The sequence below is a fragment of the Melozone crissalis genome, unplaced genomic scaffold (genome assembly GCF_028551555.1).
Source record: "Melozone crissalis strain CALT ecotype California unplaced genomic scaffold, PUWL_Pcris_2 ptg000023l_1, whole genome shotgun sequence".
Lineage (NCBI taxonomy): Eukaryota > Metazoa > Chordata > Aves > Passeriformes > Passerellidae > Melozone > Melozone crissalis.
In genome coordinates, this window is record NW_026535801.1 from 40,984,388 (window position 1) to 41,558,740 (window position 574,353).

At 45.5% G+C, this 574,353-nt stretch overlaps 13 protein-coding genes across 29 annotated transcripts; 6 read left to right on the forward strand and 7 right to left on the reverse strand.

The window, feature by feature from the left end:
- Positions 1 to 30,920: 30,920 nt before the first annotated feature.
- GALNT5 (polypeptide N-acetylgalactosaminyltransferase 5) lies at positions 30,921 to 40,883 on the forward strand. The gene is made up of 9 exons (XM_054277770.1): positions 30,921 to 31,177; positions 32,676 to 32,842; positions 33,925 to 34,044; positions 35,193 to 35,328; positions 36,588 to 36,707; positions 37,051 to 37,168; positions 37,381 to 37,701; positions 38,862 to 38,942; positions 39,878 to 40,883. Exons 1-9 carry the CDS (start codon positions 30,981 to 30,983, stop codon positions 40,103 to 40,105), a joined length of 1,488 nt encoding a protein of 495 aa, XP_054133745.1. The 5' UTR covers positions 30,921 to 30,980; the 3' UTR covers positions 40,106 to 40,883.
- Positions 40,884 to 46,058: 5,175 nt separating this feature from the next.
- Positions 46,059 to 49,195, reverse strand: ERMN (ermin). The gene is made up of 4 exons (XM_054278351.1): positions 48,929 to 49,195; positions 48,541 to 48,627; positions 46,841 to 46,888; positions 46,059 to 46,729 (listed from the first exon to the last, which is right to left on the reverse strand). Exons 1-4 carry the CDS (start codon positions 49,179 to 49,181, stop codon positions 46,365 to 46,367), a joined length of 753 nt encoding a protein of 250 aa, XP_054134326.1. The 5' UTR covers positions 49,182 to 49,195; the 3' UTR covers positions 46,059 to 46,364.
- Positions 49,196 to 54,318: 5,123 nt separating this feature from the next.
- CYTIP (cytohesin 1 interacting protein) lies at positions 54,319 to 61,431 on the reverse strand. Its single transcript, XM_054278416.1, has 8 exons — positions 61,300 to 61,431; positions 59,779 to 59,828; positions 59,223 to 59,277; positions 57,012 to 57,114; positions 56,810 to 56,903; positions 56,583 to 56,652; positions 55,711 to 55,777; positions 54,319 to 54,812 (listed from the first exon to the last, which is right to left on the reverse strand). Exons 1-8 carry the CDS (start codon positions 61,429 to 61,431, stop codon positions 54,319 to 54,321), a joined length of 1,065 nt encoding a protein of 354 aa, XP_054134391.1.
- A 7,853-nt stretch (positions 61,432 to 69,284) lies between these two features.
- On the reverse strand, positions 69,285 to 80,451 carry ACVR1C (activin A receptor type 1C). 2 transcript variants are annotated; one of them, XM_054277654.1, is made up of 8 exons: positions 80,221 to 80,451; positions 74,497 to 74,724; positions 73,158 to 73,388; positions 72,099 to 72,266; positions 71,235 to 71,391; positions 70,733 to 70,857; positions 70,500 to 70,630; positions 69,285 to 69,410 (listed from the first exon to the last, which is right to left on the reverse strand). In XM_054277654.1, the coding sequence occupies exons 1-8, from the start codon at positions 80,372 to 80,374 to the stop codon at positions 69,285 to 69,287; spliced, it is 1,320 nt and encodes a 439-aa protein (XP_054133629.1). In that variant the 5' UTR covers positions 80,375 to 80,451. The 2 variants fall into 2 exon arrangements, with proteins under 2 accessions (XP_054133629.1, XP_054133631.1); XM_054277656.1 differs by having other exon boundaries at positions 74,497 to 74,730; positions 80,221 to 80,446.
- Positions 80,452 to 94,122: 13,671 nt separating this feature from the next.
- Positions 94,123 to 141,377, reverse strand: ACVR1 (activin A receptor type 1). Of its 3 annotated transcripts, none has more exons than XM_054278097.1 (10): positions 141,307 to 141,377; positions 114,290 to 114,363; positions 113,461 to 113,727; positions 112,266 to 112,483; positions 109,846 to 109,945; positions 108,962 to 109,108; positions 106,701 to 106,976; positions 102,886 to 103,083; positions 96,364 to 96,494; positions 94,123 to 95,450 (listed from the first exon to the last, which is right to left on the reverse strand). In XM_054278097.1, exons 2-10 carry the CDS (start codon positions 114,339 to 114,341, stop codon positions 95,316 to 95,318), a joined length of 1,524 nt encoding a protein of 507 aa, XP_054134072.1. In that variant the 5' UTR covers positions 114,342 to 114,363; positions 141,307 to 141,377; the 3' UTR covers positions 94,123 to 95,315. The 3 variants fall into 3 exon arrangements, with proteins under 3 accessions (XP_054134072.1, XP_054134073.1, XP_054134071.1); XM_054278098.1 differs by lacking the exon at positions 141,307 to 141,377 and adding an exon at positions 123,867 to 123,877; XM_054278096.1 differs by lacking the exon at positions 141,307 to 141,377 and adding an exon at positions 118,591 to 118,628.
- Positions 141,378 to 155,303: 13,926 nt separating this feature from the next.
- Positions 155,304 to 162,017, forward strand: UPP2 (uridine phosphorylase 2). Its single transcript, XM_054278412.1, has 7 exons — positions 155,304 to 155,329; positions 155,908 to 156,025; positions 157,054 to 157,212; positions 159,205 to 159,319; positions 159,905 to 160,114; positions 161,343 to 161,489; positions 161,869 to 162,017. The coding sequence occupies exons 1-7, from the start codon at positions 155,304 to 155,306 to the stop codon at positions 162,015 to 162,017; spliced, it is 924 nt and encodes a 307-aa protein (XP_054134387.1).
- A 1,099-nt stretch (positions 162,018 to 163,116) lies between these two features.
- CCDC148 (coiled-coil domain containing 148) lies at positions 163,117 to 199,357 on the reverse strand. Its single transcript, XM_054278064.1, has 14 exons — positions 199,277 to 199,357; positions 197,638 to 197,759; positions 193,866 to 193,969; positions 193,212 to 193,294; positions 192,888 to 193,051; positions 192,535 to 192,630; positions 192,262 to 192,443; positions 184,778 to 184,916; positions 182,567 to 182,773; positions 171,082 to 171,222; positions 169,783 to 169,901; positions 166,513 to 166,630; positions 164,843 to 164,983; positions 163,117 to 163,837 (listed from the first exon to the last, which is right to left on the reverse strand). Exons 1-14 carry the CDS (start codon positions 199,329 to 199,331, stop codon positions 163,691 to 163,693), a joined length of 1,818 nt encoding a protein of 605 aa, XP_054134039.1. The 5' UTR covers positions 199,332 to 199,357; the 3' UTR covers positions 163,117 to 163,690.
- Positions 199,358 to 210,793: 11,436 nt separating this feature from the next.
- Positions 210,794 to 278,237, forward strand: PKP4 (plakophilin 4). Of its 6 annotated transcripts, none has more exons than XM_054277754.1 (22): positions 210,794 to 210,799; positions 237,265 to 237,398; positions 247,112 to 247,224; positions 252,951 to 252,985; positions 258,078 to 258,209; positions 258,385 to 258,578; positions 259,352 to 259,910; positions 261,554 to 261,745; positions 263,152 to 263,366; positions 265,706 to 265,834; positions 266,879 to 267,092; positions 268,041 to 268,224; positions 268,526 to 268,643; positions 269,108 to 269,299; positions 269,441 to 269,614; positions 270,420 to 270,570; positions 272,553 to 272,748; positions 273,522 to 273,606; positions 273,714 to 273,831; positions 275,794 to 275,925; positions 276,611 to 276,684; positions 277,161 to 278,237. In XM_054277754.1, the coding sequence occupies exons 2-22, from the start codon at positions 237,270 to 237,272 to the stop codon at positions 277,410 to 277,412; spliced, it is 3,588 nt and encodes a 1,195-aa protein (XP_054133729.1). In that variant the 5' UTR covers positions 210,794 to 210,799; positions 237,265 to 237,269; the 3' UTR covers positions 277,413 to 278,237. The 6 variants fall into 6 exon arrangements, with proteins under 6 accessions (XP_054133729.1, XP_054133724.1, XP_054133725.1 ...); XM_054277749.1 differs by lacking the exon at positions 210,794 to 210,799 and adding an exon at positions 236,326 to 236,423; XM_054277750.1 differs by lacking the exon at positions 210,794 to 210,799 and adding an exon at positions 236,326 to 236,423 and having other exon boundaries at positions 277,164 to 278,237.
- A 5,339-nt stretch (positions 278,238 to 283,576) lies between these two features.
- On the forward strand, positions 283,577 to 290,727 carry DAPL1 (death associated protein like 1). Of its 2 annotated transcripts, none has more exons than XM_054278540.1 (4): positions 283,577 to 283,729; positions 287,206 to 287,293; positions 288,915 to 288,978; positions 290,473 to 290,727. In XM_054278540.1, the coding sequence occupies exons 1-4, from the start codon at positions 283,684 to 283,686 to the stop codon at positions 290,590 to 290,592; spliced, it is 318 nt and encodes a 105-aa protein (XP_054134515.1). In that variant the 5' UTR covers positions 283,577 to 283,683; the 3' UTR covers positions 290,593 to 290,727. The 2 variants fall into 2 exon arrangements, with proteins under 2 accessions (XP_054134515.1, XP_054134516.1); XM_054278541.1 differs by lacking the exon at positions 290,473 to 290,727 and adding an exon at positions 289,704 to 289,811.
- Positions 290,728 to 299,969: 9,242 nt separating this feature from the next.
- On the forward strand, positions 299,970 to 361,851 carry TANC1 (tetratricopeptide repeat, ankyrin repeat and coiled-coil containing 1). Of its 4 annotated transcripts, none has more exons than XM_054278536.1 (26): positions 299,970 to 300,047; positions 316,006 to 316,080; positions 327,960 to 328,163; positions 331,987 to 332,088; positions 334,906 to 335,027; positions 335,987 to 336,176; positions 339,469 to 339,726; positions 340,306 to 340,425; positions 341,464 to 341,745; positions 342,622 to 342,776; positions 343,987 to 344,218; positions 345,237 to 345,403; positions 346,631 to 347,238; positions 348,512 to 348,620; positions 348,833 to 348,955; positions 349,761 to 349,997; positions 350,614 to 350,799; positions 352,680 to 352,758; positions 354,134 to 354,267; positions 354,992 to 355,115; positions 355,229 to 355,404; positions 356,431 to 356,563; positions 357,377 to 357,468; positions 357,904 to 358,050; positions 358,530 to 358,630; positions 359,491 to 361,851. In XM_054278536.1, the coding sequence occupies exons 2-26, from the start codon at positions 316,020 to 316,022 to the stop codon at positions 360,851 to 360,853; spliced, it is 5,505 nt and encodes a 1,834-aa protein (XP_054134511.1). In that variant the 5' UTR covers positions 299,970 to 300,047; positions 316,006 to 316,019; the 3' UTR covers positions 360,854 to 361,851. The 4 variants fall into 4 exon arrangements, with proteins under 4 accessions (XP_054134511.1, XP_054134512.1, XP_054134513.1 ...); XM_054278537.1 differs by having other exon boundaries at positions 342,625 to 342,776; XM_054278538.1 differs by having other exon boundaries at positions 327,963 to 328,163.
- A 27-nt stretch (positions 361,852 to 361,878) lies between these two features.
- WDSUB1 (WD repeat, sterile alpha motif and U-box domain containing 1) lies at positions 361,879 to 377,308 on the reverse strand. 2 transcript variants are annotated; one of them, XM_054278542.1, is made up of 11 exons: positions 376,860 to 377,308; positions 375,080 to 375,490; positions 371,736 to 371,920; positions 369,252 to 369,344; positions 368,452 to 368,545; positions 368,150 to 368,183; positions 366,420 to 366,460; positions 366,231 to 366,337; positions 365,117 to 365,296; positions 363,914 to 364,048; positions 361,879 to 362,641 (listed from the first exon to the last, which is right to left on the reverse strand). In XM_054278542.1, the coding sequence occupies exons 2-11, from the start codon at positions 375,475 to 375,477 to the stop codon at positions 362,487 to 362,489; spliced, it is 1,422 nt and encodes a 473-aa protein (XP_054134517.1). In that variant the 5' UTR covers positions 375,478 to 375,490; positions 376,860 to 377,308; the 3' UTR covers positions 361,879 to 362,486. The 2 variants fall into 2 exon arrangements, with proteins under 2 accessions (XP_054134517.1, XP_054134518.1); XM_054278543.1 differs by lacking the exon at positions 375,080 to 375,490.
- Positions 377,309 to 379,548: 2,240 nt separating this feature from the next.
- Positions 379,549 to 462,600, reverse strand: BAZ2B (bromodomain adjacent to zinc finger domain 2B). Its single transcript, XM_054277670.1, has 36 exons — positions 462,516 to 462,600; positions 439,062 to 439,217; positions 433,352 to 433,513; positions 432,791 to 432,984; positions 429,821 to 430,033; positions 428,772 to 429,170; positions 425,932 to 426,538; positions 424,467 to 424,763; positions 422,123 to 422,183; positions 421,482 to 421,590; positions 421,124 to 421,225; positions 416,197 to 416,407; positions 415,159 to 415,251; positions 414,982 to 415,043; positions 410,079 to 410,144; positions 409,272 to 409,337; positions 408,594 to 408,638; positions 408,308 to 408,340; positions 407,054 to 407,119; positions 404,551 to 404,691; positions 403,543 to 403,797; positions 402,576 to 402,790; positions 401,095 to 401,169; positions 395,727 to 395,970; positions 394,054 to 394,116; positions 392,703 to 392,847; positions 389,366 to 390,030; positions 388,586 to 388,859; positions 388,276 to 388,431; positions 387,646 to 387,806; positions 386,435 to 386,745; positions 385,914 to 386,049; positions 383,943 to 384,089; positions 382,962 to 383,224; positions 382,174 to 382,317; positions 379,549 to 381,012 (listed from the first exon to the last, which is right to left on the reverse strand). The coding sequence occupies exons 1-36, from the start codon at positions 462,574 to 462,576 to the stop codon at positions 380,859 to 380,861; spliced, it is 6,552 nt and encodes a 2,183-aa protein (XP_054133645.1). The 5' UTR covers positions 462,577 to 462,600; the 3' UTR covers positions 379,549 to 380,858.
- A 57,944-nt stretch (positions 462,601 to 520,544) lies between these two features.
- MARCHF7 (membrane associated ring-CH-type finger 7) lies at positions 520,545 to 545,134 on the forward strand. Of its 4 annotated transcripts, none has more exons than XR_008483113.1 (11): positions 520,545 to 520,616; positions 526,238 to 526,388; positions 530,422 to 530,580; positions 532,646 to 532,829; positions 534,409 to 534,576; positions 536,181 to 537,294; positions 537,555 to 537,724; positions 538,955 to 539,064; positions 540,403 to 540,516; positions 542,333 to 543,758; positions 544,229 to 544,309. XR_008483113.1 is itself a non-coding variant. In XM_054277810.1 (11 exons), the coding sequence occupies exons 2-11, from the start codon at positions 526,248 to 526,250 to the stop codon at positions 544,478 to 544,480; spliced, it is 2,247 nt and encodes a 748-aa protein (XP_054133785.1). In that variant the 5' UTR covers positions 520,545 to 520,616; positions 526,238 to 526,247; the 3' UTR covers positions 544,481 to 545,134. The 4 variants fall into 4 exon arrangements, 3 of the variants coding, with proteins under 3 accessions (XP_054133785.1, XP_054133786.1, XP_054133784.1); XM_054277810.1 differs by lacking the exon at positions 542,333 to 543,758 and having other exon boundaries at positions 536,181 to 536,975; positions 537,141 to 537,294; positions 544,229 to 545,134; XM_054277811.1 differs by having other exon boundaries at positions 542,333 to 542,381; positions 544,229 to 544,354.
- The last annotated feature ends 29,219 nt before the right edge of the window (positions 545,135 to 574,353 follow it).

Consider the following 574,353-nt stretch of genomic DNA (forward strand, 5'->3'; position numbering starts at 1 on the left):
GCTGCTGTAACGTGGTTAAGCTAGGAAAAGCTATTCTCTCCGGCAGCCCCGATTCCTCCCAGGTTTACAGCTGTACCCGCGCCCTATCGCGCTGCGATCGCCGCCGAACACAGCGGGGAGAGATTGGCAGCGCTCCATCTGTTTGCTGACAGAAAGGGGACGGCGATAAAGTCCCGTCCCTGGCGCCGGGCCCGGCCAGCCCAGCCGAGGTTTGCACAGCAGCAGGGTGGCCAAAGTTCGGGGCTCTGGCTGGAGAGGCTCCAGACTCCTCCAGTGAGTCCTGTGAACAGACCCTGCTCATGGGGACTGCTTTGCCTGGAACTGCGTTCTGGAGTCCCAGGCCTGCCAGGGTCCCAGGCCAGGCTGGCCAGGGCTTGCATAAACCTGTTCTGACAGGCAGTGAGTGTCCCAGCCCATGGCAGGGGTGCACATGAGATTTAAGGTCCCTTCTGGCCAAAACCAGCCTGGGATTCTCTGATCCATGAGCCTGGAGCCTGTCCCTGCAGTCTCCTGCCAGCACACAGGTGGAACAGCCCCTGGCCCTGCGCCCTTCACCCCTGGCAGCTGTCCTGACCAGGCTGTGCCCGAGATTCCTGCACCCTGGAGCCCCCAGGCAGCCACAGCAGCACCGCCTGCTCCACTCTGCGTGCTCCCAGGGCAAAAACAAACAGGCAAAAACTCTGCTGCAGTGCCCCCATTTATCTGAAATATTTTCCAGATTATTTGCTTGGAATTCTTCGGCCACAATCTTCCCATTGTGCCTGTCAGGAGGGCACCCTGAACAGCCAGGCTGTTCCCCATCAATGCCCACTTTCTTTTGGCACCAGGGACAGAAATACTGGGAGTGACTCAGGGCAGCAGCTCCAGCTCTTTCCAGTGATAAAGAGTTGTAGCTGGGGAGGAAGAGGCACTGTGGCACCGTTCTCACCACACCGACCCTCACCAGCCACGCTGGGCAGGGGCTGGGGGCACCAGAGCCCCTCAGGGTGCCCTGCTGTGGGTGCTGGCACAGCCTTGGGTGCCCACCAGCAGCAGCTCTTTGGTGCCAGCACTGAGGGGCAGCCAGAGCAGGAATGGGCACCGAGGCTGGGCAGGGTCCCTGTCCCACCAGAACTCACCAGTGGAGCTGAGCCGTGCTGGCCACAGCTGGGAGCCCAGGGTAATGAGTTAATTACCTACAGGTTAATTAACAGGCCACTCTGATCGTGGTAAATGGAAACAGGGTCCTGTGCTCCCCAAGGCCTGCAAGAGCTGGAGGGGTGCAGGAGCTGTGTCCTGGGAGATCTGCCTGAGACCAGGAAACAGGAATGCTGGAGGCAGCACAGGGACCATGCTGGATCTCTGAAAACTTGGGGCTTTCTGAATTTAACCTCAATGTCTCCTGAGTTTTATTCCCCCGACCCTGGAGCAAGAAAGGGGCTGGTGTTCCACCAGACCAGGCCCCCAGGATGCCCTGCAGAGCCCTGCTCCCTCCATGGCCCCGTCCCTGAGCGAGCCCCAGCTGTCCTGGGCTGCACAAAGCTGGCATTCTCAAAGCTGGCGTTCTCTGCTGGCAGTGCCGTGCTGGAAATGCTGACTCACAGGGACATGGGTGCCCTGCCACCCTGCCAGGGTCCCCCCACAGCCCCAGAGCAGCCCCCAGAGCCCAGGGCATGTCCTGCCTCCATCAGCAGCTCACACATGTCACAGACACGTTTTACGGAAAATCCTTTCCTTGGGGTTTTTCCTCCTGAGAAGCTGACAGGCCTCAGGAACAAAATGTAAACAATGATTGTCTGCTGCTGTGGGATGCAACAGGGGCATCTGGGATTGGGCTCATGCGGTTGTTTCTAATTAATGGCCAATCACAGTCAGCTGGCTTGGACTCTCTGTCTGAGACACAAGTTTTTGTTATCATTCCTTTTCTATTCTTAGCTAGCCCGCTGATTAAACCCTTTCTTCTATTCTTTTAGTATAGTTTTAATGTAATATATATCATAAAATAATCAATCAGCCTTCTGAAACATGGAGTCAGATCCTCATCTCTCCCCTCATCCTCAGACCCCTGTGAACAAAGTCGCAGTCACAGGTTTCCTCCAACGTGGAAGAGAAGGTCTCCTGAGCTGGGGGTTCAGGAATAAAGTGCAGAAATCTCTCCCTGAAGGGGAACTATTAACGTTGTGTGGAAACACAGTGTCTGCTGTGGTTTTTCACTGGGGTAGGGTGGGTGCTCAGCACTGCCCAGCCCTGCAGCCCTCCCAGCCCATCAGCCCCAGTGCCAGCACCACGGGCCTGCCCTGCCCCTCTGTTTGGGACCCCCTCTGTTCAGGAGCCCCTCTCTCTGGGAACCCTCTGTTTGGGAGCCCCTCTGTTTGGGACCCCCTCTGTTTGGGAACCCTCTGTTTGGGACCCCCTCTGTTTAGGAACCCTCTGTTTGAGAGCCCCTCTCTCTGTTTGGTGCCCTGTCACTGTCAGCTCAGAGCCAGAGCAGCTCCCTGAGGCCTCAGCAGCACCAGGGCACTGCTGGTCTCTTGGGTCCTGGTTCCCTGTCCCTTCCACAGAGCAGACCACAACCAGCTCTGCTTTTCAGCAGAACCAACGGGGAGGAGACCACGGAGCAGGAGCTGTGCCCACGGGTGTGAATAACACAGGTTGTGCCAAGGCAGTGCTGGTTTCACGACTGCCTCTTTGACCTGCACAGAGACTTTCTGCTCCACAAACAGAGGGACTTTGGCAGAGCCCCAGCGCTGGCCCAGGTGGGATGTGGAAGGTTCTGGTGCCCAGGGGCACATTCCCAGCACTGGTCCCTGTGGATGCATCTGCAGTCAGCCCTCAGCAGCATCTGCTTGTACACAAACACTGGGACCAAGGTGCCGTCAGTTCCAGGAGCGCACAGGATCCCCATTCCAGCTGGTGCACTCCCTGGAGTGAGGGTGGGAGTGATCTGGCCTGTGCTGGTAGCTCTTAAGCTTAATACGAGAGTGAATTCAGCCTCTGTCCCACTAAATTATCCAGCTAGGGCTGAACCCTATTTTTCTTTTGAAGAAGAACAAGGGCGCTGAAATAATTTGTGGATCTGGGTTCCTAATCTTAAATAATTCTTACCATTTAAAACAGTTTTTGCAGGAAATATTTTATAGTTAGAGAAATAGTTTTTGACATTTTGGGGGGAAAAGAACAATGGACCGTTTACAGGTCTACACAGTAGATTAATGAATCTAATTGAGTCTGTAGGGAAATGCTTCAGTTTAACTACTGGAACTAATTTATACATTCACTACATCGTAATAAGTCAATTTAAGTTTCTGGAAATAAAACTGGATATCCTGGGTATAGATTTGAACTATAAATTTCTGCAAGAAAGGAGTCTGTGTGTTCATTATACATTGTAAAATTACCATATGGACCTGTCAACACTTCTTAGCACAGCTTTGTAATAATGTCATTTAGTTTAACATTGTAATGTGCCAGCTGAATTAATGTGTGTGGCACAACGAGCGCCTCCCACCGCCAGTTAGGGGATGGGGGGAACTTTTACAGGGGGTTCCTGTGCTGAGGAGTTGTGTCTGTGTTCGCACAGCCGGTGTCTGGTGCTGTCAGCAGAAGGGAGTGCCCGGGGCTGCTGCTGCAGTGCCAGGATCAGTTTCCATCAGCAGACCCGTGGGCAGGGCACAGCAGAGCCCTGAGCCCGGCTGCAGCGCAGATCACGGGGCTCTCCTCTCGCTGTGGCTGCTCAATTTCTGCTCCTCTCTCGGTTATTTACAGCCCACCGCTGCCGCTCTGCTGCCTGCAGGCCGAGGAACAGACACCCCTGCGGATCCTTGCACACCCCTGGTTCCAAACCCTCCCGTCCATCCTTGCTGTGCTTCCAGCTCCCCACTCTCTCTGGTGTGCTCGTGACACCTTTTTCACTCATCTCATCAAGAAATGAAATCCTCAGTGGTAAATGGAGCCAGAGACAGAAGCAGCAACATTCCCATTCTGTTCTGGTCAGTTACTGGGGGCACTGGTGCAGAGACACCTCAGACTGGAGCCTGGACTGGCTGCCCAGACCTGTGAACAGCTGGCAGCTCACCTGGGAGCACCTGAGCCACATCCCCACGGCAGAACAGCTGGGTGAGCCCCTTTCCTGTGCCCCTCTCCCACCCAGCCCATGCCCATGGAGCCCCCAGCCCAGCTGCAGAGGGTCAGGGGGCTCGCAGCGCTGGGTGCAGAGGGTTCCCCAGCACACCTGTACCTCTCTCTGCTGTAGGGCACCCCAGGACCACGCTCAGCTCCTGGAGGCCTGGGAAGGGCAGCACCAGCCTGCAGGGTGAGGGCCAGGCGGGTCTGCCACAGGAAGAAACAGGCACAGCAGAAAGGCTGAAATTCCCTGTGTATCCCAGCCCAATCGTGCTCCAGCCTGGACAGAGCATTCCAGGGCAGAAGTGACAGTGGGAATGCACACACAAAACCCATAATCATCCCTACGGCCTGCAGTGGTGCAAGGATCCAAGGAAAAACTCCTTTAGCTACCCAAAAACCAATCCTGCAGCGCCGGCCGTTCTTGCTGAGGGGAGCTCCTCCCGAGGATGCTCCACATATATCAACTAACATTTCTCCCTTTGTCCTTTATTTGTCTAATTCTTTGCTTTCCTCCCCTCTCCTTCCTTTCTCAGCAGCCTTGGGAAGTGACACTGGAGATCTCATAGAACTCTCTAAGGCATGTGGCTGCAGGAGGGGCGGGCAGGTGGACTTCTACCTAAAAAAGGGGGAAAATGCATTTACTAACATCCCTGCAATGGGGCTGCGGACAGCCAAGTGTGCATCTTTCCCTCTCTGTGCTGGGGCTGTGTGCCCGAGCAGCAGCAGCAGCAGCAGCAGCAGCAGCAGCAGCAGCAGCAGTGTTAGCAGCAGCAGCAGCAGCAGCATTAGCAGCAGCAGCAGCAGCATTAGCAGCAGCAGCAGTGTTAGCAGCAGCAGCAGCAGCAGCAGCAGCAGTGTTAGCAGCAGCATTAGCAGCAGCAGGTACCTGCCGTGCAGCGCTGCCGGCGCAGCGCACACAAGCTGCAGAGATGCTGCCTGATTTCCCTCAGGATGCAGCCGGGCAGGCTGGAGGAATAGCTGAAATTCCTACCTCTGTGAATTAGCAGGCTAATCCCCGCGAAGAGAGAGGATTTAGGGTTTGACTCTGGGGTTCTTTATCCAATTGCACAAATCTGCGCAGCCCGGCCGTGCCGGAGCGCCGGAGCTCCGGGTCAGCGGCTCGCGGATCACAGGGCTCTGCTTTGGGATGGTGAGGGGAAACAGACCCGGTTTGGGTAATTAAATACTGTAACTGAGGCTTGGCATCGCTAATTACGTATTAAAATCCAGCGGCTATTTACATTTCTGCGCCTGGATTTCTACTGGAAGCTGGCGGTTAATGTCACCACTTATGCAAACCCGGTGGCATCTGCCTGTAAAAGGGTGATTGTAAAAGCTGAGCACTTTACCTATAAATTCATCTCGCTAATAAGCAACGCGCTCATGACTGAAAGTCAAAGAGTCTTTGGAAAGTAGTTGGGTGTTTTATTTCCTTTTAAAAAAACGCATCTGCTGGCAGGCAGGCGAGTTGTGGAGAGCAGCGCCGGAGTGCCAGCGCCGAGCGCGGTGAGCCCGGGCGAGCAGGGTGATAAATAGCGGCTCCTCAATTACATCTCTGCTTTATTCCCCCAGCGACTTGTACTCGGCTTGATATACAGGCACCGTGATTGCGCTTGTTTCCCTCTGCAAGGGAAATGCCCTTCATGAGCGCGTTATTAATTAGGCGGAGCTGTAATTGTGGGGACGGGCGGGAGCGGCCCTGCCGTGCCCAGGTACCCATCCCTGGCGCTGGCAGAGCGCTCCCACACACGGGACAGCTTGGCTGGAATGGGGGCACAGCCCCTTCCCAAAGTGCTCTGGCTCTCTCTGGAAACTCCCATTCCCTGCGTCCGTGGGAGATTTTTCCATTTATCGTGCGGGCCTTGTTTCCCTTTAATAAACCTGTAATTGTACATGCTCACGGGTATTTGCCGTGCCTCACGCCTTGACATCTCCTGCCTGAACCTCATCCAGGTTAAGAGAGGTCACGAGTCAGTAATGATTTCCCAAGGGCCCCAACCCAGGATCTATTTTTTTTTATTTGGAATATCTTTTATTTAATTAAGCACTGAACCAGCAGACGGTGTTTCCTGCACACCCTGCCGGTACAGGGAATATCTCAGTGAATTTCCAGGGCAGGATTTCTCCCTCCCACTGTGCCAGGCGGGCAGTGCCCACAGAACCCCTCTCTGGGCTCCTGCTTCCTTTCCCCCTCTCTCCTCCTCTCTCTTTTTAATTATGAAAATCAAGGAACCCATAATTCCCATGGCAGCTGTGACTGCATACCGACTTACCCATAAACTGTGCAGCAAATGCTTGGTTTGTGGAAAATCATGTTCTCTGACATATGTTTCTCATTATGGGGTAGATTTGCAAAGGAGCGAGGCTGGTTCCTCCTGCAGGTGCAAAGTGGAGCCCTGCATTTCCCGTGCCCTGCCCGGCACCTGCAGCCCAGCACGTGGAGGGACACGGGAGGCCTTGCCCTCCCTTTGCAATGCAAGAGGGAGCAGTCCCCTGTCCCTGTGCCTGTCACACACACCTGAGGCATGTCTGGGGATGCACCACGGCTGTGCTGGGAATAACCTGGGGCAGTGAAATAGTGAATAACCTGCCCCATGCCAGGGGTGGAACAGGGGTGGGACCCCAACCATTCTGGGGTTCCTCCCGAGGGGCAGTGGAGGGGCAGGGACCCCTCTCCTCACTCTGTGACCTGTGACAGGGCTCCAGGAAATGGCTGGGCCTGAGTCAGGAGAGGTTTAGGTTGGATATCAGGAAAAGGTCTGTCCTCAGAGGGTTGTTGGGCACTGTCCAGGCTCCCCAGGGAACGGGCACGGCCCCAAGGCTGCCAGAGCTCCAGGAGGGTTTGGACAGTGCTCTGAGACTCAGGGTGGGACCATCGGGGTGTCCTGTTCAGGACCACGAGTTGGATCAATGATCTCATAGGTCCCTTTCAGCTCAGCATATCCTCTGATTCTGGGGCTGTCCAGGCCTGTGAGGGTCCCTCAAGCCCCAGGACAGAGCTGTGATGTCTGGGCTGCTGCAGTGGGGCCTGTCCCTTGGCATGTCACCCAAGGACAGGGGCTGAGCCGTGACAGCCCTGCAGGAGCGAGCAGGATCCCAGAGGGCAGGAGTGGCACCAGGGGAGGCTCATCCTCATCTGAGCAGGGGAATGGGGACAGCCCTGGGGAGCTGGTCACCTGTGCCCCCCTGATTGGGGACAGCCCTGGGGCGCTGGTGACCTGTGCCCCCATTGATTGGTGACAGCCTGGGGAGCTGGTGACTGTGCCCCCCCCCGATTGGTGACAGTCTGGGGAGCTGGTGACCTGTGCCTCCAGTGACTGGTGGCAGCCCTGGGGCGCTGGTGACCTGTGCCCCCCCTGATTGGGGACAGCCCTGGGGCGCTGGTGATCGGTGTCCCCCCCGATCCCGATCCCGATCCCGGTCCCGATCCCGATCCCGGTCCCGATCCGACCCCGATCCCCAGCAGGGGCAGCCCAGCCCCAGGCCCCGCGCTCCCGCCGCTCCCGCCGGCCCGGCTCAGCCGCCGCTCCTGCTCCGCCTCCTTCCCCGTGCACAGAGCTCTTCCTCCCCCTCCTGGCTGCTCTCATTCCGTCCTTCCGTGGCGCTGGCCGCGCGTTCCTGCTCTGCCCCCGCCAAACGTTTCCATTGCAGCTCCTGTCCCGCATCCCCTGCCCGCCCGTCTCCATCTAAATCCCCCATGTCGTAAGAAGTTCAAAAACTTTAGCAGCAGCAGGTTGCAAACAGAGCAGAGAATTTCGTTTTAACCCAAAGGGGGTTGGCAGGTCCATGGGCCAGGAGAAGGAAAGTTTCTGTTTCCTGCTTCCTTTTCAGCGTTGAAGCAAATTATTCTGTAGAGATATCTGTTGCAAAAGAAAAAAAAAATTCCCAATGCGATGGCCCTGTCTGTGGAACAGCAGCAGAGCAAATCTAACCCAACCTGCCTGGCAGGAGCCTCTGGGGACAGCAGATCTGACCCTCGTCCCTCCATGTTGTCAGCTGAGATCTGTGCAAATTTGGGTTAGAAATGAAGGAGGAAGAGGAAGAGGAAGAGGAAGAGGAAGAGGAAGAGGAAGAGGAAGAGGAAGAGGAAGAGGAAGAGGAAAAAGAAAAAGAAAAAGAAAAAGAAAAAGAAAAAGAAAAAAAGAGAGGAAAGGAAAGGAAAGGAAAGGAAAGGAAAGGAAAGGAAAGGAAAGGAAAGGAAAGGAAAGGAAAGGAAAGGAAAGGAAAGGAAAGGAAAGGAAAGGAAAGGAAAGGAAAAAGGAAGCTCTGCATGTACAGAGGAATGTTTCTGGTGCTTATTACACAGCTGCTCCCGAGCTGTGGGAGTGCAGTTGCCATTAAGCATTAACCAGACAGGTATTAGCAATCGCCCATGTCACTGCTCTAAAGGAAATCAATAGGCAACATAAATGCAAAATCAAAGGGTTCTTCCCCTGACGGTGTCATCTTGCCAGCACTGAGCAAATAAACCCCAAAGCACCTCTCGCTGCTCCCCAGCCCTTCAGCAGGCTGGGATTGCCTGGGTGTCCCGGGACATGTGGGTCAGGGATCCTGTGGGTCAGAGATCTGCATGGATCAGAGATCCCTGTGTAGGTCAGAGACCCTGTGGGTCAGAGATCCCGTGGGTCAGGGATCCTGTGGATCAGAGATCCCTGTGTGGGTCAGAGACCCTGTGGGTCAGAGATCTGCATGGGTCAGAGATCCCTGTGGATCAGAGATCCTTATGGGTCAGAGATACTCATAGGTCAGAGATCTGCATGGATCAGAGATCCCTGTGGGTCAGAGACCCTGTGGGTCAGAGATCCTGTGGGTCAGAGATCCCTGTGGGTCAGAGACCCTGTGGGTCAGAGATCCTGTGGGTCAGAGACCCTGTGGGTCAGAGATCCCTGTGGGTCAGAGATCCCTGTGTGGGTCAGACATCCCTGTGGGTCAGAGATCCTGTGGGTCAGAGACCCTGTGGGTCAGAGATCCCTGTGGGTCAGAGACCCTGTGGGTCAGAGATCCTGTGGGTCAGAGATCCCTGTGTGGGTCAGAGACCCTGTGGGTCAGAGATCCCTGTGGGTCAGAGACCCTGTGGGTCAGGGAGCCAGCGGCTCGCTATGGGCACAGCTCAGCGCTGGCCGTGCCCAGCCCCGCCGAGCCTGGGCGGCCCTGTGGCCCCTGTGCAGGGACAGCCCCGCCCGGGAGCGGCTCCATCTGCTCCATCCCGCTCCCTGCTAGGAAATCACATTTCCTCCAAAGGCTGAGCTTCTCCAGCCTCCACTTCCCAGCGCGGCTTCAAGCGAAGAATGAAGATTATATTTTTAGGAAGCGCGAGCGTTTGCTGGGGAAAAGCACACAGAGCACATAGCATAACGAGAGAAGTTGCCTCATTAGATTAATTAACTCGTGCAGGCGAGGCCTCACACGCCAGCTCTGGAGGGAGCAGAGCCCCAGCTGCCACCGCTCCCCGAGCAGGGGAGGCACCCGGGGCCGCAGGAACGTTCTGCTTGCAGGAGAATCCACAACCTGTGGCACTTGGAGCCTGTCCAGAGAGGGCCACAGGGATGCTGCAGGGCCACAGGGATGCTCCAGGGCACAGGGATGCTCCAATGCCACAGGGATGCTCCAGGGCCACAGGGATGCTCCAGGGCACAGGGATGCTCCAATGCCACAGGGACGCTCCAATGTCACAGGGATGCTCCAATGTCACAGGGATGCTCCAGGGCCACAGGGATGCTGCAGGGCCACAGGGATGCTCCAGGGCACAGGGATGCTCCAATGCCACAGGGACGCTCCAATGTCACAGGGACGCTCCAATGTCACAGGGATGCTCCAGGGCCACAGGGATGCTCCAAGATGCTCTGGGGCCAGGCTGGGAGAGCTGGGAATGTTCCCCCGGAGAAGGGAAGGCTCCAGGCAGAGCTCAGAGCCCCTGGCAGGGCCTGAAGGGGCTCCAGGAGAGCTGAGAGGGACTGGGGACAAGGGATGGAGGGGCAGGAGCCAGGGAATGGCTCCCAGTGCCAGAGGGCAGGCATGGATGGGACATTGGGACATTGGGAATTGCTCCCTGTGAGGGTGCAGCAGCTCCTGTGCGTGGCTGCTGAGGTGGGACCCCTTCCCCAGCCCTGTGCCACCTTCCCTTGCTGCACAGCCCGCTCCCTCCCAGCCACCAGCCCTATAATTCAATGTCAAGGGGGCTTATGTAATATTTAGGTGTGTATTACACTAAATTAATCTTAACATGAAAAATCTTTTGATTACATAGTGCGCTTTTGTCATTGATTGATTAATTCATTTATTCATATAGTAATGCTATGTCCAACTTCTATTTATATTCAGTTGTAAGAGAAAGTTCCCATTCATGTCAGAGGAGATGAATTAAAATAGTTATCACTGGTATTTGCCAGCCGACTGTTTCAGAAGGTCCCTTCACAATGTGTGCTCTCATTCCTGTACCAGCTGCCTGCCAGGAGTGCCTGCACATTCTCATCCTCCCCAGGGCAGATGAAGAGTCTGGGGTGCTGATCCCTTCTGTGGGACCCCAGGACATCCCTCTGGCTGTGCTGGACTGCCAGGACCCTGCCAGGGGTGTGACAGGCCCTGCACAGAGCCCAGAACACCTGTGAGCTTGATTATGAGCAAGTTACCAGCCCTAGATGAAGATCTGAAAGCCATGCCAAATTAAGTAGAGTAATAGTGAATTTATCATGGGGTAAAAAAGTAGATTTTGGGGTTTTTAGAATGGGGGTTCAGGGAGCAAGATGGAGGAATCTGGGCATGTCCAGCCTTTCTCCTCCTTCTTGGCCTCCACCTTCTGCTGTGATGGTGGCACTTACAGATTGGTCTAGAGTAGAAGCTCACTGTCTAACACAGGTGATGGGCATTGGGCAGTAATTGTAAATATTGCACACGTAGTTTTTAGTATAAAAAGATAACACCACCCTGGGGCAGGCAGAGTGCCTCTGTCTGTGCTGCTGAGCAGAGCTGGGCTGGACAGGAGAGAGAATTTTATAGATAAGGAACAATGAGCAACCTTGAGAGCGAGAGCTGAAGAGCTCTGACTCCTTCTTGGAGCGCCGGGCTGGGAAAAGAGAATTTCTGACACATCTCGGGGTCACTGTGAGCAGCAGAGATCCCGACAGCAGCACAGAGGGCTGGGGAGCCGGGACAGCCCCCATGCCCAGGGCAGCCTCATCCCCAGCCCCTGTCCCCTGTCCCCAGCCCCTGTCTCTCATCCCCAGCCCCTGTCCCTCATCCCCAGCCCCTGTCCCTTGTCCCCAGCCCCTGTCCCCTGTCCCCAGCCCCTGTCCCTCATCCCCAGCCCCTGTCCCCTGTCCCCAGCCCCTGTCCCCAGCCCCTGTCCCTTGTCCCCAGCCCCTGTCCCCAGCCCCTGTCCCTTGTCCCCAGCCCCTGTCCCTCATCCCCAGCCCCTGTCCCCTGTCCCCAGCCCCTGTCCCTCATCCCCAGCCCCTGTCCCTCATCCCCAGCCCCTGTCCCCTGTCCCCAGCCCCTGTCCCTCATCCCCAGCCCCTGTCCCTCATCCCCAGCCCCTGTCCCTTGTCCCCAGCCCCTGTCCCTCATCCCCAGCCCCTGTCCCTCATCCCCAGCCCTGTCCCCACCCTGTGTGCTCCCCCCAAGGCTCAGCAGCCCCAGCAGCTCCTGCCTGGCTCCCCAGGGACGCAGCAATTGGTGGCAATTGGTGACAATTGGAATCACCACCCACCCGTTCTGCTCCTGTCACACACGGCAGCAGAGGCGCCGGGAAGTGGCTGTGCACACACGGAATGTACCTTCTGCTATTTATAAGTGTTTCCCTAAATTAAGGGGAATGTAAAACCCGTGAGAAATGCACTTGGAAGCATTCCCTTTTGGGTGGGAAATCACTTCAATCCCAGCAGGGAGAGGAGACCCACGCTGGAGCAGCGCCAGCACTGAGGGGGCAGCCGGAGCCAGGGGCACTGCCAGCCCCAAACCCACCGGTGTGACCCCCAGAGCTGGGATTGCCAGAGCATTCCTGTGCCAGCGATGATGGGGGATGATGGGGGCCTGGCACCAGCCTGTCTGCCTGGGCACAGGTGGGCAGGGCTGCCCAGGAAGGGGTGCGGGGGGTTTGCACTCTCACACTCGCCTCTGCTCAGCAATATTTCACACACGCAGGTGTTCGGAACCTTCATTTTCATGCAAATCCCCCTGCAGCCAGGCAGGTGCGTTTCCTGATCTCTATTCATCATCTGGAAATCCAATAACTTGCCTTGTGTGCTTGCAGCTGGTTAGGGGCTGACCCAGTGTGCACTTGAGCATGGATTCCAGGTCTGGGCAGCAGGGAAATAGCTTATTTTCCCCCTGGCCTTTATAAAATTAATGCAAACCCCTCTGTGTTGGTGCAATGTTCATGTTGCAGGATCAAGCATTGAGAAGTCAGGAAATTCCATAACTTAAGGTGACTCCAGCCATGCCAAGTTGAGGCATCACCCATTTGATGCGGGTTTTTCTGTCTATCTAATTGTAAATATTAATAATTGAGCAGTAAAATAAGCAATATTAAAATGTGATAGTGTTTCAGACTGTTGAAACAAAGGGAATTGAAGCAGGAGATCCCAGGTGTGGGCTCAGAGCCCTTGGAGATGGCCTGGCTGAGCCTGACAGGCTGGGAATGGCTGCCCAGGCTGTGGCAGAGCACGGCTGGGGCTGAGGTGTCTCCTCAAGGGGGGGTTTTGCACTGTTATTGTGGAAAACCAGCTCAAACCCAGGGGTTTGGGAGGGGCTGGGGGCTGCTGGCCCCAGTGTGGCCAGGGCACCCCAGGAATTTCAGCATCCCCCAGGCTGAGCATCCCTGGGGACCCCAGCTGCAGAGGGACTGCAAACACAGCAATTCTGTTCCCTCCTCTTCGTGGGGACAAAATAACCCCTGAGTTTTCCATGGGGGAACAGCTGTGTTCCTGGTGCCAGGAGCTCCTGTGGCTCCCAGCTGGCAGTGGAAAAATATTTGCTTCCTTTATTATCTTCAAAATAGACAAAAAAAAGTGAATTTCTATTTTTGTTCTTTTTATCCCTCTGGAATACAGAGGAACAGAAGGGCACGTGGCCTTTGGGAATGGGCCAGACATGAACAGGATTGACAAAGAGAGACTTGGAGCAACCTGGCGTAATGGGAGGTGTCGCTGCCCAGGTGGCTGGACCAGGTGACCCCCAAGGTCCCTCCCAACCCAAGCCACTCCATGATTCTGGGATTTTGGTCATTCACTGGCCCTTCCACACAAGAAGGAGGAAAATCTCATTATAAGGGGATAAACCAAAACCCCGCTGGGATGGTTCCCCTCCCCAAAACCCCGCTGGGATGGGTTCCCCTCCCCAAAACCCCGCTGGGATGGTTCCCCTCCCCAGGCCAGGCCCTGCTGCTCCCATGGGTGCTGGCTGGGCAGCTCCTGAGGTGCAGCCCCTGTGCCCCGGTTCCAGAGCAGAGGTGCACATGTTGTTGCTGTCCAGCTGCTGCAGCTGCCGTGCTTCCATTGCAAAATAATATTTTTTCAAATGAAGTAGCAGAAAACAGCTTTACATTTTTGTTATCCCTTCCAGCAGAAAATAAAAAATGCCTTTGCTGCCAGTACCTGATTCAATCAAGTGGAGCACGTTGGATACCCACGGGCTACACGCGCTGGAAAGAGCTGACTTGTATTTTAATTAATAACGCGATACAGCATCTCCAGACCCGGCCTCTGGCAACGCTCCTGCCTTGCTTCATTATTTGCTGTAAACAATTTCCAAGCGATGCGTAGACAACCCTATTCTTTAATTTCTGCTAATTCATAACAACGGCAAAATGCAGGATTTTTCTTGCGCAGTAACGCCAGCGATTCCACCTCCTTCCCACCTCCTGGAGGGTTTCAGACCGGTTCTGACCTCAGACCAAGAACCCCCACGAGTGTTTGTGACGGTGTTCACAGGGTCTCAGGATGAGGGGAGAGATGAGGATCTCACTCCATGCTTCAGAAGGCTGATGGATTATTTTATGATATATATTACATTAAAACTATACTAAAAGAATAGAAGAAAAGGTTTCATCAGAAGGCTGGCTAAGCTAAGAATCACAAAGAAAGAATGATAACAAAGGTTTGTGGCTTGGCTCTCTGTCCGAGCCAGCTGACTGTGATTGGCCATTAATTAGAAACAACCACATGAGCCCAATCCCAGATGCACCTGTTGCATCCCACAGCAGCAGATAACCATTGTTTGCATTTTGTTCCTGAGGCCTCCCAGCTTCTCAGGAGGAAAAATCCCTGCTGTTGTCACAGAATCACCACCCTTGGAAGAGCCATGAGATCATCACCTAATGCATCCATCAGCAGTTTTGCTGCATTAATTCACCTGATCCTTTCATTTGGCTTTGGCAGCTCCAGGATCAGACTCCCAAATCCCACAAACGCACCCAGGAACAGCTGCACTGTGCATTTCCTGCAGCCAGGACCCTGCGTGGCCCCTCTCAGCACACTCCTCTGAAATGTGCCTTATCTGATGAGCAGCAGCTTGATCCCAGGCCCTGATGAGAGCCCCAGCACCACAGATACAGGAAATTAGGGTGACACAGAACGCGCAGCCCCGCACGGCTCTGCTGTAATTACACAACTTCTAACAATTAAGTGCTCGCTGATTATGTGTTGAAAGGAAGCTGAACGCTATCAGATGGCATCGTTGCTGATTTATTAAGTTATTATTGGCCACATCCTAAATCTCTGGCTGTTCTTTTATCAGAACTCCTCATTTAACTGGATGGAGATGAAGAATTTTGCCCTGTAGTCTTTCAGGCCAGAGTGTGTAATCTCCAAACCTTTTCAAATGCTATTTATAATCCCGAAGCATATTGTTTTATGCTTGTTGAGTTTTATAAACAACTATTTTTCCTGCAAGGATAAAAATAAAGTCAGCCAACGGCTTCTGCATTGAAGTCGGGTCACCACAAAGTGCAATAGGCAGGATTTTAAAAGGTCTGGTTTTACAATTTATTGAAGGCAAAAGAAAAGACTCCTGAAAGCTTCCCCATTCTGTGTGCACTGCAGTACGTTATGTATAAAATAAGGTCATAGATGTATTACCTCCTTTCTAGACATCAGGCATGGGATGAAACAAAGCTGACAAGCCATTTACTGAGTGTTCTCTTTATTAATATCACAAACTTAATTCAGCCATGAGAAGACTTTGCATAGAGCGTGCCATTGACAAAAAGGTACTAGACAATCATAAAGCGAACAAGGTAAGCGATCTTCATCATTATTATTATTATTATTTATTCCATCTCTTCCCTTTTCCCCCATTAAGCATTTCATTTGGAATGCCACCGGGGAAAAAGCAATGGGAGGAAACACGTTCTGCTTTCGCATCTGAATATCCTTAAGTCACATATGCTATAATATATTGGCATTTTTAAGTAAATTCCCTGGCAAGAGCGGGTGAGGGACGGTTATTTATGTGTGTGGAGGCCGTGCTGGCCCGCGGTGCCGTCGGAAGGTCAAGCGCTGCCTCCGGCGTGGCCGCGCTCACTCGCGGTGACCGCGGGTCTGGGGACTCCATCATCCAACGCTGCATCGGCCTCATTGCAGTGCACACAGACAATGTGCACTCCGAACAGCCCGAGCTGCCTGCCCACAGCAGCCCCGGGGCCCTGGGCCCTGCTGGAGCAGGCTGGAGCCAGCACAGGGAGCCGGTGCATCTGGAGCGGGAGCCGGCCGCACGCGCTGCTGGCATTTGCTCCATATTGCGAGGGAGAGCGATCATCTGCGTCATCTGGAACTTAATTACGCTCCGCCACCGGCCAAATCTGAGTTTAAGCCTCTCTCGGAGAGAGTTCATCAAACAACAACATCAAGCAACAAAACGGGGGGAATTCTGTGTTCCAAAAGAAGCTCGCCCCAGCCCGAGAGCCCCTCCGGGGCAGCTGCTGTGGGAGCCCCTGTGGCCATCATGCAGCTTGGTCAGCAGGGGCTGCATGCAAAGGGCACCCTGAAATGGATCAAAAGAGCCAATTCCTGCAAAATTTCCTCTGGTCTGATGGAGCAAAGGCAAACCATGGAAGGAGATGAGGACAGCCTGGAGCAGGAGAGCCGAAGGCAGGGTTAACGAGAATGAAGGACATGATTTAACCATCCCTGCGTCAGGGACACTTTGGAAGACCACCTGAGCAGAACAGGACGGCAGGAGCTGTTCCTGCTCTCTCCAAGGGGTGGCAGAGCTCACCTGGGGCACCTGCAGACCCAGAGAGGCACCGGCTCTGCACCTCCCCTCAGCTTTGGAGAAGGAAACCGCAAGAGAACCATGGCCATCTCCAGTAACGGGGAGCATCAGCGGCTGTGCAAAGCCAGCAATTCCCCAGCAGGACAGTCTGATCCTCCTGTTTGGTGACCCAGGGTTCTCAGACCCAGCAGGGAGGGACAGTGTCATGTTAAACACGCTGTAGTCACACCCAGGGCTCTGTTACACACGCTGCAGTCACACCCAGGGCTCTGTTAAACACGCTGCAGTCACACCCAGGGCTCTGTTAAACACGCTGCAGTCACACTGGGCACTGTTAAACACGCTGCAGTCACACCCAGGGCTCTGTTAAACACGCTGTAGTCACACTGGGCACTGTTAAACACGCTGCAGTCACACCCAGGGCTCTGTTAAACACGCTGCAGTCACACCCAGGGCACTGTTAAACACGCTGCAGTCACACCCAGGGCTCTGTTAAACACGCTGCAGTCACACTGGGCACTGTTAAACACGCTGCAGTCACACCCAGGGCTCTGTTAAACACGCTGTAGTCACACTGGGCACTGTTAAACACGCTGCAGTCAAACTGGGCTCTGTTAAACACGCTGCAGTCACACTGGGCTCTGTTAAACACGCTGCAGTCACACCCAGGGCACTGTTACACACGCTGCAGTCACACCCAGGGCTCTGTTAAACACGCTGCAGTCACACTGGGCACTGTTAAACACGCTGCAGTCACACCCAGGGCTCTGTTAAACACGCTGCAGTCAAACTGGGCTCTGTTAAACACGCTGCAGTCACACTGGGCAGTGTTACACACGCTGCAGTCACACCCAGCGCTCTGTTACACACGCTGCAGTCACACTGGGCTCTGTTAAACACGCTGCAGTCACACCCAGGGCACTGTTAAACAAGCTGCAGTCACACTGGGCTCTGTTAAACACGCTGCAGTCACACCCAGGGCACTGTTACACACGCTGCAGTCACACTGGGCTCTGTTAAACACGCTGCAGTCACACCCAGGGCTCTGTTAAACACGCTGCAGTCACACTGGGCACTGTTAAACACGCTGCACTCACACTGGGCACTGTTAAACACGCTGCAGTCACACCCAGGGCTCTGTTAAACACGCTGTATTCACACTGGGCTCTGTTACACACGCTGCAGTCACACCCAGCGCTCTGTTACACACGCTGTAGTCACACTGGGCTCTGTTACACACGCTGCAGTCACACCCAGCGCTCTGTTACACACGCTGCAGTCACACTGGGCACTGTTAAACACGCTGCAGTCACACCCAGGGCTCTGTTACACACGCTGTAGTCACACTGGGCTCTGTTACACACGCTGCAGTCACACCCAGGGCTCTGTTACACACGCTGCAGTCACACCCAGGGCTCTGTTAAACACGCTGCAGTCACACTGGGCTCTGTTAAACACGCTGCAGTCACACTGGGCACTGTTAAACACGCTGCAGTCACACTGGGCTCTGTTACACACGCTGCAGTCACACCCAGCGCTCTGTTACACACGCTGTAGTCACACTGGGCTCTGTTACACACGCTGCAGTCACACCCAGGGCACTGTTACACACTCTGCAGTCACACTGGGCTCTGTTAAACACGCTGCAGTCACACCCAGGGCTCTGTTACACACGCTGTAGTCACACTGGGCTCTGTTAAACACGCTGCAGTCACACCCAGGGCACTGTTAAACACGCTGCAGTCACACTGGGCACTGTTAAACACGCTGTATTCACACTGGGCTCTGTTACACACGCTGCAGTCACACCCAGCGCTCTGTTACACACGCTGTAGTCACACTGGGCTCTGTTACACACGCTGCAGTCACACCCAGGGCACTGTTACACACTCTGCAGTCACACTGGGCTCTGTTAAACACGCTGCAGTCACACCCAGGGCTCTGTTACACACGCTGTAGTCACACTGGGCTCTGTTAAACACGCTGCAGTCACACCCAGGGCACTGTTAAACACGCTGCAGTCACACCCAGCGCTCTGTTACACACGCTGCAGTCACACTGGGCTCTGTTAAACACGCTGCAGTCACACCCAGGGCTCTGTTACACACGCTGCAGTCACACTGGGCTCTGTTAAACACGCTGCAGTCACACCCAGGGCTCTGTTAAACACGCTGCAGTCACACTGGGCACTGTTAAACACGCTGCACTCACACTGGGCACTGTTAAACACGCTGCAGTCACACCCAGGGCTCTGTTAAACACGCTGTATTCACACTGGGCTCTGTTACACACGCTGCAGTCACACCCAGCGCTCTGTTACACACGCTGTAGTCACACTGGGCTCTGTTACACACGCTGCAGTCACACCCAGCGCTCTGTTACACACGCTGCAGTCACACTGGGCACTGTTAAACACGCTGCAGTCACACCCAGGGCTCTGTTACACACGCTGTAGTCACACTGGGCTCTGTTACACACGCTGCAGTCACACCCAGGGCTCTGTTACACACGCTGCAGTCACACCCAGGGCTCTGTTAAACACGCTGCAGTCACACTGGGCTCTGTTAAACACGCTGCAGTCACACTGGGCACTGTTAAACACGCTGCAGTCACACCCAGGGCACTGTTACACACTCTGCAGTCACACTGGGCTCTGTTAAACACGCTGCAGTCACACTGGGCACTGTTAAACACGCTGCAGTCACACTGGGCTCTGTTAAACACGCTGCAGTCACACTGGGCTCTGTTAAACACGCTGCAGTCACACCCTGGGCACTGTTAAACACGCTGCAGTCACACCCAGGGCACTGTTACACACGCTGCAGTCACACTGGGCACTGTTAAACACGCTGCAGTCACACTGGGCACTGTTAAACACGCTGCACTCACACCCAGGGCTCTGTTACACACGCTGCAGTCACACCCAGGGCTCTGTTAAACACGCTGCAGTCACACTGGGCACTGTTAAACACGCTGCAGTCACACTGGGCACTGTTAAACACGCTGCAGTCACACCCAGGGCTCTGTTACACACGCTGCAGTCACACTGGGCACTGTTAAACACGCTGCACTCACACCCAGGGCTCTGTTACACACGCTGCAGTCAAACTGGGCTCTGTTAAACACGCTGCAGTCACACCCAGGGCTCTGTTACACACGCTGCAGTCACACTGGGCACTGTTAAACACGCTGCACTCACACCCAGGGCTCTGTTACACACGCTGCAGTCAAACTGGGCTCTGTTAAACACGCTGCAGTCACACTGGGCACTGTTAAACACGCTGCACTCACACCCAGGGCTCTGTTAAACACGCTGCAGTCACACCCAGGGCTCTGTTACACACGCTGCAGTCACACCCAGGGCTCTGTTACACACGCTGCAGTCACACTGGGCACTGTTAAACACGCTGCAGTCACACCCAGGGCTCTGTTACACACGCTGCAGTCACACCCAGGGCACTGTTAAACACGCTGCAGTCACACTGGGCTCTGTTAAACACGCTGCAGTCACACCCAGGGCTCTGTTAAACACGCTGCAGTCACACTGGGCACTGTTAAACACACGTCACTCCTTTTACACACCTCAATCCCTTTGAACACACCTCGCTCTGTCAAACACACCTCACCTGCAGCCACACCAGCTCTGAGCTGCGCTTCTTGTGAAGGAATGGCCAGCATTGCTTCACATCTGCACCTTCATTGAAAACATTTATTCAATCAAATGGAAAAATAAATGTGGTCCCTCTGCTCTGTCAAGTATAAACTGTTATTGATCCCCTAAATGAAATTTGTCCATGCTGATCGATCAAACACATTATCCATTTTCCCCAGTCCATTACCAGCAATTGGAAACTCGCAGGCATCAATAGCAGCCTGACCACACACAGCTGCATGTTCAGCCTGTGTTCACCAAACCCAAATCGTTCCTGCCTCCCTCCTTCCCCTGCAAACAACGGCATCTCAGCATTATAACCACATTTTTTCCATGGTGACAGGTAGAAAAACTAAATTTCATGAAATGTTAGGAATCAGTTGTGTTGTGTTAAACTCCAGCGCTGTGGTGATGGCTGTGTCACAGTTTGGGGACAGCACCAGAGTCCAGCCAGGCTCCGCAGCAGGGTCCTGGATGTGCAGTGATGGCCCTGGTCCCGTCCCTGTGTCCCCATCCCCTGTCCCTGTCCCTGTGTCCCCATCCCCTGTCCCTGTCCTGTCCCTGTCCTGCTGTCCCTGTCCCTGTCCCTGTCCCTGTCCCTGTCCCTGTCCCTGTCCTGGACAGCCGGCTCTGCAGGAAGGGACAGGGTCCCACCCATCGTGTGCTGCTGAACAGGGCCTGCAGCAGCTCCTGGGCACCAGGCGCTGGTTCCACAGGGCCACCCGTGTTCTGTGCAGGATTCCCACGGTCACAGAGGGCCCAGAACCAGGGAGGGGCTCCAGCACAGGCTGGGCAGAGCTTGGAGCAGCCTGGTGCCATGGCAGGGGGACAGGGACAGTGCGGTGGAACTGGGTGATGTGTGGGGTCCCTTCCCACACAAAGAGTCTGTTATTGCAAGGCCTGGAGGGAGCTCAGGCCTTGGCAGAGCTCCGATCCTCAGAAAGAACCCAGCTTCAGGTAGGCAGTGGAGAAAAGGCAGGGCTTGTCCTTCCACAGCCCCACCAGGGCTGTCAACAGCTCAGGTGTTTGTCTTGTGTCTCGCTGAGGGGTAATCATTTTCTGAGTGAGCTCAGGGAGCAGGGACGCTTTTATTAAAGCCAGTAAGGGAGGGAGTCACAGGCCTTTAAAAATCACTGAGGAAATCATTGCTGACAAGTATTTCTTGCCTCACCCCTCAGAAGGAGCGCGGTGAGGAGTTGGGATGCTCTGCACGACGCCAGCTCATGGATTTGCTGCTGTGTGCTTAGGACTCCCTGTTTTACCTTCACTTGTAAGCTCCAAGTGTGCATTGTTTCAAATGCCTAATTTTGTCTAAATATGGCCAAAATCACATGCCAGGGGTATAAACAACTGGAGAACATTTTGGGTGCTTTTTAACACCTGCTCAAGTGCTAAAAATACAAATCCTGAGAAAAAGTGGAAACAGCTCTGCCCCTGTAAAGAGGGAAGGGGAAGGGGAAGGGGAAGGGGAAGGGGAAGGGAAGGGAAGGGAAGGGAAGGGAAGGGAAGGGAAGGGAAGGGAAGGGAAGGGGAAGGGGAAGGGGAAGGGGAAGGGGAAGGGAAGGGAAGGCTGCACTGGCTGAGGACCCACCCAGCCCCAATCACATCCTCCCAGCAGGACAGCAGCTGGCTGTGTTCTAATGGCCTGGGACACAGTGGCATCGATGGAGAGAATGGCTAGAAAAGGAGGAGGAGGAGGAAAAAGAAGAGGAGAAAAGAAGAAGAAAAACGGGATAAAATAGAATAGACTTGAAGAAAACCTAAGGAATAAAATAAAAGCCAAGAAATAGAATGAAAAATAAGGTAATACAAACTAAGGGATATAATAAAAACTGAGAAGTAGAATAAGGACTCCTGCTCTTGAAGTTAGACTTAAAACAAAAAAGTTAGCTTTTAATATGCCTGCTTTTTCTCCTAGCTTCTCCACCTAGCTAAACTCAACTGATTTCATTCTGCTCCAGTGTTTCTCCCCTGACCCCTTTGGCTCTTTAACCAACAGTATCCAAATGTGGGTGTTCTTCCCCAAAACACCCATTCCCTCCTTTACCTGAACTTTATGGCCAAGTGCCCATGCCATTCTCTGTGAGCTGTGAATTCTCCTCCTCTAAAGAACCCAGCAGAGGAAGAAACCCTCTTCACCGAGGCCACGGATGCTCCTCCACCCTCAGGCCCTGCTGGGTGTGGTTTGCAGAGGAAATAAGTTTAATTTTTTTTGTTTTCAATTGTGAGCATTGGAGAGCAGGGAGTGCCCTGCGAGCGCCCGGCGGGTCCCACCTCCCCAGCACCTCCTGGAACCAAACCCAGCCCCGGGAGACGGAGCCTGGGGAGCCCCTGCCCCTCCTCGTGCCATGAGGGTAATTACACCCGTGGGTTTTCCTCTCTGATCACGGGGTGGGCTTTCCAAAGGAAAACAACCCAGTCCGGCAGGTTCTCGCTATGGTATTTCCTGGGGGATAATTCAATTATTGTAGAAAATTATTTTAAACATTAAGATGCACAAAGTTCAGTTTCCCCTGTTTCTGTGACTATCACCCAAGCTATTGATAAGATGTCTAAATTTATTGCAGAATAATTCTGCAGGAAAAGAGATAAAAGGTTCCTGAATAAAATATGAGGCGAGAGCTGTAAATTGTAGCAATGCATATCATTTCATTCAAATGTAGGAAGCAATTACCATCTGCTATACTCATCAGTTCCCTCCTTTATGACTTAATTATATGTTTAATGCTATCAGATCAAGGAAAGGGCACAATAGATGAATGAGTGAAAGAAACAGAAAAGATTCAGCAACAAGACAAAAGGCAGATGAAAAGTAACCCAAGAACAGAATTGATTTCATTTGTTGGGAGAGGAGTTAATTTAAATAGTATATTCTATCATCTCCCGTGCTGTACCGAGATAATATAAATCATGTGTTTGTGAATTTGCTTCATACAATTTTAACAAAAGCATTCAAGTTTCTGAAAACCCAGGGTCTGCAGGTTTTGATTTATTTATGAAACGAGTAACATTTACAAAGAAAGAGCAGTGAGTGACACCAAAGCATTTAAATGATTATTAACAGCACTTTGCCGTACAAGTGCGAGATGACAGAGGGGAAGGCAACGAGCTCAGCCTGGGCCCCTGCACCCAGTACCCCTGCACTCTGTATCCCTGTATCCCTAAACCCGGGATCCCTGCACCTTTTATACCTTCACCCTGGATCCCTGCACCCTGCACCCCTGCACCCCTGCACCCTGGATCCCTGCATCCCTCCATCCTGCATCCTGCACCCTTCTGACTGTACGTGCCCACGGAGGAAAGCAATCACGGAATAATGCAATTTGCTTACACATCACATGGTGGGGTTAGAGCACACAAAAGGATGTGATCTCCTGACAGAGCCCGGGTGCCTTTGAGTCCCCCAGAGTCAGCAGGAGCAGTGGGAGCAAACCCAGTGGGATGGGCTCCCAGAGAGGGGGACACAGCTGGAGCCAGAGGCACAGCAAGTGACCCCCCTGTATAGATAGCACTGTAGGGAGGGTTAAACACCACGGGCACCCAGTGCTCCCTGAAACAGCAAAACAAGGCTGAACACTTCTCACCTGGGGGCTGAATGCAGATTTGGATTGGCTATTAGCAGGAAATTGTTCCTGTGAGTGCAGGCTGGACTCTGGGGCTGGGAGCCCCTGGGGCAGTGGGAGGTGTCCCTGCCATGGCAGGGTGGCACTGGGTGGGGTTTTGGTCCCTTCCCACCCAAACCACCCTGTTCATCCGTGATCCCCCCTGCACAGCAGGGACCCGCTGAGGGGTTTGCCCCACTGAGGGGGGTCACCCTCCTGCAGCTCTCAGAGGGCTGGGCCTGCATCCCCCTGTGGGCGCCAGCACCAGGGCCTGCCCACACCCTCGGCACTGTGCGTGCAGCAGAGACGGCCTGGGAAGTTCCACGGAAATAAAGCAGTTTTGTACTAATTCCCTTAATTTATTCACATCAAATGTCAGTGCGGTGTCATATAAAAGTCTTTTATGATTTTAAAACAAATGGTCCCTGAGGCAGGAAAATAGTTATAGTGCCATTTCTAAAATTAATTTAATTCCTGCAGAATAGAAATAAAAAAAGGTGCCTGCTCAGTTGCACAAGCATCACAAATAGCCCTGGAATGTTTCTGGAGCGGCTTTTCAGCTGCACTCACCCGGGGTTTCCCAGCCTTTTGGCCGTCCCTGGCACTGGGAGGCTCACGGTGGGCAGTGCTGAGGGCAGGGTGCCCCCTGCCCATCACCCCCTGCCACAGAGAGCCCCACACCAATGGGTCCCTGCAGCAGAAGCTGCTTTATTGCATCTCTCTGTGGCTCACGGTGGTCAGCGTCCGTGCAGTGTGTGCACAGACCAGCCCTGCATGGCGCTCCCGGCTGCAATCCCTCCTCAGCAGCCCTGATGGGGCTGACCACAGCCAGTGCTGCCGCTGCCCTCGCCCCTCCAGCTGCTGGGCCTGCTCTGCTGCTGCTTCTGCACTGGTTCCACGCTGGTTCTACACTGGTTCCATGATGATTTCACTCTGGTTCCACGCTGGGACAGGGCTGCTTCCACACTGGTTCCACGTTGGTTCCACACTGGTTCCACACTGGTTCCACACTGCTTCCACACTGGTTCCACGATGGTTCCATGCTGGTTCCTCACTGGTTCCACCCTGGTTCCACACTGGTTCCTCACTGGTTCCTCACTGGTTCCACGTTGGTTCCACACTGGTTCCACACTGGTTCCACACTGGTTCCATGCTGGGACAGGGCTGCTTCCACTCTGGTTCCACGCTGGTTCCACCCTGGTTCCACGATGGTTCCATGCTGGTTCCTCACTGGTTCCACACTGGTTCCACACTGGTTCCTCACTGGTTCCTCACTGGTTCCACGTTGGTTCCACACTGGTTCCACACTGGTTCCACACTGGTTCCTCACTGGTTCCACGCTGGTTCCACGCTGGTTCCACACTGGTTCCACACTGATTCCACGCTGGTTCCTCACTGGTTCCACACTGGTTCCACGCTGGTTCCACGCTGGTTCCACACTTGTTCCATGCTGGGACAGGGCTGCTTCCACACTGGTTCCACCCTGGTTCCACGCTGGTTCCACTCTGGTTCCACGCTGGTTCCACCCTGGTTCCACGATGGTTCCATGCTGGTTCCTCACTGGTTCCACCCTGGTTCCACACTGGTTCCTCACTGGTTCCTCACTGGTTCCACGTTGGTTCCACACTGGTTCCATGCTGGTTCCACCCTGGTTCCACACTGATTCCACGCTGGTTCCACACTGGTTCCACGCTGGTTCCACACTGGTTCCACGCTGGTTCCACCCTGGTTCCACACTGATTCCACACTGGTTCCACACTGATTCCACGCTGGTTCCACACTGGTTCCGCGCTGGTTCCACGATGGTTCCACGCTGGTTCCACCCTGGTTCCACACTGATTCCATGCTGGTTCCACACTGGGACAGAGCTCACAGGGACAGCCAGTGCCATCCCCAGCTCACCTGTCCCTCTGGCAGGGGGACACGCTGCCCTCACCCCAAAGAATCCCAGACTGGGTTGGGTTGGAATAGACCCAAAACCCACCCAGTGCCACCCTGCCATGGCAGGGACACCTTCCCCTGTCCCAGGTGCTCCCAGCCCCAGTGTCCAGCCTGGCCTTGGGCACTGAAGGGATCCAGGGGCAGCCCCAGCTGCTCTGGGCACCTTGTGCCAAGGGCTCACCTCCTTCACAGCCAGGAATTTCTCCATAACACCAAACCAAAATCTCCTCAATTTTAAAGCCCCTCTCCTTTGTCCTGTCACAACAGGCCCTGCTGAAGGTTTGTCCCCAGCTATTTTGTTGTCTCCATGGACACTGGTGCCCATGCTGGGGGCGCACAAAGGTGTGAGATCTCCTGAAAACTGCTGGTATGAATAATTAAAATAAGTCCCAAGCACCAGGAATGCTGTTCAGTGACTCAGTCCCCACACTCCCCCGCTGCTCCCACTCACCTGCTGCTGCTCAGCAGAAAGGAAGCACTTATGGGTTTCCATGCTTTGTGTTTAGGGCTCTGCATTTTCTCTCTCCTTGGGCCCATCCAAGGGCACCCCCAGCCTGAAGGGGTTTGGGAACCTGCCAGGGATGCCTCCAGCTGCCCTGGCCCACCTGGAGCAGCACAGGCTGGTGCATCCCAGCCCTGGGGGAGAAGGGATGTGTGCAGCCCAGCCCTTGCCTGGCTGCGGTGGAACTGCTCAGAGCTCACCCTGCTCACAAAAGCCACGGGGAGGATGAGGAAGGAGGCTCCTGGAGAGCTGCTCTTGGTGTGGAATGCTTCTTTTGGTGGGAATGCTGCAGGGAATGGGCGCTATCCATCAGCCTGACTGATCCCCAAGCTCCATGTGGGGAGGAGGACAATGTTCCCTGACAGAATCCAGCAGCAGGGAGGATGTGAAGGCCCCTGATAAAGGAACCAACGAGTCAGTGCTGGTGCCTAGCTTCCCTGCCCAGCCCTGGGGACGGCGAGGCTGAGTGGGAAACGAGGAGGAAAAGGAACATGAGACCAACCTGGGTGCAGCGAGGGAGACAAGGTCGAGGTTTGCAGGAATTCCTGCCCCAGAGCCAGGGGATGGTGCCCAGAGGGTCCCTGCACCCCGTGGGGAGCTGGGCCCGGGCCACCCCTGCTCCAAACATCCCAGGGCCCAGCAGACAACTTGACAAATTTGGTTTAACTGTTTTGATGTAATAATGTAATTAGGTAAAAGGGTTCAGCAACCAATTGCATTTCACTAATTTCAACCATCTGCTTCAGCACTTGTTCTGTGTGTGCCAGACTTCAGTGTCTCTGCTCTAATAGTAATTAATGAAACTGTTAATAAGCTACATATATCATATTATGCTGCAATAATTTATCAAAGGATAATGTTATGAGACAAATTCTATATAACAATTATAGAAAATGGCTTACATTACTAATGCTGCACACTGCTCACTAGTTTCTTTACTCTTCCCTTCTTAATGAATTCCCTAATTAATTTAATGCATACGTTATGCATAATTTGAAATTTAAAAACATGGCTGGGTCAGGTTTTAACCATCCTCTTTTACATGCTGTCTGCTTCTACAAGACACATATTAGCAAAACATGACCTCTATGCAAATCAGGGTACCCGCTGCTGTTCCCATTCCCGGTGACAACAGCGGCACGTTCCTGTGCCACGGCATGGAGTGCCACAGAGTCACCAGAGGCACCACCTGCAGCCAAACCCAGCCAGCAGCGGCTGTGCCAGGCTCTGATTGTGTGACCGGCCCTGTTTGGGGAGAGCTGCCCTCAATCACACATGGTGCACACAGCCGTCCAACCTGGCCTCACTGCCATCACCCAGCCAGGTACAACGAGGTCAGCTTAAAAACCCAGAAACCTTCCAAAACAGAAATGTGAACTTTAGTGTCTTCATCTTCAGATTTCTAAGCATCCAGCACACAGTTGCACAGTATTTCCCAGCTTTCTGCCTCTACAACTTTGGGGTTTTCCTGCAGAACATGACCACAAACTTTTCCAAAGTTTCCATTTCCATTCCCATCTGACTTCCAGAACAGCACCAAACCCCCATGGGACAGGGTACTCCAGCCTCAGTGTTTCCTTCAGTGGGACAGTGGAAGGTGTCCCTGCCCTTGGCAGAGGGTGGAACTGGATGAGCTTTTAGGTCCCTTCCAGCCCAAACCATTCTGAGATTCTTGTGCTCCATGGAAGAAATACAATTTACCAAGCTAGCCAGGCTTTGGCAAGAGATCATTCCCTCACGAATTCTTTTCAGACAATATATTATTTACATTGCTAAGATATTATACAGAGACCCGGAGTGGGTTATATTAACATTTCCTTATCTTCTGGGACACTTCTGGCTGAAAAAGTGTTGAGTTTTCATCTTCGAGCAAGCTTGCTTCCGCGCTTTTCCATCTGACGCGTCAGATTATTTTAATGATGGAGTACTCGATTAAATTAATTCCTCCCTACAAAAGCAGCTGTCTTGTGTCATGGAATCTGTTCAGCTGTCTGGAACGTTGGTACTTGCCAGGGAGGAGAGCCAAGGCGCAGAGCGTGTGACCACGCCGAGACTTTGTCACAACGCGTAAGGCTGAAGCTCAGCGGGCTCCTGGATCCTGGGATCGAGGAGCAGCAGCCCAGGGATGAGGGAAGAGGCTGCTGGCCTGGGGAGCACGCTTCCAGCAGCTCCAGGGGTCCCTGTGTGGGTGCTGAGCCTGCTGGGCCCACGGCTGAACCCCAAACCACAGCCCTGGGGTGGGTGAGCTGGCAGGCCCAGCACTGGGGACCCAACCGTGCCCAAGGGAGAGTGGGCACCAGCCAGGGGAAAATGGGAAATGGAAATGGGAAATGGTGCCAGCATGGCGAATGGAGCACAGACCGTGTGCGTCAAACTTTTATTTCTAAACAAACAGAATTGTTCCATTGAAGTTCATCTCTTGCTTACTCTCAATCTGCTGCTCATTTTTTTTTCCTTTAGAGAGTTTTTGCAACCTTATCCTTCCCTCTCGCTTACTGGGAGTCCTTAAGCACTATCCACACATGCAAATCCTCTGTAATCAGGACTGCCTGCCACGTCTGAAGGAGTTTGCTTGGCAAAGAAAAGCCTTGGAAAAACAACAGAATGGCCATTTCCTTTCTTTTCCATCACACAATGTAACCATAGGCTGGGGTTTGATATTACTAAAGTATGAATATTAATGTAATTTTTTCCACTGATTTCTTTTCAATATTCATATGCACTGCAGTGGGTTGGAGCCCTTTATTTAACAAAACCTCCTGCTTTAGGATTTGAAATACAGTGCATTGCTATTAAATTTATTAACACCAGAGAACCTTAAGAGAGTTTAAGCTAAGTTTAGTAAAGCTGCAAAATACCAGCTCAGGCTTTTCTTTCACTTCGGTATCCTGAGTTTTTGGAACAGCTTCTCTGGTGGCTCACTGCATGTCCCCTGCACCCAGCAGCAGCCAAGCCTGGGGATTGATACCCGAGGGTCAGGCCATGGCTACAGCATGGCCAGGACAGCCAGGACAGCCAGGACAGCCAGGACAGCCAGCACTGCCAGGACAGCCACAGCAGCCCGGAGAGCCAGCACAGCCAGTGCAGCCTGGCCTGCCCGGACAGCCAGCGCACATGGCACAGCTGGCACAGCCAGGACGGGTGGCACATCCAGAACAGCGAGCACAGCCAGCCCCGCCTGCAAAGCGTGCCACGTCCCAGCCTGCCGGAGCAGGAGCGCAAACAGGAGCAGCAGGAGGGTGGTTCCTCGCTGGCTCCTTCCTCGGCGTTGTCCGGCTCAGCCCACCGGAGGCTGCCGTGCTCGCCAGCGTGGCTGCCGTGCCCTGCAATTGAGCGGGATGTGGAACACACCCCCGTCCTCAGCAGCGCCTCAGCCACCGAGCGCCGCGCCAGCTGCCACGTGGAGCGGGGACAGGCACGGCCCCTCTGCCGCCGGCGGGACCCCCGGACACAGCCCCGGGCAGAGACACCCCCAGCCCGGGCTGTGCCCCCAGCCCCATCTCTGATCCCCGGGCTGTTGCCCCAGCCCTATCTCTGATCCCCGGGCTGTTGCCCCAGCCCCATCACCGATCCCCGGGCTGTGCCCCCCTCCAGCCCCATCTCTGATCCCCGGGCTGTGCCCCCAGCCACACCACCTGTTCCCCGGGCTGTCTCCCCCAGGCACAGCCCCGCTCCTCCCGGGATGTCCCGCCGGGTCCGGGCGGATCCTGGGCTCGGGTTCCAGCGCGGGCGGGTCCCGGCGCGGGGTGGGGCGGGTCAGCCGCGTCCCGGCCCCGTCCCGGCCCGGCCCCATCCCCGGCCCATCCCATCCCCATCCCGGCCCCATCCCCGGCCCGGCCCGTCCCGCTCCCGCCCCGCCGGCCCGCGGGCTCCGCGCCCGCCCGGGATGAGCGGGCTGCGGCGGCTGTTCCGCGGCAGCGGGCGGGCCCTGGCCCTCGTGTTCGCCGCCTCGGTGGCCTGGCTGCTGCTCGACATGGCCGCGCTGCGCCTCTCGCTCGGCGAGGCGGGCGGGCGGCTGCTGCGGGAGGCGGCGGGGCGCGGGCCGGGGCCGGGGCCGGGGATGGGGCTGGGGATGGGGTTGGGGTTCGGGCGGGCGCGGCCCCGGCGCGGCCCCGGGGCGCCGGCGAAGGCAGCGGCGGGGCCGGGAGCAGCCCCCGGGGGCCCGGGGCCATCGCCGCCCTCACCCTGGGCCCCGGGCCCCGGCGGCGGGACGGGCTCGGCCCTGCCCGGAGCCCCCGGCAGCGAGCGGCGCCCCTCCGGCCCCGCGGCACCGAGCGGCACGGCGGCACCGAGGGGTTCGGCGGCACCGAGGGGCTCGGCGGCACCGAGGGGCTCGGCGGCACCGAGGGGTTCGGCGGCACCGAGGGGCTCGGCGGCACCGAGCGGCCCTGCAGTCCGGGATGCGGGCCCCGCAGCCCAGCCTGGAGCTCAGGACACCAACACGGGACGCGGAGAAACTCCCTCCGAAACTCGCTTCGTCCCCGTTAGCAAAGGCAGGATGGACCTCGCCGGCCCCGCAGCCCCGCGCCGCGGGCCCCAGGCTGCGGGGAACGCCGCAGGGAGACGTGGAAAGCACGGAGAACCTGCTGAAAAGAGCAGTGACCGTGCCCACGCTGAGACTGACTCTGCTGGGGCCACCGCCGGGGGTGGCCGGAGTCGGACGCTGGGGGCGACACCAGGAGCAGCTCCTGGAGCAAATGGCACTGTCCAGGATGGGCAGGAGCGGAGGAGAGCAGCTCCTGGAGCAGCTCCTGCAGCAGCTGGCACTGGCTGGGATGGGCAGGAACTGAGGGGAGCAGATCCCGGAACAACTGGTACTGAGCAGGATGGGCATGAGCAGAGGGGAGCAGCTCCTGCAGCAGCTGGCACTGTCCTGGATGGGCAGGAGCAGCAGGGAGCAGCTCCTGGAGCAGCTCCTGGAACAGCTGGCACTGTCCGGGATGGGCAGGAACAAGCAGGGAGCATCCCAGGGATGCACAGAGTCCTGTCCATGGACGCAACGCTCGCCCCGAGAGACCCCGGAGCTCCCGGCCAGTTTGGACACCCTGTTGCTGTTCCTGATGACAAACAAGAAGAAGCAAAAAGTAGGTGGAAAGAAGGAAACTTCAATGCCTACCTCAGCGACCTGATCCCTGTGGATCGAGCCATCGCGGACACCAGGCCTGCCGGGTAAGATCTGCCCCCCTAGCACAGAGCCCCGGGCTGCGCCCTGGGCCTGGCTCCGTGGCTCTGGGCAGGGCTGCTGCGGGCACAGCGAGCCCTCCACCTCAGCCGTGCCACCTGTCAGATGGCTTTTGCCCATCCAGCTCAGGGCAGCCTGTTGTTGAACATAGAACTGGGTAAAGTTGGCAGGTTATAACCCACTGAGCCCAGCTGCCCAGAACAGGCTGCTGTCCCGGGGAACTCCTTGGCCAAACAGGGATGTGTGTGAACTGCTGTCACAGGAACACCTGGCCAAACAGGGCTGTGAGCTCTTGCCTCGGGGCACGGATCTGCCCTGGGCACCCTGGTCCTGGCAGGAGCCTGTGCAGGCTCTGCCCCAGCCCGCTGGACAACCAGGTTGTAAGGGCCAGCTCAGGGCAGGGGCTGGTGGCAGCTCTTGGCAGCCAACAGTTATTTTTTGGTGTATTCCAGTCTGTCCCAATTTAGACTCCAGTTCCTGTTGTGGTTCTGCCTGGAGTACTGCACTGGGCACTGAAATCTGGCCAATCCGTGCCTCCCTGTGCTCAGGGCTCGCTGCTTTTGGAGCTTCGCTGGCAGTGCTGTGCTCATGGGCCCTGTGTCCCTGCAGCTGCTGTGGGGAGAGCCCTGAGGAGCAGTGTGGGGGGCAGGAGGCTGGTGGGGAGCATCCCATGCAGAGCCTGGATCAGGAGTCCTGCGGCTGAGGGAAAAGGGGAAGAGAAGGCTCCAGGGGGACCTTAGAGCCCCTTCAGTGCATGAGGGCTCCAAGAGATGTGAAGAGGGACTTTGGGTAAGGGTCTGGAGTGCCAGGACAAGGAGCAGTGGTTTCCCACCCCCAGGGGCAGGGATGGATGGGATACTGGGAGGGAATTCTGCCCTGGCACAGGATGCCCTGACAAGCTGTGGCTGCCCTGTCCCTGGAAGTTTGAGGCCAGGCTGGATGGGGTTCTGAGCAGCCTGGTTTAGTGGAAGGCGTCCCTGCCATGGGAGCCCTTGGGAGGAGATGGGCTTTGGGTTCCCTTCCACCCCAAACCATTCCAGGATTCTGTGGTGGAGGACCTAGGTCTGCTCACCACTGCCCAGCAAGGTGAGGCAGGGCTGGATCCAAAATGGACTTTGTGGTGTTTTCTGTCCACTGACCTCCCTGAGACAGACAGACAGACAGACAGACACATCTCAAGGATTGTGACACAGAGTAATTCTGGGGTGAATTTCACTTAGCCAGAGCACTTCTGATTAACTGCGAAGCCCTGAAGTGCCTCTGAATTTCCTTCATTGTCAGAACCAAGTGAGTCCATCCCGTCCCATGGGGCTGCCCAGGGGGGGCCCTGGGGCAGTGTGTGGGGTCCCTCCTCACCCTCTGTTCCCCTCCCAGCCCTGCAGGGCTGTCCCTCCCTGTGTCACCTTGGGCATTTTCCCTTTCCCCACACTTTTTCCCAGGAACACCAAGCCTGGCCGTGACCCGCGGGCCGTGCTGCCGTTGCAGGTGCTCTGAGCAGCAGGTGCACGATGACCTGCCCAGCACCAGCGTCATCATGTGCTTTGTGGACGAGGTGTGGTCGGCGCTGCTGCGCTCGGTGCACAGCGTGCTCGGCCGCTCGCCCCCGCGCCTCCTCGAGGAGATCATCCTGGTGGACGACTGCAGCTCCAAGGGTAGGGAGCCTGCTGCTGCTGCCGCCGTGGAACTGATATAACCTGGGGGAAACGCAATTTGTCCTCTGTAATTCAATTCCGAGAAATCACATTTTGTCCTTCCGCTGTGTTGAAGCGCATCCCTGGCCTGCGCTGGGGCCGAGGGTGATCACAGGGCAGGGGGTGCTGGGGCTGGCTCTGGGGGAGGAAGGAGGAGGCTGCCAGAGGCTCCAGGAGCACCAGGGAGCTGCGTCCTGCCCGGCCCATTGGTCTTTGGAGCATCCTGGCTCAAGGGCTTATGCAGTCAGATGCTCCCAGCCCTGAGTGTGCAGCTCCCAGGCAGGTGCCCGTGCTCCCAGTGCAGGGGACACACTCTGGGGTGGCTCAGGGGGCAGGAGCTGCAGTGGGAGCAGTGCTGAGCCGGGATCTGTGCTGCACAGGGCCCTCCATCACCATCTCAGCTGGTACCCGGCCCCTGCAGTGATGCCCTGCACTCTCTGCCGGGCTCAGCCCTCCAAAATTGAGGAGTGTGATGGTGTTCACAGGGATCTGAGGGTGAGGGAAGAGATGAGGATCTGACTCCGTGTTTCAGAAGGCTTGATTTATTATTTTATGATATATATTACATTTAAACTATACTAAAAGAATAGAAGAAAAAGTTTCATCAGAAGGCTGGCTAAGAATAGAAAAAGAAAGAATGATAACAAAGATTTGTGTCTTGGACAGAGTCCGAGCCAGCTGCCTGTGACTGGCTATTAATTAGAAACAACCACATGAGACCAATCACAGATGCACCTGTTGCATTCCACAGCAGCAGATAATCATTGTTTACAATCTTTTCCTGAGGTCTCTCAGCTTCTCAAGAAGAAAAATCGTAAAGAAAAGATTTTTCATGAAGGATGTCTGTGTCAGAGGGGTGGTGCCATTTGCCCACGGCTGGTTCTTCAGGAGAGCGCGGTCTCAGATGGCTCAGGGCTCTCACCATGGGCACAGGAGCCGTGCCCAGGTGTTGACAGCCCTGCCTGAGCCCCTGGCATGCCCAGGCAGCTCTGCCTGTGGCTTTTCACCGTGCCAGAGGGCTCAGGGTCGTGTCCCCTGTGCAGAGTACCTGAAGGAGCAGCTGGACGCGTACATGTCGCGCTTCCCCAAGGTGAAGGTGCTGCACCTCCGCGAGAGGCACGGCCTGATCCGGGCCAGGCTGGCCGGGGCTGAGATCGCCACAGGTAGGGCGGGAGCCGGGGCTGGGCCAGGCCTGGGGACACAACCCAGGCTGTGCTGGGACGAGCACTTCTGACTGCAGCCCAGGATTTGCATGGGAGCAACGCGGGGCGGGATGGAGGCAGTGTGTGTATGGGGGGGGATCCAGGGTGGATGGGGCAGCTCCAGGGCTGCCAGAGCTCCCAGCCAGGGGTGGGGGGCTCTGCCCCTCCTCCAGCCCCCCCAAAGGCAGCCCTATGCCCAGCAATGCAAGGGAAAAGGCTTTAATTCAGACAAGAGTCTTACATTCCTGGTTTACAGCTTAATGCTTAGTGTAGGGGCTCAGAGGGATCACCAGAGCTCTTCTCTGCCATAACACGGCTTAAAGAGATGCTGAGGGGAAACTGGGATTAGAGGGAAAACAAGAAAACCCAATTGGAGTGATCAAACCCAAAAAATTGCTGGGCTAACACGCTTTAGGGGACCCCAGAGGTGCAGGGCCCCCCCTCCAGTATGGCCTTTGTCCCTCCCAGTGCACCGGGGTGTCCTTTTGCCCCCATCTCCAGCCTCAGCTCCACCACCTGTCCTGCCGGGCTGTGTGAGCTCCAAAATGGCCATTTCTGTCAGGAGCTGCCCTGCCAAGCAGGGAAAAATGCTCTTGGCTGTGGCTGGGCAGGTCTGGGGAGCCAGGGAGTGTGACGGTGTTCACAGGGGTGCCAGGATGAGGGAAGAGACGAGGATCTGACTCCATGTTTCAGAAAGCTTGATTTATTATTTTATGATATATATTATATTAAAACTATACTAAAAGAATAGAAGAAAGGATTTCATCAGAAGGCTGGCTAAGAATAGAGAAAGAATGATAACAAAGGTTTGTGACTGACCGAGACAGTCCGGACAGCTGACTGTGATTGGCCATTAATTAGAAACAACCCCATGAGCCCAATCCCAGATGCACCTGTTGCATCTCACAGCAGCAGATAACCATTGTTTGCATTTTGTTCCTGAGGCCTCCCAGCTTCTCAGGAGGAAAAATCCTAAGGAAAGGGTTTCTCAGGAAGCACCATGGCTCCAAAGCAGGGCCGTGGCAATCAGCGGCACCCCGAGCCCGCAGGGGCTGCCCAGCAGGGCAGGGCTGGGGTGCCAGGGCTGACCCTGCCCTGCTGTGCCCCAGGCGCTGTGCTCACCTTCCTGGACTCGCACGTGGAGTGCAACGTGGGCTGGCTGGAGCCGCTGCTGGAGCGCGTCCGCCTGCGCCGCACCAAGGTGGCCTGCCCCGTCATCGAGGTCATCAGCGACAGGGACATGAGGTGGGACCACCCTCCCTGCAGGGATCCCGGCCGGGCACGGCCTGGCACCCACAGCACCCACTGCAGGCCGGGGAGCCATGGCGCCAGGCCCCTCACGGCCCACAGGGCCTTCCGCGGGGCACAGGGCCGGGGAGCCATGGCGCCAGGCCCCTCACGGCCCACAGGGCCTTCCGCGGGGCACAGGGCCGGGGAGCCATGGCGCCAGGCCCCTCACGGCCCACAGGGCCTTCCGCGGGGCACAGGGCCGGGGAGCCATGGCGCCAGGCCCCTCACGGCCCACAGGGCCTTCCGCGGGGCACAGGGCCGGGGAGCCATGGCGCCAGGCCCCTCACGGCCCACAGGGCCTTCCGCGGGGCACAAGGCCAGGGAGCCATGGCGCCAGGCCCCTCACGGCCCGCGGAGCCTTCCGCAGGGCACACACAGCATTGCTGTGACACTGACATTCTGGGGTGCTCTGCGGTTTATTGCGGCCCCGAGACACGTGAAAAGTCTGTTTCGGCCTGCACGTTTGAAGAATGAGTTGGAGTTCCTCAGTTTCTTTTTTTTTTCTCAGAGTTGTTTATTATATGTTAAATTGTTCTTGTGCCCAGTCCAGCTCTGCTCAGCAGCACAGACAGAGGCACTCTGCCTGCCCCAGGGCGGTGTTATCTTTTTATACTAAAAACTACATGTGCAATATTTACAATTACTGCCCAATGCCCATCACCTGTGTTAGACAGTGAGCTTCTACTCTGAACCAATCCCAGAGTGCCACCATCACAGCAGGAGATGGAGGTAGAGAAGACTAGGAAGAAAGGCTGGGCATGCCCAAGTCGCTCCATCTTGTCCCCAAAACCCCCATTCTAAAAAAATCCAAAAGCTACTTTTCCACCTAGTGATAATTTTATTATTACACTACTTAAACTGTTGTGGCTTTCAGGCCTTCATACAAAGCTGGTAATTTGCTCCACAGGTCATAACCAAACCCACAGGTGTCCTGGGCTGTGTGCCAGGGTCTCTGAGCCCCCTGACAGGGGTCCCAGCAGCTCTGGACATTCAGATGTACTGAATTCTCACAAACATTAGCTGGAGATGTGGCCAGTGTTTATCACACACCTTTCTCCTTTCTCACAATTATAAGTACATGAATAGGATTCCTGATGAAATTTGTTAAAATCCTGGTTTAATTACCAACAGATACTCATCTTCTCCCATTAGGGGTGACCTTTCAATCAGGAGTGTGACTCAGAATTAGTCAGCCCGATCTTTCCTCTCTTTAGTTACATGACCGTGGACAACTTCCAGCGGGGGATTTTTACTTGGCCAATGAATTTCGGATGGAGGCAGATTCCACAGGAGGTCATTGAGAAAAATAAGATCAAGGAAACTGATATAATAAGGTAAATAAAAGAGATGCGAGAGCTGTGCAAACCAGCATGTTCCTTTGGTAATAATTTAGCAGCAGAGGCTCCTTTGAGGAGAAATGATGTTATTTTGTGGCCAGGTATTGTCCCTGTGCTTTCCAGGACAGGTGAGGCACAGGAAGCCTTTCTCCCCACGCATGGCACTGCTGGTGTGCCAGCCAGGAGAACATTTCACTGCCTTTCTTGGCAGTGCCTTTCTTTCCTCACTGCCTTTCTGCCACTGCTTCTCCTGCCCTTCCCTGCCCCATCACAGCTTTCAGGCCAGGTAAAGCCACCCAGACACCCTTTCTGACACACCGTGTGGCCTCTGTGTCCCCAGGTGCCCCGTGATGGCAGGTGGCCTGTTCTCCATCGACAAGAAGTATTTCTCTGAGCTGGGAATGTACGACCCAGGACTGGATGTCTGGGGAGGAGAAAACATGGAGATTTCTTTCAAGGTGGGTGACTGTCACACAGCTGCACCCCTGCCAGCCTGGGTGGGTGATGCAGGGGCTCCCCAGGGACGGCTCCATCTCCCTGGGCACCGGATGGGACTGCTCCATGTCCCTGGGCACCGGATGGCACAGCTGCATCTCCCTGGGCACCTGAGCTGCCTCTCTGAGGCAGTGCCCCCCTCAGCTGGCGTCTGTCAGTGCCCTCTGTCCCGCAGGTGTGGATGTGCGGAGGGGAGATCGAGATAGTGCCGTGCTCCAGGGTCGGGCACATTTTCAGGAACGACAATCCCTACTCCTTCCCCAAAGACCGGGTGAGGACGGTGGAGAGGAACCTGGCGCGGGTGGCCGAGGTGTGGCTGGACGAGTACAAGGAGCTGTTCTACGGCCATGCCTACCACCTGCTGCACGGCGTGGACGTGGGCGACCTGAGCCGGCAGATGCAACTGCGGCAGAGGCTGCGCTGCAAAACCTTCCGCTGGTACCTGCACAACGTGTACCCCGACCTGGAGGCTCCCCTGGTCAAGGCCAGTGGGCAGGTAGGTGCCCAGGGGCTGCTCCCAGGGGCTGGCCATGCCCTGGGCAGTGCCCACCTGCCTTTGGCGCCTTTTGGGGTGTTTGATACAGCACAGAGGTGTGCATTCCTGAGCATTTTTATAAAGAAACAGGCCACAAACAGAAGGGATTCCCTGTAGAGGGCTGGTTGGGTGTCTGGATGGGCGAGGGGGAGCACAGGCAGCCTCACCCCCTGCCCCCACTCGGGGGCTGCAGTGCGGTGCGGGGTCTATAGGGGCAGGGTCTGTAGGAGCAGGGTCTGTAGGCACAGGGTCCACAGGTGCAGAGCCTGTAGGGTCGGGGTCTGTAGGGTCGAAGTCTGTAGGAGCATGGTCTATAGGGTCAGGGTCTATAGGAACAGGCTCTGTAGGGTTGGGCTCTATAAGAGCAGGGTCTGTAGGGTTAGGCTCTGTAGGAACAGGGTCTGCAGTGTCAGGGTCTATAGGAGCAGGGTCTATAGGGTCGGGCTCTGTAGGAGCAGGGTCTCTAGTGTCAGGGTCTATAGGGTCGGGGTCTGTAGGGTCGGGCTCTATAGGAACAGGCTCTGTAGTGTCGGTCTCTGTAGTGTCAGGGTCTATAGGAGCAGGGGCTATAGGAGCAGGGGCTATAGGAGCAGGGTCTATAAGAACAGGGTCTGTAGATGCAGGCTCTATAGGAGCACGGTCTGTAGCGCGGCTCCGCCGCCAGCAGAGCGCAGCAGCCGCTCGCGTTGCCGGCGCTGCGGGCCCGAGGAGGGACCGGCCCCGCTCCGGGCTCGGAGCCTGCCGAGGGCAGGGGGCAGAGAGCGCTTTAAACCCTTTTTGGTTCAATGCTGCCTGCACAAGCCTCTCGCTCGGCGCCTGGTGAGAGACACCGGGTCAGGCTCCCCTCCTCCTCCGCCACAGAGTGCCAGAATGGTTTGGGTGGAAAGGGACCTTAAAGCTCAGCATATTCCATCCCTGCCATGGGCTGGGACACTTGGATTTCACTCGACCGCGGTGCTCCAAGCCCCGTCCAGCCTGCCTGGAACGCTCTGTTCTGCCTCCGTCGGTATGTGCACAGTGTTAATCTGAGAGCCCAGCAGGTTCCGTTTCAGTGCAGTGCAACATCCTCTCCCCCGTCCTGGGAATTTCTGTCTGAATCTGCCTTTTGTTCCCGTTTCCAGCTCGTTAACGCGGCCCTGGCGGGGTGCATCGCCGTGCAAGGCACCAGCCTGGCTTTTGAGGAGTGTGATGCTAACAGCACGGTAAGGACAGGCTGCAGGTGCCCCGGGTGTGCCACTCTGCCTGTGGCACCGGGCACCCGGGGTGTGCCACCCTGCCTGTGGCACCGGGCACTCTGCGTGTGCCACCCTGCCTGCAGCACCGGGCACCCCGGGTGTGCCACCCTGCCTGTGGCACCGGGCACTCTGGGTGTGCCACCATGCCTGTGGCACCAAGCACCCCGGGTGTGCCACCCTGCCTGCGGCACCGGGCACCCCGGGTGTGCCACCCTGCCTGTGGCACCGGGCACTCTGCGTGTGCCACCCTGTCTGTGGCACCGGGCACCCAGGGTGTGCCACCCTGCCTGTGGCACCGGGCACCCGGGGTGTGCCACCCTGCCTGTGGCACCGGGCACCCGGGGTGTGCCACCCTGTCTGTGGCACCGGGCACTCTGCATGTGCCACCCTGCCTGTGGCACCGGGCACTCTGGGTGTGCCACCCTGCCTGTGGCACCGGGCACCCTGAGCCTCCCCGGTGACCTGTCCCCTCCTGGGCTGGCACAGCCCTTTCCCCATGGCCAGGCCGTGCCTGGGAGCAGCAAGGGGCAGCGACAGCCTGTAGCCAAGCAGCAGTGCCAGAAACAGCAAATTGAGCTGGTTGGGAAGGTTTGACAAAGCTGTGAGCTTGCACATGAAAACACAGACAGATTGAAACAGCAGCATCCTTGTGCAGCTGCTGGCCATCCATCCAGCTGTGCCTCACAGCCCTTCCAGCGCTCTGAGAGGGCCAGGGAAGGACCCGGAGTGCCAGGGCACAGGGAGTGGCTCCCTCTGCCAGGGGCAGGGGTGGGTGGGATATCAGGAATTGGGAATTCCTGGCTGGGAGGGTGGGCATCCCTGGCACGGGTGCCCAGAGCGCGGTGCCCAGCCCTGCCGTGGAGCCTGACGGGGCCGTGTCTCCTCCTGCTCTCTGCCCACAGAACCAGAAGTTCAACTACACCTGGCTGAGGCTGGTCCAGCACGGGGAGCTGTGCCTGGCACCCGCGGGCGTGCTGGGAGCCGTGGGGCTGCGCCCGTGCCAGGGCAGGAACCGCAGCCTGGCCTGGCTCCACGGGGCCCTGGCCAGCGTGCAGCCCGGGCTGGTGAGTGATGGTGCAGTGATGCAGGAGGGTCAGGGTGGGCACGGTGCAGCCCGGGCTGGTGAGTGATGGTGCAGCTCCATCCCAGGTGATGCAGGAGGGGTCAGGGTGCACTGGATGGGCACAACCCATGGCACAGGGGCACCCAGCCTGCTGCTCGCTTTGCCAAGGCCCCCTGTGCCCTAGAGACGTGCTGGTGCCCATCCCTCATGCCCCTCTGCCAGGGGTTGTGCCCATCCTGTGCCGAGCATCCCCACACAGCTGCCAGGCTGGGGACATTGGGGACATGCAGGCACTGCCACAGCAGCAGCAGCCAAACAGCCAAAACAGCCTGGTTTTACACAGAAACACAGCCAAAACGGCCTGGTTTTACACAGAAACACGGCCAAAATGGCCTGGTTTTACACAGAAACCATCAATAGCACTTAAAGGGAGATGAGTCAGCATCGATTGGCTCTCAGCTCACAGGGGTGTTTAAAGACAGCACTTACAGAAAGGAGGAGAATGGATCCTTACACTAATTGCCTGAGCTGCACAAGGAGTCATGGCTCTGCCCCTGTCAGCCTGGTGCAAGCAGTTGTCCAAAATGCTCTGAAATGGCATAGTCTATTGTTGGGAAAAAACACTCTTCACTTCAGAAAGAACAAATGCAGCATTCAATACACAGACAATTTCCTATTGCCCTTTGGTTTTTTCAGCCTAAAGCGCTGAATGCCAGAATGCCACAGGCTCACGTTGGGTGTTTAGGGAAAAATACAGGAAAATTTTTATCCGCTTACTGAAAATTGTGAAATTGCCACTTCACTTTGTGAAAAGTGCGCAGAAATGCCCAGGGAGCTGTTGCAGGGCACGGGCAGGTCCTGCCTCCTGTCACAGCCTGGATTCTCAGCTGAGGCTGAGATGGAGCTGGTGCTGCTGTTTTACTGGTGCCAGCAACGGGAGAATGAGGAGAGCTCAGCGGCTGCAGGAGCTGCAGTGCTTTGCCCTCTGCTGACAGCAGGCATTGTGCAGTGCAGGGATGTGCAGCGCAGCTCCTGCCTGCACAGAGGTGCAGCTCCTGCCCAGGCCCTGCACAGGGCACAGCAGGGGTGTCTCACCTGGTGCCCCTGAGCTGCCCTGAGCAGCGCTGCAGTGCCAGGAGGGGCACAGCAATGTCCCTGTGCTGTGGCAGCGCTGCAGCATCGGGGCTCACAGAGGTTAACCCGAGCAGGTGGGAACAGCAGGAGGATGGAGGCACCCAGACTCTGTCCTTGCCCTGCCCCAGCACTGGGCTCTGGGGCTGTCACCCAACATCCCTGTCAGTGCAGGGAGCGTGCCGGGTTCGTCAGCCCCAGGTAAGCACAGAAATCGGTGTCCTGCTGCACATTCCCAGGTAAGCACAGAAATCGGTGTCCTGCTGCACATTCCCTGTGGGGCCGGTCCCACCGAGGGACTCCCTGCCCATGGCAACTGCTGCACAGACAGCGAGGGAGCTCAGCTCGCTGTTCCCAGCCAGAGAAAGTGCACGGCAGGTCTGGGCAGGTGTGCTGTGACCGCACAGGTGTGACTGCACAGGTGTGAACGCACAGGTGTGCTGTGGCTGCACAGGTGTGCTGTGACTGCACAGGTGTGACTGCACAGGTGTGCTGTGGCTGCACAGGTGTGCTGTGACCCCGGCTCAGCAGCAGCTGCAGGCTTGGATGCCAAGCCACAGTCCCTGCCAGTCAGCAGAGATATCTCAGGTGTTAGGGATGAGCCAGAAAAGGGCACGCTGTGAGGAGCTGGGCTTTCTCAGAGGGAAGCCAGAGCTGCTGCTGCTGTGGGAGCCCTGAAGCCTGAGCACACCCGAGCCCCCCATGCAGCCCCCTGAGCCCCCTGACCCTCCGTCTGTCCCGCAGAGCGCCCACCTGGTCTCGCAGCACCCGCGGCTCCCGCAGCCCGCGTGCCTGGAGGTGGATGCCGCGTTCAGGGCCCTGCGTGTGCGGGGCTGTGACGCCAGGAACCCACACCAGCAGTGGCGCTTCAGCACGTACCACGCGGACTGAGGGCACAGGCCTGCCCTGGTGTCACTGCGGCCCATCGCTGTGCCTGGCCACGGGGAAGGGCATCCCCAGGGGGAACTGGGACCTGTGATGTGACACCCGCACGTGGGGGGACCCCAGCACCCGGAGCGGCACCCCTGAACACAGCGGCGTCATTTCCCTCTCTGCAAGAGACGCTGGGAAAGACTCCTTTTCTGTACCAATAAATGGAAATATTTTTGGAAAAAAACATCCCCATCCTACTGAGAGCAAACATCCCTCAGCTCCCTCTGACAGCAGCATAAGCTACAGAAATACTTCTGGGGCCCTGCAAGCAGCAAACCGGGCTGCTCATTCCTCCTCAGAAACTGGAATTTTGTTGACCAATGCATAAAAATATCCAGTACCATGTCCAGACTGGATGTGGCTGCAGGATCCTCCCTGTGGGAGGTGTTGTGTGACAGGTGAGGCTCAGGGTCTGTGAGGAATCACTTGCACATCCATGGAGCCCACATTTTACGGTGGGAGGTGGATGGGGTCAGTCCCACCTGGGGCTGCAGGAGAGGCCTGAGCAGCTGTGAAATCCAGAGTGTGTAACACCAGGCAGTCTCAGGGCTCTGCTGCTCACAGTGACCCCCAGATGTGTCAGAAATTCTCTTTTCCCAGCCCGGCGCTCCAAGAAGGAGTCAGAGCTCTTCAGTTCTCGCTCTCAAGGTTGCTCATTGTTCCTTATCTATAAAATTCTTTCCCCTGCCCAGCCCAGCTCTGCTCAGCAGCACAGACAGAGGCACTCTGCCTGCCCCAGGGCGGTGTTATCTTTTTATACTAAAAACTACGTGTGCAATATTTACAATTACTGCCCAATGCCCATCACCTGTGTTAGACAGTGAGCTTCTACTCCAAACCAATCCCAAAGTGCCACCATCACAGCAGGAGATGAAGGCTAGGAATAAGAGGGGAAAAGGTCAGGGCACACCCAAATTCCTCCATCTTGGGACCCCAAGCCCCCATTCTAAAAACCAAAAAATCTATTTTTTTCACCCCGTGACAAACTCACTATTATTCTACTTAAACTCTTTGGATTTGTAATTCTTCATATAAAGGTTGTTAATTGTTTTTTCCGAGGGCTAAATCAAGGTCTCTGAGCCCCCGGGCAGGGGCTGGAGCCCTCCAGGGCAGCCAGAGGGATTCCCTGGGTTCTGACAAGGCAGGGTCTCCACTGCTGCTCCCACTGGGAGTTCCTGCAGTGGGATATTGCTCTCTGTGCCCTGGGGCTGCAGAGGGAGGCAGTGCTCTCCTCCTGCCCCTGTGCATCCCTGCAATGCCAGGCAGTGCTCTCCTCCTGCCCCTGTGCATCCCTGCAATGCCAGGCAGTGCTCTCCTCCTGCCCCTGTGCATCCCTGCAGTGCCAGGCAGTGCTCTCCTCCTGCCCCTGTGCATCCCTGCAATGCCAGGCAGTGCTCTCCTCCTGCCCCTGTGCATCCCTGCAGTGGGACGCTGCTCCCTGTGCCCTGGGGCTGCAGAGGGAGGCAGTGCTCTCCTCCTGCCCCATGCCCCGTGCTGGGCTGGGGGCTGCTCCAAACCCCCTGGGATGCATGGGATGAGCATGCACCCGGTCCATCCCAGCCCAGCCCTGCCTCACAGCCCTGCCTCTGCTCTGGCCCCAGCACAGCACTGCCTCTCTCGCGTCCATCGCTGCTGACAGCATCTGACAGGCTCAGTCTGCCAAAGTATTGACCGGCCCCACAGATTTCCCCGGCTGACTCCTATTCCAGCTGTCTTGCTGATTTTCTCTGCCTCCTTCAGCGCGGCTAGCCCGCAGTCACCATCAGAAAAATGACACAGGCGCTGTTCGGGCAGTCAGCTCGCATCAGGAGCAGGGATTTCATGGGGTTCTGCTCGCTGACATTCAGTCAGCTGTCACAGGGCGGGCAGCAGGCACTCACATGTCACGGTCACATCCCATCGGCAGCGCTGTCACTCGCGGCCGCTGCCCCTCCTGGGGACGCTGGCTGGAAATGCTGGATCTGCGCTCGGGGGCTGCAGCCTGCCCGGGGCTGCCACTGAGCTGGGCCCTGCTCCTGCCGGGACCACTCCCAGGGCACCAGTCAGCCCAGTCTTCCAGAAAGGAGAGCATCGCTCCAGAAACGAGAGCATCGCTCCAGCAGGCACAGCCGTGCCACCGTGCACCCCGGGCTGGGCTCCAGGAGGGCAGGGCCGGGGAGCGCCAGGGCTGGAGACACCCCTGTGTGGGATAGGGACACCCCTGTGTGGGATAGGGAAAGGTGTGTGGGGTGGGGACAAGAGGCCCCTGCTGTCCCCGGTGCTGAATTGTTAAATAAAAAGGGAGTAAATGATAGCAGATGGAGCTGCTCCCTCTGAGCGCAGAGTGTTCGATCTGCCCAGCCCGGGCACTCTCGAGGGGCTCCCCCCGAGTTACTGCCATAAAGCTGAGCCATAGAGCATGGCCCCAGGAGGAGCCCCCAAAGCACCAATTCCCTGCATTCTGGCCCCTGGCTCCTCACTCCGTGCAGGGAAGGGCAATAGCTGAGCTGGTTCTTGCAGCCACCGCCGCTGCAGGTGTCCTGACAATTGTCACCTGTCCCCTGTCACCGACACACCCCTTACTCACCTGCCGTCAGCCCGGTCCGTCTCTGCAGAAACGAAGAGAAAGGATTTTGGGGCTGTGGCTACCATGGCCTGACCAGCACCTGCCTCCAGGTGCTTCTGCTGCAAGGGACAGTGCCCAGATCCCTGCGTGTGTCCTCAGGGCAGTGCAGGCAGCTCCTGCCCAGCTCTTGTCCCACCCTGTGCCCCTGGGCATGGCCAGAGCTCCAGCCCCTCATCCCTGCCTGTCCCACCCTGTGCCAGAGCTCCAGCCCCTCATCCCTGCCCATCCCCTGCCTGTTAATCCCTGGCTGCTCACACCACACCCTCCCAAAGGGCCAGGCCAGGTGGGCAGGGCTCTCCGGCCCCCCGAGCATCCCAGCGCTTTCAGTTTTCCACTTTTCCCCCCAGGACAGCAGGAGAGGGCGCTGCGGTCCCCGGCTCAGCGAGCGCTGCTCTGCACGGACGGCAAAAGCCAGCCCAGGTTCTCAAAGGCTTGGGGGAGCCTTTCCCCCCAAAGCGCTGGGAATGGCCACAGGCACCGATAGAGTCGGGGTGGTTTTGGGTTAGAAGGGACCCAAAGCCCATCCCGGTGCACTCCCTGTCGTGGCAGGGAAACCTCCCCAGTCCCGAGCTGTGCCAGCCCTGTGGTGGCCCTGGGGCTGTGGTGTCCCCAAGGGGCTGTGCCACCCCAGAGCAGCTGGCAGAGGGAACAGACCCCAGAGCCATGTCCCCAAAGGCTGTGCCACCCCAGGGCAGCTGTTAGGGAGAACAGACCCCAGAGCCATGTCCCCAAAGGCTGTGCCACCCCAGGGCAGCTGTTAGGGGGAACAGACCCCACAGCCATGTCCCCAAAGGCTGTGCCACCCCAGGGCAGCTGGCAGAGGGAACAGACCCCCAGTATAGGTTGGTACAAGCACGGCTCAGAACTTGCCCGGGCCAAGGAGCAAACAAACAAGTGTGAATGGCACAATGAGGGCTATGTCTGCCGGCACAATGCAGAATTGCCCCGTATTATTTTCACGTCGCCAATAGATAATTGCCTTTATGTAGAACAAGAAAAGCCAAAGCGATATTCAGTGCTGCTGGAGATGTAAAACTAATCCTTTAAAAGGCACTTATGGCTGCAGGAGGCCCTGGATAACTCCTTCCTTGCCTCTTCTCTCTTGCCAGCAGTCCTCAGCTTTCCCAGATGTTTTCTGGGATGACAAGTGCATAGCTGAGTCCCAACTCCAGACAAATCTAGAGTAAAACAGTTTTAAAATATTGGCACCACTGCATGGTGCTTACACAAAGGTCTTTCAAAATGGAGAAGGGTAATGTCCAGGTGAGACAAAAATAATGGATTAAAACCCACCTGGTCTTGACAAAATAATCTTTAAGATTTTGCACCTAAATCTAAGATGAAAATGAGGACAGCTGAGAGAGTCTGACTGGTAGCACTGGGTTACAGTAACGCGGTACAAAGGCAGAGGGAGAAAGGAGGATACCCTGAACATCCGGTGGGTGTGCATTCAGCAAACTGATTATTTATTTTCCTGCGCTACGGATGCCTCCGCCCCCGTCAAAGCCAAGGTGTTAAATTTTCACGGTGTATTATAAATCATGTACAAAAAGAAGAAAAGCAGTGACCTCGTGTTGTGTGAAGAGACACGTTTGGGGGAGCAAAGCAGAGCCAAGGCCAGAGCCAGGGCTCGGTGCGCCAGGCGCTCCCCCTCAGTTCACAAGTGCATCATGGACTCGAACTCGTCGATGCGCTGTTTGGTGTTTCCTTTGCGGATCCTCCGGTAGGAGATTGTGTTGTACCGGGAGTAGCTGTGCCGGGAGATGTCGTTCTTCTTGCCCAGCCCGGGCGGCTCCCCCGCCTTCTCCAGTGGGGCGTTGCAGCCGGGGCTGCCCGGGGGCGAGGGCGGCTTGTCCCGCTGCTGCGGCCGGGGCGCCGCGCCGCTCTCCTTCTTCATCTCCATCACCCGCACCTCGTCCTCCTCCGTGTCATCCTCATCCTCCTCATCCTCCCCCGCCTCCCGGGCCGCGTTCCCTCGGGGCTCGGCGCTGCCCGCCGGGCTCTCCGGTGCCTCCCTGCCGGCTGCGGGCACCGCGCTTGTCCCCGCAGTGCTTGTGCCAGCCGTGCTTGTCCCAGCCGTGCCCGTCCCAGCCGTGCCCGTCCCAGCTGTGCTTGTCCCAGCCGTGCTTGTACCCGCCGTGCCCGTCCCAGCCGTGCTTGTCCCCGCCGTGCCACCCGGCCCTGCGCGACACGGGGGACACGGGGGACACGGCGGCTGCGACTCCACCGGCTCCTGCCCCGGACTCGCCACTCGGGGGGCACGGGGCCAGGCCAGACCGCAACGCTGGGGATAGCTCCCATCCCATCCCACCCCATCCCACCCCATCCCACCCCATCCCATCCCATTATCTCATCCCATTATCCCATCCCATGGATCCCATCCCATGGATCCCATCCCACCCCATCCCATCCCAGGGAAGGGAAGGGAAGGTTCCGGGAAGGTTCCGGGAAGGTTCCGGGAAGGGAAGGGAAGGGAAGGGAAGGGAAGGGAAGGGAAGGGAAGGGAAGGGAAGGGAAGGGAAGGGAAGGGAAGGGAAGGGAAGGGAGCCACTGTGGATGCAGTGCCCAGCTGTGCCCCATGGGACGTGTCCCTCCCTCAGCAGTGGCCACCCCTGCTGCCATGGCCATCTCCCATTTGCCCTGTTTGGCACGTCTCTGCGGTTAATGATGCTTTAGTGTCGAAACAAATGGTCTATTCAAGGTTTTGCCTGTGAGGTCCAGAGTATTAATTAGACTAAATTGGTCGGGTACTAAAAAGCTGCCTGCAATTTGGAGATAAAGCGCTGTGGTTGCAGGGCGGGTGCAGGGGGCCCAGGAGAGATCCTTTAATAGGTTTTATTGTGTGCTCCTAAAGCAGCACAGCTGGAATATGGATGTCAGCTCTAAATGGGAAAGCCTCCACCACTATTCACCTCCTCACAGCCTAGGCAGTAGCTATGAAATATTAATTTGGCCATGACAAATGTTCTGGATATTTTTCCTTTTGTTAATGCAAGCAGGATTTGCTTGCAGGGCACAGCCCATGGCTCATTTAGAGCCCACTTCAAAGCTCAGAGAGCATCACCAGCAGCTCCCAGTGCAGCCACCCTTGTCCCAAAGTGCCAACGAGACAGGAGGAGCCCGTGGTGGGAGATGAGAAAGGAATAATGCCCAGAGCCCCCCTTGGAGAGACACGGCTGCTCTCCTCCAGTAACACACCATGAAATACTCCTCCTTTGGAGAAGAGGCTGCAGTCTGCATGGTGAAATAAATATGTTCATTTCTGTATACACTCAGTACATTTTTAGCTCATGGCCAGGACGGGCAGTGACTGCCCTGCAGCCCTGCTCATCACAGGAGGTGCCTGAGGCTCCAGCCCTGGCTCCTGCTCATTTCCACCATTTTCACCAGAAATGAGCCCAACAACACCCAGGAACAGGTGTTTAGGAGAGCTGTTTTATGTGGATGCCTGGGCATTGGGGGATCCGGCGCTTGGCGAATCAGGCAGGAAAAGAATTTGGGTTTTGTGAGCACCTGCAGCCTCACAGGGTTTCCTCTGAGCATGGAGCAGAAGACAGAGAATCTCCCAACCCCATGAGGCTGCTGGGAACCTCCTGCCTGAATGGAGGCCCCACAATGCTTGGATGCCCCATGGCCCATGAGACACGTAAAACTCTGGCAGGAAGATATCAGCTGTGGTTCCTAAGGTGCAGCAACTCACAGGTGAGAGATGAGTCACCGGTCCCTGGAATAGAAGGGTCTGACCCAATTAAAATAAAATAATAACCACCTGCATCCACTGTCTCTGTGCTAGACACCAGTGGAACCCCACATTGGATGGCATTTTGCATTACCTTCCCCTGATCCCTGGCCATTGGTCCCTGCGTCCTGGATATCCACTGGTCCCCGCTGCGGTGTCCCAGCGTTCTCCTCTCTCTTTTCTTTGGAAACAAAGCACAAGACACGGGCTGGTGGAGCAATTAGTGATGGCGATCGGCTTTTAATGGCTGCAGATCAGCAGGTTTTCAGAGCAGATTTAGAATTGCTCATTTCTTTAGTTATGATCTTCTCACTGCATCCCTCAAATGCGTCCCAGATTCCGAAACACTCCAAGTCACTGTTACAGCTACCACAGACTGGGAATTTTGGCGAACACTCCGCACATCCCCTTATTCATCAGGCTATAGATAAAGCAGAACTTTTCTCTCCCAACACCTAGAGACAGGCAGCCCCGTACGATACCTTGGCATCGCTGCTCTCCAGCAAAATTCTCAGGAGTGGCGTCCTCTGGCAGTGAATTTCTATTTTCCTCCAGATTTTCCTGTTCGGGTGAAGTGTCAGGGCTCGTTTCAGCGTTTACGTACGGGACCGTCCCGAGGGATTTTGCGGTTTCTTGGAGGCCGCCGATGCCCTGGAGCGGGCCGTCCTTCCCCAGCGGGGCAAGGCTCCCGTTGCACGCCGGCATGGTGGCAGCTGCGGGCGCCTCTTCTGTCATGCTGAGGGCCGTGCCGGGCCGTGCCGTGCCGGGCCCCGCTCCGGCCCCGGGCTGGGCAGCTCCGCGCGGCCGCTGCGCCCCGGGCTCCGTGCCCTGCGCGAGTGGCCCTGGCGCGTCCCCGGCGCCCAGCCCGCACCGTCCGCTGTGCCCGGGGCTCGCCGGCCCAATCAGCGCCGCCCTCGTCGCCAGGCTCTGCCCGTTGCATAATTAAATGCACCATTATAATTTACATAAACAAACAATCTGGAGCAAGGAAGCTTTTGTGCCGGCCCGGAGAGCGGGGCTGCGGGCATGTCAGCCCCGCGGGAATAAACAGGAGCTTGTGCTCCGGGCACAATGGCTCTTTGTGCGCCCGCTGGCCACAGGGACGGCCTTTGTTCTGACCCCTAATCCCCGGAGGGTGACCACCTTCCCCAGCCTGCCACCTAACCCGCTTAACATTCCCCAGCGGGTTTGCGACGGGAACCGCGCCGGGGAACCGCGCTGGGCATGGAGCTCGCCAGGGATGGAGCTCACCAGGGATGAACCTTATCGGCGATGGAGATTGCCAGGGATGGAGCTCACCAGGGACGGACCACGCTATGGATGAACCGTGCTATGGATGGCGCTTGCTGTGCATGAACCTTGCCATGGATGGCGCTTGCCATGGATGAACCTCGCCAGGGATGGAGCTCACCAGGGATGGAACTCGCCAGGGATGGAGCTCACCGTGGATGGATCTTGTCAGGGATGGAGCTCACCAGAGATGGACTATGCTATGGATGAACTTTGCCAGGGATGAACCTTGCCATGGACGAACCTCACCAGGGATGGAACTCACCAGGGATGGACCACACTATGGATGGAACTCATCATGGATGAACCAAGCTATGGATGAACCTCACCGTGGATGTAATTTGCCATGGATGTACCTCACTGTAGTTGAACCTCACCGTGGATGAACCTTGTGGTAGATGGAGCTTGCTGTGGATGAACCTCACTGGGGATGAACCTCACTGTGGATGCAATTCACCATGGATGGACCTTGTCATGGATGAACCTTGTCATGGATGGAGCTCGCAGTGGATGAACCTTGCTGTGGATGAACTTCAGCGTGGATGAACATCACCATGGATGAACCTCACCGTGCCCTGGGGCACGATGGGTGCACTTTGCCCTCTGGGGAGCAGCCCCAGCAGTGGGACAGGCACAGCCCCACATACAGCACGGTGTCACAGTGTCCCCCCGTGCCTGGCCACACGCCCTGGACAGCCAACACTGCTCAGAGGGCCCAGGGCTGCCCCTGGAACCCTGGCAGGGTCCCAGGCGAGGCTGGACAGGGCTTGGAGCACCCTGGGGCAGTGGAAGGTGTCCCTGCCACGGCAGGGGGCGGAACAGGGAGAGCTTTAAGGTCCCTCCCAGCCCAAGACATTCCATGGTTCTCTCAGTGACTCTCAGTCACACCTAAGGCTGGCAGGATCCAGAGGGACGTTTGCAGAGGGAAGCTGGAGAGTCACCCGAGCAGCACGGGGGCATTTCTGACCGCAGCTGAACTCTTCTCAAAGCCAGGTTTACATAACAGTGTAATCTCCTGCTGTGAATGACATTCTGTGTTTGTGCAACACAGCATTTCTGGTATCTTTGGGCTTTAGGGTTTGGAAATCCTCTTGTCAAGTTCAGCCCCCGATTAGAAATGGACCCAAACACTTTCCACTGCTTCTATTCATCTTTTGAGTTTGTGTCTTTAAATCAACAAGTTTTCATTATTGTTTTAAAATTAATTTGGTGTGATTGATTTATAAAAGCCATCCTTTGCTGGAAAACGTTGTCCAAGAAAAGCAAACGATAAGGTTTGAATGTGAGCTGACAATGAGCAGGGGTTGGTGACCTCAGGAGGAGAGGCTGAGCGCCCAGCAAGGTCTGGTGACTGGAGAGGAGAAGGTTTTTTCCTATTTTCACAGAACCATTTGGGCTGCAGTATTGCAGGAGGAAAAGGCGGCTGTGGGTTCTTCCCACCACAGGCAGCTGTTTGTGAACAGCTGGGCAAAACCACCCCTCAAGGGCAGGGCAACCTTCCTTCTGCACAGCCCCCACGGGGTGGATTTCTGCCTCTTCAAGCTTTTGAAAATGAAAAGGTTTTATTCTGTCCAATCTGGTGTGGCGCAGCCACGGCTGGGTGTGACCCCACTCAGAGCAGCTGCTCCATGCCAGGAGCACCGGGACTCACTGCTGGCTCTGCCTGTGGATGAAGAAAGAGTGAATCCCCCTGCACAGGCCAGGCTCGGCTGCCCCCGACAGCCACCCGTGCCATGCTCTGCTCTGAGCCCTGGGTGTGGCCAGCACAGGGGAACGGGGGAACGGGGGAACGGGAACAGGGAAATGGGGGAACGGGGCCCCACCGCCGCGGGGAAAGGAAGCGCAGGGTGGGGCTGCGGGATCCAGCAGAGCAGCAGGAGGGACCCAGCACCACATCCCTGAATGTGGGACAGGATGGAGCCCTAAATGCAGCTCCACATCCCTGAGAGTGGGGCAGGATGGAGCCCAACAGTCAGGATCTGATGGGAGGGTCTGGGCAGTGGGCAACTCTCTGATGAGCAGTTAAGTCCCCTGAGAAGGTCAGGCTCTGTTGCATCCATCAAAATAATTGAAAATGTTCAGTTTAAAATCCAATTGCATTCATCGAGGACCCAGCTGCACTCTGCAGTAAACTTGTGTTACCCTTTCAGCCCCAAGGGGATAAGCAGAGCAAAGATCCACTGGCTGCTGGGAGCTCTGCGATCACCCCTGTGCCCAGTGAGAACTCTGCTGCTGGAGGTGCAGAGCCCACAGAGCCCGAGCCCTGGTGTCAGTGCCCCACGCTGCCTGTGCGCCCACCCTGCTGCTGCCCCTCACCAGAGGCACAGCAGGACCCCCCCAGAGTGCTCTCTGCAAGGAGAAATGCCTTTCAAAGGCTGTTGCAGTTGGTTTTATTTCAGAGCGCTTGGGCTGGCCCGTGAGCTCCTTCCTCCCCCGGCTGGGGCTCAGCAGGGCTCGGTGCTGTCACCCACATCCTGTTTGTGACTGCGGTGACAACGTGTCACCGCCATCCTGAGGCACCCCGGGCGTGCTCCCGCCCTGCTGGGGCAGCAGCACTGGTTCAGCCTGAGCCTGTGGGGTGCTCAGGCTCCCCCAGCCTTTCCACGCTCACAGGGAGTGCCTGAATCCCAAACCGTGGCAAGTTAATTAATTCTTTTCATGGCTAGAGGAATCACACCTTTGGACTGTAAAGCTGCAATACTTCAGGGTCCCTTTCTCAGTGCTGGAGCTGTCCATTCCCTTTGGGCCCTACAACGACTCTCACAAGATGTTCTGGTTTTTCTGCCCCTGGTGCTTTTGCATACCCCCACATCTGCCTTTAACTCAACATTTTGGCCAAATGGAACCAGACTCTGATTTGATTTTTTTTTTTCCTCCTTTCAACTGGTGCTACTGGCAATGAAAAGTAAAACCCTATTTTGAGGTAGAAAATCATGGGTCATAATACTGGATCCACAGCACAGGGGCTCCCGGGCTGAACTGCAGGCACTCGATGCAGCAGCATGGACTGGGCATCACCCATGTACAAACCATGGGAGCTCCTCCCCTGACTGTCCCCCATCCTCCTGACTGTCCCCCAGTGTCCCCTGACTGTCCCCCAGCCCCCTGAGTGCCCTTCATCTTTCCCAGAGCCGTGCCATATTTCCAGCTGTTCAATCCCCTCCACAGAAGGTACAGAGGCCAGTGCTGACTCCTCTGTCTCAGCAGCGCTGGTGGATCAGAGCAGTTTTGGGAACAGACTGTGTTTGTTTGGAGCTCACCTCGCAGGGCAGCTGCTGGGTTCAGCCCGTGGTCTCTGAGAAGCCCAGAGAGCCCTGGCACGGCAGCACCTGAGGGTACAACTGCACAGGCTGCCCGGGCAACAGGCGAATGAATGAGTCACACAAGGTCTTGAATTGTATTTTAAGTGCTTCCAGTTGTATTTGAAAAACACCATTAGGCTGCTCGGGCTGAACAAACAGCCTTTTCTATGTGCTGAGAGGGAGCGAAAAACCTCTTGTTGCTCACCTCTGTGCCCATGGTTGTTAATCCCCACTCCACACATGCTGTCGTGTGATCCTTGCTGCCTGAAGCCTCGGCTTCTGGGGAAATCAACGTGAGCAGGTGTGGAGTGCTGAGAGCAGGGGGAACGTGGGACCGAGGGGCAGCTCCTGCACTGGTGGGCAGGGTCTCCAGCACGGCACCCGGGGGGGTCACTGGGTGTCACCAACCTGCCAGAGTCACCAATGATGCTCATCCCTGCAGGACAGCCCTGTGCCTTTCCTGCCTCAGGGAACTCAGCCTTGCCAGTGTCACCAATCCTGCTCAGCCCTGCAGGACAGCCCTGTGCCCTTCTTCTCTCCTGCTTAGGGATGTCACCAACCTGCCAGTGCCACCAACCCTGCTGGTCCCTGCAGGACAGCCCTCTGCCTTTCTCCCCTGCCTCAGGGAGGTCACTCCTGCAGGACACAGAGCTGCTCCAGGAGCATCACAGACACCCCTCAGGGCTCTGCAGAGCAGCCTGGGGACATGTGCACCTCAGGAGGGTCCTCTCCACATCCCCTGGAATGAGGCACTTGGCAAGACGTGGGATATCAGCAGCTGGCAGAGGGTGCAGCTGGCCAGACCAAGCCAGCCCTGGGTTGTCACACCGCTTGTACAAGGGATGCAAACCTGGCAGAGCAGGTTCATTGCACAGCACCCTGCCCAGGCTCTCTCTGCCACACACTCCAGGCTCCATCCTCTTCCCATGGGACTCTGTAACTGGTTTTAGAAGAAGCACTCATTTTATTAAAGACCTTTGGAAGACACTGACTCCGGTAACAGGAAATAAATAGCTATCAATTCCGCATTCAATTAAAAACTGTTATTAACAGTAAAGTTCGCTGAGGAAGTTCTGCAAAGGTTCTTCACATTTTGGAGTCGCTCATTTTTCACGTTAATGAAGAAGAGGTCCGCCGCGTGCTCTGATTGAAAACGAAAATAATTAAAACCCCAGAGCCGCGTGGCTCTGATCAGAGCTGTTGTCCGGGCAGTGCCCCGCGGTGCCACCGCCGTGTGCCCCATGGGGCAGCCCCAGGCCATCAAGGGTGACACTGCGACATCAGACCCGGCTTTCCTCCTCCTCCACGGCGCGCTGGAAGCCGGGGATGAATTTCAGGAGGTGTTTCCGCACGCTGGCCCTGCGGCTCTTGCGCGGGAGGGTGCCGAAGCTGCTGGAGCCCCCGCCACTGTCCCAGAGCGGGGACGCGGAGCCGCTGCTGGCCAGGCTGGCGCTGCTGCCGGCCAGGCTGATGCTGCGGTGCCGCCGCACCGAGGCCCTGCCCGCGGCCCCGGGGCCGTCCCTGCGGAACACGCAGTCATCGTCCAGGCTGGACTGCCGGCTCAGGCTCTCCGCAGCCCAGTCCTCGGCGGCGCTGCCCTGGTAGAAGCTGTCCTCGCTGCCCACCGTCATGGAGCTCAGCCGGCTGCGGGAGCTGCTCTCGCTGGACAGGCGCGGATTGCCCGGCAGGAAGGGGCCCGGCGAGCTGCAGCCGCCAGCCGAGCCGGGCTCTACCGGCTCCAGCGAGCCCAGAAGGGCGTTGTCGTTCACCTCCCCTGGAAACCAGAGAGCAGCGTGAGCCAGAGAGCAGCGCTGGACAGAGGGCAGTGTTAATCAGAGAGCAGAGTTGGCCAGAGAGCAGCGTTGGCCAAAGGGCAGCGTTGGCCAGAGAGCAGCCTTGGACAGAGGGCAGCGTTAACCAGAGGGCAGCGTTAACCAGAGGGCAGCGTTGGCCAGAGAGCAGCCTTGGACAGAGAGCAGTGTTAACCAGAGGGCAGCGTTGGCCAGAGGGAAGTGCTGGCCAGGGAGCAGCGTTGACCAGAGAGCAGCGTTGGCCAGAGGGCAGTGCTGGACAGAGAGCAGCGTTGACCAGAGAGCAGCGTTGGCCAGAGAGCAGCATTAACCAAAGGGCAGCGTTGGCCAGAGGGAAGTGCTGGCCAGAGAGCAGCGCTGGCCAGAGGGCAGCGTTGGCCAGAGGGCAGCCCTAGCCAGAGAGCAGCCCTAGCCAGAGGGCAGCGTTGGCCAGAGGGCAGCAATAGCCAGAGAGCAGCGTTGGCTAGACGGCAGCTTGGCCAGCCCACCCCTCGCCAGGAGCAGCACTCTGTGCCCTGGCAGCACCGAGAGCATCGTGCCCAGCCCTTGGCACAGGGAGCAGCCCCTTCCCACGTGGGCAGCTGCTCCTGCTTGTGAGGTGCTCCCTGCACCCTGGGCAGTCCATACGAAACCCAACCCAGCCCCTTCCCCCGTAATACCAAAGTAAGAATGAAATAAATTTACCACCCACAAAACTCCCAGCCCAGGAGTGATGCAAGGAGCCCTTGGTCAAGCAGCAGCCAAGGTCACTGCCCTGGCACAAAGCGTTCCCAGGCCAGCCCCCCGCCCTCCTGAGCAGGGAAGGGCAGGCAGTGCCGGTGGGATGGCAGAGTTTCACAGAAGGGTCCCCCACACACGTACCGTGCAGCAGGAGCCGCTCCCGGGCCAGCAGCGCCCGCAGCTCTCCCCAGCGCTGGTGCAGCGCCTGCTGTGGGACAGGGAACAGCAGCTCGGTCACTCCAGGGAAGCCAAACAGTGTGTGCAAGCGCAGGTCACCCTCGGGAAACACCCGGCTGTGCCAGAGTTTGGCAAACTTCTTCCAGAACACAGGGCTTGGCTCATGGCTGGGGTGCTCCAGCCGAAGCACTGCCCTGTCCCGTTTGGGAAGGGAGCAGCCTGGAACCTGCCTGGGGAGCACGGAGCCCCCTGCACCCGCTGAGGCAATGCCAGCGCCCTGCTGCAGCCCTGCCCGCCCTGGAGCGCCCACCGGAGCGGGCACCCCACTCTCCTCACAGCAGGAACGGCACAGGCACCCTGCCCGCCCTGGGGGCACGCCTGGAAATCCTGACAGCCCCAGCCACCCAACACCCAGCAATGCGATGCCCTCAGCTGCCCTCCCTCAGCTCTGGGGGTGAAACACAGCGCTGCAGAGCTGGGTAAAGACGCCAAACAGGCGAGGCTGTGCCTGCGGACAGCACAGAAGGCACCTCCCCACCAGCCCATGGGCTCTGTGCAGATTCCCACACCAAACTGACCGGCCTGAGCTCACCCGGGCAGTGCTGGGGTTGTGAGCACATTCCTCCTCTATTTCCATAATATACATTCCTCCAGGTTTCCATAAAATAATATCAGGGGCAGCAAGGCTGGGGTGGCTGGGGGTGCTGGCAGCAGGGAACCCAAGGGTGTCAGCCCTTGCCAGGACCCCCTGTCCCATGGGCACCCACTGTCCCCCATCAGCAGTGAGCCCACAGTCATCTTCACTTGACAGGGGAACAAACAATTAATCCCATTACCTTGAGAGCCCGCAGTTTGGTCTCCAGCTCCATTTTCCTCAGGAAAAAGGCCCCGTTGACAGTCTCTAACCTGTGGGAAGGGTGGTGCTGCCCTGAGGCACCGAGGCTCTGCCCAGCCCAGCCTGGGGATCTCTGCCCCGGGCACTGCAGGGCTGTGGGGCAGCACGGCGCTGCCTTCAGAGGCAGAGGAAAGGAGGCCAAAGCCCACCCAAAGGAGAGACACCCACCTCAAGTAGTTCCCTGAAGACTTTATCAAGTCCACTATTTGCTTGTGCCCAAAGCCCTCGACGCTGACGCCGTTGATGCAGGCGAGGATGTCACCTGCCAGGGACACACGCAGAGGCCAGGGTGGCATCAGCAGCCCCTGCCCACCTGCCCTGCTCCAGGGGAACCCAGGAGGGCCAGGAACGCCCAGGGACAGTTATTTACCGGTCTGGAGGCCGGAGAGGTGGGCAGGGCTCTCCTCCTGGACCCTGCAGACACACGTGCACACCTCCAGGGAGAAATCATTCTGCTGTGGGAACCTGATGGTCTGTTAGTGCCAAAGGGACACAGTTACCGACCCTGGAGCCATGAAAACCAGGTAAATTCAGCGCTTTTTCAATGAGCTGTGATGAGCAGAGCACACTACATGTGAGCGAGATCAAAATGCTATAACCCAACAATTAAAAATGCATTTGTACCGCAGAAAAGAGTAGCCACTTGACAGGTGCCTGTACACAGGGTTTGGGAAAAAAACCCAACAAGCAAGTGTTAAAAACAGGCTGATGCCTGGTGGGTTTTATTTTTGTTTGTTTGTTTTTTGTTTTAAACAAAAAGTTTTACAGCAAGCTGGTTATTCAGCATTAAAACCTCTGTGACTTCAACCAAGAATACGTCAGCATGGGTGGGAATGGCTTTCTGGAAGGATGTCTCATGGGAACATGACAGGATGGGCCTGGGGCTTTCCAAGGGATTGACTCCCATTCATTGGGAATGCTGTGTGGAGGCAGCTGCTGCTCCCAGCCAGCTCAGTTTGCATGGGAGCTGAAAAGACAGAAGATCTAAACTTACTTTTGCTCTTCTGGCCTCTGGAACTTGTCGCCCACACACACATCCCCACACTCCTCGAAGTGCTTCTTATTTTTGACGCGCACATTTAGCTGAACATTTAGTAACTGTAATTACTCTAAATCCCTCGTGTGGTTATGGGTGCTGACAAGAATTCAGAAAAATGCAAACTGCGGTGCCGCAGCCTGTCCGGGTCCTGCGGCAGCAGGAAACCTTTTCTGTGACATGCAAATTCCACCTGGGTTTCCTGGAAACCTGCCACTGCCCCTTCCAGCCCAGGGACAGCTCATTGGGAGCCCACATTTCCCAGCCAGGGTGGAGCAAAGGGGGGGAGGCCGGGGAAGCTCAGAGCTCCTCTGGCCAAATCCCCCCGTGCCCTGGCGTTTCCAGCCTTTGGAACCGCAGTTAAATTGGTGCCTAAACTGAGAGTGACGAGTGAAGCATGAGCTCCCTGCCGATGGACACCTAGGGTTTCACATCACCTTATTCTGCTTTGCCTGAATTTATCTCCTAGTGATGGAGCTGCAGCTCCTAAACACCCTCAGTAGCTGACGGATGCTGCCTCTCTGCAGCCCTATGCAGTGCTCACACTGAATGTATGTTCAGGAAGAAAATGTGCCAAGAACAATTATTTTTAATCAGAATGCCACGCTTAATGAAAATCTGCCCTGACAATTTACACAAAAGCCCAATAATCGACTCAATTATCCTCCCTTCTGAAAGCTCTCCTCTGTTCACGAGCTGAGTGCTGAACCCCTCATTAGTCACACACCCAAACTGGGCAAAGGTGAGCTTTTCCTAGCACACTAATTTCACAGAAAACACTTTTTCCCCTTGTGTGCGGACAGAGGAAAGCACTTAGAAGGTGCCCTGCTGCTGGCAGGCAGATTCCTCTGCTCCCAAAGTTATGCCTTTATTGCTGGGATCACTTTTCAGCTTTACCCAGGATTTCAGCAGACCTGCTGATCAGGAGTTACCTTTCTCACAAAAACCCAAAAACACAGAATCTCTCCCTAGCAGTGCTGCTGGTGACATTCTGGTTCTCCTGCTTGATGACTTACTGACTTCTACACCAAACAGAATCTCTTCCTATATGATTTAGCTCCTGCCCCAAAAGTCATGCTTAGCAGGTATTTATGGAAAAGTATTGTACATCTTCCTGAAAAGTACATATCTCTCCGTGCGGATTAAAGGAGGTAGCAAAAAGCCAGTATAAGGTAATTTTTAAGAGAGTTTTTTGGTCTTTCTCATTTGAAAATATTCTTATATACAATTCTCCCAAAAATATTCACTTATTTTTGGAGGAAAGAAGGCACTATCATTGCCTCTGATTTGGATTTGGATGGGATTTCTCCTGCATTCAACAGTCTTGTGAGAAGGCCAGAAATTCTCATCTGTGACGTTCACCATGAAAAAATCCTCAGAGAAACATCCCTGTCTTGTATGAGGGCTGTAATCCCTTCAGATTTCACAGGCTCTGACAGCCCCTTCCTCTGCTCTGGCCTGCCTCGGCTGCTTTGGGGGTTATGGCACTTCAGACTCCGCACCACATTTTGTTTTTAGTGAAACTACTTGTCACTTAGGTCTTACCTGGATTTCAAACCCAAACGTCTCTTTGTCTTCTTTCAATATAGAAACGAGGTTCCTGCAGGAGGAGCACACAGAATTCACGGGAGCTGCTCCTTGTGGGCCTCATTTCCACCCAAAACAGGGGTGTCCCCCCATTGTCCCTCCCTGTGCCATGGGGTGTCACCACGCTTTGGGGTGTCACCACACTGTCCCTCTCTGTGCCATGGGGTGTCACCACACCATGGGGTGTCACCATGCTGTCCCTCCCTGTGCCTGCAGGGTGTCACCACGCTTTGGGGTGTCACCTTGCTGTCCCTCCCTGTGCCTGCAGGGTGTCACCACGCTTTGGGGTGTCACCTTGCTGTCCCTCCCAAGGTGGTGCTGCCCGTTCCCATGCCCAAGCCAGAGGTCACAGCTGCACCTGCCGATCCCAGGTGCTGGGTACCACTCTGTGCCTCGCACCCCGATCCCACCTGGGCTGCCACAGTTCCTGGCACGCACCTTTCATGCAGAACAAGCCAGGAGCAGTGACTCTAGAATCACAGAATCACAGAGTCACAGAATCACAGAATCATACCTCTGTGGCTTGGTGGGGTCGCCCAAGGAGATGGATCTGGACAGGGCAAGCTGTGAAACAGGAGAGGAAAGGCATCAGTAGGTTTGTGGTTCTTTGAGGCATTCAGATAAAACCAGGAGTTCAGAGATGAACTAAAAACAGCTGCTGGCATCCCACCAACACCTCTGCCTTGGTCAAAGGAGAGCTTGAACTTTCTGACCAGGAGGAAAAGCATCTGGAGGCCAAATCCTCCTGTCAGATGCTGGTGGCAAGCTCAGAGCACAGATCACATCTCTGTTGTGCCAAGAACTCATCTCACTTTCGTCCCTTTCCTCTAAAATTCTGTGTGTGTTTACAAACTGAGCACTGCCAGGAGAGGCACCCCGAGGCAGGGAGAGCACACCCTGGGCCCTGCACAGCATCTCCCGCCAGGCCCTGCTCAGGCCAGGGACGCTGTGCCTGGAGAGCTCCCTGGGAGAGCCAGGTCTGTGTCAAACACGGCCTTCTATTGGGTTCTGCCCCTACAAGTGAGCCGGGAATAAGGAGTTGCACTGTCAGTGAGAGGTCTGTAGCCAGCAGAGCGGATGTCTCCTCAGCAGGATGAAGTGGTGCCACGGTGTGACCTGCTGCAGAAACAGCCCCTCATGGACCGGGTGCATTTACTGCGAGGGACAAGGGCAGGAGAGGGGGGCCGGGTGTAATCAATCCTTCTGGGGGGCATGAGAGGGCCTGGGCGAGGGAGCCCTGCCCTGGGCACGGTCCCTGCGGTGCCACCTTGGCCCGGGCGTAGCTCAGCTTTGCCAGCCCCAGCCACAGCAGCGCCACTGTCACCTCAGCACTCCCGGCCCCCGAGGGCTCCGGTGGGGCTGCAGCCCCCGGGGCACCCCCTGCCAGCCCGGCTCTGGCCCTGCCCGTCCCCTCACACGTGTGTGCCAAGGGAAGGTCCAGGGCCCCTCTGCAGCCGAGCAAGCACAGCCTGGGGAGCACAGCTATCGCAGCGGAGTTTCTGGTTATGCTTTCAGATCCTCACGCCCCACAGGCACCTTCTGTAGTGGTCCCTCGTGTCAGACAAACAGCCCAGAGCTGCGCTGCTCAGCCGACCACCAGCTCGGTTCTGTGGGAACCCGGGGAATTGTGCTGCCCTGTGCTGCTCTGGGGAACAGCCCAGCAGTGGAGCCAGTACTGAAACACCCCAGATCCACACGGAAATGGCTCGTGGTGTCATTGCTGCCAGCCCTGCAGGACAGGGCAGCCAGGCCGCCTGGCCCAGGTAATGCACATTCGAAGGAGCACTCAGACAGCACAAACCCTCCCTGGCTGCCAGCAGGGCTGGAGATGCGGAGTCCAGCCGGGCCGGGCTCAGCTGCCGCCGCCCTTTGCAGCCCGAGCATCCCTCACTCTCGCAGAGCTCCCCACACCGCCAGCGCTGCCAGAGCTCCCCTGGCACCCCAAACCAGCCCGCAGTCGCCCTCCCAGCCCTGCCCAGCCCTGCCCGGAGCACAGAGAGCCCGGGGTCCGTCCCGGGCTGGGCACGGCCCGTACCTGCCTGCGGCCGCGGGGCAGCGTGCCCACCGTGCTGGCCAGGTGCTGCATCCTCCTGCCGTCCGCGGGCGGTGCCGGCTCCTCGCAGGAGCTGCAGCTGGAGCTGGGCTGCAGGAGCCGCCGCAGGGCCATGCGGGGCTCGGGGCGAGCGCTGTGCCGTGCCGGGCTCAGGGTGAGCAGTGCCAGGTTCGGGGCGAGCGCTGTGCCTTGGCCGGGCTCGGGGCAGCTCCCGAGGCTCAGGGTGAGCGCTGTGCCAGGTTCAGGGTGAATGCTGCGCCGTGCGAGGCTCAGGGCAGCTCCTGGGGTTCAGGATGAGTGCTGTGCCGTGCCGGCCCCAGGTGAGCTCTGTGCCGTGCCAGGCTCAGGGTGATCTCTGTGCCGTGCCCGGGTACGCCGAGCCCCGTGCCTGGCCCCGCTGCCCCGCTCCGAGCAGGGCGAGGGCGGAAGGGCCTCCACGTGACCTGTGGTTTAGGTGCGACTTACACAAATCCCTCCTAGCAGAGCCCCAGGCCTCGGTGCGCCTTGTGCTCACACGGGAGTTAACAATCGGGCTTGGCAGTTGCGGAAATCTGCTTAATTTTTCCATTCCTGAGCACAGCTCCCACCGGCAGCTGCTGCTCTGCCAGGGTTTGTCCTCACCGCCCTGCCCGCCCCGGGCACTCACCTGACCCCAACCTGTTCACTCTCTGACTTGCTCGGCATCCCCGGCATCCCTGCACTCACCTTTGGCAAGGATGGGAAAGCGACACCGCCCTCGGCTGGTGGTGCCAGCGCAGCTCCTCCAGCTGCAGCGGGAAACGGGAGCTGCAGGCCGGGAGCAGAGGCTGAGGCGGGGCAGGGTGAGGGCAGGACAGCGCCCTCAGCCGCACTCGGGTCACCCTGGGGACCGAGGCACAGCAAAGACCTGCAGAGCCCCCAGGGCACAGGGCGCTGCCAGGGACAGGCACGGTGCCAGGGACAGCCCTGGCCAGATGCCATCCCTGCACCTTTCCTGCATGGCCAGAGCTCGAGGAACATTGATGGCTCTGAGAACTTCTGGCTGGGTTGGTTTTTCTCTCCAGTTATCACCTGACCTGGTGTTGCTTCAGCATGGCTTTGAGTAGCCTTCAGATTCCCTGCTCCTGGACGAGATGGAGAGGCACAGGCAGCAGCCCTGGGCCTGGGGAGTCACTGGAGTGGGTGCCTGTCCCTGCTGCCCTCAGGCACAGGTCAGCAGTGCAGGAGGACAGGAGAGCCCTGGGCAGAGCAGTTTGCCAGCCCTGGCAGCCCCCAGCCAAGCCCTGAACACCCACGGAGCCCTGGCACCATGGAGCCCTGTGTCCCCACTGCTGGACACAGCCCTGTTCCCTGTGGCCCAGCTGCTGGCCCGGCTGGCTGTCAGTGCCCTGCAGCAGCTGCTGCCACAGGCTGGCCATCCTGACAGACACTCACTGGGACAGCTCTTGTTGGGACAAACACCAGGGGCAGAACTGCGCACAGCAGCCAGACCTGCACACAATTAACCCTGGCTGGGATGTGAGCCTGCAAGGGGAAAAGCAGGGCCCCAGTATCAAAACAAAGAAGTAATAAAAACACACGGGTTACTGTCATTTTTCTGCGTACGGACCTTTTACGTACCTTGATGAAGCATTGCCACACACACCTGTGACTGCCAGCTCCAGCAGGAAAGGCTGGCAGGGCCCAGGCAGGACAGGGGGCAGCCAGGACTGTGGGCTGAGGCTGCTGGGCTCTGCCTGCCAGCTTGTGGAAGCTCAGGGCAGGCTGGCATGACAGATCAAGGCAGAGCTGCTCTGCACACCTTCTGTAAGGCCCCTGCCTCTGCCGGCTGCAGCCGAGGAGCTGCAGGATGGGTGCCCATGGAGGAGGGACAGGGATGGGTGCCCATGGAGGAGCTGCAGGATGGGTGCCCATGGAGGAGCTGCAGGGATGGGTGTCCAGGGAGGAGCTGCAGGATGGGTGCCCATGGAGGAGCTGCAGGGATGGGTGCCCATGGAGGAGGGACAGGGATGGGTGCCCATGGAGGAGCTGCAGGGATGGGTGTCCAGGGAGGAGCTGCAGGATGGGTGCCCATGGAGGAGGGACAGGGATGGGTGCCCATGGAGGAGCTGCAGGATGGGTGTCCATGGAGGAGCTGCAGGGATGGGTGCCCATGGAGGAGGGACAGGGATGGGTGTCCAGGGAGGAGCTGTAGGATGGGTGCCCATGGAGGAGCTGCAGGATGGGTGTCCAGGGAGGAGGTGCCCACACTTGCTGGTGCAGATGAGCTCTTAGTGCCAGGGAAGCGTTGGGATGGAGCTTCCCCCACTCCCGGGGATCCCCTCATTGCCCTGGACGGCTGAAATGTCAGTACAAACCCATCCTAAAGGTTCATCCCTCAAAAACCCGGCATCTCAGGGCACAGAAACAGCCTGTCAGGAAACATCTGCTCCTGCCACCCGGAGGAGGGCTGGTGGCTGCGGTCCCCGTGCCTCTCCTGGCGGACGGACAGCGACAGGGAAGTGCTGCACACAGCAGCACCACGACAAGGGATTCAGACGTCTGTGCTTCACCTCCGAGTTCCTTGGGAGAACCCCTCCGGGCTAAGGGAAGGAAAAACGATGTTCAAAAAGCACAGCAGGCGAGGGGGAAAGCTCTCTCCCTTTTCCTGAGGGAAATATCTGCGCCCCCGGGTGCCGTGTGCTCATCGCCGAGGCGCGGTGACTCAAAGCCTCTTCCCCTTTTCCTGCTCACGGTCACCGCGCCGAGTGCTCGAAAACAAAGCGCGTTTCGCTTCCTCCGGCAGCCCTTGCTGACGCTCCTGAAACCCGGTGACTCATCTGCAAACAAGCCGAGGGCAGAAATAAACGACACCTCCCACCAGAGCACCAAGCAGGACCTCGGTGCGAGCTGCTCCAGCGGCCCCGTTACCCTGCGCTGCTCTGAGCCCTGCACAGCCCCGCACCCTGCATCCCCGGCAGGGAACCCTGGCCCCGGCAGGGCTCACGGTGTCCGGGCAGGGCTCACGGTGTCCGGTTCAGGGCAGAGCAGCTGTCAGGGCTCACAGGTGCCCGGGCAGAGCAGCCCCGGCAGGGCTCGGAGCTGGTTCAGGTGCAGCACGCAGCTCTCCGGGGCCCGGGGCTGGAACGGCAGCACGCAGCTCTCCGGGGCCCGGGTCTGGAACGGCAGCACGCAGCTCCCCGGGGCCCGGGGCTGCACGGACAGCACGCAGCTCCCCGGGGCCGGGCTGGCCGGGGGATGGGATGGCAGCCGATGCTCACCGAGAGCCCCTGGCCGTGCTGGGCCATCGGACCCGGCTGCCCGCGCACAGCCACCGCCGTGACGGTGACACCGGCCTGGAGACGGGCAGGGACCAGAGAGACCGCGAGTAACTGCTGCAATGCAAAGGTCTTGTTAAGGGGGAAAAACCCAAAAAACCCCCACAGTATCCTTCAAAAGCCACCGAAGTTTCTTGGGTCACAGCACGGCAGATTTCATTTTGACATCCCTTAAGTTTAGTCTGATTTAAATTCCCGGATTATGGCTGTGTCAGGGGGATTTTCAAGCATGCACACTCCAGAACTGAGTGCTCAGAGTGGGCTGGTCCCACTCAGGTTTGCAGCACTGAAAATCTCACTAGGGGGAAGAGCAGGATCAGGAGTGCTGTGTGAAAGGGAGCTCAGGGAGAGCTCACACTGCTGTGGGTGCAAGAGACACGAGGGAAGGGTTCCACAGGCTCACACAGGCTCAACCCTCCTCCCCTCACACGATGAACATAAGAACAATTTCAGGCCACGGGAACACAAGGGCAGAGTATGCTGAATTTATTAAAATTGCCACGTCTTCCCCAAATCCGCATACAAAATACAACAGCTAAACCATTATTTACATCCAGGCAGCTGCAATATCAAGCAATAACTTTAGCAATAGTTTTAAAAATAACTCTGCAGTGTACACAGATCAGATATTTCACAACACGAGGGTTGAAGTTAGCATTGCACTGCTATACTTAGTTCAGAAATATTACAGTGTTCCAGATAAAATACTGACGCTTCTTTTAAAAACAGACAACTGAGGAAGTGGTTTGTAGATTGACAAAACATGACACGTTTTTCTTAGGGACTGAGAATCACAGCAGGCTTAGACACAATGTGATAGCTACATTCAAAACACATCTGGTCCATTTATGCCAAAAATACATTCAGCGTTAGTTACAATTTATTGCACATTTCTTATATTCTGTAGAAATATATTGTACCTCGGTGCTTATTCCCTGTACATTCATAAATATTGCTCTGCCCACTAGAGCAGAACGTGGACATCTTTCCCTAAAGGCTCTGGGGGGCTGGGGTCCCACGGCCCGTGGGGATGGTCCCTGGGATCACAGACACACAGCCAGGGCCAGAGGAGGGGCAGACGTGCAGGGCTGCTGGGACACCCAGGTGCTGGCCCTGGGGTCCCCAGGGATGGCTCAAGGACACCCCGAGGACACCCCGAGGACACCCCAATACACCCTCAGTGACCCAGAGCAGGGGTTTGACCATTCCCTTCACCAGCACACAGAGGCTGTGCCAGTCCCCCCGTGCACCCAAAGGAGTGCCCAGCGTGTGCCCACCTGCAGCCCCCAGTGCCCCCCTGTCCCCCCCGGCCCTGTGCTGCGATGCTGCCCCCAGGCAAAGCCCAAACCCCTCCCTGCCGTGAGCTGGGGCAGCCTCGAGCCCACCCTGGCACAGGAGCTGCGGGGACCGAGGAGAACTCGCCCTGCTCAAAGCCCAGACCCACTGTGGGGACAGGCCATACTCACACACCCATTTATTCCTAATTCCTGAATCTAGTACCGAGCAAAGCGACACAGCAATTGCTAAAATATTGCAGGACTCTTCCTAGTGTCATGTGAGGGAATGAGCTTGATTAAGTGCAAATTATAAAAGTAGAGGAGTGCAAAAGAGATTACAGCCTGAATTTCTAAAGGAGTGTGTGGGGGCAGCAGTTCAAGTAATACAAAAAAAAATTAGGTGTTACAGGAAACATTAATTAACTTTCCCTTTCAGTGCATAATCCCTACATTAAACTTTAGATTATTATTAGAAGCAAATTATAAAATATTGGTTATTCCCCCCCAGTTAGAAGCATCAATTAGGAGAAGCTGATTGTGGTAACAGGTTTTGAGCATCCTTGACCTTGAAAATTTTCATGAGTTTAAGAACTTTTGCTTTAAGTGAAGATTATCAGGAGCATTGTGACCTCTGAGGAAACCTAAGCCTCCCTAAACTGCACAGAAGGGTCTTGGCATAACCTCTGTGCTTAAATTAGACCAAGACAAACCCACATGGAGGGGAAAGGCCACTAAAACAAGGGTTCTTTGGAGATTTTCTAGAGGACTGTAGAGTTTACAAACATTTCAGAGCTCAACACAACATCAGCCCCTTGGCTCAGTTGCGCTCAACTCCAATCCATCAAAATGTACACTCACCCCTCAACAACAAAAGAGAAAAGAAAACCAGAGCAAAAATACTGAGCTGGGTGAAAAGCCAGGGCAAACAGACCATAATGTGGTGCCAAGAGCTGTGTCCAGGGAAAAGGTTAAAGCACTGCTGGGGCTGGAGCTGTGACCTGTGTGAGGAGGAGCCGAGCCTGAGCATCCTCCACCCACACTTCCCAGCCAGGCACCAACAGGGTCTTGTTCAAATTACTGGGCTGGTCAACAGTTTTCAGAGGCTCCAGGGGAGAAACTGAAAACTGGAACTCTTTTCCCACTTAAAAAAAAAAACAAAGCTTTGATTCTTCCTTTTTAAGATAGTATGTTCTTGCACAAACTACAAGAACAGATGCTGGGCCTTAGCTTTGCAATTTTTTTTTGATAGTCAAGTCAGCACCAGGCTTTGGATCATGCAGCTGCCAAGATCACCCCTCAAGCAGCCTGCAGAGCCACACCACTGAGCTCCATGGGGCGTTCGTGCACTTGGAGCACACAGGAACTGAATCGCGGAACCCCAGAATGGTTTGGGTCGGCAGAGACCTTAAAGCCTGTCTGGTTTTACCTCGCAGGGGCACCTCCCATGGACCAGGCTGCTCCAAGCCCCATCCCCTGCCGTGGATCCCTAAGGCAGCCTTGGGGAGGTGTGAGAAGCCACCATGCAGCAGGGCTGGCTGCAGCGGAGGGGAGCAGGATGCAGGGCTGGGCTGCAGGGCTGGCTGCAGCGGAGGGGAGCAGGATGCAGGGCTGGGCTGCAGGGCTGGGCTGCAGCGGAGGGGAGCAGGATGCAGGGCTGGGCTGCAGGGCTGGGCTGCAGGGCTGGCTGCAGCGGAGGGGAGCAGGATGCAGGGCTGGGCTGCAGGGCTGGGCTGCAGCGGAGGGGAGCAGGATGCAGGGCTGGGCTGCAGGGCTGGGTTGCAGGGCTGGGCTGCAGCGGAGGGGAGCAGGATGCAGGGCTGGGCTGCAGGGCTGGGCTGCAGGGCTGGCTGCAGCGGAGGGGAGCAGGATGCAGGGCTGCGCTGCAGGGCTGGCTGCAGCGGAGGGGAGCAGGATGCAGGGCTGGCTGCAGCGGAGGGGAGCAGGATGCAGGGCTGGGCTGCAGGGCTGCGCTGCAGGGCTGGCTGCAGCAGACAGCAGCAGGCTGCAGTGCCTGCTGCAGCACTCAGAGCCCTGCAGGCTGAGCTCTCGAGCTGCCCAAAGCCCACGCATGGCCTCCTGAGGGTGAGCACAGCAGGTGAAACCCGAGGAATGGATGGCACCGCTGACTCAAACTCAGTAAAATTTAACACGTTCTTGCCCACAACAGCTCCAGTGAAGAGATTTTGCACCAACAGCTCCTGCCATGGACCTGTGGGGGCCACACCAGATTTCTGCAAAGCTTTGTATTCTGGAAACATCTCCAGGATTAATTCCCATGGGCCAGATGGATTTAGAAACATTTAAAGAACCATAAGACTATGAAATGTATAATTTTGCCTATTAAGAATACTCCAACACTATATTCAAATATGTGGGCCGTTCACAAAATGCCAGAACACTTGAATTTTAACACAGCAACTCATGTTGCTGGCTTCTGATATTATGGAAACCTGGTCAGAAATGTAAATATTCATCACCAGCCTGGTGCTGTTACAAAATTCTATAACAAACCTCTGAACACATTGCATTAGCATTTGTTAAAGCTTCCCCCTAATACATCAAAAGGCACTAAAAAATTGCTGCCAGTGATTGGAAAAACATTGCTAAAAATAAATATTTTCTCAGTTTAGGTAGAACTTCTCCTGTTCCATCCCTTCACAGCTAACAGAAAAGTGTTGCCTCTATTATTTTTCCTAACAACTGTTAAAAGGAAAAGTTGTCCCTTCATTGATCTGTTCAATGAACAAAAGACAGAGTAAAACAACTCAAATTTTAACCATGATATTGTATGACATACAAATTCTAACCATGATATTGTATGTGAAATTGAGACAATAAAAATAAATGTTAATATGGAACTGACTCAATGGTTTTGCTCACAGTGTACACATTTAGTGGAATTTTCATCTTTTCTAATTGCTTGGTTAATTATAAATACAGTAATTCAAAATGCATTTACTGACAACCACTTTTCAGATCCCTGAAATAAAATTAAATAAAAAAAACAGGTAAAAATCGGGGTTAATTTGGTCTTTTACTTGGTTTGAGGACAGAACACGAGGTTTGTCTCACAAACAGGCTTTAACCAACACCAGACACTTCCAGGGCGTTTGGGGTCTGACAAGGATGAAAAGCACAACAGCAAAAGGTGTTTTTACAGAGCCATGATGCTGTAAGCTCCCTCCTGCCATTCACCGGTGTCTGATTCACCGAGCCAAGCCAGAGCAAGTCACGGACTTGCCGTACCAACCCCAAACCCCGAGGTGCGCGGTGCCAGGGCCGGGCACAGCGCCGGAGCCGGGCGCCGCCCGCGCCGTCTGAGGTAGAGCAGGAACACAAACCCTGCCGAGTGGGGGCCGGGCAGCACGGCACCCCGTCCCCCGTCCCCGGGCCGTCAGGCCTTGCAGTCCTCGGGCACGCAGAGCTGGGAGATGGTTTTCTTGACGCGCAGCGCCGTGAGACGCGCGGCACCGCTGGCGCGCCAGCACTCCCGCATCAGCCGGCCCAGCACCCGCAGCGCCTGCCGGGCACCAGCGGGCACTCAGCAGGGCTGGGCATGGGGACGGGGATGGGTACGGACAGGGGCTGGGGACGGGACTGGGTACAGACAGGGGATGGGGATGGGGACGGGGATGGGTACAGACAGGGGCTGGGCATGGGGACGGGAATGGGTACAGACAGGGGCTGGGCATGGGAACGAGAATGGGTACAGACAGGGGCTGGGCATGGGGACGGGGATGGGTACAGACAGGGGCTGGGGATGGGGACGGGGATGGGTACAGACAGGGGCTGGGGATGGGACTGGGTACAGACAGGGGCTGGGGATGGGGACGGGGATGGGTACGGACAGGGGCTGGAGGATGGAAACGGGATCAGGGTGCAGAGAGGGGCTGGGGACAGAGATGGGACCTGGGTACAAACAGGGGCTGGGGGATAGAAATAGGACCCAGGGTACAAACAGGGTGTGGGGACAGAAATGGGACCTGGGAACAAACAGGGCGTGTGGGGACTGAAACAGGAGCTGGTACACCCAGGGGCTGGGGATGGGAACGGGACCGGTACTGACAGGGGTTGGGGACAGAGATGGGACTGGGTACAGACAGGGGCTGGGGGATAGAAATGGGACCTGGGAACAAACAGGATGTGTAGGGATAGAAATGGGACCAGGGTACAAACAGGATGTGTAGGGACAGAAATTGGACCAGGGTACAGATAGGGGCTGGGGGATAGAAATGGGACCCAGGTACAAACAGGGTCTGCAGGGGGACAGACAACAGCCAGAGATGCAACCACCACCCCCTGCTTTCCGGTTTTAATACAGGGAGATAAAGTGCAGTGCTCTGAAACAGTGACACAACAGCAGCAGCATCAATTAAGAGCTGCCTTGGACAGCATCGAGCACTTGGTACAGAGAGTTTTTTTCTGTATTGATCTGAAGGACAGCTAGATATCTGAAGCTCCTAAATTCAGGAGAAGCTGGGCATTAAGTGCCCTATCTCTCACTGCAAAATTCTGTCTTGACTTAAACTTGAAAATACAAATAACAAAATAAAACTAGAAAAAAAAACTTACAAAATGAACCTAGAATAAACTAGAAAATTGCTTTTACCTCACAGCTCTGCCACTGGTTTGGAATACTTGGTCTGAGCTTCTGTTCACAGACAACCCTTCTCATATCCTCAATCGAAGGGTCGGAAGGCACAAGGTCGTAGTAAGGCAGCTGGTACTCCTCGGTGACCCCTGGGGAGATGCGGGTGCCCAGGGCAGGGGTGGAACGGGAGGGCTCCGCTGTCCCCGCCACCCCAAACCCATCGGGGACCGGGTGGACGGGCAGAGGCTCACCTCCGACGGAGCACCTGCGGGCGATCTCCCAGTACACCAGCCCCAGGGAGTACATGTCTGCCCGCTTGAAGGACTCAAAGATGTTGGTGTTCATCGCGTCCTCCAGGATCTCGGGGGCCATGTACCTGTGGGGCACACGGGGTCGCTCTGCTGGGGCAGCTCCCACCAAAGGCACAGCTGTGCTGGCAGGGAGCCCTGTGAGCCCTCGTGGTGCCGCCAGCTGTGCCCTGCCCAGCCCAGGGCACCGGGGTGACCAGCACATCGTGCCTCCCGTGGGGCAGAGAGCTCATCCACAGCAGGGTCTGCAGCCTCCCCCCCACCCAGCCTCCCTCCCTCCCCACGGGGCTGCGGCCATCCCTGCCCGGTGCCAGGGCAGAGGGGACGCGGCTGACGGGGACAGGGCTGCGAGGGGCCATGCCCAGGGGCCGCAGTGCCTGACCCACCTCCTGGCGCCCACGCGGGGGTTCTGGGGGCTGTTCTGGGGCCGCAGTGCCTGACCCACCTGCGGGTGCCCACGCGGGGGTTCTGGGGGATGTCGATGGTGTTGAGCACCGAGTCGTGCTTCACCGCCAGCCCCAGGTCGGCGATGGCGCAGGTCTCGTTCCTCTTCACCAGGATGTTCTTGGATTTCAGATCCCGGTGAGCGATCGCCGGCTTCCCTGCTCACAGCAACAGAAACCGCCTCCAGTTTTGGTAACAACGGTGTGGATTTAATATAAGGAGCAAGGATGTAAAACAGTTTTATTCGCTTCTCTTACTGTACCCTATAGAACTATAGAAACCTATTTTGAACGAAGCAAAGCTCTGCTAAATGTTCTCAACTTCAAAAGAAAACTTTAGGAGCATTTTTTTTTCAATATCTGTATTTCAGGAATAAAACACAAAAAGAGAAACTGGAAGTTCACCGTCCAAATTCATTTAGAAAATTACAGAATCACCGAAGGGATTGGGTCGGAAAAACCCTCCAAGACCACCGAGTCCCACCGTTCCTCAGCACTGACAAGGCCACCACTAACCCATTTCCCCAAGTGCCACATCCACACAGCTTTGTACCCCACCTGTGCCAGGGCTGGACAAGCCTTCCCACGAATAAATCTTTCCTAATTTTTCCTTCATTAACGCTCACTCCCCTTCAGCAGAGCTGCTTCTGCAGGCATCTCTTTGGAGGCACGGGCAAAGTGCAGACGGTGGAAGGGGAAGGGAAGGCCCCTCTCCCCTGTGTGCACTGCAGCACCCTCACCCACGCTGTTCCCCCTGGTGTCAGCAGCGCGGAGAACACTCCACCACACCACGTCGCCCATGAAGGTTTGTGAGGGCACCAAAGCTCCTGAAAACACCCCAAGGAAAGCGGGAGGGCAGCGCTTGCCTTGCGTGCCCACGATCTCCATGTGCAGGTGTGCCAGGCCGCTGGCCACGGACAGCGCCAGCCTGAGCATGCCCTCCACGGTCACCGTGCCCCTGTTGAGGTAGTCAAACAGCGAGCCCTGCTCGTGGTACTCCGAGACAAGCCACAGCTGAGTCCACGTCCCGTTATCTAGGCAGAGGGAGCAGCAGGATTAGAAATTGGGGAAAATGCATGTCTTTTATGATTGGCTTTTTGCAAATATTAGAATGAATATTATATGTGTTGTGTTAGAAAGTAATGCTGTATTAATTCTCTTAAGTAGTGTGTTAAATATAGTTTTAGGTTATAACAAAAATGTTAAAATAGAAACTATGCTATGAAGGATGCTTTTTTTAAAGAAAGGACTCGCACTGAGATAGCAGCCACACCTGAATCTTTCAGAGAAAAAGAATTGATTGCTCCATTATCAGAAGAAATGAACTTCTTCCCGCCTCAAAGGCGCTGTTAGGATTTGGAGGAAGAAGTTGACCAGACAGAATCCTGTATTTGAATGGAATTTATGCATCGTGTACGAAGTATATGAATATGCAACAGGCTGTTGCTTTTAAGGGTTAATCCTCTGTTAACAGGTGTCCTTTTTTGGGCTCCTTCAGGCTCGTGCTACCCAGAAAAGGTACCTGGGCATCCATAACTCTTTGTCTCTATTGTCTCACATCGTCCTAATTCAAATTGTCCAAATTATTATTACTCTAATTGTATTACTATTTTTATAACCATTTTATTACTATTAAACTTTCAAAGTTTTAAAAACAAGCGATTGGCGTTTTTCACAGCAACGTTAGCTAGGGAAACGTTAGCTTCCCCCTTCTGGGGAATGCCAGCAAGGAGGTGTGCCAGGGAAGAGCCCAGGGCTGTGTTTCAGATGGAGCTGGGGCAGCAGAGGCTGTGCTGGGACAGACGCTCAGCGCTCAGTGACTGTCACCACTGCAGCAGCACTGAGTGCAGCCATCCCCCAGGGCAGCGCACGGAACCGGAGCTGTTTGGGCCGGCAGGGCCCGCAGGAGCCCCCGTGCTGCTCACCCTTGTTGTCGGCAGCGATGAAGCCCAGGATGTTCTCGTGCCTCAGCATCACCGTCTGGTAAATCTCGGCCTCCCGGAACCACGACCGCTCGTCTCTGGAGGAGAAGATTTTCACGGCCACGTCCTCCCCGCACCACTTGCCGTGCCACACCTCGCCGAAGCGCCCCTTGCCCACGATCTCCTGCAGCACGATGGTCCTGGCGATGGTTCTCTGCACCAGCAGAGGCAGGCCTGGGGAAAGGAGAGGAGGGGGCTGTGAAAGGCTCAGCCGGGCCTCAAAGCCCAGCACTGCCCCCTCCCACTGAGCTGCACCCACGGCTTTGCTTCCCAACCGCGCCAAGGGAAATCCTCTCCCAGCCACTCTCTCCTCAAACAGCATTTTTTGGTGTTACTTCCCAGTGTCTGTACATAGAAAAAAACTTTTTAAAACCCCAGTAAAAACCTTAAAATTTGGCCCAAACTACTCCATTTGGTTTGATACAGACTGCAACTGTCCTGCAGTTGATTTGTTGCTCTACTCTGGCTGAAATTTTTGAAAATAAAAATAAATTATTATAGCAGCTCCACTGTGCTTTGCCAGCCACAAACCCTGCCTGGTTTGGTTTGATTCTGTGTTTGCTGGGGACTTAAAACAAGGAATTTTATTTTTTTTTAAGTAACTACAACCTTGACTTCGGCTGAAATCAGAACAAATCACCCCCATGTATGGGGCTCTGGCTCTGCTCAAGTCCAGCCCTGTTCCTGTCTCAGGGATGGCTGGGAACTGCTGAAAACTTCCGCATAAATAACGCCAAAGTCTGCTCATTAGAGCCGTGAAAAGGCATTAGGGAAGAACAACAACTTAATCCTCGGAGGTATGCAGCTCACGGAAATAAATTAAATTAGGCACCATTTGTGCGTTTTTCACTTGCAAATAAAAGCAAGCATAGTTTACATACTTTTCAATAAAAGCTCTAGTCAGGGAAGGTTGGGCTGTACATCACTGTTCAAATGAGCTGGAATTTGTGATTTCCCACCTCATTTTTAGGTTTCTTTGGTTTAACAAGTACTCAATAGCAATGGAGGCATCAGAGTAGAAATGGGGAAAATGTTAAAAAGATTAATGTTCAGCTCAAAACAAGAATTTGGAGGAACATTATTCTGCCACGAAACACAAAAAAAAATTGGGAAGCAGCATCCTGAGCCACTCGGGTGAGCTTCGCACCTTCCATTATCTGCCGCGTCGCCCCAGCCCTCAGCGCTGGGTTCCACGCGCGGTTCTGATTACCCAGTTCCGTTTCTAACGCCTCCCCTCCCGCACAGAACCGAACCGCTGCGTTTGGGCAGAGCCCGCACGTACCGGAGCCGGAGCCCGAGGTGGTCATGTCGGAGATGAGGTCCTTGAGCGTCCTGCCCGTGCCCGCCAGGCCGCCCTCGCACGGCGGCTCCTCCACGCTGGGCGGGCGGCGCCGCCAGCCCCGGCCCGAGCGGGCGAGCAGCGCGGCCAGCAGCGCCAGCAGCGCCAGCGGCACCGCCACGGCGGCCAGCAGCGCCGCCCGGAGCCGGCCCGCACCGCCCGAGGGTGCTGCTGCTGCTGGACAGACAGACAGACAGACAGACAGACAGACAGAGTGACACACGGGACAGTGACACACGGACCGAGCGGCACCGCCACGGCGGCCAGCAGCGCCGCCCGGAGCCGGCCCGCACCGCCCGAGGGTGCTGCTGCTGCTGGACAGACAGACAGACAGACAGACAGAGTGACACACGGACCGAGCGGCACCGCCACGGCGGCCAGCAGCGCCGCCCGGAGCCGGCCCGCATTGCCCGAGGGTGCTGCTGCTGCTGGACAGACAGATAGACAGAGAGAGTGACACACGGGACAGTGACACACGGACCGAGCGGCACCGCCTGAGGGTGCTGCTGCTGCTGGACAGACAGACAGACAGACAGACAGAGAGAGTGACACACGGACCGAGCGGCACCGCCACGGCGGCCAGCAGCGCCGCCCGGAGCCGGCCCGCACCGCCCGAGGGTGCTGCTGCTGCTGGACAGACAGACAGACAGACAGACAGGGTGACACACGGACCGAGCGGCACCGCCACGGCGGCCAGCAGCGCCGCCCGGAGCCGGCCCGCACCGCCCGAGGGTGCTGCTGCTGCTGGACAGACAGACAGACAGACAGACAGGGTGACACACGGACCGAGCGGCACCGCCACGGCGGCCAGCAGCGCCGCCCGGAGCCGGCCCGCACCGCCCGAGGGTGCTGCTGCTGCTGGACAGACAGACAGACAGACAGACAGGGTGACACACGGACCGAGCGGCACCGCCTGAGGGTGCTGCTGCTGCTGGACAGACAGACAGACAGACAGACAGACAGAGTGACACACGGGACAGTGACACACGGACCGAGCGGCACCGCCACGGCGGCCAGCAGCGCCGCCCGGAGCCGGCCCGCACCGCCCGAGGGTGCTGCTGCTGCTGGACAGACAGACAGACAGACAGACAGGGTGACACACGGACCGAGCGGCACCGCCACGGCGGCCAGCAGCGCCGCCCGCAGCCGCCCCGCACCGCCCGACGCTGCTGCTGCGGGGACAGACAGACAAACCGGAGAGTGACACTGCAGCTCACAGTGACCCGCTGGGCTGGGACACCGCAGCGGTCACATGGTCACACAATTACAGAATCACACAGATTCACACAGAATCACTGATTCACACAGGATCACACAAACACAGATTCACACAGGATCACACAGAATCACACAATCACACAATCACACATTCACACTATCATACAGGATCACACAATCATAGAATCACAGAACCACACAGAATCACTGATTCACAGAATCACACAGGATCACACAATCACAGATTCACACAATCACAGAATTCACAGAATCACCAAGTTGGAAGAGACCTTCAATACCATCGAGTCCAACCCAGCCCCAGCACCTCAAGCAAACCCTGGCACTGAGTGCCACATCCAGGCTTTGTTAAACACACCCAGGGATGGTGGCTGCACCCCTCCCCAGGCAGACCATTCCAGAACCTGATCACCCTTTCTGTAAAAAACTCTTTCCTAATATCCAACCTATATTTCCCTTGGTGCAGCTTGAGACTGTGACCTCTTGTCGGGCCTGGAGAAAGAGCCCAGCCCCAGCCGAGCACAGGCACCTTCCAGGAGCTGTGCAGAGTGATGGGAGCACCCCTGGGTCTCCTTTCCTCCCCTCAATGCTTTCCCACCATTGTCCTGGCCAGGAGACAGAACGGACAGGACGGACAGGACGGACAGGACAGACAGGACGGACCACGTGTCTATAAGTGAGGGAGCCTTTCCCCCACACACCTTCTGTTCTGCTCTCAGGCCAGCACTCTGACCACCACCCAAGGAGCTCTACATCAAGAAGCTCTAGGAAGACACTGCTGAGGGATTCACTTGCACAGGAACACACACACGTTTCCTTTAATGTCCCCAAAATGTGAAATAAGTTTAAAAGAAAAATCAACCAGTGCTTTCCCCTCAAATAAAACAAACCAGAAATATGAGCTATAAAAAAAACCCCTCAACACTCAGAACTGTGAGTACCAACGAGACCCCAGAGCTGCAGCAGATGTAAGAATCACAAAGTGCACCCCATGCCAGGTCACTCCTTCCCTTCAGGGAGAAGCTGGGCCTCAAGCACACCTTAACCTGGAGTTTGAGAGTGCCCACGGTGATGTGGGGTCTCCAAGGCAGCAGCAAACAGGCTCAGCACCCTCTGCTTCCCTCCTGCAGTCAGTACCACACCTCTGCTCACCAGAACAACCCCAACCCTCCTGAACACAAAGCTGTACATCGTGTGCACAGGCTTCTCCTTTGATGACTTCAAGAGGCTGCTCCAGGGGTGACCCAGGAAGTTTGTAAGAGGATTTATGAGCAGGATTCCTCCTTGGAACTGCTGCTTGTTAACTGACACGCCAGGATCTCCTAAACCCTTTTCATTCTGTTTCCACAGGGCTGAGGTTTCCCTGAAACAGGGACGGAGAACAACACAGAGGGATCCCCCCTGCCCCAGGAGCTCTGGCACCTCACGGAGCCAGCCCTGCCACCCCAGACTGTGCAGGGGACACTGTGCGGGACAGCAGGAGTGGCTCTGTGCAGGGGACACTGTGCGGGACAGCAGGACAGGCTCTGTGCAGGGGACACTGTGCAGGACAGGCTCTGTGCAGGGGACACTGCAGGACAGCAGGAGTGGCTCTGTGCAGGGGACACTGTGCAGGACAGCAGGAGTGGCTCTGTGCAGGGGACACCGTGCGGGACAGCAGGAGTGGCTCTGAGCAGGGGACACTGTGCGGGACAGCAGGACAGGCTCTGTGCAGGGGACACTGTGCAGGACAGGCTCTGTGCAGGGGACACCGTGCGGGACAGCAGGAGTGGCTCTGTGCAGGGGACACTGTGCAGGACAGGCTCTGTGCAGGGGACACTGCAGGACAGCAGGAGTGGCTCTGAGCAGGGGACACTGTGCGGGACAGCAGGAGGGGCTCTGTGCAGGGGACACCGTGCGGGACAGCAGGAGGGGCTCTGTGCAGGGGACACTGTGCGGGACAGGCTCTGTGCAGGGGACACTGTGTGGGACAGCACGACAGGCTCTGTGCAGGGGACACTGTGCAGGACAGGCTCTGTGCAGGGGACACTGCAGGACAGCAGGAGTGCTCTGTGCAGGGGACACTGTGCAGGACAGGCTCTGTGCAGGGGACACTGCAGGACAGCAGGACAGGCTCTGTGCAGGGGACACTGTGCGGGACAGCAGGAGTGGCTCTGAGCAGGACAGCAGGACAGCAGGAGTGGCTCTGTGCAGGGGACACCGTGCGGAACAGCAGGACAGGCTCTGTGCAGGACAGCAGAACAGTGGGCACACAGCACAGGGCATGAGCTGTCCCCTGGCTGTCCATCCCAGCCAGCCTCCTCCCTGCAGGGCTTGTCAGACCCATCCCGGTGGGAATGAGGCTCATTCCTCCCTGGCTGAAAGCAAGCACGGAGGAGACACTGACCACACCACGTCAGTGCTTCCCCCCAGCTGCTGGAAAACAACACGACAGGAACAAAACACGAGTTTCTTGTTCCTGGGCCACCACAGTAACAAAAACAGTGACAAAAGGAAAATCATCAAGAGGTTTGACCAGCGAGAGCTGCTCTGTGGGCAGGGCCCGGGCAGGGCATGGCCCCAGGCTCAGTGCAGACCCTGCCCCAGCTGTGAGAGCATTCCCTGCCCTGGCAGTGTGGCCAGCAGTGAGCGCATTCCTGCACAGAAATGCCACAGTTCCAGCACAGGAACCTCACTGCCACAATTCCAGCACAGAAACCTCATTACACTGCAATTCCAGCACAGGAACCCCACTGCACTGCAATTCCAGCACAGAAACCCCACTGCCACAATTCCAGCACAGAAACCTCATTACACTGCAATTCCAGCACAGGAACCTCACTGCCACAATTCCAGCACAGAAACCTCATTACACTGCAATTCCAGCACAGGAACCCCACTGCACTGCAATTCCAGCACAGAAACCTCATTACACTGCAATTCCAGCACAGGAACCTCACTGCCACAATTCCAGCACAGGAACCTCACTGCACTGCAATTCCAGCACAGAAACCTCATTACACTGCAATTCCAGCACAGGAACCTCACTGCCACAATTCCAGCACAGAAACCTCACTGCACTGCAATTCCAGCACAGAAACCTCACTGCACTGCCACAATTCCCACTGACACAAGTTCCCCCGAACCTTTGGAGCAAAGGGCTCAGGGTAACAATTCATCCCTTTTTTTTGGGACTGAAATATGAGAAACCAGAGGTTTTGCGAGTCCCAGCTCAAGCGCTGGAACAGCAGATGTGCCTCCAATGCTCCTCTAGAAATAGCAGCTTTCTTCCCAGCTTGGAAAAACCACCACGGCACTTTATTTCTAGAGCACGACCACAATTAGCGTGTCCCTTCCGTGGTCAGCTGAAAGAAAAACAGTGTCCTAGGGTGACTTGATGATGCTTGTATTCCCAGCTGTCTGTGGGGATACAGGCATCATACAAATCATCCTCAGCCCCAATTAAACAACACTGATTCCTGCCCCACGGCACAGGTGAGGCTGGCACCAGGGTTCACCAGGAGGTGACAGTGCCCAAGGCTCCCCCATGGTCTGCCCAGCAACAGCCTTTCAAATGCCATTGAGAACTACACGATTGCTTCTTAAATTCAAGCTACAATTTTAAATTGTGTGTTAATTTGCATCTTTATTACCTGCAACATATCTCACTATTGTAAGTATATAAAAAGCTATTATCTGATAAAATAGCGTATTTTACACCTTTTTTTAAAAAAGCCTGGAATAAACACAAAATTTGGATTTTCTTTCCAAATCTTGGAAAGAAAAAAAAAATTAAACTAAAATTGTGCTAAAAATAGTATAAATATTTATTTTTGGAAAGCACCAAATCAACAACGTTGAGCCTGGCAGCCTCACACACTGCACCAGCCGGGTGACACACGGGGCTCCTGGGAGTGCCAACCTTCATCCTCCCTGTCATTGGGAGCTGGAATCTCACAGCCTCCTTCCTTCCCAGCCCTGCTGAGCAGGGCACTGGGGTGGCACTGGGGTGGCACTGGGGTGGCGCTGGGGTGGCGCTGCTGTGACAGCACAGACCAGCTGCCCCTCAGGCTGCTCATGTCCACCAGAGCCACCCCGGGCTCAGACTGCTGAAACTGCCTGTGCCAAAGGGGTCCCAGCAGTGCCTCGGGGTGCCCCCCTGCTCTGCCCCAGGACAGCGCCCATGGGGCATGGAGGCCAGCGCTGGGACACCCTTAGAAAGGCAGGAAACTGCAGTTTATGGCAGAGCTGCAGTCTGTGGTTGGCTGTGTGAATGCAGCTGGGAGCAGCGTGCCCAGGCAGCCCCCAGCCCACAGTGTGCCCAGGCAGCCCTAGCCTGGGACAGAGTGTGCCCAGGGAGCCCCCAGCCCAGGACAGAGTGTGCCCCCCAGCCCCCAGTGTGCCCCCCAGCCCAGGACAGCGTGCCCCCCGCCGGGCCAGCGTGGCACTCACCGAGGGGCAGGCGCAGCGTGATGTTGTTGCAGAAGTCGGTGTAGCAGCACTCGGTGCGGGTGACATTCTTGGAGCTGTGGCAGAAGACCTGGGCGTGCAGCTCGGGCAGGGACACGCAGGACTTGACCACCTCCTCGCGCCCGTTGGTCAGCATCACCGAGGCCCAGCAGGCGCCCTCCGTGTGGCACGTGAAGTTGGTGTGCTCGCACAGCTGGCACACGCACTGCAGGCCTGCAACGGGGCACGGCTGGGCACGGGCGTGCGGGGGCACGCGGAGCCCCAGGGCACCGTGCCAGCTGCCTGCCAGGGCACCCCGTGAGCTCTGGCACGGGGTTGGGGCTGGGAATGGGGTTCTGGGAACGGGGTGCTGGGAACAGGGTGCTGGGAACGGGGTTCTGGGAACGGGGTTCTGGGAACGGGGTGCTGGGAACGGGGTGCTGGGAACGGGGTGCTGGGCTGCAGCTGGTACCAGGGCACCCCATGAGCTCTGGCACAGGGTCGGGGCTGGGAACAGGGTGCTGGGAACGGGGTTCTGGGAATGGGGTGCTGGGAATGGGGTGCTGGGCTGCAGCCGCTCCCAGGGCACACCTGCAGCACGGGTCCCCAGCACCCACAGGTGACAAGTGTTTAAATCTCGGTCCCAGGGGATTTTAGAGATGTTGTCTGTCTTTTGTGGTGGAGAAGAATGGCCACCCCAACAAGCAGCTCCCCCGAAAGCTGGCTCCCAAAACCACAGCGCCCTTGCCTGTCCCACAGCAGGTGTGCCACCCCAGCCCAGCTGTGCCAGAGCTGCCTGGGTGACAGCCCCGAGCCAGGTGAAACACACACAGCACCCCAGCACGGGCACAGGGACAGGGACAGATCCTCCTCCTCCTCCCCGTGTGCCCTGACACGAGGCACCTTGTCCAGGCCACCCTCCAGCTCTGCCAGTCTGAGCCCTGCTCTACTCAGGACAATCATTTCAGCCATAAATCTCTGTTTCCTTTGGAACTGTGGGGGAGAGGGCCTTTCTTTTACCTAAGGATAAGAGATTCGAAAAGGAGAACATGGGCTGGTGGTGGGCTTGCCAGTGCTGGGGGCACAGCTGGGCTCAATGACCTGAGAGGGTTTCCAGCCTAAACCACTCCACGATTCGGCAATCCCAGAGTACCCAGAGGAGCACACAAGTCCTGACAGACATCAGCACAAATCTGATTTCTGTCTCTGTGCCCCTCTTTGCTCCCCTTACGACAGTCCCCACCCTGTGCCACCGCTCTGCAGTGGCACTGGGGGTTTATCTGCACTCGGGCCCACCACAACCCTCCCTGGCACAGTCTGTGCTGGGCGAGCTGTGCCAGCAGCAATCCTCAGCACTCCTCAGCTCTCCATCCATCACACACTGCACACAGGCAAACCTCTCCTCACACACAGCACCCTGCTTCCACAGCTGCTGCCAGGGAAAGGCTCACCAGACCCAAATAAATTAGAGATCTAGCAGAAGGAAAACAGACACATCATCACCACAACTGCAAAATAAAGGCATTATTGAGGAAATGACTCTAAGGTTGTTGCAAGTGTCTTCGGGGCTTTAGACACGTCATTATGGTGTTTTTGTCCCTTTCTCACAGTCTAAAAATAAAATGGAAAATTATCTTTATTACATCATCTGCAGTGGATGACTGACAGATTTATCCATGCTCTGTATTTGCAGATTACTTGAGAGCAGAGCTGATCAAAACTGTCCCTGCACATCCCGAGCAGCCCCACAAGCATGGGGTGAGTGGAGGATGGCTGGGGAGCCCTGTACCCTCACCCTGACCACGCTGGGAGCCACTGCCACAACCACCAGGGCTCTGCACCACCAAATCCTGCCCTCACACAGGGGGAAATGGAAAACTGTGGCTGAATCTGCTCAGAGGCATGATCACAGCTGGAGCTGGGGGAAACACAAAGCACTTTCCTCACAGAAGACTGTCAGAGACCACTTTCAAATATAATTCTACAAAAGCAGAAGCCTCAGGTTGCTCAGACACCTGCCTGTGCTGCTGGCTGACTTCTCGTGCAGAAAAACTGACAGAAATCACAAACCAGGTGCAAATCCCTGCCCCTGCTTCCAGAGCACTTGTGTCCATCCAGAACCCTTTGTGAACAGAGCAGGAAGGCGATTATTGAATACAGCCATGAAAACTCAGGTTTCTTGCACCTGTGCCGCCTCAGCTGCCTCAGCTCTTGTGGGCTCGGGGGAGCAGCCTGGGCCGCACATCCTGCACATTCCCTTGGGAGGATCAGGGGTTTGCCACGGCCACCCTGCCGAGCAGGGGGTGACCAACCCGGTGTCAGGGAGCCCGTGAGGGGGTGACAGACCCGGTGTAGCCCCGCTGACACCCTCGGGGACACAGCGCTCAGCAGAGCTGTGCTCCATCCGTTCTGCTCCCTCGGGAGCGCCCAGGGCTGCTCCTCGTTCACAGCATTCCCTCCCCTGGAGAGGCCTGCCCAGGCCAGCTCCACACCCAGCCCACCCACAGCCCCTGGGGACGTGTCCCGAGTTTCACCCACACATCTGGATCGCTCCTGCTCTGATGTGCCCCGTGCTGCCAGCAGGGCACTCCCTCAGCCTGCAGGCCACAGGGATGGGAGAGCTCCTCTCACTGCCCAGCCAGCACCACCCTGGGGCTGCTCCCTGCCACAGGGCACGAGGGAAGAGGAGGAAGGGGAAACTACTGCCTGAAATCCTCTGTGCAGCAAGAAATGCTCCCTCCCTCCCCAGGGGCACCCCTGAGCACAGCCCTGGCATTGGGGATGCTCTGTCTCAGGGCAAATGTCAGGACTCCCACCCCCTGGAAAGCAAGGAATGGAACAAGGTGACAGTCACAGAGTTAAAGGATCACAGAGGCAGGCAGAAAATGTGCCCCCAAACTTTCAAAATGAGGCGCTCTTTAATCTGGTAATGAACAGGACTCCTTTATTGACTCTAGCACAACAATTCCCTTAAAACATTCCATTCTCTGGTTGAGAAATGAGGAGAAAGTGAACGACTGACACCACACAGAACAACCAGCCAGGGACAGCAACATCCCACAGAACAACCGGCCAGGGACAGCAACATCCCACAGAACAACCAGCCAGGGACAGCAACATCCCACAGAACAGCCAGGGACAGTGACACCACACAGAACAACCGGCCAGGGACAGCAACATCCCACAGAACAGCCAGGGACAGTGACACCACACCGAACAGCCAGGGACAGCAATATCACACAGAACAGCCAGGGACAGCAATATCACACAGAACAACCAGCCAGGGACAGCAACACCACACAGCCAGCCAGGGACAGCAACACCACACAGAACAGCCAGGGACAGTGACACCACACAGAACAACCGGCCAGGGACAGCAACATCCCACAGAACAGCCAGGGACAGTGACACCACACCGAACAGCCAGGGACAGCAACACCACACAGAACAGCCAGGGACAGCAATATCACACAGAACAACCAGCCAGGGACAGCAATATCACACAGAACAGCCAGGGACAGCAATATCACACAGAACAACCAGCCAGGGACAGCAATATCACACAGAACAGCCAGGGACAGCAATATCACACAGAACAACCAGCCAGGGACAGCAATATCACACAGAACAGCTCAGCTGTGCCCGAGCAGGACAGCACAGCCTCACCCTCCGGGGACACAGGGCTGTCCCTGCCCCGGGGAATGCTGCAGCTGCAGCTCGTGGGGAGAGCAGAGACGCAGGAGAGGACGCAGCCCTGCTCTGCCATGCGGGATCAGGCGCTGTCACCCACCCCAGAGAGGCACAGGAGAAGCAGGAGGGGTTCCAGGACAGACAGCAAGGGGATCGGGCATTGAGAAACTCAGCTGTCACATCAAAGGCAGTTCTGGAGAGGTGTGAGGGTTCTGCGAAGGGATCATAGCTCACACCTAGAGGATGAATGGGGTCAGGTACTCAGCATCTCACAGGCACTCTAAAGCCCTGGGCAGCCCAGGTGTCACGGGCAGGAGCAATCTCTCCTCCTCTCCTCTCCAGGTGCACCCAGCGAGCACAGCCCGCCCCAGCCGTGCCTGGGGACCCCCAGCAGGTGTCACCGGTGTGGCAGAGGCAGCAGCTCCCAGCCCAGAGCCCCCGTGCAGCCCACCCTCCCCTCCAGCACCTGCAGCAGGGCCGGCAGGGCCAGGGGACCCCTCAGCACAGCAGGGACGGATCCAGCCCCAGCCATGGAAGCGACAAATTGATTCTCGTGTAACACATTTCTTCAGAAGGCAAAACCAGAATTTTGAGCAATGACTGGTCTTAAAAAAAACCCCAAACCTGATTTTTGGACTATAATGAAAAATATGGAGAAGTTCCCCCTCTGGAGAGGGCTCTGAAGGAAAATAGTTGGAGGAAAAGCTCCGTGTATAAATATACTGTAAGAAGGGCTGATACCAAACAGGACAAAAACTAGAAAGTTGTAGAAAATAGAGGAAAAGTATTTGTTCTAGAATTAAGGAGAAAATGTCTTTGAATGAGAGACATCACCGAGTTCCAGAGTTTTGATTTCTTAAATAAACATCTGGGGAATGATTTTACAAATATTTGCAAGTATCATTATTTGGGAAGGAAGATACTGGACGCTCAAAATCCCCATTCTGGAAAAGTTCAGCAGCCAAGGCAAAACCCAGCAGGCAGGAGCTGGGTCCAGGCATTGGAATTAACATTGACAGGGCAGGGAAAGGGCTACAGCACCCAGGGAAACTACTTTTGGTGGAACAAGCTGCCAAAGGACATTTTTGGGTTTGAGCAGGCGAGGGATCCTCGGGAAGGTTTTATGGGACACGAGTGACACAGCAGAGCGCTGTGAGTGCAGGATTTTGTGTCCTGCAGCTCTTGCACAGAGCTGAGGCAGAACCGGCCGGTCCCAGCCCGTGGGGGCTGAGGGTACAAACTCCAGGGAGCGGCCGAGATAAGCCAGGCCCACAGCTCCGACCCACGGCAAGGCTGGAACCGCTTGCACAAGAGAGTCCCCAGCACTGAGCGCTCCTCAGTCGCATCTGGGGGGTTTGACAAGGAATTTTCCACCCAGACAGTCACTGCCCGTCCCCTCTATTGCCACATCTGCCTGTCTGGTTTGTGCACAGCCAGGCCCGAGCCAGGCTCCGGGGCAGGCGGGAGGAGAGGAGCCTGCGCTGCCCTGCGGAGAGCAAAGCGGGGCAAGGTGGATTCACAACCAACCGAGCCCAGCGCGGTTCCCGAGCGCTCTGAGGCTCCCAGAGGGAGCCGGTGACGCTGCACGGCTCGGGTTCACCGCGGGCACGCCGGGCTGCCCGTCCCTGGGGCACGCCAAACACAGCACAGCTCCAGAGAAATGAGGAGAGCCCTTACAGAGCAGGATTTATAGCCCGAGGAGGCACCAGAGGTTGCCAGATGTGCAGTATTACACAGAAGCACATCGCAGCCCACAGCTGGGCTCTGCTCCTCCTGCCTGCCCAAAGCAGGGGTTCTGTCAGCAGCTGGATGAGGCACGGTCCTTCCCGCACTGGGGCTCTGACCTCCCCTCCCTGGAACAAGCACCACACAGGGAAACTGCTCTGGTGAAAGCACGGAGAGAAAGGTGAAACCCAGTAAAGCTAACAGCAAAAGTGTAAGATATTCTGTGTTACGCTGCCTTGCTTACCGCTGGCTCCCAGAGCGCCGCCGGGGAGCGCGGGTTAAAGGGCCGATGCAGGGCAGGGAGCTCTCCCAGCACCTGCGCTACCTGTGCGGGGGGACCCGGCCGCCTCCGCTGGGGCACGGGCAGCGCCGGGCACCGGGACGGGCCCTGCACCGGCACCGGGGCCGCTCCGTGCGACACCTGCCCCGAGCAGCCCCGGGGATCAGGGATGCCGCGGGAAGCCCCGGGGATCAGGGATTCCGCTCCGGTAAATCCCCGCTGACCCAGTTACCGGTACAGCGGCCGGGATTAGAGGCACCGAGCGCCCGAACCCCCGAACGGCGACGGGCGCACGGCCGGGACGGATAAGCGGGGCTCTAGCGCAGCGTCCCGACCATCGCGCTCCCCCGCTCCCGGTGCCGCTCCCCGGCTCCCGGAGCCGCTCCCGGTGTCGCTCCCCGGCTCCCGGTGCCGCCGTACCTGCGCAGAGGGACACGGCGGCGCCCAGCAGCGGCAGCGCCGCCCGCAGCGCGGAGCCGGGCGCGCCCCGCATGGCCCCGGGGCCGGTGCCGCTCCCGGTGCCGCTGCCGGTGCCGCTCGGGGCCGGTGCCGGCGCTACTCCCCCGCCGGTGCCGCTCACCGGCCCCGCCGCCCGCGGCTTTAGCGGCTTTGGCGGGGAGGGGCCCGCGCCGGCCCCGCCCGGACCCCCGCCCCGCTCGGCCCCCGCTCCCCGGGCCGGGGATGAGGGCTCGGGCAGCGCCGGGAGCGGAGTCCCCGCGGGGACCGACCCCCCGAGCCCCCGCTCCCCCGGCCCCGCTTCGCTCGGCCCCGCTCCCGGCCCCGCTCCCGGGGCTGCCCCGGCCCCGCTCCCGGCCCCGCTCCGCGCCGCAGCCGCGCTGCCCTCGGGGCTTCTGCCCGCAGGGATGCGCAAAACCAGCCCTGGGACAAGCATGATTTTTAGTCTTGGGAGTTTTGCCAAATCCCCATCGGTGCCTTTTGGCACCTGCCCCGGGCACCCCTGGACAGCACCGTGTTGAACAGCTTGCAGCGTTTCTGCAGTATCTGAATGGGTTTGAACTAAAAGAGATTGAGATTAGATGCTAGGAAGAAAGGCACTGGCACGGGTTGCCCAGAGAACCTGTGGCTGCTCCATCCCTGGCGGTGTTCCAGGCCAGGCTGGCCGGGGCTTGGAGCAGCTGGGACAGAGGGAAGTGTCCCTGCCCACGGCAGGGGGTGGCACTGGACGAGCTTTAAGGTCCCTGCCAGCCCAAGCCATTCTAGGATTCTGTGATTACACCTGCACAAGCAAAAATCATCTGACTAAATTCCTTTTGCAAGAAAACAAATTGCCCTCCACCACAGTACAGACCCAGCAGAGATGAAACCCAAGTATTGGGATCAAGCGGCTGTTAAACAGCACCAAAAAAAGCTGCTCTTGTACTTTTTTCCTTTTTAAAATTCTCATTCAAAGCGATCCTCGGAAGACACTCAGGACTTCCATGTCACCCCATCCTCGATTAATTGTGACGACAATTATAACATCTTATTGCAGCGAAGTCCAGCACAGCAATCCCTCTGGGTTGATGTTCTATTGCACTGAAACACAGCACAGCAGAGTATTGCACACCTCGCTGCTTGGGAAATGCTGCAGGGGGGTTAGAAAATACCTGCCAGGATCTAATAAACTACGAAGCTTTGCGTGTCAGAGCAATAAAACAAGAGAGGAAAAACCGCCACAGTTTCCTTTCGGGAAGGCTGGAGCCGGTGACTGCTCCCTGCCCACGCTCCCCGTGTCCCGCACCTGCTCGGCCATGCTTCACTTGCCAAGTACCTGCTAAGCCACGCGTTCCTTTCCTGGAGATGCCAGCTGGCTCTGGGGACAGCAGGGGGAACACTGGAGCCTCAGAGCACCCAGGCCCCGCTCGCCCTGCTGCCAGACCAGACCAGACCAGACCAGGGCAGCGCCGGCCCCGGCACACCCGCGCTCGCTTCCACTCCTTCCCAAGGCTTACAAACAATGCACTCCGTAGCAAATCCAAATACAACTCGTTCAGACTCTGTTTGGGTTCACTGCACAGAATTATGCTGCTTTTCCATGTAAAGGAAGACATAAAAGTAGGAATTATGTAATTAGCTTTTCTTCAGTTTAAGAAAGAAAATGTACACGTGTTTACTCTCACTTTGCAGAAACCATGAAAAGAGTATCTCCTGCACTTGTAAAGGAGGAGAATCAAAGCTTTTAGAAAATATATTTATATCATATTTTATATCATAAATTAAAAATATTACATATGTGTGTATATATATATATATACACACACACACTCAGGGACCTGAAGGTTTGGGTCCTGGTTATCCATCATCACTGAGCCTTCACCCTCTGATCTTCCTCAGGCCTTTGACACAGCAAACACCAGCAGAAACCAGAACAACAAGAACAACAAAGGGATGGGAGGGGAAAAACCCCACCAGGCTTTGAGGCTGTGGTGAGACAAATGTGCTCTCCAGCTTGGCTGTTTGCATGGCATGGCTCATGGGGCACAGGAACAGCCTGTCCTGGGGATTTAGGAGTCTTTGGAAATAGGTACCACCAGAGAAACTTCTGCTGACTGAAAGCACTTGCAGAGTTGGCCAAAAGCCGAGAATTTTGTTTCGTAATTTGTTTTGCTCCACATCAGAACAAAACCAAGATCCACTGAAATTTTGCGCAAAAAAACCCAAAGGGAATCCACAAACTCCCCAGCATGGGCTGCCGGTCAGCAGCTACCCCTCCCCTTGGTGTAAATGCCTCCCACATCAGTGTCCTGGCTACAGAGCACCCCTGCCCTTCCTCAGTCACACTCTGCTCATCCAGAAATGCCATAAAACCACCAAAACATTCTGATCAGGATGATACGTTCTGGCAAAAGCATTATACTGTTAGCTGCGGCAACTGGAACAAGAGCTGAAAGACTCCCAGACTGTTCCAAGAAACATTTTATAACTCTTTGGTACCCCCTCCCCAGATGCTGCTTCCTGAGGCTCTGCGATCAAACCCACAGCAGCCCATAAACCTCCAGAAAGGTCACACTGCAGTGGGGGGGGCCTTTCTGATGAGGAGGCAGTAATGGAACTGCTTGGAGTATTTGAGCATCAGGCACAACAAGTGTTCGAAGAGCATTAGTGTAGTTAAAAAGCTATTTCATCATGGACTGGGTTGGTTTGGAAGGACCCTAAAGCCCACCCTGTTCCACCCCTGCCGTGGCAGGGACACCTCCCGCTGTCCCGGGGGCTCCAAGGCCAGCCCAGCCCGGGACACTGCAGCATCCAGGGCCGTTCCTTCTGCCCAGCCCAACACACCACATTTCCAGTGGCAAGGCTCCAGCGGCCCAGTTTGGAACCACCTGCCAGGGAGTGAGAGATCTGCCAGAAACGGCAACAGGGAAACCGAACCATCCACCTGGAATGGCTGGAATGGCAAAAGGCACCGAGTCAGAGCAAGGGAGAGGGCCAGAGCCCTTCTCCTAAGGGTTTCATTTGAATTCAAGATCCTCATAAAACAGAGCAAAAAACACGGAGAACGTGGAGTTGTGTCAAGTTTCCCATGCAAATTTTTTTTCAAGTGCTTGCAGAGGAGACACAATTGCAGGTTCTCTCACTTCAGCAAACAATTAAAACAACAAAATACCCTTTTTATGTTAACTGGCATCAGTGTCCTTTCTCCCAGCACAGAGGGGCTCTCACATGTTTTGGATTCCCACAGAATCTCCTCACAAGAGACTCGACAGGCTCACAGGACAGCTGTCCCCAGCTCCCTGCACTGCACACAGGACACAGCCAAGCCAGCATCACTGCAGGCACCAAAGTGGGATCGCATTGTAAGGCTCCAGATTTTCCAGAACATTCCAAGAGTGAAAAGAGAGCCATGTTGTGAATCTGAAATAGCCATGAAACTTGGAAAAAGGATTTTGGTGAGGTGAAAATTGGAGAAAACTTCTGCAGAGACCCATGGGGGAGGAATGGGGGCGATGCGAAGTCCTTGACTCCAGCTGGCAGCGCTCTAAGGGTGTCATCATCTTTTAAGATCCAAAGAGCAAGCTGACTGCAAGTTTTAATGTCTTTAACCAAAAAATCCCTGGCCCTGCTAGGTATGATTTCCTTCTGGCACAGTTTTTCACAGTTGACACACGGCTTATCTCTGAGCTTGAACAGAAGAACAATACATAGGGATGAGAGGAAAGTATGCGCGGCCTTTTCCATGCCGTGAAAGCCACAAAAAACCACCCAAAAAAACCTTTAAAAAATCTCTCCACGATACCCACGGGAAGAAGAAAAATCCAGGTGTTGAAGCCGAACACAGCATCAGCTATTCAGTTTTTGAGAGGATAATATTTTAGCACAGAAACCAAGACCTGGGCTTGCTGACACTGATGCCAGTACGTGAACGCTGTTGATTTTAGGAGATCAGGTAGTTTGGTGACAGAAGAAGTGGACAGTCACTGCACTGGAGAAGGTGGTCAGTGCTTGGGTGGGGGCTGCAGTTGGAGACAAATTGGTAATTACTGATATTAGATCATCGTTAAAATCCACCTCAGAGGCTCAGACCTGGCAGAGCAGAGCCCCAAGGAAGGGATGGGAGCCGCAGGGCTGCACTCTGGTACACCTGTCACAGTACCTCAGCAGCTCGACATTGGATGAAACACTTACTTTTCTCAAGACACAAACCTTGTCTTTTAAATGTATGCTGTACTTGAGATTCTCTCTCTATAAATGGAACAGCACCTGGAATGTCTTTGCTTCCTTTCCCCAGTGCCAAGCACTGCGCCAAGGCTCAGCACTTTGTAGAGCAGACATTTTGCCTCACAGGGAAGACAACTGTCCCTATCAAAACAGTTTAATTCAGGTAAATAAAATTCTGGAAGGCTTCATATGGACTTTTGATGGGTAATTCCTGCCCAGAAGGCCCACAAGGGAAGTTCCAGCTGAGGGAGAGGAAGCCTTCAGTGACTTCCCTACAGCAGCACTAACTGGAGTGCCCAGCCTCAGGCTGCTCCCAGCAGCTCTCCATCCCCAGGACACCTTGCAGCGCCCCGTATTCCTGATCAGTAACAAACCTTCTGCATATGGAATCATGGAATCACAGGACGGTTTGGGTTGGAAGGCCCATGCCATTCCGCTGACACGGCAGGGACACCTTCCACTATCCCAGGCTGCTTCAAACCCCGTTGAACCTGGTCTTGGACACCTCCAGGGATCCAGGGGCAGCCACAGCCTCCCTGGGCAACAGAGAAATCCAAACAAAACTCTACATTTCCTGCACCCCTCAAAATCAGGCACACCCCTGGTTCCATCCAGTCTCCCCTGGGGTAACTGCTGGGGACTGTCCCCACAGCAGGACAGCGGGATCCCACAGGCAGAGCTGCTCATTAGAGCCCTTTTTCCAGGCAGGGCTCCGATCCCAGCTCTGTCCTGGCTGGCGCAGTGCAAACCCGCCAGACACATGAATAATTCAGCTGCAGCAGGGACTGCCTGTGCCATCGCCACAGTAATAAACGCAGCGACGCCCTCGCTGCAGCAGATTGTGTATAAGAATTCCAAATCTCTTTAGAAGATTAGATTTTTGTGGCGGTACTGGGGGAACACCGATTAATGAACACGCCGGGAAGTCGCACGGGAGGCTGGGGAGCTCCCTGCACGTGGAACCTCCCCACTGCCCGAGCCCTGACAGCCCCGGGGAAAGGCAGCAAGGGATGCTCTCCTGCGATGCCCAGGCACCTGGAGGCGAGGTTAAAGCACACAGGTAACACTCCCTGGCCGTCACTGGGCTCTCCCTTCTCTGCCCCACTCCGGCTCCCAAGGGGAGCCCAGCTGCTCCTGCTGGCTTTGGGCAGCACAGACACTGACTGTCCTCAGCAGTAACTGCACATCAGGACAGCACAGTGAGGCATGACTTATCCCTATCAAGGGAGCAGAACTTGCTAAGAAACAACTCCCAGTGATTAGTTTCCTCTTCACTTTCTTGATTCACATTTGCCAAATAGCGACACACACACTGGCTAACACTTCAAATAGTTCAGTTAATGCCTGGACCAAAAGTACTTCAGTAGCAGGGGAGTGAAAGTGAAATATGTTTAAAATAAACCCTGGATGCTTTGCTGTGCAGAAGGCACTCAGAGCAGCAGCAGCGTGAGGGTGACCTTGCCCAGCACACCCAGGACTCCCAGCACTGGCAGACTCTGTTACCCTGCCAGCGGCTCTTCCAGATAATCTCCTTTACCCAACACAGGATAGAGAGCATTACTGGGGTGTTCCTATGGCTTGTGGTTTTATCCTTTTGTCGGTTATCCCATGTGCGTTCAGAGAAGGGAATGGAGCGCCAGGAGGGCTGAGGGAGCTGGGAAGGGGCTCAGCCTGGAGAAAGGAGGCTCAGGGGGACCTTGTGGCTCTGCACAGCTCCTGACAGGGGGTGCAGAGAGACCCGTGGTGCTCCTGCTGCAGGCCCCGTATCCTGCAGCATCCCAAGCAGCCCCAGCACAGCTGACAGCCAGTACCTGGGGCTGGAAACCCGAACCCAACCCAGAGCCGCTGCCAGCCTGCAGCCAGTGCTGTTCCAGGACACTGCGCTTTGCAGAGGATGCTGCGCACAAAGAGGAGCTGGAGCAGGCACTAACAGGATGCCCAGTAAGATGCTGTGACTCACAGTGGCAGGCTTGGAGGGACACAGCCCAGCTTCCACCAGCATGGCCACAGCTGTCACTCACTCTCAGCACAACAGGCTGCCTCTGTCCTCCAAGCCCTGCACTGGAAAACACTGGAGAGGCAAAAACTCCAACCAAAACCTGAGCACACACCCCACACTCACACTGCACGCTGAAGCGGCACCTCTGCCTCTGTCCCCACTGTGCAGTGCCACCTCCTGTCACTGTGGCCTGTCCAGACACCCCTGCTGGCCTCACCCCAAGCACCTTCCCGAGGGCCTGCCTGGCTTCCTGCCTGGTTTGAGTCGTGCCGCCTGCTCCACCAGCTGCTGGAGAAAGGCAGGTGCCCAGCAGGCAGGGGCACTGCAGGGCTGCAGGCAGTGCCCACTGCCAGCATGCTGCCCTGCCCTCCACGGCTGCACCCAGCCTGGCTCCCCTGTGCCACGGACAGCCCAGGGCACGGCTCACACACGCACCAATTCAAACCAAACCGAAACGCATCCAGGCATTTGAATTCCTGTTACAAACTGAGACAAAAACTCACCGAATCCCACTTTTCCTGGTTTTTTCTCATCACATATAATTAGAGACGTGGCAGTTGGTGCCAGCTCAGGCTGCTCTGCAGAGCTGTCTCTCAGCCCCACACACTTGGCTGCTGCTGCTCCTCCTGCGCTGGGAATGAGGCACTGCAGCCGCTGGAACGGGACAGGGAGGACGGGGCTGAGCAGGAGGAGTTACAGAGAGGCAGCAGAGCAGACCCTGGTACAGCTGAGGGGCTGAAGGGACCCTCAGGGAAGTGTTTTACCCCAGAGAGGAAGCGTGGGGAGGCTGATCCCTGCCCAGAGCCTCGGATCACCTGGGGCCTCCCGGGCTACGAATAAAGGAGATCTTTTCCAAGGGTGAGAGGGAGCTCCTGGGCTCCTGCACGGGCTGTAAGGAAGGAGAGCAGGGGATGGAGAGTGCAGGCAGAGGGAAGCCTTGGTGCCCACTGAGCCAACTGCCTCCCAGGGCTGGGCATCCTGACCACGGGACAGGGGGACAGGGACACGGCCAGGGAGAGCCCAGCGCCTCTGCTGCCCCTCTGGGGACCCTGACCATGGGACAGGGGGACAGGGACATGGCCAGGGAGAGCCCAGCGCCTCTGCTGCCCCTCTGGGGACCCTGACCATGGGACAGGGGGACAGGGACATGGCCAGGGAGAGCCCAGCGCCTCTGCTGCCCCTCTGGGGACCCTGATCACGGGACAGGGGGACAGGGACATGGCCAGGGAGAGCCCAGCGCCTCTGCTGCCCCTCTGGGGACCCTGACCACGGGACAGGGGGACAGGGACGTGTCCACGGCCAGGGAGAGCCCAGCGCCTCTGCTGCCCCTCTGGGGACCCTGACCATGGGACAGGGGGACAGGGGGACAGGGGGACGGGGACGTGGCCATGGCCAGGGAGAGCCCAGCACCTCCTGCTGCCCCTCTGGAGCCTCAGCACCTCAGAGGGGCACGAGCAGCCCCAGGACCCTGCAGGTACAGCCCAGGCTCCACACAAGCACACCTGATCACTGACAGGCAGTAACACAACTAAAACACTCCCACGTTTGACTTGAAAACATTCTATTTAATTTATACAAATAACTACTAAATAGAAAAAGTAGATTAAAACAAAATAGTTATTTTTCTGGCAGAGTTTAAATGCATATTATATAGCTTAGAAGAAATAAAATGCATTTTCCCCACAGCATTCATGACCTAATATTCTAGTTAACTCCTCCATTGCCTTCCTTTCCCAGATCAGTAAGATGCCAGACGCAAGGTCCTGTGGGAAATGGCTATATATACGTCCCATATTCCAACTGAAAATATGGTACAGACCACACACCTACAAATGTGAAGCACTTAAAATGTGACTATCGAGTTGTAATATGATAATACAGAAAACAATTCATGTTTCAGGTTATATTGTGTTACAAAAACGTCTGTGTAAGAAATCATGAAAGAGGCCACATAAAAATAAGGTTTAACTTTATGCACTTATTTTACAGTTTAAAAAACTGGCAAGTGCACTAGTAATAAATAATTTGCAAGTTTTGAATAAACAAGAAATTCCTAATGTTCAGCATTATTGTAAACATCAGTACACATGTAAAATGCAGCTAAAGTCTGACAGTTACGTTTTCAGTTTACCGAATTCTTTTCCTATTACTCAGGCATAGATCGATGCAGGATACAGCCAATCATATTTTTGGCAAGTCATGTCGTTAAAATTAACAGTGACAGTGCAAGTAAGGAATGCAAAGAATTCCTAGTGCAATAAAGAAGAGAAGCACAGGCAATATTGCTGATTAAAATTTACCACTTCCATGTGTTCACCTTGGGAGTGATTAGGAGAATTAAAATAAAATATTAAAAATAAAAATCAAAAAAGAAAAGGGAAAAAAAAGGAAACAAAAAAAAAGAAAAGAAACAAGAAGAAAGCTGTTCAAAGCCATTGTTTAATGCCCTGATCTTGTCTTAGGATTTCTCTGTCTTCCTTCAGGCCACCAGCTCAGGCACAGCCCGTGCGGCTGAGTCCCAGCGCCGCCCCGGGCAGTGCGGGGTGCCAGCTGTCCCCAAGGCAAGGTGTCCCGGGCAGCGCCGGGTCCCAGCTGTCCCCAAGCCCACCTGGCCCGGGCAGTGCGGGGTCCCAGCTGTCCCCAGGCTCCCGCTCCAGCAGCACGGGGACCAGGCTGGCACTGCCCGGGCGGAGCCCTCGGGGCAGCCAGGCGCCTTCCTGCCGGGACAGCACCGCCAGGAGAGGGTCAACAGTCAGCTTTCAGTTTGTCTAAGGAATTGTCAATTTTGGTCAAAGTCTTTTTGATGCGCAGGGCTGTCAGTCTGGCCGAGGGGTTCTGGTACCAGCACTCCTTCATCAGCTTGGCAAGGGACGTCAACGTCTGGGGAGGAACAAAACCACACAGCACAGGGGTCACTCACAAATAACGAGCCAAGGGAGCACTGGCTGGGGCCAGGCACCCACACAGAGAGGCTTTACTGCCTAATGAACACTCCATTTTCAGGGCTTCCCACTAGTTATCAAATACAGAGCTTACATGCTTTGAAAAGCTCTGAAGTCTGATAACTTGACTAAACCAAGAGCACAGCTGGCCCATGGGCTGACTGGAGTGACCAACTAGCGCAACTTTAGACTATAGTGTTGGAGTTTTTTCTAATTGAGCAAACACTACCCAGAATTTCTCTTCAATGAAACCAACTCCTGCAGGCCCATGAAGGAAGCTGAGAAGGTACAGAAGTTCTGACTGTGATTTCATCATGCCCAGCAAGATTTAACTGGCTGGGCTCCCAGCACAGGGCACAGCTCCACACCCAAACCTCACAGATGGGCACTCTGCCGGCCCAACCCTACAGGTTTCAAACTGACTTCCACAGCTCCAAGGGCAGCCTGGAGAGGCCAGACTGATACTGATGAAGAAAAATTAACCTGAGCATCAGTCTTTCAAAAAGAACAGCAGCCCCTATCTTGTAGGCAGGAAAGGCCAGCATTCTGTTGTGTGTGCTTGTAAGCCACAGCAAGCCCTGGACCAGCTTCTCTCCCCTTCACCTCCCTCGGAGGGAGAACAGCCACTGGGAAAAGCAGTGTAAGGGTTTTTGTAAACCGTGCTCCTAAAAGGCCAGTCTGTGGGTGGCTCAGACCTGGCAGCTGTCAGTTTGCTCAGTGCTCCCCAAGCCAGGCCAGCACATCCCACCCTGCCCAGGTGACACTGCTGACGAGGCCATCGAGATCCTCCCCAGGCAGTGACAGCTGGGAAAGCTTCCCTGGCAATGACACAGAGACCAGCACACACTGACCGGGTCTGAGAACCATCTGTTGGGAATGTTGGGCCTCTGCTGATCCACACAGACCACTTTCCTCATGTCTTCAAAACTGGGGTCGTTCGGAACCAAGTCATAAAAGGGTGGCTTGTAGTCTTCCACGATTCCTGGTGAGACACAAACGGACATCACTCAACGACTGTGACAGTGAACAGCACTTCTGCAGGGACAGAGGGAACACAAAACCCACGCAAGAGGCACAAAAATCCTTTAGAACTCAACCCTACAGTGTCATGCAGCCTCTGAACAACAGAACAGCCCTCACTGCCCCAGGAACAGCTTTTCCTACTCAAAATGTTAATTAATTGCCTCATATTGCAAGTCCACAAAGTATGGGCTATACCCACTTTGCAGATACTGGAGCTGAAAGGAGGAGAAGGAAATCCCTTGCCAAAAGGCCATGCATGTAGCTTTCCTGCCTACCAAAAACTGGGATTCCTACAGATGGAAAAATGTCATGTCTGCACTGGGGTTTCTAACAGGCTCAACACACACTTTGGTGCTTCTGTAATTCCTGAAAGAGTCCAATAAGCATCCACAGACCCTCAAGTTGGTGCTTCAAACCATTTCATTCCCTGCTATGAAAACAGTAAAATCCTAGGGTAACGGGCACCACATGCCATCACAAAACCAAACACCCAAGAGCCTGTGGCAGTCAGGAGTTCAGTACATCTTCATAAAATCACTAACTGGTTTGGGTTGGAGGGACTCCCCAGCCCATCTCCTTCCACCCCTAGCCATGGGCAGGGACACCTTCCACGGTCCCAGGCTGCTCCAAGCCCCATCCAGCCTGGTCTCAAACCAACACCCTGGCCGTGTCCTGGGCTTTGGCACTGAAACCAGAGCTGTGTGTGCTGCCCCAGCCCGTCACCCACGCACAGAACGCTGCCAGGCTGAGCCCCTCTGCCTGCTCCCCAGGACACTCGTGCACATCCCTGATTCCTCACTGCACCGGGCTCACCAACCCTCCGCAGGGAGCCCAGCCCTCTCGGGAAGCCCATTTACAAACTGGTGTTCAAAGACAGGCATCTGGGTCAGCAGTGTGGAAAAAGCCGGAGATAATGAGGCCCTCTGTGTCCAGCAGGAACATCAAATAGCTGCTGCTGACAAATTTCACAGACTGAAACCTGCTGTCCCACAGCCAGACATGAAATCCAGAAGAATCTCCGCTGCTTTGGATACCCTGAAACTGAAAAGAGGTTCTCAATCTTTCCTACAGCAGTTGAATTTTAATTTTCCTGTTCTATTTGAGATGAAGATCAAAGTCCCATAGATATTCCTGTGCATACTCTGCAAAAGTCTGTAAAAGGGTGTAAAAGGGAAACAGGAGATTACAAGTGCCTTGGAGAAGAGTGGGGCAATTTTGAGACCTGGCTACCCCAGCAAGTTCCCAGCCTGCAGTTTGCCTGTGCTATTCTGACAGGGACCCAGGACAAGTGACATGCGCTGCGTAAAGCAGCATCACCCACCCTCCTGCTCGGAGCACTTCCCAACTGCAGCTACCAAACATCACCTGCTGGCCTGAATTCCCATCTTAGGAACGCACTGTACTGTGAGACCTCATGAACAGCCCCCCCTGCGTGTCCTTGCTGCCACACCTGTCCTGCAGGTGAGGCCAGGGCCTGGCAGAGACCAACAGCCAAATCCGGCCGTCCCAGAGCTCTGCACACACTCCCAGGGCACGAGGATATCACGGATGAACTTTCTCTCTTCTGGCTCTCATTCACCATTGTCATGTGCTCTTTCCCAAGCCCAGGGCACACAGCTGGCTGCTGCACAGACACGCGGCGCTGAGGACAAAGGGAGCAGGCTGGCCTTTGCTCCAGTGCTGCCCGTGGAGTCCCTGAGCCCTGTCCAGCCCGGCGGGAGCGCTCGGCGGGGCTGGGGCCACTCAACCTCTGTCCCACAGTGCGTCCCTGCCCCATGACACGCTGCCCTGGCTGCTGACAGGGACACCGGGCTGCCCAGCACAGCCCGCAGCCTGGGCACAGCACAGCCCACAGCCCGGGCACAGCACAGCTCACAGCCTGGGCACAGCACAGCCCGCAGCCTGGGCACAGCACAGCCCGCAGCCTGGGCACAGCACAGCCCACAGCCTGGGCACAGCACAGCCCACAGCCTGGGCACAGCCCACAGCCTGGGCACAGCCCACAGCCTGGACACAGCCCACAGCCCACAGCCTGGGCACAGCCCACAGCCTGGGCACAGCCCACAGCCCACAGCCTGGGCACAGCCCACAGCCTGGGCACAGCACAGCCCGCAGCCTGGGCACAGCACAGCCCGCAGCCTGGGCACAGCCCACAGCCTGGGCACAGCCCACAGCCCGGGCACAGCCCACAGCCCACAGCCTGGGCACTCTGCACAGCCCACAGCCCGGGCACAGCACAGCCCACAGCCTGGGCACAGCCCACAGCCCGGGCACAGCCCACAGCCTGGGCACAGCCCGCAGCCTGGGCACAGCCCACAGCCCACAGCCTGGGCACAGCCCGCAGCCTGGGCACAGCCCACAGCCTAGGCACAGCACAGCCCACAGCCTGGGCACAGCCCACAGCCCACAGCCTGGGCACAGCACAGCCCACAGCCTGGGCACAGCCCACAGCCTGGGCACAGCACAGCCCACAGCCTGGGCACAGCCCACAGCCCGGGCACAGCCCACAGCCTGGGCACAGCCCACAGCCTGGGCACAGCCCACAGCCCACAGCCTGGGCACAGCCCACAGCCTGGGCACAGCCCGCAGCCTGGGCACAGCACAGCCCACAGCCTAGGCACAGCACAGCCCACAGCCTGGGCACAGCCCACAGCCCACAGCCTGGGCACAGCCCACAGCCCACAGCCTGGGCACAGCCCACAGTCCACAGCCTGGGCACAGCCCACAGCCTGGGCACAGCCCGCAGCCTGGGCACAGCCCACAGCCTGGGCACAGCACAGCCCACAGCCTGGGCACAGCCCACAGCCTGGGCATTCTGCACAGCCCACAGCCTGGGCACAGCCCACAGCCTGGGCACAGCCCGCAGCCTGGGCACAGCCCACAGCCTGGGCACAGCACAGCCCACAGCCTGGGCACAGCACAGCCCACAGCCTGGGCACAGCCCGCAGCCTGGGCACAGCCCACAGCCTGGGCACAGCACAGCCCACAGCCTGGGCACAGCCCACAGCCTGGGCATTCTGCACAGCCCACAGCCTGGGCACAGCCCACAGCCTGGGCACAGCCCGCAGCCTGGGCACAGCCCACAGCCTGGGCACAGCACAGCCCACAGCCTGGGCACAGCCCACAGTCCACAGCCTGGGCACAGCCCGCAGCCTGGGCACAGCACAGCCCACAGCCTGGGCACAGCCCACAGCCCGGGCACAGCCCGCAGCCCGGGCACAGCCCACAGCCCGGGCACAGCCCACAGCCCGGGCACAGCCCACAGCCTGGGCACAGCCCACAGCCCGGGCACAGCACAGCCCACAGCCCGGGCACAGCCCACAGCCTGGGCACAGCACAGCCCGCAGCCTGGGCACAGCCCGCAGCCTGGGCACAGCACAGCCCGCAGCCTGGGCACAGCCCGCAGCCTGGGCACAGCACAGCCCACAGCCTGGGCACAGCCCACAGCCTGGGCACAGCCCACAGCCCGGGCACAGCACAGCCCACAGCCTGGGCACAGCCCACAGCCCGGGCACAGCCCACAGCCTGGGCACAGCCCGCAGCCCGGGCACAGCCCACAGCCTGGGCACAGCCCACAGCCTGGGCACAGCCCACAGCCCGGGCACAGCCCACAGCCTGGGCACAGCACAGCCCGCAGCCTGGGCACAGCCCACAGCCCGGGCACAGCCCACAGCCCGGGCACAGCCCACAGCCTGGGCACAGCACAGCCCGCAGCCTGGGCACAGCCCACAGCCCGGGCACAGCCCACAGCCTGGGCACAGCCCGCAGCCCGGGCACAGCCCACAGCCTGGGCACAGCCCACAGCCCGGGCACAGCCCACAGCCCGGGCACAGCCCACAGCCTGGGCACAGCACAGCCCGCAGCCTGGGCACAGCCCACAGCCCGGGCACAGCCCGCAGCCCGGGCACAGCCTGGAGGTGACTGCTGTCACTCCCAGCACACCCTCCTGCTCTGCTGGGGCCGCTGCCTTTCTGCTCTCCAATCACCCACAACTCACACGTACTGCAGTGGCTTCCTACCTCCACTCCTTGTTACTTCATAGACTCCCAGAACGGTCTGAGAGGGAAGGAACCTTACAGCCCATCCCATCCTGCCCTGCCATGGGCAGGGACACCTTCCACTGTCTCAGATGCTCCCAGCCCTGTCCAGCCTGGCCTTGGGCACTGCCAGGGATCCAGGGGCAGCCACAGCTGCTCTGGGAATTCCCAATTCCCAATGTCCCATCCATGCCTGCCCTCTGGCAGTGGGAGCCATTCCCTGGCTCCTGTCCCTCCATCCCTTGTCCCCAGTCCCTCTGCAGCTCTCCTGGAGCCCCTTCAGGCCCTGCCAGGGGCTCTGAGCTCTGCCTGGAGCCTTCCCTTCTCCAGGGGAACATTCCCAGCTCTCCCAGCCTGGCTGCAGAGCACAGGGGCTCCAGCCCTGGGACATGTCCATGGCCCTGAGCTGACTTTAAGCCCAGCTTGTCCTGTGCATGCACAAATCTCACTGCTGAACCCAACACAAAGCACAGCAGCAGCTCCAGCCTCACACAGGGAACAAGGACCACACACCAGGGTTCCTGCGAGCAGGAGGAACACCTCTGAGCCTCTGGTGTCACTGTGGAACAGGAGCACAGCCCTGGGAACGACCATGACAACTGCCAAGGATGTGAGCTGTGAGCACCAGGCACCAGGTGAGTGCTGAACCAAGGGAGCACATTCCAAGAGCAGGGGACACCTCCAGGGAACCAGCGCTGCTCCATTTGAAGAGAGGCAAACTCAGCTTTGGGGACTGAAATCACATTCTGAGTACAGAGAAAATGCTGGCTGGCTCCTGCTGCAGCACACAGACAACACACAAGTACTTCTACGTGCCAAAGGAGCTTCCTATCACATTTTCCTCCTCATACTAAACAAGAAAATACCAAGAACCACCGTGTCACCTGGAAGATCATTGGGTAAGTTTTTAAAAATAAAAATAAAAAATAAATTAGAATAAATAAATAAGAATTAAGAACTACAGGACTCAGTAGTCATGTTAGAACAACTTCAAGGTCTCTGTGAGCTGAAGCACTAAATCAGGCTGAGTCACTGGAGGCTGTGCCCGAGCCCAGGAGAGCACAGGGAGCTGATGAGTGCCCCTGGCCCCCCAAGACACCACCCTGCCTTGCTCCTGCAGGCTCCCTCCCAATGCCAAAGTCTCCCTGCAAAGCAAACGGGGTTATCAGAGTGACCAGCAATGATTCCCACACAGCCCAACACACAGGGAAGATGTTTACTCCATCCCAACCAGTGCAAGGGCATGGAATTACTTACAGCAACAGCCAGGAGTACAGAGCAACTGGTTCTGTGCAATTAGTGTCACCAGCACCTGAAACTTCAGCTGTCCTGATGTGACCAATGCAGGCACAGATCTGCATCCCCTCAAGTGTGTCCATGGTGGCACTGAGCTCACTCAGAATCAAATTCCCAGAGCATGCACCTGTAAGCAGGTAGGTCTGCAGTCCCATGAGCTCCATACCAACCTGGTGAAGCTGCCAGCACCATCCACCATTTCTTGTTGAAGAGCAACTCAGGTAAAGCCTCTGCGAGCTGCAGCTGCTGCAGCAGTACCTGTGTCCAGTGCCAGAACTGTACCTGTGCACAGACCAGTGCTACTTTCCAGCTTGGTAAAGCAAAAGCAGTCCTGAATTCTGATACCTTCTGCACTGCCTTTCTTTCTGCCTTTTACAGGGTTTGTCATGAGAAACAGACACCTACAAACATTCACTATGGTTTAATGGCACAAGGAAGGAGGATAGAGACCTTGTGATCTAAAACTTTAACTTAGCTATTTGATATGAATTCTGTCCCAGCAGGCCTTGGAACGAGCAGGGACTCTGTTCTCTGCCTTGACAGGCGTGGCAGCAGGATCCTCACTGCCCCCAGCACAGCCAGAGCCTGCCCAGCGTTTCAGGGGTAAAGCCCCGCGGTGCCCAGCCCGTTCCAGGTGCCCGGCTGTGGTGCCCAGCCCGTTCCAGGTGCCCAGCCCGTTCCAGGTGCCCGGCTGCGGTGCCCAGCCCGTTCCAGGTGCCCAGCCCGTTCCAGGTGCCCGGCTGCGGTGCCCAGCCTGTTCCAGGTGCCCAGCCGCGGTGCCCAGCCCGTTCCAGGTGCCCAGCCCGTTCCAGGTGCCCGGCTGCGGTGCCCAGCCCGTTCCAGGTGCCCAGCCCGTTCCAGGTGCCCGGCTGCGGTGCCCAGCCCGTTCCAGGTGCCCAGCCCGTTCCAGGTGCCCGGCTGCGGTGCCCAGCCCGTTCCAGGTGCCCGGCTGTGCACCAGCCCGTGAGCTCTCCGGAGCCAGGGCAGCCCAGCACTCACACTCACACTCACACTCACCGTTGCTGACCATGCGCCTGGCCACCTCCCAGAGCACCAGCCCGAAGGCCCAGATGTCCACGCGCTTGTAGGAGTCGAAGCAGTCGGCCTGGATGGACTCGTCCAGCACCTCGGGGGCCATGTAGCGCTTGGTGCCCACGCGGGGGTTGTTGCCCACGTCCAGCTGGTTCGTGCTCTGGGAATGCATCACTGCCAGGCCTGCGGGACACCAAAACAAGGCGCTGTCAGGTCCCCTTCAGCTGCAGCAGCGACCCCGTCAGAGGCTTTGGCAAAGAGGAGCCAAGGGCACAACTGTCCAAAGACCAGCGGGGTCAGCTCCAACCCTGCCGGCAAAACCAGCCCCAGGGGCCACAGACAGGCCCGGTATCTCCCAAGGGATTACCATCGAGCATTTTATTGCACTCTTGCAAAACATTGCCATGAAGTGTTTTGCAGCCACTGGATGTCCCCAGCGCTCCGGGCACGGATACGCAGAGGCCAAACAGCTGCTGCTTAGAACAAAACAATTCTACACAGCATTCAAGTTTATTTATAGACCTTTTGGGTAGGTGGATACACCAGAACTGTGGGGAAAGGAGAAGAAAAACACTGCACGAAGGATACACACAAGTTAAAAAAATAAAGCTGGAAAACAAAAACACCGTATTTGCAGCAGCTTGAAAAATAAACATCCTCAAGCAGATCTAAAATGAGTCAGACAAAACCACTCTACCTGGTTTCTACTAATTACTAAACATTTAAGCAGAGAACATTATGTGAGGGACCAAATTACTGTAAATTTGGAAAGGCACAGAGCACTCATTTGGCCACGGTAAACAGAGAGCACTGCAAATTGGGGAGCAGTGGGTGCATGGCAGAGCCGAGCGACAGAGAGGGCGACGCAAACTCTCCCTAATTTCCTCCACAAATCTTCTAAGAATGACATATACTATTTACATTTAACAGGAGTTTATTTTAGGTGAACCTTAAAAGGCTTTTTACCTCAGTCCCACAAAAACTAACCTAGCACCAGACCATTCATTTGCCTTTCTTTCCAAAGAACAGTCTGTTCTTTAAAGTAATAAAAATTTGAAAAACACTTTTCTACAATTCAAATGCACTTCCAAGACATTTCAAGCTGATAAGAATATGCTTATGGCCCCTCTAAAAAGATTACAGAATACTTTGGGTTGGAAGGGATCTTAGAGTTCATCCACTCTCACCCTGCCACGGCAGGGGCACTTTCCACTGTCCCAGGTGCTCCCAGCCCGGCCCTGGGCAGTGCCAGGGATCCAGGGGCAGCCACAGCTGCTCTGTGCCACGGCCTGCCCGCCCCCACTGTAAAACACTTCCTACATTTAATGGAAATAGACCCTCTTTCAGTTTCAAACCATCTCCCCTTGGCCCACCACAACAAGCACTGCCGAAATGTTTGTCCCCGTCCTTCTTAGGGACACCTTATGCACCATCTCGTGACCCTAGACTGAAGAGAAGAAGTCTGCTCCCAGATCCAAGTACTTCTGTCAAATACCGGCACACACACTTCTATGTGCTATTTAAAATTAATATTAGATTATATTATACAGTATGTATGGTTTATAATTTTTCCTTAAAAAAAGCTTGCAACAGCAAACAAAGGTCAGAAACCACATTTCCTGGCCAACTCTGAAAACCATCAGGACCTCGGAGAACACTTTGATAAAAATCCTAAAACTTCACCCAAACTGAGCAAAACGGATGGCAGAGGCTGACAGGTCAAGGTTTGCAGCTGAGGGAGGCCAGTGAGCACCCACACACCCCAGAGCGAGCAGGGGGCCAGGACAGAGCGCTGTGACCATCACAGAGACATCCCTGCTGCGCGGGAGCTGGGCAGCAGAGCCTGCCCAGCCAGGGGCTCTGCAGGCTGGGGGCACTGAGCCCATGGCAGAGCAGCGCCTGCTGGGAGACAGCAGGGCCCAACGGGACCCAGGGTGTGACACGGATCCAGGGGCAGCTCCTGCTGAGAGACACCTGGCCCAACAGGGCCCAGGGTGTGACAGGGCCCGTGGAGCAGCTGCTGCTGTCAGAACCAGCCCCCAAACAGGACCCAGGGTGTGACAGGGCCCGTGGAGCTCCCAGGCCTGCGTGCTGCCCCACAGAGCTGCCCAGCTCAGGCCCAACCAGGCACCTGCACGGCTTTGGCAGGACAAAGGCAGAACGTCCCCAGCTGGCAGACTGGGCAGGAATGAGGGACGTCCATGCTGGGCTCTGTCACACAGCACCCTGAGCCAGCCTCTGCTGCTCCTGCAGCTCCTGACCCTGGGGTGCCACAGCAGCCCCAGCTCCAGATCCTCACAGGAAAGGACCAGAGGGTGGAAACAAGACAGAGCCTCACAGAAGGAAGGCAGGAATGCATGCCAGAAGCAACGAATTCTTTGGTGAGTTTCCCTTACGAAGGAGGAACATAGAAAAAATGTGACAGGTATATATCTGAGGAGGTCACATTTTAAAAAATAGCTATTTTAACCACCACAAGAACTAATCAGGAGGTGTTTACTGCTGTGCTCTCTTAGAAAAATCTCTCAGACCTCTGAAACCTGAAGATAAATAGTGTAATAGATTTCACTATACCAGTGCCATGTCAATCAATGCCTGGACATGCTGCACCTCCTCAGAGTGAACTACAAATTTATTTAAAAGGCAGTCTCTCACACTTTGTATTTTCAGCTTACTGCTGCATTTGTTACTATTCTCACATCAAACTTCCAGAGGCCCAAGTATGTGGCTTTCATGTTTTCCCCATCTGTATCTCAAGTCCCTCAGGCACAAGTGACAGAAACTATGCAGTAGAATTATTATGTAAAAATTCCCATCTCCTGATACACTTTTTGCCCAGGCAACGGCGCCCCAATACAGTTCTACTGCTATCTCCTCCCTTGTCTGCAGAGAAAAGCAAAAAAAAAGTTACTGTCAGACATCCCTCCAAGGTGTGAACATGCCACCCTGCTGTGACTGCTCCTCATCACCCGTGCATCGTGCATCGTGCTTCAGCTCCAAACCAGCTGGTGCCAGGGAGCTCGCTTCTGGGCCCACAGAGGGCTCTGCACGCCTCGAGCTGGCAGAGCCACGGCAGGGGGACAGCGAGCACGGCTCAGCCTGTCTGCGGGAGCACACACGCTGTTTCAGAGATGAGCTCCAAGCCCTGCATCCCCGGGGATCCGGCAATGGGATCGAGCAACGGAAACCGCGCAACGGCCCCAAAAGCGCGGCTGGGCTGCAGGCGCCACCTGGCGGCCGCGCCGGGCACTGCGGGGAGCGCCCGCGGGGGAGCGGCAGCGCCGGGGACAGGACAGGGACAGGGCACAGGGACAGGGGACACGGGCAGGGATCACTGCGGACCACGGACAGGACAGGGACAGGGGACACGGACAGGGATCACTGCGGACCACGGACAGGACAAGGGACACGGACAGGGACAGGGGACAGGGACAGGGGACAGGGACAGGGGACACGGACAGGGGACACGGACAGGGGTCAGTCACTGTGGGCACATGGACAGGGCTCACAGACAGAGGACACTGTGGGTACATGGACAGCGGTCACTGTGGGCACATGGACGAGGCTCACAGACAGAGGACACTGCAGGCACATGGACAGGGCTCACAGACAGGGGTCACAGACAAGGCTCACAGACAGGACACTGTGGGCACACGGACAGGGCTCACAGACAGGACACTGTGGACACACGGACAGGGCTCGCTGCGGGCTCACAGACGCCCCCCCAGGCCCACAGCACCCCTCACTCCCCCAGCCGCAGCCCCCAGCCCCCGGCTCGGCAGCAGCGGGGCCGCACTCACCCAGGTCGGCGATGCAGCACTGCCCGTTCTTCTTGACGAGGATGTTCTTGCTCTTGAGGTCGCGGTGCGAGATGGCCGGCTTGCCCTGCGTGCCGAAGATCTCGATGTGCAGGTGCGCCAGGCCGCTGGCGATGGACAGCACGATGCGCAGGCAGCTCACCGTGTCCAGCGTGGTCAGCTGCAGGTAGTCGTACAGAGAGCCCATCTCGTGGTAGTGCGTGATCAGCCACAGCTGCGTGCTCGAGTTCCTGGAAGTCATGTCGGATGCAATAAAGCCTGCAGGAGAGGAAGGAGGAGAAACACGACAATGAACGGACAGAGCTCCTGCAAGAGTCCCGAGAAAAGCAGCTCAGCTAGGCAGAGCAGGTGCTGATAATGCCGAGGTGCTGGGTGTGACCCCACACTCCATCCACCCAGGAGCTGCACTCGATGATCCCCGCAGGTCCCTCCAGCTCTGGATATCCTGTGACAAGGTGAATCATGCTGCTGGCCCCTCTTGCAATGCACGGCGTGTTTAATTACAACTGCACTGCAGATGACTGCAGGTACTGCTGTGGTGACAGCAAAGGCTGGAACCCTAACTCACATCTATTCACAAGAAGCCTTTACATATTTGTCAGTCACATCAAAAAACTACTTGTTAGGACCACACACATTAAAAATATTATTTTTCCTTCTTTTTTAAGGGTCTGGGGGTGGGGAAGTTCCCAGTCAAGCAGAAAGACCCCAAGTCTGTAGAACATTCGCTGCTGCCACTTGAGAGGGTCACACTGGAAAGCAGAAACACCCCAAACCTCAAGCCAGGAATAACCATTTCCATTTTCAGAGTCCACAGGCAGCTAGTGCAGACTGCTGAGAAAAGGGTTAAAATGGGTGGCCCAACCTTAATGATCTCCAGGAAGAAACAGAAAATTTTCTGCTCAAGAACTGCCTTCAAAAACGTCATGTCTTAAAACTGAACCCCAAATTCAGGGGAAGCTCCCTTCCTGTCACCTCTGCATATATCCACATAGTGATCTCAACAGCTTTACCTGGGAACAAAAGTTTTATTCCCAAGTCAAAGGAACAAATCATGCTTATAAAAAGCTCACATACATTTGTCAGAAAGAACACCCACTGCCTTCTCTCCTAAAGTCAGACTTGTGCACAATGTGACATTTCTGTAATCTGTGATATTGTTTAATATTGCATCTAAAAAAAAAGTCCCTAAAATAGCCAACAAATTTGACAGTCATCAAGAAAGACTAAACACAGGCAGAGCACCAAGGAAAATATGCAATGTAACTTCAGCCAAGTCACTTGCTCTCTTGGGAAGGGAAGTTCAATAATTCACATTTCAGGAGGCCACCAAATTATTTTTGTAGTAAGAAAGGAACTGCTTCAGGAAACACACAAATGTCTGGCAGAGTGAGCTAGAGAGCCAGGGAACATTCTCTGACAGGAAGCAAGAATAAGGAGCCAAAGGAAAACTGACTGAAGACAGATTTTGGGCGAGGCAGTGTCAGCACTCAAAATGTGCTGCTGCTTTTATTTGCAGAGGGGGCACACCAGTGACAGAAGGGCACGTCTATCACGAATCAAAGGGCTGCTTAAACCTCAGACATGGCTCAACACAACAAAGCCACTTTCCCAGTTCTCAGAACCAAGCACATGAGGTATGAGTGATGCACAAGGCGCATTTACTTTCCTATTTACAGTGAAAAAGACACATCATGCAGCTATAACTGAAGTTTAAACACCAAAAGAATTTACCCTGAGCAGAACAGTTAAACAGAAGAAAATACTGGATTCATGTTGCACTTTACTTAGCCATAAGGAAAAGTATTCAAATCCCCAAATCTCATTATAAACTCCTCCCCACCTTTTCTCCCTCCATTTCTGCAGGGAAACTGAGATTACAACCCAGCACAGCTCCACCAGAGCTGACACATGGGCAGGACTCTGCCAGGAGAGCTGCAGGGCTCTGTGGCAGCTCCACTGCTTGCTGTGTGCTCAGCTGCCAACAGCTGGCCCGTCCGGCTGGCTCAGTGCTTCCTGCTGGAATCCGGCAGGGCAGCAGGTCACAGCTGCTGTGGCACCCTCCCCGTGTGGGACTCGGCCCCTCCTGCCAGTCTCTCCCTGGGAATTCCTCTCCAGCCATCTACCACAACACAAGAACCCAGAGACTGCCAGCTGCCTGCTGAGCGTGCAGTGCTACCTGTCCAGGTAACTCACCCTTACACCAGACACACCAGGACACAGAATGCGCTTGTCCCACTTACCTAAAATATTCTCGTGCCGCAGCAGCACGGTGTTGTACAGCTCGGTTTCCCTGAACCAGGACTTTTCGTCCCTAGAAGAGAAGATCTTCACAGCAACGTTTTCTCCTTGCCACTGCCCCCTCCACACTTCTCCGTAACGGCCCTTTCCTGGTGGGGAAAGCACAGGGGAAGCTGTGAGCTAACGAGCAGCCCTCAGCAGGCAGAACCCCACTGCCCTGAGCGAGTACCACGCCATGGTGTGACCTCCCCTGTGTGCCCCTGTCACCGCTGGAGCCAGCTGTGCTCCAGCGCCCCTCACTGTCCCTGCCTGCTCTGCCCCAAGCCCGGTGAGTGTGGCTCTCCCCTCCCTGCACACCCCCGCAGCACAGAGGGCTCCAACTGGGAGGCGGCACCATTCACCACCAGCAACCAAAGTGGCTTAGGCAGCACATGGCAAGGTCGGTGTGCACAACACAGAGCTCTGAGCTCTGCAGCAAGGAGGACAGGAAGGAAATGTAATGCTGGGGATACAGCCCTTACATTTCTATTCCATCATCGCCCCTTGCAAAATGAAGATTTAAAGAAAACAAAAGCCCAAACCCATGCACAAACAAAAAAAGGATTAAAAACCACCAGCCCCACCAAAATCAAGCCCCGTCCTGTGGAGATCAGGACATACTGTCTGCAAGCCAAGCTTTTTAGCCCAAGAGCTTCCTCGCCTCTTCAGTGCCTGCACAGCACCCTGGCTCAATGCCAATGCCTCCAGGTATCTTTGACCCAAATGCCTCCTAAACTCAATTAACACTACTCAATTAATAATAAAAATATGCTGAAGAAAAATGTAACGAATCCTTAAAATGAACACTAAAGCCCTACAAAAAACGAAAGAGCCAGAAGACACTGACCCACACACTCCACAAGTGTGATCTGGCGAGCCACCGTTCTTTGCACCAAGAAGGGAAGTCCAGAGCCACTTCCAGATGTGCAGGAATGGTCCAACAAATCCTGTTCAGAAGGAAAAGCAGCAGTTTAGGACCCATCTCCCTGTTTACACGCACCAAGGACAAGCTAGGTTAAAGCTCAGGGGTATCTCTGGCTCTGGGGATGCCATTTGGTCACTCAGGGTCAAAGAGCATTTGCTTAGTCAGTCATTATTTCTTTAATAAGAGTAATAAATACATGACAACAGATGTCTGTTGTGCACTGGAAGCCCACTCCTGGCATACCAGCTATCCTCTGTCATGAGATTCTGCCCTTTTTCAGCACTTCACTCTTCTTTTACTTACCTTATGTCCTCTCAGTTCTGTTTCTGACACCTACTCCAGCTTGGTGCAGGATTTAAAACCAAAACCAGTTTTCAAATAAACGAGGTGAAGGGATTTTCCAGCATCACCTACACAAGATTTGCCATTGATACTCCAGAAAAACTTCTGTAACAAATCTTTCTTAAAAGCTTTATCAGTTTCTGGTATTTTTAGTGCATAGAAAGCAGACTTTGAGCTGTAAGCTTATAATAAACATGAGTGAGATCCTGACAGAATGTTAAAATCCCATTAGCCTTGTAAAATGCTAATGCCCAGCTACTTTTACAGCCAGGAGTTTTGTATTAGTTCAAAGCATTAACAACTATTGTTAGACTCTTTCTTTACAAAGGAAAATAAGTGTAATCAACTTTCTATTATTTCCAGAAAACTGCATTGCTGCGCTTGGACCAGATATCCACGAAACCTCACTTCTTCTAAGAACCTCTTAACAAGCGCTCAATAAAAAGAATCTGGGAGTGGCAGAGACTACTTTACTTTTTAACCCAACTAAGGGCTCATTTTCCTTCCTGCTTGCATCAGAGGCAACACAAAAGCAACGACAACAAAAAGCCATCCCCAAACTTATCTACAGCAACTGTAAAAACAAGATTTGAAGAGGCCAGAGCTCCTTCCACTAAGCAGCTTAGGGCTTTAAGCACTTGCTACACTGCAGAGACTAATCCTAAATGCAAACTTATCTAATGTGTGACAAAACCAGCGACTTAAAACACAATGGAGAAGAAAAATCTGGAATCTAGGAGAGTGGCTGCTTAGATGAACGTTTGGGCACAGGAGCTACCAATTACCTTTAGTGCCTCAGCCACACTGGGAGGCAGAGCAGCAGCACTGGCTCACAGGGCCCGACAGCTCCCAGCTCCCCCCAGCTCTTTGAAACAGAACTTCGATTTTTTTCTTTGCAGGTTTTATCAGCATTTCCAAGCAACATTAAATAACTGGAAGTACAAAAAGTCTGTAAATGGCTTGAAACGACCTTGCACAGATAAGACGGAGGAGCTGGTAAAAGCTGGAAGTCGGTGCTTTAGGATCACCAGCTGCACACATGCCTGGGCCATGGTGGACACATCAGGACTGCCTGTTCCAAACCAGTGGAATATCAGGATTTGTGGGCGCATTAAACAGAGCCAGAGGCGTTGCAAAAAAAAAGGAAAAACAAATATCAACAGACACAGGGCACTCTACAGCCTTGCAGTGAAAGCACGTTATGGTGGGACAGCACCAAAATAGAAAACGTTTTCCAGCCTGTTAATGTTGGGGGCATTTTATCTCAGCAATGCAAGGAGAATAAACTCTGCATTGCTTCAGAAACACACTCCATGTGCCCGAAGCTTTACTTGCTCTGCTCAGATAAAGGGAGGGACAGCTGCTGGGACATCTGTGCTCTGGCCTCAGGGAAGGGGGAAGGGACAGTCACCTGCAGAAAGGGAACACTTCCCAGCTCATTATACTTTCCAGAGACCGCATGAGCAAGAGCATATTCTGAAAATTGAGCTTTGAGTAAGAATGACACATTTCTTAGAACTCCCACTGCTCTCCATCAGCAAATGCCACTGATATCCCAGCCATCCCAGAGTCCAGCTACCGAGGTCATGGCAGTCAGGCCTGAAGGTTTTAAACATCAAAATTATCTGTATTTTCTTTCTCACCTAGCATCACATCTTTTCCAGCCCTTCAGACTGTTGTATATCACACATGCAGCACAGTTCTTCACCTCTCCCATCACTTCAGGCCCCCCAGCAGCCAGGCTGACACTGTTTCCAGGAACAGGAACAGTACAGAGCAATCCCCCAGGTCAAAGGACCTACACTTGCCCAATCCGTCTTTGGTTAAAATTCATCAATACTACAGCTTTGGGAGCACAGGAACAGCACCGCTCACGTCCTGAGGCCAAGTGGCATCCCCAGCAGCAAAACATGCCCTCAGTGACGTGGGCACACAGGAGGAGGAGAGGGGAGCTAGGACGTGAGCAAAACTGCCACCCTGCACACAGGTGGGTCACTTACTGCCAGCGTGCTGTCCCCCACGTTGGAGGCAATGAGGCCCTCGATTGTGCCATACTCTGCATCCCTGGAATTGAGCCTCTCCATGTGGTTCTTCTGTATTCTCCGTATGATCAGCACAGCTACTGCAGAGAAAACTATCAACACCACCACAGGGGCCAGGATAACGATGATTAGTGTTTCCATGCTGTAACCTGCAGCTTCTCCTTGAAAGGTTTGCCCTTGGAAAAGAGGGGGGAAGGGAAAAAGTGTGAAAAGAGAGAAAATACAATTTTGCAGATTCCCAGAGAAAGTCTTTAAGCCCATCAGCACTGACACCAACCCAACCTCGATGCTCACCCGTGACAGAGAGGCTGTGCCACAGCCAGGTGTGAGCACACCTGCATGGAGGATGATGCACTCCCTGTGGAACAGCACAGCCCCCGCTGCACTGAGCCACTCCTCACAGGCAGTGCCTCCATCCTGACCCTAACCCCACAGGGCAGCCCCCTCGCTGCCCCAGCCACACAGAGCAGCGCACCCATGGGCATCAGGGCTGTGCCAGCAGGCCCAGGGTGGGCACCAGGGCACAAAGGCACCCCGTGCCTCCCTTCAGCCGGCACAGCACCAAGGCACACACCCCGTGCCATCCCTCTCCCAGCACAGCACCAAGGCACACACCCCGTGCCTCCCTTCAGCCGGCACAGCACCAAGGCACACACCCCGTGCCTCCCTCTCCCAGCACAGCACAAAGGCACACACCCCGTGCCTCCCTTCAGCCGGCACAGCACCAAGGCACACACCCCGTGCCTCCCTCTCCCAGCACAGCACAAAGGCACACACCCCGTGCCTCCCTTCAGCCGGCACTGGGGCCATCCCTCTCCCAGCACAGCACCAAGGCACACACCCCGTGCCTCCCTTCAGCCGGCACAGCACCAAGGCACACACCCCGTGCCTCCCTCTCCCAGCACAGCACAAGGGCACACACCCCGTGCCTCCCTCTCCCAGCACAGCACCAAGGCACACACCCCGTGCCTCCCTTCAGCCGGCACAGCACCAAGGCACACACCCCATGCCTCCCTTCAGCCGGCACAGCACAAGGGCACACACCCCGTGCCTCCCTTCAGCCGGCACTGGGGCCATCCCTCTCCCAGCACAGCACAAAGCCAGCCCCCCTGTTTCTCAGCAGGCACCCCTGCAGCACTCAGCTCTCTCTCACCTTTGGAGGAGGGCAGCTGGGCGGTGATGTTCATGTTGCACAGGTGCCCCTGGCAGCACTCCACGGCCTGGTTGGGGGACGGGGGTGTTTTGCAGGTCATCTTCCGCTGCTCATAGACCTGGAAGCAGCCCTTCTGGTAGACCTTGGCCCCGTCATTAATGCTCAGGGAAGCGAAGCAGCGCTGGCCTTGGCACCGGTCCCCGTTCCCACAGGAGATGCCTTCACACACACACTCGTAGGGCACCATCTTGAGCTTCCGTTCATCGTCTGCAAAAGGGAAGGGCCCAGGAAAAAACATCATCCTGCTCTTCACAGCTTCAGTTAGAGGTAACAAAATCATAAGACAATAAAATTTGCTTAAGGGAAGTGATGTTGTTTTCAGGTAGTGCTGAAGAACCGCTAAGTAGGAGGTAACGATTGTAATTCAGCTATTTCAGCGTGACAAAGATATGCCACAGCAGACACAGAGATCTCTCAAGTAAGTTAAAATGTAAAACTGAGAAAACTAAGTGACTCCCAGAAAGCCTTTACTCGATGGCTTCCAAAGGCTGTTTGTGAAGTGGTGAGTACACATCTCTCAGGGGCTCATGTCTCAGAACATCCAAGACATCTAGAAATGAACCATTCCTTCCTTTCCATGGCAGTGGAAATACTATTTCCTTTTTCTGAGGCAAACCTTAAACACGCTGCGTGTCACAAAAGCTTCACCTGCACACAGCTGTGTAAACCAGTTACAGAAGTCACTTTCCAAAGCCAATGGCTCACTGGAGCAATCATGGGAGAGTTACCAAGCACCACACTGGACATTCTGACCCCACACAACACGCACCTTGCCAGCTCGGAGATGGGAACGCCATCACCATCAGCACAGGGAGAATCATAACTCCATCAACCACCCTGGAGCTGCAGAAAGGAGAGACACCAGAGTTACGTATGCTTTCACTGCTGGCTAAAAGTGCAACCACCCCAAAAGCAGTGTTCAGCCTTTCATCAGTTCCTTACACGAAACACAACCCAGCGTTGACTGGACTCCTTTTTAACTGTCTTGTTTCCTAAATAATTTCCTTCACTTATAAAATCCACGCATTTACTGCAACATCTTTTTAGATTCACAGAGACATCACATGCAACTACCATGTAGGTACAGAGGTTTGTCGTAGGGAAATATGAACTCTCCAGTACCAAGCAGGCATGTAATATCAATGATACATTCTTTAAACCAGTTCCTAGAAAGCTAAATTATTGTTAAACTGAGAAGGTGGTCTGTAAAACTGTATTATCTGGGCTTGGAGGGGAAACAGAAAAGATCTCCAGCAGAACTGGAATAACTTCAGAATAACTTCTATCAACCAGCAAAACCCATTGCTGGATGGCAAGAAAAAGACTGAGATGTGTTTAAGGAAGATGCTGCTCTCTGAAGAGCAATTTCCCAGTTTAAGCTGCCTCTCCCAGGATTTTCCTTTCGAGGGCCCAAGCCCAGTTCCCTGCTGCTGAAGACAGGTAACTACACCTTGTGCAACAGTCCTGGCTGATTCCAGCATAAAGCAGAGGCACACGCTCCCTCTAAAACAGGAAATAAAGGAGTGAATTTGCCTTTGTATTTCCAATCTTTGCCATGAAACTTGGTCTTTACACGGAAATACAGACCACTCTTTATTCCACTTTCTACTGTGCAACAAGGCCTCTGAAAAGAAACTCTTCTGCAGTTTCTTAGGATTTAACACAACAGAAAGGGCAGGTGACTCAGAATGGTTTGTCTGTCCTGTGCTGGTTGATTCCTGCAGATACTCTCTGGCCTAGTCATATGGAACAAAATGCTCCTCGTGTGCAGGTATTTGGCTTCATTTTTCAGATTGAATTCTAATTGAAGCAGATGAAAATTGAAAATAAATCTGATATTGCCATTTTCCTTCAGATCTCTTCTGTTGTACCTTTTCAAATCATCAGCACTTCTTAAGTGCTCAGTGATGAAAGCCAAGCCATTACTTCTGTATTTATTTCCAGTAATTGATTCGTCATCAGTTAAAATGATCAGAGATTTCTAACCCAAGTACTCAGTGTTCACCTTCACAGAAAGGCCCAGGCAGGGCTGACCACCTCACCTCCCAGAATGACACTCTCCCTTCCAAAGACCCATTCCCCAAGGAAGCTTTTCCCCTTGTCCTGGATGCACCAAGGCACCTGTAAGCCCTGCTGATACCTGACCCACCACAGTCGTGCTGGGAACACAGTCAGAGAGTTAAACAGCAGGAGCAATCCAGGGAGGCAGTTTGAAGCAGAGCAGAGCTATCCCAGGGAGCCATCAGTGTCCCAGATCAGCTCCAGGGGCCGGTGCCCTGCTCCCAAGGCAGTTTGAAGCAGAGCAGAGCTATCCCAGGGAGCCATCAGTGTCCCAGATCAGCTCCAGGGGCCGGTGCCCTGCTCCCAAGGCAGGCTGGTGCTGGGATCCCTGCTCTGCCCTGGGCACAACAGCCTGGAGCAGCCCTGGCCCCGCGCCTGCCCACTCTGCAGGGGCAGACAGGGGTGGCTCTGGCACCTGCCCTCCTCCTTGGCACACAGGGCACTTCAAAGAGCCAAAGCCACCCCAGGGGCTGCACGGACACGGATGGGAGCGGGGGAGCGCTCCAGGGCATCCCAGCAGGGACAGGGCCCTCTGGAGAGCCCTTCACACAGCAGGGACACCCAGCTCAAGGAAAAGGTGCTTCAAAGATACAAAATGTGAGCTCAGCACTGCTGGGCAGCCTCAGAGCTTAGCCAGCAGCACTGGCAGCTCTTCCAGGTCACTCAGGGCTGCAGCCCCTGGCCCAGGTAAAACCAGCATGGGTTGTTTTGCACTGGTGGGAGCTGACACACCTGGGGCAGCCCCCAGACCCCCACACCTCGACCCCCTCTCCAGGGCATCCTCCCACGGCCGTTCCAGCCCCTCTCCTGCCAGAGCTGCTGAGGGAGAGCAGCAGGGCCCTGCAGGAGCCCAGCTCTGCTCCCCAGGGAAGGAGCTGAGCACACGGACCGGGAGCTGGCCACAGGGTGGGACTGAAGCCATGGGAAGCACACACCAGCCCAAACACCAGGAAAACTCAGCCAGCTGCATGGACCTACCTGGTGTCTTTTCAGCCAGTTTATTTCAGTTACCAAAAACAAAGAAACAAATATACACAAGTATATCTGTACACATAAGCCCCTGCCCTGTATGTCTCAGAGGGAGGATGAGGATGGCAATCAGACCCAGGCCCCCAAAGAGGCAAACAAACCACACTGGACTTTTAACAGATTTTATGCATTTCACACCATGCATGGTCCTCCCAAGGAAAAAAGCCCAATATTTCCATTTAAACGCTACTTGTATGAAGCCATTCTTCCAGCTGTTCATTGTCCCCAAATCCTCAAGGAACACCTCCTCTGCCTTTGCTGAGAAGAGCTGTGCACCTGTGCAGCAGCTGTAACACACCCAGCCCGTGTCCCCACACCACATCTGGGCAGCCCCGGACACGCCGGGATTTTGGCTCACAGCCCTCGGCACGGCCCAGCCACACCGGGTCAGCTGTGCTGGGACACTGGAGCAGGGAAGGAGCTGGGAGACAGGCTCTCACCTTTACAAAACACTCATTTCCCCTCAAAAATTATTTGAGGGCATGAGTTCAAAGGTGCTGTTCTCACTGCTTAAAAAAAATTACTTTTTCAAAGAAATTAAGGGATGTACATAAGCACCTAAGTCTGGTTCTAGTGACACCAGCAAGCACACCCCTTCCAGTTACTGCTTGTTTAGAGAGAAAGAAAATATATATTTTAATGTAAGGAACAAAACATTATTTAATAAAACCCCACAGAAAATTGCTGTGGATTTAAAGATCCATGAGATATCCAGTTACGATCTGGTACCTGAATTCACAAGAACTTTTTTCCTAAGGGAAGAGTTGGGATTTAACCCAGATAAATCAAGAGGAATTAACAAGCAACCAGCAAAAATACACAAAAGGGGTTTTCCTTTTGCCATTTGATTTGAGCTGCAAGCCGTGCCCTATGGAATCGCAGCACGGCAGCAAGAGCCACTAGAGGGCATCGGGAACATGGGCAGGGATCCCAATGCAGGGATCCAGCCATCCCAGGTACGGGATGCGGGGATACAGCCATCCCATGGCTCGGGATGCGGGGATACAGCCATCCCAGGGCTCGGGATGCGGGGATACAGCCATCCCAGGTATGGGATGCGGGGATCCAGCCATCCCAGGGCTCGGGATGCGGGGACACAGCCATCAGATGTTTGGTAAAGACACCCAACATAACACACAACTGGTTCAGGTAACAGAGTCTATAGAATCCTTATGCTCTGTAGTCATGAAGTCCCAACACTGCAAAATCCACCCTGAAACCCCAGTGCTTGTTCCACTTTCACAGCTAATATTGCTCTCTCCTTTCCTCCTAAGAAAACTGTGTCCTGCCAAATCATTCCTGCATGGCCTTACAGCAGTGTGGGCCCAAGTCCTGTGCTGGGGCTGTCGGGACAGCAGCTGCAAGGAGCCAGAGGGCAGAGAAGAGCCAGGCCAGACAACCTGAAACCCCACAAGGAGCCCGCAGGCGCTGGCTGCTGGGAAGCGGCCTGCAGTCCCCGGAGCCAGCACTGAGCACAGACCACAGCAGACACCGAGCCATTAGCGCAGGAACTCCAGGCTGCATTTCATCTCCATATGACACAGACATGGGAACATGAACATGAGAGCACTCAGACTTTCCAGATGAGATCAGAAGCACCCAGATATCGCTGACAGACCCAGTGGCCCCCAGCCAAGAGCCCAAGGGCTGTACATATTTTGCATGCACCTCACCAGATTCCTATCAAAAGAAAACATCCATAATACTGGATCGCACTTGTGCCATCCACAACAGCCACACACGAGCTGAATTCATCCACAGCTGTGTCTTCAGAAGGAGAAATGTGCATTTAAAGGCAATAATTCACAGCTTGCTCCTTAATTGAATCTCACACAAAGGAGGTGCAGCCCCCAAGCAGCCCCACAAAGGCATTCCTTGCGTCAGAGAGCGACAACCTTGGGCAGCCCTTTCTTATGGTCTAAACCTGGTTGCCAGAATTCAGAAGATGGAAACCAGCCACCAACTCCATTTGGTACCCACCTGCAAATGCACAAGGCACACATCCATGCTTTGCAGCTCCAAAAATGTGTCAAAGTGCCACGCAGGAAGACCAAATGCCTCAGATTAGAGTGACCACAATACAGGAAGAGTGAAGGATGGGATACTGGTTCTTCTGTACTCGTGTACAAAGTAAAATCGCAGCACTGCTGAGTAAGAATGAAAACACTACACGAAAGGCAACTACACAGTGTGAAGTGTCCTGGAAGTTTCTCCCAGTCAGTAACTCTGACACATGCACGAAGAGCCAATCCCTTGGCTCTTGTAATAAAAAGAAAAGGCAGCAAAGCATGAGTGTCATATAGAAATAAAAACAGCCTGCTCCCAGGGAGCAGGGACAGGACAAGAGAAAACAGCATCAAGCCGTACCAGCGGAGGTTCAGGTTGCATAATGGGGAAAATTCCTTCACAGAAAGGGTTGTCCAGCCTTGGCACAGGCTGCCTGGCACTGTCCAGGGCAGTGGTGGAGTCCCCATCTCTGGAGGGATTTAGAATTTGTGCAGATGTGGCACATTGGGTTGGCGGTGGCCTTGGCACTGCTGGAAGAATGATTTGACTTCATGATCGCAGAGGGCTTTTCCAACACAAACCATGCAGAGACTCCATGTGGGCAGCAGAACCTCCCAGTGGCTGCAGGAGGCAGAAGGCACTTGCCCCAGTGTAAAAGCTCAGGCTGTGTGCAGGTATTGCATCAGTACAGGGGTCTTGGGCAACCCACTGACACACGGCTTACTCAAACAACGAAGCAAGCACAGACACTCATAAATTGATCTGCAACTTCCCAGTGCCTTTGAAGACACAGGCGTATCTTTCCGTATCATTTGTTGCCTTGCGGAGTAAATAAATTCACCAGGAGGCAACTGCCTCAGCAGCATCGCTGCAAAACCCTCCTTCTCCAATCCCTGGCTGTGGCTCACTGATCACGGCAGCCCTGGGAGCCCCTGCACAGCGAGGTGTGCAGCTCCACACGGGCAAGAGGCAGCACACCATGAGCACGGGGGTTTGCAGGCCCTGAGCCGCTCAGGGCAATGCTCGGGCTCAGTTTCACCGCACACGAACCAGGCGTGCACAGGTATCTGCTCAAGATGCTCAGATGAATTACCGTGGCTTCTCACACATTTCACATACAAACAAAGGTGTTATTTTATTATGCTACACACATTTCCTTGCTGTACAGGCAATGAGCACGGGGGTTTGCAGGCCCTGAGCTGCTCAGGGCAATGCTCGGGCTCAGTTTCACCGCACACGAACCAGGCGTGCACAGGTATCTGCTCAAGATGCTCAGATGAATTACCGTGGCTTCTCACACATTTCACATACAAACACACACGGCTCCCGTCCCCAGTCCCCGGTGGCACCAGGACACGGCTCCTGTCCCCAGCCCAGCCCCAGGGAACCCGCAGCACCCCCTGCTCTCCAAACAAACATCGCTCTGCCCCAGAGCTGCGCCGCAATCTCTGCGAGGAACTCACAGCCACGATGAGATCACCGACTGCTAATCATTTTCAAATGCTTTTTAGTAACTGGTTAAATATTACACAGCTTGCCTGTTCAGAGTTTCTGCAGAACACTCCAGCCAACCAAAACAAACATTTCCAAAAACAAATCTTTGGCTGGGTTATCACCACAAAAGTCCTATTTTTTCCCTTAAAAAAAAAAGGCTGTGTTTTTTTTCCTGGTTTTCCCAGTTTTTTTTTACACGAATTTTAAAAACTCATTTCTTTATTCTGGGTTGCAGAGAAGCCTGGGTCTGAGGATGTGCACCTTTAGAGACCATCTCTTGCTGGGGCACACCCTGCTGCAAGATAAACACGTCGGCTAGTTCCTACAAACGCATTAATTAAGCAGCATCTCCCTACAGTCTCAGTGTTTTCACACATGCAGGGACCCAGAGAAGTGCAAATGCTTTTTATTCGCAGCCCCTGACGCTATCAGGCCAATCATTCAGAGCCAAACTCTGGCTGAGGTGAAGGCGCTCCCTCACTCCCCAGGTGACCCCTCAGCTGTGCTGATATTTCACTCCAGCGAGGACCCTCATTTGCACATCAATAATCCCAGAGAGATTTCGCAGATTTACCCTGGCTAAACCTGCACCTCCAGAGTTATTTTCACAGGGTCATCACCGCCAGAATATTCTACTTCTGCCCTTTAGCCCAAGCACCCTACCCTGAGTACAGCTGGGGGTATTTTAACAAAAATTAGCCAAAACTTTTGGTTTTTTTAATCCATTTCATTGCACTGTCAGAATAACGCAATGGTAGCATGACTCAGCAAACACATCCACTAGTTAACACAGATCCATCAAAGCTGGAAATACTATAGACATTTACATACTTTTATTTGTGTATATACATAAATCTATAAACCTGGGCAGGGCAGGGGCAGGAGAGGCGCAGAGGAACACAGCACATGGCAGGGGTACCGAGGAGAGACAGGAGAGCCTGGCTTCACACCTGCAGCTCACTGCTGAGGGATTAAACTGGCATTAGAGCAGCATTCTTCAGGAGTGATGGGCTGCCACAAAGTCGGAAAGGTTAAGGGACATGGCAAAGTCAGGTGTTCATTCTGCACCCCGCTTACAGCTGAACTGCTCCTAGCCTCAGCCAGCCAAAGAAAATTAACCAACATTTATAGAGCAATCGGACTGAGAACAGCAGCTCCTGACACTCCACAGGCACATGTCATGAAAAAGCATTTCTTCTCAGCAGAGCATTTCATTAACCATTACTCTGGAGTCCAGAAAACAATGTGATTATCAATCCCAAAAAGAAGGAAACACCCTGCTGCATAAGAAAGTCAAATCTTCAGAGATTATACTAGACCACCCCGGAATTTTAGCAGTACTGTTCTACAGTTTGGTCTTGCCTGTTTGGACAGGCCAGAGCCACATGATTCTGTTCCCAAATCCAAGCTACAAACAAAGCAGGTGCTGCTGTGGCCCTGTGCTCCTCAGGCTCCCCTCTCCCAGCTGTGCAGAGGGAACACCCAGCAGCAGGGGTGTACAGAGCCTCGTGAAACCCAGCAACAACAGTGAGGGCACTCGCTGGCAAGGGGAATGCAACCCAAAGCTGGCTTGAAGAAGACAGTAAGGTGAGACCAGCTCAGGCTCTTCTCCATCTTGAACCTTCCAGTGGTATTTCTGTTCCTCCCACATCAGCAACAGTACCCTGTTCTCTCCCTCCATCACGATCCTCTCCCTCAAGGCGTCCTGCAAGCTGTGCCCCTTTCTCATCTGAGGCTTCATGAGGTACCTCAACCTCCACCAAAGGTCTCTGTTCCACTCACATCTTACCTGTGGCAGTCTCACCTGGGACACCGATCCATCCAACATTCAGGCCTAAAACAGCTCCAGAACTTTACAAATCACTTTGTCCTGGCATTCCACAGCTGCTGTTACAGCTGTGTCCACTCTGAGCTCTCAGGCAAACCCTTGTGTTCCCCATCAGGAGCTCCCCATCACTGTCCCAACTGATGTCCATCACTGCCTACTGTGCACCCCTCAGTCCAATTATCAGGCACCTGGTCACCTCTCCAAACACCAAATGTGCCACAATTATACACAATTCTGACTCTTCTTTCCAGAGCTGTTTCAGGTATTCCCTTTCCACCTATTTAACTGTATGCTGTCAAACTCATACATCTCACATGGCCTTGCCAAACCTGACTGTACTCACAGATCTTTTGAAAACCATTCCATGGATTCATACAGGGTTTTGGTTGAATTGCTGCAGAAGCCAAAAGCAGCCAGTCTCATCCCTATTTAAAGCTAAACTCCCACGGCTGACCTCACACACACACACACAGAGCTGCAGATGTGAAGCACAATGAGAGCTAGAGCTCTCCTTTGGGACCACTCTGGCTGTGGAGCTCTGCACCACACCTACCAGCAGCTGGGAACAAGGCCACACTCACCATTCCAGGGAGCTCGTGACACACACCCAGTGGCTGTTTCCAAGGTCCCACATCTCCACACAGAGCACCCAGCCACGACTGGCAGTGTGCCACACTGAGCACACTGAGTCAAAGCCCACCTTCACCAACTGCTCCTGAACACCGTCAGCACTCAAACATGCTTTGGGCCAACAGCCCTCCTCACCCAGGGGCTGTGATGGAGGAAGGGATCATTCTGAACAGCACACAAGGCAGCTCCTGCTCACACACAGACCATTCCACTCTTTTTCAAACAATATCAAACCATTTTCCTCAGGGAAAACTCAAGTTAAAGGAGTAAATGTACTTCCCACAAACAACCTGCTTTACAAACTGTTCCTACAAAGGGTCAAGAAGCACTAAAGCACTGTCAAAGGCATGAGGAAATAAATTTTGGATACTCTGGATAGTAACTGTCATCAATCTGTCAGCCAGATAATGCTGAAGGAAAGGACCAACAGTCAGAACAAAAAGGTTTCTGTGTCCCTACCGCTCACTGCTCAGTGGAAATGGAAAGCCAGGTTGGTCAACAAGGCCAGATCTGACTTCACAGAAACCTTCAGCATTTTCACTCATCTTCTGGCCACAAGACAGACTCCTCTGGGTTTCATGCTCTAAACTTTCCACTCAAAAAGCAGCAGCAAAACTCTACCCCAGGTTCTCACCAGCACAGCTCTAATTGTGAGTGCTCTGCAGTTAGCAGGAACACAGCTGCAGAGAGAAAGCAGAAGCTGCCATGTCTGCCTGTGAGCATGCAGTTAGGCCAGGAACCATCTGAACTTCAGCTGGACTAGACACTAAGAAAACCACAATAAAATGGACTGAGGCATCCAAAATTATTCTCAGAAAATAGGCCAGACCAGGCATGAAAACATCTGGGCTTGGCTTGAGTCATGAACCACATGAGCAAGACACCCCACTGCTGCCTGCGGGCCCGAGTGAGGAATGTGAGCAGCACAAAGGTAGGCAGAGCAGTCTCCCACACCCAGATTCCCTTTCTGCATCTTCCTGCACCGAACATGCAACAGGCCCTTTATTCTGACAGGCCTTGCCCATCCCAGGCCAGTGGGATTTCTAAGGATGGCATTTCTGGGACATCAGGTAATGCATACACGATCACAGCTGGTCAGCCAGCCAGCTCCAGGCATGTATTCCTACTTGTGAGACAAAACCAAGGCCAAAAAGGGTTAAACCATTCCAGTCCTGGCCTATGCCGGCACACATGTCCAGCTGGCCAACACTGAACACGTCCCAAGGATCCCTTACTGTGCTACACCAACACACAGCAGCTCCCCCTGCTCCCTCACACCCTGGTTCCAATAACTTACACAAACTGGTGAGGACAAGCTTATCCCAGCTGTAAGCAGCAAACGGCCAAGACCTCATCTACCAGGAGGACTGCAGCAGCTCAGCTCCTGTCCCTCAGATGAGTCAGCGTCAGCATTATTCCCTTTCAGCTTTCCAGCACTGAGGCAAGTGGAGTGAGCATTCTCACCAGGGCTGCTCTCTGAGGCCAGAAAGCCCCAAAGGACTCTGCACCACAGTGGGAAAGACAGGGATGGGCCACTGACCAGAAACTGCTACTGCCTAGACTCAGTAATGAAAGAGGGGAAAAAGCAAAGATTAAGGAGGAAGTCAGCAGAACTTCAGTGATTAATTAAAAATAATCTGCTCATACATTTTGGAAATAAGCCTGACAGGACAAACAGGTATGAAAGAGACACAGGACACAGTATATTCATGCATTTAATATATCAGAGAAAATGGATAGAGTATTATACATATAACCTATGGACTAATCCAGGAAATCCCTTTTCTGGCCACCACATGTACTCCTAACATGCATTTCAGCACTCTTACTTCAGAGTGGATAGACCTGGGTCCCCTCACGGGAAGGTGCCACCACACATGGCTCCAAACTGCCCAGCAGAGGCTGAGAACTTGACGCCCACGTTTCAGGACAGAGCACATTTGCCATACACCAGGAACAGGGCTCGCAGCCTAGTATCCTCCAGAAGAAATCCAGCACACAGATGTCCAAACCACTCTGCAACTCCCAATAAATGGAGCTCCTGGCAGGGACAAGCTTCAGAAAACCCACTGGTGCTCCAAGACAGAGGCCCCAATGCAGTAAGAGCCACAGAGCCACCCGATCCCAGAAGGGCGTTTGACCAACAGCCCCTCAGCTCTGAGGCAGCTGCTGAGGGCAGGCAGGATGCCAGGAGGGGTGAGAATTAACTTGTAACAGGAGAAGGGGGATGCAGACCCGGAGCAAGCCCGCTGCCCCCGCTGAAGGCAGAGCTCAGTGCCACGGTGGCGGCCCGCAGCTGGCACCGGGCACTGCCAGCCCAGGACTGCTGTCCAGGGACAGCCCGGGCTCCTCAGCACTGCTCACGCCATTAATGAAGGTTTTATCTCTCCCTTTTCCTGTCAGCTCAGATCCAGACAGGCTGACTCTGTTAACATTAGAATGCTTATTTTTCCCCTATCCACTATCTTCAAGCCAAAACAACATCTGGAACTTCAGCCTGCCGTACAGAGGGAGACAGATTATAACTGGAAAAAGCTACATCTCAGCTTCCCAAGCTTTATGCTTTTATCTGAACTTCCCACATGTACCTTCCAAACAGCTCCACAGGGAGAAGAACTGATTCCTTCATAGAGCCTCCTAAACACAATGTAAGGCCCCTTTCATTTCAGAATAACCTCAAATGATTATCAGAAAAATAACAGGAGCAAAACCGATAGGAAAGTTTAGAGTAAGAATTTACCATCTGCTCCTTGCACAAAAGAGAGGTGACATACCAGTGACCTAGAAAAGGAAATTAAACAAAGAATATTACTTTTGTGTGTTACTTGATAAAGTAATGGAAGAAAAACCTGGCGCCATTTCAGACTACACAAAGGTCCTACTTTAACAGACAGCTGTCTCCAGTGTCATTTAAGTGTGCTTTTTGCTTAGATCATGGTCAATGAATCATGAAAATCAATACAGATGGAAAACATAAAACCACGCTGCAGACAGGCTCAGCAGTGGAGCGTGTACCAACTAGCACCAGCCTCGGCTGGAGAGAGACGTGCCAAATAAACACAGACTAGTTTTTCCAACAACATTTATTTAACTCTTAGTAGTTAATTAACAGAAGTCATGACTACTGGTTATTTTCTAACCAGCCATCCCACTGCTGTTACCCACGCCAGGCTCAGCACCCGAGCTCTGCTCTGCCTCTGCTCCCGGCCTCGCCCACAGCTGCCCCAGCCCAGCTCGGTGCTCGGGGACAGCAGGGCCAGGCCGAGATGCTCTCCCGAGCAGCCCAGCCCTGCTGTGCCCCTCTCCTCCGCGGGCACACAGCTCCCTGTGCCCAGGGTGGCCGAGATGCTCTCCCGAGCAGCCCAGCCCTGCTGTGCCCCTCTCCTCCGCGGGCACACAGCTCCCTGAGCCCAGGGTGGCCGAGATGCTCTCCCGAGCAGCCCAGCTCCACTGTGCCCTTCTCCTCCGCGGGCACACAGCTCCCTGTGCCCAGCCGCCCACCAAGGCCAGCCGGGGTGCTGGGACAGCCCTGCCCCAAGGCCACGCTGCCGTGCTGCCTGCTAAGCAACCAACGCTCTCGGAGCAGGAATTCCCATTTCCCAGCCCCCCTGGAGCAGTTACCCCACTGCTGGTCCGGGCTGCAGGAAGCTGCCATGCTGCTGCCAATCGCAGCATTATTTCCAGCTGACAATCGTGCAAAACCGATTTGAATGGCCAAAGCAGAGTGAAGTGTATGTTTTCAGGAACAAACAAAACAAGTGTCACGGGTTTCTGTGCCTAGCATCAGAGTTTTAACATAACACAGAGTGGAACCCAATTAAAATAGTTCTCGTTGAACGGAATCGGCCGTGTTGCAAGTGGAAGGACAGAGAGCCAACCTCACATTGTACCAATGCTTTGACAGTCTCATAGCAATGACCATCAGCTCAAACACACAGCTCATGCCAGCTCCAGTGAAGCAACAGCAGCATAAGCTCAAAATGGTAATTTGCTGCTGAATACAGACAGAAACTCTGTACAACACTCAGAAATTAGTCATGTTTTAGCAGATTTTTGCTTTGCGCCCAGCTGTTGCTTGTTCACGAGGCACCTACTCACATATTAGCCATTTCCCTCTGAAAAGCAGGATTAACTCACAGCAATAGTACTCAGCAGCAATGACACTTGGCCCGCCCAGCCCCTGTCCCCTCTCTGCGGGTCCCCAGCCTGCCCTGCAGCAGCCAGGCACTCCAAAGGAGGCTGAGCAGCGCCAGCAAACAAGCAGATCTGAGCTGAATAAACAAATTCTCTACCAATGCTTTTAATACATTATTTTTCTGACAGTAGGCTGAAAAAAAAATTACTAAATCATCTCCAAAACCCCCAGAACTGACTGAATAATATAAACTCAACTGACAGTATGAGCTGGTAAAAACAGAAGTCACCCCTACTGATGTGCACGGCCCTTTGGGAACATTCAGCACAAACACTGACGAGACTGAGTTCCTTTGTACCAGAGCTTTCCCACTGAGGGCTGATGGCAAGGACTTCCCGCGTTGTCCCTCTCACCATTTTCAGGACAGATCACCTAACAATCCCCATGGCTTCCCAGAGCAAAGATAATCACAACCTGGGCAAGCAGACTTTGAAGCTAAAACCAGTGAGTCGCTATTGTGTGAACTTGGTTATTGGTTGGGTTTGTTTCTCATTAAGAGATATTTATGCAGCGAAACAAAATCTGCTCTGCCTAGCATTTCCCTGAACCCCAAGAGCACTGCAGCAGCATTCTCCCAACACCCACTGCACGACCATGCAGGAAACTGAACTGCAGCTACCTGCACAAGTTACACCACTGAACTACTTAACCAAGAAAAGCACTTCGATCTCGTCTCTTTTTCTGTTCCCATTCTTAACACCACGATCATTTCCACTCACTCCAAGCTCCTGAAAGTTATCATCTGGGGAAGACAAGGGTTGCTGGACACCAGTCAACACTGAGCTACTGATACAAACACACTGCTGCAAGCAACCCTACTACTAACAACTGAGCTTTAGCCAAGAACTCTGCTAAGAGATGACTCCTCTGCTCAGAGGAGCAGCTGCTCAGAGACACCTATTTTTGGAGCTGCAACTGCACATTACCTCCATGACCAGCAATAAACCCCACATGTCCCTGCAGCACTCGGTGCTCTGGAGCCCTGCCACTGTCCCACCTCCACACACCCAGGGGCAGGCAGGCTCCTCGCAGCACCACGGGTAAGCCTGGAGCACAAGGCAGGTCCTGGCTGCAAACTGCTGGGAACACAAATCCCAAGCAGAGGCTCTGCTCCATGGTCTGTATTTGACCAAACAACACAGCATCAGCCCACCTGCCACCAGTGAGGAGGAGAGGGTGAGAGATGTTCGAACAGCTCTGCTGTCAGCCCTGCAAAAGGCTGAGATGTCACTGCACCGTGAGCTACCAGCAGCACCACCTTGGAGCAGGCAGAACAAGCCACAGAAAAAACCCCAAAAACACTGAGTTCCCACAGCAGGGCTGCAAAGAAATCAAACAGCTTCAAAATGATTCAGTGGTAAAGCTCCCAGGAGCAGAGTTGCCAAACGAGCAATTCTAGGGAGGGCTGGACAAGGCAGAGCTCTCTGCAGGTCTGCACGGCTCCCTGGGAGAAAGAACCCCCTGGCCACCCGAAAATCCAGCCAGGCTGCACAGGCTGCTCCCAGCAAGGAGCACCGCACTCACCGACTTCAGCACCACCGCGAGCATTGCACTCCTCCTGGGCAGGGATGGACTTGGGGTGGAACTTTCTTTGGACTACTGCCAGGAAAAAAACAGCTACAGAAATGAAAAATAAACCCAACCGAGTGATTATGTGACCATCATGATTCAAAATTCAAAGTTTAACAAACAAAACAAAAAATTTCCCCACAATCCACACACTTGGAATTTTACCTGGTTACCTGAAATTTTCAAAACAGCATTTTACATTGGTATGGGTGAAATGTTCATTTCAGCTTTTGGTGTGGCGTTAAATGCTTCCAAGTCGATCAAGGTGATGTAAGTCAGGAAGTTGAGAACAACTTAAATAACCAATTTTAGATCTGATTTTGTACTTATTTTTGTTCTTTTGTAAGAAGGGTTTAATTGTTGTTGAAGACAAATGAACATCATGGTAAGACTAACTAAATAGTCTTTAAAGACCATTTCCCTCTCCATCCCTCTACTCCAACACTCAGAAACTCAGGTCCCCATTTTTTTATGGAGAAGGATACATTTGTTTTGATTCTTCACTCTTATAAACACAATACTTTAATGTTTATTTTAGTTGGAGAACAGGCTTACAGCGGCCTGACTGCTAATTCTGTAAGAAGAATTATCAAGGCCTTTTGCAAGTCAGGCCCCCTTGGCAGCCCAAGGACACCGGAGCTGCAGCTCCCGGGCTGACCCGGCCCAGGCCAGCACGGTGAGCCTGCCGGGGTGACCTGGGCAGGGCAGACAGGGGCACCCCGAGTCCCAGCTCCCGGATCTGCCGTGCTGCTCCCGGGCCGAGTCCCTGCCCCTGGCTCTGCCGTGCTGCTCCCGGGCCGAGTCCCAGCTCCCGGATCTGCCGTGCTGCTCCCGGGCCGAGTCCCTGCCCCTGGCTCTGCCGTGCTGCTCCCGGGCCGAGTCCCTGCCCCTGGCTCTGCCGTGCTGCTCCCGGGCCGAGTCCCTGCCCCTGGCTCTGCCGTGCTGCTCCCGGGCCGAGTCCCTGCCCCTGGCTCTGCTGTGCTGCTCCCGGGCTGAGTCCCAGCCCCTGGCTCTGCTGTGCTGCTCCCGGGCTGAGTCCCTGCCCCTGGCTCTGCTGTGCTGCTCCCGGGCCGAGTCCCAGCCCCTGGCTCTGCCGTGCTGCTCCCGGGCTGAGTCCCTGCCCAGGCCAGCACAGTGAGGTCAGGGTGACCCGGCCCAGGCCAGACAGAGGCACCCCGAGTCCCAGCCCCTGGCTCTGCCGTGCTGCTCCCGGGCCGAGTCCCAGCTCCCGGATCTGCCGTGCTGCTCCCGGGCTGACCCGGCCCAGGCCAGCACAGTGAGGTCAGGGTGACCCGGCCCAGGCCAGACAGAGGCACCCCGAGTCCCAGCCCCTGGCTCTGCCGTGCTGCTCCCGGGCCGAGTCCCAGCCCCTGGCTCTGCCGTGCTGCTCCCGGGCCGAGTCCCTGCCCTTGGATCTGCCGTGCTGCTCCCGGGCCGAGTCCCTGCCCTTGGATCTGCCGTGCTGCTCCCGGGCCGAGTCCCAGCCCCTGGCTCTGCCGTGCTGCTCCCGGGCCGAGTCCCAGCCCCTGGCTCTGCCGTGCTGCTCCCGGGCCGAGTCCCAGCCCCTGGCTCTGCCGTGCTGCTCCCGGGCCGAGTCCCTGCCCCTGGCTCTGCCGTGCTGCTCCCGGGCCGAGTCCCAGCTCCCGGATCTGCCGTGCTGCTCCCGGGCTGACCCGGCCCAGGCCAGCACAGTGAGGTCAGGGTGACCCGGCCCAGGCCAGACAGAGGCACCCCGAGTCCCAGCCCCTGGCTCTGCCGTGCTGCTCCCAGGCCGAGTCCCAGCCCCTGGCTCTGCCGTGCTGCTCCCGGGCCGAGTCCCTGCCCCTGGCTCTGCCGTGCTGCCTTTGGGCGCCCCTGGGCACGGCCCCACCAGCCCACACACTGCCAGCACAGTGGGCAAGGCCTGAAACACCCTCAGAGATCTCTGACCAGTTAGATGGGAGGGAGTGTTTAACCACCTCTAAACCCTCCTCATGATGCAGCTGGGCTGAGCATTTAACAAACTTTATTTAGCATTTACTGTGGGGTTTCATGAAAAACAAGTAAACAAAAATACAAATTAAAATAAACCCAAAACAGTTCAGCCATTTAAAGTAATTTTAACTTTTATACTCCAGACACACAACCCCAAAGGTGCCATCTGTTTCTTCACAACTTTCAGGGAAGAGTCAGCTCAGCAATGAAAACCTCATGAATTCCTCAAATCTTTCCAAAAAGATTTGTTCAAAGTCTAATTTAGTCTAAGTTTTAACTTGCTAGTTCATAATTCAGAATTAAATCAGATGCTTTTTTTTTTTGCATGTTTTACATGGAAAATATTTACTATGTTCCTTTACTGTATTTAAACATTTTAAGTTACTTCAACAGAGAAGACACGCTCTTCAAGGGTTGTTTGTTTGTTTTGTAGGAAAGTAGCCTTTCAAGATCAGAGAATCAACAGAATCTCCCTGTAAGATCAGATACTCAAATATTTCCTTGATGTCTAAGAAACTGACCAACTACTACACCAGAAACCCCACCTCCATGCTCGGCTCTAACTCATATTGGCCATACAAGCCTCTTTCCTTTGGCCTTGGTTTGCTCTCTGACACAGTAGCTACTCAAGACCCATAATCATCTCCCAAAAAGAAGGTAACACATTAAGCACTTTTTTCCTCCAGCTGTGGTCCTAAGCACAATTTGGGTAAAACCTGCAAGCTGCACCAAGCTGTCAGCTAACACACTCACAGGCGTCTTTCAAACAATTATGACATGCAAGTGCTTCTGGCTCGTCCAACATTCATTTTTTAATTATATGCCTTTATGAACTCAAGTTCAGAAGAAACCCTTTTTCACATACAACCCAACACACCTGTGGAACTGTAACAAGATCAATCACGTCAAAAAGCCCAAAGATTTTTGGAAGACTATTTCAGAACTTGGAGAAAAAGCCCCACATTTGGTATCCTTTCCCACTGCTGGCACATCGACCCCTCAGAGACTTCATTTGCAGCCTGTGGGTCACTGCAGTTCGTGGCTTTGGTCTGGTTCACATCCCTTGGTGTCCACACTGGCCAGCAGCTCAGAACAAACCCTGTCCAGGCCCACTCGGGCTGGGCTGGGCGAGCCGTGCCCCTCGGGGACCCCGGAGCCCCCCAAGGAGGGTCCCAGCGGCGCAGGGACAAAGGGCTGCGCCCTCCAGCCCCACAGCCGGAGCAGAGCCTGGCACTGCCCACAGGAACAGCTGCAAAACCACAGTCCCACCCTGTGAGACAGGGTCACAGGGCCCCCGGGAACTTCTCAGGCAAGGCCATCCCAAGGCAGACACAGCAACCCTTTGCCATCACACTTCTCCTGACGTGCCAGCAAGGACCTTGCCACAATGACAGCGAGCTGTGGTCACCAGGGCAAGGCAGCCCACCCCAGACCCCACTGACACGTTTCCAGGCACTGTTTCATCCACACTCTCAGGACGAGAAGCATGTGCAGAGGTGAACAGCACCACTTGTCAGCTGACAGCAGTCACACTCTGTCAGAGACACCTGGCCACGTGCCTGGCCCTTTGCCATTCCCTCCTCTGATGGAGTCCCACAGAGTGTCCCTGAGTGCTCCTCTTTCACACTGCACCCCTAGTTCCTTGTACCTGCAATGGGGGCCAAACACCATCGTGGCTCTCCAGAACTCTCCTTCAGGAGGCCCTACAGCACAGACCCCTTCACTGCCAGCACAGCGGCTCCTCACCCCATAAACCCTGCAGCCCCAGAGCCAGGGCCACTTTCAGCTCACAGGCATGTGAATCCCTACCAGGAGGCAGCCAAAAGCTCTGCGTGAGGCTCCTTCCCTCCCCAGGAAAACAAGGATTTGCCAATTTGTTTTGCTCAGTCACCCAGTGGCACACACACCCCTGAAGAAGCGCACATGCTCCTCTTTCCAGATTTCCATCACAGACAGGAAAACTGTGAATCTCTGTCTTCAAGGAGGGGACCTGTTGATGTTCTCACTCAGGTCTCAAAAGAGCCATCAAGTCCCAGGAGACAAACACGGCAGACTTTCCAAGCCGCCAGGAACGGTTCCCACTGCTCCTCACAGGAGCAGCGCAGGCTGTGACGGGAACTTGCTGGGGCCGCACAGGACTGCTGCTGCAGAGCAAGAGCAATGGTGACAGAACCCCGTGCAGAGCAGCAGCGGCCTCTGAACTGCACCTATTTCACATCGGGCTCAAAGCACAAGCGACCCTCCACATGCCTTTCTTCTGCCTCCATCTGCCGCTGCGTGCTGTGCTGCGGCTCTATGGACCCAGCCTTGCGGAACAGCTTCCAGTTAATTCACCTTTTCCATTTGCTTTAGTCCGCTCCCCAGAGCTCCATATCCAGTAGATATTTATTTTAAAGCTAAGCCAAAACCATTCAAACACTAACACTTCAGGGCCTTCAATACTCCTGGTTGCACACAGTAGGGCCTCTTTTAGAATAAAGAGCGTCCACTTTGGGAACTAAACCAACATAATTATAATTGGGCTGCATGTCAAAGTTTTACAAATCCCCAGACTGGAAATAAAGTAGGTTTTACTCCTCACAGATCCTTTGTTACAGAAGGCATAAAACTGCACTGCAGCCTCAGGAACACCAATTCCCCACCAGAGATGCCAGGAACTGTGTAAGAAAACTGAGCTTCAAAATCCAGTTTGCTGTTCTGGCTCCTCGCTGCATGGCATTCTGGCTCTCCTAATGGAGAAACAACTCAAAGTTCCCTCAAAATCCTGGACACTGTTCCACATGAAAGTCCAATACATACTTTCTTTGAATGTCTAAACAATGTTCAGGATCAAATCCCAACCAAAAAGATGAAGTCAAGGACTTTTCCAGTCATTAAAACATGCCACTTTTGCATCAGGCATGGAAATAACGTATTTCTTTCAGACTTCTGATGGTGTTTAGGTTTTTATTTCCATAATTTAGGAACAGTCATATTGATTCACTCATTCGTCAAAATATTACTTGTGTCATAAGGAAGCTGTATGAAGGGAAGGGAATAAACAGGTTCGGATTTTAGAACAGGTTTTGCAGAATGACCATGCCCAGGTTTGCTTTAGGGGTATGACACGAGTCTTACAAATGTGTAAAATACCTACACCAAGACAGAAAAAACACCCTATTGTTTTGGCAAGCTGGGACACGTTACTCAGATTATCCTCCACTGGAGGTTGATGCAAACATGCCAGGTCCACAAACACGCACAAAAGTGTCTACGTGGCATTTCTGGCACATTTGTAAAGGCCCAACTGACAACCAGCTAATGTGGGAGAGCAAAAGCCGTGCCAAGGAGCTGCTGAAGAACTGAAGAAGTGCACAGGCTCAAGGGCAGGAGCCACGAGAACAGACACAGAGGAAAGGCAAGGAAGGCAGCAGCCCCGTCCCAGCCACGCCATCGCAGCACACGGCCTGGGCACCCGAGGCGGGGCAGCACAGCCCACCCTGCTGAGCCGCCTCTGAGGGCAGCTTCTCTTCTCTCCCAGTGACCTGAAATAACTCAATGCTTCTTTCTGGACAGAGACGGGTTCCAATTATGCAAAGCAGCTGGAGGACAGCCAAGACTCGAAGGGTTTAACCTTGATCCCAACCACAAAGATGCACCTCTGCTCTCACAGACGGGCGTTTGCGAGCTGGTCTGGGCACAAAGCGCTGCCCTACTGAGCTACAGGGAGAGGAACAAGACATCAAAGTGAGACCCTGGGCTACCTCTGGCAGGGAGGACAGCTCCCGAGCCCAGAGATAAGCAGAGATGGTCCCACACCACATACACACCTAGCCACCCCTAAGAAGGAGTAAAAAGGTGCTTGCATGGCACTTTTCATCATCATCATTTCATTTAGACTCGGGATCTAGACAGGTTTTGCAACTCAGTCCAAAAATAAAGGTCAAGTGGAATAAAATACTTAGATCAATGCTCAATATGTAAGAACGCACGTCCAGAAAAGAATTTCCTACTTTTTTTAAAGTATTTATTTTTCTATTGTAATCACAATCCCCTCCATTTTGTGGTAGTTTTTTTTTAATTCACAGGGATCAGTATTTTTTTCATGCGCTAAGGGTACACCTCAAATGTTCTTTCTTATCATTTAACTTGAGCCAGTATTTACAAGTCAAATTAAAAATATCCTTTTTTTTAATGCACAACTTATTGTAATTCCACTCCTAAGGAGACAGGAATGTGTTAGTTTAACACTCAGACTGGTGCACTACAAGTTGTACATGTTTTTGCTCTGACAACGGAAAATGAGGAGTAGAACACAGTGTGATCCTACAAGATTGACTGCCACAAACTCCACTGCCAAATCATGCTCCTGATCCTGAAATCAGCTGGAATTGTCCTTTTTTTCCTCTTTTTTCCCCACTGGTTCCACTCACATGTATCATCCTGTGCACATACTTTTATATCTCTATCTTTATTGCCAGTTAGTCTTTAAGTTCTATTCAGCAACTTCTGGAGAATGGAAAATTTTTATTCTCTATGTTGTTTATCACTCCTGGGATTTGCCCAGCCCATGCCATCAAAGTCGATGTTTTAGCAGACTGCTACCCACAACTGCAGCTGCAGCAAGCAGTTTACTATCCAGCAGCAGTGAGGGCTGCAATTAAATGGATTAAAAAAAAAATAAAATTACTCCTTATGAAGTCAAGAAGAGTTTTAATGTGCAGTGTGGACCCGCAGCATGGACACAGCTTTTATCAATAACCAACCTGCAGCGTATCACCTATCTCTTCTCTAACATAAGAGTATTATAACATAATATGATACAATTGATATTCTCTTACACCAAACCATTACCTTTTCATTTTGTTTTCACTTTTAAAATTCAGTCTGAAAATTACTTTAATTGTTGCAGTCCTCCCACACAAATACAAGAGACAAGTTTATTGCAACGGAGAGCCCTAAATAGCACCGTCTGGTTTAGGCTGACTAATACAAACACACATTTTGTTTAATTTTACATTTGTTCCTAGGGAGATCTCACTCTCATCTATCTGCTCTACCTCGCGTTGCACAGCACCCGACAGCACGGGGCATCGCCCGCCCCGGTGGCTGGGCAGCGTGGGCAGCTCTGGCTCCACGTGCGGCAGCTCGGGGACAGGCTGGCCACTGCCGTCACCGTCGTGCAGAGAAGGAGCGCGGGCAGGCGTGTGGGACCCCCAAAACGTGTGTCCGAGCACAGGCTGGTGGCACAGCCAGAGCCCAGAGCCCTGCAGGGCTCTCCCTGCGGAGCAGAGCACAGCAGGTCCCAGGCACACCAAACACCCCCATGGCGCACCCGAGCAAGGCACCAGCCTTCACACACACTGCCAGGCAGCTCACGGTGCTCTGCATCTGCTCAGCCACTCATACCCGCAGAAATCCCTCCTTACCACCAGCACAAGTAAAATACCTGGGAATTAACTGGGTTAGAAATAACCTGGCAGAGGCAGACTAAGTCTGAACCAAATGAATGCCTTGTCCAGTGTCTCTCACGGCCAGAGACGCCAGAACAGAGAAAGAACAGCACATGGAGAAGGAGCAGCAGGACTACTCGCTCCCCTGCCATTAGCAGCCTGCGAAAGGGTTTGCGCAAGCACAGCCCCAAGCGCCCTGGAAGCACCGGGCCAGGAACCCCGAGCCTCTCGGGGGAGGGCTGGAGGGGCCTGCCGGGGCACACGGCTCCGGAAAGCGGGGCTCAGCACCTTCCAGCGCTTCAAAGGGAAGCCACTGGCGGGCCGGGAGCTATCCCGGCTGGCGAGGCTGCCAGCCCGCTCCGCTGTCGCAGCAGCCTCGCCAGGACGCCAGCCCGCCTGCAATTGCACGCGGTGTTCGCTGGCCGCTCCTCTGCAGCTCATTAGCGCGGGGAAGGGCTGCGGTCACAACGACAGAGTCCCGGCCTCCAGCGAGCACAGCTCGCCACGGCTGCTCTGCGAGACAAGGAACAACTCCCCCTACCAGCTTCCATCCAACAGGATGGCCAGCTTCAGCATGCTGAGAAGGAACGTTCCAGGCACTCGGGACAGAAGGTTAAGTGCTGCAGCAACACATCTTCTGTAAAAAGGCCCAGATAACAGCTTTTGGTGTTCCCCCTCACAATTTTTATCTCCATCTTGGTTATTTCAGACAACAGAAATTACTCCAAAGGCAGCCTTGGACAATCACCAAAATGGAGGTCTTGGTTTTAATAAGCTTTTCTTAACAAAGCCAAAGCCTTCCTTTCCCTAAAGCAGACTGGAGTTCCTCTACAACAGGCTCCAGACACTTTCAGACCCATCTTTCCATCATCATAGGCAGGGAACAGTGACTCGGTGTGACCCTCCAGGAGTGTTTCAGAAGGGGGGATGCAGTGACAACAGGACTTCTGGGGTGAGAGCCACCGAACCGCCTCTGCACACCAAAGGGAGGAACAACACACAGCCCTAACCAGCAATAAGCTGATTCCACAAGACGCCAGGAGCAGAAGCTCAGGAAAGAGCACACGGACACAGCATAAAAGGGTCATTCTTCCACGCTCCTCTCATTCCAACCCCACACCTCCCAGTCGAAGGTAAATTCCCAAGCCCAAAGCTGCACCTGAATCACTGCATGTTCTGGTCCCTCAAAGGCCTACCAACAGATTCAACTGTTCCTCAAAAGAAGAATAAGGCTCCTGAATATCCCACTGCAATCAGTCTACAGTTTAAACAGGCACCACACAAAAAACTATTGGTTTTAACTTTAAAGCTGCTGACAATTGATTAAATCCAGTATTCCCCATTTCTTGCATAATAAGGGATTACCTAACACCATCCCTTCCCAATTACTCACATCAATTGTGACTTTAAGATCTCTATAGTATTTCCTTTCAAGCATTTCTCCCCTCAGCAAGTCAGTTTATTTACACACCACCTCACCCAGCCTTGCAAAACCAGGCTGAGCCAATGTCCTGTAAAGCTAAAACAGGTCTCAAGCTTGCAGAAACTGCAGGGCTGAAGGATATTGATTACCCCAATTGCTTAGGGACTTACAATGCCTTTGTAACCAAACAGAAGTCCATCCCTTGGGATAAGGGACCTTGATCTGGGGGGTTGAGAGGTGTTTCAGAGCTGGTGGCGCAGCAGTCTGCAGGCACAAGGCAGGCAGGGCACGTTCCAGCAGCGCTGGCAGAGCCCTGTGCCCGAGAAGCCCCAGCACGGCGAGGCACTGCAGGAGGGCAGGAGCACAGCGAGAGAGGGACCCGCACCGCCTGCCACGCCGACCCAGCCCCTGACGCCGAGCGTTCAGACGGATCGTGATGGCCCTGGCCTTCCAGGGAACGGCAGCAGAGAAACGGGCGCTGGAACTGCACTGCTGCTTTCCTCCACACACAGGAAGAGCTGTGTGCCTTCTGCACTGGAGCACGGGCACACTCCTCACGCTCCTTCCAGCAAACAGCGCCCGCGCACTTCACGGCAAAGGTGTGCTCCAGTGCTGCTTCATACTGCAGCTCGTTCCCTGTGGATCTCACCAGAGCAGAAATCTGGGAGTGTGTTCTGAACAACCTCAACCCACAGATGCAGCTCACTCTGAAACAGGAACCTGCGAGCACTGTACACGCACAATTCCAGAAGACCACATGTTAAGGAAGGGATTACCAGCACCTGAGACTGGGTCAGGCGCAAACTCACGGTCCAATCTAACACAGAAAACTACAGCACTACAACCACTTACTGTTATTGGACTGTACTTCTACGCTTTTGAAAGCGTTACTCCAAAACCATGTTTTGGCTGCAAACATAGTGGGAAAAAAAGGAATTCCTTGAAAGCATTTCCATGGAATTCCTTACATTTTGTAGTCAACAACATTTGATAAATTCGTGATCCCAGAACAGTTTTCAAACACATGTGAATTCAGCTGTCCAACATTGCTAGAAAACACCACCGTTCCTGATTTTTTTTTTACAGATATGTACAGGATATAAATGCCTTATACTCACAACATGTGGCCAGAGAACTTGTGCACAGCATTGCTCAAAAGGTGAGGATCTTGATAGCACCTGGTATCTCTGTAGCTAAGATGCTCTTAAACTCTCAGAGCTGCCTACCCTCAGGTGCTAAAGGAACTCATCCATCCCCTGAGCCACGTGCACACCCTGGCTGAGGCCAGCCTGCCACCCAGCTCTGTGATGCCCCTCAATCCTCACACACAGAGGCACTCAGCAATCACCCGTGCTCAACACCACCACTGAGATCTGCTGCAGCTCCTGACAGATGCACAGCCGAGTGGGACAAGCTTTCAACCTGCTTATACACACTAGAGCAGGTATCAAGATGCCCATTTGAGAGTTCCAATACCAAGAATTTAAATGAATTCAAGAAGCTTTTTTTTGGCAGGGACAAGAAGGGCTGAACGGGTGCCTAATTATTTCACAACGGCTGTCCCTAGATCCTATTTTAGCATCGGGCTTTCATTAAATTTAAGCATGACTTCAGAGTACCAGCTGGCTGGAAAAAACAAAAACCACAAACACAACCCACTCACAACACCCCACGGGTGTTCTTTCCCCCGCCCATGTTCTCTTCCTACCCTCACCGAGGGCTTGGAAGACTCCAGTTCCATTTGGAAGGCCAGCCTCAAAGCAGATAAGTTCTGCAGGAAATGGCTATATTTAGCCCTCCCCTTTCCCCTCAGCTCCTCCACACACCAGCATTCTCCTGCAAAAGGATCGTTCTACTCGGTGATAGAGGTGATCTCCAGCAGGTCACCGCAGCAGAAAGAATGCAACCAACTTCATACGTGCTAAGAGGAGAGCGTGAACAACCACCAGAATATCAAATACTCAGCCACTGAGGCATACAGTAAAATTGTCACATCTCAAAGCATGTTGAATTGCAAGCTCCAGGAACACAATATGCCCAAAATCACTTTCTGAGTGGTGCCCATGGAGGGCAAGGCTGAACCTCTGCACACACTATCCGGGTTTTCACCAATTTTGTCAGTAACTAACACAGCCATCCTATTCTCTACAGAATATAAACACGAGGCAACAAACTTGACAGGTCTGCAACTAATAAATAATTTTCTAAATTTGTTTCCTAATAAATAATAAAAAAACAGTTAACAATGGTTCCTGGGCAGTGAATATCAGCACCAGGTCAGCAGGATTTCCCTTCCCCAGCTTGAAACTTTGAAACACATTATAAGACTTAAAGGCAAAAACATACAAAGGGGCTTTTTCTCCCCTCAAGTTGTTTTGTTTAAATAACAGCTCGACCTGATATAATTCCATCCTAACCATGATTTAGGCCTGTAAGAGCTGATTATTTACAAACTGAGGAGGCTGAGGTGTGAACTAAAGGTTTGTCCCAAAACAAAGACAGAACAAAACACACCTCTCACTCAGTGTGAGGAGACAAAGAGGCAAAGGGTTCCAGTCAGGAACCACTCCCAAGTCCTGTGCCACTGGGCAAGGAGCACACATGGCCCCTGAAACAGAGGAATGCAGGTCTTATCCCAGCAAACAAATCCCGAGGGAAGGCAAACCTCTGAAACCACTGCACACACTTAACACCTCCTGGGGAGAGCACAGGGCATACAGGAACTTTTTGTTCCCTTAAAACAGATCTCTAACACCTCCTCCTCCAAAAAAAAAGGGTTTCGGCCATCAAAGGGCCCAGCCGTGCACTTGAGAGCTCTCCACAGCCAGGACTCCAGCTTTCCCATTTCAATTGCAAGGCACCCCAGCACTCTTCAAACAGCTCCAGCCCTTCAAGGACAGGGCTCCGAGAGTATTTGCAAAGTGCCTGCTGCATTCCAGGTCGCCACCGTCCCTCTGAAGATGAGTATAAGGATCACAGCAAAGATCGTATTACAGGAAACAAAAGAAAAGTGAAAGTTTAAAAATAGACTTGTCATTGCCCACAGCTAACTGCTATAGCCACAGGAGTCTTCTTCAAGGAGAAGCTGGGCTTCAATGCAGACCATAAAAACATACGAGATTTGGAAAAAGAACCTGTTCTCTTCTGAGAACTCAATGCATGGTTGTAAAACACGGTTTTGTACAAACGTGCCAGTTCCGCAGCTCAGTCCAGAACCTGGAAGTGCCCATCAGTAACCCCATCCTGAGGCACTGGTGCCTCCAGCACACCTACATGAACCCCAGCTCTTGGGGAACCTGACGAAGCTGAGCTGCTCTCTCAATCACTGGAAAACAAAGTGGCTTCATTTCAATTCATGTAAAAGTACTGCGAGAAACTGAAGTTCTTTTAACGCTTTCAATAGACAGAGTGGGAAGGACTGCCTGGGCAGCCTCCCCTCCTAGCTTCACGGCCCAGGTTTCACAGAGCAGCATGCGGGTTCAGAGCCGCCAGGTCAGCACGCACACTGAGCGGGCTGAGAGCGGCTGTGTGCCCCGGGCCGTGCTCCCGTGCGGGCAGAGTCCCGGCAGCAGCGAGCCCCTCGTGTCCTCGGAGCCCAGGGCGGGCTGAGAGCTGCTGTGTGCCCCGGGCCGTGCTCCCGTGCGGGCAGAGTCCCGGCAGCAGCGAGCCCCTCGTGTACCCGGAGCCCAGGGCAGTTCCGGGCTCAGGACCCGCTGCGGCGGCTCTGGCCGCGGCAGCAGCCCCTTTAGCCATTATGACCGGCACCAGGGACTTTGGCCCGTACCTCTGCTATGCCCATCAGAGCTCGGGCTTCCAGCGCACCGCCGCGGGCAGCGGCAGCACACCCACGGGGAGCTCGCCGCGCTCCGCGCCGCCCACCCGGGGAGCTCCCGCAGCCGCACGGCGGCCTCGGCCAGGGAAATTAGCTGTGCCCGGCCAAAACACCGCACGGTAATGAGAGCAGGGAGAAGGGGAGCCGCAGCGCTGCCCGCCGCGCGGCACCGCGGCCATGCTGCGCCCCCCGAGCGCGGCCGCGGCGCCCCGGGGCCTTTGTGCGCCCCCCGCCCGGACCGGGACCCCGCGGCGCCGCCCCCGCCAACCCTCCCGGCGGCGGAACCGACCGGCTCCGGCAGCACGGACTCACCCGTTGGGCCGGCGCGACGGGGCGGGACGGAGCCGTAGGGAGCTGGCGGCGCGGGCCGTGCTGCGGCGCTGCCCCGCTCGGGCCGGCGGGGCCGGGGGCGGCCGCGGGCGGCGGCGGCTCCGCTGACAAAGGAGCGCGGGCGGGGCAGCGCCCGCACCGGCAATGGCCCAGCGTCACTTCCGCCCGCCGCCCCGCCCAGCGCCCCCTGCCGGCGCCGCGGGGACACGGCGGGCGCGGGCTCTGGCTGGGGTCAGGTTTGGGCTCGGGTTCCGGTTCCGTTTCGGATTTCGGCTCGGGGTAACGGAAAGCCGGTCCCGAGCAGCGGAACGAGGCACAGAAGCATCCCGGGACGGTGGTCAGAGTGACAAGGTGGGCATTGGGCACAGGTCGGACTCAGTGATCTCAGAGGTCTTTTCCAACCTGACTCAGTGTGATTCTGCTCCCGTGTCACAGGGGACATGGCTGTGCTTTTCCCCCACACAGGCGGCGCTTCCCAAGCAGCAGAATGAGCATCTGCAAGACAGGAGGCGAGGAGCTCAGAGGGGCAGGACAGGAGCCCTGGAGACGTGGCACAGTCAGGCTGGGACAGCGCGGGGGCAATCACAGCGGCGGTGCCAGGGCAGGAGGCGAATGCTCACTCCCTCGGGAAAAGGCAGGTGGACAGAGGGTTTGGAAAGTGCTCCCAATGAAGCTCCTTTGTGCATACAGCCCATTTATGCACAGCCCTCCAAACGGGGCCAGGATTTGACTCACTATGAGTAATAGGAATGTTTTAAACAGAGAAAAGAATACTAATTCCCTTAAAAATACAAATAGGTCTACATTTGGCTCAGCAGCACAAGGCCAGTGATTTTCCACAGTGTACTGCCAAGTAGCTGAATGTGACATTCAAGTAGCTCAAGTGTAGGTGTTCCTCGGGAGAAAATACAGCTCTAACGAGGACCATTTTCCAAAGGAGAAGACTAAAGATTGGGTATCTAATACAGCTTTTCAAAATTTAACCAAACGGCTACATTTCCAGAAGTGCCAAGTTTCCCTTGAGGCCCCACAGGTGGTGTTGGCAGCCAACACTCTGAACACCCACCTGCTTATTTGCAGCCTGGAGCACTTTTGACAGTGGTAGCCCGTGTGGTTATCCGAGCTCCCAGGAAAGGGTGACGCTGCTGGGCTGAGAGCCACCCCTCACTAAGGCCTGCGGGGCTCCCAGGAGACACGAGGAGCCGCATGGGTTAGGAGCACTTTGCATGGAAAAGTTTCTGCTTTACATCTGGTAGAAGAATATGAATTTTGGAACCTGTCATTGAGTAACCCACGCATGGCTCACCAAGGGACAGCTGTTGCTAAGTGCTCATTCACAGCCACAAGGGGAACCAGTGCTGGGAACTGGAATTAGGCAGCTCCTGCCCACAGCCTCCTGTAGCTGGATCACGTACAGTTTACATGCCACTGACTTCTAATTAATAGTGAAGCAGAGGGAATAATTAAGTTACTGAAGTAATCTCAGCATCATCTATAAACAGGGCTATTTTTCTGTTCTTTTGAATGCCACTTCTTATTTATCATCATAAGCATCCTTACAAATAAATTTGCTTTACAAACACTGCAGGGTTTTTTCAATTATCTTTTTTGTAGTGTGTTGATAGGAAAATCCAGCTGTAAGTAGAATTTTATCTGTAATAATGTTATTTGGAGAGAAAACCAGGGCTGCAGTCTGAGAGGGATATAATGACAAAGTGTTTGGGTTAGTGGCTGGCAGTGCCATCTCAGAGTCAGAAGTGCCAGTTCTGAGATGTGGGGAGGATCACAGGGCTGTGCCTCAGGTAAAGCTCTGGCTTGTCAGGGATTTTTCAGTCCTCCAAGGAAAGGGGGAGCGGATCTGATGGGGGTATTCATACACAGCTGACTTTGCACAGCTTTGCAAGGAGCAGAGTGTGGCTAAACTTGAGGTCTTCCAGTTCCCAGCAGGAGAACCTCGTGTGGGTTTTTCCGTGCTGGGGAACAGTCTGGAACTTCTTCCTGGACAGTGTTTGCATTAATTGGGTGTAATAATGGCATGTTCATGTGAAAGGAGCACTGTGGGCACAAATTGCCACCCACAGACACCAGAATAGACACATTAATGTTATGCAAATACCATGGTCTTCAGAAGTCTGTGGGCCCCAGAACACAGCGCACACAGAGCACACCTTGAGCTGTGGGGCAGGTTCACCCTGTCATCCTTCCACACAGAAAACCCTCCCAAGACAGCAAGTATAGCAAAATCAGGCTTCTTTGTTTTGAAACAATTTCCATGGTAACTTGAACTGCCGTGGTTCTTCATAAATTCTGCCTCTCTCTGGAGCAGCTGGGATTTCAAATCAGACCACTTTGCAATGCTCTGGGAGTGCAGAAACAGCTCACGCAGCTGAAAGATGCCATGGAGGAAATGTTTCAAAGAGGGGGCTGCTGGACTCCAGTCCAGGCCCCTCTTTTGGTAAACCATCTCGCTCTGGGCTGCCTTTTCAGCTCTGCTGAGCAGTGAGCACTGCCCCAGACCAACAGAGGCAGGGCTGGGGTCCGGCGCAGCCAGCAGCACCACACCTGGGGACAGACTGAGCCCAACGGCAAAAAAACACCTCTAACAAACACTGTTATTCCTTCTAAAATACGCAGTAAAATACAATTTAGTTGCAGCACACAAAATGAGGCTGTGCATGACAAAGCCAGTCTGATAATTGCCTTCAGAGCTGCTGAGGTTTTTAACTCTATAGCATTATTAACATCAGCACATAAAGACTTTGCTTGTATGCTTGAGGTGAGCTGTGGTACAGAAATAATAATCCAGGTGACCTTCCAAGCTGCTGCTCGTCATGAATTGCTTTCTTCTGCCTTGAGGAAATTTCTAAATATATATCTGTATGTATGCATGCAAACAAGCAAACCTGGCAGTTGCAGCGTAGAGAGGTTGCATCACCGCCCCTCCCAGCGCAGCAACTGGCCCGAGCACAGCTGCTGAGAAAACCCCAGGAAGCACTCGGGTTTGAAATTAAAGAGCTTGTTCTAATATTTAGCTGTGATGAATGTGACTGGGAGTGCATGTATTTCATCAGGCGTCTGTGAGTCAGGCGTGTGAGTCACAGACGGAGCCGCGCCGGGGCTGCCGGAGCAGCCGGAGAGGCCTGTCCCAGGAGCTCCACGGGGTGTGAGGGCAGCACCGGGACATGCCTGCTGTCCCAACAGCTTCAGAGAGGGCCTCAGCCCAAACACCTTCCACAGTTCTCCTTTCTCAGGTCCTTACCTCGTGTGTGTTTTTACATCACAAACCCCATGGACTTGGGGGCATTGGGGAGCCAGGTGCAATTCAGCACAGCGAGGAGAACCCAGCTCCAAGTAATTAACAATAATGTATAATTGCTACCAATTTGGTTTTACACAAATTACACAGTATTATTAAATTAAGCAGACCATGTTCTTGCATCTGAGCATTAGCAGCATAACTCATTTTCATGCCATTTTTTAAAATAGCACTGGTAATTAGTCCTGTGCTTTCCAAGCCCATCACATGCAGTTCTTTGTTTTCAGCAAAACACCCACCAAAAAGTGCTCGAGTTCTCTAATTGCAAAGATTCACTTCACAAGGCTGCACAGTTCATTTCTGCTCTGGGTGTTATTCAGGAACAGCCAACTGGAATTTATTGAAATTACGCTGAAACATAAACGATGAAAACTATTCCTCAGCTGAGGGGGGAGGTTTTGCAGGCCAAGGCTCTGCCCATGGGAGCTCTCACCCCGGAGTCCCCGGGCGCGGGGGATCAGGGTGGAAGCGCCGGCAAGCCCATTTCCATGTCACACGCCCGACGCGGGATCGGAGGGGCTGTGCCCTGCGCCACCGCGGCGGCTCCCGCGGACCTCGGGCCCGGTGACTCCCTTGGGTGCTCGGTGCCCCTCTGGCTGCCCTGCCCGGTGCATGCCCATCACTGAGCACTGCACCAGCAGCCCCTTTTCCATGGGGGCACGGCAGCCAGGCTGCCCCGTGCCCTCTCCTGCCCACAGCGGGTGTTCCCAGCGCCAGCCCTGTGTCCCGCCGGCCCCGGCGGCGCGCTCGCCCCCTCTCCTTCTGCTTGGCTGGGAAGGAGCTTTTTTTGGCCTCTGCTTCTGTCATCTGGCATTTAAATGTAACGAGAGCTCTCGTTGCTAACATTTATAGCAGCAAAATATTTAAGTTCCAGGGCTTGTAACGCATGTTGCTCGTGTCCCCTTGCCAGCCCCAGCTGCAGGCTCCCAAAGCCTTCCCTGGCTCGTTCGGGGCCGTCCCCGGCTGGGCGGCAGCGGGCGAGCAGGAGCTCGGGGGCGGCCGGCACCGGCAGCGGCAGCGGCTCCGGTACCGGCACATCCCGCTGGGCTCCGGGAGCGCTCCGGCGCTGGCTGCACCCCGAGTGCCGGCACACCAAGGGCCGGGGAGAGTTTGCCGGACCGGCCCATGTGGTGGAGAGGAGGAGAGAGAAGGACAGGGCTCAGTCACCGGCAGCAGCTGAGGGCGGTTCCGAGCGCCCGGTTCCGTCCCGCCTGCGCCGCTGCCTCCACGGCCCCGGCTGCCAGCCCACAGAACCGGCCGAGAGGAGAGGCGGCGAGCAGGCACAGCGCGCCGTGCCCGCACGGAGCCGCACGGGGCCCGTCCCTCGCCGCCTCCTCGGAGCTGCGGTGCCGGGGTCTCCTGCTCCCAGCACGGAGAAGGGCGAGGGGCCTCGGGAGCAGAAAGCCCCAGCCCCACAGCTATCCAATAAAGATGTTCCTGGCTTGTGAGGGAGCCTAAAGCACCTTCAGCTGTTGCCAAGGAGGCTCTTCCTCCTGCTCCTGTTCTATCTGCCCTTTGCCGGGGTAACCTCACGGAGCTGGTTTGATCCACCTGCACCAGGGCACAGCAGCAGGACAGCTGTGGCTCCCAGCCTGGCCCCATGGCTTAGGGTCATCCCAAAGCCATAGGTCCTGGACACTCTTGGCACCTCAGGGACTGTGCAGAACAAGAAGAGATGCTTCTGACCCTCAGGACCACAGCAAGCAGCCTGAGATGCTGACACCAAAGGCTCAGTCAGACAATACAGAAAAAAATCCCATTTTTTAACCTGCAGATTTTTGAGCCAGTCTTCAGATCTCTCTCCCTGAGGTTGAACCAAGGGGGACCTCACCTCTGCAGGAGCAAAGCAGGCGCCAGCAGCCATCTCAGCCACCAGCATCTTCATCTTCCACTTGTCTCTCAAGACTCCCCATCTCATGTGGGCTCAGGAGGGTCTCATCACCTGCACCTCTCTGTCACAGGCTGCTTCTGCTTGGAGACAGTGGCCAGGTTCTGAGCTGGAAAACCATACTGAGTACTTTGGAGCAGCCTTGACATGTGCTCTTCCATCCTGAGAGCAGACACAGGGGACAAGAATGAGCTGCAGACCCAGGAGGGAGGTGCTGGATGCGTGGTCTCAGCCTGATACCTTCCAGCACAGACCAGGACTGATGCCTCCACAGCACAAGGAGTGAGGTCAGAGCAGCAAGGGACAGGGCCTGAGCAGCTGATAGGGAGGACAGGCTGAGGACAGCAGCCATAGTGAGCACAGTTCTCAGCATTTTGTTCTCCTAAAGCCAGGCATCGAGTTTATTTTCCTCTCCAGTAGCGATTAAGAGGCTGGTTAGGGGAAGACAAGTATTTCATCGTCTGACTCGGTACAGGGAACTGAAGACTGCTCACTGTGATGCTTCTGGACAGCTGGAAAGGGACAGGGGGAGAATGTCTGTCCATACTGGAAGTGACCGAAATAACGCAGCAGTGTATCAGAGGGCAGACAGCCCAGCACAGTCAGTGTGCCATGAGATGCTGTTGTATCTAAATAAACACTTTGGGAGGGCCCAGATTTCTGCAGCTTTTCTGAGACTAGCACAGCTGAAGGTGCAGCCTGGCTCGTGCCCTCCTCCCCGGGTGAGCCCAGGGTGATCCAGCTGGCTGCTGACCTGCAGGTCCTGTCTGGGAGCACAGCTGTCCTGTGGGGTAAGCTATGGCTGGAATGTGGTGTGGCACATAGGAGGGTGCTGCTGCCACAGCTCAGCTCCAGAGCACAGGGAGAGCTGGTGAGGGCATGGGAAGCGGGGACATGTCTGTGTACACATTTCCAGGAATGGGACAGCCACAGCTTCTCTGGGCACCCTGTGCCAGGGCCTCGCCACCCTCACAGCCAAGAACTTCTTCCTAATCTCTAATCTGAATCTCTCTCTCTCCTCTTTTAGTTTACACCTTGTCCTACCACAACAGGCGCTGCTAAAAAGTGTGTTCCCAGCTCTCCTGGAGCCCCTTCAGGCCCTGCCAGGGGCTCTGAGCTCTGCCTGGAGCCTTCCCTTCTCCAGGGGAACATTCCCAGCTCTGCCAGCCTGGCCCCAGCCCTGGAGCAGCTCCTGGCTCCTCTGGGCTCTCTGCAGCAGCTCCAGGTCCATCCTGCGCTGTGCCCAGGGCTGGGGCAGCTCTGCAGCGGGGTCTCACCTGAGCACAGGGGCACAGGGGCAGAATCCCCCTCCCCTGCTGCCCACACTGGGACCAGCCCAGGACGCCGGGGGTCCCAGGGTGCCAGCGCACGTGTGCAGCCTCCGGCCGCCCCTCCTGCTCCTCGGGGTTTCGCTGGCTGTAACCGAGCGAGCAGCGCCCTCCGCCACCGCCCTGCGAGGCTCCGAGCAGCTGAGCGCCTCCGGACCGCGGGCAGGGGCTGCTCGAGGGCTGCCTGCGCTCGGCCTCTGGGAGGAGTTCGCAATGACGCCACCAAGCAGAAAAGGGGAAAGGAATTCTGGCTGTGCCCGCTGCATGGAGAAACGTTTCCACACAAGGTGGCACCTGTCTCCTTCCTTCCAGTCTCGAGCCGGAGATGCTCAAAGGCGCCTGGAAATATTCTCTGAAAATTAACTCCCGGTAACGGGGATGCAGAGTCCGTCATTAATTCCCTCGTTAGCCATCGCTTTTCGCTGGGCACTCAGGCAGGCGCCGCAGGAATGCTGCCCGTCAGCGCCGGGGCTGGGCAGCAGGGAACGGGCAGCAGGGATGGGGCGGCAGCAGCTGCCTCCACTCCGAGTGCCCGGCTCTGGGACACACGGACAGACGGACAGACAGCCACCCGCAGCCTCCCGGCACCAGGAGGGGCCTGGCAGCTGCAGGGGATCCCTGCCCGGCCCCACGTGCAGCACTGCACCTCCCACTGCAGATGGGCAGAGGTTTATGTGCTCCACATCTGACAGGGATTAATGCTCTGTGCCCGTAATTTAAATCACAATTAAGGTATTTTAGAATATCTCTTCCTACACTCCGCAGACCAGTGCAAGCACTGCTGACATGAAGTGGTTTTGCATTCCCATGCAGGATGCTGAAGAGGCCTGCCTTGCACTGCAGAGCTTTGCTTCCGATCCTGCCCTTTCCACACAAGGACAATGCACACTATTATTGCGTATCAGAGATGCAGCGTAGCTAGAACAGCTGTGGCATCGAGCAGTGAGGCAGTGCCACCACTCGCAGGCTAAGGAAGGAGCTGGGCCGTCCTGCACAGAGCGCACTGGGCACCCACAGGAGCCTCAGCCCAGCGAGGCGGCCCAGCACAGAGATGCTCCTGCTGAGCATCTATGGCAGCACAGCCAGCAGTGCCATCCCACCAGCCCTGCCCCACCGTGTGCACGCCTGAGCACGGTGGTTTTAAACCTCAAAAACCTTGGTGAAGCATGGAGGTGCCAGGTCCCATACTTGCATCAAGGTCCTTGGTCCTCAGAGCTGCAGAGAAAGGGAGGGATCTGTCTTGAAGGCTGCAAGAGACCACTTTGATTTTCGTGTGATTGTTTTTAACCCCTATCGTGCTTCTCCCACCTGTCTCCAGCCCCATGGTCTCTGCCTGCCCTGTGCTGGCCCAGTGCCTGGGGGCTCAGTCTCCCATGCTGGCAGAGCATGACAGCAGGTCAGGGAGAGGTGCAGAGCAAACTCTCCCTCTCCAGCCTTCCTGGAGGAGAAGAAAGGACACGGGACAAAAAATATTATAATCACGGGGAAAAGGAAAAGAATCATTTGAAAAAGGAAAAAAAAAACCAGACTTCAAGCCTTCTTTGTTTACCGGGGTGCAGGGAAGAGGGAGGAAAAGCAGGGATGGTTTTGCTGGGGTCTTCCATGTATCTCTACAGGGCACTGAAAGGCAGAACCAGCACCAGCAGAATTAAGTGCCTCCTCTTTTTTCCCTTTAGCTGTTTCCATCACAATAAAGTTGGATAAAGTAGGGTCTGGACACTTCATTTTGAAAGAGTGGGGCCAGTGTAAGTCTGCCCTTGCATGGAAGCCCCTAATCCCCCACGGAGTGCAGGACAGTGTCTGAACAGCCGTGCTCAGTGGCTCAGGTCCTGGCAAATCCAGCACGTGAGGTGATGCAGCAGCTGCCACCGACACACCACAGTGCCAGGGCTGAGGACCACGTCCTGCATGCTCCAGCCCTGCACCAGCTGTGGGCGCTCCATCCCTGTGGGGCACACGGGAAGGACGGCAGCTTGGGGGGCACAGCGCTGGGGCTCAGCCACCCAAGCCTCCACATGTTTCCTGATGGGAAATTGTTCCTTGTCCTGTTTCTGAGACGTGATTGGGCTTGACAAGCAGCATGGCTTCATGAACGGTGCTCAGGCCTTGCCTCATTTGCCTTATTGTGGCTGAAATCTCCTTCCAGGCCCCCCTCCTGCCTGCACCCACAGGCACCAGCGGCTGCAACAGGCACCCACAAGCCCAAAGAGTGAAAGACAAAAGGATAAAAATACCCGTGCAAGAAAAATAAAAGAAAAAGGAAGGAAAAAACCCAAGCACCATCTGGAGAGCAGAGAAGCACTGGGCAGGAAGGGAGCAAGCAGAGAGGTTGCAGGATCTGACTCCGTGTCTGGTCCCACCACAGCCGGTCTCTGGAGCCACACCCCTGCTCTGTCACAGCCATCTGGGCATTTACACAAACCTCTGTGGCTACTCCCAGCAGGCAGGGGCTCACCCATCCCTGTGGGGTGGGAAGGTTGGAGCAGCTCACCCACCCCTGCAGTGTGACGGGAACAAAAGGCAGCACGGAGGAAGGCAAGGGGGAACCTACCCCAGAGCAGATGAGAGGTCCCTGGTGCCAAACTGCCCCACTGTTCATCTTCCTTCTCACCAATTTCATCCTGCCTGCAGGCACAAAAGGAACTCAGCCTTGGCAGAAGCAAGATGCCAGAAGCAACATTTCCTGCTGAAGTGGATCCATGTGGGGCCAGGGAAGGCGTCTGTCCAGGATGGGCAGCAGCAATCCATGTGGAGCCAGGCAGAGCTGGGACAGGACCCCTGCTCCTGCAGCAAGTCAGCAGCAAGACAGCACCAACCCCAGCCAGAAACTGGGTTTAAAGCTAAGCAGAACCCTTTTCCTGAGGCGTGTGCGGGGCCAGCCTGGTGCTCCTTGAACCTGCAAGGGCAGACGTGTGGCTGCAAGGGCAGACATGGGTGACACCCCAGTGTCCTCACCTCCTGGGCAGCCCAGCAGGGCAGGATGCCCAGAGTGTGGGCACAGCCCCCCAGCTGCCCTGGGCACGGCAGGCAAATCCCTGCCTGTTACCAGGGTGATCCCACCTGCCGTGGCAAGGCTGCAGAGAGGGAATGGTGGAAGAGTGACTTGGCCACAACTCTGAGGAACATTCCTGCAGTGGAGCAGCAGCACTCCCAGCCCCTCCTGTGGAGTGACAAGGGACTGCCAGATCAGCAGCTCCTGAATGAATCCTGAATAGCGACACAGGTCAGGCAGCTGATTTCTGCTTGACATAAATGGCTTTGCGGTAGTGCTTCCCCTCAGGGGAAACATGTCCTGACAAGCTGCAGTTACTCCCGTACCCCGAGGGTTTGTGGAGCCTGGTTCCTTTGGGGAGTGTTTTACTGTCTGCTCCCAATGCCAAGAGCAGCTTTATACCAATAATAAACAAGGCAAAACACGGAGCCAGAGCAAACAGCTGATAAAAATCCACATTTTGCTTTCCTGGCTCCACAGAACAGGCTGGGTAAGGAAATCTTTGTGCTGCTGGCACATGGCCTTCCTCCTGTCAGGTAAAACACTCGCAGTGCTTCTGCTGCTCTCTGACGCCGACTGCCAGCACTCATCGCTACAGGAATGCACAGGACATGCCTCGGACTGTGGATGTTCCCCAGCTCCCTGCTATGGCAGCAGAGCTGTGAGGCTGTACGAGCACAGGCCCACATGCCAATAGCTCCTGCTATGGCAGCAGAGCTGTGAGGCTCTACGAGCACAGGCTCAATGCCAATTCTATTCCATTCCATTCCATTCCATTCCATTCCATTCCATTCCATTCCATCCTTGCTATGGCAGAAGAGCTGTGAGGCTGTACGAGCACAGGCCCACATGCCAATAGCTCCCGCTATGGCAGCAGAGCTGTGAGGCTGTACGAGCACAGGCTCACATGCCAATTCTATTCCATTCCATTCCATTCCATTCCATTCCATTCCATTCCATCCTTGCTATGGCAGCAGAGCTGTGAGGCTGTACGAGCACAGGCCCACATGCCAATAGCTCCCGCTATGGCAGCAGAGCTGTGAGGCTGTACGAGCACAGGCTCAATGCCCTGCCGGGCGGCGGTGCAGGAGCTCACTCCCGCGATGGGCACCACCTGCTCGCCCTGGGCAGCCCGACCCGGCGGCCGCAGACAGACAGGGCTGAGCTGCGGGCTGCTGGAACACCTCCTCCAGCAGCAGCTCCAGCAGCAGCTCCAGCAGCAGCACGGCGGAGGGAAGGCAGAGCCGAGCCGGGCGGAGCGGGAGCTGCCGGGGCTCGCAGGGAGCGGGGCTGCAGAGCCTGGCAGGGCACGGCGGGTGCGAGCTCCCTGCCGCGCACAGGCTGCCATCGCTGTCTGTTCTAAAATAGCATTCAACATGACAAGGGGTGGCGGATGGGCGCGGGGAGCGCTGGCTCTCCCCATCTCTTCCCTTGCCGAGAGCCTGTCTACACTGCCATATGTTATTCTGCCGTATACTTCATGGTGCTTTATTTGTCATCCTCTAGCACATATGGTAACAGCTCCACTGCCTGGCACTTGGAGAGGCTGGATTTAGCTCTGAATCAGGCACAAACAAACACTCACTTGGGGCAGTGCTCTTTGCTTCTCACCATCCCCACCTCCCCACAGGAAGAGAAACAGGCAGGCAGCTGAACTAGATCAGCACTGCAGGTCTCTTTCAAGTGAAAGCATTTTATTTTAGTATTTTATCCTATCCTAGTCCATTATTCTATTCTATTCTATTCTATTCTATTCTATTCTATTCTATTCTATTCATGTTATTCTATTCCATTCCATTCCATTCTGCAGCCTCTGCCATGGAAAGCAGGAGAGGTAGGAAAAGAACAGCCACACTTCAGTTTGGGATTTACTGAAAGCCATCCCAAAGAAGAACAACCATAGGAAAAATAATCATGGACTGACAGGAACCAAAGGTGAGGGGCTGCTCATACTGGCCAGGCAGGGAGCTGACCTGAGCCAGACAGGCCCTGAAACCTGAATGGCCATGGTGATGGCTGCTGTCCCTTCTCTTCAACGTCACTTCTAGGAAGTCAAAAGCACAATCCAACAATTTCCCTTGGTGCAATCATGTTTACTTAAACAGAACACCCTGGCTCCTTTTACCTTGGGCACAGCAGGGACAAACACCGTAGGAGCATTGCTTGCCCGCCAGTTCTCAGCCTGACATTCCAGATAGAGCTGTGGCTCCAGGGGACTCTGTCCCTGCTCAGTCAGCAGGAACACCCTCCAAAATCTAGCCCTTTTTGCCAGCACAGGGGAGGTCCCTGCCTGGGACCGAGCACACCAGGGGCAGAGGCTGCAGCAGGGCAGGGCAGGGGCTGTGCTGACCACCAGGCAGGGATGTCCCAGCTGGTTGTGCTGGAACACCATTTCTCATAAGAAAATACTTAAGAATTTGTCCATGTGCTTGGGAAAATTGTTTTATCATGGAATGGTTTGAACCATGCAGGTGTGGACCCTTCCAGATATGCCCAGAAATACTCTGCATGGAAGGGAGGCAGAGAAAGGGGAGACATGGAAGCACTGCCTTTACCAGCCCAGGCAGCACGTGGGAACACTCATGCCCTGCCACAGAGTCACTCAGGTGTCCAGCTGTCTGTCCATCTGTCCACACATCCATCCACCATTCTGCTGAACCCTTTCACCCCTGATGAAAGCCCTGCCCGGCCCTGCTGGAGGTGGGTGCAGGGCCAGGGCCTCGTGTTCCTCCAACCACATAGGACCAGAGAAGGAGGGGAATCCACAGGAAGCCTCAGCCTGATCCCACTCCCCCAGAGCACTACCAGCCACCCCTGGCAAACAGCAGCAAACCTTCTGCTGGTTTCCCAGATCAGGTAACTCTCATTGGACATGACTGGAGGCCCTGCATGGAGCCCACTGCACAATGTGCTGTGTCCCTGAAACCACAGCAATCACACCAAGTGACTCCAGCAGGCAGAAGGTGCCTGCAGCCCCAAGGAAACTTTTTCTGTGCCCCTCACAGAAATCTGGTGCTTTCTGAAAGGGAGAAGAGTCTCCAGATCCTCATTCTTCAGGAGTGCTATGGAGCATCAGTAATAAGTCATTTTTGGCAGGCATATGTGAACAGCATCCAAGGAGGGAGAACTTCATCAGAGCAGAGAAATCCTTCCAGCCTGCCTTGGTATGACTCCAGCAAGCCTGAAATATCCCTGAGAGCTCAGAGCTATCCTGACCCTATCTTGGGCAAGGTACCCAATTTGCATGTTCCCAGGCCACTGGCTTGCAGTGTTGGCTTATTTTTATCCAGGGTTTTGCAATTTAAAGTAAATTTGGGTAGCAAAATGGGCATTTGCTCAGGGAAAGACTTCCTTAGTTACAACAATCTCTGTCCCTCCCCATTAGAAAAGCAGAACCACATCACTGCCGGAATGCAGGGCGCAAGTGAGCCCCACACGATGTGCTTTCACCCAGTAATTACCTATGCCTTCTCTAATTATCAGAGCTTCCATTGACAATTCCCAGAGGCCAACAGCAAATGCCAGGTTCTGCCCCTCCAGCAGCTGCCTGAAATATCTTCCAGGGCAGTGTCTCCTGTCGCTGGGAGAGGAAGCAGGACCAGTATCTCCAGTCTCCTCCTGCCCCTGCAGGAGCATTACACGCTCGTCCCACAGTCCCACAAGCACTCTGGCTGCCCTGGGCTGCCCTGTCCCGGGGAGCTGTGCAAGGCTGTCCCCGGCACACAGAGCACTGCTCTGACAGGGCCGAGACAGGGCTGGGTGGACCATGAGAGCCAACAGTGAGTGCTGTCTGGGCATTGCTGAGAGGGAAATTAGCCCCCCCAGGCCAGCCTGGTGGTCCAGAAGCTGTTCTGAGCAGCGCTGGAGGTCGGCTACAGCCCAAATTCTGGTTTTGTGCACCCCAGACAAATGCAGGGACGTTTTGGATTTGTACCTACTGGGGCCAGAGAATGGCTCAGCTGACAGAAGTGTCCAGGCCAGCAGCAGTGGCCAGGCTGTCAATGTCCTTCAGTCCCCAGGGCCAAGGAAACACAGCCCGAGGTGGGAGCATAGCAACATCCAGCTCGGACGTACCATCTCCCCAGGGTGCACATGTGCAGCCACGTGCCCGGCGCCCTTCCCACCGGCCAGAGGGCACAACATCACCAGAGGGCCAGCAGGTCACTGGCCCCGGCCCCAGGGCCACCAGTCAAGGTTATTGGTGACGCACCAGCCCAAAAAGCCGGTCTGGGGGGAACCGTGCCAGCCCAGGAGGAACCTTGGCATGCAGGAGCAGTGGGGCCTGGCCACTGTTGACCTTGGGAGCTGCACAAAGCACAGGAGGTATTTAAACCCCTGGAGAGCCCCTAGAAACCTCTTCTGACTCTAAACCTCGACAGCTGAGAACACAGGCAGTGTTTTCCTTACCTTTTTACAGGCAGGGTATCGCCTTCAGCTGACTCTGGCGGAGCCGCTATGACCGAAACAACAAGTTATTCGGGGTGAGTAACGGGAACATCTGAATCTGTTTTAATAAGAGAAGAAAAAAGTTCTCTGGGTTTCATTTAGGCCTCATTTATAAGAGTAAACTGCACTGTTAGTTGCTTCCCTTCTCTTACAGCAGGTGGAAAGGGACAGCAAGCTGGCCTCTGGCTGCCTGCAGTGTCTGCACTCACCCTGCCAGGCAGTTATTTGGGACAAGTGTGAAGTCCTGATTTGCTAAGAGCTTAATAAACTTTCACATAGAAAATAGCACAGTATATCACCCCTGGGCATTGCTGGCAAAACCCTATGAAGGAAAGAGCTAAGGTAGCCATTGAAAAAAATCGATAAATACTGAGACATATTTTTTGCCAGATACATAGATATAATAACAGACATGTCAAAGAGGTTACCTGGAGCAGAAAGACAGCTGGTCCAAACTCACACACAGCTGGCTTGCCCCTTGTCCCTGTGGCATCCCTTGTCCAACACCAGGGCTGTGGAACTTCCAGGCTGCCCTGTGCCCCACTTCTGCCTGTCCCCTTCCCTGTGGGCACTGCCTGGTGCCCCAACCGATCTCCTTGTTGTCTCCCTGCAGGAATGGGCTTGTCCTTGTTAAAAACCCACATCTGGACCTGATGGAGGAGGATGTCCTGTACCACTTGGACTTGGGAACGAAGACGCACAACCTGCCAGCAATGTTTGGGGACATAAAGGTAAAGAGCAGGTCCACAAGCGAGGCAGCAGCTCCCCCTGCACAGGCTCTGCAGCTGTGCATCCCATGGTGCTGCCAGCCCATGCTGGGCCCCACTGCTGCCAAAGCTCCCGCGGAGTGGGGTCTGGCTGCTCAGCTAAGGGACTCTGCAGCCAAACCAGCCTGGGCAAGGAGGTTGTCTGTCCTTGTTTGTTTTGGGCAGAAACCACAACAGAAAATTATCTTTTTAAGAACCTGTAGCTCTGTATAACCTGATTAAATATTGGCCCCATGTTGGAGGACAGACAGAAAAGGCATTTGTCCAAAGAATCTTGATCATCATCTGCTGGAGGTAAGGGAAAGAGAATGTCATATCAGTTTTGGCTGAGACCTGCTGTCAAAACTGACTTGTCACAACGGCATCCTCTTTCATTTCAAACCAGAGTCTTTCCCTGGTTGTGTGGGGGAAGAGCCTCGGTGCCCAGGGCTGGAGCAGTCTTGCACAGCACAGCGTGGGCTCCTGTGCCCTGCACCCTGGCAGCAGGATCAGCACTGCCCTGGCAGCTGCACTCTCACCCTCCTCCTACCCTCAGCGAGCACGTTATCCCTTAATATTTAAAATTTGTCCTTTTTACTCCCTGACTTTATGGCCTCTGTGCCATCAGCAGCGCTCACTAATTGCAGTCAGCATTGTTCATAGAATAAATTAACCAATGAGCTCCTCCAACATCTGGTTTGCTTTGCTATCAGTCGTGATACTACCAGCCCAAATTTGTGAAATTATTTTAGATTTCCTTGCCCAGGACTGATACCCAAGTACGTGCAGCTGTATGGCTGCCCAGACCCAGGGTAGCCGCCACCTTGCCAGAGTGAAAACCTGGGTTTCATGACCCCCAGGTGTTCCAATGTCCCTTGACTGATGGTAAGGAAGCGCCATCCCGCTGCTTTCTCTGGGGAGATGTGCGTGGCACAGCCACACGGGCACACTCGGGCTGACCGGGGGTACCTGTCCTAGCCAAGCACCGACTCCTCACCGGTGTTTCCCTGCAGTTCGTGTGCGTGGGCGGCAGCCCCAACAGGATGCGGGCGTTCGCGCAGTTCATGCGGCGGGAGCTGGGGCTGGCGGCTGCCGGCGAGGACGTGGCTGACATCTGCGCGGGCTCGGACCGCTACGCCATGTACCGGGCGGGGCCCGTGCTCTCCATCAGCGTGAGTTGTGTGCGCCATCGGGGCCCGGGGCTGCCGCTGGCACGGGGACGGGGCTGGCCGGCCTCTCCCTCGCATGCCCTCGCCGCCCCCAGACCCACCAGCAGAGCTTTTTCCTCCTTCCACCGTTCAGCCACTGCCACCAGCGCAACCTCAGCCATGGCAAGGCTGCTCCCGTTTGAATAGCGTTCCCCAGCACCTGCACTCTCCATTTGGAAAGGGCCGCAGCAACAACAGACATGCACATGTTCTGCTCAGCTCAGTTTGGGAGGCAAAACCACTTCTCACCACACATAACTATGAAACGCTGCTGGGAGCATTACACTGATACCAGCTCTAAAAGAAAAAGCTGGCCTTATTATTAATTATTCTTTTAGAGCAGGATTTTTGGCACTGAACAAAGGAAAAAGCAAACACAGGCTGTGCTGGGGAGCACTCACACCTAAAAGTTTGGTCCTGACACCATTTCTTCAGGCACAAGATTAGTCTGAAGTGTGATTCACAGCAGATGGAATCACTCACACAACAGAGCTCGTGTTTCCTCCCTCTGAAAAAACCAAACGAATCCCGACCAAGGGAATCAATCTGAGAGGATCCAAGGGGGAGAGCTGTCACAAGATTTGCTGCTCCCCAGCCTGGCAGCAGCAGTGACGGCCAGAAGCAAGCCCTCACTGAGCTCGTGGCCATGCACCAGCTCTGGCCAGTGCAGAAGGGGACCGGGGCAGAGCACATGGCCGCCCTGAGAAGCATCATGCAGAGCTGCTGCCAACATCACATTTCTGCAAGTTGCTTAGAAACACAACTGAGCTCAAACATACAGGGGCAGGAACACAGATTCCAGCTCTGAATATTTACAATGAGAATTAATTTTTTAGGCATCGGCGAATAAGCCAGGCTGATGTTCCAGAATAACAACATGCAAAAAGGTTTCATTTTTAAAACATGATACTAGGCAAACAGAGCATTGCTCTCACAGCAAAGAGAAAGGAGACAAAGCAACATAAAAACAGGCTGTGTACCTTAATCAATGGTGCTTCCATACATGCTTCCTTCAGGTTTTTGAAGATGATAGCAAAACCAAAAAAAATGTGAGGCACTTTCAAGAGGAAAAACCAAACTCCACAGCACCAAACACTTTTTGTACTTAAAAGTAAAGCTAAGAAAAGGATGTTGGTCTAGCAATGGAGCAGAAGACGGATGACCAAGCAACAAGCACTGGGCAGATGCAGCAGAAGCCCCAGCGGCTCCAGGCCTGCAGAACTTCTGCCCGCCCTGGGAGCAGCAGCAGAGATGGCAGTGGGGCAGCACTGTCCGTGGAGGATGGGAACAAGCTGGGGCAGCAGTGGGGAGCTGGTAGCCAGGCAGGGGCTGGGGACAGAAGGGCAGCAGGGCGGGAATGTCAGCCAGGAAGAGGGACAGGGAGCCTGCAAGGCACGCAGCAAACACCTGACCCTGTCCTCAGCGAGGGACGCAAACCCTTCCATTGTCCATTGTGCCCAGCAACGTTGCAGAGATGCTCCAGTGCGGAGTGAGGACAGGCTGGAAGGCACATGGAGAAGTGAAGGCTCAGGTTGTTCTTGCTGTAATTCACCACTCCCAGAGCACAAGCAGGACACAACAAAGCCCGAGTCAGCGCATGGTGTAAGGACAGGCAATGCATGGGGAAGGTCTGGGAGCATTCAGATGTTGGGATGTATTTGTGGACCCTCCTTGAAGGATGGGCACCATCTGTGTGCCCACACAGGGTCCCCAGGGATGAACACCAGCTCTACTAACTTGAAGAACCTTTAAAGCATCGAGGGGAGGAGAAGAGGTTAGACACCTCACCTGGACAGACCAAAAAGACCCCAACATGTCTCTTCCCCCTCAAAAAAATTGCTGTTGGCATCATCAGCAGAAGAGGCCACAGCATAACCCTGAGCTTGCTGCAGTCATGTACCTGTCACCTGCTGCAGCCTCGTGGACTGATGTTTCTCTTTTCTCTCCTTCCAACAGCATGGAATGGGCATCCCTTCCATTTCCATTATGCTTCATGAGCTGATCAAACTGCTGCACCATGCAAAATGCCGGGACGTTACTATTATACGCATCGGTACTTCTGGGGGCTTAGGTAAGCAATTCATGGTCTTTCTTCAGAGCAAAACAGCTATTATTAAAAAGAACTCTCAGCAATAGGTCATGCAGCTCTGAACTTTAGCATTTTTCCAAGTCTCTAAATATCCATCACGGTATTTTGTTTTGGGTCAAACCCAGAGAACTTGTAGCGACTGGTTTGGCAGAGTGCACATCCTCAGAGTGCACAAAGGCCTTGATTCCACTACAGCCATGTGTCACTTTCCAAACAGAAAACATGGATTAGAAGTGACCCAAATGAATCCGTGTCTCCTGGCTGAGGCAGTGGTGCTGCCCATCCCTGCACAAGCTGGTAGGGGCTACAGAATCTCTGCAAGCCAGAAGCAGCTAAACTGTCACTCAGCACATTATCACAATCACTTACCTGGTGCTGATTCTGTACATTTTACTTGTACACCCGTGCTACTTCATGAATTTCAATTATTCTCTGACATCTTTACTCACTGAAAAGAAGAGCCCTGCAAGCACACACAGATCTATTGAGATTTTCCTGTTGTGCTGAGGTTTGGCAGCAGGACACAGGGGTTGTGAGCTCTGCCAAGCTCAGCTTCCATTTGCACAGGGATCGAGGCTGGCTCTGTTGTGATCACCGACACGGCCGTGGACTCCTCCTTCCGGCCACGCTTTGAGCAGGTGGTGCTGGGCGATGTGGTGGTGCGGAGCACCGAGCTGGACAAGGACCTTGCGGAGGAGCTGCTCGCCTGCAGCAGGGACATTCCTGACTTCCCCACGCTCATTGGCCACACCATGTGCACCTACGACTTCTACGAAGGTAAAACCAGCTTCGTCTGTCCCTCCTCACCATACATAATGCCAAGTCTTTCCACTCTTCCATGGACAAAGCTGCACAGGGAACCCAGGCCCCAGAAGGGCTGCAGGCAGAGACCCACGTGGTGCTGGGGGGCCCAGGCAGAGCAGGAGGCACCCTCACAACACACGGTACCGCTGCTTGCACCTTGCTGAGTTTGCCACAAGCTGCTCCCCTGCAGCAAGACTGTCACTACAGAACTACCAAACACTAGGAAAACATTAGGTTGTCTGTGAGATTTCCATAAACAAACTTTGGTTACTCTGGAACCATTTCCTTTGCAAAATTAAATGCTGATTGCAGAGTAGATGAAACATAATAAATGAAGAATTAATAATCTGAGCACTATTTATAAACCTTTAGATCTGCTTGCAGATGCAGCCATCTGTGTATTGCTCAAGTCCATCTTTTATTTAAACAAAAAGCCATTTGAGAGGATTAAAGTAGGAGCAGCAATAAACTGAAGGGCGGCCCAGGCTGGCCAGCCACAGGTAAGCATTTGCCTGCCCCAGGGCCTTCAGACAGTGTGAGAGGAGGAGCTGCATGGGGCACAGGTGTGCTCTGAGCACACAGCAGGACAGCCAGAGCCCCCGCAGGGGTCAGAGGAGAGGGTCGGGACGGCTGCCCTCGCTGAACAGTGTTGGTCCTGCCTGCAGCGGTACCTGGAGCTGCAGTAGGGCAGCACCAGTGCCCTGGCACCAGCTCCCTGACCACACCGGTGCTGCCTGCACCAGGAATGCCTCTGCAAGCAGCTCCAGCTTCCATCCACAGCAGCCCCTGCAGAAAAACTAAACCCACATTAAAGGGGTTTCCTCTCCTCAGCGTTCCCATTCTGCACAGCTTGTTGCACCTCTTCTGCAGCCAGTTGGCATTTTTGGGGTTTAACCTGGTAGACCTTCACAGCAGATATGCAGCAATGGCCTGTCCCCACAGAGCACAGCATTTGCTGGTTCCTCCCACCCGAGGGCTGACTCCACCTTTTATCAATGTTGAAACCTGCGTCATTCTTTCCCCTACACAGAGACACATCTCGCTGGCTTTAACACTGAGGGGAATACGAATTACCCAGCTGCTCACAGGAAAACTTTGTGTGCCTCAGATAGAATGTGGGCACTGCTGGACTTGCCATTTGCAACTGTGCTCTATGACGCCATTCAAGGCCAACAGTGACAGTTCTCTGCTTCCTTTCCAGGTCAGGGAAGATTAGATGGTGCATTATGCTCTTTTTCCAGTGAAAAAAAGTTGGAGTACTTACGGAGGGCTTATGAGGCCGGTGTGAGGAATATTGAGATGGAGTCCAGTGCATTCGCTGCCCTGTGTAGACTGTGTGGCCTCAAAGGTGAGTCTTGTCGCTTCCACCTCCTCCCCACACCCGGACTAAACCCCCTCCAAGGATCCTGTTCTGTGTCAGAGGGCCAAACACATCCTTAATGATTTTATCTAGAAAAGAACACTAAAGCAAATTTCATAGTTCAGTAAAACCCAAGTGCGCATTAGGAGACCTGAGTGCGTGCTGGACAAACCACCAGCTCGCTCCCTTCACGCCCCTCCTGGCCCCGTCCCGGCCGTGCTGCCGCCGCCCCTGAGGGTCTGGGGGCAGCGGAGCCGCGGCTCCCGGCTCCGGGCCTGAGGGCCGGGCACGAGGGGCCGTGAGGGGCCGTGAGGGCCCGGCGGGGCCGAGCCGGGCCGGGAGCTGACCGCGCTCCGTCCCCCCGCAGCCGCCGTCGTGTGCGTGACCCTCCTGGACCGGCTGGAGGGGGACCAGATCCGGGCGTCCCACGAGGTGCTGTGGGAGTACCAGCAGCGGCCGCAGCGCCTGATCGCCGCCTTCATCCGCAAGCGCCTGGGGCTCACCCGCAGGGACTGAGGCGGCGGCGGCAGCACGGGGCCCGGCCCGGCCCACGGAGCCCGCTCCGGAACGGCAGAGCCGCGGGCCCGGGTGCCCGGAGCCCCCGGACACCGCGGTGCGGCCGGGACCGCCCTGACGCCGCCCTGACACCGTCTGCACTGGCAGCAAGCTCAGGCTGTGGAACAGAGCTGCAGACTCCTCACTCCTGCCTCCAGCCGCCCTAAAGGACTGTCCTGCTAGGGTCACTCCTGTCCGCAGCGATCTTCCCGGAAGGAGTAAAGACAAAACGCAACTAAATAACATGAAAATTAATCCGTATTTGTGACCAGCCAAGGGGTCTGCAGAGCTCTCCTGGCATGAGCAGCTGTGTGAAACACCCTTTAACTGCCCTTCATGTTCTCCATGCTCCACTATTTTGTGAACCCCCCCCAAAGAATCCTCCTTCTGGCCTCACTGTTGCACTGAGTCTCTACCCTGAGACATTATAGACGTGAAAACAACCACAAGTCTCAGCCTAAAAATCTGTGCTCACTATTTCAAAACCAATATCTCTTCCCTTTAAACTTTCTTTTTCATTAACATCTTGGTATTTATAAAATACGATAACTATAATCTCAAATTCAGTGGTGCAATTTTTTTTATCTTGTACATCGGCTTTAAAAGGCGAGGGAAAAAAAAATCAACTGCCTAGGTTTGGGATGATGCCTTTCTGGGAATTGTCTCACAGCCAGTTTGTTCCCCACAGCAGAGCACTGCTGGTCTCCCCACAGGAATATCCAGGGAATATCCCCACAGGAATAGCCGGCTGTGAGGAATAGCCGGCTGTATTTTTAAAAGTGTGTTTTAAAAATAATGAGTGACCCCAAAGGAGATACCAAAATAAAAAGCACAAATATTCACAGAATTGTAATTTTAGTACAAGCACACCAAGGCTCAGTCCAGAAGACATCACTGCCCCAGCTCAGGGCAGGCTCTGCAGCATTTCCCCACTAAACTCAGCTGCAACACTGGGATTATGCTGCTTCTGGGCGGACCCTGTGCTCACTCTCAGGAGTATGTCACACCAGAAAATAAAGAAATAAAGATCCCAGCTCTATTTATAATTTATATGAAAAACTAAACTACAATATGAAATTGAATGAATGGTTTGCAGTAAATATGATGCAGCAAGTTGCCTTCTAAATATAGACAAAGGTTTATGTTTCATCTTATCATAATCAAGGCACATTAGAAACATTCATGGCAATGAAGATTTTATAACTAAAAAAATCAAATTCTCAAGAAACCTGGAAAGAAAATTGTGGGATTTATTCATGTAACATAATAAAATCTAAAGTAACTGCTGTGCTAAGCTATTTTGGACTTCTGCTGCCAATTAAATCCCAGTAATTCCTAGTCAAGATGCTGCACATCAGATTGGCCTGGGCTGTGCGCAGGAGTCCTTGAGCACGGTGTCCCCGCTCGCAGCCAGAGGGACACGGGCAATGCCATGAGCAGCACGCAGCCCGGCCTCTCCAGACCCACAGCGGGCAGGTGTAACGTGGTGCTCCCAGCTCACAAGGGCTGCGAGTGCTTGAGAATGGCTGCATGGTCATGAGCAGTTCTAGGACAGCCAAAGGGAATTGACGGTTTGCGTATCGTGGGCCAGACCAGAGCCCTGGTGCTGCTCTGCCCCTCTCGTGAGACGTGCTCTACATTTTAAAAGCTGTAGATTCCGTGTCTCTTCTTGGAAGCTTCGGTGGTGGAAGCTTTGACAAAACCTCTCTCGCATAAAGTGTTTTATGCAGTCCAGCTTCTCGGAGAGCGAGCTCGACACGGAGCCTGGGGTCAGAAATGACCTGTTAAAAAAACCACAGCAATGATCAATAGAAGCCAAAAAGCTCCCTGAGGAGCTGCTGCCTTTCCCCGTGTTCTCCATGCACACAGCCCCAAGTGCAGCACAGACTCCAATCTCCTCCTGGCTGTTCCTGCAGAACCCAAGTGCTTTAAATGCCTTTATGATTTTTCTCACAGTGTCACCTTGTGCTTACATGGCAGTGCCACTTCCATTTGTCAGAACAGCAATTAATCTGAGGGAAATTACTTCTGGAATTTGTCAGAAGTTTGTCTGACAAAATCTGTAAGCCTCTTTCCAATTCCTGTTGCATGGTGTTCAGTGGGACTGCACTGGAAGTACAAGGAAAAGCGACACATTGGTTCCAGTTCCAGCATCACCTCCCCAGTGCCCAGAGCTGCTGACACCAGCGCTGGGAACATCATCCACAGCCCCTGCAGCACAGGAAGGAGCACGGGGATGTGCTGGGTGGGCATCACATACTGCAGCCCAAGCAGCACCAAACCTGTCTGGAGTTGAAACAGAGACAGCATGCTGAGAATTAACACATAGGATCCAAATATACATGTTCAAAGCATCTTTAAGTTTTGTCAGAACCTTGTACATGGGTCAGATTTGGGGAATTTTAATAACCAAGCAAAACCCACATCTTTCCATTACCAAACTGAAAAGCTTTAAAATGTCTTAAAATGGGCAGTGCTGGATAACTGTAGCTGTAGACAATGTTGAATTTCATCTTATTCAGTGTCAAAAGAGAGCTTTTACACCACAGAATTGTACCATAGCTCTTCTCTTTTCATAAATAATTTTGAAATTCCAGAGTGGGAATAATTGCAAATACATCAACTGAGCAGATAGGGAACAGCGAGGGAATTTAAAGATATCAGGATGTTCCTTGAGTTCATTTGAAATTGAGGGAGCAGCCTCCTCAGCAACCTGAGTGCCCTGAAACACGAGTACAGCCAGTTCAGTTCCCGATCATTGACCCAGCACGACTGCAGCCCCTTACCTGCTCCTCGCTGTAGGTGTGCAGCCTGAACAGGGGCTGCTGCAGCTCAACCTCCTCGTTGGCTCCAATGCCCATCCGGGCTTTTGACGCCACCGTGTCAGCCACTGCTCTGGCAGGATCTAATTCTGCAACAACGGCAACCTAAGGACACGGCATGAAAGTCACAATGACTCTGTCGGTGTGGAGCTAAGGCGAGAGCAGGTCACTGTCAGGAGCACACCCTCTGAGAGCACCATCAGTCACTGTCTCTGCAGTGACCCTGCAACAGCGGCACAGAGCAAGGGTGTGCGAGGGAGAAGCGCAATTCAATTTCAATTTCATATTGCAGATTCGTTTTTCAGTATAAATTATAAATTTATACTGACGCCCTGAGCTCTCCAACAGACACTGGCACGAGCTCCACTGTCCAACCCGGTCTCTACAAGGATCCAGCAGCCTCAAAATTCTGCAATACCCACAATTCCAGACTTTCTTCTCTTTCTTTCGATGCGAACAAAGGTGTTCAGGGTGATAAGTCACAATTTTACAGAGTCATGGGCAGCAGCATTGAGTTATATTCTCCAAATAATACAACTCTGTTTTTTTCTGAAGTGCATCTGCTTTAACTGTGTAATTTCCTGTGGCTAGATCAATATCAAAGACTCCCAGACACTGTATTGTGCCAGAGTTAATATTTTTCATTGCTTACTTTCTTTGTGTTAAAATATTCAGATACAGGCTAATACTACTTTGGAAATACAGAAAGATGTGTGAGCAAAATATCTTAAGTCAGAAGTCCATATGAAGAATGGCTAAAACCAGAAAAAAATACTTTAAATTGTGTAGGATAATTTTTTCGTCCATCTCTCTAATAAAATATCACCTCTGTATTAACAGGCTGCCCAAATCTAGAAGCCAAATGACTTTAGTAAAGATCTTTCCCCCCCTCCCCATACAAACATTGTACATACTTTATGAAGCAGCATTTCATTAGTGTGAAACAAAGAATAGATGTTGATCAGAGAAGTATAATGAAGTGGGAACATCAACATCCGGGCAAAGGCCCCTCTAGAAGCATTTTCTACTCTGGGAGGAGAATTGATTTAGTGGGAAGAGCTCAACAGATCATGACTACCAACCAGCCTCTTTGGAGGAAAAAACAAGGAGATTACACACAAAAATGTAAATTAAGACAAAATTACTCTTTCAAAAGTCAGCAGTATAAAAAAAACCCTAGCACTACTTCTACTACGATATTAGAAGCATTAGTAAGCCTTTTATGGGTGTCTTTTTAAAAGTAATGTGCAAAAGTTTCAGAGACTCAAATATCTCTGAAGAAAAGTCATCCAAGGTGTGCAAGTTTCCAGAATTTAAAAAGAATATAAATTACTCATAAATCTTGCCTTAGACTCAAGGCAGACTTAAGGTTATTAAAACAAACAAAACCCAGAAAAAATCACAGAAGAAAAATCACATCCAACCTGTAAAAAACGGTCTCTATCTCCTCTCAGATATCAGCAGCTCCTACGGTACAGTTTAATGTCATAACGTTCCTGTTGTCAGAGCTACAAAGGACGCAGGATTTATAAGAGGGGAGAATTGCTGTCGGTGAGCCCCAAGTGCCTTTTACCTCGCTCCCTTATCTGCTTGTGAGAGACTGTTCTGTTATCCCTGCACCGGGGCCTGCCCACCTGCTGCCGGAGCGCTTCCAGGCGCCGCTCCTTGCGCTGCCGCTGCCGGGCCTGGAGCAGGGCCTGCTCCTTCCTGTGCAGCAGCCGCCTCTGCAGCAGGGCCCGTCGGAACCGCACCCTGCGGGCACAGGGAAACGCTGCCAGGGGCACCGCCGCCTTCCGCGCTGCCCTGCAGCTCCAGCCGGCCTGCCGCAGCTGCTGCGGACACGCCTGGCGAGGCCGCGCTGCCCATCGCAGCGCCTCAGAAACACAAGGGTGCTTTTCACTCCAGTGCGTCCTTTGTCGGAGTTCTTTGGTTTGGGTTCTTTGGGCAAGGGGAGTCTGGGGGGTTGCGCTTTTTCATTTGTTTCTCGGTGGGTTTTGGCTGGTCAGTTGTTCTTTTAAACAACTTGGCTAACCTTTCAGATTCCATGTCTAGACCGCAGATTTTCTCTAGCATGCTTTATATAGCCCTGGTACTCTTTTTTCTCCCCCATTTTCTTTGCCAAGAAGAAATGTTCTCTCACATCTGTGTATGGCAGAAGAAATCTTTCCTATAACCCTTTCCATTAAAAGAAACACCTCACTCCCAGTCTTGTCCCTGGAGAAAGGAAAAAATACTTGAGACTTGCACCCTTCTTTCAAAGGAAAAAGCTGAAGGTTCACATCAGTAACTCCAGAACTTTACCCACAGCACTACTGTGCTGCTCCAACCTTCACTGCAGGCATTTTTAGACTATTGTGCAGAGTCTGTTCCTCATGTGAGCTATAGATATTTGTTGGGATGTCACTTTTAGTCCTTCTGCAGGAGGTGCCAATGCCATGTTTTGAATTTGGAGAATTACCCTCCTTTTGCCCTTCAAATTTGAACTTGCCTTTAGAGAAATTGAGACAAGACAGCTGCTTCAACTACAATAAAACATGTATTGTTATTTTTTAGTCTCCAAATTTTAGTAAGCTCAAAGGAGTATAAAACTTGTACTATAAACTGCAACAATCAGAACTAAACCTATAGTTCTGCTGGTGGCTAGTGAAGACCTCTGTGTCAATAACCCAATCACAATTAGCAGGACAAACAGATTTATCCCAAGAGTGTGGTACAAGGCTGCCTGAGGGTACCCCAGAGAGGTTTCCAGTTTCTCACAGTGTCCAGTGTAGTTTAGGCAGAGAAATGCCACATCAGCAGTGCTCAGTGGTCATTCTGTGCCAGGGAAAAAGCCTAATCTGCTTTTTATATGGAGAACATTTAATAAAAAGCAGAACATTTAATAAAAAGCATTTTTTTTGAAAAATGACAAAAATTATACTGAAATTCTCTCACTCTGCTTGAGCTGACTATTGTGATACATGTTTTAAAATACTCCAGAGTTATCAAACATAAAATTCAATACTCTGGAAGCTTCTGCGCCAAGCCAGGAAGGAAGACTGGGGAGCACTTGGCCAGGCCTAAGGTCAAACACTGTGTGTGCCCCTGGCAGGTTTCCTGCCCAGGGGAATACAAAGCAGTGCTAAACTGAAGCATCCTGGGGCCTTTCTGTGCCCCGTTTGAACCAGTGCGGGTGATCCCGACTGACTGCAGCCAGGGAGCAGCCAGGGAGCAGGGCAGAGCCGGGCACTGTGAGGCTCCTGGTCCGAGGCTGTGCTGCCATCCTCCACAGGCTGAGAGAGCACAGCCAGCAGTACCAGAGATGGAGTTCATTGCCAGCAGGCAACGGCACAGCAATGAAATCCACACCAGGGAAGGCAGACACCTTGGAAATACATCCTCAACTGTGCATCGTGTTCCTACGTTGGAACATCCTTCCAATTCTTATACTTGGCTTTTATACTTGGTCTGAAACCAAGCGCCTTTCATCCCTTACTTTGACCTGGTCAGAGCCCAGGCTATTGCAATTACAAACTAAGAGCTGAATAAACAGAAAACCGTAGTGACTCTGTGATAATAGGTTTCTTTTTCATAAACAAACCAAATTAGTTAATTTTAAATTAATTTAGTTTGATTAAAAGCAATTCAGGATAATAGCAGAGTTTTAAAAAATATTTTATTGTATTAGAAACTCTCTGTGCTATCCAGGCCATCTCCTGTACTTGGAGTAGTCAGTCAGCCCATTTTTTCCTTTTCCAAAGGACCCTGAAAATGCGTTGGATCAGAACTGCGCTAGCAGCCCGTGCCATGTTTGATGAGTGTTGTGCAAAGACTCAGACCCAGTTTCTGTGCTCTGGCGGGTGGCACATGCCAGCACACCGTCAGTTTTGCAGTGCTGCACGGGACATGACAATGCCACATGGGCACCTGAGCTGGCACAGTGAAATGTCTCACTTTGTACAGCAGGTCAGCTCTGAGTGACAGAATGCACAACATTTACTGACTTCTCATTCACAGTAGCCTGAAGGGGTGATTATTTCCTCCCAGTAATTCAAATACATGTGTTCCTTCTCCTGTGAGCTAAAACCAGTGCAGGCATGTTTAAGGAAAGGTACAGATATATTTGTAGCATAAGGACACAGACATTTAAATTAAATTGTAGAAAGGTGTCCTAACAAAGTAATACTCAAGTATTGTTTCCCACAGAATCCTTACAACCAAATTTAATATTCTAATGCCAGTGGCACTTTAATCCTATTTTAATTGCACTTCTGGTCCACACAACTTGGTGGCTTCCTCTATGTAAAAAGAGTCAGCCTATGCTTTTATAAGAGCAGTTATAACCAGACTACACGAAGGAGTTTTTATGTTGCTCTGACAGAGGGATTCCTCTGTGAAATCCAGTATTTCTTCAACAGGCTGTGAAAGGTCACATTGTGCAACAAAGACTTGGCAATTCAAGCCTGAGCTGGCTCAAGTCCTAAATCCCATCAAACAGGTGAAGAGCATCTACAACCAGATGAGCAATTTAGGACTCCCTAAGATAACAATAAATATCTTTGAGTTTGTTAATATGTTCCTTGCATTTGCCCCTCTAACAAACCAAACCTGATTATAAATCATTATTCAAAGTGAAATATAGAAGGTCTTATTACTCAGCTACATTTCATGACAGTTTAGTGCTTACAATGGTCTGAAATTTTGATGGATGTTAATTAATTAATTCAAACTGAAACAAATTGCATCTAGGATACAGTCACCTAGGATGCAACCTTACTAGATGGTTTGAAGCATTTGCCAAACAGGAAGGAAAAAAATATATTATCCTCAATTTATTCTAAAAATGAAAGTCAGGAGATCAAAGCAAATTAGATTATAAAAAGATCCTATTGATACTAAAGGTATTTACATTTAATTTCTTTTACCTTTCTCTGTCTTTGGCTGCTTGTTCAGCCATTAATTTTCTCAATTCCTCCAGTTGTTGTAGATCTCTCTCCTCCTGTTCTTGCCACTTGAGCTCTTTCTCAGCCCAGTATTTTTTCAGCTAGAGTTTGACAAAATACAGCAAACAAAATAACACTCATTCCAAAGCCCAGACAGTGAGAACAAAGCAAGAGAAGCATTAAGTTAGAGATTCCAATTTTGATCCTTTTAGAATAAAATTTCTATTTTAGAGCACTACAAGATAACAGAATACTTACTAGGAGAGCAGTAGGGTGTGGAGCTCCCACAACAAAAGAAGTAAAATCAAACTCTGAACACTAATTTGAATATATTTTGCCACCACAATTTGAAGACCACCACTTCCATCCTGCTTGCATTCCCCAGAAAAGCAGCTGCAGTATAAGGTTATCAGCCTTTTTAAGGATCTAGGATGTAAAATACTCCAATGAAGCATATGACTGCTGACCCCAAACAGCTGCTATTCCATCTGTGCATAGGCAGAGGGCTGCTCTCTCTAGACGTTACACATAGCTAGAGAAAAGTTTGCACAACCAGAATATTTACAGATAAAATGACTATCGGTGGTGGTTGGGTCAGCACTGGCTCCCTAAAGCTCTTCCTTCCATGTGTACAAAGGCAAATACACAGAACGAGCTGGAGCAGAAAGAGGAGCAGCAGCAAAGCTACAGGTGACCTAAGCAGCAGCCCCCACTAAATGTCCCTCTCTGTGCCTCTGGACTCAGAGGTAAAAGCTCAGTGAAACAGCCACATGGATTTCTGCCATATCCCTTAGGTAAAAGGCCAACGCAAATGCTTGTGACACAGCTTGATTTTCTAAAGCATTACATTCACCAGAGTGCATTTCTGAGTTTCTGTTGGGCTGCATGCAAGGAGCAGTGCCCCAGGCGTGCCCTGCAGCTGTGCTGCGCTGCAGGCACGGTGCTGCCGGGCTCCCCTGCTGCATTGCAGCACACAGCTGCAGCACTGGGGCTCCCGGGGCCGCTCAAAGCACACACCTGTGCAGGCAGACTGCCGTGCCTCCGTGCTGCTCCTGTGACACTGCGACTTGTGAGAAATGCCACAGAGCAACATAACTGGTGTGCCAGACCAGGCAGCGTCAGAGCTGAAACGGACGGGAGAAAGACCTGACTAATCATTTGCCCATCTCTACATCAATGCACAATACTTTACAAGAATACATGTGCTATCAGACCAGCTATAGATTTTAGAAGCAATGGTACACATTAATATATACAAAAATGTATAAAAGTTTCTCATACTTTCTCTTTATCCTGAGCTCTACGGATGGTTTCCTGTTCTCTCTGCAGCCTTTCTCTCTCATCTTCCTTTTCTTTTCTTCTGGCAGCTACAGCAGCTTCTAGTTTAGCAGCTTCTTCCTGCTGTGCTTTCCACTGTAGAACCTGGAAGAAACAGTTGAAGAGACAGTCCTGCAGCAGACTGTGTAACACTGATCCTGCCAAGCTGAGACTGCAAAGGAAACTCATGTAATCCTCTTACAAAGTTGTATAATCTTATCAGCAACACAACCATTTAGCAAGCACTACCTTTCTGCATGTTCATGTGCAGCTCACAACTGATAGCATAATATCTGTGTGTGCAGATTATTAATTCTTCTGGTTTGTGCTTATAAAAGATGTTCTGTTTAGAAATCCAGCACTCCACGTTGTCCAAGGTTCTCAGAGAGCTGCATCTCTGAACAATGCCATGCTTGCCATGCTTCTTGTTAAAATAACAATTATACTTTTTTCTTTGCAATACACTGAACAATGCTGTGGCTTCTCATGGAGTTCAGGCAAAGAGCCAGGCTCTTCCAGAGGTGCCCAGTGATGGGGGAAAACAACAGGCAGAGACTGAAACACCTGGAATTCCAACGCATCCATCACTTCCCTGCTGAGGGCTGGGTGAGCGCTAGAACACGCTGGCCAGGGGGGTTGTGGAGCTGTTTAACCTGGATTCCACGCAGTCACCAGCTGCACCTGACCCTGCTGGCAGGGGTGACCGGGGTCGGGACAGGTCCCTCAGCCTCTGCTGCAACACCCGGATCAGGCTGCCCACACACCTGAAACTTGTGACACCGGGGCTGTCCAAATTGAAATCTTCACGTAGCAATTTTGCCAGCAGCCTGCTCGTGCAGTTTAGCGGTTTAAAAATCTAAAATAAAATGCTAAATTGTCTCAGTTACCCTTCACTTGCCACGCTAATGAACTCAAAAAGAAATGCTTTGAAAATGAGTCAGAAGAACATGCAATCCTTTCTACCTTGCTTTTGAAACAGACTGAAGCAAAACCATATATAGAGAAAAGATTTAAAATCTGACAACAAGCAAACAGTGAGTGAAATCTGCAAAAAGCATACTCAGATTGGAGCTGGGATAAGCTGCAGGAGCATTTGAAGGAGCTTTAAACTTCTGTAATAACAGCACAGATTTTCTCAACTGATATGAGGTAACAGATTATGTAACAAAAAAATTGCTTTTTGTAAGCCTGGATTTCCCTACATCCTGCTTCCCAGTCCTTTCAAATGCTCTGCAATGCTGAGGTCAATGCCACCGGGTGCAGTTCATGATGCAGCCTCAGTTCCCCCCATGTCCGAGAACTCTCCTGATCCTCTAGAGGTCTTCCCTGGACACTCATTTATCAATTGTTTGGCTGTTGGATTGGTTTGATTGCAGCCATTAGCATGGCGAGGCCATAAACTCAACAGAAGCTGCATTTCCCGATGCTGCAGGGGAACCAGTGCCTGGAAATGCCCATGGAGGACAGAGCGAAGCCTGCAGGGAGCCTGGGACGATGGCAAATGGCTGAAGGAAGCAACCACGCTGCAGCAGTGAGCAGACACAGACACCAGTCTGCCCTGAGACCATCTCAGGCCTCCCCGTTGACCCATTCACTGACAGCGTGGTGCTGTGACACCCTGCCCTTGTGGGGTGCCACCTCCACCTTCTGGGGCTGCTCCCATGCAGATCGCTCCTTACAGCCTTTGATCGAGTCAGAAATCAACACTGGGGCACAATCTAGGCTTCTGACAGCTTATGTACAAACAAATGAGCACAACCAAGCACCAAATCAGAACTTCACTAGGCTGACACAGCATTAATCACACAGTAGTGTTCCCCAGGCAGAAGAGATGGGCCAGTAACTCAGTGTGTATCTCCGACCCTACAATGCTCCCTACTCTGCCCTAAATCACTACCAAAACATATATTTACTCAGGGGGTAGAACATGCTTTCCATTTTTCAAATTTCAATTCTGAATCTACTTTTTCATTTTTTAGTTAGGATTTCAAATGTATGAGCCTAAGGCCAATCAGAAAAATGGGTAACAAGGATACCAGAGGACAGTTTCACTGTACCATACTTGTTCACAATACCCAGTTATTATTTTCTGTATTCAGCGCATGAAATTAGTTTAGATTTATCCCTGCTCCCTCCGTGCCTTTTCGTTAGGGCAAAATAAGAATAATTTCCTTTAAAAATTTTTTAAAAAATTCATAATTGTGACAAAAAAGGACATAATTCCAACAAAGCCCCCCCCCAAAAAAACCAAACAAACCAACAAAAAAACCAACAAAACAAAACAAGGAACATTGGTAAAAACCAGAAAAGCAATACATGTCACATATTATACATATTTTGCATGTACTGCAAAAAAAATTAGCGCGTTCTTGATTGCATTCTTCCATCCCTATCAGTTCAAAATCACAAGGGTATATTTTACTGTGTCAACAGTAAATATTTTATTTAAATATTTAAAAATCCTAGTAGTTAAACTAATATTGAAAATACACTGAAACCTGGCTCTCCCATTGCCTGTTCCACAAAACTGTTTTCATTTTAGCAGTACAAGCACTGCCAACATTAGGTTCTGAAAGTTTTTAATTACAAATGGCATTTCAAGTACATTTCACAGTTCATGCATTATTAGAGGAGGTTTTGCCAAGTGAATTATTAAATTGCTGTGCTGAACAGAATGCATACACACCTTTTTTCAGTTCATTTTTTCAATATTGCATATTACAATAATGTAAAGTGCACTACAAACTAATTAAAGTAATAAATTAGTTCTTTCACTGTAACATCTGAATAGCAATAATGTATTTACCATTCACCTAATGTTACAGATACAACTCTTTTAAAGACAAAACAATGCAGAATACCACAGCACCACGGGAGGTTTCCTCTTGAAGCAGCAATGACCTTTTATAAACAGACCCAAGGGGTGGCATCAAGCTGCTCAGCCGGGTGCCAGGAGCACAGGGCAGCCGGCTGTGCTGGCAAAGGTCGAGCAGGGGCAGCCTCAGCTTTGGAAACAGAGGAAAACGTGCACGAGGAACCAAAAGGACGCAAAATCCTGGGAGGAACGGTGTCAGGAATGATTGTCCAGAACTCAGATCGCTCTGTGCCACACAGACATACTAAGCTTGTAGAATCCAAGTTCTAAGCAAAAGTTCCCAATAACTGTGTGATAAAGCCAGTACTGTTTGGCATAAGTGAAGGCATAAAAGGAAATCCTCTGAGATCCCACTCTGATGTTTTCTAGCTCACTTTTTAAACCACATAAAATCACACAATCTAAATAATCTTCTAGTATCTCACAGAATTTAATTAATCTCTGAATCGCTTCTGTTCATCTCTCCTTATTTATACTATGGTTTGCAGTTTTCGTTTTCTTCTTCAAATGGTTCACAACCGATTCTAAGAATCCCTGGGAAAATAATTAGGGGGTCTCTTCGGGAAAAATAACTTCACAAGTGAAGATTCTACATGGTAGAAGAAACCACAAAAAAGAAGAACCACAGTATTCGGCTAGCCATGGAAGCCCACAGCAGAACAGAGCCAGCCTGTTCATGGTGGGATCACAGGAACACAACAGCTGCATGGTCACAAACAGCACAATGGGATTATGAAACAACTAGAGATTCAAATACTATTGAAAGGGATTCAGTATTTAAAAAATCTCACGCATAAAAAAAGAAAACACACAATGTGTCTCCCCACATCTGTGCCACATTCTCCCAGGTTGTTGTACAAAGCAGGTGGGAGATCCCAGTGAGCCAGAGGCACAAAGCACCATTCCATGTTTCCCAGTGGGGCCAGCACAGGCTGCCTGAGCTCTGTGTTAGGCTGTGCACCAAAAACCATGCAAGTACCAAGCACGTTGCTATTGGCTGTCAAAGCTCCATGTCGGGCCACTGAAGGTGCCCTTGGAGCACAGGAGCAGCCCAGGCAGAGCCCACACAGGCAGGGAGGAGCAGGAAAGGAGCTCTGGCAAGGATGGCGCTGCGCTGTGCGGGACCAGCGTGGGCTGCCTGCCCACAGCCCTGCTCAGTCACTCAGCTGCTCACACTGCGCTCGGGAGAGAGCTGGCAGCCAAGGCAGCCCCAGAGCACGCTGAGGAATGGGCATGTTCACATAGCCACACTGATCCCCTGCCCAAACCAGCTCCATGCTCTCCTCTCCTTCCTCTCCCTGCGTCATCGCCATCTCCTCTGCTCAGGGTCTTGCTGAATATAGAATTGAGAGTTATCCCATTTATGGCAAGTCAGAGATACCTCTTGGTTCTTCCAGATGGAAGCCACAAGGCACAGAGAGGGAAAAATGCCTCTCAATTGCAGATTTGGATTTAAACCACATCAACTATGACATTTTTCCTTTGCATTTTTAAAAGAAGGCTGCAGCCAGAGAATAAGTTGGTGACCGAAGGAATTCTGTTTCTAGAGAAATGGCCACTTTAGAGCTATGCCTTTCTAGTGTGTTCTGAAAAAGAGAAAAAGCAAAGCAGATGTAAAAGGTAATTAAGTCATAAGAAGTCACATGCTGAAGAAACAGCAGGATTGCAACACCAGCCCTTCAGTAGGGATATTGCTCCCAGTCCGGTTCCTAAGGGACACATCATCAAACAAGGAAGATGATTTTGTTTAGATTTGGCAAGCTTTTTATTTCTCCACACAAGATCATTGCTTTTTATCTCCTCTAGAACTGGTCAAACTGAGATCACTATAAGATTAACAGGGAAAACTTGTTAAAAGGCAACTTGCAATGCCAGCAGTGCAGCCTCTTTATTTGCAAAGCAGCTCAGCCAGTCATGCTTCAGATGGAAGCAGCACATGCTGATGCTGCCTGAGCAACTCCCTGCCATTCTGACATGCACAAAAAAGAAAATATTTTTAAGAAAATGGGAGGGAAACATAGGAAAAAAAAAAAGTTAAAGACCCAGCCTCCCATAAAAAAAGTAAGGATTCAGTCAATTTCTCTCAAGAGTAATAGAAGTTAAACACATAAATCCCACTTGGGTTAATAGGATAATATATCCCTTGGATTTAAATATTTTACAAACTAAACAGGAACATAGAAGTCTGTGTTACAAAACTAACCAGGTTTTTCAAGTCACCAACTGTATGGAAATGTCTATCCAACAACTACTAAAAAGTAGTGCACTTCTTATAAAAAAAAAAGTGTTTTTTTCAAATGTACTTGCACTCACCCACGATTTCTCAATACAAACTCCAGTTCACCTGCTCAAACTCTTCCTTGTGTGTCAGGACTAGGAAGAGGGTGAGGAATGGATGTTGACGCCATTCCCTTCGGCAGGACAGAGCTGCTGCAGCTGGTCATGGGCAGAGTGCGACCCTGCCAGGACCTGCCCAGCGCTGGACTCACACGCAGGGTTTGGGCAAACAGGGACTGGGGGCACTGGGCCTGCTGGCAGCATGTACCAGGGAGCAGCAGCCCCAGCGCTGGGCACACGCAGCCCCCCAGCCCTGGGGAGGGCTCTGTGCACCCCACAGGTGTCACATCTCCAGGCAGGAGTTGCCTCCCAAGGCTTTAGAAGCCACAAGCAAACCGTGGCCCAACAAAGCTGACATTGCCAAGGAAACTGGGATGTATGGGAGACCTGCTACTGATGTGTAATTGTGTTAACTGATAATAATAAAAAAAGACTTGCACTATTCAAAGCCACCACGCGCTGAAATATAAAATATTAACAGTGTTATTTCTGGAAATACAATAAGAATAGGAAGTGTACGCGTGTATTCCTAAATGGAAAGCTAATGAGATGGGTGCCTCAGGATGTGAATACTAGAGCTTATAAAAGGGAAAAAAATTAAAGTGTATATTAAGAACAGTTCCCTGGAGTCTGAAATATTACAGGGCAGGGGAAGTTCATCCAAACAATATGAAAAAGCCATCTTTTTTAAAATTTAGAGAGTGCTTTTTTAAAAGCATGGTACGTATCATTTTTCTTTTCTCGGGTGTCAGTGACCGCCTGAACTGCCACAAAGCTTTTAAAAAGCCAGTATGTCAGGGGCTGCAGAAGCAGGTGGGAGCAGTTCAGATGTGCACAGGGGCTCCACACGAGATATCCCCAAGGCAGCAGGAGCCGCTGCTGCTCACGTTGTGCTGAGATGCTGGCGGCAGAGGCGCGGAGACGCGCTGCTGTCTGTGCTCTGTGCCACTCGCAGCATCGCAAACCCAGCAGTGACTGCAGGCCCTGTGCCCGCGGAGGGGCTGTCCCCACCCTGCCCCTCTCCCCGGGAGCACGGCCCAGCTCTCCTGCCCTGGAGAGAGCTCGTGTTCTGTGTCACTGCACAGAGCCCTGGCGCCGCACCGGCACAGGGGAGCTCTGGCACCCACACTGTCAACAGCAAACTCGTGCGGCATCAACAGCTACGGTAGGAAGGCTCCAGCAACTTTCAGCTCTAAAAATCTGCCCCTTTCTCCCTAAACTGGGGATTCTTCAAGCCTGAAAACCTCTGCACAGCACCTGGAACCACATCCGACTCCACAGGGTCCTGAATGACAAACAATAAATGGTAAAAACTAACAATTTCTGCATTTGACTGGCCTGCACAAGACCTACAAGAAGAATTAGAGCAGCGTTAGAGCATTTGGCAGCAGGATAATTAAGAAATAATACATCTACGAGTTTGCTAATCTCAGAGAATAATCTCATTCTGGCTGTGGTTAGAAAAACAATGGAGGTTCACATCCCTAATAGATTTTTGACAATCCTTGTGCTCCACAGGCTACCTGTAAGAGGTTAAAAAAATAAATATCAGAAAAGTGGTTAAAAGTAACTGTTTTGATCATTAACAGAATATTGTCTTCAGTTACATAAGTGTTTAAATCTGAAAAAGGGATATGAAAGAAGAGCACTTTAGCACAGCCCTCACTCACAACCTGAGGAGGAACACCAGGTACCAAATTCAGTAAGGAAACTGGTCACAAGGGCTGGGAGCAGGACTGGTAAAACTTGGGATCCAGAACAGGAGCAGTGCCAGTTCCCTGGGGCTGACAGCCCATCTCATCAGCTTTGCTCAAGGCAGTGCATGAGCAGTTTATTTCTCACAGCTTGTCCTTGTAGTTCCCCTCTTTCCTCATCCAGCATTATTGGGAACATCCTCCTGTTCTTGACAATGGGAATGTCAACATTTTATTAACATGTGTAAATATTATACAAGCTTAAATATTCACACATGCATAACCTTAAGTAGGCTGCATTTCTATTTACAACTACTTATTTAAATTCCTTCCTTTAGATAGAGAATTCTCCCTTCTAGACCCATTGAGTTCTCATATGGATGAGAGTTCTTTTGATCATTAACAACTGCAAAATTTTGGTGCAGCTTTGCTTGCCTGGGGCACCGCTTTGCTCATTGAAGATCATTGTAGGAAAACACTGTGGGCAAGAGCGTCTGCTTGTCTGGTTATCCATCCTCCAGCAGCTTTAGGTGTCAGTGGGCAAGTTCAGCTAGATTTGAGAGATTTGGCTTGTCTCGCACACACCCCAGCTCTCACCAGCAGGCAGGGAGCTGGGCAGGTTGTGACCAGGCTTAGGCCCTGCTCCCAAAAGCCTCAATTCGAGCCGTGACCGTGTCCGTGGGGGAATGCAAAGGAACACATCGGAGCTTGGCAAACTGCCCTCAGCAGCTTCCCAGGAGCGCAGGGCTCCGTGGGCACCCCGTCCTGCCCGGGCAGCCACAGAAACACAGGGGGAGGAGATGAACAACAGCATGTGATGGAACACAGGTACAGCAAAACAGGGGGAAAGGCTGCTGGAAGGGCAAGCAAGGCAAACGTGCACAGACAGCCTCTGCAGGTGCTTCACATGTACTGTGCACGAGCTTGGTCTGACCCAAAAGACACAACAGGTCAGTGCTGTGCTGACCTCAGACTATTATACACAGGTCTATTAGGTCTGGATTGAAGACTTATTAGAGTCAGAGCTGGCTCATCTTTGAGTGCTAGAGTCTTAGACACTTGCTCACATACATTTTGGAGAAACACTGCAGCATCCTGCAGCTCTTCAGTTCACCACAAACATGAGTAGCTATATTTAAAATTTAGGTTATTATAACTTCCTTGTATTTTTTATGTCCAGCAAATGAATGGGTCAACTCAGTGGTGAACAGACAACACTTCTGAAAAAGAAAACCATTCTTTTAAGTGCCTTACTATTCAAATATTTATTCTTTTAAAAAGTTTCCTTCAAAATGACTGATTTGAAATCAAAGCACTGGATCTGATACCTCTGTGGATTTTTTTTAACATTCAGTTGTAATAGTTCAATGTTGATCTGCTCTGATAGTCACAGCATTTAAACCAGTGACTTGACTACATGCTGAATAGGGAATTTTTTTTTTCCTAAGTTTACTGTCACATCCTTTCTTACAATACAGGAAAGAAGAAGGAAAGCAATCTGCAAAATGTTTTATAGAATTTTCAATACCCCTGTTAATGCCACCTAATGCTTTTCTTTTTGAAATTATTTTATCTTAGTTTCTGCCAGGATAAAAAACACAAGAGCTGCTCTCCCAAACTACACAATGTGCTGCAAGAGATTTTAGCATTGGAGTGGGGATTAATCCTGGAGCACAAAATGAGGGAAAGAAGAGATTTAAAGGCAAGCAGGCACACAAGATTTGTGCTGAGGAAGAAAAAGCGTCCCCTAAGCAGCACACACAGGGGATCCAACTGCCCTAAGGTCTGCTGCTGTAGGTCTTCCCTCTAGCCTTCTTTAAAAATCATTTTCTATGAAGATGGAAAGTACCAGATTACAAATATTTTAAGATAGAGTCAATAGAAAAATAATGTTTGGAATGCATGCAGACACCTCAACTGAATTTGTGTTGCAGTACAGCAAGTTCTTCAAACCCCAGCTGTGAGGCAGCACCTCCCAACCTCTGGAAAGATCACTCCTCACTTCGTGCCTTACCTGCCTTGCAACGTGCAAAAATTTGCCTTCTGCGTTGTTTAGGAAAAGGAATTTTACAGACACTGAATTTGTTTTACACAGTGTCTGCTCCAGAAGCCTGGGGGGATCAGATCCTCACAGCTCAAAGCACACCAGACCTGAGTGACTCTTGATCACTCAAAGTGTGACCCCTCAGGGTTTGTTTTCCCATGAAAAACAAAGAAATGTACCAGGCACATTTACTCTTTAGGAATATACAGTGTAACCTCCCCAGCATCGTCCATTTCACATTTTATTTCCTTCATATGGCTACCATATGGCCCTTGTGATTTATTTCACCTGAGCTTCTTCAGTTGTTCCAAATTCCCTCCTTCGGGACTATGATTTCTGTTAGGACACACATTGATCTTGCATGAGATGGAACATGGAAGAAAAATTTGAAAGTCCTTTCCCCAAGTAAAAACTGCTACAAATATTAATTTAACTTCTCTGCTGCTTTATTTTTTAATTATCCCTCCCTGTCAGTCACAAGGCCTGGAGTCTCACCAATGGCATAGGTGCATTTAAAACAGCTTTAAATCATGTATTCTTTAGTCAGTCTGCTGCCCCTTTGGTTTGTTGTTGCCAGAGGAAGGGAACTGTATAAAAGCTGGGTGGTACTGTGTGGTTATTGCAGTAACCAAAGCAGTGCACAGCCTGTCAGATAGTGCATCTCTCTCTGTGTGTGCGCCATCGTTCCTTTCACATGGGGCCAGCAGAAAAGCTGTGGCGCTCTGCAAGCTGCTGCTGCTCTGGAGGAGGTTTCTGTCCCTCTCAGTCACACAGAGCCTCCTCTCGAGCACACCCAGGCTTTGCTGACAGGTAAATCATTATTGCAGCACCTGCACTGCCCCTCTGGCAGGGGGGACAGGGAACATTTCCTGATGTGAAACTGCCTGAAGCGCCAAATGCCAACCGATGGTCAAAAAGAAAAGGTGGAAGAACAGCCCTAATCCCTGATTTCCAGTTCCACACTCTTTCCCTCAGAGACAGACTCGCTTTTTACCCATTCTTATGGATCTCTCTCAGAATGGGTTTTACCTGTGTGAATTGGAACTGGACTGAGTTCCCTTTTACCTGCCAGCAGCCACGTTCCATGTCCAGCACTCTGTAGTTGTAAAGGTCAGAAGTGAAAAGACAAGTCTGTAACATGAACTATAACCGGGCAAACTATGAGTTTTCAAATGCATATCCTCATCAAACCAAAACAGAGCCCATGGATACACTGAGAATCATTTCTCTGAAAAGGAGTGAGCTCTGTGCCCAAGCTCAGCTTCCGCCCTGCAGCCCTTTCAGTTGTGGAGCTGATCAAAACAAGGTCACGATGATATCCTCCTCTAATGAAAGAAATGTTCCTTTTCCATTCCTCTTCTCTGGGAAACAGGCGAGTTGGTTTTGTTCAAACGTTCAACATTTTAACGAAGATCCCTTTGAAATCACCCTTGAAAAGTGTAGGCCTAATAAGTTTAAGTTTCAAACAGTTCCTGGAAACAGGAGGTCAGAATCCAAAAATCTTTCAGACAATGTCAGTGCACCTGTGACAATCTTACACGGAGACAACAAAGTACTCCAAAACCAGCCTGTTACTTCTTGTGTGGAAGAAAAGTAAAAGAAACAAAGGGGGAAAAGTGGCTCAAATTCACAGTTCTGGAATAATTGGCCCTTCCATCTCTGGTTGTGCAGGTAAGAGACACACAGCATTCCAGAAAGGAAGGCCTGGGTGAAAAATCACCAAACATCCCCTCAGCTCCAGAGAGCCACTCCTTCCTGCCCCTGGCTCAAGGCAGGGCTGACACAGGAGTCAGAGCAGGGTACTCCCCACTTAGTCATGCCCAGACAGTTTCTAACCCCAAAGTGTTTAGATTCAAACCTTCCTACGCCAGACAGCTCCAGAACACAAGACAGAAGGGCTTTTGTGTTATTGCTAACTAAAAACTAGCATCAACATCAAAATCCTGCCTCACAGAACAGGTTTTACCATGCTTTCCTTCTTGTAGGAAACCTGAATCAAGTGTTTAGTATTTCACTGAAAAGTGAGGGCACAGCAGAGAGAATATTGGTAAAGTGAGAATAACACATCATGCATGCTCTCAGATGTTCATTTCTGTGCAAGTCAAAAATCACAGAGCAGTTTAAACAAATCTTAACATGCCTCATGCCCAGAAATGGGATTCCTCCTACAAACACCTTAGGCATAAATATCACAACATCTTCCTCTTGTGTCCAGTCTCCTCCCACTCTACTCTATTCACTTACCAAAACCACACAGGTATTTTTATCTTTTTCACCTCTTACCACAGTAAATCAGAATATCGTGAACCTTCTGTAACAAGGCCAAACAAGTTATGGGATCCATTGTTTCGTGTCTTAAAAAGCATTCTTAAAAAAGCCCAGAAGGACAGACAGATACCCATTATTTACCTGAAAACAGATTTGCGCTAATGTAAAAAACTTGCTTTTGAACGCATCTGTTAGGCACAGATTTGGCGATGGATTTATTACCGAACGCACCTTTGCTTTGAGATCAGCACAGATCTCCAGCTGCCTTTGCCTGGAGCCAGCCAGCAGCGCCTGTGCCTCGTGAGCAGCAGCGGCCTCCGCAGCAGCAGCCAGGGCCCTGAGGACAAAGGCTCTCCGGAGCTGGGCCCAGGCTGACAGCAGGGCTCTGCGCTGGCTCCTGATGCAGAGGAAACGATCCCGAGCCTTCTCGTGAGCCACCTGAAAGGGGAGGGCATTTCACAAAGGGTTAAAAGCTATTGGTAATAAAGTTCTAATTCTAGACATTTTTGCAAACCTGGCTGTAACCGATTTAGGTCTTGTATCCCCAATATTCCCACGGAATCCAGGGCACCGTGCCAGGTGCCAGGGATGTCACCATGTCCTGCTGTCCTGGGCAGTGATGCCCTCCAGCACCACAGCATCCCCCTGGCCCCCTGCTCTCTGTTCAGCTGTGCCTTTGCAATGGGAATAAATGAAATGCAATGGTCCCTCCCTGCCCTGAAGGACATAACATATAAGCAGGTCCTTCAATATTTCTCCAGAGATATTGAGCACTTCCAGCAAGATGAGGCTTTTCCTATCAAATTATGATCTGCAGAGAAACAGGACGCAATAACAGCATTTGTACAAAAGCAGTACAGGGGGGAATCAGCTTCACTTCTTTCCTAGCAGGAAGTTTGGAAATAAAAGCTTAGTTGGCCAAGCAGCACGGTGCCACCACCAGTGTCACCACCTAGCAAAAACAGCAGTGTTTAATCCAAAATCCACTTGCTTTGGCCTAATTCAGTGAGGTTCACGGGGATATTCAAGGTTCAAGGCCTTGATGGAAGCAGTACCAAGTAAGGCTGCATAGAATGAGGCAGCAGAGTCTTGAACCTGTCTTATATCCCCAAAATACATAGGGATGAGTGAGATTCTAGAGATGGCTGGCTCTCTCAGGTGCCAAGGGGACCATTGCAGATGCCAATTGCAGGCTCTGGCAGGGAGCAGGGGATGCTGACTCACTCACAGACATTCCTATCAGCCCCTGGCTGGCTGAAGCTGCTCCTCGAGCTTCCCAGGGCCGAAGCTCAGCGCTGTCCTCGGCAGCTCCCACTCCAGGGCTGTAGGTAATCTGCTTCCCCTCATCTCAGGCTCCTGCAGCCGAGCCCCTCCTGAGCAGGGCAGGGCTGGAGGCTGCTCCCCCAAACACAGAGCTCTGCCAGGATCTGCTGTGGGATCAGCTCTGAGTGCCCGACCCCTCTGCACGGGGAAAGGAGGCCAGGAAGGCTCCAGGCTGCTGTTCCAGTGTGACACAAACGCCTTCTAAGAGCAGCGGTTTAACACTTTCCATAGTCATCGTGCTAGTACACACACCAAGACACATCAGCTCAATGAAGAATGATGTTTTTAAATTTTAGATGAACCTTCCAAGGTGTAGGGAGACCCTTTAATGCTGTCTGTGCTTACAGCATACCTGCATTGTCCAAAGCACACGACTATTCAGCCCTATTCAGGCCAGGGCAAAATTTCTGAAATCCACAAGAACTTTATTTTTAGTCAAACTCTGGCTAATTAGCAGTATCACTTCACTGTCATTCCTTTGCACTAGACATTCCTCAAACACAGGGAAGTAGAAGGTCTAAAAATACAGACAGAGATAAGAAAAGCCTCCTACTTTCCTTATGACATCCTGAAGTGTTCTGGCCTCAAAATGGGTTTCTCAATTAGCTGCTATGTGCTTATTCACTGTGGAGTGCAAGAGGAATCAGCAATCAATTTGAAAGCATTATGCATATAAAAATAGCCTCTCCCTTAGAGTGGGAGATAACTTTCTACTCTTCCTGCTATAGATGTGCCACAGAACAATTAAAATAACTATTCCAAGACAGTGCAACAAAGCTTTACATCCTCACGAAAAATAAAAACCAAGAGAAGCAGAGTGGCATAACACAGCTATAAAACTGTACAGCAGAAACAATGCTAACAAATTATTTTTGTGAGTTTGGCTTTAAGACTACGTGGAACTAAAAAATCTGCCCAGGAGTTGTTTTGAAGAGATAAGTTTTAAAATTCCTGCATCTTAAAACCAGGGATGTTTCTTCTTTACTGTACACAATAAAATTTATAATTAAGAAATTTTAACATGAAAAAATTTCAGTAAACATACATTCTTTAATACAACCGTTCACTACACAGTTTAAGAATGTGCATATTTGAATGAACAGGTAAACCAGCACTGACCAGCTCCTGCCTGGATTTGTGGGGAAGATACCTCTGCAGCATATCCAGGTACAAAGTCCTCCTCCTCTGCAGATCGCTTGGGTACTGATTGATAACAGTCTGGAAAACCCACTGATCTTCTTCCTTCCAGTCACTGTTCCTACAGGAATACAAAACAATGCATCCCAGTGTAAATTAACCACTGAAAAGGAGGAGTTTGGTTCTGGACAGCCCAGCCCCGAGCGGGCTCACAGTCCTGGTGCTGTAAACTGGAGCTGGGTTAGAGGTGACAAAATCAGATTAATGAAATAAAGAAAACATGCATTGCTTTGCTGATATGACACCATGTCATCATTGGAGTGAATTGCTCTGTTTCTAATCTGGCTTTTTACTGGGGAATGTCTCTGTGTTTCTCAAACATGCCACATAATTGGATAATCGGTGACCCCACAGGGAAAATACAGCGTAAAAAGAACAAGATGATCAGACTCCACCACTGAGCACTAAATAAATGATCAAAAGGGAATGGATGAAGTGACAATCCTTGCACACAGCTAAATGAGGATCTAGTTTACCAAACTCCAAACAGCCATAAATTCATCAGCAAGGCATAAGAGTCACCATTTTTAGAGCAGGATCTATGGTAATCAGCTTGCATGCCTCTGTCTCAGAAAATGGGGGGAGCAAGAAGTAACATCCATCTGAAAGAATACCACAGGCTGGGATGTAGATTTTTAGCCCCAATCTGAACTCTTGGCCCTGAAGGGATTAATGTCAGGCTGTCATTGCCAGCATTAGCATCCAAGCAGCAACACTGAGTCAGACCAAAAGGTCTCTCTAGCCCAGTGACCTGGTTTCAGAAGTGACTAAGAGCCCAGGGATAATTAAAAGGCAATCATGAGACTCTACCCACCCCCCAAATTCCTGCTGCCTCCAGCTGCTGCAGCTCCTGGGCTCCCAGGCCAGCAGCCCTGTCTCAGTGTTCCATGGCACTGCATGCAGTGAGGGGCTGGAACAGCCTCATCCTTAGGCAGGCTGAAAGAACAGGTGCTTCAAAAAGGGGATTTTTGTGAGAAACCGTACAGGTAATTAACATTAAGCTAGACTCCATGATCTACCACTAAATAAATCAGCAATCCTCCCCTGTGAGTCCTGACACACCTCAGTCTGAGGTGACACACCCCAGTACGGTGGCACCTGAACGTGCCACTTCAGTGACAGCAGGCAGACAGTTCCAAGAGCTGAGATTCTGCTTTGTAACGTTTTACTCTGATATTTCTGCCCATGTGGGCTGGTGAACAGACACATCTGCCTGCAGAGAGGAGGAGCGAGGCGGGGTGGGGTCCCCGAGAGCAGGGAGCAGCCCCAGCCCCCGGCAGCTCCTCCCTGCCACAGCTGCTCGTTTGTATTCCTCCAATGCCAGCCAGCCAAACCTCTGCACTGCCCACAACAAGGACACGGTTTTGTGGCAGATCCTTTGGGGAGCAATCAGCTGGAGAGACAGCTACAAGTGGTTTATTGTAAGTAGGGACAAACTGGCTGCCAATGCCTCGGTTTGTCAGCTGTGCCAGAATTTGTCAGCTGTGCTGAGATTTTGTCAGCTGCTCGTAGAAAAATAGTGAAAAAAAAGAAACCAACCAAAAAACCCAAAACAGCATGACCTAGCCCAGCATATTCATAGCCACCAAACACATGGAAAATTTCAACATATCCTGCTGAGTGAATCTGAGATGTCACCTCACTTACACTTCTGTAAAATTCCAGAAAGGAATATCTCATCTAAAACAAGTCTGAAAAGTGCCAACACATTTGACATGAATATTTAAGGTATTATCAAGTTTCTGCACTGTCAAGATATTGACAAACATTTGCCAGGCTGAGCGCCTGACCCAAATTTTAAACGTAGAGCTTGGTTTCCTCGTATGCAGCATTGTAGCAGAGCACAGCACAATCTCCGTTTGTTCCGGAGCTGAAACGCAGCAATTGTCTCACCCGCGCAGCCCGAGGCAGCTGCTTCCTTTGGAGCAGATTTAGCCAGCACTAATCCCTGGCTTTGCACACTCCCAGGAATACGAACGGCTCCAGGGGAGCTCCCTCTGCCCGCTGCAGCCCGCGCGTCCCGCGCTGCGGCACGGGCACCAGGACCGGCACCGCGGGCACCGGCGGGCACACACAGGGCCACCGCGACACCACACACACAGTGCCACCATGCCACCACACAGACCACACAGTGCCACCATGACCCACAGAGTGCTACTGTGCCACCACACACACAGTGCCACCGCGACACCACACACACAGTGCCACCATGCCACCACACACAGGGCCACCGCGACAGAGTGCCACAATGCCACCACACAGTGCCACTATGCCACCACAACAGAGGGCCACCGCGTCACCACACACACAGTGCCACAATGCCACCACACACAGGGCCACCGCGACAGAGTGCCACAATGCCACCACACAGACCACACAGTGCCACCATGACCCACAGAGTGCTACTGTGCCACCACACACACAGTGCCACCGCGACACCACACACACAGTGCCACCATGCCACCACACAGACCACACAGTGCCACCATGACCCACAGAGTGCTACTGTGCCACCACACACACAGTGCCACCGCGACACCACACACACAGTGCCACCATGCCACCACACACAGGGCCACCGCGACAGACACAGACAGGGTGCCACCGCGACAGAGTGCCGCAATGCCACCCGTGCCACCCACAATGCCACCGCGACAGACACACAGTGCCACCGCGACAGAGTGCCACCATGCCACCACACAGTGCCACCATGCCACCACGACAGAGGGCCACCGCGTCACCACACACACAGCGCCACAATGCCACCACACAGACCACACAGTGCCACCATGACCCACAGAGTGCTACTGTGCCACCACACACACAGTGCCACCATGACAGAGTGCCACAATGCCACCACACACACAGTGCCACCGTGCCACCGCACAGACACAGTGCCACCCTGACACCACACACACACACAGTGCCACCGTGCCACCACACACATAGTGCCACCCTGACACCACACACACACAGTGCCACCGTGCCACCAGGTGAGAAGCACAGCCCCTGCCGTCACTGCAGGCCCTCCCCATTGCAGCACCAACAGCCCGCAGGGCCTGGAAGAGGAATCCACCCTGAATCTGCTCCGCTCTGTCCTGCTGTCCCATCCCTCCGAAAGGATGCTGCACAGGATGCAGTGCTGAGCCTGCAATGCTCCATTCATCCTTTAGTCATTTAAATAATTCAGACATCCTCGGAAATTGTGGAAAAAATATAACAGCGCTTAAAGAATCATTCTAACATGCATCAGTCCAAGCCCACAATTTGTGGGATAGCTCACGACCTGGGTATTTCCCAAGCACAAACATTTGTGTTTCAGCAACATAAAAAAAAAAAAAAATTAGATTATAAATATTGTAATCTTGTATAAGGCTTGAAATCAAACCCAAGCTCTTCTTCCATTTCTAAAAGCAATGACTACTGCAATGTGCATTCTAGTGTGAATGAAAATCACACAGAACAGACCAGACCAGAACATTATCTTATTCCAAAATTTCTGGTTTGAACATTTCATGTACATTTTCCAAATTCTCTGTTCCAGACAGTCTGAAGTGTTAAAAAAATGGGATGTGCAATGCCAGAGTAGTATTAACTGAAGGTTTCTTTACTGTACAATCAACATATGATGGCAGAGGAAGCGAAGTGGCCAAGTGACCCAGCTATTGTGTTATCATAGAATCATGTGCTACTGAGCAACTTCTCAAATGACACAAATAAGGAATGAATGCATTGCAGGAGGATGTGTGGCCTCTCTGGGTACAGAGCAGTGGCAGGAGCTGCAAAGGCTTTCCTAAGGCTGAATTAACCACAAGAGCACAGGGGTGCACACCAAGGTCGAGGGGCTGTCACTCCAATATCTGTGCCAGTTGGATCACAGTTAGCACGATGAATTATACAATACTTCAATCACAAGGCTGCATCTTTGCAAACTCATAGGATATCTCCATGCAAATTAGCCAATATAAATGTAAGAAGTGAGTTGAGTTTTACAAACCCATACCTTGGAAGCAAGCAACGCTATAAGAACAAAGTCTTTCTTTTTTTAAAATTGAAAACTCATTTTTAATCCTGTTGTGGATAAAGTCACTTGAACATAAATGAGCAACACATTAAAAATTTGAAGGCCAGAAGGCAAACAACAGTCCCCAAGGTCTAGTTTTAAATCAAATTGATGATTGCTGGTGGTTCGTTTATGATTCCCTCCATTTCCAGTTCTCAGGGCTGGCCCAAGCTGGGTCTGTGTCCCTGCAGCCTCTCTCAGATTCCTGCCCCACCACCTGCACGTCCCCCAGCCCCATCCACTGCATTTCTCCCATACAGAGATCACACCCTCCCTCCTTCCAAGTGCTGCTGCACATGTGTTCAGGCTACCACTGATTTTCTTTCATTGCAGATATGGTATTTTATCTTTAAATCCTGATATTATTTAATTATTGGTGCAAAATTAACTGACTCCAGACCTAAACTCACACCTGGCCCATGATCACTGAAAATACTATGGCAGATTTTTCAACCATTTTCAGAAATTCTGTTGTCTATATCCACATCTGTCTATTGTTCAGTAGCACACATGCTGTGTGAGTCAAGGATTTTAATTTATGAATTTTCACCAAAGTTGTGTTCATCATGAACTTTGACACAAATTTGATTAAAACTGCGAGAAAGACTTTGTACATATTTACAGATTTAGCATTTGCCACAGATTTTCTTATTGAGGTTGTTAGAACTTCTTCTGTAAGAGAAACTATAACAAAATATCAGAGAGAGCAGCAAAAGAACTGCCTAAATTTGCCATTTGTGGCTCCATAATTCAAAACAATTTTCAATAAGTATCATGTCCTAACTGCTCGGATGATCCAGCAATAACATGTATGTTTCAGGTGCCACAAGAACACAGAATATTTGTACAATCTGTACAAAAGATAAGTAGATCATACCATCCCTTTCTATGGCAGCCAGCATCTTCAGCCTGTTTCAGCACACCAGACTCATTCAGCAGCAGGGACAGAACAAACACTGCACTGTCTGTGTACACAGAAAACCGATTTGGAAGCAACAGGAGATCGTTCTACCAAAGAAATTCAGGGACCTTCCTGTTCCCCCCGGTTTCTCCTGCCCAGAATTCAAGCCACTCCACTGGCCGACCCCTCTTAGTCATTTGACAGCCTGAAGCCATCCAAAGGAACACCAGGGATGGCAAAGACAAAGGCCACGCAATGCCTGCAACTCAGGACCTGCTGGCCTCTAGACAGCCTCAGCAGAAAGGCTAAGCTTCATATTATTAATACACAGGTTTATTACACTTCTAGATCATTATGAATACTGCTCTTTCAATAAACACTTTCATTTACAGAAAAATCTCTCCTTCTTTTGGTTATCTGAATCAGAGCTAAATACATATTTTGTATTTCTTTGTGATGACAATTTATGCAGAGATCCAAAATTTGTGATAACATTGGACCTTTTTATCTGCTTGATAGATAAAAGCCCTGGAGGTGTGTCTTGGGAAAAGACTGCACTTCTCTGTCATAATCTTGCTAGTGTAATTACCATAGAGAAGGAGCAATTTCTATTCCTGCAAGAGCATATGCAAAGGACATTTGATGCACACCAGATTGTTGGTTTCCTTAATCCACCAAACACGTTGTTTGTTATTTCAGCTGATCACCCTTGCAAGGCCTGCAAGCTTCGCTGCAGCTGTGAGAGCACCGAGCGCCCGAGCCCAGGGCTGGGCAGTGCCTGCCCTGCTTGCACAGAGCAGAGCCACGCTGAATGGGACAGGCGCCCTGAATGGGACAGCCCAGGCACCCAGCCCAGCCCTGCACAGGTGAGGCAGTACCTGGATAAAGCCTCCCCACAGCACCCAGCCCAGCCCTGCACAGGTGAGGCAGTACCTGGATAAAGCCTCCCCACAGCCCAGCCCTGCACAGGTGAGGCAGTACCTGGATAAAGCCTCCCCACAGCTCAGCCCTGCACAGGTGAGGCAGTACCTGGATAAAGCCTCCCCACAGCTCAGCCCTGCACAGGTGAGGCAGTACCTGGATAAAGCCTCCCCACAGCACCCAGCCCAGCCCTGCACAGGTGAGGCAGTACCTGGATAAAGCCTCCCCACAGCTCAGCCCTGCACAGGTGAGGCAGTACCTGGATAAAGCCTCCCCACAGCCCAGCCCTGCACAGGTGAGGCAGTACCTGGATAAAGCCTCCCCACAGCTCAGCCCTGCACAGGTGTGGCAGTACCTGGATAAAGCCTCCCCACAGCTCAGCCCTGCACAGGTGTGGCAGTACCTGGATAAAGCCTCCCCACAGCTCAGCCCTGCACAGGTGAGGCAGTACCTGGATAAAGCCTCCCCACAGCTCAGCCCTGCACAGGTGAGGCAGTACCTGGATAAAGCCTCCCCACAGCTCAGCCCTGCACAGGTGAGGCAGTACCTGGATAAAGCCTCCCCACAGCTCAGCCCTGCACAGGTGAGGCAGTACCTGGATAAAGCCTCCCCACAGCTCAGCCCTGCACAGGTGAGGCAGTACCTGGATAAAGCCTCCCCACAGCCCAGCCCTGCACAGGTGAGGCAGTACCTGGATAAAGCCTCCCCACAGCTCAGCCCTGCACAGGTGAGGCAGTACCTGGATAAAGCCTCCCCACAGCACCCAGCCCAGCCCTGCACAGGTGAGGCAGTACCTGGATAAAGCCTCCCCACAGCCCAGCCCTGCACAGGTGAGGCAGTACCTGGATAAAGCCTCCCCACAGCCCAGCCCTGCACAGGTGAGGCAGTACCTGGATAAAGCCTCCCCACAGCACCCAGCCCAGCCCTGCACAGGTGAGGCAGTACCTGGATAAAGCCTCCCCACAGCTCAGCCCTGCACAGGTGAGGCAGTACCTGGATAAAGCCTCCCCACAGCTCAGCCCTGCACAGGTGAGGCAGTACCTGGATAAAGCCTCCCCACAGCTCAGCCCTGCACAGGTGAGGCAGTACCTGGATAAAGCCTCCCCACAGCCCAGCCCTGCACAGGTGAGGCAGTACCTGGATAAAGCCTCCCCACAGCCCAGCCCTGCACAGGTGAGGCAGTACCTGGATAAAGCCTCCCCACAGCTCAGCCCTGCACAGGTGAGGCAGTACCTGGATAAAGCCTCCCCACAGCTCAGCCCTGCACAGGTGAGGCAGTACCTGGATAAAGCCTCCCCACAGCTCAGCCCTGCACAGGTGTGGCAGTACCTGCACAGAGCCTCCCCACAGCTCAGCCCTGCACAGGTGAGGCAGTACCTGGATAAAGCCTCCCCACAGCCCAGCCCTGCACAGGTGAGGCAGTACCTGGATAAAGCCTCCCCACAGCCCAGCCCTGCACAGGTGAGGCAGTACCTGGATAAAGCCTCCCCACAGCTCAGCCCTGCACAGGTGAGGCAGTACCTGGATAAAGCCTCCAGCTGCTGATCCACCTCCCGGAGCTTGGCGCCGTAGCTGCGGGCGAGCTCCTGGTACTCCTGCAGCACCAAGGCCTGCAGGTCAGGGTAGGGGCACTCCAGAGACACCAGCTCGGGAGGAACCTCAAGGAAAAGCCCGTTTTTATCTTCAGGAGAGTGCTCCAATGCCTGCAATGGAGAAATGCTGCTCAGGGCATCACTCTGCATCGTATTTACCCCCTCAATCAACCTCAACTTCAACTCGTAAGGAAAAGCTTACATTTTCTTTGCACTCTTCGAGCTCTCTTTCCAAAGCCAGACTTTCAAGGATGAGACCTTCCAAAATTGCCTTCTGTTGATTCTTCATAAATTTGATCTATTTCATGAAACACGTTACTGTTACTCTTTCTCTTGCTACAATATGAAAACTCTTGTTTAGAAACAGAGTCAGATTTCCAGCCCTACACTGCTATGGTTTTACAGACTTCGGTGAGCAGATTTACACCATGATAAGACGGGGGGTTAATGGCTAACTCTGCATGTGAGCTATAATCTGAAAGTTCAACAAAAAATAAATTAAAATGCCAAAAATATGGTGATAGCAAATTGTAAAAATAAAGTTAAAACACCGACCTGCTGTAGCACCTCAGCTGAATTGATCTTGGGTTTCTGACAAGATTCTTTTGAGAGGTAACGCTGCACTTGAGACAGCTTGAGTTTCAGATCCTCCTTGAGCTGCCAGACAGGAACTAAAGCGTTTGTTTGATAAGTGTCCCACTCCTTGGACAGTTTCTGCTCTGTAAGAACATGAAGCTTTCTCAAACACACAAAAGATGTTACACAGCATGTGCTATGTAAATCTAAACCTGCCAAGGAAGGGATTAAAAAACCCAAACAAACAATCAAGATAATGTTGACTATAAAAAAGTAATTAAGAAATTAATAAAAAATTCTTACCCAATTCCCTCAAATCAAAACAGAAGTTGTTCTTATTGCTTTCTTCATCAAGAAAAGTCTTCATTTCTTCTTCTGCTTTTTGCCTGAAGGAAATGAACATGCATTTTGCAGAAAGATCTAATTTCTTATTCACTACATTTGCAAGAATGATGAGCCTCAAATACCCCAATAATTACATTAAAAAGGCGATTCTTTTCCTGGGAAGGTGTGAAGTGAAGGCCTTGGACACAAAGGTGGTAAAGGAGCCACAAATGCTCCCGTTGAGTACACAGGGTAGTGCACAAGGGCACTGTTAATGTTCCCTGTCCTGTGACCTCAACACACAGCCTGGAGACAGCCTCTGAAGGAACTAAAAGGCATCTGCAAACTTCTGATATTTTTATATTCTTACAAAGACACAGGCTTCAGATGCTGCAGATCAACCGAACAGCTCTGGGAGCAGCGCTCCCTGTTCCCCCTGCCCTCAGGGGAGCTCCTCATGTCACAGACCCCTCTCCACGTGCATCACAAACCTCCCTTCCCCACACAAAAACACCTTCGGATCAGGGATTATAATCTTTTTTTCTCAGAGTCCCTCGAACCAATTATGCCAGCCCAAAACCTCTGTCTGCTGGTCTCTTTAGCAATCACTCATTCAGGGTCCTCAGCCCTTACCTGCTCTCACTCAGTCTTTTGTACTCTTGCCACCACACCTGACGATGCTGTTTCAGCAGCATTTGCTCTTTGCCGATTTTTGAAACTTGCTCTGCTTTTTTAATCTGCAGGGAAAATTAAAGGTTGTGTTTTGAACATATTCAACAGCTTTATCAAATGCCTTCACATGGAAACTTTTAAATACAGAATGATAACCTAATAAAAAAAATAAAACCTAATAGCTTTTTTTAAAACTGTGTTTTTCTAAAGAACAATGGGATCAAATGTAACCAATTTTCATTAAATAAGTTTGTTGCATTTCAAATCACAATTAATGAGAGGAGAAAGTGAAAAAAAAACAAAACCAGTCCATTTACTTCTTTCCTGTCCCATTCCTATGACCCTGGAAGTAAAGATGAGGAAAGATAAACAGAAGAACAAAAAACACACTTTCGTACAGGTGGGAAGATGAAAGATGAAAATATTTCAAGAAAAAGAATTTCAAGAATGTATTACCAAAAAAGAAGTTTTTTACAAAATCTATCCAATTAGAGAGGCTCTCAAACGGAGGACTTCACAAAAACCTTGCTTCACACTTTGGATAAAACAGGAGCACCTGCTTTTGGAACAGATGGAGTTCCTGCTCAAAGCAGAGGGAAGGCTGCCAGGGGGAGGCTGCTCAAGCGGAGCCAGACGACTCTGGCCAGCCAACAACGATGGAAAAGGCTCAGGATCCTGAGGGGAGGGGTTTCCTCTGACCGCCCTGCTGTCCTGTCCCTGCCCACGTTCCTGGTGCTCCCTCGCCATCCCCGTGCCCAGCGCTCCTGCCCGACCCTCCGTCCCCTCACAGACACAACACCGTCCCGTGCCACAGCAGCAGCCGGGCAAGGAAAACACACGGGCAAGCCTTGTGTTCATTCACAACAGGGAGAAACGAACAAAGATCTCGCCCCACATCCAGTCCAGCAAAGGAGTGATGTTTCAGGTCAAAACTGCTGGGACTCCACTTGGCTCAGCTGGAAACGACCTGCAGCTTTCTGCCCAGGGCAAAGCTGCACAAAGCCACCAGGACCCTCCGTGTCCACACCACCAGAGCACTGGGCAAACACACCCAGAGACACGGACGTGTCCCCTCTCCTGCCATCCCACACACAGAGATAGACGTGTCCCCCAGTGTGTCCCCTCTCCTGCCATCCCACACACAGAGATAGACGTGTCCCCCAGTGTGTCCCCATTCCTGCCATCCCACACCCAGAGATAGACGTGCCCCCCAGCATGTCCCCATTCCTGCCATCCCACACCCAGACATGTCCCCATTCCTGCCATCCCACACCCAGACGTGTCCCCAGCGTGTCCCCTGTCCTGCCCCTCTCCTGGGGACACCAGCAGGAAAAGGTGGAATTGCTCTTTGCAGCACTCACATGGACAAGGAGGGGCTTGAAAACTGCAATCACAGTGCCTCAGCCAGCCACCAACAAAGCTGAAATCCTGCTCCAAACACAAACCCAGCTCAGAAACGCTGAGCCCCCCTGAAATCCTGCTCCAGACACACAAGCCCAGCTCAGATAAGCTGAGCCCCCCTGAAATCCTGCTCCAGACACACAAGCCCTGCTCAGATAAGCTGAGCCCCCCTGAAATCCTGCTCCAGACACACAAGCCCAGCTCAGATAAGCTGAGCCCCCCTGAAATCCTGCTCCAGACACACAAGCCCTGCTCAGATAAGCTGAGCCCCCCTGAAATCCTGCTCCAGACACACAAGCCCAGCTCAGATAAGCTGAGCTCACCTGAAATCCTGCTCCAGACACACAAGCCCTGCTCAGATAAGCTGAGCCCCCCTGAAATCCTGCTCCAGACACACAAGCCCAGCTCAGAAACGCTGAGCCCCCCTGAAATCCTGCTCCAGACACACAAGCCCAGCTCAGAAACACTGAGCTCACCTGAAATCCTACTCCAGACACACAAGCCCAGCTCAGATAAGCTGAGCCCCCCTGAAATCCTGCTCCAGACACACAAGCCCAGCTCAGAAACGCTGAGCCCCCCTGAAATCCTGCTCCAGACACACAAGCCCAGCTCAGAAACACTGAGCTCACCTGAAATCCTACTCCAGACACACAAGCCCAGCTCAGATAAGCTGAGCCCCCCTGAAATCCTGCTCCAGACACACAAGCCCAGCTCAGAAACACTGAGCTCACCTGAAATCCTGCTCCAGACACACAAGCCCAGCTCAGATAAGCTGAGCTCACCTGAAATCCTGCTCCAGACACACAAGCCCAGCTCAGAAACACTGAGCTCACCTGAAATCCTACTCCAGACACACAAGCCCAGCTCAGATAAGCCGAGCCCAGAGCCTGTGGGTGAGCTCACCTGGCCCCTGGACAGCCACACAGGGAGAGCCCCACTGGAAGGGGCTGATGCTTCTGCGTGGCACCAAACCTGCCCTGGGGACACCGTGGGGACACCGTGTGCCCGTGCCCAGGACACCAGGTGTTACAGCAGCCGCACTGGGCTGGGCTGCAGCTCCAACACACGAGTTCCATGCTTTCACTGTGTTACAATACCTTGCATCAAAGATAATGTCTCGCTTTTATTGCTTACATATTTCCACACTCTGAAAGTTACTTATAGTTTCCTCTATTTCATGAAACATTACTGTTACTTCTTTCTCTTGTTACAATATGAAAATCTTATATGAAATCAGACTTAGCAAACAGAATACTGTATTTAAAGCAATTTGAAAATAGTTACATCTGCAAACCAATTCTGAAACTAAGTGAAACAAAAGTTGAAGTACCTTTATATGTAAAGTTCAACATGCTCTTGAAATTATTTTACAGCGACAGCATTGCCATTTATGTATAACTGCTGCAATATTACCTTTTTTCCCTCTTGGGCTGCCTTTTTATTTCTTAAGCAGTCAGCAGCTGATTCACCATTTGTTTCTTTGCTTCTACCTCAAAGGAAGAAGAGCCCAGCTCTTCAAAATCTGAATGGCTTGAATCAGATGTGTTCCACCTACTGTGTTCCACCTCCTACAAAAAGTAGTAGGTGGAACACATACTAGTCTCTCTGGAGTTTCCACCATACATATTTTACGACCTACTCAGTTGGAAAACACTTGAGAAGGTGAAAAAACAAAAGAAAGATGAAAACATAAAGCTTGAATGAATTCAGTAGAATTTGGTATTGCCAATCCATGACCAATATCTGCCAGAATTGTTGATATATGATACTTACGTGCACAAAAGAAGCAAAATAATAATAATAATAATTTATAGTCTATTTTTTTCTCTCTCATTCACCCACCCTTCCCTAGCATTAAATAAGGCTCCTCTTGTCTTTACCCCTTGAGATGTTCTGCACTAATTTATACCTTTCTGTCTGCTCCACATTTACATTTTATGGTGATTAAACATTTTTAATCTTCTTTGTAAGATCTACCTCCACTTGAGTTTTGGAAATCCTCACTTCATATCTTTTTGTTTGGCTTTTTTTTTCTGGATCAGCCTTCCCTTCTCATTTAATCACACAAATTCTTCATTGCCCCCAGGATTATGTAATAAATTTGGGTGAATTTCCTCAAGGCAGTAAACCACAGATTTTTCTTGTCTTTTGAGGAAGTAGAATCCACACATACTTTGCATCCCTGATCCAAACAAAGTCCCAAAATGACATTAACACATCCAAATCCCAGTATGGCTATGATGAACTTTCATATCTGACCCCCTCTGGCTGAAAGAAATAAGGTCACTGAATTTTAAAAGCATTCACATGACAAATAAAACCAAAATCATACCTTTAACTGAATTTGTGCAGAGGCCATTTTTGCCTCTGCAGCGAGTTCATACAGATGTTTGTAGTCAACAGGTTTGTACTTCTGGCTGCAAGGAGCATTTCTGGCAGGAACCACCAAATTGTCTAGTTATCATATAAAACACACAAGGACATTTCAATTTCTCAAGAAATAATTCAAGTGCAAGGCATAAAATGAAAGCTCTGTAGATAGAAATCAGAACCATGTTTTCAACACTAGAAGTTTTCAACACAATATTGTTAGTTTGTGAATGACAATTTGAAACAAACAAACTAATACACTAACATCAAAATTATATAAGAAACAGTAACCAGTTGTTTGTTTACAAAAAGTTAATTTGACAAGTCTTTAGTTTACATGTGAATTTAGTTATCAATTCATTTTAAACTGCATTTACAGGCATTGTAATAACTTCTAATACAGATATACCTAAATTTCAATAAATGCATCCTTCTTACACTGATTGGAAAGCTGCCCCAATGTTTTTTGTAACCTGTGGGTTGAGCAGCAGGAGTAGTTTTTTCTGGAAGGTATAAAATTGAGGTACAATTACAACTGTAAATGAACTACCTGAACTTTTGCCCTGGCACACAGACACTCAGTCACTGCACATAAGCTAGGAGGCTTACAGGGATCAGGGCGTTTCCTTACAAGCTCTGCTTTGGTTTTCCTTGGTGTGGAATTGGCCGTTATGTTTCACATTCCCTCTGAGCTCTGAGGCTGGCAGTGCTGTGCCTGACGTGTGGTTTCACAGAGGGGCAAAAGGTGCAATAAACCCTGCAGGGCCATCCCAGGGTGCTCCGTCAAGCCTCCCCCAGGGTTTCCATTTGCTGCATGCCCACACAAAGCTGACAGCGCCTCTCCAGAGGATGCCTTGCTGGGAAGGGTTTTCCAAGCCCCCTGCCCTGGGACAGGCACTGAACGGACAGGAGCAGCCCTGGGGAGAGCAGCTCGGGGATCCTGTGGGCAAAAATCCGGGCATGAGCTGGCAGGGAGCCCAGCAAGCCAGCCTGGGCCCGGCCTGCAGGAGAGGCAGCGTGGAATTCAGTTATTGACTCATTTGATGAATGGTGCTGGGGAGGGGCTCTGCCCCTCTGCAGAGACCAACACTGAGCTCCAGGACACAGCGGGACAGAAACCTGGCCCAGAGACCCTGGAAATGGCTGGAACATTTCTCCTGTGAAGGCAGGCTGACAGAGGAGGGGATGTTCGGCCAGAGGACACTGCACAGAAACCTTATTGCAGCCTCTTGGTACGTGAAGGGGGCTTCCATGGGAAACAGAAAGGCTCTTCACCAGGATCTGCAGGGACAGCCTGGAAGGAGGGTGGGTACAGACAGGAACTAAAGGAGGAATTGTTCCCTGGCAGGGTGGGCAGGGCTGGCACAGCCGTGGCTGCCCCTGGATCCCTGGCAGTGCCCAGGCCAGGCTGGACGCTGGGGCTGGAGCACCTGGGACGGGGGAAGGTGTCCCTGCCATGGCTGGGTGGCATGGGTGGGCTTTGAGGTCCCTCCAAACTCAAACCATAACCAGGGTGTTATAACAGCTCCTACATGAGGCTATTCATTGCAGAGTGTTTCATAAAGAGTCAAGAAAACAATTAAACATGATAGCATACATACCTTCACCACCAATCCTATGAGCTAAAAACAATGTTCCATGGTCCAGTTCATCCATTTTTATTTTTTATGTATTTTTATACCTGTTGAGAAACAAACATAGGTTTTGAGAATACCAACATTGTGGACGCAATCTAAAAACACTTTCAAAAATATCTATTGTTTTTTGAGAAGAGGTACATCTCACTTGAAATGTAATTAGACAAATTCCTCCAGTTTATCTTTCATTTCAGGAGAGATTTCATGTGCCTCACACCATTTAGCAGCCAGGAAAAGAAAATACTAGTTCCTTGATGAATTTGTAATGCTGTGACATAGCTCATCTATTCTTTGCTTTATGCTTTTCAAAATATGAAATCCAAATGTCAGATCAGGTTTTGAGGTGTGCTTTGCTTTATAGAAATTAAGCCTGGAAAGATCAGTCTCTCCTTCTTTTGGAGACTGCCCAGGTCCCTTTGACCCCTCTGTGGTAACACCTGTGACACCAGGGCAGTTGTGTGGGCAGCAGTGGCTCAGCTCCTGGTGAGCAGCACGCATCAGGCACCCACACCATCACGGGTCACACAGCACGTGTCACATGCAATAAGTTACACAGCGCAGTAAAAAATGCCTTGTATGTGCCAGACCCCTCACTTCCAATTAAGCATGCATTGGTGTCATCCCAGGTCTGGCACAGAAATAAAAGCAGTAGTTCCACCTGAGGTGCTTCAGCTGAACTGAACCAACAGCTGAGTCACACCAGAAAGGAAAGGCCACGTCCAGCAAGGCTCCCCATGAACCCCCTCCCTCAAACCCAGCCATACTGTGCCAAAATTTCACACACACAAAATTCCAGCTCTTTGTCACGCCTTTGACAGTCGCCTGGTCCCACAGCAAGCAGCAACACAGCAAATAGTAGAGCAGCAAAATTTGTTCATTTGTGGAGTTGTTTCCTCACTGTTTTAGTAGGATGAACTGCTTTATCGCTACAAATTCCAAGGACGGCACAATGCAACAGGAAGGTGGGAAGGCAGACCAGCAGAAGAAATGTAAAGGGGACTGCTCTGACAGAGAGCTATTAATGTCAGCCAAATAAAAAGGTGAGACTGCAGCTGAAGACAGTCTACAGTCTGTTTGGCACTCTGCATCCAGCCCTCTGCTATTGAGGGTCAGTCCCCCTGTGCCTGCTTTTTGTGGTTTCTGATCATCTGGGCACTGCTCCTACTGACAGACTTGGGGAGGGAGTACCACAGTGACTCTCATCTGCACCATACAGTGAGGGCAGAAATAACACTGATGGAAAACTGGGAGTACTCAAAAGCCCTAAGAAGATTGGATGCATCACAGGCACTTCCCTCTATTAAAACCTTTTATTACTGTTCCCTGTGCAGCTGCCGCATCAGCGTCACTCTCCTGCATTACACATTTGGGAAACCATCGTCCTAATCTGGGCCCATCTGGCCAGCTTTAAATGACAAGCTTCTAACACAAGACACGCTGTCCTTTTGGAAAAATAACTATGGATACCATAAAGATTAGCAGCAGCAGAGCTACCCCTCTGGGTTATTTATTTGTTCATCTGGCAAATTGTTAACATCTTCTTTCTACTGACACGTTTCTGATTTCATGTCAGTATTTGAGCAAAACTTCACACATATTAACCTTAGCTTCACCTCCTTTCACAAGAAACCAGGAATACATCTCGAGAACAGAACTGATGCAAAAAATTTACTGGCCATTTTCTGTAAATTTAGGGCTACTGTATTTGATGAACCAAGTCCTTAATCCCTTCTAGCCAACCCATTTCTCCCTTCCACAATGATGTCATACATTTGTATTTGATCTCAGCCTTTCACAGGCATTATTTTCTGTTATTCAACAGTATGAACTAACTAAAACACTGAAAGTGAATGCTAAGATGGTTCTGGAAAAGGACAAGATCCATACAGATCTGCATTTTATCTTCAGTAACTAATAAACCTACTAATCAAAATGATAAAAGCACTGCAAGTTATATTTATTTCTGCTTTAATGCAGATATAGTTAGAAACCTCTCAAATACTGTAGAAGTCCATCTAAGCCCAAATTCCAATACTTTGCTCAAACTTCATTGCAGGCACTAGGCTGGAAGTCTTGATGCATCTTAAAAAGAAAAAGTGCACAAGACCAACCAGCCACCAGGCAGAAGTCCCTGTACATAGAAATCTGCCCCCCAAGAATGCCAAGTCAGCTCTGCCTACAGCCAAGCACAGCTAAATATTTCAGCAGCAGTACAAAGCACAAGGTTTACCAAATCTCTTTTTCTGCTCCTTTGACAATTTAGTATTTCACTATTCACTGAACTCTTTTAGGCAATAAAAACATAGTCTCTTAAAAGATTTCATCTCCAATTCAACCAAACTCTTCAGTACATTCTTAATGTGAGCCCTTGCTGGTGTCTGAGGTACGTGACCTCTGTTTATTCTTACATATGCAAATAGCCAATGTTGAGGCAAGACTCTCCTTCGTTTAATTTAAATAGAAATTAAACTCCCCAGCGTCAGCCAGCATTCCTGGAAGAAGCCAAGCCTGGTGCCTGCCACATTCTGCTCCTGGGGATGAGCCAGGTCCAGCCCAGGCCCAGCTCCACAAGTCAGTGATTTAAAAGAGCCTAATTCCACTGTCTCCATCCAACAAGGAGTTTGCATACACAAACCTTTGCAGATCTGGGTCACCAGTGCCACTTTCCCTCCCAGCTAAAGTGCTGCTCATCAAGTGAGGGACAGACGGATTTCTGGCAGGGAGGCACAGTGCTTGACGAGCCAGACGTGCCTTTTGAAACACAATTTCTTGTGCATGCTTTAAATCACTCACGTTATCAAATGCAAAAATCAATAGTATGAATCAAGTCTTCACAAAAGGGAGTTCGGCAGCATCTCCAGGGGCAGGGCAGCAAGTGCCCCTCGGGTTTGTGTGAAGGAAGGCTGCAGAACCCTGTGCCAGCAGGTGCCACAGTGCCACAGCCCTGTCCATGGCTCACCTGAGGCACTGCTGGGGCTGCACCACCAGAGACCAGAGCTGAACCACAGACCCACCGGGAGCAGCATCACCAGGAGCTGGGATTGTGCATTACAGCAGAGGGTCCTAGAAAGTGCAAACTCGGGAAAAACCCCCAAATTCAGGAGTCCCTTATTCTCAATGCTCTCTTTTGGATATCTGGCTATGTCTGGAACGTTTTGTGGAATGTTTTTAAAAAGATTTTGAAGTTTAATGGAAACGTTAATCACTTAGTTACTGCATGTTTTAATTTTTAAAAAAGCATATTCATATGCTGTTGTTGAACCCTCCGATCCTAATTATTGTTAAGGAAAAGAGGCAAAGATTCACTCCCATTGAAGGGTGTGGAGTACAAATAACAAACAAATAATGAGCTTGAGCCCTTAATCAGATCCTTTCTCTGCTAGTTGAACTAACTATCTGAAAATGGCACCCATCCAGAATGTGTTAATCTTGCAGCAGTCAATCCTTTCCACAGGAAGAAAATACACAGTATAATACTTCTATCATTCGGTGCCAAAACAGTTTCTAGAAAAGTCCCATTGTTTGATTGTAATTTAAATTTACATTCCCCTAAAGAAAGAATTATAGCTCTCTTTGAAATAAAGTCAAGTCTCAGAAACGGTATGTTCCCAAAAGAGACACAGTCCTTTTTGTCTATGATAATCTCATTACTCCCTCATTAAGTAAAACTTAATCCAAATTAGGAAGATCAATTTGAGTAACACTTAAAACAATCAGCTTCATGGACTGCTCTGTCACACTGCAGGGGCAGGGAATAGCTCATCTGTTTTCTGAGGATCTGCACATCACAAGGGAACTCTACTTCCCCTCCATTCTTGGAATATTCTTAGAAAATCCAAGAGAAAATAAACTTTAGGAACACTTAGAAAACACAAACAGATAAAAAAAGGAAGTAAATGCTTTAGAAGTTGGTAAGTTGACACAAAAAGGGTAGGAAATGAAGTCACCGTGTCACCTTGGATCAAGTGAGCCAGCTGGCATTTTATGTTGTTTAGTTTCAAAGAAAACGTGCACAATCCATTTTCAGTGACCAGACACAGCTGGCCTGCTGCAGTGAGCACACCTGGCAATTGCAAGGTTTAAATGAAAGAGCATGAAATGAGAAAGTGCTCTGAGTAGTTAACCATAGAACATTGGGAGCTGGATCTTAAAGCTCCTCCAGCTGCCCCAGGTGCTCCAGCCCCAGTGCCCAGCCCGGCCCTGGGCACTGCCAGGGATCCAGGGCAGCCACAGCTGCTCTGGGCAATGCCTGCCATGTGCCTGCACAAACCTGCACAAAGTCCAGCTTGGCTGAGCTAAAGGCAAAAATTCTGAGGCATCATTTACAGAAACTTACAAGAAAGTTCCGTAACACAAGAGATTTGCAGAATTTTGTCATATGTTGTTTTTATTAATGTTCTATTTTGATTTCTATTTATTACCTCCATGTACAACAAAAGCTAGGAAATGAAACAATAGGCATGAATATATGAAAGAATGGTTGGAAGACATAAGGCTGAGTTATCCATTACAGGACCCTAAAATTTTCTCCATTACTTAAGACAAAATAAATGTTTAGTTAAATTGACCTGTGACTGCCTGGCCCCTAAAGCATACCTGCTATTGCCTAGGCTGTGTGCAAAGGCTTGTTTGGAATGGTGCAGCAAGCAACTCACCCCTCTGCTGCTCTGTACGCATAGAAAAAACACTTAAATCTATAGAATTCACTTAGCACAACAGAAGCAAAGATGCTGTTACACAAAACCGCAGAGAATCAACATTCCCTGCAATACAACAAAGTACCTGGGCTTTGCACTTCTATTATCAAGAGGCAGGATTTGCACTGTACCACAGCAATTGCAGAAACAGATTCCACATGTAACACCACTGGGCCAGTGGAATAAGGATGCAATTTTACAGGCAGGGTTAATGAAGGAGCTAGACCTCCAAAGGAGCTGCAATAGATCAGTGTGTTCTGCAGGAAGCATCACATGTACTGAACCATCAGATACTGAAACAGTCAATACTAAGTAGTAGCAGAAGTTCAATGGAAGACCGTTTAAGAAGCTCAGAGCAGGTTGAAGCCACTGAGTCACTTTAAAAGGAAAAAAAGAACAAAAACATACTGAAGAGACTGGATTTAAAAAAAAAATCTGTGCAACATATTTAATAACTGGATTCCAGTTGTTAAATCGCAGCCCCGTTGCTCTTCAGATAAACCAGCCAATGAGATTTTGTTTCCATTGCTGCAAAATGCACAATTGGAAATACACAGTTTGAGAGTCATGATTGCTTTATTTTCTATATCTAACTAGGTCTAAGATTTTGTCAAAGCAAGAAGGGAAACAGGAGTCAGGTTCCTTATTTAAGGAATTTAAGAGGTAATTTTAAGTTGTCCTCACCTTTTGCACTTGCCTCTGCCTTTACTGTTGCCTTTTGTGCAGTATTTTTAATGGAAGTATTTCTTCCTACCCCATTTTCATGCTAGCTTTGTTGCTGATGTTTTTACCCAACAAACGCAAATCTGTGGGAAGGGTTCCCGGCCCCACTGCTGGAGGCCTCTCCCTCGCAGCCCTGCTGACAGACCAATTTCTGCACGCATTTCCCGACGCACTGCAGGCACAAGTCAGCTGGCTCGGTTCGTGTTGCTGGCAGAACAGTTAACAGCGCTTCAAGAGCATGACACCGTCTGAACGAGCCCAGTTTCTCCCAGTTTCAGCCAGAGAAGCAGCGGCTGTGCGGAGCTGCAGCCCTTGCGCACTGACACTCCAGAGCCATCCCGCCTCTCACCTGCCCGAGCGCAGGTGGGACACAGCCAGGGCACACCCCGGGGGCAGAGAGCGCCCTGAGGGACCCTGTGGGGCAGCACTGGCACCACTGCTCCCTGGCACTGCCCTTTGGCCAGCACAGAGGATTTTTGTCTGAGCGGGGCAGTGGGAGCCAGAGCACAACATTTGTCTGCAGCCTGTGAGAGACAAGCCAGAGGGACAGATAATTCACGTGATTTAGGAGCCACTGCAGCTTATTTTGTCAGGAGCATCAGTATCATTTTGTACAGCTTTTGCCAGCTCTGCTAGGCCAAATTCCCAGAGTTATGTGCAGGGAAGCATTTGGCACAACTTCACTTTAAATTATTGCATAATGCTGTCTGATATCTTACTACAAAAAGCAACTCATTCTTGTCTGGGGCCTCTCAGTCACAGCCATCAGAAATGTACAGTCCATAAACATGAATTAAACAATCTTTCTGCATATACATGCCCTTTGTTACCTCCTTATTCAGGGGTATCTCCAAATTTTAGCCTGACATTTTGTATCTCTGGTCTGGTAAGAAAGATTACAATTTGGTTAATTTCTCAACATTTTTTTCAGCCTCATATACAAACTAGTAAGAAGATGGTAATATTTCATTCAGCAACTGTAGCAGTTGGTAGAAACTGCAAAGGATTTTAGCAGACCTTCCCCTGTCCTTGAGCAGATAGAAGCACCTGCATTACCCAGAGCTGGGGGGCTGAGGGATTTTTTATTTCTTTGTGGGTGGGCTTTGGTGTTTTTTCATTTGTTTTGGGGTCCTTAAGTTTTTTTTACATGACAATTACAAGCTTAAGACCTGAAAACCCACAGACCAGACCAGCTGCTGGTGACCTTGTCTTTACTGGACATCTCACTCGGAATTTCCTGCCATCTTTTCTCCAAATCCTTCTCTTGGTGGTTGCCAAGCTGCCTGCTTATTTCCAGGGCTGCAGTATCCTGGAGGAGCCCTGACTTACAGGTGCACACCTGCTCTCACCATTAGCTGGCTCCAGCAGCACAGCTCAGCTAAGGACAGCCCTTCTCCTGCTGCCCCACACACAGCGCCCTCCCTGCGCTCCTGGGACCGCGCTACAGCTGAAACAACGCTGGGACGGGACTCGCGGGGCTTGCCAGGACAGGGGACTGAGCTACAGCACAGGGCAGCAAGCTGCTGCTCCTGGAACCCCCTCCACCCTGCTGGGACAGGTGCCCAGGGCAGGAGGAGCCCCACTCCCGCTGTGCACGGGCGCTTGCACATTCCTTGGTGCAGGCATCACAGGCAGCAGCAGCAGCTCTGGAAAACTGATCCAAATGAGAAAATAAGGGCATGTATGTTGTCATTTTATTGCAAAAGTTCCATACCTTTTTGGTGATTTCTCATGGACAGCTCCTCACAGCACTGACTCCTCCTACACAGCACAGCCAACAAACTCCAGCCCTCTTCTCCACCAGCTAACCCACTCTTTTGTAGCACTCATGCTTATTGGACACAGCTGTGGCCTGTTAAGGGCAGGCTTGTTCCTAATCTTTGGTGATTAGTACAGCTGCAGCTCCTCAGGGGTGAGATTACCTTCTGCACTATCTTTATTTTCTCACATCCTATCCCCCCACACATGTACGCCAGGGAGGTTCCTGGGGAAGCTGGACTGTTCCACAACGCAGCTCCCTGCATGGCTGCAGGACGCTGTTGCTGGCCCTGGGAAAGCTGCAGAGGGCATTTTCATGTCATTACAGGGCATTATTGTCCCTCCCGGGGCAGCTGGGCTTGAGCCAGAGCACGGGGCCCTGCAAGGAGGGCTGGTGGCCATGCTGAGCATTGTGCACCATCTACAAGCAAATACTCCCACCTGATGCTTCAAAGCCATGCAAGAAAGAAGGAAAGTAGAACCTGTCAGTATCCAGTAGTTTTTCCTCACTATTTTGTTTTACCACTGGGAAAGAGTAATATCTGCCCACAGCAGAGCAGTAATTTTGAATGGCACTGTCTGAAACAGAACATTTCTATACAAGCCCTCACTGAAAAAGCAAAGTGTCAGCCTACCACTTTCCTCAGAAATATACCTGTTAGGTGCCTTACCTCCCCAGTGAAACAATCAAAAGCAGGAGAACATTTAGTGCTTTCTATACCAAATGAAATTACAGTTTCAAAATTACCCAAAATCAATTGTATTGTGATTGACTGAGTTGCTGTGACATCAACACAATGGCTTGCAGTAACTTTTGAGATCAAATTGTAGGTTTTAATGAGAGGAAAAACCCCACAAATCTAAATAACTCCCCCTGTGAACACTAAACAGCTGTTCATGGCTTGTGTTAGCCTGCCATGTCATCACTCTTTTCTCCAGGCATTTTTTTCCCCAAACCTTCATAATTTCAGTATCTGGAAGAGATTACAGTTAAAGCAGGTAGCATGGAAAAGCTTCCAGCAGAAACCAAACCCCACCCCCAGCCTCCCCCAAATAACCACCCAAAACCAAACCAACCTAATTCACAGGAACAAAACAAAAAACAGGAAAAAAAAGAGAAAAACAAAACAAAAAAAACCCAAAACACCAAGAAACAGAGCAACACTGTTTTTGTGACTGATATTTATCCCTGAAATTAAAAGATAGGCATGTTAATATTCTGCAAGGGCTGTAAACATGTGTGGAACATATATATAAAGCAAGACTCTAATAAGGATTAATTTCAGGATAGATTAAACAAAGCAGAAAAACATATTAATGACTGGAAATGCTGCCATCTGAAGCACTGGAAGGCGAGCACAGTCAGTCTAAGGGGCCAGATTTAAGGCTCAAGAGAAACCAGTACAGTCCCAAAGGAAAACGTGAGACTAGGCTGTTAGGAATTGCAAACATAGTGGAATCATGGCTTCCCAAATGAGAGTGATACAGACATCTCACTTGCAAGTCGCATCCGGAAGAAGGTGAATAAAAAGAAAATGCACTTGTTTGCTGCCAATTTTAAAAATTATGTAAGAATTTAAGGATGTATTTGACAAAGGCCACTTTCAGCTAATGGGATAAGAAATCAAAGAACCAGCCTCCATGCAGCCCTTTGCATTGGAAAGTTAACACAGGGTGCCTTTGCACAGCCTATGTCATCCCTGTTGGACAGGGCTGCTGCACCGGGACACACAGCAGGCAATTAGATAATGTATTGGCTGCTCAGGGTGCCAAAACAAATACACCAGCTATGAGGGGATGACTGATACCAGACAGAATGAAACAGCCTTCCTCACTGACACTCATTCAACAGATTTCCAAATCTGACAGAACCTCAAAATGTTACTTTCTATTCTTTCTACTTGTTTTGTGCCAAAACAAACCGACTCCAGTTCCCCTTCTCCTTCCCAACAGCACTTCTTACCCTTTGCCATCCCAGCCCAGCAGGAAACTCTAAAGCACAGCCAGACTGCAGTGCATGGCTCTGCAGGGCACCTGGGGCAGCCTGTTCTGATCTCCTGGGGCCAGCCAGAACCAGGAGAGCCGGGGATCCTGGGGATGGCCCTGTGCCACACCTGCCCAGGCTGTGCCCTCCACAGCCCCCACCACAGGCAGGAACTGTCCCTTCTGCTCAGGGGCGAGTGAGCGTCCTCCTTTCCCCAAAGCTGTTATCTGTGAGAGCCAAGCCAGCACAATAATAACACCCAAATTACTGGTGAAAACCAGCTGAGACTGACTGGAAGCTAATTTAATTAATCCAGTACACCTTTGGTAAAAGCAACCTTGCGACTAAGGAAGGTCACAGCTCTCACACATCCTGCACTTTCTCTTCCCTTTATTCTAGATCTAGTTAGTTCACATTTTGTCTTTCCTTCACTCCGGCTCTCCACTCTCATTTGACCCTTTCACCATTTATTTTATTTCATACCTACTACTCTTTATTTTCCTAAGTTTCTACTGTTATTCCTCTCAGCTTCTGTTTCCCTTTTCCTAGACAGAGACCACCATTTTGGTTTGGTAATATTTTATATGTAATTCACATGGTATAAGTCACGAGATTTTTCAGAGCAGTGAGGACTCAAAACTCCTGTTTACAGCTGCCAAGCATTTTCCATGTGGATATCATCATAATGTAGGAGTTCCTACTGCATTATTCAACATACAAATAATTATACAAATAGCAACAAAGACCTCAGGGATTAAATATCTTGCCAATAGCCTACATGGTTTCCATGTAGCAGAGTACATTCCAAGTGGGAAATTCAGAGAAGGGACTATATGAGTTTGGAGGCCACTCTCCACGTCCACCTGCCTCCTCCTTGTTACCCGCAGCTCCCTCCGAAGCAGGGGCTAATGATCTACCTGCAGCATCAGCACCAATTAAACCCCATCACGAGTTCATGTGTCCTTATGCCTAAAATAAAACTACGGTTCGCCCCGTCAAACGCTAAACTGAAAAGCTGAGCTGGATGGAAAACAGACACGAGTTACAATGTGGATACTCTCGTCACGTTCCTTTACAGCAGGCTTTCTACACCATCCGCATCTACGCGACAGGGGAAGAGGGTGAGCAAAACAACCTCTTGAGACAGCAAGAGCTGCTGATTCAAGTGGCCATTGGGTTTTGGCTCCTCTGAGCCATTTACAGCGTCATTCAATGAAGTGGAGAGTGCCGATCGCTATCGTCCCTGCGGGGCGGGAGAAGAGAACAAGTCAATGAAAAACCAGTCACACCTGGGCCACAGTCTGTTCGGGAAGGAGAGGAATGGCCCCAGCCAGACCCCCGAGACACACCGACGTGGTGAGTCCAGGACAGGCATGGGATGCAAAAAGTTCATCAAGCATTTAACACGCCCAAAGCCTGTTATTGACATGTTTTACGGCGATTTTAGGGATACTGGCTTTTCTTTTCTATGTCTATGATTCTTCACACGCCATCAGGAGAGATCAGCTGCTATTGGAAGCTTAAAATGGTAGGATGTTAAAACCCTATGGAAAGCCTTTTTCCATCTTTCCCAAACACCTGAGCCCGTGGGGTGTGAGCAGCGCCGCGGGCGGTGCGCTCTGCCGGTACCGGGACACCGCGGCTCGCAGGAGCGGCAGGCCGGGCGGGACCGCGGGCAGCCGCCGCTGTCAGCTCCCTGCCCGAGCAGGGCCGTCCCGCAGCCCGCGGCACACGGTGACGGGCACAGGGCCCGGCTCTGCGGCGCGGCCCCCGAGCTCCGGGCTGCTCCGCGCCCCGCTCCCGCGGCGGCTCCTTCGGCGAGGCAGGAGGCGGCCAGCACGGCGGAGCGGGCACGCCCGGCCACAGCGGGCTCCCCGCACCGGCCATTGCGCAACCGGTTGCTCCATCCATCCTCTCACACACCGCTCGCCCCCGCCGCGCTCGGACACTCACCGCGACGGGTCCGGCGGGTGGCGCCGGAGCAGCCTCCCGTCCGCACGGGCTGTGCCGGCGGAGCCGCCCCAGGCACGGGTCGGGTCGGGTCCGTCCCGTCCCGTCCCGTCCCGTCCGCGCCGTCTCCCCCGCACGGCATCCGTAACCACGGTAACCTCAAGTTGCGCCGCCATTGGCGGGTTTAACGCGGAGCAGCAGCCAATGGGACGCCGCCCCAGGCCGCGCCTGGCCAATGGGGGTGGGCGCCGGGCCGGGCGGCGCGTGACGCGGCGCGCGGGCGGGGCGGGGCCGGCGGAGCGGGCGGCGGGGCCGCCACCATGGAGACCCCGGGGTAGGGCGGGCGCGCCCGGCGGGGCCGCTCCGCTCCGCGCGGTGAGTGCGGGGCACGGGGGAGCCGCGGGCTGGGCTGGGGCCGCCGCGCGGGAGAGGCGAGGGGGCGGCGAGGCGGGCGGCAAGGGAGGCGAGGCGGCGGACCCCGCCGGGGCATCGGGGCCGAAGAGCTGCCGTCTCGGGCGGCCCCGCGGGCGGCGCGCCGCGCACTCTCCGTGCCCGCGGGGCCGCTCGGAGCCCGGTGGAGCCGCCCGGAGGGGCCCTGCGGGCGGAGGTGCCGCCGCCCGGCCCCTGCCCCGGGCGCCGCGCGGCACCGGGCGGGAGTGCGGAGCCCGGGCCCGCCGGTGTCCGCGGCCGCGCCGTGTGCGTGGGGTGTGCGCGGCGCCGCGGCGGGAGCTGCGAGCCCGGCGGAGCCGCTGCGGGCAGGGCCACCGGGCCTCGCCGGGGCCGGGCGGGGGGATGGCGGGGTCGGCGGAGCGGGCGGGGGGAGCCGGCAGCGCCGGCCCCTGCGTGCCCGGTGTGCCCGCACGGGGCGGCCGCGGGGCCCAGCGTCCGCCCCGGTGTTCTCCGGAGTGCCAGGCTTCGGCTGCCGCCCCGGTGCTCCGGGGGTGCCGGGCCCCGCTGCCGCCCCGGTGTTCCCTGCACGGGATTTAAATACAGATTTTTCACCCTTCGTGTGACCGCGGAACGAGCCGCGCTCCCGTCGCCGAGTACCGGGAGCCGCGGAGCATCCTCGGCCCGCGCCCCGGGAGCGCGGCTCGTGGGGCTGCAGGAACTTGTGGCGGTGTTTTCTCCCCCGCCGTCTCACGGCACATGCGGGGCCGGCGGCGGGGCAGCACGTGCGGGGCGTGGGCGCGGCGGGACAGCGGTGGCCCGCGGGGACGGGTGGCCGTGCCCGGCTGGCCGTGCCTCGGGCGCGCTGCGGTGTGTGCCAGAACAGAAAGTGCTCTGCAGGTGCCGGTTACCGAGTGCGACTGCCGTGGCTTGGGCTGGGAGAGCTGGGAAATGAAGTCTCGCCGCAATAAAATAACTGCTGATGCTGAACCCCGGCTGTTTCAGCACAGAAAAGCCAGAGCTGATGACTCAAGCCCCCTCTGGTCCATTTCTCCTCCGGCTGACGCTCAGGAGACATCACCAGTTCAGGGGCAGAGAACGGAGTGTTTCTGAAGTGCCTCTGTTTGCCCCATAGACCTTTGTACTTTTTTTTTTTTTTTTTCTAAATAGCCTCCCGCTCCCTGTTAATTTTACATTAGTCATTGCTTCCAGATTCGACTGTTTGAAGGAAAAGGTGTGGTTGGACTGAAAACACTAGTGTTGCATGAGCTGGCTTTTCAGTTTTTTCAGCATTGACAATTTTTGATAAATTGGAGTTTAGAGATTAGTAGATTACGAGGATGATAATGTTTCCCCCTTAACTAATAACTGTATTTTTGAGGTCAGCATCAAATAATTTGTTCATTGCGATAAAGATGTGGGAACCTACTAAATATGCTTGTTTAGTTTATGAGGAGACAGTAATTCAGTCATGTTCATCATATTTAAAGTGGCGGGAGTGTGTGTTGGGAGCAAAAGCTTTTTGTTGTCATTTATATACTGTAATGTTTCTGTTAAACATTACAATGTTATATGCAAGTAAATGTAACATGACTGTGAAAGGTAGGTTGCAGTAACTTTCTCCTTCTGTGAACTGCTCTGTTGCTGCTGAAATAAGATGCTATTAATATTTTTAATTAAGGTTGAAAAGCTGATAGGCCCTTTCCAGTAAAAACTGTGTCTTTACCCTTTCATCTTGTTAGACATTCAGCACAAATAGCAGTACTGATACCAGAAGTTCTGCTTTGAAATAGAGTTGGAGAAAGTTTTGTGAGAGTCATCTTCTATGAGAGGCGAGAATTTGTTAATTTCTTAGAATGTCAACAAGAGAACACCTTTTGGAGTTTGCATTTTTATATAGTAATGCAGGATCCTTTTATAATGAACAGTTGAATTCAGTCCCACAATGTAAACAAGTTATAGGATGCGGTACCTTTTTATAGAAGCTTCTTGCAATAGCAAAACAGTGTCTGTAGTGCATTTTGAGGTATTTTTCATATTCAGTGGTAGCATATGCTACGTACAAATAATAGTAATCTTAATTAGTAATGTGCGTTTGCTGTTTAGTGTAGAAATCTGCATGCCCTGATAGAAGACTCTCTGGAGAAAAGCTGCATTTTAAATGAACAGAAAACATAAATAAGAACTTCATGTACTTCTGCTTCACTTTATGTAGATTATTTCAATACATTTAGTACAGATGAAGAGCTAAAGCAGTTCTGAACTATGGGACTGTGTTAGTAATGTCTGCATTTTGTTATGGGGATTTTTTTTCTTAATTCTGATGCTGAAAATAATCAAGTCCTGTAACATTTGGTTATTTGTTTGGTGCATAAAAGCAGTGGCTAGTTCAGGGAGTTCAGTGAGCTTAACAGTAGGCTAGTTTGCTTTAGTACCAGGTTTAGTACTTAGTGTAATGTGGTACAGAAAAGTCTCCTAAAAAAGCAAGTGGAACTTGTGATACTTGTCTGGAAAAGCATAGTTGTGAGCCTGTCGCTGGCCACAGTCTGTGTCGCTCTCAGTCCCTTTTCTGTCCCGTTCGGTCGGTCGGTGGGTCCGGGTGGGTTCCGCGGAGGTGCTGCGGGTGAGCGGCGGCGCTCGCGGTGCGGCGCAGCAGAGCGGTGCCCGGAGCAGAGCGTGTTCCTGGCAGCCTGCCGTGGGCTCAGACCCCGCTCCAGGAGTTCCCTGCCCTGCAGGAGCAGCTGCTCCCTGTGCCAGGGCTGCCCGGAGCTGCTACAGCAACAACGTGTTCTGCTACCTTGCACAACAAGCATGTGGACGTCTCCCCGGGAGCCTGTGTTGGTGCGGGTCAGAATTCTGGAATTTTCAGCGTTTTTGGTTAGGTTTGGTGCTTTTTTTTTTTTTTTCTCAAGCAAAAATAAGACATGAAATCCTTATGATTATGGCTGTATGTACTGCCAGTCCAAAGTTAAACTGGTTCCAACTTTAGTAATGAGGTGGGAAAGGAGAAAGACCTGGCAAAGCTTTGTGTGCGAGTGACCAGAAACCAGATGTGAAACTGGGCTGTTGGGCATGGCCAGTAGCTATCACTTGCTACTTGCCTCCGCCTTGATAGCAATATTGCTGACCGCGAGGCAGTTCAAATGCTAGTGAAGATGGGGAGTAAACACACAACCACAGCCAAGCCCAGAGCCAGGGCCTGTGGAAATGGCCCTTCCCAAGGAGCAGGCTGTGCTGGTCCTGGCAGCAGAACTTGGGAATGGAGCTGGAGGGGATGATGGCACCGAGTGATCTCTGGGCATGCTTGGGAGCTTTGCTGATTCTCAGCTTCTTTTCCTAAGGCCTGCGAGATGTCCTAGTTCATTGGATAACTTCTCATGTTCTTTTATCCAAACAGAATACTCATTTATTCTGCTCGGGGGAGGTTTGCGGAGGGAGGGGAGGAGGTGGATAAAGACAGCCAAAAACTGCCTCTGGTGACCTTCCCAAAGCTTTTGCTTACATAGAAGAAAATCCCAGCGTCTTGTCAGTGAAATCTCTGCAGCTGGCAGCAGCATTCAGACCTTTGCTCCTCTTCCCCTTGCTGCCCTTAGTACCTCTCTCCTTTACTTTGAGGCAGATGACAGAGGCCTGGATTTCAGGAGGAAGGAAGGAGTCCATCACTTTCACAGAAGATTAATTATTTTATTTTTTGATATTGGAATATCTGACTCTGTCATTGAAAGGGAAGGCTGAAGGAGAAGGGTCTGGGAGTGGTGTGTCACGGTGACTCAGCTGGGCCATGGGAGGCTGGAGGCCATGGTGCTCAGCCATGGGGCAGCCATGTGTGTGTCCAGGGCAAGGGAGGCCGCAGGGCAGTTGTGTGTGTGTCCAGGGCCAGGGACGCTGTGGGGCAGCTGTGTGTGTGTCCCGGCCCAGGGAGGCTGTGGAATGGCCGTGTGTCCAGGCCCAAGGAGGCTGTAGAGCAGCCGTGTGTCCAGGCCCAGGGAAAATGTAGAGCAGCTGTGTGTCTAGGGCCAGGGAGGCTGTGGGCCAGCCATGTGTCCAGGCCCAGGGAGGCCATGGAATGGCCGTGTGTGTGTCCAGGCCCAGGGAGGCCATGGAATGGCCGTGTGTGTGTCCAGGCCCAGGGAGGCTGTGGGCCAGCCATGTGTCCAGGCCCAGGGAGGCCATGGAATGGCCGTGTGTGTGTCCAGGCCCAGGGAGGTGACTCCAGCACAGGCTTGCCCTCCTTTCAGGATGGGCTGTGTGAGTCAGCCCTCCTTCCTGAAGAGCGAGTGGTGTCTGCGGGAACCGGCCCGGCCAGTTCCCTGCTGCCTCTCCTGCCTTTCCTCCCTGCCAGCGGCACGGCACAGCCCGTGGCTGCCGGCATCCGTGGGGAGTGTCTGGGGCTGTCTTCAACTTTCTGGTCCTCTTCATTGCATCCCACTCTTACAGGAAAGCAAAGATGACTTTGGAAAGCTGGGAAAAATCTGTTCTTTGAGTATGGTGTCTTTAAACAAGGTGCCATTTTAGCAGAGTTTTTATAAAAGGCATACTTTTCTCCTACATATGTTTTCCTACATTAATTTTAAGCAATTTTACTATATTAAGAAAAAGAAATTGCTGTTTTTCTCCAAAATGTCTCCATGACCATCTCTTACAGATCATCCCCCTTTTTTTTTTAACTTTGTGCAGCATTTTAGAGATTTTACCTAGCTAGGTAAGAAATTTCTTTACAGGGAATTGAAGACCAGTCAACTTCCTGTTTAATTGCTTTTAAAGAGAATTTAAAATATGTCTTTATTTTAGTGGAGAAAATGAAACCAGGAGTTGTTACTTAATTTGAGGGTCATTAAACCATTACTCAAGAAATAAGTAAAATTAACCCCCCCTCCATGTAGTGTTCTAACTGAAATGTAGTGTGCTTTTGTGAACCTTCAATTAACATTATAGTTGATCTAATGTTTTGATTGATGTGATGAATTCATTATTAAAGAGCGGAAAGGAATCTATTGTAAGTTCTTTGAAGGCGCACAAGTTGAAACTTGCATTGTGCATCACAGCTCAGTGGGGGGATTTTTAATGTATTTACTGTTTGTGGATGGGTTGGTGGTTGTGGGCAGTGCATGAAATGCCCCTGTGGCTATGGGATCTGTGGGATGTGTGAGGCAGGTGGTTGACAGCCCCTGTGCAGGCTGTGGGATGAACTGGCCTTCAGAGTTCGCTGAGTTTGTGCAGAGCAGTTTGGGGCACCAGGCTGCCATTCCCTGATGAGTGAGATGCACTTCAGAGTGTTGCATGGGGGAGCCCTGATGGGATTTGCTTGTCTTGGGGCACCTCTGCTGGCTGGCGGTAGGGGTAGCTGTGCATCAGGTTGGTCCAAGAAATGCCATTACACTCTCTGGGGCCACCTCCAGCAGTTTTCCTAGTGCAGGTAGGGCAAGGAGTAGCACAGGTCTGGGAGCAAGCGAGGAAAAGAAGGAGCTGTGCTGTGATGCCAAATATCACCTTTTGTCCTATGAGGTCCAGCTGTAAGGAGCAAGGAAGAAGCATTAAACAAATTCTAGATTTCTGTTTGTTTCTGTGAGTACCAAAAACTTTTCCTGTCTTTATCTTCTTATCAAAAGCTCCTCATCTTCTGTCTGTGGTGTGGCAAGCCAAATACTATCATCTGGGCTATGCTTTTAACAGGTTTTTATAAATGGACTCAAAAGCTTTTGCATTACACGTGTCCAAATAGAAAGCACCTAATCTATCCCTTAGTTTGCTCTATATGATGTAACTTAATGCCATCTGTGCTAGAAATCAGATGTGAATGGGAGATTTCTATTTTGTGGTGGATTTCTGTCCTCTTCCCCAGGAAGGCAGCAGCAGGCATTGCATCCTAGATGCTCTGAAAGGAAACCTCTTCCGTTCCAAACCCATGTTCTTCGCTGTCTTGCCTTGGCAGAACTTCCTGTTGTGTAGCCTGGGAGTTAAGTATTGGCACATTTGTTATCATACAGGTAAATCTGATTGGTGAAAACTAAAACCACAGAAACTCACCTCTCTCTGAAATGGTTTCAGACAAATGATAATTCTTTAACTTCCATGCCAATGTGACAGGCTTAAAGCTGAAGCATTTAGTATCTTTCACAAAATGAGCCCGAGGTAGTATTTGTAATGGCACTGATTTCAGTGGCTTCTGGACAAGTGGAGCACTGGACTGCTAATTGGAGGCATTCTGTGTACAGGTATGTTTATGTGATGGTGTTCAACAATTGTCTTCTGCTAATTCATGCTCAAGTCTTGTATGGTATCTGAAGGTACATAGGGAAACAAATCTCAGAAAGACTTAGAATTTTCATAGTGTTTTTTTTAAAAACAAAGTTACCTGTATTCTTATTGACAAATACACAGCAGTATAGAAATTATAGCCTATTGTGAAAGGAGATTTAATTTGTATCATACTGGTGCCTAAACTCCAAACTGACGTAGCCCTCTGTGAAGTAGAGAGAAGTCCATGCTCCACAGAGCTTACAGGCACAAAGGCAAAACTTATGAAACAACTGGAGAAGATACCGAAAACATGCCTTTCTGTAACACACACCTTATCCAGGGTGCTTGTGAGCCAGTACTCAACCTGGACTGTGTAATTTGATTCAGCCTTAATCAAAGATATACTGACAGAACTTGCCACCTCCTGCTGCTCCACAGCCTTCGTATCCAGCTTTGTCCTCGTAACTAATGTAATGAAAATACCCAGTTCCATACTGCAGCTGAAATTTAAAATATTGGCAGTGAGATGACTGGTACAACACATCACTTGTTCCTGGGAGCATGTTTATATTTTGGATGGGAAATGAAAAAAACATTTAACCCAGAAATCTCAGACTGACTTGTAGACTTGTGAGATGTGCCCATTTGCTGTGTTATTGGGACTATCACATAAAGAAAGAAAATTCTGAGTTGTTTTAGTTTTGCTATTGTTCCTTAGCATAAATCATAGCAACAGCATACACTGAGATTTGGGAAATTTCGCTGTCATTAGATACATTCTTTTCCAGAAGATACTTTAAAAAAAAATCCTAGTTTAGTGTTTTTCAGAGAACAGATACTGGCAGAAAAACTTCCTGTGGTTCAAGAACTTGACACTTAAGGAAGTTCTGAAGTTCTGGTAGAAAGCACTGCCTGTTGTGGAATGCTTTTTGTTCAGGCTGACGTAGTCAGTCTTTCAACACTCAGAGTTTTTTAATTTAGTTGTGGAACCCAGGTTATTTTTAAGCAGGAAAAAAATTCACCAGGTCATGTACTGAAACTGAGACAAAATCAAAAAACTGCAACAACAAAAGACCCAAATCCCCCCCCAAAAAATCCTGAAGATATGGAGTTAAAAGTGTTGAATTAGCAAGGCACACCGAATCCAGGAGCTGGATTTGTCTGATGAGCTGCTGAGTTTTATTTTGGCTAACTTGAGTGCTCTGAAAGGAACCACCCACTGTCCATTGGGAGCTGCTGCTGCATTGATCCAGTCTGGAAATGTAGTCACACTGTGGAGGAGGATAACGTTCTGTATTAAACTTAATGCATTTATTGCTGTTCATAATGGGGAGATTTTAAATAACTTATTTACTGTTGTAAATATAGATACAAAAGAAGATATCCTGAATCACAACTTCCTGCTTTTAGGAGGCGTGAAGTGCATTATATTTAGGAAGTCTTGCCTTGTTAGAATGCAGCAAATGCTGTTTTAGTGATACAGTTCATTGTACTAGTTAATATAGTAATACTGAGTTGTTTTGTATTACTAGTATATTGATTTAACCTATAATATAAATATTAATATATTTCAGACTGAAATTTGAAATACTAAAGCAAGTTCCTTTTTTTCAGATAGCAAAGATAATTCAAGTTATTGCAATTTTTGCAGAATTTTCCTTGTTTTTTCTCTGCATCTCAACGTGTCACAGGAGTCATGTTGCAACAGAGCAAAAATCTTTTCCTATGGCAATATTCTAGGGGTTTTTGTTTGTTTGTTTTTTAGAAAGTTGAAGAATATGCTTTCTGTGCAGCAGTGCACACTGTGGGATGGTGTTTCCTCCTGTCAGGTGTTCCCAGTTCACAGGGACCGTGTGGTGAAGGCTGTGTTGGTGGGGCTGTGTGCTCCTCTCTCAGGTAGAGCAGCTGTGGAAGCTGCAGCTCGGAGCACCGATGGCTGCATGAAACCCAGCGTGCCCCGATGGCTGCATGAAACCCAGCGTGCCCCGATGGCTGCATGAAACCCAGCGAGCACCGATGGCTGCATGAAACCCAGCGTGCCCCGATGCACACAACAAACCCCTGCGCCAGGCAGGGCTGCTGGGGCTGCTGCAGGAACACCCGGAGCCCTCAGCTCTTCGTTCACTGAGTCTTGGAGCTGTTTACACAGAGTTTACTGAATCCTGTCTTTCTAATTGTTCTCCAACTTGGTGTTGTGACTGAGCACGGTGGAAACAAAGGACTCTGCTGCACAGACGCTTTGTGTGATTTGAAGCATAAACACGACCTTTTTCCTTGCGCATGGGAGCTGATTGATCATGCCTTAGAAGAATGCCCTGGTGTGAAAAGTTCAGAGAGCCTTTCCTTCAGCTGTACAACACTCAGGAAGGCCTCATTGCACAGGCCAGCAGCTGCCTTGTGCTCCTGTGGGATGTCCTCACAAAATGAAGAGCTGCTAACTCTGAGCAGGTCACTTCTAGAGTTGCTCTTGCTTCTCTTGGAGCTGATAACTGGTTCTTCCTTCCCCCAGGTTCCCTGACACAGGCAGGCCTTTGGGAGAGCTTGTTACTGTTGTGTGCATGGCAAATAGCCACCTGCCTGTGAGGGTTTTCTTTCCAAATATTTGAAGTGTCTGTCCCACTTCCAAGTCTTTAGTGGGCAAACTTAGACATGTTGGAGGAAGGGGAGACAAGCTGTGCTGCTGCATGGATTGCATTCGGCTGTTTCCCTCATTGCACAGGATCTCGCAGAGGCTGCCTTAGCTTTGGTCTCCGGACTTAAAACTATCCTCTAGCTGACTCGAATGGTTTGCATCTTGCACAGAATTATAGCCAGAATAGAGATTTTTGTCTTGGAATTTTTTTTATCTTGGATTTTTGTCTTGGAAGCAAAAATGCCTTGTAAGTCCAGAAATTCAAGGGTGGTGTGTCCTTTTCCCTAGTACAAACATAAATACTACTTGTGAAAACTCTGCTATGTCATGCTGCTAATGCCCAGGAACTAATTAACAACCAGCCCCAGAGCCTCTGCTCTGGCAACTTATAACAGCCTGGGGCAGGAGGAGAGCAGGGATGTACTTGGGATGTCTACACAGGCTTCTTAACTTTCTAAATTTTTACAACATTTATTTTATCAACCCTCCCATTGTACCGCTGTCTTTTGGATTTACACTTGTCAGTGTATTTTATTAATCCTAACACCGAGGCATGAGGTGAAAATCCTTATGGAAGAGTTTAGTCTGTTGAAATTCAAAACTGTTAAGCTTGCTTTACCTGTATTTCAGAACCAAGTTTTGGTTGGTTCTAGACAGCAGATGAATGACCACTGTTCTGCAATTTCTTTTGTTGCAAGAATCACTCGTACTTGGAGCTTTTAAAAGATTCCTTACAGACTATGGGAAAAAAACTTCTAGGAAACAGCTAATGCTTGGTATTCCTTCAGAGTATTTATCCATTTTACACAACTTCAAAAAAGGTATTGTGAGTTGGAATTTATCTCCTTTACAATTAGGTCCCCATAATTTAGCTGAATAGTGATTCCAGACTGGAAGATGCAGTGTTTGTGCAGCCAGCTCATTTCCCAGTGGGGCTGGGAGAGAGCCCCGGGGCACAGAGCACGCACTGCTCAGGTCCCTGTCAGTGGATTAGCCGGAGGGATCTCTGCCCTGCTGCACGGAGCTGTTCTCAAGGGTTTGTCATAGCTCATTTACCCTGTGCTTGTGGTACTTGGACCTTTCCAGTTTCTGAAATGGCACAATTTGGTGGGAAGACAGTGTTTGTTACTGAGGATATGCTGCTTTTTGGAATACAGTGCTTGTTAATGCATTGACTGATCTCTCACGTGGTGCATGGAGTGAGCAGCTCTCTGCTCTGTAGTGTTGGGGACTTTGTTTGCCTTTCAAAGCCCTTACTGATGGACAGCCTTGCTTCAAAGTTCAGACTCCCTGCCAATGTACTTTTTCAATATGAATGTGAATCAGTTTGGTGTGTTAAATTTGTGAGACTTACAACTTCATAGATTTATGAACAGTAATGGCAACCTTTCAGTTTTAGGTGTTCATCAGTTTTTCACTCAGTTTCCCTTGAAACAAAAGCTGGTGTTTGATATGATTAATCTTGTCCAGGATACTGGCAGTGGGCCTGTGAAGCTGACTGAGGTGGTGCTAATAATCCCTGGCTTTATTTCTGTTTTGCCTTTTTTATCTGGAAGTGTGTGTTAGGAGATGCAGTGACTGTGCCTCTCACCTGGCCAACATTGATCATTTCTTCTTCTAGATGAAAGAAAATGTCTGTCAGACTTCCTGCAGCGTAGGATCTCTGTGGGTTTACAAAGCAGATTCAAAGAGAATTGTGACTTGTGTGTGCAGAGTGACTTGGGTAGGGGACAATCAGCATGTCCCCCAAGTTATTGTTTATCTTGGCACAGCTACAACTGTGATGCTCATTTGGGTGGGTTACAGCAGCTGTGGCCTTGACTTGCTCCTACACTGGACTGACAGGATCAGATCCCTCTTTGTCCCAGGTGAACTTAAACCAAGATGTGAAGTCTTGACACAGTACTAGAGGAGGGAGACAAAGTGACTTGAACGAATGGTTTTCACATGCCAGCTTGTACTTTAAATGAGGTGGAACTTGAATGTGTGATTTTGTGGGTACGCAGACATTCCTGGCATTGCTATGGGTGGATGCTAAATGCAGTAATAGCTTTGGTTGTGAGTTAGTTGAGCCATTGTGTGAAGATACAGGTGGATGTTTTATTAGAGTCCTAACTGAAATGGCCCTGCCACAGGAGGAAAGCAAGCAAATCACCTTGATTTGACCTTAACATTTTCCAGCTGCAGGGATGCCAGCAGAATGTGAATCAAAACAGTACTGCCTGTAAACACATCCCAGAGGAGCCAGCTACTTTCTGCTGGTTTAACTCTGATTGAAGGAGTTTGACTCCCCTTAAGTTAGATATGATTTTATTTGTACAAATAAGAAAAAATAAGTCAGATGTACCAGTATGATAGGAATCCTCTCTTAGGATCCTAACAGTGCAATTACAACAGTGGAGAAAATAGCCACCAGTAATTCTATTCTCAAATGGTATATTCACTGTACTTTTTTACTTTTCCAAAATGTTCATTTCACTAGGAGATTTCCTAATTTGTAGCTACAGTGATAAATTTCTTTATGGTCATTTAAGACATGTTTGGTCTTCTCTCAAATGTTTCCTTGTCCTTATTTTTGCACCAAGTATTCATAGAAAACAGTATCTTCTCGGTTTCTATTTTGAAAGAAAATGAAGGATGATGAAAAAGGAGGATTTGGTTTCTTTATCATCATGACGGCCTTTGAATTCAGGCAGACCAGCAGAACCGACTGCAAATGTGAGAATCAAGGCCTGTGCCAGGTGCAGAGTTAACTTCCATTTTGTTCTAAGGGGAGCAACACCTCATATTCTCTGCTGGAAGTGTGTTTTTGATGCCCTCTACAGCAGCATGTGCCGTTACTGTGGCCATCTCACAGGGGCAGCTGTGTTCTTCTCTCCATTTATGTCTTGGTGGTGGCCTTGCTGTCCGTCACAGAAACTGTCGTTGTTCACTGTCTGTGATTTGGGTAAAGAGCATTGGCGAGATTAATGCCCCATGCCCTTCTTGCCTACCAACCCCCCCCAAATTTGGAAGATATGAAAGCCCATTGTTTTGCCAGTGTTAAGAGTGATCAATCACAAGGCAATTCCTAGTGGAGAAGCTTCTCTCTGGATGGAGAAGTTAATTCTACTTCTTTGTCTTCCTTCCCTTAAGCAGGCTGCATGCATAATGATGGTCATTTGACAACAGAGACTGTGTTTACCTTTGTCTGAGGTACCTGCTGGGCTGTTACCTGACTGTGTTTTCTCTGCAGACAGATTTTTATGTCATCCTTAGTTGCTGTGCTGCTTTAGCTTGCTTGTCTCCAGCTTTCTCATAACTCCATTATTATTTGACTTGGAAAACAGCAGCAGGCAGATAGATTTCTCCTCTCCCCTTAGGCTAGGAAGGGAACATCAACCTTATTTTGCATTTGTATCTCTTTTTAAAAGTAGGCATGCTTCCCAGATAAGGACTCCTCTATTAGCTTAGTTGCATGCCTCTGTGTGTCATCCCTTCCACTGCTTTGGATAGCTATGGATTTATTTGGGAGCAGTAGATCAGCTCTGCTGGGTTCAGCTGGTTCATATCACCACATTGTTTCCTATTTTGTAAGACTGATTCTTCTTAAATCCACTTAAGTTACAGTTCTGCCTACTTGAATTGTCTTTCCATTTAGAAATTGAATCACTCCATAGCAATTTTGGCAACTGATTTTTTTCTGTTCTGTCTTTTAGGCTTGAGTTTGTTGAGTAATCTTTTTTATTTAACTGCATTTTTTTGTCACCCTATCCATTAAATGAGTAGCTGTGCCCCACCACTGTGCTGATTATTCATGCCTCCACTGATGTCTAGAGCAGCTGGGTCTCACAGGACCAAGATTCCGGTGGTATCTCTTTCTTACAGAGCTTGCACCCCAAAGTGTGAGTGGCCACTACTAGCAGCTGTCTCTTCTCTGCTGTTGGAGATTGACTGAACGCCATTAATGGATATGCTGTAACCTCTATCTTTTGTCATGTGAAGGAACTCCAGTTACAGCCTTCAGAGAGGTAATTACATTCTTTGACTTCTCTTGGTGACATGACTGTTCCTATCCTTTGAATTTTGCTTTGGTCAGTGGGTCTTACAATTCTCAGATGGATTAAGATTGTAACTAATAAATTACAAATACGACAGAAGTCTATTGTGAAGACAGTGAATTGATAGCTTACTAAGGAAGCCTCTTTTTTCTGTTGAAAGTTGGTAGCTTTGAGCATGCTGTACGTTGTACCAGCACAAGTTCTTCAATCTTTTGCTAAGAGGTTGTCAGTGAGGCTGGGTCATCAGTTCTTTAGAATTCATTGTGAAGCCTGCAGTTCATATTGCCACTCCAGTAAACAGTTTCACTTTCATGAAGACTTACTTGAGGATAATGGATTCTAAAGACTTGTCCCACCCCTGCATGGTGTTTGTTGGCCTTAGGTGTGGAACAAGTAACCGGCCTTGTGTCAGAGCTTTGTCCTGTGCCAGCTCTACCACCTTTTCCTCTCTTTGAATGCTTTCCTTTATCATTCCTGTGCAGGACAGGGCTAGTGGTGGTAGTGATCTTGGCTTTGAAAGAGGATCAGACTGGCTTCACCAAGATGAGGGCTGGCTCCCTGGCACTGCTCTGACCGCAGGGGCACAGGTGTGCCAGCAGTGCCACAGTGCTCCTGCTGTCCCTGGCACTGTGTGGCCAGGACAGTGCTCCTGGGAGGAAGCCTGGCTTCTTCTGGGCTGGATTGTCAGCCTGGCACGGCTCTGCTCAGCCCTCGTGCTGTGTGGGTGGCGGCTGCCCTGCCTCACGGCAGCTGTGCTCGGGTCCCTGAGTGCCCAAGGACAGCAGCTCTCAGGATGCCACCCCAAGACATATGGGCAGGGTACTCTGTCAGTTCAGTTGTAAGTAAACACTGTCTTTTAAGGTGACCATAAGTGACAAGGGACTTCTTGCTTATTCCTGGGCATCTCCTTTCTGTGGCTCACCAAGAGGATGATGACAGGCAGCAGCAGCATCAGTATTAAGAACAGATAAAAATGGGACAAGGTAATGTGTGTGCATGTTTACCCTGCTGTGTGGGAATGTGCTGATCTGAAGTCTGCATTAGTAACCTTGCTGAGGGCTACTTTTAAAGCATGTAAAAAATATTTTGACAGTATTCATCAGAAGATGTATGCTGAGTGTTATTTGGAATTAACCAGCAGCATTACTGTAGAGAAACAACTTACGAAATGTATTTACCATTTTAAAGAAGCAGCTTCTTTGAAAACCTTACTTGAAGTAATAATTATGGGCAGACTATATATATTTATATATGTGACATTTTTAATCAAGTTTTTATTGGGCTTTTGTCAAAAAGTTTCACAAAAGTGCAGCGTTACACATTTCTTTTAAACACAGTATGTGTAAGGTAGATTTTTGAGCCTACTTTTGCCCCTCCTTGCTGGGCATGTTCACATTTGCTCTGGTATTTGCAGCTTCACCTCTTAGGTCGTATGAGAACTGAAGTAATAGAGAATGTCCTATATTATACTAAGTTAAAGAATAAAAACCAATCGTTTGAACCTCGGTGGAATTCCTGTACTCTTGCTGAAAAGTTCAATTTTAAATGTTTTGGGTTTGAAGTGGTCTCTCACAAATAGGCAAGAAAATGCTATTAGGTGCATAGGCATGCTGTTACTATCTGTAATCGATCCTGCTGTCTGTGATACCAAGAAGATAACCAGCAGCTGCCTTAGAGCACCTTCCAGGAATGGTTCGTTTTAGGTGGCATTTTAGGTGGTTTGTGTGCCAAGTGTTTCCAGCTGCTGCAGTGCAGTGGCTGGGGTGTTGGTGATCGCTCCCTGCCGCACAGGGGCTCGCTCGGAGCTGTGTCCTGCCAAGGGGCTCACAGCGCCCGGAAAGGACGGGGCAATAGCAGCTCTCTGAATTGCACATGTTCTTATGGAGCTGAACTAAGACATTCTAAAATTGGAAAGATACGCCTCTAACTACAATTACCTGTAAGCCTTACATAAAAGAGCAATAAAGAGCAATCTCGCAAGTGGTGGAAGTGCATTCTTTTCTGCTGGTGTCATCCAGGAGTGTATTTCCTGAGTTGTTGTATTGACATTCTCCTGGACTTGCAGAGAGCAAGCAGGAGCAGGCTTTCTCAGGTTTGAAAGTGGAAATCCCCTAAAACACTAATTAATTGTTGTATTTTTTTAAGACTTAAAATTGTGTAATTTTCCAACTCCTTCCTTGTTACTGAGAGGCTTTGCTTTTTAGCAAAGCTTTTAAATCCTTCATTCTGAGATTTGTGTTACAGCACAGTGAAAATAACTGGTTGAGTTTGTACCTTCACTGTTGGTAGATATGCTTATTTAAATATATCAGTATTAATTGTCAGCCATATCTAAATCCTAAGTGTGAACATTTAATTTTTTCTATTATGTGTAGATGTGAAATGATCTAAAAAATCATGTTCGTTTGAATTTGGAAGGGCAAAAAGGAACCCCTGTATTCCATTTAGAGAAGACAGCAGCACTTAAATAATTAATGTAATTCTTGTTGTCTGATACTGGCAAGAAGGTAGCTGTAGCTCTTTTAAATATTATCCTTGATTATTATTTTGTCTTTCCTGCAGTGACTTCAGTATTTTGGCTGTTACTGCTTTTCCCAAAAGTCTCTGCTTTATATCCGAACACAGGCAACTTCTGCATAAAATTTGCTTTGCTTTGGTTGCTTTTTTCTGACTTTTCAATTGATCCAGCTTGAAATTGGGTGCGCAAAACTTCAGTGAAGCAATCTGGGAAGACTGTGCATCTTCAATGCAGTGCAAAATGGAAAAGAAGCAGGAGGGATCAGTGAGGTACCTTATTTTTCTTTTCCCTCTCTTTTCTTTGCCAGGGGAAGGTACTTTGATTACAGGCATCCCAGCTTTGTGTTTTCCTCAGAGCTGTTGTTTTGCAGTATCTGCTTTGCTGCAGGACTCGGTTCTCTGTGTCACCTGCATCACCTGGAGTGTGGGTGAGGCAGGGCTGTGTGTGGGAGGTGATGGGAAATTGGGTATTGCTGGGCTCCATGAGCAGCCTTCAGCGTTTGGGGTGTTGGGGCCGGTTGGGTTTGAGCCTGCTGTTTGTTCTAAGCTGGCTTCTGCTGTAGTTCCTGACCTCTGCCTCGTGTGTCCCCTGCGCCAGCCGTGCCCTTTGGAATGCCTACGAGTGCCAGCCCTGCTGCTGTGCCCGGGAGCACAGCTGTGGCAGAGCCCGCTCCCAAGCTGCCTTTCCGTGCAAGCCAACTGCTGCTTTGGCTTCAGCTTCCTAAGGAGGTGCCCTGGTCACCTCTCTTTTCCCCGGGGCTCTCTCACCTTGGCTTCTTGGTTGTGTCTCACAAAGCCACATGGCAGTGTCAAGACTATGCCAAATGTGTTTCTCTAGTGCTCTTGTCATTGAACAAAATTAGGTAGATTTGATAAAACGAGCCCACGCTTTTCTCCTAACACATGAATTTCTAGTGCCTGTTACTGGTTTTGGTGTGCTTAATTGCCCTGCTCAGGAATTAGCATGTGACTAGAATATAGGGCAGGGAATTAAAAGGTAGAAATAAGATTGGTGTTGTTGTGACGACTCTTTGAGATTCCTTTGATGTTAGCATCTAAAATACGTTTGAGTCATACTTTCAGTCTTTCAGGAACTGAGGCAGGAAAGCTATCTAAATTGCATCTCCAACTGGTAAACTTTGATGGCAAAATGTTGCCATCTCATGACAAAATTGCATGCCTTTAGCAGATTTTACAGGAAGAAATCTTTTTCACTGTGAGAAGAAAATCGCATCTTAGGATCTTGTAGTGCTGCATAAAGATGCAGTTCTGCCACACAGCAGGAAGCCTGTGAATGCTGTTCTTAAAGTTTCTCCTTGTTTTAACTGAGCATCAGCAAAGAACCATATGCCTTCATTCAGTATTTGTTTTGCTTCTTGACCATTTCCACATTTAATCTTCATTCCTTCAATATATCGTTTTCTATCTCTCTGATTTCTTTTGTTGCTGTATGCTGGATTGCCTACATTTTGCACTGTGGATGTCTGTTTTGGAATATAGTTACAATTATTGACATTATGTAATGTACCATTGATCTGACTTTTCCCCCCTCTGGCTCTTCAGCAGAAGGTTTCCCTGCCTAGCCAGGCACTCTAACCTGAGCCTGCCTAATTTTGTAGCTGTGTTTCTGTCACCTATCCTTGCTACAGGAAGGCATATGGGTCACTTGGCTGGGAACAGTTTGTGTGATTTTGTGTGATTTTATCAACATTGGCTCATTCATCTTTCCTTGTGGTTTTCCTCAAATTAGTCAGTTGTCCTTGATCTCCTCTAATTGTGATATCATTTGTAAATTTTGGTGTTCACAACTCTTCATCTCTTCAAAAAGTATTAGTAGAAACAGTAAATTATCTCTAGAGTAGAGTTATGTGTAATACTACTACAGTACTTTCAATTTTGATGGGTGAACAAAATCAAATGCACGTTGGAAAATATCACCTTTGGGATATTGGAGAACTGATGGAAGTATTGGAAATTGTGGCCTGAAAACCCAGATGCTTGTTGTCTAATTCTTATATTTTGCTTCTACGTTCAAGGAGTTTTTTTAACTTGTAGCTTGGAGAACAGAAGAGGAGAGAGCTTCACTTGCTTAAATGTAAAAGTTTGCAGGTAGAGTGTTCTTGGCAGCAAACAGAGTTTTGCTGTGCAGTTCTAATTCAGGGCAAAAGGAAGCGTAATCTGCAGTTTAGTAATTGATGAAACTTCATTTTAGTAAAACTTTTGCCAATTGGAAGCCATGTTTATTGGAAAACAGTGGTATTCCTCACTTTATGTTTATGGTATGCAAGAATTGGACATTTCTGTAGTGGTCATTTGGGCAGGAGCATCCATGGGTGGCCCTGAAGAGCTGATAAATGTGTCCTGAGTGAGAGCAGGGTTCAGCAGTGTCAGTTTCTGTTTGCAGGGCGCGCTCGGGGTGCGAGGCTCGCTCCTGGGGCACGGCCGTCCCTGCAGGTGGGCAGGCCGGGGTGCCCGTGGGCACGCAGCTGCGCAGGGGCAGGCGCTGCTCACAGCTGCTGGCTTTCCAAAGCAGGAGATGACCGGCACTGGTAGCAGCCAGCTCCAGACCGTCGCAGGGACCCTGTGACGCACACTGCTCAAACACTGCCATTGTCCAAACAGGGAGCTGTGGAAATCTGTAACTCTCCAGTGTCTTTTGTAATGGGAATTGTAGCTGATAATTGTTATCATTGAGAAAATTTTTTGTATCATTTATGTTTTTGTATAAAAATATGTAAATAATATTTTTTTTTCAAATATACTATATGACAAAATTGAGAAGCATACTTTTATGAAGGCATATAGCATATATTTGGGTTGCTAATACTTCCAGCTGAGGCATGTCTCCTTGCAGGTACTGAGCATTCTCTCTAGCAATAACATAGTCACACTTCAGCAATAATTTTGCTAGGAGAAAATACAAGTAGAAATTGAACAGCAGTTGCAGGCATTGTTGTGATTGGCAGTGGTGTCACATCTGTACTTACAGCCATTCTCATTTGAATTGCCGTTTGCTCATTTGTAGTTTTCAGGTGAGAGATGGAGCGGGTACAGGTTTGTTTGGAGCTGGGGCTCAGGGCAGCAGTGCTGTCAGCACAGCATGCCTGTGCTGCAAGTTCTCACCTGTCAGTCTGCAAGTCATGTTGTTCTGTGAAATTCATTCTGAAGGACTTTATACCTGCATTAATTGCATCTATTCCAGCACCAAACTGAGAATTTATCCTTCTGTGCATGGTTGAATGAGTAATTGATGAATGCCCTAGTCACCTGACAGCCTGTTTGGAAAACCTAAAATGTTTCTGTGGTGCTGTGTGTCCCTCCTCCCCCTCAGTCTGCGATAGAAGAGAGACTGAACTTCATCCCTCAAGATCAATCTGCTGTCTGTTTGCTGTTCTGCAGAGCTGGCTTTGAGCACTGTGCTCTGATGAGGCTGTGTTCAACGGCAGTGGATTTGGATACTTCAGCAGAAAAGAGCAACACAGATGTGGGATGGCCCAAAGGGAAGGTTCAGATTTGGGGTCTCTTTTTTCTTATAAGTCATGGAGCCTTGTTGACTTAAACTACTGAAAACTCTATTTATTGCCATTACCTTCTCTTGCTTCATACGTTTGCCAAGTGTAAATGCTCTCCAGACATCCTTCAGATGACAAAGAGGCTTCTTTTCAGGTGAGCTACAGACAGTGCCTCAGGCCTTGAAGGACATGATTATAAATATGTCTTTATTCAGAATGGTTGTCTTGCTGTACATGTCTGATACCTTCTGGTGAATGGTTCACTTGAAAGCTATAAAAGATATTAGTCTCATGAGCATGTTACAACTAGATATTTGTGGATGTAGAATCTTGCCTGCCCACTGGAGTGGAGTTCAAGTATGTAGCCATCAGCCAAAAAAACCCAAAAAACTGTCTTTTCCTAGGAACTGTAACAAAAATATGTTTATCAAATGTTAGGGTAATGTACATTTTAAGATTTTAATCAGGACATAGTACCAAATGGTTTTTGAACCTGCATATATTTAAGTAAAAAACAAAAAATAAAAAACCAAAAAATGTGTTGTAAAGAAAAAGGGATTAGGAAGAGGCTACATTTAGTGGTAAATCAATTAAACACATCTCCCACATTTCTCAGGCAATAGGTCAGGTGTGTGTAGGTTTCCTCTTTGACTATGGGACTCAGTCTGCACAACTGTGCAGGTGGTCTTTATCCTGCCGTTACTGAAGTTACTTTCTTCTGTGTTTTCATCAGATAACGTGTTTATTTTCTTGATTTCATCCTTAAGTCCGCATGAAGTTGTGCACTACTAATGTCCATAAAGAAAACCTGTCTTGAACACAGTGGCTAGCCTGCAGTTATGTTTGGAGTATCTTCCCCTACTGCATCTGGAAATTTCAAACCCTGTCTTTCATGTAAACACTGGAGCCATCTTTCACAGAATCCATTTTTAGTTGCTTGCATCATCTTTGCAAGTGGGTAAGTTGTCATCTGCTGCCTCTCCACCCAAAGACATTCTGCAGGCTGGCAGACGGAACGCAGAGCGTGCTTCAGTGGCTCGGCTGCAGGAAGCTCGAGCATGTGAACCCTGCCTGGCTCTTGGGTGAGCAGCTCTGGCCTTGCAGCAGGGTGGAACAATGGCAACTGCTCCTGCCTGCAAGTGTTCTCACAGCTCTGGGAAGGAACCTGAAAACAGATAAATTTTAGTCATACCTTCCTGTAAAAACTAGAAACATAGTATGTCTCGTTCAGGTTTTGACTTTTCATGCACACTGTAAAGGATGAGCAGAGGCTTTGACCAAGAGCTGAGATTTGCCTTGTTGCTCTAAGTGTAGATATACAAGAATAACTTTGTCATGTAGTAAATAATGTTAGTGTCCCAGAAAGATGATTTTAGCTTGTAGGAGCCTTCTCCCCTATTTTCCCCTAATTTACTATTGTTCCTCGAATTACCCTTGTAGCTAGATAAATATGAGGATTTTCAGTGATAAGAGGGTGTCCATTGTTTTTTGCATGTTGCCCTCGTTAATTTGTTATTATTATTATTATTATTGTTGTTGTTATTGTTATTATTGTTATTATTATTCAATTATTATTAAATTATTGTTATTATTATTCCATTATTGTTATTATCATGTCCTAGCTGGCAGAGTTGGTAAGAATTTTATTACCTCTTCAGCATGAATTGTGCTGGTGACTGTTCTTACTGGCTGCAGGTCAGCAAGGGGAGGCTCAGAAACAGGGAACATAGGTAAGAAGCAAATTTGGAAGAGTAACCAATGTAAGGAGGGCAGGAGGAATACGAAGGGAAGGGATTAGGAGGTTGTCAAAAAGCACCACTTCTATCTGGCATCAATCCTCAAAAGGTCTGGCTTTTTCTTGGGCCTGCACTAAAAGAAGTGGGATTATTCAGTACTGGCAAGCTGTCAGGATATGTCTAAGAAAATAACAGGAGGAGCACTGAAAAGTGGGGAGTAGAGACTAATGACAATGAAAACTTAACGTGTGGTTTACTACACTTGGTTTAGTGATTTCTCATATTTCTTCTCTGTTTCTCAGTAGCATGTTCTTGCTTCCTTGTGTCAGTGGTTACTTGGCTGCAAGATCAGCTGGCTCAGGAAAACACACCCGTCTCTGGTCCATGGATAGAAAGCTGAGTCTTTATGGTGGCTTGGTTTGCTCTGCTTTGATTTACTGTGTGGTTTCATAAAGCCATTGGAGTGAGTCTGTACAGCAGAGGGGCTGGGAAAACCACTGTTCTCAAAACTATTTTAGGGTATTTCAAACTGGAGGCTTCAAATTGAGCAGCTTTGTCTTTCTTGCACACTTGATCTGGACATGCCAGCTTGGAGTAAGGCTATCACTGCTTTTGGTCTTTACTTCTAAATAGAGAGTTTGAAAATTCAGAACAGATGTTAAGAATTTTCTTGGACTTATGCTACAAGATGAACTATTTAAGTATTTTCCTGAAAAATTATCTAAGTGATTGAAAGACATTATTTTTTTTACCAGAGACTGAAATGCACAACAAATTCTCCATGTTTCCAAGCTTCTCACATTATACTCTTGAGCTCTATTAGAGACATTTACACCATGCACAAGTCTTGGTTCTGCAGCATCCACCAAAAGATCATTCCAGAACATTTAAGGCTTCCAGTTCTTGTGTATTCTTTGCAATAGAGAATTTAGTGTGTAGCCTTTGATGTTCAGTGATGTTAAGATGTGGTCAGGTGTGCTGAAATGCGCTGAACAGAGCTATAAACAGTAAAATACATTTTCTGAGTTTTCATTGTGGCTACAGAGATCCTAGATCTTCCGTGCAGGAGCAGTTTGAGAATCAGAAGACCTGGAATGCAGGGAAGCATTAAGGTGCATTTCTGATGGTACCTGTGTGTACTGCCTGATCCCTCAGTGCCCAGGGCTTGCAGAGAGGGCAGGACCTAGGAAACTGCAGCCTGGGGCTGTGGGGAGCGAGGGTTTGGACAGCCTAGGAAAATGTGGGAGCACTCTGCTGTTCTGGGTGATGTCTGACTGCTCAGCCATGACAGGCAAAATTACTGTCAACCTAATTTTTTTGAGGCATGGAATCTGGCTGTTGGTTTTCCAATAATGAATCAGTTATCTATCCTCAAATGGGTGGTAGCACAAGTCCAGGGAGTATTTTGAGTAGGTAAATCCCAGTCTTATGTAGGGAAGGAGGAGGGTTTTGTATTAACTTCTCTCAACCTCTTACTCATACCAGATTTCAAGGCTCTCACAAAACCTCCTCTTGCTATTTCCTGTTCCTATAAGGTGAGGATGAGAACCTGCCTTGACTTTGTGACTTTGTGATGCTGTCCTTGAGCAGCATCCCTAGACAGAGTTGTAGGGGTGGGGACTGGGCCCTGGAGAGCTTCTCCTGCTCCCCTCCTCTCCTGTGCTGCCCCCCGAGCCCACGGGCCTGGCAGCAGGGCGGGGAGGGATGAGCAGGCTTGTTTATTAGCTCAAGTGTGTACCTAAGTGTTTGTAGGACCAGAGCCAACAGTTATTTAATGTTGGAATCAAGATTAGAAAATCAGTAACTTTGCCAAGAAATGTGTTAATTGAAGGAACAGCAGTTGAAACAACTGCCTATGTGAAGGGGTGTAGGACTGTGATTACATCTCTTAACACTGAGATAGATGTACATTTAACACTGACACCTTCACTAATAATTAATTTGATTGGTTTTTATGCGGATGTTTTTATTATATACTCAATACTGGGTAGATTTTCTGTTCCAATGAATTAGTACACCTTCCAGCCAGCTCAGAGGGATGTTTTCTGGACTGGTTTATTACAGGAATCTGCTGCAGAAGTTATTCACAGTGTTGGGGTGAGAAGAGAGAGAAAACTATGGAAAAGCCAAATTATTTCACTGCTGTATTTTGTACTTCTCTCCTGGAAGTCGCAAACAGGATCCCTGCCCAAGCAAGCACTGCCCTGTTACGTGCAGGTGGAGACACGGTGGGATACGTGGACCAACAAGCAGCCCCCTTCTGAAAGAAAGGCATGTGTAACTTATGAGTTTTTGACACTTGTCCTTTAGATTGCTTAGCAGATGTTTCTAAATGAAGGAAAGGCTTGATTGGGTAGCTTTATTACTTGATATGCTTGCAAATTTATCAGGTCATTTAGAAACCTGAAACACTGAGTTATAGTCATAAAAGAACTATGGTAAGTGGTACAAAAAATCAGATATGACACATGGAATTGTGACTTGTATTCTGTGCTTTGGGTTCTTACTGCTTGATTAAAGAGTTGGTTTTCTGAAGCAAAACTTGGAAAAAACAATTTCCATTTTCTAAAACTGTAAAGTTGTGCATTTGAGTTTTCAAAATTCTATTATATAACTATTAGAGGTTGTTTTTTATTCTGCTTGCTTAATTGCTTGCTGTTTAATGGGTTCTGTAAAAATGGTCCTTGAAGCTTTAGTGCCCACCTGACATGCAGCTTGTGATAGGCTCAGTGTGGCAGCCTTTGTATCTGCAAGCTGAAACCAATGAAAATAGTGTTTCAAAAATAGCCAGATGTGTCTGGTTATTCATTTGTGGCACCTTGGAAGTCAGGTAGCGTTTAATGCCGCTTTATTTGTCAAGAGTGAGTTCTGTTCCAGTTGCAGTTGACGGAGGTCCCTGCACACCCACGAGCCCGGAGCTCGCTGAGCACGAGGAATCGCTGCGGGAGCTGCCGTGGGTGATGGTGCAGGGCCGAGCCCTGCCCGGGTGCCCGGCTGCGCTGGGGCGGGAGGGAGGGAACGCTCACCGTGGGGCAGGAATGAACGCACGCTCACTATGGGGCAGGAGGGAACGCTCACCGTGGGGCAGGAGGGAGGGAACGCTCACCGTGGGGCAGGAATGAACGCACGCTCACTATGGGGCAGGAGGGAACACTCACCATGGGGCAGGAGGGAACAAACGCTCACCGTGGGGCAGGAGGGAGTGCACGGTCACCGTGGGGCAGGAGGGAAGGAGCGCTTACTATGGGGCAGGAGGGAGTGCACGCTCACCGTGGGGCCGAAGGGAGTGAATGCTCACTGTGGGGCAGGAAGGAATGCTCACTGTGCGCCACAGGGCTTGGCCATGAGGAGGACAGCGTGACGTGGTCCTCACAGTGCCGGGTCTGTGTGAGGGGAGACCCGCGTCTGTGGGGAGGGGTGGCCCATGTCTGTGGTGACAGAGACCCACATCTGTGGGGAGAGAAGGCGAGGGGAGCGCCATGTCTGTGGGGAGAGAAGGCAAGGGGAGCGCCATGTCTGTGGGGAGGGAAGGCGAGGGGAGCGCCATGTCTGTGGGGACGGAAGGCGAGGGGAGCGCCATGTCTGTGGGGAGGGAAGGCGAGGGGAGCTCCATGTCTGTGGGGACAGAAGGCGAGGGGAGCGCCATGTCTGTGGGGAGGGAAGAAGAGGGGAGCGCCATGTCTGGGGACAGAAGGCGAGGGGAACGCCATGTCTGTGGGGACGGAAGGCGAGGGGAGCGCCATGTCTGTGGGGACGGAAGGCGAGGGGAGCTCCATGTCTGTGGGGAGGGAAGGCGAGGGGAGCTCCATGTCTGTGGGGACAGAAGGCGAGGGGAGCGCCATGTCTGTGGGGACGGAAGGCGAGGGGAGCGCCATGTCCGTGGGGACGGAAGGCGAGGGGAGCGCCATGTCTGTGGGGACGGAAGGCGAGGGGAGCGCCATGTCTGTGGGGACAGAAGGCGAGGGGAGCGCCATGTGTGCCGGGAGAAGGCGATAGAGTGGTGTGGCTCTTGGTGTGTCTGGGCTAGCATGTTCAGGTGTCCTTGTGCAGTCCTGACAGCAGAAACTTTTGTGCAGTTTCTTTTGCCTGTTCCAGAAGATAAGTGTGGTGTAGATGTATGGTAGAATGGGCTGTTCGTACAGGCTCATTTCAGGGTATGTATAGGGCAGCCTCCCTGTGCTTCACCTGCAAGGTGCTGAGGGGGAAAAGTCCTGCCATTCTGAGTTATGCTCCTTCTTTGATGTGTTTGGGAAGCAGCTTTTCTTTCTCCATTTGCAGTGGTGGAAACTGGTGGGTGACCAGGCTTCTGCACCACAGGCTGCCCCCAAGACTGCTCCACTGCCTCTCATCACTCATCTCACCTGAGTTTCCCCAAAAACTCTTTGAATCCCTCAGTGGCTAATGTGAAACAGCACATGAACCATGTCACGAGCTCTTTTAGCAGACTGGAACAAAGTGGCTAATAAAGAGCCTGTGCTAGTGCCAGAAGAGCTCATGGGCCTGAGGAGGAGCCATTCTTCTCATAGCCCATACGCTGCTGTATATAGAGCAGAACGAAACTACTTGTTTTTACACCATCACCTCACCTCTCCATTAGCAGCACAGGGCTTTGCCTTTGCCTGGGCTCTGCATTCAGGGTGAAGGAGAAACCTCGCAAGAGGCCAGCAATCCCAGGAGAGATCCCTCCAGGGTCAAATCAAATCCCCTTTCAACCCTGTCAGAAACGTGCAGCTCTGCAGCACAGGTGTGCCCTGATCCTGTGCGTTGCCCTGTGGTCATTCAGGTGCTCATGGCTGATACAGCTCCACACGGAGGGGTCTCATGGGTCCGTTCCTGGCCTTGGAGCCCATTTGCAGCCTAAGCATCTCCTCTCCCTTTGATAATGAATGGAATGGGGAAGGAATCTGTTCCTGTTTGTCTGCCTAGGAATATTGGGTGAGTTTGTTCTGAAAATCTAAAATGAAATATGGATTACTTCTAACATTAGACCTCACAAGCATGATTTTCTGAAGAAAATTGAAGCGTGGTATCTGCGTAGCAGCTTTGTGAATGCCACTTGCTGTTTTCAAAGTGTTAAACACACTTTGTAACTATCTCTGTAATATTGGTTAATAGTGACTTTGATAATTGAACAAATTAATTGCTCTTTTCCATGGATTGGAGTTCTTAGTGTGCTGCCTCTGCAATAACACAGCTTGGGATTATTGGATGCTAATCCTGTCAGTCCTTTCCATACTATCCATAGCCCGGGGCAATTGCTTTAACTTCAGCATTTTAATTTCCTCTTTTGCAAAAAGAGCATTAGAAGCATTGCTCCCATTAAGCTTTTATTACCATAATTAGTCTCTTCCATAGTTTGTTCCTGACAGCAGAGCAGTCTGCTGTTATGTGTCATTCTTCTGTGCCGAAAACTGCATGTGGTAAACTGGTACCTATCCTGGGTGTGCTTAATAGTTAACACTAGTATTTTTCATGCGTCTTGAATTGTGCTAGTTTTATTGACCACCACAAAACAATATTTTTTAAAATAATCTTGAGGCATCATGCAGCGTGTTTGCTCCTGCCTAACCCTTGAGTTGTGTAGGTGATTCTGGTCTCCATTTGTGAAAGTGAAACAGTCACACAGCATAGATTGAGTAATGCAAAGTTCTCTGCTAATTTAGTGAAGTTTGGAAAGCTTCTAGAAAAAAATGAATATAATTAATAATCCTGAAAACTTGGATTTTAAACATCACTGGCTGAAAATGTAAACTATATTAAAATCTTGTTATTGCAGGCAAAATGCCAGCCCCTGAGCAGAGCCCGATGGTGGAGGAGGCGCTGCCGCAGACAGCACAGGAGGCTTCCACGGGCCCAGGCATGGAACCAGAGACCACTGCCACGACCATTCTAGCTTCTGTAAAGGAACAGGTATCTGCCTCGTTTTCAGCAGTCCATCAGTGCAGAGTCTGTGTGGAGTTAACTGCTGTCTCCTGCTGCATTGCTGCAACAACCATGGCTGTGTGTTTCTGTGGCCTGTGACCCGGTGCCGCCATAGCCTATTTCGTGTATCGCTTTTGGAATCTGAATGTAAGGGGCTCAGTTACTGCACTAAACAGAAGCATCATTCTGGTGTTCTGTATCCCTTGGAACGTCTGCACTGCTGTTGTAAGTCAGACTGGAAATGCAGGTTTAGTGGCAAAGAAAGAGAAAAGCTAGTGTAGATTTGATGCAACATTAGAATCAGTCCTTGTAAGTCCTGCAAAGCCAAGTGTTCGGTGCATAAGTCCTGCGCATACAGATTGGGTATGATTAATTGTACTTTATTTTAAGATGGTCTTTAAACTCTGAGTTTGTTTTCAGTTATCAATACCAAGGTTCTAATACATTTTAAAACTGAAGCACATTTATGGGTGTGTATCTAAAGCGATAATTTCTACAGGAAAAATAAAATTGCATTTGCAATCAAATTCAGCCTTAATTTGTAAAAATCATTCAAGTGGAAAATATAGCAGTTCTACAAGGAAACACTCCAGCTAAAGTTTTTGTTTTTTCTTTTTTAAATTTAAGGAACACAAAGAGAGAAGGGATACTTTGGCTTTCATTGTATCATACTGAGAAATAATGATCGTCTTTGTTGCCTTTATACACAAACACAAACTGTAGCATCTGAACCTCAGAATAAATCTGCTTTGCTGTCTCTGTTTTGTAGCTTCCTTGAAGATGAATCACAACTTGATTCAAGATGGTAGCTCTGAATGCAAACAATATAATAGTTCTTATGTTGTCCCATATCAACATTTTTTTAAAAGGCAAGAATTAGGTTATAGCTTCTTGATATCAACAGTTTTCATACCCATAATACTATATTGTTAAAAATTTCCACAGAATTATGAAATTTGAATCTTAATTTTCATGCCTAAATTAATAGTTTCAAAAGTAATTTAAGGTGACAATAGCAACCCTAAAAATTTCTAAGCAGTGTTAAAATTAGTATTCACATTTGCAGTGTGCAGGATATCACTGCCAGAGGCCCTTGCAGTGTGAGAAGTCAGCCAAGAGTTACGGATACCTTCAGTCCCCGCTCTCCAAACAACAGTTTGCCTTGTGCCATCGTCGCCTGTCACAAATGGCTTAGGACTCATTTGCCTGAAGTATGTTGGTGGTGGCTTTAGGGTGGTGCATTTTGTGCTGCAGTGTGCAAGGAGTGTGCTCGTGGTGCGGCCAAGCTGCAGTGGCCGTGTCAGAGCTGGGCTCTGCAGGCAGGGATGCCCTGCCCAGGAGAGCTCTGTGCTCCAGCTGTGCTGGATCCTACCAAGGGAGCAGCTCCAGACATGTGTGTGCACTAAAGGCTTTTGTTAGTGTTCCTTTCCCTGCCCAAGCTATGTTCGTATCTTTTTATTAGTCGTAGAGAAAAAATTATAATGGAATATTTCTTTCTTTTGAAAAGGAGGCTAAAACCTCTTCCTCTTTCCATTTATAAAAAGGCTATTAAATATGTTGCTATTACATAACTAAATTCTGATGAAAGCTAAAAAAAATTAAATAGTCATTTATCATCTGTGTTGCACAAAGTTCAGAATTGGAGCCTTACTGTGAAATGTACAGACACATAAAATGAGTGTGAGGGGAGGAAGATGTAAATTGCCCTTCGGTCTTGGAAGTGATAATATCAAAGAATTAAGAGCTGAACTGCTGCTTTCTGGTATTTTTTCTGTTGATAATAATTGAGGACACTGACATGTTCAACACCCTTCCTGTGTGGCAGAAAGCCCAGAACAGAATATTTTCCAGTGAAGTTCTTCACTTTATTAAGCTTGAACAGAAACTGCTACACTGTTTGCTGTTTCCTTTGGTACAGGAATTGCTGCGAGGTGCAGCAGGTCAGTGTTTGTAAAATAGAGCTGCCACACCCTGACCCAAGTACTTCAGAAACACTGCAGTGGAAACACAATCGAGAAAAGCCTTTGTTGTTATTTGTCAATTGGGCAAGATTTTAACTTAATAAAAACTTTTAAAATTACTATAGTAGTTCTAAGATGGATAAATGTGTTCAATTACTTCAAGCTTTCTGCCATAGGCATGAGACGATAGTTATGATTATATAAAAAGTTGCACTAATTAGCCTTTGAACCCTAAAAGCTGCTTCTAAAAACAGTTCCCATTTGTTTCCAGTTGTTTCCTTTTCCTAGGACCTCTAGTTTAAAGCAACTATTTTACCAAATTGCAGTGTGTAGTCTGAACTGTGATCAGTCTCTGGTTGAGTCAGGTGTCAGACAGCTGGGTCAATCTCATTTGGTCGTGTTTTAGGAAAGGAACATTTCAATTCACTCATAGCATTGTAAAATAACACAAGCGGAAGAGGTGTAACCTGTGAAGAAATTTAGATCGCGATAGCTTTGTGCTTTTCTAACAAAGCTCAAGATCTATTTTAAAGTGAATATGAGCCCAGGTGGGCAAGAAAGCCAAAGGCACCTGGCCCTTGTCAAAACTTGCGTGGCCATCAGGACCAGGGCAGTGCCCTCCCCTGTGCTGGCACTGCTGAGACATCTCCAGGTCTGGGGGCAGTTTTGGGTCCCTCAGTATAAGAAAGACATTGAGGGGCTGGAGTGTGTCCAGGGAAGGGAACAGGCCTGGAGAATCCCTGAGGAGCTGGGCAGGCGCACAGCCTGGAGCAGAGGGGGCTCAGGGGCCCTTGTGGCTCTGCACAGCTCCTGACAGGAGGGCACAGCCGGGGGATTTGGGACCATCCCAGGGAACAGGGACAGGAGCAGAGGGAACGGCCTCAGGCCGGCCCAGGGCAGCTCAGGGTGGGCACAGCAGGAATTTCCCCATGCAAAGGGGGCTCAGGGACTGGAGCTGCCCAGGGAGGGTTGCAGTGCCCATCCCTGGAGGTGTCCCAGCAATTCTGGAAGTGGCACTCAGGGCTGGGGACAGGGTGGGGATGGGCACAGCTGGGACTGCATGGGCTGGGAGGGCTCTTCCAACCTCAGGGATTCTGTGATTCTAATAGAGGAGTTCCTTTTAGAGTGCATGAGAATCCCAAGACTAATTGTAATGAAGCTGTGACGTATTTTCATATTTTTAAGTAAATTGGATGATGAATTTTGAGTGTTTTGGGTTTTTTGTTGTTTTTTTTATTTTTTTGGTTGGGGAGGGGGTTGTTTACTCTGGGTTTGTTTTAGAGGAGGGTTGAGATTTTTTTTTCCCTAAAACATGAATTTCCCTTCTAAAATGTTACAAGGCTTCCATGCTGTCATGGGTAGAAGTGTCTTAGGAATTGCTGAAACAAGTTTTAAATAAAAGTAAAACATGTCTATACTTCTGAATCCTGGGGAATCCTGAACCTGCATAGATGTTTAGTTGAGTTCTGTAGGGAATCTCTTATCCAAGTTAAAAGTAAATTGAGTATTTTCATACTAAAATAACAATTTATTAGAAATTGTAGGGGCAGGATGGTATTTTGGGGAATGTAGGGCAGCTAATTGCCAACCGCTCCTTGTAGGTTTGTGAAATCATTGCTATTTTCTGTGTTCAAGCTGTATACTGCTGGATTTGGAATGAACTGCTGCTGAATTGACAAGATTAAATGGGATCATTTGGAATTGTGAGTTTCATGCTTAGCACATTGTTTTTCAGTGGCTGGGCTGAGAAAAGGTCTTGCAGGAAACACTACTCATCAATGCAGTTTTCAAAAGTAACTGGAATATGCTGATTTTAATGTCTTTGCTAAGACAGAAGCACTTGCAGCAGTGGCTGTTTTTTTAGTTTGTTCTTTGGTCTAGCTCTTTGTGACACTTAGAGATGGGCAACTTTTCACCATTTCTTTAGTAAATAGGTGACAGAGTAAGAACGACTGGATATGCTTTCAGATGAAAAATACTTGGGTTTCTCTACATGTTTTTCTAGAAGTGTTGTTTGTTCAGGACTTCAGCAAAATCTTTTCCTTTTGTGTAAGTGCATTGAACTGTGTCATATAAATAGAGAACGTACACCTTGCTTTTTTCCTTCATTATTGTTTAAGTACAAATTTTTACACTATTTTTGAGATGCTTTTTATAGCGTCTGGGAGCAGGGAGCAAACCTCTATGTTTTTCAGATGGAAATGGAAGGAAGGATGCATTCTGCCAATTTTTTATTGCATGTTAAAACATCTTTTTGGCTGAGAACTATTGATATTAAGTCTTGGAGTTTTCTTTACAGTTCCGATATGTAGTGTGTACATTCAGTAGTCTGTGTAGCCATGTCCCTTCATGGAGATACCTGAAAAGAGACTTACTAAATGAGCTTCCAGTAATTGGGCACGAACTTTGAAATTCTGATTTGCATGCATCTAGTGATCAGTTAGGTGATAAATGTGTGGCAGTTCTGAATTGAAGGCAGTACTTTTTGTTGAAAGGACTCCCAAGCTTGGCATAAGTGAAACAAAAACCTTGGTCAACATTTTGTGAATGGCTGGAAGAACTGGGCTTTTCTTCCAACTCTCTTAGTGTTGTGTTCAATTGCATAGGTCACTCCTGCCTACTTAATCCTAGAACTTTGAGGTTTAGAGTTTGTGCTGTTTACCAGCATTTTAGTTTCAGTGAGTCAAATCTGAGATGTAAGCTTCCTGAGGGTCTTACTCTAGAATAAATTTAATGCCACTGCTGTCTCAGGTGAAATAGCTAGCTCATTTCCTTAATCAAAATTCTCTGTACTCCTTTATCCATTTGATGACCTAGAAGTTAATTTTCCTCTCTCCTTTGTACTGTTAGGCTTCAGAGGAGAAACTCCCCTTGAAAAAGAGCCTTTGTGGAGCTGTGGAGGGCTCTGACACATGCTGGAGTATTGACACCTTGTGTAGCACACTTGGTTTAGGTTGTCAACCTCTGCTCAGCAGCGACTGGAGCGCGGTGCCCAGCTGGCAGAGCAGCGCCCTCGGCTCCAGCGCTGCCTGCGCTGCCGAGTGCTGCCACAAAGCTTCCAGAGGGATGTGCCAGAGGCAGCCGGGAATGCCTCCAGTGCCATTCTTCCCTCCTGCCACTGGCAACAGTAAGCTGTTGATACAATGCTAAAATTTTGATCTCTCATCAGCTAGGGCAGCACTAAACTGTTGTACCGGACTAGTGAACAATGCATGCGTAAAAGTATTAAGGGCTTTAATGGTCTGCTGCTGTTGAATGCAGAGTAAGTGTGATCAGCCAGTAATTGTAGCTGTGTCATCTCACATCCTGTAGTCTGTGATTCTCTCTACACTGTCCAATTTTTTATCTTTTGTCTTCTGTTTTGGAAGATACTGAAAGCATGCAAATGCAATTGTGTGCGTGAATAAACTTAATTTTTACAGAAAATATTAAGGTTGCTCTAATATGGTTAGTTAGAAGTATAGGCTTTTTCTGCAATACATTCTGGTTGAGAATTTAAATATTGGGTCACTACGGTATGACATCCATTTTGGAAAATACAGTATTCAGTGTGGGTTTAAGTAGTCAGTTGCTTGATCTAGCTCTGAATTATGGCAGGTAGGAACAGAGAAATTTGCAGAGATGAGTGCAAGAGGTTAATATAAAGGAAGGTATAAATCAGCTTCTGTTTTGTTTGTCCTCTTCTTTGTTCCACATTTGTATCATGAAAAGATCCAAAATATAATAGCCTTTTCTGTAGCACTCTGTGAACTTTCACAGGTGATGGAAGTTGTGCAGCTCTGCACTGTGTTTACAATTGAGTAGGAAATAGTAAACACAAGGTAAAAGTATTCCTCTCAAATGCAGGCTAGGCTTTCTTAGATGAGTAACTTGAGCTATTGAAAGAGGCTCAGCTCAATTGTTCAACAGACAACACTTTTGTGATTAGAAAACATTTCATAGTTCAGCTTACAATTACCTTCATAATGTTTTGTAGGCAGTGACATTTGGCATTTGAAGCAAGTTAGCATGTCCCAGTGTTACTGCAGCTGGGAGTGCCAGCCCGCCCCAGCCCAGTCTCCTGCTACAGCAGCCACTGAGAGCTGCTCAAGGCAAGAAGCTGCAAGAGATGCCTTTGTTTATCGGAGGCATTGTCTCCCTCTGATGTCCAGCTTCCAGTCTGGGTCTGGCTAGCCAGGCATGAACCATTCAAAAGGGATCTGTGACTTATCTTCATTGCTTGTGCAATTGCTACTGATTCTTGCAGAGCTGTCAATAGAAAACCTTTCGCTAGCCGCCTGGACCACTGTTTGTTTAAAATTGTTTTTCCAGAGGTCCTCAAATCACAACAGGGTGGGAAGGAAGTAATTTTTATTTTTCAGTGTGGTGAATGTAGATTCCTTATTCTCATCTATGTTACTGAGGGATAAAAGTTCCCTGTTAACATAAATGAAAAAGGTGAATCCACAACATGTATCATGATAGCATGCAGATAGAAGGCACAGAATTGCCCCCAAACCCTCTTTCATTATCCAACGCCTGCAACAGGAGAATGGCAGTCTTCATGGTCAGTTGTGCTAACAGCATTCCCATCACTTACTTGTTCTCAAATGTTTGCTGGCAAGAGGCCAGCACAGTGGTGGTTGCTGTCCCTTGCCCTGGAGCCAGCAGCCTCTCAGAGACACTGAGCTTTTACACAGGAAGATGATTCAGCTGCTGAGATGGGTGTAGCTGGCCTTGCCTTGCAGTGAAATGTCATCCCAAGTGAGATTCCTTGGGCAGAGCTCACCAAGGAAGAGCAGTTGGTCACCTGGAGTGAACACTACAACACCAGCACGGGGTTTGGCCCTCCTCTGAGGAAAGCTGCAGCCTCCAAAAGGAGATTAGACGGCTCTATAATGTCCTGGGCTCTGGTTTTCTCTCACGCAGCCTGTCTGCCTGCAGTTGGTACAGCTGCTTTCCAAAGCGAGCTGCTTTCTTGCCCCATGTGTGTGCGCTTCCTGATCTGGAGCTGAAATTGTGCTTAAGGCTTTTATTGTAGTTTCCTATTAAGAATTATGACCTGTGACTTTGCAGTGGAATTTTAGGTTATGAACATAAAACCTGCAGTTTGTTAAGGTGATTAAGTAGTTGCTGCTAAAGAGGTTTATAGAATTACAGGTTGCTTTTTTCCCCCCCTCAATGTTTGTTTGAATAATTTTGAATAAAAGTAGTTCTGGCTGAGCCAGTGTAGTGTGTCTAAGAAGGTTTGTTTGCTCCTTGGGATGCAGTATGGCAGTGTGTTCTGTAATTTTATGTCGGATTTTACTATCTGTTTGCCACATAGACGTTCTGCTGCAAATGCTAATAAGCTTTTTAGGAGTTGTATTTGAGTCCTGCAATGCCATTTTGTCAGTAGCCAGTGCCATAGGAGCCAGTGTGTTGTGATTGGTGCCCAGGGCAGAGCTCTGTGCAGGGAGCATCCTGTTCAAGAAGTGAGCTCTCCCAGTGCTCCCAGAGAACCTGGAGAGAGAGAAACAAATTCCAACAGATTCCTGCCAGAACTGGTGTGCTGTCTGATAGATACCCATTGTTGGGGGCATGTCCAGTGTGCACTCAGAGTGGTATAAAATTTCATTATAAGGAGACATAAACTAGAAAGGTGATTAATTTAGAGCTGGTTAGGAATTAATTTTCTATAATAATAATATGATTTAAGGTAAAAGAAAAAAGTTTAAAAGCATGAGGTATTCCAGCTGTAAAAAGATGGTAGCTCTAAAACTATCCATCTTGTGTATTTATGCAGGTATTTAAGACAAGCACCTGCTGCAGATCTCAAATTTAAGAAGGTGTGTACACAAATCAGCACTCATGGTTTCAAAGTTTGTAAACTGCTGCTTCATTGGACTCACAGGCTGGGCATGCCAGAATATAACCAGACTAGAAAATAGAGCTGGATTGTTTTTTCTTGCTATACTCGCACTTGCAAAAGCACATTGGGTCTTCCTAAGCATCAGCATGATTTAAACCTGGCAGGTGAATTGCAGGCCTCCTACCCCTCTGCTGTTCAGGGCACTGTGCAGTTTGTGGCTTTCTGGTCACCGCCAGGATAAGGTGAGGAGCAGTGTAAATAGACAGCTGATGGTGTTGTTCCCAACTCAGCAGTGCGAGTGCCTCTGAAGTGGCCAAATGGGGCTTGCTGGCTTTCTCTCCTCATCTCAGTTTTTCTGATAGAATACAAGTGAGTTTTGGTTTTAAATGTAGTTCAAATATTGCTGTGTTGTCCACTTACATCATTCAGCTCTTCTACTCTCAAGAAGAATAGAAGTATAGTTCTTCTGTTTTAACTGCCTTTGAATGTTATAGTGTGGGGGGAAATGTTATAGTGTGGGGGGAAAAAAACAGGGATTTTTATTTAAATGGGCGATTTATTACTTGAAATGTTATACAGCAAAATGTTTTCTAGAATAATGTGTTCATTAATGCCTCTATCTGTAATGGAAAGGGAAATTAATAGCGATTGGTTGAATGGAAGCAATTAATGGCTAGCATGTTTAATTTTATTCATCTAATTAAAAGATCAGTAAATAACAACAGGTTCAGATTTGCAGTTTGCATCCATGGCATTGCTGTCTAAATATTGGTTTAATAGTGAGGAACAGGAAACATGTCCTGGATGCAAACCCACTTTTTCTGGCCAAAATTGGGGATGTTAAGGTGTTTATTCAGTTTGGTTAGGCAGTTATCAGAAATGTGTGCACGTGTCCATAATCGCATGTATCCTCTGGACGGGCAGGAGTGGAGAGTGGCTGCTGAAAGGGAAATGGTTCCACCCCGTTCCGTGGGGTGTGAAGGAGCAGTTTGCAGGAGCTGATTCAGCTCCACGCAGCTGCTGGGCAGAACCATTTGGGCTTTCACATCAAACCAGTGCTCTGTGCTGCACTTGACCTCTCTATAAAACTTGCTTGGTGCTTCGTCTGATTACTAAATATTGGTGTTCGTCTATTTTTAGATGTTTTATCTAAACTTCAGAGGGTTTACAGTATCAGTTTGAAAAATAATGCAATTGCTCAATAGAACCCTTTTCTCTGGTCAATAAAAGCTGACTGAGGAGAAAAACGCCCTCAATATCGTTTGATGTGACATAGTCTGGATTTCAGAGAGCTTTAGAAAATGGTTCCAGATTTCAGTTACACCCGTCCTGTGCAGCACTGGTATTTCCCACATCACCCTTGCAGTGTTGCATTCCAAAAGCCTCTTAAAAAGGCTGAAGAAGTTTGGTACCCTTGACCAAGAAATATAAAAAAGCTGAACTCAGAAAAGGTGAAATAGCACATCTCTCTACACTCAGCCAGTTTGAAGTTATAAATCTTCAGGTTTCCAACTACAGTCAGAATGTAGGATAACTTAGGGTTTGAAGGCTTGTGATTGGAAAGGTTAGGATATTTTCTGGTTTCCTTGTTTATAGATTAAGTTGAAGACTGACTTTATAGGCACTGATTTTTGTTAGACTGTGGTAATGTAAGAAGACACAAAAAATTTAATTGTAGGAGTAATAAAACTCAAGAATGCTTAAACATGTTTTTCTTTCTGTAACAGGTGATAAATCAATATTTGCATGAATCACTGATTTAAAGACCCATTTAATTTCCACTTTTGTAGTTTATTCACCTAAGAAAGAGTCAAAACACACAACTGTGATGAATCAGTGATTGTTTCGCAGTTAATCCACACCCATTTTTTAACATCAAGAATGCTTTTCTTTTTATTTTGAAATTTCAGGAGCTTCAATTTCAAAGACTTACCAGAGAACTGGAAGTGGAAAGGCAAATTGTGGCTAATCAGCTAGAGAGATGTAGGCTTGGAGCAGAGTCACCAAGTATCGCCAGCACAAGGTACAGGTCCTGATGACTTTACTTTCATTTGTCCCAGGAATTAAAGGCTTTTTAGTGGTGCTTATGTCCTCTATACATATATTTTCACTGATAGCTATTCGCCTCTATTAATATCTGAAGGATTAAAAAAATGCAGATTTGCTGTAAAGAGTTATGGGACAGTTTCAAGAGGCCTCTGTAATGATTACAGTGTATTCCAGACGCTTTCTGAATTCACACCTGGAGAATTAGTGGTTTCCAGGGTCACCTGGAAACAGCCAGCAATCCCAGGACTACCTGGTTTCGGTGGCAGTGCTGGTTAATTTGTTTTGGGGGGGAGGATTGCTTAGGTTCCTGGTACAGGGGCTGGCAGAGTGGGTAGAAGAATCAGTTATATTGGTGAATTCAAGAAGATAGCTGTTAGAAAAGTTGAAGACTTGAAAATTACCTCACTCACTTAAAATATTTGTGAAAATGTCTGCTTACCTGTCTCAACAAGAAAAGCAAAATACTGGGTTTTGTGGTTTCCAGTGGCTTGTAAGGGGTAATACAAGTTTATGGAGTTTAGTGCATGGCATTTATTAGAGAAATCCCCTATAGTAAGAATTTAGAGTTACACTAAGTTTTCCATATAGCGCATGTAGTTGTAAGCGTGTTGTTGGTGCAGGTACCCAAAATGGAAGCTAAAGGCCAAGCACAGCAGCCCGGGCAGGGTGCAGGGGCACGGGAGTGTGGCTGGCAGCTCCGTGGGCAGCGTGCCAGGAGCAGCCTTTGCTGCTGCCTCTCAGCACAGATGTATTCCAACCGTGGGGGCGTGCCACGCAGGGAGCTGAAATACTGCACAAATACGTGTCAGGCACATACATTTTTAACACAATTATATTTTTAGCTTTTTACAGCTTTTCACCATTTTATAAATATTTAATAAATAGTACTTAATTTTTTCATCTGTTGCCTTTTTCTGATGGCAGCAGCAGTATAGCCAAGCAGGAAGGTAGGCGACGGAAATCACTGCTTTTCTCTCAAGTGGTGCTGTTTAAATCAGAAATACTTTTCACCTTACGAAGTACTTGCAGAGATAATAAGCTTAAACTGTTTCGTGTCATGCAAAACCTGCGAGAGATGCACTGGGAATTGACCTCTTCAATCTAGGAACTGGAGATCATAATTGTGTTTACATAATTTTTTAAAAAATAGCACACTGCTTAACAAAATGAGAAATCTTAAGAAATCTGCAGTTTCCCTAAGTGTCAGTGTTGTTTCTGAAGGCCTGTTGTGCTGTGCACAGGTTGGGCTGAGACCTGTCTGGGACCTCCACCAGCCCCTTCTGCCTTAGCAGACTGGCAGAGCCGCTTCACTGAGAGAGATGCTGGCCCCTGTTCTAACCTGGAAATTCAGAGCTGGAAAGTGTTTGCAAGCTGCCACATGAAAATGTAAAGCAGCGCTGGTGATCCTTAGTGTGTTTTGTTTCTAAATGTTTTCATGCAAAACCTTTTCCATTTATTATATTTTTACTTTTTCCAGATTTGCAGCCGGTTCAATTTTGTATCTAAGATTGCTTTGAACTAAAGCAGTGAAATGGCAAGGAAAAGGTGTGAAATTAAGAAAGGGGCAAAACCAACAAACAAACAACAAAAAATCAAATTAGTCAAAACCTCAAACAAAAAAACCCAAACAAAGCAATCCAAATCCTTAAAAATACAAGTGAGGAAAAACATCAAAAGGGTAAAAAAAAAAGGCATAAATGTATTTCAGCACATTTTGTATGTGTTCTCCATCTCCAGTTACCAAATATTTGTGTGACTGTCATATTTGTCTCTATCTTCTCTAATTGTAAACTGAACATCATACCAAGCTGTTATGATATTTCTGATAGAGGACAATTTCTGCATTTCTACTCTACTAACCTAATTCTTTTTCAAGGATAGTAGTGGGCTAAATTAACATTTTCCACAGTTCATTTTGCCACATGTGGGCTCTCTTTGGATCTGTTACATGCTGCTGCCAGGAAGAGACAGCATTGTGACTAATTCCAGCAACAGCTCAGCAAGGGCCCTGCAGTGTGTCACCACAGAGGCTTGTAAACACCAGGATGAAGTGCACTGGAGTTACTGCTCAAAACTGACAGATTTGCTGCTTTCTAAATATTGCTTCTGCTAGGTGACAAAATCAGGTGCTGATATCAGTAGGTGATGTGTGCTAGACTTGTTCCAAAATCATTTAATAAGAGTCAAGTTAAATGCTTAAGCAGTTAAGTGGTCAGTGAAGCAGCTTTCCTCCTGTGACCCATGGTCAGAGCAGCCTTTTTCATTCCTATGTTCTGTACCTGTAGAGGAAATTCAGGTAGTCAGGTATGCTGGGCAGGGATGTGCTCTGGGTTACAGCCTTGTGTGTGTGACAGTAAAGCACATGTGTGTGTCCAGTGTGCGTTACCATTGCCAGCAACGCAGAGCCATGTTGCCCCAGTGTAAGGAATTGAGTTTCCAAAAAGTCTCAAGAGCAGAGCAAAAGGGCAAGAGTGGAAAACTTGGTATTCAGGTAGCATGAGAATTCTGGGCCCAGAGGTTGACTTTCAGACACCTGTAGTCTGCATTGGAATTCTCCTTTTACTTGAAGTCTCATTGTAACTCTAGTTGTGTTTGTGCTAGCATGTGTCTTTAGCACTGTTTTGTACGAATATTTTGTTTCCAAAAAGGTTCCTAAATGGTTGTTTCATTTTGCAAAAGAAGTATCTCATGCTGTTCATGTGGCCGAGCTAGTTTTTTGTAATCGGTAGCTGTGGTAGAAAGAAGTAAAATTAAAGGTCATTTAGAAATTGCTACATCTTACCCAAAATCACAGTCTCATGCTGATATTTAGACACAATCAAATGTGATGGACTTGCCTGTTTTTCCTTTGAAAAGCTTTTTATTTGGAAAACAGTAGCTTATAATCACTGCGAAAATGATGTATTATTCAAAGTTTGATATTTTATATTTAGAGTGAGGAAATACATTTTCCCATAAAAATATTTAGACTAATGTTAGTAACACATGAATGAATTCTGCATTTGCCTGCATCAGTACTACTGTGAGCACAGGAAAGCACATGTCTCGGTGGAAGGACAAAAGGGTGAAGATAGTTTGATTAAAAAATCAGAACTGGAAAAATGCAGGACAAGGTTTGGTTTTACACTGGTATCAGACACCTGCTTGGTCTGTGCAGTAGTTGGCTCTGAAGGCATCTTGCTAAGCTGGACAGTGTGGCACCTGTCACCTCCTCACTCTCAGAGCTGTAGCTGTGTGTGTTAGCTGGTTTGACTTGTTCTGTACAAAGGATCAGAAATCTCTCTGGAAAACTGGAAACTGAAAAAACGGTGAAAAAAGGAACAGAAACAAACCTACAATTTTTGAACTGCTCTGCATGTAGAAACCAGCTGCCCTCGAGCAGTGATCCCAGAGCTCCTGTGCTGTGGTGCTGCTGTGTGAGCAGAGCGGCGCTGGTGGCACACAGGTGTGCACTGGGTGTGCAGTGCTGCTGTGGCACACAGGTGTGTGTGTGTGCTGGGTGTGCAGTGCTGCTGTGGCACACAGGTGTGTGTGTGTGTGCTGGGTGTGCAGTGCTGCTGTGGCACACAGGTGTGCACTGGGTGTGCAGTGCTGCTGTGGCACACAGGTGTGTGTGTGCGCTGGGTGTGCAGTGCTGCTGTGGCACACAGGTGTGTGTGCGCTGGGTGTGCAGTGCTGCTGTGGCACACAGGTGTGTGTGTGTGCTGGGTGTGCAGTGCTGCTGTGGCACACAGGTGTGTGTGCGCTGGGTGTGCAGTGCTGCTGTGGCACACAGGTGTGTGTGTGCGCTGGGTGTGCAGTGCTGCTGTGGCACACAGGTGTGTGTGTGCGCTGGGTGTGCAGTGCTGCTGTGGCACACAGGTGTGTGCTGGGTGTGCAGTGCTGCTGTGGCACACAGGTGTGTGTGTGCGCTGGGTGTGCAGTGCTGCTGTGGCACACAGGTGTGTGTGTGTGCTGGGTGTGCAGTGCTGCTGTGGCACACAGGTGTGCGCTGGGTGTGCAGTGCTGCTGTGGCACACAGGTGTGTGTGCGCTGGGTGTGCAGTGCTGCTGTGGCACACAGGTGTGTGTGTGCGCTGGGTGTGCAGTGCTGCTGTGGCACACAGGTGTGTGTGTGTGCTGGGTGTGCAGTGCTGCTGTGGCACACAGGTGTGCGCTGGGTGTGCAGTGCTGCTGTGGCACACAGGTGTGTGTGCGCTGGGTGTGCAGTGCTGCTGTGGCACACAGGTGTGTGTGTGCGCTGGGTGTGCAGTGCTGCTGTGGCACACAGGTGTGTGTGTGCGCTGGGTGTGCAGTGCTGCTGTGGCACACAGGTGTGTGTGCGCTGGGTGTGCAGTGCTGCTGTGGCACACAGGTGTGTGTGTGCGCTGGGTGTGCAGTGCTGCTGTGGCACACAGGTGTGCGCTGGGTGTGCAGTGCTGCTGTGGCACACAGGTGTGTGTGTGCGCTGGGTGTGCAGTGCTGCTGTGGCACACAGGTGTGTGTGTGTGCTGGGTGTGCAGTGCTGCTGTGGCACACAGGTGTGTGTGCGCTGGGTGTGCAGTGCTGCTGTGGCACACAGGTGTGCGCTGGGTGTGCAGTGCTGCTGTGGCACACAGGTGTGTGTGCGCTGGGTGTGCAGTGCTGCTGTGGCACACAGGTGTGCGCTGGGTGTGCAGTGCTGCTGTGGCACACAGGTGTGTGTGTGCGCTGGGTGTGCAGTGCTGCTGTGGCACACAGGTGTGCGCTGGGTGTGCAGTGCTGCTGTGGCACACAGGTGTGTGTGCGCTGGGTGTGCAGTGCTGCTGTGGCACACAGGTGTGTGTGCGCTGGGTGTGCAGTGCTGCTGTGGCACACAGGTGTGTGTGTGCGCTGGGTGTGCAGTGCTGCTGTGGCACACAGGTGTGTGTGCTGGGTGTGCAGTGCTGCTGTGGCACACAGGTGTGTGTGTGCGCTGGGTGTGCAGTGCTGCTGTGGCACACAGGTGTGTGTGTGTGCTGGGTGTGCAGTGCTGCTGTGGCACACAGGTGTGCGCTGGGTGTGCAGTGCTGCTGTGGCACACAGGTGTGTGTGTGCGCTGGGTGTGCAGTGCTGCTGTGGCACACAGGTGTGTGTGTGCGCTGGGTGTGCAGTGCTGCTGTGGCACACAGGTGTGTGTGTGCGCTGGGTGTGCAGTGCTGCTGTGGCACACAGGTGTGCGCTGGGTGTGCAGTGCTGCTGTGGCACACAGGTGTGCGCTGGGTGTGCAGTGCTGCTGTGGCACACAGGTGTGTGTGTGTGCTGGGTGTGCAGTGCTGCTGTGGCACACAGGTGTGTGTGCTGGGTGTGCAGTGCTACTGTGGCACACAGGTGTGTGTGTGTGCTGGGTGTGCAGTGCTGCTGTGGCACACGCTGCTGGGGCTGGCACTGACAGCACCACACCTTGAACGGCAGCTCGTGTCACAGGTTGTCCTCTCACCTGTCCTGCTGCAGACCGGGTGCACTGCCTGCTGCTGTGGTGTACAGGAAGTTACAGTGAATAATTCCCACAGACTAATAGAAAATTGAACTCGGTAACCAGTGGTTTGGTGGTCAGGTATAAAGCACTTAAGAATGGTGTTTACATGAACTTTTTTTTATGTTTTATCTGCTGGGGGGGGGTTTGTAAAGGTTTCTATGATTAATTCAAAATAAAAACTAAGCACATGGTTCATTGGTGTGATATTTTTTTTTCTTTCTGCAGCTCTACTGAGAAGTCATTTCCTTGGAGATCCTCAGGTATTATCTTTTATGTACAATATGCTTAAAGCCCAAGTACATTTATTTTCTTGGCATTCATAGCTTGTTTTGACACAAATGGAACATTAAGCAGCAATGCTACATATCTTGTCCAAGTGTCTTTTCTAAAGTATGACATTACTGTTTTCTTTGTCTCGTACGGGACTCGTGTTGTCTATGTTACTGTAAAGAGTGCTTGAGCTTACAGGTAGTTGCAAGTACTTTTCTTGTGTCTTTATGTGCCTTTGCATTTCTGTGTGAGCTGTGACTCTAACATAATAACACAAGGCTCGTCATGTATTGGGTCTTCCTTGCAATTAACTAAAATTTACTTGTGAGTCTTCCCCTTGGCAGGTAAGGAGCATGAAAAAATACTGCATGTTTTAAGCTTGAAAACTGTTTTGTTTTTTTGGTGTTTTTTTTTTTTTTTTTTGCAGATGTTCTTACTTAACTGACAAAATCTCTAATAAGTGGAGATTTTTCTGAGAGTGCTTTTTCTCCTTTTGTATCTTGAGATAGTGTGAACTTTCTTTCCAAAATAAGCATTTTCTTGTAGTGCTACATCTGCTCCTGGTTATAGTGGGGGAGAGGGTAGGACTGTATCTTCAAGGTGGCATTCCCTGGTCTGTTGCAATAATCCCTTCTGGCTCTGACAGGTTGTGTGCGTCAGGTGATGTTTGACTCTGCGGAGCCGCTCTCTGAGCCCCGTGGGCTCTGGAGGGAGGGGGGCCCGTGCAGGAGCCACTGCAGGGCAGGCACAGACAGGGCTGCTGCAGGTGGCTTGTTGTGCTGGGTCACCCTGTGCTCTTGTCGTGCTCTTGTCATTGCCCCAGAAGGGCCCAGGGCAGCCCCAGTGCAGCCCCAGTGCAGCTGGCATTGCGGGGTGAGAGTTGCATGGGCCCTGTTCTGCAGAGCCTTCCCGTCCCACTCATGCAGGTGCACCCTGCCTGCTGCTGCTGCTCAATCAAGCATATTCATAATTACCGTCATTGGCATTACTTTATATGCCATTCCTGGGTTTTGTTTTATTTGGAGATTAAGCCCTTAAACTTGTGGATAATTGTATTTTCATGGTTTCTGTTGCTGCAGCTGAGGTGAGGCACATGTTAGCTTTTTTCCTTTATTTTAAAGCTAATCAACAGCCTACTTGCACTGCCATTTAATTTCTGCTAGTTATGGTGGTGCTTTTCAGGTATTCTTTCAGCAGTGGTTTTTAACAAAGATCAAATTTGTTATTTCAAGTAACTGAGAAACAAGTCTTACATATTTTTTCAATGTGAGTGTTGGATTTGTGGGTTTTGTTTGTTGGCAATTTTTTAAATCACATTGTTTCCCCTTGCTCTATAATGTCCCAATGATATTTCACAACTGGTACAGATTCCTACTGAGAGCTCTCAGGTGTTGTTTTACTTACTTATTTCAGCCAGTTCCATTCCACTGCTTCATTTCCTCTTCTGATTTTCCCGTAACTTACTCACTTTTCTCTTTGACCTTCTATTAGTCTTTCTCTCTTTCTCTCTCTCTCTTTCCTTCTTTCATCCAGCTCATGTTTTTATTTTGTTCTTTAATTCTTCCTTCACATTTGTGTATTTTTTTTAGAAATGTGCATCTCCCTGCTAAGCAGTCACTTGAGATATGGCCAAAAATTCTACTTCTGTTTCAATGCTCTATGTGTTAATGCAAACCTAGATGTGTATTTCACATGTCTCTATATTCAAAGTAGACATTCCTGAAGTAATTGCTCAGAAGTGGGCATGTTGGGAAAAATCCCTATTTCTTGCTTAGAAGTTCCTGATCTGCATTTCATTTCCTGTTTACATTTATGCTATGCTTATGGTTTGATTATAAGTTTTTATTCCCCAATTCACCATGAATCTTTGTTTTGTGGAAGTGTCACTAGTTGCTTTATGAACTGTAATCTGAAAATACTGAAGATAAAGATGTATTAAACCACTGCCTTAAATCACCTTTTCTGTGACTGTAGGTAGTGGTTTATGTCAAAAGCATCAGTGGATGATAAGATGTGACTGTAGCTGTAATTGCTTTCTGCATCAGTGGAATTATACAGAATTTTTCACAGAAATATAAAGTGATGTTGTTTTCCAGATGCTTATAAATAGAATATTAGATCAGCCATTTATAAGAAGGATACTATTTTATTCAGGACATTCCTCCTGTTTTATGGTAGTGGAGTCAGATAGAAAGACAACAATTCATTGAATTGTGCATTCTTGCCTTTGTTAAACAGCCTAAACAATCTTTATTTTTTAGCCCTGTGAAGGCTTTGGCCTGGTGGGCAGTGTGTGATGGGAGCGAGATTAGGCTCAAACCTCTGTCCTGGGAACATCTGCACTGAACAGCACAATTGGGCCTTATCTTCCTGTGTCTCTCCCCAAACTGATTGTCAGTTTGACGTTGATTTAGTATCATGTAATATCCAGTAACTGAGATAATGGGCCTTGTATTAGATAAACAAAAAGCTTAAAGTATTGAAGTTGGATGTAATCCTAATGTAAATGTGCAAGTCCTCCAAATGTTTTATTCCGAAGAACATGGAACACCCACTGGTGGCTGTTACCATCTGGTGTTGAGCTGGTGTAACAGGCTGTGAAGTCAGTTCTGGCAGTGTTGGTTCTCTGGATCATTTCTAGGCATACTGATGATTAAAGTAATGGAAGTGTAGTAACACTTCTTATTAAATCTTAATTAAATTTGGTCATAATACTCCTATTCTAGTAAAATAACTAGCCTCAAATTTTACAAGCTAGTTTTCACCTAAGAATGTACTACTGGTAAATAACTGCTGACTGCCTGGGATCTCTACGATTTATTGATTTTTTTAAAAATCTGACTAGCATTCAACCATTCTTCATAATAGCAATTGCTGAGTAACATTTTTAGTATGGATGTTCCTTATGGGTCATTATGCAGGAAGTGAGAGACCAGCATTTTGTGTGCAGCCACTGGTAAGAGCCAGAGTATTTCTGTGCATCAGACATTGCTGCCCAGAGCCCACCAAGCCCCACCAAGCAATCCTTGGGACTGGGCTGGTGCTCCTTGGCACGTTCCCATTGGATTTGCTCCAGGCACTGTCATGGATTTCTGCAGCCAGAATTTACATTTCAGGTGTTACCTTTAAACATAACCTCCATTGCCTACTCTGTTTAACTTGGATATTAAGGGAAATTCTTCATGGAAGGGCTGTCCAGCCCTGGCACAGCTGCCCAGGACAGGGTGGGGTCCCCATGCCTGGAGGGATTAAAAGCCGTGTGGATGTGTCACTTTGGGACCGTGGGGCCATGGTGGCCCTGTGCTGAGGCGCAGCTGGGCTCCATGGTCTCACAGGGCTTTTCCAAACCATGGGGCCATGGTGGCCCTGTGCTGGGGCGCAGCTGGGCTCCATGGTCTCACAGGGCTTTTCCAAACCATGGGGCCATGGTGGCCCTGTGCTGAGGCGCAGCTGGGCTCCATGGTCTCACAGGGCATTTCCAAACCATGGGGCAGTGGTGGCCCTGTGCTGGGGCACAGCTGGGCTCCATGGTCTCACAGGGCATTTCCAAACCATGGGGCCATGGTGGCCCTGTGCTGGGGTGCAGCTGGGCTCCATGGCCTCACAGGGCATTTCCAACCATGGGGCCATGGTGGCCCTGTGCTGGGGCGCAGCTGGGCTCCATGGCCTCACAGGGCATTTCCAACCATGGGGCAGTGGTGGCCCTGTGCTGGGGCGCAGCTGGGCTCCATGGCCTCACAGGGCATTTCCAACCATGGGGCAGTGGTGGCCCTGTGCTGGGGCGCAGCTGGGCTCCATGGTCTCACAGGGCTTTTCCAACCATGGGGCCATGGTGGCCCTGTGCTGGGGCGCAGCTGGGCTCCATGGCCTCACAGGGCATTTCCAACCATGGGGCAGTGGTGGCCCTGTGCTGGGGCGCAGCTGGGCTCCATGGTCTCACAGGGCTTTTCCAACCATGGGGCAGTGGTGGCCCTGTGCTGAGGCGCAGCTGGGCTCCATGGCCTCACAGGGCATTTCCAACCATGGGGCAGTGGTGGCCCTGTGCTGGGGCGCAGCTGGGCTCCATGGCCTCACAGGGCATTTCCAACCATGGGGCAGTGGTGGCCCTGTGCTGGGGCGCAGCTGGGCTCCATGGCCTCACAGGGCTTTTCCAACCATGGGGCCATGGTGGCCCTGTGCTGGGGCGCAGCTGGGCTCCATGGTCTCACAGGGCTTTTCCAACCATGGGGCAGTGGTGGCCCTGTGCTGGGGCGCAGCTGGGCTCCATGGCCTCACAGGGCTTTTCCAACCATGGGGCCATGGTGGCCCTGTGCTGGGGCGCAGCTGGGCTCCATGGTCTCACAGGGCTTTTCCAGCCCAAACCATTCTGTGGCCCTGTACTGCATCTCTGCTGCCTGTTTAACATGGTCACTGAATGACTAATGTTTCTGTTAAAATAATGTTGAATCAGTATCCTCATCTTTGTCCTTTTTTTGCAGACTCTTTAACTTTTTCCTTTCACCATAGGAGCATTGCTGTGCCTCCTTTGCCTTTCCTTACAACACTGTCATTTGTCTGTACAGTTCAGCTGGCATTCTTAGAACTGAAGTTAGCTTAAGAGGCATATATTTAGATATTAGTTTACTAAGTAAAAAATATGTATAGAAATTTGCAGCAACTACTGTTCATAGTACATAAGCAGGGATGAAATTCAGCTCAGCCTTTTACATCTGGAGGCATTGATTACAGGCCCTTAAACAAGGACAGCTATCCACTGGGCACTGCAGCACAGTTGCACAGAAGCACAGTTGCACAGTGTTTCTATTCTTCAGAGTGTACTAGATAATCAGTTAATTTTTCATTAAAATAGGCTGGAACATATATTTGAAAAATTAGAGTTGTAGAGCTACATCTAACAAAATTCTCAGATACTTATATTAACATTCTGTTAATTGTGTTTGGGAGGTGATACCTGTCTGCAAGTAAACTGATTCTGTTTGGTGTAAGTCCTCCATTAGTATGTATGAGAAAATGATCATTACTGAGTTTGCAGGAAACTTGCATATGAAACACTGGATTTATCTAAACAATTTATTCTTTCAGATCCTCCGCCCACCAGTGTAAGCAAGCCCCAGGTGTCAGAGGGTGTTCACACCAATGCCTATGATATTAGGACAGAAGCAGAGCAAGGGACTCTCTACTCACCAGAGCAGACATCTCTCCATGAAAGTGAGGGTCTGTTGTGTGCATTTTAAATATTAGAATATATTTCTATTGAAAGTATAAAATGTATAAAGTATTGAAAGTACAAAAATGCAATATAGTTATGAATGCAACAAATAATGAACTTATATAATACTTGGTGGACTTGTTAGATTATTTTATTCTTATCCTGGCTTCATATTTACAGGGTCTGTAGGTAACTCAAGAAGTTCAACACAAATGAATTCTTATTCTGACAGCGGTTACCAGGAAATAAGCAGTTTCCATAACAGCCAAAACTTGAGCAAGGCAGAGCTCAGACAGCAGCATTCCCTTGGTGGAGCCCTCAACAGCCACGATGCGGTGAGGAGCTCGCGCGCCGAGGGGCAGGCGTCAGTCCAGGTACTCCGACCCGTGCCCCGTGCACTCTGCTGTGCAGCGGCTGTGTAGCTGGGCCCCTTTGCATGGGCTGGAGTTAATGTTACCAAATTAGGTTTTGTTTAATGCTTTCACTGGTTGCAAAGCGGGAAGGGCTTGCAGCAGAGACTCCTTTGCTGGGATCAGCACGGGTGATCTGGGTCATTCGCAGGAGCTGAAGTGAAGTAGCATTCCTGACTGCACAGGACACTGCTGTTATCATATCAAGAAAGTATCACTCACTCAAAATTCATTGTGAAATGGGGGAAAACCTTCCTAGAAGTTAGCCTGTATGTAAGCATAGTTCTTAAAGGAAGATGCTATTTGTGTTCCTGTGCATTCTATGGTTTCTAGCTTTTCCCTCCTTTTTCAATAAGTGGAATGATAGTAAGACAGTAATTGTTAGAATATTTCTGGATTATACCAGAACTCTTTGCATTACTGTTCCTGAGTTTCCAGAGTGGTTGAGTAGTGAGGAAGGAAAGTATAGGTGAAGATTCACATAGCAAGCCAAATGAGAATGAGAAACAGGTGGGTTTTTAATGTTAAATTGTCATTTTATATACTAAGAAGCATTGGTTAGAAAAGTTACAGGAAAACTTGAAGGAATTAGGTTTAGGGTAAAAGCTAGACTCCAGGTGCCTGTATATACCATTAAGTTGTGTGCATTTCCTGCTGACTTCTCCATCTCACCGGAGAACGATATCCACTCTGTGACCTAAGTGATAAAACTCATAAATGTTTTTGATTTCCAACAGCCTTCAGGCACTACCGCTGCCAACCGTGTGATGCGACGGGTCAGCTCGGTGCCATCCAGAGCGCAGTCTCCCTCCTACACGGTGGGCACGAGCATGTCCCCGTCGCGGGGGTCGCTGCGGACGTCTCTGGGCAGCGGGTACGGCTCCCCCGGCGCGGCCGAGCAGAGGTGCCTGCCCTCGCACGCGTACTCGTCCACCACGCTGCCCGCGCCGCGGGCGGGCTCCCCGTACGGCGCGCACCGGCCGGCCTCGCCCGCGGCCGTGCGCCGCGCCGGCTCGCTCACCTCGCGGCAGGCCAATGCCCCCGGCGGCGGCGCCGCCCCGTACCCCGCGGCCGGCAGGCTCGGCTCCCCGCTCGCCCTCGCCGACGTGCAGGCCAGAGTGGGCTCTCCGTCCCAGGCCCAGCTGGGATCCTCTTCCCCGAAGCGCTCCGGCATGACGGCGGTGCCGCAGCACTTGGGGACCACGCTGCAGAGGACGATTCATGACGTGGAGCCGTACGGACAGCAGTACGATATCTATGAGAGGATGGTTCCCCCGCGGCCAGATAGCCTCACGGGTGAGTAACGGGCACAGAGCCAGCTGCAGAAAGCCCAGAATGCAGTCCTGGTGCTGCGGGTGAAACGTTGGGGCACAATTGTGGTGCTGGTGTCAGGTCACTTGTACGTACTGATGTCAAACATTGTGTCAATCGCAAGTTCCTCATAAATACTGGATTTATGGTTATTAATTGCTAGCCATGCATTGAATTAAATCCTGTGATTTAAGTTGCTAAATGAAATTCTGAGTCTTACAGCAGTATGTCAGCATTTTCAGAGATAAAGTACATTTAAAATGTGTGTGCAAGCTAAACATAAAGTAAAGCATACTAGCCTGGAACTAATTTTATGTCCAGTTCTTTCCTAAAATATATAGTTTATTACCACTGAATATTAGGGGTTTTTTCCACTGATATTTCTAGACTATCTCATACTTCAAGTTAAATATAGGGTAACCATTTTAATATAAGCTTAAAATAGAGCCCTAAAAGGTAGAATCTATTAATCTGAGAGGTAGTTCTTGTTAACATCAGTGTGTTACTGATTTTGTTCTGACCTTCATCTGAATGAGCGCAGACAAGGTGATTTTCCAATTAGACCATGTGCCCTTTGAAACAGATGTCAATTTCTGTTTTTTTCTTTTGAACCATTGTAGTGCAGGAAACTCCAAAATGCTCTCATTCCTCAGTAAAAGGTAAAACATGTCTTCTCCCTCACTTCTGTTTGCAAGACTTAATAATATGCTAGTCTGATAAGGGGTTGGGAGTGAGTTTGATGGGAAAGGCCCTGCTGCCCTCTTTGCCTGCCCAAGTCCTCTGTTCTCACCACCTGTAGAAGTGTTTTCTTAGTGATGGCCCAAAGCTTTCCTTGCAGACACTGTGGCAGAGTAGGTCTGGGATGTTAGGGGAGGAGAGTACACAGACAATTTTGTTAGACATCACTACTCCATTGTACTTTTGAAGCTGTTTTGTAATCTCCATCATTGCATCATCCTTGCATAGCTCATTTCACATATTCTGCAGCTTTGATAACTGCCAAAGCTTTAGTGCCCGCAGTGTTAATGCTGAAGTCAACAAAGTTGTATATATTTTCTATGAAATATTAAATATATAGCAAGGTGAAAAATACTAATCCAGCTGCAGCATAGCTATTTATATATACTCACATCATGGGCTATTTAAACCTTTATAAAGATTTTTCTCCATGTGCTTACATTTCTGCTGCCACTCTCAAGCAGATGTTTGCTCTTCCTGCAGACTGTTTCAGTTTCACGAATACAACCCCTTTAGTCTGTGCCCTCTGTCACAACAGGATTTCTGTCAGGTCCATACTTACCCTGTTATTGCTGAATCTGTGCACCATGCATGCTGACTCAGCTTTTATTCTCTGTGGTTTAGACTGTAAATGATACAAAAAAATTAAGTTGGAAAATTTGAAGTGGTTAGTGTATGGACAAAACTTTTGGTCAAGGAAATGCTGCTTTGTCAGCAAGCCTTTCAGTATGGGCCATTTAATAATGGAAAAAATTTAATGAATAAGTCTTTGTAACTAGTAGGTTTAAGCAACACCTTTTCTTGGCCAAAGGAAGAAAGATTCAGTCCTGACAGCTCTGTTGCTTCGCTGAAGATGGGCCCCGTGGGCATGTCCCTGTGCTTGGTTGCAGGCCTGAGGAGCTCGTACGCGAGCCAGCACAGCCAGCTGGGGCAGGAGCTGCGCTCGGCGGTGTCCCCGGACGTGCACATCACGCCCATCTACGAGGGCAGGACGTTCTACAGCCCCGTGTACCGCAGCCCCAGCCACGGCGCCGTCGAGCTGCACCACGGCTCCCAGGCCGCCCTGTTCCGCGCCGGCTCCGGTGGGTGACACGCGGAGCGCCGGGCAGGAGGAGGAACCGCGGGGTGTCAGTTAATGGAGACAGCGGCTTAAAATAACCTGCAGGAATTAAAAGGCTCTTGTGATGTTTGCAGGGAATGCTTGGGGCTATGCATCACTGTCAGCCTGGGGTCAGAGTGTTTTCTGTTTGATAGCACATGCACGGGTACATCCCAGATAAGTGTATTCATGACACACAGAATTTATTGCTTCCTCTCTTGCATTCTCTATGCATCTCTCTCTTAAGAATTGAGTTGGTTCATGGGCTTTTTTATTCATCAATACAGTAAAACAAGAGCTTGCCACTAAAATTACCTACCGCATCTTTCACAGTAAAAATACTGTTTTACCCAACTTCTCAACAAAGCATAAGGATAAATGCTACAGCTGAGGATTGTCTATTGAAACCAAAATATTCCTCTAGTATCTCATAGAAGTGCCACTCGCGTAATATGAAGAGTATAGGCATTAGATTAGTATTAGGATTTATTTTCTGTAGAGAGAAATGTAATGCATGTTGCAATGCAGTTTGTTCTTTAAGGTTGATTAATAATCTGTATAGTGGTTTCCAAAAACTCTTAAAATATTAGAGTGATTTAGTTAAGTAACTGTAGAATTATTTATAGAGGACTGTCCAATTCATATGCCATGTTTTCCCACACTTGAAAATGCCTTTTTAATATTTGCTAATATAACTGCAATGCCAAGAGAATAGTGCTGAAGGAGCAACCAGTTTTTGCAATTCTCCTGCCTTCCACAACCTAGAATAAATGGAGTTTGTCAGGATGTGCCAATGAAGAAATATAGCTAGAAACTGGAATTCTTTGTTTACTTGTCTACTGAATACCACTTTCCTTGGGAGAACAAGAGCCACCACGTCAGCTCTGTTCAGATTGGAAGACGCATGTTCTTGTTCCCGAACCACTCAGCTTCATCTTTGCAATGATCCACATGTTACCTTTTGTCAGGGAAAGTGTAGTTAGGAAAAGCAGACTATCATATCAGCAATATGCATTTTTGTTTACTTGTTTTTCCTTTTTGGTACAGTTGGAGAATTGATATTATGAACTTTGAAAACACTTTGCACCCAGATTTCTGCTTGTTGGCATGGGATGCATTTCCTACTTTAAATACTTGTTGAGGGAAGCTGAGGCACGAGTCTGATCCCACCAAACCTTTCGTTCTGTAACTAACCTCTCTCTTCATTTGCATGGGACAATGAGGAATTGCTCCATGAAATCTGGCATCAACTTGCCACCTGGAGCACAGTACACATTTCAAGACCGATGGCTTTTTTGCTTGCAGCGTTAAGCAGGTGTCGCCCCTTCTCTACAGCAGGCACTTGTTCCCTGTTTGTTACCTGGCTGGTTTGACACTGTTTTGTCCTAGGCATGGGTAACCTGCAGCGATCCTCCAGCCAGCGCAGCACCCTCACGTACCAAAGGAACCCCTACGGGCTGCCGTCGGCGGCCGCGCTGGCGGAGCCGCTGCGGGCGCTGCCGTTCCGGCTGCCCGAGCCCGGCTACGGCCGCCCGCCCCCCGCGCCCGACGGCGGCACCACGCGCTCGCCCTCCATCGACAGCATCCACAAGGACCCCAGGCAAGTCCCGGGGCTGCGGCTGCGGCGGGGCTCGGCTCCCTCCGCCTGCCCCCGGCAGCCCCGGCTCGTTCAACACTCACAGCTCCGCCCTTACTGCCCGAACGGCGAGCGCGGGCTGCTTCCTGCAGGGGGAAAAACCAGCTAGTACACACTTCAGTATTACGTTTTTCTTTCAAGTTTCTTTTTGTGGGGGAGTTATTACAGGGGACACAACTTTTATGAGATTTGACTGGATTATTGAAAATATTTTTTAGTAACCTGTAACACTGCAGTGAGTTTTCTCTTTCTATGAATGGGAATTCGGGCTTGAAAATTCAAAAGGACAGACCTAATTTATTTGAATTAATTTTTTATGAACAGCTTGCTTAAATTTCAAAACAAAGTGTTAAAACTATTTATAAATGTGCCATTTTGAAAGTGAGCACACATATTTCTGCAATAATGACTGGTTTGACGTTACAGATGTCTGTGCACAGCGTGAGCCTCTGACAAGTGTAGTATCCTCATTGTAATTTACTCTAGACACTGTGCACTAAAACCTTGTATTTAACCTGGGAGTATCAAAGCCCAGGCTGTGCACAGCTTAGAAGGACATGTGTGCATATTCACTGTGGATTTGGAATTAGTGGGAATTTCAGTCCCTCAGATTGCTGGTTCACTGAGAAACCAGCTCATCCTGGAGGAGCTGGGCTGAGCTGTGCCTCCAGGGCTGTCCTGGGGACATGTTGGGCTCCAAGGAAACCTCAAGCAAAGATGGTGAGACTGAAGTTTTCTGTTGCATTCCCGTGCTCCCATCTACAGCACGCTCATAGCAGTGGGCAGTTATCTAGTCTGGGCCACTCGTGTCATCTCAGCAATGAAAATGCTGCTTTAATGGATTTTGTTATTCTATTTATTAGTGGAAATTGATAAATTTAATTTGTTAATAGATATCAAGAGACAGAATTAGTTTCATTTAACTGAATGGTGCATTCATCCAAATTATTTTAATAGTATAGTCTTACCTCTAGGTAGTAAAGCTTGGAGGCTGCCTGCTCTGGTATGGGGGCAAGAAGAGTTACTTATAGCAGGGGTGCTTCCCATTCAGAGCAAGGAACTTGAAGGAAACTCTGACTCAGTTGTCACTGCTGATGCACCTCCTTAGCTTGTTACAGAGCAGTAGTTATTGCAGAGGAATAGCTTTTACCTCACATGTAATCTGTTCCAGTTTCTGATGTGCATACCGGGCTGTGGCAGGGGAGCATGTCACCCAGCCTCAGAGGGAGCTGTTAGGAGCACCACTCTGGAATGAGAGGGAAAGCTACTAGTTGTATTAGAAAGCCAGTTTCCCCTAGGGTTTTCCTGTCATTAGTATGGAACATAAAGCTCTGAATTTGTTGAGCAGTTCAAAGCGGGCACAGACCTGAGCTTCCCCTTTGTGTGACTGGGAGTCCTGGCGAGACCTGAATGGCCAGGCCAGCATTAGTCTTGGAACAGCTGCCCAGCTACTGTTCTTGGAACGTACTTTGCTCTTTTTTTTGTTTATTTTGGGTTTGGTTTTTGGTTTTTTGGTGGGGTGGGTGGTTGGTTGGTTTGCTTGTTTGTTTGTTCGATTGTTTTTGGAGTTTGGTTTGGGGTTTGTTTTAGATTTTTCTTTACTTGCATTTTTGACCCTGAGAAAACTTAAGATACTACTTTATCCCCCTCCAGTTCTCTTTTGGAAAAGGCAAATAGCCCAGCAAATATTAATTACTATGTTTCTAAATCTGCAAACTGGACATGTTTCATGACTTTTCCAGGATTGATCTGGACAAAATCATTGTGGTTTAATGAAGGAGATATTATTTAATGATTTTAAATTTACAATCCCTGAATAACTCAAATCAAGCAAACATCCTGCATCTGATTCTGACAATAACACTTCAGGATGTGCAGGTTTTGTTGAGGTATAATTGGCTTCTGCCTAGGGAGAACATGAAGCACTGAGAGAAAAATGTTGTGCAGAAATGATGCCCCTAAGCAGCACTGTTGAGGGGGTATCTTTTGCATTATATATTTAACTTTTGTGAGATGTTTTTGTAGATTGAAATGTTTGAGTTGGTGTTACCTTAGTGATTGTTTGTATTTGTGTGGTCCATAAGCCAACAGAAGCACACTGGATATAGTGTCCTTTTCCAGTTGGAAGACTGGAAGGTGATGTGACCCACTGCTTTCCCATTATACCTGGGTTTCCTTCTGGCCCTCTTACTCCAGAACAAAACTGAATTGTTGGAAAGGCGTTAAGATGCTCCAGTACTTGTACTTAGCAAACCCCCATCCTCTGTGAGTAATGCCTTCTCTCCGTGTGCGTTCCACTGAAGGGAGTTTGCGTGGCGAGATCCGGAGCTGCCCGAGGTCATCCACATGCTGCAGCACCAGTTCCCCTCGGTGCAGGCCAACGCCGCTGCCTATCTGCAGCACCTCTGCTTTGGGGATAACAAGGTGAAGACAGAGGTAGGTGCTGCTCGTGCTGCTCTTGCAGGGCACCGGTACAGGAAAAGCAGGCCTCTTGCCTCTTCCCTTTTGTTTCATCATGACGCAGTATTTGTGACCCTCCCGTGTTCCTGTGTGTACCAGGTGGATGCTAATATTGAATGCCTGGGAATTATGCACACTCAGATTCTTCCTGTCATAAGAGCTGCATGGAAATTCTATGGAAATCTTTTGCCTTAAAGTTGTCATCCAGCAGAACTCTAAAGTGGGTTTGCCAGAGCCTGGCTATGTGTAACCTGTTGGTGACTGGAGACAAGAACAACCAGGAGCTCTGGAGTGCTTTCAGTGGTTTTTATCAAGGTGTTTTAAGGCATCATAGGGAATGAGTGAGCAGTCAAGCAAAGGAAAGGAGCCCAACCCTAGAGAAACATGGAGGAAATTGTTTATGCCACTGTGATGTGGGGGCAGAATACATCTGAGCGAACATTCAGATTATTATTGAAATCTCTTGAAACTTTGCATTCAAAGACCTGCTGTTTTTGCAAAACAGCTGTGACCTGTTGATTTGAGGGAATTTGCTTTTTCATTTGCATGCTGTGTGTGTGTGCTAGATGTTATTTTCAGTATAAATTTTATTTATGTTAATAAAATGTTGGTTCAACTTTTGTAAGAAGATAGCCCACATAATTCACTGTTGCTGGGAGATTAAAAGCTGATAGTTTTGATCATCTGGTGATGATCACAGTGATAATCAGCTCTTATTTCCAATATTGCCTAAAAACATATTTTGGGTATGGGAAATTACTTTTAAAACTGGAAACAAAACTGGTGCAATAACAATTCTCTGCACCCAGCAAGTGTCTGAAAATGACCCTCACCCATTGCAGTGGGGTGGAGGGAGAGATTCAGTCCCGTGTAGCAATCAAGTCAAGAAGGTTCAGCAGCTGTTTCTTCTGGAAGTAGAATGGGAAGTACTGTTCTCATAAAAACGAAAGCCTTTTACATCTGTGGAGTGAGGTGAGTGCGATGAGTGGCTGCTGATGGTCCTGACATTCCACTTTGCAGGTCTGTAGGCTAGGAGGTATCAAGCACCTGGTGGATCTCCTGGATCACAGAGTCCTGGAGGTTCAGAAGAATGCCTGTGGTGCGCTGAGGAACCTCGTTTATGGAAAGTCCACTGATGAGAACAAAATAGCCATGAAGAACGTGGGGGGGATACCTGCCCTTCTGCGGCTGCTGAGGAAGTCAGTCGATGCCGAGGTCAAAGAGCTGGTGACAGGTAAGCTTGCAAGGGAAATTAGCAGAGGGCTGTAATGTATTTTTCTGGATACTTATCTTGGTCAGTTAAAACAGCACAGAGTGTAGAGTCATTGGGAGAAGTGAATGCTGAGGTAGTTGCACTAAAGCTCCACTTAGGGTGGATTTTCCCTCATATGAGTCTCCTGCACACAGAGCAGGTATTTCTTTATTGATTCTGAACATTCATTTTATTACTGTCTTTTTTTATCTTTTCTTGACAACAGTTTTAAATAAGATCTTGCAGAATTCGTAAGATGGATCCAAACTATGTAAATGTGTATGGTATTTAATCTGAATTATAATCAAGGATGACTTCTTCAGAAAAATTATTTAAGCTGTATTTCATGATGAAAAAGAAGATTCAGTGCTGTTCAGTATGCTATTTGTATATACAGTTCTGCTGATAATTTACATCAGGTTTCATACTTCTGTGTCTGAATGTCATGTATGGAAATTTTGCTGGGCAGGGGACTAGGGATTTCTGCCTAAGGATGAAAGATAGCAGTTACATGCAGCTGATGGATGGATGGGACATGCTCCAGACTTGTTGCTGTTGTTTCCAGGAAGAAAGTTTCCGTAGGATTTTTATATCCCTTCTTGTACGTTCAGTTCTGCTCCTCAGTGCCTGACATCCCTGATATATGGTGCCAGTGGCAGGAATGTCAGGGCAGACCATCCTTATCATTGGCAAAAAACCAAACCAAAGCCATGCCCTCCTCCACCGTTCACTTGGTTCACCTTGCTTTCCTCCTTTTTGGATGCTGGCTGTCCACGTTCTGCCTGCTCTAGAATCACATCACATATTTAGAGTAATTTAAGTTACTAATTTAAGTAATAAAGTAATTAAAGTCTTTTAAGTTGTCAGTGTTGCTTCATGTTTGTTTGCCAAGTCTCTGCTGACTTTTCTGCTCTGGAAATGTCTTCTAAGGGGTTCTCTGGAACTTGTCTTCGTGTGATGCCGTGAAGATGACAATCATTAGAGATGCCCTGTCCACGCTGACAAACACTGTGATAGTGCCCCACTCGGGATGGAACAGCTCCTCCTTTGATGATGATCATAAAATTAAATTTCAGACTTCCCTCGTTCTGCGCAATACAACAGGATGCCTGAGGTATTTGCTCTTCTAGAATACTCCCTTTTAAAGAGTAACCATGTTATCCAGCAGGTCTTTCTTGTATTGTAAAGACAAAGGAATTGTTTTAGTCTATAAATTACAGAGTTCTGCCGTGTAGACAACTTTTCCAATTGTCCTTTTTTTTCTAATAGAAAAATATGAAAATTACCAAGTTAGTCACTAAGAGTTGCTAACCAATTACTAATCAGCTGCATAAAAACCGTCTGCAGACTGCCTAATAAGTGATTATCTGTATATCCTTGCATACCCTGTGTTCCTTTGTCATTCCAACTTTCAGAAACCTGAGCTCCGCTGGGGAAGAGGCACGAAAGCAGATGAGGTCCTGCGAAGGACTGGTCGATTCGCTGCTCTACGTGATCCACACCTGTGTGAACACCTCAGATTATGATAGCAAGGTGTGTGCGTGTCTCATGTACAGATGCTTTATGCTAAACTCTGTGTGTGATCTTGGGGCTTTGTATAGCTCAGCTGAGCACGGTGATGTCCTCAGCTCAACTGGCGTCACTCCCAGCCCCAGGTTACTGAGGCACAGCCAAACTCAGCTGTGTAACAGAGGGTCACCTCTTGTTTTCAGCAGCATTGCAGTATCTGTTTCTTAATAAAACAGTAATAAGCTCTCAAGTTTTTCATTTTCAGAATACTAAAGAATAAGCCACTATAGCAGAGACCACTCTTATAAATACTGCCAGATTTGAGAGAGATTGCATTTTCCCAGAGAAGCAGCTACAGCACAGCCCAAGGCCCAGCATTAGAGTTTAGCACTTGTGCTCCCAGTGCCTTTTCTCCTCTACTGACCTGGTTTGGTTGGTGTCTGTGTGAGGAAGGACTGGTGACATGGTGTCTCTCTGGTTTGGTTCAGACAGTGGAGAATTGTGTGTGCACCTTGAGGAACCTTTCCTACCGCTTGGAACTGGAGGTACCTCAGGCACGGCTGCTGGGAATCAATGAACTGGATGACTTGTTGGGAAAAGAGTCACCCAGCAAAGACTCCGAGCCAAGCTGCTGGGGGAAGAAAAAGAAGAAGAAAAAAAAAACTTCCCAGGAGGATCAGGTTTGTATTTTCAATGTACTGCAAATACCTCAGATGGGGTTTGACTCATGGTGGGTAAGGACATAGCTTTGCAAAACCAGCCCTACATAGAATGAAAATACAGAGTTTTTGTCCGGTTACAAATCTGCATTCCTTTCTCAGTGGGATGGAGTTGGCCCTATCCCGGGATTTTCCAAGTCTCCTAAAGGGGTGGAGATGCTCTGGCACCCATCAGTGGTGAAGCCATACCTGACACTGCTGGCAGAGAGCTCCAACCCAGCCACTCTGGAGGGCTCTGCAGGATCACTCCAGAACCTTTCTGCAGGCAATTGGAAGGTAAGGGAATTCCTGCTCTTCCTCCTCTTTGTAGTCCAGTTGATTTTTCTTGTAAGACCCTGGAATGTGTTTGAGGGGGACGTACCATTTTCTTGTGTGCATCTGAGCATTCCTCTCTTGTCTGTGCATTAGTGCTCATGTGCTGCAGTCATGTTTCCACAGTGAAGAGCCTTGGCAAACAGCAGGGGCAATAAGAGCCATATGGAAGCTGGCATTTATTTTAAATAAACAGAAAAAGCTTCTTCCAGCTTCATCTTCATCTTATCAGATCAAAACATTTTTCTGGTTTCTATTCTGGTGGGGAGGTGCTGATGAAATAAGACTAGGACAAGTAAATTTACCTTATTTCCATAATCCATTATTTATTTCCATACATTCTGGCCATTGCATATGTAATGGGCTACAAAAGCAGCACATGAGAACACTATATTGTGTCATGTATTTGTTATGGACAAATTAAAAAACAAAGCAAGCATTAATTGCTTCCTTTGCTTGCAGCAAGCCAGCTAAGCCCTTTTCAATTTGACCATTATGAAATTGGTATTAAAAAAAAAATACATGCAAAACCCAACCCCCCTGCTCCCTTTCCAATAATCATCATCTATTCAGATACTTTCTCTCTTTGTAAGAGGAATGAGTGAAAAATGGCAAAGAGCCAGCTCTTTATAACCACAGAAAAAGCACACATCAAACATGTCATCTTTTATTGGGAAGGACCAAGCATGCTTGAGAGGCCCAGCCCTGCCCGAGGCCGTTTCAGTGGCAGTGCTGTGGAGGCTGGTGGGTGACTGCGCTTCTGTGTCAGTTTGCAGCCTACATCCGCGCTGCTGTGAGGAAGGAGAAGGGGCTGCCCATCCTCGTGGAGCTGCTGAGGATGGACAACGACAGAGTGGTGTCATCTGTGGCCACTGCCTTAAGGAACATGGCCTTAGACGTCCGGAACAAGGAGCTTATTGGTGCGTACAGACCGTCCTCAAGAGAGCACCAGCACGGGGATGCCAGACCTTGGCTGGGGAAGCCGAGGAGAGATTCCACTAATGGGAACAGCACGCTTGATGTTTCTGTGTCACATCAGTTGTGTCACATCAGTGAGTCCTCCTGACAGCAGCAGCCTTCCAGAGCAGTATTGCCACATTAGTTTGCTGCTGGCCATCTTTCCTGGATGGGAGTCAGCCAAACCAGACAGAAAACCCTCAGTGCCAAATAGGATGGGAACACAGCTCTGCTTCCTTGGAGCTCAGTGCTCACCTGCTTGGGGGTGCAGGTCTCCCATGTGTTCCTGGGGGATGGAACAGCTCTGCTCCACAACAGCCGTGCTTTGTTAACAATCTTGAACAGGAGGAGGGGGAAGAAATCTTCTCCAGGAAAACAGATAGAGAGCATCGTCTGTGTCTTTGCTGAACTAAGTCATCAACAGAGGTGCTTGCTAGAAAAAACTTACGGTCTTGTCAGTTCTAATATTTAACCCTTTAAGCATTCATCTGGGCCTTTTTTATCTAGCATTAAAAAACCCCAACAAAATGTCAGTCAGCTTTCCTGAGTTTGTTTTGTCAGTGTTGAGCATGCTTCAGCATCAGGCTGCTGTGGGTTCAGTGAACCCTGTTAACAAATGGTGTGATATAAGGAAATCTCACTTCTGTGACAAAAGCTTTTTCTGTGTATAGAATGTGGGGTCAAGGCTCTAACAACTGTTCATAGAGATAGGAGGATCGTTATTCTCACAAAGAGAAATACAGATGGGCAGAACTTTGTTATCTGTTTCTGAAGCTTCTCATCTGGGATATTCAGAGTGTATTTTCCAGCAGTGCAAATGAGAAATGTGTAAAGAGAGAATTCTATTCCATAGCACCAGGCCTGTGCAGGTCAGATTCAGGTGGTATTCTTTTGTCAGGATGTTTCTTCCGTTCCTGGCAAAACTTTTCAGCTCAGAAATTGTCCTCCACCTGCTCCCTCTCCCTGTCAAAGCTGTACCTCTGAAAAAATTTCTGGCCTCAGACACACTCTGAAACAACCATTGGATAAAACATTGCCAGATTGAAGCAAGATCTGCACTACCCCATGCTAGAAATCATCTTTAGGAGCTTCTCTGCTGGTATAGGAAAGGAACAATGGGCTCACAGGGTCACACTGAAGGAAATGAGATGAGGATTCTAGCAAATTACAATATACGTTGGAACATGCAGCGTGCGGCTGAGCTTGCTAAAGGGTTGGCAATGGCAGGGTACTGCTGCAGATGCCGTTGTGGGGATAATTTCCCAGTGTTTCCTTTTGCCTGCAGAATTCCTTTTGGTTTCTTTTTTTCCTTTCAGGCACATTATGCAAATAGATAGCGAATGACTTTGTGCAAAGCTCCTTCATTATTCACTGTTATGTGCAAATACATGTCTACTATAAAATCAATTAATCATCCAATTAAGAGTACAGCCCAAACAGGAAGAAACCTTGACCTTATCTTAGTTACTGTCCCTTGTGTGCAGCTTATCTCTGGCGTCAGTCAGCAACTGGAGCCTGACAGAGCCGAGCGCTGGCAGGTAGCAAACAAGGTGAACAGAACATCCAGAAGAATTTCCAGTTACTGTAAGGATTCCTTCAATCCTCCCATAGATGAAGCCCAGCAATATGCATTGCTCTGTCAGTCATAATAAGTAGCCTAACATTTTTCCTTGAAAAATTCTTCTTTCTCCAAATAATTCTTGTTTAAAATTGTTCCTCTTTTAGTGCAAAATTCAGCTTCCCACACTTCTAAGCTAAAAGGAAAAAAAATTCAAAAATTGTCATGTGGTCTCCCTGGGCTCTGTGTAAAATGTGAATTCTTGGCGGATTTTGGTGCTGTGCAGCTTCTCACTGCCTTCAGCTGCAGTTTGATGCTGAATCCTGCAATTTCCAGCCTGAAGGACCGAGCTGTGGTTCTGACCTGGTTCTGCGGGTGTGTTTCCAGGCAAATACGCGATGCGAGACCTGGTCAATCGGCTGCCAGGAGGCAACGGGCCCAGCATCCTGTCGGACGAGACGGTGGCCGCGATCTGCTGCGCCCTGCACGAGGTCACCAGCAAGAACATGGAGAATGCCAAGGCCCTCGCCGACACCGGTGGCATAGAGAAGCTGGTCAACATAACAAAGGGAAGAGGTGACAGGCAAGTAGGCAGCAAAGACCATACCTGACCTGTTTGTGTCCATTTACAATGCTCAACAGTGAGGGAAATGCTTTTTTTGAGTGAAAAAAATCTGCCTTTGCAGCCTGGGTCTGAGGAGCTGTCAGCTGGAGTCTCACTGGGAGGGACGAGGCACCGGTACCACTGTCTTGGGCAGTGTTCTCTGTCCCAGGCTTCTGGAGGCTTGTGCAGCTGCTCACAGTTACCATGGTCATGGGAGCTGTTCAGGTTCAATGAGTTAGCCAGTCACCTCTTCAACACCTACAAGATTAATAAAATATTTGGAGCTTTTCCAAGTCAGACTCTGTGGGCACCTTAGTCAGGATGTATCCCAGCAACTATGAATTGTACCTAGTGCAGCCCTTTGGTCAGTGGCAGGAGAATGTGGCCAGGGGAATGCCCTCGAACAGCATTGCCAAGCAAGCGCTGGCTGAGGGGAGCTGGTCCTGCCCGCTGTATCAGGGCTCCAGGGAGGCCAAGAGACGAGTTCTTTGCTGGCACCGTGGTTGTCTAGTGGAAAGGAAACCTGTGAGCCTGTGGTGGGTCAGCAGCAGGAGGCCCCTGTGGCTGGTGGATGGGGCAGCAGGAGCCCCACCTGTGGTGAGGCTGCTGGCTTGGCTGTGCTCGCGCTGGTGATGCAGGGTCTGGTTTGCCCCACGGCAGCAGGTTCAGGCTGTTACAAAGCTCAGGGACACTGTTCGTTTGAAGTGGAATTCAGTGGCTTTCTCACACTGCCATATTCTTCACCTCCTCAGGTCCTCACTGAAGGTTGTCAAGGCGGCGGCCCAGGTACTGAACACGCTGTGGCAGTACCGAGACCTCCGGAGCATTTACAAAAAGGTAAATTGTAAAATTAGCTTACACTGGAAAATGGTGCCACAAAAACTCCTCATTTATTTATAACTTGCACCTTATTCTGATGTATTTTTCTTTTTGCCACTCCATAGGATGGATGGAATCAAAGTCACTTTATTACACCTGTATCAACACTGGAACGAGAGAGGTTCAAATCCCATCCTTCTCTATCCACAGCCAATCAGCAGATGTCACCTGTCATGCAGTCAGGTTAGTCAGGGAGGGTGAAGGGGACCTGCTGTCCCATGTTTTTAACTCAAACACCTCTCAGTTTGGTACTAATCCCATTTAAAACACAGAAGTCAGGCTGTTGCTCCTTGGTGTTTAAGCAAAGTACTTCACTTCAAAGTGCTCTGAGTGCTCCCTGAATTGTTCCTGCAAAGTGAAATCCTCAGTGAATAGAGCTGGACGTTGTTACCAACCGACCAACCGTTGCCCCGTTCAAAGCCACTTCTCCTGTGCTGTGTGGGGATTGTGGAGTGCCTCATGGGACATGGGGACCTGGCAGCACAAACAGCAACACACCCACAGTGCGGAGCTCATTTTCATTCCCAACTATGTCATGTTCCATAAGAATGAGCAACCAAACCCAAAACCCTTAATTTTTTGACTCTTCCTTGTTTATTTGTCACCTTTGTTCCTTCAATGTGTTCAGTGCTACGATTTAGATCTTCAAGACAGCTGATACAAAACCACCTGAAGCCTTCTATTTTGTCATCATATGGCATTTTATTTTACCCAATTTACTCTTCTAGAAACTATCTAGAGCAGATCTCTGTTAATACTGAGAAATGCCTACCTACTATGACTGCTAACATTAGTGACCAGTTCCTACAACACTCTTGTTTAATTGCTTATTTACATAAAAGTAACAGCCCTCACACATTCCTTTATGACATGGTTGACTTGAAAAACAAGGACTTCACCAGGGATTTGTTTTCCTACAAGAAGTAAACCTCTTGTGGCGTTTGTGCCAGAGATCCTCTCACCCACCAAGAAAGCCAGTACAGCTTATGCTCAGGGAATGACTGGATTCTACCCAAGTGTAAAAGAATATTCTGACACCAACTGTCAAATTTCTCTCCCAGGATACACCAGCAGAACAACGGTGTTACTCCAGTTCTTTGAATGACAAGTAGGAAGTAGATGAGCAGCTCTAATTTAATATTCAGAGGATGTTGTATTTCAAAGAGGGTTTAGTAAAAATTCCTAATGGGAAGTGTCTGCTTTTCTGCTCCAGAGCACAGCCAAGCCCAAGGGAGTCAGTGGAAGTTGGTGAAAGGCCCATATCCCCAGAGGGGCTGTGCAGCATCCTGCTGAGCACAGCAGATGCCTGTTGGAACAGATATGCTTGGCCTGAAACAGTTGTTCTTGTTTCAGTCACTTCATCATTAAAACACACATTATTATGTTGACCCATGTCAGATTTTTTAATAACATGGCATATTTAGCCATGAATCTGCCAGGAAAATACCAGTTATTAAATTATCCATAAATCACAGAATTCTGAGTTATGATGTAACGGACACATCAGTGGAGGAAGATTATCATTGAACTAATATTTTGATTAAAAATTTATAGAAATTGTTTTTAACTATTTTACTCCCGTTGCTGGAGTCTTTCTGAGCCAACAAAGCCCAAGGGATATGTAGACCAGGGAGGATTTAGCAGAACAAACTTCTTACAACAGCTGCTTATTGAGGAACACAGTGGTCCCTTGCTGGGATTCCCCCATGGCCATTGGCCTCCCAGAGCACACCATGCCCAGGACTCACCTGTGTATACAGGCGTCACTGAGGCCACTGGTTGGACAAGTGACAGGGTAGCCTTAAGTATTGTGTTTAGGTGTAACTTAGATAAACCATCACCATTAGCAGAGTGTCATCTTCTGCCTCCACACAGGTGATGTCCTAGCATGGTAAGGTCCCATGTCTGGGCTGTGAGTGTCACAAAAGTCTTGTGTCTGCCCGTGAGCACCACAGAGCAGTGACTGCCCCTTGCAGTCTCTGGTACCTTGCTGGCAGCTCTAGGGTGTTCACCCCGGAATAGCTCCGGCTGTTCTGTCCTTACCCATCCCCTGGTAGTGAGCACTTGGAGCAGAGAGCGGTGAAGAAGGCTGGCTGTGCAAAAGGCTTTTGTTGTCCATGTTGAGAACCTCTCTTTTCCTGTCAGTTGGCAGCACGTCCTCGTCCCCGGCTTTGTTGGGAATCAGAGAGCCTCGCTCCGAGTACGACAGGACGCACCCTTCTATGCAGTATTACAGTAGCCAGGGCGATGTCATCGCACATAAAGACATCTACACTGGTAAGACACCAGCTGAGCATCTTCTGGAACGGGGAACTATCCCTTGTGGGAAGAGTTCACAGTCATACACAGACTACTGCATTAGCAGGCTGCTTGCTACCAGCTGCTGCTTTCCCTTTCCATTCTTTGTATTCCCTGGCTGTGGCACAGGGCAGGGTGTCACCAGCTCTGCTGTCCTCTGTAAAACTGTAAAACAGATCACTTTCTATCCTGGGAGGTGAGAGGCAGTTGGAATTCTTATTTTTATTTAAAATACTAGAACAGAAAATTGTATTATTATGTACATTATATTATAATGATGATGTTATAAATTTTAATGTGCAGTTGTATATTATTATATTACTAAGTTGCATCAAGATTTCATTTTTCTCTGATCTCTTTTCCTTCCTACTATGTCACACAAGTAGCGAAACAATAGATGACAGTGACTAAAGAGAAGGAAACTCCTTGCTTTACAGATTTTCAGTCTGTAAAATGAGAAACAGCAACATAAGCCTCCTGGCTTTGCTGTAAATGCTGCTGAGGGACATTTGCCTTCATTCTGATATTCCATTGTATCATTAGCAGGTCCTGAAATCTGCAGATTTAATAGTATGGGTGCTACATAAAAGGCAAGATAAAAACCAATAGGCTTCCGGCTGAATGAATAAAGACTGAAATTATGCATTAAACGTTTTTCCCCCAGGTTCTAGCAAAGCTTCACCAATTTACATCAGTTCCTACTCCTCCCCAGCGAGAGAGCAGAACCGGCGGCTGCAGGTGAGCCCAGGGGTGTGTTCAGGTAGCGCTGCTGCCCAGGCCCAGCAGGAGGGGCTAAGCCTGGGGCTCTGGCCCCATCCCCGTTCCATTGTCCTGGCTCCCTGAGCTGGCAGGGCCTCAGGGCTGCTGCAGCCTGGCTGCTTCCATATGAGTCACGTGTTTTAGCACCTTCTTGCAGTGGGATCTGAGACCTCTTTTCTGACTCAGATTGGCTTGGGGGTGGTTTTGGTGGGTATGGCCGGGTTCTGTACTTACTGCACTTGAGCTCTAAAATTGTGCACTTTTGGAGTTACTCCCTTCAAGTGATGTAGGAGGAGACACAAAGCAAACTCAGGGGGGCAGTTCCTCCATTTCCCTGGGTATATTTCATGGAGGTTTGCAACCTACATTACTGTCATGGGTAGAGCTGCACTTGGGTGAAGTATTTTCTCTGCTAATTATATTTTTGAAAGTTTATTTTGATATCATTTTACCAGCAGCATCAGCAATTGTACTACAGCCAAGAAGATAGCACCAGGAAAAACTATGATGCCTATCGGTTGTACCTGCAGTCCCCACACAGCTACGAGGACCCTTACTATGATGATCGAGTTCACTTTCCTGCTACTTCAGATTACACAACACAGTATGGACTAAAATCAACCACCAATTATGTAGACTTTTATTCCACCAGACGATCCTCTTACCGAGCAGAACAGTACCCGGGCTCTCCTGACTCCTGGGTGTAGCACAGAGAGAAAAACCCAGCGTGCTTCTTGTCTGGCTTGAGAAGGACTGGAATGGCCCCATGTTGTTTTGGTTAAGAAATATGAAAGTGAAAGAAAAGAAGGAAAAAGGATGATCGGTGTTTTGTTTTGTTTTTTTTTGGGGGGGGGGGTGGCTTGGTTTTGGTCTTGGGGTTATTTTTGGTTTTTTGGGGGTTTTTTGAGTGAGGAATTGTCAGGAGAAAAAGCTGGCAGGGATGCTTTTGCTCTGCTTAGGTGTTAGGTATCATTACTTGTAGCTCCTGTAGTCTGGTGAGGGTGTGGGCGATGTGATGAAAGGTTTGAGAATTGAGTATGATGAATTTGGAAAGTGTGTAGGTCAGAGCAAATTAAAGCCGATTTTTTTAATGTGAATAAAAGTCTTGTTCTGATAGTTTGTACAGAAAAAAATCCAATGGCTGCCCTTGTTTTATTGCTATTATTGAATGTCAGGATTGTATGCTACTGCGTCATGTAAATTTCTTTGTTGGTGTAAATATGGAAATGCCACATTGGTCTCAAGTGCCATCCATTTGTAATGCAGTGTGTCATTGGAAAAGGAATTTGAAATATCATGCACAAAAAAAAAAGACAAAACCCAAAATCAGGAATTGAAACCAATTCAATTCTTGTGAATTCTAAGAAGAAAAGAGCCCAAATTTTAAAATATGAATAGTGTAATTTTGAAGCACAAAGTCTAGTCCAGTATATCCATATCTCTCCCATTCCCTGCCTATTTCATAAGGAACTTCACTGCCATTTTCTATGCACATGGAATAACAATAAATATGGAAGTCTCATCCATGGAAAGCTGTTCCCTGTTCATTTTTTTCTTATTATTTTCTCTGTGTGATATTCAGAAACAAATACCATGAAAATTAAGTCTAATTGCATGTTCTTAAGCAGGTTAAACATATCAAAACCTTTGGGCCATTTTCCCAGCTCTCTCCAGTGGAAATGTCCTGAATGTGTCAGGCTAGTGGCCCAAAGTGCTAAATCCAGCACCTTCCTACCACGATTCCTCAGACTTCTGTTTTTACTTTTGGTATTGGCAATCCAAGATACTTCAGAACTCTAGCCTGCTTTCTTTCCATCACTCCTCTACCCCTCCTCTTGCTCTCTGAAGGAAATTGAGGTCACCTTGCTGTCCTAGAAATGATGGCCTCCATTCTGACTACAGTCTACTTGGATTTCTTTCCAATAAATATGTTTGATTATTTTAAGAAACTAAATCACAAACTCTCCTGTGCTCTACAGTCTGTTACCTCTACCCTGTCTGTAACCATCATTATTGCTCCACATCACTGCATTTTCCTTGGGTTTTTCAGGGTTTCCAGTCTTCTGAAGAAGGATGGGAGAGCACTGGGAAAAGGCTAATGATTTTTTCCATCACAGTTAACAGACTGAAGAGAATCCATCTCAGCCGAGGACAGGACTCAAGCATGCATTCTTCATTTCAGTTACTGTATCGAAGACTAACACTCACAAAAGGTAACATAAACATGAATAATCTTTTTGAAAAACAAGGCAAACATGACTTTGTAGCTACAAGTAGATTCCTGTAGCTGTCAACAACAGCAGGCACAAGGGGAAAGCTGTCACAGAGATGTGCTGGAAGATTGGTCATTTCCCAACACAGAGTGCAGGGATTCATTTGTGGCCATCAGGTAGAGGTAAGGGAGGGACTCGGTGCTGGCTGCCCCACTTGGAAACCTCTCGAAACACTGCCATGGAGGGGGGCTAAGTGACTGTCTGCCTGGAAGGCAGAAATCAGCAGAATGGTTCTTCATTTGCTCACAATTAGCATCAACATAATATTCATGAGGTCTGTTATCCAAAGACATCCATACTTTATTAGAGATTCTAAATATTTTGTATTGAGATGGATACAACTTATAGGGCATTCACTAGTTTAAAATGCATGCATTTTCAAAAAATACTGAGTTTTCTTTTTGCTCTTATTAAGGTTTTTATCCCATCAAAAAAAAATAATATTTATTTGGCTTGGTTAATGGCATTTTAGTTCAGAGTAGAGTTGGTAATTACATCACAAGATTTAGTGTGCAGCCATAGTGGACTCATTGTCACGCCAGTAGAAATTGATAGTGCTGTGTAAAACAAAGCAGGGGTCCCTTGGGGAGGCTGCAGCAGTAGCACTTCTGCAGCCATCCAAAGGGCTGGATCAGCTTGGCAGGGTCAGCTGGTTCACTGACCAGTGCTAGTCCTAGAGCAGGCCAATGATATCAGGCACCATATCTCCTTACTGCTTCAGGGCACCCCAGACACTAGTAAATACTGCTATACCTACCGTTCTCTTGTATGAAACATCACCTTCTGGTCTGTCCCACGTTATATGAATCGTGCCTGAAAGAATCAGACAAGTAGCAGGCTATGTAACGTGCTAATTTTCAGCTAGCTCTCAAAGTCAGAAAGATTGTGGAATGAACTATTCATTGGCAAAAAGCAATCGCACTCTGAGAAGAAACTGATCTCCATTAAGATGAAATGGCCTCTGTCTGTGTGTTGCAACCTAATTCTTTAGAATTCACTCACTTATTCCACTGCCCAGTAATACTTTTTAAACACGGGCACTTAGGTGGATAAAACATATGATGACAAAAGTATATCTTTTTAGTCCTTCTGTGGGGAAAATTAAAAAAAAATCAATTATTAAAATTAGCCAGTAAGGTTCCTCTGCTTAATGATGTTGCCCTTTACCTTCCAGGCTGGAGACTTCTTTTTCTCCTATGGTCTGAGAAACAACCAGCATCCAGATCAGAACCAAGACCTGAACTTGTCAGGTTTCCTACAAGAAACAGGCAAGATTTACAGATGTGAAGCCAGACATATCCTCCAGATTTTATCAAATATATACTACATGCACTAGTGAAAAATTATATCAGTACAAACCCCACTGAAAACATCTGCCTTTACTTCTCCTTGCTTTAGACACTTAACACAAATGATCTCTCATAATATTATTAACTTTGTGCTGAACAGAAAAATAAAACCAAAGGTGGGGGAAATTAAAGCATGATAAACAAAAAACAAAACAAAACAAAAAAGTGCTATATACCTGCCCCAGAATATTTGTTGTCTCCATTGGGCTCCTGGAGCATCTAAAACCAGCTATATTGTCCCATCTGAAAAAGGTATTGCCTACTTGTCATTGACTTTAAGAAAGCAGCAGTGGTATTTCACCATTCAGTTGCCAGATTTAAAACCAGTATTGGTTTGTATCAGTAGCCACAACTTAGTAATTCTGACATTTTAAAACAAGAAATACTGGGAATAAGACAGAGAAGGGAAAATACTGCAGAGTCATGAGCAATAGATCTTAACAACAGAGAGATGTGATTTAAAATATGACACATGAGGAAGGTGTTCCATATGTCTGCGTGCTAAGTGCTTGTTTTAGATGTGGGCTATGTCTGGTTGTCATCCCAAGACACTGGGGTATAATTATGCTAATAGCTGTTAGTTGGATTAGAACAGACAGTCTGCTTGGGAGCATAGTGATTTCTGTTCCTGCCAAGTGACTTTTCAAACTTTGCAATCGACTAATAACCTGCCTGTAGAACGTAGATTATAAAGGAGAAATTTCCAGGAATTTGAGAGATGCTGAGAGCACTACTCAGGAAAATTTAAAAGACTGTTGTCTCTTTATCACAGTTAAAATTCTGTGTCTGTCCCCAGGCTTTCCCACATCTGCCTCTGTTAGGAAAAAAAACACATTCTGAAAATATATAGAACCATTACAATATAAACTCATTTTTAATTCAGTCATTTACAAATTACTATAATTAAAATAAATCTATCCCCAGCAGCAGATGAACATCGCTGAAGTTTGGTATTTATGTGATTGGGAAATGGGACTGAGGATGGCAGGAAAAGCAAGGGATTTCAACTGCACTATCCCACGGCCACAGAAGGATTATTTTCTTGCTAATTCTTCTCACCCAGACAAACCAGTCTAACAATTTCCAACAGGTAAAAAGTCTAAATAAATGAAATCATTACATAAAGTCAGGTTTACAAATCCAAGCTGGCACAGTGGCATTGTTGAGGTCATGCCAAGGGCTGCCTGTCAAGACTTAGGTGCACCAAAAAGTACTATATAAATATGGTTTCACTTCACAACAGCTTCTGATTTAAAGATATACCAAGTGACAAAGGAAATTAAGTAAAGAGGGTAGAAGAAAAAGAAAAAAAGAAATGGCATATTATATTTAATATGGTAGGAAGTCAACATGAACTTAAAATTTCTTATTTAAACCAAGTTCCCATGCTTGTCCCAAGAATTCCTAGAACAGATGTACAATGGCACTAAACCTTATCATTATTAATGTTTTAGGCAGCACACCAAAGCTGCACTACATGACTGCCTTATGTGGTAAGTAATGAAATTTCACCTCTCCAATCTGTGCAGTAACAAACAGCTCAGGTAAACAAACTGAAAAAATCAGTATTTCTCTGCTGAGGCAGAGAAACATGAATATCAAAACCCCTTACTCCTGGCCAACTCCTTCAGAGTAGGGTTCTTTTGTTCTCTCTCCTGCCGATCATTTTACCTGAAAGAATTTATTTTCCCAATCAAAATTGCCATCATCCACTTCAGGCTCAATGCTTATGGACAGAGATTTGCAGCACTATCAACTTTAATATTTGCAAAGTAAGTTGCTTTTCTAGGGAGGAAATTGCTGCATTTCAAAACTATTTCCTGCCTCATACATACAGAATGAAATATCAGAGAGATCTAGTTTAGACTGGATGTCCTTTCATTTTTTCTGCTTTAAAGATGAAAATTCATAAGGTGGTTCATTCACTCATAAGGTGGTTGTTGTGCTGTAAATACCTACTGGCTTCTTAGTCTATTTTGTCTTCCATTTTTTTTTACTTCATTTCCCCTTTCTTCAGATTCGACTTAAACACATCCTATTTTTACATTCCCTCTGTCCTTTTTTTTAATCATTGACATCCAATAATAAGACAATTCCAAATAAATCATGAGACTTAACAATTTTTTTTTCTTCTTTCCTGTTTTGCTTTCAGAATCCCTAAAAGAGCAAATTTTTGTGATTAAGTGCTTTAGCACAGCAAAGCAGAACGTGTTTACAGCAGTCTAGGAAAATCTTTTTGACATTATGCGTGATGGTTGCAGCAGCTGCCTGCAGCTCAGCCCAGCCTGGCCCGCGGCAGTACGGGCAGGGCCGCCCTCCCTCGGCGGGCACCGCGAGCAGCGCGCCCGCAGCCGCCGCCTGCAGCCGCCGAGCGCAGCACAGCCGAGCGCAGCACAGCCGAGCGCAGCAGAGGCGCCGCTGCAAGGGCCGGCGCCGGCAGCGCTCCCTCCCCGGGGCACGCACATCCCCTCGGAACGCTGTGAGAACGCCGTGGGATGGATGCGCCTTCCGCCTCACACCTGCCCGGCACCCGCCACATCCCTCTGGAGACCCGGCGGCACCGGGATAGTAATACAAAACCTTACAGCCACTGACTGCTTCCAGAAACTGACAACTGACTGACAACTTTTGTGATGAAGATTTCTTCATCCGCAGTATAATTTACAACATAGATGGTAAACATTATAGATAATTCCTTCCTTTTTTTTTTTTTTTTTTGTTTTTTTTTGGTCATTTTAAATACCGAAAATGAAAATGTTGAGGAGTTTATACAGTAAATAATTCCAGATTAGCTGTATCTACTTTCTGGTTTTGTGTTTCTAACATGCTGCGTAAAACGTCAACGTTTGTTAAGGTCATGGATTTTTTAAAAGAGACTATATGAATGACAATGTTTTGCTTGTCTCAAGCAGATACTACTGATTGAAGCGGGTGAGATTTACCTCACTAAATCAAGTTCTTTGACTCTTTAGCAACGTTTTTAAAAGTCCCGCCCCTCACAGGGCTCCCCGCCCCTCACGCCGTCCCTCACGCCGCTTCCCGCCTCTCTCACCTGCCCTCACGCTGTTCCCCGCCTCTCACACCGCCTCTCACACCGCCCTCATCCCGCTTCCCGCCCTCACGCCGCTCCCCGCCTCTCTCACCTGCCCTCACACGGCTCCGCCTCTCACACCTCCCTTCAGAGCGCTTCCCGCCCCTCACTATCGGCTTCGTACCGCCCCACCCCGCCCCGCCCCACCCCAAGCGCTCCGAACCGCCGAAGGCGCTGCCGCTCGGGTCGGTGCGCGGTTTCCTGCGCGGTTCCGTGGTCCTGCCCTGGCCTGCCCCGCTTGGTTCCCGGCGCTCCCGGTTCCGCCATGGCGCTGAGGAAGAGTGTCCCGCCGGGCCGCCGCCCTCCCGCAGGTAGGGGCCGGGGCCGCTCCGGGCGCGGTGTGGGGGGCTCTGCCGCCGCACTGTCCCACACAGATCACAGATGCAGCTGCTCCGCGGAGAGGACCGGGAATTGGGGAGGCGAGTCTGTGGTGCGCGGCCCGCTCTTCCCAGCAGGTCCCGCACCGCCCCATCACGGGTGCGCTCGGTCGGCGTGTGTGCGGCTGGCGCCGCTCGGTGTTCGGGCGTTATTGAGATGTAGCGAGAGAAATGGGTGTCCATGTTTAATGTCTGTGTTTAATGTTGCAGCCGTATCCCCCTCCTCCTGTAGTAAGGTGAAGAACTTACTTCCCTTCCACCAAGCCCCCCCCCCCCACCCCCCCGAGATAGATCGCTGTGTGAGGAAGCTTTCGAGCGTGCTGTTCCAGCCGCCGCTCTGTCTGTGTGGCGGCTCTAAGGATGTAGTACTGCTATTTTAAGGACGTAGTGGTGAGTGTAGTAGCGCCTGTGTTTGTTAGGGGAGCGTGTAAATGCACACAATGTGAGCAGCTCCTGGGCCATGCCAGGAGCTGTGCGGAGCTGTCTCTCACGCACCAGTGAGTGAGCCGTGTCCCTGTGTGCCTGTTCTGGGGCACACGCAGAGATGTTGCAGGCTCAGCCTTTGGAGCTGGGAGATAGTCACTGCAGGGACAGCCACTGCAGGCTCAGCCTTTGATACTTGAGGAACCATCACTACAAGGCTTTAAACTAGTTGGGACTTCCCCTCGGTTTATTAGGAGCAGTTAGTGCCTGAGGAGCACATACTTGTCTGTCTCCCTGTACCCCATAGAATGGTTTTGTTTTCTTGGAAGTATTTTTGTTTGGAGGGTTTTTTAGCATACTTTTACATGAATTTGGGATGTAAATAAATTTTTCATCTTGTCTCTAGTCCATTCCTGGACTTTAGTGTGTGTGGCAGGGACAGTTGAGCTGTACCTGAAAGGGGCTTTAAACTGCTGCAGTCAGTGACCTGCAGCAGGTACTGGTCTTTCTGAACTTGCATGATAGTATTCTGCAACTTGCAGACTTGCAAGTCTCCAAGCAAGTCTTGGTGAAGCTTATGTGTGACTGCAGTGGGGCCCAGCTTGGCCGAGGGGTGGAGGTAGCAGAGTAAGTGGTTTATTCTGACCAGTATTCAGCCAAGCTTTGTTTTCTCTTGGGTTTGTTTTTATGTTTTTGGGGTTTTTTTTGCTGTTGTTAGTTTTTTGTTGGTTTGGTTTTTTGGTTTTTTTTGTTTTTTTTTTTTTTTTGAGAGGGGAGCATAAAAAGGAGTGTACCTCCTTACTTTCTTGTTTTATTTTAAAAATGCATGGTCTTTTAAAAATGGAAATTAGTAAAGATTTTGTCACTTAACTGTTGGATTACATGGCTAACAGGTCACTTATAAAAATCACAAAATTGAACTCTGTATTAAAATTTGCCATAGCTCTATATTGCTTTGGAAAGCAAATTTCAAAACAGCTTTGTGGTGCATCCTAGATGCATCTATGTTTAACTCTTCCCCCACCATGGATGTGTGTGAACAGGTGGGACAGCTGTTCCTAGTGGCTACTTCCAAGTCAGTGCAGAGATGGAAAGGAACACGGGTTATGTTTAATCACTACAGATAACATTGTTTTGTGGGCCTAGTGGTAATAGACATAATTCCAGACTGTCCATGTTTCAGTATCTCTTCCCACGCTGGGTATTTCTCTCCTCCTTGTCTAGCTCCCCTTGTGTTTTGTGTAAAGCCTCATAGTGTTAAAATGTCTGCTTCTGTCTGGATCTCCTTGCCCTGCTAAATTAAAACTAAAAACAATGCTTGTATCTAGAAATTGCCAATCCTGCACGTGAGGGAAGGTCCCAAACATAAAGCTGCAGGTCTAGGTTCAGTTACATTTTTTTTACCTAATTCTAAAATTTTAGTGGTTTTCCTGTTTGTGGTTTGACTGGTTCCTAAAAAGATGAGAGCCTGTCAGTGTGTGGGAGAACACTTGGGATAACCTGTGTTGTGTTCTGGGTGAATTTATATAAAGAGAAATTATGTTGAGACGATTTCTGAGATCTTGAAAGATGCCAGGGCGCTTTTTTTGTGTGTGGTCTGGTTTGTTGTTGATATTTGGTTTGTGGTTGTTTAGTTTGGGTGTTTTTTTTAACGTGCTTTGTCATTTTAGTTTGAAGATGCCTCAAAGACAAGGAAGAGTTTCACACCTTGTAAGCTGAGGGTATTTAGAGTCTCAGTTCTCTTTGCTGGTAGATACTTGGAACCAAACGGTTGAAATTTCCATTTCAGATACTTTTAATTTTGCAGTTAGGCTGCCAGAAGGACTAGGTTCAGTCTACATCTCCAGTGTATTTGTAAGATGGCTGGGCAAAGAATTTGCTGCTTATGCAGCAGTATAATTAACTGTATGTATGTCATTTTAGGAAGAGAGAAAAGCCAAGTCTAGCTATAGCATAACTCTGGTCTTATAAAGCTGCCATGGACATGACTGAGGGAGAATTTTTGTTTCTAAAATTAAACCTGCAACCAGGAAATACATGGTCAGGAGTCAGATTTGGTAGAAAATGGGCATTAGTTACAGATGGATACAAATGCATTTCTCATGCTTGCTGGTTAAGTAATTCTAGAAACCTTTCCCTATTCTCTCCTTCCCTCAAATTAAAACTCTAGCCTTGATTGTTCACTATCAGAATAGGAGTCTTGCTGAGAGGTGAAGCAACCTGCTAAACAGGATGAGAAAAGAACACTAAGGTTTTTCTTTCTTACTTACAGTTTTAAAACTTAAAATGCTCTCCTGAAGAGGGAAAAAGTATTTCTTTCAAGAGAATGTTTTAGATAACTTTATGTGTTCTTAGCTCAGAATTCAATTTTCAGATATGCCTCAGAACTTAAATTGTTGTTGTTAGGTCGCCTGTAGCTTAATTAGTACTAATTGGTTTTGTGATTGGCAGATATGTTAATAAAATATAATTAAACATGTTGGAACACAAGTACAAGATGAGTATACATCTGGTTGTTATCTGCATTATTAAATTTATTCTGGGATATCCTGAACTGATCATGAAGCCCTTATTGCTGTAAGTCACATTGTTCAAAAACCTGAAAGTGTTCAGAGGGTGTTCGTTTTTCTTTTTTGTTTTTAAAATACAAATCGGAGATGTAATAGTTTCTGGGGAAGAATGCATATTAACATAGTAAGGTGTTGAGGTTTAATATAGTTAGTGGTGCCTGAAACCCCTCTTGATTTCCTGATTTATGGTATCTGGAAGTTGATTTGAGTCTGCTGTGACACAGAATTTTGAAGCCTTTGCTGCATCTCTTTGGCTACTCCTGTGTAAGTGTGTGTACAAGTAAAGCATGGAGCAAAATACTGAAAGATGATTTCTGGTTAATGGTTATCCTGGGTAAAATTATTCTCTTCTTGTGTATGTAATGTGGTATGTAGTTCTGTAGGTGTTTTTACTTACATTTCACTTTCTTCTTGCAGTTAAAGCTGGAGGTATGAGAGTGTCTAAAAAGCAAGAAAATGGACCTGTTGAGAAAAATGCTAAACTTCCAGGAAAAGAAAAGTCAAGGTATTACAATGCAGGGCCTGTTCCCCCCCTGTCCTGTAGCTCAAGTTCATGGGTAATGATCTTGAAAACAAAGAAAACTCTTATTCTACAAGAGTTTAATTCTTAAATTATCTTGTACAATTGGTAGATAAAATAATACTGATATTGAAATAAGTATTGACTTAAAAAACCCCAAAACCCAACAACTTCAAAACCCAAGGATAGTGCCTTGCAATGAAAGGCAAAGGCTGAATCTCATATCTATTGTCATGTTTTATGGAACAGAAACTAAAACAATGTATTACATACCTGTGCCTAATAAAGGAATGGTCAAACAGTTTCCAGTGAAATAGGAATGAACTTCAGGCTGTCCACATTCTCAAGGAAATTAAACCCACATCAACTCGCCTGAGGAAGAGTCTTATCTCCTGTATAGGCTATACCCCCTATTTCAATCTAAGATCTAATTTGGCTTTTGCTGTTTGCTACTTTATAAGGTTAACCAAGCTGTTTTGCCCTAAAAATGAAGGCATACTTCTATTTTGAGTAAAATAACAGCCACCAGTTGATGTGATCATTAAAATAAGTATTTTCTTGCAGCTTTTTCAAAGACTGAACATTTTTCCTAAATACCTGCACTTTTCTTAAATGTCACTTAACAAAAAGTTAAATTAACCAAAATAAGGATATGACAGTAAAATTTGAATGATTTATGATGTTCCTGAAATTTTTTGTTGTTGTTGTTTTCTTCTGGGATTAGAAGCTTTTTATTTTCACTTGTTGCCAATTGTCTGGGTGTAATTTTGCAGCTGTCCTCTCCATAGACATAGTTACCTAATGGTATAAACAGATCTTAAATAACATATTTGTCACTGTAGCAAACTGTCAATTGCTGAATTGAAATGTCAGTAGGAAATGCCTTGCCTAATCCACAGAATCATTAACTTAAGCAATATCTGCTTTTTCAAGAGTCACATTTATGGTATTTGGGGTTTATAATGATTTTTCCCTACTCCATTTTAAGCTACAGATGTGTCAGTGGATATAATGGTACCATCAGAAGAATGTGCCATCTGAAGTTCTTTCTGTTGCTGAAGTAAATAGTTTCATATCCACAGATTGTTTAGGTGTGGAATATTGGTAACATGGAAAAATAACATGGTAACATATTCATTGGAATGTGGAGAAGTTAATAGGGTAATCTTGTGAAAAAAAAGCTCTTGCCTGACAAATAGTTGCTGTGAAAGGAAACATTCCAAAAGCAGAGGGTAAGTTTTTTTTCATGGGTCTAGATTGGAATCAAGAAAATGTTTTGTGGATTAGGATATAACTGCTCAGCTTCTGAGAAGTTATTTCACAGTGTACAAAAAAATTCCTTTTGAGATATTCAAGGATATTTCATATACAGTTTCTTGTATATCTGAATAAAAATATGAGCCTGTCATAGATTTTCTGCTGTTCCATTCTGAAACAGCATGCCTTTTTTGATATGACATAGTTTTTAACGTGATGAAAAGATTTAGCTCCAAATCCTAAATTTATATTGCAAAATGTTTTGTTTTAAGTCTGGAAAATGAAAGTGACAAATGCTTGTGTGTTTTTGTGAGATGGAAATGCTAAATATTTTTTTTCTGCTTTACAGTGCTATTGTCAGTTTTACAAAACCTCAGAACATGGGAGTCTTGGTAGCAGAAGCACTGAACAAAGTAAGTCTGAAAGAAAAGTCAGGGTTTCTTTATAAATCTAAACAGGAAAAAATGTTAAAAAGTGAAATTTCCTTAAACTGGTATCTGGTAGTTGCAGGTGTTTCATCTGGCACTAAATGTTCTTGGGATAACCTATTTTTGTAGTGGTTGTGTGGCTGAGCTGCTAGATGGCTGAAAAGTACCTGGGCTAATCTCCTTACCGATTCCACTCCTAGTTACTGCAACGTGCCCTGGGTAGTTGTGCTCCCCTGTGCAGAGAAGCACAGCCAGGCAGAGAGCTGTGTCCTGCTTGGGACGTGGCACAGTGCACTAGCTCTAGTGAAATGTGGGGGAGAATTACCAGCGGCATCTAAGTGTCTGGCCAAGCTGGGATTACAGTGCAGAGCAAAACCTTGTCTTCAGTGCTTTATCAGCTTCTATAAGGGTCCAGCAGAAATAAGAGCTGCTTGAGGGAGGTGGGTGGCATGACTGGCAGGTGCAGGGGACACCAGGATGGTGATCCAGTGTCCTGCTCTGGGAATGATCCCCGAGACAACAGCCACAGCATGTCCTACTGCTGCCCCACATCTTGCTGTTCCAGCTGAGGCCTGAAATCACTCAGTCAAGCACCTTTTGACTTCTCCCTTAGGAATACTATGGGATCCTGTAAAATCTTGTATCCCACAGCTGTTGATAGACCCTTCTGTTTATCACATGCATACAGCTCCTGTCCTGTGTCTTGTTAGGCTGTTGGGGCAGACTTACACCTGCCCTTTGGAAGAGCTGATTTCACAAGCAGCTCTTTGGTTTGCATAGTAATATGAAGATCTGACAGCTGTCATCTCTTTGTTACACGCTTGCAATGTTCAGACTCTGAAGCCTACAAGAGTTCCTCATCCCTAGAGCTCAGTAAAACATCACTTGCATAATTTCAACACAAACCTTTTATCAACAGTTGTATTTATAGATTTAGCCTGTAAATCTTGAATTTTTGTTCAGACTTTTTAATGAAGAACAGATACAACTCATCCTCCTTCTCTTCCACCTGTCCTCATCCCCTCTGTTCTGACCCACCATTTCTTCTCCTCCTGGTTTCCACAATCTTGTATATGAAACTTCCTTGCTACTTTAGAATGTGATAGTTAGTTACTGTAATAATTATGATTTTGAACCTGGGAAAATAAGAATTTGATTCAACTTACTGTTAACTCTGACATACTGATTATTTGCTGTGTTTTCTTTATCTTGGAAGCTCATTCTATGAGCTACCAAATAAGGGAAGAAAAAAAATCAAAAATTCCCTAAAGGTAGTCAGACTAATATGACTTTGAAAACAGAAATTATAACTAAATGTACCAAGTTACCATGAGTTCTGTGTATTGATCACTTGAACTTTTTGTGGGTTTAGGTTTTACTGCTCCTTTTAAACTACTTTAATAGGATAAAATTTAGAAAGAGAATAGCTGAAAATCTGTATTCTATCACAACTTTTTTCTCCCCCCTTTAATGTTACAGATGAGCCACAAAATCCATGCAGCAACATTACAAGTGGCTCACCAAAAGCCACAACCTACCTTGGAGAAGTTCATACTGCCTAAAAGAATTTACATTATTCAACAGCCAAGGAAATGTTAAGATAATCAGTAAAGCACTTATGTTTACTTAAAAGTGAGTTTCTATTCTATATAGCACTTAGCACACTGTGGTGAAGTGCTCAAAAGTTGTGTGCCTTGTTTCTTGCTGTGTTTCTGTTACTGACAATAAAATATGAGAAGAGTTACTAAATGTACTCAGGATTTATTACAATATCATGGCTTCTGTCTAACTTGGTGTTACTGGTATGTAGTAATTACTCAATGCCAAAAAGTCTAAGTTTCAATTACTGTGTGAGTTTTGAGTGAAGGAATGGGAACTGTCAGCCTTATTGTTTTGGGGTTTTCTTTAGTTTAATGTAGCAAAGCTGATGTGAACTTGATTCTAAGAAAGCATGACTGAGAGACATGGGGCTTCTTTCAATTGAGCCTGAGGTTTTCCATGCTGAATGCAGGCCTGAGGCTTACTGCATGATAAGTAATTCACAAAGTCCTGTGAAGGATTTCTGTGCAATGAAAGAAGTATTTTTTGTTTGCATTTCTTTCTGTAAGAAAACCAGCTCCTCTGCAGAGATCCAGCAAGCAGGAAGAACTGAGTGGAAACAGTCTGTTTGAACCTGTTTGGGGCTGGGGTGGATAAATGAAAGAATTGCCTGACTTGGAGCTGGACCCTTGGCATAGGAGGGCAGGTAGCAGGGAGGAGCCAAGGTGCAGAGAATGCTGTGACTGGAGTTTGGACTTGCTAGAATGGTGTATGAGACTTGGCACTGCCTGGCAGTAGTACGATCATGAAGGGTCAAGCTTAAAAATGGGGAGGAACAAGTGTAAATCCCAGTCCAGGCAATGTCCTTGAGCCATGACCTGCTTGCAGTGACAGCAGGGACAATAGAGCCAGGGGATAATACTGTCCTGCTGTTGGGAGTTGGTTGTGGAGCTGCACTGACTCAGAATTTGACCTTTTTTTTTTTTCTAAGGTAGTGATTGCAGAAGAATATTGTCACAAAACTGATTCTTTGACCCTTTTGGTGTGCAAGAAATTGATCCCCACAGAGAGTGGAGGTTTTTGATCTGTTTACAGTTGTGTGCAGAAAGGGGTGCTGGGTGGTGAATTATCAGAGACATGACCAAGGCAGGCACACCTATAGGTTACAGTCTCAGGCCGAGCAGATCTTGCTAACAGCAACTTAACCACGCAGTGAAGTTTCTCTCTGTTTCAGTCTCAAGGTATAGTGCCCAAGAAGTCGTGGTATGTGCTCAGTGAGCAGTGGGCTCTTGGTGGGCAGAGGGGGCTGAGCTAGAGATGTGGCTTTTACTATTATAATTATAATCCTATGAGGAAAGTTCATGGCAAGGGCAAGTTCTCACCACAGAAGCAGTCAGACCTGGAGGTTTGTTGGCCCATCATGTAAGGTCCTGAATAAAAAGGGTGTGATCTTTTTATTTCCTCCCCTTCAAGGACATAGGACATCAATTTTCTGTTTTCTACATTTCTGTGGCTGTTGCTCCCATTGCTTAACTGCTTTGTTCTCTGTCTTATTATTTGGAACTTTGTTCCTGTTATTCATCAGTTCCCCACTTCTGTACTTATGATGCTTCTTATACATATCATAAGTCTCACTTTGGAACTGTCACATATTTTCCTGAAAAGAATCATGGGGCTGACAGGTAAATCAATTACTTCATAATTTCCCAAATGCAAATACATAGTGCTACAATTAAGACAAAGCATGATAGGGTTAGTATTAGGAGAGCAACAAGGTAAGGCATCTCATTTAAACTCCCTGTAGTGATGGTTAGTGACCATCTGAAAAGTGTCCTACCACCCCTGTGGTAGGACACTTTTCACTTGTTCCAGCCCTTGTGTGCTTTCTGCATCACGATGGACAGTAATCAAAGTATTTTATCCATTCTTCTGAACTTGTTTCAGCAGTTGATGCAGATCATCCGGCTATAATAATTTTCTTACTCAAGTGAGATTCATCCCAACAGGGGATCAGCATATAACTATACTGCAGTAGCTGATAATAATGTGACAGGAACTGAATAATTGAAATCTCATCCATTGATTTTGGTGAAATTGGGAACACAAACATTAGAGTAATTATCTGTATCTACAATAAGGTTATTTACAAATAGGAAGCCACAATTTGTTCTCATATAAGAACATAGTTTTCCAGTATATTAAAGTACATGTTCATGAGCTTCCTCAGGATGGATTTCAAAATGACAAACGCCATTCTGAATCGAGATGAATGTCAGGGCTTTGGTGTTAGTGCACAAGTGAGTCCCTATTCCCATATAGTGCATGTGCTAACAGTGATCGTTTGCCATTCCTCATGGGCACACGTGAAACTCTCTGGGGTAGGGCTCGGTTATGATTCAGGCCTAGTGCAGTGACTGAGTGATGGACACTGAGGCTCCTATATGGATTAGTACCAGGACTGTGCTATTGATGGTATTTTAATTACTAGATGCCACCAAGACTGGAATTCCGTTGCAAATTCAGTCATTATTCCAAATTACTTTTTGAAGTTCAGTGGATGGAGGTGCCATCTTCGCCTTCTCTTAAAATTGCTGCTGCTGCTGTTGATTGTATCCACAACTGAGCTCAGATGTAGCTGAGAGAAAAAGAACCTTCACCTTGGTTTGCACCAAGTGCCTCTGGGATCAACTATGAGCTCGCCCATTGATTCTTTCCCACTGAGGCAATGTGTCAGATAAGAGCCATTGATTAGTTTCTAATGCTGGTAGAGAAGACCACAGAGGGTGTCACAATTTGCTTAAATCACTTGTGGTTGTGCTCAGGTTATTTATAAGTACTTCAGCATCTGCACAATTTAAAACTCCCTGTGGTTCCACTCACAAATCTTGTTCCTTGTGGTGTTTTGCCCATGTAGCCAAGCTGTCTTGCATGGGAAGCACTTAAGGATGGTGACCACATTGGTTTAAGTGTAGAAATATTAATCTGCATTACTAGTTCTATGCATTTAAGAAACCAAGGTGGATTAAACAACATTTGTTGCTGATCTGCATTTTTGATCACATGGTCTAATTTCAAAAATTTGTGGGGATTGAATTTTCTCATCCTCTTTGACTGGGGCAGATGTAATTGTTTTGGTTTCAGTAATATCTACCTTGAGTTTAAATGTTAGTCCCACATTATGGTGGTCCCAAAGTCATATAACAAAAACAGGTTTAACCAGGGTAATATTATACCAACAATCCCACCTTTTGGTGGCAGAAAATTTTGAGCCTTTTGCACTTGATTCGGTTGTACTATGAAACATTGAAGTCTGAGTGGCTTTCCCGTGTGTAGATCCATCCATCATTTTGCAGCATATCTGAATTTTTTCTTGGGTTGTTTCTTTCAAGAGAGGAACCCAACTATACCTATCCTAATCCTACCCATGTTCTAAATATGCTTCAGCTCCAAGCATAACCAGAGTAGTGAAATTGTACACTAAAATTGTATACTTAACTTCATGCTTAATGTGAAAGGTGACACTCAAAAAATGGTTATACAGTCAATGAGGATTCTTTTCAAAGTGCACTTTCCACATGACTGCAGTGGAAAGCTATTGCAAATATATGAGATGCTCCCTCTAAAATGAAGGGATCCTGGGAACGTTACCCAGAGTTAGTGTTGCTATTTAACACTAATGTCTGCATCTTTTCATCCACCCATCAAATGTAAATACCCTTGTCTTGATGAAGGATTAAATTATGATCACAGGAGGTGGTGATAAGTAACATGTGCAATAAATATTTTGGTTACAGCTTGAATAAATAGAAAAAATTAAAATACTGCTTCTCCTTTGAAGACAACTGTTTCTTATCTCTGGTTCCTTAACTGACTGATAGCCACTTGTGAAATACTATCAGTGTTTTCCTGGACAACAGCAGCAATATACTTTATGGGTGTTGAAGTTGTAGGTATGGGATTTGGAAACCAGTCTGCTTTTCTATTGTTTACAGCACACTTCTATTCCCCAGGGTGGCTCTATGGCAGTGAATACTGATATGAATGTCAGTGAACAAACAGGACTTGAGTCAAAGCTGTCCATGTGTCAAATGACTGTCCATGCTCTCAAAGCCAAAACTAGCACAGTGCACTCTAATGTATTGATGGCCAGTACATGCTCCCTATACAAAGAATGTTTGTAAAATCTTTAGAATTCTAATCTTTATGTTTTTTGATTCTGAAGAGAATCAATAACTAGGGAAAAGTTGTAGGGGTCTGATTCTTCAGGCCTTTATAAACATCGCTTTGTATGAATGTTATTGAACTGTTTAAGGCAGTACGTTCAGGGAGAAGGGATGTGCTTGGTGTAGAAGGGAACTGTAGTAAATCCCTTTTGTGGCACAAATCAGGCAGTCATACAGGGATTGCTAGGGATGGAACAGTTCTGTCAGAAAGCCCTAGGCACTGCTCTGTGCAGTCCCACAGAGATGAACTAAGTACTTTCAGTAACTTGAGTTTCTGGCAAGGCCATGTCTGTGTGCAAACAGGAGTTCTGCAGCATGGGCTCAGCCCACCCAACCCAACAGATCCAGGTGCGCCCTGCAGCAGCATCGGGGCTCCCCTGTGTGTGGAACACTGCTGCAGGGTGCTGAGGGAGTGCCCCGTGGCCTGCCAGAGAGCAGGCTGGAATGGAAAGGATCTTCCAGCTGCTGCCTGGTAAAACTTTCACATATTAAAACAGGTCCAGACAAGAACCTAGGAGGTCTAGTTTTGATAAACTTTGTTTTGTGCGTTTGCCAAATGTAGAGCAGGTGCAATCTCCTCTTCTAGAAGATGAATCTTGCAGATCAGGAAATCCTGGCAAGTGTTCTGTTCCATGTCCTGCTCAGTCAGGTGGTGTCCAGGTTGTGTTTGCACCATCATTGATGATACTGTGATGAGGCTGTTGTGCCTTCTGTTGCAGGGAATTTGTTTTATTTAGTTCAAGCTGTAATACTTAGCTTTCATTATTTAAATATGAATTGCCACCAAATTCAGCACATAAAGAACAAATGCAGTAGATTTGCTAGAAAAATCAAACCTCTGCAGGAAGACTATTTTCAGGCTTTTCGTGGACTATTTCAAACAATGTAGGCATTCAGTGAGAATGACATGATTTCAGGAAAGTATTTCTGCTCCTGATCTTTGTTTCACCATATAGGAGGGACACAATGTTGGTTAATATGCAGTTGTTATTAGCTGTAGCCCTCAAAACACCTTACAGAGATGGGAAGCCAAGGGACAATGAAAGCTGTGAAAAGAGATTTCAGTACATGTTGGTTGGTTCATTGTCTTTGTCAGCTTGGTAATGTCACATGTGCTGTTTGATGGCCTGAGACACGCATGATCTGTTGGACTTCTCTGCAGGGAGGAGTTCCCTCTGGGGCAAGGAAGAGACTCTACCCTTAAACACTTGGTGCTCCTAGGCTGGGTGGTGCCGGACAGAGCTGCTTGGGAATTCAGGACTGTGCAGCTTGTCACTGGTCTAGCAGGAGCTACAGGATATGCTGTTGAGTGAACAGACCAAGGCCTGAATTGAGATGAAGGGATTCCTGAATTTTGTGTGAAACTGCAACAGATGAAATGGCAAAGAAATTACACATGGTGAGACTGGGAAGTTGCAATAAAACGGAGCTACAGCACAAGACTTAATTTTAATAAACAAATACTAGCTGTTGTTCAGAGCCTTTGTGCGTTCCAGGATGTACTTGTTCAGCCTGTTCCTCTCTAAGTGGTATGCATAAATCTGCAAATAATTTCTAACACAGTAACCTCTGCCTGCCATATCAGCCCCAAAAGTCCTGGTAAGCGGTGCATACATAAGTCAGATAATTTCCTGAGTTTGCCTGTAATTCCAGGATAGAAGACTTTATTTCTACAATGTAAAAAAAAAAACGAACAACCCAAGGTCTAATCAGTCTCACCTGCCATACTCGTGTTGTTCCTGTTGGGTGCATTTCCCACAGCATGTTCCCAGGAAGGCGCTTCTTGGTTTGGAAAATCTTGCTCTTGTTGAATACCCTTGTTTTCACATGTTGTCATTCCTCCTCTTCCCTCCTTGCACCTTGTCGCTGCCCTTTCCTCCTCAGCCTGCACAGGACAGCCAGCTGGTGAGATGGCTGGAGGAATGTGTACTTTTATAGTATGTTTATGGTTCTTGTCCTACATGGCCACAGATTCTACTTGTGGCCATTATGCCACTCTTGCTCAATTTTAATGAAAAATTTCTAGATTCTATTATTGGCAGAATTTTTGGTCCGATACTGCATTTATAATGGTCTACCAATGTTTAATTAATTCCAGAATTGAAGAGGAGAACTACTACAGCTCTGAAGTGTGAGTATTGTGGGGGGATAGAATGTAAGAAAATAAAGATAGTGCAGAAGGTACTGTACTTTATTTTCAGTTATTAAACTGTTATTATCTCAACATCCAAGTTTTACTTTGATTCTCCTCCACATTCCACTGGGGTGGGGGTGAAGAAAGCGGGTTGAGGGAGCAGCTGCATGGTGTTTCATCTCCAGGTGGGTTTAAAATCATGACAATCTACTACCTTAAAATCAGTAAATTAAGGATTTAATACCAAATTATTATGTTGCATGAGAATGAATCTGCTGGGATAAAAGCATCTACATTGAATGGAAACCTCTGAAATTTACGAATTACCTTCCTTGAAAGCACCTTCCAAAACCAAGAACTGGAATAGTAGGTTAAGATGAGAAGCATGAATTAAGATAACACTGAAGCTGAGCTGAAAAGGGGGAAAAGTCTGATTTTGAATTTCTCTAGCTCCCAGCATATATGTTAATACAATGAACACTGCTGCCATTCTATTTCAGTGTGATCTGATTCCTGTTTTCCTAAAATAAAAAAACTACTAGAAGCCTGCATGATAAGTGTGAGACTGAGGAGAGCCATAACCTTTGTGAGAAGAAAGAAGAGCTGAAGAATTTCAGTGGCTAGAAATGGATAAATCATCTGAACAAATGAGTGGAAGGAGCAGAAGGCAGAACAGTTAAAGTAGAACAGCTGTGAGCTAAATACTTCCCAGAAGGAAGCTACTGATGGGAGCAAAAATCTTTATGTTCCTGATATCAAAAGCATTTGCTCTACTGAGACAAATTGGGAAGCACCAGAATCCACTGTGAGCTTTCCTGTGAAGCAGGACCTAAATCCAATTGACTGTAAGTACTATTTCAAAACTTTTGGGTTCATATCTAGAGGAAGAGAGTGCTGGTGCTGGGCCTGCTGAGGAATAGATCCAACAACAGTGGAGTCATATCTCAGTTTCTTGTCTCAGATTTCAGACACAAAGACAAAATCATAAAATGCTGACCGAACTTTTGACTTTTCTTCTTAGAAGGAAAGTTCCTTTATTTCCAGATATAGGCCTCATCACAGTGGCAAAATGTAGGGAAGAGAATGTGATTAAGAGGATTCTCCACTGGAGAAAAGACACTGTACACTTGCTGCTGGCTAAGGTGCATACAGCGTTCTCCCCTTGTTTTGGAACCAATCTTCAGCTACCAAGTTGGTGAAGTGACAGTGAAAGAGGAGTAAGGTCACTTATTGCTGTTGCTCTTCTCACCCTGAGGGCTTTGTCTCCAGTTCCTCTGCTCTTCTGACACCAAACAAGGCAGTTATGGCCAATGTTCTGCAGAGAACATTGTGCTACTTGTGTATCGGCCTGTTGCTTCTTTCTGAACACATACATGGATTGTCTTTGTGCTCCTTACAGACACATTGGAAGACATCTTGTGAAATGCTTGCATAGTGTAGAAAATGTTCTAGAATATTCTGGCACTGTAATTTTGCAGTTAAATTCATATTTGCTTTGTTATGATGAATTACATATGAAAATCAATTAGACTTTGCACAGAAAACAGCAAATCCTTATTAATTTATAAATGTATTTTGGTTTCTCCCTCCATTTTCTTTTCTGGCGGGAGGAGGATATCTTTTTGTATTTAATTACATGAAATTGTAGAGGTTGTGTGTAGCAAAGCTAAGCACTTTGGCCTCTATGCAGGGAAGAGCTGCAATATTGGACACTTGGGGTGGAAGAAGCAAGCAGCTTCAGGTTGGGAGAGAAAAACATATCCACTGAATGTTTCTGCTGACGTTTTTGATTGATGTGCTCATAACAATGGCATGCAGATCACCACTGCGAAACCTACGTTATACTTAACATAGTTAATACCACCAGGCACTTCCATGCTAACGCCATTGATGTAAGACAGTTATCTCTCTACGTGTGACGTTCCCAGCCATAGATAATGCTCTTTGGTGGCTGCTTTGGTACAGCTTATTGGGGTTACCATGGGTGCCCCACAGTAAAATTACCAGCACCTCAGGTTTTTTCTCATAAGCTACCATCTGAAATGTCTTTTTGAGGAGCTAAATATTTTAACGCTCTTGCTGCCCAGCATTATGTTCAGCCTTCAGATCAGTTTTGTGGATTTCTTCTGCAGTCTCTCATTCTTCAGTATCTTGGAAAATATGGATGGATAGATTGGGAATGCCGTTCAGAGGTAATGCCACCTCTACACGTGCTTGCGATCTCTCATTTGTACAGGTAAAGAACACACTGACTTCTTTTGGAGCAGCAGTGCTGATGTCATGTGGTTTTGCCATGGCAGCCCCATACCCTTTTGAAGGTGCTGCTTTCCAGGACGCAGTTTGTCTTTTTCTGTGTTGTGGGCAGGGCCACTCTCCTTATTCCTCCTACACCTGGCATTTCAAATCTGGCTGTCAGAAATGCCTTGTGTGGTCCAGTTCAGAAAGTAACTTGGATCAGTCTGAGATCTTAACAGAATCACAGAACGGGTCAGTTTGAAAGCGACCGCAGTGGTTCATCTGGTCCAACCTCCCTGATCCATCAGGGTCATCCCAGAGCACATGGCACAGGATTGTGTCCAGACGGTTCTTGAATACAAGCACCTGTGGAGGGAGACTCCACAACCTCTCTCTGCAGTCTGCTCCAGACCTGCTGTTATTATTTATACTACTTATATTCCACTCGTCTTTTGCCGTGTGCAGCGTTTATAAGCTCCGACGCGATTACTTTCGTGTTCCTGACGGAAGGCTGCTTTGGTGGAAGTGGATGGCCACCGGCGCGGGGCTCGGGGCAGGAGCCCCCAGCCCCGAGCGGTGCCAGTGGGTTCCCAGGAGCAGGGCTCAGCCGGGCGGGCCGCGAGATGGCGGGGCGCTCCGAGCAGCGCGGGCCCGGGCCCGGCTCTGCGCGGTCGGCGTTGGTGGAGCGGCACCGCGGCTCGCGAAAGGGCGGCCCGGCCGAGCGGGCGCTGCCTCGCTGCGCCTCACCCGGCGCTCCGGCCCGGCCCCGCTCCGCCCCAGCCCGTCCCGCGGGGGGCGGGCGCTGCCGCCGCCCCTCCCGTGAGCTCATCCCGCCGCCGCGCCTGCCCAGCCCGGAGGAGCCCGGAGCAGCCCGGGCTGGGCCGCGCGCGGAGCCCGAGGCGAGGGGCCGGGCCCGCCGCTGGGTGAGACCTCCCTGCCTCTTCCTCTCCTTCCCTTCTTCGCCCCACGCCCGGCCGGGCCGGGGGCTGCGCGGGGTCGGCGGGCGCGGAGCCGCCGCTGAAACTTTGTGGCTGAGGAGCGTGTGCGGGCATGTCGGGCAGGCACGGGCCGGGGCCGGGGGCAGGGCGCGGAGGGGCGCGGCCCGGGGCCGGCGGGGTGGCCCGCCGCTCGTCAGTGGCCCGGGGTGGCCGGGGCCGGCACGGGCCGGGGGAGGCGCTGCCCGGGCGGGGCCCGGGCGGGATTTCCGCCTCTCCGGCCCGCACTGTCACGTTTCGGTGACTGGGGCGGTTTTCATGCCATTACCACTAAAGATCTGGGGGGGGGGGGGGGGGGGGAAGCTGCTTTCTTCAAAACTTGCTTTCTTGGTGGTGTTTGTGTTTGGTTTCGGTATTGGAAGGCGAGGAAGAGCGCCTGAGAAGAGGCACAGCGACCGGGCAGAGCCGGGCTGCGGGTTCGGCCGTGCGCGGGGATGGGACGGGACGGGACACGTGCGTGTCTGTGGGCAGCGACCTTGTTTTGACGGCTGGAGCAGAAGGGCCTGCCCTAGATGTCATCAGTGTTCCTGCTGGGATCTCAAGCATAAAATGATAAAACGATAAATTGATTAGTTTTTAATACGTGAGTTACTGATAGTGCGTAGGAACGGTGTATTTTAAAGCAGACTTTCTTAAAGCTTTCTGATTTCTCAGCATTTGTTTGCCATAGCCTCATAATGCATATTTGTTAGATAGGGGACTGGGTCCCGAATGACTGTTTTCTAAAACAGAATGTGTCTGGAGGTGTCTGTGTGCGAGGTCAGAGCCCGGGGATGGAAGGAGGTTTCGGTGCGCCTGGGTGTGATGCCGATGTGTCCCCTGCCCCTGGTCCCTGCTCTGTGGCCCCGCGGGTGGCAGTGGCGCTCGCCAGCTCTGCCTTGCATGGCGGTTCCTGACGAAGCCGCTGCTCTTGCACCATTTGGAAAGCTAACAGCTGAGGATGTGGGAGGTTTACTTTGGGCTTCTGTGACTGCTGGGTGTAAAAACAGTTGGCAAGAGGTTTGTTCGCTGGTCTGGAGTATTTTAAATGTTTTACTCATCCAGCCTACTTCAGAGTTTTGCAGGATTATTCAGTATATGCAGAAGTCCTATGTTACTTCATATTTTTGATAACTGTTGCTTAAAAATAGCCTGATACTTAAAAATTGAAAATACCAGGGAATTTGGGAAATAAGTGTGATGCCTTAGGTCCTAGAAAATTTCCTTCCACTGTTATTATACAGTGGCCAAAAATGAACCTTTCCCATTTGTTCTGATCTGCTGTATAAGTGCTGTTTAAGTGAAAAATGGTAGTATATTATTAAATACTGCCAGTGAGCAAGGTAAACATAAGTACTGCTTCTTTTTGCCACTGTTTGGGTAGTGCATTCAGCGCTTCATTTATGTGGATGCTCTGAAGTTCTGGTTGCCTTGCTTTCTCAGTGTAGCTAACCATTGGAATGTCCAAATAGTGATGAATTATATCTGCTTTAGAGCCAAAACATATTTGTTTCATGGTCAGAGTTGCTCAGCTTCCCATAAGAGTATGTAGGAAAAAAGACATTTTGTGTGTATGACCACAGTCCTGAAGTTGATGCCATGGCAACTTTGTGATCTGAATTATATGTTGGAAGGCAGCTGAGCAGTCTTAGCAGAGGTGTTTGTTTTTCTTTAGCTGAACTTCTTCCCCTTATCAAGATTAAACCTTTCTTTGAAGGTGGAAGATTATTTAGCAAGTTTTCAAACTCCTGTGCATGTAAGAATATTAGCCTGATCTGTTAGTTATTCGTAACGACATCCATAAATATCTGTAAATTGTAATTTATATCCATTATTTTAAAATTAAGGTTTATATGTTGGGATGCTGTTTTGACTAAAAAGTGGTATTTCAGGCTCTGTCAGGAGCTAGATCTTCATATTTTCCAGAAAAATAGATAAAGGTCAGCTTTAGGTTTTATGTGTGGGAAAGTCTGAGAAAACTGGGTTAGTTCAAGCCTTTTTGTTGCTTTCAGCTCCCAAGACTTGATGTGGAGGTTGGAGAGTTTTTTTATCACAAAGCTGCTGCAATGGAAATAAAAATCACAGCATATGGCCTACCAAATGTGTAAGGTCTTATTTCTTAACAATATGTTTGTGTATAGGAACACCACTGTTAGAGAACTGACCTCTGAGTATTGAAGGCATAGCGTAACACCAAACTGAAGAAACCCCAGAAGCAACCTCTGGAACATTACGTGATCCTCACTACGTTTGGTTTTGTGTTTAACTTTAGTTTGATAAGTGCATGTTTTATTTATTTATTTTTAGAAAGTTTGTTTTTGTGGAGCCTTAACCTCTCTGATCTTATCCTGAAGGGAAGTAAATAAAGGGATCAGTTGCTCATTAATGCAGAATATCTATTGTGTGGTCTAACGTTAATATGTCTGTTTGCTCTGCTGTCTCCTACTATCCTTTGCTTTTAAAATTCATTGTTTAGCATGACTGAATTAATCCTTCTGTATTCATTGTACTTGAGAAGTTCTGTAGAGGTATTTCAGCATGCTTAATTGACTAGATTATTTATCTAAGTATAAAACTGTAGAGCTCAGGGGATGATCTCTATACTGTGTTTGGGCTCTCCACAGATATTTTGGAGTCTCCTGTGGTGTCCATCTCCTGCTTACTGGAGTGTAGGAGAGTCTGAACTGGAGCACAGTTTATATTTCACTTGGTTTGTGCTTCAGTCAAACAGGGTGCTTTTGGTCTCCTTTCATAGCTAAAATGTGCTCTTGTTCCCCCTCCCTGTTTTAGCTTCATAAACCTTGAGAGGTTTATCCAGGATAGTGATTTCAGATTTTTGTGCTGTGTAGGTGATACATCACTGTGTGGGCTTTTTTCATCCATCATTGTCACTCCTGTTTCTTGAAGGATATGCATTCTAGTTCATGTTCATGGAATTACGTTAACTTCTGAAAGTCCTGTTTCTCTTGCTGTGTTTCTGGAATTTTGTTTTTGCTCCCCCTCTCACCAAGAGGAGGCTTGCTACGCCATAGGCCTAATCTGTAAAGGTGCTTTGTTACTAGAATATTCGATTTTGTAATATCTTAGCTTCAGTGTTTGGCCTCCTTGTGTAAAGTATGGAGATACTCCTGTGCCTGAGGGATGTTCATTAGAGTGTGGGAACAAAGGGCCAGGCAGCTGTGCCTGTGAGAGGTATTTCTCCACTGAGTGATTGGGAGCATTGCTGGCACATGGGCTTTGTTTCCTGAGGTGGTGTCATCTATTTAATATTTCACATATTTTCTCCTGTCGATCTGGAATACTCATTTCTGATGAGGGTGCCAGTTTGAAAGCAGCAGCTCCTCTGGCTTTTGGAGTGACCGGCTGTGCAGATCAGCCAGCTGGACAGATGTGAGTGTCCCGTTGGTGTCTGCTCCCACGGGACAAGTCCTTGGTGCTGGCAGAGAGCAGTTTGCTGTCATCCTGTGGCTGGTGTGACACCTCAGCCTGGCATTCTTGCTGGGCTGCAGAAGTGATGTGCAGTGATGGCAGCGGTGAGTTCTGCCACAGCCCTTGCTGAAATTTAAGTGTCTGGTCAAGTCAAAAGCTGCCTTTACAGTCTTCGTGCTGTGGAAGTTGGTGTCAATGCTCACCGAATTATGCCTGTCTGACCTTTTTCTGTAAACACTCTGTGTCAACAGGTGCAGGGTTATGGTTTGCAGGGTTTGTGAGGTGACTGACTCGGTGAGGCACTCTTTGTGAAGCACTTCTCAGGCACTTTTGCAGTCTAAATGGCCAAAATAATTTTGTGAATGCAGATAGTCTTGAAGTCATCTAGTTCTTCCTCATGTGCATTAGGGAATTCAGCTGTATCTAGGTGTGTATGAAATTGGAAAACTACCTGCAGCTTAAAGTTCTAGTTATCTTAAATATTGTAACTACATAATAAATATATACAACATATAAAATATATACAAAATTACAGATATGTGTTTTGAATATTGGAGTGGTTTATATCAGCTGCCCTTAATTCATGGTGATGCAAATTAGAACTTGTAGATTATCATTAAATGCAGATTTCCTCCATCTTTTAGAGTTCTGTAATACAGGGTGGTCTTAAAAGAGAAAAAAACACCACAACATACAGTAGAATTGTTCGCAGTCTCATCTCGCTCTGCAGCAGATTTCCCGCCGATTAGTGGTGCAAGTGGCAGTGGAATTTATCACTTCTTATTTTGAAGAAGAGATCCCTGGTGGCCCAGCTCTGTCAGAATGACCCCACGTAAGAGGCATGCCAGGTGACAGTGGCGCATAGCCCGCCTGACACAGAGGTGTCACAGCTGTCAGGGCCCAGGGGGGATCCTGAGGGTGGTCAGGACAATCCACAGGCACACAGGACACGGGGCAGTGTGGAGTGTGGGATCCTGTGTGGATCCCGAGGGTGGCTCAGGACAAGGCACAGGCACACAGGACACGGGGCAGTGTGGGATCCTGTGTGGATCCCAAGGGTGGCTCAGGACAATCCACAGGCACACAGGACACGGGGCAGTGTGGAGTGTGGGATCCTGTGTGGATCCCGAGGGTGGCTCAGGACAATCCACAGGCACACAGGACACGGGGCAGTGTGGAGTGTGGGATCCTGTGTGGATCCCGAGGGTGGCTCAGGACAATCCACAGGCACACAGGACACGGGGCAGTGTGGGATCCTGTGTGGATCCCGAGGGTGGCTCAGGACAATCCACAGGCACACAGGACACGGGGCAGTGTGGAGTGTGGGATCCTGTGTGGATCCCGAGGGTGGCTCAGGACAATCCACAGGCACACAGGACACGGGGCAGTGTGGGATCCTGTGTGGATCCCGAGGGTGGCTCAGGACAATCCACAGGCACACAGGACACGGGGCAGTGTGGAGTGTGGGATCCTGTGTGGATCCCAAGGGTGGCTCAGGACAATCCACAGGCACACAGGACACGGGGCAGTGTGGAGTGTGGGATCCTGTGTGGATCCCGAGGGTGGCTCAGGACAATCCACAGGCACACAGGACACGGGGCAGTGTGGAGTGTGGGATCCTGTGTGGATCCCGAGGGTGGCTCAGGACAAGGCACAGGCACACAGGACACGGGGCAGTGTGGGATCCTGTGTGGATCCCAAGGGTGGCTCAGGACAATCCACAGGCACACAGGACACGGGGCAGTGTGGAGTGTGGGATCCTGTGTGGATCCCGAGGGTGGCTCAGGACAATCCACAGGCACACAGGACACGGGGCAGTGTGGAGTGTGGCCATGGGAGAGCGTGGCTGCAGGCAGGAGCCTGAGTGCTGAAGCTGCTTGTCCCTGAGTTGTTCTGTACCTTTCTGCCTGCCTGTGCCCCATCTAGCGCAGACAAATCTGTAATTAACGTATTCAAGAATTCCAATGTTTGCAGCAAAGGCTGAAGACTTTGTAAGAAATCTTTTTGGCTTGATGCAGGCTGTGGTGGGTGCTCAATTCCGATGGCACCCTTGGCCGCGGTGGAGCCTCTGCCTGCCCTGTGGATGTCACCAGCTGTCACATACACCTGCTGAGCAGTGGGAGCTGGGGTTGCCTGTGCTTTGGAGCCCTTAAAGTGCATTTTCAGATGTGTGTAGGGTGAGGGGCTGCTGCTTGTTTGCTGCGTATTTCATATATTTGATAATTAACTGCTTTAAGACCAAAGGGTTCTGTACAATGTTTGCTGCACTACACTGCAGTTGTGTATGTGGAGTAGGTTGTTTTTTTGTGTTGTTTGTGTTTGCTAGTGGGGTTTTTTTTTGGTTTATTGTTTGGAGGTTTTTGCTTTCCTTTTTATTTTTTTAAGACTCGATCTTAGTCATGGCTAAATTTAGCTCCAGCAGGAGAGAAGCTGGAGCTTGTTAGCACACAGGAAACGCCCTGACAGGAGGTTTTTGATGTGTGTGTTTGTGTGTAAATGTGAACTCTGCAGTTCCACGATGGAGTCGGGCCTGTGGACCTTTGGGTAGGTCACAGTGGTTTTACATCTTTAAATGTTGTCTTAGATTCTGGTGGAACTTTGCTACATGAAGTAGTAAATATGTCTTTTAACTTGTCAAAAACTGGTAGTTTTAAGTTAAATCCAAAGCTATCCCTCTTAAAACAGCAGAGGCGTTTAATTGCTAAAAGACAGTTCAGATTTTATCTCCTTCAGCTTTGTGTTATCTAGAAAAATACTAGAATTTGTGTAGTCTAAAGACTGTGCTTTTCTCTTTTCAGTCATTTACAATTCAACTAATCCATTTCTGTCTTAGCAGGTGTCCCCTTCCTTAGGATCTATATTTCTGACCATGCTTTAACAATTAAGTATTTGAACAATATCCAAGTAAGAGTAAATAGAAGCACAATATAACCTTTGTTTTTTGGAATTTAAATGAGGTGGAAGTTGGTAGAGGCTTGGGTTTGATTCTTTTTCTGTGTTGTGTGGGGGTTTTTGTTGCTTGGGGTTTTTTTGTTGTAGCTTTTGAACAAGAATGACAAAACACAAAATATTCTCAGTGTGGGTTTTAGGGAGACTGGTCTTGTGTTTTACACCAGAAATGCCTTTGAGTTCAGTTGATTATTTAGGTCTGTTTTACACTGGGCTAAATACCACTGAGGTTGCAAAGGGATTTTTTTTTTTGTGTTAGTAAGGACTGACTTCCTAGATTTTTCTACAAAATTTTCCAGCAATTGAAAGTTTGAAGCGGAATATTGCTGCCACAAAGAATAGGCATGATAGGATAAAATTTTCAGCACTTCCTAACTACTGATACAGAATGTTTATGCTTATGCAAAAATTCCTTTGAAAAGATAGGAGACAAGCCATAAAGAGAAGACTTTGCTTTACTCTCAGATAAACTGTACTTGGCAAAGGTAGAATGGAGTATAGGAACATTGTGCCTTCTAGTGTCATGTACTAATCTGTTGTGCAGTTTCAGAATTCAGTGGTGCTGGTATATTCAAAACTCTAGCAATACAGAGCTGGTGTGTATGTTTTTGTTTATTTATTCTCTGTCTAAGCCTTTCTTTGTGCCACTGTGGTATGTCACCAGCGGCTTATAAAGTGTTTTATACTCATTTTGAGGTATTGGGCATAGTTTAAAAGTCTGAGGGGGAAAAAAGACCTAATTAATATTGGGTTTTTTCCCCGACCAGAAGTGTTGCACTTTGTCCTTTTAAGGCAATAAGGAAAGAGGAAAAAAAGTGACATTAAATTATTTTTTTCTGCTGGAGTTCAAAGCTTGGTAAAAGTCTGCACCAGAAGAATATGCTGAATGGTTTGTCAGGGAGGAGTTGTTTCTCTTTTTGCTCCTCCATGCCCGTGCAGAAGGTCCCCCAAGGCTCTTGCACTGTGTGTGCCACCAGAACTGCCTTGGGTCTCACTGGGGATCTGGGCTTCTCCAGAAAGCTCCTTTTGCACGTCCCAGGCATCTGCCTCACTAGCATTTGGGGAATCTCACACTGTCCCACCATCTAGTAGAAAAAAGTTTATTGTCTACCTGTTTTCATCATCTCTGCTAATAGGAAAAACAGGTGCTTTTCTTCTCAGTGAGCCCTGCTTGAACCTCCTTTCTTCAATTCTCAGCCTTCCCCAGGAGAAAAACTGAATTTTGTTTCTTTGCAGTATTTCTTCTGTTGGCAGGATTTTTACCTGAATGAGTTCTTGTTGGCGTTGCATTGCTTCTCTTGGTATATCAGTGGACTCTACTCATGTGATGTACCATGGGCTTGTAGGTGTCTCGTGCAAACTTTGTGTAAAAATTTACACAGACTTAAGATTTTAATGAATAATTACTGCGTTTTTTAAGTGTAAAAGTCTGTGTTCCACTAGTAGTCAAATTCTGGTTGTGAGGATTTAAATTTATTTGGTTTGGACACTTTCCTGTGGAAGGAATGCTTTCTGGCATCTGAGTTAGAAACTGTAGTGGTGCTTGGCTGTTTAATTACTGAAAACAACAGGACAACTGTAAAATTTTAATAAATACGGGCCTGCCGGCCATTTAATATTTTTGGTAAGAGCATGCAGGATCTTGTCTACACCAGGGAGTTATTGCAGGACGGGGGAGGGTATGAATGTGAAGCTCTTTGCCCCTTGTATAGGCAAGCCTTTAATTTTGTTGAGTGAACTCGGGGATGTTCTGGGTATTCCATGTTCTTGTCGCTAATTTGAGCTCCGCAGGGGCTGACAAGGAGTTAGGCCATACCGCAGGCCTGAGTGTGGTTCATGTGAATAACCTCCCTGTCTGGGCTCTGTGTGTGTCAGGAGAGCCCACTCGTGCCAGCCGGGGCTCGGGGAGGCCCTGTGTGTGATGCCAGGGGGCAGGGGCGTGCAAAGGCCGATGTTAGTGCTGTGACCAGGGCTCCGGTGCCCTGCGCTGTATGCCCTGCAGGGCTCCAGTGCCCTGTGTGTGATGCCAGGGGGCAGGGGCGTGCAAAGGCCGATGTTAGTGCTGTGACCAGGGCTCCGGTGCCCTGCGCTGTACACTGTACGCTGCTCCAGTGCCCTGTGTGTGATGCCAGGGGGCAGGGGCGTGCAAAGGCCGATGTTAGTGCTGTAACCAGGGCTCCGGTGCCCTGCGCTGTACACTGTACGCTGCTCCAGTGCCCTGTGTGTGATGCCAGGGGGCAGGAGTGTGCCAAGGGCCGATGTTAGTGCTGTGACCAGGGCTCCAGTGCCCTGCGCTGTACACTGTACGCTGCTCCAGTGCCCTGTGTGTGATGCCAGGGGGCAGGGGCGTGCAAAGGCCGATGTTAGTGCTGTAACCAGGGCTCCAGTGCCCTGCGCTGTACACTGTACGCTGCTCCAGTGCCCTGTGTGTGATGCCAGGGGGCAGGGGCGTGCAAAGGCCGATGTTAGTGCTGTAACCAGGGCTCCAGTGCCCTGCGCTGTAGCTGAAGTGAGGGTGATTCAAGGGAAGGGAGAGGGGAGAACATGGAGTGCTTGCTTGTGGCTTGCACTACAGGAGAATGCCCGAGTCTGGTCCATAAAACAACACCAGCGGGTAATTAAAAATGGAAGGTTTACATTTCACGAGAGACAGGAAAAGGCAGCATCCCAGGATCTGAGGTGGAAAGCAGGGAGAGTAATGTTTTTGCTTTGCCTCATTCTGATGAGTGAGATTTCAGGAAATAGCCAAGCTAATCTAACAGTTTGTTGTGATCTGGGGGAGTGGCATTCCTTCCTTCTGTATCTGCTGTGAGATCCTTCTTTTTTCCTACGTCATCTCCCCTGCAAGCCAGAGCAGATGAATCCCATCTGACACCATGCAGCAGGAGCACAGGGCTGACCCCAGTGGCCATCTAAAGGCTCCCCCAGTATGGCCTTGACAAAACGGGGCTTTGCTCCCCTTAGGTGAAATGGAAATAAGATTGTTCCCCTTCCTGCAGGCTGCTGTGAGCTGTCATATGTTCTGAGATGCTCTGAGGTTGAAGAGGCAGTATATATAGGTACCCAACATACTGTCTGGATTATGTGAATTTAATGTCTGTTCTTTAGGCATCCTCAAAAATGTTAATGTTTAATTCCAAAGTTTGCTCATTTACTTGTCCACAAAGATATATACCCTTCTTCTTGTGTATGTGTGTAGTTGTGCAGTTGTGCTGATGTGTCCTGGATAGTCCAGTATGTTTGAGCTTTGTGTTCCTTGTGTTGCTGCTCACTCCCACATTTTAGGGTCACTTAGCACTTGCTTTTCTTTTATTATTTTTGGGAGGAGGAGGGTTGCAGGAGGTACTGTCATGTAATATTAATTGTTATTAACTGTCTAAGCCAAATCCAGCGCAGTGATCAATTTAGACAGTTACGTTCTCTGAAGGAAGTAATTTTGCTTTGTATTTTTGATAGCGGTTTCCAAGATTTTCTTGTGTGACTTGCCCTGACCAGGGGGCTGGACCAGATGACCTCCAGAGGTCCTTCCCCACCTTAACCATTCTGTGACTGCCCTCATCAAAGTCCTAGTGAGTCCTAATATTTCCTTTCTGTCATTTTGGATATTTCAGGCTGTTGCACACGTATCACTCTACCTCTGGTAACTAAAGCTGAGGATAGTTATCCTAAGGAAGAACACATAAATATCAATTTGACATCAGAGTAGTGTATTTAAAAGCCATATTAAAACCTTCAAAAGTGTTTACATAATAATATATATGTTCATCTCTGCCTGTGAAGCAGGAAGTAGTGTGTTGTTTGTGTACAGATTTTGGATAGAGCTCTGCATTTGATTTCTAGAAAAAGTGAGGGGCTGTGATTCCAAGCCATTTCAAGATCAGGTATTTTGTGATTTGGGTTTATAGTAAACATACTGTCCCAGAATTTCTAAGGGTAGCTGACATGGGGGAGAAAAGATTCACACCAAATACAGGTGCATGTTCTGGTGTGTGTTTGAATATAGATTTGTAGTGTTAGGAGAAAACTATTAGTAAAACAGGAGAAGAACTCCATGAAAAAGCAGACAATAAAATCCTGAAAATACTTGATAAGGATGAAGAATATAGGAGATTTGGAAATAAGGATGTGATCAGGAATTAAAATAGAAAGAAGCTTTACCAGCACCGTCTTACGTTAGCATTCAAGGAAATACAGCTGTCATTAGTGTAATGTTTATTTAAAAAAATTAAAATCTCAGGCATACTAGATTAATTGAAAACCTGCAAAGTATCTGTGATGATGAAAAAAGTCACCTCTTTTGTATTCTGGACATAATACTGACCTTGTTTGGGATTTTGTTTGGATTAGTTAGTTTTAATTTTGTTTTGAAAGTCATAACTGAAGAAAGGGAAGACTGTCGAAGAAGGTAGATGGCTGTGGTCTTGGCTTTTTCTCTGGAGGGTCTCAGCAGAATGGGAACAAAAAATCTAAACCACCTGTGCTGTGGTCAGAAAAGCCGTGAACAGGTAAGGTTTTCAGGTTGTGCTGGCAGCTGCTGCTCTTCTTTCCTGTGTGCCAGCCAGGTGATTCCACTCGTGATTGTCCATCTGCAGGATTGCTGAGTCCTTGGGGTTGGTTCAGACAGGGGCTTGTGACCTTTGGAGCGATGCTTCTGGCTTGTGAGTGCTCTCCATCCGCTTCAGCGCAGATCAGCTGCTTCAGGGCGGTTGCAAGTAGTGGGGAGCAGTAATCTCTGAAAAGACGATAAAGAGTGATTTTTGCAGTGTCTGGCACCTGCCCAAGATTTTTGGACAGCAGTCAGGTGAAGCGACCAGCTTTTCCCGTGTGTTGGCAGCCCTTGGGGATACTGGCCAAAATAATCAGCAATTTGGTAAAAGAGTAACATAGCAGAAAACTAGGTGATTGCAGGGCATAATAGTTACATCTCTGGCATCTGACAAATCAAATCTAGATCTAGACTGGTGGGGAAAAAGCTACTGCAGAAGCACACTCTAACAGCTAATATGATAATGAGGTTTTTCTCACACTTCCTCATCTTTCACCTCTTATTGTGTTTTAATAGTACTTCAGGGCATAATTCCACTTCAGAAGTGAACAACAAACTGGAAACCTTGCTGTTGTTTTGCAGTTTCCTTTTAAACTGCTGCATAGCTTTCACTGGGTCAGATGAGAGGGAGAAAATGTGGAGTGTCTCACTGGTAAGTTTAATAATGCTTAGATGTTTGAGTGAAGAGTAAATGATGCAAATGTACTATGGCTTGTCAGTTTTGTATCTGTATTGTATCTCTTTTGTACTTAGATTGATCTTTCTGCATGAGAAATGCCTACAAAGGGTAAAGGCCATAATTGTTTAGGAGATTGTATAAAAATATTTCAATAATAACAATTTAACTTTAGTGGGTCTGGCTAAATATAATGTATTGGAAACATTACATATATATGCCACTTTTTACTTGGCTGTAGGGACAAAGGGTCAGGGACAGACCTCTCCAGTGTATGCTTTATCATTTCCGTTCATGCATTTGAATAATCATAACAGAAATATATCTCACTGGAAATTGTGTCTTAAAAGTAAAAACACTATTCTCTTCAAGTGTCTGTTCATTCATGAATTAGTAGTCGCATATCATGGGATGTGCCCTCTGTTTATTACAAAATGTAGTCATTGTGAAGGATTTTTTTACTTACTCGATTTGTTGGATCAGTAATACCTTGCTCCTTTAAGTATTGGTTTTTTGCTGTATATTCCTCTTGTTTGAAACCTGCAGTTCAGCTAAAGGACTTTGAATATGCCAGAAAAGGGAAATGTTGGAACTTTGCTGTGTGATACATAGAATGACACTCTAAATGTATTTGTAGGCAGTGAAAGCAGTTCTGACTAAATGAAGTTTTCTTTTGAAGCTTAGGATTTTGGGATTCAAAGATTTGAATCTTTGGATTCAAAAATGCAAAGTACACTTGAAAAATACAGATTATTTGAAGTATGTGTTTCATAAATCCCACACTGAAAGGTGGCAAATACTTAAGTACTTCTGTGCGGACAGTAGACTAAGATGTTCTGCCCTGGATTTCTTTGCAAATAAGTGCTCATTATTTTCAGGATCTAAATCTGGAAGCTTGAACACAACTGTGGGTAGTAATGCAAGGAGTGTACATGTCAGGAGTCCATGGGCGTTAGCTCAGGTGCGTACCTGCCATGTGGGATTATTTTATTTGACCTCTGCAGTAGTGATGAACTCCTGTGGGTAGATCCTTGAAAATAACCCTCTCCAAAAGGCAAGGGAGGTGCAACAGGAGCTGTGAATCATCTTGTTCCTGCTGTTGGTGTCTTCAGCAGGAGTTTTACATGGAAAATACTCCCATGCAAGGAAGTTGCTGAGTTTTAAGGAGAGACTTGCAGGCTGAGTGAAAATGTGGGGAGATTTTTCCATCTCTGCTTTTCAGAGGGGATTCTTCAGGTAATGAAGTACTTAATTTACAAAGATTGAGACATGAACTGTTGCATGTGCCTGTGCTCCTGACTCTTTCCATGGGCTAAGATTTGTGTTTTATAAAGCTGACGATACTTTGGAGTTGTTCATAAAGAAGCTGATCATTATAAATTCTTGAATCAAGGGAGTTTCTGCCCTTTCCCTTCATGCTCTGAGCAGGAAGCATGTATGGAATGGAATGTCCTCTGCCTCTGAAGAAAGCAGTTGAACTGGTGGGAGGACAGCATCCATGTGAAAATGATCTTGGTGTGAGCTGGGAGTCCACCTTTGTCAGCAGCTGACAGGGTCTTCAATTCAACAAGCAGAAGAGTTCTGTTGGGACATTGTTATTATTAGCACTCTGGGATAACAAGTCCACATCTAATACCCATTTTAAAATGGGAATGATAGTTTTTAAATCTTTAAAAAAACCCAACAAACACCCAACAAGTGGTTTCATGGCAGAATTTAAAAATTGGAATTAAGAAATCATGAATTGGAGTTGTTTACCAAAGTGAAGCAATTGCAGTAGCTGAAAGGGTTCCTGATGTCTGAGTGAGGGAGTTTTTCTACTTCAGCTTAGCTGTGAGAAGAAAGTGCAGTGTGCTTAGAAAGACAACGTGCCAGCATTACTGTAAAATATCCTATTAATACAGTTATCTTTAAAACAGAACAAATCTAGCATCTTGTGCGTGATTCAAGGGATGAGAAATCATAAACGCACACTATTGCTGTTCACTTTAATTGGGGTTACTGAGGTGTGAACTGTGGATATGAAGAAATACATCACCTGAAGCTGAAATGCTTTTGCATGTGTGTCAGTAAGCATCACAGTAGGTGCAAATGACTTTGGTATATCTTTTGGCTTTGTTTTTTTACTTTTTGATAACATTGTCAGAAGTATTTCTAAGCTGCAGTAGTTGGTTCATTCCCTCAGCGTTCACCTGCATGCTCTGGAATGCGAATGATGTTGTACTGGACCCAAGGTGGTGGTTTTAGCATTACTTCAGTTTATTTTTTATACCCTTCAGCTTGCAAACAAAAAGCATTGCTGTTGCTTTGCTGTTGCAGCCCTTAGGGTTAGCTCTCTCTGTGTGCATAACTCACATAGCAAAAGGTGAGCTGCTTTGGAAGTACTTATCTTTATTTTTGTATTTCATTTTATAGGGGAAAAGGAAGGAAGTGGACTTTATTTCCAGGTAGTAGGCAGTTTTCATATCTGCACTGATTGTGGTCTGAATAAGCAACCATCTTGCATGCCAGTCGTGTTCTGTGTTAGAATAGATCATTGAAGAACTCTTTGCACAGTAGGGAAATTGGCCTCAATTCCAAAAAGAGAAAATCTAGGATGGAATTGCCCTTGATTCCTTTTATTTGGTCTCTCATTAACCCTTATCTATATTCTAAGAATAGGAATGACATATACTGTAGACTTGCAGTTCTATATGAAGCCTGTCTGTCCTGGTTAATAGAAAATTCACACTTGTATTTTCAAAATAAGAAAGTTAAATATAATTTGTGACTTTTCAGGTCTTCCTTTTTTTTTCTCCCCCTTGCTACTCTATTCTAGCTATGTATGTAAAGTACCTTTCTTAGATTCTGAAATTCATTAACGCCTTCAGGTCCTACCATTGCATAATGCAGGCTTTCTAACATGGTGGATGGTTTTTGTATGCCTAATTTGATAAATTTATTTTGCTTTTTATCCAATAAGTAATCATAAATTGCTTCCTTTCAGTGTATTTCATGTTTTGGTTAGATGATGCAGTTTCGGGGGTGTGTTTGCGAGGTTTTTCCTTTGTCGTGATGCTGAGCTTGGGGAGGGCTGGTTGATCTCCATGCTTTGGGAAGCAGCTGGAGCTGCTGCAGAGCCTGTTGGCCCTGCAGGAGGGCAGTGTCTGTGTGGTGTGTGCCCGTGGTGGGCACAGCCTCTGCCTGGCTGCCCCCTGCGTGAGGCTGGCGCAGAGCTGCACGGGCACTGTGATCCAGGCCCTGGAGACCTTCCAGCCTTCTGGGTACTGTTAGTTGTGTATGCTTCAGGTTATTCATAGGAGCTGAACAATTCTGTTGTACTGGTTTCTCTTTCTCTGCTTTATTCCATCAAATAAAGAGAACTTTCGGAGGAATCCATAGTTTTTGGATGGAAGACTTTTACTTTTCCTGTTGATGTCATGTGGGGTTCATGGCAGTCTGTTACATAAGACAGCATAGTCAGGTTACGTTTTCCCCCCCTTCTTGTTGCGTTATTCCGTACCGAAAGTTTTCTTAAATGAGATACTTTTTGAATTTTTCAGTAGAGAAAACAAATGCAATTACAATTGTCAGATGCTCCCAGAAAGCTTTTTGGGAAAGAAGTGATCTTCATAATTGCTTCCATTCTGTTTTCCTTGCTTTGTAGCTGAAGTTACTTCTGTGAAAGAACTGTCTTTCAGGTTTATCAGCCCAAGTACATTTTTCTTATACTTCATACTTCTCTGAAATGTGCAGTCCCCTGCAGTCAGGCTCTGCTCACTTGAGGTTGGCTGTTGGTGTGCCGTGTGGCAGGCACAAAGCGTTGTGGGGATGGAGGAGTTGGTTGCTCGGTTCCCCTGCGTGCTGTGTGGGCACAGGTGGGGTGGCACCGTGTCCTGCTGCTATCCCTGCTGTACAGCCTTGCAGCTGCGTTCCCAGCTGGCACCAGGCTGCTCCCGTTGCCTCCAGTCAGGCGGCTGAGCTCCGGTCAGAAGTTAGGGCTTGGTTTTAGTTTATTTTGCTGGGGTATCTTAGAGCAACTTACTCAGGTCTAGCCCTGTAACTGCAATTGGATGTGGAATGTGGAGAATGCTGCATTACTTTTCTGGACCAGAAGACAGCAAACTCTTAGTTGCTTAGTTCAAGTATTGAAACATTTCTTGTGCATGACCACTTTGCTTAACCAAGTGACGCTGTAAGAAATAAATGTGACTACCAAAAGGTTTCTCGTAATTACTTCACTGTTTATTTGTATTGATCCTGTTTCTTGTTTCAATTTGTGTGAATGGACATTGCATTTATTTTTGTTTCTCTCTGTTATTCTCTAGGAGCAACATTTAAAATGTTAAAGGCCGTTCTAAAAAAGAGCCGAGAGGGTGGCAAAGGGACCAAGAAAGACCCAGGTATGAATATTACTGTGATGTTTTATACCCCAGGTGAGGTGAGCACTGCAAAGCCAGGACTGTGCAGCCTGTGGTGCAGCAGCTCCCTGTCTGCCTGCCCAGCTGCTGCCTGGGGAGCAGGAGCTGCAGCTCTGGGCCTGCCTGCAGGGCAGCTCCAGTGCAGTTATTGCTGCATCTCCAGCGGGCAGCACGGGGACAGCAGCTGGTTGTGGTTGCCCTAGAAGTACTGAGAGCAGGCTGTGCTGTGCTGCCAGCTCCTACATGGCCTGGGGCCAGGCCTGCTGACCACAGAAATGCACTTTAAAATGCTTATTCCTTACCTTACAAAAAACTCACCACTGGTTATGTATTATGGGCAATAGAATTTTTATTATGTATGTCCTTTGAAAAAAAATTATTGAATTACTGAAAAGCTGTTAAGCTGGTTATCAGGTTTCTATTACATTCTAGTTTTTGCTTCAACTACAGAGATTTTTTGAAGGTAAAAGTAATCATTATCAACAAATCTTACTTAAAATAAAACTTATTTTAATACTAACCATAAATTTAGTAGGCCACTACTTAGCTGCATTACCTTCCAGGAAGAAGGGTAACTAAGAGCTCTCATTGCCATGTTCAAGGGCAAGGAAGGCCCAGCAATGCTTGCTGAGGAGGAGCAGTAGCTGTCGATGTGCAGGTGTTGGTGACTGATGTGAATATGCCTGCTCTGTGCCCGGCATGCTGAAGTCTTTGCTGCATGGCTGGAGAGCTCATGGGCCTGAGTGAGAGTGACCTGTTTTTCAGAGTTACATTTTTAACTTCAGACTATTAACGTAGACTAACATTTCTGATTTTCTGATGAGTTTGATCCTAAACTAGCCATTAGAGTAAATTTATGGTCTTTGGCAACATGAACTTTTTACCCCCAGAGTAAAATACAAATAAATCTGAATACTTCTTAAATGTATAAAGAACAGAGCATAATAGAGGTGCCACGTCCTTGTTTATTGGAACCTTTAAAACAACACAATCCTGTTTTCTCGGAAAGCAAGTTACATACATGTCTTGCATTGCAGCTTTTAAAACTATGCAGTTACACTGAGTCCTACAAGGGGAGAGTATTTTCACTCTTCTTTTGCAGAAACTGGTTCTGAGTTCATCTGGCAGGTAATGTGTTGTTCTTCAGGAAATTTCTGTGGTCTTGGGAAGTTTTCACTCTGCCACAGTTCCTTTCTAAATGACTGAATGATGGGAGCTATGCTGATCAGAAAAAACACTGACACTAGATCAGAGATGCACAGAAAAGATCACAGAGCAACACGAAAGGCATTCTGTTAATTCTGTGTGTGCTGCTGACTTGAAATTACCAGCTGGGGTTGTTTAAACAGAGTGGGGTAAAGATTCCTGTGGTGAGGCTTTCACTGGTACATTTTTTGTTAAAATACTAGATGGAAGTTGGTTTTGGCTCAAAAGGAAAATTGGGCTGTTCAGAATGGAGCTCTGACCAGGCTTTGATTAAAATCTGAAGCTTGGAAAAACCCTTTTCCTGTAGGTCAGAAAGCATGGCTTTTATTTTAGGATCTCATGATATCTGTCTGTAGTAATGTGTGCAAAAGAAGATTTTTCTCTGTTTTTGCAAATACAATCCTGCTGTATTTCTGAGCAGCAAGGGAAGATTTAGAGTGTGGGAAGTTTTTTGGTTTAATTTTTGGTTTGGTGGGTTTGTTTATTTTGTTGTTTTTTAAGCAGAGCTCTAGAGCTTCACGTGTTAATTAGATGTTATGGAAACCAAGTATTGGGGAAAATTGGTGAATAGTGCCTAACTGGTGAGAGCTAGAGCAAGGAGGAGTTCAGGAGCAGCTTTTTAAAAGGAAGTAAATAATTGATAGATTGGATTTCAGAGATTTGTAGATTTTTTGTATTTAGAGATGATGTGAAAAGTTTGAAGAGACGTGTGCATTTTATTCTGTTCTGTGTTACACCAGGACTTTCTGTAAAGTTATGTCTAGTTTATTAGCTTTCTCTGTTGTTCCAAAGGACATTCCAATTCTTCCAGCTGTAAGACATTTCTCCACTTTTAGAAAAGATGTGAAGCAAGGCAAAGAACATTGATCTTAGTAGGGCTTATTTTTGCTCACTCATCTCCCTGGTCTTTAAACTGAAAACAGGGAGAAACTGAACAGCTTCAAATTTCCTGCTGTCTGGAGAGAGCAGCAATGCACCCCAGCGATGGGAGCTGACTAGAGAGATAAGACTGTTAACGTGGCCATGGCCATTCTTCAGACTGCTGTTGGAGAGAGGAATGCAGTAGTAAATTTAGATGCTTCTCTCAGCTCTGTGGGCACATGGCCTTGATTTTTTGCTGATGAAGTTTTAAGAAATTTTTCAGGTTTTTCAGAGCTTCCAAATGTGGGAGGAAGGAGACAGCGCATCTCAGTAGGGCCACCCTGAACGCAGCTGGGAAGACTGCGTGGTCTTTTTTCGGGGTATTCACGGTTTAGGAGTGGCACTGAGGAGCTGGAAGGCAGTGAGATCTCCATGGGTCGCAGTGGGCGGCCCAGCCGGCGCAGCAGGGACACCAGAGTGATGAGTTGCAGCTGCGCCTTGGCCACTCGTGACCATTTGGAGTCACATCGAAAGGGCTTTAGGCTCAGCTGCGGCAGCTTATTCTTAAACTGAAGTAACCCCAGTTGTCCCATGGGTTCCGTGAAAGGAACGCCTGGAAGCCTGCATGATTTAGATCTGAGTGGGATGATTCCTGTTTTACTGAATAGAACTTCCTGTTTGTGTGTTAACTCTATTTTATGGGTTTTACAGCTGGTAGGCTTGTGGAACTCGTATAAGTAGGAATGGTGGTGTTTTTTTCTGGATTGAAGGCAGGCACAGCTGTAACATTAAAAAGTGTGAAAGGGTTAAAGGACAAAAAGAAACAACCCTAACTGTTTTAACAGTAGCTTGTGTGGATTTTAATAGAATTTCTCATTTGCCCTGACATAAGGGCTTAAGAGCTGAAGTTGTGCGTAACACTTTTGAAATCTAGCTGCTGGGAATGTTCATTGCAGGTTTTAATAAATTCCTAAATTCAGGGTTCTCTTGAAAAATAGGGTTTCAAGAACTAGCATTGATACTTTGAGAGAGACAGGTGCTCTGCTAGAGTGGTAGAATGTCTTTGTAGAGATAACTTCTGCCTTGATCAGACGGAAGGCTGTCACGTGGGAATGTCACTTTTGGAAAAATGATACCTCAAGCAGCACCAAAAGCAGTAGTTATGGATACACAGTTGGGTTCAGACCCTGAAGTTGCTTCAGTGGAAATTCTTCTACAACAGTTTTGTAATAAACCCATTTTAAAATGGATTTATTTGGATGTGGCTGGGAGGTGTTGATAGGTAGGTAGGTGGCTGTTGTAGAATTAGATGCAATCTAAGTGAAGCAAAATGAGTGTGTTTAAACATGCACATATGTAATTATCAATTTGTGCAAACATACACAAACACAGGTGAAAAGAGCTGTGTTGGCAGCGAGTTACGTGTAGAGCAGCTTTTGCAAGCGGAACTTAGGGATGTTATTTCTAAATGTGGATTTGAAGACAAGGTGGTTGGTGTCCAACTTAGGTAAACAGATGTGCCAAATGAACAAAATTTCAAACAAACCAAATTTTTTACACAGACATAAAACTTTTTCTGTATCCAGATTTTTTCTGGTTTTCTGCAGCATGGAGAAACCTGTCTTTACAGCCCTTCAGACATAGTTATTTCCATACAACAGAGATAAGCATCTGTAAGTTGATTTTTCTTTTCTCTTGCCCTTCTTTGCATTAGTGATTTACATACTTGGTAAAGGACAGAACCTGAGGGGGAGGAACCCACAGTCTGCGCCTGTAACCTTAAAGTAACAGAAAACGGTTTGGGCAATGTTTGAAACAGGAAGGGAGTAAACAGAAACAAGTAAAAAGTGGTGCTATCTCCTCTTTGTTAGCTTATTGTCATCAAATGCATGTTATCTCTTTAAACTCTTCCAAAGCTTCCAAGTCCCCTAGAGATTGCTGGGGAGGTGCCTCTCCAGTGGGACGTGGCAGAGCTGTCCCACCTTGTGCCTCTGCTGAGGGTGTGTGTTCTCGTTCCTTGCTCTTTGTCTTTTGCTTTGCTTTGTTAATCGACTTTATTTTCTGCATTTAAGGTAATCCCAGCTCTTGGTCTGTTTCTGCCCTGCGTTTCTTTCTACCTACCATGGAATTGTGTGTTTCTGCTCTCTCTCCTGCTGTGTTTCATAGTCGAGGTTTATTTGTTGACCAGTTTATTTCCTTGAGGTTTTTGACTTGACCTCTGTAACCACGAGGAGATCTTCTGCCTCTGGCCTCAACTGAAAGCAGCTGGCTGTTTTTATTTTAATGTAGCATAGAAATTTTGTGTGTTAGTGACACAGTTCAAGCAATCAGGGCCAGAAGACTGTTGTTCAAGTTCTACTGGGTTACCTGTAAGTCCTGTCTGTGCCTAGAAGAGGTGATAGTATAAAGAATATACATAATAAGCTTCAGAATATAAACAAAAAGTACTTCTCAGTTATGATTGGTTTAGAAATTCTACAGAGCTACTCATTCTTAAATGCTTAAAAATGCTTCAGAGATAAATTTTTATTAGTATTTCCTGTTGGGTTTCTGTACTGCCAGCTGCTTTCCAGTATATAATTATATTTGTTTTCTTAAACTGTCCCAAAGTCAGCGACTCGCTTGCATTTGAGAATCTGTTGTGTTTTTTTTTTTTACTAACTAAGCAAAAGCCCATTCAGTATAAAATATATGTAATGTATTTTAATTTAAAAAGAAAATAAAATCCTGTATATTAAGTTTCTACAGAACATACTCGGTTATTTCAGATGGTTTTGTAGTAGCGTGACCATTGTCGTTCTGTTGACCCAATATCAGGCCTGAAGGAACATGAATAATGGCAGTATTGTGCTTAGTTTGCAGTGTTCTTCTGCACTAAATCCCATCAGAAGTTGAACATCAAATGTAGTGCATGGTATGCCTGGAAACTTCATTGATGTCAGTAGAAATTCAGTGTGGTAAGTAGTTGGGACTTTGAGGTTTTCCAGCTTCAGGGCTTGTTAGATATTAATAGTAGTGGTCAAATAACAAGAGACAGATTATTGTGTCAACAAAAAGATGATGTTTAGAATGCAGCAACATAGAGCTTTAAAGGCAGAGAATCTGGAGAAACAAGATGGGTGGTTTTGGTTTCTGAAATAAAAGTTATTGAAGTACTTATGGATTTGTATACATCAGACTTTCAGTAATTGCCTGAATATTTAGATTTTTTTTTTATTATTTGGTCTGCAAAAAGGGTCCATATTAATAAATCTTTCCTGTGTCTTGTTTGATTCAGATCTGATAGATCAGCCCTAATTTTTTTCCATACTTTTTGAGACTTAGTTTCCATTTGCATTAGTTTCCTTCTTATATTCTGGTATCTTTGTGTAAGTATCTTTGGTTTAAGTATGGGTGTACAGACTTCTGAATGTTTGTATGGAATGGAGGCTTTATTTCTGCATTATGTTTCATTGCAGACTGGCATGTCGTTAGTTACTTTTGTTTGTCTGCCTTGCCCTTTAGGAATATTGTATACTGAACAGGTTGGATGAAATATGAGAATTCAGAATTTCCTCTCTTTTATTCACATAATCAGATACAATTAAGAAATTGAGATTATACTTTGTATTCTTTTTCATAAGTAAAATGTCTTTGGAAGACATGAACTATGATCGCTTGTATGAGGTTCCACCACCCGTTTTACTTTCTCCTTTTCCTTTCAGCCAAGGCCCCTGTTACAAGCCTGACGTGCTGCACTGGGGCAGCACTTGGAATGATCAACAGAAATGTACTGAAATTCGCTGTTACTGGGTTTTGGGGGTTTTTCGTTTGGTTAGTTTTTTATTTATTGTTTTTATTGCTAGCGGCAACTAAATTGCTACTCTGAAAAGTGAAGCTGCTGTGCAGAAAAGCCTATTTTTTTCTTAAGACCCAGACCCACTATTTAATCTTTATTTTAAAACTGAGTGTTTTAAGAATTACTTGCCTGTAGCAGTAAAGGTTTGATTCTCAGCTGACTGTGGTCAGCTAAATGCAGCTTTTAACACCCCTGTCTTGCATTGCATCTGACTCGGCATTTTGGCTAATGCACTCTGAACCCAGCTGACAGCATCAAGGTACCATTCTGGAAAACTGAAAGGCCATTAAATAAAATAAGTTTGCCTTTTTAAATCTAAATATGTAAATTCAATTGGCTTTTTCTGTCCAAATGCTCTGTGATATTAGGCTTTGAATTTTAAGAGCAAAGGACATTTGTGCTGCATAAAGTACACATTCACTGTCTGGAACATTGAACTTGGAATGGAATACTTCTAAGTTTCAGTTTGACTTTTGTTGTTACTCTAAAAATACCTTGCAACAGGGGAAGCATTGTTTCATGCTTAAAATATGGAGCTGGTTTTGATTATCTTGTGTTGCTTTGCCCACTTTCAGCTGCTCTTGTCAGTTATTTAAGAGCTTAAGCTTTTTTGCTGAGCACTCAGTATTTAATGTGTCTTTTCAGAAGCTAATTCCAGTGATGTATCCCATGTACATATAAACACCACCCCTCAAAAAAAATTCTGCCCTTGAAACACATATGCAAATTACTTCGGTGACCTGAATAACCTTTATTTTTCCCTGTTTTCTTTCTTTTTTTTTAAAGAGTTACAGGAGAATGTTAATATTTTGTGTACTGATAAAATAATCCAGGGTGCAGAAATAAATGCCAGAAAGTGAGCAAATAATGTCAAGTACAAGCAGAGTTGGCAAAGTTTGGCCATTTAAACCATTTGTTCTAATTTTGCTGGATTGTTTCTCACTCATTGCACTTCACTGCTTCCTTTACTCAGGCTGTAATGCATTTTCTTCCCATTCCATGCTAGTTTCTCTCTTTTTCTGGTCTTCCCAGAGTCTGGAGAGCCAAAGAATGCAATGCCGCTCTCCCCTCGTGCGTGTGTTTGCCGTGCCAGCAGCCCGTGTGCTGTCCCTGAGGCTGGCTGTGCATGGCTCCGCTGGGCAGGAGCGGCTCTGCAGCTCCTGGTCAGCGTTCGCACGGTGTGGTGTGGCTGGACACACTGGGACACGGACTCCCCAGGCCTCCTGGATTGCCCTCCTGAGGCTGGGCTGGCTGGGTGTGCCAGCACACACATGCATGTGAGCATTTCAAAGACACAGCCCTTCAAGGGCAGTGCTTAGTGTTTTACAATAAAAATGAAGCACCTCATTCTTGGTCACTGAGCCAGGTTACAGAGTTCTGTGTACACTTGCCTGTCAGTTCTGTTGAAAGACTATCAAACTCACTGGATTTCATAATCCTTACACAGTTTCTTACTGCTTAGACATAGAGATGCCTTGTTCTGGAAGGGATTTTCCAGTTTGGATGGCTTTCCTTGTTCCTACAACTGTTTTCTTTTTCCCACGTGTACTTTCCTTCTGAACTTGTCTGTAAGGTCTCATCCTTTCTTAAATATTTGTTAGGGTGAAACACATCCTGTGGAGCAGAGTGGACTTTAAGACTGTCAGTGCTAGTGGGTAGTCACATCAGTGTTGGATGTGGTGATGTCCTTCACTTCGTGGGGTTCTCAGGGAGCCTTGGTCAGCAGCAGCATCCTGTGCTTTTTTCTCTTTTTAACACATCTGAAACAGAACTACAGAATTGAGGATTTCTTCCATTGTAGCATGATTTTATATCAGATTTTTTTCTCAAGTGGGTTGAGAGTCATGTTTCACTTTAGCAGAAAGGTTAAGGGAGAGAAAGACAAAACAGGCTTTCCCAGAAGGGCTTGTTGAGGGAAGCCATGGAACATAGTTTTCTCTGTGGCTGCTCTCAATATCCAGGATCAAAGAGGCTGCGTGTTCATTGTTTAAGCTCTCACTGCTGTAAAGGTAGTGGTCCTATTCCTTCATGTTAAAAAGTGATCTGAATTCCACATTTGCATCAAACTCAGTTTACACATATTTTGGTAATGTAGGTGGCATTCTTCTGGTTTCTAAGCACCTTATATTGAATGAAGAATTAGATGCATTTTATAATATTTAATACTGATACAGACAGGTATGAAGGTTTCCGTTTTAGTTATCCTTCCTATCAAATAGGATTAGTTTGAATTTAAAATTCAAGTTCTCTTTTAGAATATTAAGCTCTATAAAATTATTACTGTAGTCAGCCATCCTTGTATCTCTTTGTATCTAAGAGAAAAAAAAAGTAGTTTGTAATCAGATTATGCCAATCAGTTGCATCCTTAGGTGCAGCTAAACTGGGATTTGATTTTCATTCTCCAAGATTTTTGTGTGTGGTTTTTCAAACTTTTTGTTTCTGTGGTTGCATTGACCACTGAGTAAGAACTCCAGTGTTGATTGATGCTTGTGCAAGGTTTTTGTCCAGAGGCTGCTTGGCAGTGGAAAATGTACAACTCAGAGTTTTTAAAAAAATGGACATGGGGTTTCACAAGACCTTCCCTTATGTGTTTGTTTTACAAACTTCCACTCCAGAACTGATGCAACCTGCTTTATACTCTGGTAGATGCCTGGCAATGTCATGTAATTTTAAAGTATTTTTCTGGGGTAATTTTGGGGTTTTGTGTTTGTGTGGCATCTACTAGTATCTGGGCATTTTAACAGATCGTATTTTGACAGGTATTTCTCATGCATTTTTCTAGTATTGTTTCCCTAATGTTAAATTGCTGTGTGGGAAGCATAATCTATTACTGGGTGAATCCCACAAGTTTGGTAATTTTGGGTTTGTCTTGTCATGTGTAGAGCCAGATATGTTACGGGAATTTTCCTGTTATTTGGATGAAATGTGGAGATTGGACATCAGTCCAGTTTACACAAAATAGAAAGTGCAGAATTAAATGGAATTATTTTAGAGACTTAGGAAAGGATGATGTAAGCATGTAAAAAGCTTGGCACCCCTCGTTATCTCGCATGTAGTTGAACTGGAGGCAGCCACAGAGGAGGTTCCTGGTGCGGGTGTGGATGCTGCCGTGCCGGGCCGCGCGTCTGTGCCTCCCTCAGAGCTGCCGCGGGCTCGCTAGGCCAGGGACACCGCAGTGTCCCCAGGGAGTCCTGGCAGCCTGCCCCGGGCACGGAGCGGCCCTGGCCTTGTCCCCGATGAGCGGAGGGAGCCTCGGAGCGGCCCTGTGCCCGCTGAGCGAAGGGAGCCTCGGAGCGCCCTGTCCTTGTCCCCGCTGAGCGAAGGGAGCCTCGGAGTCGGCCCTATCCCTCCCTGTGCCCGCTGAGCGAAGGGATCCTCGGAGCGGCCCTGTCCCTGTGCCCGCTGAGTGAAGGGAGCCTCGGAGCGGCCCTGTCCCTGTCCCTGCTGAGCGAAGGGAGCCTCGGAGCGGCCCTGTCCCTGTCCCTGCTGAGCGAAGGGAGCCTCGGAGCGGCCCTGAGCCCGCTGAGCGAAGGGAGCCTCGGAGCGGCCCTATCCCTGTCCCTGCTGAGTGAAGGGAGCCTCGGAGCGGCCCTGTCCCTGTGCCCGCTGAGCGAAGGGAGCCTCGGAGCGGCCCTGTCCCTGTCCCTGCTGAGTGAAGGGAGCCTCGGAGTGGCCCTGTCCCTGTCCCTGCTGAGCGAAGGGACCCTCGGAGCGGCCCTGTCCCTGTGCCCGCTGAGTGAAGGGAGCCTCGGAGCGGCCCTGTCCCTGTGCCCGCTGAGTGAAGGGAGCCTCGGAGCGGCCCTGTCCCTGTGCCCGCTGAGCGAAGGGAGCCTCGGAGCGGCCCTGTCCCTGTGCCCGCTGAGCAAAGGGAGCCTCGGAGTCGGCCCTATCCCTCCCTGTGCCCGCTGAGTGAAGGGAGCCTCGGAGCGGCCCTGTCCCTGTGCCCGCTGAGTGAAGGGAGCCTCGGAGCGGCCCTGTCCCTGTGCCCGCTGAGTGAAGGGAGCCTCGGAGCGGCCCTGTCCCTGTGCCCGCTGAGTGAAGGGAGCCTCGGAGCGGCCCTGTCCCTGTGCCCGCTGAGCGAAGGGAGCCACGGAGCGGCCCTGAGCCCGCTGAGCGAAGGGAGCCTCGGAGCGGCCCTGTCCCTGTGCCCGCTGAGTGAAGGGAGCCTCGGAGCGGCCCTGTCCCTGTCCCTGCTGAGTGAAGGGAGCCTCGGAGTCGGCCCTATCCCTGTCCCTGCTGAGCGAAGGGAGCCTCGGCCTGTTCAGCGAGGGACATGTGCTGTGCCAGGCTTCCACTGGAGCTGCTCTTGGGCTGTCAGGGAGTTCTGGGGAAGAGCTGGCCTGTGCCCGTGGTTGGGGCGGCATTCCAGGGGCTGTGGTGTACGTGCTCTGCTGGTTCCCTGCTATTCCTGGTGCGCATGGTTTCTGAGCTCACGGGTGTGGCGTTGGTCTATTACTAACAGCTTTTTAGAAAAGGCTTGGAGGAGCAGGGTGCTGTTCCTCCTTTCTTGGATTGCTATTTGTATAATAGGTGTCTGCTATTCCATTGTATCATAACCATTTTACACTTAACACCGGGGTTTTTCTGCTTCAGTAGAACGCAGCACTGTTCAAATACACTGACCATCACTGAGGATACAACGCCCTTAGGCTGAAGCCTTGGGTTTTCTCAAGGTGTGGGTTTTGCTCCAAAGAGCTGCTCTGTGTGAACATCATGGCGATGTGAGTGGTAATGTGCAAAGGCTTATTATAAAATTAGGTAATGAAGTGAATGAAAAGGAGAATTTCTGTGGTACACATTTTACATTTTTGTCTTTTAAGTCATACTGCTCTCAGAATCTTAGTCATGGAAGCCTGCTCTCCACAGCATCAGGAAAAAGAAAAACCAGAGTGCTGCTGGAACAAAAATTCCTAAGATACAGTAGCATCTCTATGTATTGACTGTAAAATATCTTTCCTGTTACTATCATGATCAAGTACTCCTAACTTACTGATTAGAGCTATTTAGCTCCATCCAGCTGTCTTCCATGTTGTAATGTTTCATATACAATAGAGACAAGTAAATTAATTCAAAATTTGAAAGTCTACTAAGAAGGCAATGAATTACACAGATTATACCATCATAAAGGGGAAAATAGAAATGAAGGAATTGCAGGTGGATGTGTCAACCCTTTTGCACCCCCACCCCTCAGCAGTCCACCAGGAATACTTACAAATTCCAAACTGCAGCCTGGATATGTGGCTAGTAAAAAGCTATTAACAGGAATTCCAGTATTTTCTAGTTACATTTAGCTGTATTACCATTCTACTGTGTTTTTCAACACCTTTTGAAGCAAACTCACATATTCTGTATTGAAACAAATAATAGTAATATCACCAGTGTTAAATCTGTGTTTAAATCGGCTGTTGTAGAAGTTTAATTTTCAAAAGAACAGAGAAGGGAAATCTTTAACCTCTTTACTAGCCCTGAAAGTGGGAAAGCAAATCTTAGACTGCCCATCTCTGAGTGTACATATTAGTAATCCACCTTTTCATTACATGTAAGGGGTAACCCAACCCTCCTTTAACTAGTTAAGTAAACAGTATTTCAGGTGGTCCTGGCTTTCATGCTAATGCAGTGATGCTAAAACACCTTTTCAGTTTGAAAAATACTTTTATGTTCATAGGGAACTTGATGTTGACCCTAAGGATGGAGTCTGAAAAGTGCTGACTGTTGAAAGTGAGGTTTTTCTTCCCCTTTTTTCTCTTTTTTACTTTCAATTGGAATGTTGCTTGCTTGTGTATTTACATTTTCCCAGTGGTTATCTGGATTTTGCAGTGGAGGTGGCACAGTAGTGCGAGTCATGCTCAATTGTTGCTGGCAAGTGTTTTCTTGTGTTAAATACTTATATTTCAGTGCAACTCTAGGCTGTTTATTTTGGCACATCACCAAATAGATGACAAAATTTTATTTTTAGCAGGTGTCTGCTGCCCAGAGAATGCCTCGCAGGTTACAGCAACGTCTGACCACAATGCAGATTTCCCCAGTGGCGAGCAGCCAGGCTCCCAGGACACTTACAGAACAAACTTGGCCAAAGGAGTCTCAATGTCACTGCCGTCCTCGCCTCTGCTGCCACGACAGTCCTATCTGATGCAGGCAAGAGCAAGCAAGAAGTCTCCAGGTAAGATGGAACAACGAGCAACTGAAATCTTCGTAACATGTTAACTCAGTTATTGATAAATTCTGCATAAAATAACTTAGTAAAATCATGTTAAACTTTTGCAACAAGAATAAAAGTAGTGCATGTTTCCAGGTTAAAAATGTAATTTGTTATTAAATAGAACATATTATTTCATGTGGCAAAAAATTAATCTATTTGGTGTTGCAGATACTTATATTGAAGTGTCTGAATATGATTAAACCTGGTTATTTATGGTTAGTTAATCAGGTAGAGGACTGCTGCAAAAAAGCTTTGTGCATGTGTTAGTGACTGTGTAAGAGTGAGTATTGTTTGTGGCTGTTACAGTTCAATTATTTTACTTGTATCTCCATACACAAATGTATGGAGATACATTGCTGTGGAAGTGACAAGGAAGTTGTTAATTTTCAGCGGTTTTATCCTCAGTGGTGCCTACCCACTGGTATGGGAGCCAGACTAAATATGGGGCTCCATGGGGCTCCTTTTATCAGCATTCTGTGCATAGAAATCATTCCAGCACACCATCATCACTTGGGTTCACTCGGGTCAGTGTGGGAGAGACAAGTGAAACTCTCCATGTTCCTGTTGCCTGTGGAGACACTCAACAGGTTTGAGTTTATAAGGTCTGGGAACAGAGTGTCAAAAGCTGGGCTTTGTCAGCACAGAAAATGCTGAACAGTTGATGAGTCGTGGCTGAAAAGCCATATTCATGATGAATGCAGAGTCATTCCACTGTGACCTACAGCCAAGGGAAAAGACTTCCTGTGATTCTACAGTGCTGGGAATGCATTGGCATTTATGCATCATTATTTTGAACAGAGACCTAACCAGGTGATAGGAGGCTGACAGAAACATTGTGCTATTCCTTTGACTTTCACCAAACTCTAGCTAATGGAAGATGATTCAATATAAATTAGCTGTCTAGTATCTGGGGCAGGGGTAGTAACAGGATTGTACTACTGTCCTGATTTCAAAGGTCTCTTAGCATGACAGCAAGTTACAGATCTTTCTGGATATGGTGAGTGAAAGAAGAAAGGACTGCACAGGAGGCTGAAGCAGTGTTCTGAAGTTGGGTTGTAGCAGTGGTAGAACAGAATTCTAATTTCAGTCCTTCCAGTTGAGCTTCTTCTACCACAAAGCTAGAATGAGCATTGTTTGGATTGGTTATCATAACAGGTGTGCAGCTAAACCAGTTTTTGTTCTCTTAGAGGGGTAATAGTTGATTGTAGTCTGATTTAGGAGGCTCAACTAAAAGAATGAAAATATGATTTATAAGGGATGTTCCAATAAAATGGATTGTGGAGTTTAAGATATGAATGAAAGATGATGCTCTTGCACTTGAAAAAAATGTTTGCTGCTTTCCTTACATTAATGATACGATAATGCTTTAACAGAGAAAGGTTTCCTTGGAAATCAGTGAATTTCCATCAGTGAATGCTGGAGGTGAGTCGTAGGAGAGTCTTGCATAAGTGTACAACAGAACTTCAGTAAGTTTTGAAGTTAAACTTCAATTAAAACTTCTAATTAATAAGCAAATTAATCCTCATACTGATTCTTGAGACTAGACTAGGTCAGAGAACTGGTTTAATCTCAGGCTGCAGTTGAGTGCCCTGCCCATGGGAGCCCTGGGGACTGCTCCTCCTGCAAGCACTAAGCTGTCCCAGCTCCAAGGTCCTGCATCAGGCAGTCTCTGGGGTCAGTACAGCTGCAGATCCACTTTGTCCTGACAGGAGGGAAACGATGGAGCTGCACAAGTTACAATGATCTTCTGAGACATCAGCTCTTCTGCAGTCAAAAAAGCGTTAGGAATTATTCGCTAAATAATAGATGTGGTATGGAATTGTGTAAATCTGTAGTTTGTTCCCCTTGGGAGGAGACCAGCTTTAAAAATCTGCACTAGATTTAGGACAAAGCTAGAACAGGCTTCAGGAATGACTGTTGGTGCGGGATGGCCCTGAAGAGAAGTTATGGTAATAGACTGGAGTGATGTTTGTCTGCCTAGGAGAAAGGCAGCTGTAAAAAGGAGACAGGGCAGTCACTGTGTCTGGCAGCGTTGTGTTCACCTGCTGATGTTACAGAGTGTGAGAGAAAGGCTGGAGTTAGTTCCTGGAAGAAAAATCCATCTAAACTCCTAAAGAGCAAGTGGCCACTTTGTTCTCAGGACACGATAAGGCACTCAGCAGCAGTCACGAGAGCATAGCAGGGAGTGTGTTTTCCCTTACTGAGATTCCTCTGCAAATTTGCTGCTGATAAAGCGCTGTCCCAGATGAACATTCTGTCAGACCTGATTCAGCCACCCTACACTTCTGTAAAAGAGCTGCTGTTCTGCAGACACACTTCACATTTAAATGAGTCCTTTTCATCCAAGGGTTAATTCATGCGTCCTGTTCTAGATTAGTGCATGAAAATAAATTTACCATGAATTCTCCTACTTGTTGCAGTGTTGTATATTGGATTTGCAATTACTGTTAAGTCACTTCCACAGCAGTTTGTGAGGAACAAAATTCAGTAAAGGGTTTCCTTCACAGCTTAAAGCATGAGTGTTAAAAATACATCCTGAAGATCTTCCTGTGCTGATCTAATTCTACAACTGCTACATGGTTTTTTTGGTTCTTTTAGAATGAGTGCTTTTTGTTGTCTAACTTTGATATGTTTGATTATACTTCTGCTTACAAATGACAGGTGTAGACTATTATCTCCCCTAAAGAATGGGATTTTGTTTCAAAGGAATGCATTTTCAGCTGCCTTCACCAGGGCCAATGGCCTTTATTTTTGTTAGACAAGTAGCGTTGGAAGAGCCCCCTCTGGTGTTGGTGCCGAGCTGATCGTGTAAAAAGTGAAATTGACTCAAGAATCTCTACTAGAGATATAAATATGTGTTCATATAGGACTGACACTTCCTCACCAGGATTTCTTCGCTAAGAAATTAGGTAGTCACCATGTTCCCATATTGCACTTCTAGGTGGAAATTTGAAAGAACAGATGGATCCAGCCAGATCGTTCTGGGCAAATGATGTGTGTTACGCTGTGATGGGGTGGCCAGGCCTTCACAGCTCTGTGGCAGTGTGACCCTAGGAGCCTGAGGCCACAGAGGAGAGATGCAGCTTTTCTTTAAAAACAGTCGTGAGTCTTAAAGTGCTCAGGAAAAACAGCAAGAAATCGATGTAATTTTCAGAGACTTAATGTAGAATCTGAGGCTGCTGCCAAAAGGAAAGATGGGATGCTTAATGTGACTGAAGTGCCACAGCCTAAATATAGGGTGGGATTTTAATGAACGAAGTATGAGAGAGCTTTGGTGTGCCCTTGAACTCTGAACCAGGGAGAAGGATGCTTTTTGAAGACCTGAACGGAGGGAGGGGGAAAGTCTCTTTATGAAGGTCAATGTGGGACAGCTGGCATCAGACCTGCAGTCCCTCTGCAGTGCTCCCTGAAGGGGTTTTGCTCTGTTGGTGTGGGAAGTGCAGAGCAGGAGGAGGCATGGTTGAGAACCAAGGTGTAGTCCTGAGCTACACATCAGTACTGAGAAGAGTAGGGAGACCAACTACTTGGGTTACATGCAGTATGCAGCTTACACACCACATACAATGGGTTTGTTTTCTAGCAGCCTTCGTGTTCTGAAAGGCCTGGAGCGTGTGTTTCTCACGAGAGTGGAAGTGCAGCAGCTTGCTGATCTTTGTGATAGCAGCTGTGTGTGTAAGAAGTAATTTCTCTGCTTTTTTTACATCGTAGAGGATAGATACAGGACATAGGAACTCTGTGGTTCGTGCGGAAACAGTTGGGTATGCTCCGTTCGTTCCCGTTGCAGGTCCGGTCAGGAAGCCCAAGTATGTGGAGAGCCCCAGGGTGCCAGGGGAGGCAGCCCTGGCCCTGCAGAGGCGGCCGGAGCCGGGAGAGCCCAGCGCCAGTGGTGAGCGTCCGTCTGTCTGTCTGTCTGCTGAGTGTCTGTCTGCCCGGCTGTGCTGCCATGTGCTGTGCAGCCCAGCGCCAGTGGTGAGCGTCTGTCTGTCTGTCTGCCCGGCTGTGCTGCCATGTGCTGTGGGGTCAGATCCTCCTTCTGTGCTGGGAACAGGCCTTTGCAGGAGGGGCTGCTTGATGTTACACCTACACCGTCTTTAGAGCTGTCTCAGCTCCTGGGGCTGCTCATGTGCTGCAGGCAAACTGATGTCTCAGTGTCACTGACTGCCATGTATCTTCTGGCATTTTTCTGAACTTGTTTTTTATTATAAATTGACTCAAATGTGTAGCTTTGCATTCCTCTTAGTACTTCATTTTAGAAATTTTGTAAAAGTTTGCTGATTAAGGCCGTAACAGTTAACTCCTGTGTTGGCAAAGCTGGGAGAAGCCACCTCCCTAAAGTTACTTGGTGTTGTTGGAAAGTTTTGTGTTGGTTAAACTGACTAGTACATGACAGTGTGTGGCTTTTACAGCAAATGTCATGACATAAGTCAGTATATTTCATGTCTTTTTAGATTAATTTTTAAGTTTAACTAACCTCATTAAAGTGAGTTGATATAACTGATGATGTTCCAGGTGAAAATTTTCTTTTCTTCCTCTTGTTTCAATTTTAAAGGAAACTACCATTTAAAAAAAATCAATGTTTTCTTTCTAAAATATAGGTGCTTAGTAGCAGAAGTAGAAATACTTGAAATTGTTTTCACCATCTACTTGATATAGTATAGTTAGCCTGGTTGCTCTTGTGCCTTCATCTTCACAGCCATCTTCTAGTGCAGGCATTAAAGTTCTAAGTCCAGCTGGGACAGCATGTAGTCTTCATCCTCTAATTTGAGGGGTGACCATGGTGTAATATTCCTGCTCTCACAGAGCTGTGCTCCCAGGTGATGAGGCTGAGGCTGCTGGAGATCAGCACCAGTTTCTGCTGTTCAAGACTCGAACAGTAGATGCTGCGTTGAACACCTTGGGCTCTTAGCTTTGGTCTCTGTTACTGACTGAATTTGGCAGTCTGCCTAACATTTAGTCGGACTTGTCAGATATGATAATTTTTCTAGTAATAATAGTAATAATTTTTGTAGTTTTGAGAGAAGAATGAAGATGTTGATTTCACAAAGTATAGTTTCCAGGATTGTGACTTAAAGATTACTTGTAATCTTTAAAATGGCTTTTTAAAAGAGAAAATATAATTTCCAGGCAAATATTTGAAGACCTGTCAATTTGTGAAACTTCTGAGATAAAAATCTTTTGCTATCTACTTTCCTTGACTTCCTTCTTTTGGGATTAAGTGAGAATCAATCTTGCAGAGTAGAACGTTAAGCTGTCCACAAAATTAAGAAATGCCTGCATTCAAGTAGGCATTGAGCTGCAGTGAAATAAAGACAGAGGGTTGACTGGTACTGCGCATGTTTGCAAACTTTGGGGTTTATGTCACTCATAAAATTGGGCCATTGTTGAAGCAGTGCTTATGGTCGGCTGTTCAGTTACAGTTGTTATTTTGTGTTTTTCTTCCAGACTGCAGCCTGGGGAAAAACGTGCTGTTTGCAGCTATCACTGAGTGTCAGCTGTGTCTTACATGGTTAGAGACTACATACTCCTCACGGAGATTAAAAATTGTTCTGATGCTGATCTGGCTCAGTGACTCTGTGAAGGGAGGGCCAGGAGACAGTTCAGCTGGGTTGCTTTGTGGGTTGCCCTCTTACCCCAGCTCCTCTTGGTGGTGGGGCAGAAGGTGCTGCAGCTGAGGGCCTTTTATCTCCTCTCCTAAAATTCATCCCTAAGTCTGGGCACCTACTTGTCTCGCCTGCTGAGACACTCTGTAGCAATTGGGAATTGTTTGTTGCACGACATCTCCAAAAGTTAAAGTGCTAGAGCTGTTTGGGTGTCTTTGCTGGCTCCCTGGTGTGCTGGCTGGGAAGTGGCCGTACAGCTGCTCCTCAGTGTCCCCCTTGGCAGTTCTGAGGGTAGCTCCTACTGGGAGCTTCTTCTCCAAGTGGTAGGATGATGCTCCTTATTTAATTAGCTGTTTATAGCTGAGGATGGGACAGGCTTATGTATAAAGATTTTTTTAGTAATGGATGAAAGAAATAAATGCCCTGTAAATGTTCCTGTCGGAGCAGGTGGTCACAGGTTGGTGGGTGATGCCAGATGCTGGCATAATAGAAGGAAAAGGGCTGGAAATGCTTGTTTGTGAGATGCCATCTGCAAGAGTGTGTGCAAGGGCAGAGCTGTGCTTGGCTGCTTTTGTTGCAGGTTGCCTCATTTTGAGTTTTGTCTTGTTATATCTGTTGGATGCTGGAAGACATTTCAAATCATGGTACTGATAAAACTAAATATCTTGGCACCAGAAGAGCTGGGACTTTTAGAACTGATGTCACATAGCAAGCAAAACAAAAATTTTTGGTACTAGTTCTGGTGTTAATTGTGAAATTACATAACATCTGTGTTATTAACCTCTACTCTTCACATTTTTATATGACAGAAATAGAATTTCAGCTTGCTACAAAGCTTTGATAGCATTGAGTTAATACTGCTTTTAGGAGAATTGTTGTGTTGTGTTGGTCATGAGTCCAGTGATGAACTGATTGCACTTAAACATTTCTGGTTTGACTAGCAGGTGGGTTTTTCCTCCCCTAGATTTGTGCAGTTATGCAGAGGATCCAAGACCCTTCAGGAATTAAATGTCTGGTGGACAATTTGGTTGTACTTTTTCTACCTCTTTTAGTAGTTCCCAAATAAGACTCTAACCTTGAACTTTTTTCCTTCCAATCCAAAGCAAAGCCTGACAAAGACTCAAGCTGTTCTCCTGCAGCACAAGAATTGATGACAAGACTGGGGTTTTTACTGGGAGAAGGGATCCCAACTTCTGCTCACATGGAAGAGAAAAGTGAAGTTATGGTAGGATAATGGAATATAATCTTTTAATGTTCATCTTGTTTCAGAGAGGACTAATCTTATTTTGTCTATCTGCTAGTTGCAGTTATTTGGCATCTACCCAAATACCAACCATTTGAATAGTAATACAGTAATAGAATTTGATTTCAATTTTAACAAGTGTTTGTTTTCAAGAATTCAAGACCAATTCACATTTTCAAAACACACAAACTGAATAGATTTCTCATCACTTCTGGATGTTAAATCTAGTCTACTATGAATGTGAACAGCTTCTAGAATTCGCTCTGCTTTTAGTATTTAGGAGGAAACTTTTGCCTTCTCTTTGCAGTGATTTCCAGGAATGGAGAAGGCCAGCATTTTGTTAAAATGGGAGCATGCTTGGGGAGAGGAGTGTGTTTATTTCTTCCTGAGAAGTTCACTTCAATCAGACAGTCCTTCTCTGTCATTTGGGGTAGAGGGATTGCAGTGAAGCAGGCAGCTACTATCCACATGAAACTCATCTGCTAACTAAAACTTCACAGAAACTACCAACCTCTGTTCCTCCCCCTTGCTCTCTCCACTTTTAGTCCCAACCCTCCTAAATCTTTGTGCATCGGTTTGGGTTTTCACACTGATAGTGAAAAATTAGTAAGACTGTAGTTCTAGGTTTTTTCAACTCCAAGAATAAATACAAGTGGAGGGGAGGGGTATCCAGTAAAGTGTTAAATAGAGAAGAGATCTGCCTCACTACAGCTTTTTTACTGAACTGTGAAAATCCCTTTTTAATTCAGGGGTCACTTTTTAAGAGTAATATGAAAGATTAAGATTCCCAGTCTAGACAGAACTTTCACTTCTAGAAGTTTTTACTTGAGAAATGGGCTCTTTGCTTTGCTCTTACTCTCCCTCAGCTGGAGGTGTCTAGTTTTGAGCCCAGCAGGGTCCTGCCTGCTGTGCAGTGAGTGTTTCTTGCTCTTCCCTGGCAGGGTGTGGGCGCCAGCCAAGGCGTGAGTCCCTGTTCCACCCTCACCAGCAGCACGACGTCGCCCAGCACCGACAGCCCCTGCTCCACCCTCAACAGCTGCGCTGGCAAAGCCGCCGCCGGCAGGGGCAGTCCCTGCGGCACCATCAGCACGCCCAGCTCCACCCTGGAGAGCAAGGACAGTGGCATTATCGGTGAGCATTCCCATCAGCACCTCGTGGAAATTAGTTTCCTCTTAGTTGTGCAAGTCTGAGCAGCTGCTTTATGTCACCGTGTTGGGTTTTACACTGTCTATGGATCCCATTTTGAAAGATTGAAATCCTGTTCTTGGCTACAGCAGCTGCTGTTATGTGTGCATTTCTCTCCTTTTGTTTTCCTGGTGCAGTTCTAATTTCTCCACTTTTTCCTTTGAAATAATAATTTTCCTTTGTTTTTCTTCCATTTCTTGTTTTATTATGCCTTTTTTCTTTTCCTTTCCAGAGGCCTTAACAGTGCTTTTCATAATGGAGAAGCACAGCAGGGCTTGAAGTTGATTTAATTTCCAGCTGAGGGAACAATAATTGGTGTGATTTCTTATAAGAATAGCCTAAATTAAACTGTTTTTAAAAAGTGAAGACTTTTGAGTAATTGGCATGAAAATGAAGCTAATATGGGACATCGTGGAAGAGATGAAATGGTGTGATCCTCTGTCGAAAGATGGCTGAATTGAGGGTATATGTGCATCTTGTGTGGGGAGTCCATGACCATTGGAGGCTGCCACCCTCACAGCCCAACTGTTAACAGCTCCTTGTACCAACCAGCTGAGTAAAAATCATTTTTACTGGTCAGTTACCCTAAGAGACATTGTTTGTCATGGATCAAAAGACTCCTGTATAAAACTTAAGCGTTTCAGTTGAAGGAAGCTATTTTGTGTACTCATTCCATGTCAGATTGATACTTGATCAACTTTGTATAAGATCTAGTTTTGAGATAGCCTGAACATCTTGAACATCTGAACATCAAGAAAAGGATATATCCGAGTTGTTGCTTTTGGAAAAAGAGCACAAATGTAGATACTGATATGAACATACTAGCCTGACATACTAGCTTGACAAGCTTGAAATAGTCCGTGCTCTAAATAAGGTCAGAATGGCCTCATATTTGTTTTAAATAGTGTACTGGCATGACAACATCATTACTACATAACCTTGTAAGTACCAATGTTTTAAAGACAATATTTTAGAACAGTGATAAAAGTTACTTATTGAGCTACTGAAAAGGAAGGATGAGTGTATGAGTGCAAGAGCAGGGGGAACTTGCTGGTGGCTCCTTCAGTCAATTATGTGTGGTTTGTGGCTGCGGGACCTCTGCAGAGCTGCCGTTCGTGTCTCAAATTCCAGAGAAATTTGAACACCCCATCTCTTGGTACCCATGGCAGCACCCCTTACATCTATAAAGGCCTGAAACCAAGAAGGGAAAGAAGAGGCACCTTTCTGATAAGCGACCTTTGCTTTTGCCTTTTACAAACAAGTATGTCTGTGCATTCACATTTGTTATTAGCAATGTGTATTTCAAATTCTTCAGCAAGTATATGTTTTCTGATGACTTTGACAAAGTTCATCCAGCCATGAACATACCTTGCTCCTTCATGCTGCTTATGTGGGCCTTCTTTATATTTCTATTCCTGCAATGTTTTCCGGACCAACAGACTGATGGGAAATCGGTCTTTTCTCCCTTTTCCTCTTTTATGCTTACAGTTCAGGTTTCCTTTAGTTTTCCAGTGTTTTACTGCTGTAGTTGAATTCTTCTTTGCTTCTGTTGAAGTTGATGTAGTAGCAGCAAACGCAAGTTTTAAACTTCAGCAAGGAGCAAAGCAGGGGAAAAGATTGGGCTGCTGGCCAAAACAAAAGCTTTGCTGGATCCTTGCTGCTGTGTCAGGATGGAAATCTTGAGCAGATCTTGGGTTTCCTGGAGCTGCACTTCGCTCCAAGAGGAATCAAGGTTTTAAAGATTTCATACTTCAGGAGGAGCAATTTTTTTTTGACACAACAATAAAAATAAAATAAATTTGTCATATGGAAGTACAGTCTAAGTGTGTGCAAAGATTAATGGGGTGCCTGGAAAGTTGGGTTTTTTCTTCTACTGCCTCTAAACGGTATGTCATATTATTGGTGTTTCTTAGAATATGAGCTCTTGAATTGAAGCATCCGATCTTCTATTTCTTACAAATGTGAGCGTAAGCTGGTGGAACGCAGAGCTGTACAAGCACCTCACCATCCTGCATGGCTGAAGCTTCAGTGCAGCTGGTGTGGAAGATCTGTTGGTCCTTCCTTGCCTGGACCAGGCTCAGCATTGCAGGAGCCACCCCTGTGGTTGCATTTTGTTAGCAGTCCAGTATGCCAGAGTGTTTTCATTAAAGAATGGGCCAATTGAGTGTAGAATAGCCACAAATATGGCTTTGACTTTTAAATTGGTGGCCTGGGAAGGACCCAGAGTTCACACAGGTATTATAGTTTGAACTGGTATTGATTTCTTTAATGTTTGTTTTTTTTATCCTGATGCCCTTTCATCCTATTTTGTATTTTCCTCTGTTGCATTAAAGTGTTCAAAATGCATTGAGTGTTGGCTTAATCTTCAATAAATATTTGTTGTTCAGTTATTTTGTGAGAGTCTAATGTAAGTAGTTGAAAAAATTTTAAGTTAAACAGAGTGGTTTCAGTATTAGTCATGCAAAAAGTATATCTGCAGGGTGTTCCTAATTAGGCAAGGAGGTTAGCATAGTTTTATCAAACATTACTAAAGTAGGTCTTCAGGAATATATAAAGTCTTCACATTATTGCAGGAGGCCTTGATTAAGTGCAATCTCACACAAGTACACACTGATAACCCTCAGCTACCAAACTAGAACATTTGGATCCCACTGGATAATGCAGTTGGTGTTGTCTCTCATCCACGGAGTCACTGCAGCAGCAGAAACTGCTGCTTTGTACCACAGCATCCAAAAGCACCTCAGTGGTCTTAGCTGCCTTTTACCTGAGGGTCTCTCTAGGTCTGTGTTCCTTATTCCCTAGCACAGGAAATTTTCATAGCAGAAAATGCCCCCTTTCCCCCAAGCCTTTATTTGAGCCTCTAATTTATACTGCAGCACTCCTTTAAAAACATAAATCAATATGTTTAATAGAATCTGAAATTTTATTAATATACTCAACTGTTCTGATTCATCATGCATCTACTCCTGTTTGCTCTTAGTGACAGGGAAATGTAGTAGGTGCTTCAGAAAGGAACAGTAAATAGCTTGCTTGCTGGAAGGTTTCTGTCAAGATTGGTTTGCTAGGTATGAGTACAGGCCATTGTCATCCTGATGTGATTATATATTTTAGGTAAGATGGACCTCTGAACAACATTGAATTCTTGTTCTTTATGTTTCACAATGCCATTTGAGAATGAAAATTCTTATGTGTGTGTCAAATTCTTCTGACTTTACTGGTTTTTTTCCCTCTTTTTCAGCCACTATAACAAGTTCATCAGAAAATGATGATCGTAGTGGATCCAGCTTAGAATGGAGTAAGGATGGGAGTCTCAGAGCTGGAAAACACCAAGGCATCAGCCGTGATCGAAGAACAGATAATTGTTCACCAGTTGCGGAAGAGGAAGCCATTGGCTCTTCTGAGAATCTGCCAAAAGAAGTACCAACGGGAGAGGGGCCCCTTCCTTACACTCAGAGTTCTGCCTCTTTAATAATGCCTCGTCCAAACTCCGTTGCAGGTAAAGTCCTGAGGTCAAAACCCAAGGGTGCTCTTGATGATAGGACATTTATTTTGAATCTTTCTGTTGTTATCATGAAAGTATCTCTATAGGATAAAAAGAAAAAAGCCTTGCTCTGAACTGAATAGATGAGCATTACCTCATTTGTTTGAAACTGTGGTCCAGAAGGCTCTTAGCATGCTTTTTGGTAGGTATTGATCCGGTCAGGGCTTTTGAAACACTTCAGAAGTCCATCAGTTATTCCAGGACACTGCCTGGTGACAAGTGGTGTATTAGCAGGTAATACCTGAACGTGCTCTAACACTTCTTACCTCGCTGATGTGGTTGTTCCTACAGTAAAAAAGAAAACTCCCTCAATGGGAGAACTGAGGGCCATTTAAACAGGGAAAAACCCAACTAAATCTTTAGTCAAGTTGATTGAAACACATTTTGTAAATGTTGTAATGCAAATGACTTTGTTGCCGTTGTCTCGAAAAAATGCTCTGTAAGTAACATGCAGATGAAGGACTGTAATAAATTATAACATTCTTTGTAATTAGTGTTGAAAGAATAATAAACTTCAGTTCTTTAATACTCTAGCAACAAGTTCAACCAAATTGGAAGATTTGAGTTATTTGGATGGACACAGAAATACTCCTTTACGAACTTCAATTCGCTTACCGTGGCACAACACCGCTGGCGGAAGAGTGCAGCAGGAAGGTAAAGGCAGAGATGCTTGCACCTGCATGTCTGGCACAGGCACACATTCCTTCAGCAGTGTGGAGCGTGGGTGGGCTGCCATCCTTGTGAGCAGCCCTGACCTGCGGTGTTACTGTGGAGTGCTCCTGACGAGTCACTGCGTGTCTCCCAGCAAGATGCTTGCTTACGCTTTTTCCTGCACAATGCTATGGTTTAGAGATGGAACGTGTGTGTGTATCTGTTACAACCAATAACAATTAAAGGCAGAAAAATTTAGGTGACCTCCTAGTTAAACTGATCCTGAGGATCGTATGTAGATGCTGTGCTGCCCTTTTCCATTTTTGGCTTTTCACAGTCATAGATTAGTGCTGAAACAGAAGTTGTGTAACGCTACATTTGGCTAATGAATCTTTAGAGCATATTATTGGTGAATATTATTATTCCTGTAAATTTTAATGTATTTTATGCAATCAAACCCAAATTCTTTCCTAAGTCATCAAGTGTTTCCCAGATGTATATATCAAAGTAATCAAAGGTGTAACTACTGATCCTATAACTTGAAAAGTACAGAAGAACAAGGTAGTAATTTTTTTTATTACTTAAGAGTTTTTTTTAAAACAGAAAAATTATGTTATTCTGTGTACCTTTTTCTGTTTCTCTGTAAATGCCTTTACAGATTTGAAGACCTAACTGTGATGCTGAGCACATAGTTCACTCTAAACTGAAAAATTGTGCTTCCCAATTTGTAAAATTATTAATGCATTATTAAGAAAACTTTTTGGATTCTACAACTTACCAAATTGCGTTCAGTTGTAAAAAGATAGATTGTACTTGTAGCTTCTCTCCTCTACAATTTAATTTATGCAAAAATTATGGAGATGACCTGGAGTGAGACAATCAGATTTTATTTTATTGCTTTCCTGGTGAAAGCACTGGAATTCATCTGATTATGACTGATAGTAACAAAGCTTCTAAATGATGTTACCTTCTGAAACCATGCTGTTTGATTGCATGTCAAGTTTCTTCTGGTAAACTTTCCTCCCTGGCACATCTTTTCAGCTCGTTTCATCCCCTATAAGCCTCAGGACATTTTGCTGAAGCCGCTGTTGTTTGAGGTGCCAAGCATAACCACAGACTCCGTGTTTGTTGGAAGAGAATGGCTGTTTCACACCATTGAAGAAAAACTGCAGAATCCTGACCCAGCAGAGAGCAGGGGAGCAGTCATTACTGGAAATGTGGGATTTGGGAAGACTGCAGTCATTTCCCGGCTGGTAGCACTCAGCTGCCATGGAAGTCGCATGAGACAAATAGCCTCCAACAGCCCAAATGCATCTCCTAAAAGTATGTTCTTTTTCTGGGTAATGGTCTGGGTTAATGTGCTGACATCAGGAGTCACACTTTTGCTTTTTTGGCTTAAGGTAGTCAGGCTTCATCAAGTCTTTGGCAAACACTTTTTTCTTCCAATGAGCAAGGGAAAGAGTTAAACTTTTGTGTTCTGACAAATACCTTCAAAGTGACATAATGTAGGCTCAGCCCATCAGAGAGGTGGTATAACACAGGCAGTGTGCAGGATCTCTTCTTCTTGTCAGGCAGTGTGTATCCCAAACTCTGAGGATGTGACTGCAGCAGGCTTTGTCTCTCACAAGTTTGGAAAGGGAGCAGTGAGTATTTTTCCTGCTGTGTACCCACTGTGTATGCTTTCTATAGAATTTTTGTAGAGGTAAGAATAAAGCTGTGGAGAAACCCCTTCTGTCTTCTACTGGGATCCATAGCATCCTGTCACCAGACCAGTCCAGTGCCTACATTAACTGGAAGGATGGTGAGACTGTCATTACTGCTATTTCCCTGCCTGACACTTCAAATATTATTATTACTAATAATAACAATGATAAATTTCCCTAGAGTGCAGTCATAGAGTAACTGCTGGTTTAAATGAGGCATTGTATGTGTAATTTTCTGAAGGAAACTCTTCACATCAGCATGGTTTTTCTTTCTGTAATTCTGTAGTTTTGATCTAAAAGTCAGTTGAGTTGTTTTAAAATAGTAAAGTTGCAAATGCATGACTGTATTTATCAGACTTAGTTGCAGGCTTCTTTTATAATGGTATAGCACAGTTTCAAGTTTTACTCTAGCAGTAAGATAATCTGTGGTGTTTTCCTAGAAAGCAATCTCCTGTCAGCAAATTTGGTTTCTCTTGTATTTGTTGCCTTTTACAAGCAGGTGGTGACTCCTGTCAGGAGATTCCCTTAAGCCAGTTAGCCCCGTGTCCCCCTGCATCTGGTGACACCAATACAATGAAGACTCTGACCTGTCCTGGTACTCCTGAATACAAAACTCAAGCAGGGGATTCTGTGAGACGCCTCGCTTCCAAGGTGAGTTTTCACTTCCTAAGAGACGCTCAGTGTGCTAGAACCCTCTAACCTGCAGGTGAGTGTGCTTTGCAGAGCCCCGGGAGGCTGCGGGCGCCTCTGCACGGTGGCTCTGTTGGGCTGGTGAAATCAGCTGCCTGCCTCTTGTACTTGTCAGGTGATCACCTGAATCCTGCGTGGTCTTAGAAAGAGTTACCTTAACAATTTCTCATCAATTTTATGTGGCTGTGGGAGGTTGGTGTCCTTTCCTTGCCAAAGGGGCTGTATGTTTTCTGCAGGGAGCTGCTCAGTGTACCTTCGAAAAGCAAAATTCGGGCTGGGGGGAGGCAGGGGAAGAAAAAATGTTTGGTTCTTGTATAACCCATCTATATGCTATGATACAGGTTGAGTCTGAATGCAGTTTTATTTTACCTCCTCTGAAAGCCTGAAGTCATTTTTGTATTAGATTAATATGTTAGGTGTTTTATTTTTTGCCTAAGTAGTAAAATTAATGAGTTGCATATTTTATATGAATAATTGTAGGGAAAACATGAGATCTTTAACATTTGCAGTCTTTAAAGTGATACATATTCGTTTGAAGCAGTGTTATGAAAACTACTGAAGTGGAGGCTTTTTATTCACTGTGAATACCATGTTTTCCGTGCAGTTTGTTTTGGGGTTTTTTACCCCAAAGAAATATGGGTTACGGCCTGGTTTATTTTTAAGTAATACACAGCTTTGAAATACTCGGAATAAAGCCACTTGTCATATTTCTCCATTTGCTTATGTAAGCGTGTCTTTAATAGCTGTCTGTAATTTACTTTTGCCTGATGATCAAATTAGTCCTTAAGTCATTACAGTGTGGGACATGGTGCTGTTAAATTACATATACTAGGTTACCTAGTCGGACCCTCAGGTTACTTTTGTGCTCAGTTAATCAGCTGCTTACCCACTGTATCCAAATGCCATAAACTCAAGTTGTGTTTTCCTGCCAGAATCTGATACTTTGATTTCTTTTCCTCTCTGCATGCCCTGCAAGGTCAAAAACCTATTTCATTGCCTTCCTCCCTGTGTTTGACCCAGACTGTCAGAGACTGTTACAGTGTGGGATCTTAACACTGAAAAGGATTTTGTAGTTGAGAGAGAAATTTAAAAACACTTTATCATAACTGCGCTAACTAGTAACCAGCCAAAATTCTGACAGAGTAATGCTTTTCACTTTGTAATTCTGCAGGTCGTTGCTTATCATTACTGCCAGGCTGATAACACATACACGTGCCTCGTGCCCGAGTTTGTGCACAGCGTGGCAGCTCTGCTCTGCCGCTCACATCAGTTAACAGCGTACAGAGACCTCCTCATCAGAGAGCCTCACCTGCAGAGCATGCTGAGCCTGAGGTCTTGTGTCCAGGATCCAGCAGCAGCTTTTAAAAGGGGAGTGTTGGAACCGCTTTCAAACCTCAGGAGAGGTACGTTAAGCAGGACGTGATTTGGAAATGAAATCTGAACTCCATAAGTATTAGAGAAAAGTATTAAAAATAAATAAAGCAGAACATTCGTGGACAAAGGTATTCCTTAATTGTGCTAGTTGTTTGTAACAATAATAGATGGGTTTTAAACGGGTGATCGGTGTTTAAATTTAAATTCTGTGAAACATATTAAAGGTCATAGAAACTTTATATTTACTTCTTTTGCTAGAAAACGGGGAGGCAGCTATTAGTTTGAAGTTAAAGCTGGCAAATTCACATTAAAGGATTTTGTTTTAAGATGCATTTTAGTTTTGTCACATACTTTAGTTTTCTGGGCCTAAACATCTGCAAAGTGGATGTAGGTTTTCCTTGCTTTTAAAATGAATGTGGCGGTTTTCCAACAATCACAGGGTATCCTAAGCTGAAAAAGACCCACCAGGATCATCAATCCAGCTGCTGTCCCTGGACAGACACCCCAACAATCCCACCGTGGGCATCCCTGGGAGTGGTGTCCCAATGGTCCTGGAGCTCCGGCAGCTTTGGGAATGTGACCGTTCCCTGGGGAGCCTGGGCAGTGCCCAGCACCCTCTGAGGGAAGGAGGAACCTTTCCTGATACCCACCCTAACCCTCCCCTGACACAGCTGCAGCCATTCCCTCCAGTATGGTGTGTAAAAGAAAGCATGTAGCAACCTGATTTTTGTATTTAATAAAGCCCTAGCAAATTCCCCTTGAAAACAGCTGCTTCCCAGCAGATGCCAGCTTGAGCACATACCTGATGTATGGCAGAATGGCGGCTTTGCCTACGAATGAACAGAGTATATCAGTCCTGTTAAACTGTTTTTAGTCTTCTAGTGTTGTTTTTAATCTCCTAAATAATGCTTACATGCTGTAAGATGTATACTGGTGTGCATAAAGATACATTTTTGTTTCTTGACATATGGAATTTGAGGATAAAGGTGAGTCACTTTAAGGGAGAATGTGTTTTTATCTTTTCCTTTTTTTATTCTCAAATTTCAGAGCAGAAAATTCCTGAGGAAGACTACATAATTTTGGTAGATGGTTTAAATGATGCTGAATTTCATAAACCTGATTATGGCGACACAATTTCTTCATTTATCACAAGTATAATCTATAAGTTTCCTCCCTGGCTGAAGCTCATTGTGACTGTAAGAACTAATTTCCAGGTAAAAACACCTTTTAATGCTTTTCTTACTCTCAAAGACCAAATGATCACAGTCGCATTATTATGAAAATACTGGGTTTAGAGGAACTCCAAGTCTCTTGAATTTTTTCTTCCTTCCTTCGTTACATGTTTATTTGCAGTGAACAGATGCAATATTGGAGGCCTTTTCCATTGTGAATCACTTTATTACGGCTGTCGGTAGAGTTGCTAATATAAGAAATTAAGAAATTTGAGTTTGCTCCCTTGTACTTCAGGAGTGCAGTGTTAAGGTGCAGCTGTGCTTCAGTACAGTCTCCAAGAGTTTATTTCTTCTCTGCCTTCTTACCACTAGCACTCAGAGTGTGTGGCTGCAGAGTTTATTTCTCAACTTAAGTTTTGGGTTTAAAAAGGGATTTATATAGCAGAGACTATTCCCTCTCCGGAGACTGGAGAAGCGTGTCTTTGTTTAAAACATCTCACTAGTCTGAAAGTGCAATGTTTTGAAATCCATTTAATTACATAAAGTGGAATAGTTCGTTTTTGTGTTGTGAAGGTCGGGAGATGTTTGCTAAACCTTTCTAATATAGGACTCTATGTAAGAACTTTCTGGTTTAAGTTAGAAGTTGCAGAAGTGTTTCTTTTAAATAAAGGTCTTTTGGATCTTCATTTACATAAACATAAAAGTATTCTGTGTAACAGAAGCATGAAAGTGTGTTCTGGTGAACCTGCTGAAATGTCTGTGCTGTGCTTGGTACTTGCACCTTCAGGCACAAGGGGCTGGGGATGTGTGCACAGCACCTTTCTGGTACATTGCTACTGGAAGGTGGAATGATAAGGGGAGTCTTTTCTCTCTTGTCATTTGTGATACTTCTCAATAAAACATTCCTGTCTAATAGATCGTTCCTTTTGCCTCCCTCTTTCCCTGGCCTGTCTTAGGGTCTGGTAACTGTTTTCCATTTCCTTGACTTTGAAGTGGTCATTTTTCATCCCTTTCAATTGTTGAGTTTGGTCAGTGAAATATTCGAGACCTTCCTATGAAAAATGATAAAATGTAAAAATACTGTTCTACCTCTTATGAGGAGGCAATATTTGCAAAACCATCTCAGGGTTACTGAATTCCTTTTTAATCTGGTACTCACTACGGAAGGGAAATGTAGCAGAGATGCATCGTTGAGTTCTCAATGCTGGAATACTCTAATGTCTTTGGTTTGCTTTTTTTTTCTGTTTTTCCCCCCTCTGTCCCTCACAGGAAGTGATAAGTTCACTGCCATTTATTGCAATATCCTTGGATAATTTTCCAGACAACAAAGGAATTCACGATGATTTGAATGCTTATATTCAGTACAGAATTAATAACAGTCAGGAAATTATAAACAACATGTCTTTAAATGGAAAAGCTGATGCGGCTACAATTGGGAAAGTGAGTAACCACCTGATCATGAGAAGCCTGGGATCTTATCTCTATTTGAAACTCACTCTGGATCTTTTCCAGAAAGGTCATTTAGTAATCAAAAGTGCAAGCTACAAGGTTGTTCCTGTGTCTCTGTCAGAGCTGTACTTACTGCAGTGCAATATGAAGTTCATTACAAACTCTGCTTTTGAGCGAGCTCAGCCCATATTGAATGTGGCATTGGCATCCCTGCATCCCATGACAGATGACCAGATTTTCCAGGCTATTAATGCAGGACAAATAAACAGTGAACAACAGTGGGAAGACTTCAGCCAGAGGATGGAAGCCCTTTCGTGTTTCCTGATCAAAAGACGTGACAAAACACGCATGTTCTGCCATCCTTCCTTCAGGGAATGGCTTGTCTGGAGAGCAGAAGGTGAAAATACTGACTTCTTATGTGAGCCAAGGTAAATTAAAAAAGGAAAGAGAGTGATGTTAAAGTACAAGCGCACCTAATGTTTTCCAAAATGAAATCTTCTGCATATTTAGAGGTAATGTGACTTAAGATTCAAAGTTTGCAATGCATAATTGACTATGTGGAAGTCAGAAGTTTGCATCTGACTTTGCTACCTTCATGGAGAAATTATAGTGCTGTATTGTTATTAACACAGCAAAATTGTTTATAATCCTGTGCAGGAGCACCTTGTCTATGTAATGTAGAATGCAGAAATAGAAGGAACAGATCATTTGTGCTTTTTTAAACGTAAAAATAATGAGACATTTTGTGCTGTAATTATATCCTGCTGGCATTGTTCTAGTTTGTTCTGTAACTTTGAGAGCCAGGGGTGGTTTAGTTGGAGACGGTGGCTGTTACTGTTTGTCATGTTCTCACAGTCGCCTCCCCTTTTTTCCTGTTTTTTTCATGTTGCTTGGGGTTTACAGCTTTTGCGTTTTACAAAAGAATAAATAATGCTGACATTTAAAATTATTACCAGCCCAAGACTTGTCTGAGCTTTCAAGTGGCTGTAACAGAACCAGTTCTGTTGGTGGGCCTGGGGGCTTGCAGCCTTGTGGACCCCTGGTCTCACCACACTGGGAACTCCCAATGCTTGCCCCAGCAGCAGTGGGAGCTGCCTGGGCCCAGGTAAAGCTTCTGATTGCGGAAAGTTCTGTTCAGAAATGTCTGAAGATGGGGTGAGAAGTCACTTCCCACAACTTCCCCCCTCAGATGAAGAGGCCAGCTAACATATGGCTAATTGCCCAGTTCTGTGTATAGTCTGATTAACAAACAGTATGTGATACCCTTCTTTTCTCAGGGTTGTGCTGCTCTCACTGTTTCCACCACTGACCACCACTAACATAGGTGCAGAATTACTAAATACATGTTTTCGCTCAAATTTCACAAGCATTCAGATCTTGCGCTTCTAAAAGGATTGGCTTCTTTCTGACATGCCTGCAGTTCCTGGCTCTGAGAATGCAAAAGGGAGCAATATGTAAACTACTTCACAGCTGGCACAGGCCCCCTGTGAGGGGACAGCACAGAAATAAATACCAGGAGTGTTTCATCTTCAAAATTTGCTGGTTTTCATTTTGCGTTACTTTGTTATGGAAAGAATTTTGTTTAGATATGATGGTATGTTTCAATAGTCTGACAAAGTTGAACTGTTATAACAGGCATAAAGATGTGCATTTACTGAAATACAAATATGAAAGTGGTTCTCTCTTAATCCCTTTTATTAGGAATGGACATGCTCTACTGGCTTTCATGTTTTCTCGACAGGAGGGAAAGTTAAACCGCCAACAAACCATGGAACTTGGCCATCATATACTTAAAGCTCATATTTTCAAGGTAAAGCTTGCAGCTTAGTAGGCTTTATGACCTATTCATATGAGTGCATCATAGAGGTTCTCCTCTGACTTGCTTGAATAATTTGTTGGGAGCTTATGCAAAATATTTGGTAGTGCTGTCAATCTAGATTTTATTTCTTTTGATACTGAGTTGTAGATTAAAATAGGATTTCTAATTCTACAGAGAGATTTCCTGTTTCTCATTTCCGTTAGGGTCTCAGTAAAAGGACCGGGATTTCTTCCAGTCATCTCCAAGCCCTGTGGATTGGTTATAGTACTGATGGACTGTCTACAGCCCTGGCTTCTCTAAGAAACATCTACACACCCAACGTGAAGGTAGGAGCAGTCAGCAGGGCTGTACAGCCAGTGCTTTGTCTGGCACTGGGCAGGGGAATGCTGAAGTCAGTGTAACCCTTCAGCAGAAAAGCACCTGGATCTGAACTCTTTTGGGGCAAGCTTTCATGTACTTTTGTAAGCTAAGTTCAAATCAGTTTTCCTTGGTAGTATTGATGGAAAGAAGGGTTTTTACTTTTTTCTTGTGTGGCTGTACTCTGTAGCACAGGTGAGTGTGTGGCTGCATTTTTGGGGTCACATGTTCCACATGGCCTTGCTGGGCAGAGCTCAGTGCTCTTTGCTTCTGTGGGAAGGTGTCAGTTGTGAAAGGGGAAAATAATTCCACAACTCTACACTGTTATTTGAATCCCCAGGTGATGGATAGCAAAATCCAAGTCAGTCAGTTGGAATTTGAGCCAACTGCTAAGGCTTTTAACTGGAAATTTGTGTGTACATAAACGCACACATGCATGCTCTGGCCATCTTTTTGAGATTTTCATTTTATCCAGTCTGGTTCTCTTAATGGAGGTAGTTGCAGAGTAGCAGCAAGTCACACATGCAATTGTGATGAGAGTAGTGAGTTTCAGGGGAGAGACAGGTCTTCTCTTGGGAGTGCAGTGCTCAGTAATACAATAATATATTTGCTAATAGAAGATTTTAAACTGGTGTATTGCTATATGTGTGTTAAAGTTGATGTCTGCCGATAAAATCTGCATCAAAATTAGGGCATTACAAATGAGTACCTGATAAAGATATCAAATTCAGACAAATCTGAGCAAAACATTATTTTGTTTAAATTAAATTTTAGGTGAGTCGGCTGCTGATTTTGGCAGGAGCAAATGTGAATTACAGAACTGAAGTACTGAATAATGCTCCAGTGCTGTGTGTTCAGTCACACCTTGGGCACGAAGAAGTGGTCACTCTCTTACTCGAGTTTGGAGCTGCTATTGATGGAACTTCAGAAAACGGGATGACAGCCCTTAGTTACGCAGCTGCTGCAGGTCACATGAACATCGTGTCACTGCTGTGCAGAAAAGGTGCAAAGGTAAGCTGGTGCACAAAGATTGCCAAGCCTGCAGCTAGAAGACTCATACAAAGGCCTAAAAAAGCTGTTATTGATTACTTAAGTGTATAATTCTCAGGCAGAGGCCTGTGGGGTGAGTCCAGACTTCCGTGAAGCATTTTGCACGTGGCACTGGTCACAGCCCTCTGGCAGAGCTGTTCAGCCAGTTTTGGGTGCCCCTCACTGTGCGCTTTCACAACCTGTTGTCATCAGCTTGTCAGTAACTGTTACCAAGAGAGTGTTGGGGCCCTCTGAAGTCAAGGTCAAGGGCATTCTCTGCTGTCCTTACCCACCCTTTGGTCCCCTCAGAGCTGCTGGCAGTCCAGCAGGCTAAGCACAATCTCCCCTTGGCAAGCCCATGCTGACTGGTCCTGCTCACCTTGTCCTTCCTGTGTTTGGCAGTGCTCTCTGGATTTAGTTTTTTCACACCTTCCCAGCTGCTCAAGTAAGGACGTTGGGCCTGTAATTCCCCAGATGTTCCCCCTTTTCCTGAAAGTCAGGAGTGAGAGCTGCTCTCTCATAGTGCCCTGAAGCGTCTCCTCTCCACAGCCTTTCACTGCATCCTTTAACCTCAGATGTTCCCTTTTCTCCCCTTCAGGCTGACCTTGCAGACAAGAAGGGCCAGTGTGCTTTGGTGCACAGTGCACTGAGAGGGCACTGTGCAGTCCTGGAGTTCCTGCTCGGCCTGGTTTGGGTGGCTCCCTCCCAAGAGCAGGATTCGCTGAGGAAGCGCCAGGCACTGCAACAGGCTCTCACAGCAGCTGCCAGCATGGGGCACTGCCAGGTGGGTTGGAAATACAGGTCCTCCCAGATCTGTTGGAAATTGTCAGAACTGTACAACAGTGCTTGCAGCTATTTTTAAAAGAGGCTTGGAAAGAATAGTTGAATATTCTGATATTTATTGTAGTATATATTAGCAGCTGGTTTCAGTGCTCTAGCTGAGTATCTGATAATTCAGTTTGCTTCAAGGTTTGTTTATATGTAATTTTCTGTCTACTTTGTCCTCCCTGTCCTTGGAAGTAGTCCTAAATCGCTAGGGGTGGTGATGACTTTCTGTGTCACTGATTCACCCAAGTATGTTTCTACTTCAGATTGATTTTTTTCTTCCAATTTTTCATTGCATGTAATCGCACAGGCTTCAGTTTTTAGCTTGATGCACGTGCCAACTTACAGAGTTCAGCTCAGTGTCACTTTAGACAGAAATTTGGGAAGGAACACTAAAAATAAATGTGTGTGTTAAAAATAAACACATAAGAAGTACTAAAAATGCTTTAGATATTTAGGTAATACAAGTATGTCTTCTGTTCATTGGGAAAATAAACGGTAAAATTTTACTTGGTAGAAAAGTAATGGGTAAGTAAAGATATGAATAAAGATCAACTATGCAGGAGGACTTAGTTTTGTAGTAAGTGAGTGCCAAAATGGAAACAAAATCTCTTCAATGAAGCTGTTTCAATATTTACTGCTTTTAAATCTAGTTTTAAGTTGCTATAAGATAGTCTGATCTTTGAAGTTGTTTAGATGATCCAAATATAGAAATATCTATGTGCAGTTAATTTATTATATGGTATATGAGCCATTGCTCATACAATATAAACTTGAGGATTCTGAGCTGTGGTTTACTTGGATGAATGGATCATGCCTTTACTCCCATGAAAGTTCTTGTTTGCTGTCCACTGATTAAATGAAAGCAGTCAACTCCTGAATGTCAACAAAAGAGATCACATTAATCATAAATACATACCTGAAAAATGTCCATCTTTCTCTATTTTAAGACATTAAGAAGCTGTATTCTTAGCTGAAAAGAAGGTCTGTGTGTTTCATAAATTTTAATAAATTATGTCCGAGCATTTTGAATCTTAGGATTTTCCATACATTGTATACAACAGTTTTCAGACAGCCTGAAAACACACGGATCCTTTCTCCTTTCCTGCCTTTGTTTTTTCCTGCAGCATCCCAAACTTTGTTAGTATGATTCTCCTCCCTCACCTGTTGACTGCAGCCTCAGTGACCATGTGCCCCATTAGAAAATCTATTTAAAACAGTCTTGAGAAAAAGTTTTCATTTAATGATCTTTTAGCAGGTGGTTTCAAAACACAGATTTCCTTAATATTGTAGAAACACGGCAAAACTTAATTTAAAGCTTATTTCAGCTTTAAAAATTACCATTTATTGACACGTGCTTAGACCATTCTGGGAAGAAATTTAGAAAAACAGGTAACCTATAAGCAATGTGGAAGGAAAAACCTAGGTATCACCATTTTACAAAATGTATGCAAATATTCTCATTTTTGCTCTCTTGTTTTAGATAATCTGGAGTTTCCTTACTGAACTGGGAGGCTTTATTTTTGCCATTGTTTATTTTGATTATTCTGTTCTATATATGCCACATGGGAACTAATTAAATCATAGTCATGCCAAACAACAAATTCACAGAAGAGCACTGGGCTTTTTTAAAATTGTTTTCAATAACATTCACTTGTCTTAAAGTCATTCTGAAGTCCTACTGAATTTGTTTTGAGTAATACTGATTTTCTTTTCTATTGATTATATGCATTGAGAGAGAAGCACTCTCACTTGTTTTACATCTTTTTCTCCCTTGTGTCATGTGAGTGACAGCTGATGCTCTTGTGGCTCACCCATCTCTGCTCAATGTTTTGGCAGGTGGTTCATTACATCTTGACAGTTGAAAAAGACCATGACATGGACATCAATGACACTGATGCCTTGTGGGGAGAAACAGGTATTTCCCTTCTCGTGTGTTTCATAATTAGCATTGCTAATTTAAGAATAAGGAGTTTTTAATCTTACTTTTTAAATTTCATTCTCCATAATAAAAATAATGGAAAATACCAGTTTTAATAATAAAATGCAGTTTATAAGTATGGTTTTAACTTACTGAATCCATGCATCTCAAGTATTGAAAGATTATTTTATATTAAAATTACTGTAAATTACTGACTTTTTAACTAAATGGCAAATTGTGGAAATACAGTGCTTGAGTTTTAGTGTGGAATTTTATGGGATTCTCTGTCTGAGAATCTTTGTTTAAGTATCATTAGTTTTCAGGAAGTGCTGGGCCATAGCCTCATTTGTTCTGCTTAGGCAGTGGAAGGAGAGACCTGCCTTTGGGCACCTGGGCAAGGCCAAATGTGGTTTTTAAGGAGGACTGTAATGGCTGCAGTGCAGTTCCCTGGTGGGCCTTGTGAGTGGCATCTCCGTGCCATGGTCCCAGCCGAGGGAGGGAGCAGCACTGGGATGATGGTCAGTGGCCTCTCACATCCTAGAGAAGCACATGTGCTTTGTTCCTGCACGTGTGCAAACCCCTCGCTGCAAATCCAGCAAATTCCAAAAGCCATATATCTGTTTCTAAGTTAATTTTTTCTTCAGTATTTTCCTGTCAGTACTTTTTATTGAAATCCTTGCATAATACATTGGGAATCTTCATTCACTGAGGAAGTGAACTCCCTAAAAGGGGGATTTTTGAACAAGACTCAACTCTTTGCTTGTAATATTGATATCCATAACAGTTACTTTCCAGTTGTTCAGCTCTAAACAGTTGTTATAACTGTTGCACAGTGCAGTTTCATCAACTGAGGAGGGAATGGGTAAGATAAGTGCTAAAAAAGAAAAATGTACTTTTCCCTCGACTGTTTGTAATTTCCTTTACTTTCAGCATTCATTGGAATTTTAAACAAAAAATCTAATTGACCATGTTTGAAAATGATAAAAATGAATAACAGGAAATTCACCATTTAACTCACTTTTTAGAAAAAAATGGAAGTTACTAGGCTTCAGAAGCTGGAGGAGCAAGTCCTTTGCTGTTTCTTGCATAAGTCACACGTTAACTCATTTTTTAATACTTGTTGGCGTGACTGGTGGGGCTTCAATACAAACAACAAAATTTAAATTTCAAATTCTGTTTAAAACACATTATGAGCAAAATAGAAGAAGGGGAAAAATTATGATGGGGAAAGTGTTTTCTTTTTTTGTTGTTTTTAGCTTTCAGTAAGTGTCACAGTGAAAAGCTGAAAGAATGGGGATTCAGTAACACTGACATACTGTGCGTGTGTCCAAAGGCCGAGTAAGCCAAGGTGCTGATGCAGATCTCTCTCTAGCCCTGACAGCCGCCGCAGGAAGAGGGAAGCTGGAGGTGTGCCGGCTGCTGCTCGGGCACGGCGCGGCCGTGAGCGGCCCCGGCAGGAGAGGCGCGCCCCCGCTGCTCTGCGCCGTCCGGCACGGCCACCGCCAGGTCTGGCTGCTCGGGGACCCTGGGGAGGGGCCCCTGATTCCTCCCGGCTCTGGTCGTGAACATCATTAGTGTCAGTTCTCTAATACGTGTTTGCATCCGCTTCAGAGGGATGTGCTCAGAAGCTTCACTTCCAAATCCTTTGCATCCCTGGAAATAACTTAAAAAGCACATTGGCATCACAACAGTCTTAGTTATAATATACCTGAAAAATAATGTGAGTTTAAAATATTTTATTTCCTAGACCAAGATCAAAGGTGATTTCAGACCTTCTGTACTGCTGCTGTGCAGAGAGAGAACCTTGGATTCAGAAGCCTTCCTCATGCTGGCCTCTCCTGTCAGGAGAAGGCCTTGAACTGCAGTCAGGGCTTGAGCTACATAGAACTTCTCAGTGGTTGCCATGAATACTACCTTTAGTCCTCTTTGTTAAAAGTTCATGATATTATGGCTGAATCTCAATCTGCCAACTTAATAAAATCATAGAGTTGGTAAAATTGGAAAAGCCCTCCAAGACCATCGAGGCCAGTTGCTCCCCAGGACTGCCCATGTCCTGAAGTGTTACACCCACATGGCTTTTAAATTCCTTCAGGGATGAGGCAGGTGGGAATTCCACCCCTGCCCCTGTGCCAGGGCTGGACAGCACTTTCTAAGAAATTCTCCTAATATCCAATCTAAACCCCCCTCTGGTGCATGGAATGTATTTTTAAATTGATAATTTCTGTTTCAGATCGCTAAACTTCTAGTGGAACATGGGGCTGATGTGAATTTAAGTGATAAGCAAGGCCGGACACCACTGATGGTGGCTTCTTGTGAAGGACATCTGAGCACTGTGGAATTTCTCCTTTCTGAAGGTACAAAATAAATAGCAGATTACAGCTGCACCTGGGATTACATCTGGGTGAGTTAGGGAATTTTTCCATTTAAACAGAGAATCTTCATAACAAAGTTCATATTAATTTTACAGGTGCAACTGTTTCATCTCTGGACAAGGAAGGACTGACAGCTCTGAGCTGGGCATGTCTGAAAGGCCACAAGGAAGTAGTTCGGTTTTTAGTAGAGAAAGGTGCAGCAACTGATCAGACAGACAAAAATGGACGAACACCCCTAGACTTGGCAGCTTTTTATGGGGATGCTGATATTGTAAGTATAACAAAACATAACATTCGAGAAAAAGTTACAAAAATATAGGATTTACAAAAAATATTGCCTACCAAAATAGGAAATTTGGGGAAGTAACCAAGAGGGTTACACTGTTCTCATCTTGACTGCAGTGAAAATGTTTGCTCAGGAAAGCATTTTCTAGATAGAAGCCCAGAATTACACTGCAAACCCACAGAGGTCCCTTCTCAGGGTCCTGATCAGTTGATGCCTTTGTAGATGAAATACCCCAAGAAGAGGTGCAAGAAGAGGAAGGGCACACTCAGGTCTGTGTGTGCTGTGGACAGATCCAAGAGGTCAGCAAGGAACTAGAACAGCACACGCAGCCTCCCACACTCACTCACACCTGTGTTTCTGCAGCTTGCATACACAAGGTCTGTTTCAGCTGCTGCTGTGGCATGTAACTCACTATGGCATGTTGTCCCATTCAGCCTTTGTCTGAATTAACTTGAAATTGTAAGTAAGTCCTCAGGTTCCATAGTGGCTTTGGTAGTTTTCAGACACTGTTTTTGCCTGTGACACTGGTACTGGAGGCTCTGCTGGAGAATGAGGGGTGTCCAGGCTCCTTCCTGTCCCTGGATTTGCTGTAGGTCGTTGTCCTGGAGTAGTGCCAGCTCCCATTTTCCTGCCTGGACCGGTCCCTTCAGTAGGTCTGTGCTCAGCTGCTGGCCAGGCTGGGACAGGGACAACGCCAGTAGAGAGGTCCTTGTGCAGGCCCATGGCTGTGGGTCATGGGGCTTGTCCGTGGGCAGGACTGTTGGTGCCTCTTCCCTTACAAGATCACTGCTGGTGGCACTTGAGCAAGTAATAGTTATGGGAAAGAACTGCTGCTTCCCTCCAGCCTGCCTGTGCTGTGGTGCCTTTGGTGGGTTTTCGATGGCTGTGCTCTACTCAGCAGCATATGCTCAGTGTGTTTCAAAGAAAATTACATGGTACCTTAAATATTTCCTTGGTCTGCCTTTCATGCCAGAAGCCATGTTACAAAGCATGTTTCATTTCTTCTCCCAGGTGCAGTATTTGGTGGAGAAAGGAGCAATGATTGAGCACGTGGACCACAGTGGCATGAGGCCGCTGGACAGAGCGATTGGCTGCCGCAATACCTCAGTTGTGGTCATGCTGCTGAGAAAGGGAGCCAAGCTGGGTTAGTGAAACTGCCCTGCACCATCACAAACAACTGGGTTCTGCTCTGCCAGAATTAGTTATTTCTGTAAAGCAGATTAAATAAAACACCAGATTTTTGCAGGCTGTTTGGTCTGCAGATGCCTGCCTAAGATCAACAATCTCCTTTAAAGGCAGACACACAGGACACCCTTTAGAAGTGAGGAAACGCAAGGACTTTTATTCTGCTCTTCTTTGATGTGTGCTGATGGTGAGGTCTGGAGGAGTCACTGTCTATGGTTACTCTGCCTTAATATATTGCCTTAAGACAAGAAAATGGTGATTGTGCTATTACTGATACATAATTGTGGCACTATTAGGAAGATTAGGAAGTTTTACTTTTAAATAACGTTCTTCTAATAAACTATAAACTGTGTATTTTTGGAAACGGTAGGCCAAAGAAATGTAAATTATGTATTGCCAGTAGGCAAGTATATGATGCAGTTGTGTTTGTGATAATTACTGAATATTTAGTACATTTGAATCACTATTTCATATTTTTTGGGTAGTAAATGTGATCAAATACAGGTTCTTACATAGGCCTGAATTTAATTGTGACTTCTATACATTCCTTCACAGAGGTGAAATGTATCAGGCCATCTAATACCTGGCTGCTGTCCAGGTGGTGGCATAGATGCATTTTAAATGTGTACACCCTAATTATGATGATCATAGTAATACTGGTTCTATGTAGGTGGAATATATGCTGAAGTAGGACCAGGCTTTCTACTGTGGTAGACAGCAGGAACACACTTGCTTCCCTTTTGTCACAGAGCCTTAAATTTTAACTTGGCAGGAAATGCAGCGTGGGCAATGGCCACCTCCAAACCCGATATTCTCCTGATTCTTCTGCAGAAGCTGATGGAAGAAGGAAATACACTCTATAAAGTAGGTGGATTTTTCTTTTTTTCTGGCAGCAGAACATTGGACTTCTGCCTGAAGGTAGACTGAATGCCTTTATGCCTCCTTTTCAGTTATATAATCTAACATATTACTAATCTGTTTAAAACAGAGTAGTAATATATCAGATTATATGATTTTCTCTGGTACTAGTAGTAGTAGTACCTATTAGTGCAAATATTTTCCTTGTCAAATACCATTAAACATTTGAGTTCAGAAAGGGATACAAACTCTGATTAACATGCAGGCTCTCCCTGTGCTTTTTTGAAGTGTAGTTCACACTGTGTATATTTATTAAAAAAAATCTCTGTGTTTTCTACTCGAAGGGCATCTCTTGGTAGATGTCAAATATAAATATGCTTTTTGGACAGTATTGCAATATTAGACGTTTGTGAAAAACCTCTTGTTCCCTAAAATCTGCAGAAAGGCAAGATGAGGGAAGCAGCACAGCGCTATCAGTATGCATTGAGGAAATTCCCAAGGGAAGGGTTTGGTGAGGAAATGAAAGCCTTCACTGAGCTGAGAGTTTCATTATACCTGAACTTGTCACGATGTCGCCGCAAAACAAATGTAAGCTCTTGCTGTTAGTCTGCTGCCTCTCCAGCACTGGGAATCTGAGACTTATATCCTACTGCATTGCTTTATTGTATGTGGACATCTATCTGTACTATTTTAGAATCCTTTTCGCTATATCCTGATCTTGGGCTTTATCATGTCAATAAATGGGTGGCTTATAAGATGAGGGCATGTTGTTGTGGGGGATCTGTTACAGCTGGTCTTACATCATGCAGTTATTGTGGAATGATGAACTGCTGGATCTTTGTAGGACTTCTAAAAGACTGAATGCAAAACACTGGTACCTTTGTTATCAGCCAGCACAGCCAGGTGCCATGGCTGTGCCCATGTGTGCTTTGAGCAAATACCTGCTCTTGCAGCCTGGGGCAGGAGCCTCTGCCCCGTGCGCTGGCTGCGCTCCTGGAGCCATGGCCTGCAGCTGGCAGCCTGCTGTGACTGGCGCTTTGTAATGGTGTGCTTGATTCCTTCCTTAGGATTTTGGAATGGCTGAAGAGTTTGCTACCAAAGCCTTGGATCTGAAGCCTAAGTGTTATGAGGCCTATTATGCCAGAGCGAGAGCCAAGAGGAACAGCAGGTACTGCAGAGATTTTTTTTTTAACTTGCCATTTTTAATAACTTGTTCTTTTCTGCTAGTTGCATTTCAAATTTGCAAAGAAAAAATTATTTTTTAGTGCACTTTACATCTGTACTGGGTCTCTCTTATCAGATGAAGCCAACCACATCCAAATAGTGATATTGAATACTTTGTAAGTACTTACTAGACAGTCCAGAAAGTAACAAATTCATATGAAGAGGGATTATTTTAAATGTAACAGTGAATAGGTCTGCTGCTCCACATGACTCAGCAGAATGTGACCAGCAGTGTGCCACCCAATTCCAGCACTTTATTATTTATTGCCAAGCTTACAGTTTATTACTGGCTGCTTTGATAGGAAATAATATGATGAATCATCAGCAGTTGAAGACAAAAATAAGGGGAGAGAGGAGGAACTATCTCTTTAGGTTGAAAGAATAACAAACTATAGTGGTGTAGCTGAAGTACAGGAAGAGGTGCCTTTTTGATTCACCATATCTTTTCTAAACATCAATAAATGGTCATGAAGCAGAGTTCAGCAGGTTCCCTTCTCTAGAGGTAACTGTGGAAGAGCTTGTGAGACAAATTGTCAGTTCCTGGTGTTCCCAGCAGAGTTCTTCTGCCTGCCTGCATGGGGTTTCAGGATACTTTAGGGAAACATTCAGGGTTGGGTCTGTGCTTCCACCTTAGTTAAGAAGTTCCTGAGGTAGAGAATTTCCAGTTGTAATTTGTCACCACCTGCAGCAGGAAGCAACAAATCAGGACATTTGGCTAAAAGGGTGGAGGTGGATTAGTAGTAGGCAGTGCTGGGACACAGATTTGCCCCAGTTTTCTTTATTTACTTACTTATTCCTAAACAGAAAACTACTTGCTGCTCTCTCTGACCTACGGGAAGCCACTCAGATATGCCCCAGCAATCAGGAGATAAAACGTCTCTTGGCTCGGGTGGAAGAGGAGTGCAAACAGTTCCAGAGAACACAGCAACAGAAGCATCAGTGTCCACAGCTGCTTGAACACACCAGCAATTCAGATAATGAGGAGGAAGGAAGTGTATCAGGTGTGAACAATAACTTCAATCTTCAAGACAGGGAAGATGACCTGCCACACCCCAGTGAATCTGTTTCTCCTCCACAAAGGCTGCAGTGTTCCTCTGCTGCTTCATTATTTAGCAGGACCCTTCAAGAAGGTGTTCAGAAAGCTCAGTGTGTGTCTCCTCAAAGCAGAACAAGCAACAAGTACCTGAGAGAGCCAGGTTTGATTATGCAGCCAACAAAGCAGGCACAGATTGTAAAAACGAATCAGCATCTGAGCTCCATCCAGCCTGGATCTAAACCAGGAAGCAGTCAATGTAGCACCAAGCCACAATCATCTTTGCAGCATCTTTCCCACAGTCCCGTGCCCATCCGGCACTGTGGAAGTCAACAGGTGGATGAGACAAACATATTGTCATCTGGAAGCATTTCCACAGATCCCGCTGCTGAACTGCACAATGAGAAGTTTGTGCCCAGCCAGCGTTCACATCCACAGCATCATGAGACTCTCTCTTCTCGTTCTTTTGCTTGTAAATCTAAACCTAGTGACACATCAACAGCCTCTGCTCCAGTGAATTTCAGTGACTCAAGGCAGCAAAGCCCTGTACCCAGTGGTGGCTCTTCTGGCTCTCCATCCAGTAGTGTGATTCTTGCCAGCTCATCAAGCAGCTTCACTGCAGCCAGCAGTTTGTCAGGCAGTGTTAAGGGGCTGGGCCCAGATGTTCGACTCAAGGAGACCAACATCAGTCAAGCTCAGGGCACTGAGCACCGACCTCGCAATACCCCGTTTATGGGAATCATGGACAAGACTGCAAGGTTTCAGCAGCAAAACACACAATCTAGTCGCCCTTGGCACTCTCAGGCAGCAGAGGGATTGTCCACAAACGTTGCTTCTGCAGGCATTCAGCCCTCCAACCTGGAGCAGTTCTCAGTTAAACACTACTCAGCTAAGGGATCCTCTACAGGTGCTGCCCCTGGAGAAGGCAGCCAGAGCAGCATGCAAGCAAGAGAACGTGAGGAGCTCACGTGCCAAACCCCTTCCCACTGTACAGAGAGCAGATCGCCCAGCCAAGGTTCTCATTTATACCCCGATGCTGTAGCCAAACTGCCATCCCACAGCACTCAGGACGGCCACCTCAGTCACGTCACCACGGCAAAACCAAAGCGCTCGTTCATTGAATCAAATGTATAAATACTGTTCTGTACATTGACAGGGCAGACTTGGCTCACAGCATCACAGGGTCTGACTGCTCTACAAAACACTGACTGCCTCGGCGTGGCTGGGTCCCAGGGAGCAGTCTTTAATGGGATACAACCACTTCCAACTGTTACTACCACCACAGGGCAGTGACAGTAACTGGAATAACAAATTAGTGTAGAAAGACTTAATTAGGTTGGCCTAAGAGCTCGAGCAGAAAAATCCTTTCTATCACATTACCATTAAATAAGCCTTTCCTTTCACATACGGCTTCAGTCTTGGCTTTTGGTTCTCTTGCATCTCACACATAGTACTCGTGCCTCTCAAATGCTTACGTGCTGGTGTCTCACAGCAGCACTAAGGGCGATAATCTGCTGCAGAATACTCACATCTGTACATGCATGCATTTTTTTCAAATCAAATTATTTTATCACTTTTCTAGTGGGATCTAATTTGGGTTGCATGATGTACATTTAGGAAGCATAAATAATTTGTGTATGAGTAAACTATAAGCAGCCATGCTTTGATGTGTAAATAAAACTATTTTTAGTAAATAGAAGAAATGAAATAAAATGAGTGACATTTGCATGTGTATTGGGAGGCTTTGACCATATTGGTTATTGCACTGAAGAACACACTATTATGGCCTATTAACAATAATCGCACTTTATATAGGGTATCTAATCACCTTTGGGTGCTATCTTAAAGCAAAATGATTTATTGTTTATTTGTGCAAAGGTACAACAACTAAATGCTTTGTAAATGTTTTTATGGGAAAGCCAAGAAAGGGATGAACGTGAAAGTTTGAGGAACAGCGTATGTGCAGTTGCATGACAGGATGAAGTTGAGACGTTGGTTTTTTAAGGAAATGAGGATTTTTATTGGCAAGGACATACTGAAACTGAACTGCTGCAATGACATTCCTATGAGTGCAATTCAATTGGAGTGCTCAGCTTTATATTCTTCCCATCATGCTTGATTACAGTGTTCTGTAAACAGCTGTACCCAGCTCTACACATTCTTTTGCAGTTTGTATCATTACACTTTAGCTTATTTATTGTTTACTGTTTCTTTGGTATTTTGTACAAGTCCCATATTAGTCTTGTCCTGTAGTTCTATTTTTGCACAGCTACTGTACTCTTTCCATACAAAATAAAGATTATTAATATACCTGTGGGATGAGATGCAGTCCCTGATGGTTACAGGAGAAACTCTCTCCCAGCTTTTCCAACTACGTGTCCAGTAGTGGGGAACAGAGAAAGACACATTTTGGTTTGTTAGAGTAGAAAAAGAAATACAGATCCTGTACTTTGCTATTTCTTACCTTCTGAAAGACTGACTTGGCAAGATGAACACTCAAAACTCATAAACATAGTAAAAAGTGTAAGAAAATTTTATTTGAAAAACTGAGTTTGAGTACTTGATTCTTAAACAGAAATACCACAAAGTAGAACTACCAGGAACTTAAAAGTTGTTATGGGAGTTTCCACCAGTGAAGGTTGAACCAGCCACAGATAGAAGAGAAATACAAGTTTTGCATTCCATTTGTTTCTGATACAATTAATTCCTCCAGCTGCATAAAATTTCAATTAATTTTAACAAACAATTTCAAGATTAAGTGGTTTAACTATTTCTGCTGAGTCTCTAGCCAGCGACTAATGGCCATTTTTAGTGTTCTATTTGGTATGAGCGTAAGAGAGTGCAGAGGAAGATTCGTCATGGGACTAGATCGTCTGTTGCTGATCCAGTTTTCCATTGCTTCCCTTTCATAGGAATAGCCATCTGCAAAGAAACCATCAACACAGGCTCATATTACAGAGGCTTGGGCACTGTGGCACTGTGTAGTTTAAATGTAAAAGGGAAGTAAGGAAATAAACACATGCAAACAGGAAAATTGAGATCTAGAATAAGTACACCGTATGTGAAATCTTTACTGTGGATATAAACAGTTCTCTCTAGTTTCATATATCTATCTCTGCCTGCAAAGCACCAAAATATATTATGCACAAGTTAAATACGATTTTCTTTTCAGTTTGAATGATCCATAATGTGAAATAAAAGCTCATTACCATCAATTGCCTAACACAGCTAAAGCCTTCTGCTTTGCTGAACAGGGGCCTTGTCCACCTGGCTGACCCAGCCCTGAGCTGTGCCTGGGCAGAGCCCTCACCATCTGCCCGGGTTCAGGACCTTGGCTCTTAGAGTTTGTAGCTGAACCATCTGATCCTTAAAGAGCAAAAATTAGGCCCCAGGAATACCTGTGGTAGAATACAAGCCTGGGCCCTATGCCCCTCCTCTTGTCTCCTTACTCCTTATTGAATAAAGCAGCTATCACTCCAGCAGTTAGCAAATGTCTTCGTATTTTGGCCGTTTTACTTCTCAGAAGTCTGCCTAATACCTCAGAACTGGATGAAGTTAGTTACTGTTTACAGAGCAACAAAAAAAAAAAAAAATACTGATCTGATGTTTGTATGCTCACCCTTCCCCTCCTCCCCCAAGAATAGAACTACAAAACAATAGGTCTTTATAAAATGTTTTAACTCCATAACATCCTATGCTGCTGACATATCACAGTATCACAGTTCCAATCACTGCTGCATTTATAGGAGTGTGCTAAGCACAGAAATGAGCCTGGAGTTTTTTGGTTGTTTTTGTGGGGTTTTTTTGTTGGTGGTGGTTTTTTGTTTGGTTTTTTTGTTGTTGCTTTTTTGTGGGAGGCTGGTTTGTTTGTTTCCTTTTTCCCCCAATGAATGCACACTTCCATTTTGCATTTACTGAGCCAACACTGTAATTAGGCTTGTAATTATATTTACAAAGGCACATAAAGGGAGGCACATTAAGAAAAGGAGGGGAGTTGCTTGATACAGTATTTTTCTCCATATCAGACCTGTAATTCAGCAAATTAAACATTTATCACAATTCTGGTTTATTGCAACAGCTATTTAGAATAGCTTATCTTTCTAGGTCTGCTGTTAAATAGGTGTGAGAATACAAAAATGGGCCTATCTTTACCCTCAAGTAATTAGTTTTAGTCCGTGTCACGTAGAGACATACCTGTGGCAATGACAGGATCTTTCATAAGCTCTCTTGTTATAGGACATAGGAACTCATCAGGAACAGAAACCGAGGTCATTGTCATCCTCAGTTCTTCAATTTTCTGGAGAACTTTACTGCGCAGGCCTAGAGACTCTGAAAAATTATTTGTACATGAAGTGGACAGCACAGCAGGTAAGGCAAAGAGGTCAGGTCTTGGAATAGTCAGCATCTATGTTACAGGAGACATAGCTCCATCTCACCACCCCCTAAACCAAAAGCTTGCAGCCAGCCCTGGCTCCCACTGCAGTCAGCTCTGCCACAGGTTCTGTCTCCTGCTGCGCAACAGGAACTTTGGGTAGTAATGAAAACAAGCAGTAAAACCAGTGGAGGTGCAGCAGAGCCATGGCAGAGCAGTGGCCTGGGGGCCGTGCAATTGACCAGCAGAGTGTGAGTGCAGCGCTGCCCCGCAGCCACAGCCTGCCAGGGGACACTGCGGGGCTGGCCTGGGCACGGACAGAGCACAGAGCAGTGCCAGGGGGAGGCACAGAGCAGTGCCAGGGGAAGGCACAGCTGTGCACCTCGCACAGACGGGACACTGCGGGGCTGGCCTGGGCACGGACAGAGCACAGAGCAGTGCCAGGGGGAGGCACAGAGCAGTGCCAGGGGAAGGCACAGCTGTGCACCTCGCACAGACGGGACACTGCGGGGCTGGCCTGGGCACGGACAGAGCACAGAGCAGTGCCAGGGGGAGGCACAGAGCAGTGCCAGGGGAAGGCACAGCTGTGCACCTCGCACAGACGGGACACTGCGGGGCTGGCCTGGGCACAGAGCAGTGCCAGGGGGAGGCACAGCTATAGGAAAAACTATGGACTACCCTATTTACCAAAGTGAGAAACATGAATTGTAGAGAAAAGCTGAAATTCCTTTTCCACAGCTTAATAATACAAGATCAAAGAAAACAGAAACAAAATCAGGTAAGACCATTTAACAGTATCATTAGTGGAAGTGGATTGTATGTCTCCAGGTATAAGCAAACACACACAAAAAAAAGGAATACTGTGGACAATGTAAAATAAAGGGGTTTTTAACAACCCTGGAAATGAAATAAAAAAGGCATTTCAGGGGGAAAAAAATCCATGTATGGAACTCCTAACTTGCTTTCATTCCAACATTTCAAAGTACTCTAGAGATTAAAAACTATTTGGATTTCAATACTCTTACCAATTTTTAATTCATTAGCAAGACTTTCCTTAGTAAGATTCAGTAGTTCCTTGCCATCAATATTATTCATTTTGAAAAGTCCAACAAAGTCTGCTAAATCCTGTGCACAGAGCCAGGCTGAAACATCATCCTCTGACCAGTCCTCAATAGCCACCTTTGATTCATTTTCTACAGTACCTCCTTTGAAAATGAAAAAGAGTTAAAGAACAAAACAAACCCAAATTAAAAACAAACAACACTATCCTCCCTCCCACACACACACAAAAAAAAAAAACCTCACCACAGCCCCCCCAAAAGCAAACAACAATGAAATTCTCAGTTCAAAGAAACAATGTCATTAATAGATCCTGTTTTTAAGTGTTCTCAGTACTATACATTCTTCAACTAAGAAAACAAATGCTTCTTAGAGATTCTTTTGTGAGGGAGGGCAGTAATTTGGGTTTACCTTTTACCTGTCAATTTTCAAAGTTTAGAGGAATTTAATCTCTTAGATGCCTACACTTCTGTCAAATTTGAATTTAACAAACAACCAGAAAAGTGCTAGCAGACACTGGAATCACCTTGCACATCCTTAGAAGGCACACCAAAATCCAAACTTACTGTTGTGCTTTCAAAAAAGACAAAATGTACCTTTGTTCCACACACTTGAGGTACTGGTGTAATTTGTACCACTAGTTATCCTATAATAACAGCACTAATGTCATCTGTACAATTAGTTTTTCACCTATAACAACTGGTAAGGTGCATTTCTAATTGACAATTACGCTTGCAATTAGCATATTTGCAACTCGTCACAAATTACAGGTGTCCAAGAAGTGCTTCAACACTGGCAATAACATTCACCTCTTAAATGCCAAAAAATAAGCAATTGCAAATATCAGAAAAACAGATAGACCAAATTAATAAAACTAAGATACGTCTAGTATTTTTTTCTTTACAAAACAACAAAAAGAGAATACCTCTTCTGGGCATTAGTCAGGTTATTTAGAAGATAGAAAGCATGCACACAATCCTGATGTTACACATTAAGTGCAGGCAAGAATGAGGGATTTTTGCATCTTCAGAAGGTGTTTTGAATTTAAAAGAACAGATTTCAAATACCTCACACACTGACCTGCACAGGGTTGTTTAAGGTCAAGCTGCCATATGTGCACAGTTTTATCCATTGAGCCTGTGGCAAGTAAAGGACTACGTGGTGCAAAAGCACAAGTTGTAACGTATCTACAAATAAAAAAAGTCTGAGAATTCATTGGAAAAGGATTTCTTTTATTTATGAAACAGAATAATCATGCTGGTTTCTTACCTTGTATGCTGAGACAAAGTATGAAGGGTATTGCCAGTACTCTGTAAAACAGTTTTTGTGATTTTAAATCTTAAAGAATAAAAAAAGTGTTTCTTCACTTGTTTGCTTCCTTTCAAAAGAGGGAATATTGCTTCTTGAAAGGTGACAGAAGGTACCTTCAGAGAAGTTACACAACTTCGACAAAGCTGATCAGCAGCAGAATCAGAAATGCAACTTGAATTTCCTGCTTTAAGCCCCTATTTGATGCCCTGGAGCATTGTTCCCCTGCACAATCAGCCAGCGTGGAACATGCAAGGAGAAGAGTGCTGGAAACACTGACTGAATTAAATCCATATTGGCTGGTTGGTTGTGTAGATAAAGACATTTCCTCTATAAATCTTGTATTAGAAATGACCAAAAGGGTCATTGTGGGGGTCAACTCACAAGCCTTCAATTGGACCAATACTTAACCACATCTATTTGGCCTATTCTCTATTTGGCCACTAAATATTAACTAAAAAATTAAATTCCTGAATTTTGGCAGTTTTAACTTATTATGGAAAGATTTTCCCTCCTAAGAAAAACAGCATTTCAGGTACAGACAGGTTGGAAAGATGAGCAAAATTATTCTGAATCACTAATTGATCAGTTAGCACTCCACTATTTTGAGCTGTCCAACATGATTAAAGTTCCCGAATATAGGCTGAAATCTCTCTCCCTCTCACAAAGGTTTATTGTCCCTGTATTTCCCCACAGAATCACAGGATGGTTGGGGACCTCTGGAGATCATACAGATCATGCTAAAGCAGCATCACCTAGAGCAGGTGTCCAGGCAGGTTTTGAGTATATCCAAAGGAGAATTTCAGACCTAGAAAAGTTATTGTCCCATTTGATAAAAACCTAAGGCCACAAAAGCTGATGAACAGTATTAAGAAATATTTAGGCTGTGGTTTCCTTCATCTTCCAATTTTCTGAGGCTTCTGAACTCTAGAGGACATCTTATATACCTGTCTAAACTACTAAAATAACTGGGCCAAAAACTTTGCAGATATTGTATTAGTGATTTTGGTGAAAAACTTTAATGCTAATTTAAAAATTGTATCAATACAATCGTGCAAATGTGCAGAGCAAGCTGAAGAAGTTTAAAATTTCTTCATCCTTCATTTTCAGCAAAATTATTATTTTTAATACTATAAAGTATTAAAGGTATATTTATCACTTACAGGTGAATCATAAAGGAGATAACGTTACTATAGAAAATGCTTAAACAATAGGTTTTAAAGACATTGTGCTTAATATAAAAATTTTCTTGAATTCTTTATTATGCTTCTATTTGCACTTTACATATAACTAACTACAGAATTTCTATGTTCACCATTCCTGATTTTATGTCAAAAGTTACAGTCTTCCATGCTTTGGAAGCAAAGCTAAAGTTAGGATAAGAAAAAAATCCTTCTGCTTCAATGTGAATCTTGTAACACTCGTAAGTGTGGAATTAATTGAGTAGCACCCTGCTGCAGAGAAATCAACTGACAAATCCTCACAATGTAAAGAGAAAGTGAGAAAGATTGATCAGCTCTCAGGAGATATTCTTCCTTAGACTCCTTCCCCTCCTGCCCCCAAATGCACAGTAAGCATTTGGCTTCGTATAATTTGTATTCTTTAGTATTTTCTCATTGCTACGACACTGCAGAAGAAACTTATACTTAAAGACAACCCCAACATATCCTCTGGTATTATGCTATACTTACAGTTTCATAGATTATGACGCACTTGTCCACAGACCTTAAAAAAATACATTGACATGAAAGTGATGCAGAGAAGGAAAAGGAAAGTGTTTCATTAACTTTCTCCACAATCCAAGATTTCAAACTCAGTCACCTACAAGACACAGACTGATTGTAAAGACACTTCAACAGCTCTAGAGGTCACAGAACTATTCCCTAATTATTGGTAATAAATATTTAGAAATTTTAACTCTTTTGAACTTTCTGTTTTACAATATTAAAGCATGAACCTGGACAGCCTGATATTTCAACAAGGTGCTGCTTACCCCGAGACTACCATCTGTCCATCACATGAAAATGCACAAGCCAGAACTGGGGCAGAGTGCCCATTCAGTGTGCATTTATATTTTAACTGAACACCTAAAAAACCAAAAAGGTAAATTATTACATATGGCTATATTTGACAAGGTATAACACAAGCTGCTCTAAGAAGCCCAAAGCTCTACCGAAGATGTGACTCTGTGACATACTGTTTACAAAATAAGGGGATAAAAAGATCACAGAGACAACTTCCCCTTTTAATATCTCAAACTTTATCACTTTGTAGTCTTAGCATGTCTCACAAGGTTTTAGATAATTAAACGTGTATCTGGACACACAGTATTAATGCTTACACACTTTTTTATAAAGGAGATTACAAAAAAGCACCCACTGAAGATATTTTTGGTAATTTACTTAGTCTCTACATTGCAGTTTTTGCAGGAGCCAACATTCTTTTCTCCAGCTCTTATTCAAGGCCCAGGATATACTGAAACATGAAAACAAACCTCTCCCTGGCCAGGCAGATTAAGAGGTTTTAACCTATCAATCTGCTAAAGGCCACAGTAGAATTTTTTTAAAATCTTTACTGACAATACTTGTTAAATAGATTGCTAAATAAAATCTACATGGCACAGCATCACAAAGTGCTGAATGCCTTAGCTGTTCTCCAGCTAATAATTAAAAGAAAACTTTCAATTTGTGGTTAGTTTGGCTGTGAATCCTGTAGCACAAATTTGATTTTTGATTTAAATTGTCACTAAAGACCTAAGACACTGGTAAATCCAAAAAACATTTTTATACAAACCTGAGAAATCTGCAAGCAAAATAAGCCAGAGTTTGATATGATTATCTTGTCCACAGGAAGCCATCTGGAAGTATTTGAATCCATTTTCACTATCTGACAAAATTAAAATACATACATGGGAGTCAGAAACATTGAAAATAACAGCACATCAGTAAAGTACATCAGCATAAAAATCATTGCAGAAGTTCTAAAACAGTTTGGACATAAGAAATAGGTATCATTATACTCTTTTCTGAATAAGGAGATTAAGACCAGAGCTGTGCTCATGTTTTAAACTTTCTTGGTGGGAAATGTTTGAATCCTCTGATTATACCACTAGGGTCTTTAAATCTAAATTATATGGTTGTATCCATTTTTTCTACAGTTGCGCAATTCTCAAAATTAACCACATACAAAATTTGAGAGTATCTGACAGGGAATTTTCATACTTTTACACATTCAACTTTTCACTTTTATAAACTGACATTTCATGACTGCAGTCAGCCAAACACCCAGTAAATACTGCATTAAGTGTGAAATACAACAATAGTTTTATAGCTTTCCCTTCTGGATTCAGTGGCTATGAACATTTCTGAATCATGTTCCATGACTGGACTGTTAGATGCATAAGAAAGTGGTTGGATGGTTGCAGCCTCAGGGTAGTGGTGAATGGCTCAGAGTCCCAATGGACCAGTGGTGTCTGTGGGTGGGTTCTGTATAGGGAACAGTGCTATTTAATATCTTCATGAAGATGTTTAATAGGCAGCAAGAAGGAAGCAAGCAAGCAAGCACATCCTCAGTCTTCTACTGACTCTTGCACTCAGTAGAAGACCTTCCTAAAGATCTGCCAACTCCATTCCATTCCCTTGTCCCTGAGGGCAGTCTCCCCAGGGATCCCACTGACAACCTCCCTGAAGAGCTGGAAGTCTGCCTTCCTACAGTTCAAGAGCCTCCCTCTATTCCTTACCTGACCTATATCCCTTAAGATGGTAAACTCCACCAAACTCCACCACAACAGCTCTAGATCCCATGAGCTCCTAGGCAACTGTGACTGAATCCACTTCAAAGGCAGAAGAAAAACCACCTATAACAGCCTAAAGCACAAAGAACCTATCAGACACTCTGGACCAAAACTTGCTCTGAATTAAGCAGGTAAAGAGAGTCTCAATTTAAAACTATCTATAATTGTTCTGGATAAGCACTACTTGTATGCATTTCATAAAGTATTAAATCTGGCAAAAATCCCAACCATTGGGATTCAACCAAAGGTTCAACCATTGATGACTAAACAGCAACACACAAAAGGAAGTATGTTGACTTTCAATAATATATAGATTAAAAAATCAAAACTTATCAGAAATCAGCCAGAACAAATCCACAGTGCAGGAAATACCTGCTTTGTTGCTTGTTTATCTTGGCAGAAGGCTGTAATTTTTAAACCAAGTGAATAATCTCAATATGAAATGCAGTGGTGGAAATTACACTCTGATCTGTTTCAGCTGCAACATATATTTTGCTCTCAGATGCAACTCTTAGTTCATGATGGAGTTTTTTGTGTAGTATTTTCATCAAGGAAGATCCTACACCTTTCAGAGGGCATATATTTGTTTGATTTGGTATTGTCAATCACTAATTCTCTGTTCTGAAGTGTATGTTCACATCCTTCTTCCTCAGGTTCCTCCTGCTTTCTTTCCCACTGCTTCTCTCCTGTTTTCTTCTGCTCTGCATCACCTCCTCAGACATGGTGGTACATGCACAGTAGTACTTATTGCCAGGTTCAGCACTTGAAGATGCAAGTGGCTGCTCAGGTTTAACTTTTGGGGCCTTTGAAAGGGCAGCTTGTGTATTCTGAATACAAAAGCCTAAATATGTCTATGAAGATCTGGAAAGCAAAAAAGTATACACACAAGGTTGTTAAGTGAAGTTGCTTCATTACTTCCTAAAGCTGACAAAGAGATTTCTTCCCAATTTCCTAACCTCCATTAGAAGCAAATGACTATGTGATCAAATGTTAAAACAGCTCCAAGATTTTTTAACATCTTAGTGGAAAGCAGGAGATTCTGGGCTCGTTACTTCCCTAGATTCCTCTAAATGACAAAGTCAGGTGCAGGAAAATAGCCTATCTGTTCATATTCCAAAGTTCAAGCATTTAGCTTATTAGATTTACAGCTCTCTGCACTGTTTTAATCCAGTCCTGCTCCTTGGGACCCAAAGTATGACAGAGACAAGTGGGAATGGTAACCAAACACTGCATCTCCTGACACCCTTGTCTGCCATGGGGGCAATTAGCTACTCAAAGTTATCACCTTGTCTGTTGACCTAGTACATTCCTTGCCACCAACCTGACCACAACCTTTACTTAGGAATATTCAGAATATTCCAAAATATCACAAGGTCATTTGTATCTTGAGCACCAATGGCAAAAATAATACAAAAACAAGAGCTAGGGAGAAATAAACATCTCTTTTTTAAAAAGATCCTCCTCTGATGAGTTGAATAACTAACCAGATACTGGATGTGAAGAAATATCACAGCAGGTAACGCCAAGATCATGTACTTTTTCATTATACAGGCATCTCATTTTATCATCCCAAATGGTTAAATCACCACTAGATGATCCAGTGACAAAGAAGTTTCCATTGGGAGAAAATGCACAAGCCATCAAAGAACCATCTTTAACTTTCCCAGATCTGAAAAACAAGAGTACACAGGATTTGAATTTAGAGTAGGTAAGGTTCTACAAAGTGACCTCTCAAATGCAGTCTGATGCAATAAGCCAAACTCTTCTATGGTTTGCACTTTGGAACTAGCTAACAGAGGAAAAAGAAACTCAAACCAACTACGAAAGGAGAGCAAAATGAGCTCTGCAGCAGGGACCAGACTGGCTCTTTGACAGCAGGAGGAAAAATATTAGATGGAGGCCCAAGGCAATAATTTTAACTGAGTGATAAAATAATTTTGAAACTAAAGACAATTTGCATGGATTTAACACTTAAAAGGCACAATGCACTGTTAAAATTCTATGGCAGGATACATTTTAAAAGTCAAAGATAAATATACAACTGTAATTAACACAGATTTACATCATGTACATAAACAAGGGGGAAAAAATACTGACAATTCTTCTGTTTTAGAGACAAAAGAGAACACCTAATAGCCCGTATGATAAGGTGTACCTGAGTGGTATACGTGGTGATTTATGATGTAGGATTAATTTTGCACCACTTGAACACAAGAGAAAGCAAGATGGAAAATAAATTATGTATTTTAATCAAGTCAGCCAAAGCACTTTGCAAAACTGACCTTCAAAGAAAATTTCTAGCAGATATGGAAGTGTGGTCAACCCTCAGGAAGGAAGTGGGGTCAACCTGATGTCCTTTACACTATCTGATAACCTAAAGTTAATGGAAAGAGTCTCACTCCTTATAATGGACACCAGATCCAGCCAAGCGTGCACAGCTGAGTCTTTGAGTGCGGGGAGGAAATCACAGAACTATTTACTCTGCCATCATTCTTCGCAGAACAGCTGCTAATGCTCTTTTACTGACAGAAATTTTATTTACTGCCAGAGGTGTCAAGCTTAATGTCACAGAAGACAAGTCAAATTTTACTCGATGTCACACTAATCAGACCCACGACTTTCTAAAAAGCATTGTCTCCCTTAATTCTTTTATTAAGAATATTATCAACTTCACTACAGTGCTTCCCATTTTTATATGTAGAATCCTTTTTCTTTAGTGTAGCTTTTACAAATTTCATTCTTTCACACAAGAAGTTGCTGACTCTGCTCTGAAAGCAACAATAAAATAAATAGCATTGTGCATGCATTTAAAATTTGCAGGCCAAATACCAGTTTTGTAACTTACTACTGAACAGGAAATAGAGACCAGTAAGAAATCCACACAAGTCAACTTCTTTCCTGTTGTTTACAGGCACCATAGAACTTATTTAAATAGCCACCTTACTTCACAATCTGAACTGTCAATTACAACAGCTGAGTAGATAAGGAACAAATTTTATGTAATTTTATTATAATTATCATCCATATATTTAGTCAACTGACAAAAGAGTGTAGTAAAATGTTTTCTCATTTTCAGCATCAACACAATCAACTGTTTCAAAGAAACAGAGGACCACAGATTGACATTAGATGGTTAACTAACTTCCTGTTACATAATTTTTAAGTACTTTGAGGATTTCTATGTTATACTGATTTCAACTATTAAAATCAGCACATGTGCATTTTCCTACCTGCAATTACAAATCACAATAAAAATATTCATCAGCTGAAAATACATACACACATGCACATCCCAAAATAGATTGACTTCTTCTGGCCTGTTAACACTCTGAAATGAACCTTTAGTAGTTGAAGGGGATAGGATCACAATGTTAAATTTTTTTCTTATTTCTCTACAATGAAAACACCAAAGCAGAATAATTTCTGCTTGTAATAACAATATAATTTCTTTGTAGTCATTATACATCCACCATTCAACTAGAAGAAAATTAGGATGTAGGTCTAAAATATGCACCACTGCATGTATTAAGAACATACAACTGTAAGAAATGTTGTTTTCATATTTCTGTGTTTTTCCCTTCAGCAACAAGCATTCTGAATAAAAAAGAAAAAGATCTCTTCACTCTCAATGTCTCAAACCCTCAGATTTCAGAATACTAATGACTGAACTTCCTAAATTTTTCTGAAAGATAAAACTAGGAAAAACAGGTTATCAGTACCTCTTTACTACCACAAACCATTTCAGTGTTTCTTTATGTACTAGAAAAAACATGGTGGCAAAAATCTTGGACAATTTATGGACAAATTTCCAGATTTACAAAATTTCAAGTAACTATAATCAATCATTTTGAAAAACTGCACAGTTTCCCACATAAATCACCGCTGTGGAAGGCAAAGAGGCCACAAAATGAGGGACATGCTTGACAGGGATCTACCAACATCAAACACTTCTGTCCTTCAGAAACAGCTGCTCCCTCAATCCCGAGTGAAACATCAGTTGGCTCAAATTCTTAACTACTTTTCTAACTTTAGAGAGTAATTTAGTAGGATAATAAGTCCTAAAACCTAAATAACGTCTTGCCCAAGTACAGATTACAACTGGCCTAAAGAATTCACTGAAAGACAGAGATGTAAAGGAGGACTCTGAAGAGAGTTCTAAGATTCATGCCTTTAACTATGCAACACCAATAAATATACTCATCTGCTTTGCTTCAAATGTTTCTTGGAAACCTATGTGAAATGCTGTCATGCTTAACCTATTTAGCCCCAATACTTCTTTCAGTCACTTGATGTCTTAAAATGTACAGTTTCAGGACAGGTCCATAGTTTCCAAACTCTGGTTGCTGGATTACCAGCAAGCTTCTAAGACCCTCCTGGACACCAAACTCCTAATAATTAAACATTTAATTTATGCTGCCATGTGTAATGCAATATAAAGCACATAGTACAGTCACACTAACTGTGTATTATGTACCACAGTTTGCTGACCCAACCCTTAGAAACCGGATGCATACAGTGTGCAATGCATCCTGATCTCATGTTAAATCAATGAAATTAACTTTAAAAAAATCAGGATTCAGATGTACGATAACCTTGTAAAAATTAAAGCTTCTCGAGTTTGCATTGTTTAACTTAAAAAACCAAAAAGCTACTTAGCACTTCTCCCTCTCCTATCGAAAACCTTTAGGTCATCTAAATCCTATCCCCGTTTCGTTGCGATATTCATCAGTGGTGTAAGTCTACGGTGTATCTCGTACACCACAGAGCATACTGCTTGAACTATATTCACCTCGGAACAAATGTTTGCCAGGCAGCAGGCGGCACTCACCGGTACAGCTGCATGGAGCGCACGTCCCACAGCACCGCGCTGCCGTCCGCCGCCCCCGCCAGCAGGTAGGGGCCCTGCGGAGAGAAGCGGCAGACGCGGACGGGGCTGGCCCCGGGCTGCGGGAGCACGGCCAGCCGGCGGCCGTCGCGCGTGTCCCACAGCGCCGCGCTGCCGTCCGTGGAGCACGAGGCCAGCAGCCGCCCCGACGGCGAGAAGCAGCAGCAGTGCACGGCGTACGTGTGGCCTGCCAAAGGCGAGTACGGCAGCTCCGCAAAGTCGCTCAAAGAATAAACGCGGATCGTTTTGTCCAAGGAACAAGTAGCCAAGCACGATGATGAGAAGGCACAGCAACTGACATCATCGCTATGATCTGATAAAGTGTGAATTAATGTCGCCATTTGAAAAAAAAATCTGAAAAAGATTTAAACGGACTTAATTTTCCTGTTTCGTAAATGAAACATACTACCTTAGCAAGACAACTTTTGAAGGGAAAAAAAGGAAAGAAAAACATATTTGCAAAGCAAGATTTTCACCTAGTATTGTTTAAGCAGAGAATCATAAAATCACAGACTGAGTTGAAAGGGACCTTAAAGCCCATGCAGTTTCACCCCCTGCCATAGGCAGGGACACCTTCCACTGTCCCAGGTTGCTCCAAGCCCCATGCAGCCTGGCCTTGAATGCTTCCAGGGATGGGGCAGTCACAGCTTCTCTGGGCACCCTGTGCCAGGGCTTCACTATCCTCACAGCCCAACCTTGGCCTTCCCAACCTAACCCCTGACTGCCCGAAAGACCTCTCTGTAGTCCTCCCAGTGTACCTGTCCTCACTTGCCCCCTTTCCCTTTTTGTTTGAATTTCTCCAAGAGCTCCCTTCTGCTTACTTTCACAGACAGCAACGCTACTGATGGCAAAACATCAGCGCAACACCACATACTTGTGTTGCCAATCCAAAGTCTGACCAGCCTGACTAAAACATTTAAGTCAAAACGTGAATATTAAGTGTGTGATCAGCATTGGAACCTCTCCAGAAATTGCATTTGCTGCTACACAGAACAACAAAAGGCAATGTGAACTTCACACGCATTTTTTCGGGATGTAAAACTTCTAGAACCAGTTTAAATTGTATCAGACAAGTGATTTACACTGCTGAGGTCCAGGAAATCCCCAAAGAGGTACATTCCAACCAGTTATTCCCCGTGCTGCAGATCACAGACAAGTTCCTTGAGAATAAATGCACAAAGCCAAAACGAAGTACCTATAGCTCTTATAAGCTGTTTATAATGAAAACCCAGAAATACTATTTGTATTGAGTTAACTTATATAATAGTCTGCTGTTTTAGATAAGTGCTTCATTCTGAATAATAACTTCAGTGCTGAGGCATTTGTGAACAAAACTATTTATACTCACACTTTTTTTGCATAGAAACATACACACACACGTTTGTATGTATGTGGACATGTAAGTATGTATAAATGTATGCACACATATGCAGAGGTACATACATATAACCTACAGACACAAAGGTACATATGTAAGGAAAAAATACTCATTCTCTTCAGACAGTGTATGGCACACCGATTTAGTTAAAGACAAGATCATTGAATACTACCTACTTTAGCTTCAGGACGCTCACTTTTACTACCACTCTAAAACTATTAAACAAGTGAAGAAGTATCAATAACATAGCTGCAGAAAGAAAATACGTATTTTCTTCAACTACGAGAAACCTCTGACGAGGTCAGAGAAAACTTAACATCTGGAAAGATGAGCTGAAAAAGGCACCTTGATCTCACTGTCAGGAGACTTTCAGGAGCTCACTGCAGAAAAGCAAACCTAAGAACAAGAGGTTTCAGTATCAATAAATCGACTGAGGGAGCTAGGAGCAGCGGGAGCATTCGTCACCAGAGAGATGTTCAGCACCACAGCATCATCTCTGGCAATTACGTATTTTTTCTCATAATCCACAAACCAGCAGCACCGGCCCACGGGAACAGCTGCAGCAATTCTCGACACGGCTGGCAGCCGCTTCCCTACTGCTCTTTCCCGCAGCCTAGCCCCACCCAACCCATGGCGCCGGCAGCGCGGCCGGGACGCGCTACCCGCTCGGAAGGTCGGCGGAGCCGCCCCGAGCTCCGGTGGCACGTGTCGGGTAAACAAGACCCCGCCCGGCTGCGCGATGACCCCGCGGCCGCCAGTCAGGGCCCCCGGCCGGCCATGAGGGGATCCCGCCCGCGCCGCTCCTGCCTCGGCCACCCCGCGCGGCCCAGGGAGCTGCGCACGCGCAGGACTCCCCGGCCTCCCGGCACGGTGCGCTCCGGGCCGCGCCACTGCGCGCCGGCCGCGGGGGGAGCCGGAGCTGCGTTTCTCACTCTAGCGCCGCCATTGGCCCCGGCCCCGAGGCGGCGTGGGCGCGGATCGTGCGACCTTCAGCCCTCCGCGCCTCAGCTCCGGCCCGGAGCCGCACAACGGCCGCCGGCGCTATGCCTGCCTTGGCACGAGCCCTGCGCCTGTGGCACGTTGGCGGGGCCGGACGCCATCCTGGCCACTGCCGCGCCCTCACGTCAGAGCACTGCCGCGCGCCAGCCGCGTCCGAGCGGGCAGCGGGGCCGCGCTCTGCGGCTGAGATGGACGCGGTGACCGCCTCAGCCCGGCCTCCGCCCGCCACAGGCGTGGCCCTCGAGCAGAGCGAGGGGAGTTCCAGCAAAAAGTGCTCCCCCAGGCCCGGCAGCCGTCAGGGAACTTACACCATCGCCCTCTCCCCCCGCCTTCACACACACGCTCAGCAACTTACACATAATAAATTGTTTAGCCGGCACCTACACGTTTTGAGGGAGACAAAGTCACTTTTCTCGGAGTCACTGCGCCCAGGAAGCAGTCCGTAAATAACAGGCCTTCCGTGTTTTATAGCATTTTATTTGATTGCACACTCTGTGATCCACGGCTGAAGCCTGGTCTTTCACTGTTCTGAATCCTAGGTGACAACCACCGTTAAAAAGAAGGCTTTAGACCTCTTTAAAGATACATATTTTGATTTTCAGCTGCTTTTTTATCATCCCATTTTTGCCAAAGAGATTACAAGAGACAAAAGAGTACTCACACTCCACCATAGCATTCTTCATTGAGTACCATTATAGTATTTATAAAATAGTAAGTTTGAAAGTTTCAGAATGAATTCTGTAAACTAAGACTGGTCATGTTTGTTCAGAAAGTATCAGCACACTGGAAAATTCTTCCTCTTAAGAAAACATACAAACATCAACAGGAGGGAAAATTAGCAAAGAGGAAACGTTACCAACATTTTTCTAGTGGTTAAATCCCTGCTCTTTTCTATGGATTTATGAGGGAATATGCATGACTCAAGCTGGCTATTCAAATATTATATTTCCTGTAAATTTAATTTTACTGCAAGAGAAATGAAGACACTGGCTGTTAGCAAGGAAAGTGATACACTGGCCATGTCAAGTTAGAGGTGATGCTTGTCTCACTGTCATCACTCTAGGAGCAGATGTTGCCACCTTCCTTGCTGTTCAGCTGAATTGGGATACAAACTGAAAAAAATGCAACTGGTACTATAGATATTATATGTAGTGTAGCTAGTGACCTGTCTGATATTTCAGAAAACTAACAGGTCTAGTATTGCAGAGAAAGCATAAACCAGCACAAAATCTGAAAAAAATCATCGAAGAACTAGATTTCTCAATTACCTAAGCATATTTATAACATCTTCTTACAAGCTTACCATCATAAATTCAAAACATTAATTAATCTTCACATCTCTGGTACATGTCAGCAAACCTCTTTACTGAAGTCTTCAGAAAGGTCATGAAAAGGCACAGAGCAGCCAGTGTGGAAGTTCACGTTAGCATGTAAGACTGTCTGACACCCAAATGTGATTTTTTTATTCAAAGTAATAAAGATTATTCTAACAGAACTTTGTAATAAAGTAAATATTACTGAACAAGATATTCTGGGGAGAGCAATGGAAACATTAATTAAAAAATAGGCACTAAGACTCAAACACGGCAGACCTAGTTTAAAAGCAAAAACCAACACCCCAACATTATTTTGAGAGAAACGCAGATATTGCAGTTCCACAATATCTGTTTGTAATTTCTGTATTTTCTTTAGTCAGAGCAAGGAGTATGATTAATGCCCTTCTACAGGCCAAAGAAGGGACAGAACCTTACAAGGACAGCAGTTTTCAGGAACATGACCAAACATGTGCATTTCCATGTCTGTAAGGACAGTGATCTCAACCTTGCACACCTCCATTATTTACAGGCAGGGAACTTCTCTCTGACTGCTTGGCAATTGCTTCCTTATGAGCTACTATTAAATGGCCAAGAGAATTAGATGCATCATAAAAAGAACTCAATGTTAAATGCAAGACTCCCAAGATATTAGCTAAAAAATACCCCAAACCAAAAAACCTGTATACATAGGACCTGAAGTATTAAAATTGTCAAGAAAATCTGGTTTGCAAAACAGTCTTTTATTGTATCCGTGCCACACATACTAGTGAAAAATAACACTCCTAAAAAGGGAAAAGAAAAAGAATGCTACCTTTCCACAACATTTCTTTTAAATAAAACTTCAAGTACTCTTACATTAGTACAAAAAAAATTCCGATCTATTTGCCCCAACAGGCCACCACAACACACAGTAGATAAAACACAGTGGTTACAAATGTCTTCTTCTGTTATTCTGTGGCAAGGCAAATGGAGGAAATGTTTCTATGAAAAAATACTGTGTGCGTAGGAAATTGTCACAATTTTCTTCCACATGGATACAAATAATGATTATACTTGGATTTGAGGCCGTGGGGGCTTGAAATCATATAACAAAATAGAAAAATGGAAAACTAATATCCCCTACACCCTGTTTTAAAGGCAGGCACTACCAAGATTAAGGAGACTCCACAGTGTTGGTAGAGGATAATTACTGTACAAGCCATAGAGCTATAATTACCTTAAGACTAAAATAAAATGCTACCATCCTCCTAAGGCATAAACAATAATGTCTGCAAACAATATGTACACATCATACATATTTAAAACAAGACTTAATATAAACAATAATGAACAGTATATACATGTCTCAATTTTTCTTCACTGTCTTGAAATACAATTTAACTACACAAGTGATGCAGCAACATATATATAAATGTACTTGTAACTCTACAGTAAAGTTTAATTTTTAGTGCCTTCACAGCACATCAGTGTAAACAGTTTTACTTGGCTTTGTTTTATATTTTAAAACATTCCTTGTTGTATTTTCAATATTTAAAGCAATTTTCTAGTTCTTCCTTTTCACAGAAAACGAAGATTCTGAATGCTGTATAATCATAAATAATTCATAAAATTAAATACATTCACTAAAAAATAAACTACAAAGTAAAAAAAATGAAAAATAGATATTTATTGAAAGGGAAAAGAGAACCATTTCCCCAAGTAGAGCTCTGGTGGTTGAATATTCAGTGCGTTTTGATAAATTGCTATTGCACTATAACACCCCTTTCTTTGAAATTCTTTGGGTGTGCTTCCCTGTTCTACCTAAATTAGTTTGTTAAAACACACAATCCAATAACCAAGGGGCCATGGTTGCTGTAGGAGTGAAGCCTTTAAAACTAGTATCACAACTCCGTGATATTCTGAAGGAAAAAATTAGTTACGTATGTGCCTTGCACTTCCATGTAAATATAGTTCACATTGCTGGTCTTATCAGTCCTCATTTAAAAGAAGGAAAAAAAAAAGAAAAGAAAAAAAAAGAGTCCTAGTAGCTTCAGCTCACTTTGAAAATCTCTGTCCATTTTTTTTCAAAATACTTCCTCATGTTATGGCCAGCCCTGCCTATGTCAGAATCATCTTCATTGAAAGTTTCACAGTTGTCAAAAACAAGCCTGACATCCAGCGAAAATGCTTCAAGATTAGGGTACCTAAAAAGAAGAAAAAAGTGAATGATTTTTGGAACACAGAGAATCACAGAGGAAAAATATTTCAACTAAATGAGAAAATATTTAAGTAAGAATTTAAATTAGAATTTCTAACAAGAAAATTAACATCAGTGAAAGGAAATACTCTCTTGTCACTGTTTTGTTATTTTCCTCAAAAGTTTTGTAAGGTAGAATTTCATGCCTATACTCGAAAACAAACTTCTAGAAAACAAATTCCTCCCACTCTTCAACAGCTTTCTAGCTAAAATGCTATGGCTGTTTTTCATTTATGCATCTATTCTTGCATTCAGGGTCCTTTCAAAATGTTGAGTAGAGCTTAATTTATCTAAATGAGGAACAAATGTGTGCAAAAAAAGGCTGCCCGTATAATCTTGTAATCACTGTCTTTGCTAATTCTTTTTATTATCCTGAACATACCCCTGAATGGCCCAAAGAGTGTTCCAATATTCATAGGAATTATTAAAAATCATAGAAGTTACAAGTCTAGTGATATGAACACATGGGGAGCATTTAAATCTCATATTCATGGAAGGAAAAGTCTGAAGAGGTTGAAAAGCTTCTTGTGCTATCCTAGGGAAGCTGCTGTGTGGAGCCAACAATGCAGAGGGTCCATCTTCACAGATTCATTAGAGCATAGGGATATTAACAAGCAGGGAAGGTACATAGAGGCATGTAGTGTGGTCTTTTCTTCTAAGAATCCATGCAATTTAATTTTAGGACTATAAAATGATTAACCACCATTACAGGAGTGTTACCTACAACAGAGCTGGCATTGCCCTCCACAGCCACATCATTTACAGGGACTCCAGAAGCTTAAAGCCTACACAGCTGGTTCTCTCTGACACGCAATAACACTAAGGGGTCTCCATGAAAAAAGGTTCCTTTTGATTGTTTTGGTGCATTTGACCTGGCAGTTTTATTGTTTTTCAGCCAGTTCCTCACATTCTCCTATCCAACATGCTATTTCACTTGGATATGGCAAAGATAAAAGCATACAATGAAGAATTTTTATTTTGACTGTAAAAGTAATCACAGATGTGTCAGAGCAGAACAATATAGTTTGGCTAATTTTAAACATGTATTGTATTTCAGTGTTTAAATATTTTTAAAATGTAAAGTACAATTTACAATAGGTTTACTTACTGTCCACTAGTTAGCTTGTCTCTAATGGTAGAAAAGTCCATAGGTTTTTTAATAACTTTCTTATAACCAGGAACAAGTTTCAAGTTTACAGGAAGTAGGAAAGGCCAGGCATCTTCATGAGTTTCCAATTCTGAGAGAATCATACTAAATAAGATAAGGTTTTGAATCAGTATTTTTATATTTTATTCATACATTCACAGTGTTTTCACTATTACATGAATTCCTATGAACTGCCAAACTATTCACTTTACAAAAGGAAAACTTTATTCTGCGCCCTGTTGAAGGCTGAGAACAATGTACATAGAGACAGACAACGAAGTAACTAATATAGCATTAAGTTCTCTCCAGGCGACCCATGTGAGATGAAATTCAATGATCAACATTCCTAAAGAAAACATGGTCCTGCAACTATGATCCTCGGTGTAAACCATTTGCAAACCAGCTGCTAAAGCTGACTTTAGTCAAAACTGCAGGAGTGTGACAAGGCTGAGCAGTGTCCCTTTTGACTGAGCAGCAATGCTGCCACAGCAGATGGTTCAGTGTGCCCGTTTGCAGCGGACACTGTCCTCGGTACCCTTGAGAGAGGTGTCAGTGCCACCGCTACCGGGGCTGGCCTTCGCTCTTGTCCCACGAGACACTCGTGTGTGCAGGTATGCACACACACACGTGTATAGATATGTACATTTGTCAAAGAACAGCATTCCTGTTTCCCAGAACAGACAGAAAAAGGATCAAGTACTACTTGTTTCAGTAAGACTTACCCCTAAATTTAGCATCTGACACTTTACCTGCATATAGCCAGGTCCTTGGAGTCTCCATCTCTCTTAGGTTTCTTAACAGCAGTGCAAGTTTCTTGCTTTAACTGGCTTACACAAACATTTTCATCCATTTTTCTTTTTTTGGGGTCTGTTTTTCCTCTTTTTAAGGCAACGCTTGTAGTTGCAGAGTCTTCATCCTCTGTTTCCCCTGCTAATTTCCTGCTTCTCTTTTGTTCATTACTTTTTTTACCTTTAATTTGAAGTTTTTTTATCTTTAGAGTTTGACCACTTGCCTACAATAGAGACAACTGAAATAAGTAATAACCTAGAAATTACAGAAACCTCTGTTAACACTGATAGACAATAATGAAGATCAGAAACAGAAGCACCAAAATAAATTAAATATTTAATATTAGAGATTATTCACTTTTTGCTCTTCTCTGAAGACAAATAAGGCTGCAGAAATTCCTGGTACTCATGACCTAGGCTCTCAACTTGTGACAATACAAATGCACTTGGCATTCAAATTAGTACAACAATACCTCCTAACAACCAAGTTGGCATACATTTAGACAAACATTAGTACATTAGTCCATTACTAAATGACTGATACAAACATACAAAAAAAAAATCACAACGTTTTTTTCTCTGATTTTTCTTTTGAAACAGAACCTGACACATTGATCTGTCAACACTTAATGATGAAATTTCAAAGACAAATACTGAATAAATTTTAAAAAAGCAATGAAAAATTATGGTATTGAATAAGCATGAAAATTCTGAACGACTTACATTTAAAAGCCCATAGTTTAGAACAAATAAAACTATAGCCTTTACTGCTACTAAAATACAAGTTAAATAAAACTACTGATTTCATAATTTAATGAGAGCTCCCCATAAAATATATAGACCATTATTTTCACCGAAAAAAGCACTGGTAGACCTGTAACTCTACCACATATAATAAACCAGTCACTTGCTCCAGCCCCTTCATGCTGACAGGAGTGTTACCTTTGCTATGCAGGCAGGACAGAACCAGTCCCCATCTGGGATAGTGCTGATCTTGGGTCTGTGGCAGTAGGTGTGACAGCCTTTATCACAGCCATCACAAAGGAGCAGCAGTTCCTCATTATCTCCCTTTCGACAAATTTGGCAGTACTGTAATTGATGAAAAATGGGTTTAATTCAATTTTCAAAATTTGAAACACATAAATGGTACCTAAATTACCCTTCTCCTTCAAACACATAAATTCATTCTCAAAAATACTTTCATTTTACTTCAGTCAGAATCTGCTAGTGCTCATATCCATAGAGGAATATACGGAGTATGTAAGGACCTAAATTAAAGGCTACATTTGGGGAACATGTTGGAAAAGCAATTTATTTATTATAAGACCAGTGTCCCTAGAGCACAAAAAAAGATGAGCACTTTTTCATAATTCATTAATGTGAGTGAGAAGTAAAGGTATACCTATCAAAACCTGTTGGCCCAAACATACTATCTCAGAAATCTTCTCTTCATTTATGCCCATACTGTATATGAAAATTGTTATTTAATAAAGACAATTTATATTTTACAAGGGCATTCCCACATAATAATTGGTAGGATCTTATCCAAGGGCAACCATGAACAAATGCAGTAAAGCAAAACAAATGATCCCAGCACTTCCTAAAATTCACACTAACTTAAAAATATCTAAAGGACTGCCAATTTTCTTAAATACATTGTGTGATTTTGCTAATTACCTTCTTTTTAGACATATTTTTCAGGAACTTAAAAAATCTTCAGATATTTTCACCAAATACATGATTAAACATATTAAACATACACCATATGTTTAAACATACAGTTTAAACATACAGCAGAATGTTTATTGGTATCACAGAATACTCTGAGTTGGAAGGAACGCATCAGGATCATCAAGTCCACCTCTTCAGTGAATGGCCCATACAGGGACTGAATCAGTGACCTTGGTGTTATGAGCACCCTGCTCTAACCAACTGTGTTGTAATTAAATGCAAAGAATATTTAAACCAAATTGAGAGGGATACGTTTTTTTCTGATATAATTATTGAAGTATATATATAATATTATTACTTCATGTTGAAACGTTCCAATGTCTTTTCACGTGGTCCTACCAAATTCATAAGCGTTTTGCACTAAAGTTATTGCTTAAAGCTAACAGCTATATAAACTCAAAAGTACAGTCTGACATTACAGCCTTTATTTAAATCATCCTTTAATTGTCCAGATGTAATTAGAATTTATATAGGAGTGACAGAAATTAAAAAATTAGGCAAAGGACCACAAATGGAAGAACCACTTTTGCCACCATCTACACAACACTGATCATACTTGATCACATCATAGTCACTACTGCTGTAGTAACAAGTTTTGTGCTCAGGAACTTGAGGTTCAGAGGTCCTTGAAATTTTGACATATTCTCTTCATGTGCTTTTTTTATATATGTAGTTGACACAGACTGACCTGCTGAATGTACATGGAAACAGATATTTCAGCTTGTCTCTTCACACACTAATTTGTATGTTCAGTTTTAAGAACTCTGCATGCAAAGAAGCTGCATATTTGGAGCATCTCAACTTTCTGAAAAATGAAATCCCTAATGAAGGATACATGATGTTGAACCTCCATAAAACTTGTGTCACGGGTGAGGTTAGAAACACTCCATTAGAACCAGTATATTTCATCAGATGGAGCAAGATGACTTTTACCTCTATGTCATCATCAAAGAATAATTACCATCTTAAATAACGTAACCATTTACAAGAGCTTTCTATCTTAGCAAGTTCAGGATGCTGAATTTGGCAATCAAGGGACAATCTTTTCCATTAGGCTTATTCATCTGTGCACAATGTACAGTTTAACTTTGTGAGGTTTTATGTGAAGTAATACGAAATACATTAACTTAAAATGTCTGGAGTTGGAACACAACATACAGCAAAAACAGTTTAGATACTTACAACTTTCATAATGGATTTTTCCCATGCTATTGATTTCTGTAACTGCTGAATGCACAGAGCTACCTGAGCAGCACTGCGTGCTTCTGACAGTGCCCTTCTCCACACCCTTAGCCCTGGAGCAATATCCTCTTCAGTTCTGCATTAAAATACAAGCAAATTAAGTAGGTCACACCTGTGTTTGTTCATGTTTAAATGTGAGACAATCATTATCACACCGAAAGCCAAGCAATGACGAAACATACACAGCCAATAAGTATAAGGTTTAAGCAACTAAATTTGATGTAGTGCACAGACTGTGGCTACGTGCCTCAAAGCTTAGTCACAACCAGTTAAATGTAAGATAACTTTGCAAGAATATTAACAAACATAACAAAAAATTCTTTACAAAGCACCATGCAGAATAAGATGATCCATATGGATCACAGACATACAAGAAAGTACATAGATAACAGGCAATAAGAAAATAGGCTCCAATTAGCAAAGAAGCACAATAATTTTTCAAGTTAATCTCAATAACCTACCCGTCACCATCACCACTAATAGATGGTGCAGGAGCAGGGACAGTAACTGTGCCCACATTATCCAGTTTGATCTGAATGGTGGTACTTAAGGGGCTCTTCAGATACCTTCGCTCTATGTTCCGCTCCAAGTCAGCGAGCCTGGTTACAGCTATATCTAGAGGGTTGTCACTCCTCCGCTCTAGAGAGCTGGCACTGCCTTCTCCGCCTCCAGCACAATCCCCATCGTGCTTCTTGTGCAATCTAGTAATTGACTTATGTTCACGATATACCAAGTCGTCTCTCTCTGATGCAGGTTCAGGACACAGCCAACCCTATGTCAATAGAAAGGTTTGGGCATTTATTGGTTGCTGTTAACTCAGTGTGTAATCAGAGGAACTGTTTTATGGAATCAAACTAAGTAATTGAAGCGCTGTTTCCAGTAGATCTTGGTTACTTGTGATCCATCTGTAGAGACATTTTCCAAAATATCCAGAGAACTAAAATAATTAATCAAGAAACACAAGCATTACTGGACTTTCTGAAGGGACCTTTCTGCAACAGTCTGCATTTTTACCCCCTTGTGAAGTATCCCGTTCTCTTGGCTGAAACATCAGAACAGGTCTACCTGCTCATCAGGCTCAGGAGGCTGTATCAGGACACAGGAAATTAACATCCATCTCATGCCAAAAACTAGATCCCAAACACTGCACCTGTACTATAGCCAAACATATGCAATTTGATAACCTTACACCCACCTTGGAAAATTTCAAAATCCAGAGAATTCTTAACTGTATCACACTCATAATCATTACATGTTCTCCATGGCTCTACAATACCCAAGCAAATTATTCTGATGTACTTGTAGACATTTCTGAAAGCATTAACAGCAAAAATCACACAACCCAGGCAGAACTGTGGCAACCTCCCCAAGAGTTAAGCAGTCTCTGTGAAATACGGTCTTTGCATTCAGAGAAGGTTAACAAAATGTACATGGAACTGCACTGTAGGAGAACATTCTCCAGGAACTGCCAATCTGAGCATCTCCAGCTGAAGACTGAACTGCAATAAAATGTTTCAAACACAAATCTCCATGATACTGCACAGTGCATCTATTTCATTTGTAGGCAATTTGGATGGAATAAGAAGGCACTTACCAATACACAAAGACTGCTATCTGCTTTAAATTCATACCGCTTATTTTAAAGAGACATTTTACTGAAAGTTGGTTTTACCTTAACTTGTAAACTAGCTGATGCAACTCTCCTCTCTAGATCTTCCACCTGCTGAAGAACAGCAAGATCCATCTCCATAGCTTGCTCTTCTACTGACCAGTTTTCCACAACATCCCGAGTTACCTGGTTATCTTCATTTTCATTGATATCAATAATTGCAACTGTATTTGAGAATCACATTTTTATTATTTTAATTAACATTACAATTGCACTGGTAAACTCAAGCTGATTTACCCGTCACTCCAGTCAAATGCTGAAAAACTGTTGTGAAAGTGTACTATTCTTAAAATACCCAATATGAACAACAAATTCTGTATGCTTTGAAACTTGCAATTTAAGGGCAGGAAAGGGAAGGAAAGGCCAAGTGTTACAGAGATGGAAAGAGCTTCAGAAGGTTACCCACGCTTAAGAAGGTTACTTATATCATGAGAACTATTTACATTACATGGCATTTCTCTAATACAGTAAGTTTCCAGAACAGGGCTGGTGAAAATGCAGCTACAGATGAGGAGACCTGTAACTTTTTTCTCCAACCACTACTTTAACTCTCCTGCTAAACATACCCCAGGAGAGTTCTATATCTGTTGTCTGGTGCCCCAACATCATGTGTAACAAATATAAACTACATACCATCCTTGTTTTTGATGCAGGCCAGAGTGATATAATCCATGTGTTTCTGTATCTGCTTTTGTAAGGCCTTTTCTCTTATTCCCCTGAGATGCAGCACTTTAAGCAAAGATTTTAGGTCCTCTGGATCAGTAATCCTCCACCATCCATACTGCATTTCTAAATCAAGACAAGCATATGAACACTTTGCAGGTGCTTTTTATATGTGATCACACATGATCTGATTAGAAAATCAATAGGCAAATTATTAAAACAATTGTAACATGACAGAGACACTGCAGAAATTATCACCTTACTGTTGCATTACACTCACCTTCTGGTATAGGCTTTGGGTTAGGATAATCTACAGGTTTGGCTACCTCAGCTGCTGTAGAAGGGGCAGAAGCTATTTTTTCAGCTTGTAGTGCTGGTGATTCACTTTTACTTGCAGGAACACTAGATGCCAAGAATGAGTTACCATTCACTTCTGATAATCCCAGCCCTGATCCAAGAGCAGGTAAAGGAGATGGAAATGGAACATTTGAAGTAAGAACTCCTGTAGGCCATCCACAAAACTGAAGTCCCATTATAGGTAGTCCTGTCTTCATCTGCTGGAAAGCACAACTACCATTACTATAACCAAGAAACCTAAATTATTATTAGGATGCTATTTGTCAAACAATACTCAAAACACAAAGAAAGCCTTTACTCAATACTTCAGTTAGTTTCAGAAAAACTCATGTAACACTGACATGTAATACTTATTAGGGCCCTGTTAATGCTAAAAAACAATAGCCTCTAAAGGTAGGCTTTGGTGTGTTACACTTCTAAAAACTAGTTTGTATTTACTTGCTTTTCATTTAATACCAGTACCACTCTAAAAGCCAAATTAATTACTGAAATGCACGTACAAAATATCATACATTGGCTTACTTGATACATCATAATCTAGTATTATAAAATTTCTGTATTTAGGTACTAACATTTAGAAATAGAAAAAAAATTTTAAAATGCAGATATAATGATTGCAGGTCTGTGAAATAATTTGTATAAACAGACGTCCTGCCCAAATAAACTCTGCAAATTCAAGCTATTCAAAAATTAATTTATTTACCTGCAGCGGTGACAATGCAAAAGGACTTAATCCCATTGGACTCTGTGCAGAGGTTGAGCCCAGAAGAGGAGATGGAACAGGTGAGGGTGAGTTTGATGGTGGATGCGACTGAGGAGTGAGTGGAGCTGTAGTGGCTGGTGTGTCCACATGGGTGACTGAAGTGTCATCACAGGGCACCCGCGGTAACAGGCTGAACCACTGCCTGCTTTTCTCAGTAAGAGTCTTTAACAACTGATCATTTGGAATTAGTGGAGAACTGTAAAATTTTCCTGTCCCACTGGCATTAGGACTGAAAAGATTATTAGATTCAGGCTTCTCAACGGAGCTTTGTGATGCAGGGGGTTGAAGACTGCAGAGAGAGTTTTTTGAGTTACTCGGGTAAGATAATGTGCAGCCATTTGCTGCACTGCCATTGGGTTTTGGGGACATAGTATCAGACTCAGGTGGCATTTTTGCTACCTCTAACAGTTTGCTTAATTTTGAAAATGACCCTGGCTTTTGTAAAAACAGGTTAGTGCTGTCCTTTTCTTTCAGATTTTCCTTTTGCTCACAGTGAGTTGTAGCTAAGCAATGCAATTTTTCTTCTGATTCAAATTCTTCTTCTTTGATATGCATACTCTCTTCTTTTTTTAACTTCTCTTTTTCTTTTGCAATTTCTTCTAGACCTAAAAAGGTGCAAGAAACACAGATTACCTGTAACAGATCAATCATTTTACGAACTTCTTATAATCCTAGTTTGAATTAAAAATAACTTCGTTTTTGGCTCAACACATGTTAGATTCCCATGTCTTTGCTGTTGTTGCTGTTAATGAAATCCCTTCTCGCTTTACAGCACACTTTGCCAAAGGAGCAAGTTTCTAGCCATACAGACTTAAACACGACTAAACACCTCTAGGAAACATCCCCTCAACGTGGCTAACACACTACTGAATTCATCCAGTACTACATCAGAAGCAGTTTGCCAGTGCAAAGTCTGTGAACGGGACAAATTTTTGCCAACTTTCTTTTTGCAGACCTCTGCATGCCTCATCGAGAAGCTTCTCTGGTGATATCAAGAGAGTGCAGTGTTTTCACTCCTAAATTTATTTTTGCAACTGATTGTTTCAATAAACACACGGTCAACTATGAAACAGAGAACCAAAATTCCTGTTACAAAAATATTCCCCAAATACCAAAATAACATTAAACATTTTACTTCTTTCAATACAAATCATTAACAACTTTAACTGTGCAACAATATCAACAGTCTATGAAGTTTAATTCTCTTTCAAGAGCCATGCAGCATGACTGGAACTCCACACAACTAAGCAGACAACTAACATCTAATCAATTTAAAATACAGCAAGCAGAAGCTGATTAAAAATAAAACAAGTTTATTCAAACATAGGAGGTGCAAAAAATCTGAAAATCTAGCTTTTATGAAAGGAAAAGACTTTTTTTCTCTGCACTACTAGTCTTTCTTAACTATTTCTCTTCTACCCTTTTATTGACTGCTAACTCAGACAAAAGGTCTTTAAAAGTATAAAATGCTTTTAAATAGTGAACTGATTGCATAAGGGGAAGGAGGCAGAAAATCCAACTCCTTATTTTATCAGATACCATAGTCACAAATAAACACACAGCTTACAGTTCACGGCAAGTGCATCTACAAATATTTACTTGCTCCTGAAAAATGGTAATTTCTACGAAGAAGTTACATTCCCTCTTATTAAAACTCCAAAATGTCTTCACAGTTATTGTCTGTATCAAGATATAAACAATTTAGGTATCAGCATAAAACTCCAAAATGTGTTCATAGTTATTGTCTGTATCAAGATATAAACAATTTAGGTATCAGCATAAACATGAAAATGACTAAATGACTACACAAAAGGGATAGAGAAGTTTTGTTTAAATGGACAGACCATTCAAGACTTTACGTCTCCTATTGCCAAGATTTAGGGTTAGGGTTACAGAATTAGAAATAGATAAAGTGTAGAATTTACATAAAGAGGGCAAACTAAGAGCTGAGGGGAAAGGGAGGCAGGTGAAAATATAAGAATACCTCTGTTTTCCTTTTCAGGGAGATTAAACTTTCATTAAGACAACATTAAAAAACAGAGGTTTGCCCTACAGCTCTTGGCTAAAACTTTGTGTGGGTTGGTTTGTGTGCGTTTTTTTAATATTTTAAGACAGGTAAGTACATGTAAACTATTTTCTTTGTGTATCATTTCCAAAGTGTTTGGGAATTCATCTGGTTAAAATACAATGAAATACGGCAAACCAAAGAAATGCAAGCAGCACATTCTGTATGCAGCTACTTGTGCAAAACCGTTCCTAACACGGAGCATAACTTAATGCGGAGCAAGAGACAGACAGGAAAGTACTTTTTATGCTAACCATTTTAGAAAGAGAATTTGATCATCAAGATTACATTTAGGAGAAGTTCTACGGCTCATTTTTGGACCACAAACCAGGCTCAAATTTCCTACTATGCTGTACTGTTACAGTTAATTAAACAGTTCTCTAGAATATGTAATTCGCATGAGATCATGCAATTCTGATATGCATCAGATATTTTTCTTGTTATTTTTTTGAAGGAAAAAATGTGAGAGAAATGAGGTTTTGGTTCACCTATATGAAAATTAGAAAGGATTTCTCTGTGGCCAAAATGACAGTTTATGTTTAAAAATTCCAATACCAACAAAAAAGTCAGGTTAATACAAAATTTCTGCATCTATCCAATTAAAAGTGTGTGAAAAATTCAACCACAGTTAATATATAACTGTTACAAGTCCAAAATTACATTTTAGTTTTAGCAAAGTGATTCCAGCAATTGCTGGCTAAAGAAACATCGATTGGTAAAATATAGACACTAAATCATGTCGTTTATTAGAAAACAAGATACTTCACTGCATGAAAGTAATTGTCATATTTTTGCAGCCATCTATCCTATTTTCGTGCACAGAACAGTCTGTGCCTTTGCAGAAAATCTGAGGATGAAAATTTTTTCTGCATTCTATGGTCCTCCTGATTTTCATACACAGAGATCATTGCCATAGGGAAAGGTGAAATAGTTCAGAATCAAGAAACTTTGCAGGTAGGTAAAAGCGCGACATGTAGAAGTATAACAACTGAAAGCTTCCGAAATACCAATCCTTGTTTTGTATTACCTGATCTTTCACAACCAGAAAGAGACACCAGAGAATCACATAAGGGGTGAGTTCTACTGACAGCAGCCGGAGGCCATCTGGCTGAGGGTGAAGACCTTGCTGCACAAAGCCAGCACCTCCAGAGATGGGCAGAACGTCCTGGCCTTGTATGCCTGTGTGTGCCACCATTCCTTTATGGCTCTTACCTTCACCACTTTCCATGCCTTCTACAAAAATACCACCACACTGGGGCAGGATCCAGTACCGGCGCCTGTAACGATCCTGACCAAACATCATTGAACGCAAACAGTGGGAAGCTTCAAATAACTTCTTTCTGTACTGGCTTTGTTGCTATTTAAAAAAGGGAGAGCATTATAAATTGGTGGGCGGTTAAAAAAAAATGTCATTATTACAGAAAACATCTGGCTGCCAGACTGAACAGAAGCTCAAGGGTCAGACAAGGAGGCCCTCTCAGAGACTCGGGACAGTGCTGTGTCTGTGTGCATCTGTGTGATATTCTACTCGCAATCACTGCCTCCATTATTTCACTTACAAAACTTCCTTTAAAAAAATCTATTAAAGTACTCCCTGGCTAAACCTAGCTTTATCCTCTAAAAACACACTGCAATGGTGCACCTTGTCTTTTTATCCCTGACTCTCAAAAAGCAGTGGATTAAAGAAAGATATCATTGCACAAGAACAGCTGAAATCCTAATAATTACACAGCATCAGCAAGTGGTAAACAGAGCCCTGAAGATGATAATGCAACTGTTGATGGGAGACTAGTGAGATATATCAACTGTTCATAAAAGAATGACAATAACAATACACAAAAATAAACTCTGTCTTTGAACATAACACAGCTCTTTGAGGGGGGCCAACAAGAACTTCAGTTAGTTTATTCAGTTCTTGCTCTGCTAAATTGACACTGATGGGACTCAGGTGGAATCCTGGACTGCTAATTTACTGCAATTTGGAACATAAGGGAAACCAACACATGAAGTCTTACATGACAAATAGGAACAATAAAAATATGGGTCATGAGTACCCCTAAATACAACATTATAACTTTCTCATTTATACTGCTCTTCCAATTCTATTGCTGCTTCTTTCAAAATGTGAAGCCCAGACAGTTCTGTATTGGCTTGGAGCACAATGGCAGAAATCACCATAAAAAGAAGGGCATGAGAACAACAATTCATTGTATAAGTGAAGCCACTGCTTCTGATATACAAAATTTGTCATCACTTTCTAAGATCAACAAACAGGAATATGTGAAGTAGATCTGGATAAAAATTACATTATTCTCTGAAGTGCAAATATATTATCAACTATTACTATTAACTGCCTTTTGAGTGACCTCTACTTAGTGCCACCGGACGAAACTCACAGTTCAGGTGTCACGAATTGGAGTGTTATTCATACTTTCACAAAACAAGAGTAGACACTTATTTCAATTTATATTAACTCAGAGCATTGAAATTTACATTTAATATAGTAACTCATAACACCCAGTGATCACATTTGTAGTAGAAAAAAAGAGTAATGATCTCTCACCTTTGTCAGTTTTTCAATCTGCTTCTCTAATTCTTCAACACTTGCTGTCTGATCCCCGTCATCCTATAATCACCAAATATACTGTCACACCATATATTTATTACAGGATAAAATCATACTACTATGTCTTATCATTTTTACAGAAAAAAGATGTAACAGAAAATGAGAGGAAAATACTAAAGAGAAAAAATAAGTTCAAATTGTGTGCTTGTGCAATATATTTCACTAGCAACAACACAACTGAAAAGAGGACACACCTTGAATATTTTGAAACCACCCAGATATGGACAAAGGAGAAAGCTCATGTTTGCTGAAAACTGGAAGTAAATCAGTTTGTGCATGAACACAATACTACAGAATTTAATCTTGGTTTCTATGAAGCTTTTTAGATAGTCAAAATAATTTTAAGTGTTTCTCATGCATGAAATAATGGCATCCCTTAAAATCCTATCAGTAAGTCTTTGGTCAGTCTACATTTGCATTTTATTTCAATGTCTATGTGAAACTGTAGACACTGAAATTACAACTCTGCTATAAAAGTTACAGCTTCAATCCTGCTGATTTTTTAAGAGGAATGAGTTCATGATTTAAGTCTGTGGTTGCCTTCTTCTTGCCTGTTTAGAGTCTTTTCCATGACAAGAGTTTTAATTTAGTTGAAGAAAACCTTTGGAGATAGTAGTAATTTTCCAAAAGAATATGATCAAAATTATCTCCACCATAAGATACCAGTCTTGTATTTCTTGGCTTCGTACAAGTGTACCAGAGTAAGGCCATCTGAAATACTACATAGAATACAAATGCGATGGAATTTCTGGTAGATCAGAAAATTAATTTCTGTACTGTTACTGGAATTTTGGCTATGAAATGCCCAGTGCACCAACATAAGAGATTGTACAAGATGGAAAAGAATTGAGGGATCAACTTGAGATTAGAAATCTAAATATTAATCTTTTAAAAATTCTGAATTATTTTTAAGTACTTTGGGCTGTTCCTCTAAGGTAGTCTCTTAAATTGATACAAATTCTAGTACTTGAAATAAATCCACAATAGCAGCACTGAGAGCTATTCCTACACTAGAAATTAGCTGGGTTTCTAATTAAGGGTGTACTCAAACATCTGAGTTCACATATGTTGGATACATGCATTGTTCAAGCAGTCTTAAAAATCTTCGAACCTTGCATGAATGGATCATTTTCTGGCAAATAGAAAATACCCAGTGCTGGATCACGTGCTTGAAAACGTAGTATTTTCTATTGCTTGTGCCTTGTATAAGGTTCCATCCAGTGGAAGCCTGGGCATTTCCATTAAAATCCAGCTCAACAAGGTAAAAAATCTTTCGTTGATACTTCCTGTATTATATCTGACACTGACAAATAAAATTTATCATCTTGTGATCTAATAAAGTCAGGCAGTGATTATGTGGGGAAAGTTGTGAAAAAAATGCACAAGAAGATCACTCAAGCTTCAAAACAGAGAATGTTACAGGCAACTGCATTGTTCATTTTTTAGTTAACAAAATAATAAAAACTAATCAAAATTTAAAAACACTGGAGGTAAGTTATTCTTCCCTCCTCCCACTTTTTGGGAAACAGTGCCATATTACAGAAAAACAGAAGGAAAACAAGTTTTAGCTTATTTGCAAATAAAGTTTCACTATACTGACAATTCCCCACCTCATCCTCACAAACTTCTGCCTTTTTTCCTTTTTTATCATCTTTGTCCTCTTCATCCTCATCATCTTCATCTGCCTGATCATCGCTGTCATCGTCGTCATCGTCGTCGTAGTCGCTGTCCCCTCCCTTCCGCCGGCGCTTGCGGCCGGGCGCGGGCGGCTCCAAGGAATGGGGCTCCTCGCCTCCGTCCCCACTCCCCGCAGCATCTCTTTTACCAGTCTTCTTGGCATGAATGATTCTAAGCCTTGGAACACATGAGAAAGCGTGAAATGATGGATTATGGCTGCAGCATAAACATACCTCTCTTCCTATGTGATTGAAAGAAAATCATACATTTCAGATTTGAATTAGAGCTTCTGATCTATCATGACACTGTATTTTCTCAATATTTATTGTCACTAGTCAACAAGAAAAACTGTTTAAAACCCTTACTACTCGTGGTTCCATCCTGAATAGACTTTGTTTCTCCCAGGTCAATTTTACCGTGTAACTGTTCAGAAGAAATGAAACACAGGAGGGATTTCGAGAAGTCAGGAAAGACGATATAGAATAAAGAACCATTTCAACTTCTTTATCTTTTATTTAATGCATTTAAGAACTTGATGACAAAATACTTGTGTATACTGTCAGGGAGAAAAAAGCAAAAAGACTCACTTGGAAGTATGAAATTCTATACACTGCATGGCAACAGCAGGTTGATATTTTTTTTTAATTTTTTTATTTTTAGATTTTTATGAACTTTAAATATTATTTGACCTCAGTCCTTTAGCTGAGCTTTTTATTCTAAAGTACACTTTTTTTCCTGGGGAATTTTAGTTACCTCAAAACTAAAGATTACTCAAACTGTCATTTTTCCTTTTATGAAAGAAAAGGGAAACTTACATACCAGTTATTATGGTTGTAGTAGACCTCCTTCTTCTATAAAACCCCTATAAGACAAGATTCCACACAGCAAAAATTACAGTTCCACCTATCAGGGAGCTTGCAGGCAAACATGCTGAACCACAGGAGGTGTATATAGCCAGGCTGAACCAGTCACTTATCACGCAGACCAAAAACGCAACTGACTTAGAAGAGATTCATAAACGTGTAGAAAAGACAAAAGATTTTTAAAGAGATGACTGAAGAAGGTAGGATGGGAAAAGCAGAACGGTAACGACAAACACAATTACCAGGACGTAATTTTTCCTTGTCGTACTCCTCTCTCTTCCCATCCTACAGAACAATATTCCATACAGCAAGTAGCTACAAGTACAATGAGTGCTGTCCAAGTACTCGTTCCAGGGAATACTGACAAATGAACCAGCCTTCTAAAACACTGATAACCAGAGCCAGTTCTCAACAGCACAAACTGAAATGAAGGTGTCACTCTTCAACTGGGAACAGCGCTTTTTTTAGAAAAGACTGTTAGCCAAGAAATCATCAAAGGGACTTGAAAACTGCTGGGCTTTGGTTTCTTGGTATGGTTTTGTTATTGCTGTTGTTTTGGGTTGGGTTTTTATGCACTAGTTACTCCACTGGAGAATTTATAAAGTTTTATACATTTATTTTTTCCATATCAAGTGGATATTTGCCTGTTTTAGTGATTTAAAATATGTTTTAAAAAAATCTCAAGCCTTTTAGTGAATTTGGAAGCAAATAACATTTTCAGGTATTGTGCAAAAACCCTCAGTCTCACTGTGCATCAATACCACTCAGGCTATTGATTAAGTTTTTTAGAAAATTAATTTCCTTTTCAAGAGGATAACTTCAAGCTTCTTCACGTAGACTGGAAATTCCTGCCAATAAACAGGAATTAACTACCAAAATCACTAGTTAATGACTGGATTATCTGCTGCAGTGCTGGATGATTTTAGAGACAATTTACATACACTAAGATAATCTTGAAGACAACTCAGTAATAAAGCTGGCAAGCGAATGTTCCATGACCTGCCAACACCTCTTTCATATACCTAAAAGAAATCAGAAGAAACAAAAAAGGCTACTTTTGCTGAAAACAAAAATAAAGATGTAATGTTGTCAAGCACTAAAGGAAGCTTGCACAATACTGCAAATTATCAAGCATGCAAATGAACCAAAGATGCTCTTCTTTGATAGCACCACAAGCAGAAGAAGGCAGCAGTCCCTACTCAAAGCAGTGCAGAGGCAGAAACCAATGCCAGCATAGCTTTAAAAACATACAGTTATTTCAAGAAGCAGCATGATTTTCTGTTGTTGCCTAGACATATGGCTCACTGAGAGAAGAAAACCCTCACTTAGGAAACTGTTCTGTCTTTCTACTTTCAGGTATGGACCAAACCTGCATCTGCAATTGCTGAGAGAATCATGAAGTCTACTGACCTGTAAAAAGAGTGGGTGGCCCATCAGAGAACCAGATGATTGACTTAAGCCTGCTCTAATCTCAACTATAATGCTAACTAGATCACAGAAGGAAAATTCACCTTCTGACTTAGTGTTCATGCCTCCCCCATAATTTTTGCATGTATGTAGTAGGTAGTACCAAGGCAAAGAAATTCTGAACCTTGTACTTTTCACGTACTTCACCTTGCGTCTCAAAAAATTACAGTTTGGTAAAAAAACATTAGCATCTCCTACCTAAACTCAGGGTGCAATTTCTCCTCTTAGTGATGCTGGTTTTCATATACCATCATCATTTAGAGTTGAAATGGTTTCATTCAACAGAAATTAACTTACACAGAGCATACCAAAACACTGGCATGTGAAAAGAACACTGTTGCAGTGAAAAACTCAAGTCCTTTATAAAAACAAATTATTATAATAAACAAATTATTAAACCAAATTATTATTATCTAATTCTTTAAGAGGCAGTATTTCATTTTTATTCTGTTTTATGTTAATCTCGCTACAAAAGAGATGCCAAAGAGAAGACATGTAATAGAAAAGGAGATGCTGAGACTTTGATTATCTAGTATAAAAAAAAAACCACAGAATCATCTCAGGTGAGAGTCTGACCACAGCTGTCACATAGACAGCACAAAGAAAGATGACTTGATCATATGAGATAGGCACCTTTACAAAAAAAGGGATTAGTACCAAGATTCACAGCAAAATATGATAGAGAAGGAATTAGATGCAACCTCTCATTGTAGATCAGCTAAGCAGAAACAGTCCAGGCAGTTCAGAACTCAAATTTCCAACCATCTACATTACACTTATTAAGATCCTTGAGGGAAGGAGGAGAAAAGGAGGGAAGAGTGGGGAAAGGGGTGAGAGGCAAAGCATCCCTTATAACAAAATACAGTGATTCTGTTTTCCAACCTGGGATTTTACTGTTGCTTATTTACATCTGTCAAGAACAGGCTTTTGCATTTATTTTTGCCCTCCTCCCCAGCTTATGTCCTTAAAAAATGAGAACATAACCGCAAAAATGAAAACCTCCTTCATCGAACACATGTGATGCAGATAGAATTTTTTCTCATCCCCCTTGAATATACTTGTAGCCAACCTGGACACAGTGGTTTGAAGATTAATGACAGCAAACACTGGCCAAACAGGCTGAGACTACATAAATCCATTCCTCAGCCTCCGTTGCTCATCCCCTACACGCTTCCCGCAGGAGGGGCACGTGCTGAGGGGCACATAAAGGTCTGCAGGCACGTGAAAAGAGGTTACAGCTCTTGATCTCACAGCGAGCACTCAACTAACCAGTTATTGCCATGCAAAACTCCTTGGGACTAGGATGCTTAAAAATTAGATCAAGATGTGAATGGATGGGGAAGACAACATGTAAGAATGAAGTCTGGAAGCAGAAAAAAATAGCAAAAAAGAAGACTGATGTGTACAGATTTCATTTCAGAGAAGCCCCAGAACAGTTGTAAGGGTTTATGGAAAACACAATTGACATCATAAAGAAGAAAATATTGTTCAAAATTGATTGAAGAAGAGTCTTCTAGAACCTTGGAATTCATCAGAAAAAGTGGAAAACTCAAAAATTTTGAATCCAAGATTGAGAGAGGTGAATCGAGCTCATTGAATTCAAAGAAGCAGAAGAGCAACATTTCTAAGCTCTGCTGCAGTACTTGCACTCAAAAATAGGGAGAGCACCACTGGGCCCCAAAATCCACACACGAGGCAAAATTCCAAGAAATGGAAAAATTATTGTAGCAAGGAGGACGAGCTTGGGACTTCAGAGTATGATGCTCACTACTTGACAGGGAAGAAATGAGAGATTATAAGGAAAAGGGAAGATCCTACATCTACAAGTACTTACAGTTTGATGGAGGGAGAGAAAGACTAAGCAGGCCCTAAGAAGACAAGAACAGGGAAGGGTCCCATTTTGCTAATGGTAAATTGGCTACATCAGAACTTCATAAACACTTCTTAAACCATATCCCATAGAGGGGACACAGATGAAGACAGGGAAAAAGTAACTGGGTTAACCTAAAGGTTAAAATACATTAATTCTGTGCAGACTGGGATTTGTAGTGTTAGTAGAAAATGTCTTTTTATTGGTCTAATTTTTTCATCTACCTCCCTCTTGTCCTTCTTCTTTACTTCTTTCCTTCTTCCTTCTGAGATACATTAAAGGGAAAAAATGGAGACATAAGATTAGAAATGGAAGTACCTAAAGCAAGGACTAAGAAAGGATTTACCATTCCTAGCAAGAGGTAAAGATGACAAAGAAAAAAATAAAGCAGAGTCTGGCTATGCGTTTTTACCCCCTGTGATTCATTAACTTTATGCCGTCCAGCTTCCTGATAGTTGGAGCCAGTATGGTTGCTGTATGGAATTTTGTCTTGTAGGATGGGAGAACAGTGAATATGAAACTGACAACCTTTAAGAAGTTCAAATTTTACCTTAAACAGAAATATAAGAAATATAAAAAAAATCTCAAAGCTTGCATTCTACATATGATCCCTAGCTATAGGGAACGACGTGACATTGACAGATGAGAAACACTAAGATAACATAAATTAGCAAAATTCAATTGGCAATTGTTGTATGAAAATCACATTGTCTTAAAATGCCTTTCAGAATGAACACTGGAAATTTTGGTAGGTCCAAATAAACTTTGATTATGTCAATAACAATTGTATGGCTCCTTTAATATTCCAATTAAAAGTTTTTTGTTTCCTCCAAAGAGTACAAAATTAGACTTGACTTTGCTCCAAATCTGAGTGACACTAACCCTCTGAATCTCATGCATCTTTAATAGACTGTAAAAGACTGGTGTTGCAACATCCTAAACCCACATCTGTCTTAATTAAGCAGTTTGATTACTAATATCTTGGTAAACCTGTAACTTCATCGGCTGATTTTATGCTTAGAACCAATTCCCTATAGAGCAGTGTATGTGAACAAAGGCAAAAAAGCAAAATATTGTAATATTTAAGGAAATGAAACTTACTTCCGAAGTTTGCCTTCAACCATCCATTTATCTCTCCTTAAGTTTGACATATAATCAATGTTTTTATCAATTTCACTGTCAAAGATGAAAATAATCCATTAACCATGAACTTACGTATCTTTTTTCTGATAGACATTACATATAGACACTTTTCACTCAAATAACTATCTTTTGAGAAATCCTTAAATTTCAAAATAAATAATTTTAAGTATAGGAAATCACAATACTAGGAATGCCAATGTAGCACACTGCTGTACTTATGTCAGTCTTTATCCCCAATATCACTCAGTTTTCTTTCCACAAGGAGCATGGCACTCAACATTTCTTTTCATAGCTCTAGTTCAGTGTCAAGCCTCCAAATGTCTTTGCCACAAAGCACGTGGCCCGGTGATGAAAACACAGTTACCACTGGCACATCTGAAGTATTCTGCCTAGGATCTCTGGGACCTACAATCCAACATTCACTTTTCGCTGCAGAAACTGAAGAACCAAAAAGAGGGCTTTGGTGCAGCCACCATCTGCGTGCCCGTGTCCAAGACATCCTGGCCTCAGCAATTCACCAGATTACCGTTGTTTGTATGATCAAAATATAGAAACTCAAGTTCTAAGTGTTCATTTCTACAAACAGGACCTAAGAGTCATCTGCAACAAGAGGAAGTTTCTTTCTATGATGAATTTGACTGATACACATGAAGTTTCTTGAACAGTTGATGCACAGCACTTGCACTGCCCACTTCTGCTATCTTCCAACTTCGGAAAACCTGAAGCATCTCTTCCATTCCTGCTTTACTTGACCCTGATTAACTTTTGCAGCACAGAGTACCAAACCCAGCAGAATACACCAAGAAACAAAGCAGCACTCAATTAGGTCATGAAACACTTCAGCACAGACAGTCTGTGGAAGAACAGGCATCCCAGAAAAAGGCATTTCCTAACTTTTTGTTCCACATTGGTGGGTTTTGACAAGTTGTTGAACATAAGGGGGATTTAAAATTATGAAATACTATACACTACTGACCACAAATGCAACATATACACTTTCTTGAATTACTACAGTGATACTTGCCACCTCACCTTATGACCCTACTTAAAGAAACATCTTCAAAACATCTTCAAATACAAAAGGAAAAAAGGGAAAATAGTGTACTGCAGAAGCCTTGAACAACTCTTCTAAATTATTCCCTAGAATACCTAGTAAATTTCTTGGCAATCAACTTCATCTTTTATTCCTAAAATTGCTAGAGAAATTTTGGTTCAAGCTTTGAAAACAAAATTACAGACCAAACACAGAAAAGTTATATTCTTCCATCATATCAACAGTACATAAGAATAAGAAGCAGTAACTCAACCAATTTCAGCTTTCATTGTAAGAAGAACATAAGTAGTCCCCCTGTAACAGAATACAGTGAATACACAGTATTTCTGAACTACAACATTTTTTATGATTTTATTTTCACACACCTGTTTGGGAAAAATCTTACCTTACTACACTTTTGCTGCATGCTAACTCATTGACCAGAAAAGCAAGCACTGATGCTTTCTGAGCTGGAGAATGTGCCTGAAAAGCTTTTGTCTTCAAGCTCTCTGTCAGCTCTGTTTGCCCACAATGAGCCTCCATGAAAATCTGCAGAATCTCAGACACATTATCTCGATTGATACCAACATTCAGTAAGTGTTCCCCAAGAATAGTTTTAGCCTAAAAAGAACAAAGACATTTCCAACAGTCATGTTTTAAAAGCACCATTTTCCTTTGTAAGCTATATTACTGTTCATAGAAGACAGTATGGGCTTGTTTGCATTTTTACATAAGTATATCAAACATGATTATTCTCTGAGACTATTCAAATGTAAATCTTAAATACAGAAACAAATTAGAATGCCTTCACCTCTAAGTTTTTAAAAACAGAGATAATATTAGCAATAATTAAATGGATTACATGTACAAAGGCATGGTCCAACTGAAAATTAATGAATACTGCTGTGTACAATGATACTATGAAGAACTCTAGAGTGGAAGAAAGCTGAAAAAGAAGGCCAGTAAGAAAGAGAGTCATGACTGAATTGGGGTTTTGATGCAGTGACCTAGACAGCAGACCTTTGGGAAAGAAACAGCAAGATTCCCTGAGAATATAACATGAGGATAAGAATGCAAAGGAATGGTTGGAAAGGAGTTAAAAGACATGGCCACAGATGAGACAGTGCCCTACAAAAGATCCAAATAAAAATGGGATGTGTGTTTGTGTGAAGAGAAAAAGCACTGAAATTTATCATGTCCGGAAAATGGGAAGGCTGATGGGACACAAAGTTTTGGAGTAACATTAGAACCATGACACTGAAGAAAAGAATTAAGAAAGTCAAAAGAAATCCATAGGAGAGAGGTGTCAGAGACACATTATGAAGAATGCATTTGTATATACAGGGTGTTTACTATGGATTTTTTCTTTTTACCTTGTATCCTGTACCAAGTCCAGGATCGCACACAGCTGCAGAGACAAGTTTCACAAGCAAGTCCTGTACTTCTCCCATGCTGTCCCCTATGTTGAGCAAACCCTCTTGAAGAACGCTCAGGGAGGGAACATCTATGGCCACATCAAAGCCAAGAACTTTACCGAAGTTACGCAGGAACTGCACTACCATGAGACAATCAGAAAACGTGCTTCCATCAAGAACAAGGCCTGGGATGCGAGGCAGCTCTGGGAAAGGCTGGAAAGCAAAGAAAAAAGTGAAAGATTTGGTAGCACATTTCAAAAGAAATTTTTTTATAACAGCTAGGAAAATTGATTGACACTTCCTTCTGACCTACAGCATGACAATGCTGGAAGGTACAGGCAACCTTCCTTCCAAGGGGTACCCTGCACCCCTTGCCCAATTCAATGCTGAAACACATTTCCGTGTTCACAAATTACACAAGGCAAGAGATTACGAAATACTTCCTTTTTGGCCAGGAGACACTGTAAAGATCTATTCTGAGCCAAATTACTGTAAAAGGTAGTGTAAAACTATTTAAGGGAAAAAGGGAAGGAACTTCTCTGGAACAGACTTTGACTCCAACCAACCTTCGTCAAGTTCTTACGGACAAAAACTAAGAAGTTGGAAGACTGGGAGAGTAATTCTTTTTGAGCAACAACTTGTAAGAGTTCTCTAGATAACTATATAGTGCCTGTGTACTGAGACATGATGCACATTCCTGGTGTAAAAATAGCTTGAGTAAAGAATTTTTAAAAAGCAATCACGCTTTTAGGAAGCAGGCCTCTTTTAAACAAAAAGCTTTTACATAAACATATGCTACTGTGTAGTGTTCTAGTATCTTGTATTTGTATGTATTTCAAATAGCTCTCTAATTACCTCAATTAAAACTTGAATGCTTTGAGTGTGAGTGCAAGAAGAAAGTTATTGACAGAATTATAAAATACAAAAACAAGAAGCAAGAAAGTAAGTCTACGTAGTTGTGATTACCTTCTGGTCTGCTAAGCACATATCTTCATTAGGCTTCTTTAGCTCCTTTGCCATTTCTAATTCCAATCTTCGCTGTTCCAGTTTACGTTCCTTATTTAATCTTTTTTCATCACGTTTCTCTTGCTTTAGCCGCTCTTTTTCCTTAAGAGAATTAAAAGGGAAAAAAATAAACCCCACATATTAAACTTACAAAGGAACAATCTAAGAATTTGAAGAACACTAGTTCTGTAACCTTAAGAATCGCCACATCAATTAAGGAACCTGCATTAAAGTAAAGGGGAGGGGAAAACTAGAACAAAATCACTGAATTTGTAAAGCAATCTAAGATTCACTTTTTTCTCTCCTGTCCACAGAGACACAGGTTTTAAGTATGTTTGCAAAGAAAAACTCTTTCAAGTACCATTTAAGAAAGATGACTGAGTGAAAATATGGCAAAGAATTGCCATGCAAGGCACCTGATTTTAAAGGCTCTGCTTACACCCCAGTATTGTTAATCTGCACCTGCTACAGCAGAGACCACTCAAGAAACCTCTCTGAACAATACATGGCTGAAAAAGTCCCATAATACATAAACTAGGTATGAATGCCTTATAAAACACAACCAATCTTTTCAAACACAGGTAGCTTCTGGCCTTGAATTACCATACACTTTGCATGCAACCTAAAACTGAACATTTTGTCCTTTATGTCTTATAAAGAACACACACATCATCAAGTGAGAAGTCAAGCATCTACTGTCTCTTCAACACCCTCCACAGTGGAGTCACACCAATACTGCACCAACTCTGTAACATGCCAAGACTATGAACCTAGAGCTCCCGTGGCCTTTTCCATCCCCGGCGCCAGGTTTCTGCTGCCAATCCACTGTCCTGATGACACAACTGCCCACACACCTCTGTGCAACCAATATCGAGTGTAAAATGTATGGAATCTGCCACACATCAGCACCACCTGTTCAGAGCACAGAACTGTGTGTATAAACAAACACACGTATGTGCGTGTGCCTCCACTCAAGAACCTGATACAATAAAAAACTGACGATGCTGCATGTGCTTTTCCCCTGTGGACACAGAAGGGCTAAAGAACCAAGCTAAGACGCCTCCCATTACTCAGAACCACTCCCTACTATTCTGTTAGTTTAAGAGGTCACTCTAGTCTCTTCCATTTACTACCACCATATTTTGCAACAATGAGAGCATGGGCAACATTAACTCAGGGCTCAGCTGCATTTGTAGGTCAGTATTAACCACTGACTTCTCTGTAGAGTTCTGGCAGGCCCCATGACTTTTTATTCTTCCTTTTGATTCTACATGGAGTATTATCAGACCACTATTGACAACTGTGGATGACCACTGTGAGTGCACAGAGATCATGACTTCTACTACTACAGTCTTTAGTGGAAAGCAAGATCGAATTTCATGTTACACACAAAGAACATATTTGGACCAGTAAATTTACACTGGCAGAAAAAAATGCACTGACATTCAGAACTACCCATCTGCCCACTTGCTTGCTACTCTACAGCTGTGTAAGCATCCTCTGTACTGCCAACGCAGGCCCTCTTTATCTACCCTGAGTTCATAAGAGACATCTTGTATTGAAAAATCCCAATGGACAAAATGGTTTATTGCCTTTTATCTTAGCCTATGTCAATGTCCCAAGGTCAGCTGGCATTGCTTACAACTTGTTTTCTGCCAATTTGAAATGCTCTACAACAGAAGAAAACCAGAGATGTATATATAGATATTTATGTGTCCACACAGAAATTTATAGTTATGATTAAAACTGAAAACTTTAGGCTGTACTACGTTTCATAAATCTATTTAAATATTACTTCTACTGGTTGAAATAAACACTGCTCTATATCTGTTAGAGTAAGAATATAATTGGAGCACTGGATCAGACTAAATGACCATTTAGCCTGGTATCCAGACTTCCAACAGTGGAATGGGTGCTTGGGGTATCATCTTCCTCTATTTCCTTGTAATGAAGTATTATTAGTTTTTCTTGGGTTTGGTCAGTTGCATTTATTGAAATTTGCAAATACATCCTAGAAAGAAGTTTTGACAATTTCCTTAACAACTACTTGCTATAATGATGGCTATCTTATTTCAATATCCTCATTATCTGCACTTTATTTTCAAAAGTTTAAGGATACAGACTTAAAAAAAAAGGCGCAGGATACAGAAATACATAAATGTAAAACAAAAAGCAAATGAGCAATTGTGGTTTTTTTGTATTTTACTTCTGTTTCTTCTCAAAAACATCCAGAACTCTCAAAACTGGGCCATCTGTGCCAATGTTCAACCATGTCTCTCCAAGTAAAAAAGTTTTTTAAGTTTGTACAGAATTTCCTGTATTCCAATTTGTGCCTAATGATTCTTGTCCTACTGCTGCAATGTACACAAATCAAATTATACATAATGTAAAAGGACATTGCTCTTCTACAGATGATTGCAGAACAAAACTATGAGAACTTCAAACTTTCAGAGTTAATACTCACTTCTGCTTTTTTACGTGCTTCCATGGCTTTCATGAGCATCATATGTTGTCTTCGCCGTTCTCGTTCCTATTGAAGCGGGTAATATTAGAGCAAAACTAAACCACATTTTCAAATCAGTAAAAAAGCAGAGTAACAAATTTAGCATTAATAGACAAGTCACAGTAAATACTAAATATAGGACAAGAATGGCCAAGTCTGTGCATGTTTTAGTTCAGGTTTAGAAAGCAAATACAAGAACAATCAAAAGCAAAAAGGTAAAGCAATGAACATGGAGACAGTGTAAATAAGAAGCATACAGATTTACTTATGGTCAGTTGTGATGCTCCTTCATAAGCTGGCAGAACAAAAAGCATAATGGTTGGCTGGAACAGGTCAGTTACCTTACATCTGCTATGATGGAACTTGCAATTTGCTTCTTCAATAGCCAATTCAGCAGAAATTTTAAACTGGTCTTTTTCAAACATTGCAAGTATTAACATTTTTCTAACCAAGCAACAAATTAACATGATTACTTTTATCAGCTCTAGATCAGTTTTAATCAAGCCAGTAGTGGTGCATATACATATGCAACAACACTTGCATTTACTGATGCCTGTCCCTCAGTAAATTATGTCAGTAGCTTCAAATACATTAAGGAGCAGTATTCTAAGGCACTAAGTACAGGGGATTTTCCTTCAGCTTAACAGCTGAAGAGCAAATCCTGGCCCCAGTAAAGGCTATAGGAATTTTATCATCTAATTTAGTGAGGCTAGGATTACATTCTAATATTTCATTGTATATTTATAACATTATGTATTTACAACCAACTGAAAGCTATTTCCTCAGTATCTTACAAGGGGAAGACATCACCCTGATTTCTAAAACAGGTTAATTCAAATGGTATTTAAAATGTCTGGACTCATTCCCAGTGAATGGGACAAGGCTTGCAAAAATCATCCAAGTGACCATCCTAGTGATTTTGCATCAATCCCTAATTTTATATACTAGTCAAATTTTTACTGGGACATCAGTAACATAGATCCCTGGTTAAAAACCACATTTAGTTATTGCCACATTCAATTTATACACATGTTCAAGACATGTTTTTTTTTCCTTAACAGACAAGACAAGCAGATGTATGCAATGCACTGTGCTGTAAAGCCATGCAGCAGTATGTAATATGACAGCAGCCAGTGCTACATTTTATGCATTGCTATGACAACCATATCACAACCAAATCACAATGCGGTGTTAGATGTACAAAAATAAACATACCCATACCATATCTAGTCTATGCCTCTCCAACTCCTGGTAGAAAGAGTTGGCACAACATTATGAAACAGAAATCACAAAGTCATAAAACCACTTTATAATCCCCCAAAAGACCCCAATACCAAAGCAAAGCAAAAAATCATAAGGCAAAAGAAAATCTGTGCAGGAATCAAACCCAGAAGTTTAAAAAGGGCATATTTTGAGGATTCTACCCCCCCGCCCCTTCCAACTGAAAGTAGCAGCTGACAATTGGCATTCTGTCTGTTTGGTCAACCAAACTTATACCAACCTGGTGCTTCAGAAGAACGGCCTGCTGCCTTCTCATCTCTTTCTCCTTCAACAGAAGAACAGAAGTGTATTTTTGTAAAACATCAATAAAAATTTACTTACCAAATTGCACAGTTCTACCACACTAAAACAGCACATCTGACTTAAACTCTAACTTACAGAGAAGTATACACAGCATACATGACAGTAAGTCTGGTGAGCTGGGAGTTCCATGTTAGAACACACCTAGAATGCCGAAGCAGCAATAGTACTTATATACACACACACAGACACTGTATTTTCCAGTATTTGTAAAAGAGTTCTGTAGTTTTGCATGCATTACAGCCTAGAAAATACTATGCTCGCCAAGAAACATCATTTTTTGATACAGTGTGCTTAAAAGAATATTGTGAATAATGTTACTGCAGAACATTTTGTTATGCCAACCATGGTATACGGTACATATAAAGTACTGTCTCTGTATATCTGTGTGTGTATGCCGCAAACTCCTCTGCATATGCTTCATGGCTTTTTATAACGATATATACATGTCATTATTTGCTGTCTCTATGTACAGCTTCATTATCAATGAACAGCCTCCCAAATCTACATACATTATGTATAATTATTTGAGTTATGTTACATCACACTGCAACATATAATAACACAGTTCTTGTTTTTGGAGCTCCTCTAAACTAACCTTTATTCGTTTTTCCGCTTCCAATAATTTGGCATTTGCTGCTTCTTCCTTCTTTTTCTTTTTTGCCTGTGCATGCAAAACAGGTCACACAACAGCACAATCACAACTTGAAAATAATCTGACTAGAAGCAAAGTTATGTATCTTTAGAAGTTAAGAACATAATCACTTATTGTGTACATTGCAAGAAATCTGTGATGCAGCTTTCACGATCAATCAATTCACATTTCAGTTACTTTTAAAAAAATTCAACCAAAATTTCAAACAAAAAATTTCAACCAAAATTTCCCACTCAAAAGTGATTCACTCAAAACTGGCTATCTTAAGAAGGCAGGTAAACACAGAAACGGCAAAGAGATTACTATTAATTTTTATGTCAATGGAGACTTGAAAATTAGCAATCTATCTTTGCTACTACACTAGCAAACCTGTAGAGTATACTCTAATACAGCCATAGTATTTTTAAACCCACTGCATTTCATACAGAGCACACCCACAGCATTGTATTGTACATCCTACTACTGCAAACTTTTTCTCTTACTAAGGAATTGTTCTGCTGTTAACTTATGTACACACAAGACTATTCTGACAGAAAACCGTGAGCACTAGTGTAAATATTTGTAAGATTATGGATCACAGTTTATGTTGACCTTTTAAGAAAAATAATTTAAGACACATCTTTGAACTGGCCTTCAGAAATAAGGTCATTAGAGCTGCTATATTTAGTTGCGCTTCTAACTACATGTGTGACTACTAAAATACATTTTAGAATGGCAATGGAAAAATAACATTTGAGCCATTATTTGTACCTCCAAAATTTGCTGAGCTCGAAGTTCTTTCTCCATCCTAATTTGCTGAATTCTCTTAATTTTTTCCTACAAGGGTAAGAAAGTTACTTCTTTAAAAAATATATATAAAGGAAACGATACTTTTTAAAAAAATACATATAGTTTTACGTAGTATACTTTTTTATACATTTACTTTAACATTTTAAAAATGACAAAGTTTATACATACTTTTTTGTTATTGACTTTCACCCTCTTAGTCATGTGCCCATATGTTCAGAAATTTTACTAGTATTAGATGTCTGGTATAACCCTGAAGGAAACTACATCTAGTAATGCATGGGTGCTCATGTTTAAATTGTCAAAGTTTTTATTATTTTTTTAACACCTTCAAGAGGACCAGATTAATGACCAAGTAAGGAAACTAGAGTATTCCAATTCCAGCTGACAATGGTGAAGCTACTTAAGAATGAACAAAAGGGTGAGCTATGTCATGAAATACATGATGTTTTGAAGTGATCTCTTTGACCAAGAAATAGCAAGGTCTGTCCAAGCACTGAGCTGTTTGTGCCTCAGTTCTTACAGCCTCTTTCAGGCCATAATGGTCCCACAGGCAGCACAGTGAGCTGAGCTCAGAAAAACCCAAAGCCCATGCTCTGTCAGCCAGGAACACTCACCCACATGCAACCTGGGTAACATGCTCAGCTAAGTACACTTCAGTTGCTCCATATATTTAAAGCACTCAGGTAACTAATGCTAATTTTGGAAGCTTTAGTATTGCAGTTTAGTGATGGACCTGTATACATGCTGTAACAAAAGAAGTAACTGGAACAGGAACCATGGGTACTACAACATATTTAAGCATGTTTCATCATGGTGAAAAAAAACTATCCAGTTATGCACTCCACAGATGGATGCTGGGCAACCATATTCAAATATATCTTTCTTCATAAATTAATTCCTAAAATCTGAACCAAGTCTTATTACATTGATTGAAAAATGCAATCATTGCAAACACTGGAATCATTTCACACTACCTGTGTTGCATAGGTTTGTCTATTAAATTAGCTATTAAAAATTCATTAGCACATTATTTGCGATTATCTCAAAAGAGCTGACTGAGCCACAGTGACTAGGAAGGACCATTTTGAAGAAAAGTGCATCCATCCAGCTGGACTTTCTGTAAAGTTTTAATAGCAAAACCCAGATCATGGAATAGCCCTGCAAGCTGGGGGAAGCCTGGACCAGAAGCTTGAAAAGAAGCTCAAGGAGCTTCTCTGGAACAGCAGACGCTTTCCCAACAGCATGAGTAAAGCCCATCTGTACAGAATACATTGTTTTCTTGTGAGCTGGCCTTAGAATCTGAGAACAGGGATCACTCTAAAATTTTACTCTCTGCAGAACACAGTGACACATAGTGATACATACAATAAAGTATATACATAGTGATGTATATACTTTATTGAAAAGTAACCAAAACCAAGCTCCTAAGAAAAGACAGTCTATAATATTTAACAGTAAAAGAGCAATGATAGATGAGAAAGATGTACTAAGTTTTCCGACAAATAGAGCTGCTACATGAAGTCTAAACTCCAGTTTATGAGCTCTGTAAACTGTTGAGAAGTCCAACACCGTACAATCTTATCAATAAAATTAACTCAAGAGGCCTTGCGCAGACCATGCTGAACTTTTTCCACATGAAGCTTCCATGTGAAGCTCACAGCATGGTCCTTAAATCTCTATTATCCCCCATTATACTTTAAATCAAAACAGTGCAAAAGTTGAAAGCATGTGCTACACCCTCTCACAGGATGACCAGGTTGGAAGAGACCTTCAATACCATCGAGTCCAACCCAGCCCCAGCACCTCAAGCAAACCCTGGCACTGAGTGCCACATCCAGGCTTTGTTAAACACACCCAGGGATGGTGGCTGCACCCCTCCCCAGGCAGACCATTCCAGAACCTGATCACCCTTTCTGTAAAAAACTCTTTCCTAATATCCAACCTATATTTCCCTTGGTGCAGCTTGAGACTGTGACCTCTTGTCGGGCCTGGAGAAAGAGCCCAGCCCCAGCCGAGCACAGGCACCTTCCAGGAGCTGTGCAGAGTGATGGGGGCTGCCCTGAGTCTCCTTTTCTCCAGGCTGAGCACCCCCAGCTCCCTCAGGGTTTCCTCATAGGGTTTGTGTTCCCAGCCCCTCTCCAGCATCGTTGCTCTCCTTTGGACACGCTCAAGCATCCCAACGTCCTTCCCCAACTGAGGGGCCAGACCTGGACACAGCACTCGAGGTTTGGCCTCACCAGTGCCGAGCCCAGGGGCAGAATGCCCTCCCTGCTCCTGCTGGCCACACCATTTCTGATTCCCTTCTTGGCCACCAGGGCACTCTGCTGGCCCATGTTCAGCAGGCTCTCAGCCAGTTTCCCCAGGTCCCCTCCTGCCTGGCCACTGTCCAGCCTCACCGTCCCCAGACTATAATGCTGCAGGGCGCTATTGTGGACAAAATGCAGGACTCTCAACTCCATTAAGGTTAGAGTTAAAACAAAACAAACTTTTCAGCAGAGATCAGAATACAGAGTTGTATCAGAGAAGAAAGTACTCAATTCATTCATTGAAATAATGAATTTTATCAGGTTACACATCAAGAAGGAATATGATGATGACAAACAAGGTCTGGATTTGATACATTTGACAATTTAAAAATTTTTGCTCCCTGGACCCCTCGGAATGTAAGGACCACTTGAAAATCATAGTGTGCTACTTTTCTTTAACAAGTATGGGTTGCCTTGAGAAATGGACAGGTTGAAACTGTCACGATCTACAAAAGAGCAGACTGGCTGAGGCTGGGAGGGACATCTGAAGTCACCTTGTCCACATCCCCCTGCCCCAGAAGGGTCACCTAGAACCAGTTACCCAGACCACATCCAGGCTGCTCTTGAAAATCCACGTGGGAGGCTCCACAGCCTCTCTGGGCCACCTGCACCAGTTCTCAGTTGCCATCTTTGGTGACAAACTGTTTCCCAATGTTCAGAAGGAACCTCCTGTCACTGGGTACTTCTGATATAAGTCACCTCTTTGCAATCTCCCCTCAGGTACTTAGCAATATTAGCAAGATGCTCCTGGGCCTCCTCTTCTCCAGGCTGAACAGTCCCAGCTCTCAGCCTTTTCTAATATAACTCATACATGGTAGAGTGACAGCTTCTAGCTCTATATCTACTACAATGAGCACTATCTTAAAAAAAAGAAAAAAGCGAAATATTTGAACAGTTACCAACAAGAATTAATTATTATCTATTAAGGGAATATTTAAGGTAGCCTGAAGTAACACCAGTTCGGGTTTACTACTCAAAAAAAAAAAGAAGAATGTCAGGATTTAATACCTGGATTTCAAAAATATGAAAGGGTTTAATATTTTCATTTTTTTTAACACTTCAAGATGTCATAAAATCATAGACCATGCTGAGCTGGGAGGGACCCATCATGATCATCGATCCAATCCTGGCCCTGCCCAGACACCCCTGCAATCCCACCCTCTGCCTGGGAGCATGGTCCAAGTGCTCCTGGAGCTCAGGCAGCCTTGGAGCTGTGGCCACTGCTCTGGGGAGCCTGCCCAGCGCCTGACCACCCTCTGGGTTGGTCAGCCTTTATTCGGACACCTAGCCTAAACCTCCTGACTCGGCTCCAGTAGTTCCCTCAAGTCCTGTCACTGGTCACAGAGAGCAGAGATCAGAGCTGCCCTTCCAGAGTATGCTGACCACCACAACTGAGTTTCCCTTCAGTCTCTTCCAGGCTGAACAAACCAACTCCCTCAGTCGCTTCTCTTAAGGCTTCCCTTCCAGTCCCATCCCCAATCCTCACAGCCTTTTTTGGATAGCCTCTAATGGTTTACTCTCCTTTTTATATTGGGGTGCCCAAAGCTCTCCCCAGGACTCAAGGTGAGGCCACCCCAGTGCAGAGCAGAGTGGGACACAGCCCTTCCTTTCTGGCCAGCAAAGTTGGGCCTGATGCCCTCCAGGGCAAAGATGTCCCTCCTGGGTGCCAGGGCACTGCTGACTGACCCCACACTTGCCATCAACCAGGGCTCCCAGATCCCTTCCTGCAGCTGCTCTTCAGCCCCTCATTTCCCAATTTATAAACACAACGAGGATTGTCATTAATGTATTTGAAAAAACTTATTTCTGTTGTCCCCCACAATTCCGGCAGCTTCAACTTCAACTGAGCTTTGACCACATAAATTTTCTCTCTACACTGGCAAGCAGCATCTCTGTCCTCTTCCCATGTCACTTACAGGAAAACCAATACTAGTACTTTTTCCAAGTGTTGGGATGCTGAGATCATATACAGATGTGGAGGGGATGTAGCATGTCCAGAGCAGAAGGGCAAGAGAGCTGTGGAAGGGGCTGGAGCACCAAGAACAGCAGAGGGAGCTGGGGAAGGGGCTCAGCTTGGAAAAAAGGAGGCTCAGGGGGACCTTCTTGCTTTCTCAAACTCCCTGAGAGGTGTGTGCAGCCAAGTGAGGGTCAGGCTCTGCTCCCTGGAACAAGGGACAGGACAAGAGGAAATGGCCTCACATAAAGGCAGGTTTAACTTGGATATTAGGTAACATTTCTTCATGGAAAGGGTTGTCTAGCTCGGCCACAGGCTGCCCAGGGCAGCGGTGGAGTCACTGCCCCTAGAGGAATTTGAAAGATGTGTTGATGTGACACCTGGGAACATGGGTTAATGGTGGATTTAATGAAGATCAGAATTTTAATATATTTACAATTTTAATACAGTAATTTTAATACACTGTGTGTGCTTTAAAACTAGATTTAAAACATACACTTTGTAATCAGTGTTCTTAGTAATTTACTAAATATCTGAAATACACCTTATTGAGCGATAATGAAAATATCATTCAAAGAACTTATTTAGCAATTGCATAATTTACCTGTTGCTTCATTATCTTTATCTGCTCCTTTTGCTTTCGCTTTTCTTCAGCTGCCATAATAGCTAACAAACAAAAGGAAATAATATCAGCAGAACACAGCAAGAGACAGGTAATTTTTTATAAACACTTTTCAAAATAATCCCCTAGCATGCACAACCTTGCACAAGTAGTACTTACCTTGCTGTTTTTTTGCTTCTTTGGCAGCTCGTGCTTGTTCCTGCTTCTGAAGCTTTCTCAGTAGCTTTATTTGTGCTGCTTGCCTAGCTATTTCTGTTAGAAAAAGAAAATATTAAGTTCATAAAAACAGTGCTGTCCAACAATAAAGATACAGTTCATGTTCCAGACATTTGTATGCTGTAAAGACAGCGCAAACAGAGGATTTGTTTCGCACACACTGGCGTCTACAAAATTTTTCTATGAACTACCATTAATGGCACATCATGTATCAGTAACCATGTGAACAGTGCAAATGATCATGGATACTTTCTATATAAAACAAATACTGGTTTCAGAGGAAAAAATTATTTAAGTGACAGAATCATACCAATTATGCTGGTTTATTTTAAAAACATTTTCCTCTTTCTTCTAAAGCAGAAAACAGTTTTTTCAAAACTACTAAATCAAACTACTAAAGCATTTTATTCAGAAAGCATTGAATTAGTTTTCCTTACAAGTCACCTCATGTAATTATGTAATAATTTCTTAATGAAGCAAGAACACAGTCACCTGGGCCACATGCCTCTTTCCTGTGTCTACCTAAAGTCAGCCATTCTTATGCTAATAAGCAACCTCCTGAAGCATTCTACGACCCTGTGATAGCATTTCTGAAATTTGAATTAACTGTTTATGGACACACTCATAGAAGACAACTGTAGGACGGATGTTTTGGAGGATGAATTTAGCTTCCTTTTCAAAGGATTGAGGTCCAGGACCTGCACGCTTGAAGTCCCCAGAACACTGTCAGCTTCCCGAGCAGTAACTACAGAGTAAGCTTTTAGACACGTCTTTACGTATGCACTTCCTTCTTGAAAACCTATACTGATAAACCATTTACTGGTTTATCAAAAAGTCTTCAATAACAGCACGTAACAAATACCTAAAATAAAATGCTGTATACTAATATCCTAGTGAGACAAATCACTCTCCTATAGGAAAAATATTAACTCTTTATATACTGACACCCTCTCTTTGTGAAAACATTACCACAGTTGTTACCTTGAGCTTGGAGCTTCCTCAGCAGCTTGGTGTCAGCGCTGTCCAGGAACTCGCCGCTGCCGACGTTGGGCGGGCGGCCCTTGCGGCGCCGGGAGCGCGGCTCCTCGCGGGCGTGCGGCCGGTCCGCGCTGGGGGGCCGCCCCCGGCGCCCCTCCATGGCCCGGATGCGGGGAACGACCTCCTCTTCCTTCAGGAGACACCACTGCACACCCTTTCAATGGACACATTCCACAACCAGGCATTACAAACACAGGTTAAAACAACCCGAAATCCAAGGTGAGCTGTAGATATTAAATATGCAAGTGCTGTGATGTATTATTTGGGCAGGACAAATTCTTGATGACGCACAGAAGCTATCTATTGAGAGACTATGACTAAGAACTTCTGTAAATTCCACCACTAAGAAAGATTTTGAAGACTATTCAAGCATATGCAAAGTTTTTACCTAGTAGATATGCCATTACTGTGTTATTTTTAATTATTTCTCATTAAATCAAATTGTTCAACCCTTTCTAAAGGGCAAAACAGATTTTTCCTAATTATGTAAACTTAACAACTTCTGCTTTCATTTAATATTATGAATAATATTCTGCTTTCATATAATCCACTGTTCAACATGAATGAAAAAATGTGTCAAGCTATGAGGTACTGTTTTCCAACAGAGCGTGTTTACAGAAATTCTGGCATACATAACAAGCAAAGGCAGTAATGTATTTTCAAATATTGCTTTTGAGTGTTGTAGAGCTCAGCAACTGAGCTGAGAAAACACAGATGCATTTAATCATCCAGTTTTAGTTAGTACAACTGCGTTCTCCCCTCATTCGCTGCAAAACAGTTTCTGCACCAGCTTGAATCAATGAAAAGTAACTTCTAAGCATCCACATATCTAAAGCTACGTGAACTATATTCTCTAACCAAACCATGCGCTGCCGTATTTTGAGGCATCACAAAAGCAGATTCTAAAATACTTTCTTGATAAAAATATCCAAGTTAATTCTCACAAAGGAATAGCTTTATTTAACTGGCCACTAAAACTAGAGTTTATTGTGTATACTGAGCAGAAAATATGTACCGTCTAGGAAAGCCTGTTTAATTGAACAACAGTATTTCAAAATTTTAACCTCTTTTACCATTTCCCCAAGCTTCTGACAAATGCGGTGAAAATCTGCAAGCTAAGCATCCTTTAGGACTTCTTTATAACTTGCCTTAAAAAGGCAAGGTTTGTAAAAAATTTTGAAAATGTCTGCTCAGAGCAAGAAGAAAAGTTGGTATTTAATGAGTTTTTAAAGTTACCAGTTCAGAAGAAATATATTCAGAGTGCTTTAGTTTTCACACTTATATGTACATAAACCCTAAAATCCAATTTACTGTACCATAACATAAATTATTTCTGCTTTTTCTTTTAATTTGTCTTTTAATTATTTCTGCTCATTTTTTACAATTACAAAGGTTTTGCATAACTTCAACAAAAGAAATGGCAGTTTGTTAATGAGACATGCAGATTTCAAAGGAGTTATCAGTATCTGCAAAGATACTTATCTAAAGTCTGAATCATTCCCAGTTAAGATCATCCCCAAAGTACAAGTCACATTTGGTTTGCACACATTCCAAAGGGCTTTGTTATTAATTATGTTCTGAAAATGCACTGTTCAGAACCAAGACCACATCATTAATGTGTACCACATCCTACCACTTGACTGGAAGTTAATTCTCTTACTATCTTGAAGAGTACTACTTAAGTGTAACTTTTATTTCTCTGCCTAGTACTTGAATTGCAGTTTCTCACGGGTTCAGTTTATTGAGGTAGATTTTATACTTGTACTTACGAGCTACACCAACTTCCAACCTAAAAAACCTAATCTCATAAAATGTACATGCCAAGGGAGGCAAAACAGAAATCAAAGAAGAGCAGGAGAAGCAGCCATAGTTCAAAAAGCACCTTAGAATGGCAATGGAGATTGCTTTTGCCCTGTATTTGTATTTTCTGCAGTTAATGATACTAACAATAATTACTATGTATCACAAAATAAGTAAGAGGTGTACCAGATCATTAGTACCAGAGACCATGTTGGTTATTACATTTTCCTAATGCCACCTGAAAGAGAAACTAGAGGCCATCAAATGAAGTGAGCAATGGCTCAGTAAGCAAAAGGAGCAGGTGCTTCAAGGGACGGGAGAAGACAGTTTATTGCCCTGTCAAAGGCCACTGCGGATGCACAAGTTTTCACAAGTTTAAGAGAGGACAAGACAAAAATAGTCCAGAACAAAGCCCTAAAGGGTTAAGCAAGAATTGATTGACCATCTATATTTTGTGCTCAAACAATTTTTAAAATCTAACCCAGAATACATTTCTATTAAAAGAATGTACAGTCAGAATGTTCTATTTAAAAAACGTACAAAAACTCTGGGGTTTTGACATTTCAAAGATGAAATACAGGGGTTGTGCCCTAACATAGGAGAATCACAGGCTTCCATAAAATTGAAGCTTTGCTACTCAAATATTAGAGAAAAAAGGGGAATAACACTGTGAAATGTTGTGGTGTATTGTTCAAACTAATAAAAATAATAACTTTATTCAATTTCTCACCTTCAAGCATCTACCCATGTACCACAAAACTGTGCTGCCATCAGGACATTTGCCAAAAAGACACCAGACAACTATGCATGAAAGCAGAATCAAGTTCAAATCCTGTTAATCAAGCCAATGACCAAAAACACAGGCACTTTGCAAGAAGCAAAAACCCACTTAAATTTCAGATTAGATTTGTGGGGAAAAGTTAACAACATTGCTTTCCAAACTGAATTGCAGAACTCAGAATAGGACAAACATCCTATACGTATTACTTACATTCATGAGGACCCATGTTTATTCCATCAGCCCAAATCAAATTCATAGCAAGCTTTCTAAATTACAGCAGTTTAAAGCTTCCAAGTCCAGTCACTGAATTTTCACATTTGCCAAACTTCAATAATTCTTCTAATCCTACTCCTTTGTGGCCCACTTCTGCCACATATGCTTCTGTTACAGTATTCAAACACTGCTTTGAATAACCCATAATATTTGGTGGTTTGCATAACACAAGAAAGAAACACAGGCACTAACAGAAGAATGAAATCCTCGTACTTTTGCCTTGCTATAGGTAAATCTTTAATAATACTGATTTAGCCTTAAGGTAATTTTTTCACATCTTGTTTCATCTTAGAGCTGTGTGAAAATTAGCCCAGCACATGTTGCATGTCCCAAAAGAGGACAGAAATGTATAACAAAGGAAGGGAAGAATAATCACTAAAGGCTATACAGAATAATTGAAATTTACCACAAAAGCAGAAATAAAAACTTCTCCAATTACCTCCAGACATCCATGAGGATATGATTATCATATATTATTTTGAATCTGGATGATTCAAAAAACTTTGGTAAAGAGGGTGCAAGCTCTTTTTATAAAAGTATCAGTGCCACATACTGTTTCACAAAGCAATATTATCAGCCTGAGTGTAGCTCCATTGTTTTGTAACTCCTCATTCACACATAAAATGTAAACACATCTTAGCACATTTGGCAAAGCTGCCCAGAGTCTCTTTTTCTAATAAGAAAACTTCTCCTTTGTCTACCCAAGTCTCAATGGAACCTATCAAAAACCACATCAGTACAAAGCTCATGATGATATGTAAGCAAACTAATGTTCACATTGCCAGTCTTGCCTGTAGAAATCTTCCCCTCACACTGCCTTCATTCTCAAGTTTTATAAATCACAGGGCACACTGCAAATCAATTAAAGGGAGAAGACAGATATAACTAAAGAAGGGGACAAGACTAATGAAGTTATACAGGTAACAGACAAAGAAAATAGAACAGGGCAAAAAGAGAGCAGATACCCTGCCATTACAGTACATCACAGTAAAATGAATTATTTCAGTCAAGACGTGCAGGTACATAATAAAGTTCAAAACTACGGGAACTTGTAACTGTTGAAGACCAAACATGAAGCAAGTTTAGGAATGTTTTAGCCTGTAAACCGGGAAGCCCACCTAGAAGTAGCTCCTTACCATTAATTCAGTCTTTAAAGCTTTCATTAAAGACATTCAATTTCATTTCACACTAACATTACATACTTCTACAAGGTATTACAAGAACATCAGGCTTAACTCAAACCGGAACTCAAGACTGTTGAGAGCTAGTAACATGTTCAGAACACTTATACCTTAAAGAAGCAAACACCTTCACTGAGAAAAATAAAAAAAATTTCATGCACATCCTGAAGAAATGGCAACACGGCCAGAATACAGTAACACAGCAGGCACAAACACAGTAACAATTTCCTTAAAATTTTAGTTTTACTTATCCTGGTATGGTTTATCTACACACCGTTCAACAGTTATACCACTGCACGGCATAACTGGTACAGTTTTGCATCCCCCTCCGTAAAAGTGTCATGCTTTAGGATGCACAGAGTATTCTTGATACAGGATACACTTGTATATAAATATGTAATTTACACATATATATAAACACACACATACAAACATACATATATTATGAACACACTGACAGAGTGGGATTTAACATCTACACATAAATTACTATTGATACAAGGCTGTATACAATAAAAGAAGAAACAAAGTCTTAATTCAGAAATACCTGAATGCTAAGATAAAATACGCAGCTCTGAGTTTTCAAACTAGACCAAGCCAGGCTCAGAGCTGATCATTAAAGCACCCTCTGGGCAAAGCCACTGAATGTGGTTCTCAACACAGCCCAGGATCAAGCTTTCCATGTCTCAATCTAACTGCTGTTAAGAATATGTGCAGCTTTTAGAAATATTTAGCTAAAAACAGGTAATGCTTCAGATCGTAGCAAAAATTACTTTACCTAAACTTAAGTTAATGCTCCTTGGATCAAAAACTTTACTTTTTAAAAAGTGGATACCTGCGGTCCATCTCTGGCTTCATAGAAGTCACCCACTCCTATTTTTGCACTGAAGCTGAAATTGTCCCTTGAGATATCCATTATTCCATTTCTGCTGAGATACTGAAAAAATCACATATTTTTCCACTTCAGCTTGTAAATAATTACAACCCAGCTTTGATGCACAGCTAACTTTGTGACTGTAATGTTTTGCATATTCTCTCAAAGGGATACGCATTTATAAGACATCAAATCAGTAACAGACTGAGTTACATTACACCTCACATCACAGAAAATAATTACCTCTATTGGAGAGAAATATTTTAACTGCAAGCATGTTTACTAACATTAGAACACAGAAGTTAAAAAATTAATGTACCTTTACTACTTCAGGATACTGTCTCAGCTTCTTTCCACAAGGTGCAAAATATGCTACTTCTCCTTGAAGACGACCACCAAAGTTTCTTATTCGGGTTTCTCTTTGCCAGCTAGAGTAATATGAAATAGTTGCATACAACAATACACTTTTTAAAAAACAAGTAATTTGTGTCAATTCAAGAATTCTACAAAAAAAGGAAGAGGAAAATGTGACTAGAGTATCATAAATCAAACACACCAAACCAGAAAATTTTATGATGTAGATTGTCCAAACTAACTAAATATATGAATTTATTTATATCAAGTGACTTACATATTACCAGATTTTAAACAGCTTAGAACTATACTTTAGGGATTTATTTGGAGTCTATGTCGGCTCAGATCATTAGGATTAATTTCCAAAGCAAAACAGCTAAGACACGGGTCATTTGCAAAAGAGTAAATTTAATGCACAAAAATTAACATATGAAGTACGCTGACACTTTTTAAAGAGATTCACAGTCGCTGGGAGTCACAAATCTAAATTGTTGAAGCCCTTTCCTTAGTATTCAGCCTCAAAATTTTTTAAACTCATCTCTTTACCAATGGATTTTTGAAGGCACTATGTGCCTCTAAGGAAAGTCAGGTACATACATAACATACCCATAATCAAGAGGAACACGCAGCTCCCGTTCATCTGCTACTCTTCGTCTTTTTGAAATACCTAAAACAGAATCATTGATTAATACCTAACAGAGCTTACAAAAGAAAACATGTTCCGAAAATGTACTTTTTATGTTTCTATCCCCAAAAACAAAAGAGAACTGTTTTTCCATTCTTGCCATTATGTACCTCAAGTACCAAGAAAACTAATGGAAGTGTTCTTCTGAAATACATTTTCCTCTAAGTTCCTGTAACCTCATCCTCTGAAATTGTAAATAGAAAATTTAACAATCCCATACCTATCAGCTTGTCCTGTTTAGTGTTCTCAAATATTGTTAGTTTAATTCCTTGCATGCCTGTTTTTCTAGACAAGTTAATATAAATTTTTTTTTCAGTGAAGAAGATGCAAATAAAAACACACTTTACTTTAAAGATCCATATTCTAATAGGTTTAGTCTTCCTAGAGCACTGCCTATAGACTGCAGTCAAATGTCAAATGCAGAAAATTTTCAGAACTACTTCAGCTTTCCCCAGTTCAAAGAGATGTTTTGTTTGGTGCTTGTCAAGCAACTGAATCAATAGCATCCCAGAGACAACTGCCAAATGTGGGTGTTTTCAGTGTGAAAGGCTTTCCTTAGGCTCTCAGCCAGCCACAGGACGTGAACCATGCACACAGAGCAAGTTCTCAGGAAGGCAGTGCGGACCCTCTGCCAAGAACGTGCCCATCTCCTCGCGGCAGAGCGCGCACGGGGCCGGCACAGACGGAGCCGGCCCTGCTCAGCCTCTCCCGGCCAGGAGCGGAGCAGCACGGCTGCCCCGGGAGCAGCAGCAGCTCCTCCTCAGCGTGCCGAGCGAGAGAGCCCTGGAACAACCACCAAGGAAACATCTGCGCTCAGGTCCCACAATTCAGGCACAGGTCTGCCCTCTTAGCCTAACGTGAATGACTACTGCATTGTTTTGAATGGTCACAGTGCGGGGAAGGAGGCTGCTTTTCCAAATATAAGTGAAGTACAAAGTCCAGTTCAAAACAGATACACAGAAGAGGACCACAAGACTCCTTCAGAGACTGACCACCTCTAGGCAAAAGTTTCACAAAAATATTTTTGTGGTATTGTGTTGATTCTTATTAGGTGATTCTTAGGTGTAATAGTATTATTATACATAAAGGAAGGACATAAAATTTATTCTACCTCCTACTCCTGTAAATAGTAAAATCTGCTATCAGATTTTTCAAAACATCCCAAATCAACACAGATTCTTGAGAAAAACATCATCTTTTTAACTTACCCATCTGGATTACTCCTAATCCATATGAAATCTTTTATAAACTGTACAGTAAACAAGCCTGCTTCTGGGATAAATATTAGGTAGATTACATTATACTTCTTCAAAGCTAATGCCCTTGTATACGACATGGAATGAAGCTCCTATTCCACTGAATCCAAATATAAAAATCTATTCATAAACAGATGTCCCCATTTAAAAAAATTTGCGTACACCCATGTTAATAAACAGCAAGTCTCTAATTCAAAGTAGAAAATATGGGACTTAATTTCATTGTTACCACACAAATAAGAAATGTGACTTTCAAAAATGCATTCTTTACTCTAGCCATAGTAATTTGTAAATCTTACAAATTGTCACCAAATGATGGATTGTAAGAACTATATAATATCAGGCAAATGCTAAATGTACTTCCCATGAACTTCTAAAAAAAAAATCCTTGTGCATAATCCATAAATTCTAATGAGAATTTTGGAAGACTTATTAGAAAATTATGCTCTAACAAAATATGGTTACAAATTTCGTTGAGGGACCAAAACTGAAGATTCAGAACATAAACCAGGACGTTCAGAAATCAGAAGAATAACTAGTTTAAAATAAAATGGAGAATTCCAAAGACTTAAGAGTTTTAATGTAATAAACACCAAATCTGGACATTTAATTCTATCTTCTCTAAATAACTACACAAGTTAAAATGTCCTCATCTACGTGTAATGTTCTAGTCTGGAGAACTTGCAATTTGGCTGACAGATCTTAATGACTGCTGCAAACAGCCATGAAAAGATCACAGAGTCACCCAACAGCCAAAGTTAGAAGGGACATCAAAAGACACCTGCTCCAGCCTTCCTTGGGAAAGGAAGCTTTGCCAAGATTAACTTGCACCCTGACCAACCAGCATCTGAAAACCTCAAGTGAGGGTGACTCTGCCACTTCCCTAGAGTTCAGGGAATCGCTGTTCTGAGGGTAAAAACCAGCACCTGGACTATGTTTGCAACTACTTTCACAATACATGGACCTTAGCTATCGCACGGTAGTAGGATAAGAGAAGACAGTGAGATACCACAGTGTGTACTTGGCGTGAGGGTGGAGGCCCCTGTCCCGAGGAACACTGCAGGCTGGGACTCAGGACACAAGGCAGCTGGTGCCGAGCTCGATGTCTTGGCTACTTGGAGATTAAGTGGGGCAGAATGAGCTGTAAGACCGATGGAAGAGCTCTTCACAGAGGATGCAGTTTTATTCAGTTTCAGCGGGGCCTTTTCTCCCTCAGTGTCAGTATCCGATTCATCTTGGTCTTTGTCATCCTCATCATCTTCTTCCTCAGACCCTTCTGTATCTGACTCAGAATTACTGTCAGACTCTGTTTAAAGAAAGTGTGGCAAAAGGCACATTATGACTTGGAAGCTATTAGCAAGTACGTTAAAGTCCTAACACTTGTGTAGTCTTTTCTCTTATTATGCATGCTTTTTTAATAACATCCCTTGAGTAAAAATATGAGCTTCTAATTAACTACCTAAGCTTTAAAGTTACTACAAATATGACAGTACTAAATAATTCTGCACAATAATACATTGTTCTTTTGAATGGAAACAGATGAGTGACAGAAGCTGCAGTATCTCAAGACTGTTTGCCCCAGAATGAGCTACAGAAAATCCTTCTGTTAGACTGGCAGCAGCTGGACATTACCCCAGGAAGGGCATTTCACAGGCATTAAATCCATCATGAAGAGGAAGAAAACAACAGAACTGGATACGGGCTGAAAGGTGTCAGAATCAAAAGTATGGCAATCTGGGCAAAGGAAGAGTAAGAACTGAGGACAGCCAGGGTAAGGAACTAAAGGTGAGATACAATCCTGAGATAAAAAGATTAGTAGAGGGTGTGTGGATGAGAGGGGGAAGAGAATGATGAAGGTGGAGGCTGGACACAAGGGATATCAGCACAAAAGACAAAGCAGTGACTGTAAATACAGTCAACTCTTTAAAACAGGCCTTGTCAGTCCAAATTGCATAGCCTGGTCTGCACCCCTTAAAACTGTCCAATTACTTGCTCAAGGACTACTGTGGTCCTGAATGAGGCATAGAAACATGCTTTTCTTGCCACTCTTGACAAAGGCCCTTGTTTAGTCCCTCTCTGGCTAGGAAACCTGTTTTGCAGCTGGTCTCTGTCTGCCAGGATCATCAACCATCAATCAGCCTTAATGTCAATCCCTTCCTGAGCACTTTGTCACATCAAGCTGCAGGCTGGGTGACTAATGTGGAAGGCATGCCTCTGACAGCCTTTCCAAAAGGCTAAGGAGCCACCTCCCCAGGACACCTGACCAAGTATCCGAACACCTCAAACATGATTTTTGGACATGACACAATGGAGAATGGGGACATGTGCTAATTTCAACAATATGCGTAGGGCACTGTGGGGGCCGTGCAGGCCCAGTATTTCCGGCCCCTATTTTAAAATATGGTGGGAAATGCATGTTTTCAAAATGCAAAAAAATTAAGTTTCTGCTTTTCCTATTAAAAAGGTTAAACCACCTGATTGGCTATCATCAGAATCATCTTCTTCATCGTCCTCATCTTCATCTTCATCATCGTCGTCATCATCATTTGAGTCGTCAGAGTCTTTACTGCTGGGGGCATCTGAGTCTACCCCTCTGAACTGCTCCACCACCAGCTTTGCAGAATGAAGGCGGTGTTGTGGTTTTACTGCATTTACTGCATTATTGCTGACTGCTTTATCCTTTCCTGAACCAGGTAACACAGGAGAGGTAGAGGGCATAACAGCTGTACGGTTACCAGTTGGCTTTTTCCCACATGCACTCAAGTTTATTGGCAAAGAAAAGGGGGCACTACTAGAAAGGGCTACACTTTCACTGATCTTGGTCTGGGGTTTCGGTTTCGTAGTGAGTGCAAGAGGAGCCTCCTGGATGACGCTCTGAATAACTCCATTGGGTTGGTGATTACCTAAAAGTGCATTTGTCAGGAATGGGTTAGAATGGTTGTTTTCCAAGGATGTGAGTTTTTGATGAGCTGGTGAACTAGATGTTGGTTTGGGGCTTGACAAAGCTGCGATAACCTTCTTCAGGCTCTTCGACGATTCCTGTTTCTTTAGCTGTGCTGGGAATGTCTGCTTGTATTGTTCCTAAAGAAATAAGAAGATAGAGGAATAAAATGTGGAAGTGTTTGTTCGGCTTTCTTTGGTATTCTGACAGGTAAGTTCCAGGAAATTTTACACATCTGCTAAGCCATTTTCAGAAAGCCAAATGCAGATACTAGGTACATCAGAAGAGATGAGTTAACTACTGGTTACACAAGTCTTGCATGATTTTTTCACTGTAAATCAACTAGAGAAAGATGAACTCAAGATGAAGTTGATTCAAATTATTGAGGGAAGTTTTCTCACCTGCTACAATGCTCTAGACAGAGACTTTCATAAAGGTATTAAACATTCTGAAAAAGGTCATTTTTAGAAAGATACTTACTACTCTTGTGTATCAACACAGGAAAACCTCTTCTTATAACTTAATTCAGTGTATAAAAATCCCATTAGTGAACACACAGCTATCTTTAACAATTTGTTCACTTTAAAGCACTAGGTAAATAAAACACACTAATGGCCACAATACTAGAAAACCAACAGAGAACTCTTGGTATAGAAAAAATTTCTGTAAAAGAATGAGGGAAAAGGTACTACTCAGAAATGCTGTGATATGTTAACTGTTTACCTGAAAGAGTAGCACTTGAAATTATTCATGTAAAACTTAGTAATAGCTCAGAAATGCATGTAAAGCTTACAGTGTCTTTAGTCTAAAGACTCTTCTAAAGAAAAAAAACCCTCACATCATCTTCAAAAGAAAATACAATTAAAAGGAATAAAGATGGTACAGTTTAAAAACAATTTTTAAAAATTAAGTCAAAGACCATACAAGTTACTAACATTTAAAACTGAATAAGAAATTATGAAGATCTCTAAAATAAATATTCACAGAGTGTATACCTCCAGTAAAAGTTTTAGAGAAATCAAACTACTAAATGTGTGATCTATCACCAGCTAAAGACTCAAATGTGAAAGCAGAAGCCTCTTTCAATAGCAAAGATGTATGTTATCATAATTATAATTTATTTAGCTACTCCTGGTAAGTGACAAGCTTACTTGAATTTTATGTAGTAACAAGAAATTGGAAAGGAAAAACAGTTTTTCTCTTCTAGTCTAGCAATAAAAATTAAGGATGTTTCAGTTCCCACTGAGGGTCTGTGGGTTAGCTGTGCATCAGAATTGAGTTTACTACTCCTGAGTACTACTAGTTTAAAACAAAATTTGAAAATAAAATAAAATAAAATAAAATAATAATAGTAATAATAATGAGAGTTGCCTCTGTAAATGTATTTTTAATATATTTATTTTTGCATGTATCCTGAGCCTTGATGTTTGTAAAACGACAGATTTTTATTCTCTTCAAATCCCCATTAAAATCTCACTAAACAGAAAATTCATCAGCAGTCACCTTAATTACTATTAAAAAATAAATAAACTGAGAATCTAAAAATTCTAGAAGCCACAAAACTGTTAAGACAGACATATAAACTTATTGTACAGTCCTGACCAGTAAAAGGAAGATAAACTGAAGGGAGGGTGGGCAGGCCCTGGCACAGGTGCCCAGAGCAGCTGTGGCTGCCCCTGCATCCCTGGCAGGGCCCAAGGCCAGGCTGGACAGGGCTGGGAGCACCTGGGGACAGTGGGAGGGGTCCCTGCCATGGCAGGGGTGGGAGAGGGTACAGCTTTAAGGTTTCTTCCAATCCAGGCCACTCTTGGATTCTAAAAGAACTATTGAAATGGCCATACTGAGTTTCTACAGCTATCAGTGCATAAACACATGTCTTTAAAGAGCAAACAAAACTCAACATTACAATGAGCATGTTTGGTTTTTTTTGATGGGTTTCAGCTTCTTTGTTTAAAATCATGGTTAAAATAGGTGATTTCAATTGCTTTGACTTGAAACTATCGAACTTGAATAAAAGTGAAGTCATGCTTACATACTAGATAGGTGAAGTATTAAATAAGTATTTTCACTGAACCTAGAAGCATAGGAAAAATATCCAGGCCACACAATTTACTTATTTTGATATTTACAGTTTTCTTATTTTGATACTGATTTCAGGTGCACATTGTTCTTAAGAGACGCATGACCCACACAATCTAGTTCATTTACACCATTCAGAAATCCAGATCAACTCTAAAAACACAAACTCCCATGATTATGAAAATATATATACTTATAATTTTAATACACTATATTTAAAAGAGTTTGATGGCACAATGTTATGCCTTTTTAAGCAGATGACACAGGTTGCAAATAATCAAAAACTTCACTCACCCGTTTAGATCTAACATCGCTGGTCAAAGTGATAGATTCTTCAGAGGTATTTTTATTCCCTGCTTTGAGTAGATCAGGGGAAGGAACTATGAGTTTTAAATAGGTCTCCTTTTTGGCTTCATGTACCAAAGACAAAGGTTTCACATTAGGAACCAATCCCGTAGACTGTATTACACTTGTGTGTTTGTTCACAGATTCCTCCTTTGCCTGAGAGCTTTGAAAAATAAACGGAAGCTGCTGTGACAAAACCTGAGGCTGCTTCTGCTGGGACTGGAATGATGAGTGAGTCTGGGAATCAGACACAAGAGGTATCTGCTGGTGTGTTCTTTTTTCTTGAGACTTGTCCTGTGACTTCTGTCCATCGGTTTTCACATCTGTTACACCACTATGCATTAGCACCTGCAAAATATTTATTTTCGAGTGTTCATTACATAAGATCCTTTTAAAAAGGCTAAACATATGATCAGTCTCCCTGAAACAATTACACTAGTCTTGGCAGAGGATGAAGAGTAACTTTTAAATCAGTAATATATTTACTGTTCATTTTCAGTTTTTTCACCCAGATACTTTCATCATGTTACAACAATGTTTACTAGAGAACAAGTATTAAACCATGGTTGTTCTTAAATGTGTTTGTAAACCTAATAGAATACCAAAGATTCCAATCTTGCTGTTCTACTACTAGGGAAAGGCAGGCATTCTACTAGGAAAAAAGTAACTGCCAAAGCAATATCCACAATGATATATTTTCAATTTACTACCTCCACACAGTACTTAATTTCTTTGTATTGCCTACTTCATAACAAAAATAAGTCTACCAACGGTAAAATCCCTGTAAAGAACAGCAATACAAAGACATGCAAGCACACAAAAGAACCAAAAAAATCCACAAACAGAAAATGCTGAAGCAAACCTAAAATGATATTCTTAGCATTTATTAATGTGCAGTTAAATAATTGTTGACTATTTGCTCACAGACATGAGTAGGTCAACTTGTCACAAATGGCTTCTAGCAACAAGACTGTGGACAGGACAGTGAGGTGCTATACCTTGTTCTTGCTTTTGTGATGTGCTTCATTTTCAGAATCAGATTCATCATCTTCACTCTCTTCAGCACTCTGGTCCTCCTCCTCCTCCTCCTCCTCATCCTCCTCTAGGTCCTCAGAGTCACTACTACTTACACCTTCACTTGAGGTGTCTGAAGAGGAGCCCGAATCACTGTCGCTGTTACTCGAGCTTTCCACTGCTTTTTTTCTGGGCTTCTACCGGGAAGATGAATTCGCTGTTAATGCTTCCATTTTAATCTGTTATGTAATCTTATTATGACACATAATCTTTGAAACAAAGACGAGTGAGACTTTGGAGAAAAGTGATCTGCAATGCTTAAAGAAAAAGTGCTTCACAAGGTGATGAAAATTTAGAATTAGCCACAAAGTTCCACTGAAGTCTTTTTCTGACCACTGCTGACATCACTACATCAAATTTATATTATTTGGCATAAAATGCCAAATTTAGGCCTAGAACATTGACCTAGAATTTGGGTCTAGTAAACCTCCACAGAATGTTCCAATTCCAAAAAAATTCATGCCCAAAACTTGTGGTACAGGTTAGCACAGAAAGAACAACAAACATTAGGTTTATCGAAAGTTTCAGTGATGCATTCATTTAGCTACTTTCACAGTATGGGCTGTACAGCAATGTAGAGTCTTGAGGACTGAAAAGAGTATGTTCACGAAATTGCTTCTGGGACTTGCTTCTGAAAAATGGACCAGAATCTGCTGAAATACTCTGACAAATACATTATTTCAAAAGTAACCCTAGATTTTCATCAACTGTAAAAACACCTTGGTATCAGCTTTGCCTTCTTCTTTTTTTCCTAAAACTAAATAAATATTTTATCAGGTTTTTTTAGCAACCATCCCTAAAAAGAAATTACAACTAAGGAGATGACTGATGAAATCAGAAGATTAATACTAAAAAACTAAAACCCTAAATAAAAGAACTTTTAGAAAAGGATATTAAAAGGTTTTAAAATAAGACATGCTTTTAAGAAAAGACAAGTTTTACACTTAGAAATTTAAAAGCACAACATCACTTGTACAAACCTCAGCTTTAATAACCATAATCATCATCATATTAGAGTTCTCATTTGGAGTAATTTCTGTGTTTTGATACAAAAGGTTGCTCAAATCATCACACTGACAAATGCCATTTACCTCATAAAAATTTTCAGAAGAAAAGAAGCTATGAACATCGGCATATCAAGTAAGATTAGGAACAAAAGCTCCATTTCAGTATTTCAAAATTTACTACAGGAACTTAAAAAAAAAACAACCTGACATTTATCAGCATGAGACAAAGGACTTAAAAGTCAAGATATGGAACACAACATTCTTAAGAAAGGTAGTTGCACATCAAATCCATCCTTTTATAGCACCTCAGTATTTAGTCAATAAAACTGGAGTTTGAAATCAGTGCTTGCATCAAGAAATCTATCAACAGCATCAAATTTATACTTAAAGATGAAAGGTAACACAAAGGAGAAGACAACAATGCTGACAGACATCCTGACAGAAAAAGGGGGGAAGGAACCAAAACAACAAACCAACCAACCAACCAAAAACACAAACAAACAAACAATGGCCAAAAATAAGTAAAATTTTCTGAATAAAGCAAAGATTCAAAAAGTACCTTTTGGGAAGGTGTTTAGAGTAGTAAAACAGAAATGTAATGGGTATCCTGCCCAACTGTAGTAATAGTAATAGTCAGAAATACAGAAACACTATCTGAAAAAGCTTTACCTCTGCACCACAGAAAGAAAGATAAATTTTGCATGTAGACACCCAGGATAAAAGCAGAATTTTAGAAAGAGTAATTTTTAACATTTAAGCCTGAAAAAAGTCAATGATTTCCCAAATACTTTTAACTAGCTTAATACTTTCAAAAGGTGTCAACTGTTGAACATGAAGAGTGTTTTGAGAGAAAATATTCTTAATAATTTTCCTATTGTCCATATACTAAACATTGTATATCACTACACAATCATAAGTAGCCATTTCAGTGCTAACCCCTATTTTTACGAAGATACATCAAACACCAGCTGTCCTTTGAAAATGCCAACCTCTCACCTTCAAACATTTGGACTTGGTAACTGAATGTAGTTCAGTAACAGAAAAAAAGCAAGAAAGCCAATTCACTCACAAAACAAAAATAAATAGATAAACAGATATAAAGAAAGAAAAAGATTTTGGCCTAGATGGCTATCGGTAGAGAATTACTCCCTTAGCTTTTATTCTGACAGTAATCACCTTCCCAGTACACCATTTTCTGTGTTTTGCTTTAATAGTTTTGATTCCAAGAGCAGCAAAGTTCTTAGAGAGCTTAGGTCAGTATATAAGGTTTACTAACTCACTGAGACTACTCATGTCTTTCATATCAGATGGCTAAGATTATTGCTGAAACATAGCAGTGAATAATAGTTCTTTCTTCTGATAAATAGAAAATGGCTTACAGAAAAGCACTTTAAACATCTAAAAATTTTCTGGTTTTATACGATACATGAAAACCTAATTAAATCCATAGAAGTAATTGATAATATTGTAATCGTAATACCAATATATATGTGTATATATACTGTAATAAATAATATGTGTATATATACTGTAATAAATAATATCAAATACTGGTGTTAAAAATACAATTTTTAAAAATTAGATAAATTAAATGAAACAAGGTGTTGGACGCCGCTATTAACTTATTAACTTGTGAAATTAGCACTAATAGTAACCTTTTTGTTCATAAGTATGTCAAAAAAAACCCCAAACAATTTTAAAAAATTTCAAACACCAATACACGCAAAACATCCCTACAGAGACAGGGAGACAGATCTTGCTCTAATAGATCAGAAGAACCTAAAACATTCTGTACTGAGAAAGAATGCTTAAAAATGCTCCTGTGTGCAGAACACTTAGCATATCAATTTTTTTGTCTGACTCTTCAGTTTCTTTCAGTGCATCTACCTTGTCTTTGATTTTGTCAGCCCTGGTGTCCAAAAGCTGAACTTTGTTTTGCTCCTGGTTGTATTTGCGTCCCCCAGCTCCTGAGGTAAAATTTTTCACTGGTCCTGCCGATGTTGCAATGCTAGTGGAGAGCACGGATGTGCTCAGAGCTGAGACCGCACTGGTACTGTTGCCATTCAGTGATCCATTCATACCTAAAGATGACAGATTTACAAAGTGACATTTAAAATAAATCTGAAGTAACAGGTAACTTCTTTGAAATGCTCCAGTCACTTAACCTTCCATAGACATGTAACAAGATCCTAGATACTTACAAGCTACTTGCCACATATATTAAAATTTGTCATCTAAGTGTCACTCTGATTTGGAGTTATTTTAGTTTAATCATACAGAGCATCCATGATTTAAAGGCCAAACACATACTTGGTACGTATCATCCTTACCTAACAGAACCAATTTTTATTGAACTGTTTAGGAATGGGAAAAATAAGGAAAGTAAAGGTCAAATTCCACATTTTCCTGCATGTGCAGAAGTTCAATACGATTACTTCCAGCCATTACCTTTGTCAATATTACTCCGACTACTTTTTCCTGTAGCTCTTGAGTGGAATGAAGGAGAATCATGATTCTGTGCAGGAGGAGCAAACAATGTGGGAATTCCCAAGAGCGGTGGGAAAAAAGCTGCCCCAGGACGAGAGTGTGTGTCTGCTGTTCGCCACCATTCTGAACCACAAAGGAAATAAAAACAAACTTCAGTTGTTCTAATGCTGTATTTAAGTATTTCAGTAACCATATTGCTGTGCCTAATTCAGAGCAGATTTACTCAATCTAGAAGTAAAAACAAAACATTAAGGAACTTCTCAATGACAAACATTTCTTGAAGCAACTCCGGTCTTAAGTCATTAAAGCCATGCTGATAAAGATTGCAATGCAGTTTTATTTAAATGCATTCTGAAAATTAATACTTAATAGAAAGCTATATGACACTGATCACCCCAAAGTGAAACTGCTAGTCTTGTGAACTGAATCAGTATTCGCCTTTAACATTTATTATTATCTCAGCACTCTTCCTACATTGGAACTACAAAGTAACACAACAGCTTTCAGTCACCTCTGCAATCTGAGTCTTGCAATACTCCGAGGCCTCCGCCACAAAACCACATCTGAAGCTGTTCCCCATGAGAACATCTATTAAACAGAGGAACTGCTAGCTACCCAATGGTAACTCTACAGCCACTGCAAGAGGTTCCTATGCTTGAGTTTGACACTGCATTGCATAAAAAGCTGCCTCTATTTTTTTTCCTGTAACAGCCCTATTCAAATACCCTAGTATTAACTGGTGATCTGCTTCTAACTTCACTATGCGTTATGCCATCTCTCAGACTGGGAGGCTGGAAGACAAGATGAAGATCAGATGTGATGAAGAGCTGTCCTGGTCCCAGCCAGGACAGGGTTAGTTTTTGCAGTTGTTGGGACGGGGCATGGCCAGGACCCAAAGGTTATTCAAATAAGTCTCACATCACTGGCAGGGGAAAGGGACTCTTCCAGGGAGAAGGGCTCTCTTCCCAGTGGCAGAAGTTAGTAATTGTCTATTGTTGGGATGGGCGGGGTTCCATTTGAATAGTTTGTTTCTCATATCCTCTGTCAGTACTGCTGATGTTAATATTTGTTTTCTTATCTCATCTCTGTTTCCATAAATTGTACTTATCTCGACCTGTGACCTTGGCTTTTTGTGCCTCCAGCCCTCTTCAAGGGCAAGGGTGGTGGTGAGAGGCAGGGGAGAAGAGAGCGGCAATGTGGTCTTAGTGGGAGCACTAAAGCTAGATGAACCAGACTAAAAATTACATGCAAAATGTAAGCATAGTTAGACCTATGCTTACCTTAAACAGTAAGGATATTGAAGTCAATACAGAAAGGAAAATACGTGAAAAGGAAAATGAACAGAGGAAGTGACCAGAAAAGAGTAAATAGAGAAGTTATTTGAGCTGCTACACACTGGAAGGTTGGGGAAGGGCAGCACAGAAGAGAGCAGGCAAGTCAGCATATATTCACAGGGTAGGACAAAGTAAGAATATATAATAGCTAAGATGACAAACAAAAATCAAAGGCCTAGAAATTCTGTAATCCTGGTAGAGGAAATCTCATAGGAGTTTCAGAACTACAGCTTTAGAGATAGCCTGAACACAAGTACAGAAAACAAATAATGGAATTCTCAGACTGTAAAAGCATACATAACCAGAAGAACAATGTAGTCCCTAATGGAGATAAAAAGCAGGAAAAGACTGACATCAAAGAACATTAAATTCATGCATGCCATCCTTTAATAGAAAGGGCATTCACATCAAAAAGGACAGCATAAGAAAGACCAGCATTCCCTGTTTTCCAGAAGACTCCCGTTAGCAACAAAGGCCCCTGCACACTGACCATGCTTCTGGTGGAGTTCTACACACAAACCATTAACTTACTAATCCTACTTCTCCCTCTACATGTTTTAAACATTATTACTGTGTTTGCGTATATAAGGAATAATTCTGGAATGAGTTCCTGACTGCAGTAACTCATCCTATTAGGTGTTAGGAACACAAGGGCATTCACTAGGATTTTTCATTTATTAGCAACTACAAGGTAGCAACTACAAGGCAACATAATGGGAATACTACATAGACAGTGCAGGGAAATTCCTCTTACTGATTTCACATTACTGGTTCAGGTGCCATTTTTTCCTTCCTCCAAGACAAGCAGGGATTTTCACTTCACTGATGCTAACTATTGCAGGCGATGTGTAGGGTATTTGTCTAAGCTTCTAACATGAGTTTAAAAGCATCATGTTTCAGGTCTTGCTGAATTTAGTTCAAATGGCTTTAACATCACTTTGTAAATTATCACAAAAAAGACCCAAAAAACAACCATAACCAACCCAAACCTCAGTTATGTATCTTCTTCCGCAATGCTTCTCTCTCACAGACCATAGTGGTGATTCCCAATCATGCTGATGAGCAACACTGCATTGCAAAGTTTCATAATACTCTGAAGACTTTCCGAGTCAAAAGAATCTTTGAGATTGTTCATCAATCATAGAGAAAGTGCAGCTTTCTGTACACTATACTACACACTGTAACGGCCTTGAGAGAAGACATACTAAATATGCTATCTAAACCATTACCTAATGTATCTAGGAAAGAGAAGTCATCCATTTTAAAATACACATTTAAACATGTGGAAGTAATAAAACACCGACAAAAAATGGTAGAAGTCTTGTAACACTACACTGAACTGTAATGACGTTTCCCCTCTTTCTTATCTCATGAAAATACTAACAGTCTGCTTACCAATTAATTATAGTATTTCCTTAATTTTCCTATTTTAATGTTCACTCTTGAAGTTACTAACTTAAACATGCTCCGCATAGGTAAATTTCATATTAAATCTCAGTCCTTAACATTCTTGTCTTACTTTTAAATAGGTTAAATATTTTTGAGCACAGTTTTTGAAATTCTACTAACCACTGCACAGATAAATGATTGAAAGCATTATTCCAAAGGGCAAAATACATTTCAACAATCCTGGTCTCTTACTAACAAAGAATGACTTTGTGCATTTATGTACACAATTTTAAATTGTTATGGATCTCATTAAGGAGAAATAGGGAACTGCAAATAAGACTGAACAATTTTGCTCTAACAAAAACAGCTTCTGGTCCGAGAAAAAACAAAGTTTCGTTATTTAATAAAAAGTTAATGAACTTCCCTTTTTTGAAAAATAAAAATTAAAGACTTTCCAGCTCTGATAACATCAAAACAATACAGCTTAAACGTTCAGCTTAGAATGGTTTCACACACTAGTATTATTGCTTTTCATAAAGACAAAACACTGAATTATGGTTTTATTTAGAGAAAAAGCTATTGATTTATGTTCTTCCAAAGCTGATAACATTCTCATGAGGGTGAATGTAAATCTCTTTCCAGAGGCAATTTACTTTTCCAATGCACCTTATTTTCAGCAATGGGTGGATATGAAGAAATCAAATAAAATCTCTGTTCACTTGACTAGAATGCTTTAATTATTCAGGAACTAGTGCAAATTAATCAATTAAACTAACAGTATGTGATATATTTCAAAATGGTTTCACAGAGGTGCTTTGTCTTTCTGACCTGGGAATACACCAAAATAATTTACGTGTATTTTAATCTCCCTGGCAAAGCATAAAGACTTCCAGTTCTAACTCATCATGTGTCATGGGCACCTGGCACGGTATGCAATCAAGTTTATTGCAGAGACTACTTAATCGACTACTTATTGCTGCAAAGAAAATAAAGAGATCTTTTGGGGCTAAAAAGAACCTCTCTAATCTCATGTATTAAGATGCATTACCTTCTCTTAGTAAGAATAATTGCTCATTCTTAAAAAATTATTTTATTAGATACTAGAAAAATGCATTTTTAAATTTGAAGATAATTCAATTATCTGTTTGGCAGACATTTTTGGGTTTTTTTAAATATTACAGGAGTGAAGAACACTGCAGTTTAGAACTGGCTAGTATACAGTCTATCTTGGCGACAGAGTATCTTGTAAATTCAAGACACGCAGCTGGCTGGCAGCATAAACACTTGGTGGAACCTTTTCACAGTGGATACCACAGTAAACACAGTGCACTGTGTCAGCAGAGAAACCGACCTACTCATAAATAAAACTGATGGTATTGATAGTAAACTATATTCCAGCTTGGTTTTAGGAAGACAAAGTGCCCTTGAAAAATTATGTATGCTCTTAAACATCAGATGCAGCCAGGCAAACAATCTGACCATCAAAAAAAAAAAAGAATGCTGGTAATTACTATCAGTCTTTTTAACTATTAGCTACCAGAGAGAAATTACACTTTTAAAAAATAAAAGATGAGAACAGAATTTTTAAAAGGCCTTTACTAAAGAACCAGCTGTGTTTCATAATGAAGAACAAAACTGCCAGTTTAGTACCTTTATTACATTATTCATCTGCTTCAGTCTTACTGTATTTTGGCAGACCAAGTACATATCCCTACAAATGCACAGAACCTTAACAGTAGATACAGAATTACATGATGTAATATGCATACAGCAAAAGCAGCAAGGAGAGGTAAATGAGTCACAGAAATCCTCAGGTTAGGACTATACATTCATAGCCATACGGAAATTTACTCCTGCTACATTCTAGGAACCACCAAAGAAACCCATTTTAAGTGGCATGGGCTAATGAATATAGACCAAAAATTCTTTTGGAGATGAATCCTTAGTGGGGTACTGGAAAATGAAACACTTCATTATTTATTCCAGAAGAGTTTTAGTTAAGAATTTTCTGGCTGATTTTAGAGAAATTAAAATAAATAGTTGAGACATAACTCTAGGTCAGGAGACATTCCGGTTTCAGTTTCTTGGGGCAGCTACAAACAAACAAATGCAGGATGAAATTGGGGACTTGGAATCTACTCATTACTTATTATCAAGTTGTATCAGTTTGGAGAATATACTTTTGCTCATTTTGCTGCGAGAACAGAGTTTTTTCTCAAAACAGGAGAATACCATTAATTTAAGCTGAAAAAACTTCCTATTTACCATATATCATTCAAGAATCAGCCTAACAGAAACAATGTTCTCCAAAAAAAGATCTGTTTATGAACAGTTAAGTGAGAAACAGCAGGGAAGAGTTTACCGTTTCTTGTTCTGTGGATGACGTTTGCATCGTTCAGCTGAAATGGGAGTTTCAATCACAAAAATTAGATTCTTGCATGGAGAAATCTTCCATATATATTTCTGATTCAAGGTAAGATATTTCACTCTAGTCAAGATTACCCAAGACTGTGACAATTATCTTTTCCATTTCAAGCTCCATTAGAAGAAACTACTCGTCCAAATGTAAAACTACAGTACGGGCTGGACTTAAAAGATGAGAACAAGATGTACGTTCAAGAAGCTGATTATTACAACTTAATCTGAAAATGGTGCAGAGTTTGCTAGATGAACCCTTTATTTGATCCTCACTCTCAAGGCAGCCTTGCAAACGGAATTTATTTTCCACATATTAAATAGTAATTTTTAATTCATTTCATTCCTTCAATAAGTAAGTACCTATGTAAAATGTATTCACAGCAAATGAATACCACTTGGCAAAACAAAAAACCTCAGACATTTTTCTTGGATGCATCTGTGCAACCTTATTACGTTTGACTTGTAATAATGATTACAAGTGCTGACAAACATTACAATGACATTGCAATATAGACTTGAATAATTTTTACCACACGTGTTGATTGTGGAGCTCAGTGTCGCGGCTCCAGAGGAAAGGCCACCTTTCGATACTTCTGAAGTGACCGACGGTGTAGAAGATGCTGGAGTGGAAGCAGCTGTAGTAGAGGAGACTGATGAGGACGTTAACCGCTCTCCAGACTCCATATCTGGAAGAGAGAAGATAAATATCTGTCTTCTGTGGCAGCAAGGGAAACCACAAGGGACAGTCTGTGCTGACTGTGTCTCAGGATCTGCACTAAATTCTCAAGAGGTTTCCATGACAGGTACATCCCACTAACAGCACCCGTCTGTCAGGGAACTCAGCACAGCTGCAGAACTGTGGGAATTTGGTACTGCTGTTCAGAGTTACATCACATTTCACCCGGAATGCCTCTACCACACCCTGTGCTCAGGAGCTCCAATTCAGCTCAGGCTGGACAGAGCCAGCCCGTCACTCTTGCAGCCTGCCTGCACCCCTATGTCTTGGCTACATCACATGTTATAGCTGCCCTCTAGGATGGCATCAGCTCCCGTTTTCTGCTGCTTCTCATCAGGCAACCAGACAGACGCTGGGCATGACAGATTCCACTATTCTGTCTAACCACGTGAGCAGCATTGTGCTGGAGTAGGCCAAAGCCCTGCCTGTGTAATCCTCAACTGCCAGCTTACTCCTCCTTGCAGAACAGCCCTGCTCTTCGCTGCCCTCTGACAGATAACTTTAAACAACCGGTACTGCATGCCAAAATGCCCATATCTAGACTCTTAATTTAAGAAAAGACTCAGCAATTATGGTGAGATAATATAAGAACAAGAACTCCTGTAAGTTGCTAGGAGTTTTTGGTGGTGGTGGTGTTGTTTCCTGGTGAGCTTTTCATACAAAATAAGACATTTATCTGTGCCATGAATTGTCTAAATCCAAAGCCACCAGACTTATCTCATGGAACAAGCATGTGTATTTTAAGAGAAACAGACAGTAACATTATTATTAGAAACACTAGAAAAAGTGTTTGGACAATACTCTCAGGGACATCGTGTGGCTCTTGGGGACAGACTTGTGCAGGGCCTGGAGTTAGACTCAGTGATCTCTGTGGGTCCCTTCCAACTCAGCATATTCTGTAAAGCAGTTTCTCAAATACTTGAGAAGTGCAGCCATGCCAATGATGTCTTTTCACAGTGGTAGCAGCATCAATGGACTGTCTGACTCAATCTGCCAGAGCAGCAGATGATGGTGAGTCAAGATCAAGTATAAATAAGGTGGAGAAAAAATTCCTAAGTCCCTGTCCTATTAAAAGTGCCATGAGACTAAGCACATTGAACTCTTAACTGGGAAACTTCCAAGAAACCTGTTCCTGTCATGGAGTCTCCCTCGTGGACACAGGCAACACCCTTTCTCAGATTTACACCTGAAACCTGAGGGGTAAGAACTGAACCTAAATGAAACAACTAATAAAATCTCATTCCCAGTGAAAATGAGATTTTGTAAAGCAGAATGCCAAATACACAAGAAAGACACACTCTTCTAAATTCTATTTTAAACAACTTAGAAAACTGGTATGTTAAGCAGCACTTCTGATCCAAAGCTGTATTAAACAGTGACTTCACAAATGCACACTTGAAAGATAGCATAAAACCTGTTACCTGCCTCTCCAGAAAGTAGATCCTTGGTTGTCTCAGACAGTAAAAATTAAATTTAAAAAGCCACAGCAAATACAAAAGCAAAATCAATGGAGAAACACAAAATACTGTGAAGATACACTGCGCCCATTTCAACTAAATTGTTCATTCTTTATCACTAATAGTTTTTATACACTGCAATTTGTATGCATGAGGAAAGTCTCCAGGCTTTGCAGGCTAGCAGAACAAAGTATACTACTTTGGGAAACTGCTAACATGGGAGGTACAGTCTGTCATACAGAATTGCCCACCCTCTGTACCAACTGCAAACAGCCACTCCACTCTCAACAGCACCTAAAGACTTCACTGCTTTTACTCTTTACAGTCCAATTTATCATGAATCAATGTCCAAGGATGACGTTATGCTTGTGTTCTGTTTATGCTGGATATTATATTCTGTGTCCCCAAGACTGGCTGAGAGCGAAGGCGGGGAGAAGAAGTGCAGATTTTTGCTATCAGAGACTGGACTCCTCTTCCACAGTCTGCGGGAACACTGAAGATGTCTGGGCATGGATGGGGTAGGACACCACGCTCCTTTTGCTTTTTAGTTAGTTAGTTAGTTTAGCTAGCTGAGCCAGTCGGAGCTTTCCCTGGACTGTTTTTCTTTCCCTTTTCTTGCAACCATTCGGACCTGCTCCAGACTGGAACCCAAGGAAACACCAAGAGCTCACACTTTGCAGCCTGCTGGGGCCTTCTCTGCAGCCTTTCCCAGTGCCAGAGGGACTGATACAGAGCAACCACCCACCAGAGACTTTCTGAATTTGTCATCTCTTCAGAGCAGCAAATGAGTTTTGTCATCCTGTTCATTTTTTGTGCTGGGGAGTGCTTTGCCTGCTAAGTCAACAGGTTGGGGGGAGGCCAGATCTTAACCCAGCAAAGAGTACACCCGCCCGAGCCATGGGCTGCCTGTTTCTCCAGGAGAATCCTGTGGGAGACAGTATGAAAGGCTTTGCTCAAGTCCAGGCAGGCACATGCACAGCCTTCCCCTAATTCTCTAGCCAGGTCACCTGGCTATGAAGGAGATCAGGTTGGTGTGACAGAACCTGTCTTTCCCACAACCCTGCTGGCCGGGCCTGCTCCCCTGGCTTCTGCATGTGCCACCTGTGACCGCACCCAAGAGGATCTGCTCCATCACCTTCCTGGGCACTGAGGTCAGGCTGACAGGCCTGCAGTTTCTCAGATGTGAACATCTGAAGTATTTTATAAATAAGCATAGTTAGGAACCACCTACAAGCAATCTATACTTGAGTCATAAATAAGACATCCTTGGCAAATCAATACTTTTTAAATACAGAAAAGTAAATATAGCTATACTTGCAAGCTTTTAACTAACATAGGCCATCTGTCTGATCAAATAAGAACTGGGAGAACAGTAATAAGCTGCCCTTTTAAGGCTCTCCTCTCTCTCTCACCCCCACCCTGCTCCTTTTATTTCAGCTTGCAGGGGTCCGAGAAGTCTTTTTGAGAGGGTGCTTTTTCAAACTTTGTTTTAGCTGCTTGTTTAATATCTCTAATAGAGAACTGGAATATTGGTATTTCAGAATTATTTTGAATGGAAGAAATTTACATTCTTCTCCTAGAGACATACATAGTTTTGATTTCAAACTAAGTTAACCCTTAATTATGTTTAATTACTCTAACCACAGCAGATGGCTAACTCCAAAAGAGATAATCCCCAAAACAGTCATTAGACAGGATCAGCAATAATTACACTATAGACCTAATGCATTCTGTGACTAAAAAGTCCATACCAGTTACAGCAGATCCATATCCTTTTTAACCTCAAGTGAGACATTTGTTTCATTGGAGTTATTTTGTCAGTCAATAGTTATGAACTGCCATTTATTAATGTCTCATATTTGTCAAAGACAAAAATCATCAAGTAAAACTAAGAAGAAAATTACTTTTTAAAATTTTCCTGGTGTAGTGATTTATGTCAGTTCCTCCCAATGCTTTGCCTGAAACTCCAGCTATTTTCCCAGAATTTCCTATGGTGAATAATCATCGTTAATGCAACTTATGAATGAAAACAGAAAGTAATCTCTTAGTAAAAAGGAACAAAGAGGGGAAGTATGTGAAGCTTTACTCAGGAAAAATGTTGTATTTTGGGGGGAAAAAATTACTATTGTTTAGTAAAAATAGAAACACTAAAAAAAAATATTTACTGAAGGAAACAATAGTCAAATGATTTTCAAATACATCAGGTTGAAATTTCTTTACAGTCAATTACCTATCTATTCTATGCTCAAAACCTTCATGGAAATGTACCCTAATGCAGAAGAGAAACTCTTTTCCTACTCTTATCCTATCAATGTTAGCAGGGATGTGTGAATACTATGAAGTATGCTTTGAAGACATCTAAACACTAAACTCATCTCCAAATTCCAGTTTAACTACTACATTCCCATGTACTGCTTCCTTTTTTCAATTATTACCTCTAACACAGTGGAAAAAAAAAGTTGGGTAAAAATACACTTCAGTTTTTCTCAATGACAAGTGAAATTTGTAAAATTTTGACCCCAAACTATAGAAGAGTCCCACAATGCTCTGTTCTCTTGCCTTACAGCAAGGTATTTCATTGCATCATAATAACACTGTCAGTCTGCCACTAGTTCTTGTGTCAATGAGTGCTCCACTGCCAGAAATATCGCAGGTGATGAAGGGAAGCCCATCAGAGTCCCAGAACACACAGGGCAGCACATCACAAATGCAAAATGCAGTGTCCAAAAAGGTCACGCTCAGAAGGTGGACGCAGAGCATGGGTGCTAGCTCAGAGGTGACTCCGCAGGCCACGCAGCACCTGTGCATTCCACACCTTCCACAAGGGCCACAGAACCAAGGAGGAGTGTGTTCAAAACAAGCGGGGTGACAAAAAACACCCACAGAACAAGCAAGCACGCTGACCAAACCTCAGGTGAGAAGGAAGTGAGGTACCCACAGGAACGGGTGCAGCTCCTTACACAATGGCCACCAGAGCTCCCGCTGATGCTCCGTGCTCTGCCGACAAGGCCTCATCACAAACCTTCCAACGCACAGTCTACTGCTGCTATGGTGCTCTACACATTGAGATTTTTAAACTCAAATATAAGTGCCTATACACTTAGTGAGATCCACTGCCTCAAATATTGTACAAACCAGAAAAGCCAAGTTAACTGATACATATTGCAAATTTTGCAGAATGTCAATGCAATTATGTCACTTTGAATAATTTGCACTAAGTACTTTATGTAAAATTCTCTGGGGAAAAAAGCCACCATAACAAAACTTCTTTTATTCAATCAACAACCACAATAAAACCTTTTTTTTTCAATCAAAAGCATGATTGGCTTGTGTTTCAAAGATATCATACAAAGACACTTTTATGCACCAATACACTTAATACTTTACTGCCAGTTATACTGTGTGAGGCAGACTGTACGTTCCTGTGTTATGTTCCAAATGGGCTTTATAGCCTTCCCCTGACTCACATCACCCATATTCAGATGGTGATATGACAACTCATTGTTTATCACATTAGAATCCACAACAGTCAAAACATTCCTAAAATCCCATAGAGATTACAATTCCATATATATTTGTTTTAACTTTACCCAGATCAGGTGACTTACTAAAAGCCACTTCAAAGCAGACCCAACTCTTAAGATCAATAAACAAGTAACCATGTTGCTTTCCATTAGAAATAAACATAACTTTGAGTATTTCTGCACTTGCACATTTTGTAATTTTCATGATCATGGTAAAGAAAGAATAGTCACAAATGACAGAGGGCATTATAATTCACTTCCTTTACATTCCATGGAGGGAGGAGACATACACAAATCAGGTTAAATTACAATCCTCCATAAGCCTCACTTCGGGACAAACCTCAGAATTTATTTCTGAAAGCTGCATAATGCTGGGCAAAAAATGTAACCTATCCAATCTGTACCACAAAAAGTGTATGGCCATACTAAGTACCCATGGGGCAACATAGCACCACAGAGAGGTACTTAATGTTGAAGTGACCCAAGCCTTCTTAAATGTTTCAAACCCAGAGTAACAAACTAAGAGTGGTTTAAACAAATATATAAACAGAATGGTTTGGGTTGGAAGGGCCTTTAAAAGCTCATTTCATTACACATACACACACCACCACAGGCAGGGACACCTTCCGCTGGACGAGGCTGCCCACAGATCCATCCAACCTGGCTTCTAACAGCGCCAGGGATGGGGAGATCACAATCGCTCTGCCCAATCTGTGCCAGTGCCTTAGCACCCTCAATTTCTTCCTAACATCTCATCAAAGCCTACCCTCCTAAAATAAAATCTATCTGCATTATCTGTTATTCTGTATGAGGTTATCAACTTTATACTTCCATGTTTAGCAGTTACCACTTTTATTAAGAACTCACATCCCTTCACTTATTTTCACTTCTATGCTGGGTTTGGAAAGGAGAAGCTGACACCATCACCCTCAAAACACAGAAGCAGATGGGTGGGATTAGCTTCTTACACAGATGAACACATTTTCAGTGAGGAATGCTCACCCTACAAAAGCAGCTGCCCAAGCCACTTACAGTACAGCAAATTTCAGATGACAAGAAAGGAACCATCCTGTAAGTTCCTTTTACCAACAGAGGAGCAGTCAGGATGCAGATATCAGGGTGGCAATCGTACAGTGCAACTCTGTGCAGACATTAAGGCTTACGGACATTCCGCTCCTGAAGTGGAGATGACGGCACTACACATCTGTATTCCAACGCTTCTAAGCAGATTCCAAAAAGCAAATAAATAGTGGTACCACATAAAATTGATGCAAAGTGTAGACTCTTGTCATAACTGCAGAGGCTAAAATAATAGCATCTGAAGAACATTCAAAGGCAAAGATTCTCTGGCATCAGTTTGGTAAATGCCCCAAAGAGGGAAATTCACCAGATTTTGTCATTAAACCAAAACAAAGGATTTAGCATTTCAGAAATGAGGTTTTACAAATCCTTCTGTTCCCAAAAAAACCCCCAAACCAACAAACAAACGGATCACTGCAATATTTTATACTGTCTTGGGATGAATATCAGTTTTTATTTTCATGCCTAACCATTCAACTTAAATACATATTTCTGGTTTCAATGTAAAAGCCCACTCTTCCATTCCCCACATATCTTCTTTTTAATATTCTAGTTATGAGACTTCAATAACTTGGGGTTCATTTGCACCAGATTCTAGTACTACTGCATCTTCTAAAGAAGCAAGACAGCATTTTATACTATTACTTCAGTTTGTGAGGGCACTGAGCAAACTATCTACAACTACCTCTATAAATTTAAAGTTATGAAGTATTATTTAATCTTTGCATACTGATAATCAATATAACATTTTTTAAATACATAGCAAAAATTCTTGCTTAGGGTGGTTCTGACCCACCCTAAGAACAGAAACCCCAAGAATATAAATCCTATGCAACAGTAGTTCAAAAATCAGTAAAACAACTGGGACAGTTGATGTCAATTTTTTTTCTGTGCTTTTTCAAAATCTGAATTTTAACCCGTCCGAGGCAAATTTTCTGCTTTTCAGGTGGTATTCTGCCACTCAGAAACTTAGCTCCTGTTTAGCCATTGTATAGTACACCTCTTCCCATAGTTCAAAAGCCAGACTTGATCTCAAGCCCAAGACTGAGGCTTAGCTCCAATTACAGGCACGATCAGAGCTGGAGAAAACACCTACTGAGGGAGAGTGCCCTGCTGAACCTCTGACAGCAAAAGCTGCCACAGGCTTGTCTAGGCATCATTAACATTCAACAGTGCTTGTGCCAAACATGCTTTTTATAGTACTTCTATATTTGAATCTTGCCTAACTTTGCCAAATAATAACAGAAGGCATTAAACCAGCACCTAACTTTGTGAAGCCTAAAGTATTGTCTCTAATATATATAAGAACTTTCAAAAGGAGTCACAACAAACAATGTGGTTTTCCTACTTGGTATTATTTTGCTTTATGCAAGGAAAAAAAACATAAAGAAATTACTGCATCAAGAAAACTTCGGTCCATCTTTAAAACATGATCTAAAGGAAAATTAATCTAGGGAAAGAATAACTACAAATCTAATATCTATTTGGGTGCATGAAAGCCATGTGTGTCAAAATAACGAGTTCAGAACAAGTCCATGGGCACTGCCCAGTAAAAAACGAGATGCTGAAAAAAGGGTTCCTTTACCCTGAAGTCCTGAATTTACAGACCACATACACTCTAACAAGTACGCAGGGGCAAGGATGGTAGGCAAATGGACCATTCCTAACAAATGGTCTAGAGATTTTTGGGGTTTTTTTGTTTGTTGGGAGTTTTTAATCCTAACAATTTAAGTTATTATTCTAGTCCTTCAAATACTGCTAAACACTATGACCACCAGCAAACTCTGATGAAAAATGAATTATGGGTACCAAGTCAGAGTTTCAGAAAAGCATCCAGGAGAAACAAATCTTTTCGATGTGTTCCGGTACCAGCCTTAGGCTTTGCAATGGGTCCTGATTTTGTTTTAGAATAGCATCAAACTTCAGTCTGATTATTCTAACACTAATATCATTTTATGTTTAAGCAAAAAGACAAAAACCCAAACATCTAAATTGCACATTAGGCTCTCCAATGCCAGCGAAAACTAGTTTTAGCCCATGGGAGAACAAAGAAGTCTACCAGCCTCTCACATCAATGACTGAGTTCAGGCACCTTGATTAAAAAACTTATCACTGAGGAATGCTAATTCCTCAGTTTTGAACTTCTAAAAGCAACTTGTGGTGTCATCTTGAAGGAATGTAATAGTTCCCACTAATTGGCTGAGACACAGATAAATGGTTTCCACATTTTCATGCAGTCACACTCTCATGGTTCTTTGGAATCCCAGAACCAGCTCTTGAAGGAAGCGTTACGTGCCATAACAGCCACTGTTTTGAGTCAGCTTCATCACTGGCATCCATTCCCTTTTCCAAAATATCTTTCTTAGGTTATTTGTTCATTGTTTCTTCCAGTTGGAAAGATATGATGATTTTTTTAAAACTTGAGACATTTGAGCAAAACAAAACCCCCAGAAAACAACAACAGAGTCCACTAAAGTTTAGTAAATAGAATAACTAGAAGGAAAAATAATGGGGTCTTAAGACACAAGGAAATAAAATTAAGCCTTAACAGAACCCACAGCAGGTATGACTGTGTCAGAAGACTATTCTGGCTGAGTCCATTCACAACATTATTTTTACAAACCAAGCAGATGCAAATCTGACATCTTGATGTTATTTACAAACCTGAAATATGTGCCTAGACACAGAAAACCCTAACAGATCGCAATTCTATTTCCATAAACTGGAAAGAAAGAAGATAATAAGCCATCCATACTTCCATCTTCGAAACAGAAGTCCTGTATCTAAATATTAAGCTCTAACAAAGCCACATGCTAAACATTACATTTTCCTACATGACTGAAGAACACTGGTTAAAGCACGAGTCCACTCTTGCTGTGCACCATGTGTTGTTTTCTTGCAAAGCTTGAAAACCCTTTAAAGATGAACAGTGATACACACTGTAAATAAGCCATTCTTTAAAAATTTGAGGGCACTCTGCAAAGGCAAGCATTCAATGATGGTCACATCTGACAGATAAAGCTGGGGCTGTCTCACGGAGTGCGGGAGCAAGAAGCCGAGGCAGTCCCAGCTCCTGCCAGCCAGCTCTCAAGTGAAGCTCTCCCTGGGGACCTGGAGCCAGGGCCAGCACCTGCCCTTCCCTGCACAGCACAAACAGCCCCATCCTTTGGCCGCATCCTTTGGCCACTGCTGCCTCCCACACTTCCCTTCCCCCAGGCAGCCCGGGCACTGCAGCTCCTCCAGCTCCCATCAGGGCTGCTCTACCTGCTCTGCAGGAATAAGTGCTGTAAATTAGGCTGAAGCTTGAGCCAACAAGGTCAGCTGTGAGGCACCAAGCTTAAGAGTGTCTTCAGAGGTAGAATATGCAAAAGGATTACAAATAGCAAGGGAAACCTTTTCAAAACACCCAGAGCAGGGGCACAGGAAGAAGGCTGGACAGCAAGGAAGCCTGCTGGAAGACAATATATTTATGTTTTGCTGGTGCCCAGACTAGGACATTTCATAGACATAATCAATATTAAACACTACTTAAATTACCTGGAATATCATATTATATAAATTTTATCTATTAACAGCAGCAATTCAGTATTTTGTTAAAAAAATCAATAGAATCTTGTTCTGTAAGAGACATTAGGATAGGACAGTACTCCAGTTTATTGGGCTTCCAAATTAAATACCAGTATTAAAGGGCTTGTAAGGGAGGCAGCATTTGTACAAAACCTATGGCTATCCTGTGAATCCTTTATCTTTCAGTCAGTGTTCTCAAGACAAAAAGGTCATAGTTTCAGAGAGAATGGCACTCATTCCTCAGCAATACTCAGAATATAGCACTAGTATTTGGAGGGGAAAACAGTTCAAATCAATGGCTTCCAAATACCAGGTCTTCACCACCCCGCAAGAAGAGAACCCTTTTAAAAAGTAATATACGTTGAATCCCTCTTCCTTTCTTCCCCATGGCATTTTTACTGCCTTGTTCTCCTTAAAATAGACCTGTATCTACATGCTCTATCCACTCCGTTGTCCACACCCTTTTCTCTATAGCTAACAACTCATGTGAACTAATAGGTCAGGTATGTCCAAAAACCTCTTTCTACCTCAAGCTGAAGGAACACTGTTCCTCACCTACTTATTTTTCTCACAGAGTGAACAAAACAGATTTCTCATATATGCTGTGTACTTTACAAGTTTTTTAATAACAGCTGTTTAATTCAATGTCTTATTTACCCATCTATTATAAAAAACATCTCTTTCTTTTAACAGAATCATAGTTTTTCTCCATGTTTCATTTTTGGTTCCAGTTTCTGTTAATATAGTGTTACTCTTCTGTTAATATATTGTGTTACTAAATAAAATTGTACATCCTTTTATTTGCATGTAAAATACGACAATAGAAAAAGTGGACTTTTGAAGAGCAACAACTATTTTGGTTAGGAATTCATTACAAGGTTTTTCATGATCTAGTTTATAAAAGGAGAAAAAAAGTCTTTGGTACCAAGAACACAATATTATTTTACTATTAATTTAAATTAGAACTGCAAAATTTAATTTAGCGCTTTTCTAAACTTCCACAAAATGACCAAGAACACAAACTGGTATCATATGCTATAGAACGCCAGTAACATTCATCATGGTACATACAGCACTACTGCAAATGCTATGCCATTTATACTAGCACAACACAAGACCAACCTTAAGAAGAATAAAAAATTGCAGACCCATGTAGCAAGTCAGGTAAGACCACAAACACTCTGTAACCATTGTCTGACAACAAGAAATTTGTTAGACTGATAGTCTTGAGAAAAATAAGACCACACCTGGGTACTGAGTGACAGCTCACACTCACCTGGTCCTCAGCAGCAAGGGCCAAAAAATTACTTAAAGTGAAAATAACACATCAACTCTAATAAAGATAGAAACAGTACTCACATGATCATATAAGGCTGACAAAATGGCTGTTTTGCTTTATTTGAAGACTAAGTTTGTTAGACAGGAAAACAGTTCTGGAAGTGATAAAAATATTATGAAAACACCAGTACTTCAGAATTTGCGTGAAACACACAGTCTATATCACTGCATTTGTCCAGTGAGTATTCATCAGAATTTTTCATAAAGTTAATACTAGTTTGCTGAAACCTAAATAGACTTCAATGGTTTGGGGTTTTTTAAGCTCATGAAAATCAGGTTTTTTGCTCATCACTACTGCCAGATAAGCATTACAAGAAGCATCAGTTGTCTCAGAATTTAAAAAAAAAAAATTTGCTATTCTATATATTCTTTTTGCATTCTTCAATCTATAAACATTTCAAACGATTAACCCAGGGAAGGCCAGGAGGGACGGGGGGGGGGGGGGAGGGGAAAGGAGGGGAAAGAAGCACAGAAGAAAAGAACTGAACACTTGGCATTACAGGAGAATAAATAAAGAACAAACAGCTTACTGTGGAGAGGGGTTTAATCAGGAAGTAGCCATTATCCTGTTGCTACAGAGCAGTGACAGCACTCCAAAACAAGCCGAGGGTTTGGTCTTGGAGGTTTTTGTTGTTTGCTTTCTTTTTCAGTCAAGAAGGAAGAAAGGACACATGCTATCATGTCCGAGTTCGCTGAGCCCAAAGGTCGCCAGATGCCTATTGTCAAAAGCTATCCTGAAAATGAAATCCAAGCAAGCATTGACAAAGCTGTATTTAAGGAAGCATCTAAAATCTACCACAAGCTCCCTCTGTGTTACACACAAAACATGGCTGTCTTATTCAGAGATTAGCAATTATTGTAATGAGATACTGTCGGAGAGGGTCAAACAGCGCTTCCTGCAGTTTACACATCTTGATTTCCTGGTAAACAAACTGAAAGGCAGGTGGAGCACTTGGATCACCAGTAACACATCTGCTCACGGACCCAAACCAGGAAAAGTATGCAGCTTTATCTGCACTTTAATTACATAGGAGAAAAAATAGCAGAAAAACATAAAATCAACCGAACTATAAAGGAAAGTTTTCCCTACAGTGTTACATAAGCATCAGTGCCAGGCTGCATTGTTCTCTCGTTTATGCCAAGCCCAAGGAAAATATCTCTATTTTTATGTAAATTATGCCTATCTACACACACACACACACACACACACATAAACACTCTCTCTGTCTCCAGAACCAAATACTCTCCAAGTCGTTTTGGTAAGTAAAAGTGCTACGAAACTATACCGTGAAACAACCCTGGAAAAATTTGAAACTAAGAAAAACAAACTCTAATCACTGCATGTGAATTTAAGCACAATTAAATCTACTAAAAAAATGCAGAAATCATAAAAATTAATTAACACTATTTTAAAAGAAAAACAATTCAAATTACTTTTCTTGAAACTGCCAAAAACTTTTCCTCTACAAATCAAATAATCGCATATGGACTAAACATATGGCAATGACTCAGTGAGAATAGATTACAGGTTGTTCCCTACCTATAATCATTCCAAAAACTAATTTCCACAAGCTTCAGTTTAAAAACTATATTTTCATGGTGGAACTGAAGAGGGTCCTAGGTTACTATGAAAATTAAAAGGGGAAAAAAAAGACAAAGCAATCCCCAACAAATAAATAAGAACACTCGCCACCTAAAAAAACCCTTGACTAACAGAAATAAAGCTCACTTCTCCTAAGCAATTAGAATAAAGTATTTGGTCCAAAAACAATACAGAATTTCTGCAAGAGATCAATATAGCTAACTTATTTGACAATCTGTTTATACAAGTGAAACTGTTACAGTGACCGAAAATAACAGCACAAGCACCTGAACCACAACATGTAATCCAAGAAAAATCATTTGTATGGCAGTAGAGAGATGCAGAGATACTAGGGGCTGGGGGGCAGTGGATCAAGCAATGAATTCTTCCCTCTCAGAAATCTAGCAGCATCAAAGACAACCTGGGGAACACACCAAACTAACATGTCTGAAAAAACAAATCAAGAAACAAGACACCAAAAAAGTTCCTAATAACAATGTTAGAAATACCTGGCAGCCATTTTTCACAATTATGAAAGAAAGAAAGGAAACTCATAAAGAAAATACAGAAAGCATTACTGGAAAGATCAAGAAATATGAAGGGGTTCATCTGTATCAGCAAACACTGACAGTGAAAATGCAGCCTCTGCCAATGAAGGAGTGATTCCGTACTCACAATCTCCCAAACAGCCAAAGATACATTAAGAGGGATCTTTACAGTCAAAACAACACACCAAGACGAATTTTGCAGGCTGTGATTGTTACAGACCTAACTAGTGCAGCCACAATTTCCTCATCAGACACTTGCATATTAACTCATTGCTTTAAGTTAAACTACACCAAAACTTCAGCATTTCATTCACACGATTTTTTGTTTCCTGTCTTACAAAAAAGTAGTTCTGTCTCACCATGTGCAGGTTCTCTGAAGAGAACAGTAGAATTCCAAAACATCAAATGAGAAAAGCCTTTGCAAAAACAAAGACTATCAGCAGCACTTTTCAGAGTAGTCTTAAAATAGTTTTAAAAAGCAATATATATTGTATTTAATTGGGGTAGTTTGGTACTAGTATCACTGCAAACAAACTTCCACTGCAAGATTTAGGAGACCATGATCTGAATCCTCAATCTGCTAATATCAGAAATTTGCATGCTAAAATACAGCTACGAATAATTTGGTTCTTGCAAGACTCCAGGAGAATCACACAGAATAGTTCCACGTGTTAAAGTAATAGCTCATAAACGATGATTTTTTAAAATTGTTTCAATCCATATTGCTTATAATGTGAAAAATACTTAGTGTGGAACAGCTGTTTAACACTGACAGAGCAATGAAGGAGAGAGAAACAAAAACATGCCACTGGAAGCAGCAAAGGTCCATACTTATTTTCCAAACCCAAGGCTCAATCAGACCTTAGTCCAATAAGAGTCAGTGAAACTTTAAAAGCACAGATCTAGTTTCTATCACTGTAGCCATCAGAGAAGCTAAATACTCTGAACTATAACACACTGCCTCTATGTCAGTCAGCAAGAGAGCAACAAAGATTCAGCAATTGTTCTCAGACACAAGTTTTACAGGCTACCAAAACACTGGTGGGTCAAACACCTCAGCTTCATGAAAAAAATTACATTTATAAAACTGACCTAATATGATATAATAAATCAACTACTCCAGCTGTATCTCAAACACTCATCAGCCCCTGCCCTCATGAAATGGCATGGCCTCAAAATGTGGAGTTACTGTCTTTGTGAAAGATTTCCTTAAGATTATCACTTTCTATATAGCAAATTCTAAATATAAATACTATTGAATACAACTCTAGCTATGGGTATGATTAGGTAAACTACATCAAATGAAAAAATTAAAATCTTTACAGAATAATACATATGATAACATTAAGTAAAATAGTGAAGGGCTCCTCCACTGAGATTTCAAACACTGCTCATGGGAATTAAATCTATGGTCATAAAGAAATTACAAAATCCTGAAAACTTCATCTACTAGATTTCAGTCTATCTAGAACTACCTATATTCATTGAGGTAGCTCAATTCCACAGATTTTGATTTGGAAGGTCTCAGTTTAGCCTGTGATAAAGAAATATAAAAGCAGTTAAACCGTAAATGTTGCTTACACGCACTTGAGAAGAACATGTAATCCCTATGGAACCTGCAGTGAATGCTAACAAAGCCAGAGATCTACATTTCGCATCATAACTTGATCCAACTTCAAAATTGTTGCAAAAACCACATGTTCATACCAGAAATACTTGCTCAAAATAGCAAACATTTACGAATACAGGCCCAATACCTGAATCCAGTGTCATCTGTGAGCACAACCTGCATCAATGGTGTTGGAGACCATAAACTTCCTGCAGTTTATTAAATCAATATGCTTATTTATAAAAGTTTCAGATGCAGTATTAAGTCTACCTTTTGCTTCTAGCTATTTTAGCTGGAATACTCTGACACTAACTGCATGGACCAATAAGGAGGACACAAAAGGGATAATTCATTACTTAAGGAATAACAGTGATTCTAAATAATCTTTTTATTCAAGAAAAATCTATCAAGCTAATAGAAGTGACCTCCAACTAAACTACAAAAGATTGGCAGGAGGACAGAAGTGTCCACAAAGGATAGGCCCAACAATTTCTTCCCCTCATTCAGCCTGAAACAGAAGTCTAGTCCTACTTGCATCCCTGTAAATTCAGACTCTGACAACATTTACAAGACTCAGTAGCATTTTTTCCCTACATATGCTACTGTACGGAGCCCACTCTTGAGTTCCACTCTTATACTGAGTACCACTAGTACTCATTGGATTGGTCTAAAGTTTGGCCCCCAAGCTGAAAACAAAAATGCCTCACAAGGGACAGATTACCTTACTTCAAATAGTCTCTCACCACCAAAAACAACTACATCAACCAATCATTAAAACACATCAGCTGACAGTAAGGAATCTGCGTCCTTGTAACAGTGGTTATTTCCCTTGCCAAAGCCAAGGGAAAGAGGTGCCCTTTTCCAAGGAGAACAGAGGCAACAATCCTCCCTTTGTTCTACCTCCTACATATCCCAGTCACATTTATGGGTCATATTGCTCACAATTTGGCTTTATTTTAAAGGCCCTTTGGTCCTCATTGAATTGTTTATAAAATGCATGAACACTGCACCTGTCAATTTGATCCTGAAACAGTATCTCGGATTTGAAATGAACACAGTAGCTACCAGTGAACATCACTCAGAAAGAGCCATATTCTATCCTTACTATATACACCTCTAACAAAACCCTAGTAAGTACAGAATTGTTTCAGTGCACATAAGAAGCCACACAGAAACCCAGAAAACTAGCTTATTCTTTGCATTACCTCAGTGCCCAAAATCATTCTTCATGCAAGCTCACTACCTAAAACTCATCACAGAACTACAAAAAACCCCAAACTATCACTCACTTAGTGGCATTTCAAACATTTGCCACTAGATTTCAACCCCACAAAATATATATACATGGAATAAATACTCAAAGAGCACAGAAAAAAAACCTGAATTTCAGTACATTTTCATTTTCCTGTATCAAAGCTTTCTCGGAGACTCCTTTTCATTCTTAGCATTACTAAATGGTTTTAACTAGCAACTTGAAAAAAACAAACTAAAAAAACCCCAAACAAAACCATATCAGGATGTCAAGGAACACACTGTCCTATGTACCAAATAATGTAATTTCATGATAAAGTTGATACATCTTACCATAAAGTTTTGCTAATATTTTTCAATATAATCTATTAAAATTTAGTCATTTGAGTTTTATGAGATTTGACACCAAGATGAGGTTTATTTCCATGTTCTGCATACACTACTATCATCCATTTTGAAAAGCATTACAGAAACCAATATTCTTAATTTTCTTTACATGTATGTACTTGGGGGGATAAATTAAGTATTAATTGCTATTTGCTCAAACAAGATTTTGGAGAAAAGATCACATAGGTAGAGAAATGCACATAGAAGTAGAGTTAAACTGCTATTTTCCATAAAAATAACATTAATTTACCACATTATTGGAAATTTGAAAATAAATTACTTTGAAACTACATTTCAGAAGTTTTTAAAGCTTGGAACAATAATAAAAATATTCTTTATCTATCATCAAAGTACACATACACACACAGACACTCTGAGAATACAATATTCATTTTGCTGCAGAAGAACAGACATTGCATAACAATGAGATTTGCTAATGAAATCAGCCATCAACCTGGAATACATTTGTATTAAACCAAGACCTCAGTGTCATTTTCTTTTTGCATCATTTGTTCTCTCATTTTTCGACCTTTCAAATATTCTATCCTCCTCTATCTTCAAGTACAGCAATACTGCACAATATTTGAATACTGTATGTATAACACCTATTATTTTACAAAATTTCTTTCTCTGCTTACTACTAAATGTAGATTCTAATTGCACAGCCTCTATCAGCATTGCGAATGTAGCCTTGAAAGAAAAATCAACGGGTACTATAGAAACAAAGGAGTTTTATTTCCTCTGTAAAACTGCAGGAACATCTAATAAAAACTGGCTGTCACTTGGAACAAACTATACTTTCATAGCTCAAGTTGCACACCTCTTAATACAAGAATTTAACAGAACACCACATTTTAGAAAAATAGCCTCTCTATTTATCTAATGATTAAACAGGACAGAATTAAGCATCATTACATGAATACAGGTGTATTTTCTTTGCTTGAACATGCAAGACCATAATGAAAAAAAACTACAACAATCCAGCAAGCTCAGTGACAGTATGTTAAAGTATGCTCTATATATAACAGGTACATAGAACACTTTACTGAAAAAGAGATTAATACAGACTGGAATTATTTATGCTACTCCTCTGAGGTGACTATAAAAAATTTAAAAATACAAATGTATTTTAAAAGACATTTTTCTCTCATTATACCAATATTACATTTTGGTTTTGCAGGTTATAGGCTGACTTATACTTCATAGATAAAAAGCAATCTATTTGCACCCCTAGCTCCAAAAGTATTAAACACATGTTTTGAAATCACCCCAAAACTATTGAAACAAGAATACAGCGCACTAATTTCTTCTACTGTTCTCATTTTACAGATTTTTTTTTTTCTATTGAATTAATACAAATAACACATTGTGACCATATGGTACTATCAAGTTAGTATTATTGTTGATAAGCTCCAAAGTCATACCAAAACCTAATACAAAACAATAGGGAACAAATGTTTGTAGATCTGTTTGGTAGGGCTGGCTTTTTTTTGCAGAAGCGGATGAGAGAGGGGGGTCACACATTACATGGTGCTTGCTTGGGTGGGCATGAGTGTTCTTCTCTTTTTTTTTTTAATTAACTCCATGAAAAGGAAAGGGCAAATAATTACTTACTCTAGTATACATTGCTCACAACTATCATGGAATAAATGGAAGCAATTTGTAATTTATTTTATCTGGGGGATGTAAGGAAGCCATTCAGGCATTCTATAGTTACAACAGCCATCTCAACATCAAAAAAGTCCAAAAGAAAGTTTAACTTCTTTTATGCCACTTTTTAAAGTGGCATAAAACACCACTGAAAAAATAGAGGACAAAAATAATTACATGTCAGAATACAGACTTAAGCAACCCTGGAGCAAGTTGTATCAAATGCTCTCTATACGGCCCAGGAATACTACCAAGATATTGGACATAATGAACTAGGTAAGTAACTGAAAGCACAAAAATTTCCATAAACTGTCTTTGTATGAGCTCCACTGCTAAGTTAACAAGCACCAATGTCATTAAGAGCCTTTGAAAGCTGAAGGCATGAAACACATGGCCTTTTTTCTTCCATTTTCCTCAGTTTTAAAGATATGTGGCTACGGGATACAAACATACTGTCGTATGTCATATGAAGAGGTCCTACTCTCATTCACACATTACCACGTCCCAATAAAAAGATGTATGAAGACTATCATACACTATCAAAAATGCTTCTCTCAATTATGAAGCATTTATCCTTCTGCAATAAAGCCATCCACATTAGATCTCAAAACGACTGAAGAGACACAGGAGGCATGACTAATTTAAACACAAGGACTACATGACCTCTAGGCTCTGAAATAAAGAAGTTCTAATGCAACAACCCTGAGCCCTGAAAGTGATAGGTCGTTTTCTCCTGTGATTGCTTTCTGAAACTCTAACAATTGTAAAGTAGGCTAAAGAGTATGGCTGGCAGATGATAGCTGAGGAAAGCTTGCACTTTTAACAATGACTTACTGCCATGTCATATAGATCAACAGTCCAATTGAGCATCTTCTACAAGATCTTAGAGGCTCTAGAAGCCACATATTACATCAACTGACATCACAGGCTTTATTAGGGATCAATCTAGTGGATATGAAAGCTAAGAATATAGGAAACTGCTAAATGATACAGTCTTAATTCAAATGAGAATGACAAGATGTGCAAATTTACTGTACATGTGAAATATGTGATTCTGGTACATCACTGTTGACACTAGGCAATCATGCATATACCTTAAGCACACAACATAAAACTTCACAACTCACACAACTTGGCATAAATTTCACAGGCATGAGAACACAGAAACCAGTTATTCTACTAATGAAAGCGAACCCTTATTTTAAAAGTATTGACAAGAATATAAATGAAACTGTATCAACATCACACATAATAAGATAATGCCAAGTGCATGCTAAAACATACTTGAATTTTTATCAATAAGAAAAAGCATTAATCCAGAAATTTATTTATTTGTATTTATTCTCTCTGAACTCCAAATAGGAAGCTACTTCAGTATATAGTCTAAAATTCTATATATTGCTGCAATAAATCACAGATATAGATACTCAGAGTACAAGTATATTCCAAAATTTAACACTGTCCATTTTATAGTGTTTCAAATATTCCAGAGAATATTCATAAATATACACACATCGACATACAGAATACACACATATACATACCCAGTTTGCATATACAGGTTTTGTGTTGTGCTTTACTCATACTCATATGCATGCACACTAACACTTACACTTTCAGCAGTTCACAGTGCTTAGTTAAATGCTATTACTAGCACTTCAATGCAGAAATTGTAAGCATGCTTCAAAGCTTACTTTTAAATAACTAGCAATAAAGCAGGCTTATACTTTTTTCACAATGAAATACTACAAATTGTACTGAATTACAATGACTACCATTTATCTATTTTTAGGGAGTAAAACTAGAGGACAATTTATTAAAGCACAGGAGGAACTCCTGAACATTGGAAGGTCACGGGCTATGTGCTGAGCTGCTAAGCAAAAGTGTCTATGATGTTGCAGAGCTGCCATTTTTCTTCCTTGACAAAGCCTCCATCTGCCACAGAGCCATTTACAGCCTCAGAGTCAGAATATCAATGATTTCCAACCATTCTGCAAGTATGCTTTCACCTTGACATCACCTCTGTAAAATATCTAAAGCAGATAATACATATAACCCTCAACTATCTCTAAGCCCATGCTTTATTCAATTGATATGCATTTAAGGTGTACTCTAATACGTAATTTCTTTACTTCCTCTGAATTGTGCAAGAATATGAAAACTAAATTGTATACATCGTTTTCCCTGTTGTGTTTGCCCTAAAGAAATTACCTTTGAAAAATCTAAAAAGAAAACCTTTGACTACTGACAAAACATGTAAAAATTCATTAGAAAACATCTGTATTTACATAATGTACATGCACACCATCACAATTTACTTTATTCTTTCCCTTATAAACAAAACACGCCTGGTAAGATACCTACTACACAGAATAAACTACCACAGCCCCACTGAAACTAGCAAAACTACTTTCAGCTCTTGATGCATAGACAATCTGATTTTTTTTAAAAAATCCAGATTAGAGATAGGTCAGAAGAGGAAACAGAATCTTCACTTATTAAAAGAATACCTAATGAATTAGGTCCTCATACAAAACAGATTATACCTGGATCAATAAAACGAATCAGGTACACATACATATACTGTTAAGCATTAACATATATATACGCACACATACATGCACACGTACGCTTTCTGTCAAGTACAAGAATACATATTCCATCAGGCTCATTACAACATGACTTTAATGCAGGCATTCATAGATAGCAACTTCTGGAGTCTCAAAATGCAGATGAATGTCAGCACTCTAGACTAATTTTAAAACGAGGAAAGTTGCAGCTTGATTTCATAGAGAAACTGGACCACAGAATAAATAATTTTGCATTACAAATATGTATGTAATCACATATGATAGCCAGAACTTCAAATACTGCCATACAAACCCTCAAGATGCTAAGTATACAGGAGCAAAATATCCAAACACTAGATGAAGTTTACAAGCATCTTTATGAAAAATTTACTTCATAACACCTGTAAAGTACCTGTTTTACAATCTCAAGTTTTAAAGAATCAAATGTAAAATTATCAATGGTAGTCTGGGTAAATAGCAAAAAAAACCCCACATGCAATACGCCTCCCTCCTTGAACTCATAGCCCTTAGAAAGAACAGGCTTTTTGGATTTTTCCTTGTGTGAATTAGTCAAGTCCTACTAAAACAAGCTTTCTAGTTGAAACAGGAACACAATACTCAAGATGAGTTATCAGCAAGAAAACTCCTGAAGACTTAGATTGAAAGAAGAAGGTGGCAACAATTTACATATGGAAAAATATCTTTTCAATAGTCAACTAGAAATGTCTTCTTAACCTGAACATCTAAATTGCAGAGCTACTGTATAATAAGACTGAAATTCAGTAAGAAAAAATATTTCTCATTTCCCATAAGTGGACAAAGCCTGATTTTTAAATGCTAACAACATTTCCTTCTGTAAGAAAGCCAAAGCAAACAAAGTAAAAACTCCAATCTAATCATATGTACTTGGAAAGATTTCTGAACTTTTAAACTTTTGAAAGAACTGTGAACAACAAAAACACTTTCTTGTGCAAGCAGAATGTTGCTATTGCAAAGATAAATCAGCTGTCTAAACAACACGGTGATACTACCAAAAACTGAATTTACATCTGAGCTCCTCCAGTTGTCATCTGTACAGTAAAGTTTAACAAACCATTTATTCCTCCTAACAGTGGATTTACAATACTAATTTAGAATCTGCCCCTCAGCAGATAACCATTATCAAATCTGGTTTGTAGCAGAAGCATTAACAAAGTTGGGAGTAAGTCTTACAGAAACTGTCAGTAAAGGGGCTTTGTGCTTTGTTTTGATTTTTTAACTGCCTTCCTATTACAACTTACAACACATCAAATGTTGACTATTACTTTAAAATAAAACTATAATAAAAATAGGTGTTCCACAGATAAATACGCAGTTCGTTAACTCTTTCCTTGAAACTTTCAATCCTTTTGTAGTTTTACTTTTGTAATTTTAGTTGTTTGATCTAGCATGGTGTTTTACCTAATAAAGGCATCTAAATACATAGAAGGATATACAAGTACACACTTGTATATACACACTAACCACATTTGCAGACAACATACAGCAATAAATTACTTCCAATTTTTTATAAGATGATTTTCTAAAAATAATTACATAAAAACAAGTAGAAAAAAGGTACAACTGTCCTGCATTTCATTTACGCTCAATATAATTACTGCAAGCACATGAAACTGTTACAATCATATTATCTTTAGTTTCTTCGTCAATGTTAATTGTTAGTATACTAAAGTGAAGATGTAGTTAGATCTCCAGCTGTTACACGTGTAAGAAGAAAGCAAATTCTCATGTTCTGCGGGGCATGCTTTGGAAGCTTTTAAGTTTTTTCGGCGCTTGCTAAGTGTATATCCACCTACACAGTTAAAAAAACCCCAAAGTGCTACTTCTGCAAACATTCTTACCACAAACCATGAACAGCCTCCTCTTCTAGTCTCAGACTGATTCTGTTTAGAAGGGACCATAAAGCCCATCCAGTCTCACCCATGCATGGGCACGGACACCTTCCACTATCCGAGGCTGCTCCCAGCCCCAGTGTCCAGCCTGGCCTTGGGCACTGCCAGGGATCCAGGGGCAGCCACAGCTGCTCTGGGAATTCCCAATTCCCAATGTCCCATCCATCCCTGCCCTCTGGCACTGGGAGCCATTCCCTGGCTCCTGTCCCTCCATCCCTTGTCCCCAGTCCCTCTCAGCTCTCCTGGAGCCCTTCAGGCCCTGCCAGGGGCTCTGGGCTCTGCCTGGAGCCTTCCCTTCTCCAGGGGAGCATTCCCAGCTCTCCCAGCCTGGCTCCAGAGCAGAGGGGCTGCAGCCCTCACATCACTGTTGTGGCCTCCTCTAGACCTACTTTAGCAGCTTCACATTTTCCTTGTACTGTAGGCACCAGAATTGTTTTGGGGGAATATAAAAACAGAGGCACTTTTTCCATAACCAAATGGACATTTCCAGAAATTCTCTGCATCTTTTTGAGTAATTACATGATGTAAAAAGGCAAATATAGCTATATATGTAGATGCTTAAGTTAACTTTTGATGAGAAGGGGAACAGTTGTGGAGAGGGAGCTACTGATACCAATTCAAACTGCCATAAAACTATAGAACTACTTCTATTAACCCGAAATGACCAAATTTTTCTTCTTTTTTCCTCCCTACTTCTCTGTAAAGTGTGTTCCAACTTGTTATCAACAGTTTCTCATTAGCTGCCCAGACTTACCAAATTTCACTTCTGGTTCAATAATCCTGGTTTTTGTTAATTTTCTTTTATTCTGAGACATAGAAGCTGCAAGTGATAAAACAGATGGTATTATAAAAATAAAATAAAATAAAAACTGTTTGCCTAACTTGCTTGTTTCTGCAAGTCTTCTTTTATTTAGCTGCAAACAGGCTATTATTTATCTACATTTAAATTTCAAGTAAGAGTTTTTCTTGGGAAATTGCTTCCTTATTTTAAACTGAAATACATGAAATCTTTCATGGGTCTGACTCACACTCATTTTTTGTTGATGTTTGCTTTCACACTCATAGTCACCAATTCCAAGTAGGCCACTGAATACTTTGTTACTGAAAAGAAAATGGGTCGTTTTCAAAACCTGTTAAATCCCTACTTAAACTTTCTGTAGGACACTTGATTTCTGAATTTTCTAACATGTTGCTTTTCTTTGCTCTTTTTTTTCCCCCCTCTGCCCTCCCCTCTAAAAAAATGGGGGGAAAATCCCTAAGTGTAGATCTCACCTATGAAGATGCTTCTGCTCATCACCATACTCACCCCAACACCAGTATTCCTGTAATGGCAACATCTCTCAAAAACATGACATTTACCTTGTCATGACAATTTTTGTCAAAGAGGTCTCTCTTCCTAATTTCCTAACTTTAGTCCAGAAAATTTTGCTCAGCCTTCTGCTGAACTGATCTTTTACTCTGAACTCTTTTTTAAAATTATAGCCATTAATAACTTGTTTAGTTAAAACCATATAGAATTTTTTTGAAAGTATTATCTGCAAAACTTTCAAGTATTGTGTCAACATTCTAAATTAGCTGTTTCTCCAAATAAATTGGGACTGTTAGAATTCACCACTGCTGCCTTTTGTACAAATAAAAGGAGACACAATTAGGAATTAAAAAAAATTTGTATTTGGGGAGAAGAAACTAGCATCCACAAGAACTATCTAAAACGGCATCACTGTAACATGAAAAGAAAAAGAAATCTCACCAAACAGACCAACCACCAATACCACAAATGACAACACAGAAGGAATTATTACTTGCCATTTTTCCCAATCCTTTGAAGCTCTCCCTTCATCGACCTATTTGTTACACCACAAGGCACACTGAAGTGCCATTTCTTTGTTTGGATGCAAGGGTTATTATTGCTTCCATAGCCAAGACAGTATGTTCCGTAAGCTAAAGAATTGACTGTACTCACAAAAATGTTAGATTATTAAGGATACATTTTTTTATTATTATTCAGAGGTTTGATATTTTTCATCTCTCAGAAAATAATTAAGCATGGTTGGACAAACACACAAAGAAAATAAACTGGCACACTGAGTTAGTACTAACAGCCAACATCAAAATGAAGTTTGTTGAAATAAAGATATCTACACCTGGCTATTGTTTCTCTGTTATTTTGTAATGCCTACAAGAAAACTCACCAAAAAGCATAAATCTTTCTATAAATTCCTCCTGTTCTTCTCCAACTGCATACTTAAAGGGAGGAAATTCACGCATGTCAACTTGACCATTTATGAAGCATTTTTCTCATTTTCCTGAGCAAGGCACTCTTTTCTTCAGCATTCATCCTGATGACTCCACAGAGTAACAGTGGTCAGCTGCTGACAGTAGCAGTTCTCGTTCCACACTCGAGGTCCAGGAAAAACTGCCCCACAGAGGAGGACTTGTTGCCCCTACAAGTAGGACTCATAGATAATAACTCCCAGAGCATTAAGGAGGAAGGAGCCTTTGTAACACTTGAGGGTTCAGAAGTCAGGACAAACTTTTAACTCAAGCAATGCACCTGTGTTCTTAGCAGAATTCTATCTCCTTTCCAAGGTAAGGGACTTTTTTTAAAACAAAACTTCTCAAGTCAGAAAGCTAGCAGGTTTAGCTTTTCAAAGCCAAGCATACAGGTAATGCTTAATACCAATTATGTGTTCCATCCCCTTATCCTCTGCAAAACTGGAAGCTTCTTCCATAAAGTTTCTACATCCTTCCAATCACTGGAGGCTGGGAAAGTAGCACTGTTAGTACATCCCAGCACAAAACATTACCACATTAACAAAAACCAACAGGGTTAAGCTTTTGTTAAATGAAGACTTTTTTACTAAAACCAGCTCAGGTTACAGAAGCTGGCAGTACATCACCACATTAGAGGAAGCTTCACAATAGCTGATTCTGCACTAAACATTAAATACAGATAAAGCCTTCCTATTTCTGTTATTGCAAATTATTTAATGAGTTTCCTAGTTCTACTTTTTGATTTTTTTTAACGGTTCAGGATGCTGCTCATGATTTTGAAAGAGCAGGCTATCATACCTCCCATCCTTACTTGCTCGCCTATCACTGCCTGCTAAGCAACGTGTTCACTAGAAAACTGCTCTTTTGTACTCTATTTCACTTCAGTCCAGATCCCTCCAGTTTAGATCTGCTCTCTTCGTATTAACCAATTCGTTCTTTGAATTTAGCAGCTGCAGGCGGTGCCCTTGCCATCCCCACAAACATTATATTAAGACACATGTAGTAGCGGCCACAGCTTCTTCCACACTGAACAGAAAGCACTTCTGAAACCTGAGCCTTTTAAATTTAATCTTACAAATTATTTTAACCAGCATGCAAAAATTATTGTTTTAGGCTTTTCTTCTCTACTGTCAGTGCACATTTCACCTCTATAACTGCAAAGTTACATCTGGGATGAGGTCCAGAAGGTTACTGTTAAGACATAAAACTCCACTGTTATCGCCCAGTCTAGTAATAAAAGAAAACTCATGTTTATCATCTAGCAAAATATCATATCTTCTCTGACTGTGCAAAATGCCTTTCAAAGTTGCTAAAACTGATTTTGGAATTCACCTTGCAGCACAAACTCTCTATTAGTTTTAAATACTCTGTAAACTGTACAAGAGACACCAAACCTATTAAAGGTATACACTAAAATTATATGCTATCAAATTTATATTTCAAGCCTACATACAAAGTAATCCAGAAAGAATGATAACAGTATTATGTTAATTGTTAAAGACCTTCTCAACAGCTAAACCTGAAGTCACAAAAATAATGATACCCACAGACTAAGTTTTACTTAGACTGATCCATAAGTTTTAGCTGAGGCTGTACTTAATGTCGGGCTGAAATCATGACCCGGATGAAGAATTTAGCATTAGACCATTCAGTAAATAATATTTTCCTTTTCCCTGTATGAGTTTTGCTTCTCAGAGAACTATCAGAATGCTTACTGCTACAGCTTACTTACTATGACCAACGTGGTCAGTTGTGTGACATTGCTGTTCAGCCACCTGAAAACAGAAAACAACTCATGACCACCCGAGTCATCAAGCAACTTCTGCAAGTACAAAGACACATCAAACAGAACACTAAAATTTCTTTTTAAAAAGTTCATGAGGCATTTCCAGCACACTGAAAGCACTGTGTGCCAGATATGAAGCCAGTACAAGAGGAACAGTTAAAGATAAATGTTATATAGTAACACTTTTTTTTTTTTGCAACCATCTGCTTAAATACACATACCCATTTTACTATAACTAAATTGTGAATGATACAGTACAACAGGCACCCCTTTGATAAACGCAGTAAGCCAAAGGAATCTGTCAAAATGCAAAGTAATTCCCAAAAAATAATGGAAAATGTTATTTTTTTAATAATGGAACGAGAGTTTCATTCCCTTAGTGATGCCCTCAAGCATGCAGATTTCGAATTCTTCTCATGCTATGAGAATTCAGAAGCATCTGTGTTTCAGTACACAACCACACATACTGCACTGAAAATTTCAAACTCAAAATAATTTTCAGCACTTGTTTGGATTGTTTACTTCCCAGACTTTTTTTCTCCCTGGGCAGATCAAGTTTTTCTGAACACCTAGCTCACACACAGTGTATAGGACACCGAAAACAGCAAAACAGATGCAACATTTCCATTTCAGAACAATGTTATTGCTATAGTAGTAGAAATCCAATACTGTTGGGATTTTCTGATTTTTTTTTTCACTGAAGACATGTAAAGATTGAGTGAAATTTTACAGCTTGGTACTTTAAAAATATCTTCTGTAAAATTAAATGTGGACTTGCTTTACAAAGCTTGGAGGTGCTCTCTGCAGCTACAGTGACAGACAATTTTAACTAAGCAAAGCGGCATAATGTGCCGACGCATCAAAATGCTAGAGTAAAATGGCACTTCAGGATTTTTCTCTGGGTTTGCCTTGATTAGAGCTTTTAGACAGAATGCTTTTTAGAAAACAAATGCATAGAAAAACAGGTATTTTTACTCTAGATACTTTTCTACAGCATCACACTGCTGGGAGCATAAAGCTCACATATCTCACAGTGGCACAGACAAGAATGCACACAAATAAGCTAACACAAACAAAACTTCAGTCATCTACATGAGTAAGAACTCCTTTAAGAGTTAGGCAAGCTAGCTAATTTAAATCTAGGTAGGCAGTTGCATCAACTGCAGCCATACTTTTTTTTAATGTAATCTTAAATTACAACCTGGAAATGTGTGGGCATTAACTCCAACTGCTTTTTTTTGTTTCTTCTGACCACCAATGTCAACCTAAACTCCCATGCCTGCCAGAAAAGCAATGGTATTTTTCTCCCTTGACAAAGGACAGCCAAGAACAAAACACTCCTCACAACAGTCAGTGGCAACATCAAGAACCTATAAAAGAAAGGTATCATGTTTGTTCTCCCAAGGGGAAATCTGAACATTGATATTCACCTTCTCTAGTTTACTGTCATACTTAGACACCACCAAAAAATCCCAACCTACTGGAACCAAAACAAGGGAGAAGACAGAAGATACCACACAGTAATTATACAATTTAAACAACTGGAGCACAACTTGACACTTGAGAGAGGGGAAGCTTAAAAAAGTATGCATTTTGCTACACTCTCAATCATCCTGCGGGCTGACTAGAATCCTGAATTGTCTTCCCAAATGCAGAAAACACAGGTGTATTTCCTTTCTTAAGTTGGAAATATGACACTTCCTGCATTAACTGAAGCTCAAAGCTCAAGTACTTGCTCTCAGCTAATATTCTGCAAGTATATTCTACTTCTGACTACATACATTTCTGTGGCACTGCTGAATTAGGGGTTTGGGATCAGTCCTGAAGGCACTGAATAGTCCCCCAAGACCTGAACTTTGAGACAAAGGTTAGAGGTTCAGCAGAAGGCAGCGAAAAAAAGTTCTTCAGGTTCCTGCCTGCCACTTGCCAAGAAGGATAACCAGCTACTCAAGCACCCGGCAGGCAGGGATACTGCACAACCACGGCTTCTTCAGCCTTGAATCAAGTCATGAAATAGTTTTAAAAACAGGGTCTACTATGGCTCCCTGATTAAAAGCACACAGACTGGCTTTGGCCCCAGTGTCCAATGTACAGAATAAACAGATGCCCTAAATGGAAAACCAAGGTAAAACTCAATAGCAAAGATATGATTTGGCATGAACTGAAAGGAATTATACAACATTAACTTCTCCATACAGTAAAAAATACTCTAATGGACCAAAGAATATTGTTTCAGATTAAATATTCTCTTTCTTAACATAACTGTACACACACAAACATAACTAGCTCAGGATTAACCATTTAACTGTCAAATACTGGAAGTCCTTGACACTAGTTTCTTCTTCCTTTCAGTACTTCCAGTTATTCCATTAAGGCCCTACAAGCATTTGTTTGTGGTTTCTTTTTTTGATTTGTTTTTAGAACTAATTATTAGAAAGTGTAAAACAAAATATCCTCAGACACAAACAAAATCCTAAAGCAAATTAAGAACAAAAGGCCAGAAACAGCCAACATTCCATACTCAATAACAATGGAGAGAGGTGGAAGTTGAGTATTTAAAACAAAAAACAAAAACAAACAAACAAACCTAAAACCACAACAACAACAGAAACCTGAGAGTGGTCAACGGAGAATGGGACACTTACAATGGACGAGAGTGATTTTATTGTTTTCGAATTTCAATATTGACTATGCAACATTAATGTCACCTAATCAGGCTTCCCTGCTTTATTTCCTTACTGTGTAAAAGTAAAGACAAAGGAAGCTTCCCATGCTGAATATTAGCACATAAATGAAGCTAATTAAGGTGTGACTTCAGTGGGAAGTCAGGATGAAGTGAATTCCCACCTTTGTTACTCTTATCACTTTGCAAGGTGGGTTTTTAAGCAAGATTAGAATAACTGGTTTACATTCTGGGAATGGCATCTTCTCATTTAAATCCAATCTTGTATCTGAAAGCACTGCAGAATGCAGCAAAATAAAACATTTTCATAAAGCTGTGAGGGAAGACATTTTCTATCTTGATGGCAATTTGCTTATTTCTCCAATGCAAACATACTACTAAAGATATGCCTATCTTCTAAAAACTTAGCGCCCTTCTTAATTACATTGCAAACAAAGACTGAAAGACCACTGCTATGAGGTTACACTCCTCCTGGTTTTCATTCATTAATTAAGAACTTGTCTGCTCTGAAAGCTTACTGTGACGGGAAAGCTATTGAAGTTGTAGCATTTATAAAAGACTGAGAAAGTGAGATTAGGGAGTATTATCAATCAGTTTCATACTTCTATTAATATTTGGAACCAGTAGTTGCCAAAAACCCTATAGAAAGAACATTTGATAAAATGGGGGGCCCTTATTCCCTTGAACTTACCTGAACATTTGAAAAAAACTGAAGCAAGTTTCTCTATGTAAGACAAGACATGCCATTTTTAGTAGTTTTGGTCATTTTAAAAGCAGAAAAGTCATCAATACCTACCGAAGACTAGTACATGACAATATATTTCTTGAAAACCCCTTCCACTGAATAGTCAAAAGAAAGAGTAGTCATGGGCCCAAATACAGTATTAGAAAAGTACCTTGATATAAAAAACCACACACACATACTTTAACAGGTTTTTTTAAGACTCATCTCCTCTGGTGAACTAATGTTGGAGAACCAATCATTCAAAAAAATGAATTTAGAGCAAAAGATCAACCAAAAAAAATATCAGAAAATGTTGAAACTGCCCAAGCCAAATTATCCCTTATGATTTCAAAAACTGATAGTACAACAGGAGTTCAGTATTGCATCATCATATTTATGCATCAGTTGGCATGAAGAACTTTTAAGTAACAGAAACCAATTGCTTTCTCTAAGACTTTGGGTTCTGGGTTTAATTTTGTTTAAAAGATTTATGTAGTTGTGTTTTGACTGCTTGCAATTCTCCCCCTGCCCTCTTCAACAAACCGGTGAACCAGTATGAAAAGAGCACAGAACTGAAAATAACTTCTGGGTCAAATTTACTTCCTTCCTATCCCACATCACACAATTCTTCTAATAATAGATAAAATATCACCTTCGAATTTGGTTTCCTTCTCCAATCTTTACATCCTTCAGGTTTTCGTCTTAAAATTGCTCTTCATCAGCTTCACTCTATTTGCTTGAATCCTGCAATTTCTATGTTCTTTACACTTTTTTTTTGGGAGCTTGTGCACCATGGGTCACAAGTATGCAAGGTTTAAATTTTGCTAAAACTAAAGCAGTTTAAATTCTTTCAAATTCTTGTATAAATCTCCAGATTGCCCTCAAAATCCTAGTGTATGTTCTCTTCACCTATATTACAAATATGCTTCTTGAATATGAACTAACCGTCTGGAACAGACAGAAATAAACTGCATTCCAGATGAGGCCTTACCAGGAGTTCCCAATGCAACAATCATCTAAGAGAAACACTACAGTCACTGCACAAAAGCCTCCCATCTAGAGACACACTTACCTCAGTGACTCTCTCAAGTATTGGCCCATGAAGACTCAGTTGGCACATGCTTCCCCACTGGGCACAACCCTTCAGTGGATAAGCTCTTTACAGCTCTTGCTGCACCTTCTAAACAGAAACAATGCAACTGAGGGGGCAGGAAGTGGGGATCCACCAAAAAAAAACCCACACTCTAAAGGATCTTTGATACGATCTAGTTACATTCAGCTTCATTTCTTCAAGATGTTCTTGTTTCTTCCAGTCATTTGCAATTGAACATTCCTCAGATTTTGATGTGTAGAACCACAAGCATAACTCCTACTCCCCAAAAGTACCACATTTTCTCATATTATTATTTTATCAGTCATCAAAAAACTGCCCACTCTTCACCTACATTAGACAAAATTCTAGAAGTGGGAGAAAAACTAAGGCCTTTACCCACATTTTAACTTTGTATAAACAGAATGAAGATAAGAAATGTTAAATCAATTTCACTGTACTAAGAAATCATCTTTTCAGCAGCAAATGTGAGTTGTCCATTTTTATGACTAATGTCCTAAGTGCAAGAAGCCATACTTTTACAGTGAGTATGGCAGCACTGCTTTTTGAAAGCAGAAGCCACACAAACCCTTAGGTTAGTACCTGATTCTGCAGTGGGCAGACTATACTTCTCTGTCATAGAGGAAATATGGAGGTTAGTTAGCTGCTAGAATGGTGTACACAGGAACTATGAATTGGCCCCAAACTGCCTGACTGGGGCTCACACATAGTTTCACTGTATATTTTTCATCCAAGTAATTTGATCAATGCAGCTGGAGACATCTCTCATATTCAATCATTGTGTACAGAGATCCACTTGCACAGAATTGCTTAGGTTGGAAAAGCCCTCCAAGACCACCGAGTCCAACTGTTCCCCCCATTGCTGCCAAGGCCACCACTAATCCACGTCTCCAAGTGCCACATGGCTTTTAAATGCCCCCAGGGATAGGGACTCCATTACTGCCCTGAGTAGCCTGTGCCAGGGTTTGACAACCCTTTCCAGGGAAGAAATTGTTCCTAACATCCAATCTAAGCCTTCCCTGGCACAAAACCGTACAATCATACCAAAGTAAATACCTTCTAGACAGAATCCTTATTATCCTTTGAACTGTCGTATTTCTTTAAGTCTCTATTAATTTTAACTTGTTTGTTTGACCATCTTCAAATACTTGAAAAATATTAATAATTCTCATACTAAAGCAATTGTTCATTATTTGATCTCCAAATGCTGAAAAATCTCCATGTCAATCTTCACTATGTGAAGAATAAAGACACTCCTCCTTTGAGCTTATTTCTGCTTCAGTATAAAAGACCACAAAAGCATAACCATCAACTGGAGGCTTTATTTAGTTCAGTAGTATTAAAAAACAAATTCAACTTTTTAAAGTCCTTTTTTGCATTTTTTAGGTAAAATATGCCCGCAAAACACACCACTTTTTTGCATAATTGTTCTCTAGATCAAGCTAAAAAGCAAGAAAGTTCAGAAAGCTGAGCTATAGGGGTTTATTCACATTGTTGACCATTTTGTGCAGCTCGACAAGGTGAGATTCCAACACCTGGCTGCTCAGAAAAAGAAGGCACTGTGGAAGAAACAAAAGCTGCATGGACTGCCAAAGTTCTGTCAGCACATCGGACACACTTACGCCATGAACCTTTCCATAACAGGACTTCTCACTGTTACAATGGCTGAAAGCAAAGATGTCAGCTATGACATGGCCTACCTACATCATAATTAGTTATTTTGATCAAGATTCAACACTTGTGAAAAAATGATCTTCTAGCAAAGCTTGCCCAAAAGTGCTGAAAGGCTTTTGGATCACTTTAATTAGTTTTCATTCAACTCCCACATTCTACAGACATGACAGATTTTTTTCTCTGACTCAGCACTTCCAGGTATCAGCAGGCACACTTAGGACTAAAAAGCATGGCCATTCTATATAACCTCCCTAAGTGTCACTTCCATGCATTTGAGAAACAAAAATTGTGTCAAGGCTACTCTCTAACAAGTGAGGACATGCTGGTTCACAACTCTATAATGCCAGTACAAAGTGAAAACAAAAAAACATTGTCGGTAAAAATCCAAAACGGCTCCTCTTCCTGTGGTCACCTCAGCAGAAAACTACAAAATGTGAAAATAATTTTTTCTTCTAGCAAAGTGCCATTTCAACCTTTAACACCCATTTCAAGCTAAAGAAAAAGAGAAAGTCTAAGAATTACTGCACTAGTAGGACTTGATCCTCTCTTTGAAGACTGACTGCTACCTTGAGACTGCATATTTGCTCTGCAATGCTGGAAGATCTTGCAAACAAGAGGGGAGCAGCAAGACATGGCTTCAGTATTCGCAGAGCTAGCTGCTCCAGACAATTACTGTGTCTGCCAAAAAGACACAGGAATTGTTTTGCATAGTGCCCCAGTCACAGACAAAGGTCCACTGCATCGTACATGATTCAGAGACTCCTAGACAGTATCATAAAGGCAATAATTACACAGACACAAACACAGCTGAGAAAAGACAGAGAAAGCAAGAACGAAAAAATCAGACAAAAGAAGAAAATAAGAAAAAAACAAAGCTATCAAAAAGTTTCAAAAGGCTTTTTTTTTTCAATTAATAGATTGAGTTACTTAAGAACAAAAATGCAATGCAACCATAAAGTCTCACAGGAATTAAGTGAGACTATTAGGATGAAGATGATGATGATGATGAAGGTACAGGTATCTTTAGTAGGAATTTGTTTATCACAGAGGCAGCACATAGTTAAGGCATATCTAAAATGCCAATAAGTCACTTTTATTAAGTTTCCCAGCACTGAAGTCCAGCAACAAATGGTTAGAAAAAGTATGAAATATAGGTTTGATTCACAATTAGATTATGTCAAGTACACAAGCTAATATAAGAGTCTTATTCTGAAAACTGCAACAAGAAGATAACTCTTTCCATGCAAAGATATTATTTCCAGGTCCTTAAAAAACAGTTTGATCTCCAAAACTGAGATGCTGTGGTGTGACAAACAGTAAACATTTTGTCTCTTCTCCAATAAAAGGAATTACCACTGCATGCTAAAGCATTTCAACCAAATGAAATTGGAAATTAATTGGTTATCAAGCACAGCTACATTTAAACATCCTTCGTACCAGATCTTCTGTCTTTATACTTCTACATCAGTCACAGAAACATTGCCCCGCCTGTCTACAAAACCATTAATCCAACTTGTAAAAATAAATTCTTGAAGATGTATGTGTATATGTGTATATGTTTATGTAAATGTATATATGTACAGGGACGCCTTCCACTATCCCAGGTTGCTCCAAGTCCTGTCCCACCTGGCCTTGGATACTTCCAGGGATGGGGCAGCCACAGCTTCTCTGTGCTAAGGCCTCAGCACACTCATGAAGAAGAATTCCTTCCCAATATCTCAGCTAAACCTGTCCCACCAATCACCTGGCGTTCAGAGCCCAAGATACCATGACAGAAAAAGATTCCCCATATTGTGTGACACTGAAGAGTTAATTTAAACCTAATGCAGAAGCAGCATTTTGAGGCAGAAGCATAGATAGAACTGTTTACAGTTTCTTGTAATTATTCTCTTGATGGACTACACATACATAAAATAATTTTTCCACATAAGTACACAAGAAACCACATAACCCGAAGCAAGTAGGACATAATGGATTTTCATAAAGAACTCACAAATTAAAATCTGGGGAAAAATAATCCTAAGTAATGTATTGAAAGGCTTATTTGGCAAAGAAGTACTGGAAGACAAGAATAAATCCATTTCCAGAAAAAATATTTTTGATAATGCCAGGATCAAACCATTTACTACATATAATTACTTATATTTTATAGGTGCATCAGATAAAACAGGAACAGATATAACAAATAAGAGCATTTTAGCAATAGAGATGGCTTTTACCTATAAAATAAATACCTATAGATATTTATTTACCTATAAATACACGTTAAGGAAGAACAATAATCTATTGCAATTCTAATTCGCTCTTGCCCAAGATAGTAGTACCTTCCTTAAGCACATATGTAACATTTTCTGACACTGGAAGAGTCTCACAGGGACCTACAGTTTCTATCTATCCACAAACGAAGCCAACATAATACAATATTCAAACACACCATTCCCTTTCAGCAGGGCAAACCCCTACCATTTGAGGCTTCTCACTCTTTCTTCCAGGGCAACAATCAGGCTCCTGCACTGGCAGCTGTCATACAAAACAACCAGAATAACAGTTACTTCACATATCACATAGTCCTTAACCATACCACATTCCTTCTTGTCCATTTCCTAATGCACACATTCTGCTCTTGAGAACCAGAGTCTGACTTCATGCTTTGACAGAAGAGGCACATATTCACATCTGACTTGGAGAGCTTTGTATTAACATGCCAACAACAAATGTCTAGTAATATAACTAGTACAAGAAGGAAAATAGATCAGGATTCAAAGAAGCTGGGATAATAAAATACCTCATGTCTCATTCAAATATTTTATCTTCATTTTACAATGTTCAGTAAAATACTTTATTTACATTAAAAATCTTGTAGTCATCTTTATCAGTTTACATAACACAACATTTAGATCAAAACACTTATGATTAATCACAAAAATTACAAGCTAATGAATCAGAGTGTTTCCTAGTTACATGTCTAGTACTAGGCAGCATTACTTTTCAAAACAACCGCTAAAAATGAAAAAATAGAGGGTTTCATTACAAACAGGGGTTTATTGGGGGTTTTCTGTTTGTTTTTTAACATGTATTATATTTAAGTTTACTGCCTTACAAAACAAAGCAGTGCAGCTGATAAGCTAACTTTAGCATTGCAAAGACCAAAGGGAAACACAGGTTTTCCTAATTTTGAAGATGACAGTATGTTTATATATATACATACACACACGCATACACTTTATGTATTTGATGATGGAATTACAACCATTGAAAAAAACTCTAGTTAACAGATTTTATTAATACAGTAATTCTAATATATTACTCCTCTGGAACAACAAAAGGCTTTAAATTGGTCCAAGTGTATCAAAGGCAATTAAAAAAATCTGTATCACCAAACACCCAACAGTACTAATGGACACCTTCTGTAGCTTATCCCTAAGTCATCAGGGCATGACATGAGCCACCTACCAGGCATATATAGTTGATTTAACAGATCACGCGGTAAGTACCAACATGCTACCTGAAAAAAACAAAAAATCCACACCAGTGGTAAAGTCTATTCCACAGATTTTTCTAAATACAGAGTACTGCTACAGAGGGTTCATTTCCCTGAAACTAAAAGGCAAAGCAAATCCTGCAACAGAGACAACCACTAAAAATTCTGGAACAGAGAAATTATGTTGCTCTCTGCTAGCATGCAAAATATAGTTGACAGAATAGAGCTACACACACAAATATTGAGTATTTTGTTTAGACATGGATAAATTTGAATGGAAATAACTGTTGGTTTTCAGGGAAAAAACAAAGGAGAAAATTTTACTTAAGGAAAAATCAACCCTTCTACCTTTCCCCTCAGATTTTGGGTAAGGGAGAATTTGACAGTGTAAATATATAAGGTAATCCATCAAAGACAGAACTGAAGAACTTACTACTAAGTTTATAATAAAACAATCTCTAAAAAACAACCCTTTTTATTATTCTGAGGAAAAGCAGCAAAGAGAACATAAGTTTAACCTATGGTACTCTGGGTTCCCTGTGCTCACACAGTTCAGTATGAAGTTACTAAAAACATCTGTGTCAACATTCTCTCCTAACATGATATAAAAGCAGCAGGAAAAAACCCATTTTGTACTTTACACAGTTGTTGATTTTCTTCAGGCACACTTTTATGGAGTCTTCCTATCTCAGGACATTGTGCATTATATCTCAAAACAGTATAATCTAAGAAATTGCCGAACAACAAAAAGTTATCTTTTTAAAGATCACACTGGATAGCCTGTAATTTAATCCTCACACATTCTATTTCAATGAATCCTAAAGACCTCCGAATTTGAGAGTCTTAATTCAAGACTGTAGCAATATTCTACACTTCTGGTCAGAACTCATGACTCTGCATGCTCTCCTAGCACCATTCTGACATAAAGTAAGTTTAAACAGTTCACCAAAACATCCTAAAATATAGAACAAGTGACACACAGGATCACAGAGTGGTTGAGATTGAAAGGGAGACCATCTTGTCAAAGCCTTTGCTGAAGTAGTCACTTAGAATCAGTTGCCCAGGACTGTGTCCAGATGACTTTGGAGTATTCCCAAGGGTGAAGACTTTGCAACCTCTCAGGACAACCTATGTCAGTGTGCAGCCATCCTCACAAATAAAAAGTGCTTCCTGATATTTGAGGGCAACTTCACAGAATGGGTCAGTCTGAAAGGGACAGCAGAAGGTCATGCGGTCCTGCCTCCCTGCTCAAGCAGGGTAATCCCAGAGCACATGGCACGGAACCTCCTGTGTTTCAGTCTGTGCCCATCTTTGTCCTGATCCACTGAAAAGAGCCTGGTTCTGTCCTCTTTGCACCTTTCAGACAGGTATATCTAAACAGCTATGAGATTCCCCTGAACCTTTTCTCTGGGCTGAGGAGTTCAAACTCTATTTCCTTGCAAGTAAAATGCTCCACACCCTTCAACTCCTTAAGGGCCATTTATCAGATGTACTTCAGTAGTCCCATGCTGAGGAGCTCAGAGCTACACACACAACTCTACAAACCTCACCTCTGTCCTTCAGCACATATTTAACTGCATTCTGAACAGTGAAATGCCATAAAGAATTTTGGTAACAACTTACAAATTGTAGTAATTTATTGGAACAATGGCAGAGCCACAACCCACACCAAAAAAGGCTTCAAGCATCTGCCCTTTAATGTTCTTCAGTCCAACCTTTTATGTTCTTTATTTTACAGGCATTCCACCTGTGTGCCCCCTGTACCTTTTTGTCATTGGTCAGTACACCTCGGCACTCCCTGTCTCACTGCCTTCAACACTGGTCACCTGTCCAGCACAGCTGTAGCCCATTAGGGATGAGGCTCAGCCACAGCCCCACTCCCAACTACCACAAACTGTGTGCTTACATCAGTAATTCTTCTGGCAAAAAGATTTATGGTAACAACTAGTTCAAAGAAACAAAATTTGCATACCAGTTCCACTGTATTAATGAGCAAAAAATATTGCGATACTGTTGTGCCAGCAAAACAATAGACTACAAGATATCACTGGAAGTTGAAAGTGTAATGCAAGCTAGCAATCTTACCTAGTTTAAAATAAAACTGATAATCAGGTGTAAGTGATGGGCTCTGCTGTCAGGATTCTCCACTGCCCCTATTCCTTCAGTCCTGCTGAAGCAATTGTATGAATCTTGGCCACATACACAATGGAGAAAGAAAACTCAAACAACCCTGTGAATTGTATTCAGAAAATAGAGTGTAAAAAAAGGAACTAGTGGTAGTCATAATTTTTTACTTCAAACCATTAGCATGTATTACATTCATTATATTAGCATCATTCTAGTACAAATGCAATGTACTAGACATTCTACTAGGTTTCTGCAAGTTGGAAAGCTAACAGCAGCCTGAAGATACTACAATGGGTACCTACCTGAAAATCTACAACTTGTGTTTCAAACTATTTTTCTTCTGCTTCCCTATTCTTTCTGGGCAAAAATAAGGTTGCAAGCATTTTCTTCTGCTCTGTGAGAAGTAGTTCAGGATAAGACCACAGTTTTGACAAGACTACTTAAGAATCTGTAAAAGGAAGTTGATTGTCTACTGATTAAAAGACAAAATACTGTAAAAAAAAAAAGGCCTTAAAACTGTGTGGAAAGGACCACTACAGGGTATGACACGATAAGAGGCCACAAGCTAGCAAGTCTGAATTAATTGTTTCTTAGAAGAATATCCTGATTTTTCAGCTCCTAAAGGCTGGAGCTTGAGCTCAAAAATGAAACTTCACTCCTGCTTAGCACTAATTTAACTCTGCTACTAATGGAATTCAAAGTACATCTAAGAAGAACATAAAGAGAAATGCTACATATTTTTAAAATATTGCCCTAAGTATCAACCAGTATCTGAGTATCTCAGACAAGAAACATTGAATCAGATTAGTAAGAATCCATCATGGAATAGCTTTTTGTTTTTAACAAACTACATTTATTTAGAAGGAAAGACGGTCAAGATATAAGTTTGTTCTAAAACTCACTTTTGGTTTGATATCTACAGATCACTGATCATTTGACCTTTGCCTTTTTCTTTATGGCTCATAAAAAAAAAAAAAAACAAAAAAAAACAGAAAAGAAGCAACAGGCAAGTTGAAAATTAATCATCCTGAGGCCATATGCTTTTAAAAATGCAACTTCTGATTATTTCATTGATTTTTATATATAAAATAATCTATTTACAAGAAAAAACATTTAAAAATGAACTTAAATGTCTTGTTTAAGAAGCTAAGCTTCTCCTCAAGTCCTGTAGAAATTGTAGTCTTACACTTCTGCTGTTCAAAATTAAATTTATACTGATCTAACATGACCTGACTTCTGTTCAACAAACGAAAACATACTGAAACCTGTTTTTCAGCAATTCTATGACAACTTATTTTCTAGCATCCACAGAAGTTAATTACCGCCACATGCATGAACCAGTATGATTTATACTACAACAAGAGTAGCTATCTATGCAGGCTTTTTAATATCTGATAAACAAGTCTGACTGTAGTTAGTCTAGTTTACAATTTACAGGATGACAGTGAATCTTGTTCATCACTGAAATCCAGTCCACAATATGTGGCAGGGTGTGGGGGCGGGGGCAGGTGGTGGAGGAGGGCAGACACCTCACGTGCTTTAAAAAATATCTATGACTACATATTTTAAAACTTTGTATTTTTCACTTGCATTTGACTACATAAGTAGTAGTCGTTAAAAAAGGAAGCACTAAAAGCAGGTTCTGCTTTCATTAATGAAACAGCAATCAGCTGTCTGTAAGCCGTCCATGTGACACATGCACACAATCCATTTCCCAGGGCACTGGTACATTCACAGACTTCAGTTCTGAAAAATCCTCAACTACAATGAAAGCTCTGGAAAACTGTATATTATTATGTGCACGCATTTCATAAATGCAAATGCTTGTTCTCTCATGTAATACTGCACTGGAAAGATAACGAGTCAGTACAACTTGTGCTAGACTATCTGCGTGCCCTCAATAAGAAATAATGCACACATGGGAATGATTCTAAGGTACTTTCACCAACAGAAATTACTTATTGCTCATAGTTACAGATGTGAACATCATTCTAGTCATGTTACTTAAAAGTGACCAACATTTTCTAACTGAAAATATTGAATTTATTCTAAGAACAAAATTTTGATCCAAAGAAAGTAAAATTTAGTATTCACTATCTGCATTCTACTGTGCATAAAACCCATGTACAAGGTACCATGCAAAAGCTTTTTACTACAGGTCTCCTATGTGCTACTTTTGAGGTGGCTGAAAAATTCTCCTGTGAGCAGTGCTCCTCTGATGGTCCTCTGCAATTCCCCACTGCCATAAACCAGACCGCATGAGGAAACACAAGTCCAGTTCAACAATGCACTTGGCAAGGACAGTGCTGGCAGCACACATACTTGTTGGACAGTAGGCACACGCTGAGCAATCAGAGGACTGCTTGAGGCATCGGTGAAGCAACATTAATACTGGCCCTACCACTTCCTCAGCTGGCAGGTCTAATCCGTGCATCTTCTTCAAGACAGTGATTGATTTTCAGAAGACTGTAGAACTTAACTGTTGAATATCTAGCCTACTTTCAATTATGTCTGAAAAGAAATGATGAACAAAAGTTACGGCATGGAATGGACAGGCACATGGACAAACAGGTGAGCCCAGTCATAAAACTTTATGTGTTGACAACAGGTACTTGAAGGGAAAGAGACACATGGAGCAAAAAAAGTAACTCAGCTTTACAAAAAGATCCCACTTACATGCATTTCAAATGTCTCCCACAACACGAAACACAGATCATTCCTTAAGACAATTGCTTATCTATTTATTTTAAACACATTTCAAGGTATAAAAAATACCACAATTATAAAAATTAAAAGCATTTAGAGGCCAAGAAATCCTTTTAAAGTGATTGCCCACACTTGTTTTAACATAAAGTCTTTACACTATTCACGGATCTCTCAGAACACATAAATCATTTCCATTACCGCAAAAAGACTGCAGGCTACATTTGAACACTGCTCTGTATAAACTACTTACATCAACACAATAAACTTTCCAATATGCTGTATAGCTATAACATCTTAACTACTAACACTGAAAATTTACTGGCATCTGCAAGAGTCAAAAGATTTACCTCAATCATAACCAGAAACAGATTGACATAGAAAAACATCTCCCAAAAAACGGGCAAGTATTTCAAGCTGCTCTGTATCTTTCTCACATAAAAATAAAAGGAAAATGAGATAGCGTAATCTGTTCCTTTCAGTTCCTAATACCAGGCGAAAAAGAGCATTTTATAACTGACTTCATTTAACATTAGTTTTAACCTAAAGTAAGTGAGAGTGAGTTCCTTCCTTCCCCACATACCCTTTGAGTGTTTGTTTGTATAATGAACACACTACATTTTGCAAATCATAAAAACATAGTTCAAAACTAGCCCTCTGTATAAGGCTCTACCATGGAACCAGTACTTCCCATTCTTGTTCAAAAATACATTTGGTTCCATGAAGATAACTTGCTATACCCTCTAAGCCTTAAAGGGGGAAAATCAGCCCTGAAAAGCACTTCTAGAAAAGAAGAAAAGAGAACTGCAGAAAAATACAGTGTTAATACCATAATTAAAGGCTGAACAATAAAGGACTCTTACTAAGTCTGTTGTCATTTCAGTAATATATTCTCTCCATATGCATTTTTTCTCATTTCTGAAATGTACTGCTCCAAACACGCTTACATGCATTAAGTGGCAAGTATATAACTATAAAAACCGTTCAGATATTTTTTATTTGGCAAATTGTTGGCAAGTTAAAACAAACAAAAAAAGATATGAAAAACACCAAACAGAAGCACTTCAGTACGTCATTAAAATGGGGCATACCCATTTTGTGTTCAAATATACACCTATTGTAAAACCCTATCCTCTAAATCCTCCGTTACATTTAAGGTATGACTAAATCCAAGTGAACTCTCAACTAAGCTGCCAGAAAGATAATAACTGTTGGAATGTATTTCTGTGATTTTTTTCAATAATCCACAGTATTTCACTCTCTTTAGTCAAGACTTGGTATCTCAACTTTCTTCCCATTTCTCATACTTTCTTTGGGACAGTAGCTTTTTAACATGGTCTCTGTTGACAACGCAGTGAAAAAAATTCAGTTGGTTAAGTGTCAGCGATTACTAAGAGGAGGGTAGGTGTGTAATCACCTAATATCAGAATATCCTGTACTGAACATCCAAAAAGATCATTGAATTCAACCCTGACCCTGCCCAGGATACCCCAACAATCCCACCCTGTCCCTGAAGCACTGTCCAAACCCTCCTGGAGCTCTGGTAGCCTTGGGGCTGTGCCCATTCCCTGGGGAGCCTGGACAGTGCCCAACAACCCTCTGAGGACAGACCCTTTCCCTGATCTCCAACCTAAACCCACCTCTGACACAGCTACAGCTGTCCCCTCAGTCCTGTCCCTGATCACAGAGAGCAGAAATCAGAGTTGCCCCTTCACTTCCCCTCATGAGGAAGCTGTAGACCCCAATGAGGTCTGACCTCAGTCTCCTTTTCTCCAGACAGGACAAACCAAGGGTCCTCAGCCATTCTTCACATGGCTTTCCCTCCAAACCCTTAACAATTTACTTCTTTAGACTCCTGTGTAAGATAATTTCACTGAAAGAGCCAAAATGGAAGCGTCTGTTGTTTCTAATATTAGACTCAGTAATTAAAACCACTCAAAAATCCAAACAGTAATTCTCCTTGCTGCTTTGAAAGCTCCTACAATCGTGTTATGAACAAACTGTTTCTGGCATTACAACTGTTTGGGTACCCCCAGGGACCTACTGAGCCCCCTTCCACCCCACTTCTCTCCCAAACCACACAGCTGTAGTCTCAGTTACCTCAGATCTAGCTCTTTCTTCAACACTGAAAAGAAGCAGTGAGGTGCTACGGGTAACTCCAAGAAAGAAAAATTATCAGATATACAATGGAAAAATGCTGGTTTGCATTTCTCACAGTTTATCCTTTATTCAATTGCTGTAACTACTCAGACAAGACCAGAGCTGTAAGGAGTGATAACATCTTTTAGTAAATCAACTGATACAGCTTGAAAAACTAGACTCTTTCAGGCATGTATGTTTGATATTTTTGTCTTGCTGACTAACACAGTAAGAAACCTCCCTTAATGACTTCCCATTTTCCTAGATCCATACATATGAAACAAGAATTTATTTACAACTTTCCTCAGCAATACTTTCTTTACATGCCAGCTTATAAATTAGTAACAAATTAACAACTTACAATGTACTGGATCAAAAGATGTATGGAGAGCAGGAATTCTGGGCTCCCTTTTATTCCCAGAAGAACTAAGGATGTTAAGAAAACTGACTTTTATTGTCAAAATTATATTACTCCTTATAAAAGTTCCAGTCACTAGGCCAAACAAAAATACAGAAAAGTTATCAAACTATTCTGCATAAGCTTGATTTCTCACTGAAAAGCAAAACTGAATGCAGGGAGAGAAACTTTACAGCTTATATATATTAATTAACATATATATTAATATATATAAATCATGGCTTATATATATTAATAACTAATATTTCTAAGTATGCACTTTTAACATCATAATAATAGATGAGCATACCTTTATAAGAGTACAGTCTTTCCTAATACATCCATTATTTTCTCCATGGGATACTCAACAGGACTGCTTACTTCTATTTTACTATACTTTCATTTTGTGTAATACAATCACATGTTATACTTCTTGGTTTTCCCCCAAGACCACTGGGTATACAATGCATGGGAAAAAAAAATATATCAGCAACTATAGTGTTAGCAAGATAACAGCGGGTAAATCTAACAAGGATTTCTTATTCAGAACAACAAACGTTACAAAACGACTACAAAGCTTGGCTAATGTCACATTTTTTGTCTTTACATAACAAGATTTCATGTTTAAGATGTATGTCACTGCTCACCCTTACACCTTGTTTCTTCAAAGCACAGAGTTTAACATTTTATTCAGCATTTAGTTAAAAATAAATATTTAATACAGAGGTTGCTCTACGATGCAAGCACAGCTAAAATGAAGGGCCTCTGTGGCTGCAGTGACCAGATTTCAAATGCAGGTAAATCAATAAAAAAGAAAGCTCAAGCACAGTCGCCATGTGTGAGTAGAATGGTTTATAATAGCTTGTTAATGACTATGCACTTGCTGTAACCAGCTGTTCTTAAATTATGAATATGCAACCAATTCATGTTAAAGCCAAATCCCAGCAACATTTTTACAGGGAAATCCTAGTAGTTTTTTGCTTGCTCCACATGTTAGCTCTGTGAAGGCTACACAAACAGCAGTAACTTTGGAACAAATAGGACCAAACTATTTGCATTTCATTACTAAGTCCATTAGCACAGCAAGGGTTGTCAATCTTTAGAACTCCCCTACAACAGCACAGGCAATACAACAATGATCTCCAAGCCAAAAGAAAACCTCCACAGCAGACACACAAGCCCCTTTGCCAAGTTTTTGCTTCAGCCACTCAGCCTGTCTACCCTGACCTGTTTGAAGGCTTGCATCAAGCTTCAAACAGTTAAAAACATCCATCATAAAAACAAAGACAGGACACTGAATTATACAGTATTAACCTCCAGGGTTTGCATACAAAGATGTAAGACTTATTTATGTCATAGCACGTTAAGAGCTTCAGCACACTGTTCTTTACACCAAGCCAGCTGCCAATTTGATGAACCTCTCTGCCCTCAGCAGTACAGTGTCTTTGATTAATGAGTGCATGCTTGTGGAAAAGTGCAAGAACAAAAAATGGGGCAAAATCCACACAATTATGTCCCTGTGCACCAGTGGACCACTGCAATCATTTTTGTCCAACTGGCTTCCTGTTGTAGAAAGACTGAGGGCTGAGGAGGTGGTTGTGGAATTATTTTGCTGATTATACTTGGATACTACATACCACTCTTCTAAAATAGATAACTGGTAAAATGGACTGCATTGTTTATGAAAGAATCTTTGAGCATTAGAAAAACATTAACTCATTAACACAAATTGATTAATAAATAGGGTCACAATCCAAAAACATCATCTATGTACTCAGTGAAGAAAAAATACTCTCAGGAAGACTTCCAGGTTTTATCTTCTAATCCAAAAGACTCAGGACTGAGGTTCAAGTTCAAGAATAGCTAGGCAGATTATTTTGTGCCTTTAAATTACCGTATTAAGTATTCTAAAGAAAATCTACCCTATACTCCCTGTAATTTTCACGAATAAGAATATACTGGTAGGGTTCATCATTACTCAAAAAATGAAAATTTTTCATTATCCTTTGCAACAATTCCAGAGCAGAACTAAGTTCTGTGCGAGGCTCCAAAAAGACAACAGCATTATCAGACAGTCGCTGTATTATTTTTAAGCCCACCGTCTTTCCCAAGGCTTTACACTGTAAACATTACCAGTGACAAATGCTTAATTTTAGCAGTCCCACTAATTGCTAATGTAAAGAGTCCATCAGGTAGAACAATTTTTCAGGTAGTTTTTCTTTACATTTTTAGTAGTGTGAATGTTAAGGTTTTGGATGATTCCTCCCTCAGCAGCGAGAAAAATCTCTGCAATCTCTTTTTGCAAACTACCAAGGCTTAACCCATTCAGCTCTTTACAATGCCTGACCTACATCAAGTGAAAGGAGTCTTATTTCCCTTACACACAGAAAACAAGACATTCAGGAGGCCCTGAAGGGCTTGGGTAGTAAGGTAAAAGGAGAGAATTCACATTAAAGGCAACAGGCATCATACAGACACTGACAAGCCCAGCACATTTTTTCCTAAGTTTCAGAGACTATGTTTGAAAGATCATCTGTCACTAAGCAAAGTTTTAAAATGCATACTTGTTTTGATATTGGTCTTTTTCCAACGACCTGAAAGATACTCTATAAAAGGGAAGGAACTGGTATTAGGAATTGTGTCAAATGCATAAATTAATTCTGTTAAACTAAACTGGGAAAACCCTTGTATCCTTTCTTCCTTATTGCTACATTAAAAAAAGTGAAACAACCATTAAGACGTCCTCACACTCCAAGAGTTTCTTTCTGGTGTCTCAAGAGCTGATGTCTCATGAAATGCTAACACCACAAAATAAACCACAATTTCTCCCTCCCAACAAGAAACAAAAATCTATTTTATACCATAAAATTACTACTTTTATTATTTATTTCCATTTAAATCTGAGCGGAACTTTTGTATTGGACTTTAACAAAGTATACTTGTTTTTTTTTTTGCTTTTAAGGAATAGCTGGAGTCCTGGGCACTATATAACAGCAAATTTAGGACAGTAAATAGCTTAAACACTAAAGAACTCGGATAAGAACTTAACACAGCGAATAGGTGAAATCTGTGCTAACTGGACTATATGTTCTACATACCTCTTTTCCACTTAAAATTGTATGATTAAGAAACAAAACAATGGCAAAATACTGCATCTTGCCGGGCCCTTCTGCAGAGGCTGAATGAATACGTGGTCCCAGTTTTGTTTCAAGACTACGAGCTGCATTCTGCTTACCTACCCATAGCAATTACACTGTGGGCTAACAAACCACGCATTTCCGTTTTCAAGGAAACAACTACCCAGCACACCATAGATTAAGGTCACTGAAGGCAGCTCTTTCCTCATCCTCCACCACCAACTACTTGTGATGTTGGTACAAGACTAAACCCTTCAAGAGTCCTTATCTCTGTAACAGTGAAACTAATACTGTCTTGCTTCCATAAAGCCCAAAGAAAGACAAACTAAAAAACTAATGAGAACCTACTGTTTTCCTCATACAAATCTTCTGGTGATTCCTTTCTGGTTTGTTTGTGGCTATTTACAGTAAAAATGGTTTTAAAGTAAAAACATAGTAGCATAACAAAAAAATCTTTAAAAGCATAGATGTCCATTTAAAAAAAGGACATTTCATTTCCTTCTTTGATGCAACGGGGAAGATCATCTGTACCTAGATTCCGAATAGTGCATAATGTTCTTCAATACAAACTTCCCATTTCTATAAAACATGTTTACCAACATATACTTACTACATTTTGTCTACATTCAGAATGTTGTAAACTATTAAACTATCACAAAAATCACTGCTAACTTTGACAACTGCTTCAGTGTTCCTTGTGGTGGCAATTAACAATCACAAACTAGTTTATAATGTAGTATGACATAATTCACTGAATGTACTGTAGTAAAACTACGGTATTAACTCAGAAGTTGATCCACACTTGGGAGAAAACTGGTACACTACAGGAATCTCCCTGGGGCCAAATTATCTACGTGATGAAAACACTAAGCATCACTCTTAGTACTCTAATGGAATAGGTCTGTTTTGTTTATTAAACAAACAAAAAAAAAATCGAACAAAAAACCCCATTCTACCATTATCTACACTTTTAAGTTTCATTTAAAGATAACCATACATTAGCATCTCTGAGACGATCACAGTAAAGGGATTTGAACACAGAATGTTCACACAGTGAAACCCTCCATGTGGCAGAGGGAGGAGGGAGGAAGGGTGTAAGAAACTGCATTGTTGGTTATACCTCCCAACAGTCAAGATCTCTTATTCCCAAATATACCATTATAAGAAAATTATAGAACTAACTACAGTGAGGTACTCCTTCCCCTCATTCTGGGATATGAGACCTGGTGCACAAGCTTAATTTTCTTTGCAACTCTGATGTTCTACGTCTTGCATGGGAACAAAAAGTAGCAACAAAGACCTTAACAATTGCAGTTCAAGCTGGGAGGGACTGTTCTACTTGAATTCAATGACACCACTAATGGCTTCTTAGCAATTTCATGAAATCAACCAGCTGTCAAATCGATGCATCAGAAGGAACAGTTATGCACTCCCAGAAGAAAAAAGCAACACATCAGGATGTTTTGCAAAACATCTGCTCCCTTACAATGCAGTTCTACAATAAACATGCAAACAAAGAAAACATTAAAAAGGGCAACAGGATCTATAGGAAAGGCTTGTTACCTTCTCATTTGCATTTTACCTGTCTCCCAAAAAAGACCAAAAAAGGCTAGTAGAACTTTCTTCTTAAAGTAAGGTCAACATAAAGATTAAACAAATATACTACAGTGGTCAAGCCAACGCTCTCTCCCTTCATGATATAAAGATATTGCTAGACTACCTTTTGAAAATGCAAAACATTTTATTACATGTTCAAGAAAATCAAGGATTTTTCACCAAAAGGTATGAACTGTGCATTTAGGTTTTTTCCCTCTCACACTACTCAAAAAATTTTACAATGGCATTGACAACCTACAAGAATCTTAAAAACAATTACCTTTTTGTGGGAACACAGACCTGTAAGGAACCCAGCACAGTGGAATTTAGTTTGAGAAAATAATTTGGATGAGAAATACCAGTATGTCACGGTTTAGGATTGGTAACCTCCAATTCAGTGCTCTCACTGAAACCATGCGCTGCTCATTCGCTCCCTCCCCTTTTTCAGTATGGAGAGGAGAATTGGAGGCACAAAAGGTAAAGGTATCGGATTGAGATAAGCACAATTTACCGGAAACAGCAATAAGACAAGAAAACGAATAGTAATAGCAACAATACTAATGACAGGGACTACAAAAAAGCGTCCAAAGATTCACACGGAAACAATAATACCCTAGTTTCACTTGGAAGAAAGCCCTTCTCTCCCCAAGAGGAACAGAGTGCCTTGCCTGTCCTTCCCACCCCAACGAACAGAGGGAAGGTGGTCAGAACTACAGGGTGCTGGCCATGCCCCTCCTGGCTGCTGCAAAAATGAACCCTGTCCTGGCTGGAACTAGAACACGGTATCACAATTCCAATTTATTTTCAATACAGAACAGTCACAAAACCTTATACTGTGCCATTCAGAACAGACTTTGGATCAGGAATGAAAAGGAAACAATACCTGATCCTCTAAAGATTTTTTTTTTACTTTCCAGAGAGTTCTGTTTACGAACAACTTCATCACAATCTGATATGGATACTCCCCTTGCTTGCAGGAATTGGTAGACCCTATGATTAAACCAGCATCACCTGCCTGAAGTGAACATAGAATTTCTTGAATACTGAAGATTCCTTAACGATTCCCTTCTCTACATATACTTTACAAAAATTACGTTGGCTACCATTTTCTCAACATTATGCAGTTTACTGATTTTGCAGGATTTTGTATGTGGTTTATTATGAGATGTCAAAGTTATACTGCCATTTTCGGAAACTACTTATCCTCTGTTGCTCACCATTTATAACCAATCCAATCTAGACCTCCACTGAACTTATAATTTAGAATCACCTGCTGCACATGCTTTCCACTGTGTAAACATTTTCATTTACTCAGCATTCACGCATGCAGGAAATAGCAAATCCAACCACTGATGCATTTAGGAAAGAAAAATAAAGTAAGAATCTGACATTTGTTCTAACATAACCTTAAAGTTACTTTAAGTACAGCATTCAATACTGACTTGGATAGAAAGTCTTGATGTACAAGACAAACAGCTATTCCTATTACTTTGTATGTTAACTGCTGTCAATATTTTCCCCAATCCTGAAGACTAAGAAAATGTGAATTAAATACAAGTAGTTTCATGTTCTCCATAGTGTGACTTTAAATATGGAGCTAGTGAAACAAGCATAGAAAAAAGGATGGAAAAACAAAAATTTATCTACAACAATTACTCCTTACCAATTACATGTTTCACCAAGTCATGTGACCAGAAAAACTTTCATAATATCAAAAAAAGGGCAATTGAGAACCAAATTAACACGTTGAACAATACCTTTTATTGTTCTCCCTTTCACAACAGCTGATGCAAAACTTGTAGTCAGAGGAAAAGAGATTTGTTGTTGGGTTTTGGGTAAGGAGTTGTTGCAGGGTTGGTTCTTTCAATGAGTTAAGTATAGTTACTAGGTTTAGCCACACACATTATACAGTACCTGGAACACAACCCAAACTACATGTAATATTTATAGGTACTTTCCAGATGGAACCTTTTAATAATATACCTTAATAAGTTCGTTGCTTCCAAACATACCTCCAAGTCTGTAATTTAAAAATGGAGGTCTGTTTAGCCATGTTCCTCATGCCAAGAAGACTCTGTTTATTTCTCAGGGAAGATTCTGTACCAAGAGTTCCATGTAAACTTCACATCAGATTCATACTTTCCATAAACAAAACCAGTGCAGATCTCCAGATAATTTGTTATTTAACATAGTAACTTCAGAACGTTTTTTTAAATAACCCAACAATTAAGCATTGCACATTAAATACTAAGGCCAGGGCAGCAAAAAAAAAATAAAGGGGGGGGGGGGGGGGGGCACGATTCTTTTCCTGCTATGAAACTAGGCACCAGGTAAGGAAGCGTATTCTCAGTGCCCCCTGTACGTGCGCGCACGGCTAGGAACCTTTCTCTTTAAAGTGCGGTTTACAGCACGTTAGATCAGGGATTCCAGGGGAAAGCACAGAGTCTTGGACTTTAAAAATCCCCTTAAACTTTACATGACGTCACTATCTGTCCCTGTAACATTCCCTAAACTTTAATGCTTATCCAAAAGTGCTTTCAGGTTTTCTACTCGTTCCCTCGTAAAAGAGACGGTCAGACTTTGAAATAAAAATTTGCCCAAGATGGCGAAAGGCTTGTTGTTTAGAGGGCAGAAAAATGGAGGATATTGTAATATACACAAAGGGATAAATTTCAACAACTCGGCCCAGCGCTGCAGCTGCTTGTTTCTCTTCCCAAGGTCGGAACACGCACAAAGCCGCGGACAGAGGGGCCCGCAGCGAGCCGGGTGTGCGGAGCGGCGCCCGCTCCCGGCCCGCGCCGCGCCCCGCGGAAGGGAGGGAGAGAGGGAGGGAGGGAGCGGCTGCTCACAGCGCGCGGGAGCGGGGGCGGCGCGGGGCCGAGGGTCGCCCGCCGAGGGGCATCGCCCGCTCCGGCCGCTGCCCCGCGGCCGCTCCGCGCGGCCCCGCCTCGCGCCCGCCCTGACAGCCCCGACCGGGGGAGCGGGGCAGCGCCCGCCGCCAAGAAGGGAACGGGGCGGGAGGGCCGCCGGCAGCGGAGCGTACCACACAGCGCCACACAAAAGAGCCGCCCGGTGGCCGCTAGAAGCCGCCGCGCCGCCCCGGAGGCTGCGGGCGTCCGCCGGCAGAGACGTGACCGGCACCGCCCGGCCGAGGCACGGGCGTGCGGCCATGAGGAAAGTTTAAAATCGCTCGGAACACGGCCGTCCCGTCTGCAGACACCCCGGCCCCGGCCATTCCCCGGGACTCACCTCCACGCAGCCACTCCGCCTCCCGCCCGCAGCCCTGCCCGGGCAGGGCCCCGCAGCGGGACTCGCGTTCGGCCCACACAACAAAGGGGCGATACGCACCGGCAGGGACGCGACCGGCGAGGCGGGCGCTACTCGGGCTGGGGAGCCCTGGCGCGGTAGAACACCATCCTGCTCCGGCCGCTCACCTGGGAGAAGCTCCGCCGCTCGGTGCGCGGGGCGCGCGGCTCCCACTCTCCCGCTCTCTCCCCTGCGCTGTGCGGGCGGCGCGCGCCGGGCCGGCCCTTCCCGGCGCTCCCCGGAGCCGGGCGGGGGCGCGCGCGGGCGGCGGCGCGCACGGCGGCCGCCCCCAGCCGGCGGGACCCTGGAGGGGGTCGCGGCCCCCGCGGCCCGGTGACGTCACCGCCGGCGCTCCCGCGGGGCTGGCGGCGGGGCCGGGCCGGGGGCGGCGGGGCCGGGCCGGGTGGAGGGATCGCGGGGCTCCGCTGCGGGACCCCCGGGCTGCGGAAAGTTCTGAACCACGCTCTTCACACAGCGACCCAAAGTTCCAGTCCACCTTGGGTCATTTTTTAATGATGACTTTATCGGCCGGGGCAGAAACCAAGTTGCCCACCTTAAGATTATCTACAGATTAAGTTCAGGTTAAAAAAAAATAATAAATCAACAATAGACTCTGTGGTGTAAACGAATGACGTCTACGAAACAAACAAAATAAGGTGATCCAAAAGGAGACATTTTAAAGAAGCAACGTTCAACTTTTGAGTTCATGAAGTACCCGATAGAGAAAGAAACCAACAAGGGTGCCAGAATGAAATTAAAATCAAGGGGAAGTATTAGCACTCACCAGCTATTGACACAAGAATTAAAATTAAAAACACATCTTTTAAATACAAATAATCTTGCCTTGCCTGAAACAATCCATAGAGGTTGTTTGTAAAAAATTAAAAGCTGCGCTTCCCTACACCAACCCTTCACACTACACACATGGTATCCTCCTTTACTTTTTTTTTTTTTTCTTCCTTCTTTGGCATAATCTCAAACTCAAGCAGGGTTAAAGTACACTGCTAGAGCCCAAGGACTGCTCCCTACAAACCATAACTTTAACACCATCAAGTTAAACTACAGTGCAATGAAGAAAATCTAACTGATTTCAGTATGAGTTGGTAAAAACATACTTGCAGAATTCAAGAACATGTACAGCTTGTTAACCTTATTAAATACACATAAAACCATTTTAAAAAATCAACAATATTTCTAAATAAAGTCGGTCTATGCACAAAGAAATATGCACATGTAGAAAGATGCCATTGTCTTCTGTTTTCTCTTCAGCCACTGGCTGCGATTTTAATTGTGCTGGAGGATCTTCATTAGTATTAACACATGGGGAGATTTCACAAAGCTGCTTCATTAGGGAAAAAAAAAAAAAAGCCTGGCAGACTAGCTCTTTTTGCATGCAACGAGAATGTCAGCCTTACCTCGGTCATTTGTAACATAATAAGTGCAAGCACAATGATTGCAGTGCAGGAGCACTGGGGGAAGGGCAAAAACACTGCTGAACACGGATATGAGAAAAAAAAAAGCTTCTCATTACAGAGCAAAATTTATGCTAAAAATTAGTGAAGATGATGTCTTGTGAGACTCATGCTAAATACATTAATGTGCTGATATGTTTTTAATTATTATTTTTGTACCAGGCTATTTCATTCCAAGGATTCACATCCAGCAGCAAAGGTTTCCTAGAATTTATTGATTTTTTTTTTTTTTTTTTGTCCACCACATTCCCGGAATACAGATTTTAATCATTTCACTACACCACACTTAGTAATTTCATTTAAAAATGGAAGCTTCCATCCCCAGAAAGGCACTTAATTTCAATGACACACAATTTCTTTTAGCAGCAAACTGTCTCAACAGTAAAAGCTGGCCTAAGGTTCAAATGCATAATTTAGTCCAAAATTTTCCATGCTCTGCATTCCTTTGAAGCTATAATTTGACTAACTACCTAATAACTGTAATAAGGACAATGATTTCCTTATAATATACTATTAACCCACATTTAATTAACTCAGAGGCTGAGCTCTGTACATGTTTGATTGGGTCAGTACCTCTCTAACCTCAAAACTTACTAATAATGGTCTAAAAAACAGTGTGGGGTAAGAACTAGTACAGCAACAATCAACAGCTGCTTTGCTCAGAATGTTATCCATCAAAAGCTCACACATTTTGCAATACAACAACACTGTCAGTCATGAGATTACAGAGTTTTGTAAGGGGGAACAAACAATGGATTTAGATAATTCACTATCAAATTTACTGGATGTTTGGTGCATATTTAATATTGCTGCTTTTAACATTTAAAAGAAATTCTAGTAATAATAGAAATTTTATTATTACAACCTCTCTAAATAACCATTGTAAATCTATTTTTTTGTTGTTACTAAGAGGAATTACAGTATCTTGTGACAAATAAAAATATGTGCATGTTTGGACAATGTTATGTAATCTTTATTTTCTGTAATGCTCAGCAGGACAGAATTTAATCTGTGAGCACAGAACAACAGGTCCCAACACATATTTCTCTTCACAAAGTTCAGTCAACTATCCAAATCTACACCACTGGATTATATTTGTCATCAAAATATGAAAAATATCTTTCTCATTGTGCTGAATATTAATTTGGTTTTTGGTCAACTATTTAATGTAGTCTTAGGTAGCTATATAATATTTTATAGTCTACATCAAAATATGTTTTAAAAGTTACAGTTTTTCCTCTAGTCACAAAAAAATCAGTTTTACTACTGCAAAATGTACTAAGGTTTCAAAAAAACATATTACAATTCCTTTGTTTTAATATGCTTATTCAACAGAAGCTGTTGCTAGTGGACATTATTGATGCATTTAAAGTGATTAACTATTACATCAGAAAGGTCCCTAGCTTTCAAATTTGGCTGTTCTCCCTCAGGCAATATGAAAGATGGAATTCTCAATTTTAAAAAATGCAAATTCAACCTGCAGCACGTATACTACAAAAACAGGATTCTTTTTTCTTTTGCTTCCTAGCCTTTGCATTTTCAGGCTTCCAATGTAAATACCATAAAAAATATACACCATGCCAGAGTTTTGTAGTTCCCTTAGTATTTTCTGGTATGTTTTCTGACCCTATCATGATATTTTTTTTAACTAGCTGCACGCATTAATGCATTCCTAATCTTAACTGCTGAATCGGGAGAAAAAAGAATAAAATAAGCAAGGTATTTACAGACACGTAATCTCACATTTGAATAATTACACTGATGTCACAGGGGCCATTTACATACCATGCATAAATGTCTGGAAGGTCAAATCCAAAATTCCTGTGGGACCACAGAGGTAGAGTTCACTGTAATGATCTCTCCAGAGGCACAGACAGTTCAAAAGGTTTCTCACTTCTGCACCACTATGCACAGCCTAGCAGCACAGGTTTACAGCCCTTCATTTGTAGCAATCCAGATGTTTGTGAGGCTACACTAAAGGCAAAACTCACACATTTCCAAACTCTGATCTTGTAACAGGATCTGTTCTAGACAGATCTTATACACCTAAACAAACAAAAGTCTTTGGAAGTATTTTAAAGGGAGATGCAGTATTCACTAAGGACTAGAGACTATATTATAAAATTCTGTTAACAGGTGTGCTATGCACTGTTTGCGAAGCATGCATTTTATTATCAAAAAATATATTAAAACCGATTGGCCACACTGTAAGGACCAGCAGGAAGTTACTATCAATCACAAATAACAACATTTTTACAAGGCTAGTAGGGCTAGTCCATCACCAATGAAGGGTTGAAGTAGTTAGCATTTAATGAATACTATTAATAAAAAAATTAAACGGTTGATTTAAAAAAAAACCCTGAATACATCATTCAATTGTGATGTGCAATTTGTTTTTAAAACATTACATTCAAAAATATTGCAAAGCCTTTTTGCTGAATTTGCTCTGTGTTTGGGAGGTTTATTGTCATCACAGATACTTGTAAGCATTTGCAGAGGTTATGCTACCACTCTCTGACAGCTATTTAAACAATTTAGCATGTCTAAGTATCCCTGGCTTTATGCTCTTATACATGTGGTTTTATTACGCTGTCCTGGAGTGGTCAAATGAGTATCTACTGCACTACAATGAATGAGGGTCGAAGTACAAAAGGCCAAGGAATCTTTAAAAACATAAAGAAGTTTATAAAAAGTATAAAACTAATGTAATAGTTTTGCAACTGGATCAATATGTTCACCACTAAGTTGCTTTCATTAAGAAATGCTGTGTAATTGTTGAAAATCAGTATGAAGGGAAATTTTGTTTTGAAGTTGGGCAGAGGTGCTTAACTAAATTAATCTACAGAGCAGTCATAACTGGTGTGCAGAAAACATAGATTTGAAGTACCAAAATAAGAACTTCTGAAGGATGGAAAAGAATCTAGACTGCAAGAATCTAGACTTCACACATTGTATAAAAGCCTAGAAATCTTCCTTAAGGAGTTCCTGCATCAGCCTGTGTTACAGACAACTTACCAAACACACTGCATAGAAAGCACACTCTTCTTACAACACATCTCACTGGGAGAGCAGTGAAAGCAGCTATGTGTTACTTCCTGTCACTCATAAATTGTTAAAAGATACTTTTGCTCATCTTAAAAGATGGGGAAATCTGTGATCTGTTCTGCCAATCCCATTTCAGCAGTCTCATACGCCAACCTTGCCTTCCATAGCTCCTCCAGCATTTCTTTCATGTCCATGATCAAAAATAGTATTTTTATTAACCAATTAAATCTCTGAAAGTGGAAAATGCCAGTTCAATCAAAACAGTTAAAATATTAACCCTTTGGAAGTAGAGAGATAAAAAAACGTTCATCACTAGGTACCTTCTGTACCATATTCCTGTCAAATTTTACAGTCAAAATATCTGGGTCTGACTTGTACTCAGATCCAATGTTGGATTTTAAGTACAAGGGTGCTTTCAACTGCAAGTTGTTTGGGACATATATCCAGGATGCTATATTTACCCTTGGAATTAATGAAAAACAAGGTCATTTTAAATGTTACGGTCAGGCAATAAATTACCTCCACATTAGAAAAGACGTAGGTTTTTCTGTTTGACTGGAAGAGCACCAACCTCATCGACAGCAATGTTAGCAAATAAGGTATTGAAAATCTTTGATTATCATGACAGCTCACATTGTTCTATCAAAATCTTTGCAAATTAAAGTGTCTAAAAGACATACATAAAAACAAAAGAAACAGGGATTACTTTTGTATACTTTTTTCACTACGTGCTTTCGAAGAACTAAAGCAAGGAAATACTAACTTGCAAATTCAGTTAATTTTTATCTTCTTCCAAAAAATTGACGCTTTTGGCTATTTAGGTATATTTGGCATTTTCCCTTCCCTATGTAAGTCTACAAAATATAACCTTATATAACAACTTGGTTAATTTTCTTATACCTACGAAGGTCTCTTCTTCGAGACCAAAACTACAGTTAGCTTGATCAAAGGATGTAGTATAGAGCTTGCACCTACAAGTGAAAAGAAGCTCTTTCAGGGTGGAACGCAACAGCTGTTACATAGCAGACAAGACTACACAATAGTTTAGGACAGGAAGTGATGGCATCTCTTATCAAACTATATTTAAGCAGGAAATAATTTTATGTGATTAGCCAACTTGGAACCTGGCCAGGTCACAAGGATTAAAAACTCTTGCAAAAAATTCAGCACAGCCTTAGTTAATTGCCCATGAACTTAATTTAAAATACAGCATAATACTACTGCATATATAGTGCTGTATGCACCAAAAAGACCTGTGGCAAATTATTTTGTCAGTATATACATTTTCAAGTTGCACTTAGGCTTTCAATGATGTTGCCTTTAGTGTACTTTTAATAATTTTACCCATAAAACACCATCCAGTTGGCTACCTTCAAGGCTACATCAAATGTTTGCATATTGTCTAGATGATTTTTGTACATTAAAACAGAATTATGCAGAACACCAATACTGTGATAGAACAAAGATTTTTTAGTTGGTTGGGTGGTTAGGTTTCTGGCTTGTTCTTTTTTTTGAGAGACGCATGCTGTTCAAGTTTTATTTAATTAGGGTCTCATACACCTGCAAAACCTATTGTTTCAAGACGGAACCTGGCTTTACTTACACAGTTCAGATTCTTCAGTCTCTAGCTCTTCTCTTAGTTTATCCTTATTCTGTTTGCCATGTTGCTAAAGACATTATAAACACATTCCTATATTTTAAGACCTTGGTGATGCATCCATAACCAGAAAATATGTAAAACGGAACAAGGATTACTGCAAAAAAAACTAAGCTGGAGAATAAATGCACTGACACTTCTCTTCAGCCATTGAGTTAATGACTTTTACAACAATGCCACTAATTGAAGGAAATACAGAGGTCTAATGTCCAAAAATGTCCTTAGCATAACAGAATCAACCCATTAGTATATTTAATTTCCCTCCACCAACATCATAAATTATATTCTAAATGAGAGCTATATTGAAACATAAAATATACAATGGCTCTTAAAAGTTACATTCATACATTGCCTCATGAACAGTAACTCTTAAATTTAAAAAATACTAATGGTTATGTCCTTTTTATAGACAAGGATTGAGGTAGACAGAACTAAGAGCTGAAATCATAAGCTTGTGATTCTAAATCCTGTGAAGTTCCACCTTCCAAATATTAAAAAGAGCTTCTTAGAAATAGGTTTGTACCATGATTAGTTGCATATGTTGATAAAGAAATACACATTCCGTAAACTAGTTTTCTAGGAATTTATAATAATACAATTTGCCAGAGAGTTCAGAAATCATATTCCTGAATGCAATACTATTGCCATTAAAAAAAAAAAAGTTATTATCTTATAGCCATGTCTTCAGAATCTCTTGCTAATCTGTTATTTCTTAATCTGAGCACATTTTCTGCATCATCCATTTGATGTCACATCTATTTGTACTATCTTAGAACTCTCAGAACATTATCACCATTCATGTCACAACATAACCCAAATAAAGATCAGGCTTCTTTCAGGACTACAGAAAGCTGAACTACAGGTCCAGAGATTATTATTGCACCTATCTGAATATGAACCTGAATATTTTTTAGAGTTTCTGTAAAGACTGCACCATGTAGCATAGAAATTTTAAACTGTTTTTTACATAAGTAACTAACATTTCTTTGCAAGGAAGCACGCATGAAAAGGACCTTTTCTATACTAATGAAAATTCTAAACACCCTACATTTATTGTTACATATTTGGGGATATCTTAGGCCAAAAGAAAAAAGTAACAAAAAGCTACTTAATGTAACTGGAATAGTAGAAATCGGGCATTTATGTGTTGATAACACAAAACTTCCAGTCTTGGCCTTTCCTGTACCTTTTCACTTCTCTCCCTCCAGATTATATTAACTTCATTTGTTGAAAGCTAAAAATGCATAAATTTATTACTATCCACTACAGAGATCTCTATGACAAAGCCTTACCTAAATCACTTCCGGGTGCGGTAAAATGACTGATTTGTGCTTCTGTGAAAGCTCATAAGAATTATCATAAGTGGAAAAGGTATATCGTGCTTGAAATTTTTATGACTGTAACAGGTAGTATTCTCAATTTAAGTATGTCATTCCAAATTTTAACTTCTAAAAATTCAGGTTTCTGATCACATTTTGATCACAGAAATCAATAAAGATCACTGTGATGCTTCTTGTGTCTTTATGTTTTAACATTAACAGAGAAATAAAAAAAAGCCAAAAACATTCTAAGCGTCTAGTCTTGAATGTCTACATTAACTCATACTCAGCAGATATAAATACAGCTGCATTTTATGCATCTCATAAAAGACTGTGTATATTCATGAAGTGCAAGAGTTAAAAACAACCTCGATGCTTTTCCCAGTATTTTTAGCAGTTGATATATACTTAATTCAATCTCATTTTCTTTAGTACTTCAGCAGTTTAGGAAAAACTTTAAACAGTTATTTTAAAAAATACTTTTTCTTTTTTTAAGGGCAAATAGTGGAATACCTCTAGAGGTATTCCTGCATGACAAGACCCTGCATCTTTTCACCATGTTAATGGCCCTTGGCCCACACTCAGCTGAGGCTGTAATTTCCGTCTGTTGAAGACAGTGCACACATTGGAGCCGACCCGTCCGTTGGCAGCGTTACCCCTCAGAGGAGCAGCAGCACTCCAGAGAGCGCCTCCGAGCGCCTCCGGCCTGCCGGGCCGCGCACTGCGCGCCGGCCCTCACGGCTCTGAGGCCAGGCCTCTGCGGCCGGGGCAGCGCGGCGGGAGCGTCACCGCCCGGCGCCGTGAGGGGACCCAGAGACGGCCCGGCCTCGGCTCCCCGGCGCCGCTCCGCACGCCCACGGGCCGCTGTAGCCCGCACCGGGCCCGTGAGAGAAGCGACGTTGGCCGGTAGTGATGGCCTGCACTGGGGCCCGGCCTGCAGGTGAGCAGAAACGGCCTGTGCTGGGGCACAGCTACGAGGGCAGCCGTGGCCTCACAGCCCGGTTGCACAGCAAGGCAGTTCGGACAGAGCACACCCTGCCTTTTGGAGTTTGTGCTCCCTCTGCCAGACTAGCTGCAGAGTGACTGAGGCACTTGAGTCCAAGTCCCATCTTGGCTATTAAATTATATTTCTGCTTTAAGTTGGTTTTTGCTCATACAAATTTGACTGGAGGTGACCTCATGCTCAACTGCAGTGGTTTATTGCGCAATTAAATTTTCTCACCTACTTCACTGGCAAGGATTCTTCTTCTTCAAAGAAGGCAAATAGGTACTTGCTGCTTAAAAGGCTGTGTTTTGTCAAAGCACTATGAAGAAGCTGGAGTAATTATTAAAAACAAAGAATTATTAAAAAAGGCTTGATCTCTGCTTCATGTACTATCTGCTCTCAAAAATTCATGTTGGTAGAGGCAGTTCAACAAGATTTTCCAGCACTGGACATTGTTTAAGAGTAAGAACAAACTGCCAACAACAGGCAATTTTCCATTGCCGACTGACCTGAAATGATCTCATTCTGTGTACTTCGGTGCGCATAGAAGACAGAGACGAAGTCTGTAGATGCTGATGACCGCAAGAGGGAAGATCAAGGTAAGTCTCAGGCAACTTGAAGAGGTAACTAAATAGTATCATTATAGTTCTTCAGTCAAGAGGTCTAGATGATGTCAAGGAAACTGCTAGCAGAGAATTCCCATAGTTATATTTGAAACCTATCATTAAGCAAGTCCTCAATAGCCTGTCCTTTCCTTCATGGGTATTTATTAAGAAAAGATGTTTACTAAGAGTTCACTGAACTTGTGAGCCCATTCCTACCAAGCATTAATTTTCTGTCATAGAAAGTACACAAGTATATGCTTCTGCTGTTAGAGCTATGCATTATTTTTTACCAATATTTTTCCAGTCTCTCTTAATTATCTATTAAGTTACTTCTTACGGTAGTCTGAGACTTACCTTGATCTCCTCAATTGCGGTCACCAGCATCTGTAGATTTCTTGGCTGTCTTCGTTGTGCACTGAAGGTAACGGAACCAAAATAGGTTGGGGGATTGGGGATTGCAGGTTCCTTGGCCTAGCCAGCCAAAGCTTCCTACACCATTTGAGTAAGTTGAGAAATAAGGCTTTTTGTTCTCAAGTCCAAATATTAGTTGTATTTCAACTGAGTTGAAATCCCAGCACAACTAGTGCACTAAACAGCTTAGGTCTTGAAAGTCAGCCCTGGAAATTAAATCTTCCACACCTGCCGATATGTTCTTAATTTGAGTGGACATTGGTGTTTATGAGATCCCCTTCAATCTGATCTGTTTGAACTGTCATCACATTCTGTTGTTTCAGTTGTGTGGAATCATAGGATGGTTTGAGTGAAAGATCATCTAAATCCTATGAATGTTAAGATGTATGCAGAATAGTAAGTGCAGCCACTCAAAATTCCAGACATTTTGTCAATGTTCGAAAATCCACACCAGAGGACTCTACTGGGGTTGCTTATATGCACAAGAGCTTCATCACAAAAGACAACTACATATTGATGTGTATGTGTAAGAACACTCCAGGGCAGTAGAGATTTGGATGGCCAAGAAAGAGGCATTTGGCTTCCTAAATTCTGGGTGGCAGCTATAAAAAAAAAAAAAAAGAGAAAGAACAGACTTTTGGAGGGGAGCAGGGAAAATCTACAACCTTGATTTGTATTCTATCAGTTTAAATTTTTTGAAAAACTGAATAGACAAAAATCTAAGATTCATCTTTCTGAAGGGGACTACAAAGTTGACAGCTAATTAAATGTCAGTCATCCATGAAGCTGAGCAAGCCTAAGGACTGAAAATTAACATATTATAGAAATAATCCTGTACTACTTGATGGGCCTTACGTTTTACTACTGTAACAAAAAAAAAATATTTTCAAGACCTCACAGACAAGCTCTCTGAGCTAAGAACAAACAGGACTAAAACTCATGCATGACATCAGTTTGGCCTCTTTGTTCTCATGAGCTTATTATTCTAGTGTAGTTTGTTGGGGTATTAGGGCAGTAGACAAAGGCAGCAGTTGTCTATTCAATTCCTGAGCCAGTTGCTGCAGAAGCTGGACCACAGAATGAATGAAATATTGAGTTGTTGCTCTTTAAGTTAAGGAAAATGAAAACCACTCAGGAAAGCAGGCCTTCTGTCTCAACCTCTGACATGAAATGTTTTTTTATTAAACTGAAGGTTCAATAGTTAATCTTTATTACCTAAATAGGCAGTTTGGCCACCTGTTTTCTGAAAGTGTTGGGTATTCACCAACTTCCATTCACAGAAATTTAGAGCTGTTTTCTGAGCAAAGATCTTCACCAAACACAGATGCTTGACCTGAGCATCCAAACTAATCAAGCAAAGTTGGCATATACATATTGTAATATGCCACATATGAAAACTGATAAAATCATTCCTAATACGTATAAACTAGCATGCCAAATCAGGACTACTTATTCCAGAATCAATTGTCACATAAACATGGTCTCCTATATGGCCTAATGACCATATTATAAAGAATAGGTTTAAATTCATGTCTGCTCTTGTTCCAGATTAATTTTCACCTGTAAAAAAAAATCATTACTTAGAGCCTACTTCTTGTCTCTGAATTGATAAATTCCTCAATTTATCAATTGATACAATTTCTCATGTACCTTAATAGTGTGTGTGTTACTACCGTACAAGAAGTAGAAGCTTGATGTCCTTCATTTTGCACACACAAGCAGCTATGATAATCTGGCTTTGTATTTTGACTTCAGTTGCTTTCCAGCAGATCACTTGATTAACAGTCAATGCAATAACACATTAAGATTTATTTAAAATACCTCTTTGTAATCTGATCTGTATTGCCATTGCTACAATTACACAACAGTAATTTGAGAGCCATGACTAGAGAGGTGTTTCATTAGAGGTTCCTGTTCTCAGAGTGCTGGCATTTTTGACAGAATGATTTTACTTTTGCATCTCAATCTAAAGGTAATTTTCATTACCATTGTTTTGTAAGCATGGCAAATTAAATCAAAAATATTTTCTCTAAGTCCTCATTCTGTGAAAAGGTAGTGAATCTATTTTATTTTGTCACTAATTTCAGGAATATTTTTGTCTCTATAAGTAAAATATTTAGTCTTTCATAAGCTTAATTCTTATTTAAAAATCCAACTTGTTCAAGGAAAGTGAATTTAAAAATAGATACTTTAGTCTAAAAACTATGTAATAACCCCTGCATTGATTCTGTGCTCTGTCTCCTATTAACATTCTGTTAACTACAGCAGAAGCTGTAATGTGGCCTTCTGGAGAGGGAAAAGAAACTAATCTTTGGTAGTTCCACTAGCCATAGAGCTATTTTAATTTGTGTTTACTGATGTCATTAAAAGAAATCTGAATATTTATGCTTGCACAAAATGCAAGTTTTCAGTTAAAAGAACAATCAAGAAGGGGGTTTCATCCTTTGACTCCTCTTTTATCACAGTAGTTCTGTTCATCTCATGATCCCTTCAGTATCCTTTCCAGGACTGTAGACAACATGTGTTATGCTAATGTAAATCCATGAGAGTTGGCTGGCCAGGAGGCTTGTCCCAACCAGAATATACAGTATAGGCATCCTGCATTCTTTTCTTCACTCAAAGTATTAATTCTTATTACTCTCCTTCATGCCTGGAAAGATACGACCACCAAATGAGACCTCCAACAAGTTTTCTTGCTATCTGCTTTTACTGCCCACTCAGGATCTCCAGTTAGCATCACTGTCACAACAAGCAACTTGTTGTCTGTTCAGGCTCAGATCTAGTAATCTCCACTCCTACACACCCTGAGTTTATCACTCAAATAGCTACTATTATTTTGGCATTCGCTTTTGCACAGACACTGATTTTCAGGAAACTTGCAGGAACACAGATTTCTATCTGTCTTTCAAAATGGGTTGAAATTGGTCAAGACGGTAAACAATGGGACTGGCAGGGCATTTGTATGAGCCTCATTTCCTTGGGAATGCACAATTGAATTATGTTTCAACCATGCTGGTGCAAACACCGTCACCTCTGCAGGGGTCAGTGGCTCCAGATACAGGGTAAGCAGAGATAAGCAGTTGCCCCCTTTCAGAACACACCTCCATCAAAGCCTGTCAGACCTGGGCACATCCATTGCCCAGGATTTCACAAGAAGTCTGTAACAAAACACTGAAATTTATGTATGCTAACTGTTAACATCAGACATGTAAGTATGAAAGAAAAAGCAATTGGTGAATGGCTTACATAATTATTCCTATCTTTTTCAAGTCTAAAAAGGGTGACAACCAAGAATGGCAGAGGTTGAAAGTAAACCTTACTGGAAAGGCAGCAGGAGGCAGATGTGTGCGAGGACCAGGGAAGAAGGCAGGCATAACCACACACGTATTTTTGAGAGCTGTGAGTTTCTTATATCTGCAAAAGATTATTCACAATATAAACAGAGGCATGTTGTGGGAGGAAAAATTACTTAGGGCTATGGAAAGAAATATCTTACCAGAATTTGTTTCAAATAATTTTTAAAATATTTAATCTTCACTTGAAGTTAATTTCCTCGGTAGGAGCAGAATTCTCAAGGTGTACTTTAACACAAAGCACTCAAACTAACAGACTGGCTTACTACTTAAAACTAAGCAGGTAAATTGACTTTATACAATACTCAGGTGTAAAACTCTTTTAGCAATCATCTAGACAAAGGAAACGATTGCCACGTGCCATAAATGGTTTCGGAAAGGTTTCAAGTAGGTAATTGGTAAGAGGCCTGCTGGCTCCTGGCATTTGCAAGTCTCCTAGCAGCATGGTACTAGCTGCTTTGCTGTCCTTAATGGATGCATACAGACAACTGCACACTCCTCCAAGAACACGTACATATTGCTATTTTTTATTGTAGATCATTGGATAAGATAGTGAGATAGATATAATTTTTAATGCAATATTTTTAGTACAAAATGAAGATAATTTCTTCAAAATAATGAGACTGTTTTTTCTTTTTTTTTCGTTATTTCTAAGCTTTCTTCCATTAGCTTTGTTTCCATGTGATAAAGACACAAGTTTCTCATATTTATTCTTTTTTACTTTGACAATTATGATGGTTTCTCCTGAGTCTTGATTTGTTGCCTCTAACAGGATACTCCTTTTCGTCATTATAAAGTACCAGTGGAAAGAAACATTTATTTGCAAAAGCAGGCAAAAAGTAAAATAAATATTTGGGCTAGTATAGTGTTAAACAAGCTATCCTACTTCGTATTTGGAGGACTCCCAAATCAATCCATATGTATATACAACATAGAGGAAGCAAAGAACACAGAAAACAATTTTAGCAACTTCAGAAAGAGATGTGCAACAGAAGTTGGATGGAGTAAGCAGACTGTGATTAAGTAAATTGTGCTATTAGTGGTTATTTTTTCCCCTTGTCATAATGTTATTTTTTCTATGGGCAATGGTCTTAGCTCACAGTGCACAACTTTTTTCCAAATGCTGTATCAAAAATACTGCCATGTCTTAGCACGTCAGGGAAGGTGAGCACAGAAAGCCCCACCAATGTCACCAGTATCTCAGGTCAGGATAATAACTACCGATCTGATGAAAAGTCACTGCAAGAAGCACCAAACTTATTAATAAAAAAATTCTTGGAAAGGCATAATTTAACCTTTATTTTAGTCTGAGGCCAAACCCAGCAGTCTGGATCCTTATAAAGCACTTAATATTATGCCAGGTAAATTGGTACCAGTGAGCCCAAGGCTTTGAACATCAATTTTATCCAGGCTTCAAAAATCCTGTGTGAATCTTCAGATGGCACTGGGCTTTTAAAAGTCTAGAACTGTTATCTAAATGAGTTGTGACAGAAATTCTGAGAAGGTGTAACATGCAGGCTCATTTATAGTCTGGTTGTCTGTGGCCTTTCTTTATTTCCTTCCTTCCTTCCTTCCTTCCTTCCTTCCTTCCTTCCTTCCTTCCTTCCTTCCACCCACCCATCCATCCATCCATCCATCCACCCATCTGTCACTATTTGGATTCAGGGCCAGAATCAATGTTAATTGCATATATTGGTTTTGGATAATTGTTTGAATGACTCTTTATCATAAAATAAACATTACCTGTAACCAGTTATGTTAGAACTGGCAATGAGGAATGCAGACCAATGGTTTTAAAGGAGTACATTGTATTTGTTTTCACCTCTAACTTTCAACTGATAGAACTTGGTTATGGAACTAAAGTTATGTGTTTGCTTTTCTCTGCATTATTTCCTCATATGATACTGGCAGTCATGCTTATTTACTAAAGTAAACAAAAGAACCTATAGTTTTGATAGCTACAATACTAAGTTATTTAACTAATGCCAGGAATGTGCCTTGAATGATGAGAAATTACGAGTATTTTTACTGTATTTGTTTTTTATTTTAAGAAGGGACAATAATGCAGAGGCTGTATGTATAAAAAATACCTTCCAAAAATAAACCACATTCTAACTTTAATTGTGCTAAGCGTAATCATGGGAACCTAAATATATTAGCGTAAGAAATTTTAATTCTGCACAATAAATAGAAGCAGGCTGAGTTATGTTTTAAAAAATGTCAGATATAAGCTTTCTTTTGTGAGATCTTTATTTTGCTCTCCAGAGTTAGCCAAAATCTGGGATTTTGACTTCACAGATAAGCAATAATCCATAATTTAATCCACTTTTCCTCAAATGTAAATATTTTTCTTACTGAATCCTAAATTCCAGGCAGTTACTTAAATTCCAGGCAATATTACTTGTTCAGCAAAATGCTAAATTCTTGCTGTACTCTGAGATTAGAAAACACATGAGCTTGAAGAAGAAGCAGGAGACAGTTAAAAAATCCATGACTGATTTCAAACCTGACAATTCTTAATGGATTGAGACTCAGAAGGCATAAAGTGGCATCAGCCTTTATGACTAACTGAAATAGAAGTCTCTAATATTTTATGAAAAGAATCTTTAATATTGATAATGACATAGAAACAAGGAGAATCTGGTGTTTTGCAGTCTGGTGAAATTGCATGCATTTACATGGATGCAAGCCTTATTAGCAAGGCATCCAAAGAAAAGTAGTACATTTATTAGAAGATGCAGATGCCATGGGTATTTTCAAAGATGAAAGAGGCTTACTTATCCGTAGTATATACACTCAGCTATTTCAGTGGTGCAATGGGTGACCTTGTCCTTCTTATATAACTGCCAAAAAGTATGCACAAATAACATAATAAAAGCAGCATAATGGGTTGCAACAAAACAATTTCTCAAAGGGTATTTAAAAGTTTGAGAGTACTAGGATTGGGATGATACAGTTTGTCTTGCAGTGTGTTCTTTTCCCTCTTTGTACATCACTGGGAATCAGTTAATCAATAATAATTCAGTTATAAAATTGCTTCAATGTGTTGCTTTCCAGAGCAGGATCTACTCACGTAAACAGCGGTCTTCATAAGAGAATGGAGAAATAGCGTCCTGGGATACATCAAAATCAGTTGTTACTGCAGCCCAAGGTGTCTGATTATGATTTCACCAGTCAGTGCTACTGTGTCAAATGGTGCTAATAAACGGTTACAACAAGGGGAAAGAAACCGTGCTGCCTTAGCGAGGGAAGTGGGTACTGAGATAGAAAGAGAGAAAAAACCTCATATAATGTTATGTGATTATGCAATAGAGGAACTGACCCTGGGATATGTTTTAGGAACTTACTTCTAGCTACATATGGGTATTTTAAAGTAAATAAAATATTGTGAAAGTTTTTTCCTGTTTTATTGGTGTACTATTGCTTTCTTCAGTTTTTGTACATGACATCTTGGCAGTGTATCGTTTCAGTGGTTAACTGATAAATGCCACCCCCACAGGATTGTTTCCAGCCCCACCTGCTGGTCTGAAACTCACCATTTCCTGCGAATTCTGGAGTTGGCTCTGTATTTGATTCTGGCTAAATTCTTCTTATTTTTAGGCTTGGAAATTCAGGTAAAGGCTAAATGCATTTTATTTAACCAGGATTTTTTATTTTCCAGGATTTCCAATAAAGCAGTAGATATTTTACAGGTATTTAGCAATTTTCCTCCTGCAGAGTCGATATGTTTTATAACTACGACACGCGGGCCCGGGCCCTGCGGGGGCACGGGCGCCACCGGGTGGATTGCCGAGGTACAGCCGCGGTTTGCCTCCGAGCGTCACCCGAGTCCTGCGCTGCGCCACGGAATCACAGAACATTCTCTGCTGGAAGCGACCCGCGAGAATCACAGACCCCTTACGCACTTACGTCTCAACAATCTTTACATTGCTCTCCTGTACCTAAGGATTAGAATTCGGCCTTTGAAAACATGATGGCCTTTTGCTGAGACCACTGTCCATCCAATGGAGAAATACGCTTTCATAGTCTCCTGTGCTGTTTATTCACAACTTTGAATGATATTGGGGTTTAAGACTATCTTTGATTCTCCCTCTATATTAGAGCAGCAAAATATCATTTTTGAGTCATTACAGTTTATGTATGCTTCATGCTACAGATAATATGAAAGAAAGTATTATGAAGGCATTGGCTAAAACATGATGGATCATGTAGGAAGCATCAATAAGGCAAGAGAAATATGTTCAACAAAAATCTGTATGTCTTAGGGAGGAAAATATAATAGATCAGCAAAAGAAAAGTGTGATTTCAAACAATTTTTCCACCCGGACTTTGCATGAGGCCTTCATTTATGCCCATTAACATTCCAAATAGGTCCTTAATTTTTAAATAATGTCTTGGATGTGAAAATCTGTATGTAAAAGTTATCATTTTATCTAGAAGAACAGTTTGTTTCTGTGAAAAAACCCTAACTGTTCCTGTGTGAATAGGTCTGATTATTAATAGTAAAGGCAATGGTGTTTTAAAAGAAATAATCCTGTTTCCTGGTTTCATGAATATTGAATGATTTTCAATGTTTTTCTACATAACAGCTTAAAATGACAGAACCCACCCTCCTTATTTTGTTGTATACACAACCTAGCCAGTAGTGTAAGGACATTTCATAAAAGATAGGGACAGTTTTCCTAGAAGGAGACTGAACTTGCTTTTTACCTCTCCTAGGCAAGGATCAGTTGATCATGAAGCGATGCAGTTCTTGTATTACGCAGCTAATTCCTCTTACCAATACAATTATGTAAGAATAATCTGGCAGTCCTGTGTTTAGCCTAATGATGTGTTTCCTGAGTTTCCAACTGAGTATTTGCATTTGTGTTCCTCATTTTCTTCTGTTATAGGAGCATCAGTGGCTGTTACACTTTCAGTTCCCAGCCCGTGGGTGCTGGGTGGCAGCAGCTCAGCAGGAGCCAGATGATGACCAGAGGAGATGGTTGCTCTGAGCCCACTGTCGGTGCGGCCTCACCACGCGGTCCATGTGCAGCACTGGACCCCAGTGTTGCAGAGTGACATGAAGCTCCTCACATGCTGCTGAGGAGGCGGCTGAGCTGGTGAAGGGCTGGAAGGCGCATCCTGGGAGGAGCAGCTGAGGGCTCTGCGCCGGTCTGGGCAGGAGAGAGGGCAGCTGAGGAGCAACCGCTGGGCTTTTTACCAATTCCTGAGCAAAGGACATGGAGAGGCAGGCGCTGTGCTCTTCTCCCTGGGATCCAGGGAAGGATGTGTGGGAATGACTCAAAGCTGTGCCACGAAAGGTTCAGACTAGACATGAGGGAACATTTCTTTACCAGGAGGGTGGTCATATGCTGAAACAGGTCTCCTGGAGAGGGAGTGTATGTCCCAAGTATTGAAGAGACATTTGGGCAGTGACCTTAAAAACAAACTTTGACTTTTGGTGAGCCTTTGAGAAGTCAGGCAGATGTACTAGATGATTGTTGTAGCTTTCTTCCAGCTGAAATAGTCCATTCTATTTGAAAACTTTTGGCTGAGTACAATGTCCTTGTTTTATAGTGTCCGTCCATTCTTTTTGTTTTTCATGAGTAAATTAGATTGCTGTTAATTAGAACTAAGTTTTAGTGCATTTATACAAAAGCATTAGGACTATGTACATTTAAATAAAGGAAATTAAATTGCTTTCTAGTTTTGCACAGGTCTCACTGGGAACAAGAAATACAGCATACATTATACAAGCAACCTGACTGCAGGCTTCTCAGTATTTCCGAAATAAAAAAATTACTGTAGTTAGTCCAGAAGAGTGCCACATCTCAAGGTAATCACTGAATAAAAACAAAGTTACATTTCCAAACCCGTGAAAACAGATATTCCAAATTTGTTTCCAGAGAAAACCATATGTTTTCAAAAAATTATAAAATATACATTTTAATATGTGTCAGTGGTATCCAAGCCCAACTTCCTATTACAAACTTGGAAACACAGTGCTGGTACAGACAGTATCTTCATATCAATTTTTTTTTTTTGCTGCTTTTAACAACTACTTGTATTACAAATATTTATGAGTATGCTAACCATTATGGTTTTTGAGAAGATCCATAAGCCCCACAGCCTATCAGAGCTGTTGCTTGATAATCAGTCTAGAGAGCTAAGAAAGAATGTCGCAGGCTGTCTTATAGAGGATGTAATATTTGTAAGTATAAGTTTCGTATTAGTCAGTTACATATCACTTATTTACTTGAGTGAAGCCTGCAGAACCACTTCAGTAATCACACCACTAGCAGATACTAGACACAATATTAGTTTTCCTAGGATATGAAGAGATGTCAGTGTCTGCACAGGTGTCCTGGTTTAACCTGGACAGACTTAGTTTTCTTCTCAGTTGCTGGTCCAGTGACTGCTGTGTTTTGGATTCAGTATGAGAATAATATTGATGTTTTGATGCTTTTGGTTGTTGCACAGCAGTGCTCTTCCTAAGTCAAGGACTCTTCCTTTTCCTGTGCTCTGTCAGCACAAGGTGCACAAGAAGCTGGGGAGAAGCATGTTGAGGACAGCGGGTCTGAACTGGCCGAAGGGATACTCCTTACCACAGAGTGCCACAGGACATAACAAGCCATGTTAGTATTTATGAACTACAGGTTCTGTAAATGCTTATAACTAAACATTCCAATTACAGATTCTAAGTGTGAACTCATATGAAAGGACTCCAGTGACACAGGGGCAACTTCCTAGGAAAAAAAAATTACATTAAATCCTTTTCCTACCCACGAGCTGATCCAAGACAAATGCTTATCATCAGTTCTTTATACCAACAATTGTCTGTGTCTGAATTTTGAACCCATTTGTATGCTGGTCTTTGTTAGGAGCAGTAAATTCTTCTCTGTTGCCAAGAAAACCTTATTTTGCAGTGACTTGTCTACTTTTTTGCATTGCACATGTGTCCTGTACATAAAAGAAGTTGGAAATACTCCAAACAATTGTCTCTGGAGATCATGATCTCTGACCTTTATCTGCATTTAACAACAGCTTAAATTCCACATTTTGTTCAGCATAGGATTCACACAAAAGTCTTCTAAATAGGCTCTACGAGCTTCTATTCAGAGCTGCTCCCATTGTAAAAGCCTTTTCCCCCACAGTTCATTGTTTAAGAAGTAAAATGTTACTGGTTGTATTTTTAGAATTTTTTTATCCTTTACATCTTTAATTAGAAGTGAATATGCTAATAGTCTGCCATGCATTTTCTTTCTATGACTTTCTGCAAAACACAACTAAACCATCAGTCAGAACACTAAAGGTTTTTATGTTAATATTAATTTGAATTGTGGTTTGAAAAATGCAGTTGTTTCACTAACATTTTAGTTCCCATCTACTCAACAAACATCTGCAAAGAAAGCAGATACTTCGAGCTGTGATAATTTCTTGTTTTGACAGCTTGTAGCCAAATCTCCTTTGGCTATTTTTGGAAGCAATAGATTTGTTAGTAGTCTCAAGCTCTAAGAATGAAAAGGTTAAGTGCTACTTAACTATATTAAGAATCTGATTTAAAATGTAAAATCCAAGTTTTCTTATTCTAAATGTGATGTTATATATTTGTTATTTAGGCTGTACAGTTTGGATAAAACCAATTCATTATTTACAGAAGTCAAAAATTGTACAAAGCGTCTAAATGAAAGCCTTTCATATTGTATTTGATATTTAAAATTAAGAGAAGGAAGAAAAAAAAAAAACAAACAGAAATAAACTACTTGTAGCTGTGGAAGACAAAGCCATTCTTGTTTCCCTAAAACCCAAACCCAGCCAAAGTTATGAAGTTAAGATTCATGTGAAGCAGGAGAAGTCTGCATTTAATTATTCCTGAATCTTACATCTTGATTTCCACGATGAAGAGCAGAGCCCTCTGAGTTACTGGGGTATGATTTCTAAATGGAACACAAAAAGGCAATAGGCCTTGTATTCTGTAAGGACTATGTATTTCTCCTAAGGCTCTGACCAAAAACCCCCAAGCAAATGGGATCCGCAGGGTGGGAACATGCTACCTCACCTGCAACACTCACAACTCGCAATTCCATCCTGGGTAACCCTCCTATCCTTTTCCCCTCTGCACAACTTCTCAGGGAGCGGGTCAAGGCTCTTAGAACTTTTCTGGATCACACATGCATCCTGGCATGCAGGAGAGGACAAAAAGTGACCCTTGAGACTGCGGATAAAAAGAAAGAAGTGAAGGTTATTAACAACTGTCACTTCCTTTATGCATTTTGAGAAGATAGCTTCACTAGCTGGAACACAAAGTAACACATAAAAATTTCCCCTTTTCCAGATCAAGGTAATATGACCAAAAACTAATCCCTTTTTATGTAAGGCACTGCATGTGAGACACCCAATGGGTTTGGGCACAGTATTAGAAAGGAAATAATATAATTAATTTGTTTCAGACTTGCCAAATTTCACATGAACTTGCCTCAAAGGAAAAAGCCGTATGTCACTAACCAGAGATTCAGATTTCAGGTTCAGTCCTTCCAGGCAGGAAGATACAGATTTATTTAGGGGTATGTGCATAGCAGTAATAGAGCCATCTTCCCAGTAGAGCTATCAAACTCACACTTGTGAGAAAGAAAAAGTCAGTAGTTGACAGAGATTTAGTTTGACACATTTCCTACTTATGGAACATTCAAGGAATAAACAAACAAGTCTGCCTAGATCAGATCAGAAAATGAGCATCCAAGACAGTCTTTTTTTCCAACAGTGTCTGTGTGGTGGGTTAACCTTGGCTACCTGCCAGATGCCCACTAAACCACTCTCCCACTCCACCTCTTCAAGAGCTCAAGGGGAGAAAATAAGATGAAAAATTATGTGGCTTGAGATAAAGACAGACAGATCACTTACTAATTACCATCAGGGGCAAAACAGAACTGACTAGGGGAAGATTAATTAAATTTATTGCCAATTTAAAATTGAACAGTATGGTAAGAAACAAAGCCAAAATGAAAATCAATCTCCCTTCCCTTCCCCTATTTCCCAGGCTCAATTTTACTCCTTTGTTCTGACTCTTCTACCTCCTCTCCCATGAGCAGCACAGTGGGGCTGAGGAATGGGGATTGCACTATCACAATAAAGCATTCCTGTTACCAAAACTGTTTTCATCACAAATCCAAACCATAGGACCGTATGAGCTACTATGAAGAAAATTATCTCAGTGCACACCAGCATGCGCCTCTCTACCACACCTTCCTCTTCCTGTGCTTTCCTTCTCCAGCATGGGATCCCTCCCACAGGGTACAGTCCTTCACAAACTGCTCCAGCATAGGTCCTTCCCATGGGCTGCAGTTATTCAAGAACTGCTCCCTCCAGTGTGGGCTCTTTTCACGGGGTACAGTTCTTCAGGAAGGGATTGTTACAGTGTGAGTCCTTCCCACCCCATTCCTCTCCCACCTAGGCCACAGATCCTGCTAGAAAACCAGCTCCTGTCACCTCTCCCTGGAGCACAGTTTCTGCAGGTGGACTGTCCTGGTGTGGAGTCCTCCATAGTCCACAGGGCCTCAACACACATCACCATGGTCTTCCTCATGGGCTGCAGGTGAATCTCTGCTCTGGTGTGTGGAGCACCTCCTCTCCCTCCTTCACTGACCTTGGTTGTCTGCAGGATTATTACACATTTTTTTCACTCCACTTTCACCCAGCTGCTCCACAGTGTTTTTACACTTTCTTACATTTTATCGCAGAGGCACCACCAACATTGCTGATGGGCTCAGCTTCAGGCAGCAGTGGGTCTGTCTTGGAGACAGCTGGAACTCTGTTGGACAAGAGGGAAACTCCCATGTTTTTTCACAGAAGCCACTAAAATAAACTAAAAGGATGTTCAAAGTTACAGAAGAACTCACAAACTGATAAATGGACTAGAATCCTGTAACTCAGGAGAGGCAAAACTCAAAGTCAAGATGATAGGTATCTATAAAGTCAGAACTTGAAAATGAAACAGTTTCTTGTTCTTTCACTTATTCCAGAAATTGGGAAGTATCAAATCAAATTATCAGATAGTGAGTTCTAAGAAAACAACAAGAGAATCCTTTTTTTTGCACATTACAAAGCCAAATTCTGGAATTACTACTACAGGATGTGTCTGTGAGGATAAAATAACCAGTCATCATAAAGATGTGTGCCACTACCTGTCTTTGATCTATAGCTCTGAAATGCAAGTCTGGTATTTGGTGTTCCTTTCCACAAACTCTGTGGGTGTCCAGTCTCACAGTCTGTGTAACACGGGCAGCACCTATCATAGCACCAGTAAAAAAATTAAGGTCGCAAAAATACCTCTGGTGTTAAATATCCCATGAAGTCGATTTTCACTTCTCGAACTGTTTCTGGCATTGGCTATGTTGTGTTCTCATTATTTCCAGTCCCCTCTGTGTGAGGCAAAGGTGAAGACACGTTGTTTCAGGCCCATGTGAGTCTCCCTGATAAAAACCTCCAAGAATAATACCTTATCCAAATGCAGGACTGTCACCTCATTTACCTTCTTCTCCCTTCCCATCTCTGCCGACTGGTGGTTCCCTGTCCTTGATCAAAACAAAATCCTTTCATTTTCTCCTTCAATTTCTTTATCTTAAGCTGGTTAAAAATGGGCACAGTGGAGCATATAGGGACTTTTACATGTAAATCACTTTTCATGTAAATTCTAGCTAGGCCTTTGTTATATTTATGGTACACACCCTTTAGTTTTAAATGAATGAGAATGATTTTTTATTTTTTAAATGCACCACTGTATCTAGCACATCGGCACTGTAAAGCAAACCTAAAAAAAAAAAACCAAAACAAAAGAAAAAATCAGCCAGATGGGGAGTTGAGCCTCTTTCCACAGGTGAAATACACTCGTAGTACACACAACAGTAGAAACAAGGCCTATATGCCTAATCCTACACATGATTAATTAAGTCAAATTTAGTTGATATTTATTTTCTCATTTGTTTAAGGCACAAGAGGAAGAGATTTACTCTGGTCCTATTAAGTGCCCAGCAAAACACAGATGTTCATTTTCATTTTTTCCTACTGGAACCTTAAGAAAGGGATATTAGTCTCGTCAATCATAAAGCAAGAGCAAGAGAGAGGTTTAGTTTCATCAAGAGTTGCAAATGCTTTCTGGTTTTACTTATGTTTTAATCACAGTCATTTTTTTCTACCCATAAAAGTGTTTGACATAAAAATTAAGGTAAATCAATAAATTAATTGGAGACAACTTTTGAGACAATTCCACTGCCAATTACAGGAAAAGCAGAATGAACTCCTTGTTGAATGTACTGTAATAATAATTCCTGATGTTTTGCTCCTCCCATTTCCTTCTCTGCTTTAACACTGAATTAGTCACCATGTGACAATAACAATAATTATGTTGAATCTGGATTCCAGTCCAGCTCATCAACACAGAAGTAAAACATATTGTGTTCCTGCATTCCCCACCTTACTTAGATACTATCCTCAGTAGCAGAGCTCAGATTTTGGTAAAATCTTACACTGCTATTATTCTTGCTCAAAAACTCTTTCAATCCCATATATATATTTACACATATATATATGTATATGTGTGTCGGTTTTGTGCAACTATTACATTCTTATAATAGGTATATAGAAAGACAGTTTAAGGCTATCCAAGCTTTTAGTAGCTAAAATTTCTTGCTAAAGGACAATAAACAAAGATATTTTCATCTCCAGTGGAGTAATTTCCACTGCTTTAGCCTGGGTTGAAGACATCTTCCTGGATAGGAAGATGAAAGAAAACACTGATGTCTAAACACTCTCTTTTCTCTAAAACGTGTTGTGACTTTTCACTATTAGCTTTTTCTATTGCAAAAATGAGAAACAATTGACATATGTGATTTAAGGTGAAGAATTCTTCCTATGTATTAGGAAGGTATACACAAGGTATGAAAATATTTAGATTTTTCTTTTTAAACATAAAGCTATTGGAAAGGGAAAAGGTAGTTGTTTCAGATGTCTGCTGAAGTTCTGAGTAGTTTTTTTGTTTTAACTTTATATGTCTCTATTTAGAAAACTGGTTATTCCACAAAAATCAATGAAAGAGCATGTAGGTATTCTGAGAAAACAAACCAACTGAAGCATTCTGATCAGTGTTCTTTAAAATAAGCAGTAAGAGCTCCCCGGTGAATAAAACAGTACTAGAAGTACAATTTTGTGCTTCACAGAGCTTTAGTCTTCTTCCTGACTTGGAACATGGGAAGAAGAGAAGAGGTAAAGAAAGATTTTAAAACATTGACACTTTCTATAGTATTAGAATTCCAGAAATAGTAATTACAAGGGAAAAAAAGAGAACTCATCACCTTTATAAAATAGAGCTGAATAATTTTTAAAATTCTAATGATTTCTGTAATTTTAAGTGCACGTTCTTTTAGCTACCAAAATATAAGTTTAGCCAAAACCTAAAATTTCAAAAGAAGATACAGGTACACTTGATCCATCTACCCAAGGTATAGGAACACATATAAAATTAATCTGTTAATGTGGTTTAATTGCCTTTTACTTTACACTGATGTGATTCAGAAGGCACAAAGAAGCTTCTTGATTAAAATAAATTGGTAACATGATAAGGTAAATCTATTTATGCTTAAAAAAAATCTCAGGAACCCTGGACAATGATTTTAGATTGATATTAAAAAAGTATAAATTTATAAAGTAAAACAACAAGAGGGAAAGGAAACGTTTTTAATATGGGTGTGCACCACAATGTTTTATCTCATAAAACTGGGGTCCATATAGGCCAAAATCATTACAGCTTGATTTTGATAATGTTAAAAAGTATTTTAGTTTCAAAAAGCTTCCTATATCAAAATTAGGTTTTAAATTAATTTCCTGTATCAAAAAATTAAAAGCAGTTATTTTAACCTTGCCTCAAAAAAAAAAAAAAAAAAATTTCTACAAGAATTATGCCATGTTTCTCACTGTCAGTATTACAGTTTCTTTATGCCTTAATCTGTTCTAAATTCTCTGCAATCTTTATTTTTTCCTTTCTTTTTTTTTTTTTTAATATCAGCGTTTATCTTACAGTTTGGATAGAGATCATGAGACTTTTACAGACACCACATTTACCATATTTGTTTAAGCTATGAACTGTGATTTGGATTTATTTTCTGAGGACAGCTTTCTGGTTTACCATCCACTTTCAGAAATCTTTCTTGTGTAATGTTTATCTTAGACAGTTGAACATGAACTCTGCTTTTCTTCACATCCCAGTTTTCCTTGCTCTGTAGAACCTATATGGTGCAGACCTACTGTTTAGCAAGGCAGCCAGGAGCAAGCCCACAACCCCGCAGGGCAGGCTAGGAACGAGGGAACCTCTAGTACATTCAGTGTCATGCTCAGTAGCTCCAGTGCCCACAGAACCAGGGAACCTCCTGAGCTGGGAGGGACCCATCATGATCATCGATCCAATCCTGGCCCTGCCCAGACACCCCTGCAATCCCACCCTCTGCCTGGGAGCGTTGTCCAAGTGCTCCTGGAGCTCAGGCAGCCTCGGAGCTGTGGCCACTGCTCTGGGGAGCCTGCCCAGCGCCCAACACAACAGTCTGCAGAAAGAAGAAAAGGCAAGGGTTCAATTCATTAAAGACAGCCCCAGGAATGTGCATAGCATCAACCATAGGGACTATCTTCTTAGTCCTTGTTCTAGCTGACACAGTAAAAAGAAAAAGTCCATGTGTAAACTAAAGTAACATTTTAGTGCAGAAAAAAACCACATTTAAAGGATGATTTGAGATTGTTTTGGTTTTTTGTCTTGTCTGCAAGTTCTTCAACCTATTCCTTTTCTGCTGTCTAAGCCACACACCCTTGGCAGGTGATGTATTTTAAAAACTGTATTTCATAGTGAATGTTGAATAAATGGACTTCTGTCTCAAGGATGCATTTTCCTTTATCTTGGACACAATGGCTGCTATCCATGGAGGTCTTCTTCCTGCCCCTCACCTTCAGAAATGGCTATTGTAATATTCAGGATCATCTATGCTATAACTTGCCATATAAAAATCCATTTTCTAGATTTGAGACCTTTTTGCTTTCTTTTCTCTCTCTAAGAAGAAGGTTAAGATTCTTAGGATATTGCCTGAAATCCTCCATAACAAATGAATATTCAAGATGCAGTCTAAATCACATTTTAAAAAATGTGCTCTCTAATAAGATTCTTGCAGTTTGGTCAGAAATTTAACAAAAAGTCTATGGAAACAATCTCCAAATGGTTATTAAAAGTGAATTTTTCTGAAGAATGACTTACTAATAGGGATAAGTATAAACTATTCAGCTAGACAACACTGATTTCTGATAATCCTAACATTCCAGACTATGACCTATTGAAGTTAAGGACAGATACTAGAAGAAGCCATTTGTGGAATAAACAGCTTTTGTGATTCCCTTTTTGTGAAGAGATGTAAGACTAGACAGTTAAGGATAGTAACTGTTAATAATGATGTGATTTAAATATGCCTGTTTCCATATTGTTGATATGGTTAAAGAACATGATAAAGCAGAGGTACTTTAAATGTACTGCTTTGCCATTTATGAGCACAGTTACACAGGATTTGTGACTTCAGCCACTAATGCCCAATATTAGATATTTTCCCTGAGACGAAACCGAAACCATATGCATGTTTGTAAGATGGTCCTATTTTAGCAATGATTCAGAATGTAGAGAAGTCTTTGTACTATGTGGTAGTATTGAACACTATGTCTTAACATTTCCTGATTTTGTATATTTGTAATTAAACTAGTTGTTACAGGCTAGACCTTTGATCCATTATGCTGATTAAAACAAACAAACAAAAAAAGCAAGTTCATGAACTCAGGTGACAGTCCAATTTCTTTTTTCTGTGAGCTAGCAAATGGCTCACAGAGTTCATAGATTATTTATAAAAGGTTATTTCATCAACCCTCCACAAACAAAATTTGTGCATTGCATTGGACAGGGCTAATGGAATGAATGGTATAACATCTTAGCATTCCCAATAAATCCTGAGTTGAAGACCTCTTGAAGTTTTGTATTGGATGGGGCTTTCCACACTTACCTTCGAACTAGCTTCTAAAAGGACAAGCATAATGCCCTTGATTAGTGGTGTCTGTGATCTGTCCGGGCTGCAGGGAAAGCCATACGCTTCATCCTCCTCATTCACACAGACACTTCACTAGATCTGTGAATAACACTTGATTTGTGCATTACTTAAACACAGAATGACGTCTTAAAGGATTGGATTTATTACAGATCCAAGTGCTCTTTCTGTAAGTGCTCTTGTTTGCTAGCCAGGAAAAAGAGTAGCTGCTACTGCTGGTATCATTCATGAACCCATTCTAGCTGTCTTCTTCCCCTGGAGAGAGTTATGCCAAATAAATGGTATTGTCTGGGGCAGTAGGCCTGCTTCTGGGTGCTATAAACAAGATTTTCCCAAGTCCAATAAGCATTGCTCTTGGCATGATAGTGAAAAGCAACATGCCCATCAGCAAAGAAACCCAACAGCCTTTCTCTCCCTATCAATTTTTGTTCCATTGTTCCTCTCTTCCCAGCTCAATTATACAGCTCTTCTGAGCTCTTCATCCTTGTCTCCAATTAAATAGTACTTTGCCCATTATTTCTCTGTGTGAAGAAGTGAATAAAATGCAATACAATCCAAACATATTTGAAAGCATGAATGGAAAGAGAATCAGGGATGTTGCTAAACATAGCAATTGGATGGTGTACAACTTAGGCGCCACTGTCTAGTTTCTAACCAGCCAGGCTGGTCTTACACAGGTCTCAGATCTGTCAGACCTATTAGGCATGGACACACTGAATTTGTATGTCTTGTAGCCCCCTGCCAGGGTATCTTCACTGTGTTTTTCTTCCCTTTTTAAATTTTCTTTTTTCTTTTCTTTTTCTTCCTTTTATCCTCCCTTAAAGAATAGCCAGCCTGCTACTGTTGCACACTCCTTTATTTTACTTGCAAAGCATGATCTATGGCACTTATTCACCACTTAATCCCACATACTGGGATTCAGGAAAGGCCTGCTGCAGACTGATGACAGATGGAGATTGGATCACTGAGGGTCATGATAGTTGTGATACAAGTCGAGACTCGTTAGTAATAACATAACCTGCCTTCTTCAGGCCCTGGCTCAGAAACACACTGTGAAGTCTCTCCCACGTTCTGTAGTGGCCAGGGACACTGGAAATCATAATTTGTTTAGGATTGCTAATCTAAATGCTGTGATTATGTGAAGACTTAGCATTTTAAGAATTTGGGAAGATTATCTCCTGATTTCCAACATCACGCAACATCTTCCCCTCAAGTAAAAATGGCTGCCAATGTCTTACTTTCAAGAGGACATAACTGAGGCCTCAATGCAATTTAAATGAACGGCAATTCTGTTGCTTTGCCGTTGAGGGGGCTCTGCACAACATCCCCATCCCGCCGCGTCCTTCACGGACAGGCGGGTGTAGCCGGTGACGAGAGACGGGGGAATTAATTTACAGGGTTCAGGCAAGGAAGAGAATGTGATAGAGACAGAAAACTCAAAAGCGTGCTGCAGTTTTCAGGCAGAAGGCGGAGGACGCCACGGATGCCCCTGGAGAGCCTGCTGGATGTACCGAAGCGAATCCTACCGCTCCCGGAGGGTTATCCGCCTCCGCCCCGCCCACAGCCCTCAGGCTCCGCTCAGGGCTCCGCCCCCGCCGCGCCCCTTCCGCGGGACGGGCCCGCGCGGCAGCAGTTCTCGCGGGAGCTGGGAGTGGCCGCGCCGGGCAGTCGGGCGGTCTCGCGCCGCCGCCATTGTGTTGCGGGAGCGCCGCGAGCGGGCGGCTCGGCCCGGCCCGGCCTGGCCTGGCCTGCGCGGCGGCCCGGCCGTGACGGTGAGTACGGATCGCCCGCGGTGGGCCCGCCTGTGGCTCGGGCCGCGCCTGCTACGGGGCCCCGCCCGCCCTGGCGGCCTCACGCCAGGGCCGGGGACACCATTTTGTGCCGTGCCGGCCCATCCGCCCTTCTCTCCGCCATCGCCGCCAACGGCCGCTCGGCTCCGCGCCCGCTCTCGTAGCGAGCTTGTTCCTCTCCGTCCACCTCGCGGCCTCTGCCCGGCCGTTGGGGCCGGATGCTGCCGGAGTAGCGGGACCGGGTGCGGCCGCGGGGCCCGGCCGGGCCCGAGCCGTGCGAGCCGCTTCCCGGGGCCTGGCGGCGGAGGTGAGATGCCCTCGGCGGCTCTGCAGAGCACCTGCTGGCTGCGAGAACAGCCCAGCCTTAGGGCACCAGCCGCGGCAGCGTGGGCAGCCATCGACATTTGTAAATGTTCTTGCTCCTGAGAGGTTCCTGAGAGGCTCCCGAGTTATTTGTCAATTTCACTACATTGAAGGTTGAGAAAATAGCCATAACGAGGAATTGCAGAGTCTGAGAGAAAGACTCGTGAGCTCTGTCTCGTTTGTCATAAAAACGTGATTGTGAGTAAGCTCCGAGTAAGATACGTGAGCATGTTTTCTCCCGAGGTTGCTCGGGAGAAAATCTTACGAATAGTTTTATTTTAAACCACACAAAAACATGTAGATATGAGAGCTCGAGTCTTAGGTAGAAGTGTCAGTGCATAGTTCCAAGCTAGAAGAATGAATTTAGGAGCAGGCAGTGAAGCTTATGCTTCCCTCTGATGGAGGGTACAAGATTGCTTAAAACTGGTAGTAATCATGGAAGCTGGCAAACACTTCACTTACTCTTAGACGCGATTACCTGAAATTGCTCCTCTTTTATTGATAGAGAGGGTCAAGGCAGAAGAGAAATATTTGCTCTCTGTGTTTTGTCAATCCCTTTTTGTGAAGGGGTATAAAAATGGACAGTTAAGGATAGTAACTGGTTTTGTCTTTTGAGATTGCACTGCTTTCCCTCAAAGACTGCTTGGATCTTTTATCATTGGTGGCTGTGTTAGGTCTAGTTCGTCTTTTACAAGGCTGTTGGAGGGATGACAGATCAAAGAAGGCAGGACATTTGATCTGTGTGCTCAAAATAGGCTGTGCAGCTCCACCTCCTTTTGGCCATGTGTTTCTCAGGTATGACTAACAAGTTTCATTTCAGAACTTGATTTCTGACCAAGTTTTGAGAGGTATTGCATATGTCCCTTATTTCAGGAGGATCTGGAATTGTTTCAATTTTTTTCATGAGGTTTTGATTGCTGAGTAGTGTAACATGGCATAAGCTGGTGAAATATGTTGTTTTGATAAGCAGAGTGCTGTTCATCCTGCTGTACATGTTCTCATTTTTCTATTGTTGGGTATGAGTGTGAGTAGTGTTAAAACAATAGAGAAGTCAGAAGTGCATTTTTACTGGTTGATGTGTTGAGAGTTCTCAATGAAGGGCACATCAGGTGTGATATTTGAGTAAGGTATTCCTTTGCTTTTTGGCAACAACAGGCTTTTTAATCAGTTCAGACTACAACCCAGTTTCTGGTTCCATGATAATTGTTATTGTTTCCTCAGAGAAGACATTGAAGTATTTTTTGGTCTCACTACCTTCTGCATAAATTGAGGTATCTACTTTGTCATTACAGAACTTGCTACAGCATGTTAATTACCACTTGGGGTTTGTTGAATTCCTATGTGTGTAAACAAAATGTTTGAGGTTTTGAGTGTTTTTCTTCAGGAAAACCCTTAAGATAATGATACCATAAAATGAAACCATTCTCATTCTGAAATATTGTATACAAGCTCAATATTCCCCTTACAGACAAGTATTATTGTGGTTGTTTTTTTTAGCATGAGAGCATTGTATTGCTCTGTCCTGTGCTCTGTGATAGCTTAGCATGCTCACATTATTTATAACCACCTCATTGTGTTGCTATGATCAGCATAAGCCTTGTATGTGTTTTGTTTATATTCAAACCACCTGTGAAGACAGTTGCATCTCAGGCTTTCAAGCTACAGTGCCTAAAATGGTATTCGGAGAACTCTGGGGAAAAAGTTCCAAGACCCAAAAGACATCTTACTAGTGTTGATCACTAGAGGTGAAGTGCCTAGATCTAGTTTTGTCTGTCTAGTAAATGGACATCATGGCTCCGTTGACTTCAGCTGCATCTCTGTTCATCTGGGTAAGACTGTGAGGAAAGGCTGAAATAATTTGGGTTGTTTTGCCCGGAGAAGAGAAGCCTCTGGGGAAACCTCATTGCAGCCTTTCAGTACTTAAAAAGGGTCTGTAAGAAAGAGGGGGACAGACATTTAGTACAGGCTGTTGTGATAGGACAAGGAGTGAATTAAAGGAAGGCATTTTGTATGATGAGCATAGTGAGCCATGGGCACAGATTGCCCAGAGAGGTGGTGGATGGTCTGTTCCTGGAAACACGGAAGGTCAGGTGGGATGGGACTGTGAGCCATGTGATCTCATTGAAGATGTCCCTGCTTATTGCAGGGTAGTTGGACTAGATGGCCTTGAAATATCCTTTCCAGTTCAAACTATGATTTCTGCTAGTTGGATTGCAAATAAATTTTATAATGGATGCCCAGAAATTGAAGAGCTCTTGGGCAGCAGATTTTTAAAAATTACTCATCTCAACAACATGCTTTATGCCACCAAATCTTTATTGAAAGGGAAAGGTAAAGTCTGATTTCCTTGACCTGAAGTTCTTTGCCTAGATCATAAGGCCTTTTATTCAGCATCTTCTCACTTCTGCATCAGACATGGCGGATGTAAAATGCTTATTCTTATGTTACTGTTACTCTGATTGATCTTTATAGCAGATCCTTCTTGTTTGCTGGCTGAAGCAAAGACTGCAGAAAAAAATTAAGGTTGTATGCAGGAAATGAATCACAATTTGTATACATAAACTGGCACATTAAATTTTGCCTTTCCTATTGTGCTGCCTTAAGTTGGTTTAAACACCTTTTTTTGGGTATAGTTTCTGCAAGATTTCTTTACTTGTAGAAAGGAAATACTCTACAGGTAGTATTATCCTGACATACTTGGATTGAAATCACGACCTGTGCTAATTTACAAGATTAGGCTGATGAGTAACATTGTCTGTCCTCTTGGGGCTACCATTGAAGGAGAAAATTAGTCTTGTGCCTATTTATGTACATCTGTAGAAGGAATTTGCTAATTTTGGACTCCATTTCATCTTTAGCAGGTAGTTGGCTCTGGTGTCCAGTCTTCCACCCCATTCTGTTCTGTCTGAATGCTCTTAATCTGTCCTGTGGATGGTGCATAAGCAATTTTATTAGTATTAGATGATTTATAATTTAGTCTTTGAAGTTGTCTTATGCTTCTGTCTACTGCGCTGACTCATCTGGACATTAATTCCTACTAATGAGAACTTCCATTCCTTCTAGAACCTTTGCATTTTCCATGTGTGTCCGTGTCTGACTTTTATCTATGCTGTTTAATTCATCTGGTTCCACACCTATCTGAAACAAAGTAATTCAGAAACAGAATGATCCATAATAGAGGAGATAATGCCAGCACTCTTTGTTGAGTACTTAATAGTGCAGACTTGGATCCATTATTTTGTGTATTTGTTTGTTGTATTTTATATCAGGTTAAAACACAGACGAACAGTGCTTTGACTGTCAGATCTCATCAAGACGTACGGCTGTCCTGTCTGGCCTACACTAGTCTATATTATTGTGATATTTTAGTTTTGTAGTTTGCAGCTTTGATAGTTACTTTTTTACACTCATTGCAGCTTCATACTAGTACTAAACTTGTAGAGCACATCACGGCAGATTACTCTGAAGGATAAATTAACTATCATTACAGTTTGAAAATAAATATGATTGTTATGTTTTACTGAACTATGATCCACTTGAAGTGCTGTAGTTTAGATAATTAGGCTTGTAATCAATTTCTTTTAAAGTTCCACAATTAACTGTTTTTTTTTTTTAAACTCTGGACTACTGCTTAGAACATTCTTATTGATACAGATGTGCTTACAACTTGAGAATTGCATAAATTGCTGAATGTTTACCAAAGGTTTTAAATGTAATCTGGGAAATTAATCTAATTAATTATTTCAGTATATTGATGCAAAGTTGGGCAAGTGAGCATTTTAGATTCTTAACCAGATCTTGTTTACCTGGTGATGGCTTTGGCAAACACAAACAGGTTTATTGCTGTTGGAAGGGTGGTCTAGAAGCAGATGTCCTCTGCAATATGGGCCAGTAGCTCTTTTGTACACAAAGGTAAACAGTCACTTAAACGTGGTATTCTTTAGAGTCCTACTTGCAATATTAAGCGTTTTGGCTGCTCTTGTATAGCTAGGTAACAAATAAACATGCATGAGAGCAGTGGTTAACGAAACTAACCTCAGCTGTCCATACTGTTAGGTCGGTGGAGTTCTGTACAAACTAATTGGCTTTTACCAGGTAGAATATTTAATTCAGCGTGACTTGAGCAAAGATTAAAAGTCCTGAGTATGTGGACTCACCTTGAAACTACAGCCAGACATGAAGTGTGTCAGGATTGATGTAGCAGCTTTTTGCAGAATGTGATACTGATGGGCATGACTGAATTGTGGGAAAAAAGAGTGCTTTGTTGATGTATAGGGTTTTTTTTTAATCAATATAGTTTACTCCTGTTCTCAAAAGGGTAGGCCAGAATTAGAAGTGGTTAAATAGACTGTACCACTTTGACAAATCACCCTGTATCACTGGGATTCTCTACCATCTGTTTGTTATGTGTCATGCTATTTTTCATGTACCACCCCATTGAGGATACTGCAGTTTCCTTAAATTTTTTTAAGAGCTAACGTTTGTGGTCTGCTTCTGTCTCTACTGTCCTGAGGAGGAAGAAACTAGCTGTCTTGAGTTTTAGGTAAACATTAAGTCAGATCCCGTTTCAAGGGCAGGGATGAGTATAGGAGCACATCTCATGTGGAAAAGCCACCAACATTTCTTTTGAAGTGCCTAGAAAGAGCAGAAGGCACATAAACACTCAGCAAGTGAGAAGTCAGTTTATGAATGCACTTGTGAGATAACCTGTGCTCCTTTGCCTATGTTAGTTTCCCTGGGAGCTGTCTTTGTAGAAGTTGAAGGCAGATAGATGCAGATGTATTTTTTCACAGAAGGGTGAAGTTTCATAATTTCAACCCTGAGGAATAAATCTGAATATAATTTCTGCAAGTGTTGAGATGCAGTTCATTAGCAAAAATGTAATATATTAATTTGAGAAATCTGAGTAATCTGTTCCTGACTCATTTTGCGTTAATATGAGTGCTGTGTGGTTCTTAAGGGAGTACCTCTTACACTTAAAATTGCAAGAATATATCGTAACCAAATCATAAAAGGGACTGTAGTTTTCTAATGAGGGATGGGAGGAGATGTAAAGAAGAGGCTACAAAAACTAGGATAAGAACTTGTTTCCCCATTTTGCTGATGCAGTCAGACCAAAGCACTGTGTAAATATTTGTATGTGTGAGTCATATTTATGTTACATCCAGAATGACCTGTGCCTATTTTGCATGAGTTCCCTGCTTCCATGAGAAAAAAATGATCAGTATGTCCTTGTACAGGATACAAAGGATGGAGTCAAAACCCTCAAGAATTCCTCGCAGGATATCTCTTCAGCCTTCCAGCTCTCCTGTAGGATCTAGAACTGGAAACAGTTTATCTGGTGCATATAGTACAAGAGAATCTTCATGGGGATTAGAATCTGGATACCAGGTAATGTATTTTTTTTTCCTTTTTATAAAGTATCAATAATTTTAAAAGTGTCTTTTTTAACCAAGAAAAGCCCCAAAACTTAGACAAAAAAAATTTCTAAAATGCAAGAATGTACTAACCAGGCCAGTGACAGTAATCAGTGAACTGGTAGTTCTAGATTTTCTGCTTTTACCCGCTCTTGTTTGTAGCTGCACCTTTAGAAATCAGCTGTTTAATGAATGAGAGGGCATTCTGATAATATGGATCTATTTTCTTATGAACCACTGCCATCCTAAATCTGGGTAAATGGAGTTTTTTGTTGAGGGAGATGTAAGGGTTTTGTTTGAACTTTGATGCGTGTAGGGCATTACACCTGATGTGTTGGTGACGCAAAAAGTACAGTATGTTGTCAGTTAACAAGGCTATACTGTTCTGCAGCACCTCCTGTGTTTATATTTTGAAAAGGTGAGAAGATGAGCTTTAGACTCTGTTGTGGTTTGACACCGGTCAAATGCCAGGCACCCACAACAGTTGCTCACTCACTCTCCCCTGCTACAGCTGGGCAGAGGAGGGAAAAACTTAATGAAGGGTTCATGAGTTGAGATAAGGACTGTGACAAAACACTCCAAGGGCAAAACAGCCTTAACTTAAAGGTACAAAGTTAATTTATTACTAACAAAATCAGAGGAGGATAATAAGAAGTAAAATAATCCCTGAAAACCACCTTTGCTTCTCCCAGCCCCTCCCTCCTTCCCAGTGACAGTGCATGGAGACAGGGCATGGGGATTTTGGTCAGTTCCTCACCCGAGGTTTTCTTCCACTTGGCTCAGGGTCCAGAGTCCTTCCCCTGTGAGGCCGAGGGGTCCCTCCCATGGGAGACAGTTCTCTCTGAACTTCTCCATCATGGGTCCATTCTCATGAGCAGCAGTCCTCCCAAAACTGCTGTGGCGTGGCTCACTCTTCCACAGGATGAAGGCCTCCAAGGACAGGCTGCTGCAGCCTGGGAGCAGGGGCCCTCTATCTCCATCGGGTCTGCCACTGAATCACAGCCTTCTCCAGGAATTCACCTGCTCCAGTGTGAGCACCTCCCCTATGGGCTGCGAGCGGATCTCTGCATTCCCAGTGGACCTGTGGGCTGCAGGAGGACAACCTGCTTCACCATGGTCTTCGCCACAGCCTGCAGAGGAATCTTGGTTCTGGTGCACCTCCTCCCCCTCCTTCTCCACTGACCTTGGTGTCACTGTGTTGTTTTCCCTCACATGTTCTCACCTTCTAATCTGTTGTGGCTGAAATTGAAACTGCATCCCTTCTTTTATTTTGATTTCTGAAATCTGTCATCACAAGAGGTGTTACTACCATCTCTAATTGGCCTAGCCTTGACCAGCAGCCTGTCCATCTTCAGAGCCATCAGGGATTTGCTCTGCCGAGCATAGTTGAAGCTTCCAGCAGCTAATTACAGAAGCCACCTCTCTGGCTCCCAAGGTTTTTGGCAGCTACCAAAAGCCACACTGCGCAAAACCAACAGAGACTCACATTAGCCTGTCATGCCAGTTTGTTAGTACAGCTGGGCTTTCTGTGCACTGCATGGGACTTAAAAAAGGCCTTTTGCCATTTCACAAGCAGCATTTTATACTAACCAAACTACTTTTGTGGGGAAGGGTAGCTGTTCTCAAGAGGATGGGAAGCAGAGATAAAACTACTGTAGAAATTATTTTTGATACTTGGAAGCAACAGATAGCAGTTTCGCTCAATTATCTTAGTACTTTTTTTGTGCTCCTGTCAGCAGTTCTCACCTCAGTTTTGGGCCCAGAAATGTAAGCCCATTTTGGTCTTTGAAATTGCAGGAACTTAACTCTGTGATTAAATGTTCATATTTTAAAAAAATGGTTAGGAGTTTGGTCCCTGCTGGCAAGCTATCTGGGACATTGTATTACATAATGCCTTTTTGAGAAACACTTTTACAAGTAGTAGAACATTATTTTTAGCACAATTAATTGTGTGTGTTACATTTTTGTTATCCTCAACATGCATGTGCTTGTTGTTATATAGGCTACAATATATAGGCTGAATGTACAAGGGGAAGCAGTTGTCAGTAATTTTTGTATTTTGGAGTCCTGCATGTTTTTTGCTGTCTGGCTGCTCAGCAAAAGCAAATTGAACAATCTTACTCTTTTGTAGAGATATGTGGATACAGTCCACACAGTGTACGTATACTGAAAGTCATTGATCAGAAGTCTTCAGCTGAACTGGTGCTGTTAAAAGATTTTGACACAACATATCTTTAATTATTTCATTTATTACATGAATTGCAATGTGTTCACTGCACTGTGTATTCTTTTGACTATTTCCTGTTGAGCAAAGTGATTCTGAGCTGAAGAATGATCTCATAACACTTGCCAGTTAAAACAGCAGGGAAAATATTTGTATAAAAGATTATGTTGTATCCCTTTTTTCCACTCCCAGTTTGTAGAAGGTAGTCTGAGAACTCATTACACAACACTGGTGCTTAGTGATAAAACTGTAGGAAGCTCCTTCTCTTGACTAACCTTTGGTATTTACAGAGCTGGAAGGAACAAATTGCCTTATCGCTGGCAGGTTAAGATTACAGAGCAAGAAAGTTTAAGTCCAGTCAGATAGGAATACAAAGGACAGGCATTTTCACTTTGTTAATCCATTAAGAAATCTACCATAAAATATTTAAGATCTAGTTCAGTTACAAATAATTAAACATTTGTCATTTAGAAGAAAAACTTGGACTATCAGTAATTCTTTAGGTATAAGGAGGACTTGGATTTTTAATACAGAATTTCTATAGAGAGAACACTTGATTATAAGTTAACTCAAAAACTTCTGGGACAGATCAGTGAAATTTATATTTGGTTTTGATTAGGGCTAGCAAATATGAAAGGTTTCTATTGGATGGGTTTGTTGTTTTGTTGGTTTTTTTTTTTCATGTACATATGGAATTGTACGTCACGCACTTTTGAGATCAATCTGGGTACTAGCCCCTGCTTATCTGAGGAGGCATAATGAAGAGGTTAATTGGAAACTAATCAGATGTATGGGATATAGTGTTGTTGCCAGGTAACTTTAAAATAAAAAAATCGAATTAGTGTCACTGTATGAGAAAGAAAATCATATCCTTTATGATTCAACATAGTAAACATTTTATGACAAATGAATTATAAGTTTTTTTTTTTTTTTTTTGCAGTGGAAGTTAATCAAGAGCAGTTAATAAAATTGTTTTCCTGATAACATTTTTCAGCTGCTGAAAACACACACCATAGCCAGAATACCTTATGTAGAGCTTTAATTGTTAAATTCTGACAAGGGATTTTAAATAATCTGAAGCTGAAATGAAGGAAGAAAACAAGCTGAGATTTTTGTATTGTTTTGGTTTGGCTTTGAATGCTTGGTTGTTGCTTTTAAGAAATGGTGACAGCAACTACTCTGTTTGTAGTACTCATAGTTCATAGAAGGAGAATGGACAAATAATCACTCAAAAATGCTACTTAGTCTTAATAAAATTATTGCATTTCTGTTATTCCTATTAATTTTGCTAATCTCCATTATTATTCTTTGGAGCAAATGAAATTGCAGTCTCTTTCCTCAGTTATAACCTATTCATTGAAATTCAGCTTGTTTTAGTGGCCATAGAGGTGCTTTTGTTGTCATAGAGACCCTTTCTACACCTGTGGGGTTTTTTGCATAGCACTTGAAAATCAGGCCCTTAATTCTGCTCTGTTGCTGCAGTACCTAAGTCAGGCCCAATGCCTCTGAAGCCTTACATTTTGACTTTTTATTGTCCTAGTTCAAAACAGAGGACAGATGAAGGAGCTGCTATAAAGCACTTAAAAAAACGGAATAACAAAACTTCCCTTTTGCCAGTGGTTCTCTCTAAGCCTGTTTCATTTCTTGGCTGTCCCTCAAGGTTTCTTAATAAATGTTCCCAGATTTGTTACTGCATCCACTTCCCTGTATTTTCAATGCTCAGATCAGATACTGAGTTATTTTTAAGTTACAAGATGCATATGATAATCACGTTGTTCTTCAGGAATCCGGTGTATTGAATAGTTCCAGTAGAGACTGGAGAATTGGAGAGAGGGACACCCGTGAAACTCCTTGGAAGCTTACAGCGTCATCTCCAACGCGCTACTCAGGGACACTTGATCACCCTCATTCTGGAAGATTTTTGGGAAGCAGAGGCAGATTGGTGAGAACTGTTAATGTGTGATAATTGGGAAAAAAGATTGAAACCCCAGAGTTTTACTTTAGTCTTCCCAATCTGAAAAGCTGCCTGCAGGGGCTCTCTGTAATGTTTTTAGATAAGTAGATCTTACTAATTCAAGTTGGAGCAAAAACTAGAAGATAGCAGTGTTTAAAAACATTCAGAGGGTGAAAATAGTGATTAGTATATTAGTTTTACTAAGAGTTAAGAAATACATTTAAAGTCAGTAGCTTTGTAAAAGTCCATTTAAAAAGAAAAAAGGAGGGGGTGATTAGAATCTCAGACAAGTTATGGACCTGTGGATGGCAAAGTTCATATTACTTACACTTGCTCCCTCAGGTATTTCCCGGGGTGGGGGTGTGTTTCTTGGGTGGTGCTAGCTTTGTGAGTTAACACAAAGTTCATGGGTTTGGAGACCTACTTTAGGACATTTACTTGCAAGGTGTAGTTCATAGTCTGATTGTTCTTACTTACAAGCAAAAGAATGGTTACTTGAGATTCAAGACTCAGGCCCTGAGAGTTTGTCTTAACTGGGTTCTGCAATGTGCCGTGGTTACTCCCAAGAATAAAGTAGTTTGCTTGTGGCATGCTTATGCATTGTAGAGTGACAGAAGAATACTTTAAAGCACGGTAGAAATATTAAGATAAGAAAAGCAGAAAACTGTGAACAAGTTTGGCGGGACGATACTGAAATAAAAATTCTACTAGCTTTCAAAGGGAAAGATGTTTGGGCTCGCATCATTAAAGAGGTGTTGGTTTTCTTAGGTGAGTCAAAGGTGAAGACACTGAGATATTGGAGGGTGGGGAGGGAGGAACTAGTGTGCATGTGTTGGTCTTCAGGGGAGGTCATGATAGATGTCTACCTGTAGTTTAAATGCAAATGGAATCTGTGCTTCTAAGTGGTCTACATATCTAGTTAAATTAGTGCTATGGTTTTAAAGGTAAAAAACCTTTTTTCCCTGATTAAAGTTGATTATTCTCTAGAAGTAAATTCTAATGCAAGTGAACCTTGCAGAAGATACTCTGAAAATTCCACATATCAAGTAGTAAAGTATTAAAATAAAAGTGATATGTTAAATAGAAGATTAGTAAGGGAAAGTATTCTGGCTTTGTACTTGGTTTCTGAATTGGTTGGTTTGTTTCCCTGTTTTTTTATGGTGAGATGAGGGAAATACTTAAAAGTCTTCTTAGTGTGAAAGAGTAAGAAGTTGTGGCTTAAACTTAGTAAAAACCATAACTAAGTAGAAATAAACCACAGATATTATGTACTCTAATTTGGTTGATCTTTAAAGGATCTTGGTTGTGGATAGTTTCTGGGAAGACAAACAGCTCAATTCAGCTTTTTGATTGAGCTTATTTTTTTCTTTTTTATATGAAAAAAAATAAACCTGAAGTATTTAAAATAGAAGATGAATGCCTTAACTGTAAGTGACCAGATGAACAGCTTTGTAGGCAATTCCAAGCTTTTTTTCCTAGGTCCTATTGTGCTAATTTTTGAAAACTGTTTTATTTCGGTGCTGTACACTGCAAAAGTTGCTTTATACATGTTCTTTACTCTGAAGTCCTTCAGTTGTGCTTGAGCTTGTTGTAATCAAAATATACTTGTTTCAAACAATTTTCCTGAAGCTCACTCCTTCGCTAATTATATTTTAGGTTGATAAAAAGTAAGTTTTGGCCATTTCTGGACAGCAAGATATGTTCCCTTGGGGATCTGTAAAGCTGTATTTGATTGTGTTTATAGCATCTTACAGGCCAGGGATATAATTTTTCCCCCTTTTTGCAGCAATTTTTTGTGGTAAGCCACATCTATCTGGAAAGGAAATAAAATGTTGAATGTTACAGAAACTGAGTTTTGTTGGTAGGACTGTATTGAGTAAACCTAGAAATACTAATCAAGAGCACAAGCATAAGTCCTACTTTATTTTTAAAGAAAAGGTTTTGTATCTGAAGCTATTCTTTACAATGTTTGTGAGTTTTACCTTATGTACACTTTTGTGGAGTGCAAGTGCATCTGATGTACTATGTAATTTATTTTTTAATGTTATTTCAGTCTACATCTTCCTCTCATTTCACATCTGGATCTTATGGTGAGTCTGAGAGAACTCAGGGAGCGTGGGACATGGGAGCATGTCCAAGATTGCATAGCCAGCAGCAAGATAGTGATTCAAAGAGACCTAAACTATCTTGTACATCTACCTCTTCTGTGAGAAGTAATGGCTTGGCTGCCTTTTCAGGTGAGTGGTTGATTCCTTGAGCTGAGTTACATCAAAATTGTCTAAGCAGTAAGATGAGGTTTTACCAAGTTTTAAAAGACTTGCTTTAAATATTATGCCTTTATCTTTCTTAATGGGTGAAAATTTATGCATGTCTGAAAAGTATGTTCACAATGATAACAGTGTCCAAAGTTCCGAGTATGATGTTTACATGGTCTTTTGAAAGTCCAGTTGTACTCATACCATTTCAGAATTATTACCTGTACTTATTCCATTTGTGGTCAGGCTGAACTTCATAGCTCAAACATACCTTCATTGGTTAGGATGTCAAGAAAAGAATGAGTGCAGCTGCTCTTATTTCATGAGTCAGATAGTGCTGATACATCAATGTGTGCCAGGGACAGCAGAAAGGAAATCTTTACCATACTTAGCAATATGTTCAAGCACTGCATCATGGCTTGTTAGAGCACTGTCGTTAGGGGTCGGGGAAGAAAGGGTTCCTTTTTTAGCAGGGCCTGAACTCATTCTCTAGGAGCTCTTTCAGGAAAACCTGAGATTTTCATTGAAGCTGTGGGTAAGTTCATGAAACTTGGATAGACAGAATTTATGCAATATGCCAGCAGAAGTCTAAAGCTCAGGAAGTAACAGCCAAAACCTTATGCTAAAAATATTTCTAAACCATTTTGATAAAGATCATTAAATTAATTCAGATTACCCTTGTGAGTATGGATTAATGGTTTTTTTTAATAAACCTTATGGAATTGCATAGATATCCAAATAAAAATTAATAAATTCCTGCTCAAACCTCAGTATTATTGATACTTTCTTACTCTGTTAATAAAACGACAACCATTAACATTTCTCATGGTGTAGGACTGTTTATCTTTCCATTTCTATGTTGGTTGGTTGTCACACTGCCGACCAATGAGTGCTTAAATTTCTTTTTCTAAGTTAGCAATGAAGTGATATCAAGGTGAATTTTTCAGAGCTGTTGAAGACTCTTTTGGAACTAGAGTTTTGTCCCCAGCTGATGTATATACAGCTTGCTATGCAGTTGTTGGAGCTGTTAACAAAAACCAAGACCCATTTTTACGCTGAGGTGTTTTACTCTGTAATATGAACAAGGAGAGTGCTAGTCATTGTTCTTGAAGTTGTGTCTAAACTGCATTTAAGCTTCATCAGCTGTTTTTATGAGAAATGAAATTTCATTTAAGTAATGTCAAGTAGAATGGCAGTATTTGCTAAGTCTTAAGCTGCTGTTTTGCTATAATGTGAAACCTTTTTAAAAACTAGCCACCATTAGGAAGCAAGATGCTACTTCTCTTCCTCTTGTATCTTGTAATAGTGTTAATGGGTCTGACTCTTCACAAAAGTATTACTACTTTTTAGCTTTCAGAGCCATCTTTCTGCAAGATGAAGTAAGTGCCTGCAGCAGCAGAGTGCACTTAGCTTTATGTTGGCAGCTGGGTCCTTGGTCAGCGTAGTGGCAATGTTAAACTTGCCCTTGATATGAATAGCGAAAATGTCTGTATAAGTGCCAGTTTTAATGGATTTTTAGATGATTACAAAAACAGGGGATTTATTTACTTTTTCTGTCTAGATTCCTCCTGGAGATGCAGTAGGATTCCTAGATCTTCATCAGTAATGCTTGGCTCCCTTGGAAGTGATCTGGTTAGAGAGCGAACACCGTTAGAAAGAAGAACAGATCTGTCTGTTAATAACCTGCTGGATCCCAGCTATGGAAACAGTGACTTTTCACCTTCGACATGTATGTTTCGTGTAACTGAAAGCTCATAAACCTACAGTTTGTATGGCTTTTAGTACCTTAACATGTTCATAGGATCACAGAATGATTTGGTTTGGAAGGCACCTTTTGTTCCACCTCCTGCAATGGGCAGGGACACTTTCACTATCCCAGATTGCTTAAAGCCTCATCCAGTGTGGTCTTGAACACTTCCAGGGATGGAGCATCCAAAACTTCGCTGGGCATGTTTTTTTAACATTTTATTCAAAACACAAACACAAAATAGATTTTAAAGTATCCTTTTAAATAAAATTGGTTGGCCACTTCCCATGTGTTGACCAAACCATTGAAGGATATATGTATGGTCTAGCTTGTAGATGCATTGTGGTGTTGATGATTGCCACTGTAACTCTGGGATTGCTCAGTAAAGCTCATTTCTTATTTGTCTTAAAATCTCTTTGCATTTAGGTATGTGAAGAGAAATAATGTTGATTTGACCTAGGGAACTTTTTTCTTAAAGGTGCATATTATCTCTTTTTGTTTGGGTTCTCAAATGGTTATTAGGGAAAACTGTTAGGACACTGAGAATAAAAATGAATAAACGCACACTTGACATGAGAGGTTTGTCTCGTGGCAACTGCTAGGACTAGTAAGGACTTCAGCAGTGTAGTTTTCACTTTCTATTCAGAGTGCTGTGATGTTCTAGAGCTGTGTCAGGGGAAGCTCACCATTAGTTTTGATCTGCAACCTTTTGCAGATGCATTAGTTGTATTTTGTAATGCAGAAGTTAAAGAAAATGCCACGTTTCTAAGTATAGAAGATAAGCAGAAAAGCTAAAAACTACTTTCAGCATTTGTCCTGGAGTCTTGCCTTGACAGAAGAGTATATTTTAATGTCATTATACTCGTAGCACTTTTTAGTAAGTGGACAGTTCAGCTACTCTACCTGATAGAGCCTTATGGGAGAAGTGGACTGGAGAGCAGCCTTGCTTTGTACTGTCTATGCTGCATTTCTAGCAGTAGTGGTCCTATTAAGTGCTATTAAAAAACTCCCAGCTGTGTTCCCTGATGTGTAATCAAAAGCATATGGTAGATGATTGGCATCTGTGCAGATCCTTCATTAGCTGGAATCTGCCAGATAAATAAAGCTCATCTTGAGCAGTAAATTGTGATTGCAATGCAGAACCCATTAAAAGAAAGTCACCAAAACTGCAAAGATGAAAGTTTTAAAATTGAGACTACATAGAGAGCTTCTGTTTCCTACCTTCATCTGTCCATGCTTGTTTCTTCTTCCCCCTTTTCCCGCCCACAACGACCCAGTGCAGCTATTTGAGGAAGGGCACTAGCCACCTCAGCTACTTTATGTGAACTATGGTTCATCTACAGTGGAGTTCTTCTCAGTGTGTTGAGATACTCAGACAGCATTTACAGAAGATGTTCTTGTTAGAATGATAGAATGGTATGGGTTGGAAGGGACCTTTAAAGTCCCCTGGTCCAATCCCCCTGCAGTGAGCATGGACATCTTCATTTAGGACAGGTTGCCTAGAGCCCTGTTGAACCTAACCTTGAATGTTTCCTGATGTGTATGTGCGCATCATCATAGTATTTTCCTTTGCTTTTCTGCAACAGATCTTCAAGACAGGCCTGCCTCTTCATATGCAGAGGGAGCAAGACCAAAAGAAAACTCCTTAAGCACTTTGAGGCTGAATGCACCCATGAACCGCCAGTTGCCTTCTGATCATCAGCCATCTTTTTTCAACAGAGACTCTAACGTGAGCTCTTCAAGATCCAGCTATTCTTTAAGACAAAGGAGAAATGAATTGGAATCTCCCCAGAGGAGTGTGCAGCCAGCATTTTCTCTTAGTGCCGTTAGAGATGAAACCCCTTCCTCAAGTGGTTCCGAAAGGATTTTATCTTCTCAGAGGTCATTGAATGAGTCTGCAGCTGACAGTGAAGGGAGGCGCACAACCAGACAGCTGCTGTCTCGTTTAGCATCTAGTATGTCATCCACATTTTTCTCTCGGAGGTCTAGCCAAGACCCATTGCATACAAGATCGTTAGGCCCTGAAGAGTCAACAGCGGTCCCAAGAGTTCAAGCTACTGCTCTGTCAAGTAGTAATGGAGCTGCAACTCCGGGGGTTCCAGGACTTCAGTCATCTGAAACTTCTCAGGGGTTCAGTTTTCTTGGACGAAGGTGGGGTTTATCAGGAGTTTCACAGAATCGCAGCTCTGATTCTGATGGGGAAAGTTACAGACCAGACACTGAAAGTAGGAGCACAGGATCCTGGTTGTCGTCCTCTTTGAGGAACAGATGTACACCTCTCTTTTCCAGAAGAAGAAGAGAAGGAAGAGATGAATCTGCAAGGATCTCTACCCCTGATTCAACTGCTAGATCACAACATGTCTTTAGAAGGAGAGAGTCAGGTGAGGACACCTCTCTTGAAGCATCAGATAGCCCTCCTCGGTCTTCTGTGAGCAGACCAACGCCTGCAGTATCTGTTATTTCTACAGCTACTGCCTCCCTACCAGATTCAGCCTCCAGTGGAAGAGGTTCAGGAATTCTGCCTGCTTCTCTCTTTCGCTTTGCAGTGCCTCCAACATTAGGAAGCAGTCTGTCTGACAATCTTATGATAACTGTAGATATTATTCCCTCTGGCTGGAATCAGTCTGATGGACAAGAAAGTGGCAAGTCTAAAATACCACCTTCAAGAGATCCAGAAAGACTCCAGAAAATAAAGGAAAGGTAAGTTAGTATGTTCTTTTGGAACAGTAAAATGTACCTGTTCTAATCTGAGAGGGCTTTCTGCAATCATGATTTTAAAAGAAAACTTTCTTGTAGAGGAGGTGGCAACTCAGTTGTATTCTCACTTTTGTCTTTGAAGAAGTTTGTTTTAATTCTCATGCATTTGAGAACAGTTTGATAAGTGGAATTCTGAAAAAGTCTTTCTTCAAAAAGTCCTACGTGAAATGTCACAGCGTTTGTTGGTATTCCATCCTATTCAGCCTGCTTTTAGAAGATTCTGAAGATGAAGAGGGTGACATATGCAGAATTTGTCAGATGTCCTCTTCAAGTTCTGACAACCTTTTAATAGAGCCATGCAAATGCACTGGAAGTCTGCAGTATGTTCACCAGGAGTGCATGAAAAAATGGCTGCAGTCGAAGATAAATTCAGGTAAAGCAAACTCTAGGCCAAGGTAGACTTCCAGTTATACCGGGAGGCTTATTGGAAGAATTGCACCTACTGGGGTATTTAGTCGAATAGCGAGCAGTAGGGACAAACTGCTACTGCTACAAAAAGTAGTATGGCACTTCCAGGCTTTTTGTGTTCTGTGCGGCTTCTCATGTGAGTAGTTGCAAGAACTGTATTTTTTGTTTAGAGAACTGCATTTTTTGGGGTTGTCTACTAAGATATTGAACAAAAGATAATGTTGCAGAAGTGTAGCTTTAGAATTACTCTGTCACTTCAGTGGTACCACTTTGAGTGGCATTTGTTCCCCACCCTTCCTTATGGAAATGGTTGTGCTTTTTTCCAAGACTTCTATAGCTGAGCTAACTGTTAGCAGTGATAGGAATTTGAAAATCCAGAAATTATTTTGAATTGTAACTGAAGTATGTTAATTTTTTCTTAAAGATACTAACTCCCATTCAAGGCACTTTAAAAATGCTTGTTCAAAAATTACTTAAATTGCATATATAATTCTTTAAGAAACATTTCAAATATTGCATGCTGTAGAAATATTTTTGTAACAGACTGATTGACTGGTTTGTAACTGTTACCTGCAGTATTCTTCAAAGTAGGTGGCTTGATAGAATACATGAAATACTTTATACCAAAGGAAGGTGCTAGTATCTGACCTTTTTGCTCAGCACCAGAGATCAGTAAAGGGATGTTTTAGAAGCCTCAGCTTGTAGAAGAAAAATAATTTGAATTATTTAGCTATATAGGAAGACATAAGTCCGCTATCAACTTGCTTTGTTCATCTTGTTGCTTGTGGAGGAGTCTGTTTTAAAACTGGTACTTAAGACAAAATTTTATTTAAAAATAACTTTGTTGTGGTGTATTTATTCTTACTTTTGTGTGTATTTGAATTACACAGTAAAATTCAGAAAGCCCAAGAAGCGATTTTATGCCATACTTGCAGGAAGAAGCATATTAATTCCCAGTGTGAATGTGAGGCAAAATAGGTGCAGCTGGATAGAGAATAAACATTCTACAGCGTTTAAATTCTGACAGTAGCAGATGTCCCTACATTCCTATTAGAGGCTTGCTTTTCTTCTAACCTTGCTCTGCAAAATAAAGTCAAAAATTACGTAGAGTTTTTAATGTTTATATGAGTGTGTTGTATGTTATAGACTGTTGAAACTTGACACTGAGTTTTCCCCTTGCCCACCACCCCACCAGGTTCTTCTTTGGAAGCAGTGACAACTTGTGAATTGTGCAAAGAGAAGTTGCATCTCAATCTGGAAGACTTTGACATTCATGAACTTTATAGGGCACATGCAAATGAACAAGTTAGTATATTTTACCTTATTTGGTAAGTGTTGCTTTAGTGCTGGGAGGGCAGTCTTTAGAGAAGCCAAATGCATCTCCATTTCAGAAGGGCTGTTATGCATATAAAGTAATGTTAATGTCGAACAGATTTTTCTCTTCAATATTCCAACTACCACTACCTTCCTGCTATGCTTTCTACAGCTGAGCTTTCAGTAAGTGTAACATATCTCTTTCCTTAGTTGCATATCTGTCATCTAACTTTGTAATCCAGTGTCTGTGCCACATAGGTGCAGTGTGAATTCTAGCATGATTATATTGAATTTCATAGTCAGGCATTGTTGTCACTTTTAGCTGTTTTTGAACACAGTTTAGCAGTTGTTTTAAACATACAATTACAAATTTCTTTTATTTCATTAGAGTGGTAGAAACTAACCTCTGTTCTAGTAGTTTCTAACTGCTCCTTCAAATAATTTCCTGACTTAAAAATAATCAAAGGCCCCTGGTATATATTTAAAATAGAATATCTTTGACCCACTGGATTGTGTAGTATTTAAAAAAGAGTAAATAACACAAAGCTGGTGTATTTAATGAACTTTATTCAGAGGGGTTTTCGCTATTCTCTGGGTTGTAATCTGACAATATATGAAGATTAATGCTATTAGCTTACCTCAAATATTTAAAGAAAATACCAAGTTGTAAGAATCCGTGCCAAGTGACATCAATTTTGGGGCAAAACATGAGCCTCTAATTTTTTTATTATTTAAAGTAAGTTCTTACCCTAGTACTTGAATTCCTATCAATCGAGGAAGTTTCTGAAAAGTTTTTCTCAAGACATCTTGTTTTAGTGCTAGTGCTTATTGGTTGCTGTCACTGCACTTTAATAGAAATAAGAACTTTGAATTTTTTTCCTAAAGAATTGACTAAATTATCTGTTCAGCAGTAGCATTTTTAAAATTTTTCTTTTATCTTAGCAGGTAAAGGAATTTCTCAAATATTTATAACATCATAACATTCTTAAAATATATTCCTTTATTTTGGCTTTCTGTAAAGCCTTGAGACCAGAGAGAAGAAACCAGCAATCCTGGTTTGATTTCCCCAAGTGATATAATACTCTGATTCGCACATTCTTTCCTCTGAGCTAATCAGGCTGACAGATCTAATTTGTAGAACTCTATTTATCTTCAAGGATAACATGTTAGATTTGGGGTGGATGGGAAGGACCAGAGGTATAAATAGCTTTTCAGCAACTTAAATTTTTTAGTATTACATTTTCCTAATTCTTTCTAACAACTAGAGATAACTCTGTAAGATAAGATGTATTACTGACATTCTGAATGTTTCTTTTGATCTCCTTTAAGGCAGACTATGAATTTATCAGCTCTGGTCTCTACCTTGTAGTGTTGTTACACTTATGCGAGCAGCGCTTTTCTGATATGTTAGGAACTGCAAATGAGGCCAGCACACGTGTCAGAGTAAGTATGCAGTGATTTTCTGGCAGGAATTACTCATACAGAGAATTTGGAAGCAGATTGTTACGTTAAGTGACCTAGGAGCTAGATACCCAAGAAACACACTTTTAAAACAAATTTAGGTTTAAAATGGGCTGTGCTTGTCAGTGTGCTGTGTTTGATTGGAAGCTGAAGGTACTACATAATTGCAGGTACTCTGCTACAGAATACTTTCTGTCAAAGTTGTTGGTAATTCATTGGTTAGCACACATTTAGCACAGAGCATACAGTTAGCATACATGTTGTCGTGATTATTGTGAATTTATGCAAAACCTCTCTCTGTGCCAAACATGCAGTTAAGAATGCTGGACTACCTGATTTGTTTAATTTTTCTCATTATGCAAGTCTGTATTGCAAGGGACTAGAACTTGTGCTTGTCTAGTGCACTAGACTAGTGCTTGTTGGCCAGAGTACATCTAAATGTGTACTTGGATATTAACATTCTGCAACAGCCTATAGCTGTAGTGTGAGTTCTCTGGCATTAGTCCAAACCCTTTATTAGGTGTGTTTGACTGCATTCTCGTTGCTTGAAAGGTCCAGCTTAGGGACATGCTAAGTACACCTTTAACCAGTAAGAGATCAGCATACAGAGTTCTTTCTGCACAGTGATTCACTCATAAATCCAGTTTGCTACATGTTTATTTGATACTAGATAATTAATCAGTGCTCTTAGTCAACTGAGCTCCTGAAAAGCCAGTTATTTTTAGGGTTTTTTTCTTACAAAGGAGTGACAGTATTAACCTTTTCCTGTGCATATGGGAATGGTTGACTGCTAGCAGGTAGTGGATATTTGGAAGAGGCAGGACTGTGCTCTATCTAATCTTTTAATGTATTAGAGCATGCTCCTCTTTCCTCTACAGATCCAACATAGAGCTTGTATTCCATGCTCCAGTTTCTGTGCTGCAAGTATAGAGATATAAAAGACAGCTGATATAATTGTAGTCGGCATCCAGCACAGATCGTTAGCTTGAGTGTATTGCAGAATATGTTTTTACTGGTTTCCCATCAGAGGAGGCATTACATTCTTCTGTGTGTGACACTGCATTTTAAACTAGTGAGAGCATCAATGCTAGTATTTTATATCAAGCATATGAGTAAGCTGTGGAAACTCTTACCTGCTGTGTCTCACTATCTGGGCTTTTAACTGAAGCAGTGATGCAGATTGGCAGTGACGAAAACCACTTGGCTGAGACTTTTTAATCGTAGGAATTTTGGCTTTGGATTTTGATACCATGTGTTTCTTACATCAAACCACCACTGTGCCCAATAGTAATCATGCTCTTAAGATTTTAATTATAAACAAGAACTTAAGTGTATTTATGAATTTTTCCTGAACCACATTCATTTAGAGGGTTCTGTTTTGTCATATTAGTTGTGAATTATATGAAATGGATTTAACTAATGCAAGTCCTTACTGTGATTGTTTTCCTGCATCAGAGTTTATAGGAATGATTTTCATTGAACTGACACTTGTTTATGTTTGCTGCTTTCAAAATCGATGTGTTCTACAGAGTGTAGAACATGAAGATGCTGTCACAAGTTGCTACCACGAACATTTTGCAGCTGAAATAACTGTGTAATAGCAGTTTGAAGCCTAGTGTGTGGGGATTTATGTTAAATTTCACATTGTTTTTTGGAAGTTGGGCAAATGGGTTAGGTAACCAAGATCTGTCATGAAGCTTTGGGATGTAAAAAGTGAAGAAAAATTTGCTAACTTGTTGCAAATTTCTGCAGATAACTTTGCAACTTTTAAACTACTTTCTCTCTGCCTTGTTTCTAGTTTATTAACCTTGCAAGAACTCTTCAGGCACATATGGAAGATATTGAAAGTAGGTGCTTCCCCTCTTTTCCTCCCCTCCCACTAGATCAACTCAAAGCTAATGAGTGCAATCCTCCTTGCCAAGATTCATAATACTGAACATGATTACTGAAAACCTTACTCAGCAGTGCTTTTTCCATCATCAGTAGAATTATTCTGAGGAGGAACCAATTTAATTCTCCATTATTAACTTCCCAACAGCACTGAGTTGTTTAGACCACGGTAGTGTTATCTGGAATCGGTAACAAAATTCCTTAGTAGTTACAGTTTGGTTATTGTAGTTCTGGTAATTCATAATTACAGGATAAATGGTGACCTTCAGGTTGCTGCCTTTTACAAGAGAAAGTAGGAAAAAAAGTAGTATGAAAGAAACATTTAGAATTGAATTTTACTAATTGAATTGAATTACTGTGTTTAAATTAGACACTTGTATTGCCAGTTTTCTTCTCTTTCTTTTTCTTGCCCTCTTCCCCCCTTTGTTTTTTCCATTCATACACACTTTTTGGTTGTGTGGGTTCCTTGATCAGATCTGTCAGACCTCTTGAATGAAGTCAGAAGGTTGCCAATTTTGGCAAACCAAAGGATTAGCCTACTTTTCATCTATTGGGTTTTTTTTTAATGTGTTTAAATTCAACACTATATGCTGATACATCTAAATTTCTGGTAAATGTACTCTGGATCTATTTCTGAGCATGTTGAATAGGCAGTAGAAGGGTAGTTGGTCTACCCTTTTTTTCGTAGTGTGCATGTGTCTGTCAACTTCATATGGGTTTTCAGTACACAGGATGCATTTGGAATACTATAAAGAAAGGGAGTGTGTGTGTGTGTGTGTGTGTGTGTGAAAGAGGGAGCTCTGGTTCAAGGTGATTATTTCTGCATTCAGAGCGGTCAAAAGTAGACTTGAGTTATGAATTCATTCCTAAGTTATGTGCATCCTTACTAGAGGAAAAAATAATGAGTGTCATTTAACTCCTTAGTTCAGTCTATATTTGATTCAGCCTTTAACTTGCAGGTGAGGAATACTGAGTTCTAGATTTATTATTGATGCGCTTCAGTTACATTTCTCTTCTAAGAGCTGAAGAAGCAAGGAGTCAGACTTTTCTTCTTTCTGTGTTCAGGGATGGAACATGTTACTCCACTATAAATACTTTCTTGTCTGCAGACCTGGCTTAAGAGGACACATTAAATTCCTGTTACAGAGAGGCTAGCATGTTACAAACCTAATGTAGATGTGTGCATGGGCTTTTCTACCATAGTTGACAAGTGTATATTTGTCTTTTGACTCACCTTGCAACGACAAATCCTGTGCATATGCGGGCGTTGTGTTCATCTTGCATATGCTGAAAGGACTGGAGTGGAGAGAGGAGCTTCTTCCAAGTAGGCCTAGGTTGCATTAAGATATATATATATAAAAAATGTAAGAGTCTGTTTACACTGCTGGATCATTCTAGGTATTTTAGTATCCAAATTGTTAACTTAGTTTTAACTTAGGTTGGGTGCTGCTGTCATGGATTGAGTATATCCTCCTCTGACTACTGCTGGAATTAGCCATGCTAAGCACTACATAAAAGTTGAATCTCTGGCTTAATTAAGTTTTCTCCCTCTTATTTTGAGGAAGGGGAGCAGGAGGACACAGCATATTGTATGTTCTGTTGAGTTTTGATTTGAAAATGCTGCATTTTTAGGACATGAGATGCATTTAAGAATTAAGTTATGTGATTACTCAAGATTTGGGTGGGTATTGCAATCTGCTATTTAATATTATAAAATCACTTATTTCTTCTATTCATCCTAAAGTGCTTTAATTTTTCACACATTTTTGTCAAGGCGTCTGATTCCACTGTGTTGTTCCAACAGCTTCTGAAGATGACTCTGAAGACTGATGCTGGTAGAACTTTCATACTGCAAGAAACAAACAGAATTGCTGCAGAAATGCTGAACTGGCAAGAACAACATCAACATGCATTTGTTTTATTCCTCTCCTTAGTAAAATGCGCATTGAATATTACTGTAGTTTTTGAAGCATTGTTGAATTCAAAATCAACTGCTGCACAGTGGAGCTCAGTAGACTTGAGAACTACTCAGCATGTGTGCGGATTAGATACATAGAAAGCAACTTCCCTTTTTAAATTATGAGGGTGTTGTACTTTGTTTTGGAAGACATCAGATTCTGAATATTTAAGGAAGTTCTATCTCCCTTTGTGTTTTCTACTTACTGTAGTCAGACTTCTGGCTTTGTCTAACCGAGTTTTGCTCCTGTACTGGCACTAAGTGGTTATAGGGGGTTTCAGGGGGAGGGTGGGGATGCCCGTGTACTTAAATAGGTTTTGTTAAGGTGTTCTTAAATGCCTCTTTTGCTGCATCATATAACTGATTGCTTCCATTGTTAATGAATGAACCGGAGGATAAGAAAGATACTGTAGAGATTGTTTGGATTTAGGCTTATATGAAGACTATTATTTAACTCAAAAAGCAATAAGAACTTGCAGTGGTCTTTTAATACTTGGTGATGGCTTTTTTATGTACCAGTTTGGAAATCTGAGATTATATTTGATATCATGTGGCTGTTCCATTATGGAATATTGCAGGTGTGAACTCTTGCATTTCAGCATTCCTGGCAGATATGCAACTTGATAAAGACCTAAGGTTGTTCAGTTTAATCAGACTTTTTTTAGATCCCACCTTCACTGTTCAAAGCACCGGTTATCAATGTGTTTTCTAGTGTTGTCACTTCTTTATAAATAAAGACAAAAGAGGTATGCATCTCTGCTGGTATTGTCCATTTCATTTAAATGTGGATATCTACCAGAACTTACACTTGAAAACATAGAAAGCTGGAGTCTGTGGGATATCTTCATTAATGTTTCTGAATTCTTACCCAGATATTTAAGATAGTTCTGACCATTTTGGATTGAAATGCTTTCTATAAAAGGTGGTACAATAAATTCTTAAACATGTATTGGAATTGTTTGTCCTACAGATACATGTTAGTTTTGTAATTACCTCAGTAAACAATGTGTTGGCAAAGAGTGCAGTATTTGTGCATGAGTTTAGTTTATTGTTGCAGTACGTAAAACTAACTTGTGCAGAGGAAAGGATGTGCCTTACTAGCTGAAATGAACTCGTGATTTGCAGAGTTACCTTTGCTAGCATTACATGAGTTGGGCTGTCATCTGTAAGACTTGAAAGAATGGAATGCTAAGGAAACTGCAGATTTCTATGCCCATTCTGGTAACTTTAGGCATTTGGTGCCAGCACTTACGAGTGTTATTCAGTAATTAGTTGAAATACAGCTCCGGGACATTAATCTGAAAAGTGAAGGTCCCCGCATATGTGAAGATTTTTCCTACTCATTTATGAAGAAGGTGAATTGAAGTTTATAAAAAGTGTTCAATCCTTGCTGAGGTAGATGGTACCGCTTAATAAAATGTCATACAGTGAAGCAGTCAGTATTTTATATGCACTCAATACATTTAGGGTTACAAGCATGGGTTCTGATACCCTAATAAATTGATGACTTGAAGGATATTTAAAAAAATTTTCCCTCAGTCTTTGTAACAAAACACCATTCCACGAAGGTGAGTGATGTAAGGAGCTCCACGTACAAATGCGGTTGAAGTGATATTGTGTTCAGTGCTCTACAGCCTTGTCGAGCTTCATTGCAAATGAAACGGTGACATGGGTGAATGCCCAGGTGAATTGGTGAAGAGTAGAGGGTCTGATTGCACCAGTTGGGAAGAGTGGTGCCACCAGACCCAGCTGCCTTCTCCGAGGAGGGCTGCCTTGCAGATGGGGGGAGCCTGGCAGCAGCCAGATTAGTTGTCATCTATGTAGCTGTGCTGTGAGATCTCTGTCTATGGGCACACCTGTCTGTGCAAGCTCTTGTGGGTCCATGCCAGCGGATTTTTGTTAGCACACCGCACGTGTGTCCATGCAGGTGTCTGTGCAAACATGCATTTTGTCTTGTCCGCACATGCACGCGCCCTGCTAGTTCCCAGGGTTTCAAGACATCGGGAATAACTGTGGCTGGTTGCTGGTTCCAGCAATTCATAGACATGCCTGATGGGAGCACGCTGCAGGATTGAGTGCCTCATCCCATCCTGGGGCCAGTGAAGAGCTGTGAGGCTGACAGGATGTTCAGTGCCACCGTGAGTATTCAGGGCTGTGGCTCCTGCAGAGCGCCTTGGTGCTCTGCCGGATGTGCTCCAAGTGTCCATCCTGGGCTCCTGTGTTGGGGGTGAGGAGGAGAGTATACTTTTCCACGTTACTGGAAATTCTGACTTCTGCTACTGTGCAGTAGTCTTTTGTTCTGTGCCACCCTCACCTGCCAGGGTGTTTGCACTGCAATGACCTGCCTTGTTTGAAATGTCCATCTTGTGCATTGATGCGTTCCTCCCAAACCTAAGCACGGGCTGGGCTCTTCTGCTTGTTAATGCTGCAGATAAGAAGGCTGTACATGTGCAGCACAGAGGATTATAGTAGGAGTCCTAGTGAAATATATGTATTGTATTTGTATAATTGTTAAAAGTAAAGGGGGAAATATTGTACTTGAATATCTGTATTGTATTTGAATATCTGTATATAGGCCTTGCCCTGATAAGCCCCGGTTGTTTTTGATGGGCTGCAACTTCGATGTCCTTAATTGGGCTGCAGCTGTAGCTAGTGAAGATAACTGGGATAAAAGGGGGTGGGCTTGGCCAGTCAGGGAGAGCCTGGAAGGAGCCCTGGCTAAGAAGCAGCAACAAGCAGAAGATGTCTGTACTATGAAGAACTGCCCCCAAGAAATATCACTGAGAAGGTACGAGACTTTAGAAATATGATTGCGACAGTACGGGACTCTAGAAATATGAAATACAACGAAATAACAACAGAGGATCCCACCCGTGAACACGAACTCTGCAGCGCCGTGCATGCGCAATTAAAAAGCAGTAATAAAACTACTCAAACATAAAAACACCCAGCAAAAACGCGTGCACGTAAGCGGCAGGACTCAAAAGAGCAAAGGGACGAGCGACGACTCGCAGAGCGGCGCACGCGCAGCACAGAGTTACTGCGCATGCGCACGTGGTGGGGGAAGCTGCGTCTGGTGCAGCTCGCTGTCTCCACCTGCTGGTTGACAGGAGGTGATGCTGACTCGGGAGAGCCGCGGTGTGCAGGGAGCGGCCGCAGCTGCGCACGCGCAGTGCCCCGGGACCGCCGCGCGCACGGCGCGGCTTCTTCCGCTCGGTGCCGCCGCCTCACGCTGTAACAAACGTGCCGTACCGCAGCCGGGACCTCGCACCTTCCCTGGGTGCCGCCGCCTCACGCTGTAACAAACGTGCCGTACCGCAGCCGGGACCTCGCGCCTTCCCTGGGTGCCGCCGCCTCCTGCTTGTCCTGCCCTTGTGGGGCCACAGTGCCCTGAGTGCAAATCGCGCAGTGGCGCTGCTGCTGCCAGGCATTCGTAGTCTCCTCTTGCTTCTGTGGCCTGAATTGCTTCCAGTCAGCAAGGATTGTTCCCAAACGTCATCCCCTCTGGAGCTCGATAAAGTTGTGTTCCCGAAGTCCAGGTGCTGCTTCTTGGTGCTGTGTGCACCTCTTGCCTTTGCCTGCTGTGAGCAGCTTTGTGTTGCCGCTCAGTGAAGTCCAGTTCAGAGGTTTCTATACCAAAAACCCCTATAGTGAGCCATCAGAAGGGAGGTTTCCTGTTCTGCTATATCTTGGCTTTCTGAAATTGCTATATCCTCTTGCATGCTGTATGCGTGAGAGAATTCATGCCATGATTCCTCCAATTTGGCACTTGTCTGTACCTTGCTTGGGGTACAGAGCATCCTTGAGTGCATTGTTAGGAATCTTAGCATGGAAGATACTTGAGATGTGAAGCTGGAGATCATGAACATGTTTGAGAAGCAGAAAGGTTTACTGGACTATGGTCATGTTTTGAATGCAGCAAAGGAAGGCCATCTATTGGCTGGGCCTGTCATTTGCACTGGCTTAGCTCTGCTGTGCAGGAAAAAAAAAAGTTCAGTGCTTTGGTGTTGTGCATTTCAACTGTAATGTATTGTCAAGTTTGTCTGATGGGTCTTGCATGAATTTTATGTGTTAATCTTGTTGCAAAGCTAAAGGCTGAGAGGGGATGCTGTCAGTAATACAGAAAATATTACTGTGGGCATAGAATGCATCTGAATACCTCTGAAGAGACTGTGCTACCTCTTACCTGGACACTCCCACCCAAATAGTTGACTTGAAAAAGAAAAGCAGACAGTATGTCTTTTGTTTCTCCTGGTTGCTGAGGACTGTTACCTCCCGTTGAGACTCTTGAGACCCTGCAGCTTCTTTTGTATGTTGACAACTCTGTCATGCCTTTAATTTGTTCTCTACCCCTGTAATAAAGGTGGAGTATGCACGACTGTACACACCATCTCCTGAGCTGGTTGGATGTTATGGGGAATGCTAAGAAGGTGACAGATCAGTTGTTGTTTTAAAACCAAAGGCAATTATTTGGGATGATTCCAGAGTACAAATCTCACATTCAGTTGTTGCTTTATTGCCATTGAGGGTGGTTGCTTTCAAGTTGATGAACACTGGTAGACTGTCTTACTTTGTTTGAACAGCCATGTTTATTTCGTCCACCTCCAAAGCTTGGGAAGAAACCGAAACAATGTTTGGAAATTGTTTAGAATAAAGCTGGTGTTCCAAGAGTGGAGGAGTAAGCACTCAGGAGTCACTTAAGGAATCAGCTTTCCTCAGCACGAGAGGAACCAGCCATGGGCACTGCTGTGTAATATGGAGGACATGCAACCACTGCATCTCTCTGAGCAGCTGAGAACACACCCTCCAGTGTTTTGCAAGCCAGTGAGCTGTTTCACTTTTGTGTGTAAATATTTTGGCAATAGAATACAGGGACTCTCATATCTATGTGTGTGGCTGGGTGCTTCTCTATGCATATTTGGGTATCTCAAAGAAATCTGCCCGTACTTGTGATTGGGACCATTCTGAGTTCTTTCCTTGCTGTCCTTCACAGGAGGCTATTACTTGAGAAGCGCTTATGGAGCACTTTCGCTGCTCAAGAAATCCCAGAAAGAACAAGCTGCCCAGCTGTCAGTGCCCCAGAAACGCTGAGACCCTTGTGCCTGACCAGTCTGTCAGCATCCTCTTACAGGGACCCTTCGTTGAGCAGTCCTGCTGGATTGGAGGGAAGTCTGACTGACATTCAGGGAAATAGGCCAAGAACGTAATGGAGACTCCTCAGCAGGTCTTCCCACTTTATTACCCCTCAGTAGGACTTCTTATTTGAATATGTTACCTGCTGCTGGCAATTGCTAGCATCCATGGAGTCCCACTTTGGAATTTTATGGAACAGTTTATGGAACTATACTCTTTATAAATATAAAATTGTGACAGGTTAAGGTTCAGGGATTCTTGGTGATGGTATCTGTCAGTGATAGTATTTGACTGCAAAAGCTTATTTAAAGCACTATCCAGACAAGCTGTAGTTCCCAATAAAAATATTCAGCAGGCAGAGTGCATTTCTAACCCAACAGGCATTCCTATAGGGGAGAAGACAGCCCATTGACTGATCCCAGCAGTTATGATGGAGCCTTCAATAACTTTTTCTCCATTCTTGGCTTACTTTTATAGTATTCCTTTATATTTAGGGGAAGCTTGAGCGACTCTACTCATGCATATATTTGCTACTGATTGGTATAGAATCCTCTCACTTCACTTTCAAAGATACAGCCAAAAATGTATAGAGCTCATGTCCAATGAGAGGTTGTTGTAATTTGGAGGCAGTTAACTTTGGGATGGAGGTGTGCATTAATATTACAATTAGGCTATAATGAACCACATTCATCTGAGGAAAGCGATTTTGCCATGTTGCTGGCTTAGCAGCAAGACACCTCTCTCACAGCTGCTATGCAGTTAATCAGCTTCAAAGTACCATCAAGTTGCTGCCAGGGATTTTGGCAGAGTCTGGTCGTGGTATCTCCATTCCACTGCACCCCTCCTTAGCAGGTCCTTATGGTTGTATGGGGAATCATCGTGGAGCATGCCAACCCAGCTCCATCCTGGGAACAGCACCTGTATTTTACCCTAAAATTTCTGTCCCATTATAGCTCCTGTTAGGATACAAATGTAACTCGGTTTCCACTGATTTTACCCCCCGTCATCTTTCCATTCAAACATTGCTCCACTCTCCAGAGGATTATTGTGAGCAGATGTGAGCTCTGCTGTCCCTTTGGACGGACAGAGGTTTTGTCCCAAGTTCCTTTTGAGCCTGTCCTGCACCTGTTACGAGTCCTCAGTCTCCTGCAATTTTGTGGGTCAGTGACGTGTAAAACAGCACAGCTGGCTGGCATGCTCTGCTCATGAGGGGAGACAAGAGAAGAATCCCTCTGCTCACACCAGACCTGCAGCTGCCAAACCTCACCAAAGCACCTGAGGAGCCCCCAGGGACTGATGGTACAGAAGGGAGGTGATGGAGGACAGCGCAGCAGGCAGCCTGCCCTCCATCTGGGTGTGAAGAAGGCAGGGCTGGGAACTGTAAGCAACATCCCAGCAGGTCTGGCTGATGGTGCCACCCTGAGGGCTTCCCCTGCCTTTGGGCAGTCCCAGCTGCTGCAGCTCACTTGACAGAGACTCATTGTCTATACTGTGCTTGGCTACACTGGAGATGATGAAGCCGAGGACAGCAATGGTTGCCTTCACATCCCCTGACTGCAGGTGGGAGGGAGGGCGAGCTCTGTCACCTTGGGAAGGCATCTGCAGATTCATTGCTGCCCGTCTCTGGAGCGTGGCTCCATCGGGGCATCGTGGTAAGGACAGCAGTGCTCACCTAACTTTGCACCTGAGGACAGCTTCAGGATCTTGTCATACTGTGGGAGAGCAGAGCTTCACAGTAAACACCAGCTAACATACTGACTACCAGTGTTAACACTAACAATTCTTACCTAAATACTAGTAACACTTACTATGCGTATTATTAATCCTAGTAGAGGCTGGTAGCGTTCTTAAGGCTGAGGCTTGCATGAAGAACACAAAATTAATTAATGTTGCTGATTATGCTATTGTGTTGAAATACTTGGCCTCCACTGCAGTAGCCCCACACTTACCTCGATGGCCTCCCCCAGCAGGTCCCAAAACACCTGGATGCAGATCAGCTTAAGCTTCACTGATGTGATAAACAGAGTTCATTCTTTAAAATTTTGAAAAGTTTAATAAAGGATAAAAGGACAAAATAATCCAGCACTGGGATGCTATTAGCACACAGCCAAAGAGCACAGAGGTAGCTTAAAATCATGTTCACTATATACTGTTACATTGCTGAGGTTACATGCCTATTCATTAACTTATACATTATTCAAACATTCCTTTGACTTTTTGATGTTCCAGGAACTCTCTCGTTTGGTTTTAACCTCTGACTTGTCTGCAGAACGTTCTGTAAATGAGGTCTACATATTTTATTTCTTCCTGTAGTTTTATCCTGTTGCTTCACACTCCCTGATAACACCGATAAGAGTCGATAAATGCTTCCTGGATGCTTAAGCTCTTTTTGTCACTATTATCTTATCACTTGGTAGGGGCAGTCTGCAGTTATAAGAAACAGAATAATTGCTTTACACCATTTTCTGAGTTAGTTACATAGAAGTACTTTAGTTTCTATTTCAACATTTTGCTAAAGCCTACAATATATTTATCACGCTACTATTCATATGAAATATACAGTGCATACATGAACTGGCATATTACACTATACAAAGCAGTTAAAAGTAAGTATAAGTTTTACCATATCAAAATACTTGTAATGCAAAAAGCTAATCTATGAATGTGAAAGCCAATATTGTTTTATCATCTATAACATCCGACGACGAGGGTGAGCAGCGGGCCCGCAGCAGGCGGAGGGCGGGCAGGGGGACGCAGGCACTTCACTTTGGCCAGGGTGCTGATCTCGGCCAGTCGGGGCAGGCCAAGTCCCCGCAGAAGCGGAAGCGCTGCGGTAGAAGAGGCACCCAGAGCCCGCAGCGGGCGCTGCACGCCCTCCCCGCTCCCGAGCCCTCTCCTCACCAAATCGCCGCCGCTCCCCGGTCCGCCCTGCTGTCGCAAAGACGACCCGGAACCCCTCCCGGGCTACACTGCTCTCCGCCTCCTGCCCCGAGTGCCGATGGGGCGCTCCGGTAGCGGCTCTGCGGGGGTCTCTTCGCGGGGACCTGGGCACGAGAGAGGGCCGGAGAAGGGGACGGGGGTTTCGCGAGCGGCACCGCCGCCGCCTGCGAGCCCTGCGGGCAGCCCGAGCTCCGCCCCACGCTCCCACGGGCCTCAGCCTGACGGCTCCCAAGCCTGCCAATCACGGCCCGCCTTTCTCCGTCCGCCCTGTCCAATCAGAGCCGCCCTTTCAATCCGGAAGCGGTCCCGCCAATCTCAGCCTGCTCAGTCGCGGCTCGACCCCTCAGACTGGCCCCGCTCGCCCGTACGTCTGAGGCGTCGCTCCCGCCACCGCCGCTTTGGGAGCCGGCGGAGCAGCGTCCCCGCTGCCGCTGCCTCGGCAGGCGCTGTTGCGGACGGGAAGGGCGGCCGGGAGCTTCCAGTTCAGGTCCTGGTCGGGATCAGGTTCTGGTGCAGGGAAACGGGCAGGCGGCGGGGAGCGGGCGGACGCAGCCACTGCAATGGCGGCGGCGGGAGCAGCGCTTGAGGGGACCGCGGGGAGTCGCGGAGCCGAGCGCGGCGGGAATGGGCGGGCTGGGATTGGTGGAGCCGGCAGGCGCTGCCTCGGGTTGTGATTGGCTGGCCGTCCGCCCGTGGGGCATAAATAGCGTGCGTTGGGGCGACAATGGCGTCGGTTCGGCGGTGAAGCGGGGAGCGACGCGAGCTGCGGATGCGCGATCTGAGGAGCGGCGCTGCGCCAGGACGGGACCCCCGCGGGAGCTGATCCGGGGAGCGCCGGTGAGCACAGACGCGACGCCTGCGGCAGTATCTGGGGGCCGGCCGTGTCCAGTTCTTTCTGCCGCGCCCTGCGTGGCTCGGGTAGCCGGCGGCTGGTGTGGGGCCTGGAGTGGCGCGGTGGGGGGGGGGGAGGGTCGGACCGCCTGCTGTCACTGGGGGCTGGGAAGTGGGGGGGACCGCCTGCTGTCACTGGGGCCTGGGAAGTAGCCGCTTCGCGGTTTCTGGATTTAAAGAAATGTTCAGAATACGAGGAATAAAGCTTGCTTTTTGTATTTTTATTACTTTATTTTGTTTTTACTTGTAATGTTTTTTTCTAAATTGTGTTATTTTATTATTGCCCGTTTTAATACATCTTTTTGGTTTGATTTGTTTTCTTTACTAGATATCTCATGTTAATTTGGTAAGGGTTGTGGGACTGGGGCTGAAGCACCAGTTGTGAGAGCAGTGGGGACATAAAACCCCAGGGTGTGGAATAATGATTTTGGCATGAGTCAGGCCCAAAACAATGTGGAGTGGTGGAAATGCTGAGGCTAGATAAATGCCATGGGAGGAAGGCATGGAGCTGCAGCACAGGGCCTGCAGGTTATGCCTGGGGGTTCCCAGCCCCTGCCCCGTGGTGCCAACGAGGGGCTGAGGGTGTGGGGGCTCAGAGGGTTCTAGGGCCCAAGAACCAGCCCAAGAGTGCCTTTTGGGATGGGGGGGCAGGAGTCCAGTGGCTATTCCCAGCCCCTGGAGCTGCCTGAGGGGAGGTGAGGGGGCCGTTGTGCAGGTGCTGGGCTGAGAGCCAGGGTGAGGGGGAAGGTGGATGTTGAGCTTCAGGCCTCCAGTGTCCCCAGAGTTGGGATGCCACTTAGGGTTGCCACTTAGGGGTGGGTGGGTGGATGGGACAGCTTCTAGAGATATTGAAATTGAAATGATGGCAGTAACTGATTTGTGGCCTTATCAACAGCCCCAAGGTGCAGTGAGAAGCATGAGCAGCTTTTAGCTGCAGCCAGTAGGAAGCTGAGGAGCTGGAGCTGAGGCAGCAGAGCTGGAGGAGACAGAAATATGGTAGGGTTTGGTGTAAAACCCCGGTGGGGCTGGGTAGGGATTGTGGAGCGGGGAGGTGAACTGCATGGTTGGAATTGAAATTGCTGTAAGGGCTGTGATCTGAGCTCAAGAACTAGAGCTAAAACAAAGATCCTGTCCTGAGAAGCAGAAGTAGTATTGTGTGGCACTACTGTGAAGATGTTGAGCAGGAAGTGCAAGAGAAGAGCTGGCAGTTAAATAAAGCTTGTGGGACTGGAGCTGAAATCACTGGGGACGGGGTGGGGACTGCAGTGCTGCAGAAACAGTCACTGCTACAAGGGATACTCACTGTGGAACTGAGCACTAGTCACAGAATGGGACACAGCTGGAAGAAGAGAGCTGGCAGTAAAATAAAGCTTGTGGGTCAAGAGCTGAAAGAGCTGAAATCACTGGTGCTGGACTTGTCATTGTGGGACTGGTATTGCGGCTTAACGCATCACAGCAACCTTGGGGCTGGTAAAGAGAGTGGAGTGTTCTTGCGCCGAGATCACTGTAGGCCTGTGACATGGATGTAGGGGCTGGGTATTGCGACTAATAGTAGAACAGGATGTGTGGAGTGGGAAAAGGGGGCTGCAAGCTTGTGCCTGAAAACCCTGTCGATGGCAGAATATTGCCTGTGCCTGTGATGGCACCTCTTGGGGCGCACTGTGGGGCTGGGAAGTGGACTGCGGGGCTGGCACTTAGAATGAAAATGGCAAAGGCACTAGACCTGTGAACAGGGCTGTGGGCATCCAGGAGAACTTATGCAGGGGTTGGCAAAGTGACTGGGGACTGTTCGGTGGGAGCTAAAATCACTGCAGGGCTAGGATATCCATGGTGGGGTGGGTTCCAGAGGCTCGTGCGGGAGCTGAATTGTTGCCGAGCTGGAGCCAAGAACAAGATGCTGCCATTTGAAGCTGGAGAAACACAGAGCTAGAGCTGAAGAAGAGAGCTGGTAGTAAAATAAAGCTTGTGGGTCAAGAGCTGAGAGAGCTGAAATCACTGGGCCTGGAGTTTTCATCAATGCGTGTCAGGGATTGGGGCTGCACACAACGTAGGAACTATAGGGCTGGAACAGAGACGGCAAAATAAAGCTTGTGGGTCAAGAGCTGAAAGAGCTGAAATCACTGGACTTGTCATCATTGTGGGACTGGTGTTGCGGCTTAACACATCACAGCAACCTTAAGGCTGGTAAAGGGACTGGAGTGTTGCGCCGAGATCACTGTAGGCCTGTGACATGGATGTAGGGGCTGGGTATTGTGACTGAAAGTAGAACAGGATGCGTGGAGGTTGCACCTCAAAACCCCAGTTATGACAGGATATTGTCTGCGCATGTGATGGCAATTCTATGGATGGAGCTAAAAAATCAATGCAGGGCGGGGATATCTGTGGTGGGGTGGGCTTAGGGAGTCTCAGGCGACATCTGAATTGTGTTAGAGCTGGATCCAAAACCAGGATGCTGCCATTTAAATGGCAGCAGAAGCTGCTCTGAAGCAGAGCTGTAGAAATGTGCAGCTGGAGCTGGAAGAACAGAGCTGGCAGTGAAATTAAGCTGGTCAGTTAAGATCTAAAATCATTGGGGTTCAGAAAGGGGACTTGTAGGGCTGGGACCATAAGCACTGCAGGGCTGTGATCTGGGCTGCACACATACTTCAATGTGGCCATGATGGCAGTTGAGTATTCCAGATCTGCAAATATGCATTGCTAACACCATGTTTTAGATACATATTATAATATTGGCTTTTCACAAATCTTAAAATACATTTTATATGTGTGATAGTAAGGTAACTTTGATATAAAGATATAGCTTGCATTTCTACTGTTAATTAAGCTTAGACATAGTAGTGAAATAGCTATGCTTGTGTTCAAATGCCTGCTGGGATGGGATAACATCCAATTAACACAGGATGAGGACACCTGCTACACATATGCCAACTATCTGCACTCTCCATCTGAATAAAATACAGACCAAGGTCTGTGAAATACAAAGCTGTATTTTGTGTCAGGTACAAACAGGCAACGTGTGTATTTGTGAGTGCGAAATGTGTGGGCTCCGACAATGGGAGAGCTGTGAATTCTAATCATAACTGAGGAAAATAAAGCATGGAAAAAGGCCTTTGAACCTATCTTGTGTTTGCAATTAACCCTGGTTGATTTAGGAGCATTGGAATTAAACTGTTAAGGATGTTGCTTTTTGCTTGCATTTAATCCATAAAGAGCTCTGCAATAATACCCTTTTGAAGTATAATTTTAGAATATTACTTATAGCCTTGAAAATATAGCTTTGGGATATATATAAAGGAAATATGCTTATCTCACGCGTTATTGAAGCAGAGAAAAACAGCTTGAGAAAGGAAGATGAACATCACCTTAAGGATTTATGGTTTTGACCAAAAGGAAGCTGGACATCACTGTTATGAGATTTATAGTCTCTGCAATTAAAAGGTGGACCCACCTCTGGGGAGCTGGACTCCACCAGATGGGATTTGTCCTTCTTTCGGAAACTGGACCATCACCATCTGGGGACACTCCTTTGAGATACATCCCGAGAAACTAAAATCACAATAGTGTATAGAATTGTGATGTAATAATTTGGAACAAAAATTGCTGATGAGTAAAAATTGGAAATAGAAACTGCTGAAAAAGCTGATGAGTACCCCTATAAATACCTATAACCACCAATTATCAGTGTGCAGTTGGAGGGACAACTTCCCCCACTGTACCTAGCGCTGTATTGCTCATACTTTACCATATTAAATAATGAATTGATTGCTGCTTGAATATTGGCCTAGTCAAGCTTCTTATTCATAACAGGCCCAAACTGGAAGCAATAAAGAGAAGGAGCCAAAACCACAGCCAAGAAAAACACATGCTCTTAAAAGCAGGCTCAAGGAGGGGCCATGTAAAATAGTTTCTGGAAAATGTAAACTACTTTATGGATATGCATAAGGGTCTATGAATATGCAACAGGCAAAAGGGGAAAAGGTATTTAAGGGGTATCCCCAAAGGTAACAGTGTGGTCTTGGCTCAGTGCCACGATGCAGCCAGCCCTAATAACGTTTGCTTTATGGTCCTTGTCTCCTATTGTCCCTTAAACTTTTTCAATTTTCACAGGAGAGTGAACATGTTTTTCACAGTGATACCCTTTGAAATGTAAACCAGGATTCCAGGATTTATTCCACTGAATCATGACTGCGTGCTGTGTCCAAGTCCTTTGTACAAATAGTGTACAGGGAAAAACCAGAACTGCACATCGCTTGTGATATGTATTGAATTATTGGGGATTAAATAAAATGAGATGAAAGTGAGGGAATTGCTTCTACATGTAAATATTCTTGTCCTAAAGGAGCTATCAGCTCTGTCCCAAGACTTGAGTTAAAACTATACCCCTCCCAAACTGTCCTATAGATCAGGGGACCCCTCAGCACTCAGCGATGGCTGCCAATGAAACCTCAAATTTTACTCACACAGAGACAAGGCCTGCAGTCAGTTGTAACCCAGATTCACTTTTTTCTGCAGTGGGGGCCTCCCCTCCTTATCTCTCTTCAGCTTGGACGCCTGCATTCCTTTCTAAGTAGCCTTGAACTTCCTTTGTTCTCTCTGCAGGCCTTTTTGCAAGCACACCAATTAACAGACTACACAAATTTGACCAGCAGACTTAAGCTAAATCCAAAATTTGTTTCTACCCCAAGTAAAAATTCCACCCCCCTGTCTCACCTGTGATGTTTGGAATTTTAGGAGGTGGCAGCCCACTCGAGACCAAAGGTCCTGGGCAGGGTGCAGGCCCACGGACGCAAATGCCATCCCTTTTCCATGGGAAACAAAACTCACCACCCCAGTTTCCTTACATCTGTTTGCCTGGCGCTCCCAGGTCACTCAGAGTTCTCGTTGGCTGCAGACTTGGTCTTGGAGTTATGGAGTTATGCTTCCTCCTAACACCTCCTCACCTCAGCCGCCTACTGCTGCGTCCCCTCCTACGCCCCTAACCCTACTCTATTTTCCAGCCCGCCCTTGCTCCATCCCTCACTCCGCCCTTAACCCGTCCCACCACACTTCCCGCTCCATCCATTACTTCACCCACCGCCCACCTGTGAGTCCCCTCCAGCAGCACGCAGGAGCCTGAACCCTTGGAGGAGAGCGCAGCTCTTGCGGCAGGACAACACCCAAGTAAGACAGGCAGGGACAACGTCTGTGGGCTGCAGGGTGTCACAAGGGGCTGCGGGCTGAGGGGAGGGGGCTGCAGGGTGACACAGAGCATGGGGGGAGCTGAGAGCAGAAGGGGGCTTTAGGAGCAACTGGGGAGCTCCAGGGTGGCACAGAGATGCTGAGAGCGGGGAACTTGAGGGTGACAAGAAGAGGGTGAGGGGGAGCAGATGCCTTGAGGGGCAAAGTGGGGGCTGCTTGAGGGTGACAGGTGAACCAGCCCTCACACCACCCCTAACCTTAGCCTAAAAACCACCCCTAACCAGGTGGAGAGTGCACAGTGGAGGCCAGGGGGCCAAGGGACGATGTCAGAGGTCTCGGGGTGACACACAGACATTGCGGGCTTAGGGGCAAGGAGGGGAGGCTTGACACATGGAGAGCTCACACTGAGGGTTAGGGGTACAAAGGACACAGGGTACCAGGTCGGGTAAGGGTACAGGTGCAGCAGCCCTCAACCCAACGCCACGGTCACCCTAAACAGCACCCCTAGGACCCCAGTGTTCCCCAACAGCAGCACAAGGCAGTAAGGCCAGTGCTGGGGCAGCCCCAGAACTCTCCCAGCAGCTGCAGGCAGCAACCCTAATAAAAAGGTAGCAATGATGTTTGTGGTCTAGTGAGTGACAGGTAGGAGTTGGGAGCTGAGCAGTTTTTTAGGGTTTTTCTTATGGCTTTAAAAGGATATTTTAGGGCTTCTTTGGAGGAGTTTTTCAGGAATTTTCTGGGAATGTTTAGGATACTTTTAGGACTTTTCCAGGGCTTTTAAAAGATTTTGTTAGGGTATTTTAAGGGCTTTCTTAGTACTTTTAAGAATTGTGTGGGGAGCAGGGTGTTCTTGGGGTTTTTTTAGGACTATTGAGAGTATGCGGAGGACTTTTTAGGGCTAGGGTATTTTGAGGGCTTTTGAGGGAATTTTTAGGTTTTTTTAGGGTCTTATCAGGGCATTTTAAGGATTTTTGTGGTATTTTTAGAGCTCTTTTTGGACTATTTAGGGTATATTTAGGGATTTTTAAAGGTTCTTTGGGGATTTTAAGGGTTGTTTTAGGGGTTTTATAAAAGTAGGGTACTTTCAGTGTATTTTAACAGTTTTCTGAGGCTATTTTTAGGTTTTCATGGAGTTTTTAGGATATTTTGAAGATTGGGGGTTTTCAGGGAATTTTTAGGTTTTTTTGGGGTCTTTTCATGGCACAACACATGGAGGCTGAGGGGCAGCTTGAGGGGCACTGTGGGGGCTTGAGGATGACAGAGGCTGGGAGCTGAGGGAGGAACAGAGAGTGGGGACAGCGAGTGACACACAGAGATGCCAAGGGTGGCAGGGGCAGCTGTAGGATGACACAGAGAAGCTGAGGGGAGGCTGAGGGGCAAAGGAGAGGGGTTGAGGGTGACACACAGGAGCTGAGGGCTGGGGGGCAGAGGGACGGGTTGAGGGGTAAAGGGAGAGGGCTTGAGGGCTGGACAGTCCAGTGGAGATCAGGGGTACAGGGTACAGCTGTACCACCCCTCACCCCAGCCCTAAGCTCAGCCTAACCAGCCCCGCTAAAAACAGCCTTTTCCCCCAACAGCAGCACAGCACAGCAAGCCTAACAGTGAGACCAGACAGCAACCCTCATACACCAGGTCAATGACAGAACGCTCAGAGGACAATAGACCCACTGCAAAAAGGTAGGGACGACATCTGTGGGCTAGACAGCAAGAGGTAGAGTTCAGAGACTGAGCATGTGTTTTTGAGGTTTTTTTCCAGGACTTTTAAAGGTATTTAGGGGATTTTGGAAGGGACTCTTCTGTTATTGTTGGGGCTTTTTCAAAGCCATTTTTATGATTCTTTAGCATATTTTGAAGATTATGGTCAGGGTCAGAGGAAACACCCTCTGAAAAGGCAGAGTTGTAGGACTGCAGTGGAATGCTTTAGAAAGGGGCCAGCGGTGGCACAGCAGGTTGGGTCCCACACTGCCAGTCCAAAGGTTGTAAGTTTTAGACCCAGCTAAGTTGTTGTGGTTAGGGTTAGATGCTCTCAGCTTTGGTCTGGGAGAACTTCTGCAAAAAAAACCCCACCCCCTGAGTTTCCCGGGTTTGCAGGAGGTGCTTGGCACTGCCAGGGCAGCCCGAGTTCTCGGTGGGGGCAGCTTTGCTCCTGGAGAAATCCTGTGCCGGCCCTCTTCCCTGTAAAACCAAACTCACCCCTGCTGCGTGTCGACGTCCATCCGCAGGACGCACGTGGCACTGCAAGGGCAGCGAGAGTTCTTGGTGTTGGCAGCTGCGGGCTGTGAGAAATTGTTCTCTGCAGTTTTGGAGGCCGAATCGCAGTTTCAGCCATGGGCACACAGAGAGGAAAGGCTGTTAATTTCCTTAGAAAGGCAAGTCTGGCACCCCATGGTTTAAGGGGCAGACGAAGGGCTGTGTAGGGGAAGGAGCTCCTCACAGGACCTTTCTTCACCTCAACCCCCAGTCCAAGGTCTAGCAGCCCCCCGTGCGACCAGCTGCTTTCAGAGAGTTACCCGGGCACACTCGCACAGGGAGCTGCTAGGCCAGAGGGGCTAACAGGGGTATCCCAAGTGTCCCTCCAGGAACTATGGTCGGAGCATCCAGCAGGGACTAGGGAGCAGCCGGACCCACCTGGGCACGGAGCATCACTTTGAGAAAACGCCAAGGGAAGAGCCCTTTTGCCAAGGGGCAGCATCTGATCAGACCAGGCAGCATGTGGGGTTCCAGGAGAGGGCTTGCAACTTTCCCCTTTTACTGTGTCAGTCCCTCTCCAAAGCCCCAGACCCTCCAGAGCACTCCCAGAAAGGAGAAGGGTTATTAGGAGAAAAAGGGTTTAGAAAAAAGGGAAAAAGCTTCCTTTTCCATTACTTTTTGTGTTCAAACTGGTAGGGACTCAGATTCCCCTGCAATTTTAATGGTCTCAGTTGAAAGAATCCCTGCCTTTTCTATGCTGTTAGAGGTGTTAATTGACAGTGAGTCCCCATTCTCTATTATTTGGCAGTTTAAAAAGAAAGGGAAAACCTTGACAGTGTTTCTTATGGGTTTGAATTAAGGGTAGCCACCCCCTTTTTGTTGTTCTGAGACCTAAATTGAGGGAGAAACCCAGCTATCCCTCCATCCTAAGGGTTTGAACTGAGGGAAAAATCCTTCTTTTTTCATCACTGGAGAGATTTAAAGTGTGGAAACCCCCTCTTTTCCCAATATTTAAGGAGATCAAATGAAAGGGCAGGAACTATTTATTTGCCATTGTATTACCTTCAGTAGAGGTAACTGCCCCATTTCCTCTTTTTAAGGAGTTCACTGGAAGGAAGCTCTGCCTTTTTCAGCATTTAAGGGTTTAAAACTCCATTTCAGGGCACTTCTTTCTGTGCTGTAGGACCAAGTATCTCAGAGAAAGGTGAGCCTGACATGCACTTAACCCTTACACTGCCTGGGAGGCTTTTATTTTTCTTATTTTTACTTATAATGTAGATAGCCTGAATTAGAGGTCCCAAGGAGACTTAGACTACTCATATCATTAGTATTCTTCTCCACACAGCTTAGTCACATGGGAAGTACTGCTTAGTAGTCACTAAGGAATAGTTATGTAAGTTAACAGCAAATTACCCAATTTATCTAGTTATGCTGCCTAAACAAAAAGTTTTATTTCTTACCAGTTTTCTGCCCTTTTGCTCCAAGTAGTTGTCGCAAAAAAGAAAACACTGTTATTTTTCTGAAGTGTTTTCTTCTATAACAAGCCCTTTACTCCCCTTGAATTTAAGTCAGAGGAGCGAAACAGCTGCAGCTGCTCTGAGGGCTTTTATACCCGGTGGGAGTCGCCCCCTCCCTTTTCCCGGGTGCCATGGGAACGAGGGGCGGGCACAATCAGGGGTATATTAACCCCAGCCTTGGCTGAGGGGCTTCGTTCCCTCTCTGGGATGTGCTGGGGTAAAAGCTCTCCTCTCATTTCAGTGAGGAGACTCGTTCAGCTATCTCAGCTTCTTTTCAGCAGGTGTTTCTGGGCATCTGAAGCACAGAGGCTTTGAAGATGCTGTGAAGAAAACACCATGAAATACAGGGAGTATTTAGATTCATGATTTAGGGTTTTGTATTTAGGGGTGGTAAAGTGCATTTGTAATTTCTGGTTTTGTTCTTGTTTTGTTTTGTATTTTTTTTTAGGAGGAGTGTAGCTTCCAGAGATTCCCGGTTGTGTCAATTACATTTTTTCAGCAGATTCATCATGTCACAAGAGGTATCTGCCCAGTGTGAAGGATGATGTTTGAGATTGAGGCTTCAGGTGAGTTGAGGGTTGTGACTGGGAGAGGGAGGGTGAGCAGGTATCCATTAGGAGTTCTTGTGGGTGGGGGAAGGTTTGAAGACAGCCGGGTGAGAAAGGGTGTTTATTTGTTTATTTGAGGCCCCCCCGCCCCCATCCCAAGGCTTCTCAGAAGCCTAGCAGAGGTTTTCACATGTCTTACAGCACACAAGGTCATCCACTGCACTCACAGCAATGCCATTTAACTTTGCCTTTCTCTAACCCAGGTGCCACTCCTAATAAAGGCCACAGCCTTGGAATCAGGATGAAGCTGGAGCCTGAAGGAGCCAGGCAAACTCAGGAGAGGGCAGGTAGCTGACTTGCTGGAATTTGGCCCACATAACTCCGGACTCATACATTGGTTTTGGTTTTCTTTATTGTAGCTGACCCAGAGGCTAACAGGCCATCACGGGTCCCTCCAAGGCAGACTCATTTCAGGTGCAATGTGGATCCACATCACCAATCATCCAAAAGATAAGTTGGGGGCCATGGCTTGGAGATGGGATGATGGGAGAGTAGCAGGTTGGGAGTTCTTGGGCCAGATTTAAAAATGAGCAGAGGGAAAAGCAATCTTCTCCAAGGGCCTCTTAGGACAGCTAAAGGGAGAGGCTCTACTTTTGATGGCAGCTTTCAGGCGGGCAGCGCAGAACAGTTCTGGTCTGTGTCGTGTTGTCCAGTGTTGTGTGTTACCTGGTGTGTCTTTGGGGTCCCTTTTGCCTTCTCCCCTCGAGGCCCTCACCACAAGCATGATGTGTCGTGTTTAATGTCCCCCTGTTTGTCACGTTCTGTGTCACGGGTGTCTGCACACATTTGTGCCGGAGCTGTTCTGCCCTGCCGCATAGCCAGCTGCAATAGGAGAAGTCCCGGGGACTTGCAGTTTGTGGGGTGTTACTGGACTCCAGATGATATTCCTAGACAGGCACAAGATGTTTGGAGCTGTGAAGTTACCCTGCAGCCCTTTGACTTTTGTCCTCACTTTCAGATGCAGAGGATAAAATCCAGAGCAAAATCCATGCACCCATCCTGGGTGAGGAGGTGCCCCCGAGCAGGTCAGTCACTGTTTGTCTCTGCAGGGGGAGTGTAAAGTGTGACTCTGTTACAGCACATTTCTTTTTCTTTTTAGGAAGTAAAGCTGGATATCAGCAATCAAGGTGAGATGGGCAAGGTTAGCATTGAGTAGCTTACAGAAGCAGTTGTTATTGCTCAAGTCTCACTTTCTGATGCAGCTCTAAGCATCTGTTCCTGTTTCTGCACTTTAGGCAATCCACTCAGAGTACGCCAAGCCCCAGTCACTGACCGGCCGATGCACCGGGTTCGCCACTCTCCTGAGCCCTGCGGAAGTATCACGGGACTCTGTGATGAAGCCTCTGCCTTTTCTATTTAGAGGTGTCACCAGGGTGGCCTTCGGCAATGGCTGAGGAGTTGCGGTGAGTCAGGGAAGTAGGGAGGAGGAGCGAGGGTCCACTCAGGTTTCAGCAATGCCACATCACCTCCTCTCCTCTTATCCCAGGCCTACCCTGCGACAACGGCGTCAGCCTCTGAGTGAGGCTGAAGCGTGTGGCCCCAGGAGCTGGGCATTCTTAGGAGAATGGTGAGTAGCAGAACTGTTGGGTTTTGGCCAGTGTGCTGCTGAGGTCATGCACTGATATTTGGTTTTCTTTAATGTAGCTGACTACGAAACAACAGGAGTTGTTGTTCAACAACAGTGCCAGCAGGAACTTCTGAGATGTAGAGGCCACCATCTACATGACGTGGACCTGCATCCCCAGATATCTGAGAGATAAGTAGAGGGCTAAGACCCACAGAGGGGATGAAAGTGGGGTGCTGGTTTGGGAATTACTGGGAGGGGTTTTTGATTCAGCTTTGGAGGTGGGGGGTGTTCATGAAGTGGCCCCTTAGGCCCCATAGAAGCCAAGTCTCACTTTTGATCACAGTGCTGAGGTGTGCAGCAGGGCAGAGCAGTCCCGGTGTGTCTCGTGTCACTTGTCTATTGTGCATTATGTGTTGTTTGGGTAGCTCATGTCTTTTACCTTAGGGCTTTGAGAGGCCTGTCAGAAACCCTGGTATCCTTCTTAGCATCTGTGGTCTCTGCATTCCTTGGCCTGGCACCCAGGCTATAGATGTGATTCTGATACCTTTCTGAGCTCCCCAGTCAAAAGCTCTCTCTTTGGAAGCATCCAGTCAGATGTCTTTTCAGGTCTTGTTCTGAGCTGTACGGACAGCCATGCTCCGCAATGATCCATTATGACAGAGTAGGACTTGTAAGGATGTGAGGTTAGGGAGAGGATTCTGACTGTAGGATTCTCGAGCATCCATCTTTGCAGTTTTTGGAATAAATAATTCAGTTAGCATCTTCTTCCTCCAGGGTTCTCTGAGTCTCATCAGCTCACCATCAGCTTCAACTCTTCTTTTGCATTCTCTCAGTCCTTGCAGCCATTTTCCTTGCTAAGAGATTTCTGTTCCTGTTGTGTCCCCATTGTTTGTCACGTCTTGTCTGTCCTGTGTCACGGGTGTCTGCGCACATTTGTGCTGGAGCTGCTGCTCTGCCCTGCTGCATAGCCTGGTGGAATAGGAGAAGTCCCGGGGACTTGGAATTTGTAATGTGGGGTGTAGTTGGATTCTAGGTGGGATTTGTAGATGGACACAGGATACCTGGAGCCCATAAGTTATCCTGCAGCCCTTTGACTTTCATCCTAACTTTCTTTTAGTTGCAGAAGGATAAATCCAGGGCAGAACCACCCATTCTGGGTGAGGGGATTCCCCTGTGAAGGTCAGTCACTGTTTGTCTCTGCAGAGGAAGCATAAATGGTGGCTGCTACAGCTCTGCTCTTTGTCTTTATTTTTAGGAAGTCAAGGCAGAGAGCAGCTGTCAAGGCTGAGTGGGTGAGGTGAGCATTGAGTAGGGTACCGAAGAAGTTGTTATTGCTGAGGTCTCAGTTTCTGGTGCAGCTCTAAGTATGTATTATTCCTCTTTTTATTTTAGATGGACTGCTTGCCATCTATCTTAGCCCAGCATGCCCATGCAAGGTGGGTTCAAGCTTAAGGTGTCATTTGGCATACTTGTCAGGGTTGGGAGGGTGTGTTTTCACAGTATCTCAGCATACTTTTCAGCTTTGTTTCTTTGCAGGTGCTGTCGCTGCCCTAGGCATGCTGGGGAAGAGAGGAGGGTAGGTGACTCGGGGTTTAGGCAGGCTGATTCCTAGGTGAGCGTTATGCAGCAGCATGCTAAGTGTGTACATTTTCTTTTTGCACCTATCTTCCAGGTGGCCTCTGGAGTCAAATCAAGACTTGAGGTGAGCTGGGGCAGGGGTGTGGAGGAGTGCTGGGGATTACTGTTTTTGAGGGCAATAGTCACCTTTTCTGTTTTGCCTTAGGTACCCTGGGGAGGCTTGTAGCCACAGCTTGGAAGCGGCAGCACCGAAGCACACACATTGAGAACATCTCAACGTCCACGTCCGACCGAGGATGGATTTTGTCCGCTCGTCTTCCAAAAGCTAAGTCTCGGGGCCAGTGGTTGGGAGAAGGGGAAAAGCCTTTACTATTGCAGGAGGCAATCTGATGTCAGCTTAGCAGAGAGGTCTGTAGTGGGATGGGCTCCCTGGAAGTAAAGGGAGAGGGTTTCTCCTCAGCCTCACCAGAGCCTTTGCTGGGCAGGGCAGTTCCGACCCATCTCCACATTCTCGTGAACTTTGCGTCATCTGCCTTCCTCGACTTGACGTCGTCACGGCTCTTGCCCCCGTGGAGCTCGCCTTCAGGTCCGGAGCTGTAGCCGCAGTCACCTGGCAGTCTGCTTCCTTCTCTAGGCTTGCTGAGCCTCTCGAGCATCCTCCTAACTGCTTTGGCCCTAACTTCCTTTAATGAGTTACATTTCATCATCACATGCTGTTGTCATAGGGCTTCCTTTCCCTTGGCCTCATCCGCCTCTGGCTCGTCTTGCGCTAGGACTCTCGGGTCCCTAAAGGGAAAGTGCCAAGCAGTTGCAAGTTGTCTCTGTGTTATGTCATCTGTGTCTATGTCATGGTGTCTGTGTTATGTAGTCTGTGTCCATTGTCTTCCACGTCACAGGCCTTTGTTACATCTCAATGCTTTATCGGCTCTCTTCTGTGCCATATAGGCCGTGTTCTACTCACATTCCTTTCCAGATATCCCTTATTCCAGCATCTTTACATTTCTACTCTTTGAGACAGGAATGTCTCACAGGGACAAGATGTTTTCATCCATCTTCCTTCTCACTATCAGCTTTGGTAGTGCCTTTTTTTCCATTTTCTTGGACTTCTAGAGGGAGCATCTTACACCCTCCTCACATGACTGCAGTAGTTCTATAGGTTCCATCTTCTCAAAGGGTATAGGGCTCAATAAGTAATCTTCCAGAGAGTTATCTTAAGTTGTGGTTTATATTGTATGTTCCTATGTTGGCTTATATTGTATGTACTTATAGTGGATGTACCTATGCTGGCTTATACTGTATATACCTATGTTGGCTTATACTGTATGTACTTACATTGCATGTACCTATGCTGACTTATACTGTATGTATTTATACTGTATGTAAGTGCGTCACCTTATATTGTCTGTACTTACACTGTATGTAAGCATGTCGCCTTATATTGTGTGTACTTACACTCTATGTACACTTGCACTGTATGCGTCAGCTTATATTGTGTGTACTTACACTGTACCACTTATGATCGGAGCTGCCCTGCCCTGGCCTATAGTCACAGTTAGGTAGAACAGTTATAACAACTTTACTGTTCGTCTGTGTTTTGTGGGATTTGGGGTAGAAAATTTATCAGTCCAGAGTGGGGACAAGTCCTAGCTGTCAGATAGCCACTTGTTGACCCCTTCCTGTCGTCTCACAGGTCCCTGAGGCTGCTGATTTCCCCAGGATCTGCCATTTACCTCAAGGAGCGGCAGCCAGAAGATGTGTCAAAGCACCTTCTTCAGCATCTCAGGTAAGGGCCACAGCGAGCATGTAAGTGGAAGGAGTGTGTGAGTGTGTGTGAGAGCACATGGCTGTGTCTGTCTGCTCGTCTCTGCGTGTGTGAGCGCATGCTGACTGGATTTAACCTTGTGCATATGACTTTTGCTTTTCAGGTTTTGCAACTCATTGTTAAATTGAGAATAAAAAAATCCCCAGCTGCCTTCCACCCCGGCTGGTTTTTTTTTGTTTTTTGGTCCCGGCTGAGTAAAAACCCAGAAAAATACCCCAAGATAGGCTAGAAAAGACCCAAAAAACCCAGTAAAAAACCCCAAGATGGGCAAGAAAAACCCAGAAAAAAAAAAAAGCAGAAAAAAACCCAAGATGGGCAACAAAAAAATGCCCACAAAAACCCAGAAAAAAACTTCAAGATGGGCAAGAAAAAATAAAAAAAAAAAACCCCAGAACCATCCCAGGGAAAAAAACTCAAGAGGGGCAAGACCAAACCCAGGAAAAAAAGCTAAAAAACCCCAAGATGGGCAAGAAAAACCCAGAAAAAAACCAAGAATAAAACCCTAACATGGGCAAGAAAACCCAGGGGAAAAAAACCCCAAGGTGGTCAAGAAAAAGACCCAGAAAAAAAATCAAGATGGGCAAGGAAAAGATCAACAAAAACCCAGAAACATCACAGAAAGAAACACCAAGATGGACAAGAAAAAACCCAGAAAACACCCACAGAAAACCTAGAAAAAAACCCCAAGATGGGTGAGAAAAATCCCAGAAAAAAAAACCCCAAGATAGACGAGAAAAAACCCAGAAAAAAAAAAACCAGGGAAATAAACCGGAAAAAACCCCCAAGATGTGCAAGGAAAAACCACGATGGGCAAGAAAAAAACCCCAAAAAAAGCCCAAGATGGGCAAGAAAAAACCCAGAAAACACCCACAGAAAACCAAGAAAAAAACCCCAAGATGGGTGAGAAAAATCCCAGAAAAAAACCCCAAGATGGACCAGAAAAAAACCAGAAAAACCAAGAAAAACAAAAAAACAGGAAAAAAAACCGGAAAAAACCTCAAAGATGGGCAAGAAAAATCCAGAAATAAACTCAGGAAAAAAAACCCCCAAAATGGGCAAGAAAAAACCCAGAAAAAAACACAGGAAAAAAATCTCAAGATGGGCAAGAATAAACCCTGAAAAAACCCCCCAAGACTGGCAAGAAAAACCCAGGGAAAACTCCAAGATGGGCAGGAAAAAACTGTCGTAAAACCGGCCGTAAAGCGCGACTATCGTAAAGCCGGCCGTAAAGCGCGACTGTCGTAAAAGCTGCCGTAAAGCGCGACTGTCGTAAAACCGGCCGTAAAGCGCGACCGTCGCAAAAGCTGCCGCAAAGCGCGACTGTCGCAAAAGCGGCCGTAAAGCGCGACTGTCGTAAAAGGTGCCGTAAAGCGCGACTGTCGTAAAAGCTGCCGTAAAGCGCGACCGTCGTAAAAGGGGCCGTAAAGCGCGACTGTCGTAAAAGCTGCCGTAAAGAGCGACTGTCGTAAAAGGTGCCGTAAAGCGCGACTGTCGTAAAACCTGCCGTAAAGCGCGACTGTCGCAAAAGGTGCAGTAAAGCGCTACTGTCGTAAAAGCGGCCGTAAAGCGCGACTGTCGCAAAAGGTGCCGTAAAGCGCTACTGTCGCAAAAGGTGCCGTAAAGCGCGACTGTCGCAAAAGGTGCCGTAAATCGCGACTGTCGTAAAAGGTGCCGTAAAGCGCGACTGTCGTAAAACCGGACGTAAAGCGCGACTGTCGTAAAAGGTGCCGTAAAGCGCGACTGTCGTAAAACCGGACGTAAAGCGCGACTGTCGCAAAAGGTGCCGTAAAGCGCGACTGTCGTAAAACCGGCCGTAAAGCGCGACTGTCGCAAAAGGTGTCGTAAAGAGCGACTGTCGTAAAACCTGCCGTAAAGCGCGACTGTCGTAAAAGCGGCCGTAAAGCGCGACTGTCGTAAAACCGGACGTAAAGCGCGACTGTCGCAAAAGGTGCCGTAAAGCGCGACTGTCGTAAAAGGTGCCGTAAAGCGCGACTGTCGTAAAACCGGACGTAAAGCGCGACTGTCGCAAAAGGTGCCGTAAAGCGCGACTGTCGTAAAAGCGGCCGTAAAGCGCGACTGTCGCAAAAGGTGCCGTAAAGCGCGACTGTCGTAAAAGCGGCCGTAAAGCGCGACTGTCGCAAAAGGTGCCGTAAAGCGCGACTGTCGCAAAAGGTGCCGTAAAGCGCGACTGTCGTAAAACCGGCCGTAAAGCGCGACTGTCGTAAAACCGGCCGTAAAGCGCGACTGTCGCAAAAGGTGTCGTAAAGCGCGACTGTCGTAAAAGGTGCCGTAAAGCGCGACTGTCGTAAAAACGGCCGTAAAGCGCGACTGTCGTAAAACCGGCCGTAAAGCGCGACTGTCGTAAAAGGTGCCGTAAAGCGCGACTGTCGTAAAACCGGCCGTAAACCGCGACTGTCGTAAACGGTGCCGTAAAGCGCGGCTGTCGTAAAACCGGCCGTAAAGCGCTACTGTCGCAAAAGGTGCCGTAAATCGCGACTGTCGTAAAAGGTGCCGTAAAGCGCGACTGTCGTAAAACCGGACGTAAAGCGCGACTGTCGCAAAAGGTGTCGTAAAGCGCGACTGTCGCAAAAGGTGCCGTAAAGCGCGACTGTCGTAAAAGCGGCCGTAAAGCGCGACTGTCGTAAAACCGGACGTAAAGCGCGACTGTCGCAAAAGGTGCCGTAAAGCGCGACTGTCGTAAAAGGTGCCGTAAAGCGCGACTGTCGTAAAACCGGACGTAAAGCGCGACTGTCGCAAAAGGTGTCGTAAAGCGCGACTGTCGTAAAAGGTGCCGTAAAGCGCGACTGTCGTAAAAACGGCCGTAAAGCGCGACTGTCGTAAAACCGGCCGTAAAGCGCGACTGTCGTAAAAGGTGCCGTAAAGCGCGACTGTCGTAAAAGGTGCCGTAAAGCGCGACTGTCGTAAAACCGGCCGTAAAACGCGACTGTCGTAAACGGTGCCGTAAAGCGCGGCTGTCGTAAAACCGGCCGTAAAGCGCTACTGTCGCAAAAGGTGCCGTAAAGCGCGACTGTCGTAAAAGGTGCCGTAAAGCGCGACTGTCGTAAAAGCTGCCGTAAAGCGCTTCTGTTGTAAAAGGTTCTAGGCGTGGTTCTAGGCACGCTCTAGATCAGGTTCTAGATGCGTTCTAGGTATGTTCTAGATCAGGTTCTAGATGCGTTCTAGGTACGTTCTGGATTAGGTTCTAGGTACAGTTCTACGTACGTTCTAGGTATGTTCTTGATACAGTTCTAAGTACGTTCCAAAATGTTCTAGATAAGTTCCAGATAAAGTTCTATGTATGTTCTGTATCTGTTCTAGATATGTGTTAAGTATGGTTCTGGATACAGTTCTAGGTATGGTTCTATGTTATTTAGAATTATGTATAATATATATTCATAATATATAATACATACAATATATAATTCTATATAATATATATAATACTATATATAAAGCATATATTCTATTTACAAATATTAATTGGTTTCACTCCAAGGATGAATTGAATCAGTCATGCAACAAGCCGGTCCTTCATCAGAATGGATGTGCTTGCTTGAATGCTGGCCAGTGCCTGATGGCTGGAAGGCAAATGAAACTTTCCCTCACAAAACTGTGCAGTGGTATCATGGGTTGACTGGGAAAAAATAATGTATTTTCCTATGCCCGTTTGAGTTACTGATGATTATTTTCAGATTCAGAATAGAAGCATAAATTTTCAAAGCAAAATACCAGGTGAGAATTCTCTGAGGAAAAAGGAAAAGCCAGGCATTTTTATAATCCCTAAAAGTTTGTGTTTTGAAGAATCCAAACATAAACTGAACTCTTGAGCATTTATGTTTATACAATTCATTGTACTCACAGGAAACAACATTAGGAATTGATTACTGCTGGTATCACCCCCTTCATAGCTCTGTGGACTAAGTTGATTCCAGTCATGTACAGAACTTGTGGCATTTTACTTCTGCAATTTTAATTGTTATCTCAACCTCAATTTGAACCTGAAATGTCACCAGACTATCCTTTTTAGGTTAAAATAGAAAATAAAATATTGGAGCCTTTTGACTTCAGTAGTCTAACTCTGCTGAGTTTTCAGGATCCATCTGTAAATTACTTTGGCTTTCAGCTTCCACTGTCCATAACATGTTCACTGTTCATGATTTTAACTTCAGACAGGGAACTGATGTTCAGGCAAAAATGGATGGTTTAACACATAGCTCTAGATATAGCTCTAGATATATAGAATTAGATATAATATATATTAATAATATATAATATATAAAATATATTATTATATATAATAATAGATATAATATTATATATAAAGTATATATTCTATATAACATATTTCTATGTATACTATATATTTCTATACATATTTTCAACTGCTTCTCAGATGAAAATGATTCAAGAACACTCCTCTTTCCAGACCAGTGACAAAATTGGATTTTCAGCAGAACAAAACACATGTGAGCTCTCAGGTGGGGAGCTCCTGAGTCCTGAGCCCCCAGCTGATTCCAGTGCTGCCTTCTGTCTAATCCCAGCCTGTGTTGGCAGCCTGCCCTCCCATTTCAGCAGAAATTCAGAGAGGTGAGCCGGAATCACTGGGCACAGCACAGTGGCTGGAGCTCATCAGCCTGTTCCATACAGAAACCAGCTCTAGCAGAGTTATTCTGCTCCTTTGGTGTGCTCAGCTGGGCTGAGGTGAATCAGTCTGTTTGAATGGATTGCCTGGGAGCATCATGCAGTAATAGTCTCAAAGTGCATTGTCACCATATCCTTACCTGCTCAAGGAAAATTCCCTGGAGCTTTGAGTGCTAAGAACGTGAAGTGCATGGAGGAATGGCTTCCTTCAGGCTCTCTGGTTTCCCAATATGTTTTTGGTTGTGACTGATTCATGGAGAGGATGAGAAACAAGTATGATGTTCTGTAGAAGAAGGTTTATTAGTTCTGTTGGTCTCTGACTATATTTCTGTTATTAATCTGTTTTAGTTAGTAATTGGACAGGTCACCTGTGCATAGGACTGGGAATTGTTATAACTCCTCTAGGTGAGGCTGTAGCATGTTTCTTCAATCCTTGGCATAGAGAGGAGTCAATACCATGTTATTTAATGGAGGCTGAAGAGTGTTTGTGCTCCTAAAATATTTGAGACAAGGAAGATCCTATCCATAGTGATTTGATAAAGGACAGGGATCCTGCCCTTTCTGTCTGTCAGTGCTGACTCACATGTGTTTGTTATTTGCACCATACCACTGCCTGTGTAGCTCTTAAGACCCCCTTAGGCATCCAGACACAGTCTGTATCTCAAACAGCCTAAAAATTCAATGATGGGATGAATTCTTTTGGAGAATATTTTTCTCTTATTAGCTTCCTATCTCAAGTGAACAAACTGCTTGATTTACAGCACTGTTGTTTGAGAGGTTCCCTTTTGTAGCTGAAGATTCGTGTAATTGCTACTTTATTCGTGTAATTTGCTTACTTTGCAGCAAATAAAAAAAATTTCTCTGGTTCAAACTGCAATTTGACTATTTCTGCTGTGTAGAGCCCATTATCAGAGCCTTGATGAGGCGCAGAACAGATTTGGATGAAAATGATGAGATTTGGATGAAATGGCCCTCCATCAGGGCAGGCTATAAAGATCCTCCTCTTTGAGGTATTGGCCCTTTTGATGCATAAAATGCATGAAAATTTGCTTGAAAAGTGCAAGTTGATGAGTAAAAGAGAATTCACAGTAATTGTAGTGAAATGAAAAAAGAAAACAAGGCAAAAGCATTGGAAAGAATATGTTTAATTGCATGTAATTACTTGATGTGGGTTTCAGTCAGGGACAAAAGGAGAAAGGAACATGCTAAATAGCGCTGTTGTGGCAATTACTCTTTGATGATTTTCTCAAATGACTGAACTTTGTAACTTTGTGTATTATTAAAAAAAATGAAGATACAGCAACAAAAAAAAAAACCCAACCAGGAAAACCACACGCACTACTTTATGTCGTAAGAACTTTGCTGTATCAGTCAAAATGCTCTGCCACGTCTTTCACCTCATGATTTTTGCATGTGTAGACAAAAGGAACTTTGTTTCCTGGTAATGCTGTGTCAACATGCTGGGTGGGATGCAAGTTTAATAATTTTAACTATCAGGGTGTGAGTAAAACATTGCCTGGGTTACCTGATAGCCTAAGCACTTTGAGATGGAGCTTCTCAGTTGAACAATTTTTTGACATGCCAGGTTTGCTGACAAACAAATCTGAACAAGTTGCAGTCTAGTGAAATAAAAATACAAGAGAAGCAGAAATAGAGGTCCAGTAGAGGTGGGACAAGGTTCCTAGCACTAATTCAAATGGTTTTGTCTCTAAACAAGTAATCACACTGTGGTGGTGTTTGAGGGTCCCCAGGACAAGGGAAGAAATGACATCTGATAATGCCTCATCTTCCCTGAGGAGGCTTCCAGTAAGGAAAGGACAAATGTGGAAGTCTGGGGCTTCCCTCCTGGGAAATTGAAAATCGAGGAAGAAAACTAGATAGGGACAAAGAAAACTGATGCTATCCTT

What these genes read in the sequence shown, in the direction of transcription:
- GALNT5 (XM_054277770.1), top strand. Translation starts at nt 30,981, where the DNA reads ATGCACAGAGTCCTGTCCATGGACGCAACGCTCGCCCCGAGAGACCCC. An exon ending in GCGGACACCAGGCCTGCCGG is followed by an intron (nt 31,178 to 32,675) that starts GTAAGATCTGCC and finishes CTGCCGTTGCAG; the next exon opens with GTGCTCTGAGCAGCAGGTGC. An exon ending in CGGGGCTGAGATCGCCACAG is followed by an intron (nt 34,045 to 35,192) that starts GTAGGGCGGGAG and finishes GCTGTGCCCCAG; the next exon opens with GCGCTGTGCTCACCTTCCTG.
- ERMN (XM_054278351.1), bottom strand. Translation starts at nt 49,181, where the DNA reads ATGACAGAAGAGGCGCCCGCAGCTGCCACCATGCCGGCGTGCAACGGG. An exon ending in TGGCCAGGGATCAGGGGAAG is followed by an intron (nt 46,889 to 48,540) that starts GTAATGCAAAAT and finishes CGTGTCGCGCAG; the next exon opens with GGCCGGGTGGCACGGCGGGG. An exon ending in GGCTGGGACGGGCACGGCGG is followed by an intron (nt 46,730 to 46,840) that starts GTACAAGCACGG and finishes CGGTGCCCGCAG; the next exon opens with CCGGCAGGGAGGCACCGGAG.
- CYTIP (XM_054278416.1), bottom strand. Translation starts at nt 61,431, where the DNA reads ATGGCCCTGCGGCGGCTCCTGCAGCCCAGCTCCAGCTGCAGCTCCTGC. An exon ending in TGCCCCGCGGCCGCAGGCAG is followed by an intron (nt 59,829 to 61,299) that starts GTACGGGCCGTG and finishes CCTGTTTCACAG; the next exon opens with CTTGCCCTGTCCAGATCCAT. An exon ending in GGAGCGGCTCCTGCTGCACG is followed by an intron (nt 54,813 to 55,710) that starts GTACGTGTGTGG and finishes TCTGGTTTCCAG; the next exon opens with GGGAGGTGAACGACAACGCC.
- ACVR1C (XM_054277656.1), bottom strand. Translation starts at nt 80,374, where the DNA reads ATGCTGACCAACGGGCGCGAGGAGGTGGTCAAGTCCTGCGTGTCCCTG. An exon ending in GGAGATCGTGGGCACGCAAG is followed by an intron (nt 71,392 to 72,098) that starts GCAAGCGCTGCC and finishes TGCTGTGAGCAG; the next exon opens with GGAAGCCGGCGATCGCTCAC. An exon ending in ACCAGTGGCAGAGCTGTGAG is followed by an intron (nt 69,411 to 70,499) that starts GTAAAAGCAATT and finishes GGTGCCCGGCAG; the next exon opens with GCGCTGCGGGTGCTGGGCCG.
- ACVR1 (XM_054278096.1), bottom strand. Translation starts at nt 118,613, where the DNA reads ATGTGTGCCTTGTGCATTTGCAG. An exon ending in TGTGCCTTGTGCATTTGCAG is followed by an intron (nt 114,364 to 118,590) that starts GTGGGTACCAAA and finishes TCCTTTCTGCAG; the next exon opens with CTCCAGGGTGGTTGATGGAG. An exon ending in CACACTTGTGGAGTGTGTGG is followed by an intron (nt 109,109 to 109,845) that starts GTCAGTGTCTTC and finishes TTTCCCCACCAG; the next exon opens with GAAAGGGCCGTTACGGAGAA.
- UPP2 (XM_054278412.1), top strand. Translation starts at nt 155,304, where the DNA reads ATGACCGAAACAACAAGTTATTCGGG. An exon ending in GGCCCGTGCTCTCCATCAGC is followed by an intron (nt 157,213 to 159,204) that starts GTGAGTTGTGTG and finishes TCCTTCCAACAG; the next exon opens with CATGGAATGGGCATCCCTTC. An exon ending in TAGACTGTGTGGCCTCAAAG is followed by an intron (nt 161,490 to 161,868) that starts GTGAGTCTTGTC and finishes GTCCCCCCGCAG; the next exon opens with CCGCCGTCGTGTGCGTGACC.
- CCDC148 (XM_054278064.1), bottom strand. Translation starts at nt 199,331, where the DNA reads ATGGATGAACTGGACCATGGAACATTGTTTTTAGCTCATAGGATTGGT. An exon ending in TCGAAGAGTGCAAAGAAAAT is followed by an intron (nt 192,444 to 192,534) that starts GTAAGCTTTTCC and finishes TCTCCATTGCAG; the next exon opens with GCATTGGAGCACTCTCCTGA. An exon ending in CAGCTGGAGGCTTTATCCAG is followed by an intron (nt 184,917 to 192,261) that starts GTACTGCCTCAC and finishes GTATTCCTGTAG; the next exon opens with GAACAGTGACTGGAAGGAAG.
- PKP4 (XM_054277749.1), top strand. Translation starts at nt 236,375, where the DNA reads ATGGAATGGGGAAGGAATCTGTTCCTGTTTGTCTGCCTAGGAATATTG. An exon ending in TGTCTGCCTAGGAATATTGG is followed by an intron (nt 236,424 to 237,264) that starts GTGAGTTTGTTC and finishes TTGTTATTGCAG; the next exon opens with GCAAAATGCCAGCCCCTGAG. An exon ending in AAACTTCCCAGGAGGATCAG is followed by an intron (nt 269,300 to 269,440) that starts GTTTGTATTTTC and finishes TTCCTTTCTCAG; the next exon opens with TGGGATGGAGTTGGCCCTAT.
- DAPL1 (XM_054278540.1), top strand. Translation starts at nt 283,684, where the DNA reads ATGGCGCTGAGGAAGAGTGTCCCGCCGGGCCGCCGCCCTCCCGCAG. An exon ending in GGGCCGCCGCCCTCCCGCAG is followed by an intron (nt 283,730 to 287,205) that starts GTAGGGGCCGGG and finishes TTCTTCTTGCAG; the next exon opens with TTAAAGCTGGAGGTATGAGA. An exon ending in TAGCAGAAGCACTGAACAAA is followed by an intron (nt 288,979 to 290,472) that starts GTAAGTCTGAAA and finishes TTAATGTTACAG; the next exon opens with ATGAGCCACAAAATCCATGC.
- TANC1 (XM_054278536.1), top strand. Translation starts at nt 316,020, where the DNA reads ATGTTAAAGGCCGTTCTAAAAAAGAGCCGAGAGGGTGGCAAAGGGACC. An exon ending in CGGAAGAGTGCAGCAGGAAG is followed by an intron (nt 340,426 to 341,463) that starts GTAAAGGCAGAG and finishes ACATCTTTTCAG; the next exon opens with CTCGTTTCATCCCCTATAAG. An exon ending in TCTACACACCCAACGTGAAG is followed by an intron (nt 348,956 to 349,760) that starts GTAGGAGCAGTC and finishes ATTAAATTTTAG; the next exon opens with GTGAGTCGGCTGCTGATTTT.
- WDSUB1 (XM_054278542.1), bottom strand. Translation starts at nt 375,477, where the DNA reads ATGGCGACATTAATTCACACTTTATCAGATCATAGCGATGATGTCAGT. An exon ending in TTTGCTTGCAGATTTCTCAG is followed by an intron (nt 368,546 to 369,251) that starts GTTTGTATAAAA and finishes TTGGTTTTTTAG; the next exon opens with GTGTTCAGTTAAAATATAAA. An exon ending in GGACAGATGGTAGTCTCGGG is followed by an intron (nt 368,184 to 368,451) that starts GTAAGCAGCACC and finishes TATTTTTTTAAG; the next exon opens with GTCTGTGGACAAGTGCGTCA.
- BAZ2B (XM_054277670.1), bottom strand. Translation starts at nt 462,576, where the DNA reads ATGTCTCAGAATAAAAGAAAATTAACAAAAACCAGGATTATTGAACCA. An exon ending in TAAAGATAATGAAGCAACAG is followed by an intron (nt 410,145 to 414,981) that starts GTAAATTATGCA and finishes TTACCCTTGTAG; the next exon opens with GAAAAAATTAAGAGAATTCA. An exon ending in AGATTGAAAAACTGACAAAG is followed by an intron (nt 392,848 to 394,053) that starts GTGAGAGATCAT and finishes TTTTTTAAATAG; the next exon opens with CAACAAAGCCAGTACAGAAA.
- MARCHF7 (XM_054277809.1), top strand. Translation starts at nt 526,248, where the DNA reads ATGGAGTCAAAACCCTCAAGAATTCCTCGCAGGATATCTCTTCAGCCT. An exon ending in GATTAGAATCTGGATACCAG is followed by an intron (nt 526,389 to 530,421) that starts GTAATGTATTTT and finishes GTTGTTCTTCAG; the next exon opens with GAATCCGGTGTATTGAATAG. An exon ending in AGGCCAGCACACGTGTCAGA is followed by an intron (nt 540,517 to 544,228) that starts GTAAGTATGCAG and finishes TTGTTCCAACAG; the next exon opens with CTTCTGAAGATGACTCTGAA.